Genomic DNA, 500,874 nt, shown 5'->3' with positions numbered 1-500,874 from the left:
ATCATTCACTCAATCAGTACCAGCTGGTCTACAGCCCCAACACTGCAGTGTCTTTTGATGCAGCAGATCAAGTTGTGTCCTAGCATGTAGTACATAGTCACAGATAAGTATTGCCAGCCAACCTTTGCCCCTCCAATTTAAACTCCTGTAGGACATCATAACTGAATACAATAAGTGTCCTTACATTAATCCAGATGTCCGTCACTTCCTCATGGATGATGAAGGGCTGCACTCCCTCAGGCATAGCAGCCACATGCTCCTCCCACTGTGGATCTTCCATGCCCACCCGGAGGAACAGGGCAGGGGGTATGAGAACCAGCTGCAGCTTCTGCTGACTGCGGTCCAGTAACACTGCCCATGCACTAGTGGTTGAGAAAAAAAGTCTTTCTAATTCTTTCAGCAAATAACTTCAATTAACCGTTTAGAGAGAAATCCCTTTTAAGACAAGATAATGATACGACAATAACCACATGAAAAAGCGAGCAGACTTCTGCTGCAAACATACTATTTGCCGTCTCTTGTCCAGCCAGCCCGTGCAATGTACTCAACACCAGGGAACAGGGTCTTAAAAGGCAGAACAAGCTCCTTGATCTGTGTGCTTACAATCTGTGAAGCAGAAACCAAAACAAACACACTTCTGTAAAAAATAAAATAAAAATAAAAAAATACAAAAATAATACACAGAAGAACAGAATTTAAGAAGTGGGTCCAGACAGAGATTGTTGTTGATAATTAAGCAATATCAGCTCATTTCAGTCCAATACGAGCTCTCACACAGATGTGGAAACTAAGCCTTTTATGGTACGAGCCTCAGGGCACAGACTCACCTCACCATCCTCATCAGTTCGTATTTCAACAAGTTTCAGACTGATCTGTGGATTTTTACTCCCTGAAAGCAGAAAAGAAAAGATGTTGCTCTCCCAAAGCAATACAATCAAGGATGATAATGTTAGATGGATTATTCATAATTCTAAAAATCCAGCAATTCGAACAAATCAATCTAATGCTATTGGTACTCCTACTCACAGTTGCTAATTTGTACAAAACATTCTTTCAGGGTTTGTGACATGATTTGAATTACAAGCATTGTTTTTCCCCTACACCTTTCCTCATTCCATCATTCTGTTACAGGATAATCTTTAACTCAGCTGTCTGAAAGATTCTGTAGACTTCTAAAGCATGTTTAAGCAACATGTCACCTGGCCTTTGTTAAGGCCATGAACTTTTATTGAAGCTTACTGTTTAATTGTAGTAAACTTCTTAAGGTCATGCTGCCCCATTCTCCATACAGGACACACTTATGAGTACATCCTGCATAATGTTCTAGATCAGACTTTTTTGCCTTTTGTCTAATTTTTACAGATTTTTCAGGCTCTGAATGGCCTGCTTCATGTACCCTGAGGTTGAAACAGCAGCAGCAGACCCAGAATAAACAATGATGCATTTCAAATAAGGCATTCATTAGAGTTGGATTAATATCTTATGTTTCAGCATGGATGTATACATTACCAGTGCGTGGGTATCTATATACATCTGCCTTGCGCTCCTCCAGGGCTGGGGAAGGGACATGAATGATCTCCACCTCTGACTCATCTACTTCTTCATAGAGCAGCTGCAGGGTCTTGCCTCCATCTGCATCTGAATTACAAGAGGAGGAGAGTATAATGAGAAGCTCAAGGGGTGAAAAAGACACTTGAATTACTCTATGGATCAAGAAGTGTCTTCATTTACTAGAAATAGGTCATGATGGATACTATTCAAAAGGAGCCACCAGGTACCGTATAAGGTCAGTTTACAGAAAATCATAAAAGGGAAGGGCCCTCATGGGTAAAAACATGGGCCTCAATACAGTACATACCAAACAGATACTTACTAGTACATATAAAAAGTGTTACCTTCTCTTATCAATAAAAGCCACAAGGGGCCAGTTAGCATTTTAAAGGTGATCAATTTTACCACTGGTCAGTGCTTAAGGTGAATGCAGCACACAGACTTGATGTCAGTCCAACAAAGACTGTAATGATAAGTCAAACTATTATGCAAACCTTCAGAAACAGTTGGACACCACCAGTAGCCAGTGAATCGATCAAACTCCTCCTGAATAACAAAGGTTGCAACACCAGCTGATTTTGGGTCATCCTTGATGTTATTCAAGCCTGCAACAAAAAAAGTACAATTTATAAGGGTCACACTCATAACATTTACAGCATGCAGGGTGCTGTACTGGTCATTATACGTGAGAAATCACACTCACGCTCAATTCAAATCGCTTCTATTTGCATTAGGAACTTTATTTGCATGGCGCTCATGCTTGTCATATTTGGATGATTTCATAAGAGTGCATGACAGCCACGACATCCAGCTCACCTTTATGACAGAAGGTCAACCTTCGCTCCTCTCCGCTTTCGATGTTGGTCACCCACAGGTCGTTGTTATTAATGAAGGCTATGAAGCTGGGGTCACCAGGACATATCTTGGGGTCCATGCGAATCCCTGAGCACTGAGTTTTAATCTCCACAGGCTTCATGGGTGCAGCCTGCTAAACAGTACACACTTTTTCAGGGAAAAAGAGCTGGAGACATCACATTTTGTAAGAACATGTGGAAGCCTGGGTTTATTTGAAGGGGTTGGGGGGATTTAAAGAAGGAAATCATGTTGACTCACAATGAAACCATTATGCCCACCATCATGACAATAGAATAGGCTGTTGCTAGCTTGAAAGAGAAAAAGGCCGCTTTGCGCATGATAGTCATAGGACGTGATGCCAAACACGCCGAGGCGCTTCCTCTCACGAAGGAGCTCCTCCTCCCGAGAGTACACACCATGATGAGGAGTCGCCTGAAGAAAAAAAAAAAAAAAAAAGCAGTTGATGGTAAAGGCAGCTGTTTTTTTTACCCGACATCAAGCAGATAAATGCAGGCTTACAATGAACTTACTGCCTTTGTCGGAACACTAGGTTATTACATTTAGATCTAACTGTAAAGACTCAGTGCGAACTGTGAAGGTCAGTTTCCTCTTTACAGGTAAAAATGAACACATTTGCTCATGTGTAATCAATTACAGACACCAGATGCATCTTATGATGTGTGCTTGTTTAGTTTTCTAACTTTAGTTATAGGGCTAAAGATCCCAACAAATACATTTGGATGCCTTTGATAAAGGGTTGAAGGTAAAAGTAATTTTAACTTAAAACATAGTGTCATTTATGCAAAGCACCAAAGGAGGGCTAACAGCACCCCCTTGTGGAGAATTTTTAACCTTTTAATGTGGGTTAGTAACAAGCCAGATCAATGAGGTGCTTCCCATCAAACATTGCTTTCTTTAAGCACCCAAAGTCAACAGTCAAAGACAATAACAAAACAATTATGCCTAAAGAGTCCATCCTAAAAAATGGATTAGTGTTTAGCCTGTGTGCTGTAGTCAACTCCAGTCACAATGGTAGACAAAAGTACCAATACTCCAACACTAATACTGACTCTAATATAAATATTAGGGATGTGTACGGTTACTCGAGTACTCAGATAATCATGCCTTTTGCCAGCACTTGAATACAGAAAACATTATTCAGGTATTTGTTACATTTCCCCACAGGACAAGGGGCAAGCATACAGACTAACAATTCTAGGAAACTGTAATTACATGTTTTAATAGTAATGTAAAATGAGGTAGTTTTGTGAATAAGTGCTGAATGTGACTGTTGCCCAAGACAACATGTTCAGGACTGTGGCTAATCAGATATACATTTATTATGTCTTACGGATACACAAATACGAAAATTTGTCAGGATGCACAACGATGTGTGCAAGGGTGCAGAAATAAATACAATATGAATATGCATATCCATGTTTGCAATCGCGTGAGGTCAATTATCACAGAATATAGAGAATAATCATGACAAAAACATATTAGCTACTTTCAATTTTCTTTACCATCATCACTCATTATTCTTACCTGGCAAGCATGCCAGCACAGCATATAAAATAAATTAAAAATATATATATAAATACATGCAAACACACCTTGAATGACCCCCCCCATAAATTATACTGTAAATTTAGTCATTTAAACAGACACTCCAGCCAAACTATGAAAACCCTCTTTCTAAAAGGTGAGAGAAACTCTTGAAAAAAATACATCCACTTTATTCTTATTGTAGATGATGGTCAAAACCACCTCCAACCTTCTGATCCATCATTTGAAGGCAGCTTTCCTAGTCTGGACAGAGTGTCCCTTTAAAAGAGGGCAAATTACCTGAAAGTGATCCAACATCTGCTTCCAGGACAAGACCAGAAGAGCTTCTTTCCTGATCTTCTTTGGAATTTCTGAGTACAGTAATGAGTTTTCCCTGCTTCCATAGGGCATACCTTAGACAGAAAAAAAACAGTGAAAGAATGTTAGGTCAGCAATAATTGGCACATTTCTATAGACTATAGATTCTATAGACTGTACATTTCTATAGGCTGAGCATCAAAAAAAAAAAAAAAGTATCGCCTTTCATCAGGCAACATATCTAAAATGACCCCAGTGGCCAGAAACTTACCTTAAATAAATAATTCAACAAAAATGATTAAAATGACCAACAATGAATAAAATCTACCTTAACATGATTTCATTTGAATAGTGGTATCCAAAGTTTTAATTAAAGATTACTGCCTTTAGCATTTTTGAGTGCCCTCATGGATGGGAGAGGTATTACCAAGATAGTACAGGCGATGAGAATGAGGGCCCGAATCATCATGCTTCTGTACAAACTGGAAGTCATGAGGTGCCTTATTGATGATCATTCCAGAGTATTTCCGACTCCCATGGATGATTTCACGCAACCCATCCCATGAGTGCTTCTCCACAAAGAACTGGGAGGGGACGTCTTCCATCTCTACTACCTCAGTGCTGTCTGAAAGGTCATCTACTGCAGTCATCTTGACAGCTGCTAAACTGAGCACAGGAACAAGACATTGTACAAATAAACATTTAGTAATACATTGTAACGGCATCAAGTATTGTACCCTATAAATTTGCAACCAATAAAATTCCCTTTTAAAAGATCTCCGATTACCTTTTCCAACTTCCTTCAGTTTCGTCTTCAAGTTTCACCCTTTTTACTCTATACATTAACCGGCACACAAGCCTCCACTTGATCTAGCAAGCTGCAGTGAGGAAAGAGGAGGAAAATAAGACACTTTGATTCATTGTTTAATAATTCAAGTGATTTCTGCTCTATACCACTCATAATTTTGCTATGTTTGTTTATATTTTTGAAAGCTGAATTAGCAGGAACAAGGAGGATGTGACTTATGATGTTCCTCCATCAAGCAGCGCAGTACGGTATGATTACTAATCTGCCATCATGCATTTTGTTGTTATTTCCACTGCCAAGTGAACTGTACCACACCATGCTGAATTTAGTTACCCTTTTACCAAGCGCATTGAGCCACAACATATGGGTGGAACTATTAATGGTGCAAACCACTGGCAAACGCAATCATCGTGGAGTCATCACATGGCGTCACCAGGGTCAGATCACCACCATTTAAAAACACAAAAGGGGGGAAAAACTAAAAAGAAATCTCTGTCTGTCTCTCACAGCTGCAAGTGTAAGGTGAATCAGAACTTGGACTTCCTTTACTGTTGCTACTGTTGTATGTGTTTGCTGTTAACACTAAGGTTGCGTGAGAAATCCTGTGAGCACTCGAGTTAAAGAGAACTCTGCCTATTTTCACAGTTGTGTTATGTGATGGGAAACGAACACAGATACTCGACTAGGGTACAGACAGTTCCAGGTTTGGATTCATAACTGTATCATGCTGTATCATACTGCCCAGTGCAAACTCATGCCAAATGCAAAGAGGTGGGCAACATGACAGCAGTCTGATCAATTTTGTTACCTTGACAAACAATATGCTTTTCTCAGCATACAGGGGATATGGTCACTACTTAAAGAACCCTGACCATACAGTATGTGAAATGTTGGAAAATCGTTGTATTCATAGTTTTGGATGTCAACTTTTACATGTGGCACTGTGATATTACATTTTGACCCATCACTCACCTCTTGCTATGCAGTAAACTGTCCCCAACGGTCATAAAACACAAATACTGATCTGTTTCATGACATTCGCTATCAACAATCACAAAACACAAAATTCACTGTAACGTCACTAGTCTAAAAGTGTCCTATGAAAAGATACAGTCTTTACATTTTAAATCCTAAAGACTTTCAGAATCTGGGTTACAACTGTACAAAGCTGTTCCAAAAATGTTGCTGATAAAATAAAAGGAAAGGAACTATGAACAAGTTACTGGCTACAAGGAGACAAATTTTATTTGTGTTTTCTTCTAACAACAACAACAACAACGGCAGGTATTATCTTGACATTATTTAGAGCTTCATGCCATAAAAACAAGCTGCATTAATGGCCAGATAGCCCTTACCTATTAAGTGTTGGTGAAAAAAGTGTGATTTCTGTTCAATCAATTAAAAAGACCTACACATTAAGCAGAGATAGATGCAAAACGTCAGACTGAAAACACACGACATTCCAGTCAAAGTACATTCACTGAGATTCAACCTTCAGTGACTCAATGTCTCCAGTAAGCATATCCTTCATTCAGGCTTGACCTGCTCCAGTGTCTTGGCACAAATGCATCACAGACATGGGGAATGTTCAGCTATGAATGAAAGGAGGCCACGACAAGGGACTTGAAACTGTGCTCAGATTACTAGGTATGACACAAAGTCTTGCTTACGAGCAATTAAAAGGATCCTTCAAGGTCGAGACACTCTAAACCCGACGGTTCGGACACCTCATCTAAAATAAAGTCGCTAACTAGCTACTCTTATAAGATCAGATACACTCTCAGCCACTGCATTAAAGTCACTTCCTTATATTTACATTTTATCAGCTCCACTTACTACACAGCTGCACTTTGTAGTTCTACAGTTACAGACTGTAGTGCATCTGTTTCTCTGATGCTTTGTTACCCCCTTTTACCCTGTTCTTCAGTGATCAGGACCCCAACAGGACCATTACAGAGAAGGCATTCACTGGGTGGTGGATCATTCTCAGTACTGCAGTAATTCTGAGTAAGAGTGGTGTGTTAGTGTGTGCTGCGCTGGTATGAGTGGATCAGACACAGCAACGATGCTGTAGTGCTGCAGAACTGAGAACAGTCCGCCAACCAAATACATCCAGCCACAGTGCCCTGTGACCACCGATGAGGGACCAGAGGATGACCAGCACAAACTGTGCAGCGACAGACGAGTCTCCATCTTCACATCTACAAGGTGGACCAACAAGGCAGGGGTGTCCAATAGAGCGGGCAGTGCGTGGGCACTGTTTAAAATTGTGTGTGATCCACTTGTACCAGCACAACACACACTAACACATCAGCGTCACTGCAGGGCTGAGAATGATGTACCACCCAGACAACAGCTCGTCTGTTTTGGTCCTCAAGAGTAAAAAACAGAGAAACAGGACTAACAAACTGCGCAGAGAAACAGATGGACTACAGACTGTGACTGTAGAGCAACAAAGTGCACCTACATGGTAAGTGGAGCTGATAAAACAGACAACTGGTTTAGAAGCAAGAAAACAGTTAACCTAGCTGGTGTACAGTACAAACAATATACTTCATAATCTGCTGAACCTGTAGCCGATTTGACGTAGAAAACTAGCTAGCTGCGCTTCCACGACCGTGATTTCACTCAGAAAGCCTCTCACTAACCTACTTCCTCTAAGCAGCTACAATAAACACTGGGATCAAATGTTATAACAAGCCTTGTTGTTTGTAAACGGCCGGTTGTAGTTAAAATACCGCCGTTCAGAATCACAGCGACTGACTGGTCAAAAAACTACCGAAAGCACTGTAGTTGGTTAAGATATCCAGCTTACTAACTACACTGTGTGCCATTTCACCTACAGCGCTCAGTCCTGCCAAAGGACACTGACACTCCAACACGCCCGTTATCAAGACATGAAGCCAAAGCCGTATTACTGTGCAACAGCTACTGAGCTAGACAGACGAATGTACTGAGCTGGACGGACGAATGTACTGAGCTAGACGGACGAATGTACTGAGCTAGACGGACGAATGTACGCCGCCGGTAAGGCTGGCGAACCAGTATTACAGGCAATGACAAGGCAGGCTAGTCGGCTAAGCTAACCTCACCCAGCGCCCACTGGCTAAAGGGTGTAACGTTACAGCTCGCTGTGTGTGGCTGCCATTGAGCACGTCAACAGCGGCTTTGTCAAAAGTCGTTCATAAAGACGTATCTAGATAGCCTGTTCTAGGTCGCCAAAAATGTTGAAAAGCTAGCTAAATAATTTGGCTACCCCATAACAAGAGTCCGGCTAACTAGCCAAGCCAGTCACTCAGCTGAAGTACGTTAGCGGCGGTTTCCACAATATCGCTAGCAAGCTAGGTTAACTGGCTAACTACATCATAACAGAAACATCTGACAAAAGACAAACTGCCAGTTCGCCCCGAGTTAGCGCGCTGGTGCGGAAAATACCTCGTTAACACTGAAAATAACGTCTAGTTAACGTTACCCAACATACAGAGCAAACTTTCCCAGCTATATCTAAGGTTAGTTTTATTGAGGTTAGCTCAACGTAACTAGCTAGCTAGCGTTAGCATTCTGAGTAGCTACTGTTGCTGAAAGGACGGAGCTGCGGGCTTCAGCCAGCACCGCATTTCTCCAGTGACACTGTTTTTCAACAAAGACAATCGCCGATGACGAACCAGCTCTGTGAGTTTATGAATGGGTTCAAGGGAACACTTGGCGAGTAGCCTGTTAGCTGGCTGTCTGTGCGGCTTGGCGACATTAACAGAAATAGCTGAAATAGCGGCGTCAGGATTTGAGCGATACCGGATCGTTGAAGCCAGCCAGTCACACAAAGCGTAGCTAACAAGAATCAGTACTAATCCAAAAAACAAAACCTTTCGTTTTGTCACCGGAGTCAGTTGTAAGAAATACGGAGGGCCGCGCGTTTGTGAATGTGGATGCCTTTCAGCTCCGGCTACATCATCTGCCTGTTCTGGTCCCACTGGACGAAGAAGCGGCCCGGCATTCACACCGACATGGGAAACGATCGGCCCCGGCTTCTCGACTGAGCCTCAGCCGCTGAGCAGCGCGGTACTTACAGGTATACCCTTAAAGAGTGTCTCTCATCTGGTGACCTGTTGATTCTTTAAGCGATTTTGCTGTTAAAAACGGTCTCCATAGCCCGTGAGCAACACAAAGCGAGAGTCAGCGGCTGCTCACGAAAACAGGAACGGACATCACCGACATGCTCGGTTCCGGGCGGAGAGGTTTACCACACTGCACTTCCGCTCTGCTTAATGACGTCAGAGATCGTCGGTCGAAGGGAGCGAGATTTTGAGTGTAAAATTATAAGGAGAGGTTAAAATACACACCTTTCATTTCTAACTCTCCTCACAGCCAAAGAACTGATTCTGAGTCTCTTAAAGGCAGGGAGGTCATTTAGCGCAGGCTTTTCTCTAAACAGCGTCCAGTTTTTCACTTGCTGGGGAAAATATGCTTCCTATTTTTATATTGTGAATTTTCTCACTGCTTTTGGGTTGATCACCTTTCTAGTGTTGTTTATTCTCAGTTGTGTAGGTGGGGAGACAAAAGCTCTGTAGACAGTATCTGGATTTAAACATGAACAACTTTATTCCAAATTAATAAGATAGTGCTAAAGCCCTGTGAGAGTCCCGAAGGCCAATGTGGGATCTTCTCCTGTGTCCGAGTTGGCTCTGGTTTATATATGGTGAATGGCCGCACATACATAACATGATTAGAGTTAGACACACACACACATCCATACATCCCCATAAGGAAACACCTGGAAAGTCTCATACCATTGGCATTGTATACATTGGCTCCCTCTCTTGGGGGGTGCGAGAGAGGCCCTCAACAGAGCACACACGAAAAGAGAGCCAAACGTTACGTAAAAATGACAGATAAAAACACAAATAACAATATAACAAATACAAGATGAGTGTAAAGACACCTCACTAGACTAGAAAGATTGGCAAAGAAATTCCTCTTCAAAGCCACAGTGATTTGCTTCTGGTTTTCTTCTATTGAGCCCTGATGAGAAATAATACAATTCATCATAATTCAGCACAATTTTATACGTAAAACATTTGCTGGGAAAAATAGCCTCACATATGACCTGCGCATACACAGATCTATGTTATTACGCAGATACATTAGTAAATGTACACCTGCTGCAAAACGAGACATTTTGTAAACCCATTGCTGCGTTAAAGCTTCTCTTCAAAGAAAACTTACCTGTATCTTTTCATTGTCTACAGGAAGATTTTGGGCAGTATGACACTCGCATTTACTGCTGCTGAGTGGTGATTGGACACAATTACTGCTACTGAGTGGTGATTGGACACAATTACTGCTGCTGAGTAGTGACTGGACACAATTACCGCTACTGAGTGGTGACTGGTTGTGAGCAGATCAAAACTGGGAACCTCAGTTGCTTGGCTGAGTGAAGAGGTTTATGATCACTTACGTCATAGACACACACTAGAAAAAACTACGCGGACACCTCTCCTACTTAATGAGTTCAGGTATTTCAGTTACACTCATTGCTAATGGGTGGATAAAATCAAGTACATAGCCACACAATCTCTTTGTAGACAAACACTGGTAATAGAATAGATCATATTGATGAGCTCAGTGACTTTGCAAGTGGTACTGGCATAGGATGCCACCTTTTTCACACATCAGTGAAATTTCTTCCCTGTTAGATCTGTGAACTGTAAGTGCTATTATTGTGAAATGCAAGTGCCTACGAGCAAGAACAGCTAAGCCCACGAAGTGGTAGACCATGCAAGCTCACAGAACAGGACTGTCTAGTACTGAAGCATGTAGTGCATAAAAATCATATCCTCTGTTGTGTCACTGACTGCAGAGTTACAGATGACCTAGAAGCAACAGCAGCACAAAAACTGCATCGGAAGCTTCACGAAATGAGTGTTCTTGGCGGAGGAGCTGCACATAAGCCCAAGATCACTGTGCAATACCAAGGGTCGGGCCGGCCAGAGTACTGTAAAGCATGCTGTCACTGGACTCTGCAGTAGCGGAAACAATATATCACTCTAAACTATCTGGCAGTATGATGGACTCATCTGGGTTTTGGTGCATGTCAAGAGAACGCTACCTACAGGAACAAATAGCACCAACAGTAAAGGTTGGTAGAGGTGGGATAAAGATCTGGGGTTGTTTTTCAGGGTTTGCGCCCCTGAGTTCCCGTGAAGAGTAATGTTAATGCCGCAGTACACAAAGAGATTTTAGACAATTCTATGCTTCCAACTTTGTGACAACAGTTTGGGGCAGGCTCTTTCCTGTTCAGGCATGACTGTGCCCTGTGCACAAAGCAAGCTCCCTTAAGATATGGCTTGTCGAGTTTGTGGTGCCCTACATGACGCTTTGATCTTAGCCTCACTGAACACCTTTGGGATGAACTGGACAGTCAGTTGTGAGTCAGGCCTTCTCCTCCAGAGTCACAAATGCTTTTATGACAGGCACAAATTTACACTGACTCACATCAATATCTTGTGGAAAGTCTTCCAAGAACAGTGGAGGCTGTTATAGCCATGGGAGGGGGGGTTTCCATATTAACACCCACGGTCTTGGAATTGGATGTCCTACAAGCTCATATAGGTGTAATAGTCATATATAGTGCAGATGAGGCGCAGTTAGAAAGTTCTTGAGTTCAAAAGTGCTCAAAGTAACAGTGTTTATATGTTATATTTGAATAATTCATGCTGCTCTGTTATCAGAAAATGACCTTTTCATCTTTTACTTTTAATCATTTCTCTATAAAAAATGATTGAGCATTTACAATCTATGAGTTTGCACAAAAGCTCCAACGGAACCAAATCAATTTGGACTTTCTAGGGAGCGCACTCTAGTGTTCAGCAAACCTGGAAGACATTACTGAGAGACAGTTCTCCTCAATGCAAGTCCTCTGGTGTTGTTTTCACTGTCATTCTTATGGATGTGACTGAAAAACTGAGCAATGGGCAAAGAGAATGAATTAATGAATATTCATTATGTATAAGTCATTCATTCTGGTGCCTCCTTGCTGAGTCAGTTGATTACAAGTTGTAAAGCATACAAATTTCATCTTTCCTTACTGTATATGTACATGAGAAGTTATCAAATACGCATACCTGAGATTTCCATACTTTGGGTCATGCTTTCTAAGGTTAATGATCCTCCTCAGAAAGCTATTCTCTAGTTCTTGTATGCTTTAGTTTTTTTTTTTGTGTGTGTTGCTACCATATGCAAATGTCCATTGCTTCAATAAAAAAAAAAACATGAGCAATGCTGTGCTCAAACGTATAGCCAATCCCACATCACAAGGACCCCATCACACCACCTTATTTAGCTGTACAAGAATGCACTGTGGCAATAACTGCCATGATGAAGACTCAGTGATGTATTTTAAAGCTTCAGAGGATCCAAGTTCAAAAGCTGTTTGTACTTTTTCCAACACTGATCATTTGTTGGTTTCTTCATTCTTGGCACAGACTGTCAAGCTCAACGTGTCCGTTCCATCACACAAAACAAACAGAGAAAACAGTTTGTTTGCAGTTGTAATATTGACAGAAACATCCTGCAATTCACTGTTGAAAACTGACATAAGATGTTGTAACCTTAATAACAGGGAGCATAGTGGTCAGTTTGGCCTGAAACATTCCACCTCATTACAGGCCCCTCTATCACGAGTTCAGCGTAATGGGGTTGGACTTTTGTTTTGTTCACTGTTATTTGGCACAGACAGAAATATGGTTACTGAGGTGGGAAAATCTGTTTTTTTTGGTAAGAGTAGAATGTAGCTCATGGAATGACTCATGCAGCCACCTGTGAACCTAAATGTGAAGCGTGTTATTTTACTAATACTGAATAAAAAACAGAATCTGTTCATTATTTCTCCCACATTAGACACAGCTGCTTATGTTCACTCTTAGCCTTAAACTAGCAATAGTTCTGCAGATTCTGAAGGTGTACAGGTACCGTGCATATACTGTTGGTTGATGCCTCATGCTTTCAGAGCTTGGTTCATTGACATAGACATATTGACATATTGACAAGAGAAACCTCAACCGTTTCACAGGGTTATGTCTTCCTTCAGGCCTAAAACCAACTCAAAAGTGAAAGTGTCACGCTGGAATTCCATCCGAAAAAAAGGAAACTGGAAACGTTCATGAATAAGCAAGAAAGTACCCCATGACACACCAAATTAAGAACTGAAAGTAAAAAAGAAATGTGTAATCATCTTAAATCTGCTATGTTTAATTTTAAGGAAATGGAAGCCTCAAATTATCCTTTGTGTATTCAAGCTCTTGTGACTGTAGATAGAATAGTCACAGTTCAGAGAAACTATTATACACAGTAAAGCCTAATAATGCATACTTTCGAATATCATCTTTCATAAAACTCATCATCTTTCAGACACACTTTATGCATCTCTGTTTCTAAAGGGATTGATTTGTGTGATAATTTAGACCTACAGATTGCATGATGCTAATTGGTGGGCTATATGCTTCCACTACTTGTTAGCTGCATTAGCCTAATAGCTTTAATGCAATACTAAAGAAGCCAATTATACCAAATATGTCTGGGAATCACTTAACATTTGGGGTGACAGAGAACTTTTTGTCCTTTTGCCAAACTCTTTCTGTTAGCGCTGTACTCGAAACAGTTGCCCTCTGTTGTACCAGACAGAATGCAGTGCCAACATATGTATATGGGTAAACCTTCTTGTAATGGAATGATGTACATTGTACCACAATAAACAGAAAATGTTTGCCTTTTATTTTCACTTGTATTATCAGCATTACAGTATAAAATCGACATAATATTTCACGTAAGCCTTGGCTGCTCAACAATCTAATTTCACACCACATTTTAACCAGTATTACTTGCCAGATGAAACTCACCATGCTCTAGGAGTAATTTCGGCTAAAAATACGCAAAAGTTACTTTAGCTAGTTCATCTATTTCAGAGCCATTGTTAGATGTGATCGGTTCAAGACTAGGCAATATAAAACCAATGAGCCTCATTCACCAACGTTTTTTTTCATGCAGTTTTTTGCAATAATTATGACATTCACCAATGTTTTTTTATTTGGGATTTGTTTTTAAGTAAAAACAAAATCTACACACACTTAAGAGCACAAAGGTGAGCTTTAAGAACACATCATGAATGTGATGTAGACTTTTTCTTAGGACCTTTCTCAAGGAAGATATTGGTGAATGAGACCCAATATCCTGCACAATCCTAAAGAATCTTAATCTTGTGCGGTTAAAATATTTTATATTAAAAGGCAAAGATGACGACAGTCTCATACACACTTAAGAAATTAGCACAGTTTCTAAAGTATGTCTTTTTTTTAACAGAGGTGAAAAATCAGCTAAATCAGAGAACAGAAATCAATGGGTTTCCTTGATTAGTGGTGGGCAGATTTAAGCTTTGCATTTCTCATCTGTTCCTGCAGACATCTTCTCCTCACTTCTTCCAAACCGTTGACTTAGTTCAGTGGTCAAGACGGAACAGCAGGATTTCTAAAAGAAACGCAGTTGCAAAATGAGGAACGTCATGAAGTTGAATGTATTCTTTTCTAAGAACTTGGTTTGGGCTAAACTGGTCGTCCATTCACTGAATGATTCACTGTAAAACTGCAACGTAAAAAGTAAAGAATATGCTACTTTAATGTCTTATATATGTCAATTGTGCATGTTTTCAGCAGATCTGCCTAAACCCAGTGTGGGAAAAAGAATGTGTCACCCCATTAGCTTGGTGCTAATTCACAAATCGCATTAAGGTGCTAGTTGAAATGACCATCATAATTGCAGTGGTAATTTGGAGATCAGAACTCCTTACAAGGTGAGAGTTTCTGAATTAAACAATATTATGTTGTTACATTTCTTAATTTATGACCAAGAGCAAAGTTCATGAAATCACTGAAATACACACTGATGGGCGACTGAAAGTTCCTGTCCTGCTTCATTCTCTAAATCAACTACACTTGTAGAAAAAATTGTTCATAACAATTATTGTTCATTTTTACTTAAATTGTGAATTGAAAATGTATATAGTATCATATTTTTGTTGTCACTGTTTTATAAAAGCAGTAAGCCACTGGAGGCTGAACGTTACTATGATTCTACTAAGAACACCCCAACTCTGTGATAAAATCACAGTAATGCACAGCATCTTGTGGCTTATTATCTAGAGGACATTCCCCATTTCTCCTAATACTATTCTTGTTTACATTTACATTTACAGCATTTAGCAGACGCTCTTATCCAGAGCGACTTACAAGAAGTGCTTTGTCTGTCTAGAGAAAGTGTCTTTTCTAGTTACCAATAGATTAGAGAGAAAGACAGTCCTGAGCTCAGATACTGCTAGAAACTAAAAGTCACTGTTGATACCGAGAGACAAAGTGCAACTCTTGTTGTGCAGAGTTTCCACTATTCATTTTTCTCTGAGCTTTAAACCTCCAAGGCAATGTTCAGATTTCACAGAATTAATGGCAAATTGTCAACCAAAGCAAAATATTCCCTGTGTATCTCGGCTTTTCTGACTAAGCTGAACTTACCCGTTGATCTCCCATAAATGTGTGTTATATTGACAGCTTTAAGCTTTACAGAATTTTGGTAAAAATCCCATCCAACCTAATTTATTGTGAACTTGTTGTGCCCAAAGTAACTACATTTAGTACGTCATTAACTTCAAATTAATGAACCCATTTAATTTGTTTGTGCATGTGAAAAGTCACACTGTTTAGACAGAAAGAGTCTTTTGTCATGTAATCAACATTTGATAGGCTAAGCCAGGGGTCAGCAACTCAAATGTAATAAGATCCAATCTCTTTCAACAAAAATCAAGCCACATTGGGAGCCACAACATTTTATGTCCATTTTAATGAAATAACATTTCACCATCCTGGCTGTTAATATGTCTCAGTATGTGCTAGTATAGGCAAAAAATATAAATGAAAATGCAGGCTTACTTTGCTTTAGCTCAGCTACAGTTGCTTTTCTATCATCTCTGGCAGGAAACTTTTCCAGAAAATTAGGGTGGTTTCTTATTAAACGTCTCTCAATGTTCAACTTTTGCGACTTTTTTTGTGAAGTCAACTTCTCGTTCAACAGCTTTTTGATCAAAGTCGCGAAGATGAAGTCAGTTTCTTATTAGAATTTTCCCGTTTCACCTTACATGGTGTGGCAGTTACATTCTGGTGTCTCAGGCACCATTAAATGGTGAGACGGGAAAATTTGAACGAGAAGCTGACTTCATCTTCACAACTTTTTAGTGTTTGACAGTTTCTCATTGCAAACTAAACATATCAGGAAACCAGCTGGGGTGATTATAAACACAAATTAGTCCACTCATCTCTAATTTATTGATGTTCATCTTAAATCTTTCTCTTTGCCTTTTGGTTTGCTGCTAGTTAGGCAAGGCAGCTGTCTACGTTGCTGTGACCAGCAGTCTGTGCACCAAGCTTCAGGGTTAAATGGTGAATTAGCAGATAAAGGCCACATTAACTCCAGCATTTCTAACCATTTTTTGCTAAAACAGTGTTAGAATGATCAGCAGCCACATGTCGACCCGTGGGCTCAGCAGAAGTTCACCACCTTCAACTGTTTTAAATGAATGGCTTACCAAAAAAATTAAGTTTACACAATTTTCCCATTACCCTAAAGGTGGTCCAATTATCAAGGCATATTTGATGTATGCAGTTTGATTCTTTACATTTGCACTAGAGCTGCTTGGCTAAAAAAGATTTTGGGTGATGTAGACTTACACTACGTTTTATTAGACCTTCAGCTCCAGTGCAAAACTAGTGAAGGAAACTTTGGATATCATGAGGTAAAATGTCATTTTTAAATAAACCAATGCTTTAACATTTGTAGTTGGCATTGATATTGTACCTACTACAATAAAAAGGCTGTGCAAACACACCGATCCTACAAATCAGCTAATTAATAAGCCCTTTCTGAGTTGAATGATGTGGGAAAACAGTGCAGGACAGGGGTGCTTTAACATCAAAGCTGGGGAAACACTGCACAGCTGTAAGACAGGCTGAGATTACATGTCCTTTCACATCTAAATATAACAAAAATCATTTCAAATGACTGTTAAAATTTTCCATTAGATTGAATGGGATTTTGCCACTCTGTATAACCTTGCAAGAGGTGCCAAGAAATAACACATTTGTAGGCCCAATATGGGCAGATCAATTGCAGAGAAAAATTACCTTGCCATCCACTTCACCTGAGTTTCTGAAAATCTGAAACCAAGCTCTGGACCTACCCGCTGTGAGTTAGCGATGCTTCTTGACTTGGAAGCCAGCTCCATGAGGGCCATAGCGACTCCCAGGACCAGGCCGAGCGCCAGCAGCAAGAAGACACCCTTTAGGCTGCTGGCCTTCAGGGAAGAGGCCTGGGCGTTTTCCGCTACACAGCTGCTGGCCCACCACTTGCTGCGGAGGTAATCCAGCTCTCCGGACTCACTCAGCTGGAGGATGGCCACACTCAGATTTTTCAGCAAAGGAAAGCCTTAAAACACAAACAGAAACAGTGACTGCTGAGCAGTCTCAAACTTCAAGATACAGTTACAGACCCAGAAGAGGCCTAATCCTGGAATAAAAAGACTTTTCAGGAGTGAATCAACACTAGTATTGCAGTTTTGTCCAAGACTAGTCATAATTTAATGTATGTAAACTTAGCTTTAAAGGAATTTCAGTAGTCAAATACCATTAATGCTGACATTAATTCAGCTGGGTAAAGTGTGAGTGTGAGATACCATCACCCAGTTTTGTTTCCTGATCAATAACCCTAGATGGGATTTGGCAGCAGAACATAGCTGTGCCTGAGGTTTAAAGAGCATATTTCCTTTTTGGAAATAAGAGTGATTTTCTTCTCTTGTATTCCGGGTGCTGGTGTCAAAATGGGCAGAAATTTCGAGAATTTATTATGAATTCAGAAAAAAAGTTAAAGTTTTTAAGTTCTGAATGAACCAGGGCTGTTAGACTGGTCTGTCGCAGGGTGGCATGGTAGCAAATTAGTCAATTATCTCCCTCTTGTTTGTTCTGCTTGTTTCTAGTGTAACACACACACACACACACAGACACACACACACATTTTTGTGGGCTATTGAGCCAAACTCAAATGCTCAGTGGCATTATCAAGATGGCCTCAGAGCAGACAAACATTCCTATAAGCCTTTAGCAAAGCTCTCTTAGTTATTCAAACAGGTCCTCCAGGGAAGAAGAGGAAGGGTAGCGGTTGGCGTTTGGCCTGTTTCTTATAGTGACCTACCCATCGGTGGGACAGTAAAACAGCTAGTGGAATTAAGAGGATGTTACTCTTGGCTAGATGTAAAGGGAAAGAAGTTCAAGTTTTAGGTTTAGAAGTTAAAAACCTAGTGCTTTCAGAAAAAGACCAAACCCGTTCACATGTAGGGTTACACTGAAGATTGCTGTAGCTCTGCCTGGATTGTGGTATTGCTATTCTAATCCTCTTTATAATTTGATGGGATGCAAAAAGTCACTGTTTAACTGTGGCATGCATCATTGACAGGGGCTCTAGTCTGTGACGCTGCTATGACAGACTGCTTTTTGTTTGCAGAATGAGTAGCGTATACATGTATGATGCGATTTACCTAGCTATGCTATGCTTATAGCTTGCAGCCATATTCTAAACTGTTCATTTATATTCCTTAATACCACAGTAAGATTTAAGTATAACATAGGGAGCCCCAGTCAAGCACTCTCTAACAAAGGAAGAAATAGAAAATGGATACATTCGAAAGGATAACGCCTGATTTTCACCACTCCCTTTATTCAGATTTGAGAGAAGAGTCGAAAATTAGTAGGTCAAATGCCAAACTGCACTCTTACACAGCAACATGCCTATTATGGTGGATCCACTTTTGGCAGATGAAATTGCCAATTTGAAACTGGATGTGTAAGCCTGTTTTTTTTCTATTTAATGGGCCATATTATGTCATTTTGTCCACTTATTGCTTGAAGTGCTCCATTTTGTCCAAACCACTTGTTAAAAAGGGCACACACTGAACAAAGAGGACTTTGAGAAGGCACAGTCTGTTAAAAAATAGCACTTGTCTAAAAGTGGATGAAACACTCCTCACCTCAGAACTAATCCCTTGGTAATAATGGCCACACTACGTTAGCTCACTGACGTGTATGACCTCAGTAGGGTTTTTAGGGCCTTTTTCCTTGTTAAGATATATTCATGTGGTTAAATTGGGTGCTTAATATCATAATAGCTGTTTTCTTCCTTGGGGTGTTTAAGACGTGACAGTGACGTGACAGTCAGACAATTTCATATAACCAGTGGTGCATTTATAATAGAAAACCTTCACTTAAACCTTCACCTAGTAACATGATCATTTAACTGCCTAGTGTCGTTAGTGTTAACATTAGCTAGTGTAATGATAAAGCAAACATATAGCATATAGCATGCAGTCTGCTGTCTGTTTTAGGCCATGATGTGACAGATTACATATCAGCTATGTACTGATTTCTCCCCTTTAATGCTTTATTACCTTGTTTTCATTGCTGCTGCTGTTATTTATAGTATATATTTTGTACACACACATTGTGTGCTCACAGGAGCAAGATTAACCTACTTAGTAGGACAACACAAATTTAGGCTATATGGGGGTTTATCACACTTTATCATGCGCCCACTGTTCGGCCCAGTTTCAATACTTTAACGAGTCTTCACCCACTTTGACTCACCAATTGGATGTGCGTCACAGTTACATTACACAGGGGGTGACTCATGGCGGGAGGTGAAAGTGGGGAACAGATTTTTCAAACAGGACACCCTTATCCTCAGCACATTAGCCTCTGTGAGCTAATCGGCTAACTGTGACATGTTTTTTTGGAGAAGGAAGAATATAATATCCATAAAATTTGCCAATAATTGTTTTCTCTGGCTTTATACTTGGTGTAACAAACTAGTGGAGTGATGTACAAGTTCAGCAAAGTGAAGTTCATGGTTTTGACGTAATGATTTTAAGGCAAATTCTGCAGGTGAATTCGACAAAGTTGTGTTCACTCTGTCCCTCAGCGCTCCGTAGGCGCATCTAAAAAACTTTACTTCATCTAATAAAATAATGGAACGCCGTTAAAATGCTGTTAGGGATCCCCCCCCATACCCCCCACCCCCCAAGAAGAGAACATGAGGGCTTGTTAAACTGGTTTGCGTCCCAGGTTGGCCTGCACCTACCCAATGGAGCTGCAATGCTGTAGCCTCTCATGCTGATGACCTCAGGACAGCGCATCAGGTTGCAGTAGCGTGCAACAGCCAGGTCCAGTGACACAGACTCTCCGATGAAGGCGTAATTCTCCTCCTGAGCCCTGCGGATGCCCTCATCCATCGACTGCACATAGCTCTGCTGCCTCTCCATATTCTCATAGATCTGCCGATAGGTGGGATTGTTGGAGTTCTGTTTGGACAAGGGACAAGGACAAGATAAGATGAGATAATCCTTTCTTAGTCCCACAGCGGGGAAATTCACAGTATTACAGCAGCAGAGTAATAGAAGTGAGGCACTCAGTAATAGAAACGGGAAACAGCATAAATATTATAAACATTATAAATAGTAAAAGTTAAAGTTAAATCTCTAGACTATTTACAGCAAAATAAGAAAAAGTATAAGATCTGGCGGTCATAACATGGATATCTTACTGATAGACTGAAGGGTGAGACCCACATAAATGTGTATGTGAAATATACACAGTCTGTAAAAAGCTCAAGGACGCTAAAAATCTAAATCAGTACGTAGGCAAAACATATCCCGTCACATACACTGCAGGTATTTATAGCTCGATCATCATGCAGTGCCATCTCCTAGAGTCTTAAGTCCTCCACCATAAACATGTAAAGTGACTAATTGTTTGGGAGCTTATTTATTTTTTTGTATCCATACAGAACAGAGATGCACATTTCCTACTGTTTTATAATTATTAAAATTACATATAAAACATTTGCGTAGTAAATAATAAGGTTAGTCAGTAAGTTTATTTATAAATAAATTCAACAATCATTCAATCTGAATGACTTTGTTTACATCTAAGAGTATTGAACAATGGTAAAATTTGACTAACCTCAGTTACTAGCTCTGACAGCATTCACTTTGTATTGTATTCATTTGTATTTTATTGCAGTTTTATGCAATAACGATGTGTCATGTGTCTTTCGAGAACAACAGAAGTTCTAGCTGGGTTTGTGTGGATTGATACTGAAATATTGATACTTCTGTTCTTGACTTTTTTTGAGAATTGAACCCTTACATGACAAATAAAGAGGAGCTCTGCCAAATTTTCTAAATTCCTACATAAGTAAATGGTTAAGATGTAAACAAAATCATTTAGTAGTTTGATGTGAAATGCACCGTCTCCTGCAGATCTGACCTTTCTTTTCTATTTTTATTTTATTTGCTTTTTTAAACATTAACTTTGGTTGGTCAGGAAAGTCTTTATGGTAAGGAAAGTCTTAAACACCAACGCTAAGGCCAATCGCTCCATTTTCAAATATGTTTTTGAAAAAGTTATTTGACCTTCAGTTTCGAGTATTTTGGTGTCTTGTATGGCTGGAAATGCCTGACTGTGGTGTTGCAGAGATGGCCGCCACATAAGGGCTTTGGCAATTTAGGGCCTTATATGATGAACTAGTGCTTCATGTGATGTTTATAGATGGCACATATTGCTTTTGTAGTATGAATCTGCCTCCAGGAGTCTGACTGCCAGGTTAGCAGTGAGAGGGGCTTAGGGGAGTGTAGAAAACAACCTAATGTTTAATACTTAACACTGCCTTTTACGTTGGTAAAGAAGGTCAAGCAGCGCGTGCTTCAGGACACAATACAACATTTCTTAGCCACGTTCTCCCATGAAAATTCAAAGTGATTCATCAGCGTTTTAAAGAGATCTGTGCCAAGGAGTTCCAAAGTTTTTACTGAGCTGTTTGTGTAAATGACGAAATCCAACCTTATATTACTTTAATCACATGGTGCTACAACTAAGCCTCCTTTAGTAAATAAACAAATAAAGTAAATTGTCTTTTTGTTCTGCATGTTCATACAGATTTTAAGATGAAAAAGAGAAAACATCTGAAAACAAGTATGTTTTACTTTATTAGTATCATTTAGATGCTAATAACGAATTTTTAAAATAAATATATGAATGAAATTGACATTAACAGCTGGTAAAACTGTGGTTATATAGATGCAATGTTCCATATTGCTGTTGTCGGGAGGAAAACGTTTTTGAAAATAAAAATGTGAAAATACCGGTTGCCCTTTACATTGTATGTAAATTTCATGACGAGTGGATCAAAAGAAATGACTTGGAAAAAAAGTCTGTTTCCATTGACTTACATTAAAAGTAAAGTATGTGTTTTCCTTCTCCTGTAAAGTTACCATTTTGGAGATATGAGGTTTTCTTCAATACAATTTCTTCTATAACAGTTTTATTTTACTGATGTATGGCGTTTTATTTATATAAAATTAATGTGTCACTGTTTGACACAGTCTTATGTGAGTTTTCATATATAATTTCATATGTTTGTACCAATCAGTTGAGCTGCCTGTCTGCCTTATAGATGATAATATATAATGCAGTTTGGTTGGAAAATATTTGTTTCTTACAACATGAAATTATATTGACTTAACTTTGTTTGCAATAATTCATCAGACATTTCCAGCAAGTGCTACAACCAGCCTTCTGTCTATTACAGTGAATCCACCCATGGGGTAAATTGTAACATTGCACTTCCTGTCATTCTGGGAGTTTGTGGAATTGTATATGAACGGTAGGGGCTGGAAACAATGGTCAAGCGTTCATTTGTAGCAGAGATGTATATGTTGCTTGTATAAAAATATGATTATTCCAGCTTAAATATTTTTTTAATTATTCAACAAAGTGTGTTGGGTCACGCTGTGTAATAAGATTAAACATCTTAAGCAATAGTTTGGTGAAGAAACATACTGCATATGTGCTTTTGTCTATTTTTGTGGATAACAGTATGTCATACTGTCAGAAACCACCGAAGTAAGCCTGTCTGCGATTGATGTGGTTGAGGTGGTTTGAGTATGTGATGCTTTAGACAGGCGGTTTGCATGATAATAATTGGTGGGTTATAAACCGTCATTATTTGATAGCTGTAATATCTTTGTAGCTTTAGTGCAAAACTGAAGTGCAGGAGGCTTTTAATCCAAACTGTTGGTTCAGCTTAAGAAATTTGCAATGGTATGTAGTCGTACACAGCCTACCTTAAAGTATGCTAGGGTGGAAGAGGCCTTCAGCGTGCCATACTGAATGACGTTTTGGTTGGCTAGGTCTTCAAAGCTCTTAATTGACAGATGTTTGCTATCTAAATGTAGCCAAGAGCTGAGGTTGGCGAAGTAGCAGGCCAGCACCACTAACGAAAACATCCACCAGATGGCGGTAATCACCCGTCCTGACAAGGCCTTGGGGTGAGGGCCAGCTCCTGTAGAAAGAAGAATTAAAGGGGAATTCCACCACTTTTTCAAAATTTCTGTATAATTCAGTCATTGAGATGTCAAAAGTCATTCAGAGAGGTTTGATGTAAAATGGCTCATTGCAAAGACACTTTACAGTGATTCTTTACAGTGGTGATGATATTAACTAGGTGCTGCCATGTCTACAACATAAACATAGCACGCAACACTCTGCATTCATCCCTTTGCCGTGAATTGATTAAAATAAATGGATTAATATACATTTTAGGCCAAAATGTTCTCATAAAACATAAAACAATATGTCAGACATAATGCAGCATATATCTAACCATTTTATGTAATAGTTGTCTTTGAAGGAGCTTTCAGAGGCGTTAAACTCTTCAGACATCTGGTTCCTATTACCACCATTGTGAACAATTCTGACTCAGTAAGTTTCTCTAGAATGGAGCATTTCACATTAAACCTCTTTGAATGACTTTGTTGACATCTCAGCCAATACGTATAACGTAAGTTATTCATTTTAGGAGATATTTCAGAGCTGAAGAGTTGAAAATGGGCCTCCTCACAACCGAGTAGACCATCCAAACATCACTCTCAGATAAAAAGTACTTAAAGTGTTCATCTTTGAGAGAGAGGAGAAAATCAAGCTCCACTCTTCCTTCAGATCTGAAAGAATCCACAAGTGTTTGTGTCCATCCTTCCTCTGTGAGAAGACGACTCAACACTGAGTAATAAAGGATGTGTAGCTGTCAAGAAGCCATTACTGAGAAAAGAAAGCAGAACATTTGCAAATCAAATGCAATGATGTTCTCTGTGTCTTGTGTTATAAATCCAGCGGACCCTTTTTCCTTTATAGCAGTGCACCCTCCCTAAAAGCCCAAACTCACTCTTAGCCAGGCTGTGGTATGATTCAACTTGAGCCAAGATTACAGAAAAGAGCCTTTGCTCAACAAGAAAGGTAAAATCAATTCAGCTGCTTGGAAACACTTTGGTTTTCAGAAGAGGAACAACAACAAATACTGCGCAAAATAACCTACATTTTAACATGGTAGTGTCTGCACAAGACAATACGTCCAAAATGTTTAACAATCTGAAATTCAATCTGTTAAAAAGTTAAAGTTTCATGAATGCATGATGTTTCTCAAGTCAATAAGTGATCATGTTAAACAATCGTGATCTGAACATTGACTGTAATGATCCTGCTTATGATGTTTGTCATATTTGAGCAGCACTAGCCCAGATTTCAGACCTCAACATCCCCACATCCATGAATGATAACATGAGAAGCAGGAAATGCAACTCCTAAGACTGAACTTTGGAGGTGTGGAAAACAGGGGCAGTCGTTTGCTGGAGGTTAGGGAGCTAGCCCAGTGACCGGAAGGTCACCGGTTCAATCCCCAGTGCTGACAGTCAATGACTGAGGTGTCATTGAGCAAGACACCTAGCCCCCAACTGCTCCCGGCTGCTGTGGATAGGGCTGCCGACTGCTCTGGGCAAGTGTGCTCACTGCCCACTAGTGTGTATGTGGTGTTCCACTTCACGGACAGGTTAAATGCGGAGGTGAAATTTCCATAACATAAATTAATAACATGCACTTAATGATGGTGTTGACTGGAATAAACGAATGAAATAATCAGAGGCAGTTCTTTAACTTTTGCACAGTACTACCATTTATATGTCATATATTTGAGATATTGTCACGATTGGCCCCTCCCAGTCCTGTCCATGTGCTCATGTTTTGGTTTTGTAACTCCGCCCCTGATTGTTTTCACCTGTCCCTCATTGTTCCGTGTATTTAAGCCCTGTGTTTGCCCCTTGCATTTGCCAGTCTTTGTATCTGTGTACCTGGTCTTTGTTTGTGTTGGTTCTGATCTTCGTTATGTCATACCCTAAATCTGTACGTGTCGGCTCATTGACCCTGGACTGTTTTGACCACGACCCTGGATTTGCCCCTAATAAATCTCGCTTATCTCAGCGTGTGCGTCCGCCTCCTCGCTCCCCCTTACAGATATAAATTACATCTGTATGTCAAAGTATTTTTCTTCTTAGTAGATAAATGTGTGTATGTGGTGGTTAATTGAGTTTGTTACCTTGCAGAGTCAGGGCTCCAATGGTGTACCAGAAGCTGTGTGAAAGCGTGAAATGATTGTCCTCTGTCTGGGGTTGGTCCCATTCAGACGGGCTAATCCTTCATAAAACACACACAAATAATCCATTTCAAGCCTTATTCCACTCAACCTCATATCTCCCATCTTAAGCAGTCTCTCTCTGGTAATAACCTCTATTTAATGTCCTGGCTGAAGATAAGAAAGGTAAAAGAGTGAGTGTGTCTCACCGAGCCACCAGATAGATACAGAAGGAGGTCAGTAGATAAGCCACAAGAATGCCCATCCACATTTCGGTGGAGAAGAGGTTTAAAAAGCTGAGATACTGCGAGTCGTCAGAGGCAATGTCCTTTCTCATCAAAAAACTGATGCCTGTCTGCATAAAAGGTTTGGTCATGTCCACAGCTGCCTCCCGAACAGCGGTCAGGGTGAGGGGTGCCAAGACCAGGTCAGCTTCCTAATGAGAACACAAAGATAAATTAGCGTAGCAGTGGGCAGTTTCATTTTACAAGGAGATTCATTTAGTTGGTCAATACATTTAAATGCGCAAAATCTGTCATTTGAAGGTCTAAATGAAAATGCAAGGAGTCAAATTACTAAAGGATTTTAAAGCCATGATTGAGGCTACAATAAAATGAATATCTTGAATGGATGGTGGATGGTGATGGACATCACCATATAGACTTGAGAATAGTTTGACAAACCATTATCAATAAACACTGTTTGCTGCTGCATCCATGAATGTAAGTTAACACATTACTATGCATGGTGGAAGTCATATGTCAACAACATTCAGAAACACCGCTGACTTCTCTGGGCTCAAGCTTATCTGAAATGGACTGATGCACAGTAGAAACATGTAAAATGGTTGGACTAATGAACGTTTCATCATTGAAAATCCACTTCAGTTTAATCTGGATCTGGGAAACTGGCCTTTACATTCTGGGGGCATGCAACTCTAGCTCATGAGGTGGATTTTCAAGGTTTCCTCTATAATGTTTGTCAATCAGAGCATGAATATCCCAGAGTAGCTGGATAGAGAACATTTCAGGCAAAATTGCTTTGTGGAAGTCATTGTGGAAACTGGGTTTGTATGGTTGTCACTAACATCTTCCTTTTCTTAAATCAACTGAAAAACAGGGGGTTTACATTGTTTGTATCCTACATTTTAAGTGTATTTTATTTATTTTCTCATTGAGGCTGTATTTGCATAGTTTCATGTAATAAATAAATTTAAAACCTGCTGCTTGCCTACAAGGCCAAAAATGGACCAGTTCCTCCCTACTTGATGGCAATGGTCAAAACTCGAACAGTACCACGAGCCCGTCAAGCTTTGAGTATAGCTCGACCTGACCTGCCATCCTTCAAGATGCATGGAAGACACACTTCAAGACTTTAAATGCAGACTTAAGACTCATCTCTTTATACAGTACTTTATACAGTATTTCTTTATACAGTACTTAAATGAGCACTGAATTAAATATTTAATTGTAATGTATTGCACTGCACTTATTGAAATGTGTGGTATTGTATTGCACTGTGCTGTATTTAACTCTGTTCCTTTTTCTCTAGGTATCAACATGGGCTTTTGTTTCTAGCAGGATCTGAGCTCATTTCTCTAACCTATTTTCAACTAGCAAAGATACTTTCTCTAGATAGGAAAAGCACTTCTTGTAAGTCACTCTGGATAAGAGCATCTGATAAATGCTGTAAATGTAAATGTAATGTAAATGAATGCAGTCAGAATTAATTTGTACTTGACCATTTTCCGAACACTATTTATTTAGTAAGGGATGCTTTGAAACCAGCCTTCCAAGGTAAAATAAATACATGTCTCCTGTGGAAGAAACATACCCCTCTCACAACTTCTCCAATCATGCCGAACCAGTTCCCACGTTCATCCTTGGCCCCGTATTTCCCATCCTTCACCACATGAACATCATACTTGAAGCCCAGTTTACTGGCAAGTGTAGAAAGCAGGTCCATACAGAAGCCTTCCAGTTCTGAGCCTTTCGTCATTGTGTACGGTTCTTGCTGTAGAGGAGGTCAGTGGAGTTTGATGTTTATTATCATTATTGAATTACCATTTATTAACAGGCATCCAAAACCACATGTTCCACTTAGAAACAAAGTTTGCTCAATTTGGTTCTTATCACCTACCGTAATGGTGGTCACCTTTAATGGTTGTGTTTCTAACAATAAAAAAGAACAACTGTGTTATTAGACCAGAAAAACATGTTAAAACAATACATGGCAAAATCTGACATTTTTCCCAAAACCGGTCAATCAGCCAAGACATGTTTGGTATCCAAACTGTGCTTCTGTAGGTTTTCACTGGATGCTAATGTAGATAAGAAATAATAAAAGTTACACTAATCAGCATTCTGAAAACAGCAAGCCTTATGTGACATTATGTAATCTCAAATAGATTTATTTATGTAGTTCTAACACTGTCTTGCATGTGTGTGTGTGTGTGTATACTCTATGGACAAAAGTATTGGGACACCTACAGGAGCTTTTTAAGTGATACTTCTTTTTGATCACACACTAGGGGGCAGTGAGCACACTTGCCCGGAGCGGCGGGCAGCCCTATCCACGGCGCCCGGGGTGCAGTTGGGGGTTAGGTGTCTTGCTCAAGGACCGAGGGGATCGAACCGGCAACCTTCCGGTCACAGGGCCAGTTCCCTAACCTCCAGCCCACGACTGCCCTGGGAAAACATCCCATTATAAATCCTAAGGCATTATTATGGAGTTGGTTCCCCCTTTGCAGCTATATCAGCTTTCATTTCATTTTTGCTCATTCTTCCAGAAGAGCATTTGTGAGGTTAGACACTGATGTTGGATGAGAGGACCTGGCTCGTTTGATGAGGTTGAGGTCAGGACTCTGTTCAGGCCAGTCAAGTTCTTCCACACCAAACTCGTACAGTCATGCCTTTGTGGAGCTTTCTTTTTGCACTGTGGCTTAGTCATGCTGGAACAGAAAAGGATCTTTCCCAGACTGTTCCCAAGCTGGAATCATGTAATTGTCCAAAATGTCTTGATATGCTAAAACATGAAGGTTTCCCATTACTGGAACTAAGGGGTCTAGGCCAGCCCCTGAAAAACAACCCCAGGGCATCATTCCTTCTCCACCAAACTTTATAGTTGGCACAATGCAGTCAGGCAGGGAATGTTCTCCTGGCATTTGACAAACCGAGACTCGTCCATCAGACTGACAGATAGAGAGGCATGATTAATCACTCCACAGAATATGTTTCCACTGCTCCAGAGTCCAGTGGCAGCATGCCTTACACCACTCCATCCAACGCTTGGCATTGTGCATTGTATTCTTAGGCTTGTGAGTAGCTGCTAGATAAGGAAATCCTTGTTATCGCAACTTATCGTCTCACAGTGGGAGGATGGACAGAAACACCTGTCAATTATTTAAGTTATGAACAAAGACGATATTGATTTTCTCCTCTCTCTCAAAAATGAAAGCTTTAGGTATTGTTTATCTGATGGTGACAGTTTTGGCTTGATCAGGTCTTGCACAGAAATTCTAAGAAATTACCATATTGACTGAAAATTTAATAAAGGAAAAGTAGTCTCTGACTTTTACACAGAACTGTATATTTGATTTCATATTAGTTTTTTCACAGAGCTATTCCTTTGGGTCAACACTTGGGATTTTCCTGTGCAAACTGATTGCTATTATATCATTGGTATGTATTAAGCTAAATGCGAAATAATTAGGCTGAATCTTTATTTAACTCCACACGGATTAATTCAATTTGAGGACTCCCTGTAGGGATAAACCAATTATCAAATCCTTAATTAGAAATCAGCTGAACAATACATCTACAAGAGCATGGCAAACAGGACGAGAGAGGGACAGAGAGGGAAAGAAAGAAAAACACCGCCTGTCTCAATCTGACAAGAAGCCGAACTCTTGCAAGACATTCTTGGCAGTAAATGAAGCGTTTCATCATGCTGCACCACGCTTTGTACTCCTCTTTAGACAGAGGCAAATATCCCCAAGTTTACCAGACAGGGACAATGTCTTGGTTGTGTTGCCTCTCTCTTTAGCCCAGTCCTAAGCTTCATGGCCACTAATCGTCCTTTCAAAGAATAAAGTTGCTTGAAAGGACATAAAGTGAGCCAAACAGTGGGGTTGTTGTGGAGCTTGTTGAAATGTATCCCTGAGAAATAGGAGCCACCATATGCTGGGAAAGTTCCCTGCTTCTCTCCTTGAAGTTCGTGTTTTTGATTCTTCTTTTTAGCACTTCAGAGGAAGAGGCTTAACCCCTCACACAACAAGGGCTGACATTATAATTTCTTTGTAGTTACTGAAACATTTCTAGTAGACAGTGAATAGTTTATAGTACTAACTGGATATTATCACAGTACTTTTTATTTACTTATTATTGAATAAGTCATAGTTGCTACTAAATAAGTAATAGTAGTTACTGAACAAGTAATAAAGTTACTTTATAAATAATAAATAAATAAATGTATTGTACTTACTGAATAAGTAATAGTAGTTAGTAAATCAATTCTAGTAGTAACTGAATAGGTAATACTACTTACTGAATAATTTGTAATAGTTACTAAATAATTTATAGTAATAACTAAATTGATAGTAGTTGCTGAATAAGTAATATTAGTTACTGAACAATTTAGAGTACTTACTGAATAATTTAGATTAGTTACTGATTAATTAAGGGATAATTGAGTAATAATTGCATTTATAGTAATTGTTAAAGAAATCAGTAGTTACTGAATAATTTAGAATAGTTACAGAATAAGTAATAGTTACTAATAATTTAAAATATCACTGAATAAGTAATAGTAGTTACTGAATAATTTATAGCAATAACTAAATTTATAGTAGTTGCTAAATAAATCAGCAGATACTGAATAATTTCTTGCCGTGAATAATTTAGAGTAGTTACTGAATAATAATAGCAGTTACTGAATCATTTGTAGTAATAATTAAATAACATAGTTACTGAATAAGTAATAGTAGTTACTAAATCATTTATAGTAGTTATTGAATATTTTATAGCAGTTACTGAATAATTTACAATAGTTACTGAAAGAGTAACACTAGTTATTGAACAATGTATAGTAGCCACTGAATAATTTTTAACAGTTACTTAATAAGTAATAGTAGTTATTGTATAATTTAGTGTAATAACTGAAATTATATAATTGGTTACTGTATCATTTACAGTACAGTTACTGAATACCAAGTTACTTTATAGTTCAGTAGTTACTGAATAGGTAATAGTAGTTACTGAATAATTTAGAGTAACAACAAAATTTATGTAGCAGTTATTGAAACATTGATAGTAGTTAATGAATAAGTCACTGTAGTTAATGGAAAAGTCACAGTCCTAGACGCTACTGAATAATTCATAGTAGTTTCTAAATATTTTTATTAGTTTAGTAGTTATTGAAATCATTTATAGTAATTTGTAATAGTATATAGTAGTTTTGGAACAACTTTAAGTAGTTAGTGAATAATTCATAATAGTTATTGAATAATTAGTAGTGACTGAATAATGTGTCCTAAGACTAATAACTGAATAATGATAAATTATTCATGCCCCTTTATTTTAAAAACGGGGCATCAAAAATACCATATCTTGCTTATACAGTTTCTAAAAAAAATACACATATACTGTTTTTCTCGCACAGACTCAGATAGACTCAGTTTACCAGTTGGATGTCTGGTTCCTATCACCACCACTGTGAACAATTCTGAAATTCATCTTCGACCAAAGATGTTTTTCTCAGAATATTCCACTGGTTAGCAAAGATGTACTCTTACACTAGTGTAGAAGCCTTCACACAATGCTGATTCCAGTGTCTCACATTGAAAGTTTTTAATACAATTTAATTAATTAATTTAACATACTATATCAGCTCATCAAGCTGAAAATCAGGCAGATATGAACATAAGGCTGCAGTAAAACTTTGCAGGTGTATCAGAAGCAACAAATGAAGCATTTAACTGTACAGTGTTGCTGCAGATTTTGTTCCATGATAATTAACGTATTACTGTCTGTTATCTCTAAAAAAATTATGATGTATTTGTTTTTATGAAGTTGTTGCTTCACATTTAGCCTGCAGTGTAGCTGAAAGAGTGTGAGAGTTTGCCTTAGGGGTCAAAGGTCTTAGAGCAGATTAATTGTGAGAAACATTCTTCTTCCAGCAAGTTCTTCCTCAACACGTCTTGGGCAGATGCATTGAGATGTGGAAACCCCGCAGGAGTCCTTCAAAAGTTGCACAGTGGCACTGACACCCATTATCCTTTTCTTGCAAAAATATAAAAAATGTACATGCCATCCAAGTTGCCACCATGTCACGGTCTGTTCTGCATTTCTGACTGCTTGGTTAGCGGTCACTAATTGATTACTCACAGTCATTGTTGGGGATGGCAGGCTCTTTCTGCTCTTTAAAAGCAGATCACTCAGAGCCCAACAGAATGCTCAGATGGGGCGCCAGAACGCCGCTGTGACCAGCAACTGAGGCAGTTACACGCCAGACCGGCTCTGGCCCTTCCTACATCCTGCTGATTGACTTATATTGACTCTCTAGTGGAAAGCCATGGGAAGGCCTAGTAACATCAATAACGGCCAAAACCCAGCTTTAGATATTCCAATACTGACAAAATTTCATTCTCAGTTTCTGTGAGTGCCCAACTTTAATTAAAAGGTACACCTTTTACAAATGTTTAATCTGCTACTTTTCAATTAACACAAAAACATATCTGCAATGAGTTTAACATAGAGAAGATATTTGTTGTTTTTTTTGGTATATTTTTATCAAAGTGTGAAAAAAAAAATGACCTAAAGTTTGCATAAGTATTGATTTGATAGTTTTCTTTTTCAGGAGTACTCTCAGAGTTCTCAAAAGAGTAGCTTTCCAAAGTTTTTTTTTGTCAGCTTTAGCAAATAGACATAAAACATAGATTACACCCTCATTTATTACACATGTTTACAAAAGCACGTGTCCCCAAACCTTTGACAGGCAGTGGCATTCTTGTCATTTTACCTTGTTAAGAACTAAACAAAGTGGTCAGACACACACACACACACAATATATATATATATATATATATATATATATATATACATACATACATATACAGAATTCTGACTTGCAGCACTCTAGAAAGGTACCAAGTCAGAATTGCTCACAGAGGTGGTGATAGCAGCCAGACATCTGAAGCAACGAATGCCTCTCAAAGCTGAAAAATCACAGAAATCTGTTACATGGCATGCCTGATGCATTAGACAATGTTTTGAAACAGTTCTGAGATAAAATTTTGGTCTAAAACATTTTAATTTCAAAAATCCGTCCATGGCAGTGAGAACCATCCGGAGCGTGGTAAGGAAGTTTGTCCCCCTCTGACTTTCCACTATTTCACCTTCATTAACATTGTGCATGTAGGTTCCCTGGTCATTATGGACAGTAAATAAAATGGCTACCTTTGCATTGTTGACATTGTGACCCCTGGTTCCCACCATCACCATTGTGGAGATCTCTGAGTCTGTATGTTTCTCTATAATAACGATTTCACATCAAACCAGTCTGAGTGACTTTGTTTACATTGCAATGATTGATTTATGCAGAACGTTTGAATAGTTGGTGGAGTCCCCCTTTGAATCAAATGGGTTATAATGTGGTAATTAACTAGTAATAAAGATCTAGGTGCAGAGAAAACAGTAGAGGCTAGGTAAAGAAGGTAATAAATGAAAATCTACATTGAAGAGGTCATAGTATACAGAATGTGATCACACTGTTAGCTTGGTTACCTGCAGTGCAGAGTCCAGCTATTAGTGCTGCAGTGAACAAGAGAAGCCCCAGTGATGCCATCCTGCTGTATTCCTCACTACAAAATGTAAAAGGTGCTTTAAAACATGGTCCTAAGTTGAGTGCTAATCAGGCTTGAAATATAACAGCATTTGAAAACTAAAAGACAACAGCAATGATGTCTGTAATGAGCTGCAGAACGTTTTTAAAAACAGTTAACCTCCTTTTCTTCTCAACTCCAAAAACAATGACTTTATTTAGTCTACTCCATTTAGCCTATATACAAATATGAGTTCAGTTGGAGGACAAGACATTCAATGCAAGGAGTCAAAATCAAGAAGAAAGAGCAAGCGTTCAAGCACATGCCAAACTTACCCGTCCTGCAGTTAGCTTTCGTTCCACTGTACAGACCATCAGGGACCTGCCTGACATATAAAGCCTGCACAAACACCCCAATGGCAGAAAGTAGCCAATGAGAAACAGTGGGAAGTTCTAGAAAGTGGAGGGAAAAGGGAGAGAAGGATTGTGACCATTGCAAATCCACGTGAATTTATGGATAGGGGAGGTGGGTGTATTGAGGAATGAGAAGTTGGACTCTAAGAAAAACAAGCATGTGACTTTCAAGGCAACAGATTTGACAAAGGCTGTGAAATTGAACAGGCAATGCAAACATAACAAGAAGGGGCCTAAAAGAGTGGATAAACCACAAGAAGAATTCAAATTATGCAAAAAGCAAGTTAATGCTAATTATATAATGTTAGAACAGGGCTTCTATGTTATGCTAAAAGTAGTACATATGCTAAATGTCTAATATGATTTGGAGTGTTAATATCAGGCGAATGATATTCATTTTGTTAGTGTTGCTATAAAACTTTTAATATGGCAAAGCAAAATTAAATGGGAGTTCCACTAATGTTTTTCATATAACAAACGTCTTACATGGCCATTTATTATACACTTCTATAGCCTAAGAATAGTTCAACCCTGTTTGCATGTCCCTGTAGTTACTGAATAATATACCTTAGTATTTAATAAGCCTGGAATTTTAAGCAGTTTTATCAAATGGATTGGCTGAGCTGCTTTAGAAGCCACTGTAAAATCCTTGATAAACCACTCCTATGACTGCCTAACTTTTTTTTTTTCCTATGTGAAGCGACCTTGGGTTTGTGAAAGGCGCTATATAAATGTAATTTATTATTATTATTATTATTACTAACTGTATATTACTACACCACAGCGAGGAAAGAAATTGTCCTGTTGACAGAATAATCTTTATCTCTAAACTGAGGAGCTGGCAACTTATTTTTGTAACTAGAACTAGACTAGTTAGCTGAAAGATCAACCAAACCAAAAGTTCAAACAACTCCATCATTAATACCACAGACATGAGTTTAAGTAACTTACTGGATGATAAACTGTAAAACGGCAGTATAAAAGTCTAAAAAATGTCATTTGAATGGCTCACATGCTTCAAATGTTTGTGCTTCAGTCAGGAGTACCATCAAACCCAAGATCCGCTTCACATCATGCCTTAAATCATGAAGAAGCACCAAGTTTTTACTGAGTTCTCTTTGAATTCTCTTTCATGTATTCACAAATCACAAGATCAACCATCAACCAATGTTACAAAATGTTCTTCCACACTTTGCATGCAATTTCACCCATTTCACCAAAACATATACATAGTATAGCCTTAAATAAAGTCAGTCAAAGTGTTTTAATGTGAAATGCTCCATTCTGAAGAAACACACCGAGTCAGAATTGTGGTGGTGGTGAGAGGAACCTGGGCCTGTGTTCACAAAGTTTCTCAGAGTAGGAGTGCTGAACAGATCCTAGATCGGCACTCTTACTCCACATTCCACGTTTAAAGTCTCTAAAAGCGATCTCACAGAAAGTTATTACATGAAAGAATTATTAATACTTTGCTTGAAGCAGGAGACAATATTTTATGATATTTTTGAAAGAAAGTTCTGACCTGAAACATATTTTCTGAACTTCGATCATGGCAGAAAGGAACATAAGGGGCACTGGGAGGTGAAAAAGTCCCAAAAGACACAATATGTTTTTAAGATATTTTGCTATTTTACCATTATCAACATTACATATACAACAACAGAAGACATGTAAGTTCCCTGAGCATTGTGAATAGTAAATAAAATGGCTATATTTGTCCATTGAATATAAAAAGTCCATTGTACTTGATTACAGCACATAACGTAAATTTCTAAGGCTATACATACATACAGTGGTGTGAAAAAGTGTTTGCCCCCTTCCTCATTTCCTGTTTTTTTGCATGTTTGTCACACTTAAGTGTTTCGGAACATCAAACCAATTTAAACAATAGTCAAGGACAACACAAGTAAACACAAAATGCAATTTGTAAATGAAGGTGTTTATTATTAAAGGAGAAAAAAAAATCCAAACCATCATGGCCCTGTGTGAAAAAGTGATTGCCCCCCTCGTTAAAACATACTATAACTGTGGTTTTTAACACCTGAGTTCAATTTCTCTAGCCACACCCAGGCCTGATTATTGCCACACCTGTTCTCAATCAAGACATCACTTAAATAGGAGCTGCCTGACACAGTAAAGTCCACCAAAAGATCCTTAAAAGCTACACATCATGCCGAGATCCAAAGAAATTCAGGAACAATTGAGAAAGAAAGTAATTGAGATCTATCAGTCTGGAAAGGGTTATAAAGCCATTTCCAAAGCTTTGGGAATCCAGCGAACCACAGTTAGAGCCATTATCCACAAATGGCGAAGACATGGAACAGTGGTGAACCTTCCTAGGAGTGGCCGGCCGCCCAAAATTACCCCAAGAGTGCAGCGACGACTCATCCAAGAGGTCACAAAAGACCCCACAACAACGTCCAAAGAACTGCAGGCCTCACTTGCCTCAGTTAAGGTCAGCGTTCATGCCTCCACCATCAGAAAAAGACTGGGCAAAAATGGCCTGCATGGCAGAGTTCCAAGAAGAAAACCACTTCTGAGCAAAAAGAACATTAAAGCTCGTCTCAATTTTTCCAAAACACATCTTGATGATCCCCAACACTTTTGGGAAAACATTCTGTGGACCGATGAGACAAAGGTGGAACTCTTTGGAAGGTGTGTGTCCCATTACATCTGGTGTAAAAGGAACACTGCATTCAGAAAAAGAACATTATACCAACAGTAAAATATGGTGGTGGTAGTGTGATGGTCTGGGGCTGTTTTGCTGCGTCAGGACCTGGAAGACTTGCTGTGATAAATGGAACTATGAATTCTGCTGTCTACCAAAAGATCCTGAAGGAGAATGTCCGACCATCTGTTCGTGAACTCAAGCTGAAACGAACTTGGGTTCTGCAGCAGGACAATGATCCTAAACACACCAGCAAGTCCATCACTGAATGGCTGAAGAAAAACAAAATGAAGACTTTGAGGTGGCCTAGCCAAAGTCCTGACCTGAATCCTATTGAGATGTGGTATGACCTTAAAAAGGCCGTTCATGCTCCAAAACCCTCTAAGGTAACTGAATTAGAACAATTCTGCAAAGATGAGTGGGCCAAAATTCCTCCAGAACGCTGTAAAAGACTCATTGCAAGTTATCGCAAACGCTTGGTTGCAGTTGTTGCTGCTAAGTGTGGCCCAACCAGTTATTAAGTTTAGGGGGCAATCACTTTTTCACACAGGGCCATGATGGTTTGGATTTTTTTTCTCCTTTAATAATAAACACCTTCATTTACAAATTGCATTTTGTGTTTACTTGTGTTGTCCTTGACTATTGTTTAAATTGGTTTGATGTTCCGAAACACTTAAGTGTGACAAACATGCAAAAAAACAGGAAATGAGGAAGGGGGCAAACACTTTTTCACACCACTGTGTATATATATATATATATATATATATATATATATATATATATATATATATATATATATATATATATATATAGGGCTGTCTGCCAAAGTCTAAACCTCTACAACGACTTTGCCTCTCCTAAGAAGCAGCTATCTTGGCTTCATGACGGGGCCCTGAAGGCTGAAGCTGAAGCAAATCGCCATGATAAATACGAATCCAAAGGCGAGCCGCCGCGCCTCCTGAATGCTAACGAAGCGCACTTTTGTATGAGTGACAAGAGCCTACAATCTCTGTCACTCTGGGCCGTGTAAATCCCAAGACGGTTTCAGACCCGCAGAAGGGCCCCGGCCCCTCACGTCTCGCCCAGCAACGGTCACTATGGTGACCAGTGACGGAGTCATGTCTGGCCTTTTATGTTTTATGCCAGTCATAAATGAAGAAGAATCCATCAAGGCGCTTTATGGACAGCACACCAAGGGTGCAGAGCAATGAGCTAATACTTCTGACAACATAGTGCATGGCAGTGGCTACATTAGGTCAAAACTGGCAGCCGGAACATTGTAAAGACGGAACAAAGGGGCTTTTTATTGGTGTTTGGAGATGTAATTGGCCATCGAGTGCAGGGCAAGGCTTTATTCAGTGACATTTTTTCCCAACAGGGATTCTCTGTGCAGTGGCAGAGAGGGTGAGCAGGGCGAGGTCTGAGAAAAGGGAGTCCACTCAAAAGAGACTCAAAAGACAACATAATAGTGCTGAGAGGCCATGGATTGGATTTTGGCCTAAATAAAGCAGGAGACTGTTAAAGTATATATGCAGGAGTCATTAGGCTCAATGGAAGGGGACTAGCTGGTTTTAAGACACAACAAGAAAACTAAAGGATGAAGGTTATAGGGTCAATCCACAGACTTCCATGCAAATTTTTAAACAATTTAAAAATATTAATGGCTATAAATATACAACACAGAGCCCTGTTTCTAATGCTGACATTTCCCTATTGGTTCATTCATCATGATTGTTGATACAATGTACACATTGTGTGAAACGGCTGAATGGACCAATTGAAATGGTCAAAATGTACTTGGAATAAAATCTCTTTACATTAAAAGAATGTTTCTGCTTCTCCTGTGAAGATATTATTCTAGGATTTTTGTTAAAAACTATTAAATTGTTACAATTTATTTACTATTAAAATGTGAAATCTTCAAGATGATCAGATTAATCACTATTGACAGAACTAATAAAACACATCTATTTTGTACAAAGGCACTACTGGGGAAATGTCATGCTGTGCCCCCTGCACTCAAAAACCTTCTTTTGAGTGGCTTTTTATGATTTTATAAATTCGAATGTTTGTCCAAAGTGTTGCAAAGTTAATTTTTTCCTTTTAAAAACAAGCTTTCTAAGTACTTCTGCAGCTTAGTTTTGTATATCACAAATTGTATAGTCATGCATATGTATAAATATTTGATAAGGTCCCAGCGGCGGAAGGCAGGATGCACCCTGGACAGGTCACCAGTCCATCACAGGGCAGACACACAGACATTCACATTCACTCACACACTCACACCTAGGGGCGATTTAGCATGTCCAACTTTCCTGACTGCACATCTTTGGACTGTGGGAGGAAACCCACACAGACACAGAAAGAACATGCAAATTCCCACCAAGAGGACCTCGGCGGGGAATCAAATCCGGGCCTTTTTGCTCTGAGGCGACAGCGCAATCCACCACACCACCATGCCGGCCGTGATCAGGTTCAGAGATGCTCATGTAGAAATCTAGTGTTTTCCTCTTTCCCGTTTCTTTACATGGTGATTTTTAGCAAAATAATTTATGCGCAAAAAATTATGAAACACTGACAGAATATCTGTGAACATTGGGAAAAAAAGGATTAGTGCGTTTTGAGAAAATCTAAGGACAAAACAGCCATAAAATGGATAAAAAGATCATAAAATTGCTTAAAAATTTTGCTTTGTATCTTCATATACTGCATGCAGAAATGAGTTCATATATGAAAGAAAAATGCAGAAACCAAAATACAACATAATATGGAAAAGTGACTAAAATATGTAGTCCAAAGTGACAGATTCATGTTCTGACATAAAAAGTTCACCCACTAGTTAAAATTTTGGGTCAGTTCAGTCATTCTATGAGCTCAATATTTAAGATCTAATTTTGTACCCACCACAAATTTCATAAAAATTCTTAACTAAAAAAAGCTCTATGTTTACATGAATATACATTTTTGCTTTAATTTTTTTTTTACAGGAAATACAGTACCAGTCTACTTGAATGACCCTACAGAATACAAATACACTGTTGTATGCAAACACTTAAATACTCCTAGTCAAATAGCAGGTTTTATTTATTTTCTAAGAGGAAATAAACTTTAGGGAACAAACTTTAATACTAAAACTTTAGTGCACTGCGTCTACTGAAACTATATATAAAACGTACCATTACTTTCGCACAGGCCACATCTCATGTTTTATTTTTTGACAACATGTTAAACTCGGCAAATAAACAGCAGTTATATGATTAAATATGCAGGAGTGGGTTCTCTGTAGGGGTTTTCTTGATTTTGTAAGTGAAAATAAGTTTGCACATCACTGTAATGTCTTAAAATGTGTAAAGTTTTTTTTGGTTAAAATAAAAGTTCACTTATGCATAGAACTCTGAAAATATGGTGACAAGATGCTGACTATTAGTGCTGTCTAATGTTCTCAGCTGGAAAGAGTTTATTGGAAGCCGACAGAAGTTGAGAAAAAAAAGACACATCGACGTTTACTGTCTATATACATATGCTTTTACTTAAAAATGTTCTCAGACTCTTGCAAAGTTATCAGACAGGACAGTGCAAAACATTACAGTACAAAGTGAGAGATGTGCTCTGTAGAAATTTATTTCCCTCCTGTCGTGCATCATCAAAGAACTGTTTTCGAGACTCATATTCAACGTTACTCTCTAAAGACAGGTACATACTGGAGACACATCAACAAGCTGTGCTGCTGAAAACCAAAACTAAAACTAAAATGAGAAACATTAGGAAAGTTTACAATATTACCAACATGCAACAAACTGAAAAAATGGGGGACAGCTACTGTTCATGAGCCGGATGATAACACTGAAATATTAAAAGCTTAAGCTTAAGTGGTGAAAACTGCCACTTGTAATTTCATTTCCAGCTAAAAGAATATAAAAATAAAGCTAAACTAGGAAGGACCAAATTAATTGTGCTTGTGCATTTCAGCTAATGCAAGGAATATGAAAAAAGAAGCCATATTTTTTTCAAAGATCATTTCAAGAAACAATAAATTAGTGTAGTAAATACATTCCATGCTTTTTGTTATAAAAATTACACCAATAACAACACCAATAAGATGCATTGGTATTTGATTAAGTAGTAGTAAACATTTCTAAGCATTTAAAATGATGGAAATGAGAATCATACAATTCATCATCTGGATTTAGTCCTCTATTGCTACAGCAGACCAACTAAAAATGACAAAAATCAAGATACAATATCACTCTGAGGACATTTGGTTTCCATATCATGTTCCAGTTTTCAACAATAAGGAGTGCATTTAGGATAATATACTGAAAAAATGCTTGTCCCTCTGGCTTTGCACCAAAAGCTTTTGCTCTTCTCAGAGCTATATATACGACCTGCAGTTCTACGGACTTTTGCAACTTTCTGTTCACATTTCATCCTCTTCGCCGTATTATTTGCTGGGCCTGATGGATCACTGTCCTGACAACAGCCTTGCCAAAAATGACTTTGTGGGTACTAATGTAACTGCCATATTGCCAAGCCAGAAATGGAAGGTTTACTGAAGTAGTAAGGGTACAATACAGATGTCTGAACAAATTTCATATAAGATCTTTCTAGTGTGTTCCCCAGTGACTGAACTGATAAGACTAAACTTCATCTGTAAATACACCTAAAAAACAACACAAAATAGAAAGGATTCATTTTCTGAGATTCAAATGCCCATTACTTTTGATGATGGGATACTTTGTAGCGCAAGGATAGCAACGATGCAGTGGTCACCAATCCTTGTCCTGGAGTATCTCTGGCTTGCATATTTTAGTGCTTTTACTGCTCCGATATATCCTTCTTAAGTCAAAATGGCTTGCTAATTGGTTGATTAGATAAGTTAGATGCATTGGAGCTCAAATTCACAACCCTGGTCCTGGAGTACTCCTTGTCGCACACATTTTTTGTTTCCTTGCTCTAACATACCCACTCAGGAAGGGCTTGTTAATTAGCAAAAATGTTGAATCAGGTGTGTTGGGAGCAGGGAAAACTACAATGTGTACTCTAGGACCAGGGTTGGGAACCACTTCATCAGAGCAGGGAACAAACACAGGGTTGGGGTACTCTAGATCCAGGCTCAGGAACCATTCACCTGGTGCTACGTAGGAGTGCGCAAGTGTCTGTTGGATAGTCCACAAAACCTAAAATATAGCTCTCTCTCCCCGTTACAGCCGGAGCATGAAAAAAACCTCATTGTCCGGACTAAGGGGGCTCTGGTGGGGTGGGCCGGATGGAAGCTGACTCAGGAGATCCAAGTTAGCACAGGGGCTTCGGGCCACACTACAGGCTCCCTCTGGGATGCCCCTCTCCTCAATGGGGCTTCCAGAAGACCTCAGAAGGCCTTGCAGCCTCTGCCTCTCCTGGGCCTGCCTGGCGCGGTTAGCAATGTAGCGAACACGGCTCTGGCTGCGTGAGGAGCTCCGCCTCAATGGGGGCGCCTCCTCCTCCTCCCCTTCTTCAGGTCCAGCTTCTGAGTCATGCCGTTGGGATGTGAAATCACTGCTCGTCAGTGGTTCCACATCAGTCAGCTGCTTCAGCCGCTCTGTCAGGTCATCACGGGGTTCCTTCTTTTGCGCCCTCTGCTGACGGGTGGGCCTGGTAATGAAGCTGCGGCTGATGCTCCGGTACTTGCTATCAAAGTTGCACACAATGTCATCGGACGTGAGATCTCCCAGACTCTTGGACTTAGAGCCAGCATCCGCATCTTTAGTCAATAAAGAGACTGCAGATCTTTTGGAGGAGGCAGACGACTGCTTCAAGCCCTCCATGTACAGCCTGCTCCAAGTATGACGCCGCTGCATTAACCGGTTTGCATCATGCTCACTGGACAGAGGCCTAGGCTGAAGCTCATCTGCTGGTTCACACATTTGCCCGTTGTGTAGATTGGGATTGGACTTGCTCTTGCTAACACACGCGGTTGTTGCAGAACGAGGCTGGGGAATCCAGCCAGCCTTAGTGGCCTGACTGTCTGGGCAGTCCCGGGCAGTAGCTCGAAGGCAAGTCAGGCTCTTTCTGGCCAGGTTGGGCAAGGAGAGGTCGATCACAGTGTCGCTGGATGAGATGCTGGAGGAGGACGACACGCTATCCCGATGGCTGCCGGGATCCAGCTTGACCCAGAGTCGGTCGTTCACAGTTGCATCAATAGACACCTCAGGCACCACTGACGGCTCTTCAGTTGTCCTTACCTGCCCGGCACTTTTGGTCCTTCGGATAGGTGTCCTGGGTCCGGGCTGTGAGCCTCGCCCCACATCCCTGTCAAACAAGGCCTTTAGGGCCTGTACCCTTTGAGCTGTAGCAGGATCAGTTGCAGACTCTGCCTCTAAAGTCCGCTCTTTCTTAACAGCAACACCCGTAGCATCCTCTGCCCTATTTCCAGAACATACTGCCTTAGCTCCTGCTTGCTCTGGAACAAGGGGCTTATTGCTCCTAATATCAAGGTAATTCATTGACAGGGGACCGCTGAAGAGGTCTTCCCCACTGCTTATGTTGGGGGACAGATGGTGTGGAGGAATGGGGAGCTGCAAAATGTCCTCATTTGTTTTTACAGGGCTATGGATATCATTCTTGGAAGAGGGTGTTATTGCTGCAGATGGTGGACATGAACTAAAAGAGTGACTGGGGCAATGTGATGAGGTATCGGCTGGACTGCTCATTGACGTCAAAGGAGTTTTCTCCTGAAATTCTTCAGCAATGGATTCCAGGAGGTGCACAGAAGGAGTGGGTCTCTGCACTGTGGAATGGTCTGCAAGAGCAAGACAAAAGGACAATGCTGAAGACTTTAACATGGTTTTCCTCCAACCCTGGTCCAGGAGAGCTACATTCCTTCAGAGTTAAGTTCCAACCTGTATCCAATAAGCTGCCCCACCCATTGCTTAACTCTAATACATCTGATCTAGCCAATCATGGACTTTGGATTTTGATTAGCTGGAGCAGGTTTGGCAAACTGTGATCGGAATTAGGCTTTGCAGAAAGGTAGCTCTAAAGGACCAGGGTTGGAGACCACTGCTTTAATGTAACATTTAAATGTACTGTCATAAGAAAACTCTGTGCCTCTGAATGAAATTTAGTTATGAGATTTTCTGATGACAGATACAAGTAAATTATAAGAACAGTAAAAAAACAGATTAGCAGTAGACCATCTTGTGCATATAAATCAAAACACCTTAAATATGTATCACAGTTCCTGAATAGCCATAATGGCAGACAAGCAGATCAAACATCAGACACAAATGTGTAGCAACATGCCTTCATCATATACAAGACTACACTCATAAAACATAAATGGAAATAGAAATAAAATAATATTTAAAAAAAGTGTAATGTAAATTGTAATAAATGTAAAAACAAGTTGAAAAAGAAGCATTACATCACATGACATCATGCACATGAACAAATGTAGTCCTATATTTAAAAAAAAAAAATCAAGAAAATAATAGTCGTTGGTGAACTCACCAAGAAAGCACAAGACAAGACACAAGCAACATACAATTTGGAAACACATGAGCATAGAGGGCAGGTTTACCTGGCTTTGGTCAGCCTCTTAGTTTTGCACTAAGGACAGAGAGCAGGCAAGAAGGAAGGAACAAACAAATAGTTTAAACAGAGCTCAAGGAACCAAAGGAGAAGTAATCAGAAACAAAATGTGGAAGGGTGAATAATCAAGGAGAAAGGAACCACAAAGCTGACTTTTTGCTTGGACAACATGATATTTTAGCATTATCGTGATATGAGTTTCTGCAATAAGCACATCGGTAAAAATTTATATAATTAGTTTGGAGGGAATATAGCATTAAAGGCCCAACAAGTACTTCCCTGTGCTGGGCTTAAACCCTGCCTTCCCACACTGAGAGCGAGTGACCATTGCGCTACATGGCCAATTTCAAACTACACACATTTACAGCTCAAAAACTACTCCATCCTGAACTACTAGCCTGTTCAGGAAATACTGGCTGTTCAGGAAATACTGATTGTTTCTAGACTGAAGCACCACATGGAACCCCTCGCAGACTGGAATGCATCAAGACTAAGAATTTGCTTACTTAACACTGTATGTGAACTCGTTGTGTAATACTCACTTCCGGCTACAGACACTGCATAGGAAGCACACTGAGAGTAAAAGACAGTTGTGGTAAAACTGTCCCGAGGGCTGAGGAACAGCTGGGCTGCATTAACAAGAAAGGGGGTGGAGGACAGAAACATCTCCCCTGCAACTTATGTAAGAATCTTATGACTGCACTAATGTCTACACAATGTGACTTTTTAAACACTTAATAAAGAAAACATCTGCAAATTTGATATCTGCTATTGGATTATATCAATTCATATATAACATTCTAACTAATGTAATATAAAAACTGAGCGTAATTTTATCTTGTTGATAAAAAGCACCAGACTTTCACAGGCTTTGATTACATGAGTGCTATTTAATTACAGATTTTCCACTGGCTTAATATCTTTTTTGGTACTGCAGAGGGGTTTTGCCTTTACTGTACCATTTTTATATCAATGCCAAACTCATCTGATAAAATCATTCATAGACTAAAATAAGGCACCATGTAAATCATTATATGCTGTAAAACTCATTTTACTAAGGGTATAAAAGACAATTTACTGGGAGTCCAAATAGACAACCATAAGAATCTATCTACTGGGATCTACTAAAGTGTGCTACTAATGGACACGACTATCAGACTATTAGTGTTAATCTTGAAACATACCTGTAAATTTAGACTGAATAAATAAAACCTACACAACAGAGGCTGCTATCAGTTTTCCCCATATCTTAATATTTATATTACACTACCATTCAAACGTTTGGAATCCCTGTGTTTTTAAAAACGATGCAAATATGAAGTGGTGATCAGTATACTGGTTGAAATTGATGTTAGGACAAAAACACGCAGGTAACACAACATACAAACAGAGCATACCAAGGTAACTTTATCATCACTGGATGGTTGACTAGGCCAGGGATGTTCCGTCATGTTTCTTTAAGATTAAATTACCTTCCACTGCCTAGTCTGTTGTGTCTTAAATAGTCCACTTTGTTTTCAAGGCAGCAAAATTGCCCATCTTTTGAGGTTAGCCTTAGCCCAACTTAGAAGTTGCCTGTAGACCAGCTGGTACTGACTGCATCAATAACTGCGATATTTTTCAAATTCCAGGAGCCAATTGAAGGCACGATAACACACATTGACAAGATGAGACAAAAGACTGAAAATTCAACAAAGCTAAAATTGGCTTCTTATTCACATTTCCTGTTCCACCTTAAATGGTGCAGCAGTTGCATTCAAGTATAACGTAACTGCTGTTTCATTTAAGGTGGCATGGAAAATTCTAACAAAAAGCTGCCAAATGAAAAGCCAGCTTTAGTGTTGTAGAAATCCAGATGTGACTGAACATTTTTTGCCAGAAAGTAGTCCTGACCTAGATATATCTATAATTGTGCAGTTGTTTTTACTGCTTTGTAAAAAAATGTAGGTTTGATTTTTAAATTTTTGGTTCCATAGTAATTGAGAAAGTTGTACAGCCTTGAAAATGAACATATTAGAAAGGCTTTGAGCAAATATTGCTGATCAAATAGCTATTTATTATTTTGTCACAAAATTACTATAAATAGATAATTATTTATGTTCAAACTTCCCCTTGATGCCAAAATATGTGACATTTAGGTGTCTGGTTCATAACATTTCAGTGTACCCTGTGCAGGTTAAATAACAATTACTATATGATGAGTGATTCCAAACTTTCGAATGTTAGTGCACATTTATGGCATTTGACAAATGCTCTAATCCAGAGTTACTTGCAATTCAATCAGGTTACAGAACTAAGCAAAAGCAGTGTTAGGAGTCTTGTCCAAGGACTCTAATTTGTATAGAGTGGTGTTTTTGACTAGGAGGGGAGCTGAACCACATTCTGTCACATGAAGGGCAGTGACATTACCCACTATGCTATATTAATTAGAACTTTTCATTTTTAATTAATTTAAAGATTCTCAAAAGTGTTGTAAAACAGAGCAACTAACACTTGCTACCACACCTTCTAATTTTACCAGGGAGTTTAAACTCTCATGCCTGTGTGGTTACTGTCAAGTTCAATTTCTCTGTTATAGGTTTTCTGAAGAACATTATCCTACTGTTCTCCTCCCCATGGTATGTAAACCAAAAATAAAATGTGTCATAAGAAAAATGTCTCATAAGTGAACACTGGTTAGGCTGTGTCATATCCATTAGCCATAAATTTATTCCATGATCTCTGTGCAGATTAGCTACGAGTACAGAAAGTATCCACCACTTCTACAAAGGATTCAGATGCCAAAGCAGGCAGGTGGAATCTGCTAGGAGGAGGTGAGGGGTCCATTACAGGCTTTAGGGTCCACTACAGCACTGTAATCAATTACATCTTGGGAGACCTTACAGGAAGCTACTTTGATCTTACCAGCGAAGAATAAGGGGGATTTACTGCGGATCTCTTCCATTTTTTGGGCAAACAGCGCATTCATCTCCCTCTGCAGTGTCCCCACTGCCCGCTTCCGGTTGTCCATCACCTGTGGTGGAATCACCGGTGGCAGGTCCAGACTGTCCAGACTACTGCAGCTGCTCCAGTGGCTGTTGGAAAGGCTTTTACCATCGTTCACAGGACTAGCTGCTTTGCAGTTGCTGCCATAATTTGGTGGGGCAAGACCCTGCCTGCACAAGTTAGTTTTGCTGTCTGGTGCAGGAGGAGCTGGGGTGGCAGGCGGCTGAAGACGTCTGCGAGGTACGCTGCACGAGCGAGCATTTCTGGCCGAAGCGTCCTGAACTGGGGGACGGGTTGGAGCACCCAGTGTTTGTCTAGCCTTTGATCGAACCCTAGGCATTGGTATAGGCTTGGAGGATTGAACCTTAGGCTCAAGATCTTGTTTGGATTGCTTTGACTGCTCAGGTTGAGCCAAGGCTTGAGGTTTGGGGCCAGGCTCTGGCTGGACCTGCCGAGTGGCTGTGGGAGACAAAGATGACCTTTCTGGCCTGGAAGGGGCTGGTCCACGCTGCAAGGGGCTGCTTGTTACCTTCCTCTCCAAGTCGGGACTCTCCTTTGACCCAATCACACACTTAATACAATTGGATGTCATTCCTACACGACCAGAGCTGTTGACAGCGACCCGGGCAAAGACACCCTGCTTCTCCTCCAGTGGGTCCTGCAACCTCAACCTGTTGGCTCTTCTCAGAGGCTCGCTCATTGCCCCCCTGTTATAGAAAGGTTTGGCCCGAGGTTCGGGGCGGAAGAACGCAGCCTTACCTTTGCTGTCATCTGGATGGAGCTGCCCGTTGGTGCCGTGCTCCCACTGTTGCGCCGCAGAAGCCGCCGCATCCCCATTGGGGTGGGCAGCCGGGACCTCCTCCGACTCGCGCTCCTCACTGGCTCCCTCCGAACTGCAGTCTTTGGTGTCGATGGAGATCTCGGGGAAGCCGCGCTTGACTTTCGGTTGGCCCTTCGTGGGCGCGCTGGCCGTACGACGAAGCAGGTGGGCGCCAAAGGGTTGTTTACGGCCGCGCAGCGCAGCAGCATGGCTGTCCAGAGAAGCCTGCTTTGGGTTTCTGTGAAACAGCCCTTTTATACCGCTGGCTGCCCGCACCTGAAACGGGAAAGGCAGCATGAGTCTCTGGAGACTTGAGGTGAACAACAATTACCTGGAAATGGCTTCCTGAGAAAATTCTAGGGACAGCCTAAAGTAAAGATTACAGAAGATGAGCAGGCAGTGATCTTGTGCCAAAATCTGAAAGGTTAGTGAATTCTGAAGTGGTTAGGTGTATATGATAAGTAATCATGCTATAGATAGAAGTTAATACTTTAAAATGCTAAAATCTTCAACAATTACCTACTTTGAAATGTCAAACTGGCTAGTTTCTCACAGTAAATATGACTCTGTTCAAGCTATTGGAGTAGCTAAGGCATTTGCTAAATAAAGACAACGAAACAGAAAATTCTGGTACCATGTAAAATGATAATGGAAAAAGGAACAGTTAGTGTTTCAACAGTGTTGCTTAAACATAAGCAGCTCATCACCCAAAAATGTTTAGAATTCGAAGAAAAGAGAAAGCTATCAGGTACCGTATCAGGAGCATGACCTCACTCATATTAACAGTTACATTATTTAATTCATATGGCTTCATATGGCCTTACCAGCATTTATTCATTGATAGTAACATTATATACATTTTTGGGTGAAGATTTTCATTAAGGTGTTGCTTTGATACAGAAAATAACATAATTTGCACAAACAGCAAGACAAGTGCATGATCTACTGAAAAGCACAAAACAGACTATTTTTCACACAATCCATTTGTTTGATGTATATTCGTGTAAACATAAAACTAAGCTATACTTAAATGGAAATGGAGACCAAGGTGGAAATGTAATGAGGTACAGTGACTCATTGGTGGGACTAGACATTAAAATGTTGGATAAAAATGACACTGGGTTATCTGTTCTTCAAACTGAAAGTGATAGTTGAATTAATTTACCCCAGAGTAATAAATGTTACTTTCCTACTTACTACAAATTTCTAGTCTTGCGGAGCCAGATGTGACTTCGTAATGAGAAAATTTGAGGACAGCCATGAGATTTGTGCTAAATGTATGTGGGATCAGACCAAGTATTAGGTCTTATGTAGACAGTCTGGGGGGCAATGATGTGCTGTCGTTAGCACATGGACGGAACGTAAGTTAGCATGGCTGAAAAATCGCAGTGAGAACTTCAATTAAGCATGTGTCACGTTTGTGGAGAACACAGTACATGTGGTAAAAATAAACTTTACAATGCTAGTGACTTGCTAGCTAGCTCGTGTTTTAGATTGCAGTCTGGATGGTAAAAGGGCATGGGCTAGAGGAGTTTGAAGCAGGTTTAAAAAGTCGCCTCTAGATGTGCATTACTGTTACAAGATCACATCTGGCCCCATGAAAGTAACTGATTACTTGCGCAGTGTATTTATCATACGTATATGAAGATGAGCATATAAGAGCAATTCATTCACGTTGCTGTACATTCTGCAAGGCATTGCACCCAATGTCATTTTATGAACCATGTCAAAGTAGATCCATGTAAAATATGCTTAATATTTTGACCATCTCCTCAGCAAACGTAACTGGTAACGTGGTATTTCAAGGCATACAGGTAAAGGGTGAAGGAAGTGACATTCCCTGTGCATTGTATTACTTCAGTTCAGTCAGCCAACTGTAGCTAGAGAGGATTTATGTTAAATCTACCTAATCTATTTATGTAGTAGGGATGTGCATTTCAAGTAATTTTAATGTTTAAGTATCTGCAGGAGTTCATGAACAGAAATTGGGCTAACCACGTGAATTCATGGAAAAACGTCAAAACAGTACTTGGGCAAAAACAAATATAAGAAGGGCTGTAGCTCATAGAGCTGGGGGTCCCTCTTTTAGGTGATAGCTCTGCTGTTAACAGGCAAAAAATATCAGTAGCACAAAGTTTCACAACAAGCTATTGTCATACTGGCTAAAACGACATATGCAAAAACAACGTATTTGCTTTAGATATATTTGAATGCATTTTCAGAACATTTTAATTAATTATATATTATTACATATACTGCACAATATAAATGGTCCAAAATTACTTGGGAAAAATGCTTGGTACACTGAGCTGCATTAGCGTTTAGGAATGATTTCCTACTCCTGTGACAGGTACATGTATAACTTTACAGAGAAGGAAAAAACCTTAATTTTGGGTCATTTCTTTTGGTTGACTCTTCAATTTACACAAAAATGGTGATATGACAGTAGAGTGATAGATATAGATATATATATATGGTTTTTGACATTTCAAAATGCCTGTTGCTCATTATATTGTGTATACATTTCATAATGAATGGACCAAAACAAATGGGTGAAAATTACTTGAGAAAAAGTCAGGTTCCACTACTATACAGTTCCTACTGTAGTTTTAATGCAACTCAGTGGAACCAGACATCTTTCCAAGTCATTTTGGGCCATTTCTTTTGCTCCTTTCATCATGAAATTTATACACAATATAAAGGACTATAAGTACTTTGAATTGCGTCAAAAACTGAAAAATGACAAAAATGGAGATACAAGGTTTTCTTCCGACAGCAGCGATGTTTACACTAATGAAAACTCAAATAAATTCAAACAATTTGTTTAAAATAAATGTCTTATTTCTCAAAACATATACATAAATAATGTATTAAGAGGTATAATGTAAATAATGCATTAAGAATATATTTATATATCATTAATATATTACAATACGTTTGTTATATATTTTACTGGAAAATGTGTCAATACTTCCTGTTTTTAAATAAATACTCAACTAATGATTTCAGGGTTCTAATACTGGCAACTTGAATGGTTAACCGAGCATTTGAGTACCTGTGCACATCCCTACTATCTCGCTTGTCTTTTTAAAACAGAACACGTAGTATATTCACATTTATTCTAAGTGAAGGATAACCAGGAGCAAAATACCAAAGGCCATGTAAATGACCCCAATTTGGGTAATCTATCAATTTGGCAACTCCAAACAGTGCAACGACGGACTGATTACATTCAGAACAGATTCACCTGCCGATCCAAACAATATTAAAATACCCAGCTAAAGTCTCATCTCACAAAACAGAACACAATAAAAAATACCTGGGAAGCTCCGGCTCTTCATCACCTCAACAAAACGTCAGACTGAATAAGCATTGTCCGGCATGTTTTCTGATATTACAGACATTGGGACAGTGCACCCATATGCTTAAAGCTCTGTCACACAGAATGCCCTGATATTGCTAACAAGGCATCTGAGGCCGTATTGCAGACTGAGAATCTCCTGAGTTAAGTGAAATAAGAGGAGGAGTTGTCTCCCCTGGAACGCAGTGTCTGATGCTTTTCCCCCCCTCCGATCGCCTGTAGCAAGGAACAGGGACACTGGATCTGCTTAGGGGTCAAATGAGAATGCTGGCGAGGTATAGGCAATCACAATTATGTCACAACTCATTTTTGCATGAGTTGGCAAGGTTGAATGCTAGCACATGAGGCCAGGCTTGGTTGTTCACTTGAGAAGGGGGCGGGGCAGAGGGTTTTGGGGGAGGGGTCATGTGGCACATGCAGGGTGCTGATTGCGTCTCACTACACCTGAAGTTTGAGCGACAGCGTCAGGGCTCCTAACACTTTCCTGCCTCTAAAGACAGCTTTTGGACTAAGCTGGTTGCACTGAAAGCAGAAAGAGAAATAGAGAAAGAGAGAAAGGGGTCAGAGACAGGAGGAGAAAGAGAGAGAGAGAGAGAGAGAGAGAGAGAGAGAGAGAGAGAGAGAGAGAGAGAGAGAGAGAGAGACAGAGAGGGTGAGAGAGAGAGATAGAGAGAGAGAGGGAAGACTATAAAGAGAGAGAGAAAACTATACAAAGAGAAACATATCTGTAATCATCAGAATAAAATGGAGACAGTTTATGAAAAATGGCAAAAAAGGGCAGCATTAAGATGCATATGAATGAACTTAACACTTCAGTTAACCATCTAGTTCAATCAATGAAAAGCCAGTAATTCATGACATAGCCTGAAATTGCTATTATTGAAATGAATAAAGTGATGTAATAAGTATGAAAAGCTGTCTGTTAAAATATTCATAACTAATTCAAGTCTACAGTATATACCTATATGGTCATTCTATGGCAACTCACCTACCTGGACATGTCCTGGATTTCCATTAAAAAAATTCAAATGCATTCATGCAAACTTTTAAAATTGTAGTCCAAACAGCTTTTTATTCCCATCCCAAGTTCTGAATGGCTAATTTTTCACTCAAAATAGCGATTTCATCCGTCATTTGACATTTCTGAAGAGATTAGATACAAGATCACTTGCATAGAAGATCAGAAAGATAAAATAAAATACTAAAAAAATGACCTGGAGAAAATGAGACTCCTAATAACCATGCAAAACCTGGGAGACCACCAAAACTGCCACTATCAGGTAAACAGTGCTCGAAACGTTCATCTTCAAGAGACCTGCAATCACATTTAGCCCCACACTTGCTTCAGTTGTAATTTTCTATTAAATATGCATTTTCTGCCTTTTTTCCTGATGCTAGACAATTAATAACTTGTATTTAATTCTCTGACCTCCGAATGTATATTTAATTGCACATATTAATAATTCATAGGTTTGATAGAAATGTAGGAATACAACTGCAACATTTCAACTGCATTTGCTTGAATTTCTTCATGAAAATCCAGGATGAGACTGGTCAGGCCCTAGGTGAGGTGCCAGGGAACACCCCTTTCCTCTTTTATAGCAACATGAAAAGACAGGAGGTATGGAATTGAAAAGGTAATTTCTTATCTCTATTTCCGGCCACTTATGTAACAGATCATATTATGTAAAGTACATGTCCCCGAGAATAAAAAAGAAAAGGGCAAAGTACTCATGTGTTATTGTATTAAAATATAAACTGAGTACAAGGGGTAAAGAAACAGTCAGGACAAAGAGAAGTAAATAAATAAAGAAACATTAAGCTGCATGACAAGGAGAACTGTGATGAAATGTTCTTGTACCTCCCTATAAATCCTGGAGTACCTACCTTACCAGTGATGTCATTTACAGCCACATGAACAAAGATTGACGCCTCCTCCATCCCTTCTAAATACACATGGCGGTAACCTGCAGTACAAAAATCAGCCACTGAACCCACAGCCACTGGCTGACATACAAGAAGAAGGAATTTGATTCAAACACAGGGAAACTGAACGAGCAGTGAAGTAATAGATACCTGGGATCATGCTGTTGAATGCGAGAGTCCTCTGGCCAATGAAATCTTGGCCAATGGGGTCATGATCCCAAACCAGAAAACGCACAAGTGCAATCTCCGGCATGTGTACAGTGAAGACCAGGGTTTCCTCCCACATTGGGTTGAACCCTGAGAGAGAGAGAGAGAGTGAGAGAGAGTGAGAGAGAGAGAGAGAGAGAGAGAGAGAGAGAGAGAGAGAGTCAGATCGAAAGAGACAGAGAGGGCGCAACAGAAAAGGGAGAGACAGATAGAAAGAGAGAGAGATAGGGAGAGACAAAGAGAGAGACATAGAGAGTGTGAGAGAAAGAGAGAGAGAGAGAGAGAGAGAGAGAGAGAGAGAGAAACAGTGAGAGCAAAAGAGAAATAGAGACAGAAATAGAGAGAAACAGTGAGAGCACAAGAGAAAGACAGAAAGAGAGAGAGATAGAGATACAGATAGAAAGAGACAGATACAAAGAAAGAGACATACACGCAGAAAGAGAGACAGAGAATGTACACGCGAGAAACAGAAGGAAAGAGACACAGATGGAAAGAGAGAGACAGACAGAGAGAATGAAAGAGAAAGAGGGAGAGATGGGTAAGACAGAAGGCAAAGTGGAAAAGGCAGATGCGAAGTGAAACATGAGACAAAGAGAAATAGAAAGAAAAGAGAGATAAAGAAATAAGGTGGATAGAAACAAGAAATAAGGTAGAGGAAGAGAAAGCAAGAGAGAACATGAGACACAAGGCAGTGTGAAAAGGTAGAGAGTGAAAGAAGGCAGTGAGATAAGGCAGAACGAGGGAGAGAAAGAAGAGAGAGACCAAGAGGGACCCATAAGGCAGAGAGAGAAAGGAGAGAGAGAGAGAAGTGGAAAACAAGTCAAAACTGATTTTTCAGCATTCATGAATAATTCAGTCGGTTAGTGTCTGAGTGATACAGTTCAGTAGTGCCAGCGTCATGCATAATACACCCTCCACACGTACACAGCTACAAAACACTGCTCCCTTAAGACCCCACAGTAATAACTGAGCATAAACAATGCTGCACTGCAGAGTTTAAGCTTTCATCTCTGTGCTGTGTGACTCACCGTTGTCATCCACGACCCTGGTCTGCTCCTTACAGCAGTCTATCGGCAGGCCGATTATTTCAACTTCCACAAATGGATCAATGATCTGCAGAATACAAAACAAAAGATCTTTCACAACTTTAGCTCTTTAACCTTCACAGCATCAACTGCACATTTGGTTCAGGAAGACTGAGAAATATATAATTATTTTCCAAATTGCAGCCTTCACCTCTCCTCGGTCTCCCAGCATGGAATCTTTGGGTTTGGGCAACTGCTGGCCACTGATAATCTTGAGTACCAGCTGTTTCCTGATCTGGCCAGGCATGGGGTCCTCCAGCATCGGGTTGAAGGGGCCTACCAGGAGGAGAATATTATGAAAGTAATTTTCCCCATTAGGTCATATTTTCATTTAGCATTACTGCCATTGTCTAATATTTATTATTATTCTTCATAATATATATCACTGTTATAAATTGGACCAAACCGCATGTCTATTCAGCACTATCACTGAACATTTTGCAAGGCCATCTACCCCCTCTTTGGTTTAATCCAGCTAACTAATAAAATAAGTCACATCAAATGTCACTTTTTAATAAACTTTTTCAATTTTGAACATATGTTTAACTGTATGGCCATTGGCTATTGCTTGCAAAATAAATGAATAAATAAAACAAACAAATAAATAAAAGCAAATAAGCAGAATTTCTTTTTAGAAAGGAAAAAAACAACAATCCTGCATTTTCATAAGGTAAAATATAATACATACATTAAAAATACAATAAAAAATTAAAGCAATCACTTCAATTTGTCAGTTCCCCGACAAGAACATGAAGTGCTCATTAAAAAAAAACTTTTATTTCATTAAATTATAATTTAATAAAATAAAATAAAATTAATAAAATAAAATAAAAATAATAAATGATTTAATGAACACTTCATGCTCTTGCACTGGATAATTTGAAGTGACTTTTTTCACAGTAAATTTTCCCACTGATTCATTTTCGACTATTAAATGCTTTTTAAAAATGGTTATAATTTTGTCTTTTTAAAACATCATGTTGTTGCTTCCTTTTTCAGTCCATTAATAGTAGTTAACAATTAAACGTGAAATTGCTAGCTTACTGGCCTGATCTCTAGGCCTCTTGTCTCTGGGTCTACATCCAGACCGCAGTTCATCAGTTGCTGACCTCTGGTTTAGAGTATTCCAAAATCAACATCTCTGTACATTCCTTATCTGTTCTCAACAGAGTGACTTTTGCCAAGCTCAGCTAGGGATCGGACTAGCAGCAGCCCCCTGATAATTTAAGGAGTAAATACTTGACGGAAGTAAAAGTTTCCTCCAATGAGCGAAGATCAATTTCATTCTATAAGGTTATTGCCTAGAAATATGCTGCGCAATGCAATCTGAAAAGCACTAGGTAGGAAAAATGACCTTGAGAAAAATATTACATTTATTGTCCACATTCAAGATTGACTTGCTGTCATTTTTTGCAGTGCAGTGCACCTCTGCAAAAGTACATGATCACAGAAAATTTCACTTCAGTGGCCTCGTGGCCTGCTAGACTGCTTTATGCTGAGATTTACCCATTCATTCGTGCAGTACTGATAAAATTCAATACTGCAGCGATTTCCAAATATCCAAATATTACAATAACATGGTGTTTGAGTCAGCTTGTATTAATAGAGTTAATAGCTCTGTGCTTCCTGAGTACTGCTACTTGATGCTCAAAATGTCTTGCAAACCTGACACAACTTAATTTGATTGGACTGTTTTGCTCCAGTCTGCTTCTTTAAAAAAAAACAAAAAAAAAAACAATAATTCTGTAATAATAAACACTGTAATCCTCCTGCTGGTGTGGGTTCATGGCTGTTTTTTCTGTTTAAATGCTACAGTTTAAAAAAAAAAAAAAAAAAAAGTGTTGTGTCACTATAGTGGAGATGTTCTGGACTTCAGCAGTAGATTATCTGTGAGAAACCATGAAGTATTATTTTTTCATGATTTTACAAATCATCTGATCCACTAAGACAAACTGAAAAAGAAAATATGGAGTATTTCTCAGATGGCATGTCACATAAAGGAAACTCTGGCAGAGACGTGGTTCATAAATGTGCCACATTACCCTAATTCCCCGGCCTAGTGCAAAACATAGAATTAAAAAAAGGAGATATTCTGTGTGGCAAAAGAACACTGCAGTTTTACAGAATATATGATATTTCCTAACAATACTAGTACAGTCCGTATATTACACAGGAGCCAGTAATGCTCAACAAATAAATAAATAAATACATAAATAAATAACCAACTTACTCACCTTCACACATGCACTTGGGTTTCAGGACATAACCGCAGTTGCCATTTGTGTAGAACTTGGCTCTGTTCAGCTGAAGGACTCGGCCCTCGGACTGGTAGTTTAAAGCCACTGCATGCATCATAAAGAAAAATAAAGACCATTATCAGTACAGTGCAGTCACTGAGAGCATCTCTTCACAATCTGGTGAATGCCATATATACAGTACTATGCGAAAGTTTTAGGCATCTAAGCAAATTTTTAAACAATTGACCTCAGCGGTGAGTTTATCACAATATACATTAGAATAGAGTCATATTCATAATTTAAATAAACATAAAAACAATAAAAAGTTACAAGAAATTCTTGGGTCCATATTGTCCCTTGACACCTTCACAGCCACCACAGAGACTTCTTAATATAATTAGTTATAATAATTATTATATTTAGCTTTTTAACTACATATAATACTGGGGTTTCCTCGAGGAGAGGTTTGAAGATGGTTAAACAAACACATTAACATCCAGAAAATCACTATTTTATATATATATATATATATTAATATTCTATAAATTTTATTTACTCAAAAAACACTTTTCTCAGCAAATAAACACATACTACACAAATAAATAGATTTTGAAAATGTGTCTTGGGTCTCTAAGACTTTCACACAGTACTGTATGGAAACATTGTAATTAGCCATCCCTTTTGTTTTAGTAAACTTACTGCAGCATGCATGGCAACTACGCTAAGGAATGTAAATTCCTGTCAAATACACAATACAGCAACCCAGTCAGTGCAAAATCAGTTCTAATAATCTCATAACACTATTCTTACTTATTTTCTTCATTAAATACTCATTATTTTGCTGTACTCTTTTCCCAAAAATGAGTCTCAGCGTCTGTGCGGTTTTGGTAGGGGGCCACGGCTTACCCAGATGGCAGCCAGCATTCCAAAAGGGCTGTGGGTTGAAGTTGCTGGAGTCCACACGGTAGGACGAGGGATAGACGCGAGACAGCTGCCGCTGGTTAAAGCGCACAAACTGTCCCGGCTTCTGCTGCATCAACTGGTGTGCCTTGGTCTCACTCAGTGATGAAACCTGACAGCTGCTGCCACCTGCCAACACATTACAACAACATTTTACATACAGACATCGATTAGAATGCATTTTCAGTTGGCACATTTATTGGTATCTTTAAAAAGTTGAGGTAAGCAGCCAGTTCACAGGAAAGGTGACAAACTAAATGTAATACATAATGAACTGCTTGTTATTTATTATTTTCATAGCAGAGTGAAAGAAAATACACTTAATGCTAAAAACTTCAGTAAATGCTGCGTTACTGGCGTACTGACTCTGAAATGGGGCTCATTATTAGGGAATTGATAGCAGGAGCTTGTCTAGTATTTCAGTAGGAGCACTAATTAAATTGATATCTGCATTTAGATTTATGGGAAAGACATCAGTAAACAGGGTTGGAAATTATGACTGAAAGTGCTCCATGATTCAGTATGATATGTGAGGGACATGGAAGTGACTTCAACACAGGATGTGATTAGACTGTATCAATAAAAGCAGTGCATCCACAACTACATAGTGAGGGTTATTATATTATGGATTCAGGGCATAAACCCTTAATTACAAAAATGAATGCACATTTGAGAGTTTAGTGGTGTACAAGCCACAGGCACTGGTCTACAGGGATGAAAGTAATCAGATGGCCAGAAAAACCGTCCTTCACCATGGGGGCATGTGGGCATGCATATCAAGGAGAGGTGGTTTTGTGGCTCTGTTATGCTGTGGGGGCTGTTTTGTTGGGGTAGTTTGGTTCCACTACAAAGCAGGATCGTTTCAATAAATACAAACTTAAACCTCCTTCTCCTATGTGGAAAAATTCTATCCTGACGGCAGTAGCCTCTTCCAGAATGACACTGCCCTATCACCAGGCCAGGAGGTTTCACTGAATGGTTTTATGAGTATGAAAATGAAGCCATTCAAATGCTATGACCTTTGGAGATGCTAGATCTCAACCCAGCCGAACGCCTATGGGATATTCTGAACAGACGTGTGAGACAATGTACTCTACCACCACCATTACCAAATCAACAAGTGAGGGAATATGTTTTGAAAGAATAGCGTTCTGTCCCTCTAGTACAGTTCCAGAAACTCATAGAATCTGTGCAAAGACATATGACGACTCACGGCTTGTACTGGCCAACAGCTTGCTAAAAGGTTTTCCTCTTTATATATCTTGATAAATCGTGTCACAATATAAGCTCCCTGGACTAAAAATTAGTCATCTTGAATGTTTAGGGTGGTAGTAACTTTAGGCTTCTGCAAATGGCATTGCAAGAGGATGAATGGGCTACAAATACCTGAAGTGTGTGTAATTCATAGATTGAGAAAAGGTGGTACAGTGTAGTGAATGTCTCATTTGATGTGTGGAAAATGGGTTGCAAAATAGATGTTAACGATTGGCAAAAAGGAATGATGGCATTTGGGTATGCCAAAGGCCACAGTGTGAGGGATGTATGTGAAGTTGCAGGTGTATCGACGCACATGGTCATACAGGTCTATCGACAGTGGCAAAAATCATAGTCTACGGGAAATATTTGTCAGAATTGTAGGCAAAAAATGAAGCTTATCAACAAGGGCTGCCGCTGGGTTTTCACAGATTGTGAATAAAAAACTGCCTCCCTTCCAGGCAAGAACTGCTTCTAGAAGTCAATGCAGGCCCTTCCCTACTAATTCTGAAAGAACTCTCCACAAGAAACTGCATACCATGAACATAAAGGAGCCTTTGCTCACTTCTGAGGAATCTGCTCACTTCTGCTCACAAAGTTGCCTGGTTACAGTGGGCGAGGAGACATAAAAATTTGACTGTTTATGACGGGAAATGTGTTATCTGGTCATATGAATCTCGTTTCTGCTTGTATGTGAATAATGCTGGCTTTTGTGTTCATCATAGACCTCAGGAAGCCTTTAATGAGGATTGCATGCAAAGTGTGGTTCAAGCTGATTGAAGCTCTGTGATGTTCTGGGGGAAATCTGTCCTTTAAACTACAGTGCCTATATGGACAACATTCCTATTCCTCGAATCCTCTTGAATGAGAAAGATGCCAGGGAAGGCTTTCATGAAATCTGGCTGAACTGCGCATTCCTTGATGCAAGAGTGGCTGAACATCCAGAGTCACCTACATCCAGAAGCTTGTCTAGTTCATGCCAAACCGAATCACAGCTGTCATTCGTGCTTGTTGAAGTATTACACGTTGTTAGGTTTGTTTCAGTCCCAGGTGACTACATTTTTGTCCGGTGAAAAATTATATGGAAAGCTATTAAGCTGTCTGTGTTGTGTAGCTTGTCATAACAGCATTTCTTTCCTCACCTTGTGTCTCCAGGTCCTGCATGGCCACAGATTTTGTATATTTCACCAGGTCAGACAGAGCCCTGGACAATTTCATGGTTTTCTTCCTTCTGTGGAAACAGTCACAGCAGGTAAATATCACACACACACAGACACACACATACACAGGTGTGTATACTCAATGATTAATTATAATCCTACCTGCTATGGTGTAAGGGGGCTTTGGAGGCGCTGCTGGAGCTTTCCTGATCCGTGTCTGTGTCCTCAAAACTGGACGCCTTCTTCAGCTTACTTGTCTTTTTCTGTAATGCAAAGCACAGCAGTGGATCAACAGCTCGGTGCTCTTCAAAACAACCCCAAAGATGAAATGAAAGCATGTGCATGTGGTTGTGTTTAAATGTACCTTGCGTTTAGAGAAGCTGCCCATGAATGACCTGGCCAGACGTTTGTTGGTGCTGGGGTTGGCCTCGTCGCCAGTGTCCATCGCATCATCTCCTTTACCCTGAAAGCACACACAAACTGTATCCAGTCTCGCTCTTACAAGAATAGAGAACAGTGCTTTACAATATACATAAAATCTATGTACTACTAAATCCCACAAATGATGGATAAAAGATTCTGAAATAAACACTGAAATATCATTGAACTTGTGGCACAACACAACATAAAGTGAGGAAAAACAGGTCATGTAATGACTCAACAAAAAACAGGTGCCACAAAACTTTCTTTGAGTGTAAAGATCCTGTCTACATTAAGTAAACATGGTATACCACTTTGAGGATTCCTCCTAAACCTTAACAAAATTTAGGTTTAGGAACCATCCACTGAGAGGTTCTTTAGTGAGTCCAAAGTGGTTCTTCTAAGGCACTGTGCAAAGAGTCCTATTTGGCACCATTTGCTTTGAGTGTGCAATAGCTACAGGTCTCAAAGCCCAGATAACCAATCTGAAGCTACCATATTTTGGACAAATTGTCAGAAGAACCAAATGCCACCACTTATTTTAACTTCTCCCCTCAGACAGGCGCTTCATTTTTACAGGGGGTTAAACAGCCAGGCTCTGCAAAATTTTGCTTTCTTGCACCATTTCATTCAAGAAGAGTTAATGCTCACAAATCTGCTAAACAGTTTAGTTTATGGCAAACACATTGCGCAGTCTTTTTATGAATACCACACTATTCCAATGGGACTAGTTTTACACTGAGTGTGTTTACATACATTTAATAATCTGATAACTGCAGAAAATCTGATTTTTTTAATCAATGTCCAACGGGTCTGCATGAGTCAGGCAGTAATCGGATTTCTGTAAAACTCAAACTTCATGCCGTGTTTTTTTTTTAAACATTGTGTCACTTCACCTGAAACGATAAGCATGCATCATCTAGAAGATGAAGAATATTTATTTCCTTTATTTTGTTGAGAATGTAGTTGGTTTCAGCGTAACTCCAAAAGTGTTCTGCTGCCATCTCGTGGCAACGCTGCTCGCTTATTTCTGGTACTGATCTGTTTTCACACATGTGCAACTGAGAGATCCGAAAGAAATCAGAGTAAGAGTTTACATGCACTGAGAAATTTGAATACTGAGCTTAAATCCAGCTCTCTTTATTGGATTTCTTAATTGGATTTCTAGAGAGAGTATGGTACTTACATGAGCATTTGAATAACCACATAACTGCAGAATTATTGCCTGTAAAAACTGCATGTAATTACTGCTAATGTTTCTCAGTGATTTCTCAATATCGCCATGCTAGTAACTTTAATGCAATGCACACTCCTGCATGAGTAAAGATGTTGGCATCTTTTACCTACTTTAAATAGTCTCAATAACCCCAAGTTATGTTCATCCAGCATGAATGAAAGTATCAGTAAATATTATAAAAATAAATGTATCCTGTTAAAAAAGAAAAAAAAAGAAGTTAAAAGAAGAAAAACAGGAGTTATGTTGGTATTTCTTAACTATAGGGGCACTCAAAAAGGCATTTATTGTATTCCCTCAGGCCCAAATCAAGCTAATGTACTGTTCTTCCTCAAGTATACTGGTGCAAACTTTAATACATGTAAAAATAACAGAAAAAGGTGATATTCAGTGATGCTGTCTGTTGGCTGTGAATTTCAGGGGTCAGGGGTGCTTAATCTTGGTCCTGGAGTTGCACCATACTGAACAATTCAGATCCAACACACACGCTTCTACTTATTCAGATGCTCTCGAATGCCTTCATTACCAGAATCAGGTGCGTTAAACTAGGGTTGGAGCAAAATTCTGCAGGGTGATAGATCTTTAGGACCAACACTGGGCACCCCTGCCTGAGGTGGTTAAGGTTAATTAAATTACAATTAAATTAAACATATGGAAATGTTTCTACTCGTCAGCAGCTGAATGGATGCAATTGCACAAAATGTGTACTTGTAAAAAAAAAAAAAACTATCCAAGACCCTCGAGAGCAAGCCAAAGGTGACTATGGCAAGGAAGACTCATTTAGAGTGAGAAAAAGAAACCTTGAGAAGAAAAAAGGCTCAAAAGGGATGCTATTCAGCTGTGGTAGACACCAAACAGCAAAACAGTAACACTATAATATCAATATAAGTTATCAGAATTTTGAATATAGAAACAAAGTGAGTCTAATCATTAGACAGATGCATATCAGATGAGCCAAGGACACTGGAAGCATATCAAAGGCCATTTAAAAAGAATGAGATTTTAATCCAGATGGGGGTCCAGAACAGGGAAGTAACAAGCAGATATACAATTTCTAGGCCAGAATAGAGCAATCAATCAAATGGAAATCTTGTTCCAATTTTACAATTGTGACAAGCATCAAGTCCTGCATTTACAAAGCTCTGACTCATTAGCCAATAGGTGGCAGCAGCAGTCTGCAAACTCCTCACATCTGATTCAACAAATAGTGCTGGCATCATCAGCTAAGCAGAGGTCAGACACGATACCTCTTGAAGCGCTTGTTGCAATTTTGGGTAGCAATCCAAATAAGTCATTAACCTGAAGGGTAGGAAGTCTCAAATCATTCTGCCAAACACATTATACCACAAAACATCACTTACAATTAGCGAAGGATCACGACCGGCCTGATTAGAGGAGTCATTAGACATCTGATTACTGAGGCACACCAACAGTAAGTGGAGAGGTAGAGGAGGAGGGAGAAGAAAAAGGGATAGAATCAGGAGCTAAAAATGTATGTAATAACTGCATGAAGAAGATTCTGGGATTTTAAATACTGCTTACTGGTAACTATTGGACAGATATTAATGTCTAAATAAACACTATCCTGCAAGACAAAAACTGTTCAACTCACTGAAAACAGGTGCAATCCAATGTACACCCTCACCATTACATTCTAGAAAGCTGACACATCAGTTAAACTAATTTAACTTCAACATGTACTTCTGCAACAAAGCTAATCCAAGGGGTTCTGAACTCAAGTGCAGCACAGTTTGGTGTTTTCCTACTCAAACACACCTGATTCATCCCAGCAGCTGATTGCCAGGTTTAGTGAGTGGGTTAAGAGCAGGAAAAACACTAAACTGTGCCAGATACCAGCCCCCTAGGACTCCAGTTCACCACCTCTGACTTATGCAGTACTGTGCAAATGTCCGAGACCACCCTTCAGTTTCAATCAAAAAGGCCATTAAGTACAAGTTATTCCACAGTTTATATTTATTACAGCTTCTATGCTTTTCTGGAGATTTGTTTTCAGTTTTTCAAAGAAATTCAGAGGTATTTTCTATACCCTCAAAGCTTAGTCCCAAATCTAATCATTTTCCTACTGACAATTGTCGTACTTTTGGTGAAGGTGAAACGGAAAGCTCTGATATTTTGATTATTCACCTTTGAATGAGCATGCCAGATTTGGGGCATTTTTACCTGCTGTGTGAATGTAGCCTCAGAAGTTGGTTGCATTTTCTGCTGCTCACGATCCAAGTAATCTTAAACACATTTAATGATGTTGAGGTTTAGACTCTGGCATGGACAGTCCATTGTTCTGAGAACACCAGCAGCTTCTTTATTTGATTGCGTTGTTCTTGTTTGATCCTTTAACACTCATAGTGTTGAGTTGTTTTCTCAAAGTTGAACGATGGACAGAAACATCTGTGGATTGTGAGAATGGAGCTTGATACTCTCTAAAAGATGAAATCTGCAAGTACTTTTTATCTGATGGTGATAGTTTGGTGATCTACCAGGTCTGGCATGGTTGTTAGGATTGTTAGAAGAGCCATTCCTTTGACTTTCCCCTTTATTAGCTCCTGATTAATAAGTAACTTGCACTTAATGATAGATTTTAAATAAATAAAGGGGGATTGACTTTTGCACCATTCCTTTATAAGCAACGTATATCTGTACATGAATTCTGCAGATGTGGTTACAAACGCTATGGTTGGATTCGTTGAAATTTCTCAATATCCTTCAGGGCCAGATGCCTATGTAAAGGATTCTGGACAACAGAAGACCGGGAAGCATACTCTGATAGCAACCTTGAAAACTGTCAGATTGAAGGCTGCATTCAAAAGGTCCTTATTGGAACAGTCTTCAATGATGTCGCAGTCTAGAAATGCAGCCCACCTTGACAGCCTGGCTTTTGGAAAGCTTAGCTTTTGAAAATCAGCAATCAGCATAACTGTCTCTGGTAAGTAACCATACGATACAGATGTATCACATAGAGATTAAGGTAAAAAGCACCGGATGTATTACTTTAATTGCTGCATTGGTGTCAGAAGTCAACGTAGTCCATTTTGAAAAGCAATCTGAACAGCCGCTTTGCATTTCACTTGTGCTTTCAGCATGGCAAAACTAAAAGCCAAGTACTGAAGACAACATAACACCAACTCGATCTGCGTGTGTGTTGACAGGACTGAAAAACACACTCCTGAGCTGAGAACCTCAAGCATGTGGAGCTGCAGGTGTGTGAAGGTATTTACACAGCATCTCTACACTTTCCAAACCGGAGGACCTAAAATAGCTACAAGCACTCTTCTGGAGGAGGAAAAAAAACATAGTCGCTCTTCATTACTATGAACAAGCCTGCGATGTCACACACTTTTATCTTAAGGACACACCGTGTTTTCCAAATACATTTTCTCAACATGATGCCGATGCATCTTTGTAACACTGAGACCGAATGCTGAATGTTAATGACCCCTGAGGAAATCGGGAGCCACCAGTGTTTCTGGATCATTAATCACACTACAACATGCTCAGGCTACAACAGCAATTATTTCCTCTCGCTGCCCAAGGTGGCTACTGATACGCCAGAAAGGGAACCGACTCATTTCTGCTGTGAGTCTGTAAACTCCAGGGGAGAAAACAATTTCTCATCCCTTGTTCTGTGATGATCGTAGTTTTATCTAACGGTCCTCTAGGGGTCTTTGGCAAAGACGTGGTTTTTGCTCGCAAAGCACAATGAAATCTACACATAGCGATTTGGAAACTGCACACTTCTGATTTTGCATTGCAGTCTATAGGCACCAGCATCGTTTACAGGGCTCCTCCACTGTTTCAGCTTTAAATACAAGTAGGCTACACATATTTACAACATCCAGGGACTAGAAATGCCAGAGAGACTGATGTGTGATACTGAGAGAAAGAAGAGAGGGAGAGAGAGAGAGAGAGAGAGAGAGAGAGAGAGAGAGAGAGAGAGAGAGAGAGAGAGAGAGAGAGAGAGAGAGAGAGAGAGAGAGAGAACAAGGAAGAGTTGATAAAAATAAAAAAAATAGATAAAAGGAGAGAGGAACAAAAAAGAGAAAGTGAAAGAGAGAGGGAAGAGAGAAAAGCCAAAAAGAGAAGGGAAGAGAAAAGAAGAGAGACGGAAAGACGGACAGACAGAGAGAAAGGCAGATAGATAGACAGGAGACAGACAGAGAGAGACAGACAAAGAAAGAGACAGACAGACAGACAGAGCGAGAGACAAATAGACAGACAGAAAAAGACAGACAGAAAGAAATACAGACAGAAAGTAAGAGAGACAGCAAGAGACAGACAGACAGACAGACACAGAGAGAGGGACAGAGAGAAAGACATAGAGAGAGAGATAGATAGGCAGGTAAAGAGAGGCAGAGAGAAACACAGAGCGAGAGAAACAGGGAGAGACAAAAAGAAAAACACAAACAGAAGAGTGAGAGAGAGTGAGAGAGAGGGAGAGAGAGGGTGGGGCAAAGGAACTCTCTGGTAGCTGGAGTACAAATGATGTAACCACTGCCTCACCTTCATGTCCATCTTCTCATCGTGTTTGCCTGACGGAGGCAGGGCGGCGATGGTGAAGCTGTCCGGGTCCTCGCGGTCTCTGATCTTTGACTCCTTCATTAGACTGTCCAACTTCTTCTTCGCTACATTCTCCACCTGCTTTCTATTCATAGAAGTCTGGAGAGAGAGAGAGAGAGAGAGAGAGAGAGAGAGAGAGAGAAAAGAGGGATAGAGTGGGTGGGTAGAAGGCAGAGAGAGAGGGAGAGATAGAGAGCGAGACGTTACAAAAGAAGAAGGATCTGGAGGGAAGAATGTACACTATAATTGAAATCACAGCGTTGAGCTGCCATGTTCACTCTGTGTTTGCTGACTGGGCTGAAAAACATCTCTAAGCTAACTACACACTTCTGAACACACAGGTGCATTAGATCAGTGTTATTTTAAATTGATAGTTCAATTAAAACTTTAATTTTAAGTCCTGTCAAAAAGACTAGCTTATGCAGTTTCTGTATTAGATGCCTGCACTGCCAGTAATTATGCCACCATAATTAATACACAAACCACATACGTTAAACAGCCTAATAACATACTTCAAACATAAGCTTACATTAGAACATCAGCTTGGTTAAAATAAAGCACCAACAAGCAACAAGCAACCTACAGCTACATTGCTTTTATTAATTGTGGGTAATTGTCATAACTGGAAAGCTCATAAGAACCTAGTTGCACCACTGGGTGTAAAGAATGAGTCATGGGTTTCTACCACTTGTTAGCTACATTAACCTCATAAATCTACCATATAATGACAAACAAATGTGTTAGCTTTTCATTACATTTGCGAAGATAAAAGGTGGTAATATGATTTTACACCAAACTATATTAATATTCAATCCCAACAGTTCTTTGACAACCACGGCTCTCCAAAGCTGGCAGAAGGGCCTCTGAATTGGCCTTGATGCTACAACTGACAAGTACCTATGTCTGTGTGCTGGGTTGTTGAGTCAGGCCAGAAAATATTGTCTCAGAACAAGGTTCTGCAGCGTTTTCACAGCCTCAAGCGTATAACCACAGGCAGCCAAGCCACTCAATTCTTTGTGGACTTGCCAAGAAATCTATCTGTTCTGCTCCACTGCACTTTTCTACAATAAAGCACCAAGCTGAGCCCCACGTCCAGCTCCACAGAGGCCTGCAGTTTGTGTACTTTTGACAACATGAGCAAATCTCGCTAACACACAGAAGATCTACTTGATGAGTACAGGTCACAATTATAGCCAATGACAGCAGCATGTTGTAACACGAAATTGACGTTCCTCACTCGTATCTCACTGAAAGAAGCAGAAAGGTTCAGTGTCTCAATTGACAGTGCATGTTTGTTAGTGAGTAGAAGAGGAGATACTATTATTAATTAGAATTTGATAAAGAAAAAAAAAACCTTATATTTCTGTGTTCTTGTCATTTCTTGATATTGAACCAAACAGGAAAAAGTCAGAAGTGCAGACGTTTATGAAGAGGGATTCGTGCTGAACTGAAATGCAATCATTGCAGTGGAAAACCATCAAAAGCAATGCACGTGTCATTGTTCCTGTACTGACAAATGCAAAGCAAAACCCCGTTAACACTGCACCTTGTCGCTTGACCTCTTTACTGAAAACCAATACATGACAATTGGAATTAACTAAACAAAGTGAATACGGTCCACCTTGAAATGTAATCAACATATAGCTATAACGCTTTCTAACATGCAATACTTCTTACAACATTAAACTGATATAATGGATCTTTTCATTTTGGAACTTTGGTACACCTCCTTTCTATCTACACTATCAGCTCCACTCACCATACAGCTGCACTTTGTAGTTCTACAATTACAGACTGTAGTCCATCTGTTTCTCTGCATACTTTGTTAGTCCCCTGTTCAATATTCAGAACCCCCAAAGAGCAGGTATTTGGCTGGTGGTTCATTCTCAGCACGCCAGTGACACTGACAAAGTGGAGGCGCACAATAGTACACAATAGTGAATTCTGTAAATTTTCCACTATTTACTTAAAGGGGAGGTTAGTTTGATTTCTGTTTACGCAGAAGAAAATAGTCTGTACCTGCAGAAGATTTATTCAGATATGCACTATTTTTATATAAATGTATCACTTCTTATATCATTATTAATATTATAGATGCACAGGTACCGCCTTTTGCCTTCTGATGCCGATATTAATACCGATCCCTGATCCTTCAGTATGAGCTGATACCGAGGATCAATACTGTGACTAACTCTATCTAACCTGTCCTGATATTTATATAAAAAGATTTTTAAATATCTTATTTCGGTAAAATCAATGTTTGCGTAACAAACTCAGACTTGGCTGGACAGCATGTACTTGTCCAATAATATTTTTTAGATGCTTAAGAAATCTTATTTTTGTTTATTTACTGCATTTACTATAACATAATTAGTAATAGGAACCATGTTTCACAACTTAAGTGAATGTAAAATTTATTTATTTATTTGCCAGACTCTTAAAATAGTAAACAGATAAACCTGTGGTTTTTACACATCAACACATAGCAGCTTCTCTGGCTCAAAACCGGACATTTCTCAGTTTCATGCAGTTCATTAAATATCACCGTCATTCATTTTGTCAATATCAGTGACTTTTAATGTTTTCTGACTTGGTCCACTGCTGAGTGATGCAGCGGGCTGATGGAGGCGCAATGGAGGCACACCGCAGGCGGGGCTAATGGGTGCACAGTCCCGGCTAGCGGGCTGCTGTGCAAAAGGCTAAATTGAGACTAAAGGCTATCATTGTGCCAAAAGTCTGATGGTTCCTTTGGCTCTCTCAGTAACGTTAACTCAGACTGTAAGTGATCACACAGCGGCAGACGAGCGATTACTGAAAGAAGTGGCTCCATTAGCACGTTCTTAACACTAAAAACTTCCGTTACAGATCCTGCCATGAGGATTTTTACTGCTGATCGTCCCACATCCTGACCTGTTATTAAGTTCTGTCTAGTGGCGCACATACATGTGTCAGAAATTGCTTTGTAAGTATCCCCATCACTGACACCGATACTTTAAGTGCCAGAATTGATGCCAATATCAATTTATCTTTTTGTAATTTAGTTTAATTTGTATTTTAATTTACCTAAAAGTGAACATGCTAACACATCTTACTGAATTTAATTGAATGTATTCCATTCCATAAGAGGTGATTTGTCTCAAATTACTAAGTAATTTGTCTAAATTTAACTGTTTAAAATCAGGCCCCTTCAGTCTCAGCCCAGGAAAAAAGACAACAGGAAACAATGCTGTTGTTGTGTGCTCCTTTTTATCGTGCTTCATTTAAATATCTCAGAGAAGAGTCTCCTGGCCGGCTGTTAATGCGTTCTCTGGCTGGGGAGACTAGTGTTCCCCTCTGAAATATTTATTATATTACACAGTGTCTTCCAGTTCAGAAGAAAGAGACCGAGAGAGCAGGAAGGCAGAGAGGGAAAACAGAGGGAGAGGGATACACGTGAGATGCTTGGCTTTGAGCTGCGCTTTCAAAGAGAATTGAAAATGGAGACAAAAGTGGAAGTGTTTTTAAAAAGCACAGCTCATCTGCATACAGGCGGAAGCTACCATTTCCAGTATGTACTGTAACTAAACCAAGCATTGCCTGCTGATATGAGCAGTGGGGTAGTGTGAAATAAAAACATTCTGACTCTTTCAAAGAGAATGAGCTCTACAAGGCCATCTGTTAAATATGTGTCACTGCAAATATGTAAAGAAATATGAGGTGCATCAAAGAATGTAAAATTGTTCTCCAGCGGACAAAAAAGGCAGCTGGGTCTTCTGGATGTTGGGCACTGGAGACGAGACGGACAGGGCCTCATCAAAAATGAACGACTCTTTTAACATTTCACTTTGCACAAAGAGCCTTCGGCATATAAATATAACAGAGAGACAGGATTGAACTTTACCATTAAATTAACAAGGAATAACGTGTATAGGCACTCAGACCTCACTGCACTGCGCACTGCCACACTGTTTCACTGCTGAGTGACCTTAAATGATCACAGCTCTATTCACGGCTCTTTACAGACAGAGTCAACTGCCCACTCTACATGTTACTGTCATACTGTTAGAGAGGTGAAGAGAAGAACAACAGCAAGGGGAGAGAGAAAGAGTGGTGGAGGAGAGTGTAGGCAGAGAGAATAAAGAGAACACATAGAATAGCAAGCAATCAAGTGAGAAAGAGAGATAGACAGAGATAGAGAGAATGCATAAGAGAAATGGAGATATAGAAAAAGGGAAAGACAGAAAGAGAGAAAGAGAGACATACAGAGAACAGTGTACAAGAATAAAAACAGAAAAAAGAGAGAGAAAACAAACAGGAGAGAATACAGGGAAAGCAAAAAAGAATAAAAAGGAAGCAACAGAGACAGAAAGAGAGAAAGAGAAAGAGAGAAGTGAATAAGTCAAATGAAAAGAGAAAAAGAGAAAGCTGATGGACAAAAAAAACAGAGAACAGAGAGAATGAAAGAGAGAGAGAGAGACAGTGCAAGAAAAAGTTGATGAAAAAGGAGAGGGGAACATAAAAAGTGAGTGAGAAAAAAGAGAAAGTGAATGAGAGAGGGTGGGTGGAAGCCAAAACTGAAAAAGAGAGTGAGGAAAAAGAAAAAGAAAAGGACAGAAACAGAAAGAAAGCAAAAAACGTGAAAGAAAAAAAATGAGAAAGATGGAGAGAGCTGGGGAGACAAAGTGAAAAAGATAAAGAGAGAGAAAGAAAGAGTATGAGAGAGCAAGTGAGAATGAGACCGAAAAAGAGAGGAAAGAGGAAAGAAGAGAAAGGAAAGAAAAGAGAAAGGGAGATAGGAATAAGAGTATGCGTGAGAGGAAAAAGTGAGGGAGAGAAAGAACAACGGTAGCAAGAGAGAGAAGAGAGAGCAGGTCAGGGCAAAAAGTAATGGAAGGGGAGAAACAGAAACAGAGAAAGAAAGATGGAGAAGAGAGAGAGAGAGAGAGAGAGAGAGAGAGAGAGAGAGAGAGAGAGAGAGAGAGAGAGAGAGAGAGAGAGAGAGAGGGGAGGAGAGAGAGAGAGGGCCCTGGAGAGCTGCTGAGCCAGAGGCAGGCCCAGGATCTGCGCTCCAGTCCAGTAAGAGGAAGACCTGCAGAGCACTTACGTCGCCGTTCATCAGCTTACAGTCATCCTCCATCTCATCTGCACTGTCCTCGTCTGACACATCACCCTCCTCCGCGTTCTCATCGATGTTCGGGGGCAACTTCTTACCCTGAACACACCAAACCACACACACTCAGAAAACATCAGAACAATACCTCTGTACTTCCGTAAAAGTACAAATACTCCGTCTGTATTTTTAGAGCACAAAACTACTTTATGAACGTACTTAAGTATAACTCTATAAACGGGTACTTTTTAGCTACATTAGCCTTGTACCTCCAGTACAAAACTAAAGATGCAAACTTCTTCACTTGACCTGACTGGACCTATGACCTGTCCATATGTCACATAACCTAAAAGAAATGGGCTTACAGTTCAGTGTTTAAAAAAAATTCAGTACAAATCTGTCTTTCAAATAGATCTCAAGACACCATGCAGGTCTCAATTAAGGGGCGGATCCCAAATCTAACATTATTATTCATTTTTGGCCCAGCTGAAGTTAAATCATCTTCTTTGTCACATTTCCTCATTAAAAGACATAAACAAAGCATCAGCGACTTTAACACCTGCAGACAGAACTTCATTCAGTTCAAAAACAGAAGTGGGAAGGAAACATGTCTAAGGTCTGGAACACTGGAGAATGAGGCCCGGGGGGCTCATCTGCTCCCCGGCTTACTTATCAGTAATCGTTTGATTGACAGACCCATAATAGCACTCTTACGTGCTGCCTGGTGAGACGGAGCGGTAGTCTGTAGGGACGCTAACAGAAGGACAGGTAGGTGATGGATACCGGTATGAAAAGGCGACAATCAATTCCTGGCGGCGGCGGAGGAGTTCTCGCGCTGGAAGAAATAAATTCTGAACTGTTTAACAAGGCAAGGGCGCACCAGGTTAGAGCGATAACTGTCAGTGATGGGGCGGGACGCTCCACCGTGTTGACACGTCCATCTAGGAAGATAATGAATAGCTTTTATTTGTCTTTTTGCCTGCAGTGGTGCTTTTGTTTCTACTGTGTTATGATTTTAATTCTGCAAGACTGAGTTGAGCTCAATTATTTGACGACTTGTCCATTTCCGCTATATAGAAGCCTACAATGCATAATAGCAGAGATACAGTCTACATCATATGCTGGTATACACACAACACTCACTTAAAAACACTATTGACTGACAATACACAAGAAATTTATTTACACTATACAGTCAAAAGCATATGGGCAATTGAGTCAGTCAACCCCCCCACACCACAGCTTTCTCTCCTCTCAACCCTCTTCCCAACTTCCTCCCCCAACTACATGCTCCCACCCCCTCAGATCTAGCACAGTAGAAATTTTGCACACTGACTTTCGGCAAAGGTAGCATCCTATGGCAGTACCACGTTTCACCACTGAGCTCTTTAGTGTAACTCAATCTATTGCCTTTGTTTGTCTATGGCTGCATGGCTATGTGCTTGATTTTATACACCTGTTTGTAATGAGAGTGGTTGAAACACCTTAACTCAATAATTAGGAGGGGTGTCCGCATACGTTTGGCTATATGGTGTATTTGGCCATTAGAAAAGAAAAGCAACAGAAAGAAAGAAAAGCCTTTTATTCCATTGCTTTTCCACCTTATACAGGCTTTAACATTTGTCTGCAGCTGCTGCCTTGGTAACGCTGAATGATGCTGCATGTGCAGTGGAAAAGGAAGATTAATTCTGATCTGAGCTTGACATTAAGGTCGCATGGCCACCAACTGGCTATGTATCCGATTTAGAACTGCATATGAAAGTGGCTCAGGTCAGATTTGAAAAGATCAGACTTGTGTGTCCACACAGCCCTGAACACATCTGATCTGAGTCGCATTAGGGCAAAAAATCGGATTTGTGCCACTTCAACCCGGTAATGTCAATGCAGCCTAATATCTTTATAATATCAGCCTTTTTCGTGGCCCTGAGTAGGATTTTCTGTAGGCCCCCATATTATTGAAAATAGAGGCCTAATAAAGATACTGAGTACCATAAATTAACCCTGTTGACAGTGGTGACAGCATTGCTTTTTACCATCATTAACGCTCTAATATCTACATATTTAGGTAGCATGATTACTTTCTCTTTCTTTGATAACTCATCCTCATGTTTCACACAATTGGCTCTTCATCATAAACATCATACTTTTATATTCATGTAAGAATTAATCCCAGCCTGAGTATCTAAGCCTGGAGTAACAGAGAAAATGTCATAAAACGAGTTAACCTCATCTTTTCCTTTTATTTGTTGTTTTCTGGCTCCAGATATGTACTTTTTTTTTGAGACATGATAAACCAGTTCCTTTTTTCCCCATCACTCCAGCATCTTAGTCAACATAATGGTACAGCAATAACCCAGAAGTTGTTAGGTGGCTCCAACCAGCTGCTTATGTCACTTACTAGATAGAGCCAGGCATTTACTGGCTCCAAAACAGCTGGAGGAATGGAAACGAAAACCAGCAATGAACAGAAGTTTGTAGGGAACAAAAACACAACTAAGCATGAACTTGGTAATGCTTAATTTGAACCATGCTACACTGACATAACCATGAGACAAACATCACAGCAGGTGTCACAGCTGCCATGATAGATTTTGAACATAACAAACCCTAATAATATATTATAATATAACATATATAATATATATTATAAATAATATAACAGTGTCATGTTACCATAATTAGTAATGGTCATGACATCATGCAAACTTATGCCACATTTAGGTTAATTTTTGCTGAATGCACTGTAGTTAGTCATCATGACATCAAACATTATAACATGTCATGATAACTACTGGTAATGGTAACATGACACTTATTTTACTGTACATAATCAGCCACAATAACCCACAACAGCATGTGACATGCTAAGAGCAGAGATCAAGTAAAGTGTTACAACATAATCATATTTGGGTTTCAAACAATGGAAACAATGGATTCATCTAACATTTTCAGCTTAGATGAAGAGAAATCATCTTCTTTGTCAAATTTAGTCATTAAAGTACACATACTGTGTCCAGTAATAAGATTTCTATGGCATATACAGTCATATGCAAAAGATATGCAAATGTTTGGGCGTCCCTGGTGAAATGTGAAACGTGTTTTGTTGATTTTCAAAGTAAAAATAAGTTAACACATCCTAGATCGCTAAAAAAAAGCTGAGCTCAACCTGATATTGAGAAATTTTAATGGCTCTTTCTGAGACAGTAAAGTTGGATTTATAGTGGACATTTGTTGGATATTTGAATTTCCTCAATTTTGCATTAAATAAATGTCCAAAAATGATAATAAGCTCCATTTTCTCACTGCAGAGAAGACAGCAAAGAAATTACAACCAAATTTAGATTTCACTGTACATGATGGTTTAGAAACGTCCTCAATGACATCTCCAACTTTAAAGTAGCATCTATAAAGCACATAATGAGGATGTCTTTCTGAGCTTTATTTCCCATGGATTTAGCTGAAATAAGGCAAAGTCACACTAAATTACTTGTAGTCAACAGGGTGGCTGCCTTTAACTGGGATTTAATGTGATTTTGCTTTATTTTAGTTAAGGGCATGAGAAATATTGTTTGAACAATTTATACACCGACTCATAATGACTATGACTGTGGTCTATATCTTTAGTTGAAGTGAGAAAATGTACATCCTTTCTAGATGTTTATTTCATGAGAAAGTGAGGAAAGTCGAATCACAAGCATGAAACCAAAGTGATTGCGCTGTAGTGCCAAAAGACACTATTTTTTAGTTGAAGAAATGTCCGACATAAAGTACATCAAACACACACACACACACACACACACGCACGCGCACGCGCACGCACACGCACACGCACACGCACACGCACACGCACACACACACACACACACACACACACACACACACACACATCCGCTAAGCCGCTTCTCCCTCTGGGTAGCTGGGAATAAAGTACATTTGAAATAATAATCAAGGCTTTATTGCTTTACTTTTTATCCATTTTGCAAAACTGTTGTGTAAAAGTATTAGAACACTTGAGGTTGTGTCATGACATCATTCATGATAACACTCCCGCTCACAGCCTATTGCTTAAATATCACATCTAATTCTTTGTCTTGTCCTGTTTGTTGTCTCTATACCTATAAGTTACAGGGTTCACTGAAAATTTCCAAGCTGCTTAAAGCATAAGCAAAGCACTGAGCTTGATTACGCACCCGCACGCATGAAAAAGCAACAGTGGGCTTAAGTCAAAGCATCTGGCAAAGCCAGCCTCATTGCTGCTCAGGGAGTGTGGGTTTAGGCTGTAGCTGGAGATTTGCTCGCTGACCCGCCGCCAGTGCAGAGCAATTTGTCAATGCTGCCCGCTGGCCCAGTTTATGCTTTCGGGGTAGCTCTCCTGTGTCTAATGTCAGTCGGCTTCCAATTATAGCGCTGGCTCTGTGTTCTGCCACACCTTCCTTTCCGCGGCCTGTTTTCCTGTTGGTCTCAAAGCAGCAGCTATATGGAGTCACATGATCATACAGTAAGACAGAAGTGGATCATTAAAGCACACACCTCTAGCTACTGTAGAAGGTGGTCTGAGGCTCAGAAAGCATCCAAGTGAAACTCAATAAATGCAAAGAGGTCCACATGATATACAGTACCAGGCAAAAGACGAGACCACCCTTATGTTTTTTCACTTTACAGTCAGATATTGAGTTCTGGACTCTCCAGTGGTCAGTTCATTGTTCTGACAACACCAACAGCTTCTTTGATTGATTTGCAAATGAATGATTTTCTTTTGTCAGTAAAGGCTTATTGACAGCTACACATTCTTTCATACCCACAGTGCTGAGTTGTTATTTTTTCAGATCTGAAGCAAGAGCGGAGCTTGATCTCTCAAACATGAAAGTCCTGTTTATCGATATAGTCCTATTTTCCTCTTGTTTATGCAGGTGGATGATCTTATTCTTATGGGTGCATTATTTAAACTTCTCAAAAATGTATCCTGAAAAATGTACTTAATGGTCACTTTGACTGGAAATTAAATAAAAGAAGGACATTTAATGATGTTTTTGGTGCTACGACTTTGGGTTTAAAATATTAACCAAAAAATTGGTAAATCTTTCAAAAAGCATAATTTAATTAAAATTATATATGTAATTTTAAATTGTACACTAATTGTAGATCACTGCAGCAGATGCTACCGTCTTTGGAGTACAACTAGAATTGACCTTGCACTGCAATCTGCTGCCTAATCATACTGTTCTATTTAAAATGGAGCAAAGAACGTCTATCAATATCAAAGGTGTGACGAGAATTTGCCAGAGAGCCGCATTCTGCCACCTTTCCAAGCTCTAAGCATGCCTACCTGCCCCCAGCGTCGGCACTTAATTTTCAAAAGACAAACCGTTTGCGCATTTGGAGCAGCATTTGTGAAGAGCTGACCTTAATGAGGATTTTGCCTTTGAGGGCATCAGGTGAGGGCAGAAGTCCAGACTCGTTGGCCCTGACGGACGACAGGTCCAGCTTTTCCCCCAGAATCTCCACCAGATACTGAGCCATCTTCTTCTGCTGAGGAACACTGCAGTGGTTCTCTATGGACAGGATCACTGGATACCTGAAAAAGAAACAGACAGTGCATGAATAAAGGTCTGCTGATCATTGCAGCACAGTTTTAACAATAATGGTCTTAAACGCTGGAGGTAATGCATAACTGCTAATCCCTTTAACCCTTAAGATCAGGGCACAGACTGCTGATCACCATAGCAGCACAGACAACAATCTTGCCTAGCTAATAACGAAAAGGCAAAGAGAAAGATTTAAGATGAACATTGATAATCTGGAGACAAACAGACTTATTTGCATTTACAAGCACTGCAGTTGGTTTCCTGATACGTTTAATATGCCAAACTTAACTCACAACGCTTAAGTCAACTTCTTGTTTGAATTTTCCAGTTCCAGCTTAAATGGTGCAGCAGTTACATTCTGGCACATCAATCACCTTTTAAGGTGGAACAGGAAAGTTAAAACAAGAAGCTGGTGAATGAGAAGCGACTTCAGCCTCAGAGACATTTTAGAAGAAATTGTTCTACTTTCCTACCGGAGATGTAAGAAAAGCGGATATAGACGAGCCTAAGCTTAAAGCAGAGCAAAGTAAGTCTGCATTTTCATTCATATTATATTTTTAGCCTGTAATAGCACATTAGCACATACAGAGACATATTTACAGCCAAGATGGTAAAATGGACATAAAATGTTGTGGCTCCCAAGGTGGTTTGATTTTTGTTGACAAAATGGCACTTCTTAAAATTTGGGTTGCTGACCTCTAGTCTAGAGTAAAGACCACCCCTGCTCACACTGCATGATACGGTTATCTCCAAGTGAGATTATTTAAGAACTCTTAAAAAGGGCACTCAGCATGCAGGCTAAGGTAAAACGTTTTCTATTGCTCTAAGATATATAAGTGAATATTCCAATGCACGGTTAGAGCTTTTGTTCATGAAATACTGCAACACAAGGATGTAAACAATGATATTTTTAATAGCCTTGGATGCAGCCTATCAATAGACTAATAACTGCAAAATGAAGGATGTTTCTGCTGCACAACACACCAGCTTTCTCTGCTTGTCATGAGGTGAGCCTGCTTATTTCAACTATTAAATAAAGTATACTTACTACAAGGAAAACGTGGTTAAAACAGTAAGTTGTTATAGTTTTTCTCAGCCAAACAATCTGCTCAGTATTGGCTTTTCAGGCTTATTATTCAATCAAACTGCCTCTTATTACCAACTATGGATTTAAATAAAATGACTCACAAACATAGAAAACAAGTGTGTTTGGAAACTACACAGGTTTAACACACAGACGAATCCAACGCTGACATTTTTTCAAGTTTATTTGTGACTTTGGAGATGATTAGAAAACAACATCCTGCCCTCTGTATTGGTATAGGATTTTGACATGCATTAGATACCGTACAGCAAACTACTATGAAGGGTACAGTATGTACTGGTGCAGTACATAGAACACAGTATACTAATTTGAACACAGTCATTAGTGTGGATTTAATGACAGAATAAGGCACTTTCATGCACTGACCTTAAAGGGTTAAGAAAAATGATTGCGAGAACACGTAACGTTCTGAAGAAAGAATACACAAATTATCATCTTAACATTCTCTCTGCAGAAGAAGCTCTTCGGGGACATTCCAAACTGCCATATGTTTAACATTCCCATCATGACAAATTGCTGGCTCGAAGGAAAACTGAAACGGCACGCCAAAACGGCCGCATGTCAAAAGTGACACGTTTTGGAGTGTCATTGAGAGATGTGCTCTAAAAATAGCATTTTGTCTGCAACAGCTTCCAGATGTCCCGATGGCACCTTTAGCAACGATGGTGTTAATGAAATTTGAGGAAAAAAAATGAGGCACATACACACAACCACACAAGCGTGCACTCATGCGTGTGCACCACCGGAGTGGGCTGATGACATAATACACAGTCTTCTGCATGAATACTATCTGCCTCTCGAGCTCTAACATCAAGAAATCATCTAACAGAAAAAAAAGAAAATTTCTAAAACAAAAATCTGAATCAAGAAAGCATCTAAAACAAATGATTAAAACAAAAATATCTAAAACAAAATACTAAAAAAATAAATACTTAAATCAAGAAAATATCAAAATAAAAAATACCTGACTAAACCAAAGATTATCTAAATCCCATGCGTCAAACCATGAGCTGCACTACATTTCCCAGCATGCACTGCAATGTAATGTGTGCTCCCATCCCCTCCCCAGCAACGGGAACTTGTCACTTATCTTTAAATCTATGGGACTGCACCACAAAAAATGGTGCCAGCGGTCTAGATCAAGCAAAAGGGCAGTAAAAAACTACTGTACACTGGGGACGTTTAAAGAGGTTTAACAGTGATTTGCAGGTAAAGCACTTTTGAATATACCATGGTCAGTTGGGGTCATGGCAAAATGTTAAGTAAAACTAAAATGAAAACACAGCTGCTCCATGGATTTTTTAATATGGCCCTTTTAGTGGTTGAATTTGACACCCCAAGAAAATATTTAAAACAAAAAATATCTAGACCACTGGATCCACTACAGACTCACTCCTTTCTCATATTTATCATGCGTATGAGCAATGCTGCAGGTCAGAAACATTACTTACGGGTTCTTGACAAAAGCGTATTTGTTGATGGTCTCAATGACGTCTTTGAAGAGGATCTTGGATGTCAAAGTGTAGCCGTGGTGTACAATTGGCTCACCGTCCTGCCCATCCCAGCAGTCCACTAGACAGTTTAAAATGAGGTGAGCTTAATACAAAAGTGCCTAAAATGTAAATGTGGTTTTACATAATTTGAATAATTTTACGATTAAATGTCATTTAAATAAAAGATCATTGTTTTTTGTGAAAAGTGCTATTCATTCCTTCACTGAAAGATACACGACATAAAGAGAGTAGAATGGAAACTGACCTTCCACACATCTGCAGCCAGCCTGTAGCACCCAGGCATACATGTCCACTCTAGACTGAGACATCAGCTGGTCCCCCATTAGATAGGTGTTATGAGAAGAGGCGATGAAATAGTTGCACAGAGGCTCGGTCATATCCTGGTTGACCTCGTAGTGTTCAGGGTTAAAGATGTCCCCAGCTGGACTTCGCATGTAATTCGTAAAACCTGTGGGGGTGGAATTTTACAGATAAATGGATAAAAAACTGGACTGGCCTTTCTTAGAGGTTAAAAGGTTTTATTTTATCTCTTCAAGATGACCCGCAAATGCAATAAGGACCTGACTGAGGGTTTTTTATAAGGTGTTGTAACATGCTATATCAATGCTAATGGCTTGATAATCAGGGCAATAGGGCAATCATATTTTGGGTTAAAAGATATGATGAAGAGAAGAAAACAACTTGATAAATTATATTACATAATATCATGTATTGGGGGCAGTCGTGGGCTGGAGGTTAGGGAGCTGGCCCTGTGACCGGAAGGTTGCCGGTTCGATCCCCAGGGCCGACAGTCCATGACTGAGGTGTCCTTGAGCAAGACACCTAACCCCCAACTGCTCCCCGGGCGCCGTGGATAGGGCTGCCCACCGCTCCGGGCAAGTGTGCTCACTGCCCCCTAGTGTGTGTATTCACTAGTGTGTATGTGGTGTTTCGCTTCACAGATGGGTTAAATGCGGAGGTGGAATTTCCCCGGTTGTGGGATCAAAAAAGTATCACTTAATCTTAATCAACTTCGCTCATAATTAACATAGGGCTGGAGCTGGAAACTTGCTCCTGTAAACCAGGAATACACTGTGTGATTTTAGAAATCTTGTTCTTTGGTGACAACTCACGCTGTACGTTTGAATCACTCATCGCATATGAACAAAGCCTGTGCTTTATGTACACACACTGTATGAAAGCACTCGGCCCGACTGACATGACATTTGTGCTCATGCTGCACATGGAACGCAGCCCCTGCAGTCAGTAAAGCTGTTTCATTCAAAACAACACCCTCTGCTCTCTACATAGTGCACCACATATTAAAATAGGTGCTCCTGTACCCATAAAGTGGGTCTAATAAATAGCCTTCTGAAATTCAGCCATGTGTGTACAGTTCTATACTGCAAAAGCAGTGCACTATTTTGGTGTAGAGGCCAGAACTTAGTGAATAACATATGAAAGATGGGGCCTTTTGAGATTCAGCCACCTACAAACAGTTCTATGAAAACAAAATCAGCGTATTTATTTATACCTCGCATACGAACGTTAGTGCCGCAAATGTAGGTATTTGTGATTGTGTGTGGTTTTGGATGTGACTTCGTGAGGCTGCTCTGACTGAGACAAGCCACCAAAATATTTGACAGGAATCCATTTTCGTTGTCTGCTCAATCAGAGCTTGTTTGGGTTAATCAGGTATCGTTTCTCCTCTCACACTGCACTGAAAACAACAGCCGACGAAGCTGAAATTCGGCCCAATTATGATATTTTGTCAGCTCCGAACAAGTCAGGCTTATAAACGGGCTAAAGTCGCATAGTGTATGCTTGGATTTAGGTGATCACTGTGCTGATAAGAGGCTAAAAACCAAGCAGGGGAATTCATTTGAAAACATGTTTTATTATTCAAAAAGGCAGAGGGACATCAGTAGTTTTCCTGTTGGACGAGTAACAGGAGATGCTCCTTGTGTGAGCTAAAAATGCAGTGAGGTGTTTTCTCCTCAGTGGACGATGTGCCAATATCTTTGCCTGTGAGTTTCTGGACCTAGATATCATCAGCTGTGCTTCTCAAACACATTCTTAACAACGCATCCCTATCAAAGCAGAGATCCAGAGCTGGACAGTGTAATACACATTCTTACTAATACCTGAATAGCAATTTAAATATTCCAGTGCTGGAGTACTTGAATGGTTGACTGAGTATTTGGGTCCCTATGCACAGATGAGCCGTAACATTGTGAAGACATAATACTTCCTCACAGGCATCTACAGTTGAATGCCAAAGTGCGTCTGCTATAAATGAGAAGAACACCTTTTTAAATATGTAAAATGATGAGGACGGCAAGTAAGTTTTGTGCGCATCATTTAAAGAGAAGAAACAGCCACGAATCTTTATGATACATCTTTACAGTAACAACTTTCAAAATGAGAGCAGCTGGTGCGAATTTAGCAGGTTGATAAGAACATAAAACCACTAAAATCCCTAAAATCAATTTCTCTCACATAAGGAGAGCATATATTGAAAAAGTTTCGTACTTCCTCTGCAGAATTTTTGCCAGTGCTGATATACATGTGGAGTAATACATATGGGATGGGACAGTGTGGTGGTTAACACCTCTGCCTTCTACACTGTAGACTGGGGTTCAATCCCCACCTGGGCAAACACCCTACACTATACCAATAAGAGTCCTTGGGCAAGACTCCTAACACCGCCTTGGCCTACCTGTGTAAAATGATCAAATTGTAAGTCGCTCTGTATAAGAGCATCAGCCAAATGCCATAAATGTAAAATGTAAATGGATGGACTGGCAACCTGTCCCAGGTGATGACCACTGGGATAGGCTAAAGCGCCCCCTGTGACTCAGGAGTATAAACAGCTTAGAAACGGTTTGCATGTGTATGTGTGGAATAATATTGGCAGATTTTATCATATTTATCAGTCAGGCTCTCTCTATGACACACATTTTAAACCCAATAAGGCCTTATTATTACTTGATGTTCAAGTAATCAATACAGAAAACACCAAAATGTGCAGTGGACAGGACTGAGCCAGGAAACACGAGGAACTAGGATCAGCATTTCAAATGTGTCATACATCAAAAGAACAATACTTCATTATCTACAAATCAATTACTGAGACTGGGGATTATCTAAATAAAGGTTTCAACCGAAGCAGAACTGGGAGTGACTTCAGTGACGGTGGCTAACGATGGCCTAATTCTATGGACATTACATTTCACAAGCCATTAACATCTAAATGAATTGGTCCATCATTACAGAGCTTAATGAAGTACTCTTGATTTCATCTTACCGTCAATACCCAGAACCCCCTGTTTCTGGTTTTCAGGGCAAGGCTCAAACTTGGTGACGATTTCGAGACAGTGCTCTTTGGTGACCTTTGTCATCTGTAACACAAACCCAGTGAGAGAAGTTACATACAAAATACCGACAACGGCAACAACAACACAACCAACAACTACTACGATTTCCCATTTTAAACTATGTTACATGCAGATTATGAATGCATATCAAATCTACAGTGTCCAGATCCCAGATGGCGTAAAACAAAGTGTAAAAAAATCGGAAGTGTTTACCAAACAGAATGAATCTAATCCCATTGAGAAACATCCTCGCATGTGACTGACCCACTCCGGCTGTGGAATCCGATTGTTCTGACCGACAGCTGGGCCTTAAATGGGCCGATTAGTCGATCAGATTTCCATCCATGCCAATCAGCATCAGGCCTTGTCTAACAGTGGGGGGAGGAGGGGGGGACTGCGCCACCAACAGCTATGGTCCCAGTTCAGCACGACACTGTGCTCTAGCTCAATGCCTTTCCCAGTGGTTAACCACAAGCAGAGCTTTGGGCTAATTGGCTTGGTCAGCTTAGCTCAGAACTCTTGTTGTGCTTTTGAGATAGAGTTGAACTGCCCATCAAGGGTCTAACAGTGAGCTTTAATAATGACCACTTTCACTTTGCAAAAGAAACAAAGAGACAGAGAAAACAGGCCCTTGCAGGGAGTTTACTACTCAGAAGGATCAAAAAATCCATCTAGAATGTCACTTTGCAGATCAGATTTGCAGCTCTTTTGCAGCAAATTCTTTGAAAACAAATTCAGAATTTCATTAATACATTTATATAAAAAAATAATATATAATATAATAATAGTTTTCACTACATAACAATGCATACAAACTCAAATATCTCGTATACTAGTATCTATATTATTTATGAAGGTTGGTTGGAAATCAAACATGTATAACGTCCAGTCTTTTTCCAGCGTGTTTAACTCTGCCATCAGCTCGGCAGTCTTTTGGCCTTCATTTTCAGTTTCTGACCGCAGGCCTTGTTGTACATGGATATTTTGTGGACTATTCTTAATTAGGTTAATACAGGGTGAGTCAAAAGTCACAGGACACCGTTTTGTTTTATTTTATTTTTAATTTTATCATTGACTTTTATCTGTGGGGTCATCTCAAACAAATTGTGTATGCTGAAAAAATCTACAACAAACACCACCTTCAGCACCACATTGTGGAGGCTTAAGACGGCATAAAAAATAAAATAAAATAAACCAGTGTCCTGTGACTTTTGACTCACCCTGTATATATACTGTAACTTTTTTCAACTTTTTTGTCTGTAAAATTATGATGTTTATTACTTTCTTTTAAGTCATTATAAGACTTTTGAAGAATCCACAGAAAGCCTGTATGTCACTGTTGTTGGAACAATGTGTGTAAATTTCATGATGAATGGACCACAAGAAATGGGCCAAAATTACTTGGAAAAAAGTATTTTGGAAAAAAAGACTTACATCAAAAGTAAAGTAGGTTTTTTCCTTCCTCCTGTAAAATGACCATTTTGGAGATACAGGGTTTTGTTCTTACAGCGGAAATAGGCAGAATGATTAATAAAATCTATTAATGCTGTAAGACAAAGACAGCTCTAGCATAAATGTTTAATATTCCCACAAAACTATTCAGCAAATCACGATAGTGCTGCTTGATCTTTTTGTGTACAGTACTGTTCTAAAATCAGAGACCACAGATCCTCATTTATTTAATGTCTTGTCAAAGCTGCCATCAAGTATGTATTTTTTCACTTTCAGCATCACAAAAAGCCTCACAAATGAATTATAACATCAATTTGTTTTCGTACTAATGTGTCTACCCTATGCCTTTATTACAACTTCCATTCTTTCAGGTTTTCAAAGAAATCTGCAGAGACATTTTTCCACACCATTTTCCGCTTTGTACGTTCCAAGTATTCCCAAACACATTCAGTGATGTTGAGTCTGATGAAGAAAAGTGCAGCTTGAATTTCACCTCTCTTGAAGATGCTTTATGTGCTGTTTATCTGATGGTGACAGCTTTGGAGGTCTACCAGGTCTAGCAGGGCTTCTGCCCCATTTTCTCTATATATCTGCTTCTGTGTCTTTTTCTTCTAAATATGTTTGTTTTCTTCCTCATGCTACAAAAATGAATGACTTGTAAACTGAATAAAATGGTAGTCTCTGACATTTACACAGTACCATGTCATTTTTCCTGGGATTCAGCACTGTACACACGTATCTTTAAATGGCAGACAACCTGTTTATATCTCCAAAATATCTGATAATGATTTAAATTAGTTTGTCTCTTCACTGGAAGTTACAGTCTCAAGACAAACACAGCTGGTGATGTTGGCTGTGATGGCTGAACGATTAACATCAATTCAGAAGCTCAACCTTTAATTTAAATACATAAGAAGGCTCAGGAATGTATATACATCTGTTCTGAACTGAACTCATCTCATAAACTAAACATATTTCTCTTCTGAATTCATGTCTCAGCAACAAACTGCCCTCGGCTGACCACATAATTATTAAGCGGCCATGTTTGCATGCATATAAAGCAAGAGGATAGGAATTCTTTTGAAAAGCCCTACGATTCAGTGTGATAACAGTGGATCTGCTGCAATAAAAGTTCCCTATGATAATAATAATAATAATAATAAGATGAAATATGTGCATTCTTCGGGTGTTTAAGAGAGCAAGAGGAAGAATGAGAGAGAGGGAGAAAGCGAAAGAGCTACAGAGGCTTTCAGAGATGTCTGATTTTTTTAAAAATGCCTTTGGTCCCATTAACAGGGAAGAGTCAGGCTGCATATTCATCACCAAGCTTATCAAATTACATGCCTGAGTTGAGAAAGAGGGCATGTAGCCGAGGGGACATATTAGAATGCTGGGGGAACGCGTACACCTTTTAATCCGCAAAAAGAACGGCTCAAACTAGGTAGTAGGAGCGAGCAATATGACAGCAATAGGATATTGTTAACAAATACAGCAAAATATAACAAAATAGCATTGAGAGACTTTTCTAAAGGTATGAATATTGCCAATACTTAAAAAACCCTGATCAACTACATATATCAATACGAAGAGATTTAGTTAGGATTTAGCAGTAGTGGGCAGTGTCCACAAAAATGTATAACACTGCTTTATTAAAATTACTAACAGTTTCACTGTACACTGATCAGACATAACACTATGACCACCTCCTTGTTTCTACGCTCACTGTCTGTTTTATCAGCTCCACTTACTGTATAACTGCACTTTGTAGTTCTACAGTTACAGACTGTAGTCCATCTGTTTCTCTCATACTTTGTTAGTCCCCTTTTGCCCTGTTCTTCAGTGGTCAGGACCCCCAAGGACCCTCACGGAACAAGTACTATATGGGTGGTGGATCATTCTTAGCCATTCTTAGCACTGCAGTAACACTATGTTAGTGTGGGTTGTGCTGGTACAAGTGGATCAGACACAGCAGTGCTGCTGGAGTTTTTAAACACTGTGTCCACTCACTGTCCACTCCATTAGACACTCCTGCCTTGCTCATCCACCTTATAGATGTAAAGTCAGAGACGATAGTTTGTGTTGGTCATCGTCTAGTCCTTCATCAATGGTCATAGGACGTTGCCCACAGGACGCTGCCCACAGGACACTGTTGGCTGGATATTTTTGGTTGGTGGACTATTTTCAGTTCAGCAGTGTTTAAAAACTCCAGCAGCACTGCTGTGTCTGATCCACTCACACCAGCGCAACACACACTAACACACCACCACCACATCAGTGTTACTGCAGTGCTGAGAATGACCCACCACCCAAATATTACCTGCTCTCTGAGGGTCCATGGGGCTCCTGACCTCTGAAGAACAGTTCTTGTTATACACCAGCTTATTGTTCAAATTTTACATTCCACCTTAAGTGAAGCTGCAGTTGTATTCAGGCACTTAAAAGTAACTTCTAAACTATTTAACATGGAATGGGAAATTCAAACGAGAAGCCATTTGTTGTCTATATGTACAACCTCTGACTGTCATACACTACTGAAATTGTGAACATTACAGTCATTCACCCTGTCAATATCAGCTGGTCCACAGATTGTTTCCTGCACCATCCCTGAGAATGTCTGATATAGCTGATTGAATCAGTTGACTTCTTTTAGGTAGTCTGCCATGTTAGGCTAAAAAAAACCCAAAAGACAGGCTCCTTTATGTCCATGCCTTGAAAACAAAGTAGATTGTTTCTAATGCAACAGACTAGACAGCAAGAGGTGACAGAGAGACTACTGCCTTTTCATTTTCGTTTAAAATGTGATGTAAATATTCCTGGCCAGCCTGATGTGCTAAAGTTAGTGTGGTTTGCACTGCTTGTATATTGTGTTATCTGCACTGACAAAATTCATACCAGAAGAATTTTAAGTGGTATACCCCCCACTACTACTTCCAACTGTCATAGCTGTTCAAAGGTTCACTCTGTTGCTGAGAGATTTTGAGTTTGAATACTATGATTAAAGACAGTATAATTAGACATTTTTTTTAAATACTTTTTTTGTACCTTTTGTTCACTCTCAAGGAAGCGTGCCAGGTCATCTGTGTCCAGGTGGTCTTTATGGTTACTATAAGTAAGCATCAGCAGATACAGATCCCGTCGAGTTGACATCATCTTGTAGAAGGAGCAGAACTCATCAAAGCCCAGTGTTCCCTGGTTATCATCCGTATCTGCCTCCTATAAAAAAACCACAGGATAATGATCATAGCCATAAAAACCATCAAATGTGGGGGTGAAGGTGAGGGGGCATGCACTTCCCACCTTTCAAAAATGTATATTTTGTCCAGCCCACTTTTTCTGCTTGGGTTTGCTGTTTGTTTACCCAAATTAAGTTTGAATAAAGTATCTTTTATGTGTTAAAACAGGATATGGTCGGTAATGAAAGCTGTTACTCAGTTAAGGAAGGAAAATGCTCAGTTGCTCAGTGTGACCATAATACAGAACAGCTATTTGACTGACATGCAGATCAACCAACCTGTTTTTTGGGAAATGTTGTGTTGGCCTCAAATACATACCCTAAATAACTTAAAGTTGTGATGCCAAGAGCTTCCCTTTTCACCTGAGCAACTACCAGAACTTAAAGATGAGTCATTTTTACATTGAAATCACAATTTCAAAGAGTGCAATTTTCAACTGGGAAGAGCTGTGATTTCTGTTATATCCTGTATTATCAATAGCACTTATGTTTTAGTCTTATGTTTTAGTTTGGGAAATTCAACCTGATAACATGGATCTTATGAACCACCTGTAGTTGAGCAACCAAACAACCCTGTGTTGTGATATTACAACCACAACCAAGTGGCAATCTAGGGCACTATGTTGAGAGTTCAAGCCTAAAGCCATATAAAGTGGATAATCTCATTTTCATGAGCCAAAAACAGACAGGGCTGCATCTCTCTCTCTCTCTCACACACACACACACACACACAAACCAGTTATCCCTCTGGGTCGCAGTGGGTGCTCGAGCCTATTGCAGCGGTCACTGGGCAGCATTCAGGAAACACCCTGGACAGGTCACCAGTCCATTACAGGACAGACACACAGACATATTCAATCTCACAGACACATTCACACCTAGGGGCGATTTAGCATGTCCAATCGGCCTGACCTCATCTTTGGTCTGTGGGAGGAAACCAGAATACCCAGAGGAAACCCACGCAGAGAGCCTGCATCTCAATTCATAAATGATAATAATAATAATAATAACAATATAATAACAACTGCAATTCAAATCGCTGTCACAATATTGGCCAGAAAAAAACGCAATATTTCACCCAAATCTCTCAGCATTAGGAACTACTGCTCCATGAGGCTGGCTACTGTCAGCTGAGCAGGATCTATGGGTTACTAGCATTTACTGTGAGAAACAAAAGGTGATATATTTATTACACATTGTAGTGAGGAAGATGGTTGAGATGTTCAAACTACTCAATCAAAATTACTCGTCAAACCCATCACTATACCACTTACACAGCGAGACGTCTCAAGCATTTTAGTATTTCCTCCAGTTTCTAAATCACTCCAACGCCTCTGAAGGAACTTATGGACAAACAGAAGCACAACAATAGCAGAAGTTACCATCACTGCTGACTTCACGGAAAGAATTCCCTACAATATCATGAGTTATGTCCCTGTCCCTGTCCTACATGCAAGACTAAAGAAGAAATGGAGCTTTTCCTTCGGGCCTGTTCTGATGATGAAACGCAAACTAAACACATCACAAACAATCCTCGACAACAGAAAGCTCTGGAGGAGGCTGACAGTGCCTGGTTACATGAGGCTACACATTCAACAGAGTTCTTGAAGCGTGCGAGGAGCGTCTTGGCTGAGCTGGAGCTGTTCATTAGCATCTCTTCTCCTCTGAACAAAAACACAGAAGAGTGTCTTAAAATCTATTCTCTCTTAGAGCAGAGTGAGTGTACATTTCAGAGCTGTAGGGGAAAATCAAGTTCCACACTCAGCATTTCTGTCAGCCTGAAGGTAATGGAAAAACAGAAACAGTCGATTTCAATTTCGATCAGTCTTGAATGCCAGTTTCTCGATGGAGAATAGTTACCGAAAGGGTATTAATGCTGTAAGTAAACCTGCTACCATTTTAAATTAGCTTAGTTTCAGAAGAGTATTGACTCACCAGCTTAGAGCATGCCTGCCGTCTCAGAAAGGTTTTGATGAATATTAAAGGTAAATCTTTCTCTCAGGGGGACACTGCACAGGCCTCGTAAAATAAACCCAAAATGCAATGTTCATAAACCAACGCGGCCTTTTCGTTACATTCCTCAATGGAAATCACGACAGGATCAAGCTGTTTGCCTCATGCACTTGACGGTTGGTATAATCTAAAAGGATTTTGTTCCATGTCAATTTGCATTGAAGCACACTGAAGGGATTTCGCAGGGCAAAAGAGAACTGCTTGTGCACCTCTATCACGTTTGATATTTTAAACCCTGATCAGCGACCTGCTGCATAGGTGGTCACGCTGGGGTGATAAAGCACCTACGACTCAATGAACTGGAAAAAAGGTTCAGAATACACTGCCTCGCTCCTTCTCTGCCCAATCCCTGCCTGAACTCTGCAGTGAACGAAGAGATGGTAAAATAGATTGAAACCAGTGCTTTTAGAGCGACAGTTTGGGAAAAACTCCAATTTAGGTCATTTTCCCCTTAATACAAAACTGACGAGCCGGAACATGTTTGGTGTCCACATGTAACAGAAGCTTATAGTTTGCCCGTATGCATCATGCAGGCGACATGGTTAAATCATCAAACACCTCAAATTAACTCCAGTTGTGGATGATCCCACTTACTTGTAATGTAAGTCAATGGAACCAGACGTTTTCACAAGTCATTTTGTGTCATTTCTTTGGATTCATGCATGCTGAAATTTGCACACAATGTAAAGGACAACAGGCATATTCAAATTATGTCAAAAACTGGAAAACGACAAAAATGGAGATACGAGGTTTTGTTCAGACAGCAGCGATATGCAATGGCAATAATGATAAAATAGAGGTCAATCCAAACACATACACATAATCGGGTTCCTCCCTGCCATGAATGGATGTGAAGGAATGGATGATGTTTTAGGCCAAAATTTTCTCTAAACTATCATAAAGCAATACGGCAGACATCAAACAGTATGAACTTAACTAACTATTTAATATGATAACTTTCCGTGAGAGAGCTTTTAGTGGCATTTAACACTTGAGATGTCTGGTTCCCATCACCACCACGGTCTACTCTGTAACTATTTATTTACATTACTAATGCGTTATATATGACTAATGCAATGTAAATGCAAAGAACGGGGCATTTTACAGCAGACCACTCTGAAGGACTCTGAACGTGACGCATTGTTCTCAATAAAAATGAACAAATGTTCAGCCACCATACAGGCTTCATGTTTTCTTAACTATATTAGCCTCCTAGCTCAACTATAAACATGTCTTGGCTCACTGAATATATATATGCCAATAAGTGAAAACATGTGCAGGTGGAATTTTCGTGAAGCCATTATCATTAGCCCACGCTTCCTAGGACCCTCCTTCAGTGTCTCATTTTGCCAGCTCTTTGGCAGGAAGCTCAAGAGTTGACGAACAAAAGGCCAGGCAGAATAAGCGAGCAAGGCCACGAGAACAAGATTGCCGGTCTGTGGATCCAGGCTGCAGAGGATCAGAGGCTTGACAGGAAAGACAGGTCAACAACACTTCAGGTGCCAAAGCGGGAGGGCATTATTCACACTCGTTTTCCGTCTTTTTCCTTGGAGCATTCTTCACACTTCAGAAGAGACAAATACCGCACATCAGTCCTTGCTTTCTTATAAAGAACATTGTCATTTTTATTCAGATCTGAATACTGAATACTGGGGGAAATTAATTAGGTGACAGCAATTAATGGCAATGGAAAAGCCAGACTAATATCCATTAATACATTTCACAATGAGGGGCTTAACAAGTCCAGATTAAGCCTAACTCTGGATTAACCACCCTGTTAAAAGTTTCATTTAATTGAAAAGTCAATTTGGGAACAACACTCTGTTCCTAGGAAATCATTCAAAAGCAGTGGCTTTCAAGTGAATCAGCGCAGAGATATGAGGAACAATGTAAAAGTAGTCTATCTTTCTTTACCCTTCATTTTAGATGAAAGAGAAAACAAACATGACATCGACTGGTCAGCTGTGAAGGACGTGCCACTTTTTGTGGTGCTCTGCAAAATTTATGGTATTTAAACTTACTTGCACAGTTTAAGAACACAGAACAACGCTTTTCAGTCACGGTACACTGTGATTCATAGACAACCATGAAAAGAAGCATGATTTAGAGTGATTTAGAGTCGAAGAGGCAAAACACAAAAGAAACAGAACACTAGGACGGAAAACCACCACTATAACGTAGGAATAATAATAATAATGATGAATATTTGAGATTTCTTTCAAAGGCTACTTGCTGGTAGTCGACTGGTTAAAGCAATCAGGCCAAGGCTGATTAGTTGTTTGATTCTCAAACTGGGGACAGTTAAGTGGGCCAGCTGCACAGTGTGGTTTCTTGTTTCAATGTACTGTAACAAAACCATTGTACAAGCACGTGGCTTGAGGTACTAACATCCAAGATGAAGTCAGGCCTTCTAGCGTTCGGGGAAGCTTTTCAAAATATTCAAGTTAAGGTAAAAAGGAAATCAACTCAGAGAAATTGTATAAAGTTAATCTCCCTGACAATCAAACGAAGCTACAGAGCCAAGGCCCAAAAAGTCTCTCCCAGCAGACAAACACAGACATGCACACGGGGCCAGATTGCTCCCCTGTGCTTTATTCTGTCTTACAATAAAGGCCATCTGTGTCCGTTTACAGCAGATGGGGCGGGCCCTGATGGAGTGCGAAGCTTAGAGACCTGCAAACAGCCGAGGTGAGATCTCTGCCACATACAGTACTTACACACACACTCGCTAATCCAGCCTGGCTGGGAAATGGCTTTTTGATAAGGCTCCACACACATAAGCTTTCATTGGTCAGGCAATGGTTTGGCCTACAAAGATGGAGCAGGTGCTTGACAAAAGTGTCAAATATACCATTAGCTGACATACAGCACCACTCTTTACCCTCCAGATTATGCGTATGGATAATATACCTGATGGATGCTTCATACCCTTTGTCATCCGAGAGTAGGTCATAGATAAATCCGAATGGGCCTTAATGATATTAAAGTCCTCCAGGGGACATTAACTGACTGCATTCTCGCTCACACACACACATAGCCCCCTGCAATCACACAGACTTTATAGATCAATCCACTAAATCTACCACATGACTGATTGACAATTCTAGCCAAATGTACTAAGCATACGGCACATTCTGCCCAAAAAGCATGCTATGTAAGAAACTGACGTATAAGTCTAAAGTTGAGGTTTATGTGGAACATACAGAGATGTCCATAAGTCAGAAACCATCTTTCACTTATTAAATACCCAGTCTAAACGGCCATTAAAGGGGAACTCCACCCATTGTGCTTAATCTTACTTAAATTTTGCTTAAACTTACTTAATCATTCAGTGGTTTAGATGTAAACAGTCATTCAGAGTGGTTCAGAGTGAAATGCCCCTTTCTAGAAAAATGTACAGAGTCAGAATTGGTCACCATCATAGTACTAGGAACCACACGTCCGAAGTACCTAATGGCTATAAAATCTAAATCCTGTTACTACAGAAAATGGTTATGAATGTGTTGTTTGATACCTGAGATGTTGTCTTATGATAGTTTTCTAATGAAGTTTTGGCCTAAAATGTATTTTTAATATAAACTATTACTCCAGGGTTGCTACTGTCTTTCCTCTCAACACCGCATTCTCAACTGAGATCAATGAGCGCGAGCTAATGTGCTTATGTAGGTTCTAGCCTGTAGCTACAGCCTAATGCTGGTGTTATATCCAATTCAGTCCCGCTCATATTCACATTCCATATGACAATGGCAAGCCACACTGGAACTATGGAGGAAAAAGGTTCAAAAACTGTTTGTACGGCTTTGTTATCTTCTGTAAATTCTGGCTCTGTAAATTTCTCCGAACCACTGTGAATGATTTTGTTTACATCTAAACGGTTGAATGATTAAATAATTATGCAAAATCAGTGGAGCTCCACTTTACAACAAGTACAAGTAATTCAGTTTTCAGGCGATATTTCTGAGGAGACAGGTGTAAAGTAATTCAATTGCATGAGAAAGAGAAAATAAGTGAAAAAAAAACAAGAGTTTCCAAAATTTGAGTTGAGAGGCCTGGTAGACCACCAAAACTGTCACCATCAGATATACAGTTCCTTTAAAAGTATATTTACAACACATTATGTGATCAGTTATTTAAAATTAAATATTTAATTGAAAACAGCACAAAGAAGTGATGTTTGATATTATATCATCAATTTGATTGATTTTAGTAAATATATGCTAATATAAATATATGTTGTCTGCACTCTAAAGAAAAGATGGGATAAGGACAATGTAAGACTAGGAAGGGTTCCAACTTTTTTAGGAACTGACTTTGTAAGTGCTGTTTGCTGCTGCGCCTCCTCACCCATGTACACCTGACTCAGAGACACAAACACGCATGCAGAGAAACGCTCACATGCATGGTCAGTCTGTCCAGCAGTAGGTGGCGTACCTTGAACATCTGCTTGACTTTCTGTCTGGGCAGGTTGACATTGAGCTTGTGCAGAAGCTGCAGCACCTCGCTGATGCTCAGACTTCCGTCTCCATTCTTGTCCGCCTCTGTGAACGTCTGCTTCAACCATGTGACCACACAGTTAAGGGGATGACCACCAAACATAGAGACATAAAGACAAACACTATACTACGAACATGTTAACCTACATTTTATTGAGCTTAAGCACACAACTGCTGATGCTGTACTGTCGAGGTGAGCGATATCAGGGATCAGCAATCAGGCTGTTTTACTGCCCTGGTGCAGCTCCACAGCAGAATCGGATTTTAAATGATGCAGCTGTTACCTTCTGGTCCCTCAGGCACCATTTAAGGGGGAACTGGAAAATTCAAACATGAAGCTGGAGAATGAGAAGCAACTTCAGCCTCGTAAAAAGTTGTGCTTATGCTACTTTTGGAAAAGGTTCCTGCCAGAGATGTGAGAAAAGCAGCAAAGTAAGTTTGCATTTTTGCTTATATCATTTTTCATCCTATACTCAGGCATTAGCCATAAGTGAGACGTTTACATTTAAGATATAGATATGAAGATATAAAGAGAGAGAGAGGAGAGAGAGAGAGAGAGAGAAAGAGAGAGAGAGAGAGAGAGAGAGAGAGAGAGAGAGAGAGAGAGATAGAATAAACTACAACGAATGTGTGAATACTAACTGTAAATATTTACTATAACAGCAAACGATAATCAAAGCAAATGAGTCTTGTGTAACATTGATTACTCATAACTCATCATAATGAGTGATTCACAACCTGATATCTTATTCCAGCAGATTAATGCATATTCCTGGGGCTTTGCATCTATATTTCTCTCACTCTCACTGCCTTACAGCACCTTGCAGCTGCTTACACTTCAGATCACTTTAAGGAATGCCTACAGTGGAGGATTAGAATGTTAAATGGAGATACTTATAAGAAATTCTGTTATATAAAAAAGTCATAAATAATGCAGGTTTAATCCCTGACATTTGCCGAATGAAGCGCATCCCCAACAACCAGTTGGTTAACAGCTTAAATGACTAAATGCCAATATATAGGTAACAAAGAAATACTCTAGCCTTTTTCAACCTAATCTCTTATCTGTCAACTCTGTTGCATTAATTACCATTGGTGATATTTTTCCTGTACTTAGAAAAGAAAACTGACTATTTTGAAACCTGTCCTACTTTTTACAGTGCATGTTATACATGCAACAGAGATTATACCTTTGAACCTGCGAAGTAACCGGTTAGCATTACTTTGCAGAATGCTAACTGGTTCCCTACAAGCTTTCATTCATTTTTAGCTCTATGAACCTTCCAAATGCTTTATAAAGTTATCTACAATCAAGACAGTGTTCAGAATCCAATATGCACTCAACATCTGGCAGCTGGCAGTCCTGAGCACTGAACCCAGTGAGAATGTCTCATTATTAAACTTTTAAATTTAGAGCTAAACAGGTAACATTTTTCATCTGGCCACTAACTTTCTATAATCATACACCGTAACTGGGATAAATAGTCCATGAAAAAGGATATTGATCCCGGGTTCGCTGACGTTTGGCCAGGCTGTCCTCGTCACTGATGCCTGCCATAAGGTACTTAAGGCCGGTAATCCAGGTGCGTGCCTCCTCGCCCGTCCCAGAGACCAGGTCCAGAGACTCCATGTGTTCACCATAGTAGATGCTGAAGCAACAGTTGGGGTCGAAGCTGCCATCTGCATAGCGCTGGAATATCTCTGACTGCTTACCTTCACACACCTCCCGGATGGAGTCGATGGAAACTGGAAGGACAGAGAGTTGAGGAAGTGTGTGAGGGACACAGCTCTGGTGTTACTGGTAAGGGTGATCGGAGAGAGGAACAGATGGGATGGAGAGAAATAAAGAAAGAAAGAAAAAGAAAACAAAAGGGTGCAAACCATCCCGACTGATGACTTCTTAGACCCATGGTTTCCAATTTCAGTTGCACTGACCCCCCAAAATATATATTTCCCAGCTCTAACACAGCTGACTTTACCTAGTAAGTAAACTTTACCTAGTAAGTAAACGCAGCACTTCAAGAGTGAAATTATGAGTTTTACAAGAGGGCATTACAAAAACACTACAAGGGTTCAGAGGAAGGAAACTAAGGACCACTGTAAGGAGTTCTGATGAATGTTTGAGACATTTTTCTGTTGTACACAAATGTTATTTAGTGTTCTAACATCTAAAGCAACGTAATGTTCTTATAGCCATCACTGAATCTCTGGAAAAGGTCAAATAAATGTCTAAGTAAGGGCAAAAAGAAAACTGGCTGCTGTGTAACTCCAAGAAAAACAAGAAAGAGGTGAGAGGAATAACAACAGACTGTTTACAGACTGTTTACCAGCATTCAGCATCCTAAATCGCAGAAGTACTTAATATCTGGCAGCAGGTGGTCCCTGCAGGTGAACCTAGTAAGAAGTGCTTCACGTGTAGTAGCTGGTGTTATAGAAGAGGGTAGTACAAAAACAGTACATAGGTCCAGAAGAGTGGAATTGAGGAACACAGAACAGATTTTTTTTCTATACTAAACAGGGATGTTGCTTAAGATTTTAAGGTAATATAATCAGGAATCAGGGGGAAAATAATCAGTGTCATTATATTGGTATTATAACACAGTGGTTTGGGAATGACAGTAACTTAGCCACAAAGTGGTGATAGGCCATGTAAAATGACAGCACAGGGTCAGCGGACGCTGAGATGCACAGTGTACAGAGGTCGCCAATTTTCTGCAGTCAATTGCTACAGACCTCCAAACTTCATGTGGCCTTCAGATTAGCTCAAGAGCATAGAGCTTCAGCAGACCAAGAGATTTAGGACAATTTCATGTTCCCAATTCCAATTTTGTGGGACAAAGCAAGGTCCATAAAGGCATGGATGAGCTAGTTTGGTGTGGAAGAACTTGACTGGCCTGCACAGAGTCCTGACGTCAACACCTTTGGGATGAATTAGAGCAGAGACTACGAGCCAGGCCTTCTCGTCCAACATCAGTGTCTGACCTCATAAACACGCTTCTGGAAGAATGGTCAAAAATTCCCTAAAACACACTCCTAAACCTTGTACACAGTCTTCGCAAAAGAGTGGAAGCTGTTATAGCTGCAAAGGGTGGGCCGACACCATATTAAACTCTATGGATTAAGAATGGGATGTCACTCAAGTTCATATTTGTGTTAAGGCAGACGAGCGAATACTTTTGGCAATATAGTGTAGGTAAAATTAATAACAACTATACTGACATATAGCAGCAGCACACAGTTTAATGGAGGCACAGAAGTAGAAAGCATCCCCATTGAGTGGAATAAACAATAAAAATAACATAGCATGGGTCAAAAGGTCTAAGTCCAGTTATAAATGATAATCAGTGTCTGATTATGGACTAGAAATGGGTACAACACTTAACCAACTGACTGTTATTGCACATTACAGCATCCCATCACCTCAATAGCAAGTAGCATTCATTTCTCCATAATTGTTAGAACATAAATCTGTCTGTTCTACATTACAAGCAAACTGCCACAGATGGCGCGCCTGAAGGTTTTGTGATCATAACCCTTGCTAGCAATGCACTGAGCAAATTATGAGGCATTCTGTCATTTAGAATATTGTACCATGGCACTTTTTTTAGGGAGGGGGGTCGGGTGGGGGGTGGTAGGGGTTCGTTTGCAAGGCATGGCAGAAGATGAAAGGTTTTCATCAGCTCAACAGCAGGTTCAGCACCAGATCAAAACATTTGGCATGAATACCATTTCCACAGAGTGACCTTGGGGCTGTACTAGGCTGCTGTTGAATAATGCAAAACAGAGACTTGACAAGGTTGATATGGCTGCCTTTGCAGGCTCCTGTAGTCAGCTTTAGAGTTAAAAAATGTGCCCAATTTCTGGAGCTGTTCCTGTTTTTGAAACTTCAGTAGAAAACCTTGCTTTGTCATTCACAGGCGCACTACCTACCTAACCTCGAGAATGAATACGTGTGTGCAGGCCAGGTTCACTGCGCCTGAAATCTTCCAGTCAAGTGGACGCATTACTGAGGAAACTTAAAGAGCTGATTGATTCACTGGCTGCAGTGGGCCATCAACATGCTGAACTTCATCTAAGCTGCCGGAGATACAATGGGCTCCATCCAATCCTGCTGAGCAAGTCGGCACTCGGCTGCAAAGTCACTACTGTGGCTTGTTACAGTTCTATGCAGCCAATGTAGTCAATGTTTGGCAAGAACTACAGAAAGGCATTAACACTGACGGTGATGGAAAGACAACACATACTATTGCACATTTGCTCATTCGACCAACAACCACTGAAAAGGAGCCACAGCAAGTATTTTAACTCTCAACAAATGTGCTTGCATTTAAAAACACAAATGATTAGACAAACTGCAAATGAAAGTCTGGTTAGTCAGGATATTCTAGACCAGCCTTCTTTTCAGTACTGTTTTTACCAGCATCCAAATTTGCCCAGAGATTATTGTAATCTGACACAATTTCCTTTTTCAATTCAGAAAAATGGCAGACAAAGCTTTAATAAAATATCGACCATTTAAAGACTACAACATTTAGTGTATCAAGGCTGCAAAAAGACTGTTTAACTGCTATAAAAATGGTAAAAATGGTTAAAAGTAGTATAAGTAGTAGTAATATACATGCAAGAACTGAAGATTAATGTCATTTGAGCATAGATATAATATATGTGACTGTTTCAGGAGTTGAGTTTGTATTTTTATGGTCTATTTATATATTGTCCTTCAGTTGACCATTAGGGTAATATGGATATGAATTCAGCTAATGTATATAGAGCCTAGTACTGAAATGCAGGCAAATGGGGCTCAACTTTAGAGTAAACTCTAGAAGGCTTCAGTCCCGCACAGACTGCAGTACCTATGCAGGGTTAAACCAGCATTAGAGGCAACTAAATCGCGCACCAACCGCAGGCCGCTTTGGCAGCAGGCTGCTAAAACACAAGCAAGCTTGGGTGTCCAGCGTGAACATTGTTTAAGTAAAAAGAACGCAATTAAAGGGATAATGTCTGACATTTCGAATACATTCGGTGTTTTTACCAACCATTATGTTTTTCACTTTGCTTGTTTTCGAGTGTGGAATCTCAGCATGTAGCTGGCATGCTAATGCACATTCTGTCTGACATAAACTACCCAAAATATTAAATTGGAAAAAAAAAACAAAAAACATTGGCAAATCATTTTGCTTAAAATTTCAGCACTCAAAAGTTAGAACACCTTCTGTTCAATGCGTGCAAACTGGGCTTTATACAGCAAACTACTTCTATACTTTTATACATATACAGAGGCAACTTTGTTTACATGTTGGCAACAACAAAACAGAAAGGCAATGCATAAAACAAACTGCATTTTAAAGTTTGCAAGGCAAGCTAATTAGCTCATCGATGCCAGCCTAGCTCAAAATGTTGACCACTTGTGTAATGTAGGTGCTTCACCTTTCTGAGTATGAATTCAGCAAATACTAAACCTAGTAATTAACAGATGAACCAGGTGTGGTTGATCAGGGAGACTAACAACCCGAGTTAGACTCCAAAGGAAAAGCAATTTGAAGAATGCATGAAACTAGCCAAAAATGTTTTAGGCTTAATGCACTTTAATGCTTTGAATACATTTTGGATAAAAACTGTATTTGACATGCCCAAGCATTTTTTCCCATATGAGCTGCAGCCATCCAAAACTGGGCTTGGGTACCCCTGTTCTAGACCAGCAAGAGCTGAGTGAAAGAAACACTTAGGGAACAGACTAGCTTACTAAATGCACTCCTCTGAAAGTGGAAAAGTCTGCACCATTCCGCTCACTTCTGAATGACAGTCGCTTCCGTCTTTCAATAGGCACTTAACTGCAAATTGTCACTTACTTTTGGCCCTCTCGTTCTTCCTGGAGGGCCTCCAGCGGATGCAGGACTTGTGCTCGTCCAGGTAGAAGTAGCGCACCAGGCCCTTGGAGCCGCCCCGCAGCTTCACCATCTGAGTCCCGGTCTGCATTGAGCTCATGCATTTTTCCACTGTGAGGGAAAGAGGTAAAAACAGGGCAGTTTTAGGTATGCATGCCAACATTAGGCTAGCTCAAAGGAGTAATTCACTCAAAATGTTAAATTGCTAACATAATGAATAAAGAATAAGAGTTTAGTTATCATTACTGAAATGAAATCACGCTAAGTGGTCCCCAATACCTTTCATCCACTGGCAGCTACGACTTTATGAATGTATCTATGAACGCAACTCATTCATTATGCTATAACTGTAATTTAAGTTTCCCTTTACAATTATTCAGAATACTTTTCCACAGTTTATAGATAAAAGGATACTAGTTATCAACACTTTTTGAACCAACGGACGTTCTATAATGCTTAGCACAACATGAATGCCCCAAAACACAAAAGGAGGCCACTTGTGGTCACTGACAGGCCGAATGACCTGAAAAGTCATTAAGTCATATAGCTTTAAGTCTAACTGCTTCTCACATACACAAAAAGCATTTTTCACATTTTGCAGCACTACAAGTAGAATAGAACCCTCTATTTGCTTTAGTTAACATAAACAGTTATTGGAAAATGCAACTTTTGTAAATAATACACATGAAAACGATGCATAAAAATAACTGATCACTGAAGTTACCAAGCACCAAGCATTTATCTCCAGGTGCTTCTGAGTAGAAAGAAGAATTAACACTATGTTCTCAACTTTTTATCGAGGAGGATTGAAGATGATCAAGAAAACATTAACACTAATAAGTGATAGATCCATCCTTACCCATATTTCAAGGTACTTGGTAGTAAAACTGTCATGGTGTCTCATTGATCTGCAGCATAAAATGTAGCATGGAGAATGCTGTTCAAAGCATTACAATCTCCCACACTCAGCTTGATCAATAAAGTATCTGACCATGCTCTCGCACGCTGCCGCACTATCCCCTCCAGTTCTGTGCCATGTACAAGCAGCAGTCAGTCATTAATAATTGATGGCTGCCCTTCTAACTTGCACCCTACTTGGCCACATTGCACCTTCAAATATACATGCTGTATTAAGCTACTCTCAATTAATAAGAAATAAAGGTTCAATAAAGCAGTGCTCCACCTAAAAATGCTAACGCTAACTGGACACCACTAGCCTTCATGAACTGGAAGCAGTGCTGTTCCTTTATAGGGAATTGCACCAATTTTTCCACCAGTACTTGCATATTTCAGTTACTAGGACATAATCAAAGTCATTCAGAGTGGCTTGACGTGAAGTGCTCCATTTGGGACCAACTTGCTGAGTCAGAAGTGTTCACAGCGGTGGTCTGGTCTCAGACGTTGTTTTACAATCATTCTGGCTTACATTTTTTTAAATCAATAATTGTGGGCGTGTATTTGTGTGTCGTTAGGAAAAACAGGTCCCAAAGAAAAAACATCACTATTTCATTATTACATTATCTATGTTACATATAAAAACTCAGAAGTGTAGGTTCATTATGGATAGTGAATGAAATGACTGTATCTGTGTTGCTGACACTGCAAATCCTGGTTCCCATCACCAGTACTGTAAAAAAATCCAAGTCATTTTCACCCCAATGTTTCTCTACAATGACTCATTTCGCATTGCTCCACTCTATGATTGGGTTTACATCGCAGATATGCAGAAAAGGTTAAAAATCAATAGGTACTGGGTAGACTGGGTAGTTTCCAGGAAATTGCAGCTGAGCATACTGAAGTTGACTATACTGGGACTGAAAATGCTACATATAAGCTTTATGTCACGATTGACCCCTCCCAGTCCTGTCCATGTGTTTGTGTTTTGGTTTAGCCCATGTGTATTTGTTTTGTTTTTTCTAGTCCTGCCCCCTCGTTTCGTGACTCCGCCCCTTATTGTTTTCACCTGTCCCTCGTCTTCCCGGTGTATATTTAAGCCCTGTGTTTGCCCTTTGTTTTTCGCTGGTCTCTGTTGGATGTATTGGTCTATGTTTGCTCGTCGTGTTGGTACCGTTGGTTGTATTCTGGTTTTGTCATGTCTGCCCCCCGATCTGTCCGTATTGGCTCTATGACCCTGGACCGTCTTGACCCTGACTTTCGATTTGCCCTCAACAAAAGTCACTTACTTCCGTACATGCGTCCGCTACCTCGCTCCGCGTTACACTTTAATGCAGAATTTGTGCTAATCAGAGCTGAAACACACCTTATAACTTTAATATCAATGGGTGAAGCCATTCATTCTGTAGGCTTAACAATACCACTACAACTACTACTCACAATACTACCACTCATACTGCTACTACCACTCATACTACTACTACTACTAATAATAATAAAAATAATAATAATAACACCACAATTTAATGAAAATCAGACACATATTTTAAGCAAAATTTGAATCAGCAGAGCATTTTAAAATGAATACTTAAGGATTCTGTTGAGTAGTTTGGTTTGTGAGTGACTGGTGACACTGTGTCTCTTGCAGCATTAAAAACTCCAGGACAGTGCGTCGTGTGCAGAATGTAGAGGTAACCTTTTGCCAGCTTAACCAAGATATGAGAAGTACTGTAGCTTCCCTTATCACATCTGGTTTCAGAAACCCAGATGCATGTGATGAGCTGGGGTTGGTAGCTGTGTGCAGAAACATATTCAGCTAATCTGCCAATGTGAAATTCATTCTATGCAGCAGAACAGTTTAAGAGCAGAGCAACAGCACCGTAATAAGCTGCGAGAGACTGAGGAAAGGCGGTGCACAATAAATCCCTTAGTAGCCCCATTTTCAATAAAGGAAAAGTGCCAGAGAAGCTCAATACTGGACATGGAAAAAGTGCAAGCAAACAGGTAAGGCAATGAAGTCTGAACGCATTAGATCCATATTTAAAGGCCTATTTCACCCCAGAAGCAAAAATACTACTGCATTTTCACTATAACAGATGAGCCGACCCATTATGTAATAAAATACATTGGAAGTGTATTAAAAAGAGCTCCTTTGACTCTGCTTTTCTGGCGCTTTCACTTCTGATAGCTCCACAGCACATCTGGGACCTCTGAAAGCAGAGAACTTGTTAGATTTTAATTACACTAGACGATCTATTTGCCCCAGAAGCTACAGGGAAGACGCAATATACGCAGAGCAGTTGAAGGAAAGTAACCGCATTATCAAATTTGGGTTTGAATGATTCATAGGGATTCATTTTTCTAGGGAAGATATGGGTCAAGAGATTCTGCCAGAAGGCACATATTCATATGGCAGTAAATGTGCGCCGTAGTTTTGCTTGAGCAACGAGATGCGCAACTGAACTGATGAACCGGAATGACCAGAAGGAGGAATTCTACAACAAAGGGAATTGGCCCGCAACAGTTACACTCCGCGGAAGAAAAAAGGGAAAGTGTTGGCGGATGCATCCAATGCTGTGAAGCACAGTCAGGTAAACGGTTTCCCACAGAGAGTCCGCTCACACACACACACATAGACACACTCTTTACCGGGTCCAAACTGGTTGCTATGGAAACCAGGTTCAGGTTTGCACAGTAATCAGGTTTTGAGAAAATCCTGATCCAAAAACGAATCGCTTGGCAAGAAATTGCACCTAATCTCGTTTTTCAATCATATTTAAATGTTCTCTCAGATTGGCCGCGTTATCGTTAACCTTCAAAATAAAAACATAATTAAGTACCTCTGTCCTCCACACTGCAACTCTGAAATACAAAAGATTTCAGATTTCTTTATGTGCGAGAGCAATGATGTGAAGCCATGAAGACTCATGAGCAGTGAAAAAGTGAAGATTTCAGAAACCAATCCCCTAAAGTGGGGACACTGTTCTTAGGGGAACATTTTAGTGATTTTACCATAAAAAGTTCTAGTTGATTCTGGTGCACTCTGACACCATTTTCACCAGTTGGTGGACGAAGTACACAAACCATGTATTTGAGTTAAAGTAGAGATACCCAAGGTAAAATATTACTCCAGTAAAATTAGAAGTTCCTCCCTTTAGACCTCCACTTCAGTAAAAGTACAACAGCATTTGCCTTCAAATGCACTTAAGTATCAAAGTAAAAGTACTCAAAGATTAATTATGACTAATGTCCTATTATGATTTTTGTAACAAGGCTCTTACATAATCAACAATGTTTAGGTGAAAATATTCTAGTGCAACTTTTGTAACACCAACATTTTAATTGAATGTGATTAAATAATCTGACACTGATGTCTATTAAAATGATAATATTAGGTAGAACTGAGTGGATCTGAAATAACTTTTTGCGAACAAGCAAAAGTTTCAGTTTAAAATTTATTTGCAACTTAGTTACAAGTTTAAATTTAATAAAAACTTCACAAATGAGTTTTCCTTTAATGTATTGCATCTGTAGGTCTCATAAACATAAACTAGCCAAAACAAATTTACTATGAAATGAAAGTGTTTGTATAAATTCAGAGAAAAGACACATGCCAATCACAACTGCATAGGTGTACATATTTCTATATTGTGGTCTATTTATACAAAGTTAGGTTAGTTCTATCATTTATGAAGGCACTCCCAAAACTTTACACTGCTGCACTGACATTGAACCGTATGCTTGCCCTGGGTATGTATGTCCAACAGGTCAGAACAAGCTCAAAACAAAGTGCACACTGTACACTGAACGGTGTTCTTGCTTCACGCTTCTTTCGTTTTGATGTTAAAGTTTTACACACACACATAAACCAAAAGGAATGACAGATTTCTCATAATGTAGTGGAGTAAAAAGTAGAAACTCACGCAAAATGGAAATACTTCAGCAAAGCACAGATACACGAAAAAACTACTTAAGTACAAATTACATTTACTTAGTTACTGTCCTCCACTGGATTTGTGGACTTGGAAACAGACTGAGACCTCCGATTTTTGCCAGACCATGTTTGGGGTGCTCACACTTGTTACATCGGATCGAACTGGTCTGCACCAAACATTCAGGGATGATTATTGTGGAATTATTTAGTTCAATGAGCATAACAACTATGCATACAAGCCATGTCCAAAAATGATACTCTTTTCAAAGTATTTTGGCTCATTTATTAAAAACATCTTAGCAAAATTTGACAGACATTTTCTGTTGAGACCCCACATCTATTATAAATAGAGTCTGCTTTGCAAATCATTTGTTCTACTGCTTGTACACCGATGATTGATGTAATCTGTTGACTGCCACTAAGCTTTCAAACCCCTGAAGTTGTGAATATGGGGAACTCTGGGTTTCTCTATGACAAAAATAAAAAGTTCAAAAGCCAATGTTTTGCTGTACAGAAATGTTTTTTCAAAGTTGTCAGATCCTATAAATTACGATGTCATTAAGCCTCCAAAATGTGACTACTGCTACCTGCAAGCTAACAATGCTGTGCACTGATTTAGCATCATAAGAATGGCAACCTCCTCAAAATACCGCACACAAACTAATGCTCTTTGTCAAATTTGGTTGCTTGGATGGTTAAGCTGCAGTTCAAGCAGCATGTGTTCATATTTAAATTGAACAATTAACTCAGTTTTATGGGACGTCATGTCAGTGTGCAGGAGAGTTAGCTGGCTTGTAGCACGTAAGTAGCATTCTTTCGTTTTCTGACAGCTAAACTTGCAATTCAGAGCATCCACTCAGGGGGAAAAGGTACAAAGGACAAAACGTATCAGCTTTGGAGCATTTTAGTTTATCGGTGGTGATGCTGACTACAGAATGATGCTGACTACAGAATGACTCCAGAGGTCTCCAGCAGTCCACAGAAATCAAGAAAATCAATTTCAGGCAAAGAGACAGCTACTAGTCCTGGTTTCAAACAGCGATAACTGACAATATGATAATACATATGATTGAGCTTTTTTGTTTAATGTTAAAAAAATGTATCAAAGAAAGAAATGCAAATAAAAATGAAACTTTGGATGGATTGGCTGAATGATGACCGTGAACTGCCTCCATGCATGGTCTGGGGCAAAGGAGGGATTCACCCTCAGAATCCTCTGCCTTGCTCCTCCTCCAAACAACGCCAATAGGTGATGGATGTGGGTCAGGCAACTATCTGGGGGCAGCAATGTGAACGGACAAAACTGTGGACCAGGTCAAATGAACCTGTGATACTTGCTGTCGTTTAAGCCTGTTCAAGCGAATTGAGCTTTTGACCTGGCTGCCTTCTGGCTGTCTGCTCAATGTGTGTCACAACACGGTCAGGTGAGTCTCTCTGGCCATCACAGACTTAAGCTTAGAGAGATTGTCTGGTGTCCATATGCCAACGTTACAAACAGGTGCCTCTACAACACCTCACACACAGGAAAATCTGCTCCTCTGCCCAGGTAGCGTGACTTTACAAGGTTACAAATAACACACAATATGAGTTTTCACTGTAAAACCTGATGAAGCAGTGAGTGAAGACTGCTCTAAACTCAGTTTCCTCATAGGATTTCACATTGTGGCTCACAGTTCTCATAGCACAGGACATTAAATAGATGTAACAAGGACAGCAAGGGACGCATCTGGTTCTGTAAGAATTCTGAAACAATCTGTTCGAATTAGTTCAGCCTCATCCATCACTTTCAAACCGCCCTCACATGAACTGAGGTGAATAACAACATCCAGGGCTGGAATAATCAAACGACAAACATACTGAAGTCTGAGACTTAGTATTATATGGCTGGATAATTCTCAGCAGTAGCCTGCAGATCAAACATAACAATTCACAATTACCCTCAACATTCAGAATGATATTAAATTATTCATCACAAATGGTCATTTCCAACACACACAGAAGAGTCATTTTGAAAGTCTTGTTTAAATGGAAATCCACCATATGAAGCCCTTTGAGGGAGCGCATTAGGGCGGTCTGTCTCCATTATGATTCTTTATTAAATGATTCAGTGCAACATGGAATCTCAAATTTCACTGATTCAATTTAGTTATTTTGGTACGATTCAGAATTTAATATACCTCAATTTTATACTTTAAATTTAACATACAAATTTGACTGGAGGAACCAGTTATACTGTAGTGGAACAGTAAGAAAACAACAGAGCAAACTTTTTTGGATTGAAAACAGGCAGAAAATTTTATTATAGACAACAAATATTGTCCTCTTGCAATTAAAAGGTTCTATGTGACATTTTAGTTAGTCACATATTCTTATTCTGTTATTCTGTTCTGTTAAATAGTATACATTTGAATCATTGGGGCCTTTATGACAATATATTAACTTTCTTCATTCATCCATCCAAGAGATGCATTCCACATATCGGTTATGCCATTTGGAACCCAAAATCTTTGAGGATCAATATCTCAAACATGCTCAGAACACAGACAGAACCTTTTAAATCCAAGGGGACGGTATGTTGTTAAATATTAATATTAGGAATGCACCAACATTTTAGCCCAATTCAGATATCCAACTTGCGTAGATATATGCTAATGCCAAAGGAGACACTAGTGACCAGATCCTTTTAAATTCATAATACAGAGAAATCAATTATAAATTGAGTTATAAATGCAGTAAAGCAACAAAATGCTAATATTTTAGCGCAGTAACCCAGTGTCACCTAAACGTTCTGCTCATCTGGACTACAGTAAACGCATAACCAAATATCAGTTTCATAAATCACCAATACACATCTGCCAATCCATTTTTAAGCAAATTTTGCTGACACCAGTAAGTGTGTGGCCAATTAACATGACCTTTCTCTAACACTGCAAAACTGATGCAGTCGAATTGCCACCTCCAGCTCTTACCAAACATGCCCAGCTTCCATTTGGAATTGGCCACAATGCTGCCACCGATCCAGAAGAAGTCTTCAATAAGGCGGGACAGGCTGATCTTATGGAGGGTTTTTGAGAAAGATGCTCCAGAGATTGGGGTGGGGGCTCGCTCAGACCCAGCCTCGGGCCGGCCTGAGGGCACCATGGCAGGTGGCAGGAGAACAGACGATACAGGTCCCACATTCAACACTGCTGCACTCATGCTTTCGGGAGTTTCAGACAAAAGAACTGAGTAGATCTCAGATTTTTTTCGTGTCTGTCCTTTGTGTGCGGCTTCAAAAGTGATAGAACTTTGGACGGAAGACTGTCATACTGTCCAACCTATCTAGATTTGAGGGATGATAATGATGATTGTAAGTCCTCCAAGAGTTCCTGTAGTCCTCAAAGAACAAAAAGACAGTCTTCTCAATTCTCCATTCTAAGGTGGCAAAAACAACAGCGAAAGAATGAGTGAGTACCCTCACGTCAGCCTGTATCTGGAAGGCGATTTAGCGTGAGGAGATGGTGCGTTAGTGCGAGCGCTAACAACTAACTGTGCGACATGTGTCAGGCAGATAGCCTAAATCCCCTCGTAAATGTAATCCAGGTCCAGGGGATTTAGGTGGACTGCTGCACGTAGTGGCCCAGAAGAAGGGGCAGGGGGGGGCGAGGAGGGGGGGGGGGGGGGTCTAAGTAAGAGACTGAGACACAGGAAAAAAGGTAAGGGAGATCCAGAAACAGAGTAGATGCAGAAAGAAAAAGGAAGCAAAACAGAAGAACACAGAGGGAGGTATAGAGAGAGAGAGAAAGAGTGATGTGGGTAATGGAATATAAGCAGAGGCTCAGGCTTTGAAACTGAGACAGAGTGGTCCAGCATACAAAGAAAGCATCATCCTAAGATTTGTTCCCAGCTAAGTAATTGTACGGAAGAAAAAAGGGAAAATATCAAAGTCATGACATAACTCCAGACTGTCTGCTGGCACAAAGAAAACACAGATGAAAGACTTGGGAGGGTTTTTTTCTTCCCATGATGCCTTCTGTCAGTCTCCCCATCAGACTGAAGTGAGACCAGTAAGAGTAGCTCACTCATAACATGGCTGGAGAACTTCTAAAAACCGCCATATAGAGGAGGTGGGGGTGGTCTGGGCGGCGTTTAATTGAAAACAAAGCAGAAAATAGCTAAAGCAATACTGGGTAGCCTCTCGTCTGTTCACAAAAAAGCAAGGAAAATGATGCCAAATAAGAATCACCGCAGCAGCACTACCATTTTCTCATTATTTCTTCAAACACTGAGAACTGTCTTCAGTTTATTTTGGACAGGAAGCCAAAAGTAATATTGGGTGTGGGATGGGAGGGGCGAGGTAATGCAGGAGCAGTTTTGAGGTTAATTCATTGGAGATGTGCTAACATGCAGATGGAAATTTCATTATTCAAGTCCAAAGACAGCCAGTTCAATGGATATTTCCATGTATATTGATATTTCACGCTCAGCACTAGAGAGTAAAAATGTATGCGCTGATTCAACTGCATAGATTTTGAAATGTCCTAATCTAATATATGAGAAAGATTGGCAGAAAATACTATTTTCACCGTAAAAATGAAAAAAAGAGCTTGATGTATTGTTTTATTGTCCAAACGTGATAATAGTTCCTTAATATTTGTGTATTCTGTGTGTTTTTTGAGGGCAGTTGTTTATTTATTGGCAGATACTTGAATCAGCATCCAACAGATGTGTAGAGCATCATATTTCAAATCAATATATCATGGCGTATTTACTGAACTCCAGAACAGCAGAATGTATAGGTGATGCTGGGCCACTGTGCTTACATACCTGTATTTTATTCATTTATAAACCCCTACATTTCTTTTCTAGAATGCTAATTCATGCAGGTGTAGTCCTACTTGTTTAGAGATGTTTATGTATCATCAGTGGCAGATATGTACATGAAAAATGTTGAATATCCGCATTTTTAAGTAACCTTTGTGGGTTAAAAATAATTACATTTAACGATGCAAAGACTCCTTTACTCATGCGAAGGGTTCTTTGAGTGTTCATGGTTCTCTATAGATCATTTTCTTTAGGAAATAACCTTTGAAGAACCACCAGTTTTAAGAGTGTACCCTGTAGAATGTGGAGCTAAGCAGAAGCAGGTTAGAATTAATGTTAAATTGTACTTTTGTTCATCTGATCTAAATGCTGCATTTCCTTCTTTCATTGAAAGCATTCATGGAGTAGGGAAATAAAAATAGTTGCATTGGTTTAGGCCATTTTTAAGTTGACCTGACAAACTTTTTAACAGCGCCACGGCTAATTAGTACTGAATTAATAGCACACACTCTAAAAAAATGGCTCATGAGATCAACCTAAAAATCACACGTAGTTAAAAGCAATTAGTTTTATTCAACCCAAAAACGACATTGATTAAAGATTCGTTCAAAGTATGTATTTAGGCTGAATAAAAATAGTTCATTCACTTGTTAGCACATGAAGTCATTTTCTTTAGGTTGAATTGACGAGACATGTTTTTCAGTGGGGTTTAAACATGTAGGTCAAGCATGAAGGCACTGCAAGGCAAATTGTTGCCTGCCACCAATTATTTGCATGTATGAACAGTTGTCCATTCAAGGCTTCACAATGTAATCATAAAGAAAGAATGATGAGGTCTCTAACACAGCACTCAGTCCAGCACCCCAGTTATCTACACCTCAGAAGTAGAACACAACAACATGAGGTGAGAGAAATGAGTGAAAAGGGATCTACATACACAGGTGCTGCTGGTGTTGACTGACAGATCCATTCCTTTAAAGTATTTGTTTAGGTTGAATAACTTACTCATTACCATGAAGTATTTTTTTTTTTAGGTTGAACTGAGGAGCCATTTTTCACAGTGTGGCAAAACGCTTATTCAATTTCCTGCTGGACGGGCATCCAGGAAACGCTGGCTTGACTGGCTGAACAATATTTCAAATGGATGGACGGACAAAGAAGCTAGCTTGAAATCTCCTTTATACTTGCTGGGTTAGCTTTCGCTTGGTCTTTGGCTTTTGCATGTTAAGTTCTTCTGACTTCCCACTGCTCCCGTCCTACCCTGGAAAAACATGAAGGAACGGAGGAGAGTAGTGGAGCAGGAGGAATTGAGAGAGCGAGCAGAAACAGAGGAAAAGGGACAGCCGACTCCTTTCAGCATCATTAAATTTGATGTCCACCATTCAACACACGGCCTAAGCTGCTACAGAGTCTGCCCTTTCATGCTTCGTGTGGTTTTCTACTTCATGTTTTATTTTAAGTACAAAACACAGATAGTTATGTAATTCCAAAGAAAACGCAGAATTCGAAGTATAATTGGACTGCTCCATGTTTGTCCAACCTCTCCAAGCATGTCTGCAGTGATTTCACTCAAAGATCTGTAAAAGACTTCCTGGATAGCGTACACTCATGTATCCTCCATTTGAAGCTGCTTTGGCGGGCGTTGGAAGCAGCTTCTTTCGCCTCCCAGGACTGAAGCCTGACACGTGCTGAAGGGGAATATCATTTTTCTTAAGGCTGTGTAGGCGGGACAAGCCGCATTAGCCCTGTGGTTGTTGGGGATACTGCTTGCGTATGCTTGACCTAAGATTAGGGCTGCTTGGTTTACACTGAAGGAGAAGAATTTTGGCCGTTTAGTGGACAATTATTCACAAAACCTGCTCTGTACATGCATGTTGTGTGTCCACAAGAGCAAAATGAACCTACTTAAACCTTAAATATGGGGCTTTAAAACGTTCTGTGAGTGTCCTGACAAATCAAAGCATTCATGTGAGAGATTCACTAAATGCAAATAACTCATAATAATGCAGATCAGTCTTTGACTGGTGCACAGCAATGGTTTACAACAGTGTTTTATCACAAGGCATATCACACCATTTAGCTGGAGAATCACAGTATATCCAGCCCTGGGCTCAACCAGGTAGAACTACATGGGAAAACAAACCACTCCCCACACAGCATAAATATTGCATTGGTGAGACGGAAAGTAGGAAAGCGCAAGCAACTCATAAAAACAAAGGAAACATTTCAGTTGTATTCAGCAGTAGTGCTGTTGGTGCTGGAGGGCCTCTGTTGTTGCAATACCACATACGCCCAGCAAGTTGCAGCAGCACCTGCTCACAACCAGTCTAGTTCATTTGCGACACCCTGCTCTGTTGATCAATCCAAACTTTAATGAAACGTTCAATGAAATCTGACCAAAAGCATGAAAGCACCGCCTGTTACACAATTCCAAATGATCTATAGAAGAGTTGACAATGACTTACTCTTTTCCTCTGCCATGCCTGTCTGTTTTCAGTGCTCATTTGCAGAGCAGAGTTGACATGTACGCTGGTTATATTACGCAAACTCATATCATTTACCTTGACCCATGGCATGATGCGGAGCCAATATGATGAAGCAGGCAGAGACATTTGCTAGAATATAAATATCCCACTATGAGGGATCTTGAATTACTGCTGAACCACTAAATCTCAGCAGCCACCGAATCCACGATGCCACGAAGAGCTGTAAGTATCTGTCAACAGAACAGAATGTCCGTAATGTCTTTCATAGACTATGCCTTGTTAGCACTCTGTAAGCCTGACTGACGTTGGTTTTGCTGAAGCTTTGTTGGCCTACAGTTCTACCACTATTCAGAATGAATGCCTCTTAAGCGTATTTGGAGGCACTGTGTTCTCGATTCAATTACCATCCACACATGATTATATTTCATAAAGTGAATTAGTATGACTCTTAATGGGTTCTTCAAGGGTTAATTAGTATTTAGAACCACACACACAGTTCTATATAGAACCATTTCATGCTTGGTTTTTTTAATGGTGAAACGATTCCTCAGAGCAATAGAGAATGTGCTTTAGATGGTTCTACATAGCACCTTTCTGAAAATCGTTCTATATGCCACCAAAATAAAAGCATTCTTTTATTAAGATGATGTCAGGCTTGTTTCAATAGAACCGCTTTTGATGCTGTATAGAACCATTTTCCAAATGGTTTTATACAGAACCATATACAACACATTCCCCACCAACCTAAGGACCAATTTACCAAGCAAGAGAACACATGGTTTGAAATAGAACCATTAACTTAAGAACCTTTGAAGAACCTTCTGCTTTAACAGTGCTCCTCTGCTATTTCTCCTAATTAACTGGGGTCAGCTATGGGAAAGCAAAATGTACACATTTAAAGACTAAAATCTATTTATTTGTTTTCCACAGCATTCATCCGCCGATACCGATAGGACTCCCATATCATCGTGCATGCCTTATCGGGAACTCGACTTGACTCCTTTGGACTCGTGAATCGGTTCAAGCTAATAGCTGAAAAAGCTGAAATGACCCAGTTCAAAAGAACGATTCATTCACGAGTCGTCCGCCACTCCTTTATATACTCGTGTACAAAGACCGAGCAGAATCAAAGGCGTCAGTAAGGCCAAGTTTCCCTTTTCCCCATTTCCAGCTGTGGTTAAATAATTTTTAAAAAATTAAAAACGTTTTAGTCCGATTTTGTCCATATTTCCCCGTTCCACCTTAAATAGTGCAGCGGTTACACTGTCCTAAGGCGCCAGAATGTAACTGCGGCACAACTTAAGGTGGGACGGCTAAATCAGAACAAGAAGCAGGCGAATAAGCCAGCCTCGTAAAAAAATCCCCACTCACCATAGCGACTGTGCCGACAGGCATATGTGGACTTTACAGGTACAACAGGGCGACATTTTACGTGACGGATGACCAAACACTGACACACAGCCTAACTCATGTGCCACTTAATACATTCGCCTAAAGTGCCTTACGGTGGCCTTTTCCCCTTTTACTTGCTTTTTACTTTACTGCCAGCTCGAAGTGTGAGAGATATGTAGACCAAAATGAACTCGAACCTAGTAAAGGCCAGATACTTCTGTAAATATCTCTGTAACTCGACGCGCTTCACGAGCAGCGCCGAGGCTCCGGCCCCTCTGACAGGAGGAGCTCTCCGTTTGCTCCATTTGAAAAATGCTTCAAACTTCAACTGACGGGTCGTACCTTTTTCTCACCGGGGGGGGGGGTTCCCTGGGGTTCGGATAATGGTAAGATCATTAAATGTAATGTCTTTTGGTAATTGGGCTTATCGGCGAGTGATTGTGCAGTGTTGTTCACTATTAGGAAAAACCAGTGTGGCTCATTAGTGAGGAAGAAATGAAAACTATTAAAGGAGTGTTGCAGTTCTCCCTCCCCCTCTCGACCTATGTTGGAACGTCCTGCTCACTGATCGATCTACGATGTGAAATGAAGGCAGGCGATTACTGAGACACTCTTTTAAAATCATATAGTCTAGTAGACTGGAGAGTATTTAAGAGAATATTATGGATTACGTCCAAATAAATAAACATGTCAAAAGCTGTATTTTTGGCGTAGAGTATTAGGCCGTATGTTATGCTAGGCCATTCGCCTATGCCATCTCTGGATAACCTGGTAAAGAGATTGCTCTCAGTTTATTCATTGCTATGGCTTAAAGGGGAATTCCACAGATTTTTCAAAATTTGTTTATTATGAAATGGTTGACAGCTAAACAAAGTCACTCAGGGTCGTTTGTTGTGAAACGCTTCGCTCTAGAGAAACTTAGATACCCGGAACTGTATACAGTGCTGTCGATAGGAACCAGACATCTTGAGTGTTTAATGCTTCAGGCCTCCTCATAGAAACTACATCATGTGGTTATGGATATGCTGCCTTATGTCTGAGGCATTGTTTTACTTAAGTTTTAAATTAAGGAGTTGGTCTAAAATGTGTACTTTCAAGAGCCATTCATGGTTGAGCTGTACATGTAGGGAGGGCATTGTGGGGCATAATAGTCCAGGTTTTCCACTATTTTACCCTCATCATTATAGATAAAAACAAGGAAGGCATGTGTAGGTTCACTGGTGGTTTTAGACAATAAATAAAAGAGTAATTTGTGCATCGTAGATAAAATAACCCCTGGTTCCTATCACTACCATTGTAAAGAAATCTAAGTAGGTAAGTTTCTCTACAATGAATCATTTCACATGTAACTACCCTGAATGACTTTGCTTACATCTCAATGACAGAAACACACCGAAATAAAACAAAAATCAGTGGAATTCCCCTTTAAGCTTGTGAGGCCATTCCAAAAGCTCGCCACTGTCTCCTTCACAAAGTGGACGAGGACAACAAATGAAAGAAAATCTATCAATGTTTTAAACAAAGAGTTCCACTGACTTTTCAAAATTTCTCCTTTATTAAATTATTAAGATGTCATTCAGAGTGGTTTGTCAGAAATGTTCAAAGCAGTGCAGTGGGGACTGGAACTGGATGTCTGTTAAGCCTCTAAAAGCTACAGTACGAGTAGTTATTGCATTAAATACGCATTAAATACAAAAACAGTTTTGAAAAGGTTGGCCTAAAGCATATTTTTAAAAAATAGATCAGTGGTGAAGAGGTACATGTAGGGCATTGCACGGCAAAACACTGTTTTTATTCACATTTACCACTATTTTTCCATTATCATCATTACATATAAACTCCAATGATGTGTTTACAGGTCACTTTAGCTATATGTGTTGTAAACATGAATGAATGATAATGATGAATTCAGTTTGGTTTTAATTAATACCAGAATGGTATCAGATATCAGGTATCAGCTGACATTGACTGGGGTCTTGGAGATGCACTGTGTTCTCTTTTGTAAGAGTCCTATTTCAGAGTCGTCTATAATTGAAAGGGAGGGAAACAGGCACGATGAAGCTAAAGTGAACCAAATGAATTTGTAATAAAAGCAGATATTTAGAGGATTCCGCCTGAGAAAACTGAGAGAAAAAAAGTATGATCAATCAAAATATCACGAAAATGTTCTGACTGCAGTTGTCTCTGATTGGGCCCCTGACGTGCATGTCTCGTCTAGATGGCAGTAGCCTGTGATCGGAGGTGTAGACTGTGATTTTTCAAGCCCTGGCTACAAGTCTGATGTTCTTCGCTTGTCCTTATTCTCCATCTGGTCCAAGGTCGACACAAAAGTGGCTGAGGCTGCGCTGTGAGCCATTTTCTCCTTCTCAATGACGACACCTGTGTGACCACGTTCAGGCTATAGTCAGCATTCTAATGTACTAGAGTGCACATACAGCATAGCGAATGAAGTTAATGAAGTTAGGTACCAAAGTGTTTGATCAGTTGGGACCACTGAGGCATCCTTGCTTGGGAAACAAAGAGGCACAGTGATAATCTTTATCTGAATATCTTAAGCAGCTAGTTTAGAACAGCGCTGGTCAAATAAAGGACATTTGAGCCCTACAAACTTCAAGTACAGGATCAGTGTATCCAGTGCTTACACTGTGATCACACCACACCTCATGGAATGAACCACCAGGGCCACTGCTGCCTACAAACTGAGGCTGAATTCAATGATGTTGGCACAGAAAGATACAAATATGCTGTTGATACAAATAAATTTATTGCAACCCATTACAGTGACAGGACACAGAGCCGAAGTACCGCACTCTCAGCCCCGCACTGTCAGCTCCGTACTCTCAGCTCCAGATATGATGTCACGTAAAGGTCAAGAGGCTTGCCATCTGAAACAAGGAGAGCGCTGGAGATGTACGGCTCTGCTATTACTACATAATGTTTAAGAAACCCTCCGATATTAATGTGAAGAACCATTTCACCAAGAACTATTATAAGCATAATATGGTTCTATGTAACCATTTCCTTTATGAAGAACCCCTGAGGAACCTTCATCCATCATTTTTAATAGTGTATTTGTTCCAAACACCAATAAAACAGGCCAAAACTGATATATACAAGCAAGCTAATAAACACCCAGTTCACCTCAGTATTCTGTTTATCTGTCACAAAAACCACTCAAACATGCATAGTAGGTTAACGGGTTACTCCTCATACAAAACTATCACCTCATTTGCACTTGAGAACATCATTACTATGTACTGTATTCACTTTGGCACAAAAAAATTATCACAGTAAAATTATCTTGTAAGGGCAGGAAAGTGTGGCTGCAATTCTGAAATCAACCACTAGAAGCGCAATTGCATGGAGCGGGTCTGAAAGTGAGGGTCTAAAGTGCAGTTCTGCGGGTCTGCAGTTGGATACTACCGACTCCAGGCAGGAGGACCCTGATAAGCTAGGAATGCCAGCTTTTCAGAAATGAGGATAATGCTTCTGTAAAACTTTCTTGCAATATGAGTTTTATGGATATAAGCAATGCCAAAGTCCATACGATGCAGATGTGGACACTAGGCCGCAAAAATGGCCTGTTATGAATTTATTGAGAGTGTTTACACTTAATAATCTGATAACTCATTAGACACACTTGGGTGATCAGTTAATGGTAGAACTCCATGTCTACACGAATCAGGCAGCAGTTGGATTTCTGTTTTGCAACCCACCAGTAAGCTCGCAGAAGACGTGATGTAAACATAATATAATACTTCATGCCGCAGCCTTTTTTTAAGCATCGCACCACTTTACCTAAAAAAAAATATATAAACATGCATCAGAAGAAGATGAAGAATATTTAAATCCTTCATTTCGTCAAGCATGTAGCCGGTTTCAGCATCGCTCCAAAAATGTTTTGTTGTTTTCTCATGGTAACGCTGCTTGCTTATTTCCAGTACTACCGTCTGTTTTCACACATCCACAGACTGGGAAATCAGAAATCCGAGTAAGAGTTCACATGCACCAAGAAATCTGAATACTGAGCTAAAATCCAGCTCTCTTTATCAGATTTCTTCATCAGATTTCTAGACATTACTCAGATCTAAGAAATCAGACTGTGCGGTTTCCAAGACCATTTGAATAATCAGATAACTGCATACATTTGATTATGATCAGATTATTGCGTGCCTGTAAATCTTTGTGATGTCACAAAAACGAACACGTTTAAAAATATCTGCCTATTCAGTCTACAGCAGTGCAGCCCCACCCATCCACACTGAAGTTATAAGGAGTGTTTCAGTCCAGAGTGAGGAGGAATACAGGGCAGGCAATCGGAAGAGAGATATTTTACATATCTCAGTCTTAAAGGTACAGTAGCAAAAACAGCCTGCTTAATTCTAAGGGATAGAAAGTTTGGAATGTAGTCCTATTTAAATGAATTCTGACTGTTTTTGGTACATAAAACTACACAAATTTACAAACATAAAAACAGAACAAAACAATGAAGACTGTGGGTTCTTTTATTTTCCAATGAAGAACTTGTTGATCCTAATGCAACACATTATTATTTGTAATGCAATGAATGCTCAGTGCAGATTTGCCACTTACTGATAGCATTTCAGGTTAGTGCCTAAGCTTTCTCCATGTACCATCTGTGTTCAGTGGTCTGTGTAATTAACTAGTTTTTCAGGAATTGATTGTTTTCTTCCTTCACTTTTTTTGAAATCCATCTTTCATTGTCCAGGACTTTGAGCGCTATTATGCGTTATATGAAAAATGTTCTATAAATACAGTTTAACATAATTATTGTTATTAAACTCAAACACACACTCCCACATATGCACACGCACACACTTACACACACAGGGAGAGCTCACAGGGATGGTTCCTGTTGGTTCATAGACGTCAAGAGCAGCACCGAGAGGGCAGCCTCCGGTACAGAGAGAATGAGAATGTGAGGGAACAGATGGCGGCACAGAGGAAAGGATTGGGAGTCCTGCTGCTAAACTTTCCCCGGGTGGACCACTGTGAAGGGAGGGGGCTCTGACTTTCTGATTTAGCTAATCCTGCGCCTCTTGCCCGCAGCCTGGGGACTTGACGCTTATTTTGACCAAAGCGGGAGAAAAAGACGGCAAGGCATCTTGAATACAAAACTGAGTGAGAAGTTCATTTGTGATGCTTTAGTAATATAAAGGCCCTTGCTGGCATCATAACTTGTTTTATTTGCTCTTTCCGAGAGCCTAGAAAGTCAAAGTTTGGGTAAATGTTGATTCACTTTCCCCAAAGGTCACATAGCATCTTAGAATTGTATTCAGCCTTTGCATTTCAGGTATATAATGTTGACAGAGATGACCAGACACCACTATTTCTTTTTCTCTTAACTTGTCCACTTTTTATCATCAAATACTACCAAGTTTTAAATGAGCACTTCACTATGGATGGCAATCTAAAAGCACTCAAACAAAACATTAGACATAACACTGGTATTGGGCCAATATCAACAGAAAATGCTGGATCAGAAATTAGTGGGAAACAAGAATGAATCTGATCCATTCGGGCAACAAACCTATCTTGGAATAGCAGTCACAAGGGCCCTTATTCATTAAAGTTGTATAGAAATGAACGCAGACCATCCTTTGACCATTGTGCATGAAGCACGAACTCTGCATCTGATTCATGAAACTGTGATGTTATGTTACAAAAAACTCCATGATCTTTTCATTCTTTCTTTCATCGGATATCAAATTCAGCATTTTCTACTATGTCCTTATACCAGCTCTTCCTTTATAAGCATAGTAAACATGAGTCCAGTAGTGGATCTCATTAATTAGAGAAAGCTATGTAACTGTAAGGGTGTAAAAATATACTGTAATGTAACATTGCAAAGCAAAACTGTGACATTGCATCATGGAGATGCATTATTACTTGTGCCATCTAATGCAACTACATTGTTTGAGGTTTGCAAGTAGGGGGCTGAGGGGGCTGCAACATTTCCAGATTTCAACTGTTTAAAATAATAATGGAAAAAACCCAAAAGGAAAACATTTCAAAACATGTTGAGCACAGCAAAGACCAACATGTGCTTTTTATAAGTGTTAGTTTCTATGTGTATTTCATAGCCATGCACAGTTAAAGTTAACGCTGCATTTTAGAGTGAAGTGAATCGCTTCCCTGCCAGCTGTTGACCACTTTGGGCGTCTAATTTGTGTATGCTGCTTTGCAGTTCTATGCCTTGATTTGGCCTAGTATTGTTTTAAAAATGTACAATTGTGTGTGTGACTTGACTCTGGGGGTGTGACACAATTGGTTTTCTAGCTTCATATCAACAACCTGATTGGTCAGGGCTCAGCTGAGAGCAGAAACAGCAGGATTGCATCACTGTGTCACTGCTGCGCCGATTATATGTATAAAGCTGTATCTTGTCTGTCTTCAAACACTTCAAATGAATAAGAGAAACAATACATATTATATAGCATGACGCATGTTGTTCATCTAGTACAGGCGCATCAAGCTCAACAAGTAAAAGGGCCATATTAGAAAATTTTAACAAATCTGTGGGCCGGAGGAAAAAATGTTTTTATTTCATTTCAATAGCTTCAACAGTAAAATATAGGCACTTGTTGTAGACCTTGAAAAATTACATGAATACTTGAAATATTCAAAGTTTAAATGTCCCCAGGAGCTCAATATTTTAAACTTACGTATCTCTTTGAACTAGACACCTGGCATCCTTTCTTTGCTGCAAGTTCATTAAGACTTGGATTTCTGAGCTGTTGATCTGACACTTATGTGTTTGAATTGGTCAAACTGCAGCTGAAACGCAGCTGTGTTTGGTGATATGACTGGTGTGGAATCGTGTAGAATTGAGGTGTAACCGCTGTTCAATAGACTGTTGCTGGGGTAGGAGAGTCAGAGTGTACATTACTTTGCAGTGCATGCTAAAGACTGTTGTCCAGCACATTGTGAAACAGGCTAATATTAATAGAGAACTGAAATATGTTTGCAAGCTGGAGAGGATTGTGTCATGGGCCTGATGTGGGCTGTGGACCTTGTGTTTGACACATGAGGTCTAGTATATGAAGCTAATAATTTAGGTACTTAACAGTAATCTGCATCCCTGCGATTAGCACCAATAAACAGCTCACTCCAGCACTCCTCCTGGCTCCCGGCTCTAGTGTTGGTAGTAAGTTTTACAGCATGACTACAGTCATCATTTTCTTTATTCAAAATGTGCTCAGAATATTATGGGAATACTGAATCGTGAACCCAATAGCAACTCTTGAGTTGAAGCTAAGTGAATCTGGGCTGATTGTATTGTATGGATTGTGCTGTTACCTCCCCCCCCCAACCCCCCCAAATGTAACAGTCACTGGAACATATCTGAGACCAATGGAACGCTACACTCACTTTAGACCTAATACAAATTACCAGGTTCAACCGAAGACAAAACACTGCGTATGAATCATTTTGCTGGTCAGGCTCACTACTCTGTCCAGGCTCCGACCCAAGTTGTTGGTGTAATAACATGACTAATCTTCTGTCTATGTTAAGTCTGGAGTCTGTGTGCTCAGTGCCACACTAAAATCCCCAGTGTTTACTGAAGCCCTACAGAGATTAAATGGATCTTATTTAACCCTGCAGGTGTAAATGTGACTCGGCAGGAGTTCATTTAACACAGATGGAAATTGTGAGCATGTACAGTACTGTGCAAAAGCCAGAGACCACCATTTATTTATGTCCTTTCCAGTCAAAATAGCCATTAAGTAAGAGTCTGTTTCAGAAAAAGATGAGTCTGAAAGGATGTGTAGCTCTCAAGAAAGAACTTACTGAGAAAAAGGAAATTTGCAAATCAAATAAAGAAGCTGCTGTTGTTTTCAGTTCAATGGACTGACCACTCCTGAGTCCGGAACATCACTGAATGAGTTTGTGATTATTTGGATCTTGAGAAGCAGAAAATGCAACCAGCTTCTAAGATTGAACTTTGGAAGTGTGGAAAAATATCCCTGCAGATTTCTTTGAACACCTGAAATCAAGTCTCCTGAAAAGAAAATGGAAGCTGAAATTAAGCCAAAGAGTGTTAGATATTGTATTTAGTTGTTGAGGCTTCTGTGTAATTTTCAGTTGTCTGCTTTTTTCCTGATGCTGAAAAATTAATGACTTGTTTTAAGGGCCGTTTTGACAAGAAATTAAATCAAGTTAAGGGTGGTCTCTTTTGCACAGTACTCCCTGTGTGCCTGTGTGTGTGTGTGTGTGTGTGTGTGTGTGTGTGTGTGTGTGTGTGTGTGTGTGTGTGTGTGTGTGTGTGTGTGTGTGTGTGTGTGATGAACAGGAATGGAGCCGTGTGGACTGTCAAAATGTACCAGGATGTCACACAGCGCAAGCCTCATTGTGACTACAGCTCGCAGCACTCACACTCACACGCATTCCTCTCAGAAACACACACACACACACATCATCGTCATCGTCATCTTTCATAACAATTAACAGGAAAATCTCCCACATGAATCTTCTTTTGTTACTCACAACAACCAACCCACAAATAAATTCTTTGATAGCAATTGCTGGCAGGTTGGACATTGGCAAAAATCCCATTTAACCAAATTAGACATTGTAGCATATTCTTTGTCACAAAACCTACATTTAGAGTACGTTATTCATTTCTAATGATATTTATTAAGTATGTATATGAAAGGTCACACTGTTAGGATCAAGGTGTGTTTCTTTCATGTAAACAAGCTAGCATTAGCACAGTGGCAAACCCTTTATTTTCAGTCTACCTAGTTTCTATTACCTACAACAAAGTCCTGCTGTGTAGCATTTAACACTGGAAACTCAATGCTAAGCAATGAATTTGGAGTTTAGTCAAACCTGAACTTGTTAGGTGAAATGGGATTTTTACCAGCGCTTCTCAAACCTCGCAAGAGTTACTCCAAAAAAAGCACATCTGTGGGCAGAACATCAACAGGTCAATTTCTCATTAGGTGAAATGGGAAAAGGGTTGTTTTGCCTCATAATTAACTTGAAAATTGGCAACAAAAAAAAAAAGTAATTTTCAACTAGTTTAAATGAGCTATATCTAGTCCAGCTACTTAGTGTAGCGTTTTAAACTGGAAACTCAACTTAATGTAGCAAACTTAAACTTCATGTAGCAACTCTAAACTCCAATCAAGCTAATGTTAGCGTGGTGGCAAATTCGTTATCATTTTCAAACTGTCGAGTTTCATTTAGTCCTGCTTGGTAGAGAAACTCAACATAGAGACTCTTAATACTTACTTCTTAACTTCCAATGTAAATTCATTAGTTCATTAGTTTTAATGGGGTTTGTGCCCAAGCTCTTATAAAGCTTGTCTAATCCTCACAACCATTGCTATGAAAGAACACATTGGTGGACTGAGCACGAACTGATCAATTTCTCATTAGCTTTAATGGGACAAAGATAGATTTAATGTATTTTGTTGCTGTGCAGTCAAGCTAACTTTGGCGTGTTGGAAAATGTGTTGTGGTTTTAAAGTCTGTCTAGTTTCAATTTGGTACATCAGCATAGTCCAGCTTGATAGCGTAGCATTTTAAACTGGAAACCCAACTTTACATCGAGACTCTTAACTCCAACCTAAATTTATTAGTTTGAATGGGTTTTTGGCCAAAATTCTGTTAAGCTTGTCCAATTCTCACAGCAGTCATTGTGACAGAACACATTTGTGGGTGAAGCGTGAACAGGTCAATATCTCATTAGATTAAATGAGATTAGGGTCAATTAAGTGTATCTTTTTTGTTGCATAATCAAGTTAATGCTAGCGTTTCAGCAAAATTGTTGTTGTTTCCAACCTGCCTAGTTTCAATTAATTACAACAGCTTATTAGTGTAGCATTTTGGAAACTTTCCGTAGAACCTCTTAAAGGTGCAGAGTGTAAGATTCAGGGGGATCTGTTAGCAGAAATGGAATATAGTCCATGCTTTCATTAGCGTATGATCACCTGCAACTACCAATTGTATTTGCGAAAGCTTAGAATGAGCCCTTCGTGTATACATGGGGAGCAAGTGCTGTTCCATCAGAAGCCACGGTGTTGCACTGCCGTGTTTGTACAATAGCCCAGAATGGACAAACCCATCACTGGATCTAGAGAGCACCTTTGCATTTGTGGAAGACGTAGAATAAAGGAGAACCAGTGCCAATGCTTGCTAACCATTTAATGTTGTTAGAAGTTTGAGAACACATTATGACAAATATAGGATTATATTTATTACATCACAAAAAGGCAAAGAAGGGTGAATTCTCATCACCAAACAAGAGAAAATATGAAGAAGCTAAACAAGATAAACATCGGTGTGGCCTTTCCCAGATCGCTGATGAGGGAGACCTAAAGGCCACAGAAATTTCTACTGCATGCTTGGAAAGGAAGGGGTGAGGGAGGGAAATTTAATTGGTTGCCATCTGCAACCTCACCACTATATGCCACTAAATCTAACACACTCCACCTTCAAGTCCAATTTCAATTCATTAGTTTAATTGTTCTTCATTATTTGCTAATGTTCTGTAAAGCTTGTCCAGTTTCTTTCTAAAGTGCATTTCACCCAAGCAGCAAAACAAAAGATATTCTATACACATTTAGCATGATTATAATGAGGCTGGGTTCCTTGAGAAAAGACGTCTTGAGTATAACATTTTGTCAGCAATGGTAAGAGATACAATAAGATTCACTTGTCTATGCATGTTGTATATTCAGTCGGTTTCTGAATTTAAATGAATAATGGCCTTCAGTGACACTCTGCATCTTTTACCATGGGCACACACTGTGAAACACACTTTTAAACTGTGATCACATCCCTATTTAAATCTGCCTGCTATATTCACAGGTCCCCTCCTGCCAAAAAGCCACTCTCAAACATATTATGCTATGTACATGTCTATGAAACGGATCCTTGGGTGGGGTGTATTGTTATGCTTTAAAGCAATCTGCAGCAACACCCCTTTACATGTACTACATCTAAGAATATTCTAGCATGAGTTAAAGCTTGCAGAGCAGTTCTGAAGCGCACGTCTTTTGCTGACACAATACCAACAGGGTACAAAGGCCTATGAAATCGGGTTTAGAGCGCTGAGTTGGGAAAATAATGAGGTTTCATTTTCATGACAGCCCCCCACAAAATGCTTCAAATGCGACTGAACAAGAACAGCCTTTACGCCAGCTGCCGACAGTGGGAGTCAAATGGATGCATTTCTAAAAGAAAGAACCACCTTTGGTTCTCTACAGAGGGGGGGGATTTAATGATATTGCTGCACAGGTAAAACGTTGCAAGGCTGAATCTCAAATATCTTACTAATCCCTATATGGTGCACTGCACATGTCATAGAATAATGATTTACACTCAATTAGTGTGCTATGCAGTGAAAACTAACAAACAGGGGAAAGCAGAGGACAGTCCAAAGAGATTAGAAGAATAATAGATTAAGGTAGACTAAATGTTCAGAGTGTAACAGAATATCAGAGCATCTCTGTGATAGCTACATAATGCAAAAGTGCATGCAGCTTGTTTATATTACTGCTTTTCACACACAACATGTGTTATAGGCCTAGATTTCGGTACTGCTGATTTAAAGCACGGAAAAAAGATGTCATGTCCTACAAAAGCAAAGAAATCTCTTGAAACTGGAAAGTTCTGATTTGATCACCCAAGCCACAAAGCAGCCTCAATGTCTCTTGCCAAATGAATACCTTCAAATTCTGAAAGCTGCATAATGAATGGGGGAAAACCTTTTCCTCTAAATTAAAGGCTACTCTGAAAACACCATCTTTAACTGCGGTGTTACAAAGGTAAACTGAGACACTCAAAAGCCTATATTTACTGCTTATACTTAATCTGTTACATCTCCACAACTTGGTTAAACACATGAGATAAAAAAAACAGAAGAATAAATGGAACTGGCGGAAGATGACTGGAGCAATTCTGGGTAGATTTAGATGATGAGTTGGATGGTGATGGATTTTTTCTTTTTAACCAGTGAGGTACTGAATGGTGGTAAGGGATGAAGAGTACCTAAAGGCCAATGAAATTTTCACTGAAGTCAGTGCCCTTGTGACCTTACTCCTGACTCTAGTGCTCTAAGGACCTTATCAGGTTACTCTCTTTCATTATCTGGATAGCATTTAACCTTATCAGGCCTCCCTACCAGTACTGCTTCTTAGCCAAAGTTGTGGTCAATATGAACACAACGTGAACATTTCCTTCCATCATCAAATTACTGGGTACAGTAATTTGTACTATTTTGTACAATAGTTTGTCCTCTGTTTGTGCATTACTTGCTCTATTACACTGTTAGAAATAAAGGTACCAGGCAGATGCATGATTCGTTCATCAAGGTACAAACAGTGTAAATGTTCCCTCAAAGGTGCAACAGTGGTTTTAAGGTCCAATTGTGTACCATAAATAAGTTTTTCCCAGTGGAAAAGTAGAAATTTGTATCTTTTTATAAACTAATTTTTTAAAACAGAACCATTTAATAAAAAGCCTGGAGGCGAGACGAGGTGTGTGGAGTCAATACATATTAAAAAATATCATTTCCGTGGATTATGGTTCAGTTACGTACCATGACTAAAGGTACTGGGATGTACCCCTGAGGGTACCACCACAGTGACAAGAAAGGTACTGCCCCAGTGACAGTGTCATACCTTTTTTTCTGAGAGTGTATGTTGTAGATCGCTTTCAGTTTTTGTCTACCATCTTTGTTAGTGACATATCGTTCTTAGGGTTTTGCTGTTTTTAAAGTAAAATACAAAAAACTACATAATATAAGGTGTGATTATTGAGTGACGTCTCATTAGCTAAGATTGGGATGAATCTGGGGATACATAATACAAGATGTAACTGTTAGCAATTAGAACATGATCATGCAAAACAATAGGGCAGGGGTCTTTAATTAAAATTTAATAAGGTCCAGTTAGAGAAAATCTCCTCAGGCAAAGGTCTGGAACATCATAGTGTCTAACTTGCATTATGATTCAGTGCCATATACTTAACATTAAAGTAGCCTAGTAGGTATATCAACATCTTATGTAGTCAACAACTGAATGTTAAATACAATTCAGTAATATTTCAACAACATTTATTGTCAGTTTTCACTTTTTAGAGCACACTATGTGAAATAATCTGACTCACTTTCTTCTCTGACTGTTGTTTCTCACCTCATCCCTCCCTTGTGTGCACATCACTCACTGGAGTCTCAGTGTTCATCGTAATGCACAGATCTGATTGGTTGAGTATCATAAAGGCTAGAAAAGTTATGCAGATAAAAATAGGACCACCCTGTCGAAATTAAACAATTCTCCACAGTTATAAGCCCAGGTCCTCTGCAATAAAACTGAGGGCCTCTGCATCACGTAAAACAAAGATCACACAAAAGCCGGAAGGCCTAGAAGTGATAATTCACAGAAAAATCTAACATACACAGTTTTTCCTTTACCCCAAATGTAATCAGTCACCCAAATCATGTTTTGAACAATTGAAGCTAATGTAGCTAGCAGGTAGTGAATCCTTGAATGCTACCAAATAGCACTAAGCAAACTGCAAAACTAAATAATCTTACAATTGCCATATACCATCTCAGTTAATCTCAATTAGACCTGCTTATGTGATTTCCGACACTGTAAGACACTCTGATTTATTAAAATGGACAAAAGTAAACCACTTAGCTAAAAACTGTAGTGGCAATCATCATGAAGCCTGAACTTTGTGTACTTTTGTCCATCTTTATAGATAAGTCACACAGTACCAGCTTTAATGTAGGTCCAAATGGTCCTCATACCTGAAGTAGATGCCATAGACGCCGGTTACTGAGACGCCCTCGATAACAACAACACTTCTCTACCATCCTGCAGCTCCCGAAAGTGAAGAAGTCTGCTTGAGGAGATGAAGAATCATCACAAAAGCCATCAAAAGGCCAGCTCTTACGTGTCTGTTCGAATAATTCACCAGTTAAGCTGGCCCTCACGTCGCCTCTTGTATCCTCATAATCATGTACATGCAGTCTGTGTCTTGTCCAGGGTGCTGTGTTGAATGCCCTTTTGTTTTCATGCTAGTCAATGAGGAATTTCTTTCACCATCTTACTAATGAATTACCAGAGAGGTGGGAAGAGAAAGGCTTCAAAAAGTACTTCAGCTTCAGCAAAGTCTCTGGTCAAACGTGAGGCTAGAGGCAGTGTAACGTATTAGCTCTGCAGTGCATTTTCATAGGCTAACATTTGCTGTTGTTAGCCTTCGTAAAGTTGCTCTGTGGTGTAATATAAACAGTTCTAAGTAAAAGGCAGGAGGCTTTTTATAACCCAACTCAGTCAAGTAGATCAGCCAAGACATGCATAATGTCTGAACTTGGTTTCTGTAGTTTTGCACTGGAGCTATGATGCTGTAATGCTAATGTTGCTAACAAGTATTGGAAGCTAAGACCACATCAGTTAGCATTAAACAAATGGTAATGTAACGTTGTGGAGCGATGAGGAGGCGCACGCATGTGCAAAGACAAGCGAGATTTATTATAGGCAAATCCATACCCAGGGTCAAGATGGTCCAGGGTCAGGTAGCCAAGACGGAGAGACTGGGGTACAGACATGATAAACAACACAGAATAAACAAACAATCCAAGACAGAGACCAACCACTTCAAACAATACTAACACCTCTAACAGCACGAGAGAACAATACAAAGACCAGCAACAAACCAGGACAAACACAGAGCTTAAGTATAACAGGGATAACGAGGGAGAGGTGGACAACAAGTGGTAACAATCAGGGCCAGGGTCTGGAAACAAGGGGGCAGGACCGGGAAGAAACAAAACAAATGCACGTGGACAGGACTGGGAAGGGCCAATCGTGACAGGTAAGCCAAAATCATTATACATTTGCTCAGTTTTGGATATGACGCCTACTTGATATCTACAAAAATGGACGAAAGCATGTCATATAGCTAAAAACAATGGTGGCAGCCATTTTTAAGGCTGCATTTTGTTCATTTGTGTAGATAACACATACATACAGTGTCCAAAACAACATAAGCAAGACTCTTTGAGATTACTTAACAACACAATGAGCTTTGAGCCAAGTACGTGATGATTTGTGGGCACAGTTTACACAGTGCTAATCAGTATAAGCTAATAAGCATCCACTATTTGTTAGCTAAGTTAGCCTCGTAGCTGTAGTGCAAAACAAAAGAAGCCACCAAAATGACTGACTGAATATAGTTTGAGACAAGCTAAAGATTGTTTACATTTTATTTTTCACCATGTTTCTGGAGCTTAACATTGATATTCGCCTATCATTATCATTAACACTCTTTGTGCTAATATGCTCTCTGCTTCGTAAAATCATTCTTCAGATTTGACGGAGAATGTGTTGTATATTGTTCTGTATCGATTTTTTTGGAAAATGGTTCTATATAGCACCAGAAAGTGTTCATTGTAACAATAGTAGAACCCTTTTTGGTTCTATACAGAACCATTTACATGCCTTTGCTAAAGGAACCTTGAAGAATCATCTATTTTAGGTTTGTATCAATAGCAGAAGCCTTATTGGTGCTATTTAGAACTATTTACATGCTTTTGTTAAAAAAAGAACATTTAAAGAAATATGAATATGAAATATAAAGTCTCTTAGGTGTCTATAGATGCAATGTGTTCTAGATACTCTTCATTAAACACATAGATCATGTGTAGCTATGCATAGCTGTTCTTTTCTTGTATTAACGTCGGGAATTTTAATTCAGATTTTTCAGTGAATTTCAACAATTTAATTATTAACCACATACAGTTGTATTTAATGAAGTGAATGATTCTGACTCATAAAAGAAAAGCTTCTTCAAGGGTTCTTTAGTAAAGGCAATGGTTCTATTTAGAAGCACAAGTTCCATATAGAACCATGTCATGCTTGATGGAAATGGAGAATGTGTTGTATGTTATGCTGTTCTAAATAGAGCCTTTTTGATAATGGTTCTATATATCACCAGAAGGGTTCTTTGTAACAATAGTATAACCCTTTTTGGTGCTATACAGAATCATTTACATGCCTTTACTAAAGTACAAAACTTTACAAAACTTTGAAGAATCATCTATTTTAGGTATGTAAATGTTGAAACTTTTGCAGGTTCATGATTTATTTCCTCACTTCAGGTTCCAATGAAGCTGAACTGCTCGAAAGTCCAGCTGCCAAATTTGCATTCTTTGACTGGAAGTGTGTTGAGATGTGTTCCTCAACTTTCTTCTTATGGTTCTACACACTTCATGACACCTCCCTGCCCCCCCCTAATCTGCAATACTGTCAGCTTTTTGACCACAAGCAATGAGTTCCAGGAGTGAAGGCGGGCTCACAGCGCAACAAAACTGCCAAACAACACATTAGTATTCCGCGGCAACTGCCCCACTGCATGCATTCTCCAAGGCATTCCTGGAAATGAATTTAAGATGAGGTGAGTGTCAGTTTATCACCCTTCTGAGCCTTTTTAATGATACGATAAAAAATGTAGCCCACACATAGGAAGGTTAGGTCAGGCCAGATCCCTACATATCTCGTACCTCGCATGGTCAAGTGCGTTGTGTTTGATGTAGCCGTGGCAGCAACGGGTTTACAGTGCTGTAAACCTTTTGATCCGAAGCTAATGTGACATTTTCAACTGCCACAATTCCATTACTGTAGGTGTTGCTTCTCGAATATGAAAGAAGTCACACAAATGGAGAAATGTCAAAAGAAATGCCAATAATTCACAAACAGAGGACGGCAGTGATGGCCTACTTCATTTACACAATGCAAAACATGTAAATGCGCTTCAGTATACCATATATAACATGTTCTGGTTGCAAAACTTTGCATCTCTTACATGGTAGCTTTATAGGAGCTGCCATTTACAAGAAGGAAAAATCCCAACATTAATATATAGCCAATTTGGACTTTTTTGGGAGGGATTTTTGCCCAAATTAAGTCATTGCCTATTCCTCCTCACTAAAATCATAATTATAAATACAGCAAATGCCCAGAGAAAACTGGACTCCTAACAACCGTACCTGACCTGGTAGACCACCAAAACTGTCCCTATCAGATTAACAGCACTTAAAGCTTTCATCTTTGAGGAGAAAATCTACTCCACTCTTACTTTAGATCTAAAAAAATCCAGATTTCTGTCCATCCTTCTACTGTGAGAAGACAATTCAGCGCTGAAAGGATGTGTAGCTGTCAAGAAGCCCTTAATGAGAAAAAAAGAATATTTACAAATCAAACAAAGAAGCTGCTTGTGTTCTCAGTACAATGGACCGACCACCCCAGAGCCCAGACTTCAACATCACTGACTGTCTTTGGGATTATTTGGATTGTGAGAAACAGAAAATGCAACCAACTTCTAGAACTGAACTTTGGAGGTTTGGAATATATTCTCTGTTTCTCTGACAAACTGAAAAGACATTTCTTGGAAGATTGGAAGTATGAGAATAAAGGTATACATACAAGGATACAAAGGATACATACTAAATATAGTGTGTGTGTATATACATACACACACACACACACACACACACACACATATGTACTGTATATATATATGTATAGATAAAATCATGGCCTAGATTAAAAAAAAAAAAGTATATCAACTGAATGGTGATTGTGCCAAAGGCGCATAGACTCCAAGCTCCACAGTAAAACTGACTTCAGTAAAGCTAAAGGACTGTAGCTTTTGACAAATTACAACCGGCAACAGCTCACCTGTTTCACAAAGCTCAGATATAAGCACAAATGCACCTGTTTTCACAGCACAGGCAGGGAGACAAAAACACAGTCATATCAGAAGCCACTTCTATTCAACAGACAAAAACATTAGTCATCACTTTCTTACAAGAGCACAAAAAAGAGGAAGTAGTCTCTTCTCTAAAGTAGATGATTGTTAGCTCTCTGTACAGCTCTGAGCTTCAGAGAAGGCCACTCAAAAATTACTCATCGTTTTGAAGCAGACAATAGCATCCTGTTCCGGGGGGGGGCTTTCATAATCACAACAGTTTTGCGCTTGGAGCTGTTGGGTTTGTGCTTGGAAACGTGCCACAGCACATGCTGCGGACAGGAAGCTGGCAAGAGACGATTCAGAAAGAACCGTCGAAGTTCAGTGACAGTAGAGGACAGTGATGCTAGTGGAGCCTTAAAATGTTATTATAGTTGTTTTGCTACACATTTGATTCACATTACATAATTACATTACTAGTCATCAGATATGCCGTAGCAGGTCCGTGTGAATTCTAGTTTAAAGGAATGGGTCAGTTACTAATACGCTAACAATGAATAAACACCCAGTGTTTACATTAGAATGTATGGTTATACCAGTTCAAGTGGTGGCCAGCTTTTTTGATTTGCACATATAGCAATACTACTACTACTACTACTACTACTAATAATAATAATAATAATAATAATAACAATAATGACATCAATAAAGCATCAGTTTTTTGTTAAAAGAAGCAAACACAGTGGTAGTGTGTGACCTTATATCTTGTTAAAAATCAAAAATCTTTTATATGTTAAAGATCAAACAAAAGAACATGAATAATAGTGCAGCTCAGCACAAGTTGTGGTTACACTATAATTTTATCAGAGGCTGTTTGTCTAAGACTGTTTGTCCTGAGACTGTTTTATCTGTTTTGTTTCAAGCCATTTCATCTCAGACTGTTTTATCTGCGACGATTTGATCTGTTTTGTCTGTTTAAAGTCATTTTGTTTAACGTCGTTTTGTCTGATGCTGTTTTGTCTGATGCTGTTTTGTCTGAGGCCGTTTTGTCTGAGGCCGTTTTGTCTGAGGCCATTTTGTTGTAGGCCGTTTTATCTGAGACAGTAATGTCTGAGGGTGTTTTATCATAGGCCATTTTATCTGAAGCTGTTTTGTCTGAGGCTGTTTTATCTGAGGCAGTTTTGTCTGAGACTGTTTTTTTGGAGATTTCTTTATCTGAGACAATTTTCTGAGGCTGTTTTGTCATAGGCTGTTTTTATCTATGAAAGATTTGTCTGAGGCTGTTTTATTTAAGAGTGTTGTCTAAGGCTGTATTATTTGAGGCCATTTGTCCGAGGCTGTTTTATTTGAGGCTACTTTTGTCAAAGTCTGTTATATCTGAGGCAGTCTTGTCAGAGCATGTTTTGTCTGAGGCTGTGTAGTTGGAGGTTGCTTTATCTGAGACTATTTTGTCTGAGGCAGTTCTGTCAGAGGCTGTTTTGATGAAGGTCGTTTTGTCTCAAGCCATTTTGTTGGAGGCTGTGGTGCCTGTACTAGTTTCGCTTTGCACCTTTTGTCTAAGGCCATTTCTCCTGATCTTTAACTGAGAGCTGAGACGTTTTTTTTTCAAAAACTCAAACTCATTTTTCATTTGCTTTGATGCCATGAAATAAAAAAATATAAAACATTTCTTTCCATAAAACAATAAAAATCTTTTAATCAAATTTAAATCATTATAAAACATCTCCTCTTCTACATATAAAGACAAAAATGGTATCAATTTGAAGTTTAGAATCCACATTTTTACCAGAAATTCCCTGCTTGTCTCAAAGAGCTTTGATTGACACATCATGGAACAAAATCTAAGAAGAGCCATCACAAGGTGGATATGCCATAGGGGGATCTAGGAGGGTTAACGAAGCCTTGCTCCAGTGGTTGTGGGTGTTGACAGTAAATGAGATGTGCATTCAGGGCATATATGTGCTGTGTGTTGGCTGGGGATGGCTGCTAGGCATTAACTACTGAGAAAAGCTATGTTATATGTGCTGTCACTCTGCTATTGCTATTATCATTCACTTCAATTGCATTTTTCAGCACACAACCTCCTCCAAATACAATATATCTATATATAATAAGGAAATATTTGCAATAGGATCCATCTTTGCCAAGGATGTTATATTAAAATATGGATCAAACTGTCACTCACTGGTCTTTTGTAGACTCACACCATATTAATGACCATATTATACCAGAGTGTAATACGGTAGGGAAGGATTTCAGTTCACATCCAAACCATTTAAATATAATTAGCTGCTTCAATCATTCTGCTAATGCCTGCTAGCAATCTGTCATGCCTGAAATAGAAAAATGCACGCAGTATAGCCAGGTCAGGCGAAACCTCCAAACACTAAACGCCACAATTTGCTTCATATAGCAAATTTGCATCTAATCACCATATAATTACTACAGAACTGGGCCAGTGGGGGACCCCAGGGCACTTTATTCCTTCAAAGAAGGTGTAAAGAGTCTGTAATTCTCGATTCATTTTAATAGAGTCTTCAAGCTAGTTGATATTTTATTTCTTTATTGTTATTTCTGTGTTAAAGCTGCTCTATGTAAGATTTTGTTGTTAGAATTGAAAGTAGCATTGATGAGCCCAGAGAAAGAAACACTAAAATTTGCACAGCCCCCACAGTCAGGCTTGATGTGTCTCAAATGTAAAATCAACATCATACTGATGAGGATATGATTACAAATAATAGTTAATTCACTTACATCCCCAAAGACACACCTTTCACCAATTATTTTTTCAAAATCATCAGATTCATCCGCCCAGTGAAGGGGTCCGAAGCACAACTGACGACCAACAAAATGTGCATGCAACTACACATTTCCACCAAAGAGGTCTCCAAATCCCCAAAACTTTCATAGTGCAACTTAAGTTTTAAGAGTTCAATTCTTGACACACCCAAGGGAAAATGCTCCAATCAGGATTTTTTTTTCTCTGTGGTATCTAAACAGATAAGGCCAAGATTTATTGCTGATAGGCCGTATTGCTTGAAATACACAGCTGCACAGTCTAGAAGACATTGCACACCACAGTGGTTCAGCTGCTCTATTACAAACTTCAATTTTCTTCTTAAAAGCACTATAGAGTCTGATCATCCTGAGAAATGCTTTAGAAGAGCTACAAAAAGCTGTTTAGATACTTTTGTCCTGGGACAGACTGATGACTGTGATCTTTAACCCCTAAAATGACCAGGGCCCAAAGTTTTATTACACACTTCTATAATCTAAGAATAGTTCAGCCAGTTTGCACTGAAGGCTCTGTAGTTACTGAATAATAAGCCTTAGTATGTAATAAGCCTGGTACTTTAAGGGATTAAGGCGTCCTCTGTGATTTACCAAATGGGGCAATAGTATTTGATTCCATAATAATGAAATGAATGGCAGTTGGTCTGAAAGAAACCCAGAGCTTCTGAAATGAAATGAATCATATATGTTTGAGTATTAATTAGGGGTGTAATGATGCATACAGTTTCAAGGTGATTTCTGAATTCTGATCGTGAGGTGAAGATTTTATTAGGCCCCAAAAATCACAACCCCTAGAACACATTCTAAACATGTTACAAAACCAAAACTTCAGGCTTTTGTTGTCTTCATATATCATACCTCGATAAATGCGTTCTATGCTTTATTTCATTCAGATTTATTAAAATGCACCCAGTTGACCTTCTTATACCCTACTTTTCTACTTTGTCTAGAGAAATCAACATATTTAAGCACACTATGTATCCACTGGCTGAGCAAAAACGTCATGTATATTGCAATCAAACTACAACTATTAGTTTATTTCTGTAGATTCTTCTATGACTAAATAGACTGGAACCCTTAAACAGTGTTTCCACTTAAACAGTAGCTGTTATATTCAAGTTAATTCTATTTCAGTAGGTAGGCCAGGCAGACACATGTGCGAGTGTGCTAATTCCATGAAGAACTACTTCAACAAGCTATCTCACCACACACACACACGCTCCGAGTGGGATGGTGTTAAGCTTCCCTTTGAAAACAAAGCCAGTACAGCACTTTCTCCTCCGCACTCCATGCAGGATCTCTTCGAAGCAAGTGGATCGCACTCACAACGGTATTGCAAAAGCAGACGGATGAGAAAAGATGATGCACGAGGGAAAAAGAAAACATCTACGGGGAGAGGGATGTCCAGGATAACTCTCACCGCCTCTTTCCCACCTACAAGCAACATGCTGCTGCATGCGTCCCTCACGGTGTGCCTCTTTCTTTCGCAACAAGTCCTTTTGTTCCTTTTTTAAGCCCTTAAACTCCAGGCTGACTATTTATTTACTGATCTTAAGGATTATACTGCTGCAAAAGTACTTAAACTTTTGGCTGTAAACCAGTATCTAGTATGAATTACTCTTTAACTGCCAGATGGGCGATAAAATGACATAATGACATCGTGATACACTTTTCAGAGAGTGTTGAAGGGAGCAGCAGTATCTCTGAAACACAGAACAAACACATATATCATTGAAACAGTCACTGTTGCTGTTTGCAGACGGTCTATAATTAGACCATTTATACGGAGACAGTAATTAAGCAATAGAACTCGAGAGGGAGTGTGTTATCACAAAATAACTTCACGGCTGTGATTTGGTCGCAGGCACAAGCCGAAGGCAAAAAAGCATGACTTCAAGTGGTCAAATCTTCAAATTACTTGAGCATCTCCTACAGCTGTCATAGTCGTTGCTTAGCAACAGCGTCTCAGCGGAGTGATACAGTGTTTATGAAAAACCTGTGTTGTTATGGCGAAATATCAGCACGGTTAGAACGCTTTTCGACCAATCAGCTTGTGTGGCCGGAACTAACTGTTGTATAAAGAACAACATCCAGTGCGCAGTAACTCAACTCAACTCGTCTGCAAACCTCACAAAACTGAATACCATTTCGAGGACGATACATTTCGAGGACCATGAAAAACTTCAAGTACTGTAATGTTTTTACTGTATCGCCCACCCTTAAAACTACTATAAAGACAGTAAATAAAGCAAATCATAGCTTTTAGATCAAAACCTCCATCATTTGACAATGCCAGCCAGGCGTTTATGATAGAAATAATTAACAGAAATTAAAAACATCCTAAAAAAGTCCTTCCTTCTTCTGTAAACTTATCAGCTGGAGACAGAAGCAACCATATAGATTTGAGAGTGAAATTAACTAAAGCGTGGAGCTGCTGAAGCATCTTTAGAGTTTAAGGGCTTAAAAAGGCCTCAGTGCAAGGTGGTCTTACCTTCCTCTGGGCTGAGACTCCTAATATTGCTAGAATCCTCCATGTTCCTGTATGCAGGTTCTCCATGTGTTAGCGCGGCTCCAGCACGGCTGTGGAGGGAGCGTCTCCTCCAGAGCAGGAGAAGCGAGCGCAGCGCCTCAGAGTCATCTCCAACACCAGAGACCTGCACCAGAGCACCTGCTCCTCTGTTTCTAATCTTCCCTCCCTCTCTCCTCCCCTCCCTCTCTCTCTCTGCCTCCCTCTCACTCTCTCACTTTCTCTCTCTATTTCTATCGTCTGTGTTTCTCTCTCTCTCTCTCTTGCTCTTTCTTTTGTCTGGGTGGTTTCTTTTTCTGTGTCCTTCTCTCTCTCTCTCTCTCTCTCTCTCTCTCTCTCTCTCTCTCTATATGTTTCTGTTTCTTTCTCTCTCTCACTCTTTCTTTTGTCTGGGTAGCTATTTTTTCTTTATTCTTCTCTGTCCCTTTATTCTTCTATCTCCCTCTCACTCTCTCCATTTTGCTTTGCTTCTGTATTTTACTCTTTCTAGTACTGAGTGGCTCTTGCTACATCTTTCTCTCTTTCTCTCTTCTATTTTCTTTTTTCTATTGGTGATTCTTGCTATCTTGTCACGCTCTCTTGTTTTGTCATCCTATCTCTGGGTGGCTCTTAAATCCTTTTTCTTCTCTCTCTCTCTCTCTCTCTCTCTCTCTCTCTCTCTCTCTCTCTCTCTCTCTCTCTCTCTCTCTCTCTCTCCCTCTCTCTCTCTCTCAATCTTTCTCACTCACTCTCACTGTATTTCTCACTCTCGCTCTTTTTCTTTTGTCTGCTTCTTTCTCAGGCTCTTTCTATCTTGGGCTCTTGCTACGTTTGCTTCTTTTTCTCTCTCGTTCTCAATCTGTATCTCTTGCTCGCTCTCTATTGTTCTGCTGCTCTTTCTAGCTTTGAGTAGCTCTTCCTACACTTCTACACTTCTCTCTTTCTCCACCTCTCTATTTTGCTTTTTTTCTCCTCCTTTGCTCTTTTTTCTGTGGCGCTTTCTATCTCTGGGTGGCTCTCGCTATACCCATTCCTCTCTCTCTCTCTCTCTCTCTCTCTCTCTCTCTCTCTCTCTCTCTCTCTCTCTCTCCCCTGTCTCTCGTCCACATTCTGGGGATGGATTTTGCTCCCACGTGTACAATTGGCTTGCTTGCTTTTTTTCCCCTCCAAAGAAAAGAAAGCAATAGCGATGCTGGGAGAACTGGGAGAGCGCATAGGAGGAGGGAGGAGAGAGAGAGTGAGAGAGAGAGAGAGGTGCAGCTAGAGTGCGATATGCGAGAGCGGAACAGGGTCTGTCTCTCATGTTTTATTCAGAGTTATTCTGCTTATAGGGGAGTAAATGGGTGTGCCCAAGCCACTGGAAGAAACCTTCAGAGTGACAGCAGTTGGGCGCATGTGTGTGTGTGTGGCAGGGGGTGACGAGCGTGGAGAAGAAGAGATTAGAGGAAGAAGAGAGGATTGCAGAAGGAGCCTATAAGGGGAGAAAGTGATAGTATGTAGAAGAGTGTGTGTGGTGCGGGGGGGCAGTTGGGTCGTTGAGCGTGAGAATCTCTTCAATGGCTTTTCAGTGACAACTCATCCACATGCTAACACACTCCGGCAAGCGCTAATGTTCGGCTCCATTGTCTGCTAAAGCTGGGCAGCATGCGGCTGTGTTACTGCCTGAGACGAACAAGTGGAAAAGCCTTTTAGCTGAAACCTCACGACAGCCATAATGAAGTACAGCTCCATACGATTCCACAGTACCAACACAGCGATGCCACAAAAGATCTACAGTCAATCTTTAGATGATCCATCTGTCAGAAGTCTAGTGTTATTACTGATGGTCTGCTATGTGACCTAAGCTCAACAGGGCCCGACAACACAACAGGTTTCGGGCCAGCAACATTCAGCTGTTTTGCCAGAACTTAATAAAATATAGAACCGTGAACACTCAAATAACTCCTTAATCATGCAAAGGGTTCATTGAGTGTTCATGGTACCATATAGAACCATTTTCTTTACTAAAGAAAATGGTTCTATACAGAAGTTTTGCATCATGAAAGTCTTATTAAGAATGTGCCATAGATGGTCTTATATAGAAACCTTTTGAAAAGAGGTTCTTCTATCATGAATGTCAAGCATTCTAACAAAAGAACCCTTTTGGTGCTAAATAGAACGCTTTGCAAAAAGGTTCTATATAGAACCATCTACAGCTCAAGGTCTGCTAACTGACCCAAGCTCAACAGGGCCTGACAACACAACAGGTTTTGGGGCGGCAACATTCAGCTGTTTTCCCAGAACTTAGTAAAACAACAAAAACCTGTGCTTAAAAAACCTTTATGATATGCTTCATGGAATCGAAGGTGGTTCTTTTATGGTACCGTTCCAGTGAACCTTACTGTGAACACGTCTACTGTAATCTTGCCTAATTGTCTTCCACAGTTTTACCATAGTAGTCCTGAGAGTGAGAAGAAACACTGTTATGCCTGAGATCTTTCTGGTTTGCTTATCTTGTCTTCTCCATCACTCAGCTTTATCCGATATTCATATTCATTGCACATAACAGCTCACGTTTGTCCTTTTTTGTGTGTTATAACTGCTTAGTAATTATTGTTAAGGTATGTATGACCTATTAATAACCACTAATAACCTAATTTTTAACCATTCATCAATTCTTTATAGTGAGGAGGTACGAAAAATACAAAATACAAAATACAATTTTCATTCAATATACAGCCTGTATGGACACGTTCCAATCTGCACTGGATGAAAAACCTCCTTTTCAATTAAAAAAACACAACTGTGTGATTGATCACCTTTAATATCTGCACCACTGACATATTTTCATCTCTTTTAATGTTTTGAGTAAGAAACTATTGAACAATATGTACAAAGAGGAATTCTTGGCCAGCATGCATGGTGGACCTAGAAGAGGACTAATGGACAGGGGGTCTTGTCAGCAATTGGTCGATGTGACAAAGAGAACAAAGTGGGGAAAAAAGCAGTCATGACTGTTTTTTGGTCAATTTGTAAATGGACAGGGACATTAATCACTGTCCAGGGAGACATATTCATTTCAGAGCTGTCAGAAGTGCTTTGTATCATTAGAGTCACTCTGACTGTGGATGAGAATGCCCTGCTTCACTTTCCCTCCATTGTGGATTAGCTATTCATTCTGCATTTAGAAGGTGATTTTTGTTCCTTTATTAGCTGCCCCTATCAGAACATTTGACCCTTCAAATGAGAAACCAGTGACAGCTCAGTCTAATACACCTTTTAGGATGTGAACATCCTATATAGGTCTTGACTTCGACTATTTTGTCACTAATACTGATTTTAAGGAGCTACAAATTCCAATAACTGATCATACTGGCTGATACAATTCTATATGAACATAGTTTTATTTAAGCACACTGGCCCTAATCCTAACCATAAATTTAAGCTTAACTCAAAACCCAAGCCTAACCCTAACCCTGGCCCTAATCCTAACCCTGGCCCTAATCCTAACCCTAACCTACTTGCTTCCTACATTGGTGCCATAATAGTTTGTAGACTGAGATTTTCTAATTTAATGGCCCAGAATATCACCTTCTGATGACAAATCTCGAAGGTATGAGGAACCTCTGAAAACATACAAGCTCACTGGAGTAGATAAATGGAACTGGCTAGCTGGCTAGTGCAGAAAAAAGTCAGGTGGCTAACATCACCCTTAAGAAACTGAATGACGTCACTGTCCAAAGAAAACAAGTATCTCCAAAATAGTAACTTCACAGGAGAGGGCAAAAACCTTTATTTTCAATATAAGTCTATGGAAAGAGATTTTATTCCAAACAATTTTGGAACATTTCTATTGGTTCATTCATCATAAAAATGTCAAACAATGTAAAGGACAGCTGCTGCACTCAAATGATGCAGAAAAGTAAAAATCACAAAAATGGAGATACATGTTTTTCACTGGATAGCCATGATGGTCACATTGTGTTCATTAGCTGTGGATTTCTGTAGTGCTGCAGATACAGGGGAGAGGGTCTCAGTGGTGTGAAACAACCACAAACAATATTTGCACAATGCAATGCAAACTGATAAAAAAGGGGTACAATGCTGCACTACAGAACATTACATAGCATGTCAAATAACATACAAAGGCTAGTTTTAGGTTGAAATGCCCCTTTAATGCTAAGGATTAGGTTTGATTTAGCATGTTTTTGCTATTATAGCCATAATGGTGTCTCTGCTAGTGGAAGAATATCGAGCCTCTTAAAATCCTTAGGTTTAAGTTAAGTTTGTGTAACCATGATATCAATAAAATCATTATCCCTAACTATATTTTCGTGTACTCCAACAAAGCTGCTTCAGCTTTTCATCGGTGGGAATGTGGCTAAATTGGGAAGCCGCACGCACGCTCCCTGTTGGCTAGCAGCTAATTCCAACCCTTGTTTTCCAAAGTGAACTGAAATGCCTGGACGGCTGCCTGATTCTTCAGCCTGGGAGGAGTGTGGTAATGGAATAAGGGCGAAGGCTCAGGAGCTGTCCGTGGTGCTGACAGCCTCGGCAAGCAGCCTAAGGGAATCGCCCTCGGATCACTGAAAGTAGGTCAGAGCAGGCCGGTGTGAAGAAGTGCTAACGGCCATGCTGGACTACTGGGCAGCGTACCATCCAGAAGGTGGACTGCACTGGTCTCAAATCAGCCTTTATAATGCATGTTACAGTCTGGAGTAAAGTGGAAAGATGTCTTTATGCTGTAGTGCAACATAAACCTAATTAAAATGAATGGCAGTGGTGTAGTGTTTAAGGAGGCTAACTGCATAGAGGATGGGGATGGGAATGGGGACATATATATATATAGCATTATACTGCTTGTAACTAACTGTACAGGCAGTAAAGGCCAGTGAATGCAAATGTGAATAACACAAATGCTTATTCAGCCATAGTGAATAATACATACATATAGTGAATATCCTGCAATAGTGAATGCACAATGTAATTACTCACTCTGTGTGTTTACATGCACTTAATAATCCAAACACTGCAGAAAATCAGATTTTGTCAGTAATCATTGCATTTATATGCAGTAGAGTAATCAGATAATGGGGAAACTGTACTGTTCCAATGAACGTTACTGTAAACATGTCTACTGTAATTTCGCCTCATTGCCTACTACAGTTTTGCCACAGCAGTCCTGAGACTGAGATTTCCCTGTTTAAAGGCTACACTATTAAAAATGGTTCTTTAGTAAAGAAAATGGTTCTCAAATTACCCTTTGAATGGTTAAAGGTTTCTTCAGAATGTACTTGAAAAGGGTTCTATAGCACCAAAAAGGGTTCTTCTGTTGTTACAATGTCAAGTTTGTAACAATAGAAGAACCCTTTTGAGTGATATACAGAACTCTTTTCAAAAGGCTGAGGGATATATTGCTACTGCATAGCACAATAAACAACTTATTAAACTTTAGTTTTAGGCCAGAATGCCCCTTTAATTTGAACTGTCAGTATCACTGTGTCCTTAGCAGCTGCAGACACTGCACTGGAAGTGCACTGGAAGTGAAGTGAGGGAAATGGGGATCTGAGGGAAAGTGAAACATTACAAGACCTGTTCTGTATTCCTCTCTTAATTTATCGTGACGCCCTCAGGGACGTTCAATACAAGACAGACTGTGCTCGCCGATGAAGCTGTCCTCTGACTTTTCCCCTGCAGGGAATCTGTGCACTTTTGACAGTTCCTCTGCAGATAAAGGCAGGCTAGATGTCAGGGAGCGGGAGAAAAAGGTGCTGATAATCCTAGAGAATGCCGTTCTGTCACAGAAGGCCCTGATCTGATTATAAGCCCGTGTGCTATGATTAAAGGTGCAGTCAAGGCCCTTGGAGCCCAGCACAAAGACCAAGACCAAGCCATGTTATCTTGCATCTGTGGAGGAACACAGTGATTCAGATCTGCCTGTTTCCTAGGTGAAGCGCTGGTGTGAACTGGAGCGATCTCAAAGGTGTATACACTATGGATGAATGATGGAGGAAAAGTCACGTTGTGCTATTTTAGGTGCAATATTTCAAAAGAAGAAGATAAACTATTCCCAAATGGAGCTCATTATCACTCCCATTATCATACCAATGAAAAAGACTATAGAAAGTTGTTAGGCAGTAGTTCAACAGCCTGGGTACCAGTGATGGATCATGTGAATGCCTTGAATAAGAGCTGGGAGTCAATTCCTAAGAACCCATTTACACCAGGACACTTCATGTGTCAATCTGTATTATATCTGGATAAGGCCAAGCCACATAAAAATGGAAGTGTAAATGCACCCAAGACACATTTCAAAGAGATGCAAATCTAATCATTCAAAACACAACAGGAGACAAACATGAGCCACTTCATATGCTATAAACATACTTTACATGCTATGAATGTGTAATCACATGTGAAAGGGCAGCCTTGGTCTATGTCATATGTACACACAGGACAAAAGAAACCTCACAGAAAAAAACAAAGTGACCGTGTAACATCTGCAGTCTGTATGAAATTTCATAATGACACATGCTTAAACAGTTGATATGCTTTTCAGATATTGATGAAAATGTGGCAAAATGCTCTCTCCCTCTACGTCTCCTCCCTAAGAACTCAAACTGGTCTCAGCAGCTGACTGCTCCCCTCCAATAAACACATCAATTTAGACTTGCCTCTTGTCCCTGACCTTATGGGCCACCTTGCCTCAACAAACGGGTCTTCTGAGTTAGCCTCCCCTCACAAATCTCTGATTGAATTCCCATCTTGACATTTCAGCCAACAAAGAAGAAATGGAAAAAAAAGCACAGCAGCAGCGCTAATTTATTACCACTGGTGGGCTTTCATGCCAGTCAGGTGTTTTGTTGCCAGTGGGTGGTTAAAGGCTCTGCCTGGAGTGCTGGCAGGCTGTTTGTGGCAGCATAGTGAAAGCCAGAATAAACATCAGAAAATACTCAATGTGGGGGTGGAGTCACTTCTTGCCCCCCCCCCCCCCCCCCTTTTAAATGTGCAACATCTTGTGGTCCTGGCTTATACAATACCATAGTACATACCTTGTCCAATGCCAAAGAGCATGTTTCTCTATACACTTCCATTCAAAGTGAGCTTCAATTTTCTAATATTTATTGTTTGTTGTATTGAACTAAGTTTTATCTAATTGCTTTTGGGGGCACTTGATGCATGAAAAAGCCCAAATGCCAAATAACATAGGCACTAATGCGAATGATTCTCTTCAGGTCCTATAATATAGTTCAGCTGAAGATGCCCCCACAATAGCAGAGCTATAAGCAATAACATGGGTTTTGAACATATTGAAAGGAAGTAAATTATCGTGACAGGATATTTAAGTCATAAATGATTTTAAGTTCATGCTGGCTCATTTGCGAAGCTTTTTGTTATACTGTTAAGTTATTGTTATTCATAAGTTAAAGTTGGTTAAATTGCTCTATGGTCAATCTGAAGAGGACTGCAATTTCTGAGGGAGCTCCAGGTTCAGCTAATTACAGAATTCATTCATTTTGGAGTTATTACTTTCAGACAGAAGCAAATCATTCATATTTGGAGTGGATTAAAATAACAGGTTTTGTCTGTAGTTACTCAAATTAACGTAACTCGACAGGTAAAACAATCCCATCTTAAACAGAGCTCTAAAAGCAGCTGGCCTTGATTACGTTTTGATCTTCAAGGTTAGTTCGTAAGCTCAGACCTAAATCCTGGGCAACCTTATGTGTCTGCAAAGTGGTTTGAGTATGAAACACTGTGATACTATGAGTAAACCAAGAAATGATTTACTAAGAATAGCAAATACTTTGTGATAATTAGCCACAGCAAAACAAATTTAATGATGTGACGTTATGCAGTGCTATTTTCAAAGAGAACTCAGTTTGAAACAGATCTGGGAGGAAAGACACTGGAGTTGTTGATATTTTTATTCTTCACAAAGCATGTCATTATGTCCCTGCAAAAACGATTATATTCCGCATCTTTTAGAAATCCATGCACCCATCTGCATCAACTGAACCATCAAAAAGACTTTAATAAGCCTTTCCATGGTCAAATTTGGCACTGCATACTGGACAGACTCCCTTGTGAAATGTGAATAATAGCTTTTTTGAGTCCTCCGATGAACTGCAATTATTGACTGGTGTGGCAGTTTATTTGGATGTGTCTACCCCAACAGCTGCACTGAGAGGTTGAGTACTTCACCTAATGCGACAGACTCATTCCCCAATTGCAGTCACTCAGCAAAGAGAAGAAGATGTGTAATGGAATCTGTAAGCATGTAATGTAGTATGCAAGTAAGTAATGGACTATAAAGGTAAGTAACGAGTAAAGAGTCAGCTTAGCGGTAGGTTTCTATGACCAACTGTTCATTGGTAGAGAACTTTGTCTTATACTGAAAGGATCTTTACAGAAACAAAAGTGGTTCTTCAGTGACACCTATATTTCAGAGCATTAGGCCTGGGCAATGTCTACCTAACATGGACGAAAAGGGGGGAGAGGGGTTCGTTCACATTTGAGCCTATTCACAGTCCCATCCTCCTCTACTCACCTGGTCTTTCCTTACCTCTCCACTGTGTTTCATGATTATGACTGAAATATCCAGTTGGGGAACAAAGTTGATAACCCTTACCGTTTTTACTGAAGTCAAAGAAAGTGTACTTCCTTTTTAAGTTACTGTTTTGTCCCATTAAACGTCTGTGAGGTGTTCTGGGGCAGTGTGCAGTTTGGGGCTGTCATTATAGCCAAGTGAAGATGAAAGTACGGCAAGAACAGCAACGTTACGAGTATAAACAGCGCTGAGCGTCAGCAGACATGAGACTGTGGCTTCATAATGACTCTTTGAAAAAGCCCAGACGTTAGAGTTGAAATCTGTGTCTGCGAAAAGCAACTAGATGACAAACTGACTGTTAAACATCACTGTTTGCTTCCAATAGACTCACATTCACCTTTTTACATGTTCTATTCTCTTTATAACTGGCTACATTCTGCCCTCAACAGCAGGATGGAAAGTAGCAGAAAGCTAGGTTGTTAACAGGCTAACGCAACAAATAAAAGAAGACAGACTTCACTTTTAAGCCTTTAAATAGAGTGTTACTTAAAAATGGAGACACACAAAGTAAAGAATGTTACTTGCATGCCTGTTACGAGTGAAAAATGTCAGTATTTAAACTAGAGCCGACAGAAAAATCCCAAATAGCACTGAGCTAACCCCAATAGCTTGATGCGAGTATAGCTAGCTACCTTGGTAAACACACAAGGAGCATTATTATAATGCTGGTTTAGCTGGTTTGATTTCTACATTATTTGATTTCTACTTTATGGTATGTAACAGAATGCATACATATAAGTAATGGAGTATGTAAGCACATAGCAGTGTAAGTAAGCACTGTAGCATGCAGGTAAATAATGGAATGAGAATATAAGCTCACTCCAGTCGACAATCTGAGAGAGCTCCTCACTTATTCACAACATGAAAGAGTGGGGGTTACTTTCCACTCAACATACAGCACCCTCTAGTGTAAAGACTTGCTCTCTTTCTACAGTACATTACTGCACTCTTCATGCAGCTGCAAGAGACAGAAGAAGGGCAGACTGGGCAGCTGTGGTTCATGACCATGTTTGAGCCTCTGTGGACCTGGCATTGGCCCAGAGTGCTGGACAGGAGCTCCTTGCACGAGTGGACAGGCCAATGGATAAAAAGGCTTGGTTCAAGGGCTTTGGCAGGATTTAAGGAGTAAGCTTCAAGCTGGGTAGGGTTATGAAAATGCATCAATGCATTGTAATCTGAAGGTTGTTCAACAGCATTTTTTTTTGGAATGTCCTCATCTATTATCTGATTTTAATAACACTCGGTAAGATATTAGTGCCAGGCAGTGTTCATGAGGCTACATAGGATCATCATGACAACTGACAGAAACAAACTTCAACAATTATCAAGGTTTATTCTGGTGTGGAGTGCTGGCAGTGCGACAGGTGCAAAGGCTGGATAAACATTTGTTTCAACAACAAAGTGCTGAGGTTCATAAAAGTGGTAAATGTGTCGGTTACTGTAATGGCTTTTAAACATTTTAATTACCAAATCTATTGAATAATTTGATTTGTTGTAGCCTCAAGATACTTTTTAGCTGAAATGACGTAGCACAAAATTACAAATTAGAAATGGTAAAATAGGCTAAAGAAGAGCCACAAAAAATGCACACTCATTGGTCAACCAGCCTGACCCTAATAAGCATTCGGACACAGTGACATACACGGAGCTACAAATTCTACGTCACTTCACTTCAGAAAGTGTCGTCACAAGCTAATTTCTGAAAAAAACTGGTCACTCAACATAGATAATATGTCAATTAGACATGAAAGCTGGCAAATGCAACACTTATGACAAAATATGTATTGTAATAAGTGTTTATAATTTTATGTTGGTCTATCATGAAGAACTTATTTAGGTTTTTTGTGGCCTTACGAACACTGTCCTACAGTAAAATGTTACTTAATACTCAGTACATTTATTTTGCTCAAGAAAAAAATGCTCAAGCCATTTTCAAACATAAAATTCAGGAGCGAGAGATGGCCTGCTTGGTGTGCCACCGCCTTTTCGTTCTCTGAAAGGATTTTCTCGATGATGAATGGGTTACGAGCAGCAGCTAAAGAGAAAGAGAAAATGAAGGGAAAGAGAAAACAGAGGAAGAGTGGGGCCACTAATACAGAGTGGAATTACTGCTCAGCAAGCTCATTTCTCACAGGTTTGAGACTGAAGCCGGCCCGAAAATGTGGGCGGGGGTCAGCCGTCCACCTCGATTACAGTCTTAATTACACTCACAAGCCTCTAGAGAGAGAGAGAGGGAGAGAGGGATGAGCGGAGAATATGATTTTCCAATGATGCAATCAACTCTCTCATCATCGTTCCACTATCATCGTAATCTCTCTTTTATCTCTCTTATTCTCATTTCTATGCAGCCACACACATACAAATCCACACACAAATCATTAAAGGGGAATTAAGCATTAAAGGGGAATTACATCCATTACTTTCAAAATGCCTGCATGATTAAATGGTTAAGATGTAAATAAAGTCATTCAGAGAGGTTTGATGTGAAACCGACCTAGAGGAACTTCAAGTCCGGATTGTTCACAGTGGTGACAATAGGAACCAGACGTCTGAAGTGTTTAATGCTCCTACGATGTAATCACACAACGTTTTTACAAAACATTGTGACTGAATACGCCTGATGACTGAGAGTTTTTACAACAGTTTCGAAATACAATTTTGCCCAGGTTTGATCGAGAGCTACACGCAGGGCATCACAGGGCAAAACAGTCCCAGAGAAAGATCTCACTTTCTATTCTTTGCTATGATTTTACCATTATTAACATAACATATTAAAACTGAGAAGACCCGTGTAGGTCATGTGGTCACTTTGGATAGCAAATAAAATAGCTATATTCAGGTTGTAGACATCATGACGTCTGGTTCCTTATCAGTACCACTGTAAAGAAATCATTGGTTGGTCATTTTCTCTGCTTTGCATAATATCACAACAAACAACCCTGAATGGCTTTGCTTATCATGTGATAAGCATGTCACTGAAAAGATTTGTTTTCCCTTTGATGTAAGTTATTAAGAATATTAAGGTTCCAAAACATTCCATTCGCTCCTCATCCCACACAGGGAATATATAGAACCTAAGCAGCCAAAACAACCCACTGTAAATGAACTGTTTCTCTGAGGTCATTAAAACCAATGCATTTACACATATCTGCCCATTCAGTCTTCAGCAGATTAACCCCACCTCTTCACACTGTAGTTATAAGATGTTTTAAAGGCACAGCAGCAAAAACTGCCTGTTTAATTGGGGATAAAAGGAGGTTAGAGAATGATGCGGTAGTGAATAACAGTAGTTCTTTGTAGAACCATGAACACTCAAAGAACCATTTGTATGATTAAATGGTTCTTTGCATGGTGGATGTGTTGTATATGGTTCTATACAGAACCTTTTTAAAAACAGTTCTATATAACACTAAAATGGTAATATATCTTTTTTTTATATTATATATATATATATATATATTTTTGCTGCTATATAGAGCCATTTTCAAAAGGGTTTCATGTAGAATATGCAATGCATTCTTAATCCATTAAAGAGTGTACAAAAAATACAGAGAAAATGGGACTGCAGGAACTCTCATCATCACATAAACAGGACTTTCATCTCTCAGAGAGAGGAGAAAATCAAGCTCCGCTCTTATTTCAGATCTAAAAAAAATCCACAGGTATTTCAATTTCACAGATATGCCAACTCGCTATGGCTGTGAAAGGATGTGGATCTGAAATTATTTGCTAACCGAATAAAGGAGCTGCTGCTGTTCTCAAAACAATGGACTGGTCCAGACTTCAACATCATTGAATGTGTTTGGGATTATTTGGATTGTGAGAAACAGAAAGTACAACCAACTTCTAAGACTGAACTCTAAAGGCTGCGACCTGAAGGTGGGTTTGTTGCCGTTGCATGTGGGCTGTAGCCTGAGTGCACAGGATCGGACACAGTAATGCTGCTGGAGTTTTTAAACACTATGTCCACTCACTGTCCACTGTCCACTTACTTTGTCAGCCCACCTTGTAGATGTGAAGTCAGAGACGATAGCTCATCTGCTGCTGCACGGTTTGTGTTGGTCATCCTCTAGTCCTTCATCAGTGGTCACTGGATACTGCCCACAGGGCGCTGTAGGCTGGATATTTTTGTTTGGTGGACTATTCCCAGTCCAGCATTGACACTGAGGTGTTTAAAAACTCCAGCAGCACTGCTGTGTCTGATCCACTCAGACCAGCGCAACACACACTAACACACCACCACCACGTCAGTGTTACTGCAGTGCTGAGAATGATCCACTACCCTAATAGTACCTGCTCTGTGAGGGTTCATGGAGGTCCTGACCACTGAAGAACAGGGTAACAAAGTATCAGAGAAACAGATGGACTACAGTCTGTAACTGTAGAATTACAAAGTGCAGCTATACAGTAGGTGGAGCTGATCAAAAGGACAATGGGCATAGAAACAAGGAGGTGGTCATGATGTTAAGTCTGATTGGTATATTTATCTATTAAAGTAATAGATAATAGGCCTTTAAGACCACAGTCACAGCAAAGCGAGCGTAAGGCTGCAGGAGCATGTGACTAAGAGCTTGTGCAGTATGTCTGATTTGTGTACTCTGCCTGACGTGTGAAATTTAAATCTAATTCATTATGAGGAATGATTTGGCCTATTCTCTTCAGGGAAATCCTTATATAAGCACAGCCAGCAGATGTGTCTATTTACATAACACAGTTAAACGCACGAGGGAGCGCTCAGAAGATGCCAGTAGGGGCGTGAAAATGCAATGATGCTTCAACCTGAAGGTGGCAGATCTGCACAATAATTATGCTACTTTTAAATCATTCTTTTCCTAAAACAATAAAAAAAAAGTTTTTTTAATGTATATATTTCCCTTCTGTGTAAATAATTCCTTCAGTCACATTTGGCACTTACTGTATTCTTAATAATAAGTCTTAACAACTTAAATGTTCATTTAATCATGAAGAATTATAATCAAATCAAATCATTGTGAGGTTAGTGGTTCACACCCCTCGACATGTCACTCGGGACGACGACAGAAAACACTGAACACTATTAAACAAATGTTGCACATCAGTTAAACTATTCCCCTTCAAGCAGACGTATATAGCTGAAAGAGTGGGAGAAATGCACTTTGTAAACAAATATCAGGATGATGTGTTAACTTAATAAATACCATTTAGCTGAAATGGCTATGGATGAATCGGTGGGAAATATAGCTTACTCATTACCTACTCGTTTACTAATTCACTAATGAACTTACTAACTAGCTAACTAACAGACTAACTAACTGACTACTTAACTAAGTAACAAATTAATAAACTACAGAGTAACTCCTTTGCTTAGTCAGTTACTTAGGCTGTTAGTTACGCTTTTACTTACCTACTTGTTTACTGATTTATTGACTAACTAATTAACAGACCAACTAACTACCTCACTCACTCACTCACTCATTCACATTTAGCAGATGGAAGATTTTCCACAAGGGGGAGCTATTAGCACTTAAGTAGTTTTTGGTGCTTTGTAGGACTGGTGCTTCACGTCAGTGACACTGTGTGTCCTTGTTTCTTTTTCAGCTTTGTTAGTAATTTGTTTAAATTTGGATTTGTGGAGAACCATCCCTGCAGTTTTCTTTGAAAAACTGAAAGCAATTCTCCTGAAAGTTGTACTTATTAGCTGTTTTGACAGAGAATTCAGTGAGTGAGGTGTGGTCTCTGACACAGTACTGTATTGAAAAGCAAGTGAGCCTGAGTACTCATGTGATGGATTTATTCAGACCAAATGATCGACTTCAGCACAAATCACACATGTACACTAGAGATTCTGAATTAGAAGATATTCTGGTAGGGTGTCAGTAGAGTCCAGACTGCAGTTATTTTTTAAAATAATATGGCCACAGCATCCCATGCTAATTATAGCACTAAAACGGTTCAACTTTTTTCCAAGTACCATAAAAGGTATCAACAGAACACATATGGTTTTGATGGCACAGCTTTGAGGCTTAAATTCACTAATTAGGACGCAGGAGAGTAGACTGAATGATTTTAAGCATTTACCACACATATTGAGTAATGATGCTTCACTTTTTCTCAGAAGAAAAGGCCTAAATTCTGAGTTCTCCTCTTTAATAGAGAGCTATATTCCTCTCCTCTGCTCCACCTTGTCTTCCTCCCTTCTGCCATGACATATGCAGCCTGTTAGAGCACTGAAACACCATGCCAAGACAGTAAGGAGGAGAAGTGTAAAAATGATGGCCCAGCATAGCACTGAAAAGCATCCGACTGTCTGAAAGAGTGCCAGATTGTGCCTCGCTAATCATTTGTTAACTTAATCCAAAGGCCTTCAAAATAACATGTAATACTCTGACATATCTTTCCATGCATTGTATAATATGTGCTTTTTACTATGCACCATTGTTGCTATCCATTTCTGTTTGATTTGTTCAAAATGGGTACATTTATTTTTACAACTAATTTGATGTTTTTCCACCTGGTTTCCCTCCTTTTCCTTGTTTATTTCTGCAAATGGTTTGTCACTGGTTTGCTGGTGCATTTTGTCCACTCTAAATTGTTTGCAAACATTACACTAAATAAACAAAATGAAAAAATCAAACTAAATATCATGATGCATAATATGTAATCTTCACCTATTGCCTGAGCTTGACCAGAACCTGACAAAATGCTGTCTGAACCTGACCAGAACCTGACAAAATGCTGTCTGAACCTGACCAGAACCTGATAAAATGCTGTCTGAACCTGATCAGAACCTGACAAAATGCTGTCTGAACCTGACCAGAACCTGACAAAATGCTGTCTGAACCTGACCAGAACCTGATAAAATGCTGTCTGAACCTGACCAGAACCTGAAAAAAAAAAAGTCTGAACCTGACCAGAACCTGACAAAATGCTGTCTGAACCTGACCAGAACCTGACAAAATGCTGTCTGAACCTGACCAGAAACTCAAAAATTTTGTCTGAAGCTGACCAGAAACTCAAAAATTTTGTCTGAAGCTGACCAGAAACTCAAAAATTTTGTCTGAAGCTGACCCAAACCCAACAAAAATCTATCTGAACCTGATCCAGACGCAACAAAAATCTATGTGAACATGACCCAAACTCAAATCTTACACCTGAACCTGACTCAAGCCCAATAAAGATCTGTCTAAGTGAAATCTGACAAAATTGTCACATTTCTACTTCCTAAGAATACTAGACAGTTTGCATTGTAGTCTAAGTATTTCCTGAATCACAACCCTTAGTATGTAACAAGCTTGGAATTTTAAGTAGTTAAGTTAGCTTAGCGACAACGTTGTTATCTCACAATGATCAGATCATTAATAAACAAGACTAAAAATAGCTCAATAATCAAATCACTAACAACATCCTAGAACCAAACAGCCAGGTGCCATTGCACACGGACTCTGTCCTGATATCTGTAACCAAGCATGTGTGGATGCCCAGTTGCATCATTTGGTCTTTTCCATCATACAGCCAATAACAAGCTATCAGCACCAGCAACTGAGCCTAATGCTTAACTAACCTGCCAATTTCTGCACACAGCAGGTACACTCAAATAGCCAAATATGTCCCATTTCTGTAAGAGGCAGCTTAGCAAAGACAGGCCAACTGAATGATGTCCCCTGCAGTGGTCAACCATCAGTGTTAATTGGAGCCCATTTCTACCGCAGAACTTTAAAAGGCATAGTAATTACATCTGTATGTCCGTGGAGCATTTGTATGGAGTTGAGAAGGATCTATAATGTAGAAAAATGAGGAACTTACAATGAGGGAAACATCTTATATGTGCACATGTCCTGGATATAATAAGCTCATTTCTCTTTTGAGGCATATTGATTTCCATTGCCTTGTCCGTGTTTTGGTTTGGTCACAGACGTTAATAGTGGTGGTGTGCGTCCTCATGCAAAAGCTACTTTGGCCTCATTACCATTAGAATCTCACCTCCAGCCCCCAGGGCAATAGCTGCTTTCCTGACAGAGGTGAAAACTAATTGGAACTCAGAGGGATGTACAAGGCCATTATCACACACACAAACACACTTCTTCCACATTCTCTGCCACAACACATTAAGGAGAGAAAACCGGAAAGTGCAGATCAAATCGAAGATGGGCGAGATGGCAAACAGCTACTGATCAGAGACAGCAAATAAAACTGGGGCGAGTTTAGCTGTGCAGAGTGCAGTCATCATCCTGACGCCCCTTTGTCTCCATCAAACTCACATTATAAACTGCTGATGCTCGCTTTGATTTCTGGTTAATGGAAGAAAAGCACAAAAATGTTAGCAACGTTAGCATGTTTAGAAGAATACTCTAGTGTTTTTCAGCCTAATCTCTATCTACTACATCTGTAGCATATAATAGGTCTCTATGGACAATATTTATAACATGTTTTGCTATACATAGTAAAAAAATTACCTTCCCATAATGCACCTTCCCACTAGCTTTCATTATAAGTGTTTTGAGTCAACAGTTTTGAGTCAACAGGGAAATGACTGTCTGGGGTAATTATACAATAACACACGAGAAGGAATCCTATGTATTATCTGAAAGCAGTGTGTGAAATACCCCCTTGTATTGGCGGTGTCCTCTGTTGGCTAAATTGGCCATAGTGGCGCTGAGGCTAGCTTAAACGGCATTAAAATGTTTGGTTGAGCAATTCTTCTTCTGGAAATGCTGTTTGCTAGTTTAGTAATGCAGACATGAGCTGAGATCTTACTCATCTCTTTTATCTTCAGTTTGAGAAATGAGTAAATGTTCATGAGTAAAAACTCTTGGGAAGTTTCAAGTTTTCAGATTTACAAATACGCTATGGCACATGGTAAAGTTTTTCGGAAGTATCCTGGGCATAGTTACAGTTGCTATGGTTGTGAAGGACCAACTGGGTGAACCACATTGCTACAGCGCCACCCTAAGCCTAGTGCTGCATCTCTGGTAAGTTAACAATACCAAAAGCAGAAGTATATTCATTGTAGGTGAAGCAAAACAATGACCTTTCCCTTAAATTGTATTTGAGCGTCTATTTTCCCCTAATTGACCACTTAAAATTGTAAAAGTTCAGGGACACCTTCAGTAACTACTGGAGGCCAGGAAGAATTTGGTCAGTTTTGTTAGCCATAATGAGAAGATGTTGACCTGACTTTCAGGATCAGGCTCAAACTGATATGGCAGAACCGACAGTGTTGGAAAAATATCCACAGTGTTGTGTACAGTTGCTCAGGAGATTAGAGCTTGTCTGCAGACTACAAGACAGGGGCAGAACACGTAGGGGTGGAACCACTCAGGCGGTTGACCAATCAGCACAGTGTGGGCGATGTAACCAATCAGAGCACACAGGGGTCATCAGGAGGCTGGATTAAAGCCACATGCACTTTAATAGAGAATTTCACATAGAGTTCAACATTGAAGCAAATCTTTTCTAGTAGACCCCAAAAGTAAAATTATGAGCACTGTAAATGAGTATAATAGTTCCCTTTTATAAGGTTAATGGCTATATATTACAACTGGAGATTCTCCCTGGCTGATTTTCTCTGGACTGTACAAAGCTGGTGCTACGAGGCGGGCAGTGTTTCAATCTTCCGGTTCGAGCGCATGTGATCTCAGGCCTGAAATTGAACATGAGACGATGAGTCACATCTCGTTTTTCAGGAGAACGCTCCACTACTTACAAAGAACAACTCCTGCAAGAGAGAAAGCGTTCCTGCAACAGAATATAATATCTGAGCCAGTTCTCATTGAAAACAACAAGCCAGAAAGAAAGAGAGACAGACAGGGAGAGGCTTAATTAAGGCACAGCTACCCTTGCAAAGCAAAGAAAGAGAGGGCACAGTTAAGGAAACAGAGCAAGAGAGAGAGAGCAGGAGAGATAGAATACAACCTTACTTGAAGCACAAACACATTTCAGGTCTCTGCACTGCTTTGTCAGTTGGCCCGACAGCACCTGCTTAATTGTTACATGTTTTGGAACTCAAGTCAAACAAAATGTAGTGTCTATTAATTACTCCAAGGTTCTTTAAGAACACTGCTCCTGATCAAGAATCAATAACACCAATCAAGCACTAATGGTGGGTTAATTTCCTTGGATCCTACTTGACTCGGTGTACACTGGCATTTCTAAAAAGAATATTTTTCAACCTAATCTCTACCTGCTGCATCTTAAATATACAGTTGATTACCAAAGACAATGATTTTGACTTGTTTCCCTGCACCTTGAAAACATCGAAAACCCACTGACTTAAAATACACTTATAAAAGAAGTTAATGGGCTGTGTAGCAGCAGAACTACCAGAGGGCAGAAGAGGCAATCACTTTGAGTACCTAACCAGCTGATCATCCTAGTAATACCACCGGGGCAGTTGCTGACTTGCCTCTGTTAATGTTTATGCAAAACAAAGACTTTGTAGAACACTTTTATGAGTTTTTGTCAGGTATTTGTAATTAAAGCTGTAAATCGTCATAATGAGTTCCCTCAGAGATGGGCCCAGTTTTCCAGAGTGAAAAGTTTTGTGGCAAGACTTTATGAGATCAGTCGGGGCTGGCGGTAGCCATTCAAGGCCATAGGTAGGATTTTTTGTTAGCTGACAGAATAGTACAATTATTTGCCAACTAATAGAAACGGCTACATAAACTGTCCAAATTATCTACAGTTATAACTGGCTTATTGTGTATTGCTCGTGACCGGATGCTCGTTTGGGGTTCTGAAAAGTTACAGTATAAATTACAGACAATCTTCTCAGCATTCTGCATCCAGGGGTCTCACGATGCAGTAGTAGTTAGGTAGTATTTCTTTCTTTCTTTGGTGATTCCTCACGTTTTATGTGATTTGCTGTTTGTCATAAATATCATGTTTTCATGTGCACATGCAAGAAGTTTAATCAGAGTATCTAAACCTGGATTAGTCACTGCCCTAGCACCAGGATTAATCACAGGCTGGGTATGTAAACATGTATTAATCAGAGCCCTGGTACCTGGGTTAATCACAGTCCTAGTCATGTGATTAATCAAAGTCAGAGCATCTAATCCTGAATTAATCACAGCCCTAGTACCAGGATTAATCAGTCTGAGTGTCTAAACCTACAGTACAATGTACACTTAAAAAACCCTGTAAAAAAGATGGTTCTTCAAGATATAGAACCATGAACACTCAAAGAACCCTTTGCATGAAAATGAAAATAAATGCTTCTTCAGATTGAAGGAGAATGTGTTGTATATGGTTCTACATAGAATGTTTTTTTAAAAGAGTTCTATATAGCACCAAAAAGGTTCTACATAGAACCGTCTAGGACACTTTCTCTATGAATCTGAAGAGCAATTTCATAACGCAGAGAACCCTTAAATCATGCAAAAGGTTTTTACTAAAGAATCCTTGGAGTACCGTGTTTTCAAGAGTATATGATACAGATACAGCAAACACAGCAAGACAAGAACCCTTTTCGGTGTATATATAAAATTAGTTTTAAAAACGGTTCTATACAGAACCACATTCTACATCAATCTGAAGAACCATTTTACCATGAAGCTAGAAATTGTTCTATATGCTCTGTTCTAGAACTCATGGTTCTTAACAGAATTGCAGCCTCTCCTAAAGAACCTAAAGAGTGCATATAGTGCCCGTCTCTCTTAGCAGCACAGCGGTTCTTGGAGATTGGAAGAGGTCCCTCTGGCCTTCCTGTAGTCAAGCACCTCTGGGTATTGGCAGTAATTGCTCTCTCTCAATGACAACAGGGCTAATTCATGACTGAGCCACACACACAGTGCACCCATCACCATATTAAGAAGTACCGTGTCTATGTTGTTAGCATTATCCTGAGGTGAAAGCAAGCTGCTGACTAATTCAATCAGCTGGTATCCAGCGGAGATAAAGGGAGCCTTTCGGCCGCACGTTTCTAGGTTCATTAACCACATAATGAACTATTTCAATGGGTGATCAATATAACACCGGTTTATGGCTCGATTTGAGGATTTGTTTAGCTATAGAGCTTCTGGGGGTCTATCTATGTCTGCATAGTTCCAATTAAAATCCAGATGTAGAGAACATTTTGTTGCTGTCATAACAAAACCTTGTTTTTTACATTATCATTATTTGCACTGTGTGAAGGCTTCATGACAAATGATGGTCCAAAATGAATCCCAAACTCAAACAAGAGGCACAAAAAATGTAATCAGCATAAAACACTGATGTTCACACCTGGCTTGTTCACACCTGGCTTTTGCATTAAAAGCAGAAAATGCTACCGACGTCTAAGACCGAATATTGGAGGTGTGGAAAAACATCCCTGCAGATTTCTTAGAAAAACTGAAAGCAAGAGTCCTGAAAAGAATGGATGCTGAAATAAAGGTTGAGGGTGGACACACTAACACTGGTGTCAAACTCAGCCACTAAAAAGAAATACTAAAAAAATAATTGTGCGTCAGCTGTGCTTTTTTGAACAGGGGCCAGTGTGTCTTGGAGATGCATAGTGACCCGATCACTCATATCACCTTCACCTGTCATCTGACCACATAACATTTGTTGTGTGAGTGATGTAATGCGTCCCAGACAGCAACGGCAGACCACCTAATGCCATCACAGCGGAGACGAAAGCTTCTTTCTTTGTGTCTCTTCTATTTCTTTTATAAGGCGTGTTAGCGATCTGTGCGGTCTAAGCGTTTATAATCATCCATACGTGTTCAAAAGCAGCATGTTTTATTCGCCTGACATCAATGCGAATGAGGGACACAGTAAAAGTGGACTTTGGTCACAAAATCTGACCATAAACGTTCAGTGAAGGCACATGGAAATGCCTGGTGTAAACAGCTCTATGTCTCGCCCTCCACTTGTGATCAGATCTTTCTACATATTACGTTTGAGCAATAATCATTCGGTGTACTATCACAGCAGTAACACAGAACAGTGATTCTGTCCTTTCCAGACAGCCCCCAATACATTTGTAGCAGATCACATACAGCATATTTAAATCATAGAACTGGCAAGCATATAATGAAGCTGTCATTTCTCTGACCCGTCAAGGCCTTTTCTCCAGTCACCTTTGAATTCGATCAGCACAGAGACTTGACGCGCATTGTCAGCTCAGGAGGAAAAAATGCCAGCATGAACAGAGAGCTGAAACATCTCACAGCTGGCGGTGTGAAGTGATAAGAACTATAGTGTTGCTGTTTGAAGCCAGTTATTGATGCCACAATTTCCAGCATGGCCTGGAGAAAAACAACCACGGCTACGGAACTGACCGCTCAGTTTGAGGATTGGGAGCAAAGTGTCTGATGGTAAATAAAGGACTCACAGCAAAGAACATAACGACAGGAATATGAGGACACAGGATTCGTTGTGTTTGCGTCCGGTTGTCACTATGATTTGCTGAGTCTAGTCATTAGTTACTGGGGGTTCAACTGATGAAAGCACATTTTGAAATGATGCAACTGTCTGATATCTAGCAAGTGAAATCATCTTAAATCTTGTCATCATGTCTAATATTTCTCATTTCTAACTTATTTCTTGACTTTCTAACTTCAATTATTTTATTAATGGAAATTCTCACTAAATTGGCCAATTATTCAGCTTGTTTCATGAAGTATGTTTGATTATCAGCTAACATACTGAGATAATTACTGTACAGTACAGTACAGTAGAAGTAAAGCACTGACTAATTCAATGACTTTTGGAAGTATTAAGTATCTCATTAGTTTGAGAGATGTCATTTGCAACATTTTTTGAGTAACTGTCCCAACACTGGCGTTGTCTATACTAACATTAATGCTAGCATTATGTACTGCTGAGCCTGTGCCACCCTCTGTTCTGACAAAAAAAAAAACAACTATAGCTTTGGGAGAGTAGCAACACAGTTTTCACTTTCCTCCCTTTGTTTGTGCTTCTTTGCTGTACTTGGATGGCTTTGATTTTCCCTCTCAACATGCAGGAAATCATACAGAAGAACCTCTCTACTAAGTATATTATCAATGAATTGCCTTGTTAAAACCAGTCTGTCTGAAGCAGTTGTGTCATCATGTAACAACATGGAATAGTCCATTATAACCATGATAGGGGGTGAGGCTGCACTGAAATTACTGGAAATATTTGTTACAATTGTAAGATGACTTTTTTAAGTGTATGCACATTTCAGAACAGGTGCTTCAGCAAGAATAAAATCATGTCCCACATCTCGTTTCACCCATAAACACACATCGCCAAGGAAGAAACATCCGTTCAGATCTCCGATTCACACCGATTTTTAAAAACAGAAAAATGAAAAATGATCCACCTTTTTATTTCAACTTTTTGCTGACTTACACCAAACAGAACGCGTCCTAACATGATATAATGTGGCGAGAAATGACAGAATACACATTTAACTGATCCATCAGACAGCTGATGCTCACCCTGCTCACTCTGCTCTTACTCCTACTAAGAGCTGTGTCACTCCCACAGCCACACGTTGAGAACACTCAGACACAAAAAATGATATTATTACATTGGATGTCAAAATCAATATTAGGCTGCTAATATTTGAACTGCTCGATATTAGAATGGGCCTACTGCACACACTTTCTCTCTTTGCACCTTAAACCGCTTGTGCTTTAATGATACACCACCATAGCCATTCAGTTTGCAGCAATGAAGATGCAGCATCAACTCGAACAGTGTACAGCTACAGATTTGCGACGTATATACACATAGCATTATTTGAGTTTAGGTAAGTTCACAATTAAAAACTTATAGTAATACTTGACTATTGGAGTCCTTTTAATTATTTACTATGTAACATTTTGGCCAATAATGTATATACTTTATATGCATATACACTTGCATGTCAGTAGTTTGGCAGTACTGTGGGTCACATAACATGTTTTGTTGATTTTCTAAGTGAAAGTAAGTTCACACATCCTCTATAAAAAACACATTTTAATGCACAATTACTGTTGATTTGGATATATTAACGTATTTGGAAAATATATTGTGTGGCAAAAATGTGTGGCAAATTTCCAATATGTTAAACTTAGCAAATAAATAAGACATTGTGGACTAAAATCTGCAAAAAAACCTCCCATATATTTAATCGTGTCCTCTGTAGAAGACACTTAGAAAATTAACATACAAAACAACAGTTTGACTGGGGGTGCCTAAACTTTTGCATACGACTCTCACTTTCCCTTTCTCTTGTATTCTATCTCACTCTTTCTGTCCCTGCACCCTGCCCCCCTCCCTCTTTCTCTCTCCAAACATTTACTGACTAGTACATCAACTAAAATGGCTGGCATGTGTTTTCCTGAGATGTGCTGGTAGTTCTTTAGAAGCCTGCTGAGACCGGCTGCATAACTCAAAGTCATAACACTATCGTTTATGCCTTGACTTATGCCAGTAAAAATCGGTTATGTTCATAATAGAGAAAATAAAACAAACATGCCCACAGATATGATAAAAAGAGTCTTTCCATTAGTGCATATGGCTTCAAGCTGAGAAGAAAAGCCTGAGTCATTGGTACAAATAACCTGACTGTCCTGAAGGCTGCAGTATGCAGTGTTATTGGAGTTTCATCACATATTTCTGCTGCAGTGTGCTGAGCCTCTGGGAGTCTCCTTACCAGACAATTAGCCAGTCTTTTATCACTACAGACCCAGTGGGTCTAAAAAGCTCAAAGAGTAATGGATCTGCTGATAAGCAAGGACTAATACTCATCTGTGCACCCTATAGGAGCTTGTGAACACTTCTGTGAGGGGTAGAGCTGCTGGAAGAAATCTAGGGGGCCCATCACTGAAAGGTAATATCCAGTCCAGGCTTTATAATGACTTTGTACTGTGTTTTGTGGTTGGCTGGAAGTAATAAAGTGGAAAAGTAAGAGCTTAGAACCCTGGAAGAACTGAATATGTTCTAAAACGTAAAGGAAAAACACCTTTTTTCATCCTAAATGCACAAAAGTTTTATGTAGTTTATTTTTGAGCCAAATATATAGTCAGTATCTAACACTTCTTTTGACTATTACATGATTATTCATGTGTCTTATTCAATTGGCAGATCACTTATTGTGAAAAACGGCACAAATAATTTTGCTTATCTTAGGACCTAATGCTTAAAACAAGTCAAATTATCCACCAATGGAATAATACAATTCATAAGATTCAAAATTTGGAGGTATTTATTCTCTCACTAATTTCAGTCAGGTCCAATTCTAGATCTCCTCCAGGGACACAATGCCACCAAAGTTGGGAGGGTGGAGCTAGCATGAGCTGCTGCTAACACAGCATTATTGGACAGCTCAATGCACTTGGAGCTGTTTCACTAGCTAATAAACACCCATATTAGCTGGACAATATGGCATCACCAGGGATTGAACTCAATTTCCCAATGAGAGGGGCAGTGCTTAGATGGTTGCATCACTTGAAAGCCCACACAAGATAAAATGATTTAAAACAAGTAAAACAAATCTAGAAATAAGCTAAACAATCTTACAAAATTCTTACATCAATCTCATAATGAGAAATATTACATATGTTGACTAGATTTAAGAGGTTTTCACTTGCTAAGCTCTCACTCCTTGCAGGGTATGAAAATATTCTCAACCACATCAAGAAAAAGGGGTGAAGAAGTTCTCACTGACAAACTATAAAGAATTTTGGAAATTGCTTTTTCTGCTTCTTAGCGCAAAACAAGAAGAGCGGCGTCATCAAACACCGAGACGCAGACATCAAACAAGAAAGTGAAATCTACTGCTTTATTGCCTTATTGCTTTAGACGCAGCTTTCTCCTGCTGTCATCTGAGGTTTTACATAACACATTCTCAGACGGAAAGTGAATGAAATGTCCTTTCTCACTTTTCCTCCTGGTATATAAACAGATGAATAATTATCAGGACATAAACAGCAGCCAAAACATTACATAAGAGTGGACGGGAGAGCTCACTGTTGGAACGATGTGAGAAAAAGATGCCTTAAACATCTGCCAGATCTAGCGCTAATTTATTGATTTGCTGTCAATGTTGGCAGTTCCACCGTATGGCCAAACATAAACTAAACTGAGAAAGCACAAACTTTTGAGAAAAACTCAACCACTAATCCAAGCAAATAAATGAATGCCAAGTTAATGGACGAACAAGGTCAGGTGCTGAACACTGCCCTGTTCATGCCCCTAGAAGCTTGTCAGAATGGCCTTGTTACACAATGGAGGAATGGTTTATCTCTCAATCAACCAACCAACAAGAAAAAGTCCATATCAGTACCACTTGCTGATGTGATCTCCAACTCAAACTTCCACAAAAGTAGGGAAACAAGCTTCATCACTTCAAATCACATCTAGGCGAGCACCAAGCCGATTACTGCCAGTTAGTGTCACTTCTTCCCACGCTTGTTTTTTTTGGAGCTCAGTTGGACAGTTTTTGCTTTTCGTCGAATGAGTATGAGTGCTAACTGGACACTTGTAGGTTCCCTCCCTCATAGGTCCACTTTGCTGGGGCACAGTTAGTGTCTGCAGCCTGCTTGTTGGCATTAGGGCCTGACCAATATGAGAAATTTCATTTTCACTCAAATTTCGAAGGGCTACAATTCTGACAGGTGTTAATGTCATCAGATATTACTTCAGAATTATACATCACATTTTCATTGTGTATTCTTTGCATATGCACATCTGATATTATCAGCCAACTGATACATAGGTTGGACTGTTTTCTTTCGTGAGTTGAAGGAAACACACATGATTGTTCACAGATAAAACTGTAAATATGTGAAATGCTCCGTAAGATAAGGAATTGTTCTGTGCATATACAGACTATGTACTGTAATTTAACAGAATTTTTCTATTTTAAAAGTTATGTCATTTTTGTCTGTTAACTTTATGGAAAATTTACTTTTTTAAGCCAGTTCATGGTCAACAGTTAAGAAAAATACTGTGTTAAAAAAGTCTTGTAAAAGCTGAATAATCATGAAGTATTTATAGTAAAAATGCTTCTAATTCAGTCTGTCTGCCCTGCGATGGACTGGTGAGCTGTCCAAGGTGTATCCTGCCTTCTAACCAATGACTGCTGGGACAGGCTCCAGCTCCCCCAGAAGGATAAGCCTCTTAGAAAATGTGTGTGTGTGTGTGTGTGTGTGTGTGTGTGTGTGTGTGTGTGTGTGTGTGTGTGTGTGTGTGCGCATTTCTAATTCAATTTTCAAAACTTGCTGTTCTTTCAGAGTAAATTAGATGTATGCAACCATGACATTGAGAGTAAATAATGCTGGATTATGCTAGACCTGCAAAACCATACATATGACTTTAATAACATTTTTTCAGAGCTCACACCAAGAATTGTTTTGTGAACCAGCCAGTTCAAATAGCGCTAGTAAGACCATGGATGGGATTTTTATCATATGTAAGAGCAGTAACTCTGAAAATGCAAGTTTTTCTTTTGAAATGAACACATCCGTGAAAAAAATGGGCCAAAATCACAAAACATTAAGCTTTTATTGGTCTTACCAACAAATCATTAATCAGTAAATTATGAAGAATAAAAGAAAATAGATAATGTAGAGTGGGAAAGCTTTTTGCTTTGATTTCTTTAAGTGTTGAAGTCTTGTGGGTAAACTCACAGACATCCTTTTGCAGAAAGAAGAGTCAATACTCTTCCACTCAGCACTGATGGCTTTAAACAGTTGAATAACACTGCCAAGCTGTGTTTAATATGAGATCAAATATTCTCTACAGAGTCTGGCCTCTAATCAGTTAGTATTTTGGATTTTTTTGCACAGGAGTGAAGTCAGTGAAAGTAAAAAGTATTATGTAACAGGCATACTTAAGTAAAGACCAGTAACCTGAAAAATCTACTTAAGTTCTGTGTTAATTCCCAGGCCTGGAAATCGCACACCTCAAACCACCACATTGGCTGCTACTGTTTCAGCCAAGACTGCTAGACCCAGATCCGAGTCAGGTCCAAGACTTTTAGTAGTAGTAGTAGTAGAGTCTAAATTAAGATTATGGCCAACTAAACTAAGATTTGTTTTAAAATATAAAAATAAACACACACACACACACACACACACACATATATATATATATATATATATACAGTGGGTTGCAAAAGTATTCAGCCCCCTTGAACTTTTCAACCTTTTGCCACATTTCAGGCTTCAAACATAAAGATATGAAATTGTAATTTTTTGTGAAGAATCAACAACAAGTGGGACACAATTGTGAAGTGGAACGAAATTTATTGGATATTTTAAACTTTTTTTAGAAATAAAAAACTGAAATATGTAGCCTAAGCTGCCTGTGACAAATCAACAGAAACCAGATGCTCGCAGATGTAAAAGACAACAGCGGTTTTAATAACACAAGGCAAGCAAACTTCAAAAGGGCAGAGCAAAAGATAAGGTCACAAAAACAGGCCAAAAGATTAAAAAACACAGATCAGTCAGAACAGGCATAACATTTGTCATATGACAAAACACACAGATGATACCAGTTAGAATTCTGAGAAGTTAGAGGGCTGATTGGAGCACGAGAGAGAGTCAGAAGTCATGTGAGCCCCCATAGAACTGTGGGCAATGGACTCCCTGTCGGAGTCCGAGTCTGAGGGAAGATGCTCAGTCACGTGTTCTCCCAGTGGAGTTTGGGAGATGAAGTCTGTCTCTTTCTGAGAGCTCGCCGAATGCGTGACACTGCCTAACCAGCCTTCTCATTAGGTGTGTCAGAAAAAGACAAGCCCACGGAAGCTTTTGTAAAAAGACAGTTTTATTCTGTTTATTCTGGTTTCGTTAATAGTTAATAATAATTCTTCCAGTTCCATGCTACCTCAGCCAGAGGCATCAGACCCCTCTGGTCTCGATAGCGATTTGCAATTCCATCTTACCCAAGTCCAAATGATGTCAAGACAAAGACGAGACAGAGACCGCTCGTTTAGGGTCTCCAGACCCATCTTGAGAATTACAATATTATCTGCTGCCCCAGCCCGTATTAGCAAGCTACTAAAAAATAGTCATGTAAGCCCTAGGTGATCTTAGACTGGTCAGCATGCCTACCCTGACCTTTCCAAAACCACAAGGGAAACTCATTTCCAAACTGGCCTCTGACCCTTTTCACACCAGTCCTTAACATGTGCACTGAATGTATGCCGTATCCTGACAACAAGGGTGGCATGTTAATGGATTACATGGACATGTACAGTGGACACAAGGTTCAGAATGATATTAGATGGGGCTGACCACCTGCAATGCTGGACAGGCTCTCATTGTGTTCTAGTGTCACTGTGGTGTTAATGCAGTCGTATTCTAACTAGACAGTGTCATACCCCCGACAACACCCTCTACGGACCCTGACATAATTAGTGACATGTCTTCAGCTTCTGCAGGAGGAGGGGATGTTTCCACAAAGCAAATACAAAACCACATCGGATCCCTACATGGTTTTTATTGCAGCTGGTGTGCATTGTAATTCGATGTATAATTGCAGAGGCGAAAATCATTCATTTGAATATTCCGACTGCCCAACAGTTCACATTTTAATAGCGTTTTCTAAAAGCAGTCTTACTCTGTTCTTAATGCTGGTAATGCATCAGTAATGGGTTGATAACTAATTATCAGCCATTTATTAATCCTTGATAAGAAACAGGAGGTAAAAACGGCGACATTTCTTCAACATTCAATAGATTCCATGACACAATTCATTCCACTGCTGTTTGTGAAGAAATGAGGTTGAAACAGTGTAAAGTACGCTCTCAAAGATAAAAGCTCTGAAATTGCTCTCTTTTTGAAGACACAATCTTTAATTGGCATAGAATCTTTACATTACATGGAGGTTTCACGGGACCAAGGCGCACACGGGCTAGCACTGCACTGTCCGTCATGACTGGCTCACACTACAGGATATTTGGGCCAAATTTGAGGCCGATTTGCTGCTCCCAACAATCGCCAAAGGTCTATCGATATCTGGGTGATCTTAAATGATGATTGTCCCAGATCATCCTGAGGTGTGGTGTGTCTACAATCCAACCTTTACCCCTCTGATCTAGACCCAGTGCAGTTGGGGCCTCCCAGATTGTGAATCGCAAATATTAAACGTTCAGTATTTACAACTCAGTATCCTGTGGTGTGGGGTGGACACCGATTCTCTGGCATGAAACGTGATGTTAACGTCATGCCTGAAAGACCATCAACCAATGAGAGCCAAGCTGAGCTGAAATTATCCGTTTGTATGGAAGAAGCTGTAAGCATGGAAGCTACACCAAGAACCAGTCGCCTCATATGCATATGTATGTATGTATGTATATGTATGTATTCACCTCAAGCTCGTGTTGCAGTATGTACAGGCACTTTTGACGCCTTCTTTTCAGCCACGGCTTCATCCACATTTTTTTCTTCCACATGGCTTTTCATGTGCAGAAAGAACAGACCACAGCTATGTTTAGATCTACAACCCTGTTAGTTTGCAAGAAACTCCCACAAGGTTTTGAGGTTCAGAACCATTGGTCAGGACTCTTCTTGGCAGGTGAATGGTGTTTCATTCAGGGCAGATCATGTATTGTGGTGACTAGCAACAATCAAGGACAGAAAAATTGGTGAAAAATGTCATTATGTGTGGGATCTGTTTTCAACATGTTTAAAATCCTGTAGTGTGGGGCATTTTTAGGTGTGAGGCAGAGGACAGACAGAACACATACGCGATTCCAGTTGGAACCTATTGGCAGCCTAAGAAAGACTCTCCTGACTTGTAGGAAGCGTAGGAAATGCGCCAAAGTTTCAACGTTGCTACCAAAAACTAGTCAGAACTACTGCATAGAAGATGGGGCAGGTATGGCGACTTGGTTTATGGGCAAAATAATAACCCAACAACCAGAAAAAAAACGTGACGGCAATTTTTTCATGCTGGCAGCAACATTTCCCCAGCTAGTAGGGAATGTTCCCATAATGTTACCTACATGTTCTAATAATGTTTATAGAAAACCTTTTAATCGAACATTCAAAGAATGTTTTATGGATGTTTAACACTTCAAATAATGTTCCTACAGTTACGTTAACTGAAATAGAAGGCCTTAACTGCAACATTCAGACGATGTTTTAAGGATGTTATCAGGGCCACAGAACATATGATGATGTTTTATGGAATGTTCCCAGTAGAACATTCTGGGAATGGAAAAAAAACTTCTTGCTGAAAACATTAATAGAACATGTGAGGAATTTTCTCAGAACATTTTTAGAGCCAAAAACTTGTAGCTGGGACCCAACACTACCAAGATGGTGGACAAGCAGAAGAAACAGTAGAAGCAGTAAATTCGGAGTTGATTCTAAAAAACTTTCGACAGCTCGAAGCCAATCTCTTGGTGTAAACCAGCAAGTTGTACCTACAAGATGTGGCCAGTGGTGTAAAATTTTGTTAAACGGAAAAGACATTTCAGCTTCAGTACTGTTGTTACAGATTTCTCCCGACTGCATGACTGACTTCATGCCAGGCTTTTGAGAGCACAAATCACTTGTCTTTCCCTTTGAGACGTGACAAAGAAAAGCTGTGTGCAACGACATGCCAGACATGAGGCTGAGGCTTTGCCACTGACAGGAAATGAAAAATAGGTCTTTGGCACTAAAATGACTAGAAGCAAAAACTTGCACTTGCCATCTAAACTATTCTGGTTTAAAACACATTCCTGCAAGGGGAGAGCATCTTATTGGGTCTCATAAAACAAACAAACAAACAAACAAACAGTGCAGGTTATTCTTATCCATGCACTACAGGGTTTGTATATTGTTTGGATATATGCTGGTATTTTTGCCACAGTTGTGTTTCTCCTTTTGTCCTACAGAGAAAAGAGACAGTGACTAAGAAAAGAGCAGTCGATGATGAATGAAGACTGATACGCTCTGCCTGGCCCTTGATTTACACCTTCAAGAGCAAAGAGTACACTTAGCTCCCACGACACCAAAAAGCCTCGCTGTGAATCAGCCTGACTCATGAACAATGCACTTTGATCTGAAACCACTTCAGTAAGTCAATCAGAACCGTCTTCAGAGAAAATCCAACAGTAGTAGGCTATTAGGCCTAAGTGGCAACGTTTTATTCAGGCAGTGTAACCACTGGTGACAATGTAATATATATATATTCGTCTGTGGAAGCTGTTACAGCTGCAAAGGGAGGACCAACTCCATATTAATGCCTATGGATTTAGAATGGGGTGTCATAAAAGTTACACCTGTAGGTGTAATATTTAGGTTGTCCCAACATTTTTGTCCACGTAGTGTGCATCCAATTGTGAAGTATCACTTTAAGTGTATGCCTCCAAAGCAACCATAAAAACATAAATGCAGACTTGAATCTCATTCCATTAGTCACTATGCATTTACATATACATCTATATATTATACATGTAACTGAATATTACACTATATAATTACACATGTAATCAAGTCATTGCATTTCAATAGTAAGACAATGCAAATACCTGCGCTGCTAAGGGCCTGTAGCTTTTGTAATATAGAGAAAATGTTAGCACTTTTGGGTATTGCTTTAAGCATATGGACATCAAAGTAACCAGAAAAAATGTTGGAAACCTTGTGATACAGAATATACATCAAATTCCATATCTTACAATGTAATGATATATGTCATACAATTAGTCAATATTTAATTGCATAATTACATTAGCCACAATGTAATTACATATGTAATATGTACATGTACATAGTATAGTAACAAAAGTATTGAATTTCTGTAAATATGATCTGTAGATCTGTAGTATTGCAATCGGCATATTGACCCCAACGGACCCAGAAAAATACTGCAAAAGCAGACTGATACAGAATGTATATCAAATTTCAAAACTCACAGCGTTCTTATCTCATTCCAATAGTTACTTTAGTTACATTAATTACATATTACATTATCTAATAACTATGTATAAAATTACATACATAAATTGTATAATTTAAGCAGCAGAGCAAAACACAGGTATTGAGCTATTAAGAGTTAATGCTATCTGGAGTGTTTACAATGTATAAACAACATTAACACTTGAGGGGTGAAAGTGAAATATTGCTTTAATCATAAGATGCTAAAGCTTTCCTAGCAAAACAAAGAGTACCTCTCAAGTTTTAATGGTTAATCTACAAAACCAAAGCAACCAGAAGCAGCTTGAATATTCATCCAAACTAGACACAGTAACGTGCTGCTTAGTATGAGTGAGATATGGTGTGATCACAGAAAGTGAGAAAGTACTGAGAAACATGAGCTCTTTTGTCTTTCGTCCTTCTCTCCTTACTCTATCTTTCCTCCTCTCCTAGTTGTCCCTCACTTCCTCTCGTCTGCTCTCCTTCTCACCTCGTCCTCCTCACCACTGGAGAAACTCTGATAAGGCCAAACATAGCATCAGTGCTATTCTCAGCCTTATTTAGGAGAAAGGAGGGGCCAACAGACAGATTGAGGGGGCCGAGGAGGAAGGTAGAGAAGAAGACAAAGACATTATGACAAGAAGAGAGAAGCTTGGCAAAGAGGAAAGGTTAAAGCGACAGTTTGGCAATAAAACAAACTTACACAATTTTCACCTTATAAAAATGTAGCAGATGAGCCAAGACACGCACTCTAAAAGATGAAGTAAGGAAGCTGCTTGACTTACAAAATGTCAACATTAAATAAACTGCATTAGGTTGAAATGATAAAATCTGTATAAATTGACTTTGTTTTATTAAATAGAAATAAGTGGTATAAAGGTCCATGTTGTGGAAAATGAAATGAGCTCACTTTTTAAAATAAAATATCAACAATGTTAAAGTCTCAAACCTGGACAATTCACTCCCATTAATATGGCTCATATGTGGAAACTAATCTGCAAGTTGGAATGAACTGTTTTTGGGATGTTACAAAATAGCTGGGGTTACACTACATGATTTGTACCCAGATTTTACCCAGATATTCTCAGTCTGGCAGAGTCTAAGCTGGATGGCTCTAGTCTACAGATTTTTAGGTCAGTCGTAGTCGATAGTTGGAGAAAAATCGAGTAGTGTTGGAGGGGCGCAGAGTCAGATTTTTGAAAAGAAAAGCAGGAGTTTCAAAAAATGATTAAAACATACAGAGAAATTGGGATTTGTCACAATAATACACGACCTGGTAGACCACCAAAACTGTCAGCCCCAGATCAACAGCACTTAAAGCTTTCATCATTGGGAGAAAATCAAGCTCCACTCTTGTTTCAGATCTGAACAAATCCACAGGTGTTTCTGTCCATCCTGGTGTTGCCAAGTACTTTCAAATGAAAGTAATTAAAGCCTGCTTGAAAAGTTACTAAATGTCACTAGATGATGTCATGCTGTAATTAGCATGTTTGTGATGTCATTATGTTGTATTTGTATTCTGCCTAGTGTCAGATGGTGGTAGCCCTTTACATCTGGTTGGTTCTCTCTGTCCTCACATATACTGTCTTTGAATGTAGCAGATTTCCCAAAAAGGCTGTTTTCATTTACATAAACTATATTGCCAAAAGCATTCGCTCATCTGCCTTCACAGGCATATGAACTCGAGTGACATCCCGTTATCCACTGCTCTAGAATCCAGTGGCGCCGCTTTACACCACTGCATTCGACGCTTTGCATTGCACTTGGTGACGTAAGGCTTGGATGCAGCTGCTCGGCCATGGAAACCCATTCCATGAAGCTCTCTATGCATTGTTCTTGAGCTAATCTGAAGGCTACATGAAGTTTGGAGGTCTGGAGCAATTGACTCTTCAGAAAGTTGGCGATCTCTGCGCACTATGCGCCTCAGAGATTAATCTGTCCCTCTCTGGACAGAGCAGACACAAAGAGAAGTATGCCTTTCAGGCACAGGGTAGTACTAGTGACTCAGTTCTATGAAACATAGCTAATGTTTGTCTAAATAATTCATAAATGTGATGCTAGGTGCTTTTTTGAAAGGCTAAAGGTGTCTGAAAAGTCACTGAATCTAGCAAAAAAGTAGCAAAGTTGGCAACAGTGGTCCATCTTTCCATTGTGAGAAGACCACTTAATGCTATTTAGTCTAAAGGAAGGTGCAGCTGTCAAGAAGCCCTCACTGAGAAAAAGACGAATGAAGAACATTTACAAATCAAACAAACCTGCTACTGTTGTTTGCAGAACAATGGACTGACCATCCCAGAGTCCAGATCTGAACGTCACTGAATGTGTTTGGGATTATTAACATTGTGCAAAGCAGAAAATGCAACCAACTTCTAAGACTGAACTTTCCTTGAAAAACTGAAAGCAAGAGTCCTGAAAAGAACTGAAGCTCTAATAAAGGCAAAGGGTGGACACACTAAAAACTGAAAAGCACTGGTTTCCACTTCCTGTCACCGAAAAATTAATAAGTTGTACTTGTACTTGATGTTTACATAACAATGTATATCGATATTAAAGGATCGGCCACAAAAGCAGCCTGTTTAATTCTAAGAGATAAGAAGAGGTTATAAAATGGTCATGTAAATATGATCTAAGACTGTCTTTGATACATAAACCACGAAAAGTCATAATTAAAAATTAAATAGGATAAAAATGCAAGATATAGGCCCTCATGGGCCTTCTATAAAAAACAAAGCCTTTAAGGTGGCTACTAGTACTGATTTAGCCATTTTATAGATAACAGTGCTTCATGCAGTGTTAGAAACCTCGTGAGCTAGTCTACCTTAGATAACTTTGGTCGTGAAGGACAAAAAAACAAAAAAAAGGTGACACCAGGCCATTCCTGTTGATCCATACACCATGAAATGTTCACACAATGTGAATAGCAGGCCTGGTAAAGCAGTTGAGGCCACAAACAAACATCATTATATACCTTCACAGGCGCCAGTGGACAAAAGCCTCCACAGAGCATCTCTGCCCAGTCCTTGGGTCAGCGAATGTGTAGTAGATAGCATGAAAGGAGAGCAACCGGGCATGGCTCATTAGGCAAAGCTCTTCAATACAAGCCTCTCCAAGCTCAGCTCAGTAGCAGCACATGAGCTGCCAGCTCAGAGCTACTCTACCTTTACAATCCAGCCTGCTAATGGACTGTAAAACATCCCCACGGACATCACCCTGTCGAGCAAGAGACCCTACATTTGCCATCTAATAACCCAGATCAAATCACTCAGGTACCCTTCGCCAGAGTACAGTAGAGCTTTCAGCCGAACAACAACAACTTACATATTGAGGGGGTTATGGATGTGTATGGAAGGCTAAAGTACTCAATGGACTCTTTTCCACTTAAAGGCTACACGGTTCTGTGCCTGTTTTAATGGCAGTTCCACACAGACACAGTTTGACCCGGAATGCTTACAAATCCTGCTCAGCGTGGTTTTCTCAACACGGCTAGCTAACCATGCTAAGGGCCACTGCACTGCTGGGTAGGACGATGGAATGATATAGCTATATAATGACTGGTTCTATGTTTGTGTCAGCATTGTGCAGCATTAGTTTGTCAAAAAAAAGGAGTGTACAATTTTCAATCTAGCATTAACTGCTAAATGTTAAACAGCAATGCTAACTAGAAGAGAGGAGATGGTTAGCATTAACATAACTAGCATGCTACCAGCTCTTCTTACCACAAACCAGGTTTGATTCTGACTAGCAGAAGCTTTACTGATGCAAGTTGCCATGATAACGACTCAAATCTGAGGAAGCAAAGTTGTTCCAGGGATTTTGGATCTGTAGCCTCCTCGCTAGGCTAATGCTAACAGACTTCTCTTGCTAAGTTAGCTTATCTAGTAGGATACAGATCCAAACACAACAGTACAGGCTTGTTGCTGTTATAAGCAGAGACGATAAAAAGTGTGATGATAAACTAAAGTCAATAAAATGTCCTGAGAAAGTGAAGTAAAGTGACTGTGGTTGCTGTCAAAACTGCCAAAACCTTCACAGTTTCGCTGCTACTGGCACCCGCTTTGAGAGACTTTATAAATAATAAAAATACTCTGGGACAGATTCCACATTGCTGCTAAAAACTAATGACAACCTGGCCATGAATCTGTATTTTACATCTTAGTACATTGCTAAGCTAGCTGAAGTTTGGCCAGAGAACTTGTAGATAGGAGAATTACCACTCTGTATTGTCTTTAGGGTTTCTCAAACACTAGAGGGCGCTCCTGAGTGAGTCCAAAACGAATGGGTTAAGATGGAGCATTTGAGCAAAATCATATTTTATAAATGCTTAAACTTTTTTAATGTAAAAGAACACATTAATTTCTTAAATACTGAATAGCATAAAACGTTTGAACACTGCTATTATATTTTTAAGAGCTTTTGAACTCAAGTTATAAGTTTCAAATGGCACCTCATGTACGTCCATGATGTGGTGAGCACAACAGTAACAGTTACCAGTGTCCTGGTTCAAAACCCATCCTGGTTCAAAAGGAAATTTTATTTGTCTTTTTAAGTTTACTTTGTCTTTTTAGAGAAATAAGCCCTTCTACATTCTAAAATTACATAAAAGTTTTGGGCAAGTGATTACAAACTATTTTCACTTTTTCATTGAGGACTTCCGCACAGATTCGCTTTGGCATTTTGCAGTACTGCTTTTGATATAATGGGGGAAATAGGAAGTGGCCAGGCTCCTCACAAATCAGCTCTGGTTTGGTTAACTTTGAGCACTTGTACAGTTCACCTGCTGTGCAGGCCTTCATTTTGTCACTGTCAGAACATCTTATCACCTTTATTTATTTATTTATGTGCTTTTCGTATCATTACAGACCTCCAGCTGCTCTTCACATGGTGCCAACATTTTATGATGAATGGACAGAAATGGCCCAAAACCTACATTAAAAGTTAAGAATGTTTTCCTCTCTCCTGAAGTTTTTTTTTTTTGAGATCAAATCTTTTTCTGACAGTGATGACAACATTCATTATCATCCTGCTGTGTACATATTATTTATTAAACTGCCGTGCTAATGATGCAGGCTAAGACGCTAAGCTGCTGCTAGAGAGAGCTCTCTAATTTGGTGACTGACAGCAGACCGGAGAGAAGTGAGCGATGCTGGACGTGTTTATGAACGTGTAATGAGTCCAGACTGTAAGGAAGAAATTTGTCTGCTGAATTTTCCCAGCTGGTTACTCACTCTCCCGGAATGCAGCATGTTGCTCAGCGTAGTTAGTGCTTCGGTTTCACAGTTAGTGCACAAACACAGTCTTCATTTTCTTTCTTTAATATCCTATCAGCGTCCTTGGGTTTGTGAAAGGCGCTATATAAATTGAACTTATTATTATTAGTACAATATACACTATGTTGTAATATACATTTTTCACAGAATCTGACTATAGATAAAAATGGACTGCAGTTCAATTCAATTTAACTTCTTTTCTCAGTAGGTTTTCTCACCTGTTTTTGCACTACACATTTTTCTTCAATCACAGTGATGGAATATATTTACATATATTTATGTATATGATTTACAAAACTGGAAGTGAACTGAAATTTCATATTTTTATTAAGTTTAAATGTGTTTTTTTTGTAGCAGGTGTTAATGCATGCAGTATCCTCACCAATCACCAGAAGCATCTTCGGTGACACCATATACAAGCTGGATAAGGTTTTTATTATTATGGACACAGCATTGCCTGTGACATCACATGTACACTTAGGCCCCTTTTCATTCATTTCCTGTCTTTTGCACTATAGTTTTTGGTGGTCTTGCAGGCTGTGAGGGAGCTCATCAGAATATTAGGACCACACCCAGAAAGTTCTTAAATATGTGTGACAAGCAAAAAAGTCATGTTTTAATACCTTTCTATCTTGTTTTTTTTTTTTGCATTTAAACTGGCTGGTGGACCTGATGTTTTTTTCCACCTCAAGTCTTAAATGTTGGGTCAAGTCAATTTGCGAGTCAGTTAATGCCGCACCTTGAATCTGAGTCACTGATTCAGGTCCACAAATCTGTTACAAAGTGCAGATTTTACTGTAAAATTACTGTACAATTCAATTTCAATTATACAATTCAAATGAGTTTAATTCATGTACAAGTATGTAGTATAATATAAAGATTGGAACAGCAACAGTCACAGTTTGCATACGTGAGGCAGTAAGCAGCCTTACTTAATCATGAAGAAACAATCTGAGGAAGTGTGCGATAAGCTGACGAAGTATGAAAGTCCAAAAACAGGCAAAGTTGCTGAAAAAGCAAATAATATATGCAGCAACTGCATAGATATTCATCTTTGGCCATAATGCTTCATTGTATATTCATTCCTGCTGAGGAGACAAACCCCACTGTGTAAGGACAAGTACTGCTTCATCACAGTAACAGGCCTGAAGTTTAGCAGCCTGTCAGTGCAGTTGTACTTAGACATCATGCCAAACACAATAGGTGACAAGATGAGTGTTAGATGGATGTGTGTGTGGTGAGAGCAGTGGTAGAACAGGGACTCACACTGTGTTTGGAGATATTTCTGCCCCCACAGGAGCAGATTATTCTTCTTTGGCTGCGCTGTGCTGTGTTATTGTGAATGAGCGCAATTAGCGGAAACCGTACCATCTGCTAGCAGTCGCCCATTTATCTAGAGAGCCTTATCACAGAGAGAGAGAGAGAGCGAGAGAGAGGAAATCTCTCTCTGCCTTTTTCTCTTTATTTTGCTCTCTGCTTTCTTTTTCTTTCTTTCCTTCTTTCTTTCTTTCTTTCTTTCTTATTCTTTTCTCTTTGTCTCCTTCTCTCTTAATGATCTCTTCTCTGTCTCATTTTCTGCCTTCGCTTCTTCTTCTCCTCTCTCTGTGACTTTTCTTTTTCTCTTTTTCTTCCCTTTTCTCTCCTTCACTTTTTCTCTCTTTATCTTCTCTCTCTTTCTTCTTTTACATTTGCTAACTTTTCATGTAACAGCAGGTGCGTGCGGGCATGTGTGTGCGTGTGTGTGTGTCTGTGTGCGCCATGAGAGCAGGGTTTATTTGAGGATCATAGCAAAGCTTTTTCAGAACCTTGTTCCGTCACTCACACACACACACACAAACACACACACACACACACACACACACACACACACACACACACACACACTTCTATGCCGCATGCGAGTGCATGCGAGTTTTATTACCTAACAGTCATCCACCCACCACAAATATATACTGTACTGTGCAAAAGTCACAAAAGACCCTTCATTTATTAAATATCCATCCAAAACATCCAAGTACACGTTATTCTTTTTTCAGGAGACGTTTCTTAAGAGATTAGATAATCCGCTCGCATGAGGAAGGAGAAAGTCAAAGGAAAATTAATAAGTAATAAGTGAAAATACAGTAAATAGAGTTTAAAAAATCAAAAAGTCATTAAGAAATAAAGAGAATGTGGGACTCTTAGTAACTGCATGAGACCTGGTAGACCACCAAAATGTCACCATTAGATAAACAGTACTTAAAGCTTCGATCTTTAAGAGACAGAAGCTCCAGTCTCACTTCAGATTTAAACAATCCACAGGTGCTTCACTCCATCCTTCTACTGTGAGAAGACAACTCAACCCTGAGTCTGAAAGGATGTGCCACTGTCAAGAAGCCTGTAAATCAAACAAAGATGCAGCTGGTGTTCTCAGTGCTGACCACCCCTGAGCTGCACTAAAGGCAAAGATTGGACACATTAAATATTGAGAAAACATTTCAATGGATAAGTGCGGAGCCCTGCAGGTGACAACTAATATATATATATATATATATATATATATATATATATATATATATATATATATATATATATATATATATATATATATAAACGCATGGAACGAGATCCTAATATGTGGCCACGACTTAGTAAGGTGTGGAAACGAGATCCTAAGGCGTGGCCATCACTTAATAAGGCATGATCTCGTTTCCATGCTGCACTAAGTTGTGGCCACACATTATTTTTATTTATACAGGAGGTCACCAGCAGGGCTCCGTAAATAAGGCCTCTGTATCATTTTATCTTAAGTATCTTTTTTTCTGACATTGAAAACCAACACTCTTGTACTTAATGGCCGTTCTGCCTGGAAATCAAATAACTAAGGGGTGGTCTCAGATTTTTGCACTGTACTACAAACACACACGCACACATAATAATATCATAAAGGGTTGCCTCATCATTCTGATCACCTTTAGTGCAGCTAAAAGCTGCTCCAAAGTCAAAAGGTAAACCAGTGCAGGAGACATACAACACAGAGTCTGTACTGTATCTGCAGCAGAAGAGCATTATGCAATGTGCTCATGAATAGAGTATTCAGATGCAGAACACAGCTATGCTAGTGCTAAAGCTAATCCTACTCTCATCAGTAAGACTTGTAGGAGGCAGTCGTGGGATTTTGGCAGAATCGCTGTGCCGACACAGCAGCAGGACTGACAGTAAAATATCAAATCCCCGCTTGCGCTGGCCGTCTCCATACAGCTCCACGGCCTTATTTAACACAGCCCCCGCCTCATCATCTTCACTGCCTTATTAATGATGGATTAGGGTGACAAGATATGACATGATATGGTATAGATCATGAAGAGAAAAGACAAAAGGGAAGGACAGGGAGGGTTGAGAGAGATGTTTTCCACACTGCATGCTTCTCCTGCCTCATTCTGTCTCCGTCTAAGTCCGTCTAAGTCCGCTTTACATAGAGGGGATTTTTTTCAAAGTGTAAGCATAATTATACAGAGCCCTGCTGGTGACATACTGTATAAACAATAATAATGCATGGCCACGACTTAGTAAACCATGGGAATGAGATAATTAGATTGTGGCCATCACCTAGTACGATGTGGAAACGAGATCCCAATGCATGACCATGACTTAGTAAGGTGTAGAAAAGAGATAATTACGTTTTTGCCACAGCTTAATAAGGCATGAGCTCACTCCCACGCCGTACTAAGTTGTTCCCCCACCTTACTAAGCCATGACTTAGTGGTGAAACATGGTTTGATGTGAAACAGTTGATTGTACACAAATGTACCAACTCTGATTTGTTTGAGTGGAGGTGATAGGAACTATAGTGTAGTTCAGTACAGTGTAGTAAATCAGTGACAGCATGTTGTGTAGCTTGTAATCCTGAATCTGCATTGTGTACAGAGGCGCTGAATTCCTACTAGAAACTGATTTGACAGCCAGCACAGAAACACGCAGTTGGTTTGGTAGAGGTAAAAGTGGTCTGTGGTGATGGAGACACGAGTAAGATGTATGGGGAATGCAGCAGACAGAGTGTGGAGGTTATCACCAAAATCACCAACACTAGCAGTGGCAGCAGCAGGATAAACCAATGGCCCAAGGGATTCTCACACACACACAGGCTGAGTGCTACACAAGCACTACAAATGAAATAAAACTCATAGTAAAGATGCCTGAAAACTGCTGAAGAGACCTGACCCCAGCCTGACAGGTATTGCTTACCTGCCCCACCTGAACCCACATATACTGCTGCGCCACGGTTGCATTCACATTCAATGTATTGCTGAACAGATGGCATACTAGTCCTCTTGCTATCATAGCTCAAAATACCATCCGAAGCTCCACACTGTACATGATAAATGAGCTGTAACAATCAGTTCATAATGTTTCCTTAATGAAGATGTATCTGACTCGTTTGAAATTTTAAGCAGTTCCTCTTCAGCAAGTTTCTTTTTATTTCATCCATTGGTGAGAAGCTAGCAAGATGTTGTATGTGTCCCGGCTTCAACACGTAATGTTTTATCTGGCCCCGATTGACGTGTAGCCTGCCTCTGAACTCTGAAGTTTGGTTAAGTCACGGTGGAAAATGACAGTAACCACTAATATGTCTGCATGTTTCCCTCCGTCCCCCACCACCCTGATCTATCATCAAGCGAGAACACCCATCATCACGTCCACTCTTGACCACACATACATATTAGCCTCTATTCACTTCAAGTTATTTCACTTTGTTTATGCCGGCAACCTGAATTCATGCTAAGACGAGTGAGGTCATTCAAACATGCGGCAGCATATGAAATGGTTTTGAAAGTGCTCTGCCACGCTTTGAGGCTGTGATGCTGTAATGGTGAAGCACCTGATGATGGGTTATGGATAACAGTGTTATTTTAGTGATAACTTTTTAAATGTTTTTTACTTTTGCAGAGAAAGTGTAACAAAAGGGAGCTAAAAGGCTAGCCAGCTAACTGGCACTTCGCATTGTCTACGTCTTAAAAAGTACAAAAAATACATACTAAAAACAAACTTTCAATAAAGTACAAAATCTCCACTGAACATTAATATTAGTCTAGCCTTAAGCTTAATCTGTATCTGGGAAACTGCCCATAAATCATTGATTCATTTGACTGAATCACACACAATAGCTATACAACACAACAGTGCACCATTTTGCTTTAAGTGATTAAACAACAAAACTATATTTTAAACTTCACAGTTAAATGGCTCACCAAATATCCGGCTATCATACTGTATTTGTACGTATTGTATCCTGCTGTCATACTGGATTCATTTTATGGCCACAAAATTACGATCTCACCAAAGTTCCAGCTTTAAGTGATTTTCAAACTGTTTAAAAACTTTGCAGTGGCGATTAAAAATGTGCTGAACACCGATGCCATTGGTCAACACTTTCCCATCCCAGTTATCATACTCTCAAATCCTCCATATGTAGGGATATAGTGTTGTTCACTACGCGATCCATTTGCTTGAGTGAGGATTTTTTAAAAGAATGGAAATGGCCATCATTAGTGCTGGTGAGTGCATGAGCAAAAATTAGGCATACTGGTCTAAAAATGTCCCATTCATTGTGAAAAATATATCGGATGGTTTTCAGAGAAAAATGCGCATGCATGTACAGTATATACACTCATTCGTTTACTAAAGCACATGCTGCATATGGTAAAGTTCTGGCCCAAACCTCTAAATCAACAAGCTGCAGAATAATGAAACACTGGTTGTTATTGTTGGTTGTTATTACAGTCTGTAATTCCAATATCTAACAGATAATAGCTAGAAACACTATTGAAATGCTATTGAGTTGATATCAGCAGAAAACATCCTGTAGCAAATCTAGTGACTGGAGTTGAACAGCATCACTGTGAAGCTCTGGATTTCTTCTTTTGGGGTGTAAAGTTTAGTTGTTTGAACTTGATATCATACATTTAAATGGCTGTCTTAGGTAAAGTACTTCAAAATACTTTAAAATTGCTCATTTTAAAGCTGTCATTTTTAGTATAAACCAATATGATATTCACGATTTCAACAATGGTATCAAACATAAAAATGTGGTATTGTTTCATGTCCAGTAATAATAATTGCATTCCTCATTTATCCACGGATAATATAAGGGCCGCTGACATATCGTGTGCCACTAAGTGACAGATCAACACATACACAGCTCCCACACTCACTCACTAATGCAGGGACAGCATAGCTGGTGTAGCTGCGGCTTAAACCTCAAACTCTACAAGCTGTGGAATAATGAAATAGATCTGGCTGTAACTCGAGGTGATGAATGGCGCGACACATGGATAATTGAGCTGCCGATGATGCCGCTAAATTTCTGTCATTACCAGAAGAGCAGCTTTTCTTCGCGAAGGTATTAGCATAACCTCAGGGAGGCAAAGCCACGGATCCGGATTTGCAAGGGGCCGAGGAACCTTTTAAAAGCGGCTTCCTCTGCTCCTTCCCCAAAACCCCACCTCCCACCTCTCAGAGTTTTAATGAATTAGGCCGCTGCCGCCTTTGGTTGCTCACCAGCACAAATGTCACGCTCAAATATAGCTCATTTGGCGCAGGTCCTTTTTGAACTGCAATCATTCACACCAAAACCTCGGATGAATACTGCTCAGCTGAATCGTCAATCCATAGAAAGGGATTCATTTAATTCTCTGAAATCAAATCAGCGAATGCTTTCAGAAGCTCGGCACCATTGATGCCAAAGCATTAGCATTCCGATTGACTGGTGACGGTCAAGACAGAAGAATTCAATTATTCCTCTTGTTAACTTCAAACTGTTCTGCTGAAAATGCAAATGGGCACCAATGTACCAAATAGGCTGAAATGAGTTAAGGTCAGGTTCCCTCAGTGGTGCTTCAGGTTTATGAATACAGACCTTAATTTGGGCTACTTTGGTGACTATTGCATTGTAGTGTTTGTTAGCAATACTGGCCTCACTGTCTCAGTCTCAAAAGTACAGAAACAAAATCTGGACTCTCGGCTGTTCTAATCCGATCTAAGTGGAAAACTATATAAATTCCATTTGACATTGAACCATTCCACTGTAGGCCTAACTAACCTCAGCCAATTTGATGATAATATTGAGTTTTGTACCTATCCCAGATGTCGTTGATCAGCCAAGACCAGTTTGGTGTCCAAATGTTGCCCCAAGGTAGAACTGGAGCAATGAGACTTGCATTGCTAACAAGCACTAGAACTTGTGGACTTGGTCAGGATCCTTTTTTTCAATATTCCACTCAGGCCGAATACGATTATGAAACTATTAAATAATGTGAAAGCCTTCAGTGAATGAAATTTAGATATAATCAACTCACAATTTACAGCAAACATTGTATCCAGCTTGGAAAAAGGAACAAGAAGTGATAAGATGCTAATCAAGTAAACGTTGGAATGAATTTAGGATAGAAAGAATTTAGCATTGTTTGGGGCTTTGAGTGAAGCAGTGACATCAGTTTCAAATGTAATTTGGTTAAATAATGTTACAGGAAATTTGGACTCAATGATGGGTTAAAAAAAAGGTTTAGAAAAAAAGTTAAAGCATCCTTAGACCAGTTCCATTAACCCTGTCTTTTCTTCCCCATCCTCAAAAAAGCTGTGTGCTACATGCGCTCGTCTCCCGTTACCTGGAGGCTTCGTTGATCTTAACTCAAAGCCTGCACCTTCAAAGCGCTTCCTGACCTTTCTCAGAGCAGCACAGGCCTTGACCTTTATGCAGAGTAAAAGCAGGTTAACATGGCTACAAAGGGGGAGAGGCATGGATGTGCGGCTCCAGTCAGAAAGGGCAGGGACAGATTAAGACGTATTTAGCTGGGAAACATGGTTTGTGACGAGACCGAGAGCTGCACAGATGGACCTGCACACGATGAATCTTTAAAAGAGTAGTTCAATGAATTCAAATTTGCATGGTTTTCTACTTTTCCCAGGTGTAGATGATCAGCCAGGACATGTTTGAGCCCAAATTTTGCTTCCTTAGTTTAGAACTTGAGCTACACGGTTAGCATGGCTAACAACAGAACTCAACAGTCACCCAAATTTTCCAATTGACCAATTTTATTTTGTACTTACTGCAGATGCAGTTGATCAGCCAAAGCCTGTTTGGAGTCCAAATGTTGCTCCTTTAGTTGAGAACTGGAGCAAAAATGTCTAACATTGGTAACAAACCCTAGAACTCAGTAGTCACCAAAATATCCCTTTGATGCTTAACTTGGCGTGAAAGACTCATTGCAAACGACTTATTATTACTTTTCACATGTTCCTTTAAAGATATTTAAAGTCAACATGTTTGAACATCAGCAACCAATGCAAATGTAAGATGTAAGTTATGTAGTTATGTGAGTGGGGAATTGAAGTGTGGACCCACACACAAAGAATACTTGACTAAAAAACATGAATAAGAGCTGGTCAGGAGCAGAAAGCAAGATAACATGCGCTTAATAAGTAGGTACCTTTGACTTCATTCTGTTCGCACATTATAGTGACGTATTTCTTTAAGTGTATGGACCCTGGGGCTTCAACATCCTCTTCCGAAATGAACGCAGCTCAAGTTGACCCTGACAAACATTTCTTGAGGCTGTCACATTAATTAACTTCCCACTAATGCTTAATTCCAGTGGGCGCACTCTAACCTGGGTGGAAGAAATACGCCACGTCAGTCAAAAGGAAACAGTGGCTTTGTCTAAATCACATGAAACGCTATGAGCTATTACCATGACCCTGTGAAACTGCATGCCTGCTTTATGTTCAAGTGTTATGGTTGAAGTTGTAGTTGTAAGCATATGTGGAATATAGGAGGAGCTGAATTCACTTCATAGTGTTAAAATGAATGACTGAAAAAAATATTTATCTTGAACTTTTCTTTTAATACAATAGATATTGGAGGTGTATTTAGTAAAGTTAAAACATCACTAGGAGATAAAGCTGTGGTCTCTGGTATAAAGCAGAAACACAGTGCAAAATGTATTTAAATGCAGTGTCAATAGTCTCAGTGGTCATATCAGTCGGCATAAAATCCACATCTGCATAAAAAATAAACATCTGTTGTGCCCCCAGCACAAAACCTACACTCTGCTGAAGCTTTTAAATATGCTTACATGCTATTTACATATCATTTCTTTCATAAGCTCATAAATTCTTTGCAAAGTCAGATTGAAACAAGAGTAGTAGTTATATTTGTAAAGTGATGTTAGTAGTATTTGTACAGTGGTAATACGTGCAAAAGTTTTGCCAGCTCACTTTTTGATGATTTTTTGATACACTGTTTGTGTATCCTTTAATATTTTGCTAAGACAAACAAAGCTGCAGCTTTTTTAAAATGATGGTTTCAGGATAACTGACACAACAGCAGCCTGAGTTTAGCTGTTTGGGCAGCTGCTGGATCTCACTAAGCTGGTGCTGTGGGCGGTTAGCTTCATGCTTGGAGTTAAAATCAGGGCAATGATTAGAGCTGCAGATAAACCACAACATATACCATTTAGAATTTTTAGCTTAGTTAACCATTAAAAGATCACGGTTTTGGTCTTTATTTGTGCTTTCTACATAGTTTCTGCTGGTTTCACCTGCTCAGGGGGAGGTGTAAATATTGCGCAACTTTAAATCTAGTTTATGTGGTGCAACCCATTCAGATTTAGTAATGCATAAATCTGAACTTAGTAAACACCTACGTTACAACTAGCCTACGTTTAAACGCTGCTGGTGCAGCACTGGTGTGTACTTGGCCTTGTGACTTTGCAGACCATTCACATGCACAATAAGCTATAAGGAAAGGGAAGAACCAGAAAAGCGTGATAGGTCCCCTTTAATCTAATGTAGTAATGGCAAAATGCTGAGTGGACAGCTGAGAAATTGAACAGTGCTCGAGTGCCGCGTGTGGTTGACCTTATGTGTTCGAACTGGAGTCAAGGGTTTATGTTCACAGCCCTGTTCCGCTTTACGAGTGCATGTTGGTTGACTGATGATGCTACCTTGCTGACTTAGCAAACGCCCATCAGAGATGTCTGAGCAGCATGTGCTCATCTCAGACTTCTCTTCTATATCAGTTTTGTTCCACTAGTCTGATTAATGTCAGAAAACACAGTGCTCCGAGTTGAAACATCACCCATGTGGACTCAAAACTGCTTCGCCAAGAACCGGAATTGGTTGTGTTCAAACTTTGGCATATGACTGTAGTATGAATGCATGTAATTTCTTTGTTATAAACCAGATAAGCCTCTTAGTAGATGTGCATACTAGACGACTTCCTCTACTGCTCACATGCTGTACACTGCCTGCCAAAGTCAATAAATATTTTAAGTGGCCATGTATCAGCAGCCACACAATTTGTTCAGTGCTGGTAAATTGTGATTACCCAGAATGCACGCCGAATGATGAGTGCTTAAGTAGCTGCGATAGACTCGGCCCAGGCAAACTGAAACCTGAGCAGGAAAATAGAGTGACATTTACATTTATCATGGTAAAGTGCTTTCCCTCTCTGTCTTTCAGCTGTTGAGCAGGTAGCCCTCATCACAGGTGGCCTCTTTCCAGCGATGAGACAACAGAATGAAGGAATGAAGCTCATTGATGGTGTGCGCTGAGTGAGTAAATGAGTCACCGTGTTTTTGCGAAGGTGAGATGAAAGCCAGAATGGGAGGAAAAACGTACTGGGAGAAGATGCCGCTGAGCCGAGAGAATCTCTGCGGAAACACCATAAGATCAAAAAAGTGCTCGATGCTCTCTGTGTACATGAATGTGATACGACTACCCAATTACATCTTGTGTAATAATGCCTAAATGGGTAAAACAAAGACATGACATGGAGGTAATGAAATGGCAAAAATGAAGTCGGGCTTCATTTAGAAGTGATGAGCCTCCAGAAAGCTTATTTATACTGGGAACACATCCATGCCACTTTTTCAAATGCTGTTTTTGTCTCCACCAATTTAGGAAAGTGAAATTTCTTGAATATGCCATATTTACATGTCCAGATATTTTCTGCAAACTTTGTTAAGACATACAGTATGGCCATTGGCAATGGGATAAGAACAGTTCAGCTGTTTTGTCAGGAGTGTGACTCTTTTGATTAGATTCAAACGTGATTTCTGTAAATTAAGAGTGATTTGATTTGATTCAGTTCGCCGAGTCAATTTAGTGAAATATTATATAGTATAATATAATATAAGATGTCAAGTTTTCCTAAATGACCTGCTAATGCTGCTCAGGCAAAAAACAAGTCAAATCTCTTCAGGTTTTCTGCAACAAAAGCAGTGCCAAAGTAGCTAAAATGGCCTGTAATTTGGTTTTAACCCAAATATATGAGGTCCATTTTACATAAAGCAGCATATATCCCACAAACTACTCAAGCTACACTGTGGTGAGTAGTGAACACCCCATACTGAACATGAACTGGACTCAAAAACTCTCATTTCTGATCAAAGTTTCCTTTAAAAAGTAAACAAATAATATGATTTTCAGTTGGCTTATTTGGGTCAATAAGGCTGCCAAAATGGAAAATATGATGTGCTTTTTTTGCACCAGCTGACATATTTGGACATTTTTGGGAGGCAAAAATGAAATTTAACTTCGTTGTACTGAAACTTTATTCATATAAAAGTATAATGTGTTATTATTGCATAGTGTACAGTAATCTGTCTTATGTCACGACTCGGACCCATTAAAAGAACATTGCATACATTCATTTTATATGTGAGGTGCGGGATCCACTAAACTTCGTTCTGGGTCAGGATACAGCCGGCTTCAGCACAAATTAAGCTCTGTTTTCAAGCCAAGGAATGAAAGTGTATCACCGTTGTATGTCTCTAATTGGTTTTGCTTGATGAACAAGGTCTGGCAAAAGACAGCCAGACGAGTGCAGCGCAAACACGATGATGAAAATCTCATACACCCGTGAGCCGCACACTGCTCAAAAGAATAAAGTGAGACCGTTTCTGTCCGATGATCAGGAGATGAAAACTAGCCAGAGAAAATCACAGAGATTTGCCATCAATAGAAGCTGAAGGTGAGGGAATCTGACTGGGGGGCAGAGGGCAGTTAAACAGTTAAAACAGTGGGACTGACACAACTTCACTCACTCGCTTGTCCTGACTTTGGCTGCTGACATTACAAATCTGGTGTGCTGTCAACTACTGGGATGTGATTACTGAGCTGAGGGGTTGGAAGAGAACAGAAAGGGTTTGGGCTGCTTCATTAGAAAACAGCCATCAGTGCTGTCTAAAGAATTCTGCCATGTGTTGATTCGCCAAAGTCAAGCGAAGGACTATAAGCTAATCCACTGTGTGGACGTTGATTTCAACAAAACAACAAGTTATTCAGACGAAGTAATGAGGGTGAAAATCACTAAGGGCCTCAAAATGTGATATTAACATGATACTTAAGCCACAATCCAATTCTATTTCATTACTATACTACTTTTTATTACTTTTTTGCCCCTGAGGTCTACTAATAACATTAGTGTTATTATGTCATGATTTCTTTACCTCGATCATTTCCAACCTCTCTTTAACCTTTAAGATTGACACAGATGCAAACGTTTGGGTGCCTCTGGTCAAGTTACATGTTTTGCTAGTTTTCTAAGTGAAAATAAGACAGTTAACAAACTTAAATGGCAATTTTCTGCAACTTTTAGTGTATAATTTCGATTTATTTAACATATTGGAAAAACTAAAACATATTAAATGTGCAATATCCTTCTTGCAGGTCACATTTTAGGTTTTAATTTTTTAATTGTGCATTAAAATTGGCAAGTGTGTTCTCTGTGGAGGATGTGTTAACTTTTTTTTCCACTTAGAACTTTAGCAGAACATCTCATTTGACCAGAGGCAGCCAAACCTTTGCATTCAAATGTTCTGCCCTGTATTGTACCTCATTAAAAAAGGGTGGGGCCAAACTGTTCTAGGCAGAACAGACAGACACACTATATTGGCAAAAATATGTGGACACTCGTCCTAATTATCGAGTTCAAGTGTTTCATCCACATTAATTGCTAGCAGGTGTATAAAATCAAGCACGCAGCTATGCAAACTCCATAGACAAACATTGGTAGTATAATAGGTCGTACTGAAGAGCTCAGGCTCAGATTGTACTGACATAGGGTGCCTCCTTTGCCACAAGTCAGTTTGTGAAATTTCTGCCCTGCTAGATCTGCCATGGTCAATTGTAAGTGCTGCTATTGTGAAATGAAAGCATCTAGGAGCAACACCAGCTCAGCCATGAAGCAGTAGGCCGCACAAACTCAAACAGCAGAGCTACCGGGTGTGCAGCATGTAGAAACCACCAAATATCTTACTTCTTACTCCACTACATTATGCAACATCTATTGTTGCTTTTGGATTATGTGTGTACACAAACATAACCTGTCAAAACGAAAGAAGTGCAAAGCAAAAACACCAATCAGGACACAGCATGCACTTTTTGACCTATTGGACATACCGACACAGTGCAAGCACACAGTTCAATGTCAGTGTAGCAGCATTAAATTCCAGTAGTGTCTATTCCTACATAAAGGATGGAACTAACAGTGTAAATAGACCACAATATAGCAGTATGTACACATATGCAGTTGTGACTGGCATTTTTTTCTGAATTTATGCAAACACTATTTAATTTTATAGTAAGTTTGTTTTTGCTAGTTTATGAACCGAGACCTACAGATGCAATATAGTAAAGGAAAACTCATTTGAGAACCTTAAAGCAAGTTTTTACTAAACTTAAGCATGTAACTAAATTGAATTAAGTTAATTAATCTTTTAGTACTTTTACTTTAGATACGTATGTACATTTGAAGGCAAATACTTTAGTACTTTTACTCAAGTGGAGGTCTAAAGGGAGGACTTCTACTTTTTCCTATAGTAAAAACCTACACAGCCAAAAAAAACTAAGAGTGACCGCATATTGACATATCTACTACTCTGGTATCTTGGCAAATAAAGACCCTTTCAGAGGCAGGCCTTGGTTGATAATCGCTGTTTTTCTCTTGGATGAGGTCAAAACATGTCACACTATCATTTCAAGTCAGAGAGTGGAGCAATTTATCATTTCAGTGCTGTTCCAACGTCAGGCTGTCAACGGATGTCTGGTTAATTAGGGAAGAACATGCATTGAAAGAGAGATGCAAGTTATCATGCTGCGATAGAGACAGTTGCACATACAAATCAGCAACTGAATCGTGATCAAATTCAGGATGCTTTTCAATTTATCCTGGTCTTTAGTAAAGCCTACTCGACACATTGTTTAGCCGATAAGCCGATTAGGCTGATAATAAAGGCCAGAGGTTTTATCTTACATTAAACAACAAGCTATAGAGTCATTAATCTTTAGACTTTTTATTCAGTAACTATAATGAATTATTCAATGTGTAGTGTGATAAAAGTTACCAAGTTGTTTTGAGTTGATTGCTCCTAAAAGCTCCCACTCATAAAGTTATTACATGAAATGGATATTAATAAACTGCCTGATGCCTGAGACTTTGTTTAACAATAGCTTTGAGTAGGTTTGAATAGCTATTTTTGGTGGAGAGGTATATGCAGGGTGTCATACGGCCAAATAGCTACCAAAAAAATGCAGTTTTAAGGGTTTTAAGTACTTTGAATCAACTATTTTACCAATATTAACATTACACATAAAAACTCAGACGACACTTGTAGGTTCACTCATTTAGTAAACAAAAGGGCTGTATTTGTGTTGCAGACATTAGCCATGTTTACATGTAGCCTAATAATCCGTTAATAATCGGACTGATAGCTCAATCGTAATAGAATACGTCCATGTATACACCTCAATCAGACTAGACAAGGCTGTGCGGAATACAAATTCTATCCGATTGAACAAGGTGGGTAATCCTATGAATAATCCGTGAAATAGAAGAATAATAGCCATGTAAACAGCTGTATACGATTACATTCCCAACCCAATGTGCATTTGCGTCATAGCCAAAGTGTAGAGCAGAAACTGGACTGCAGAGGGGACAAAGTTTATGCTTTGAACTTTAAAAGACGGCAGTGGGACGGGTGTCTAGCTTATGTGTCTCAGAACATGACGCCTTCATCTTGCCCTTCTTCAATAAGTACTTTCATTTCATTAAAGTGATACTTGTTGTCATGGTAACGTCTACACTAAGTGGTGGTCTGTGCAGTTTTCACACGATTCTGTATTGGATTACTTGTAGTTTGCATGTAAACGGAGATTTTCCATCAGGTTGTTAAGTAACGTGCATATAAACATCTCAGTCTTGATCTATAATCGAAACGAATTCAATCGGACTGGCAAAAATCTTTGCATGTAAAGCCCCAGAAGTCTTTGCATGTAGAAAAATTTGTGAAAGTGTACTTTAATAGAGAACCAATGTACCAAATTTGGATCCATATAATATGTCTCAGAGTGTCCTCATATTGAGAGACAATAGCAGCGGACCTCAGATGCAGATTCCACATTTAGAACCAACTCTAGAGCTTTCATTAGCTCTTTTGTGCATAAACGTATGACGTAAGAACACGCAGCTGGCCAAGAAACACCTGAGCAGCCAACTGTCCGATTATTTCTGGGCTGCTGAAAATAGGTCATGAATGAAAAGAGCCATATATGACTGGGCCTGTGATTCCCATATGGTTCACACTATAGATGCAAATATCCTCACATTACAGTTGCACTGTGGCCTCTTTCTGCAGCCCCCAGTAGCCATTTTTAATGAGTATAATCTTTTTTTTTTTCTCCCATAACTTTCTTCTCAGATTAATTAGGACACTGTTGGCTCTGTGTGAAATGCTGTGACTCTGTGTTGAGCTGCTAGTGAGCAATACGGTGCAAAAGGGGGGGGTGAGAACCCCCTGCTGTCAAAACAATTAACCTCTGCTCACATGTGAAGACCACCCAGATCACTTGCAGTTTTCTGAATCATGCGTCTTCAAACTGAAATATACAGGTGTGTGCAAAAGTTTTGGCACTCCGTGTTTTGTTGATTTTCTAAGTGAAAATGAAGCACCCCCCCGCGACCCTGACGGAGAAGCGGCTTAGAAAATGGATGGATGGATGGATGGAAAATGAACTAACAGTGAACAAATTTCTGCACATTTGAATGCACACCTACTCTTCATTTGGTGGATTTAACCTAATGGGAAAAAAAGAAAACATAAAAAGTGGCCTGTGCAAAAGTTATGGCGTGTTTCATGTTAAACTCAGCACAATAATAGCTATTATGCACTAAAAGTTCCTTTGTAAGCTTGTTCCCTCCAAAACACAGGGAATAATACATTTTATGGCTACTATGAAAAGGAGTTAACGTCATGGTCATCGTTTTAGTTCAAATTCAGAGTGCTGGAGTCCGGAACCACCATAAAAATAACAAGAATAACTGTCACTGTCCACTTCAACACATTCGCACTACTACAGATCTGCTTAGCTTGAGAAATGATTCCACTCTCTGCCAATGAGGATAAACCCATCTTAAATGTCTGCTGCCCTGACTATGCCAATGGTCTCATGAAACATTTAAAGCTACTTGGGTTTGCGGAGGAATAAACATCAGCCTTTGGAAGAACAAGAAACCGCACAGAGCTGGCACGCAGAGTTTTATGGCTATTTGAACTGAGGAAAAATCTGCAGAACGAGGTCATTTAGCAGTTTGCAGAGGGGCTATGAAAACGGCTGAATGAATGTTTAATTTCTCTCCAAACCCTCGCAGCCAGAGTGATGACAGTACCCTCGATTCTAATGGAGCTTCACACTTTAGCTGCTTTAATTGCTGTGCTTTTTTTTCCTTTTCTTTTTTTGGCTGATGCTATGCTACTTTCACACATCCTAGGTCTCTTTTAGTGATCATGAGCCCTACAGATGCGGCCTATCTGCACCAGCGGTTTCACAAATTAAAAAAGCGATTAAGATAAATCCACAAACAAGACGTATGTCAAGACGCTGCTAGTTAACAGTCCTTCAGTGCTTTCCAGTGGGACGTGTCTTTTGAATGATAATGTTAAAGCCTAAGGATATGCTCTGAAAACAAGCATTAAGTCTTAGAGCAAATTAAAGGAATACTCCAAAGTTTTTTAATGTAATCTTTATTCATTATTCATTGGCATGGATCAATTAGCACAGAGAATCATTTCAGTGGATTTCCCTTTACTTTGAGAAGGACAGAATACATTTTGACTTCAAACACATTTACAATAGAAGCCAAAGGGCAGCTGCTGAAACACGTACACACACAAGTTTTCTGCTCTTTTAAAGGCATTGAAATATCAAACATATACAGTTTTACATTTAGCCCAGATGTAGCTGACATGTTCAGTGTGCTTCTATAGTTTAGGGCCACGGCTAACATTGCTAGAGGTTAACAGTCACCCAAACCTTTTCTTATAAATACATCCATAAAATTCTTCATTAAGTTTTCACTAAGGAAATGCAGACTTCTTGGAGTGGATTAGTGACATAGTACGACTTACTGTGAACTATAAAAATAACCAAAACAACCAACTGGTGTACTGCTGATATTCACCTTCACCCCTGTCACACAGGCATAGGCATGCTACAGAATACATTTACAATTTCCAGAGATTTTTGTTTATGATCATATATCTGTAAACATAACTGTATGGATGCATGCATGCTAAGGAGCCGCTGTGTTCAACTACATGGTGAATTCATACCATGTCCTCAACAAGTCCAACCTTAACAAAGACCCAGAAGCAGTTTCAGTGGGTTGAGAGAAGTTTTGGGACGTATTTATGGAAAGGATTTGGGTGATTATTGACTTTTTAGTGTTTGTTAGCAATGCTGGCCTTTTAGCTCTTTTCACCTTCAAATTTTGGACAGCAAACTTGACAACTACACACAGGGTGAGTGGATAGTTTTGTAAAATAGATTTATTTACTGCACCATTCATGACTTTGAAGCAGTTTGAATGGGTTGAGAGAAGTTTTGGAGATGCATTTATGTAAAAAAAGATTTGAGTGACTATTGACGTCTAGTGTTCGGACAGCAAGCATGAAACCCACACCTGGGGTGAGTGGCTTATTGTGTAAAATAAATTTTTTGCCAAACCATTGCTTTCATTTTCAGTGAAAACGAGGGTACTTCACATGCTTGGGGGCTTGGAGGGTTTTCAAAATAAACTGTTAGCTTGATATTGTTTGGATAATGCAAATTAATGCTGAAAAATAAAGGTAGTTTTCACAAGCTTATCACAATATTAGCCACACTGGCATCTCTGGTGAGGTATTTCTTCAATCTGCAGGGAATCTTGGTTCAGCAAAGGGCTAAAGGTCTAATTTTCTTTCTTTTTTTTCTTTGCTCTTGCACAATAACCCTGCACAGTTATCCTGTATATTTACACAAAATGAAATGAGCATGTTTAATTAAAAGAATAACCATAATCAGGTGACGGTGTTTGAATGGAGGGCTGAAAGCGAGCCAGATGGTAGAGGTGATGATGCAGTTCAGTCATGCATTGTCGACAAGTTCGGTAGACAGGAGAATTGCGTAACTGCTGAGAGAACATCTGGACACCACAGCTTCCACTGATGGCTGTGAAAGCCATGCTGATAGTAACACGGTTTTTAAAAAACCCAGTAACTTTGCCTGTAAAGAACCTAACAATGTAGCACTGACAGGACCTTTTGTAAAGGGCTTGTAAATAGAATAGAGCAGGAAATGATGACTTATGATTCACGCTAAACAGCTACTAGGAAAAGTAAAGCTTTGAGTCAACCACAGTGGCAAAAGCTACAGTGGGTCAAGTGTACGTGCATGAGAAGCATGTGCCTGTTTCAAAGCATTTGTCTACTAACTGCACAATGCCGCAGTGAACTAGTGGACCTGTTGAACCCAGGCCAAGAGAAAAGTTCAGCGATGAAGAAACAAATTACAAATGTGGTTCTTTCCTCCCAAAACCTCCTGGGAGTAACTGTACTCCAGCTCAAAAACACAATTAGCAAGTGCATATTATGGCTGCATCAAGGCACATTTTTGACTGCGCATTCTCACACAGTTCTACTAGAAATAGTCTTTTTATAGCACTTTTCATTTCAGCTATAAAATCTCATCAAAGTGCTCTACACAGAAAAATAAGGAAAACAACGGAAAGATAAAATGCCATGGTCAAAATGAAATCACAGCACAGATACAACCAACAGAAGGTAAAAGACAATTTGCAGGGTAGCGAAAGAGTGTTTTCAGAGGTGATTTGCAAGTAGTTCCATTCACTCAGGTACATGTACTGAAGTAAAATTTGGTACCACTTTACCACAGGGTTTATAAATGGTTTATAAAGGTCACACCTCAGATCTTACTGGTAACTTATCTTATTTTGTCTTCCCCATCATTTAGCATTATACCTGCCAACTTCACCCAATAGTCATATTCAGTCACCACTGATTTTTTCATTCATGTGTTTTAACTAAATAGATTTTTAAGATATTTAGACCCTAATTAACAACTATTAATGAACTAATTCTAAACTCCAGCTGGATCAAATTGTAAGTCGCTCTGGATAAGAGCATCTGCCAGAACGCTGCTATTTTAAATATAAATGTAGAAGTGTGTAATAAAACTTTGGGCCCGGCGATGGGCTCATGGCTTGTTAAGGGGTTTTAAGCTGTGGTCTGAGTAGCTGGTGTTGGTATACAATAGTGATTACTTTTGATAACAAACATTCTGTCATGCACCGTCATTTCAGTTTGCAGGAGCGTTAGCTTGTTTGTGGCATACGTATGGCATGATTCGTATTTTGACTGCTAAACAACCTCGTACACCAGTGACACTTCAGAAGGGGGAAATAAATAAATAAACACCTTCCATTTTTCACGTAGAGAAAAACAACCGAGACCCGAAATTCCTTATAAGGCCATATGGATACCGACTACAGAATGACAGAATGACTTTAGAGGACTATTTTTTCACTACAAGGCCTGTGGAGTAAAAGGCCCAAGGAGTAAAAGGTGGTCTACCAACAACATGATTTTGAGACACCACCACTAGTTTATGGCTGGTTTAAGAGAAATTTTCACATAAAACTGAGCATTCAAACTTGAGAAAATTGAAGGGAATAGAAAAGAGGGCAAGAACAAAATATTAACCCCTTAAAATTCCAGGATTACAACAAAGCCTCAAATGTCCAAAATGGTCACTTTACAGAAGAAGAAAAAAACATACTTTACTTTTAATGTAAGTCAACAGAATCAGACACTTTTCCAAGTAATTTGGGGCCATTTCTTTCAGTCATTTGTCATGAAAGAAATTACATACAATATAAAAGACAACAGGCATTTTCAAATTATGTCAAAAACTGAAAAAGGACATATAAAATCGTGTTCCAACAGCAGCGATATACTAAGGCTATTATTCAGTAAATGCAGGGACTTAAATGCAAACTGGTTGAGCTATTCTTAGGTTACAGAGCTGTGTAATAAAACTGCATACAGCTCTGCATATTCATACGACCCTCCCTCAAATGCAAATGCATGCACTGGGAAAATGCATTTTAGCCATTTTTCCTTGTGCTTGCATACAAACTGTCAACTGCTTTGGTACAAAGCAAACAGGCAAAGTGTATCATATTTATACCAGAAACTGTCACAAAAGGTTTAGCACATCCAGCCCAGTGTCTGACTTTGCCCTGACTTTTATCCACACTGAGAACCATATCATCATTGCAGCCGTTCTCCAGTCGGTAGTTTTCAGACTCTGATCTGACAGCTATTCTCGGCAGAAATAATAGGCGGAGCTTGATGCAGTGAAGCTGCACACCTTCTTTCATCCTGTGACTTTCTTCAACCCACAGTTCTCTCAAATCACAACACGACGCCTGACGCCCTGCATCCTCACACAACAAAGAACCCCCCCCCCCCCCCCTCTCTCTCTCACTCGCATGCCACACTCTTAAGAATAAAGGTGCAAAAAGGTTCTGTGGACCAATTAGAACAATCACCTTTAACTCTACAAATAACCTAAGAGTGGAAGGACATACTCCAGCATTTTAGATCTAATCTCTGAATCTGTAGCACATGATTGATAAAACGTACTTAGAAGAGAACAGAAAAGCCATTGATTTGAAACACACATATCATAGATGTCAATGGGCAGGTGCTGAGTTCCATCAGTAAATGCCAATAAACTGAAACACCTGCTTGCCGGCTTCTATTCTGCATGTGTTTTGAGTCAAAGGATTGGGGGGGGGGGGGTGTGAATTGGGTTTCCACTTGTGACACCTGTTTATGTAAGAGTGTAGCCCTACCCACAAACAGCATGATGCAACTATAAAAGGGAAATTTTGTGAGCAAACTTTAAGTTGGCTTGACAAATCCATTGCTGTGCTACCCATTGTGGTTGCTAAGGTGTTGCTAGACGATTGTTATGGTATTCCAGATAGTTGCTAAGCTGTTGTTAGGCCACTGTTATGGTGTCCCAGGTGATTGCTATGAAATTTCTATGGTGTTTAAAGTGATTGCAGATGTATGGCTGGGCCATTGATATGGTTTCCCAGGTGGTTGCTAAGCCATTTCTGTTACCTTAATGTGGCTGCTAAGATGTGTATGTATATGTGTTCTGAAAGCGTAAGCATGCTATAGGCTCTAAGAGCATGAAAGTTTAATGGCTCTAGCTTGAAAACTGTGAGCCATGAAAATAGTACAAAAAGTGTAGGATAATAAAATGAAGAAGAAGAAGAAGAAGAAAACAAAGAACAGTAAGCAGGCATTGGCAAGCCAACATCATGAGAAAAGGAAAACTTACATCTATTTGAATGGGTCCTAATTTGATAATGTTTTCAGTTGTAATATTATACCCTTTCAAGGATGTACACAGATAAGCATGTAGAGTCCATTATTAAGGTGAGGTTTCTCTAAGGAGCTGTCCACTCACTGTGGTACACTGAAATAAATCTATGCAGGGTTACTGAAGCCGACTGTAAAGTCAGTTTCGCACAATAAAAAAGCCTCAGCTTATTTATTTTAATAACACAGGAGTTATTTATTCATTTATTTATTTATTATTTATTTACTTAGCAAATGTTGAGTTCGTCCTGAAAAAATGCCACTTTGGTGTAACGTCAAAGATAAATTTACTAGAAAATTAGAAAACATTAGCCAGAGCATGACAGACTCTGTAGGATCTCACAAAACCATCTGGGTCATTTTTTGTTTCAAATGGACGTTTTTAGCTATAAATGGACATGATGTGAAGATATGACCAATGTCCATTTTACAGGCCTATCTTTTACAGACTACTTTTCTCCCACCCATAAGTGACCACACTGGAGTAACTTTCTGCTAACAGCACATCCATAATGAGCGAAAGTTTCCCGCACTGACTGATTTGTAATAAAGGATGAAACAATAAAGCACTACAAAAAAGAGAGAAAGAAATCGAAGAGGAAGATGTAACCACAGAGCTTCTGGCTCTTTGCTGAGGATGAATCCACTGTCAGAAACGTTATCGAATTCTGCTCAGTAACCATATTGCTGCATTACACGGCTTATCTGTTTCTGCTGTTGGCCGGCTTTCTACGGCCCAAACAAAATTATGACATCGATCTTCAAAAACTGCACGCCAGCTGAAAAAAAAAATCAGACAAGAAAACTCTGAGCCAACCGTTTAGCTGTAATGCTATGTGCAACGGACAATAATCTCATAAAGGAAGAAATGCAATAATAGTGGTGCTCAGTTTTCAAACACAGCTGCCCCACAGCATGTGGGTTCCGGTCTGAGTAAAGAGTGTGTTCATCAGAATTGTGCCTCTTTCACACTTGAGGCTTTTCTTCATCTGAATTCCAGCACAGCTTAATTAGTGAACATATTCAACACCTGAACTGGAATGGGCAATATGGCGAAAATCTAACTTCACGATGTGTGATGATTTATCGATTAATTAATTTGTTCATTATTATTTGAAATCACCAGTTGGCCTGTACATTGGACATACAGAATGGACACACAGAAATGATCCAAAATTAAATGATTATAAAAAAACTTCCATATTAACCCCTTAATATCCCAGGCTTATTACATTAAAAGGCGTATTATTCAGTAACAGACACTTCAGTGCTAACTGGTTTGGGTATTCTTAGGTTACAGAAGTGTGTAATTAAACATAAATTAAAGTTGAGAAAATGTTTTCCTTCTCTTTTAAACATTTTTTTCAGATATAAGGAGTGTTGAAACGATGATGTTTTGGTTCTTTAGGGTTTGAATAGCTGGAACGGTTACAATAAAGCAGTAGTGCTACATTTATAATATGCTACTATTTATTTCCTGATCAATACTGCAATGTTTTTTTTCTTTACATTAAGCTCAAGGCCTTATTTTTTTTTTACCTGTTTTTTGGCCAGTGCCGAACACACTAGTGAGACAATAGCACCCAGCTCACCTAGCAGCATCAAGTGCCCTGGAAGCCATTGAGATGCCAACACTGAGCTCACTAACACTACCGTGTGCCTTAGAGGGCAACAAGAGGCCAGCACCCAGCTTGCTAGCACTGCGGAGTGCCCCATGTGTACCAACAGGCTTGCAGCCACCTCACTAGCACCATAGAGTGCCCCACAGGGTACTGACGGGCCAGCACCCAGCTGACAAGCACCGCAGAGTGCCCTGGAGTGCAACAAGAGGCCTGTGCCCAGCTGGCCAGTGATGCTAAGAGCCTTGGACACTAGCACCACAGAGTGCTCTAGAGAGCAATGAAAGCTTGGTGCCCAGCTCTCTAGCACTACCTAACCAGTGCTGCCAAGTGCCCCAGACGTTAGCACTACAGGGTGCCCCAGAGGGCAATGAAAGATTGCTGCCCAACTCACTAGCATTTCCAAGTGCCCAGGAGGGCTGGTGTCCGGCTTACTAGAGTGACAGAATGCCCCGGCAGGCAATAAGAGACTGGGGCCGGCAAGTGTCACAAAGGGCAACGAAAGACTAGTGCCCAGGAGGGCTAAGAAAGACTGTTGCCCAGCTTACTAGTCTGGCCAAGTCCCCATAAGGCATTGAGAGGCCAATGCCCAGCAAACTAGTGTGGCTGAGTGCCCAGAGGCAACAAGAGACCAGTGCCCAGCTAACTAGTGTGCCTGAGACCCCCAGAGGTCAATGAGAGGCGGATACCCAGCTAACTTGTGTGGCTGAGTGCCCCTAAGGTCAATTAGAGGCTGGTGCCCAGCTCAATAGCACTGTCAAATGCCAACAGAGGCCAGCAGAAAGTACCAACGGGTTGGTGCCTAGCTCCCTGGCACCATGCACAGCAGCACTACTTTCCAGACCATGCCTCACTTTTTGTAGCATAGTTACTGGGCCTCTCCCAAGCTTCAACCCCAGTGGCTGTGCTGAAGAGAGCGAGGACTTAGGTGGCTTGGGGACAGAGCTGCCCTCTCCCTCTTGAGTCTGATTTGAGGAAGGAGCATGGCTGCCTTATAAAAAGCTCATGCTCAGCCGGGAGAGAGGACCCCACAGGCAAGGACAAAAAAGAAAGAATAATAAAAACCCAAGGGCTGAAAAGCTTAGAGGAACAAGTCAAAGGATCGACAGTCTTAGTTTAAGTTGCTGTTTATGCTGCTGAAAACCAGCAGTTCTGCTTGTGTAAGAAAAATAAATGGTCTTTGCCTGCTGCCGCCAATCCTGCCACCAGTTCCCTTTTTCACAGACAAACACAGGGCCTGCTACACATACAATTACAACTCTTGCACTTTGATAACTGCATTTAAAATGCAAATTTGATATAAAACCCCAATTCCAATGAAGTCGGGCCGTTGTGTAAAACATAAATAAAAGCAGAATATGATGATTTGCAAATCCTTTTCAACCTATATTCAGTTGAATACACTACAAAGACAAGATATTTAATGTTCAACGCAGGCATCAAATTCAAAATGAGTGAATATTTGCGAAAAACAATAAAGTTTATCCGTTTGAACATTAAATATCTTGTCTTTGTAGTGTATTCAATCGGATATAGGTTGAAAAGGATTTGCAAATCATCGTATTCTGTATTTATTTATGTTTTACACAACGTCCCAACCCCCCCGCGACCCTGACGGAGAAGCGGCTTAGATAATGGATGGATGGATGGATGGACAACGTCCCAACTTCATTGGAATTGGGGTTGCAGAAATGATGAATCATCAAGGCTAATGTAAAGTACAATGTCTTCTATTCAACTTTTTCACATACTGTGTGTTGCTATATCAGAGTGAAGAGCAGAATTATACCCCCAATGATACTGTGTGGTGGACTTGAACTTGCAATATGTCAACAGTGCAAAGCCTTAGGCAGATACATCACTTACAAGCCTAGTTCAAACTTCTTTTAATTCAGTGTTCTACAATACAATAACTACAACGTTTGCAGCACCTACTGTGACGTAATTTATCATGTTAATAATAGCATATGGTCATATCGCCATGACATGAGATAAAAGAACAAATGGTAGTGAAACAGACATGATGCAATAATGTCTCCACTGACTAGCTTTTTATAGTGCTTTACCAACAGACTCCTCCAGATTCACTCTGATCTGGTGTTCGCTCTGAAATGCTCATTAGGCGTCTAGCTCTGGGCTAAGCACTCGTCTCTGTGCCAGTAATATCGGCTGAGCTTCTCACTTCAAAAGTCTGTGACTAAAAGCCTGGCTTTGCGTAGCTCGTAATGACTGCCTCCATTGTTTAAGTGCTTAGCGATGATAGTATGGAGGGAAAAAAGCTTTATAAAACAAGAGTCAGGGACTGAAGACACAAATCACTGATGATTGCTAATGAATTGCTCTAAACTGTGTTGACGATTGGTGCTACAGCTGTCCTTATTGATTATTTCAACAGTTGATCAAGCAATCTGAGTTTAAAAAGGATAAATAATAACAACATTTAAAAGTAAAAATATCGATCACAAAGCCCTTAAAAGTATTTAATTTCCACTCCATAATTTCCAGATATACATATATATCGATAGTACATCCACTGCTGTACTCCATTTCTCTTGTTTTTCAGTTTTTGACATAATTTAAAAGTTCCTGTTGTCTTTTACATGGTGTGCAAATTTCATGATAAATGGACCAAAAGAAATTACCTGCAATTACTTGGACAAAAAGTCTGGTACCACTGACTTAAAAGTAGAGCATGTATTTTCTTTCCACTGTAAAATTACCATTTTGGAGATATGAAGTGTATATATATATATATATATATATATATATATATATATATATATATATATATATTGTCTTCTTATGTTTCTACATCATTCCAGCACAGCCACTGTCCTTAACTTTGTGTGAAATGTTTTGCTGATTCAACCAATAGAAATGCTCTAAAATTACCTGGAATAAAACCTCTTGAGATTCATTTACATTGAAAGCAAAATGTTTTTTTGCATTCTCTACCATTTCTTTGGACACCAAGGATATGGTAGACATTATGAGATAAGAATGCATATAAATTGGTGTGTCTATCAGGTTTCATTTCACTTAAATGATGCATTATCATCATGCAAACTGCCAACTAATCACGGCCAAATTCATCCAGAAGGTTTTTTTTTTTTAACTGATTAATCGAAGAATCGTGACAGCCGTAACTGCCTAGACTTGCATTTCCCTTTCAGCACTGTTGGATAGCACGAAAAGTTGGTAACACAATGCACACAGTGAGGAAAACACTGGCTGCCAAAGCAGACTGTACATGTCAACCTGCATTAATATGATTGTTTCACTGTTCATACGTTCTCTCCCAAGCTCTGGAAGCTGCAGCTCTGTGAGAGACAGAGCTATGGAAAGAAAAGTGCTAATTAAAGGAATGCTCCTGGAATCTCCATCTGCTGCATCTGTAGCATACGGACAATCGTTTCCCAGAGCACTGTTTTTGAAGAGATGCTATAGCGAATCACTTCCAGTTCCCTACAGAACCCTTCAATGGTTGCTGTCTTTTAAATTGAAAAGTTGTGTACAGTTATTGTGTTTTTCATTATTAGTACTGCTATTTTCTTCAGTTCAAGGGCAGAACCAAATTCAATGGGTTCAGCTGCTGAACCCACCAGGTGCCATTGGCTTCTATTGTAAGTGCAGATGGAGTCAAGGTGTTTTCTGTTCTTTTACTAAGTAGAGAGAAATGATTCTCCACGGTAATGAACCACAAGCTACAGATACAGCGGACAGAGATCAGGTTCAAGATAAAGTGAAGAAGTCCTTTAACACAGAAGCAGCATCAGGACACCACCACGCATGATGTTGCATGCAGCCACAGCAAGCAATTAGCACACGAGAGAAGGAGCTTACTGTGTTTCTCAGGCAGCGCTGCGAGCTCCATCGCTCCGGCGTCTCCCGCAAGTTCGGCAGGGCGAGTGCGTGCGCGCGCGAGAGAGTGAGTGAGTGAGTGAGTGAGTGCGCGCGCGAGTGAGTGAGTGAGTGAGTGCGCGCGCGAGTGAGTGAGTGAGTGAGAGACACTTCTCTGCTCTCAGCTCTCTCCGAGTGATGGTAGTGCGAACACGAGGAGAGAAAGAAGCAACGAAAGCGCGGGCACGTTACTGTGAATGTGTCCAAAGAGAGAGAGAGAGAGAGAGAGAGAGAGAGAGAGCAGGTGTGAAAAGAAAAGGCGCACAGAAAGAATAGAGAAGGAGCGCTGAGATGTTCGGAAAGAGAGAAAAGGTAAGAAAACAAAAGCGATGAAATGAGACATAGAAAGAAGAAAGAAGAAAAGCTGGCGCGTAAAAGGAGGAAGAGAAGAGGAGCGCAGAGACGGTGAGAGGGAGAGTGCGAGCGACAGAGTGAAGCAGGGAGGGGAAAGGGGTGAGAGAGAGTAAAGTGAAAGAGCTTAGAGAATGAGATAAAGCAGAGTGACGAGAGAGAGAGAGAGATAAATGACGAGAGGGAGCAGAGGTGTGTGAGTGTTTACATGTAAATTCTTCATTAGCTATCGCATCTCTGTGGGAGAAGGAAGAAGGCAGATGACACATGGGGGCCGTTTAGCGTGGAATTCACTCAAACACTGGGGCACACACAATCACACTACATGCACACACCTATGAAACACACACGCACACACAATACTTGCACACACCTATGAAACATTGACACACATACACACTCATACACACCACTGCACACATCTATAAAACACTCATGCATGCACACACACACACACACACACACACAATACTTGCACACCCCTATGAAACATTGACACACATACACACACACTCATACACACCACGGTACACACCTATAAAACACTTATGCACACACACACACACACACAATACTTGCACACACCTATGAAACACTGACACACATACACACTCATACACACCAATGTACATACCTGTAAAACACTCATGCATGCACACACACACACCTATGCAATTTGCATACATACATGCCATTTGCACACACCTATGAAACACACAGTGATAGGAACAAATCCTTATAAGCAAAAGGAAGACACACACACACACACACACACACAGATCTATGAAACACTAGCACACACAAACCCTCTACTTGCACACAACTATGAAACACTCACACCGCACACACGCATACTATTTGCACACACACACACACACACACACACACACACACACACACACACGCACACAGACTCTGCACACGTATGCTACTTGAAACATTTTCTCTTCTTCTCCCTCGCTATGTTAGTCTGTTAGTGAGCCGAACCATCTCTATCTCCATCTCTGCCTCCTATCTCCCTCTGTATGTCTCTTTTACTCTGTTTCCTTTCTCTATCTCTTCTTCTCTCTCGATCTCCTTATCTCTTCTCTTTCTCTATATGTCCCTCACTCTATTTCTCCCCCCCGGGTCAATCTGTCAGTCAATCTGACTATCCCTCTCTCTCTCTCTTACTCTCTTTGTCTTCTTCTCTCTCACTCTCCTTTCTCCTTCACTCTGTATCCTTCATTGTCTCTCTTGTTCTCTTTCTCTATATGTCTCTCTCATTCGATCTCTCTGGCTATGTGTCTATTAATCAGTCCAACAATTTCTCTCTCTCTTTTTCTTTGTCTCTATCTCCCTCTATGTGAGTCCATCTATCAGTCAGCCTGACCATCTCTCTCTGACTTTTCTGCCTATGCGTCTATGACTCGACCATCTCTCTCTCTGTTTGCACTCTTGGGTCTATCTGTTTGTCAGTGAGTCCAACAATCTCTCTCTCTCCCTCTGTTGTCCATCCAGTCTTTCTCTCTCTCATTCTCCCAGATTCTCAGCAGTGTCTGGCATGAATGTTACAACTTACGCTACGGCCGAAGCTCATAACTACAAACATAAACAGTAAATAAAAAGAAGAGATAGATTTAGGTGTAAAACAATAGAAATGCACAGGTTTATTAGTAAAGAATAAAAAACTACACTTTTTCTATATAGATATATATATATTGCTCCATCTGTTATCCCACAGGTTTTCACTCTCTCTTTCTCTCTCTTTCTCTCTTTCTCTCTCTCTCTCTCTCTCTCTCTCTCTCTCTCTCTCTCTCTCTCTCTCTGTCTCTCTCTCTCTCTCTCTCTCTCTCTCTCTCACTGTTGTGTCTGTAATCACAGCTCCAGCGCCGCTATTTTGGACCCTCTCATGAAAACACAGCCAGAGAGTCACTCTGTCCATCCTAATGTTTTCACCACTATTTTTTGAAACCCACTGTTGATGAAGGAGCACACACTCACACACTCACACTCTCACCTCCATCCCCCAAAGTTTTTCTGCCAGGCCAAATAGCTTGTCAGGCTACCCTGGAATGGTAACCTTATTTCCATAGTGACAGCAGAGTAAAGCAGCCCTGAGGCATCCTCCACACCACTGACCCTTGAGACAGGAGTGTGTGAGTGTGTGTGTTTGGGGTTTAGAGCAAAACATCATTGAAGCACGGGTGTTAAGAAATTCTCTCGTGAGGGTAATACTGCATTTATTCCCCTCTATTTTACTGAGTTCTTACATTGAGGTGGACAATGTCTTGATATTGATTGACCAGTGGTGCAAACGCCTGGATCCCTATAGCATCTATGTTCTATAGGAAATGATTCAGTTCATGGAAGCTCAAATTACATCGAATCAATGATTCGATTTAAATTGATCTTTGGGTACGATTCAAAATGGTGGTTAAAAATATATTGAATACTGAATGCTGAAATGTGACTAGAGGAGCTGTTTATTCAGTAGTGGAATACAATGTTGGGCGAGTTATATATATTAACCATTCCACCCTTTTTTGGACTGTCAGTTATTTTGTTGTCTATTTATTTTGTACAACCTTTTACATTTACTATACCCTATTTACTTTTCTGTGATCCCTGTATTTTAAATACAGAGCATCAAAAGATGACTGTGTTTACATGCACTTAATAATCTGATTATTGCAGAAAATCCGATTTTGTCATATATATCATTTCAACATGTTTACATGCATTACACTCTTAAAAAGATGATTCTTCAAGACTTCTTTAGTAAAGAAAATGGTTCCATATAGAGCCATAAACACACAGCACGCATTGCATGATTAAACAGTTCTTTGCAATGTGATACTGTTCTTCAGATGGAGAATGTGCTGTAGATGGTTCTATATCAAACCTTTTTAAAAAGGGCACCACAGAAGGTTCTTCTACTGTTACAATGTCATTCTTGACACAGTAGAAGAACCCATTTTCATGCTAAAAGAACTCTTTTCAAAAAGGTGCTATATAGAGCCATCTATTCTCCATCAATCTGAAGAACTATTTCACATTGCAAAAATAAAAAAAAACATTTAATCATGCAGTGGGTTCTTTGAGTGTTCATGGTTCTACATAGAGCCAGTTTTATTCACTAAACGCCATTGAAGCTTGATCTTTTTTATTTCTAACCAGCCAATAAACTCACAGAATAAGATATGGCATTAACATAATGTAAAACTCAAATGTTATGCCACAGCCTTTGTTTTTAAAACGTTGAGTCAATTTATCACTTTGAATATACATCATATAGAAGGTGAAAAATCAAGCAAGTAGCTGGTTTCAGCATCACTTCAAAAGTGTTCTGTTGCTATCTCGCAGGTGCTTGCCATTTTTGCACACATACATAGAACAATAAAATAAATCAGGGTAAGGGTACACATGCACTAAAAATGGGCAATAAACAAAGAAAGAAATCAGAGTAAGGATACACATGCATTGAAAATGTGCAGTGAACAAAGAAAGAAATCAGAGTAAGAGTACACATGCACTAAAAATGTGCAGTAAACAAAGAAAGAAATCAGAGTAAGGATACACATGCATTGAAAATGTGTAGTGAACAAAGAAAGAAATGAGAGTAAGGATACACATGCATTGAAAATGTGTAGTGAACAAAGAAAGAAATCAGAGTAAGGATACACATGCATTGAAAATGTGCAGTGAACAAAGAAAGAAATCAGAGTAAGGGTACACATGCACTAAAAATGTGCAGTAAACAAAGAAAGAAATCAGAGTAAGAGTACACATGCACTAAAAATGTGCAGTGAACAAAGAAAGAAATCAGAGTAAGAGTACACATGCACTGAAAATGTGCAGTGAACAAAGAAAGAAATCAGAGTAAGAGTACACATGCATTGAAAATGTGCAGTGAACAAAGGAAGAAATCAGAGTAAGGATACACATGCACTGAAAATGTGCAGTGAACAAAGGAAGAAATCAGAGTAAGAGTACACATGCATTGAAAATGTGCAGTGAACAAAGGAAGAAATCAGAGTAAGGATACACATGCACTGAAAATGTGCAGTGAACAAAGAAAGAAATCAGAGTAAGGGTACACATGCACTAAAAATGTGCAGTAAACAAAGAAAGAAATCAGAGTAAGAGTACACATGCACTAAAAATGTGCAGTGAACAAAGAAAGAAATCAGAGTAAGAGTACACATGCACTGAAAATGTGCAGTGAACAAAGAAAGAAATCAGAGTAAGAGTACACATGCATTGAAAATGTGCAGTGAACAAAGGAAGAAATCAGAGTAAGGATACACATGCACTGAAAATGTGCAGTGAACAAAGGAAGAAATCAGAGTAAGAGTACACATGCATTGAAAATGTGCAGTGAACAAAGGAAGAAATCAGAGTAAGGATACACATGCACTGAAAATGTGCAGTGAACAAAGAAAGAAATCAGAGTAAGGGTACACATGCACTAAAAATGTGCAGTAAACAAAGAAAGAAATCAGAGTAAGGATACACATGCACTGAAAATGTGCAGTAAACAAAGAAAGAAATCAGAGTAAGGATACACATGCATTGAAAATGTGTAGTGAACAAAGAAAGACATCAGAGTAAGGATACACATGCACTAAAAATGTGCAGTAAACAAAGAAAGAAATCAGAGTAAGGATACACATGCACTGAAAATGTGCAGTGAACAAAGGAAGAAATCAGAGTAAGAGTACACATGCACTGATTGCTGAGCTAAAATATCTCTTTATTGGGTTTCTTAATCAGATTTCTAGGCCTTAATACATTTGTGAAAGCTGTTTACATAACCACTTGAATAATCAAATAACTGCAGAAATCGCATTATGTGCATGTAAATGCATTCAGTGACATACCGTGCTTATACTGTTTTTCTGCTTCACTTTACTTCATGGCAAAAGTAATCTGATTACTCATTACTTTACTTTTACTTGACTCTCTGAAGCCCATGCACATGTGTACCAGCTAAAGTGACCAGTTAACATCCGATTGTTGTTTCAGCACTTTGTTTAGAAAGACAGCAAACATCACTTCTAAGAGGCAGTCAGAGAGATGCTGCAGGATCCTTTCATAAAAAGGCCAAGGTCATAAAGAATCTGAGATCAAAACACAAAAAAAACAAACTGAAGACTAAAACTAAAAGAAGACTAAAGTGAGAAACAGGGAAAAGTCAGTACACAAGAAGGGCCAAACAGGGAATAAGAAGAATAAAGGCTGAGAAATTCAACCACAGGAGCAAACAAACAATGCACACCCAGGGGCGTTAAAACAGACCAAGTGAGCATTAATACAGGATAGGTGAGCATGACGATGAGGCTGGGACGGTGATTAGAAAGCCAGCAAATGGAGGCGTGGTAGAGGGTGTGACATAATTTACAAGAGATGTCATTATCTCTGCCTTTGCTCTGAACAACACAGCCAGTTGATTTAAATTATTTATTTGGCTGATGTTGATTGCTGAGAAACTAGCCAGCAGAAACAGTTGCCTTGTAATAAAAATCTTTCTGAATAAAACGCAAAGTTTACAGAGCTGTTCCTGAACAAAGACCGAGTCTGGCCTGTTTGTTTAGGTGATGTTGGTGCCCATTCTTCTTCAGCACAGGGTTCTTACCCATCAGTTTCATATTACCATGATTAGATGCTCCAACAGATTGTTCGCCGACTTTACAGTGGTAGAAAGTATTTCCACTGTGCTTGTGTTGCACTGCTCTCATTCCCAATTGAGGCTGTGCAGTGAGCTGATTCAAGAAGCACAGTCAAGTTACATTCAATGACTATATGGATGGATTATATACATAGACGAAACATATGTTTTAAATGCATCGCGTCAGGGTAATATTATTCCCTCAAAGACATTATAATACAAGCCCGTAGTTGTAATGTGACCGCAAGAATTTAAACTGTAATTCATTACGTTGTTACAGTACAAAATTGTTACATTTCTGTAACACATTTGTACCACTTTAGCCCCCAAACAGTGGTGAAATATAGACAATAAAAACAACACAGCACCATCAAAGCCACTGAAAGCTGCTGTGATATTGTCAGAATATGCTGCCCGTAATGCTACAGCCATCCGTGGCTGGGAGCTCAGCATAATTGGCCTCTCTCTCTCTCTCTCTCTCTCTCTCTCTCTCTCTGGATGGGCAGGATGGCTCTTGCTCTCCATCATCACTAAGCACAATGCTAGCCACTGCATGCAACTGTTATGCTGCTACTTTCAAGCTGCTGCAAATGTAAAGTCAGAGGCTCCAAACCCAGCCACAGTGCAGTGTGCAGCAGCTTCAGTCAATATTTGTGCATCTTCTCTTCAATAACACCCTCATTGTCATGCTTATTGCTGTTCCTTGTTGTTCTACTTGTCACAGAGGTGCTCATACTATGAGATTAATAATGAAGAATTTCATACATGTTTGAAAATATCAGGGCATAGCTCACTGAGAAAATCGCACTGCTGAACCATCAAGAGTGCACAAAGTGATTACTTGCCAAGATGGAGAGAATGGAGGGAGTTGGTAAAATTCCTGGGCTCTATCGGTTTGATGTTTTTTTTACTGAAATAAGGAGTAGCTGTCGAAAGTAGACAGTTGTCTGTTCAGTTACAGAACCTAATATTATCAGGTACTATGTTGCAATGCTGCCTAGTGCAACTTTCCAATACTACTGTCCTTCCATTAAGGATAACATCATATGCTATCATCCAGGACAGTTCAGGCAACCCTATTTGTCCCAGATCCCCAAAATCAGGGCTCTAATCGTATATGGCTTGGCTTTAGCGGAATGACAGAACTGGCACTTAGCACTTTTCTCCAAGCATGCTGAGCTGTCCAGTGACTGGGGCTGCAACTATCAAATATTTAAATTTTCAAATATTATCTCAAATATTGTTTAACAATAAGAAAAGATGTTTAATTTTAATAATTGAATAGAAAAAAAGATTTTAGTGTTGGCTTAATTGTAATGATCCATTATGTACAATAATATATATTTATTTATTCACTCATTCATGTAAAAACATCACTGTTAAATACAGAAGTGCATTTTGTGAAGAAAATGCACTAACATGTTCCTGTGTGGGTGCTATGATATCCTAGGTGGTGGCTAAGCTGTTGCAAGGCTGTTGCTATGGTTTCACAGGTGGTAGCTAAGGTGTTACTAGGTGGTTGCCATGGTGTCAGGAGATTTCTAGTGTGTTGGGGGTGGCTGCTGTGCTATCCTAAGTGTTTGTTAGGGTGTTGCAAGGTGGTTCCTAGAGTATCCCAGATGGTTGCCAGGGTGTTGCTATGAGGGTGCTAGGTGCACACACTTTTGCATCCCATTCAGTTCAACAGTGGCCGAAAGAAGTAAAAGCATCTTTTTAACCATCATCTTAAAAATAAAAACAACTTTTTGGTGAACTTCTCTCAGTGAATGTGGGAGTGATGTTTATTAGCCACTTAAAATCACTTTGTACTGGAGCTCTTGCTAAATGTGGTCATGTCAGCTTCAACGGTTGGTGCCGTCTGAATTATATTCCTTCAGCTCTGGACAGCTAACTAGCAGACACACACTCATTTATTTTTGGTAATAAATGCACCTGAGAGCCTGCTTGCTGGGTAGCTAGCAACACGGAGACATAGGAAACGTATCTGGGGTGAACCTGGAATTAAACTGATACTGTCGCCTGGAATTACGAGAGTCTCACAAGCCGTTCCAAATCACAGCCCACACTGAGCTTGGTGTGCAAAGCTGGCAGTGCTTCTGGTGAGACGCTTGAATTTATCAGATATTATCGAATATTTGTTGCAGCCTAACTAATGGCAGTGCGTTATTTAGAACAGCTGTAGTCTGAAATCATTATCCATATCATCATCCATGCCATGTCGTTCATTTCTGTTTTCACCGAAGTCAAAGAAAGTTACTCTTTAAATTATTGTTTTGTCCCATTAAATGTCTCTGAGCCATTTCTGTGTCAGCATGTCAGTAAAGTCAGGGGAAGATGAAAATACAACAAGAACAACTATTTTACAACCATAAACAGCGCTGAGCTTTAGCAGCCATGAGGCTGTGGCTTCATAATGACTCCTCAAAAAAGTCCAGTTGTTAGCATTAAAATCTGTGTCCATTAAATGCAGCTAGATGATAAACTGACAGTTAAACATCCCTGTTTGTTCCTAATAGACTTGCTTTCACGCTTTTACACATTATATTCTCTTTATAACTAGATTCTGCCATCAGTTGTAGCCTGAACAGGTTGCAGAAAGCTAACAGGCAATCATGCTAACGCCACAATGACAAAACGTCAAGTTTAAGCCTTTCAATTAAAGCATCACTTAAAAATTGAGACGTGTAGTGTGTCTGACTTTCACAAGCTATTTTACCTAGAGCTGACATTTAAAAATCCCATATAACATCGAGCAAACCCTACTAGCTTAATGCTAACAGCTAGCTACCATGGCGAGCATACGAGGTGCATTATTGTAGCGCTGGTTTTAAAAAAACAGGCACCGATTTATGGTTCTCTGCTTATATCTGACTCCCAGTTTAAACACAAGTAAATGTTCAAATAAAATGACTTTATTAGCATGAATAATTTGTATAGGCTGGAAACAGGATCCTCGGAGTAAATGTTTATCTCACACAGTTTCAGGCTTCTGTTCACAGATCGATTGCAAATGTCAGCACTCAAGCATTCAAGCATCCGAACAATAAAGATTACTGACACTTTTATTTATTCCCACATTTCTGTTATGTTAGGATGTTTAAAGCTTTCTATGTAATGTTTGTTTACACTGAAGCTCTGTCCATAAGTCACTTTAAGCATTATGGGGTGCAGGAATAAGATGGATATGTATAGAAAAGGAGGTCATTTTATTATATTTTGCAAAGCTAGGCGCAAAATAAAGGTTGTTAAATGGTTCTTGGCGTGGCCTTACAGTTCTAGGAAATCACCACATCTTTAAAGAACCAGCCACATGCTCTAAAGAACCTTTTTTGACACTTTTATTTTTAAGAGTGCAGTTTTCAGAAATGTTTCCTCACACAATGTCAGTTCCACCTTGCAACACATGGGCAATTACCAGTGGAATGCTGCAGACAATCCCAGCTGTTGTCTGGTAGCTTTGCCCTAATGGACAGTGTTATTTTCACAGCATGGGTTTCTTCCACCACAGCCAGTGGATGCTTCAGACTGATCCCACAGGAGAGATTTAGCATTACAGAAGAAAAAAGAAGGAGAAGAAGCCAGCGCTTCTCTCCATTAATGCCACTAAGGCTCATCTCCATACATTTCATTACTGCGAGCCAGACGCCGCCATTTCTCGCATCAGAATCCACAGTTTGTCCTCTGGCCTGATCTTCAGTGTCTTTAAAATTCAGCACAAACCAAGGTCATATTTGCAGCACCCAGTGACCCATCACTTCATTACGACCTGTATACGTTCACTCGTGGCTAACGAAGCCAAGGAACCAGTGTGCAAATAGAGGCTGGATCTTTCCTTCATGTTGTTCCCTTCGTTCTGTATTCATACAGTCGCACGAATTAGCTTTGATTAGCCTTGATCTCGCTACATCGGCACACTGGGGGAAAATCATTTATTCATTCTTCTCTGGAATGAGGAGCCAGGCATATTAAATTCAGTGGAATCTGTGTCAACACAGCTGTATTGTGTTACTCCCAGTATTGAAATGAATGACAGAACAAATGAATGAATGAATGAATAAATGCATGAATGAAACAAAGAAAGAAACTGTTTGGCCTCATGGAGAAATTTCCTGCATGTCAAAACCTTTACTTAAGAATAAATACAATCAAATATGAGATTAAATCAATAAAAAAACAAGACATGTGAGACAACAATGATCACAGAAAAGAGTGTAGAGAATCTCATCTGAAATCTCTTGATGTTGTCTATAGTGCTATCATTTAATGGCACAAATACTAGACTGCAGTAAGAATGGATCTAAGCACTAAAAGAGTAGTGTTTTTTCTTTGCTCAAGACGTCATGCTATCATTTCTGAATCATTTACAGCATTTCACCAGCTTATTAGCACAAACACTACAGCAGGAGTGTTCATGTTACAGCAGCAGTGCACACAGTAGAGAGATTTCTTCAGTGATTTTAAATTATTAAAAACGAAGCACGTTATGTAAAAAAACATAACAAGTAACCCTGTCTTACCTACCATCTCACTAGTGATACGGCTGAAGTGTGTTCTATCAGCATCTTGCTGCCTTTATTGTTGAATTATGTTCAGTATTATGCAATACTGAAGGCGCATATGCATGTGTGTGTGTGTGTGTGTGTGTGTGTGTGTGTGTGTGTGTGTGTGTATTACAAATGCACCATCCACTATTGTGGAAAATTATAATAATTAAATATCACCAAATAAAAGCTACTTATATCAGAACAGCAAGCAAATTTATGCTCTGTAAGGCTGAAGAAACAGTGTCACTGATGCAAAGCACTACACTTATGAAGCATCAGATCTCAAGCTATTTGACTGCTAATGACATATCCTTATGGAGAATTTGTGGCCTGCAAAACATGAGTTCAGTCAAGATTCCCAAAACAGCTTTCAATATAGGCCTACAGAAACAAATAAATATATCCTTAATTCCTTAAAATGCTTCTTATGATGATGCAGATTTGTTGTAACAGTAGTCATTACTGCATCATTCATTTTACTATATGCTCTATACATTTCACACGCTACACTGAGAGTGAGAATAGTTGCTATGTTTCAAGCACTTTTACAGGCTGGTAGTTCAGTACAGAGTAGTTTTTGAGCTGTATATTAGGGTGTCTTGCAGTTGGCTGTTTAGGTGATGTTATTTGCTCTCCATGCACAAGCCTAGCACAGGGAAGCACTTGTTGAGCCACATTCCGCTAATATAATTGTGTCACTTTGGTGAAGCATGTGACATAATTTCATTTAGAGTTCAGTCATTCAGCCCTTAAATAAAAAACTATGCCCAAAAACGCTATGAATTTTCAGCTTTGTTAGATCATGAAAATACATGCAACAACAGCATAGAGAAAACTCATTAAAAAAGAAGAGTAGATTAAAAGGTAGCAACAGCTATTTTTTCTCCAGTACTAAAGAGGATATATCTTACATTTTTCTTGTATTTTATGTCTTTTTGCAACCCCTTAAAATAAAGTTGTTTTCATTATGTGCCTTTAAAACTTTTACATATCACTGTTGTTGGGACAAAACCTCATATTTACAAAATGGTAACTTTAAAGGAGAAGGAAAAAACAAGCTTTACTTTCAATGTAAGTCAATGGAACCAGACTTTTTTACAAGCAATTTTTTACAAGCAATGTAAATGGCCTTTGATGCTTGACTGCCCTGTATAAGGCTTCATTCAAAAAGCTGAAACACTGCTTATAACCTCAGTGTGAGTGGGTGAAGCTAAATCGCTACAGGCTGAATATGTGGATATATGCAAATTAGTTGATTTTCATGACATCATAAAGAACAATGCACTCAAAAAACAGGCTCCTTTTGTGACTTAATTTTATATATGGACTGCATGGACTGAAGAGTGAATGGTACATTTTGAATTTTTAACATGTTTACCAGATGTTTACATACTGTATCACACAAAAACGGGAGGAAATTCAGAATTTTTTTCAACCCTTAAAGTGTTAGCCGGTTTCTTCAGCAGCCTCCCTGTCTGTAGGTGGGGTGTAATGATAGTGAAAACTTGTTGTTCGCCTGTGGCTAGTTCAGCATGACTTCAAAAGGCACCTGCGGGCATTCTTCCTTTCCTCCAATCACCCTGAACCCAATGACCTACAAAAGCCAGCGGCCCCCATTGTGGCCACACAATGCAGGTACATAATGCTTGGCTGGGGGTTGGAAGTGGAGAAGAAGAAAGTAAGCTACGAATTCGTTTCAGCCGACAATGCATACCCTGATGGGTGAGATACAGAGGCATTCAGTCCAATAGTTGGCCTGTTTGTAGCCTGAAGAAACGTCCTGGATCGTATTTGCCCAGGCTCATTAACTGTCCAAGGCAATTAGCGCTTATGGTTCTCCTGGCAAACTGCGGCAGAGTAATAACCGTTTGCTGAGGCCCAGTGTGTGGGCAGCTGCGTCTTACTGGAGAGCAAATTAATTTGCGAATAATGAGTGCTGTTGCGGTTTCGTAGGTTGGTGCTAAAGACAGCTTGGGTTGGCCAAAGCAGCGTTATTCAAAAGCACCCATGTGAAGTGCAGATGAACGCCCATGTTAGCTCAGAAACCAATCCGTATGTGTTCTTCTGCGAGTGTGGCTGTGTGCACATATGTTCTTTCTTGATCATATGACCTATATACCCTGCTTTTGAAAGCTAGGCATGCATGGCCTCAACCATGGATAGTCGCATTTGGGCACTGGGTGGGCTCTATCTTTGGTGGTTAAAGTGACTGCATCCACTGTAGACCTTTGGAGCTTTTCTTCCTATAAACTCTTTTAAACCATGAGTTAAATCTCTGCACTGCGACATGTAAACAAAACGTTTTATTGAAGCATCCACTGATGCTCAGTGCAGTAGGGGCACCTAGAGTGAAAATTAATGCGGATTCTCTCTTTCCCTTCTTAAACTACTCTTAAAAAGACAATTCTTCACCTGAGGGCCAGGGGGGTTACTTTCTGTAATGAATTTTAAAGAACGTACCAGACAGTTACAAGGCGCCCTTCATTTTTCAAAAGATGCAATTAGGTTTCCATTCTTACCTGTATGTGCAAATTAGACTAGCCAGTCTGCTACCTTAAAGCAATGGAACTTAAAACCACTGCTTAAAAAACAATACTTCTTTGAAAGGTCCCCATCAGCATTATTAGCTTTATCTGATTAGCATGTTTACCAATCCCCACTCAAACTCATTCACAAAGCTAACTCTAATATTTTAATGTTCCATCCATTCATCCATCCATCCGGGGTTCGGGTTGCGGGGGCAGCATCCTAAGCAATGAGGCCCAGACCTCCCTTTCCCCAGCCACTTCCACTAGCTCCCCGGGAGGGGGATTCCGAGGCGCTCCCAGGCCAGCTGGGCAATGTTGTTAACAGCAAATGAAATCTAGTAGAGACCAATTAGCATTAATTAGCATAACTATTCATAACATTTACCATCTTCTACTTGCATCCATTCACTGTTTTGGAATATTGCTTTAAAATTGGACTTATCCCTTAATGATACCACAGCTTTAATAGGCATACTATGTGTTGCTAACAATACATGAAAACTAATGGAAGCAGTTAGTCGTATGCAATTAGCATATTGATTACAATGCACTGCTAGCGTTCATTCACTGCTAGCAATGCTAGCACTTTTGGTTGGAGTTTTGCCTTAAAGGTTCTTTCTAAGCCAATAAATCAATCAGGTAATGTGAGTTGTGAGGGTCTGCTGGCAGAAACTAAGCCACATCATACAGCACTCCACCGTGACATACAGAAAAAGAGATATTGTGAATTTTTCCACCCCTGCAGGAACTTTAGAAATTTAGCATTGACATTTTAGAGGGCTCAGTTTGCTAAGTAAGATGGGTAAGAAGTTGCTTTGTAGACTTCTCTAATCTGCCGTTTTAAAAAGAAATCTTAAAAGGACATTGTGCAGCTAACAAAGAATGAAAGCTAGTGGAGACCAGTTAGCATTAAGTAGCATAACATTTACTATCCTTTACTTTCATCCATTCACTGATTTGCAAGACTGCTTGAAAATTGGGCTAGCCAGTAATTTTAGCTCTCCCTTAATGATGTAACGGCTTTAATAGGCATATTGTGTGTTGCTAACAATGAATGACCACGAATAAAGGCAATTATTTTTTAGGGAATTAGCATAACATTTACAATCCACTGCTAGCTGCCATTCACTGCTAGCAACGCTAGCACTTTTGGTTGGAGTTTTGTCTTAAAATTTCTTTCTAAGCCAATAAATCATTTAGGTAATGTGAGATGTCAGAGTCTGCTGGCAGAAACTAAGACACATCACATTCAGTATTTCATCATGACACACAGAAAAACAGATATTGCGAATTTCTCCTCTCCTGCTGGGACATATTGACAGGAACTTTAGAAATTCAGCGGTGACACCTTAAGCTAACCAGTATAGATGCATAAAACAAGTTGATTTCTGGACTTTTCTAATCTGCTGTTTTAAAAAGAATAAATATTAGAAAGACATTGTGTTGCTAACAAAGAATGAAAGCTAGTAGAGACCAGTTAGCTAATTAGTGTACCAGTTACTTTTCACTACTGTTGACAATGCTAGTATTTTGGGCTATAGTAGTGTTTCAACACTTATTTCTAAGTCAAGGAGGCATTCAGGTCGTGTCAGATGTCACTCTTTGCTGCCAGGAACTAAGCCACATCATATTCAGCATGACACAGAAAAAGAGACAATTCGAATCCCTCCTTCCCTGCTGGGACACATTGACAACACTTTAGGAATCTAGCAGTGGCACCTCAGAGGCTTTCTTTTGAGCTTAGAAAACAGGCAAAAGGTAGACAGACAGGAAGATGCTTTCTTGACTCCTCACGTCTTTATATTTCATTCACTTAAGAGCAAAACTGCCTGTGGTGCATAAACACACTTTCTGGCTACTCAGGGTCACAAAGCATTTAAAATAATGCAGAAAACGAACCCAAATGAAGCTAAATCACTCTCTCCTGGAAGGGCCGAGATAAGCCGCATTCTGCCTGTCATTACTCCTGTCCGAGTAAGCCCACTTAGGCTGCTGAATCAGGGCGGTCATGCATCTAAGCCCCTAATACTGAGATCCTCATAATCACATGTCTGGGGCTTCTTTCATGTTGCCATATAACCTGCTGCTAACGGTAATGAAACCGAAACCCCTCAACATCTTATGCATACATCTTCCTCTGCCCCCATTCCAATTATAGGAAAATAAAATAAAGAATGTTCCCTGATAATTATACCTGCAGAAGATAATGCGTTTTAAAGGTCTCACGGACTCAGAATAAATTACCCTACTTTGTGTCTGAAATCTGAAGGTTTTTTTATAGGCAGTGAAATACAAATAAGCAATTTGCAGCCTTGAGAAAAGTAGAATGGCAAAAAGAAGGATCCTTTATCAAATGAGAATAATTTTTTGTGATTCGCTCAATCATCACCAATGTAGAATTCATTCCTATCGCACAACAGTGTCAGCAGTTCAGACTAGGGCACAGCTAATATATTGGCTGGCCAAAAAAAACGGCTCATATTGAGGTTCCATGTATTTATTTGACATTGACAAAAATCCTGTGACAGAAGTCACCTACTTCAAACCTTTTTTTATTATTATTATATTAAAACTATGCTGCTATGGTGAGGAAAATCACTAATTTCTGAAAATTTTAAAGATCTTGTTTTTAGATCAAAGTACTGTATTGATAGTTGCTCACCTTTTTATAGCAACACAGGCTGAACATGAACATGGGTTAATGGGTTAATGATCTGGGTTAAAATATCAAGTAATCAAATGAATTTAAGTTGGTTTGACAAAGCCAACTAATAGCTCTTCTAAGTTAATCCGGCTGCAGAACATTGTTGATAGTTTTTGATCATTTAAATATGTTTATAGATAACTTTCACATAGCTGCTATGGTGTTGCTACAATATTGCTATGGTATTTCAGTTTGTTTTTAGAGCGTTGCTTGGCGGTTACTAGGCTATTGCTGTGATATCCCAGATGGCTGTTAAGGAGTTGCATGGCAATTGTTCTGCAATCCCAGGTGGTTGCTAATGTGTTCCTGGACTGTTCTTGTAATTTGTGCTATTTGTGCTTATAAGTGAATTTCTATGTAGTGTCTAAAAGTAACAATGTGACAGGTGTCCTTGTGACATCATATGTGGCAGCTTTGAGATTTCTGAATGTTATGCCATTTATTTCAATGTATGATGTCTGATCTGTTAAAAAAACACAAGCAACCTGTTTAGCTATAGGCTCTAAGATCCTGAAATGGTTCCTGATTCTAGCTCCAAAGCTGTAGAATGAGAAGCTTTGCAACATTAAACAAAACTAAACTAAACATTAAACTAAACAGTTAATTAACAGAATTGATCATTGAGAATAATGCGTATGAGAACTATGGGAAGCTGTGTCCCTAAAACATGTATATGATTTCATATTTTATATGTAGATTATTTGATTTCTTGAAATTTGACTCTTGAGGACTTCTGAGACAACTGACAATTAAGACACATGAATTTATATATGACAATTAATCCTTGACACATGCCAGGCATATCAGATTTCTGAGTTAAACACTATTTAACTAAACTACTGTAGTCTACTTGATTTTAAGCCATATATTATCAGTAAGCAGAACTGTTAACTCCTTAAGTTGCTACTAAGTTGCATACAGCCACAGTTATTTTTTGGGTCAAAACTAATGCACAATATTCCTGAACATGTTCAGCAGGGAGGACTGAATTTGAAGTTTAACACATGACCAAGTGGTCTCATTACAGTGAATTTCATTCTCAAGGGACCAAATCTAGAGACAACATGTGCTATAGCTGGGATTCAAGGTTGTCTCCTGTTACATGCGCTTGCAATCCTTTTACCAAATGAGATACCTGGAGGGTGGTCATTTAAGGGAACTGGCCATAAAACTGGACCATTTAGGCTGGAATGACTACAAATTTTTCCTGTGGGTATTACACGTAGCCTTAGGTCACACTAGCATTCACCTTCTCAGAGACAGATTAAGTTACGTCGTGCCTCTAGAGCAGTCGGGGGTTAAGTACCTTGTTCTTGTACAACAGTGGCACTTAAAATGGAGCCTCAGTAATCATTCCCAGAGGATCTATGTAAGCACCATTGCCCTGAACCATCTGCCCATCTATAAGAATGCAGATATAAGTAAAATGCCACTGCTACTCTAGTCATCCCATCAAGAAGCATTAACACACACTGCACTTGTGTTCTTTCACTGTTTTCTTGCTGAGGGAATAATGATGGCGATGGTTGCTGAGCGACATTAGTCCACACTGGAAGGGACTCTGCATTTACTAAAAGGGGGACTGATGGAGAGGAAAAAATATGGTAAATATATCACTTTCGCAATAAAACTACTTTTAATGCAAACTTAAATAGAAGGTTATATTCTAACTATACATTTACAAGTACAGACATATACAGCACTGTGCAAAAGTGAGAGACCACCTTTGATTTACTTATTTTCCAGTCAAAATTGTCATAAACTACAAGTTATTCATTTTTTAAGACACATTTGTGAGGCAATTAGATAGAAAGAAAGAGATCATTAGATAAAAAGAGAAACGTCAAAGCAAAATAAGTGGAAAAAACAGTGTTTGCGTAACCACGTATAAACCAGCAGACAATCAAAATTGTGACCAGCAGATTAGCAGCACTTAAATTTTTCCTCTTTGAGAGAAAAGAGAAAATAAAGCTTCACTTTTGGTTTAGATCTAAAAAAATCCCCAGGTGTTTCAGTCTATCCTTCCACTGTGAGAAGGCAACTCAACATATGAGTCTGAAAGGATGTGCCGTCAGTGAAGCTGTTAGTGGGAAAAGGAAACTAAAGAGAAGAATATCTGAAAACAAAGAAAGAAGCTGGACTGGCCACTCCAGAGTCCAGACCTCAACGTCACTGAATTGGGATTACTTGGATTGTGAGAAGCAACTAATGATTAATAAACTCTTAAGAGATTATCAGTACCATCAACAACATAACAGTGAAGTAGCTGTAGTGAAGCGTCTGAATACACAGAGGAAAATATCTTGTAGATGTTCTGTTGATACATTATATAATAATAATATGTTACTTCCATTACCCAAAACCTAACCTTACCAACCTTACCAACAACCTAACCCTCACCTGAACCTGTACCAAAAACCTAACCCTGGCCCTTCCTTAACCTGAACCTGAACCAAAAACCTAACCCTAACCCTGGCCCTAACTTTTACCTTAATCTCAACTCAAAACTCTAACCCTTGGCCTGCTCCTAACCTTAACCTCAACCCAGAGCCTAATCCCAACATTAACCATGGCCCTAATCCTAACTCTAATCCTTAACCTCAACTCAAAACCTAATTCTAATCCTGGCCCTAATCCTAATCCTTAACCTGAACCCTCATATGTTTTTAATATGTAACAGATAATTTGTTGTGCTTATTTCATCTTAAAAGGACTCCTTAAAATAAAGTGTCTCCAAAAATCCCTGCAGATTTCTATGAAAAACTGAAAGCAAGTCTCCCAAAAAAGGCTATAGACTGTAATAAAGGAAAAGAGGAGACATAATAAACAATGAAATTTTTCATATATTTAGTTACTGAGGTTTCACAATTTTATGTGATGTTATTTGTTTTCTGCTTTTTTCCTGATGCTGAAAAATGAATAACTTCTTGAACATTTAATGGCTATTTTGCCAGGGAATAAAATAATTGAAGGGCAGTCTCTTGCTTTTGCACAGTCATGTACAGTTCAGTAATCCAAAGAAAGTAAAGCCCTGCTTTTAAAGGAATACACCAACATTTTAGAAACTAGTCTCAATCTGCTGCATATGAGTCATATTGTCAGCGACCACAGACCATGCAATACATTTCCCTGTACTTAAAAAAGAACAAGAGCTCACATATGACACATTACCACAAATGATTCCCTTTGGCAAGGTACACTCTCAATAATAAAGGTTCCTAAATGGGTTCTATGCATGATGCCATAGAAAAGCCACTTCTAGTTTCCCTAAAGAAAACTTTCAGTTGATGGTTCTTTAGAGTAAATGAGATATGTGATTGACTCCTTGTAATGCAAAGGTTCTCGGAAGAACCCATAAATCGGTACAAAAGCATTACCTTATGTGAAGATTCATCATTTCAACATGTAAAAGGTTCTTCATACTTACACATCTCATAAAAATGATTCTCTGAAGAACCAGCCCCAAAAAGAATTTCTTTTTGTAAACACACTTAAAAAAATGGTTCCTCAAGTGTTCCTATATTAGAACCATCAGCATGATTAAAGGGTTCTTTGCATCATTAAATGGTTCTTCAGATTATTAGAGAACGTGCTGTAGATGCTATATAGAACTTTTTAAAAAAGGGTTCTATATAGACCTAAAACAGGTTCTTCTATTGTAACAAGCTTGACATCGTAACAGTAGAAGAACCCTTTTGGGTGCTATATAGAACCTCTTTCAAAAACGTTCAATATAGTATTACCTACATTCTTAAAAAAGATGGTGCTTCAATCATAAAGAATGATTTCATAAGGGATATGGTTCTTTCATAAAAAATATGGTTCTAAGAACACTCCAAGAACCTTTTGCATAAATGAAATGGTCCTTCGGTTTGGTGGAGAATATGCTGTGGATGGTTCTTTATAGAACCTTCTTGGAGAGTGTTCTATATAGCACCAAAAAAGGTTCTTATACTGTTATGGTGTCTGGCTTGTAACAATAGAAGAACCCTTTTGGGTGTTATATAAAACTCTTTTCAAAGAGATTCTATATAGAATTGCCTATAGCACAATGATGCACATTTACCATCAATTCATAGAACCCTTTCATGATGCAAAGAACCTTTCAACCATGCAAAGGGTTCTTTGAGTGCTCACGGTTCTATGTATGTCCATTTTATTTAGTAAGGTGTATATTTCTTTAGGGAACCAAAGGTGTTTCTTCTATAGTATCGCTTAAGGAACCTTTTGGTACACACAGATTGTGGCCCAACCTGGGAACTAATTAATTCATTCATTCATTAATTCATTTAATTAATTAATTAACTACCTTTAACTCATGAATTAATTTCTCATGAATGTTTACTGATGATGCAACTGCCCAGTGGCTGCTATTATAAGCATGTTTTGAGTGCAGGAATATGTGTCAAAAATATCTGTGGTAGTCAGTCATATGCTACAAACACAGCAGAGAGCGATTAAAACTGGAGAACCACTGGAGTATCCTTTTAAAGGGGAAGCAGCGATTACACCTATTAAATCTCCAAAAAGACCACAGAGGAGGCCGTTCAGCCACAACAACTGCAGAACTGCATAGCAGCGCATCTTAGTGTTACATGCAATCACACCTCTGGTCTTTTACACTGCGGCAAATAAATAAACCATTGACAGTTCTAGTTGCAGAGCAAACGGCAGTGAATTTACACCGCCGGCCCCTCGTATTAGCGAGATGAGGCTGTCTGATAGGAGCCTAATTGCAGCATTAAAGTCCACTGAGAAGCCCCTCACTAACTGAGGATGTATTTACGGCAAGCCAGGATAACACATGTTGAGCAACATCTGCTTTCCCTGATAAGACCAAATGATCTTTGTTTCTTTCTGTTTCCCAAAGCTCATCAGCAGGAAATGCAGCAAAACAGAGCACACTTGCATGCAGCCATCCAGCAGCACTGTGCATTTGTCCCCTATTATTGTGATATCTTGTCAATCTTAATGTGATATCAAAGAAAATTGTGAGTTGACTACCACAAGAGTTATGTGGGTGTTTTGAAGAAATATGTGTAATATGAATTCCTAATACCTTTGGAAATAGGTTTTTTGTGAGTTTGGACTACACCTTCATTATATGATGGTGGTATGAGAAAGGACTGTAGGAGAGGAGAGAACACTGAGAACTTCAGCCTTCTGGGCAGCTTCTGCTTTAAAATCAGCATGAAATTGAATTTTTTTTCATTTAAATATTTCCAAGCGAAACAGATATTCGGGTGGTCTTAAGGACTTTAATTGGATCGTGAAAAGTGAACGTTGTGAAACAATAAAGCTAAAACTTTTATCTAAAACAAATTTTTATCAAAACGAAGTATGTTTTGATCTGCAATCTCTTTAATATGCTTTTTTTTTTTTGCTTTGTACAGAAAGACGAGGTGAAGCACCTGTTAGCCGGTTAGCCTTTTAGCATCTGCATTGCTTTCGCATTTCTTACGTTTTCACAGCAAAAGCAAGAGAAAAAAGTTCAGGAATAAAAGACGTCAGGCTGTCGGTAAGAAAACTCATGTATGCATACAAGTGTAATTATCGTGTGTGAGCAAGAGATGGACCATGCATGTGCGTGTGTATATATCGTCCCATCGTCAGCTGATTCTCAGTGAGGAACAGGGAACTAAATATGTAATTTAATATTCATTCAGCCTTTCCAACTCTAGCTAGAGCATGGCCTTACCCGGGAGAAAAGCCTTTTCCAGATTTTTCCAGTGTAATCATTTGACATCATCACAGTGTGACAATACCAGCCTACTAGTAGAGATATTTAACCTATTTGCTGTGCTTTTTACAACAAACAAAACATTCCCATTTGCTATATTCATCATATTTTCATAGTGTTGTATATGTACGGTAGTGTACACAGTATGTACACTAAGCCTAACATGGGGAGGCATTCAAGTGGTGCAGCCATCTAAGCGTCAACCCTATCTTATTTCTTTACTTTACTTCTATGTTACTCTCTAAAACCCACAGAAATATTTACCCACTGGAAAGTAGAAAGGAAAACCCAGTAGTTAAATTGTTCAGAAACTGCTGATCACAGTAAAAGACACAATCTTTATCACTATCTCTATCTCTGGTAGCACATTACAGTGGAGTGATTACTTGTTTGTGTAATGAAGAACTTTGGGACAGCCTCCTGTAAATTTATAGCAAGTAAAATCCTTTGAAATCTTAGTTATTGTAACAACCAGTGCTTGACAAGAGCTGGACACTAGTGCAGTTGGGTTTAATGGTCAATGTTTAAGTACAAATAGTAACAGAAAGACAAAGTATGTAAGAAAGAACCTTAACAAGAGACAAGATACGCTAATGCTAACAAGGTAAACACAGGAGTGAAGGCTGTACTATCAGGAAGTAGGCTAAAGCTAATGCTAAGTACTGGGCTAGGACAGCAGCAAAGCACATCAAAAGAAAACATAAGAATATTAATATCTTTTTATGAACAAGGGAAATGGCAAAGAACAGGTGCAAAAGAGAAGCTAAGGCCAGGCAAGACAAAGAGTCAAGGCTAGGCAGTCTACCATACAGCCCTAATGCACAGAATTCTCCTAGCATATTTTTCACTGGCAAATGTAAAGAAAAAGCCATTAAAAATGAATTAATAGTACCAACATGTTGCTGAGAGGTGAGTTTTATACTGGGTAAGACATATTAAATCATGATGGCACAAGCGTGCACCAATGGTAGTCAACCAATCAAACATCTAGCCCAAGGTAATAGGTTGATGCCTTATGTATGAGGCCTCAGGAAGCCAAGTCCATCTCCATATCCACCTCTTCATATTGAGATCGATTTTTTTTCAGCCGCTTGTAGACCAAGCATGCACATGCCCAGACTGCTTTACCAACCCTTCTTAACAGGTCAATAGATATAAATTGCTTTAGAAGAAGAACCCAAGATACTGTATACATACCAAATACCAAGACTGGGGAGGTCAAATAAACAGGAAAATGCTGCAGCTGGGCTTTCTGTATGGTGCAGAGCAGACAGTTTTGTGAGGCACAGTGGGATTAGCCCTAGGCGCCTGGCTTAATATCATCAGAAAACAATAGAAGTGCTGGACGTCTTCAAACTTCTCCTCCAAGATCCATAGGTGTGTATCGTATCAGAAACAGTGAAACAGTAAATACTGATGCAAGACTGCCTTTTTTCCAGGTTCACATAAAAAGGTTCCCAAAAGCGAAACCTGAAGCTTTTATCAAAACACAAGGCTCAGAAAAGGGTTGGAGAAGGATTTGAGTTCTAATTTCGTAGTATTGCAACATTTTTAATGAATGAATTAGGCAAAATCAGGTGACATGGCAAAAGCATAACATCATGTCGCATTTTCATGACACACCATCTGTATCGTGCTTTTTTGTTTTCTGAGCTTTGTTAATAAATCGAGATGGTCAGAATGCACCTGCAGTGTCACAGCTGTTCGTTCATGGCTCTGCCCTCTCTAGTCCCCCTACTATGTGTCCACCATAATCCTGCCTTCTTCTTAGTTTTTCTCATTATTGAGTCAGTACATGGTGAATAAGAAATCGGGCACTGGCTAAGTCCCTGGTGGCAGCAACGCCGGGCAACTGACGACTCAATTACGTGTGATACGGATGCTGAAGTCAGTACAACAATACAATACAACAAAATCAACTGGGCAGCTCACCCACTGTGTTATGCTTAGCCATACTGCCACTTTTAGATCAGGGTATTTCAGTTATTTTATTATTATGAATGCTTCCGTTTTTTTACACCCAGATACGGTGTCAGTCACACATACCAATTTGAGCCATTTAATTAACACCAATAGCATAATGCTAATTTCCTTTAGCATTATAGTGTCAGGCCACAGTTCCTCTGCTAGAAAAACAGCATGCATAACCAGCATATCGCTGTTGTTGCAAGAAAACCTTGTATCTCCAAAATGATAACTTTACAGGAGAAAGAAAAAACATACTTTTAATGTGAGTCAATTGATCCAGACTTTTTCCCAAGCCATTTTTACAGACAATGTAAAAGACCAAGTATTTTCAAATTATGTCAAAAACTGCAAAATGTAAAAAATTGGAGATACAAGTTTTTCTTACGACAAAAACGATATGTTGTGTTTGGACTTCTGAGATGCTGGTCAGCAGCAATGGAAGTTGTTATGCTGATCACCAGCAAAACCAGAATGAGTTGTGTTTTGGAGGCTGGTTTGCTGGTCAACCAGCAAGACCATTGTTGGTGACCAGCTAAATCAGCACCGGACCAGCACTAGACCAGTATAAACCAGCTTAGACCAGCACGTAATGTTTTTTTTTTTCAGTAGGCTTTCACTTAGCAATTCAATAACACTTCACCTGACCATTTCAGTAAAGATTTGACCTTAAAGCTGTTAGCCTTTTAGCAGGTCAGCCTACTCTGTCATATTTGGTCCATTAAGTTAATTGTGAAATATAGTGTGGTATATATTATTTTAGGTAGTTAGTGGAAACAACATCAAACCAATGCTCCACATTTTCTAAGTAGCTAACATATTGCTATGAACATTTCATTTGGTTGAAAACTGAAAATGTCAAATTATCAGTGTTGCTCAAGCAAAACCCTTCACAGGTTTTTTAATCACAAATGTAAAAAATAAAGATAAATAATAAAAATAAATAAATAAAAAATAAAGATAAAGATTTTTCAGTTTGGAGAGAGAAGTGAGATAACAGCATTCCTCCTCCATTTTAAAACCTCCCAAAAGTTGAGCTGGAGACATGGTACTATTTCCAGTAAGGGAATATAGTAAACAGTTCTCACAACTTTTCCAGTGTACTGTGGGAACTTTCAGGGAGCGACAGTTCCAGTGCACTGGAAAGTCTTTGAGAATGAGACCCCTTGGAAATGGCTTATTCCCTGGTTATTACCCTAACTACTGAACTAGGGAGCTTTTTGAGAAACATCCAACATGTATTTTAGCGGTCTATTGTCTGGTTTTGTGTATCTTTTTGTTGGTTGTTACATCTGTTTTTATCTGTTTTAACAACTCTGATTCAAGTTAAATGCTGACTGACTTGCGTCTCAGTTCGGACTCACTCTTAACTGCTGGCGACTCAGACATGAGACTGAAGACTTCAACTGACCAAAACAAATTCACTTGGAAACCTGTGGTTTCCATCCTTATATTTACCTGTCAGTGTTGCTGTGGTCATGTGCAGTCATTACTTGCACGGCACTGTCAGGTTTGATGGCTTCAAATAACCAGCCTTTCATTAAAAAAGAACTTTCTGAATAAAGTGCGACACACAGTAAATGTAGTGTTTAAGCAAAGAGGAAAAACAGCTTGAAACAGATACAGTTTGGATATCAAGTACGCTAGCTAGCACAATAGCTAATTTAGCTGAAGTTGCCAGCTAATGTAGTGGACATTTTACTAAGTTGGAGATCATATTACTCTAAAACTTACTAAAGCTTTAGCTAGATTAGCTATCTCACTAACTACAGACTAACCAGTTGTTTCGAGTTGTTTTATCTCTTTCCTTTAAGCACCACATTTACTGCACATGGCACTTCAGTCCTGTCTGTCCGACTGAAGGTTTTTCTACAATAAAAGATCTGACATGTTTTTGGTGGGGGATTATTTTTGTAAGAGCAATATCCACAGCTAATAATAGACTAAACTAAAATTCTCTCCTAAGACTTGAAAAGTAAATGAAAGATATTGAAAATCATTTAAAAATAATAAGGCAATGGTAACATCAACTATTTGTAACTAGGCAGTTACTGTACACTGATTGTTGTTGTTTACAGACGCTCTATTAACTGGCCTAGGTTTGTCTATTTTAAAGATACATGCAGTTGTTTAGTGTGTGGAAGTACTGACAAACCTACAGTATGCTTACGAAGGTGGGTTTATGACACTAACAGCAATGTATAATCATATTGCCCACCCATAGTAGACTGTATTGATCTGAGAGTCTGGCAGCAAACACCTAATTATAAGGCATAACCAATAAGCAACCACACTCTCTAAAACCCAGAAGCATGCATGTTTATTGTGCTCCTTGAAGATCAAAGCTGGTCCTGGGCCATGCCACCACTTAAATAAATTAGCAACAGCTAAAGCCAGGAGATCACTCTCATTTAATCTGCCCTGCATTGAGGAGAATATGAGAAAAACTACAAACACTTGGACACCAACGACACCAGCCTTGAAGAGATAGCATCTGTCGAACGTCAGTGCAGAGTGATGGAAGTGCATTTCTGCGTTGATTCATGAAATGGGTTTATTTCAGAAAAATAAAAAGCAATTCACAGCTATATCTACAGAGAACCCAATCCTCCGTTCCGAGGAAGCACCAAAAAAGGTGTATCTCTATCGTGTGGAATGGCCTGAAGCATAGACTTTGATGGAAAATTCACCCTTTCAGTACTGTTGTTGGCACTTTCTTCCTGCCATCTCTCCTCAGAGCTTTTGAACTGAAGGCAGAGGATAAACGACGCAATAAAAGGAATTGGAAAGGCTTTAAGAGCACATAAATTACGCCACTGTTTGGAGAGAGGGGGGAATGTTTAGTACAATGCCTACAGACAGGGTTGATATGCCTATTATATGCAAATATGTCAAAACTGTATTGGATAGTTTTTACTTGAATATTATAATACCTGGAAAACAGCGTGTGTTAAAGTGAAACAGTGATTTAAACCTATATCAATTCTATTCACTACAGACTGCTCGAAATACAGCATAATCATATGTATAGCAAAAAACACTTAATCACATTTGACTAAAGGAATAATGATCATGAGTTGAACTGGCTTAATATTTCTAAAAACAAGTTCTTTAGACAAGCTATAGCACGATCAATGCTCTGGACCACTGCGTAAGCTTGCTCCCTGACTCAGTCTGCTCTCTGTATTCTTCCATACCATCTTTCATTCTGTCTTATCTCCTTTCATTCTCTCTTCACTGAATTTCAACTTTCTCCTCCATTTATGCTGTCTTTTCTCTCCCTGTCCTCGCTGTCTTATCTGACTGTTCTGGTTTAGACACCAATTTGCTAAAAGTGATAAAGGGTTAAAGGACCCTCATACACACCATCCACTATCGCAGACAGTCCCATATATTGAAACTATGACTATATATATATATATATTGCCAAACGTATTCACTCGTCTGCCTTCACACGAATATGAACTTGAGTGACATGCCATTCTTAATCCATAGGGTTTAATATGATTTTGGCCCACCCTTTCCATCTATAACAGCTTCAACTTCTCTGGGAAGGTTTTTCACAAGGTTTATGAAAGCGTTAATGGGAATTTTTGACCGTTCTTACAGAAGCGCATTTGTGAGGTCAGACACTGATGTTGGACAAGAAGGCCTGGCTCACAGTCTCCACTCTAATTCTCAAAGGTGTTTTATCAGGTTGAGGTAAGGACTCTGTGCAGGCCAGTCAAGTTCTTCCACACTCATCCATGTCTTTATGGACCTGCTTTGTGCACTGGTGTGCAGTCATGTTGGAACAGGAAGGGGCCGTCCCCAAACTGTTCCCACAAAGTTGGGAGCATGAAATTGTCCAAAATCTGTTGGTGCTGAAGCATTAACCAAGGGGCCGGAGCCCAACTCCTGAAAAACAACCCCACACCATAATCCCCCCTCCACCAAACTTTACACTTGGCACAATGCAGTCTGACAAGTACCGTTCTCCTGGCAACCGCCAAACCCAGGCTCATCCATCCATCCAGGCGGAGACGTGTGATTTCTCAATCCAGAGAACACGTCTCCACTGCTCTAGAGCCCAGTGGCGGTGCTTTACACCACTGCATTTGACACTTTGCATTGACATGTATTCTAATTCTAATCATTTTTCAGTCCACTAATCATGTGTTTCCATTTCAAATTATATCCGAATTATGACCATATAACAAACATTCCAGGCAAATGAAAACAAATGCTCAAGGTAAAGCACTTTTGTGGTAATTATGCATGATAGTAACCTTTGATTGGCTACTGTCACTCATAGAGCAGTACAGCACAAAACTTATTTGCCCCATTTTTACTTAATTCACCCTGCTTTGTTAGAGCATTTCACCTACAAGGACAAGCGCAAAATGCAGTATTTAATTAAACTTTTCATCCTTGAACAAACTTGCAATGTAAGGGGCCCAAGCACTCCCTCATGCACCGAGGCACCAGCTAAAATGAGACTATATTTCAGAATTATTTCACAAGAAAAGTACAGGTCAAGGGTACATCAGCCTTGTTCCATAATACAGCTATTCAACATGAGCATCTCCAGCACAGCGGGGACTTTGTTTGTATAAAAAATCCAGGACTCAGCAGTCATACAGGCAGGCAAGATTGGATGAAGGAGGGAAAATTAGCCATCTAATTTTAGGACAGAGGTTGTTGAAAATTCTCGAGGGCACAATGTTGAAACATTTGCTGATTACAGGCAATTGGAACGTGCTGCATCCCAGCATAATCAACAAAATCAATACGTGGATACACCTCAGTAGACATAAACAGATGTGCAGGGAGATAACAGAAGAAGGCAGGAAGAACAAGGTGTTTACCGATGGCTTCAGAAATCCCCCATAAGATACTTCATCACACATCAATGAAACTGCTTTTTACTTCGGGAAGAAAATGGAGGGAAAAAAAAGCTTTAAAGTGTATGCATATTAATACCATCACATTCTCCCATCAGGAGTCCTGCCCTATTTTTCTGCAAAACAAATAAGAAGGTAAAAATGCACAGAAAAAATGCGTGGGGGGAAATCATGTTAACAGAACGCTCCAGCAGTTTTCAGCCTAATCTCTATCTGCTGCGTCTGTGGTATACTGTCAGGCATACAGTATATGTTACCATCTATGTGGTTAAACTATTCTTCTTCTCCTCTTTTGACATCAACTAATTTTACACAGAATGGAAATTCTGAAAGATTATAAATGATTACAGCAAGGTGCTGATGTATGTTGTGCTTCTAGGACAGGATATAGCAACACAATGGCTACTTAATCATTAATTTTCAAAAGCACAGAATAGATCTAGAAGTCAAACACATGGTAAACAAACATAGATAAATGGATAGATTATTATGTATTTCTTCCTGTTACTGGTATTCAGCCTATGAAGTAAAGAAATTGCTTCATTCAGAAAGATTGAGCTGTTAAAAAAGCCATCAGGTGTTTGCAAATATTCCCATGCAATTTACAATTCTAATTAAAGCCAAAACAAACCATGTATTGTTGTGTTTGTTTATGATGAGCAATGGCATGTTCTTCCCTCCATTTATTAGTGGTTGTTATAATATTACTAACTAATGGGCCTGGAAGAAACCTGGGGTTGCAGCAGAGGTAGTGCTTTTTTATTAGATTTGATGAATATTCGAATGTTGAATTTTACATACTGAATTGGTAATATAACTGTGTGATTTTGGAATGGACATAAAGGACACCAACTAAGTATCATTCAGAAATCAACAATGGGTGTAAATATGTACATATAATTTATTATAAATGATAAGTATTCTTAAATAAACTTTTTTGTATTCTGTCTTGTAGTATTTATAGAATCTGATCCAATCAGTAGTAGTCACAATACATGCTAAAGGTGCAGTAGGTGTTGCTATAATACATTCTATTATTCATACAAATATAAGCACACACACACACAAGCACACACACACACACACACACACACACGAAATGCATTATGAATGGGGTTCATGAAAAATAAAAACAGTCAACACAAACATACAGTAAACACCGTATTCCAAATAAGCCGTGAATTCATGCATAGAGAGTAAGTGCTGCTCCTGACTAATGCATGAAGCAATTGAATTTTGAATATAAACACGTGTTCTATAATGTAATAATATATGCCCTTAGATAATTATATCTTTATTGTAAATATTTTATATATTCATAATATATAATTACAATGGTGAAACACAGAGTGGCTGTGTGCTCTGCAAGAAAGGGGACCAATTCTGCCCTCTATTGGAAGCTTGGACATGAGACATAACAAAGGCAATCAGATGAAGAAGCTTTTTATCTCGTATAAAAATCAAATAGCAGTAAATTTATTCTGACTCATCTCAAAGTTTCTCCTATCATGGGATATATAATTCATTATAGAAGCAAAGGCTACAGACACTTGCTTCAGAATTCTACTGTGGGAAAAAGCTGTGATAAAAGGTGTGAAATGACTTCTCCAATCCAGGATGAGTCAGCTCCCCAGCCATCACTGAAAATGACTAACCACACTGACATCTCTAAATGTATCTACCTGATAAGCTTCCCAGTCTATTCAGTTAACGGAATACCCTGGAATTTCTCAACCTAGACTATATCAGCCACGTCTGTTACATACCGTTGATTTCCACGGGCAACAATTTTGGAGTGTGTCTCTACTCAGAAAAGCACAGAAAAACAGTTCACTCCAAAAACACATAATATAAGACAATGGGCAGTTGCTGAAAAAGTGATAATAGAAGGCTTCTGTTTGTAAGTGAAGCTGTAAGTCTGTATAGTTTTTCTTTCAGAGTCAGGGCTTGTTTTCCAGAAGGAAAACTTTGTGATAATGCATTACTAGTATATTACTGCCATATTTACATCTGGTGTGTGGCAATACATGGATATATTAGCATGTTGCTCTTGCCGGAGGAAAACCTTGTATCTCCAAAATGACAACTTTATAGGAAAAGGAAAAAAAAAGCTACTTTAATTTGCATGTAAGTGGAATTTTAATGTTAATGGACTTTTTTCCAAGTTATTTTGGGCTGTTCCTTTTGGTCCATTCTTCATATAATTTACATAAAGGACAACAGGCATTTTCAAATTAATTCAAAAACTAAAAAACTACAAAAATAGAGATATGAGGTTTTCTTCGGACAGCAGCGATTTATGGATTTCCCTTATGTTGAACTTATATTTGTCACATATGTATGACACATACACAAACGTATTCAAAACTGGCCATTTTCAAATATGAGACATATTTCAGCCATATATTAATATATATATATATATATATATAAATGTGTGTGTGTGTATAGACATGCATTTGTCACTCATATATTTGGCAATATATGATAGAAAACATTATTATCTATATACAGCATATAACACTTACTATGTATGCTAGTTTTATGTTATATAATATAAAGTTTTATGTATCTTCAGTCTTTCATATAGTTTCTAATAAAGTGAAAATTAGTACCAATAAAGTGAAAATTAGAACAGCTGCATGACTAAACTCTAAAAACATGAATCAATTTAAATGCTGTTATTGATTTTCTTTTATTATTTTTTGTACTATTAAACAGACATAGTAGCAGCAATTATGTCTGTCTCGGGATGTATTCAATCATGCATCTGACATATGATCCATATATTATGCATACAAGTCCAGTATTTGCTACTAGATATGTAAACAACATATATATTCATATATCACATTTCTGTATGAGTGTGGGCAGTTTTCACAGATTCACACATGGCTTTGAGAAAAGCTTAGGGAAAGTGAAAATAACAGGAACTGCTTTTTTAATTATGTTGCTCCAGTATATGAAAACTTGATGAAACCTTATAAAAAACACTTCAGTAAGACGTTCTCTCATGTCTGTCTTTAGCACCGCTATGGGCCATTTTACTGAGTTTCCATATTAAAACAACAACAACAAAAATAAATTTAAAAAAAAAATTATTATTAACAATTACATATTCATACCTAGTTCATAAAAAGACGTATGTTATGATCTTTTCAAACTCACTGCATTAATTGAGATTGTAATATCTATAAGCAAAATATTTAAAAATCATCATTTTAGGGTACTATTCTGTTAGGAGGTGGCTGTCCCACACCTAAAAGGTCACAAAAATATACACTCTCTCTCTTCCATAAGCACAGCAAAGTGATGGATTGTGCTTCCCACAGCCTTGTCTCAAGATTTCCACTGTAGAGCATGTAATGAACAGATGTGCCATGATTACTTCCTCGCTCAGCAGGTGTCCATGAATCGGCCTGTGGTTTGACTTCTGACTTCACTCAGCCTGAGTGTGGCCTGTTGGGGCGTGCTGGTGGAGCAAATGATGGAATTGTTGATGGGATCCATGCATGTTTGAAGTCATTCAATTACGGCTTCAAAATCGAGCCCAAAACCTGCCAGCACAGCAGATGGAAGATTAAAAGGGTATTACAGGCATCAAGATGCCTTTGTGTGACCATAAAGTCCATTAGAGCAAACAGGTGTGGCAGTAAGCCAGTGCTGGAGGTGCCACTGTTCTCACAAAACAGAGCAGCAGACCTGTGACAACAAGAAATCTTCTACAGTATGACTATTATGTCATAAAATGTCATATTGCCTACAATATTAGCCCCTCCAAAACAAACACAGTCTGAATAGCTGGGTTCTTGTTGCATTTAGCTAAAGGAACATTCCATAAAAGATACATCATTCATGCCACAGATATTCAAATCACAGTGGTTCCTTTCCTTTTTCTACTTGTCAAATGTGATGACAGTAGTTGATAGTTAACTACCAGTGATGATAAAAATGAAACTAGATTTGGATGTGAGGTCCCGATATGAGTACCCCTGATTTGTGTGTTAACCCAAGAACCAATATTTGCAAAACGGTAGGTCACTTCTAGCCTTCATAACTTCAGAACAGTTTAAGCCACAGACATGATAGCAATACAGACCATTCAGCAGACGCGGCCCAAACTAGCTAGCATGATGTCATCGAGCTTTGACATCAGCATCAGTGAGTAATTTGACTCGGAAAATCACCTACAATCCTGATATTATGGCCCTGCTTTTTGGTCTTCATATTCCAATACAGGGTTAAAACAGCCACAAGTTTCACACATCAGATCACTCATCAGTCTCTGCCCTCACAATCCAAAGTGATTACATCCACCTGTGACCATCCATCAGCCAGCAATCCAGCTCTAAAATCACCCAAAACCTACTTGCTACTTTCATACTACATCTCTGCTTTCAGCCTTCATATTATAAACAAAGGGTTAATGATTTACACATCAGATCACGCATCCCACAACCCAGAAATACAGCACAAACGCAGCAGGATCACTGTAAAACCTGCTGTTAGCTCTCTGCTTTAGCCCTCATATAGCAACGCAAGAGTTGATAGATCCTGCATTCCGTTTTCCAGACACAGTTTTCCAAGCAGTAAGTTTTTAGTCATGTGACTTGGTTTATCTAATGCAGGTGTGTCAAACGTAAGTAATTCAGGGCCAGACCTCTGCAAAGATTAGCGCTTTCTCTCTTCTAACATTGCATTCACCTCACAAAGGCCTTAGCTTAAAAAGGTTTTTTACACTGACTGATATTTTAACACTCTGTATGTGAAATGCTATGTTGAGCTGCTAACGAGCAGTGAGGAGTGAAAGGGGAGGGGTGAGAAACACCTGCCGTGAAAACACTTCACACTTCTCCACAAAGACAGCTACTGCCAAGATAAAACAGACAGCACAGCTGCAGCGTTCTTGGGATCAAAAAAGCATGTACAATTGCCACAATGAAAAATTTGCATTTAAACACAACGGATATACTTTTATTTTTAAAAAATCCACTTCTAAATCATGCACACCTCCAATGAAATACACTGCTCAAAAAAATAAAGGGAACACAAACAACACAATATAACTCCAGGTAAATCAAACTTCTGTGAAATCAAACTTCCACTTAGGAAGCAACACTGATTGACAATCAATTTCACTGCTGTTGTGCAAATGGAATAGACAACAGGTGGAAATTATTGGCAATTAGCAAGACACACTCAGTAAAGGAGTGGTTCTGCAGGTGGGGACCACAGACCACTTCTCAGTACCTTTCTGCTGGCTGATGTTTTGGTCACTTTTGAATGTTGGTGGTGCTTTCACACTCGTGGTAGCAGGAGACGGACTCTACAACCCACACAAGTAGCTCAGGTAGTGCAGCTCATCCAGGATGGCACATCAATGCAAGCTGTGGCAAGAAGGTTTGCTGTGTCTGTCAGCGTAGTGTCCAGAGGCTGGAGGCGCTACCAGGAGATGGGCCAGTACACCAGGAGACGGGCCAGTACACCAGGAGACATGGAGGCAGGACCCAGCAGCAGGACCGCTACCTCCGCCTTTGTGCAAGGAGGAACAGGAGGAGCACTGCCAGAGCCCCGCAAAATGACCTCCAGCAGGCCACAAACATGCATGTATCTGCACAAACGGTTAGAAACCGACTCCATGAGGATGGTATGAGGGCCCGACGTCCACAGATGGGGGTTGTGCTCACAGCCCAACACCGTGCAGGACGCTTGGCATTTGCCAGAGAACACCAGGATTGGCAAATTCGCCACTGGCGCCCTGTGCTCTTCACACATGAAAGCAGGTTCACACTGAGCACATGTGACAGACGTGACAGAGTCTGGAGACGCCGTGGAGAGTGTCATTAGTTCCTGCAAGATGAAGGCATTGAAGCTATGGACTGGCCCGCCCGTTCCCCAGACCTGAATCCGACTGAGCACATCTGGGACATCATGTCTCACTCCATCCACCAACGCCATGTTGCACCACAGACTGTCCAGGAGTTGGCGGATGCTTTAGTCCAAGTCTAGGAGGAGATCCCTCAGGAGACCATCCGCCACCTCATCAGGAGCATGCCCAGGCATTTTAGGGAGGTCATACAGGCACGTGGAGGCCACACACAATACTGAGCCTCATTTTGACTTGTTTTAAGGACATTACATCCTAAGATCATACTGGATCAGCCTGTCGTGTGTTTTTCCACTTTAATTTTGTGTGTGACTCTAAATCCATGCCTCCACTGGTTAATACATTTATTGTCAGCACATTCAACTTTGTACAGAACAAAGTATTCAATGAGAATATTTCATTCATTCAGATCTAGGATGTGTTATTTGAGTGTTCCCTTTATTTTTTTGAGCAGTGTATATTCCATCACCACTATACACCCAAAGCCCTAGGGAACATTGAGTAAAATATTTAAAATCTTTGCTTTGTAAAATATTTAAAAATGCTTTTAACTCATGTATTATATAAACCATCCAGCAAAGATTCACCGAAAAAATATAAGACATAAATACGATAAACTGCGGCTTAAAAACCACTGATCAGATCTATCCGAGAGCTGTGTGGGCGTGGCTAATGAGCACTAAACTTATTCTTACTCATGAGAACTAAAATCTTTATCAGCTTTCATGTGACAGTAACTGAATTAAAAAAAGTCATGGATGAACAGATGTGCAGACGGACAGACGGATGAACAAACAAACGGATGGACAAAGGATGGGAGAGACAGATATGCAGACAGACAGACGGATGAACAAACAAACGGATGGACAAAGGATGGGAGAGACGGATATGCAGAAGGACAGACGGATGAACAAACAAATGGACAGACGAAGGGACAGACAGATATGCAGATGGACAGATGGATGAACAAACAAATGGATGGACTAAGGAAGGGACAAACAGATATGCAGCCGGATGGACAAATAAGTGGACAAACGAAGCAACACATGAATGAAGGAACAAATGAACAAACAATGTTGCTGTTTGGATAAATGAATGAATGGCTGACAAGCAGCTTCAGACATGTGCTCTAGCTTGCTTTTTTGGTTATGCTGGGTTAAAAGCTGCTTTAACTTTCAGGCTCTAAAACTGCTTTGTGTGGGCGGGTCAAGAGAAGTCAGCCTTGGGATTGGCTGGGGGAATGCTTACGCACACCTAATTCAAAATGAATACTGTTTATCATTTAGTCACTGGAACATTCACTGGAACACTATTCAAAAAGTATACTTAGTAAATGTTTACTGTTTGCCTGCAAGAACAAGATAAACCTAATAAGAAAGAAAACAGGTTTAGGTTCCCTGAGTCTTTAAGAAAAAAATGCTTAGTGCAAAAATTGAGAGATCGTCTCCAAAACATGGTTGAAAGTCATGCAACGGCTACTGTGAAAAGAGGTTTAGGGAACCAAAAGTGGTTCTTCTATAGCATTGCTTCAAAGAACTTTTTATCAGCGTTTGAAGAGTGTCAAATGCTAAATTCTGCAGTGCGTTGGCCTCTAGCCTTGGAGTCTGACATCCCTGCTGTAAATACTGGGCCTATCGTGGTAATGATGGCATGGACCTTCAAACCACAAAGAAGCCTAAGGCACAGATAACCAGCACCGGTGCTTGAGAACACCCATACAGGGCACATTTTTGATCTTCTCAAACACTCAGCCAAGTAATCATGGGCTATTATATACCCTGGCTCAGATGTCTTGAGATTTGGAATACGACAAAAAGCGGACTTCTCATGTTTAACTTTTAGCACCATCCAGGGCTCAACCCAGAACGGCATGATCTGTTAAAGGGACACAATTGACAAATTGTGAGTGTGCAGCAGTAATCTCTAGAGTGAGAATTTATGGTCTACAGACTAGCAAAACTCTCTTCTGAAGGTGCGAGGTACTTTTAAAAAACTACAACTGCTTTGGCGTGGCTGCTGAATTTCTTATTGCTGCTGTATAATTTTAGGACCTGCCTTTAAATCATCATTACAATGGAGAGAATGGTTTACTTAAATGACTTAAATCACATGTCAGATGAAGAGGACAACAAACCCAAAGCTAAAGATTGCCAGGAAGCAGTCTGGCAATCTAAATACCTTCTTTTCTCTGGCTAAGAGGGTCTGTGACATCCATTTTGTGCTGAATAAAGAAAGAATCATGGTTTTGTTTATGATTTTATTTGACCGGTGGGGTGAGAGTTACACTGATGCTAGCTGTGCTGTATTTAATAGCCTATAAACCAGTGGCTAGGCTAGCAGTCATGAATGGATGACACCACAGGGATTCCTAACGGCTGTTTGATGTATTTGTGTAATGCATTCTGGGTATTGTAGTGAGAGAACATTGATGAATGAAAACGTGCAAACAATATAAAATCGTGAATTCTGTCAAACCACTGAGGCACAGGGATGTAATTATTGTGCTACAGAAAACTGCATAACATGACAAATGCTATATAAACTCTACCTGGAATGCCCCCTTTAGGGAATTGGTTTACCAAGACTACAAGTAGCATACTCAATAACTCATTCTCTCTATCACAGAAACATTGCCTTTGTGATTTCAGGCTAGAAAGAACATGTTATAAGATGACAGAAGAGAACTTGCAGGTCTGCATCTGTACAGAGCACTACAACACAATAACTATCATATTACTGCATTATGCAGCCACTGAGGAAACCAATCAAGACGTTCTGTCCAGCTGGCTTCTGTTTGCCAAAAGAACATCAACAAGTCATTAACAATAATTGCTCTCTACTGTGTACTGCTATCAGTTGTTAGCCTAATGTATGTCAGACAGTAGGTCATTATCTATATGGGTATCCATGGCTCATAATAACTAAAATGTTATGAGGGGTGACATTTTTTGATTTTTGGTAACCACACAGGCTTTAAAAGGCAGGCAAATATATATATATACTATATGTCTAAAAGTATGTAGACACCCCTTCTAATAAGTGAAATAGGGTTAGGTGCACTCATTACTCATACAGGTGTTCAGTTGCATAGACACAGCTTGTATAATCTCCTTTGAAAAGCATTGCCAATTGAATGGAGCTCTGGAGCAGCAACGCACGAGCCTAAGGGTCACCCAATGCCAAGCGTCAGCTAGAGGGGCATAAGCTCCCAGCTTTGGGCTCCATTCGTTCTCTGTAGTGTGTACCATTCAATACCTTTGACATTTGACATTTGAGTTTTTGACATTTGTAATCCAGAAAACATCCAACCTCAGCACCTGTTCTCACTAATGTGGCTGAATGCACTCAAACCCTCACAGCAATGTCCCAACACCTAGTTTAAAACCTTCTCATATGAGTAGATGCTGTTACTAAAGCAAAAGGGGGACAAACTCCCTGTTACTACCCTTGATTTTAGAAGAAAAGTTGGATAAGCAACATTTAGTGACATTCAGAGGAAAAATGTATCTAGAACAAGAAGTGTTGGGTTTAGGAGCTTTTTGTGTACCTCAGGGTGTGGCATTGTTGATTTTTCAGATATCTCATACATTTTTGCCATAGAAAGGTCCAACCCAAAGCTTCTAAAATAGGCATGATATAGACTATAGAGTGATGTCACAACTTCCATGGTCTTAGTTGTGTCTGTGTTCATCTACATGGAAGTTCTTAGTAGATAAGCCACTTTACTGGTCACCCACATCGGTGCAGTGTTCAGGTAGACTGACAGTAATTAATGCCTCTTTTAGTAAATCTGCCCCATATTGGAATAATTAAATGGTGTTTTCCTGTACTGAGCAAACAGATGTATCTAACAGATGTATCTACATGCCTTGACAGTGTACCTTTTTTTACATAATATTACAGAATCCCCAGAGATCACAACGTCAAATCTCATATTTCATGAAAACCACAAGACACAGTCATAGACAAAAAAAAGCACTGATAAAATCTCAATCCTATTGCAAGCTCAAAGTGAAAGAATAATATGTCAGACAATGAAACGGATACACATTCCCTTCACAACACAGCTGAAAATGACAAACATAAAAAGATAACCTGAAGAACAAACAACAGTTGCCACTCAAAGACAGGAGCCAAAAACCATGCGAAAAATGCGAGTATGATGAACCTTTACACCACATGATATCAAGGTATGTCCAAGCCAAGAGCCTCTGAGGAATCTTTGCTTTTAAGAGTGCATTACTAATCATAAGATTCAGGCCAAGATCAGAATCTCTCAGGTGAACTACAACTATGATAACAAAATGACATGACCTTTAACTGTCTTCTCAATAAAGTTCTCCTCTATCTAACATGCATCACTGCAGAACTTTGGCCTGCAACTGCTTTTTGACATTGATCTCTTAGACATCCTGACTTACCAACGTCAATGAAGTTAGCAGCCAGGAAGAAGTTCCAGTGTCGGCTCTTGACGGAGTCTGTGTCATTTGTGAAGCCCCAGGATTTCATGGACAGATTTGGAGAGTCTGTGCCCACACTGTGACCTCCAGAACGAAGAGATGCATTTAGAGACACTGTATCCATTTTGCTTTCCTTTACCATAGAGTAGGATGTTTTAGAGAGGATGTATAGGGCTCAAAGTCATACAAGCTGGCATTAGCAAGTCCTCAACTTAGTATCTCCACAAAATGTTGCACTTTGGGTGAAGGGAACCAAAACAGTAGGGTTTGGTGCTTTAGTCTGAGTGAGACTGAAAGTTCAGCAGACGTTCAGCAGACATTCTGAGGGAGCCAGGAGTCATGCTCTGTAGTTAAGCATCTGGGGGTGGCAGAATGTCTGGGTGGAGACTGGACTGATGATGGTAATAGTGTATGGACATCTAAAAGGCTGGATCCTCTGCTGCTTGGCCCCCCAGGCAGGTGGTCAAAGCCGAAACAAGCTGGAGCGAGAAGGCACCTGAAGGCACAGTACAAATGACTACAGTTTAGAGACTTGAAAGGAATGCGTAATATAGACTTTCAAGAACAATACTACAAAAAAGCATATCTTCACAAGTGAAAACATCTTACGTTTAGTCAATATAACTAATACATATTTCTATGAGGTGGTTGAAAGAGAATTATAAAATTGTCCAACATTTCTATTCATTTTGAATTGTTTTAAGTCATTTTATGTGGTGAAAGTGTCTTGGTCTACTGGCAGATCATCAAGAAATAGTGCAGATCATTTTGTGTATTACAAAAATAATGTGTGAAACAAGTATCTGGAATGACATTTTTATACAATAAAATCACTTAAAACAAGTAAAGAAGGTCAAGGAATAAGTTACATTTAATAAGCCTTAGAGCCTTACTTCTTATAGCAATCTCATAATAAATATAATATTCAGTAACTAGACTTAGCAGTGTTTCATTGCTAAGATAACTTTTTTGCAGTGAATCCAAAATATCCATGAGTTAGCATGTGATTAGGCCTCAACTTGTCTTGAAGGCATTTCAAGCCTAATGTCCACCTAAAAGCATGTATCAAAGTTAAAAGAACAGAACATACATTTACTCTCAGCAGTGCTAAAATGTAATGCAAATGTACATTCAGAGGTTTATAATGACGAATTATGCTAATAAAACATAATATACATAATATAATAACGGCCTGCTTTGAATTCAGCACTAATACTGAAGTTACACATAATACACAAACAAACGTTTTTAAAATACTGTTATCATGCCTTGAAGTGAACATGCACCTATTTTTCAAACTTTCTGCACAATCAAATGGTTAAAAAAGTCATCCAGAGCGGTTTGGTGTGAAATGCTCCGTCCTAGAGTCGGAATTGTTCACAGTGGTGGTGATAGGAACCAGACATCTGAAGAGTTTAATGCCTCCTAAAGCTACGTCACACAAATCAGCTAGATGAAATGGTTACAAATACACTGTCTGGTGCCTGAGATGTTGTTTTACAATAATTTTGAGATAAAGTTTTGGATTTACCATTAGTTTACTATTATTAACATTACACATAAACATTAAAATGGAATCAAACAATTAAGAAAAAATGGTCATCATTCATTGGTTAAGACAAACAAAGTGAAATTCTACATTCTAGTAAATTGTTTTCAGAGGTGGTGATGGAAACCATACATCAAAGCATGTAGTAAATACATTTGTGCAGTAGATATTGATATTTTGGCTACTATCACCACCACTGTAAAGAAATCTGAGTTTCTCTACAGTGAACCATTTCACATCAAACCACTCTGAATGACTGGTTACATCTCAGCAACTGAATAATGTCAACATTTTGAAAGATGGTTGGAAAGATTGGTCTAAAAAACTAAAAAAACATTCTGTGAAAATTAAGACACTCTAGGCCCTTCTAGCTTTTATATGATACTTTTTCTTATATGTGGATATCAAGCTGTGATCTTCTGTCCTACTTTTTGTCCTCTATTCCCAAATGTTTAGTCCATGTCTGTTTTGCATATATACAAAGGTTCTAATTATTCAGAAACTTAATAACAGCGTTCAGGCATGGTCTAGTCAGCGTTGGTGGATCTGACCCACTATTGTACCTTCTGGCTCATATAAGAGTATATCAGTGTAACATTGTGTCTTCCTCAAATAGCACACTTGGCACTCGGTCTTTCAAGGAATGTCTTATTCATTCTGCAGAAAAAATTAGAGAGTGAGCACAGAGCTCCACGAGAGGAGGCCTAAATTTGAAAGACGTCTGAGTGCTTGACAATTTAATGAAACCCCTCTCTCCTTTTCTGTTTGAGGTCTTCAGTCTTCAGAGAAAGGAATAAAAAAAGAGCCAACACACTCAACACCCCTCCTCCAACCCCCTCACCCACTCTGTCTCTCTCTCACACACACACACTCTAGTGTGTATTCCTGTCTTTATGGGATATTTTCATTGAATTCTTTATGACTGACTAGCCAATCTGAACATCAGCAACCATCTTTGGGCTCTTTTACATTTTTCACAGTGTGTAAAGAATGTACGTACAGTGCTGTGAAAAAGATAAAGACAACACGAGCAAACAGAAAATGCAGCTTTTAAATGATCATTTAATATTCAAAACCTATACCACCCATGTGAAAAGGTATTTGCCCCCTTAAAGTAGCAACAATCAAACAATCAAACATCGCTATGAAGGAATTTTGGCACACCCCACTTTGCAGAATTGTTTTAATTCAGCTACAGTGTAAAGTCTTGCCACAGCATCTCAATGGGATTCAAGTCAGGACTTTGACTCGGCCACTTTAAAACATTCATTTTGTTTATTTTGAGCCATTCAGAGGTGGACTTGCTTGTGTGCTTCTAAACATTGTCCTGCTACATAATCCAACTGCGCTTAAAATTTAGGTCATAAACTGATGGGTGGACATTCTCCTTCAGGATTTTCTGATAGAGAGCAGAATTCATGGTTCCATTAATTACGACATGTTGTCCTGCAGAAGCAAAGTAGCCCCAGACCCTCACACTACCACCACCATGTTTGACTATTGGTATGATGTTCTGATGGTGGAATGTAGTTTTGTAACAGGTCCCATGTCTTCTAAAAAGTTCAACCTTTGACTCATCGGTCCACAGAATATTATCCCAAAAGTCTTGGGTGTTATCTAGATGTTTTTTAGATGTCAGTCATGGTTTCTGCCTTGCAAATCTCCCATGGATGCCGTTTTTGCCCAGTGTCTTTATTCTTGTGGAATAGCATACACTGATCTTTACTGAGGCAAGTGAGGCTTGCAGTTCTTTTTTCTGCAGATTTTTTTGTGACCCCCTGGCTGAGTAGTCAGTCCGCTACTGGTGAAATTTTGGAAGGCCCCCAATTCCTGGGAAGGTTCATAGTTGCTCCAAGTTTTCACCATTTGTGGATAACGGCTCTTACTTACTTTTCTGGACTTCCAAAGCATAAGCAATGGCTTTGAAACCCTTTCCAGGCTGGTAGATTTCATTGACTTTGTTTTGCATCTGTATTTGATCTCTGTAAAATGTGGCATCATGCGTTGCTTGTTGAGATCTTCTAGCCTGGTTCACATTGTCAAAGAGGTTCTGTTTAAATGATGTTTAGATTCAACATGTCTGGCAGCAATCATGCTTGGGTATGGATAGTGAAAGTGAAACCCATCAGTCAATTGAACTGGGTTAACTGGTTTACTTAGTAACTGAGGGGGCAATTACTTTTTCATACAGAGCTAAGTAGGGCTGAACAGCATTTTTCATTCAATAAATTAAATCACCATTTAAAAACAACATTTTGTGTATACCTGGGTTATCTTTGCCTAATATTAAAGCAGTTTGATGATCTGCAACATTCAGGCATGACAAATATGCAAAAATAGAAGAAATTGGGAGGAGGCAAATATTTTTTTCACATCACTGTTAGCTTTCTGACATGGATTTACATGTAATTGTCAGATGTATCTATTTAAATAGACCAGCCAGGTGTCCCCACTATTGTACATCAATGGTCAGAACCCCCACAGGGCCACCACTATGTGCACAAAAGGCATTAGACACTCTATTGGTTATTGGTTGTTTGTGGTCTATTGGTTGTGTTAGTCATTCTCTGGTGCTTTAAACAGTTTCTGGTCTGTTTAAAACAGTAACACAGCTGTGTGTGATCACACTACCCTATATGAACTGATAAAATGGACAATGAGTGTAGAAACAATGCAGGTGTACTTAAAACTGCATTAAAGTCACAGTCATAATATTGGTCAAACAAATTGCAAGTAGATATTTTCCCCAGATCATTCAGCATTACCAGTGAATGTATTGGTAACATCTTAGCATTGAAATCATCATTTACACATCTGCAAAAGTACAACAGAACCCAGCACTAGGCTTGTTTCCACAGCTAACACGCCTCAGTCACACATCACCCTGCTCTCTAAACTGACAAAACTGTGAGTGACTTATGGCTTAGGGGTTGTGGCTTAGACAACCGCCTGCTAGCGCCTGAACAATAGGAGTGTGTTTTTTCTGAGAAGCTGCTAGGTAAAGCTGTGACATGTTTGGGCCTGAGGACCACACGACTAGACATGTTGGCAAACACAACACCTGGCTGCAGGTAACATGTAGCAGGACAGCGCAGGGGGAAACCACCTAAAAGTCCCATCCCCCCCTTCCTTCACAGTGTGGGGCCTTCACTGTAAAAGCATGACAAATATGTGTGGTGTGAAACCCACTGATTCCCCTTCTGGGCAGAAAACAGGATATGAATTTCTGTGCTAATATTACAGCGATTAAAAAAGAAAAAAGTCTCAGTGGTGGTTCAGAGCATTCCTCAGCAGATTAATTATGCTGGATATATACTGCATATAAGCACAGTCTGTTCTAAGAGCACACTCACTGGTCTACTGACCAGTCAATAGCAGAAGAGTTATTTGCATAGTGCAGAAAAGAAACTCTGATTTGAACCCAAACCATTGAAAATGGTAAGCGAATTCATATTGGATATAGATATATATTGCATATAAACATAGCGTGTTTAAAAAGCATACTTGATCTGTTGAACAGTGAATAGTAGCAGAAGACTTAATTGCACAAAAAGAAATTATGGTTTGAGCTCAAACCACTGAAAACTGTCAGCTGTACATCCTGGATATAATATATATATATATATATATATATATATATATATATATATGTGTGTGTGTGTGTGTGTGTGTGTGTGTGTGTGTGTGTGTGTGTGTGTGTGTGTATGTGTGTGTGTGTGTAAAATAATCCATTTGCAGGAATGGATTAGGAATGGAAGAGGAATGTCGAAGGAAAATAAGTGAAAGTGAAGCTTCCAAAACTGAAGTTCAAAAATCCTTAAAATATATAGAGAAAATGAGACTCCTAAGAACCATGCAAGACCGGGTAGACCACCAAAACCGACATCAGATAAACAACTTAAAGCAAAAAACAATCAAGCTCCACTCTGGAGCTCTGATCTGAAAAACCCCACAGGTGTTTCTGTCCATCCTTCCTCTGCGAGTAAACTGAGTCTGAAAGGATGTGTAGCTGTAAACAAAGCTGTTAGTGAGAAAAGGAAGAACATAAATAAAACACAGAGTCCAGACCTCAACATCACTGAACCCGTTTGGGACTATTTGGATTGTGAGAAGCAGAAATGCAACCAACCTGCAGATTTCTTGGAAAAACTAAAAGCAAGTCTCTTGAAAAGAATGGAAGCTGTAATAAAGACGAAGTATGTACACACTACTAAATATTTTGAAGTTATATTTAGTTGTTGAGGCTTCTGCGCAATCTTCTGCTTTTTTCCGACACTAAAAAACAAATATCTTCTTGCAATTTTGACTGTAAAATGCTTATACTAATAAAGATATGCTTAAGCTTTTCTAATAGCACTACTACTAAACAGGCAAAAACAGAAGATATTTTGTACAGCATTAAAAAGAGAATGATTTGAACCCAAACCAATGAAAGCTCAAATCTAATCTTTATTGAATTACATCAGAAGGGCATCGAACATCCTTTCTTTTCTGTAGCAAGTGTGAAATGAAAAGTGGAAATCAAACTTGCGGTGGTTTTTAAACCACATGCGCATTCAGTTTGGAGGGGAGGGTATTAAGTATAGTGAATCAGAAAGATCCCTGTTTGACTCTTACCCCCACCTGGCTCCCCTCTAAACCTGCTTCTAAAAGGGAGACAAAAGCTTTTGTGCGCCACACTGAATGGACTGCTGACAGATACAGGAGTTAGCATGCAAACGTTTGCCTTTAATTCCGTATCCCTGTGCAGATACTGCGAAGCCCTGCACCACTTCTGAGCCCGTATTTTGGAGAGTAACAGTTTTGCCTGCACTCGGAGTTTAAAGGGCCCATTTTGTGGACAACTGAACTTTCTTGCTTTTTTTAGTTTAATGTATTATAAGTTTTCAAAGCCTACCATTCACTCCACACCGTCCATATATAGAAGCTACAGTCCAAAACCTGTCTGTTTTGAATGAACTGTTTTTGTGATGTCACAAAAACCAACATATTTACATATACACAAAGCAGTGCAGTCCAGCCCAGGTTAAAGTTATACGGAGTGTTTAATCAGTCAGGACATCTTTTTCAATGAAGCACAGTACAGGAAAGCCAATCAGAACAGGGGCCATTTACATATACAGTCGTGTGCAAAAGTTTGGGCACCCCTGTTCGAATGTCTTGATGTTCTAAGCGAAAGTATGTTAACACATTCTCTACTGAGAACACACTTCTGTGCACTTGCTGTTTATTTGCTGAATTTAACATATGGGGGAAAAAATAAAACATAACATGCAAAAGTTATGGCACCCTTTTCTATTTAGTGTTTATTCCGATGTGTTAACCTTAGCAAATAAATATAAATGGATCATTAAAAGAGAAAAAAGCTCAGTTTAAGTTTTCTCTATCAAAGATGTGTTAACTTATTTCCACTTCAAAAAATTGACAAAACATGACATTTTACCAGGGGTGTACAAACTTTTGCATTTGACTGTGTCAGTCTTACAAGCACAGTATCAATAAGAGCCTGTTTAATTCTAAGGAATAAACAGAGACTGGACAGTAGTCATGTACAAAAGAATCATAGATGTTGCGACACAAAACCACACAAAAGTCACAATTATTTTGAACAGTAAATATTCTGTATATGGGTTGGGCAATATGATGATATGATATTGTCATCCCAGTTGATTTTTCTAAGCATTTTGTGGATGCATCAGTATTTATCGCATCTTGTGAAAAAGTTTTTAACTATCATGATATTTTTACCACTTTTACAGAAGCAGTGATGTGGATCTTATCATTCTGCGCTGAAAACTGGACAAAGAGACTCCCAGATCAATATAAACTAAAGAATTGTGACAAATTATGCTAATTCTAACCTTTTATTTTGAGCCAACTGGATTTGAGATGCCTTAAAAGCAGCAAAATATTAGTATTCATATCTAGGCGGTGTGCAGGTGCGTAGAATGTAGAATGTACAAATGCATAATGCAGATTGGGAAAAAAGAAATGCACTCATCTTCTACAGTGTTCATCCCATTAGTGAGAAAAATAGCCTCCCTCTCTTAAATTACCAGCAGTGAGAACAAAATATGGTGGAATAATGACAGATAAGCTAGATGTGCTGGTTATGAAAGAGGTCTTAAGATTTTTCTAATGCTCTTTTATGCAGTGTTTGCTAAAATATTAGCATAGCCTACATTATTCACACTTCTCTTGTATAAACAAGGTTAGATGGCCGTTGCTTCTTCCACATTGCATTGCTTTAGCCCAAATGCTCTTAGAGCTGAAGCATGGACTACTTATCCACCATTTGAAGCCATTATCATTCAGCAAATCTACACTGGCGTACGTATGGCCAGGCAAGATAAGAGATTACTTAAAAAGCTTGAGAACAAAGCCACGTTCAAACTGCATGCCCTTTATTCTACACACTGCCTGCATATTAGGAAAGATACAACTGAGTTTTAGTGTTTCCCACACTTAGGCTATACCTGGGGACTCGGCCAAAGTATATTGACGGCCACACAAGTACATTTTGTCCCCTTTTTAACAGATGGCGAACCCTATGGGCCTCTTAGACCTTCAGAGAAGGCTATTGATTTCTATGAACTGAACAATACAAGTCTAATATCTAGTTCTTTTTTTATTCAACAGAATTATGCTTGTATTTAAAAGTTAATTTCATCAATTTTCCAAAATTTATGTATAATTCAGTGGTTGGTTTGATGAGAAATGGTTTATTTGGAGAGAAACTTATAGACATTGGTAGTGATAGGAACCAGGGGTCCCGATGTCTACACACATACACAGCCATTTTATTTACTTTCCAAAATCAACGGTGAACCTACATGTGTCTACTGAGCTTTTAACTAGCATTTATGATGGATAATAGTGGAAATTCTCTGCGCATGAAAACTCTTCATGTTTCTCCTCACCATCAATGGATTAAATTGCACTGATTAAACTACATTTTAGACCAAAACTTTGTCACAAACCTATTGCAAAACAATGTCTCAGGCAGTGTATTCATCGCCATTTCAAGTAAAAGCTTTCTGGGAAGGAGTTTTTAGAGGCTATAAACTCCTTTGATGTCTGGTTCCTATAACAAACACTGTGAACAATTTTGACTCTTAAGTCTCTAAAACAAAGAACCTCAGATCAGACCACTCTGAATGATTTTGTGGACAAGTTAACAATTAAATTATGCGTTTTACAAATGCATAATTTAGAAAAAAATGATAGAGTTTCCTTTTAAACTCTGCAAGCATCACAGTACTATTCCTGTTAAATTCTGGATGGAAACAATATTCTTCAAAGTGGAAAGTAGGAATTCAAGTGGAAAGTAGGAATTGTTTTGGTTCATGGTATTTAGGTAAATATAGCTAAGTAAGCACTGTTAGTGTTGGTTAGGGCAGCAGGAGATAAAGAGAAGTCCTAGAGTGTTTGCCTATCGGCATTATGATGAAATGACACAGAAATGAACCATTGCATTTTGATTTCCAATTGAATACGAGTGGCGGGGTAATCATTGGGATCTGTCACAAGCTTCAAGTACAGCACAGAATGTGTTTTAGAAGTTAGCTTGGCACTAACAACATACCTGAATCCCATAGGGATGCTAGCAGAAATTAGCATTATTGCAGGGGTGGGTTTTTTCCTCATGTTTTGACTGAGTTTTTATATTTATAGTTCAAATTAACCACCTAGCTGTAATTCGTGTGCCACTGCATTTCATCACTATCCATTTTTCATTTTAACCAATTCCAGAGAAAACAGTTTTCATGAATAAATAGCAGTGCACAGTATCTATATATCCCATGGTGCTCCCCTTTGTTTCAGAAACATGGGGAAGATGCTGGCAAGCCAACAAGTCACCAGCTGGCAACTTGGTGATTCTCTGTAACTCACAGTTGCTCATTGGCATACGGAGCGGCTGATACAATAGGCCTTTTCATTACCTTTCAACTCTCTGGTTCATGTTGCATCTCACAAAGCAGCCTACAACACAAAAAACTTTTTCAGCTTTAGACTGAACTAGATTCTTCAGTGAGGAGTGTATGAAAATGAGCAAAGAAGGGTCTCGAGAAAGCAGGGCAAACTTTCAAACCGACAAAACTCAGCGAGGAACTGCATAAGGCTCAGAAGGAAAATGAAACACACTGTAAATGTTGGAAATGACATAAATGGAGGGGTGTTTCCTGTCTAAGTACAAGGGTTAACATCTAATTTATGGGCGCCTGATTCACTGTTTAGCCCGAAGCACAAAGCAAGTTTCCCTAGACGTTGTTCCACTCAGTTCAGAGCGATGACTGCCAATTCATGTTGAACAGACCATGACAGCATGCAGACACTCATAGCAGTCTGAAGACATAACTTCAAAATCACTATGCCTTCAGCTCACCTGAAGCTTCTTTTTTTCTCATGCTCCCAGTTTCAGGTGAGCGATCTAGTGTTTCTCTGCAGTGCAGCCCCCCAGGTGAAAACCTGACCCAGACCAAGAAACCAACCCCGGCTTCACAAATCTAACCACACCTGGGCATTCACTTAAGCTGCGGCAATTCTTGGCAACATCGCAACATCTCAAGTTCTTTATTGTTCTTGAGAAAAAGTTACAGAGTATCACGTTACCTTCACGAGTGACGGGAACCAATCTTGCTCAGGTAGGAGCCGGTAGATCTCAGAGTTCGAGCAGTCAAGGTGATAGAAACAAACACTTATACTCCTTCAGACAGGTCTTTTCATTCACTATGCTTTCCACTCGTCCACACATTTGCAATAGCTCTAACGTGTTCCAGGTAAAGGAAGCTGATGTCATCTGTAATCTCTTTGTCCACAGTGGGTGTTCCCATATGGGGCAACAGCTCTCCCTGCGTCAACACTGGACAAGTAAGGGCAAAGGAGTCTTCGCGGGAATGGGCGGGCAGTGGGGTGGGGTGTAGAGAGCGGGAGCACATGGTAAATGGCCCATGTTGTGTACATGATCATTGGGAGTGTTTTTTGTTAGGACAAACATGATTACATTCAATTGGAACCACCAGTTTTGGGGTCTTTGCCCAACTATAGTTCTAGTATTTCATGTCATTGTTGTCACATGAAAAGATATTCTCCCCTCAGCTTACTTAGAATCTGAATACAGTAAAAGAGAATTGCACTACTGTAATAGACCATGCTCAGATTGAGTCAGCTAAGCAGGTAATATAATATAAAAAGGGTAATTTTGGCAATTAGTCTTGATTTTTTTTTTTTCTAATTGGAAAAGGTAATTAGGAGTAGACTGCTTACTAGTGAAAGGTCACTATCTTTATAAGGTTTTGCCTGGGATCACTGTTTTAAATAAAATGGAAATAAAATAGTGCAGATAAACATATGAAATGATTCTATTATGGTGGTACTACTATGAAACTTCCCAGAATTCAGAGCTGTGGATGATTCCATAATGGCTGAGAAAGCTGTATAACATTGAGGATGAGGACATACTAAAATTGAAGTGATAATATATATGGCTAAGATGTAAACAAAGTCATTCAGAGTGGTTTAGAGCAGAACCAACACAGATTACTTTACAGTGGTGGTGATGGGAACCATAGGTCAGTATGTCCATTACCTAAATATGTCCATCGTATTTACTATCCCAAACAACCAGCGATCCTACATGTGTGTTCAGAGTTTATGTTATGTTAATGACTGTTAAATAGTGGTAAATCTGTATAAATATATTTTCTTTGGAGACTATTTTGCAATACAACACACCTCTGCACCATGAATAGAGGGAAAAAATATATTTTCACCCAAAATCTTGGCAACATATATGTAACTATTTCATGTAATAACTTTCTGTGAGGGTGCTTTTAGAAGCTTAAAATACTTTGGATGTCTTGTCCACCGCTGTTGTGAACAATCCTGACTGGGTTATTTTCTCTAGACTGCAGCATTTCACATCAAACCACTCTTAATGAGTTTGTTTACATCTGAACTATTAAATTATGCAGAACTTCGGCAAGTCTGTGAGCGTCTGCTTTAACATCTAGAATGGCTCATATTTAAAACATGGTGTTCTAAATCCCTGGCGGATGACTTATCAAGAAATTATTATGAATGATAAAAAATATATAAATAGTATATTATTTGCCATTTAATGTCTTTTTGGTGTTCCTAATAAATCCTGAAATGAGCTATAGTATTCCAATCTACATGGTATAGGTTATAAGTGAATGAAATAACAGCATCTATTAATATGACTAGTTTTTGAACTTTTGTACACTAGTGTAACACATAACAGCCTGCAAAACAGCAAGTGCGCAGAACAGAGCATTTGCAAATGAACTCGAGAGAGCAAAGTCCTGCCTGTAGTACCGTATGATCTTTTATGGCACTGCCATGCAAAACAAATCAGCCTGCAGGCAGAGCGTAACATTTCCCATGCACTTTGATTAGAACTCGTTCTGATTATCATTGAGTTAAGAAAATGATATCATTTGGAGCGAACTAAATGACATACGCTGCTTTCCACAAGTTTAATCTTGTGATTTCATCTCCAAAATGGCACTATAAATGTAACAGTAGGCATATTACAACATTCAGTGCGGCCTGTGGCAAAAATCAGTTTTACTGACTCTCTGGGTAAACATACGCATCAGACATGACTGGAAAGGATATTTGAAACTTAAGAAATGTAGTTAAAAAAGTTTTGTTTTCGCTTCTCATTATTCTTCACAAATCACCTACATGAACATTAAAAATTCCGCCCTACCTCAGTGAGACTGAAGCTTCATTCGTTTCCAAGTTGATTCTGTAGCTATTACTTCCCTCAGCTGCCCTGCACACCATCTAACTCCAGCCTGCAAGAAGTCACATGTATCTCTCAGTTTGAAAAAAAGAGCTGCCCCTACTCAAGTGTAAACAGCGTCCACACTTCCTTGACTGCCATAAGGAGTAAATAGACTCCTGCAAGTCTTTAATCAAACCAGGCCTGCCCCCTGAAGTTGAAGTCTGGTGACCAGCCCTAAGTATGGATTTTTGGCCAACTGAAGCATGAAAGGGGCATGCTTGCTTCTTCGCTGTTCTTTGCTTTAACAGCGCAGCCTGGTGTGGGTGCACCAAAGGAACAAAGAAACAGGTTCTGCAGGCTAGGATTTGAGGCCATCTATAGTCATGTAATCTATTGTGCACCGAGGGAAAAGGGGAAAGATAAATATGTCAGAATAAGCCAAAGGATTTATGGGGATAGAGCTACAAAAGCAATTCATGAAAATATATAGTCTCTCTCATCAAAAAGCCAGCAATACAGCACAAGCCCATGCCTAAGCTATATTTCACCTCACATGTTTAATCAGCAAACTTATAACACAGTGGATAATGTCGTTTTGTACAGGTCATCTAATGTGAAATACAGTGAAATACATAAGTCAGAGATAAAGTTATCCAGAAGTGCTGCTGGAGCTTTTAAACACTGTGTCCAATCACTGTCGGCTCCTTCAGACACTGTATGTAAATACAGAGATAGAAGCCCATCGGTTGCTCCACAGTTTGTGTTGGTCGTCCTCTAGTCCTGCCCACAGTTCGCTGTTGGCTGGATATGTGTGGTCGGTGGACTACTCTCAGTCCAGCAGTGACACTGAGGAGTTTAAAAACTCCAGCAGCACTGCTGTGTCTGATCCACTCGCACCAGCACAACACACACTAACACCACTGAATGATCTAACACTAAGAATGATCCACCACCCACATAATACCTGCTCTGTTCGCGTCCTTTGGGGGCCCTGACCATCGAAAAGAAGGTGAAAGGGGGCTAAGAAAGTATGCAGAGAAGCAATTGGACTACAGTCTGTAAATGTAGAGCTACAGACTGCACCTACATGTGACGTTTAGCTGATAAAATGGGCAATGAGTGTAGAAACAAGGGTTATTATATTATATTATATTATGTTATATTATATATATATATACACGTTTGATTGTTGTCATACAGCGTCCTTAGGTAAACTGATCCAAGTCACCATATCAACACCGCGTCGTCTCAGGCAGCCGACCAATGGAAAGCTCTCCTGAACACACGTGACTAACACGGAAGAAAAGGGTTTTCGCTCCTCAAGAACAAACATTAGCTGTTTCTGTTTACATACAGCCATGAATGCGTGTGTGTGCTAAATGCACATGTTATTTCCAGCGGAGTAAGTTTCCTCTCTCTGCATATATGTAGGGTTCATATTTGTCTCGGACCTTTTCTTTCTGCGAGTCTGTTTGTGTTGACAAGCTACTGCGCGCTAACCCGCCACCAATGGAAGTCCATGCGACCGATGTCTAGCATAAAGTTGCTCCTTTAGGTTAATAAAACTCCATAATGCCACTTGTACAAGCCAACCAACCGCAGCTAATTCGGTCCTCTCAGAAGGACGCATACTATCAAAGCAGTCTGAGGAATAACGCCAGCGAAGCTTTCCAAACGGCCGCCGGTAAGTTGACGCTGCCTCGGCGGCGCTCTTCACAGGGAATCGTTTTGAGCGCTTGTTGGATGTAGATACGCTTCCCTCTCTTCGGTAGGTTCCAGACGATGGCTGCAGTGGAGGAAAGAAATCGAACTGCTGTCAGACCTCACATACTACACCCTAACAACTCTCTCAGGTAAGACATACGTTGGCAATGGATAGGTATGCCTGCTTTGTATACCGTGTACCGTGTAGTTGCTCTGTATAGGTATACAGCATTATAATTGAATGCTGGTGGGTGTTGGGCTGGTACAAGTGTCAGTGGTGGTTTGAAAACAGCCTGCTTCCAAAAGCAGTCCTGCAGTCAGACACTGACCACAGTTGAAAAGCTGCACTACCAGTCAAACGTTTAGTCCTAGGCCACCCAAAGCATGGCCCATTGATTTGCCCTAACGCCACCCGTTCATTCAGTCAGATAACAAATGTATTAAACGTATAGTGATTTCCTAAGTTTTTGTATGGTTGGAAACATTTCAGCAACAAAATATATTGTAATGTTTATATGTGATGCATTTTTCAAAATCCTAAAAAACTCTTTCAAACCTACCGACCCTTTTTCTTTGTATGTATTTTGTATTTTTGGCCCATGTCCCCACACAAACATTGCACTTTGGCTAAAGTGCAATATGGCAAAATGTAATATCGCGATACTTCAGGAAGTTTTTTTTGTACGATAGACAATGTGTCTCACTATTTTTTCTGACATTTGATGAGGTAGAACAGACAAAGTAGTGCCAGATCTTAAAAATACTAATCATGTCTATGAATCCAATTCCTTGGATTCAACATTTCACACAATGTGCAGCACTAAATCAGATTAAACAGCACTGGTTATGCTTTTTAATCAAACATTCAGTTGAGAAGTGATTAAGTAATGTTGTGACATATTGTGATTATGATAAATATTGTCGTATTACCTAGTTCTAATTTTGCCCCCTCAAAACAAAATTTTTGGACACCCCTTGTTTAGACACACCTATTCATAAATGTTTTTATTTTAGCCTACTATTTTACTCAGTTTAGAATAAAAGTGAAGACAATAACACCTATGAAATCACAACGATTTTATTCACTGCTATGTCTGATGCCAGCATAGCAGCCATTAACATGCCACTACAGACGTTTGGCAGCATCATAAATAGTTGGGCCTCATCATTGGTGCTCCTGCTGCGCTGAGGTTTACCACCCATATTATTCCTGGTCAGTGGTGATCCTGTTGTGGTCCTTTTAAACTAATGTACAGTCTAGAGGAGCTGTGATAAATAGGGCAGCTACAGAATGTATGCTTCTAAAGTGCACCTGTATGGTAAGTGTGATAAAATGCCTGAGAGTTAGTACAAGTTAGAAATACCACCACTGTATATTGTACCTCAGTCAAAGTCAGTCTCTGATTGCTGCCTGCTTTCCCCATAGGATATCAGACATTAGGTGAGGAGTATGTCAGCATTGTCCAAGTTGATCCCACAAAACGCAGGATTCCTTCCCGTATGCGCAGAGGGGTGCTCATCCTTCTTCACACCTTTGTACCATACCTTCTGGACAAGCTTCTAGTCTGCATCGAGTGTGAGCTGGAGGCTGGGGAGCAGGACTCTCAGAATGCCCAGCGAGAGATAACATTAACCTGGAACCCAATGTCTTATGTGAAGGCATGGATACACAAGGCTGTTAGGATGCTGAATGAGCATCAGAGGAAATCTCTAAAACCTGTGGTCTTTGCCGTGCAACAGGGAGTCACTATCTTGCACAGCGTGCATGTGGCACTGTTCTATATTAGTGGTGCCTTTTATCATCTGGCCAAGAGGACAACAGGCATCAGATATGTAAGTTAGACTTTCTTTCCATAAGCTAGTCAGTATGACCAGAGTTGGGGACATGTATGTATGACATGTATGGATATGTTTATGCAATCATCATTGTAAGAATGACTGTCATTCATAAAAAGCTCAATATTATCTCAATGTTTTAATACATATACAGTTATATGCTACCCCCTATTAAATTTTGTTGATTTTTTCAAGTGGAAATAAATTAGCACATTCTTTACAGGGAACAAACTTAATTATGACATTTTCCTGCAATTTTAGTGCACAAATTGCGTTTTTCAATGTATTGGAAAAAAGAAGCATAGAGTTTAAAATTAGCCATAGGTTTGTCACAATTTTAGATTTTATTTTCCCAATATGTTAATTTCAGCAAATAAATAATAATTGTGCATTAAAACAGTCCTCTTTAGTGTTCTCTGTAGAAGATATGCACTTATTTTCACAGCAGAACATTTAAGGATACAGTTCACTTCTATAATAATAATTTAACCATGAAGTGTATAAATATGAACTTTTGAGAGCGTAGTACCATGCACTTTTACCAAAAGCACTTATATACTTACTGAATAATTGTAATAACTAGAGATGCATCGATACCATTTTTTCAGACTGAGTACAAGTACATATTTTTAATACTCGTTGATACCAAGTCTGAATTAAATTGTGTATTAGCTAGCTGTGCTACATTACTTACCATGGCTCGAGAAGCTTTGCAGTAGAGAAGAGTGGGTTTTGCTCCATGTCAGAAAAGTGCTTCTGTACACTTCATAGTTTTGATCCTATGCTCCACATCTGTCCAAGGGGCTCGTCCAAGGGGCTCATTTGTGATTTTATATGTTGTTGAAGTCCATTGATTGGCTGATTGAGCTGTAGTTGATTGAATTTTCTCTATTCCCAGACATGCACACAGTAATTTATAGTAAACATTGTGCAGTTATAGAAATCTTTTGCTTTAAATTATACAGGACCATCATGTCCAGACAAAGCGTGTAATTTATATACTCACACTGTACGGTAGAAGATAGTGAATGTTGACTTTTTTGGAGAAGAGGAAATAAATGTGTGTGTGAGTTCAAAATCGGGATAAAATCGGACCTGGTGGTAATTCACCAAGGCAGACTGTTTAAAGTGACCAAAGGCTTTATGTCCAACTGTTACTGCGACAGAAATACTTTCCTGTGTGCTCACACTCTTGTTCAGGTTATCTAGTATGAGAAAATAAGCACAGTCTCAGGTTGATACCAGTATCAGTATTGATGCATCTTTAGTATTAACAGTTTAATGGCTGTATTACATATTTTATAGTTGATGTTCTGAGATATGAGATTCATGTAATTGGATAAAAAGCTGTATTACAGTAATATTACAGTAATGCAGTATTACTTATACTGCTCATATAGTAGGGGTATGATATGTAATTATATGTGCTCTTTTTCTTATTTTTCTGTTTTTTTCAGCTCAGAATGCAAGGAATGGCAGGGGATGACAAAGTCATCCGTAACAGCTACCGGCTTCTAGGAGCGGTCTCGCTCCTGCAACTGGCCATCACACTGATGCTGCAATGTAACAATCTGAGACAGAGGCAGCGTGCCAGGCAGGAGTGGAAACAACACAGGAACCTTCCCTCAAGGTGAGAACCTGCTCAGATGCAACATAAAATTTACCCTTTACCCTAAATTATGTTGATTGGCCAGGAAATGTTTAGTAATAGAATTGATAATTGAGTTTATTATTATTATTATTATTATTATTATTATTATTATTATTATTATTATTATGATCCAGCAGGCCCAGTATCCAAAGTGTCCAAAGTTTTAATTTTTAACCATGTTATACACCAGCAATAGTGGATGCCTAAATCATCACACGCTTGCTTTAAAACAAATGGAGAAAATTACAGGTCAAATTAAGAAGCCTTCTATTGCTTCTAAGACTTGCAAATACTGTTATAAATAACCAAATAACACTTCAGGTCAATGTCATATTTTTCATTATTATTCACAATGATTTTTACGTGGAAATGACCCCCTTTACCATCCTTAACCCTCTGACAACCATCTGCCTATATACATTTCCTCAAATCCTGAAATTGCCAACTGTGTCATGACCAACAATTGCAGGGAGGTTTTGACGTCTTAGGGATGGCATTTTTCTCTCTTTGCACAGTCCCCAGGTGGGCCGGTCACCATCTTCTCGAGCCGCCCGCTGTATCTTGTGCTTAGAGGAGCGAAGACACCCCACCACAACCCCCTGCGGCCACCTCTTTTGCTGGGAGTGTATCACAGAGTGGTGTAACACTAAGGTAAGACATTTAACGCTATGAATGCATTCAGGATGCCAGTGCAATCTATATTTACCTCAGAGATTATATACCATGTTATTCTTCTCTCCATACAGTAAAGTATTCACTTACTCTACATGTTTGTGACATTGCAAGGCTTTGCAGAGGACAAAAGAAGAGAGCTCATGCTTTTTTTTTTCTTTTTGCAGACGGAGTGTCCTCTGTGCCGAGAAAAATTCCAGCCTCATCGTTTGGTTTATCTGAGGAGCTACAAGTAGCTGAAGACTATGTACATCACAATGAGACAATGATTGAGAACTTAGTTTCCTTGACAGTATTAATTTGCTCCCATCTATTGCTACAGAAATTAATGTATTCTTTACAATTAATTGTATTTAAAATGAGAAATACATTTATAAGAACTGTTTATGTTGCTGTTTTTTAATTACTGAAATAATCTAGTTACTATAATGGCTCATGAGGCACCTAATGCACATCTAGGTTCATTGGTAGGAAGTGCAGACATGGAAGAAGTGGAATTGCCCATTAACGCAATAAATGAGAGAGAAAAAATGATAAGAGTAAGTAATAATCATTTCCAGGCAGAGAGTCTATGTTGTGAATTAATGAGCATGCAGGAGGTAAAATTGCAGCTTTGGTTGCTAAAGTATCAAAAAGACAGCAGCTTCAAAACTGGCATACCATTTGACTGTCTTTCAAGACACAGAGTGAATTCTTTGTTTTTCAGGCCATTCCTATGGCCATTGCCAGAGTATTTGTATGTTAATTAGCTACAAGCTGGCCACCAAGCAATGGTAACTTAATTTTCAGCATTCACACACAAATTAATACTACTCTGTGCTCCAAGTTTGGGGGTGCTTTTTGGTTTACTTAAGGTTGTGAGCCTGTAAATGCACACACATTTAATGCTGTTAATCCTGCTTGTCACGTCAGAGGTTTATTTATTAAATGTGAGTGGAAAATCCGGATTTATTTACCTGTCTCACTGTGTTAAAGTGGTGTCCGTCTCTTTGAGTTCAGTGAAGGCCATTTAAGGGGAATTCAAACATTTGTTCAAATTTTCTGCGTAGTTCATCGGTTACGATGTAAACCTGGACGCCAGTAGTAAGATTTAAATGATTTTGTAAGCCCTGCACTGGGTACCTGTATCTTTTAGGAATTCTACTAGTTTTTGAAGGCTCTTAATGGCTTATCACCTGCCTACCTCACATAATGTCTGTTTATGTTCCTATATGTGATCTTAGATCTGCAGACACTGGCCTTCTGCAGGTACTTGCTGTGATATACAGCAGACGTGAGAAGCCTCTTATCCTCTTTCTATGCTTCTCAACAGTGGAACCCAATTCCATCTTCTATTAGTCAGGCATTCAAGACTTCTTTATTTAACTTTACAGTTCTGCATCTCTTTTGGTATTTATGTTTAATCTATCTGTGTCTTTGTGTTTTTAAATTATTAGTTATTATAGGTCTCACTGCTACTCCATCACCTGGCTGTAAAGCACTTTGAGCTGCCATCAGTATGAAAAGTGCATTATAATGCAAGTCATTCAGGGAGGTTAGATTGGCTGTGATAGGAATAATGCTGAACAATTAGGGGCAAATATCTTTATGATATATAATATATACATATATAAGTCAAAATTGTGCTTGTGATTTAAGTAAGATAAATAAAACTCAAGGCCTTTTTTGCAAAGAAAAAATTAGCACTTCATTAATTTGTTCATTTATTTATATGTTTATTTACAGACCTTTGTTCTTGTACCTGACTGCTGAATGTAGTGTTTGTATGTAGTGAATGTTGTTAAAGTCTGCCTACTTTACATTTGTTGAATAAGCCAGGATATAATACAAAAGTGTAGCTGTTATGGTTTGAGAATCGTACCTTTCTAATGAAATTCTTTCTAAAGTGTGATTTCTATGTTAGAATCAGAGGTTTCAGGACTAGATAGGACCCAGGAGTCAGCATGTGTACAACACTAGGAAAGCCATGTTATTTACTATCCAAAGTGAGCTTACAAAAGCTTATATATGTAATGTTAAAGGTAAGATACATTTGAAAAAATGGGTACTTTTTTGCCTTTCATTGCCCTGAACATCATTCCACCATAAATGGCTTTTATAAAATGTGTTCAAGACCAAAATCTGACTGTGAGCATTTCATACTAAATCATTCTGAATGGCTTAGTTTACATCTTAAGGTTATATTAACAGAAATTTTGATACTTTGGTGGAATTCCCCTTTAAAAACTCCTTGTGTATCTCCATGAAGAGGAGCAGTAGTACACTAATCTGGATAAGCTTCTTAACTCACTCCATGTCTCAGTTTGCTGTGGTCTGTCACTGCTGACCGGCTGCTATAGTTTGTTATGAAAAAGCCACATTTCCAGCTCTGTTTTTGAAAGGTAAGTGATTTGAAATGCTACAATTATCACCATTATTAGCTGTAAATACCGTAAAATAGTGAGTGAATTGCTTGAGCCTTTAAGTGTCCTCTGTGGTTAATCTGATTTCCTTTGTGATCCTTTCCTCTAGATCATGGTGTAAGGGAGATATTTGTACAATGTGACCAAGGCAGGCCATTTTCAGTCAGCAAAAGCTAATGAGTATTCATCTCCCTGGATTAAACTGGACAGTGCACCTCTGAATGTCTATGAGTACATAGAGGGATTATTGGAACTGCCCAGAAACCTTAAACAAGCATGTCTTTCAGCTGCCAAAAGCATTTCAACACTGAAACTGACCTAAAGCGGAGCAGTTCTCACCCTGCTGAGCAGGAAAAGCATTTTTATTCAATCCAAAAGGATATGAGAAGTTCTAAAAACGTCTGGAGAGATGAAGACACCGTTTCTTCTCACCAGGATGCCTCAGATCCTCCACATCAGGCCGCAGTAACAAATGAGCATGGTCAATGGAAAGGGCCTGGCAGTGGTTACTCATTATTGCCCACAGTCTCCATGACTGTGGTGGACAGGCTAGCCTTTACTGATACATATAATATTGACAGTGAAAAAACACTCGAAAAAGAAATGTTTGCATTTCAAAAGCGAGCTGACAGTCTTTCTGTATTTCAGAATCTCATTGAGTCCTCATGGATGTCCGCCAGCTTGCATCACTCGATTTTAGCCCTCAGCGGTCAAGAGGCAGTCACTTTTGCAAAACCTCAAGCTTCTGATTTTTCCATGTCTGCCTTATTACTCTACTCCCCCAGAATATGTCTTCCCATCGGAAGGTCACAGCATAATTCACTTCCCCTAGGCGACCTCATGCATGCACAACACGAACATGAGCTGCAGCTCACTAACTCTCATCAAATGTTCCAGCCTGGCAACATCCCTGGTGTTCTACCACAAGAAAACTATATGGGTCATGCAAAGCTGTTCACAGCTGAGCTTCAAGTACCCACACATTCATCTCCACTAAGTTTGCATAAGGAGTTACATGCTAGAAGGCTTGTAGGAGCGCACAAGAAGGCCTTAGATGGACAAGCCAACAAAACTAGCATGGCGCAATGTGCGTCCCATCTTGAAAGACTTGAGATGAAAGAGATTGTGAGTCAGATGGACCCTGAGGGCAGTCAAACCTTTCGAAAGAAGAGCTACTCCCAAAGAGAGCCAAGGCAGGGGAATATTCCCAGAAGATCAAATGAAAATCAGATAGGCCAAACGAGTAGATTGAATGAGCACTGGTGTTTGGATTGGCACAGGCCTCAGCACATCCATAAAGAACATTCGACAAGCCACACATTCCAAGTAAGTAGCAGCCATGGCGGAAGCAGCAGTAAGCCACATCCCAAAGGTGGACCAACAAAACAAGACCTATTGTGGTCTGCAAATCAGGTCAGTTGATGTGCTTGTCTTTTGTCGGCCTACTGGGTGAGTTCCCAGTGGAGTAATCTGAGGTGTAATTTGAGAAGACTCTATTCAAATGTCTTACTAAGTCTTTATCTTGTTTGAGCAGCTTCATGCAGCCCCTCAGGTTTTCTTCTCTGCTGCTGATGAGGAGATAGCTGACAGGTAAAGGAAAAAAACCTTTTCAGTTTCTGTATCAAATCAGCGTTTGGGAGAACAGTTTTTGTTGGTGATTAAATGTGTTTATTTAAGTGTGTCCTGGTGACTTGTTTCACTGGCTGTCACTAGCTTTCGTAGAAGAATTCTGTTGGCTTTTCAACATTTCTGCAGAATTCTGTGGTTAAGGTGTAAACAAAGTCTTTCAAAGTGGTTTGATGTGGAATGGCTTGTTGTACTTACTAACTCACATTTCCCTACAGTGGTGCTAAAAGGAACCAGGGGCTGTGATGTCTGCATTACAAATATAGCCATTTTATTTACTATCTAAAGCCACCAGTGAATCTACACATGCCTTCTGACTTTTATATCTACAATAGTGGTAGATCTGTTAAGTTTTAGGCCGATATCTTATCTAAGATTATTGGGAAGCAATCGCAGGGCAGACAGACAGACATACATTCACACTCACACCTACATAAGATGGTTATGAATACGCTGCCTGAGGCCTGAAACATTGTACAATACTTTTTAAGATAAGATTTTGGCTTGAGTCTCATTTCAAAAGAGGAACATGCAGGGCCTTGTGATGCAAAGTAGTACTTTTGTTTTTACCATTTACTGTTTCACTATTAACAGCATTACATATAAAAACTCATAATTCATGTTCACTGGTTGGTTGGCATATATATAACTATCTTATGTAATTACTTTCTGGGAGGGAGCTTTAAGAGGTATTCAAAGCTTCAGATGTCTGGATCTTGGCTCAGTAAGTTTCTTGAGAACAGCTCATACTCTCAGACATGTTTACACACACATTATCTATGCTGCTTATCCTTCTCAGTGGTTGCTGGGCAGAAGGCAGGAAAGACCCTGAACAGGTTGCCAGTCCATCTATTCACGCATACACTCACACTTAGGGGCAATTTAGCATCTCAGATTCACTTGACATCAAACATATATATTTTTTTTTTTGTGTTGTTGATATCATGACCCATGGTTCCCATCACTCATCATAAAGAAATCATATTTCATATCAAACCACTCTGAAAGGCTTTTTTGCATCTCATTAAATAAATTATTTTAAAAAGGTCAGTGGAATTGCCCTTTAAGTCATATAATAAAATGATAAAGATGCTCTGTGCAGCTTAGATGTTCTGTCCCACTCCAGTAGCCGGACTGCAGAAGTAGCCTAATGTCACGAAAAAGGGCAAATAGAATTGCAAATGTTTGCATCATGTTTCACATTCTGCCTGAATTAGAACTTACCACCCTACAGATATAACAAGATAGACATCATTAGAAAAAGCTGAATGACAAATGGATGACAGTGGATACCAAAAGATAACACCAAGCTTTCACGCAATTATATTACTTGGCAATGAATATTATTATTACCATCCCATTATGAACATTATACCATGTTACTCAGTAACCATAAAACATTCAGTGCATCTAAAGACAAATACACCACCACTGCAAACTGTGGAATCACTTGCCATCATATTTCTCTGACGAATATAAGTTGGCACATCATCCACAGAGGAGAAAATACCCCATGTAGAAGACATGTAGCTCTGTTAGCTTATTGATGTTAGCTTATCTGAAGCGGCAGCCCCTGTTACTCAGCCAGCATGAGAAACTATCCTTTCACTGACAATTCTTGGATAACAAAACATGATTTCAAGCATGCTGCATGCAGCTTTACTATTTGTGCAACCATTTCCAAAACATTTGCGACACCGTGCAAATCAAAATGCAATGGTGTGCAAATATTTGAAACCCTGTATTTCATCGCAAATAGTACAAAGACCACAAATCAAATGTTGAAACTGAGAAAATGTATTGTTTTTTGAAAAATATGTGCCCATTTTGAATTTGATGGCAACAACATGTTCCAAAGAAGTTGGGACGATGGCAACAAACAGCTGGTAAAGTTGATTGACAAGAGGTCAGTAACACGATTGAGTACAAAAACAGCATCCCAGAGAGGCAGAGTCTTTCAGAAGTAAAGATGGGGAGGGGTTTACCAATCTGTGAAAGACCATGAGGACAAATAGTGTAACAATTAAAGAATAACGTTACTCAACATAAAATAGCAAAACGTTTACTTTTCATTATCTATGGTACATAACCTTAAAAGATTCAGAGAATCTCTTGAAATCTCTGTATGCAAGGGACAAGGCCAAAAATAGTATTTGCTTGCCATGATCTTTGAGCCCTCAGGCAGCAAGAATTCAAGACAGATTCGATTCTCTAGTGGAAATCACTACATGGGCTCAGGAACACTTCTAAAAACCACTATCTGTAAACACAGTTCATCACTGCATCCACAAATCCTAATTAAAACAATAAAACACAAAGAAGAAACCATATATAAACAGTTTCAACATTCGATATGTTGTCTCTGTAGTATATTCTTTTCAAAATATGCTTTACTTGATTTTCACATCATTACATTTTATTTTTATTTACAATTTGCACAGCACCCCTTTTTTGGAAATGGGGTTGTATGATATGAAGAAAAATGCAGATTTTGCTCTGCTTAAAGCTTCAGGTCAGCTATAGCTTCTTTTCTCACATCTCCAGCAGGAAACCTTTCTGCAAAAGTAGAACAGTTTCTTGTAAAATGTCTCTCAACATTTGATTTTTATGTGGGTGAAGTCAGCTTCTCACTCACCAGCTTTGACTTATCCCTTTCCTTCTTAAATGTATGTAACTGCTGCACCATTTAAAGTGAAGTACAAAAATTTCAACCAAAAACTGACTAAAGCTTTGCAACATTTTAGTGTTTAGTGTTTTTACAGTTTCTCGTTGCACAGTAAACATATAGGAAACCAGCTGGAGTGCTCATAAATGCAAATAAGCCTTCTCTAAATTATCGATGTTCATCTTAAATTTCTCTGTTTTGCTTCAGGATTAAAGGTTACTGAATTAGCAGATATAGACTACATTAATGCCAGACCACGTATTGTTAAAACTGTGTTAGAACGATCAGCAGAGCTCTATTTTACTGCAAAGGAGGATTATTTTATTCTTATTTTATTCCTAAAAGTCCAATTCTGCTGATTAGCCATAACAGGGGGGTAAAAGAGCCACACGATGCCAACACCTGATCTAGACCTTAGTAAGTTTAAGCTCATTTGTGACATTACTATGACACCACTATGTAGCACCCCATGAATTGCTTCTTTAAAATGTACGAAGAAAACCTGTGGAAAAATGTGAATTATAGGGACACATTTGACACAAATACCAATCTATATAATTATAAAATGCTTATTCAAGAGGAGGGAACTACTTAAAAAGCACATTTTTGAATGCGGTCATCTTAAATACAGTAAACTTTCTACACATACCGTTTCTTTACATACACATGCAGACCTGAACTCTTTATGCAAATTTTATCTTCCTTATGTCCATGTGCAGGTTCCAGGCTCTGTACAGATTCCGTCTGCTGTTGCGGTGCTTTAGAAAATGGTGTGCTGGACTCAGTTCTCTCACTAAAGCCCGGCTTTATCGCCAGAGAAGGATTCTCAGCAAAGCTCTGTTTGCTCTCCAGCAAGCTGTTCTGCTTCGGCGTGCTCAGGTGGACACTGCAAAGAGGAGGCAGAATGCACTGATGCTCGCACAGGCTTTTCACAAGGTGCGGATAAAGAGGTTTGAGGGGGCTTTTTCGATCAATGGTTCTCAACCTGGGGGATCATTTTGACAGTTCGTGGGCTAGTTGGTGGAAAAACATACATTATATATAATTTTGAGTATGACTTTTCCTTGAAATCTCCTACATCACACTGTGCTTTCATTATACTGTAGGCTAAAACTGAGTGAGTGAGTGAATGAATGAATGAATGAATGAATGCAGCTCTCTAAATAATGTGCAGCAGCGCTTTACCAAACAGGTAACTTTGCCTTTTAACTAATGTATCAGAATAACCTGATTAACTCAAAACACAGCAAAGTATACAAAAAGAGGACGTAAAATTGCAAATATTCCCATACAATGTGAAGGACTCATATCCCACATTTTTCTTGTATTTGGAGGTCCGTTTGTACTGTATGTTGTTACTTTTTTAACAAATGTAGGAGTTTATGCTCCAAAACCCAGTTGTAATTAACTAGTTTAGTCTTACATCACTATTTTCCAACCTCCCTTTATCCCTTAGCATTAATATGCTTTTGTTACTGTGTTTAAGAATAAAATATGTAAATGATCTTTCTTTTAATGTACTGCCTTGTATTGTGCTTCATATGAAAAGTAGTCTTAATTCAAAAAGCACTCCCTATAACTTCACTGTAAGTGGGCAGGGCTAAACTGCTAGGCTGAATATGCAGAAATATGTAATTACATTGATTTTTGTGATATCCCAAAATAAAAATTATGGAGTTAATGGAATATTGTGCAACTTTAACAATATTTATGTAATACACCAACTCTTATTTAAAAGCAAGATACATTTTTTCTATCATATGGGCCCTTTAAAACTCCAATTAAAGCCAAAATAGAGACTTTGTTCAGCAGTGCCTTGTGATTTAATGCATTTTGTTTTCATCATGTATCATAATGATGCTCCTGCCCTGGGACATGCTGTAGCTGTAGCAAGAGGTAGAAATGTAACATGTGCTTACAAAAACAATTGGACTGCAGACCCAATGTTCCAGTACTGTAAGTCCACGGAAGGACTAAAAACCACTGCCTTAGAATCCCTGCGTCCCAGAGCCTTGCTTAGCCTACATCCAGCAGCATAGCCACAATAAATGCTTTGAATATTTTTAGCAAATTTACTGAAAAATATGCGCAGACAAATGAATTGTGCAAGTATAAAATGACAGTGTGATATATTGTTTGTTGTACCATGACAATAATATTGTATTAAAGACAGATTTGACAGATGTATATGCATGTATTCATCCCTGGTGCTCTTGCACAGCAATACAGGCATTTCTCAGCATTCAAGGGATGTCAATAATAATGACAGCTAAATTTATAGTTATAAATGCTTACTGTCTCACTGATACTGCAGCACAGCTCTACTTCAAAACACATCACAACAGAAGCTCTGAATGTAACCAACTCACTACAGACAGTAAAGAAAACTCTGTTAAAAACCTGTTTAAAAAAAAAAATTATAAAATTCAAGAGACTCTGAGTGGTTCCAAATTTGTCACTCATGACTACGTAACTTGTATTAGTTTTATAGTATTTTGTATTATTTATACTTAGTGAAAAACAGTAGTAACTAGTATTGCATGATGGCTTGAATGTTCAGTGTTCTTTCAGTACTACAGCCAGAGTTGGACAGTAGTGATAGTAGCAATAGCTGAATACTGAATACCCCATCCTAAATGTATAAGCATTGTGTTTCATCACAGTAACATATTTGAAATACATTTAGAATACACCTTGATAAGACAGGCAACTCATAGCGTGTTAGCTCTCAAAAATTTGACAGTAAATGATCATAATAACCGTTGATGGCTTTAAAAAGTACCACTTTATCTAGTGCATACATTCATGCAGAAGTTTGGGCACCCCTGGTAAAGTGACATCTTGTTGATTCCCTAAGTGACAATGAGTTAACGCATCCTTTACAGAGAATATATAAATATACATGTGGGTTTATTTTATTTGAGATTAAAATTTTTTCCATTATGTTAAATTCAGAAAGTAAATAGAAATTATGCTCAAAATCTAGGTTCCCTGGGTATATATAGTGTGTGAGTATGTCTGTCTGTCTGTCTGCCCTGCGATGAACTGGCAACCTGTCCAGGGTGTATCCTGCCTTCCGCCCGATGACCGCTGGGATAGGCTCCAGCACCTCCCGCGACCCAGAAGGAGAAGCAGCTTAGATGTGTGTGTGTGTGTGTGTGTTAAGATATGTTAACTGATTTTAGCAGAAAGTCAACAAAACATAATTTGAGTGGGGTGCACAAATTTTTGCATAAGACTTTTGTTTTAGCTGTACAGGTCCGTCCCAAAGGTTTCATCTGTAGTAAACAACTAGCAACTTGCTTGATTTTATACATGTGCCAGTTACTTGCATTTTATATTCAAGTATGTTGAAAAATGTTACAAGAAAATAAACATGCTGTCTACAGATGCCTCAATTTTTTTCATGATACAATGATTTTAATTAAATTTCTCTATATCTTGAGTTTTTACATCTTTATCACAACATAATGAACATTGTTTTATCAAGATAGCCAACTTGAGATCAAGAGAAAAAGAATTAAAATAACTCCTTATCACAGAAAAATAGTGGAAAAATATATAAATCCATGGCCCTTTAGGACTTCTGTAGACAGCAGGTGTATTTTTTTGTAACATTTTAAACTAAATTTAATGTAAATCACAAATAACTGGCACGTATTTTAAATCAAGCAAGTTGTTGGTTGTTTACTGCAGACAAAAACTTTAAAACAGACCTGTGCAGTTAAGACAAAATAGAGCACCCTGCTCAAATGATGTTTTGTTGACTTAATACAAAAAAAAAACTACAAATAAAAACTTCTTAGTTTTTTTTCCACATGTTCCATTGAATATTGTTCCATTGAACATTGCTGTTAGGTTTACATAGTCAGCAGGCGTTACTAGTTACTAATAGTAAACAGTAAACAGCAAAGCTTGGATCTCAGATATCACATTTGTTATTGATTTCAAAGTCAATATTCTTATACAAGTTACTGAGTCATATCGCTGTTGTCAGAACAAAACCTTGTATTTCCAAAGTGGTAACTTTACAGGAGAAGCAAAAAACACACCATACTCTTAATGTAAGTCAGTGGAACCAGACTTTTTTCCAAGTAATTTTAGGCCATTTCTTTTGGTCCATTCATAATGAAATTTACACACGATGTAAAGGTTGACAAGGCTTTGTTCCAACAGCAGAAATATGCTTTGATATTAAAGGAATACTACATACATGTTTCAACTGAATCTCGATTTGCCGCATTTGTAGCATACAAGCAATTACCACAAACAGTCATTTTGAGTTTTCCTCTGATTAAGCCCACTGGCCTCTGTTCAATCAAAAAAGCAAGTTTTCTGTTTCTATTTTCCAAGAACAATTATCTGTGATAATAAACCACATAGTACAGATGTGGTAGATAGAGACTAGGTTGAAAAGCAGTGCAGAGTTCCTTTAATAACTCAATTGTGAGCCTACAGTTTAAGGGGTTAACATGGCCAACCTTTTGTAACTAACATCCTTTGTTTCAGTGGAAAGATTGCTATGAGAGGAGACAGCTGGCGATGCTGGACCCTGACAGTGGCACTGAAGGCCACATTGCTGCGTTAAGAAGAAGACTTGTTAAGGCCAGTGATGCACAACCTCTGAGGACTACCTACTGTGCCTGGAGGAGCCATGGCCAGCAGATTCACAGAGCAGCCGTGATTCACCACCAGTAAGAGTAACTACTGCATCTCACACAACGAGCCCTGCCTTTGCCCTGCAGGGTTTACTCAACAACTTGGATCATGTCTGACATCGCCTCATTTGCTGTGAATCAGCTTAAGATTTAATAATACGCCTCTGACTGTGGAGCCTGTCTGCAGTGCTTTCTGTTTTGAGCTGTTCTTGTTTCAGTTTCAGAATTTATGAGCACTGAAAAACTATGGCGGGAGGCTGTTGTCTTTCTAATTACATCCACTCCACAAAGCAGAAATACATCATACTTCTTTGATTTACTTACCAAATAGGAAGAAATAAAATAGTAACTGTGGCTTGGGCAAAAGTTGGGACAAATACTTTAATGCCTTAATTGACTGGTTAGAACTGGTGAGGCAGGTCAAGAATAGTCACTGGTAATTGTCAGCTATTGATGATTCCAGTGTGTTATTCCACCTTGCATTAACACTTAACCACCATAAAGTCCTATAAGCAGCTGTCTGATAACCTAAAAGCAATAAGCTAACTGTTTATAAAAAGTGTATAATACTGTAGTAAGTGTATAATTACTAATACTGCTGCCATTAATATTAGTAGTATAATCATTTGTAGGTAGTCTGACCAGAGGAGGATGGGTCCCCTATTGTGAGCCTTGGTTCCTCTCAAGTTTTCTTCCTCAGCTCTGAGGGAGTTTTTCCTTGCCACTGTCGCCCCTGGCTTGCTCACCTGGGGGGTTTTACATTCATGTTAAAACTTTGTCTTTCCTGGAATTCTGTGAAGCTGCTTTGGGACATCAGTTGTAAAAAGCGCTATACAAATAAATTTGATTTGATTTGATATAAAAATATATCAAAGCACTTCCAGCTCACAATTTCCAACCTCTGAAATGTCATTAAGAATTAGCAGTTGAGAGAAACTGTGGGAACTGGAAACTGTGGAAGGCACGAAAACTCTCAAAGGGCCTAATCATTTAAGCAGCTATAAAGGATAAAGCAAAACCCCTATATGACAGCAAAGAACCTGCTGGAAAATTTAGCTGACATAAGAATGGTGTTGCACCGTTATGCTGTGCAGCATTGCTTGCACAAATGTGATCTGCATGAAATGTCACTAGAAATAAGCCTTACCTTCAACCTCAACACAAAAATGGCAATGCTTGAAGTATGCAAAACAACATCTACATAATCTGGCATTGTTGGAACAAGTGCTGTGGATTGATGGAACTGTTTGGCCACAATGCCCAAAGATATGTTGGGAGAAAAAAGGAGCAGCATTTGAAGAAAAGAACACCTTGCCAACTCTTAAGCATTATGCTTTGGGTTGTTTTACACTGCTTGGGTACATAGAAGAATGGATTGGCTGGAAGAATAGATTGGATGGTACGTTGGACAAGACAGGCTGCATCAGCATTAAAACAAAAAAGTCAAAAATGATGAGTGCAATCATTTTTATTCACCATTTCACATACTGTACTGCAGTAAATCACTTTATACTTGCTATGCTCTCTGTAATGAAAGATGCAGGTGTTCAGTGTTCGTCAAGTACTGGCAATATCAACAATATATGAAAAATGTATTTTGGCATGATGTGATGTAGTTTTTTCACAATAGGATATAATGTTGTGAAAATGCCAATCAACATTGCTATGTTTTCTGGAGTGATGGAGCTCCATCCAATACTTTTCAGGAGAGTTGGAGTGGTGTTTGTGATCCAGAACTAATAATCCAACTTCAATACCTGACCTCACTAATGCTTTTGTGGCTGAATGCAGTCAGAAATGTTGAAAAAGCAGGTGTCTAAAAACATTCAGACATATAGTGAATCAGTCTTACAGGCACAATAACAAACCCAGCCTGTTCAACTTAAGGCAAACAGAGAGGAAAATGATTATGTAGAAATTCATTTTATTTTAGTACATAAAACTCCAACATCAAATGTGGATTTTAGAGAAAAGGAAAGAAAATCCGAGAAAAATGTAGAATGTGGCTCATTTAAGACATTGTATTCAATTTGATGCAAATGAAAGTTCCATATCTTTGGTTTCTTCTGAACTTTCATAGTTTGTCCACTTACAGGTCATTGCATTTCGGCAAGCATGCAGCGGCAGTGTTCTGTTTAACCTGTAAGATCGACTGCTGATTATGTTTAGATTGTCCTCCTTTATTAGAGCACTGTAAATTTTCATACTTGACTGGGATTCCTCAGGTGATTTCCTGTTACCTTAAATGCTCTGTGCCACCAACACAATAAAACAAATATTCTTTTGCTTGACTAAACGCACCTCACTGTTCTTATTACACGTCATTTCTGCCCCACTATCCTGAGTGAGAATATACACCAGTGTTAGAGTCAAAGAGGCAGAGGACAGTTAAACTCCAGGCTTATTAAAGCCGTGCATTACAGTCATTTTATCACAATTTAGGCATATTTGTAACTTATGACACATTCCAATTTTAAAATAAACAATTTCATTAATTGTTACAAGTAATTTAAATAATATATCAGACAAACAATGTAGTTTGTTAACTGTAGGTCACCATGTAGCATAATGTAAATGTTTTCCATGAACAACACATTGTTTTTTAATAGGGATGTCAAAGTTAGCATGTTAATAACTTTTTAAAATGATAAGGTAGGTTTTTTTATGCTGAATATTTTTCTAGTTCGACCATTCAACTGTAGTAGTTCAGGCTGAGGCCCAGCTGCTTGGGCACTGTTTGTTGGTATGATAGAATCTGAGGTTATTTACCTCCCATTTAAAGATAGCTTTAAGGCTTTTAAAGTGACCCTCAGTATTCTTAGCAGACTACACTTGCAGTGCTTGCAGGAGCCCTATAGACGAATCAAAAACATGCAGCAAACTTAATGAAAAACAACAAAGTGGGCAGTAATAAATACGTTCTGATGAAGCTTACAGTTGTACACCTTCTACCTCGTACTCATGCTGCTGTGTTTCATGCTGCTGTTATTTGCACCTTACTATTTATTGTTTATTGTTACTTTGGGAGTTAACTGGGACCTTGAGTACACTATTTCATTCCACCCCATGTACCACATGTAATGCAAATGACAATAAAGCCTATCTTATCTTATCTGATCTCATCTTATCAACCAGAATTCTGCATTAATGCACCAAATTATTAAATTTTTTAAATTACATTCATTAAAACTGAATGATTATGCTACACATTATTTTGTAAATACTGGTAATGTATAAAGTGACATGTGTAGGGGTGATACAGTGGAGGCACTAATTCAGTACAACAGCAGAGATAAATAAGTGGACATGAAGTGCCATTGCAGTGATGTCTAATTGGAATTTAAGAGTCTTATGGCTTCGGGAAGAAGCTGTTTCTCATGTGTGTGATGTGTCCTGTCAAATGTGTGTATGTCAAGTAAAGATGCAATATGTAAGGTGACACAACCTTTTGAATTCATAACTCACACTTCAAACAAATAGAGGTAACATTTCACCAGAGAATTTTGGTGTCTACCCCTATCGTAAGAAACAAAGAAATGCCCAGTCCCTCCTTTTCGCATCTCACCCCCCCTTACCAGTCTAGAAGAAATGTTACAAATTTAGCATCAAATTTCATCCCTTTACTCACCAAAAGCTGTCTTCAGCGGTGGGAAGCAATGTCAATGTTAGCTCTCATTTTGCTTCTATTCATATGACTCCTTTTCTTTGCTGTAGAACTTGGTTTCTTGGCAGGAGTGGGCAGTGGTGGTGATAATGATTGCTTGCCAAGAGCTTCAGCCATCATTGCGTTTACTGTTCTTTTCATTGGCTACCTGTCTTTAATTGGCCTAACCAGGGGTGGTACCTGCAACAGGTTAGAATACCCCCTCAGGGCAGTTGTATTTCTAATGTTGGACTGATGGCAGACTTCACGCTACAGTGACTCTCTATTGCCTTTTGAAGTGCAAAGCAGTATTACAAGGTTGGACAGGCCAGGGTTAGTTGGTTAGCATACAACTCTCACCTTTAAAGGAAAGCCCCCATATTTTCTTGTATTTTGGTTTTTCATTGTTGCCATACGACATTTAAGTGGGTTTATGTACTAAAAGCACTCAAAATTCATGCTTACATGACAATTTTCCATTTGTTAAATTCAGCAAATAAACAGTTGTGCATTAAAATGTGTAGAAGTGTGCTGTCACTAGAGGTTAACTTATTTTTGCTTAGAAAATCAACAAAATGTAATTTTTTGCATACAAGTGAATGTATAAGTATATGTAAATATGTTTTTTGTGATATCACATAAAGAGTGAATTTAGGACAGGCTGCAGATTATTTTGAGTGTATGGGCTGGAGAGTGAATGGTTTTGACACAGAATTAATGCACCACATTAAACTCTTTTCTTTTACTAAAGTATTTTCTACACTATGGGCCCTTTAACATCAAATTGGACAGTAGAGTTGCTTTAGAATAATTTGTTATTATAAAATAAAACTAATTTAGTAGCTACTATGAATCACTTGGTAACGTCTATGCAATATAAGTTGTGTAATGTTGAATACGTTGAGTAGTTTGGAGACTAAGGACGTTTTTTTTCTTGTATTAGTGCTACTAGTATTACTACTTTTTACTTTGTCATAGACTTTTCCTTCACCCTGCCTAAGTGGTAGCAGCACTCTTGAGGCCATGTGTCAGTTGTGTGACCTTAGTTTCTACATAATTGGAGCAAATTTGGATAAAAATCTGAATGGAAATTACATCTGAGCCAATTAGTCCTTCATCGTTATGCACAGACTGCTAACATTTCAAAGAGCACAGCTGTTCCACACTCAGAGGAATCGAAAGGTTAGAAAGTCTTAGTAAAACTCTGGGGAGAAAGAATTGATTTAGATTTTAGATGAACAGTATGCTTAATATAACGATTGCGCACAAATCTATGGACTGTGTTCAGCATTAATGTACTGTATAAAAGTCTTAGGCACCTAAGCACATTGTTTTAATCCATTTATCTTGGCAATAAGTTTGTTTTTTGCTTGTAAAAACACTATGTATCACGAGAATAGATGCAAATATGCATAAATATAGTAAAAAAATTACAAACATTCCTATTTGTAAGCTAGTTTGAAAAAACAAAGTTTGGTTCTAGATTTCTCCTGAAATATATGGATCCTCATGCTCTAGAGGGAGCAGATGTTAAAATATTTTTCGTCCAATTTAGTCCACAATTTTAATTTATTTCCTTAGTTTAAATTACTGGAAAAAATAAAACATGAAATATAAATGTGCCATAACTTTTGCACAGATCACATTATGGGCTAGATTCATAAAACACTCCTGCAGGTTCACCATGACATTAAGAGGAAATAGCATGGCAGAAACATGTTTGCTGTTTCATAAATAAGAACTACCTGCGTGTTTTACTGCCTACATGGTGGTGTTGTTGATGCCCTTTTACCTCATTTAAATATGACGATATTGATCCATAACTTAATGTACTTAATGTCCCGCAAAAAAAAAAAAAAAGTAACAACGCCTGAACCAGTTTGATGGTCATTTTCCTCAGTGAACCTATCTGAAGGGGTAGGAGAGGAAATTTGTTTAATTTCAACTGGCCCTGAACATGAAACAGCCTCTTCTTCCTGTTTAAATGTTGAGATTCTTATTACATATTCAAATTGATTTTTTTCCAAGCAGTTTTAGCTATTAATTAAATGTTTTCATTTATAATGGATTTTAGAAATTCAATCTACACAGGTGACAATTTTCCAAGTAAAAATTGATTTCTTACCATTCAAAGCTGAATGGAATTTTCATGTGTAATCTGAATTCCAGGTATCAAGATAATTGGGCAATAAAAGCTAAAACAGCTTTCTTTAGTAATTAGTTTCAGCGTGTTAATCTAATTTTAAGTGCATGAGGAAAAAATGAAAAACTTGAATTCATGTTTATAAAAACCGTTCCACAGATTTTGCACAGGGTAGCACTGTTACCGCGAAGTTTTATGAATCTGGCCCTTTAACTTTTTTTTTTTTTTCCCCCAATGTGTTAAATTTAACAAATAAACAGAAATTGCGTATTAAAATGTGCAGATGTGTGTTCTCTATAGAGAATTCTGTTAGCCTAGAAAATGAACGGAATGAAATCATTTCACCAGGCTTCTGCGTGTGACTGTGTACTGGCTGTGTTGTCTGTCCTCTCAGTCTGGAAGTGCTGTGTAAGCACTGGTTGCTGTGGAGACAGGCCTGGTTGAAGCAGCGCTCCAGATCTCAGCAGCAGCTGCAGGCGTCCGTGTGGCGTGAGGAGAGGCTGCGCAGGAGGGCCTGGACTGCATGGCTGTGGGTCTGGCAGAAAAGACAGCGAACCACACACCTGCACAGGTACAGCCAACACATTTACATCACAGCTTATCCACTCCAGTTCAGTTCAGTAGAGAAGCTGAATTTCAGTTCAAACTCAGATTCATGCTGCAGCCTGTAAAATTAACATTTTACCCTTTTATGCTGAAACCTAAAGTGAAGTTTGTTTCTTTAGTTTGCACTGGAGCTTGGAGGCCAATGTTGCTAACAAATAATGGAAGCTTATACTGCAGTAATTAGCAATGCATGTCTAAATCATGGTACTGTAAAGCAACTAGTCAGGCTAACTTTTTTGAGTTATCCAGGCTTAGTTTAACCAGAAGTTTTCCTAACTCACATTTTTTAGTACTGTCTCTCAGTTACGGCAACAATACAGATTAATAGGGAATTCCACCATTTCCCCCCCAAATATCTGCATATTTCAGTGGTTGAAATGTAAGCAAAGTCATTCTTATGTTGCCTCCTTATAAGCTGAAATTGTACATTATAGTTCAGTACTCTCCTGCCATCCTTGAGCCTACTGTGCGTTTGAGACTGGTATGTGTAAATGACCTAAGTTCTAATTGGCTATCCAGTATTGTGCCAGGTGAAAAGTACTTCTGTGTAGTATTATACATATTCCTTTAGTAGTGGTTACTCAATGTAAAGTCTTAAGATTAATAACTGAATAGTAGGCCTATGATTCAAGGGGTTAACATGAGCAGGAACCTTTTAATACATATTCAACCCTAACTCACAGTCTGTCATGTACTGTTCAGTATGCTACTGTCTACTGCCCTACTCAGACTCGTCGTTCAGCGCTGGCACCAGTACACCCAGAGGGCCTGGCTGAGGTGCCTTACACAGACAGCAGAGCAGCTTCTGTCCATCCGTACTGTATCAGGTAAATGGAGGCTATCCAGAAAAACTCCAGAAAACCTCTCCTGTGCCTCAATTGACTGTCAATGTTCCATAACAGCAGCTGACAGCAGGAGGCCATACCCACCCCCCTACAAACCTCCCCTCACACACACAAGCTTCCATCCCTGTATTGACAGCACAGTGCCTGGGGGCATGAGCCTGCCTCAGCTGAGCGAAAGCTGCTTGGTTGAGGGGACGAGAAATGATGGATGGCTTTTTGGTTCCACAGCAACATTCAAGAGATGGAAGCAAGCAAAGGAGATGAGGGAGGGCATGCAGAGACTGTGCCACCTACAGGACAGAGGGATACTGCAAGCTGCCTTTAGGATATGGCGGCATGGCTCACGGGCGAGAGAGCAGGCAAGGAAGATACAAGAAAGGAGGCAAAAGGCTTATTTAGCAAGGCAAGTGAAACTGTATATCCATAAGGATAAAAGCTCCATAAAATAAAAGTTCATTTTTTTGCTTTAGGAAAAAAATGATCAGAATATTACACAGAGGCCTCCGAAACTGAATGTAATATAATTTTTGCCTAATTTAGTATGTCCACCCTTGGTGTTCATTGCGTTCAAGGAGACGTGCTTTTAGTTTCTTTCGGAAAGAGATCTACAGGGATGTTTTTCTACACCTCTGAAGTTCAGTCTTAGACGTTGGTTGCATTTTCTGCATCTGACAATTCAAGTAATCCCAAACATATTCAAAGACATGTTGCTGAGGTCTGGACTCTCGTGGTGGTCTAAACATTGCATTGTACTGAGAGAACCAGCAGCTTCTTTGTTTGATTTGCAAATGTTCTTTTTCCTGTCTATATTTTTTCCTCACCTTAAGAAACAGTCCAGTATAAATAGCAGTTTCCCCAGGGGAGCAGCAAGTCTCCAAAAAGCAGCGGAGTGGCTATGAGTGCTTTTCTGCTATCAAGGGAGCGCCAATCCAATAGTATACCCCAGTTGAATTAATTGACTTGGTATTGACTGAGCTCCATTTCCTGTGGCTCCCTTTTTTTCCCCGTCTTTTGCACAAGCCCAGGAATGGTGTGTGTTTCAGAAAGGTCAGAAGTCCAGCCTATTATGAAAAGCCGATTTACTAAAGACACTTTATTTTTTCAGGGCTGGTGACCTACATACATTTCTGGGGAGTCATATAAGTTTTATTCATTTTACTTACTCAGTAAGCCTCATCTTTTGCCAAGGATAATAAACTTTGGTTAGGAAGCTACTTACAAACTTTTTGAAATTTAAATTATTAATTCATTCAGAGTCTCACTTTTGGCTGTTAAGGGTAAATGGGTAATTAGATCTAGCTCTAGTTAAAGATAAGGTACAGTTGAATGCAATAGCTTGAACACCCCTTGTTAAATTACAGGTTTATTAGATTTTCTAAATGAAAGTAGATGCACATCCTCTGCAGAGAACACACTTAAATACAGAATTTTTTTGCAAATTTGCATCACTAAAATTAGTTTTTTTGCTGAGTATAACACACTGCGGAAAACCTACTGAATGTGCCATACCAGATAAAAAACATATATCAGTCCACTGTCTTGAGAAAGTTGGCAACCCACTGACTGTTTGCCACTGCTAGTCCACCCTCAGACCACTCAAATCACTGTCCTGCATACAAGCTGTAACGAGTTTTTAATCTCCTTAAACAGGTTTCAAATTCATAGACTTATTTTATGAAATAAAACTAACAAATATTACAAACAACTGAGAGAAAAATAAATAATGACCAGGCCTAATGAAAAATTGCTGACACTGTGCTAAATTAAAAATCTTTATTAAACTACTTTACAAAGTATACCTTAAGAACATAACGAGGAACAAGGTAGTGGACACGTGTGGAGGTAATCGACTTTTATTAAGGGGCAAATCCAAAATCAGGGTCATAACGGTCCAGGGTCAAAGAGCCAATATGGATCGATCGGGGGACAGACATGACAAACCAGAATACAATAGACCAAACACCACAGCAGAAAACACCAACAACAGAGACAAAGATTCAAAAAACATAGACAAAGATTCAAGAAACAAAGACCAGCAAACACAAGGGGCAAACACAGGGCTTAAATACACAGGGAAAATGAGGGACAGGTGGAAAACAGGTGGAGACAATCGGGGCGGAATCATGAAACGAGGGGGCTGAACCAAAACAACTGCACATGGAAGATCAAAACACAACAAGAACACATGGACAGGACTGGGAGGGGCCAATCGTAACAAAGAAAGGAAGGAATGAAAGATAAGGAAATTGGACTGTGTGTGGAAATTAAGCAATAATACCTGGAATTTTGTCTAAGACTCTGCTTAACCACTGATAGGCTGCCCAAAAAATGCTGAGCAAAATGCCAATGGACTACAAGCTTTGTCGTTAATGGGCCAATAGAACTTGCTATCATAAGTATTTTTCCTGAATATGTCAACATCAGCAAGGAAACACTAATTGTGCCTAAGTGTGTTCTCTGTAAAGGATCTTATTTCCACTGTGAAAGTAAACAAAATGTAATCTGATCACAGATTTGTACGCAACTGGACTAATCCATTCAGTGTCCATTTTGGAAGTGTTTGAGGCAGTGTTTGGGTGTTTGTGGCAGTTTCATTTATCATCAAAGGTAGGCTAGATCAAAAGCATTAGCCAGTGATGCTAAACTTTGGTTGATTAGTTAGTTAGCTAATTAACTAATTAAGGTTAGAAAGTAACTAATCAGTTGAAAATGTACATCTCGATGTGTATTTCAGGTTTTTTTCCACTTGGAGGAAGCTGTTGCTGCAAAGAAGACTGTCTGTGCTATTCTGCAGAGAACAGAAGATTTTCAGAGCAAGAAGCTTCTTCCTGCAGTGGAGAAGAGCTTTGGAACTGCGCTTGCTTCAAAAGCACGTACTCGTCTTCTTCTTTTTCAGGAGACAGCAGACGTCCCAGCGCAGCAGTGCAGGTCTGAGCTCTCTAAACTGTGTTTACTGTCTATCTGAATACATAAAGTCAGCTGTATGACTTACTGTGATGTAAATCATCATGTTTAACACAAACAACCAGCTCTTGTTTTATCTTGGTAGTTTGATGAGTGCACTGTTTTGTTGGTGGGTGTCGTGTGTGGATGTAACAGTGCAGGGTGAGCTGATGGCTGTTACAGTGGATCTCTATGGACAGGAGTCTTTCTGTTCAGTGGAGGAGCTCTGCACCAGGCTTGTTCTCCAGAATGCTTTCTATATTTGGAGAGAGAGTTTGAAGAAACAGCAGCTTGCCAGGTAACAGCATCATCACACAGAATATATAGATTTGGGCTGGGGCACTGTAATTCACTGTACAGTAAACACTGAATTCTGGCCTTAGATCTGTGTATGGCTAGATTATTAAGCACTGCAGAATCTAAAATCCAAACCAACATTTTACCAGAGTTTTACAAACATGCAGACTAAGAATGGGATGTTAGCCAGGTTTCATGTTTTGCTCCAGTATTAAAAACAGTGATGATCATTCTGTTTCAGATTTATCAAATGTCAAGGTCAAAGAACAAAAATGTGTATTTAAGACGAGATTTAGGGACAGTTAAAAGGAACTAATTAGCAGAGCTAAGTGAACTTGATGGAACACATGGTTGTTTATAGGTCAGAAAGATTTGTTGTAGCTAACCCATTTAACAATTTATAAGCAAAGCAAACCGTAGCATCTTAAAAATCAGCCCTGAATGTACAGGGAAACATGAAGAGAGGCCGGTACAGGAGAAATATGCTCACACTTGGTGTTCCTGTTAAAACACTGAAAGGGAGGCCTAACTAACACTAACATAAAAGGCATTGCAGTAGTCAAGTCTGGATGAAATAAAAGCATGTATAACCCTTTCAAAACTTTTAAAAGGTTAGAAGGGTTTTACCTTAGATAAGAGCTTCAGTTTGAAACAGCTAGTATTAACCACTGAGTTAACCTGTTTGTCTAATTTAAAATCACTGTCGATTGTCACAGAGATTTTTCACAGATTTACACATACATCCAGAGAAATTAGGTCCATATGAGGGATGGCGCCAGCACCATTGTTCTCATTAAAGTTTAAAAAATGTAAGGCCTTCCAGTTTTAAATGTCCTCAAGATAGTCCAGCAGCAGTTTTAAAGAGTCGCAGGTAATTTTGGGTATCACCTACATAACAATGAAAGGAAACACCATGTTTATTAAGGCTGGCACCTGAAGGGAATATATAGGGAAAATGTGATTTGCCCAAGGATAGAGCCCTGGGGAACAGAGGGAGAGGTGCTGAGGAGGATACAAAGTCACCAAGGCTGACAGAAACACTTCTGACATGTAAGATCAGAACCAAATACTGACACTAGAATTCTGAATTACAAAATTCTGATAAAGATCTGTAATTACTGTCTTTTCAAAATGTCATGATTGCTGCAGTTCACCAGGATGACACCGTGTTAAACAGTTTTCCCACTTACCCCAGATGGAGTTGATCTGCAAATGTAACTTTTTTAGTTTAGCACTGGAGCTACAAGGGTAATGTTGCTAACAAACAAATCTTTTCTTGTATGTACATGCCCAAAACATCTCTCAATCCACTCAAATTGCATCCAGATCTTCAAGGAAGTGACTTGAGGAAGTTTGGCTTCATTTTGTAGTTGACAGTTCAAGTCATATTATGTCGTAAACCACACTGACAAAATCTGTGCGCCCTAAATTTGATTGTTTGCCGAACCATTCCTTTACTAGTAACCTCTAGGAGGGCTGGGGATCATTTTCCTATTTATTTCAATTGTAGTTTCATGTCTGAATAAAAAGGAAGATGATCTCCAGCACTTCTAATGTACTGAGTAATGGTTCAATGAACAATCAAATTTATGTCGCTGGGATGAAATGACTTGTGACTTGTCTTTAGTCCTATTTTGTCCTAATCCTATGAAATTTTTTAAGTATACGCTTTAAACCATATGTGGGTCCACACTTCAGTTCCTCTCTCTCACAACTACATAACATATATGTTAGTTTGATAGTAGTTACAGAATAATTTTTGGTAATTTGTGAATAATAAGATTACTAACTGAAAAAAAACTGAATAATAAGCCCCTTGCCTTTGTATCTTTTTCATTCCTTCTCCTTCTCTCTCTCTCTCTTTCCTCAGATGGCATCATACAGTGCGTGTTAGAGAGAAAATGAGAGCTGAGCTTTTGAAGTGGCACAGACTCGCTCAGGCTGAGCTTTCTGACAGAGTGCTGAGCTTCAGAGAAAGGCTGGCACGGTTTCACGCCCCCTACTCCTCCGGCCTCCTTAGCTCCTCTGGCCTCGATCATTCTTTGCGCTACACAGGCCCAGCAGGACAGCAGGTACAACACAATACAAAAAGACCCTGCCAACTCTCTTTCCAGGGTCAGTATTCCATTGCCTCACAGCTGATGTCTGTATCAGTGTGACAGCGAGTGCTGCTAAAACAGTTCAGTTGCGGTGCTGTGTGTGGAGGCCCACGCTCACAAAAAAGCAAATTAAAGCAGCTAATAGTGCAAGTCCTCCAAGTGCCATTGTACAGTGTTATTACACATGTCACAATTTTAAGTAATAGTCTATGCTAAGATTGTTTAATAAATAGGTTTTAACCTTCATAAATGTGCTTTGGAAAGTCTTTATGTACACTCAAACAGTCAAAAGTTTGGGGACACACTGCTGTTCTTTTAAAACTTCAGTGCTGCCGCTGTTACTTTTCAGTTAGGTAAAAAAATAATATTACCTGTATAAAACAGTTTTCTAATACTTGGGGTATATTTTGAAATGCTTAAGTGCATATACACGAAACCGAAGACATTTGAACCCCTGAAATATTTGAGCGCGGATGAGAATAAGAGCATAAAATCTATGATGGTTTCCATTACATCATTAGGCAGCCGTCACTTATACTGTCACAAATAAAATTCTTAAAATTCCAGACCTATTACATTTAAGACATTATTTAGTAACTACGTGGAACACTATGCAAACTGAATGTTCTTATTCTTAAGTATTGTGTATTAGTTGAAGCTTTAAATGGGCATTTAATGGGATTCTGTTGTTGCAAATAGACAAATAAATCATGCCCACTTGAATTAAATGTTTTGAAAAATTGGGTGTCTCCAAACTTTTGAGAGCAGTAGTTGATCTTCAGTTGTAGGGAATTGGTGAATGAATCTGTTATTAGTTTTGTTTTTAGGTAATATTAAATTATTCTGTGAAATCCTCTTTTAGGTCACACTGAAGCGTTGCACTAACAGCTCCGAGCCAGACCCTTTAGAACTGAGAGGGTGCTCCAGGGTCAGTTTACCAGCGAGAGAGCAACGCTGCCCTCTACAGGCCTCATCACCACTGGACAAGATGATCACACGGTCTGTCCACTTTCCACATTATTTAGACCAGTGGCTAATATCTGAAATTCGTGCGGGCATGATCCTAATATTCTGATGAGCATGCATGATTGACAGCCCTGTAAGCATAACTAGTGAAATGGGCTCTAAATATGCAGGTGATATGGTAGACCCTGCTGTGTCTGTGACTCACCAAAAACATTATCAGGCTTTTAATAGATGAGGTAAAAGAAAACACAGTTTTATGAATGCTTTGTGGGTGGGAAATCTCACATCAGTCTCATCATGTGGCACCACTGCAGTGCATAAAATCATGCAGATACAGATCAGCAACTTCAGGTAAATTTACATTAACCATCAGAATGGGAAAAATGTATTCTCAGAGATTTAGACCATGATTTAAATTTAGATCATGATTGTTGGTGCCAGACGAGCTGGTTTAAGTATTTCTGTAACTGCTGATCTACAGGGTTTTTCACATACAATCTACAGTTTACTGAAAATGGTGCAATATAGAAAAAACATCCAGTGAGAAGCAGTTCTACAGATGGAAATGTGCTGCTGATGGGAGAGGTCAGCAGAGAATGGCCAGACTGATTCCAGCTGACAGAAGTTACATCTCAAGAAGCACAACAGCCCAAACCTTGAGGTGGATGGGCTACAACAGCCGTATATTGGACACCAATATTGGACAGTTGAACCTGGTGTGAGGAATGTTTTCTTGGGACACTTTAAGCCTGTTAATACCAATCAAGCAAGCTGGAATGCTACAGCCTATTTGAATATTATGGGTGAGCATGTGCATCTCTTCATGGCCACAATGTCACGGTTGGCTCCTCCCACTACTCCATGGGGTCCTTTGTTTTGGTCTTCCATGTGCGTTTTGTTTTGGTTTTGTAACTCCGGCCCTGACTGTTTGCACCTGTCCCTCGTTTTCCCCTGTGTAGTTAAGCCCTGTGTTTGCTGGTCTTTGTTTGATGTCTCGGTCTCTGTTTGTTGTTTGATTCTCTGTTTGCTGTGTTTATTCTGGTTTATGTCATGTCTGCCCCCCGATCTATCCGTGTTGGCTCTATGACCCTGGATTGTCTTGACCATGACCCTGGTTTTGCCCCTAATAATTGCCTCCCATTTCTCCTGTCTTTGTTCCCCGTGGTGCTTCTGTTCCTCCTTTTGGGTCTTCCAGTTCTGTTCCTTCATTTCTGCCCTGTTCGGTCCCTCATTTTGTCCTGTTCCCTACTGTTGTGTTGGTGTCCATTCCCGTTCCTGTTGTTGTTCCCGTTCCTGTTTCTCCTTTTGTTTCTGTTCCTGTTTCTGTCTGTGTGCCTGTTTCTGTGCTTGTGTCTGCCTTGGTGCCTGTTCCCGTCTTTTGCGTTGTCTGTCGTTCGTTCTTGTTTTCCTCGTCCTGTTTCTCCAGTCGTCCCTCGTTCGGCGTTGCTTTGTGTTGTGCCTCCTCGTCCTCCCGCCGTTTCTTGTCCTCATTTTGTTTCGCCTGTTCCTGTGTCTGGTGTTGTGTCTCCGTCTGTTCCTGTTTCGCGTTCTCTGTCTGTGTCTGTTCCTGTTTCGCGTTCTGCCTCTGTGCCCGTTTCTGCCTCTGTGCCCGTTTCTGCCTCTGTGCCTGTTTCTGCTTCTGTTCGTGTGCCTGTTCATGTTCCGTGTTCTCCTGTTTCTGCTTCTGTGTCTGTGCCTGGCTCTGTCTAGTTTGGTTCTGTCCTTGTTTTTGGTCTCTTGTCTGTTTGTTTGGTTTTGAATTTGTTTGGCGCGCTTCGGAGCCGCGCACCTAGGTGGGGGGATCTGTCTGTGGCTCCTCCCACTACTCCATGTGCTCCTTTGTTTTGGTCTTCCATGTGCGTTTTGTTTTGGTTTTGTAACTCCGGCCCTGACTGTTTGCACCTGTCCCTCGTTTTCCCCTGTGTAGTTAAGCCCTGTGTTTGCCGGTCTTTGTTTGATGTCTCGGTCTCTGTTTGTTGTTTGATTCTCTGTTTGCTGTGTTTATTCTGGTTTATGTCATGTCTGCCCCCCGATCTATCCGTGTTGGCTCTATGACCCTGGACTGTCTTGACCATGACCCTGGATTTGCCCCTAATAAATTTCGCTTATCTCAGCGTATGCGTCCGCCTCCCCGCTCCGCGTTACACACAATTTATCTTAAATGGCTCCTTCAAGAATAGTAATTCACCATGTCACAAAGCACAGGTTGTCTGGTTTCATGAACATGACAATGAGTTCAGTGTTTTTCAATGTTCTTCAGCTTTGGGATGTTGTAGAATGTGTTTTCTAAGCCGCTTCTCCCTTAATACATACAAATGATTGTTATTTTTCAGATCCTAGAAAAAGTATTTACATTTCCCATTACTTTGCTTCTATGTTACAACTAATTATCTTACTTTACTGTACAAAATGATCTCACTGTTTTAGCAGATAATTTTGTTTGTTTCAAGCATATTTCTTAACATAAGCTAATTTATTTGTTGATAAGGAAGGATAACTTCATGGAATAAAATTACTTAAATAAAGAGATTAGAAATGAGTTAATTAATCCTACAGCAATCTCAAACGACAACATTTAAGATGATTTCACTTGCCAAAATATCATTGCAGTGTAGTATATGGTATTTGACTGTCTTAATTTGTTGAGTGAAGTGAAGGTGCTGCTGTTGCCTGCATTGTGTGGTTCAGTCAGCTTCAGGCTGTAGCTAGTGACTCCTGCTGTATCTTCACAGAGGACATGATGCAGAGGAATCAGGAGATGTTGGGATTTTCTCTTATCCACTCCAGAGCTGTGCTCATCCCTGCAGAGGAGAGGTAAGGTTATGTCTGACTTTGTTAAGAGCATGGGGATCCAGCTTTGGTCCTAGAGGGAGGCAGTCCAGCACACTTTGGTAATTTTCCAGCTTGTACACATCCAGTTCAACTCAGGAAGCTACTGCCAGCTTCCTGTTTGAGCAGGAAAAGCTGATAATTTTTTGAGCTGATAATTTATATAAGCATACTGATGACAAATTGGGAATTCTGAGGCTTGTAGCACACTGCGACTGTGATAAGAGATGTGTGTATGTCAGGGTGGGCTCTTGCACTCATGTGTAAAACTTTTGATTTATTCACATTTGAATGTATTTTGCCAACAAGAAGTTATGTTGAAAAAAAAAAAGCAAATGTTACTAAATAATGAACTGTCAATGTCTATTTATATCATTTTCAGTTCCATTCATCATTGAAAATTTCTACTATTAAAATCATATTGTACATTTATCTATTTGCGTTGTTATCTATATGTGTTGTATATTAAAGCAATAAGCCATGAGAGGCCATTTCTCATGCTGGGGCTGAAACTCAAATGGCTCCCTGATCCCTACATATAGTGTACTACATATGAATTTAAACACTGGATCCTCTGGGGTAAAAGTAGTCATTTGGGACTCAGCCACATCCATGCTCGATAAATGATGCACTATTTGGCTGTAGAGGCTAAAATCTCTAAACTTTCATAGCTAGCAAACTATTTAGTGAGAACAGAGACGTTTGGGAATCAGCCTGTTTGACTGAAACACAAACATCTGAAGTCAAATGACATTCTGTAGTGTTTCATATTGCCCTTTTACAGTGAATCATGTTGTAAGTACTTTAATTCAAGTTTGTGATATTAATGATGGAGTTGTTTGGGCTGTTGGGCTCTTGTAGCCTGAAAGCTAGCTGACCAGCCAAGTTCTAGTTAAGAAAACTTGCTGTTAGCCACTCAGTTTAAATAGAAAACAGGTCCTTACTTCATCAGTACACGCAGTGCTTCCTGCAAGCAGCATTAGTCAAAGATTACTACATTAACAGCCCAAGTATTTTTCATGCTGAGGCGCAGTAAAACAGAGCTCAGCCATTGTGAGGCAGTCATTGGTGTGCATAGGTGTTGAATTTAACAACAGCTTTGACCGCAGCTCAGCCAATCAGATTTCAGGTCTGCAGAATGGGACACCCCTGTTCTACAGCTCATACATAAAAAAACTGGGGTTTTTTTATGTTGCATTTCAGATGTTTAGCAGTATTTCAAGCATATGTTCTAGTCTTTCGCTGCTCTTGATCTTGTTGAAGTCCAACAAACAAATGCTTTTTTTTCTTTCAGATCAATTTCTAAGAACACAAGGTGCCTACGAGCAACAGCCTCAGTAGAAATGTGATCCCAGAATGCCATCCTAATCTGATATTCTGTTAGGATCCATAGGCTTTTGATATTTCTCTGTCCCTGCAGACCGTAGCTCTGCGCGTGCTGGTCAGATTGATGCAGCCTGACCTGAGCCTTGCCTTATCTCAGTGGAGGGCTCTGCTCCACTGCAGCAGGCAGATGAAACAGCAGGCTGACCTGTTCACAAACAGCCGGAAACTGACTGGCCTCAAGCTGGCCTTCAGGACATGGAGAAATCACACAGAAATGCAGCACAAGGCTGTCCAGCACAGGGTGAGGCCAAGAGCAAAGGCTGAGCAAATAACCTGCTGTATTTTAGGTTTAGACAAGTGTCATGCATTGAGTTTACATGATTCAAATGGTTTCATAGTACAGTACAACTATATTACATCAGCACAGTTTTGTCTTTTAGTTTACTAACGTTTGGTAACAATTACAGTACAGTGCATTTATAAGAGATCATGCTCTCATTTATTTAGCTTCTAGTCAAAGCAGCCACAAAGTCCAGATCATTCATTTTTCAGCATCAGGAAAAAGCAACAATACTCAGTATTTAGTGTGTCCACAGTTGTGCCTTTATTACTGCTTCCCTTCTTTTTAACAGACCTGCTTTCAGTTTTTCAAAGAAAGCTGAGGGCTATTTTTCCACACCTCCAAAGTTCAGTCTAAGGAGTTCCAGGTCTTGTATTTTCATTAGAAGTCCCTTTTTTCTATCTAGTTAGTTAGTTAGATAGTTAGTTAGTTAGTTAGTTAGTTAGTTAGTTAGTTAGTTAGTTAGTTAGTTAGTTAGTGTCTCTATGGAGGAGAGCGTGGAGACACATTTTGTTGGGATATGTCTTTTTCTTTTTCCCTGAGGCTGAAAATAATAACTTCTACATAATGACTGCTTTGACTAGAAACTAAATTGAATGAATGGCTTTTGCACAGTACTGTATTTTCATTTCATTTGTTTTGAATTAAGAAAATGCAGTGCATTACTTTTATGGAGTTTGCCTGCACGTTAACTGTAGTTTAAGACTGAACTTTGGCGTCTTTATGGTACATTATGTTTTTTGTGCCATGGGCCTGCGGGCCCAAAGTATTATTACACACTTCTGTCCCCTAAGAATAGCTCTGTTAGTTTGCACTGAAGTCCCTGTAGCTACTGAATGATAAGCTCTTGTATATAATAATCCTGGATTGTTAAGGGCTTAAAGAAACAATCCATAGTGCACTCCATATTTTGAAAGCGCTAGTGCCATACGCTGTTTTGTGTGTGGGTGTGTGTTTGTGTGGGTGTGTATTTGAACAGGAGAGGGTGCTGCTCTCTAGCTCTCTGACCCGCTGGAAAAGGTTGATGTGGTGGAGACACAGAGAACACAGCCTACAGCAGCAGGCCATTCACCTTCATCGGACCATGCTAATCAAACACTGCTTTTCAGCCTGGCACACACAGGTGAATTAGATGCTAAACATAATAACAAACCAAGTTTAAAGGGCCCGTATGATGGAAACACAAATTGTCCTCACTTTTCTGAATGAAGTTTGATGTAGTATGTAAACATTGTTTCAACACATTATTCACTACCTAATCCAGTCCCTACAAGATTAAACAACCTCATTGTTTAATCAGCCCGTTTTAGGTATTATTGTTATTTGGGTTGTCATGAAAATTAACCCATTTGCATACAGTTGTTTGCAAAGTTTGAATGCCCACCCGCCCCCTCCCCCCATCAAGTTACTTGTTTTGATTTTGATTTGATTTTCAGAGTGTAAATAAGTTCACACACTGCCTACAGAGAACACCCTTAAATATGACATTTTCTGCTAGTTTTAGTGCAGAATGACTACATATATCAGAAAAAGCATCATACATAATGTGGCATCATTTTTGCACAGGCCACATTTTATGTTTTATTTTTCAATTATTGATTGCAATTATTATTTTCCATTATGTTAAACTTAGCGAATGAACAGTACCTATGCATTACAATGTACGTAAGTGTGTTCCCTGTAGACAATGTGTTATTGTCTTATTTTTACTTAGAAAATCAATGTAGCTCAATCTAAAGTGCCCAAACGTTTGCATCCAACTGTGTATTCATCTTTTCAGCCTGTGGCAGTTTAGCTCCACCCATTTGTGTGGAAGTTATAAGGAGTGTTTCAGCATGCACTGCTTTTTGAGAACAACACAGGCCAGCCAATCAGAACAGAGTTCAATTACATATGAGTTATAAAAGCACAGTAAAGACCATTACACACTGAACTCGACATGAACAAATGACACAAAAATGGGAAAGATTCTGACGTTATGTGATGTGAGAACAGCGTAATAGAGGTTTTTCTTTTTCATTTTGGCACATTTTCTGCATTTCACTATGGAAAAGTAATATCATGCATTGCATTTCACTTTTTTCCACTTTAGAGATTCAGTAGCTATTCAGTTGGCCACCAATTCCTTTCCATAGACAAATTGTTAGGTAAACGTGAATTACAAGAATGAAATATAAGAAACACGTCAGATGTGGGCACTTTAATACATGTGTTTCAGTAAATATCTGATTATTTAGAGTCTATTTATTCTTCCTCAGACAGTTTATTTCATCATATGCACTAAAGGCAAAACACAAACATGATTCAGGAATTACAGACTCATGCTCAAATGTAGTCCTGGCTGTCTGTAGTGAACATGACTCTGAGTGTGAATGGCTGCAGGCTGTTTCTGTTCTGAAGAGTGGGCTGAAACAGGTGGAGCGGAGGGTGGAGAAACGTCTCCTCAGCTGCGCTTTCTCAACATGGACAGCACGTGGGAGACAGCACAACTCCGTCAGTGCATTCTGTGCCCGCACGCTACTGAGGAAGTAAGCAGTAGAGAATTACAATACACACTGGATGAAGGAAGGGTTGCATGTTACAGCAGCGGGGGATGGGCACACTATTAGGCTGTGTGATCGGTGTGAATATACCGCAGATTGTTGCCCAATATCTAAAAAGAATGAAGATGATTTTTTTATTCAGAATCAAATTACCGATCACAACCCCCAAGCAGGCCCTCCCCACCCCCATCTGTATCCCTGCCTATAAACATACATACACATGGTCTGCTGCAGCTTAGACCTATTTTCTGTTCTGTTTTGAGCTTTTGTGCATGACTGATTTAATCAAAATGTTTACTGAAGATTGTATCTAAAATTATATTATATATAGAATAAGTCAACATTTTTGCAAAACTATTTTACCTCGTTTTGAAAAATGTTACTGCAAGTGTTTCTACTCTTATAATGACACACACAAAAGTGGCTTGTGAGCTCCCCCTGCTGGAGAAACCCCAGACTCCTACATATGCTCTAACGGAGTGATTTCCACATCCAGTGAGGTATACTCCTTCAGTGTAGTGGAGGCCCGCCGGATTACTCCTTTGGGAAAGAAATAGAATTTAGCAATTTTACTATTTATCCGATCCCTCAGGGCGCTCAAGCTAAACAGAAAATGTTTAGAATTTTCCTCAGCAGTTATGTCACACTTTGGGAAACCCCCAGCATAGACACAGGAAAATTTACCCTACTCTTTAGCCTAATGTCTCATTAATGCTCCGCAATAATCCATAAAATAAAACAAAACATTATTTGTCAATATTATTTAATATGATTTAGCCAAATTTCAAAGTAAGGTTCTCCGCTCTAGTCTTCTGTTAGTTCTCATTCCCAACACAGCAGTTATCTCCTTAACTCCTCAATAATCACCAATATCCGATTACATCGTGCTGTTGCCCAGACCCGAACATACAGTTTTATAGTAGAATTTGCTACTAAACATTGTACAGATTGAACAATAAAATTCACATAGTCATCATATGTAGCCATGTAACTAACTGTATCTCATTTTTAAATACACCTATATTCCCTCCCCTTCCTCCCCCTCACCAACCCAGGCCAGATAACTCAAAATAATGCAAAAATTCAACCTGAAAGTGAATGAACGCAAAACCCTGAATCGAGCCTTTTAATTTGCTGGTGCTTTCAAACTCGCAATATATAAAATAAGCTGTTTCTTATTTCAGAAATAAAGTTTCTGTATAATTCAGTCATTGAATAAACAAAGTCATTTAGAGCTCTTTCTTATGAAATAGTTCATTGTAGAGAAACTTCTGGATGCAGGTTCTTTAACAATGGTGGTGATAGGAATCAGGGCTTACCATGCCTACAATATAAATATAGCCACTTATTTACTATCCAAAATGACCAGTGATCCGCCACACATCTTGTTGTTTATAGGTAATATTATTAATGGTAGTGTTAAATCTGAAAATAGAAGTGTAACGGTCCACCCTGAATAACTTATGTAATAACTGAAAATATGTAAAACAAAAGCTTATTTTTAACCAAAACTGTGGTAAAACAGTGTCTCGGGCTGCTTATTTGTAACCATTTGGTGTAATAACTTTCTGTGAGGGAGCTTTTAGGGACAGTAAACGTTTGATGTCTTTGATCTCATTCCTATCATGACCGCTGCAAACAACTCTGAGTGGGTTTATCAAGAAGAGAGCATTTCACATTAAATCACTCTGAATGATTTGTACATCTTAACCATTTAATCATGCAGAAATTAAGAAAATTGGGTGGAATTCACCTTTAATGATGGACCCATAAAATGAATTTGAACATATTAAAGCAACTTCCTCAATAAAATAATAATTAAACTGTTTGTGTGTGTGTTTGTGTTTGCGTGTGTGTGTGTGTGTATGTGTACTCCAGGGTATTTGCTGCATGGCAGACGTGTGCGCAGTGCCATAAGGAGAGACAGACTGTAGCTTTGTGGTTTGTGCAGCACAGGCTCTGCAGCACTGCTTTCTCTCAGTGGAGGAGCGGCTGGACTCGACAGCAGCTTGCCAGTAGCAGGGCCAATCACACACTCCACCTGAGGGCCAAACACATGCTGTGGGGCTGGAGAGAGTACACACACAGTGAGTCAGCCACACCCAACTTGATAGACACTGATTTAGTGATCAGTGACCTAACTGGTTATTCAATTCAAATTAACAATCCAATAATAAAGAAGCAGATATCAAGTAAGTCTTATTATTATTGTTTTGATGTAGACATGAATCATCTCTATAATTTAATGCAAAGTAGGATTTTTTGGCCCAAATGGTGGTAAATATGAGAGGAAAAAGGCACTTGTATCTCTGCTAAATGTCTGACCACTTAGAGAAGCTGTGTATAATTTGGAGCTCTTTAGCCATTACAGTGTAAAGCCAACTGAAATAAATTAAAAGGATACAATGTTATAAAACCCCCAGCTCTGGTTCTGGCTTTAGCGAAGAGCTAGGGGTGAATCTGACAAGTTCAGCTGACCAAAAGCTGTTTTCAGTTTTTAGCGGTTTTAGTGCTTAAAAAACACATTTCCTCTTTAATGACATGTCCAAGCAGCCTCAGCAGCCTGGTCAGGGTTGCCAGGTTGGGTGGAATCCCCCACAGTAGCATTGTATTCGATTATTTATGACAATAATTGTTTATTAATGATGTTTTTAAATTAGCTTGTAGTTTAATAAAACACTGGAACTTATTCTATAGCCGCAGTCCTAGTGGAGTATAAGGTTGTATCACTTGTTAGCAACATTAGCCTTAACATTATCTCCAGTGCAGAATGTCTTGGTTGATTTGGTTGAACATTTATGGCCAAAAATGGAAAATGATGTACATGTGATCATAACTACAGCCTTAAGAAAAGTGATGTATAAGGCTGGCTGTATTGTGCTGTAAATTTGTGTCCTAGACAGGTGTCGCATGCATGTCCACCTGTGTGTGTTCATAGAGGAGAGAGAAAGAGCCTTGAAAAGAAGAGCTCTTCTCATCTGGCAGCAAGCAGTGGAAAATTTAAACAGAGCCCAACAGTTTTCTCGAAGAGCTCTACTCTGCAGGTCTGTATTGTCAAACTGTTCACTGAGTGATCAATGTCACACGATTTTCCGCTCGGCTAGGATGTAGTCAAATACTGATCTCAGACCACAGCCGGTAACTTGCCATAGCTTCACTCTTAGTTAGCTGTGGTGGCTCATTTGTTTTATAGGCATAAAAATTATTTCATAATTTACCATATATAAATGGCAAGACTCACCTAAATGTACTGTCAAGTAATTTTGTCCTTATTCCACACAGTCTGTCCACATTTTCAATGAACTACCTTTTATCTTGTAATGCAACACACCAAGTCATACAGACACGCATGCACACTAACCTCTTAGCATTTTGTTTTATACAGATGTGTCCAAAAATATTAGTGCCCTTTAACTGTGTTAAATTAATGCAAGATTCATCCTAAAAAAGTGTAACTATCTTATGACATTCATACGTTCATGACTTTTGATTGCAGTGGAACAAAACTAAAAGCTAGGAAAATAGATAGTTGCTTATAATGCAGACAGATTCTAAAATGACATGGACAATATAGTTGAGGCCGTTTAAAAATCATAACAAATTCTTGTATTATGACCCAAATTATACCTCAAAAAGCACCCAGGAGTGTTTGAGAAGAAAGCATTTGTAAATTCTGAAGTGGCCTGCTATGAATCCTGATCTGAATAACACTGAATACATGAACTGGAGTGGTTAACTTAAGAAAAGTGGGCCAAACTACCAGGTGAGAAGTGCGTAAATCTATTTTACAGATACAGAAATGGCTCAGTTGCAATTTTGTTTCTAAAGGCCATGCTGTGAAATATCAGGCCAAGGGTCCCAGGATTTTTGTCCATGCCAGTTTCATTTGTTTTATTATTAAAACAATATGTTAAGTCATGTTCTTTTAAATGCAAAATAAATTTTAATTTAGTTCACAAAAAACATTGTTTTTTCAAAAAGTTGGATTGTACCAACACTTTTGGCCTGTTTCTGTCTTCATCTCCCCAGATGCTTTTCTAAGTGGCTTCGTGTGTCCGAGAAAAACAGAAAGTTGCTCTGCATCTCACAAGAGCTCCAAGAATTCCAAGTTCAACAGCTACAGCAAAGCGCCTTCTCCCTGTGGAAACAACGCTTCCTCCACGATCACTCCCAAAAGCAGCGTCTCCGCACACTGATCAGCAAGTGGACAGCGTTTATATGGTTACGGCGTGCTGCAAGACATCGAGACCAGTGCGTGCTGACCCATAGTCTGCAGCAATGGGGAAGGGAACTGTACATAAAGAGGAAGAGAAGGGAGACAGCACGGATAGCTCTACACATATGGAGACAGCTCGTCTTGCGAGGCAGAGTTGAGAGAGAGCGAGTACACAACGTCCAGAAACTGAAGCTGACCCATACATTCGTATACTGGACTAGAGTGGTCAGATTGAGCATCAAGAGCAGAGATCATCATGCACAGAAACAGAGAAGGAGGTAGAATGAGTACAATTTACAGAACGCACCACCCTTGGACTTGATTTCCAGTTAAAATAGTCATCAGGCCATTTTTTTAGTTTCAGGGAAAAAGCAGAAAACATATATTTAACATATAGTTACACAGAGGCCCTAAAAACTGAATATAATGTCAAAATGTTCAGTATTTAGTGTCTACTCCTTCTATATTTTTCCACAACTCTAAAGTTCAGTTTTAGGAGGTGGTTGCATTTTCTGTTTCTCATCATCCAAGTAATCCCAATTATAAATTTAGACTCATCAGTCCACAAAACGTACACTCTCAGAAATAAACATACAGAACCATCACGGGGTGGTTCCCTCAAGGGCACATCTCAGTACTCTGGGGAATAATAACTGACTCCACACACCCCTTTTCATCTGCAGGCTTTTATTTTATTGTCCTGGTTTAAAACATTAAGTTATGAAATATGAACTTTTCCACTTTTCCAGTTGGACCTGTTGTACCTTTTGAGGGTACATTTCAATTTTTTATACCCCGATGAACAAAAAATTCACCTGCACAGTAAGTTTATTTCTGACGCTATACTGCCTGTTTCCTTTTCTCAGCAGCTTCTTGACTTGACTTTTCTCTGTGATTAACTTATATCTGATCCTTAGAAATACCTTCTGAAAAATGACTTGAATTAACATTGACAAATGACAAAATCACAAGAAAACATACATTTAAATTAAAATACAAAGTGTAATAATGTTACCTAGTACTAACAGTCCAACAGTAATCAGCAAGCATACTAGGACTTTTGCTACCACTTTAAAAACTGGAAATGTCTTAATGAAATTGCTTGCTGTCACTGACAGCACAGAGATTCTCAGAGATTCATTTTTAATGGCATGTTACATCCCATAGGTCTGTCATTTACTATTTCACATTAGATTTCTCAGGAATATTCTTGTTTTTAAACATATAACAATTCTCTAATTCTCTAATTTGAGTACTTACATGCTATATAATATATATGCTATAATATATAATATATGTATTATATTACAATTTACAAGCCCTTTCTCTCAAGCAAACTAGTTATTGTGTGATTATTTATCTGCCTTAGCCCTGTAAATTAGGCAGTGCATAAAGCCCCTTTATAAAGCTGAGCTTGTCTTCTTTTCCCAGACTGCTGCTGGCCTGGCACATTCACACAGTGACAGCCCAGGGAATGCGCTACAGCGAGGCCTGCTTCCAGTACAGCATTGAGCTCAGGGTGGTGAGCTCTTGTTTCAGCCTGTGGAGAAGGGTGCTGATCCAGACCCAGAGCTGGCAGTGTGTCCTCGAAGACCGCCTCAACCTCCATTACAGCAGACTGACAGCACAAATCTTTAAGCACTGGAGATCAGCCACCACACAACGCAGCACAGCCAAGAAAATCAACACAGCTTTACTGCAAAAGGTTGAGATTCTCACATTGTATTCAGTACCTGCTCCTTGCACTTTTATCTCTTGGCTTCCTGACCAGAGATATTCCTGAGAAAATTTTCACCTAAATATTTCTTCAGTGGAGAGGATAATTAAATTTGTTTTTAAAGTTAAATGAATACTTTCATTAAATACTCCAAATATAGTCATCAGCCAGGTTTTGTGTTCAGACAAAACATCAGATGTCAGAAGGCTGTTACTGCTGTTTCTAGCTAAGCAATGTACTTTTGACCATTTTTACAGATAAGTATGTTATACAGTGTTATAAACCCCATAAAAAAGTCTATTTGAGATTACTTAAAAACTCAAAAGAAGTTTTTGGCAGTGCAGTATTTACAGTGTTAAATGATGGGGTATAAACTTCCATTACTTGCTACCTTCATTAGATATAGATAGATATAGATACAACATCTATCTATCTATTTAAGCATGCAATGTTGACAGTGTTAACTGATGGGCTATAAGCTTCCATTATTTATTAACTGCATTAGCCTCTTAGCTCTAGTGCAAAACTGAAGTAGCAAACTTTGGGCACCAGGCATCTTGGTTAATCAACTACATTTAGGGTAAAAGGAAAATCGTGTAGATTCAGTTTAAAAGTAGAGCTTTAAAGAGGCCTGAAAGTTTTGACCAAACTCAAATTTAGTCTGAGAACTTTCTGACTGATGGCCTTTTTCATACCTGAAAGTCCGATCCAAGGTTTTTTTGGTTTCACATTGCAGTTTAGCATTTGCGTCATTGTGTTGTCAATTCAACTTTCTGTTTGGATGGAGAAAAAATGAATGAACAGATTAATTTCATTGCCATTGTACTGATAGTATTATGGCATTACTACCAGCAGCACCAAATTCAAGTGCAGTACTTGAGACTAGTTCAAATTAGCCAAATGAACATCCTCATCATGCAAAAGTTATATCATCATTGATTTTTCACTGGAGCAAATTACAGTTTAATATTTTGACTCCTCCTCCCTTTGTGTGCTATTGTGGGTCATTTTAATTGTCTTCTTATTCTCTTCTTTCTTCGATTGTTTTATGGTTCAAAAGTCCAAACCATCCAAAAAAGTGTTTTCATACTGCAAACAAACTGGACTATGGTTTAGTTTGATCCCATCTGGGAACACCTCTTTTGGTCAGACAAAATGCAGGTCCTTTGGTCCAGACCATGGTTTGAAGCACCTTTCACACCTGCTGTTTTGGTCAGAGAAACTGAAACGACCAAAGATGAAAGCACCCTGAACCTCACCCAACCTGAACCACGTTATCATTTTTTGAGTCTGAACCTGACAAGAGCCCATACAAAGTCTGAAACTGACATGAGCAAAATAACATTTTGTCCAAAATTGGCACAAACAGGGTGCTGGAGCCTATCCCAGCTGTTCCTGGACAGGATGCCAGTCCATTACAGGGCAGATTATACAAAACATTAATAAAATATTACTATACAGTAAATTAAATGAAAAGTAAATATAAACTTGAGTTATTCATCAAGTAGTACTAAAGTGTATTAGTCTGGATAATCATTCCATAATATGCAGCTTTATTTTCCACGTATCCATTATCTCACAGGCGTGGGCCTCATGTATCTTGGACAATTCACAAATTTATGATTCCAGCATGCCAGATTAAAAACCTTGACCTTAAGCTTCCAAAGGTAGGAAAGAAGAATAAAGTAACCTGAACATCAAATTTAAACCTAACCTCAGTCTGTCACATATCTGGGATATAACGTCCGAACCCGGAGCATTTGGGTCTTATGAGGGTCAGACAAATATTTCTAACTTTAGCATACAATGTACCCCAAGCAAAGCCTTGATCTATGCCTGTGAATTCACATTTAGATCATCTATAGGTGATGTCACATTATGATGTGGAATATATTGCAGTGGACTCTGAACGGGTCTTGACCTTCTTGGATCGGTGATAAGATAAATCAGTAGCAGTTTACACAATTTGAAAATGCCATTAAAGGAAGACTGAAGATGCATGCTGTGTTGTGGTTGTGGAAGTCATGTTGCACGTTTTCTTTTGCAGTGGTATGTGTGTTGGCTGCAGCAGAGAGATGCACTTAGAACAGCCAACCAGTTTCATGCTCAGAGGCAGAAAGAAGCAACACGGCTAGTTCTAACATCTTGGTCAAGATGGGCTAAAGGTAAAACCAGTAGTAGCTGTAGTTACTTGTCATAATTCTCTGTAAGTACAGGCATTACACTGTCATATGGATTTAAACAATACAGTAATATCAAGCAGCATTCTAGCTGATGTGGTTCAGCACAGCTGTTGCTATGAAAGATACAGCCAGCGTTAAAATAGATAAGATCACTGCTACACTGTACCCCTTTCATTTAGAAGGACTGAAGCCTGAGGCTGAATGCGCAAAACCTTTCAGAGTAGGGTTCCTGTTCACTACAGCTATCTTGATTTAGACTACAGGCCCTGCTCAGGTTCATGTCATTTTCCACTGATCTGTGATACCCTCAGAATTGGCCTTTACACAACTAGCATGAACCCCTTCAGAGGCTTAGATTGCCCTTGTCTTCGCAATATCAGACATGAACGTAGAAAAGACTTTGGCATGCTTATTCAAGCCTGCATTATCTCCTAATACAAGGTTCTGTCTCACTGCTTTCTCCATGACAAAATAAGTGGAGAAACATAAGAAGTGCAGATGCTTGCAGATAAATGTTCTGCATGATAGAATTAAGCAGTTAACATCCTGCCATTCTGTAAATGTATAAAAATGCTAAGCAGACCCAGTTGACCTCAATTTTGGATGGCAAGAGGAAAAGATCTAAATGACTTTGAAAGGGGGTTCATTATTGTGGAATAGATGTCAGGAGCTTCAGTCAGAACAACTGCTCAACTGCCTGGTGTTTCGACAGGACCAGTAACTAAATGATATGTGGATTTAAATATATGGAAATCAGAAAATTGGTCTGGAAATTGTGGTCAGAAGTTCACATTCAGTGACGACGAGCAAGAAAAACAGTTCAACACTTGTTAATCAGGTGACTGAGATTGTCAATGGGACAGTGATCAGGTTGTACAAATAAAAGCAGTCCAACCACAACTACAGGCAATAGTTTACAGGGAGGTGGAAATATGATCTGGTCATCCTGCACTATATTCTTCACAAGTGAGTGAGGTCATGTGTGATGTACACCAAGAGAACAGTACAGATGTGAATGATTGAAGCCTATAGTGATGACACCCTGTGGCTCTTTAAGCTGTGATGGGCATTTGTCCACTTTTCCGCATAGAGGAAAGTTGCACTGTCCTATGATAAACCACGAGGGGTCACTAAAGATGAGAATACCCAACATCTTACTTAGACACTTAATGTTGGTTTTCCTTTAAATTGTCATGGAAGGTGTAGTTGATTAGTCACTGCAGTGAAAAAACATGAAAAGTAATGCACACATGACACCACGTTTCCACAGTAACATGCAGAATACGTGCCAAAATGAAAAACAAAACTTCTGCTCCATTGTTTTCACTTTGCTTGACCTCTCTGAATTTCAGAATTGAATACAATCCACCTTGAAATGTAATGAAGGCACATCTATCGCCTTGCACCTTGCAGAACTTCAAACAGTCTTAAACCAGTATAGTGGATCTTTTGCTTTTTGGGTTATCATTTATCATTTCTGCATGTTAGTGTTTAAACGCAGTCTCATGTGTGCATTTTATTTGACTTTTTTGGTAGCAAATACGTTTGGGACAAAAAAGAGGACAAACAACATGTAAACTTTTGCTTTTTATTTTGGCCCTTGTCTGCATGTCACCTGTGTAAACATAATGTCATATGTACTGTATTTCACTGTTGTGATTGTTACAGTTGCATCTCAGTGAGGCAAATCTGTTTAAATTACTGCTCATGTAGGGGCTTTTAGTAAAGTAAGGTCAGGTTTTGTCTTTTTACTTTGGCAAAGTAATGTCATGTGTGCTTTGAGTTCAGGTTTTTCCACTGTTTTGACAACTTTTCAATTTATTTTTAACACTATATTAATGCTTGGGTAGGGCTTCCCTTTTCTCTCCAAACAGCCTCAATTCTTCATTGCATGGATTTCAAAAGATGTTGGAAACATTCATTTGAAATTCTGGTCCATGTTGACATGATTGCATCTCACAATTCCTACAGATTTTTTCAGTCAGACACCAAACTCATTGTCATGTTCATGAAACCAGCTTAAGATGGCATTTGCTTTGTAATATGGAGCAGTATCATGTTAGAAGTAGCCATGAGAAGTAAATTGGTGGCCATGAAGTGATGCACATGGTCAGCAAGAACACTCTAATAGGCTGTGGCATTCAAGCAATGACTGACTAGAAATAACAGGCCTACAGTGCACCAAGATTTCCCACACCTTTGTCACAGCAATTATACAGAGTGGTTGTGTTAATGTATTCTTTGTTAGCTCAATCCAGTTTTGGCATCAACAAGGCGTTTCCATCCACAGAACTGCTGCTCACTGGAAGTTTTTTCTGTATTGCACCATTCTGAGTAAACTTTAGACTGTTGTCCAAGAAAATCCCAGGATCCCATCTAGCACAAACATTCATATCATGGTCAAAATCACTAAGATCACATTTTTTCCCCTTTCTGATGGTTAATTTGAACATTCCCTGAAGCTGCTGATCCTTATCTGCATGATTTTATGCACTGCTGCCACACAACTGGCTGACTAGATAATCGCATGAATAAGTAGGTGTTCCTAATAAAGTGCTCAGTGAGTGTAGATGCTCCGATTAAAATGGCAGATCAGTGTTCTGCTTTCACAAGTATCTAATGTAGTGAGTATAACACTTTTTCTCTCTGTTTTAGAGCATAAAGGCTGCAGGCAGATGGAGGAAGCTGTGCGTCTCTGGTTGGAAGGCAGGCGAGTGTGTATGTTATTCCATCAATGGGTTAAAGCATACCAGCAGCACCGGGTGGCCTGCTTCAACAGCCAAAAAGGCCTTTTACACAGGTAAGCACTACACTATATAGGCCAACCTCATGTTCATAATTATAAACCTCCTTTAAATTGTTCAGAATGCATAAGTAGTGCAGGCTGCAGGTAATGTTTAACAACCAAGCACTTATCAGTCTATCAGCTCTTAGCAGTGATATTGTGCCCTTGAAACTTTAGTGTAAATACAGAGTACAAGCTCCAGCACACAAGCGCTCACACACAGCACCGCTGCAGAGCTTCAGCTTCTGTGAGGTGGCTGAGCTCCTTTTGCTGTTTATTGAACTTCATCAGCAGAACAGGCTGATACTAGGGGTTGTCACGGGAAATATGACAATATTCATGATAAATTATGTCACAAAATGCTTTTCCGCGTATATTATGGATAACATTTGGTACTTTTAGAACACTGTATGCATGTTATATTATTCCATAATTAGTCTTATTCATAAATCAGATTTAGTGCAGCACATTCTGTGAAATGTTGAATAAAAATCATTGCATTCTTATCACTGTAGTATTTTTAATGTGGTACTGCTGGTACTTTATTCTTCGTTCCAGCTTATTAAACCATTAAAAAAAGGAGAAATCTTTACTTATCAAGATGTCAAAGTAATGTGATGTTATATTTTTGCCAGATCTCCCACCTCTAGCTTTTACCCACTGTTATTCAGTTACACTAATTAAAAATAAAAAATGGTGTCACTTTTACTACTTGATGAATCCAACTTTTCTTCTTCTTGAACCTCTTTCAATATTCTCAGTGTTAAACAGAAAAACACACTGGACTTGGTTCAAAAAAAAGAAAACAAAAACATGTCATGTATGGATTTCATGGCATTTGTTGATATTTAATGATGCTGGCAATAATATGGGGTGGTGCAGTGGTTAGCGCTGTCACCTCACAGCAAGAAGGTGTTTTCTGCATGTTCTTTCATGCAGGCTGCTTCTACAAACATTAAAAGAATGGAAGAATGGGTCACTCTCAGGAGCTCAGTGAATTCCGGCATGGTAGCGTGATAGGATGCCACCTGTGCAACAAGTACAGTTGTGAAATTTCCTCACTACTAAACATTCCACAGTCAACTGTCGGTGGTATTATAACAAAGTGGAAGTGATTGGGAACGACAGCAACTCAGCTATGAAAATGACAGAGCAGTGTTAGCAGATTCTGAGGCGCATAGTGTAAAGAGGTCATCAACTTTCTGCAGAGTCAATTGCTGCAGACCTCCAAACTTCATGTGGCCTTCAGATCAGCTCAAGAACAGCGTAGAGACCTTCATGGAATGGGTTTCCATGGTCAAGCAGCTGCATCCAAGCCTTACATCACCAAGCGCAATGCAAAGCCTTGAATGCAGTGGTGTAAAGTGCTGCCACTGGACTCTAGAGCAGTGGAGACGTGTTCTCTGGAGTGACAAATCACGCTTCTCCATATGGCAATCTGATGGACGAGTCTGGGTTTGGCGGTTGCCAGGAGAACGGTACTTGTCTGACTGCAATGTGCCAAGTGTAAAGTTTGGTGGAGGGGGCATTATGGTGTGGGGTTGTATTTCAGGAGTTGGGCCTCGGCCCCTTAGTTCCAGTGAAAGGAACTCTTAATGCTTCAGCAGACCAAGAGATTTTGGACAATTTCATGCTCCCAACTTTGTGGGAACAGATTGGGGACGGCCCCTTCTTGTTCCAACAGGACTGTGCATCAATGGATGTGTGAGTTTGTTGTGGAAGAACTTGACTGGCCTGCACAGAGTCCTGACCTCAACCCAATAGAACACCTTTGGGATGAACTAGAGTGGAGACTGCGAGCCAGGCCTTTTTGTCCAACATCAGTGTCTGACCTCACAAATGTGCTGCTGGAAGAACAGTCAAAAATTCCCATAAACACACTCATAATCCTTGTGGAAAGCCTTCCCAGAAGAGTTTAACCTGTTATTGCTGCAGAGGGTGGGCCAACATCATATTAAACCCTATGAATTAAGAATGGGATGTCACTCAAGTCCATATACGTGTGAAGGCAGATAAGTGAATACATTTGGCAAGGTAGTGTACCTTGTATAAGGTATAAGTTCTTGTTTCTCGTTAGCTGCGTTAACCTTGTAGTTCCAGAGCAAACCTAAAGAAGCAAGTTTTAGATACCAAGCTTGACTTGGCTGGTCAACTACATTTAGGGTATGAAGAAAACTGTGTTCAACCATCGCTGTAAATCAGTGCTGTTTTGACTCTGAGTCATGATTTTCATTCAGGTCGTTCTGCGCATGGAGGGCTGCTGCCGTGGAGACAAAGCAGAAGTGTCAGACTGCTGAGGTGCAGCTACAGCGATTTCAAGTCAAATCAGCTTTCAGAACTTGGAGGTGGGCTACAGCATCCCATAAGGCTGTGCAGTCCCTTGCATGGCGGATGAGGGAGGCAGACAGGGAAAGGCTTCTAAAAGCTGTGTTCCAAGCATGGCACCATGAGGTACCAGGAGTTTTTCATAATTTTCAGGTTTCGTTAGGTTGTGGCACACATAGTCGTTACTTGAGAGGTGCATTTGCAAAGGTGTCAGAGGAAAATCTCTGTCACAAAATTCTAAGGCCTAGTGTGAACAGTGACATTTCATTGGATTCCTTCTCCTTCCCCACTTTCCTCACCTTTCTCCCAACAGATAATGGCCCAGAAGCAGCGTGATCTACACCTTAGTGAGAAGTTTTTTTCTCTTTGGGTTCAGGAAGTTCAGAGAAGACAGTCAGAAAGGCTGCTTCAGGCGAGATTGAGGTAGCTTCTTCTCCAAAATGATATTCATAGCTGTGCTGAGAAAAGCTGTTGTAATGTGACCTAATGCCAACATTATCATTGTACAATATAACTATCCTACAATACAACTGGTTCAGTATATTTAGATTTTATTTAGAGGTTCCTTAGTAAAATGAAATATATTTTAATGGGAAAACGCATGATTTACAAAACTGGAAGTGAACCGGTTTGTTCATAGTCAACATACATGAACGTGCTTTTATTATGTTCAAATGCTATTTTTATTGTGGCTGTTGTACATAATGTTTTGATATCAAGAAAGCTATGGTTGTGATGTCCATTATACCTTGCCATGGCTGTTTTTTAGAGAGGTTACACCCATCCCCTTTCCTCCATCATTGCTCGAATCACAATATTTCGCACAGACTACGTCAACAGTGTGTAAGTTAATCTGAGTTACAAGGAAAAAATATATTATTTGTTATTATTACTTTTGAAAACGTCAGTGTCAGTTTGGCACACAAGGGAATCTGCAGAAAGAGGCTTTAAGTAAATGAGACTCTCAGTGTTATTACTATAGTGACCAGGCGTGTATTTCCTGGGACAGCCATTTCAGACAGCAGTACTGTTTTTTACTACATATAATGTGCCTTATGCACACATGCAGTGATTGTGTAATCACCTGTCAGATCAGCTCTTTGTAATATGGGTAATTGGAGGAAAATGTCTAGACAGAAATCTGGCCAAACATTTCTACTGACAGGAGTGAGGAGGATCTGCTACTGGGCAATTAAGTCTGAGGTTTTGCATTTTTTCTTCAATTAAATCATAGCCTAGTGTCTAAAAGGCATTTATATTCAGTTAATGAGTACTGTCAAAGTTTACACTCCAGTCCAGGCAAACTGAAGCTGCTGCATTGGCTAGACACTGTAATGTTTTCACACACTGTTGCTCTATTCAAGCACATCTTCATTTTTTTTGTTTTTGGCTTTTTTTGGTTTTATTGCTACTTACTTCTGGTACTTGGCATATCTGCTTACTGGCAGAACATCAAACGCACCCACCCATAGCTTGAGCAGCATTCGCCAGCCTTTTAACACCAAACTGGGCATCAGGGAAAACAAGTTAATGACCCATAATTAGCCATTTGCTCCAGTCTCATTGCTAAGATACTGCAAACTTCTTATTTTAATAGCATAAAGTAAGTTGGTGGAAAGTGGAAGTTTCTGCTCATTTGCCTCTGTTGGTGTGCACTGTACTGTGTCTGTACTGTGACAGGGCTAAGTTGCTGAGACGCTGGCATTGCAGAGCGGTGGAGCGAAGAGAACAGAGAGAACTAATTTGTCTACACTGGGCCTCCTGGAAGAGCCAGACTGCTGTCTCACTACTCTACACACAACAAGTGACATTATTACTCTTATAAAGAAGGAAATAGTCAGTCATTATTATTGATATTATTATCATTTCGGTCATTGCCACAAGTATGTTTCATAATTGTTATTAGCCTTTGCAGCAAATCACAGTGTGCATTACAATATGTAGCAGTACAATCTCAGTGCTAGTACTTAATATTGAGTTATCACAGTAGCTTTGTGAGTAAGTTTGCAAAATATAACATTATTTTATCATATCATTATAAATTAAGTCGCAGTACACCACAATCTGCTTTTCTGAGCATATTCTAGCTATCATTGGTGCTTAAAAGACACTTACCACTTGCACGTTTCTTTACAAAGCTTAATAAGTCAGTTAACTGGATTTAGTGCAGTGCAATGTGTGAAATATTGAATGAAACCCATTGTGCTCATAGTTTTTGATAAGTTTTTTTTTTTTTAATGTGGTATTACCGGAGAACTGTTTCACCTTATCAGCATCTGAAAAAACTAAATACCGTTACATGACAAGGTGTTTTAACTATCATGTAACTGTATTATGCTTGCATATTTAGGAGGCTATTTTTGAAGTTCAAAAAGTTCGTGTTTTCTTATCTAGACCATTCCCATTGCAAAAAAATGTCATATGACTGTCAGTCTACATCTGTTCTTACTATGTTGAGTTGATATGACAAAGTTGGCGCAAAGGTCGCTGAGGCTAATCTCACATTTTTTTGTCTCTCCAGCATGAAAGTAAAGTGCTACAGAGAGCATGGCTCACCTGGAGAAAGAGGCGTATCAGGAACAAAGTGGTTGCTGCCTACACTGCCAGCCTTAATAGATCCCTGCTGTTGAAGGTGAGCACTACACCCTTTTAGCTTTTTGTTGCAAAACATGACACGCTACACTATACTTTCTGAAAACTGGGCAATATTGATGGCTTGAGGTACATTAGCCCACATGCACAGTACATTTGCATACACAAGAACAAGAAATCCTCTAAGCAGCAAGTTCATTTAACATTTCTTGAGCATTATGATAATGTTAGGTTCCTGCAGAGTAAGAATCATTAGTCTCATTGTTTTCATTGGTCACTTCAATTCCAAATATTGTGAATATTTAGCAATTCGGTTTCAAAAGAGAAGACTACATCCAGATGTTAAGCTGCAGTAAGGGTGGACTCGAAGGGTGGATTTGAAAAAAATAAAGCTGCGCTATGTAAGATACTTTTGTTAAAAAATTTTAAAAATTACTGAGACACAAAAAAAAAAAAACACTAAAATAGGTGTTGAGTTTTTTGGACTATGTCATATGACTCAAAAAAAAGTCTGGTACATTGTTTAGGTCTCCGAATCAACATCATCATACTGATGAAGATATGATGACAATAGTAGATCATTCATTTACCACCAAGGATGGAAGACACATCCTTCATGATGTTTTGTCTACATTCTACGTACTCCTTTAATAAGCTCACAGTCATTAAATTCGAAGCACAGCCCATGTTACAAAAATTATTATATTTTTTATATTAAGTATTTTCCACACGTTGCGAGTAGTTACACATTTTCACCAGAGAGGTCACCAAATCCACAAAACTTACATGGTGTAGCTTTCTGACATTTTTAGATGCACGGAGGTGTGGAAAAAGTTGCACAGTATCAACAATGAAATTGTAATTAATATATGCAGAATCCTTCATATTTCAAAAGCAGTGATTCTACGGCAAATAAGTTGTCAGAATATAGAATTAAAAAATCGAAAATAAACTATGGCGCATAGCTTTCATCAGGACTGTTTTAGTCATGTGTGCTTTCACTGTGTTTTAATGGCAGGCTTTTCGTTTATGGTGGAAGCAGGCCTTGGTCTTAGGCTTCCTGCCCAGCAGAGCTCCAACTCGCTCCTACTCCCTGTGACTGACTGGCCAAGAGTGGCAGAACATGCTGGACTGCAGTTAACTTGACACCCTCATTAAACCTCCTGGAAGCTACAGAGCTGTTTAAACTTTAACTCTTAATATCATTACAAACATACAACTGCAAACTCTGCCTTTTAAATAAAAAAGTGGCAGCTATATTAAATCCTACATGTCTCTACAGGATTCGCTTTGATTACTTCCAAGAAGAACTCCCTGCCATTATGACAAGAAACCTAGAGTGCAAGCTTCGGCTGAATCTTTCATGGCCAAGCTGCCCCCAGCACTTCAGAAAGCTCAGATACATAAATGGCTCCTAAGGTTTCCTCATGGTCAAGGCCTGGCTAAATGTGTCTGGATGGAAGGTCTTATATCTATAAATATATCTTGCATCTGTTTTGGGGTTGCCTAATGAAACGTGGGGCTGCTGTTATGTAAGGTTCTGTGTCATTAGTGGTAATTTATATCTCTATGACACTTTCCTGACTAGTAATGGAACTGTACAACATGCACTGTGGAGAAACTCATGGAGTCCATGCCAGCTCGGGTTTACTGTGTCAGAGGTAAAGGGGAACGTTCCAAAGACTAAACAAATTAAATAAACCACATATTGAGCTGATTTATTTACTAGTAAATGGTACAATGATTAAAACTCTTTCCATGAATAATTGCATGCTTACAGTGGTAGGTAAGCAATCAGCCCCCAAATGGTGATATTCTGCTAAACCGTGCAGTTAGCTAAAACCTAAACAGATTTGCACTTACTATGTAGAACTGCATTGAAAAAAGTGAAGTCAACTATCCTGTCAAACTGCTGATCCACATGGATTTAGATGGATACTTGTTATTTAATAAGAGCCAAGCCAAGTCCTAGTTCTAAGCATTGACCTGGCATGTATTTGATTTCTGCCAATGTTCTCTCCAAACAGAGCAGCCTGCCAGGTCGGCCCAACCCCATAGGACAAGTGTTGATAAATACTTGGCTTTACTCAGGAGTGAAAAAGGATTGGCCAATCCGTATCTTGCTGAAGCATGCTTTGGTGTTATTTTCTGGTACAGGTACAGGTAATGCCAGTACTTCTAGAACAATGAACAACTGCATACATCATTTAAAAAGACTGACCAATTACCAAGATTCTGTAAATAATAACAACCAACATCTAGCAACTCGTAGCTGATTTGACGCCTGGCCTTCGAGCCATTTTTGAAGTGTGACACTACTGTTTTGCTGGTAGTTTGTCCATTCCAACTTGTTCACAAATCCAGAAAACTAACTATAGCAATACATAGGCCTTTATTGTATTGATAAAATGTTGTTGAGGATCACAATGTTATATTTCCCCCCATATTGCCACCCTTAAACCCAGAAAAGTGGCACTATTTGTAGTCGGCAGGTCAGTGGGGTTGGTTATGTAACACTGGACATTCCTAACCAGTGTTGTCAGAAGCTAATCTGCTGTTATAAACTGCCCTCCACTGAGAGACTGACTCGGAGGGCCGACTGTAAACTACAATCTTATAGTTATCCACAGCACTACTTTACCCAGAACACTATTGGAAACCTAGCCAACAGTGTTCCCACCCTGAGGTGTCGTAAGTTTAAACTGCTACTATCTGCTATCTATTCACTGATGTGAATGCCTCATTAGAGACATGTAAACAGCTTAACTGACTTCTCTGGAACTTGCTCCACATAGACACAAAGTTTTCAAAAACTGTCTTAACTGATGTGTTTGTTTTGTCTGCTTCCCTAAAGAGGAGAGATGTACAGAATTGGAGCGACAAATGTCAAACCACTTCAGTGTTGTAAGAAAGCAAAAGTTTTATACTCAAGTTAATGCCTTAAAATCCCAGGCTTATATCCTAGGGCTTATTATTCAATAACTACATGGACTATGTCAGAAACTGCCAGTTATTCTTTAGTCAAAGAATAGTGTAATAAGTGTTTGGATCGGCTGGTCATTTAAGGGCTTAAATACATTCTTGCTGTCACGATTAATCGATTAAACTTGATTACTTGATGATTACTTTGTAATTTACATGCATATTTGGTCTCTCTTACAGTCATATACACAGCCTGATGAACACACTCATATCAATTTTTTACCAGTGTAAGTAGATTTTAATTGTCTGGACTTTTTGAACAATTGCAATTAATTAATTACCACAGTCATCATCAATTTACTCAATTATTCGAGTGGCTCTGTTCCATGCAAAACATCAAATATATAGGAACTCAGCAGTTCTTGAGTTTCTGTTGGAACATTCATGCACATGGTAGTTCAGGTGCAGGCTATAATGTGGTTGGCTGCACGTGGGGATTACTGGCTGGCCTCCTTCCAACAGATACCATGTTCTGACATGAATTTCATCATCAGCAACCAGGAGGTGGCTTCACGCCTCGTAAGACCTCAACGTAACATATGCTCATGAGAACATGCCCAGTCCTTTAGGCTTGGGCTTTGGGCAAAGTTTCAGCCTTAATCTTACTCTTTTATGATAACCTGCAGCAATGTGCTTAAAGACGCAAAGATTTGAACACGGCTGAATTATGAATTATATAGTCGTACAACAATACGTGGAAGCACATTGAAAAGTGAATCCAGAAGAAAAAAAAAAGTCTTATTGTGTTCCTTTTACCACCAATGCACAGAAAAACAGGCAATCTGTAAGAAAAAAAATTAATGTCTCTATAGAAAAAAGAAAAAAAAAAGATCCAAGCCATTAAAAAAATAACAACTTTCATTAGATTACAATAGTAATCAAAATCTACGTCACCATCTTTGGCCTTGGATGACTCCACAAGTAAATATTTGTGCGTTAGTTTCTGACTTGAAAGGTGGTTGTATTGTTTGATTGTGTGTGTTTAAGCTGGCCAGCTGGTAAGATAAAAGCTCCCAAAAAAAAACAACCAAAAAAAAAAAAAAAAAATCAGCCTTGAACTTGGGACATGTGCAACAGCCAAAATACTGTTTATAAATAGCTTAAAAACCATTAGCTTAAAATCTTTTTAAATGTACATAAAAAAGCAGTTAAAGTCATTCCTGGAAAGAAAATGCAAGCGCCATCAGATTTAGGCACATAATTTTGCATATATATCAATATACTAATGTTCTATGAGTTCAAGCCATAACAGTTCGCTCGTACAGGATTGTGCAGTAAAATAGTTGTCTCTAATGACAATGATCATTTTTCATTCTAAATATTGTTATGAAAATCACTCAGCATTTTTATGTAACAACTCAGATACATTTGGGAAAGTGTTTATGAAATCCTAAAATGAAGGAGCAGCGAGTTAGGTGTGTTTCAAAGTTGTTTGTTCCCTTTACTCCAAAGGTTCTGGAGGTGCGTCCAGCAGTTCAAACATGTCGTCGATGACCTGCCATAAGCAGTTGTTTAGGGGGAAGTCGTTGTCCACTAGGTTGACCAGAAAATAGTTGTCGTGGATGTACTGAATAATCATTCGTGAAGGTGACTCTTCTTCATACAGCTTCCCCCACTGCTCGATCCACAGTGCAAATGCCTCGTCCTGCAAAAAGAAAAAAAAAAACACAACATGAAAAAAAAGGCCCAAGCTCAGGTGATTTCCCTTTCAAATTATCTTAACAGCAGTAACTGGCCTGTCCTTGGAAGCTGGATAATAAAGATAAGAGGGCATGGAAGCAAAATGTGAACATGTAAAGGTGTGTGTGTGTGTACTTTTATTAGGAATCTACTTTTTGTCTACACTCATTGTCCATTTAATTGAGGTCTACTTACCACAGAGTTCTGCTTTGCTTAACTTGTTAAGTCTTTGTTCACCCCATTGCTGGAGTTTAAACTACTAATGTCACTGCCGAGCTCAGAACAACTGCCAAAAATATCCAGTCAGTAGCATCCTGTGGCCAGAAACTGAAGAACTGGAGGTCTTTGAATACCGACCTTCCATCTCTGGTCCTGGAGTTTCAGTCACGGGTAGGTACGGCGCTAGGTGGGTAACCAATTAACTACTAATGATTTCAAAATACAGAATCAGTAACTGGATTCACAGTCTGAATTTGAAGATCTCTGCGCTCATCTCTGGACAATGAGAGTGGGCAGTAAGTTTTAAAAACTCCAGCAGCACTAAATGTATGTGATCCACTTTTACCAGCCCAACACACACTAACACGCCACCACCATGTCAGTGTCACTGCAATGCTGAGAATGATTCACCATCCAAATAGTACCTGCTATGTGGTGATCCTATGGGGGTACTGACCATTGAAGAACTGTGTTGAAAGATATATACAGGAGCTGCTGTTAAAAATGGGCTTGTAGGGCTAAGCTCTCCTGCTATTTCAAAGAAAAAAGGCATCCCAATCATCTAACTTGTCATTAATAAGCGAATAGAAGCTAATTATTTTGGACTTTTCAGGACCCTAGAACAGCAGCACCACCAAAAGGCAGTAAGAAAAATAAGAATTGGCCTAGATGAGCTGATTTATATCAAGCCCAAGTTGTAGATTCACACTCTCTCTGATTCTGTGCCAAATGCATTTGTAGTGAAATGCCCCCTAAATCTGTTAGTCATTTGGGCAATTTTTTAAGGCTGTGATGCCCAGCTCCCCATTCCTGCAGTCTGCAGTCAGAAACAGCCAGGGCAATTCTATGAACTTTTGTGAAGTGGAATATAGTCAAATTGTGAGCATGTGATTACATGGCAGTGTTTAAATCTGAAACGTTTAGCCAGATTTCCTTTATGGGATCTGCAGTATTATTTTAGCACCACACTGATATTTGAAGCTTATAACTGCGTGTAACAGACATTCAGGTAAGACATTTTTTACTTTTTACATTAGAGTTGACTAGAATATACAGTCTTCATTTCACAATGTACATTCATGTCACTATATATTTCCTTACCTTCCAGTACATAAAGCTGACTGGATCCACCACCGTTGGTTGAATAATCTCTCTGCCTGGGAAAATTCCCCAAGTTACAGCATTGGGTTGCATATCATGGGCATTTGTAATGTTCTTGCCCTGAACAGAAGTAAAAATTATGTAAAGAGCAAGATCAAACAAACAGGGACAGTCTAATATTAAAAATAACTTGATGGTTCAGGTGCATCTTACCTGCACGTTGACTATGTGATAGTTCACACGTGGTTCATATTTCTTCAACACTTTGAGAAGTGCGCTTACATTTTCACTTGATGTGAAAAATTCCAGGTATGCCTGAAAAAAAAAAAAAAAAAAAAAAAAAACAACAACACACAACTCATTACTCATTGTTATGGGTTCTACCTCCAAAAAACACAGCAAATCCAGTTACAAAAGCAAAAATCAAATAGCCTGGTAGCTGTTTTAAAATATATTTTTCCCCTGAAGAGTAATGAGGGCCAGTAGGCAAAGCTGTTGAAAGCAAAGAAATTCGCTAAGCAAAACAAGTCTCCTACCTTTTGGAAGACGTACCCTCCTGGGGGGCCCCAGCCCACAATGGGGTCGGAAGAAGGCTTGCCATTGATGTTGGGCTGAGAGTTGATGGTAAGGACACCTCTGCGATTCACCTTCTCCAGTTTCTCCTTAAGCATGTTCGTCTCTGGAGCCAGAGGGTCATCATTCCATGGCAGACACCTCACCTGGAAGAAGGTGACAAAAGACAGCTTTTACTACAATTCCAATGTTTTACTACATATAGAAAAACCAGTGATACAGACAAGTACAAAAACGTGTGCAGTGTAAGCACACACTAAAAATTCAATGCTAACTTGGGTTTATGTAGACTAAAATCAATACTAACATGTATTATACAGAGAAAGAATCTGGAATCTCTTTCAGTATACCTTGTGTCCACTCTGGTTAACCTGTGATGTGATGTAGTTAGTGAAGACTTCATACACGCTCTCCTCTCTGGTTAACTCTTCTCCCCACATCTTTAATAAGGCCTCTTTAGGGGACTTACTCTTCAGGTAGAACAAATAGTAATCTGTCAGCTCACCAAAGGCTGGAGATGACGAGTTACCCCTGAGAAGGAAGCAAGTTGTAGAACAGGCTTATGAGATTGTGTGCCATATACTATTGTCAAATCCTACCCTGCAGCCATCAACGATTGATGATGGTACTCTGGTAGGGGCGTGCTGGCAGGCAAGCATGTCGCTCAAGAAAATAAAAAAGTTACTATAACATTCCTTTACTGCTATTGCAGCCTAAAATTGCTATTACTAGTTAATAATGAGACCATCCTAGTTTGCTTTTATTAACTACAATTACAACATCAATATCACTTAAGCCCCGATTCATGTTTCATGAGAGAAGCCATTCTACAGTGAAAGGCTGCAGCACGGCTTTATCAGCTCAACAAGCACAACCTCGTTCTGAAACAAGACAAGATGACGGCTATGAACACAGACCACACATTGAAACATGCTAAAGAAAATTATTAAGACATATATGATCACTTCTGTGCACCTTAAACACGCAGATGGCACATTTTCATATTATCCAACTTGAATGGCTATCGCCAAATACGACGACTACTGGTGATTCACAATTCTTTAGTCAATCCACTCAATGTCTATTGCCCTCACAGTCCTTTTTGTTACAAGAGACCATGAGAAATTGGACAACTGGCTATGCAGCTGATTCTGATTTTTGGCGTTTGCTTTTTTTTTTTTTTTATTGGAAGGCAAATGCAGTACAGAGAAAATGTGTTCGGACAGTTTCTTCCATTATTATTATATAATATAACAACAGACAGATAAAACAAATATAACCCCAATTAACCCCCCCACCCCCTCTGGCAGGCAGCTGGTCTAATACGTAAGTCATTTATCATTCAAAATAAAACTGCACATCTACATCCGTAAATCCACACTCATTATCTCGAGGTCACATGTTCATATACCCTTAAATTATCATGTACATCGAGCTAAACATACTCATGATCCATCCCACATAATCACAGTCAAAGTGTCCACACTTATTCTGTCAAGGTAACACCTTAATATTCTTAAAATAAGACAGAAAAGGTTCCCAGTTTAAGTAAAACTTTCTCACAGATCCTCTTAAAGTAAATTTAGACTTTTCAAGTTTAAGGTAAAGCATCACGTCCTCTAGCCAGGTAGCAGCTGATGGAGGGTTAGGGGATTTCCAAGCCAGTAGGAGCCTCCTGCGGGCTAAAAGGGTAGTGAATGCGATGATGTTCGATTGCCTTTTGTTAACTATCACGTCCGCCACACCAAATATGGCTGTAAGTGGGCAGGGTTTTAATAGTACCTCAAGGGCTTCGCTTAATGTTTTAAAAATAATTCCCCAATAATTACTGAGCTGGGGGCAAGACCAAAAAGCATGGACCAGATTAGCAGGGGACAGTGAACACCTATTGCGGCGTTTGCTTTTTAAGTATGCTGTTGTCTCTAAATAATCATTTTACTTGCCAAGGTCAAGACTGAAGCCAAAAGTCTCAGAAATAAGAAGGAACTACAACAGATACATTGCAGGTCTGGCTCACTAGAGAAGATATCTTGCATCAGTTGAGGTATTTGGGCTTCATACATGGCGGTAAGTCTTGAGCAGATGCTGCCGGTCTGAATATTTCTTTAAGCTTGCTAATGATTTTTTTTTAGCTTATGGCCCTCTACAACATGAGCGGTAAATGTAAATACACTGTAAATTAAAGCAGACATTCTTTACTTCTCAACTTATTCAAGGATGTAATGACTACTGCAGATTGTATCACAAAATTTGATTCTATTTGGTTGTATTATACATGGAACACAAATTTGAAGTGCCATTTCTAATAATGAAAACACATTATTTCTTACAACAAAACCAAAAGGAATGTGTGCCAAGGAGTTTGATATTACACAACAAATACAATTATGGTAGATTAAATCCATTTAAATCAGCTAGCTACCATCTTCCATTGGGAAAATCGTCCCAGTCCTGAGTTCTGTAGATGTAGCTTTTGGGCCGTGAGGCCCAGAAGATCGGTCTGACATCCTCCACCTTCCGTTTGGGATGTGCACTGACAGCCCATGGCAAAGGTCGCCTTTAAAATAGATCATATAAGGACTGATTACGTACCACATCAAATTGTGTTTAGATGCATTCTCTCATTAAATGAAAACAAGAAACCACTTTTTTATTGCAGGAGAAAACCTCTAGGGCTGTTTGCATTAAACACTTTAAATATTTAAGTACTTCAGGGACAAATTTACTTCAGCTAATAGGTGTACTTAAGAGCACTAAACTTCACAACTGCTCTTCTTAACAGTCACAAAAAAGTCTTGCAAGGATGTGATGCTCCTTCTTACTAGAGTGAATTTAAGACCCATAAGTGTTTTCCTTACTATCTGATTTAGTATTTCCCTGTAGTGATGCTTTGCAGGCCATTTAAAGTTTTGAGACTCACCGGGGGTCCTCTGCCCACAAGCCTAGCTGTCTGAGCACTTCTATAGTCGCCACTTCTCTGTTGAGTGTGTATATGTGGAGGCCAGGCACATCCCCGCTGGCTAGCAGCACCTTGCACATCTCCACTGCATGATGGATGCCATAGTTCCGGATAGCATCGTCGTTGTCCTTGATGGGCTCAATCACCTGCATTATCTCCTCTGGCACCTCCAGTTTGGACAGCTTGACCAGCTGCCGCAAGGAGTGGTAACCCTGTGAGAGAGAAGATGACGAGTGTATGTAGAATTTTACTTACATACAGTAACATCATTAGTGATTACATTATGCAAACTAGGGCTACTATCAACAATTATGCCTATACATTAAGCAATTATTGTTCATTTAAGAATTATTATACTTCCATTCCATTGACATCATTCAAACTTTTGTGACTGATTTCGTCTGTAACAAAAATGAATGAATAAGTAATTATAATAGCCCTAACAACAAAAAAAGAAACTATACTATCCCCAACATTGCCTCAGTCTATTGCAATCTTTTGACATTACTGCATGAATAAAAATACCTTTTTGAAATAAACAATACTTCTGCATCAGATGTCAAAGAAAAAAGAAAAATCTACTCTGATCTAATCCTGTAACAAACCCACCATGAAATAAACAGTTACATTGTGCAAATTCAAATTTACCCAATTCTCCACTTACCACAGATTTGAACTTGAACAGCATGGCTAACATTGCTACAAACACTAGAATGCAGTAGTCACCCAAATAGCCCAAACAATGTCTGAACTGTCATTGAAAACGACTGTCATAAATAGAGTGGAATCTGATAAAGATCAGTTCTTCTGTAAATACCAGCCCTCATGTTGTCAAATAGCTGGCCATAAGTTCATTTGTATAGCTGACAGTAAGTCATGCTTAGTTTAAAACAAAAATCTGTGCAACTTTTATGCATGTTTGTAGCAGTTTAAGCTGGCTGAGAGAAGTTTTGGGGTATCTATTTTTATTGAAATGATTTGGCAACTACTGAGTTCTTATGGTGATAGCAACATTAGCCTATTGGCTCCAGTTCTAAACATTCTTTTAAATGTTTCACTTTAATACTTTTCAAATGTTTTTCAAAGAAAACAAAAAGAAAAGAAAAGGTGCTTTAGTGCCATCTCTAACTGACATTAAAAAGCATGTTTTCACCATCAAAATCATTGGCTTTGCTGACATAACTGTTCCCTTAATATAAACTGGACATAGCAGTGTTAGGATTGATGCTGTTGGTCATTTTGCTGTGCATGACTGTGTTTAAAACATCCTTTTGATTGTAGTCAAGAGAGCTAAGGTAAATACAATAAAGTGAAAAACAGCACAGATGTAAACCAAAAGAGCAAGTCTGAAATCCTGTATTCCTCCTGTGCTTTAACTCTCCTGGGCAAATAACAACTGTTTAAGCATCATCTATAAGTAAAACAGTTTATCAATAAAGGTTTTCTTCTTGTGTGTTTTTCATCTGTATGTGTGTTACTAAGCATCAAGTTTATCTGACTCCAAGACAAACAGTTCATTTTAATAAGGCATTGCTTTCAGTACCTGTATGGGGAAGATTCCAGGCAGAATGGGGCAGGTGATCCCAATGGCTCTGCAGTCCTTCACAAATTTGAGGAAAGTCTCCGCTCGGAAAAACAGCTGCGTCACGATGAAGTGCGCTCCTGCATCCACTTTCTCTTTCAAGTGTTTCAGGTCCTCTTCATAGCTCTCAGCCTCAGGGTGCCCAGTTGGGTAGCCTGCAATTAGGTAATGAGCATATTTGTCATATTTAATTTTAAAAACAAATAAATAAATAAACCCTTAAATGTCAGGAATGATTAACAACGCACATCATAAAAAAATAAACAAACAAACAAACAAAAACAACAAAACAAAACACAAATTAAAATGAATTAAAGTCGCAATTAAGATGCAAAATCACAAATATGTTTCTAAATGCTTACCAGCGACACAGATGTCAAAGTAATCATCAAATTCATGGCGGATGTGCTTCACTAGGTCCGTAGCATAGTTGAATCCTCCCTCTTCTTCCTCCCAGTCTGCTCCTATAGGATCTGGACAGATATTTTCTTGTCTTCAAACACACTTCTTTCTTATTCATAATGTTAGACAATATGTGAAGTGAAAAGTCAAATACATTAACGTACTGTCACTGAAATCTAAATATATTTTTTAGGAGAAAGGCAAGTATTTTAGCTTTAATGTGAATTAATGTTAATTAAGTAAATCACTGCCGGCCCGGCGGACCAAACTCCTGCTTTGGTTGTTGGTTCGCATGGCCGGCGGTAAGTCATACTCGTTCCCAGTGAGAGTTGGACTCTGTCAGGGCTGCCCTTTGTCACCGATTCTACTCATAATTTTTATGGATAGAATTTCTAGGCGCAGTCAGGGGACGGAGGGTGTCCGGTTTGGTGACCTCAAGGTCACATCGCTGCTGTTTGCAGATGATGTGGTCCTATTGGGGACATCAGGCTGTGAACTTCAGCTTTCGCTGGATTGGTTTGCAGCAGAGTGTGAAGCGGCCGGGATGAGAATCAGTACCTCTAATCTGAGACCATGGTTCTCAGGCAGAAAAGGGTGGAGAGCACTCTCTGGGTCAGGGATAAGCTCTTGCCTCAAGTGGAGGAGTTTAAGTATCTTGGGGTCTTGTTCACGAGTGATGGTACAAGGGAGCGGGAGATTGACAGGCAGATTGGTGCTGGGTCTGCAGTGATGCGGGCTCTTTACCAGTCTGTTGTGGTAAAGAAAGAGCTGAGCCATAAGGCAAGGCTCTCGATTTACCGGTCGATCTACGTTCCCACCCTCACCTATGGTCATGAGCTTTGGGTAATGACCAAAAGAAGCAAAATACCGCGAATACAAGCGGCCGAAATGAGTTTCCTCCGTGGGGTGTCTGGACTCTCCCTTAGAGATAGGCTGAGAAGTTCGGTCATCCGGGAGGGACTCGGAGTAGAGCCGCTGCTTCTCCACGTTGAGAGGAGCCAGTTGAGGTGGTTTGGGCATCTGGTTAGGATGCTTCCTGGATGCCTCCCTCGTGAGGTGTCACAGGCAAGTCCACCAGGGAGGAGACCCCGGGGAAGACCCAGGACACGCTTGCGTGACTATATCGCCCAGCTGGCCTGGGAGCGCTTCGGAATCCCCCCCAGAGAGCTAGTGGAAGTGGCTGGGGAAAGGGAGGTCTGGGCCTTAGGAATTTGCTTGCTTAGGATGCTGCCCCTGAGACCCAAACCCCAGAGAAGCGGAAGATGATGGATGGATGGATAAGTAAATCACATACATTGGCAGCAAAACAATCGTACCTCCTCTTAATGCCATAATATTCTTCAGCCCCAGTCGCTTGGCTTTGTTGAGATGAGCTGTGATTTTCTCTTTCGTCTGATTGCAGCACGTCAAGTGCAGGATGCTCTCCAGTCCACAGTAATTAATTGCAGTGCTGGCAATCATCATTGAAGATGTCTCTTTGTCTGAGCCGGGGTCTCCTGCCGGATGCCACGTTATGTCTATGAAGAGGGGTCCACCGGATCCCATGCGGTCGAACCTGAAGCACATTAGAACAAGTCAAGTCAGATAATTGCAGTGCAAAGTCATGCACTCAAATCCTTTACTCCTGTCCTATAGCAGTGCTGCCCTGCATATTTTGTGTTTTCTTTGCTCTCAGCACACCTACTTCCACTTTCTTGTCCTTATTTAACAAGGAGATGAAATCAGGTAAAACATCCTATGACAATTGTCCCATCCTATGACTGGTCATATTTATTTAAATGAATTTATTTATCTAAATGAATAACGAGAAAATTTGGAAATTGAACCTATGATTTGTGGAAATTTGGAAATTGAACCTATGATCAGCAACTTTCTGTAAACATTCCTATTTCTGGTAAAAGTGACTCACTCCCAGTAAATCTGAATCATCCAAAAAAATTCCTTCAGTGAGCAGTGAAAGTGTACAACAGGGGTCATTAATTCTGGTCCTGTAGGGCTGCCGTCCAGCACAGCAAGGTCATTGTCCTGCTCGAATACATCTACCAATCCTGGTAATTAACTGGCGAGTTGAATCGTGTGTGTTAGAGGAGAGAAATCTGGTGTGCAGTATGATGGATGATATGATAGCATGTCTTGTGAAATCAGATACAAAAGGAAATACAGAAAAAAGAAACCAACTAAAACATGAAAGAAGGCCAGACCTGCAGATTTGATGGAAACAATGACTTACAGGTCCCTCATGGTCGAAGAATGTGAGCTCACCTGGCTATCAGATTGACCGCACCTCCGGCTGTGCGAGGGGGGAAGAACTCGAGAGAGAACCACCGGTCCCCGGACTCTATTCTCCTCCTCATCTTGTCCCGCAGTCGGTCAGTGCGGTCTGCGTCCAGCACTGGGGTGGAACACCTGGAGCTCTCCTTGGAGCTCTCGCCGCTGTTGCTCCCCCCGCTGGAGTCGCTCTTACATGCCTGCCAGCCAGTGTCCAGTCTTTGGTTGACCATGTTACCTACAGACAGAGTAGCACAGCATTAACTGGACATGAGGAGAAAATGTTTATATTTGCCTGAACAATAATATTACTGAGGCAAATAGATTAAAGCAAACGTACTTCACAAGCAAATGCTTACTAACTTCAATAAAGTAAACCTACCTACTGTACAACTTTCTAATGAAATTACTTAATTTCCCCCATTTGAGTCACTCAGTTACAGTTACACAGCTGCCAGCTGGTGCCCAATCACTGGTTGACCATGTTACCTATAACCACAGCAGCAAAAATGTGGTTAGGAGAATATGTTTATATGTGACTGATCCCAAGCATCACTGCAGCCTGAGCATGACGCTGATGCACATATTAATAGTACAAAACACTGACTAGAATGTAGCTGAAGGAAACAGCATTGCTATACTGTCTTCACGCAGAAGCAGGGCCATACAGTATTGATAAAATTCAAAATCACAATAATTCCCCAATGTCTCATGGTAGCAGATGACTTTAAATCCGCATTAATAAAGTTGATGTACTAAATGAATGACTTGCAAACCTGACATAGCTTGTACTGACCGGACTCTTCTGCAACGGTTTCTGTATTATGCTATTAAAATTATGCTAAACTCTGAGTTAAACTCTTACACAGTATTGTAAATGTTTCCAAGAAGAAAAATGCTACTTATACAACTTTCATGGACTTTAAAATGTTATTTTAAAACAATCTGAAACACTCAAATGACAGACTGCATATTACCAGAAAGTCCTGGATATCATGTGTAAAGAGTAGGGCTGGGCAACATCACAACATTATCATTATCGTGATAAATTATGTCACAATATAATCCGCTTTTCTAAGCATATCGTCAGTACTGACCAACACCGTGTTATATTGCAAAATTAGTCTCATTTACCTGGATGTAGTGCAACACAGCAGGCAAAATACTGAACAAAAACTGAGAGCGAATGATTTTTAAAGTATTTATTAAAATGTAACACTACTGGTTAGGGTTAGGGTTTTTTCTGTCACAACTGATCAGATGTCTGAAAGCATAAATGTCATGACATATTGTGTATTGCAAAAAATTCCCAAAGTATGCAATATTATATTTTTGCCATATCACCCACCTTTAAAGTGCACAAAATAGAAATAGAAATAAAAATAAAAAACGAACTGCTTGGCATCAAGAACACAGCTTTTTCCACAGGCGACATGTCAGGGATATAATGCCCATTATGTATCAGGTATGTCCTAAAAACACGGCTAAATATATCGCCAACATCGTGCTGTGTCGATACCGGTATTGATGATATATCGCCCAGCTCCAACAACGGGTTCGCTAGCTATGAGCTGCGACGTGGGTCCGTTAATACAGGCAGTAATAGTGAAACGCTGCTGAAAGCCCCCGCTTTACCTGTCCCTGTTACACCGAGCACTATCGCAGTGTCCATCGCCGGTCTGCGGCACGCAGCGAAGCGACAGCATATCTATTCTTAGTCAGCGAGGACCACGTTACTCTCCCAACAATAGCGAGATACAGCCCAACCAGCTTAACTGACATATTCTGCGCTCATTACCAACCACTGCAAATAAACAACCGCAAAGAAAACTGACACGGGAGCAGCTTTTCTACATTTGCGTTTCTTTCAGAGAGAATTTAAGACGCAAACAGGGCAAAGAGGGAGGGTCTTTTTCCAGAACATGTGCTGTGGGTGCAGCTACGCCGGCGAGAGTGCTAACAGCTAAGTTAGCACGCAAAGCTAATGCGACAGCTTGCATGGCCTCAACGAGCCATAACTAAGGTGGTAATAATACAGGAAGGCCTGTTACCTCAGAGTTTTCCCTTAAATCCACAAAAAACAACAACTGAGGAGGATCCTGTACACGGAAGACCCAGCATTCGACGAACGAGCAGAGTAAAAGAAGAACGTGAGTTATAGTAACAGAGCTAAAGGGGAGGGGCGACGAGTTCTCAAGCCACGCCCATGCCGAGGGTACATTCAATACACAGCAGAGTACACAAGCCACGCCCATGCCGAGGGTACATTCGACACACAGCACAAGCCACGCCCATGCCGAGGGTACATTCAATACACAGCAGAGTACACAAGCCACGCCCATGCCGAGGGTACATTCAATACACAGCCGAGTACACAAGCCACGCCCATGCCGAGGGTACATTCAATACACAGCAGAGTACACAAGCCACGCCCATGCCGAGGGTACATTCAATACACAGCACAAGCCACGCCCATGCCGAGGGTACGTTCGACACACAGCAGCTGTAATGTTTTATTTAACACCGACGCAACGCTCAGTCACTACGCGTGTTCTGTCTGCGTGTGTGCGTTTTATTCTTTGACAGGGTTTGGTTATGGATTTAGTGAGCCAGTGTGTTCAAGGCTACGATTATAGATTCGGGTTTGACGACAGGTTCTGCTTTAACTAAAGCAGCGCAGTCATACAGTATAACAGACCTGTAGTCTGTGCAGAGAGAAGAGTAAGACAGGTCCATGTCCTGACGTCATGACTTCAGTGTATTCTGTACTTCTGTACATTTTATTCTGCTTCACCTATTAATCTAGTTTGATCTTCGATCTTGTTTCTTGACCTTTTATTTAACGTGTGCATTATTATTTTATTATGTTGATTATGTTTATTCACAATGCTTTAGAGCACAGTGTGTGTGGGTGATTTAAAAGAAGCTGATTAATACAATTATACTATGGTTGTTACAGGTTGTTCATGACTTCTTTTTATCACGTCCGTTTTGCGCGAAACTTGCGCCGCTGCAGAGCGCTTGAAACATTTGAGGTCCGTGTGCGTCACATGAGCGGAATGTGGTTAGTGATGAGAGGTTCGATTCAGTTTATGGAATCGATTCTTTCGAGATATCCGTTTATCTGAATCGTATTGACACAGTATTGGTATCGATCAATCGGTCAATTAATTCGTTGATTCACACGTGCATTTTACCGCCATCTCCTCCGGATAAAATGATAACCATCGGAGTCCGATTTGCAACGCGCAACGCGAACACACGTAACGGAAACAGAGCTAACGCTAGCGGGAAATCCACAAAAAGCATCGCAAGTGGTTCAAAGAGCTAGTAATGTGATTCAAAGTGGTCTTTTTAATTCTGTAGTTTTATGCAGTTAAATGAATGATCATTATTCGGATATTAAGAGAAATATTTACTCTATAACATGGGCATGTAGACGCTGCAAAAATGTTCGACTCGGTTACGAGTCGGTTGGTTCGTTCAATGAAAAGAACCGGTTCAAACGAACGACTCGTTCAGGATTCGGATGTCGTTAGTGTTGGCTGGTGCTGAACATGGCGTGTTGTGGGAGCTGCTTGTGCTGTCAGTGCTGCTGCTGCACAGAAGGAGAAACCAGGACACCAGAGGAACTGGTACCGTGTAGACCTCTTTGCATTTTGTGTTTCTTTGCCAGCTAGACTCTCCTATGCAATATCTTGCCCGTGTGGCTGCCGTGTGTGCGTTTATGGCAGAATGTTTTGAGCGATGCTAACGTTAGCTAGCACAGCTTCCTGTAGATGCTCCACCCTCTCCGTGTTTTTATATTAGCTAAAACAGTTCATGCCTTTCTTGTAGTTGTGGGAATGACAACCAGTTTAGTCACACAGGGTCGTGTTCATTGTGTTTATTTTACACGTTGAGAGTGCTTTCAGCGTTATTAATGATCTGACACTGTTGGCTGGTTGTAGTTGGTGTTGTTTAATTTTTATGGTCACAATGAAATCATGAACTTTGTGAACAGGCCTGCCACCGGGCTCAGTCTATAGGTGCTGTATTTGAAACCCAGGCAGTTCTAATGTATATTGTAAGAGGAATAGAAATACCAATGGTAAAGACAGCCTAGTGTGCATATTGAGGAGAGGACCCTTTGTTAAGAATCAATGTTGACCATCTGCTTTGCTTGCCAGCTGCCACTACTGAAGCTAACCCACACATCAGCCCTTAGGGACTGTCTTTCTTGACTATTGTTATGAAAATGAGCCTCATTATCCTCCTTTTACATCTTCTTTGTCAGACCATTTTGGGCGAGACCAGGGAAGATGAAGACGAAATACTCCCAAGGAAAGATTATGAGGTGAGACACACTATGCTATCTTCAATCAAATTAAACCGCATAGTTAATGAATATGATGGCTGAGGTTTGGCTCACCCCCTTTCTAAACAGAGTTTGGATTACGACCGGTGCATTAATGAGCCCTATGTGGAGGTGTTGGAAGGACTGGACAGGAAGGTGAAGTATCAGATTACAGTGTGTAGTATATATGTCTGTAGTAACTGCATCTTGGCCAGTTGTTGTCACATTTGTTGTCTAATTTACTTTTTATATTCTAGAAAACCAAAAAGTATGAAGCTGTCAAGTGGATGTTGGTGTTTGCCATTGGAGTATCTACAGGCCTGGTAGGAATTATTCCTGTATAATTTCGCCTGGCTCCATGCCTACATAGACCATATGCCAGTACTAGAAGTTCATTGTCAGAGATGTTTCAGTAGGAAGCTGTGATTACGTATTTAAACCTTACTAAAGGTTCGATAAGTGCGGTAAGACAATATGATCCATTTGAGCCCTTCTTAGTTCTAGACATTATGATTTGTGATATTAAGCACTTCACATGTACTTGCTCTGTAGATGGGTTTTACACTTGAACGTCTGTTGTAGCTTCCTATAGACAGGCTTGTTTTTTTGTTTTTTTTCTTTCAATTTTAACATTGAAGCGTGTCACAGATTACACAGACGGGTGAAAACTGCAGATAATTCCATACAGGTGAACTGCATAATACAATTAACATGCAGTGCATCAAGATGGCAAGAAGAAAAGATTTTGAAACGGGGGTCATTATTGGGGCACAGATGGCAGGAGCTTCGATCACAAAGACTGCTCAACTGGCCAGTGTTTTAACAGTAATGGTAACCTTGGGGACTGTGGTCAAAAGCACATATTCGATGAGTGTGATGTATTCGGGTGAGTCATCCTTGTCATCCGCATACAAGTGAGTGAGTGCAAATGTGGTGTAGACTAAGGCTCAAATCAGTGATTCACAAAAGAATAACCGTTATTCTGAAGGTATCATCACTGAGTTATGCTGAATCATCACCTTTATTTTAAGATAAAACATTTCTGTCCTGATGGGAGTCTCTTCCAGGATGGCAAACTCCATCCAAGGGATCACTGAATGGGTTGATCAGTGTGGAAATTCTGTAAGTCCTGTGCTGTGGTTTTTGCAGTCACCAAATCTCAACCAATTTGAACGTCTGTGGGAGATTTTTGGACCAGTGTTTTAGACAGAGCTCTCCACCACCTCCATGAAGACATAAATTCAGAGAATGTCTTATAGAAGAATGCTGTTACATCCCTCCAATGCCAAGATGCATTGATGCTGTTCTGGTGGCTTGTAGTGACTCAGTGACTCAACACCTTATTAAGGCACTTAATAAGTCACCCATCTGTATATGGTGGCTTTCATTTTTTTGCCAAATGTTACATTACAATAGTGTAATACATAATTACATTAAGTGATCTTTCAGTGATTGTTACATTGAATGTGGGGAAACATTAAAACATCTGAATTTTTGTGGATTCACATTTAAGTGCTGTAAATACTACTACTAGTTAGCACAAACAGTGTATTATCAAACAATAATACACAATAATAATTATTTCTGTCTTTTCAGATTGGCGTCTTTGTTGATTTCTTTGTCCGACTCTTCACACAGCTGAAGTTCAGACTGGTTGGAAAATGTATCCTTTGCGAATATTTTATATTAGCAGCAATTTTTAAAGGAGTTTTATAGGAAGCATGTTATTCAGGAGTTTTGCCCAGTTTGCCCAGTGACTATCCTTAACGTATCCTTTAGCTGTGGAGGAGTGCAGTGAAAATGGGTGTCTTGCGTTGTCCTTGCTTGAGCTTCTATCTTTCAACATGGCTTTTGTATTTATTGCCAGTGTTCTGGTTCTGATTGAGGTAACAATACGCTGTATTTGCTCTCCACACATCCATAGTAGGCACATGTATTTTTGTTATATATTGTAAAAGTCTTATCAGCTCAAAGTTATTTGTTTATTGCATATTAACTTCATTTTTAGATGTGACAAAACGAAAGCAGTTTAAGTGCTAATCCTGAGTTGGTGTATATTCAGCTTTCTGAATGTATATTCAGTCATTTTCAGCCTTCTGTTGCAGAAACTTTGAATTTATTTCTTGTTGTGTGTGATGGCAGCCTGTAGCAGCAGGATCAGGCATACCAGAGATTAAAAGTTACTTAAACGGAGTAAAGATTCCAGGGATTGTGCGACTGCGGACGTTCATCTGCAAAGCCATTGGAGTTCTGTTTGCTGTTGCTGGAGGTAATGAATTGCTGTGTAGTTAAAGGAGAATTCTGCTGTTTTTTTTTCAACAGTTCTGCATAATTGAATCAGTGATGTAAACAGTGTTATTCAGAGTGTTTTGATGTTTATTGGTGAGTTTGTAGAGAAACATACCAACTCTGATTTCTTCATAGTGGTATTGATGGGCACAAGGGCTCACAATGTATGCAATGCAGATATAGCTATTTTATTTGCTATCCAAAAAGGCCAGGTTACCTACTTCTGATCTATCACCTGTAAAATAGTAGTAAATAATAGTAAAATAATGAGCTATTGAAATGCGATGTCTCAGGCCTTGTGTATCCATGACTGTTTTATGTAATAACTTTCCATGACGTAGGTAGCTTTTAGAGGTATTCAACTCTTCAGACGTTTGGTTCCAGTCACTGCCACTGTGAACAGTTCTGATCCTGGCATTTTCTTGAACTTACTCGCTAAACCATGGTCATAGAATACATGATTTGATATTTGCAGTATTGGGGATCCAACATACTATAATTCTGTGCAATACATTCCTATGTTTCAGGTCTGTTTGTTGGAAAAGAAGGGCCAATGATCCACAGTGGAGCTATTATAGGTGCTGGACTACCACAGGTACCAATTATACAGTTTGTAATTAAGCCTGCATAAATAGAGCAGGAATGTTTAAATAAGATTGCCAAGCCTGGCATCAGATTTAAAGAAAGGATTTATGAAAATGTTGTTAATGTGCTTTAATGGTTTGTATTGTTGTTGTTGTTGTTGTTGTTGTTAGTAGTAGTAGTAATAATAGAAGAAGTAGAAGTGTTGTTGTTGTTGTTGTTGTTATTATTATGTCATAACGTATATGCAGTATGTAACGTTATGTCATCGCTGCTGAAGCAAAACTTTGTATCTCCAATTTTCTGTTATTTGAAAATGTCAGCTTCCTTTTGCACTCTATAAACATTTCATAACAAATGGACCAGCAATGGACCGTTTGACTTCTTGTTATTGCCAAAATACTTTAAACTGTGAATAAACCATCACTTTAATGTTAAATGTCTATAACATTTCAATCTACACTGTAAGTTATAAGTTAGTATTCAAAAATAGTTATTAATATGATTAAATGACTAAGTTATTAATAAGGGATAAATTGGTCTAAATAGTGATTACAAGTTAATTAAAACAAGATACATAGGCTGCAGAATACATTAATCTACTGGTCTATCTACTGTACACCAAATTGAAGCCGTGTTTTTGTGTCACTTTAGTTTCAGAGCATCACCTTCAAGAAAATCCGCTTTCACTTTCCCTATTTTCGTAGTGACAGGTAAGAGCTTGCTGCTGTTAATCATTTCGCATCAGGCAAGAAAGAACATGCTGTACCAGTATGTTAAATTATTACATTGTGCTGTATCCTTAGAAAGTCTCCCTGCCTTGTGGTTCACAGTCTAATCTGTGTTTTTTTTCACCCGTGTTCTCATATATTAACCAACATCATTAAAAAGCCATTAGCCGGTCCTTCCTGATGTTAATAAAACTTTTGACTAATCTTGTTTTTTTTTTTAATATCAACCACATCATTTAAGTGCTGTGCTTATATAACCTCAGGGATAAAAGGGATTTTGTGTCGGCGGGAGCAGCAGCTGGAGTGGCAGCAGCATTCGGGGCTCCCATTGGGGGAACCCTCTTTAGTCTGGAGGAGGGGTCATCTTTCTGGAACCAGGCCCTGACATGGAAAGTGGTGAGGAGATGAGGGCAACACACACTAGCTTGCGTTGGTAGAAACAGACATGTCACCTGAACTACTACAATGTCACTGGGGCAGTACCACTCTTGTCCCTGAGGTGATATATAATCCATTAAAATGATATGTTCTAAGTTGTATCGACTCCACACATCCCGTCTCATCTCCAGGCTTTTTATTTCATTGTTCTGTTTTAAAACATTAGGTTATCAAAATATACAAATATGTACTTTTCCACTGGCACCTTAAAACCACTGTTGTACCTTTTGATGGTACATTTACATTGTTTGTGCCTTGATGAATGAAAAATGTACCTTTCTGACAGTGTAGGAGAAGAACTGTCCAACAGAGTTCAGTTTTGTTTATGGTGGGTCAAGTATGGAATTGCTTATGTTTTTTAAATTACAGTTAAAAAGTACTATGTAAGGTTGTTTCTAGCAGTATCTGAGCTCAGGACTCAGGTCTTTTTCTCTAAGCTATTGGTAACTAGCAAAGATACTTTCTCTAGATTGACAAAGCACTTCTTGTAAGTCGCTCTGGATAAGAGCATCTGCTAAATGCTGTAAATGTAAATGTAAATGTTCCAAAACTTACCATGTGCTATAGTCCATATATGCAAATCTTCACAAACATTTTTAATTCAACATGGTTGTGATGTCACAGACACATTTCTGTATCACTAGCCATTCTGCCTACAGTACTGTTGTGTTTTAACCCTCACTGCTTTCAGAAAATATGGACTTTAGAGCAGCCAATCAGAAGAGAGAACATTTAAATATAAAAGAAATAGCTTGAATATTCGAAAAGATAAAAGATGAAAATCACACATTTTACTAGGTGAACTTGTGCAGGAAAACTTTAGAATATGACCAAACCAAGGACAAAATACAGATGTTTGCTGATATATACATGTCTTGATTTCTTTGCGGCATATCTCTGTGTAGCTGTTCTGTTCCATGTCTGCCACCTTCACACTCAACTTCTTTCGCTCTGGAATCAACTACAACAAATGGGGCTCCTTTCAGCTCCCTGGCCTGCTCAACTTTGGAGAATTCAAGGTAAAGAGAAGCAAATTTGAAGGAGGAGATTGCGATCCTCATTTGTGTTCTAGACTCTGTGTGTATTCTGCGTCTCTGCAGTGTCCAGATGGGGATAAGAACTGTCACTTATGGACTGCAGTGGACCTGGCCTTCTTTGTGCTGATGGGTGTAGTGGGAGGCCTGCTGGGCGCCATGTTCAACTGCATCAACAAGCGGCTCGCCAAGTACCGCATGAGGAACGTACACCCCAAAGCCAAATTCATCAGGTACCTGCAAGACACTACTGGTTGTCCTGTTAACTGATGTTTCTGCCTGTTTCTCCAGCACCTTAGAAATGACCAGCATGTTACATTTCAGTATTTGTTTAACCAGATTTGAACATGAAAAATTGCATGATGGGATATAAGAAAATAAACACAGCAAATGAATAATGAAGGTAATGGCATTTCAATTCTGTTTGTCAGAGTACTGGAGAGTCTCCTGGTGTGTATGCTTACAACGGTGGTGGTTTTCATGGCTTCCATGACTTTAGGAGAGTGCAGGGATTTAGCGCCCCCGACAGCCAACAACACAACAGCAATAGTAAGTGTAAAATAAAAGAGTTTGTATGTATTTTTCTTTTTCTTCCCCTCTTTCGCTCTCGCATGCTTTTGTTTTTGTTTATTCTTGTTTACTGTTTACTACTTTCTTTGTTCTTTAATACTTTAGTTCTGTCTCTGATATTCGCACACAAGTTATATTCTTCTGTTTTTTTCCCCCATTATGATTACTTATATAATTTCCATTATCTGAATGACTCATTAAGGCCTAATGAACTGTAATGGTTTGTGATCTTTGCACATTCCGGTCCTTACACTAAATAACCGAATATACAGCATTCCAATTAAAGACTCCTTTTAAGTACCTAAAACAACAGTCCATAAGCATCCATTAAGAAAAATGATTTATTTTTTCAGGAGATATTTCTGAGGAGATTAGATAAAAGATAATCCACTCACACTTGGGGGGGTGGGCTCCAAAACAGGAGTGGGAAAAAAGATGCAGTGAAACTCCTAACAGGGACTCCCAACAACGTGATAGACCACCAAAACTATCCCCATAAACAGTATTTAAAGCTTTCATCTTTGGGAGATACAGTGTTTCTGTCTGTCCTTCCACTGTGACAAGACAACTCAACACTAAGTCTGAAAGGATGTGTAGCTGTAAAGAAGAACGTTTGCAAATCAAACAAAGAATCGTCCAAATTCCAGACCTCAGCATCATTAAACGTGTTTTGGATTACTTGGGTTGTGAGATACAGAAAATGCAACCAACTTCTTAGACTGAACTTTGTAGGTGTGGAAAAATATCCCTACAGATTTCTTTGTAATCAAGTTTTTTTGTTTGTTTGTTTTTTTTAAATCAAGTCTTCTGAAAAGAATGGAAGCTGTAATACTGTAATAAATTATTTTATATTTAGGCGGTGAGGGTTTTCTGCTTGTTTTCACAAAAAAAAAAATTTAATGACTTGTATTTAACGGCTGTTTCAACAGGAAATTAAACGAATGAAAGGGTTATCTCTGACTTTTGAACAGTACTGTATGTTTAAAATTATAAGCCCTGGGAAACATATTTGGACCAAAAGAAAGTCAGTTGTAAGCACAAGGCTGAAATGTATCTTTGTAGATGTTGTATTACATCATTCATTTATTTATTTTGATATCAGTTTGTTATTAATGTTCTTGCATTTTTTTTGTGTGTGTTTTTTTTTAGGTGTCAGCCAATGAGGATGTGAATTCGACCATACGGCAATTTTTCTGCTCCAACAGGACCTACAATGACATGGCAACTCTTTTCTTCAACCCTCAGGAGACTGCAATACATCAGCTCTTCCACCAAGATGGTGAGACAGTAGTGTTCACACACACACACGTGCATGTACATACTCACAAATAAGTCACCTGATAGCTCTCAGGTGAGAGTCAGGTGGATTAATGATGGTTGTGACTTCAAAGTCCAAAATCCTCCACACTCCCACATACAGAAGCCCTGCTATCGTGAGTCACTCAGGCGGTTCCCTGTTTTTGCTATCTGTTCCATTAATGTCTGAGCTTAGTAATCTGACTTTTAACAAAAGTATTTGTAACTTTTTTTGTACAACGTATGTTGAAGGTCTGCTCTCATGACTGCGTGCATTAGTGCAGCAGTCGCAGTCTTTAAATATAATTGCACATCATAATTTTGGAGATAATGGCAGTAAATCTTGTCCAGTTTCCAAAACACAGTGTTTAACATTTGTTACAGTTAATATGTGCCGCATGCCAAATAATACAAAAAGATTTCCGTGGCAGCAGGCCTACAAAGATGTATTTTGCTTTGGTCACCGATTAGCATCCCCCTTTGGCAGTTAACACAAGACAGTGTTTATTATCTTAATATGTGTTGAATATACACAAGTGAAACAGATTACATCCACTAACCACAACAGCAGAACCTTCGCTCTTTATAAAGTGCAGACAACATAGTACCATCTAGTCCAAAATCTTTCATTTCATTTATTTAATTTCCAGTCACAATTGTCATTAAGTTATTCATTTTTTGAGCATCAGGAAAAAGCTGATTGTGTATTTATGATAAATATATATGAAATATATTTAACAAAAAATTCCACTGGTACCAGCAACTAAATATAATATCACATTTTAAAGCTTCCGCTCTTTTCAGGAGACTTGATTTCTGTTTTTCTCTCTCCTAGCCACCTTTAGTCCAGTCACCCTCTTGTTGTTCTTTGTGCTATACTTTTTGCTGAGCTGTTGGACATATGGAGTGTCTGTCCCCAGTGGACTCTTTGTCCCCTCGCTGCTCTGTGGAGCGTCTCTTGGACGCCTGGTGGCCAACATCCTTAAAATGTAAGAGTGCAAATGAATAGTGAAAATACAAATGAGTGATATGTTGATATTTATGGTGCAGTAGATAACCCAGTTTTGTTGTGTAGGTAGCCTAATTAAGAAATATGGATACCGAAGTCCTTTCGTTACCTAAAGTATATCAGTCTGTTATCTATTTATTACAGTAGATAAAAGACTAAGTATTTCTAGTAGTATTTGGCCGATCAACATTCGACACAATGACCTCCTTATTTAGGGCCATGAGGTTCAAAGTGAGCCAATTAACTGATGTTACAGCCTGTTGTGATTAGTAATGATGATTAGGAGTGTTTGCTAGGTGCAGATGGACCTGCTAACCTTTTAGGGAATGCACTCTCACTCAGCACTGTGATATAGATCACTAGGAATATTTATGAACAGAAGAATTTTTATATCAAATATCAAAATAAATTAGTAATAGTGATGCACTAGTGATGATTTTTGAATATTATAATCATTTGTAGTTAGTTGTAATAATTTCTAATTTTCTGGCCAAAAACTGTATATGTGGCAATTTGCATATGCAAGAAAAAGGCCTGGGTATTAGGGTCATGTCATGTGACATTGTTGATGATTGACAGGTTTGTTAAGAAGCTGACATTGAAAATGTGCTGAATTTAACATAAGCAAAAGTTATGGCTTTAAATGTTGTCTTTATACTTTTTCATTTTTTATTTGCAATATGATAAACTTACCAATTTTGCACAAAAAAATGCTATTTATATTTTAATTTGTTTCCTGTACAGGATGTGTTAACTAGCTTGAATTTAGTCACCTCGACTTTTACAACTGTTTGCTGTAACATTTGGATAGACTAGACAGTTCTCAGTGACTGATTTCAAATGCTGTTGTTTTGTTAACTTCAGGAATCTTGGCATGCATATATATTCTGGAACGTTCGCTCTGATCGGAGCAGCTGCTTTCCTAGGAGGCGTGGTGCGCATGACCATCAGCCTGACAGTCATCCTAATAGAATCCACCAATGAGATCACTTACGGCCTTCCCATCATGATTACACTGATGGTAAGAGTGAAGTCAGCGCTTTTATGAGAAGGTGTTTAATTATGTCTGCTAGAGGAGAAAAAAACCTTGTTCAAGGACAGGATTTTTAAAGAAATGATTGTGATATGAAAACAGGTTAGTTTCTGCTAAAGCCATGCCATACTGTATTTTGTGTTGCCCTTTTTTTAGTTGTCCGTAGATGCTAATTTTCTTTGTGTTTTATTAGGTGGCCAAATGGACAGGAGATTTCTTTAATAAAGGAATTTATGACATTCATATCCATCTGAAAGGTGTGCCGCTTCTGGAGTGGGAGACTGAAGTAGAAATGGATAAGTGAGAGAAAGCTTCTGTGTTTGCTCTTTGCATTTTGGCAGTTCACAATATTCTTGTTTTAATTCTTTTTCTCTTTAATTCACTTTTTTCATGCCATTTTCATCATTATATATCCCTCTATGTTTTATATTCGTCTTTTTCAACTCTTTCTCTCTCCTGACCGCCTCTTAGACTGACTGCTAGTGACATCATGGAGCCCAACCTGACGTACGTTTACCCACACACACGAATCCAGTCTCTGGTCAGCATCCTGAGGACCACCGTGTACCATGCCTTCCCCGTGGTGACTGAGAACCGCGAGTATGAGAAAGAGTTCATGAAGGGAAACATCCTCGTCAGCAACAACATTAGATTTAAGGTACAGCACTCTCTACAACACATACAGTTTATCCATACACAGAATGGAGCTTTATTTAGGCCAGATATCTTGAGACCTGAGTACAGCAAAATTCTGTCCAAAACTGACCCAGACCACCCAATCATTACCTGACTGGATGGTAGTGGTTATACTGTAGTGACAGTAATAGTAGATCAGTAATCAGTAGATCGCGTATATGTGAAATAAAAAATAAAAACAATATATGCTGTAGTAAAATAATCAGCAATCTAAAATTAAGTTTAAATTCAGCTTTAACAAATGAATTCATCAAATAATGCCTTTGAAAATAGTCATCAAATGTTTTTAATCTGGATAAACTTTAATGTGCATAATCCTTAGAACCTTAAATTGCAATCAATGAGCACATGTTCATCCATCCTGATAATCCGTTAATAATCCAACTAATAACTCAATTGAAATTCAATATGTCCATGTGTACTCCTCAGTTGGAATAGGCTAGCCATTCAAAAAACAATTTCCTTCTGACTGAATGAGTTTGGTAATAAATCGAAGAATGAAAGCAGAGTAAACTCCTGTATCTGATTGTATTCCCAATTTAATTGTATAAATACATTCTGAACATGTGCGTTTGTGTCATAACGGATGTTTATAATGTATAACATGGCTACAGCCAGAAACTGGTCTGCAGACCTAACAAAGTATATCCTTCAAACTTTATGAGATTTAAAAAGTTAGCTGGTTGGTGGCTGTAATGCTCGCAATAACAAGCTGTTCTGACAAGTATATGAGCAAAAGAACAACAATGGGTATATACCACAGACCAGGGATGTCCATTCTTATCCATAAAGGGCCGACGTGACTGCAGGTTTTCATTCCAAGCAAGCAGGAGCTCACCTGTTTCCAGTTCTTTAATCAGTTGGTCATGCTTCGAAAGCCTGATCATGTGAGCTCCTGCTTGGTTGGAATAAAAAACCTGTAGCCACACGCCCTTTGCAGATAAGATTGGACACCCCTGCAATAGACTGTATATAGTTTACATAAACTATACAGTATTATTAACCGAGTTTTGGAGTTCTTGACTATTAAGTTCCAGCTCTATAGTTTCAGTCTGCAAGATGCTTCAGTCTGCACTGTGCCTACACTTTTTAAATCAGTTACCAAGTTGTGTAGTTCATGAGTATTACATTGAAATGGTACAATTTTTGTCCACAAGATGGTGCAAGTGACCTGTATTTTTAAAATCGCTCCCTTTAAAGGTGGAGGATTTGTCGTCAGTGTTACAGGGTTTCATAACAAATGTGAATCCTGCCAAACAGAAATAAAGGATTATTGCCCTTTTTGTACCCTCTCAAGTGCATTGCTCTCAGCTTTTGATGTCTTAGTTTTTTTTTAACAATAATTGAACAATTAAGGCCACAAATCCTTAATATGCCAGTAGCGTCACTGTTCCAGATGCAAGCCAGAAAGTTATTTCACATACAGTAAAGGGCAGACTCTCAAGCAAACAGTAGAATGTAGACTGTTAACTACTGATAAGTAGAGTGTAAACTTATCAAGACAGGTTACACAAATTCTTTGTTCATCAGCTTAGTAATGTGGTGCAAATAAGAGCAAACTTTGCAGTGTGGTAAAGTTATTCAAAGGTTGCTTATTGTGTGTTTTCTTATGTATTTTATTTTTCCCACTTGTAAAGCCTGTATGGTTTTACAATTTACATTACAATTTTTACATTAACATTTTCCAGCTCTAAGTATTAAAAAAGCTGTTTAAAGCTTGTAGCTTTGGCATTAATTGTCAGACTAGAATCTACACTGGGACGAGCAGCAGTTTTCTGTGAGCGTTTGCTTCTCATACATCGTGCTAATGCAGCACTCCATAAGCGCTTTCATTATGTGCTGTGTATTTGCATATCTGATACATTTAATACATACATGTACAACAGCTACATTTTCTTGTGAATATGTAGCTTTTCTTTACAGCAGGTAAGGCCTGACTCCAAATAAAGAGTTTTCAGAGTGTCTTTTAACCTAAAGTAATAGTAAGTAATGATCTTTTCCCCCACAGAAAACCAGTGTGTTGACCCGGGCGGGGGAGCAGAGACGGAGATGCCAGTCAATGAAATCATACCCTTCGAGTGAGTTGCGCAATGTGTGTGATGAGCAAGTGGGGGTTGAGCCAGCGGAGGAAGGGCAGGACATTCTGCAGCAGATGCTGGAGAGAAGGTAGGCAGTATCATGGTTATTTTAATATGATGTTTGTTCACTTAAGCAGGAGGGGTATAATGATACACTGAACCCATGACATACATTCATTCCAGGCCAAGAGTTTATGTACACCCGAGCTAAAGCCATTTTAACTCATTTCATTAGAACGCATGTTTTGTGTTACCATACATTTCTTTTGGTAAGTCAATTAATGCTTCTAGTTGTTAATTATTTTGTGTTATATTATAATTATTAATTATTTTTATTTTGAAACTACCTCATATATATGGAAACATGAAATGTGTGGAGATATGAGTTTGAACATTGTAGCCTGTATGTACATAAACTTTTCACCCAACTGTTCCATGTCACTTTTAATGGTAATATGGTTATACATTTTGGGGATTTGGGGGTCTTTGTGTCTGTCTGTGTGTCTGTCTGTCTGGCTAGCTGTCAAGCTATCTATCTATCTAGCTATCTGTCCATCTATCAATCTATCAATTTATATAGAACCACAAACATTCAAAGAACCCTTTATATAGCACCAGAAAGGGTTCTTCTATTGTTTTAATGTCAAATGTTTGTTAGAAGATCCCTTTTGGATCTATACAGAACCATTTTCAAAACGATTCTATATAGAGCCATTTACAGCACATTCTCCTTCAGTCTTAAGAGCCATTTCATAATGCAAAGAACCATTTAATCATGAAAAGGTTTTTTTTTTTTAAAATGGTTCTATATATAACCATTTTATGAACTAAAGAACCCTTGAAAAAACATTTTAAGTGTGTAATGTATGGCTGTGCTTCAATGCAAATTTTGTTGTACTTTTCTTAGTACTTGGTCTTTCATTATTTGGAATACATGGAAATGACAGTTTGGTATTTGTATACAAGTTACGTTGAAACACAAACTGTCTTTGCCAAAAATACTTCAGACATCTTTTTCAGGAGCAGAGGCGTTTGGCTTTTACGCTAATGGCATGCAAGTGAATTAATGAATTGCATCATCTGACATGAAAGAATGTGTACCCATCTACTGTAATAATATGATAAGTAACATATTGCAGTCTGAGCTCGGAGAGAACGAGCATAATGCTTCACTACGTTGTGCAATTTGTTACGGATCATTAAATAGCACTCTCCCCTCAGGGTCCACGACCCTGCCCTCACATACTGCTCGTTTGATATGCATGGTGTGCGTGCCCCCTGCAAAAAACTAATTTACAATACCACAGGCTTCCAGAATGAGTGAAAAACTCGTTTTGTGATTCTTATTACAGAAATTAAGTGAGATTGTGTCTTGCCATAGCGAATTATAATATTTCAGCATCTGTGGGCAACTGCAGGAGAATTGTGGTTATGCGTAACTGGAAGGAAAATTATTTTGAAGGCAGACAAATTTGTACACTGTACTCCTTACCTCCAAATGTAGTTTATCAGCCTTTTTTTAGCTTACTAAAGACATTTTGCTTCTTTAGAGCTACAAGATTAAATAATCACATACAGTTCAAACCAGATGTCTACAATAGATTGGTTGTAATACTGTATGACATACAGATTTAAAAATGGACAGAGGTTTGGACAGCAAATGGACAGAAAACCACATAAATAAGTCTATTTGAGATGACGTAACGGCTCCAAACAGTTTGTGTCTAGCCTGTGATGATTTAGAGATCTAGTTGTAACATCACAAAGTAAATCGGTATCAAATACTACTATGGTTCGCTACGTTGGTTGACACCAAACACATTTTAGCTGATCAACTACATTTGGCTTAAGATTGTGTAAATTAAGACGTTTTAAGCTATTTCTTGATGATGTGTAAATACATGACATTGTGGTCTCAGCTGATTGGCTCTCCAGCCTCACACCCCCTGGGAGCTCAGCCAAAGACTGCATGGTCAGTCTCAGTGACCATGCCAACACTGGTCTGCAGGCCAAGCCCAGAGTGAAGCCTTGTTCTTTGGTCCTGGTGTCAGTTCAAGAAGCTGTAATCCTAGTTGCTGTTGTCCATTTCATAGCAATAAAAGCAAACAGTGCGGAATGTTCCAAGAGAGCCAAAAAGCCAGAAGGAGAAAAGAATTGTGAAGGGCAAGGGTAATCCTGTTTAAATGACCATGGTTCACTGGCACCCAGTAGTCCAAGCGCATTTTATGCTCACTGAAAAAATTGCACAACTGCCATGATGCTGCTTTGTATAGTGGTGCTCTCTTTTCAGTGAAGTGGTTATACACATAATAGATTTAAACTGAGCCTACACATATACAGTGGTGTGAAAAAGTGTTTGCCCCCTTCCTCATTTCCTGTTTTTTTGCATGTTTGTCACACTTAAGTGTTTCGAAACATCAAACCAATTTAAACAATAGTCAAGGACAACACAAGTAAACACAAAATGCAATTTGTAAATGAAGGTGTTTATTATTAAAGGAGAAAAAAAATCCAAACCATCATGGCCCTGTGTGAAAAAGTGATTGCCCCCTAAACCTAATAACTGGTTGGGCCACCCTTAGCAGCAACAACTGCAACCAAGCGTTTGTGATAACTTGCAATGAGTCTTTTACAGCGTTCTGGAGGAATTTTGGCCCACTCATCTTTGCAGAATTGTTCTAATTCAGTTACATTAGAGGGTTTTCGAGCATGAACGGCCTTTTTAAGGTCATACCACAACATCTCAATAGGATTCAGGTCAGGACTTTGGCTAGGCCACTCCAAAGTCTTCATTTTGTTTTTCTTCAGCCATTCAGTGGTGGACTGGTGTGTTTAGGATCATTGTCCTGCTGCAGAACCCAAGTTCGTTTCAGCTTGAGTTCACGAACAGATGGTCGGACATTCTCCTTCAGGATCTTTTGGTAGACAGCAGAATTCATAGTTCCATTTATCACAGCAAGTCTTCCAGGTCCTGACACAGCAAAACAGCCCCAGACCATCACACTACCACCACCATATTTTACTGTTGGTATAATGTTCTTTTTCTGAAATGCAGTGTTCCTTTTACACCAGATGTAATGGGACACACACCTTCCAAGGAGTTCCACTTTTGTCTCATCGGTCCACAGAATGTTTTCCCAAAAGTGTTGGGGATCATCAAGATGTGTTTTGGAAAAATTGAGACGAGCTTTAATGTTCTTTTTGCTCAGCAGTGGTTTTCTTCTTGGAACTCTGCCATGCAGGCCATTTTTGCCCAGTCTTTTTCTGACGGTGGAGGCATGAACGCTGACCTTAACTGAGGCAAGTGAGGCCTGCAGTTCTTTGGATGTTGTTGTGGGGTCTTTTGTGACCTCTTGCATGAGTCGTCACTGCGCTCTTGGGGTAAATTTGGGCGGCCGGCCACTCCTGGGAAGGTTCACCACTGTTCCCTGTCTTCGCCATTTGTGGATAATGGTTCTCACTGTGGTTCGCTGGATTCCCAAAGCTTTGGAAATGGCTTTATAACCCTTTCCAGACTGATAGATCTCAATTACTTTCTTTCTCAATTGTTCCTGAATTTCTTTGGATCTCGGCATGATGTGTAGCTTTTAAGGATCTTTTGGTGGACTTTACTGTGTCAGGCAGCTCCTATTTAAGTGATGTCTTGATTGAGAACAGGTGTGGCAATAATCAGGCCTGGGTGTGGCTAGAGAAATTGAACTCAGGTGTTAAAAACCACAGTTATAGTATGTTTTAACGAGGGGGGCAATCACTTTTTCACACAGGGCCATGATGGTTTGGATTTTTTTTTCTCCTTTAATAATAAACACCTTCATTTACAAATTGCATTTTGTGTTTACTTGTGTTGTCCTTGACTATTGTTTAAATTGGTTTGATGTTCCGAAACACTTAAGTGTGACAAACATGCAAAAAAACAGGAAATGAGGAAGGGGGCAAACACTTTTTCACACCACTGTATATTAGTTTTTATGTGCAAAATAGCCTCTTGAACATGAACTGAAAAATTCATTTCCCAAATAAAGGTATATTGAACAAACAAAGCTGTTTGCTTCTGAGAACTGAGCGGTTGTTCATTTGACGTTTCTACTTATTGTTCTTGGCACAGACACATGCCCTACCCCAACCTTTACCCGGACCAGTCACCCAGTGAGGAGTGGAGTATGGAGGAGAGGTTCCGCCCCCTCACCTTCCACGGTCTAATACTGCGCTCACAGCTGGTCAACCTGCTGATCCGGGGCGTCTGTTATGCAGAGAACCAGTCGGTCAGTGTTGACACCTCATACATGAACAACTGTTGTAACCAACATAAACTATAGCATAGGCATGATCACCATAGACATCACCATGATTGTCATCGTAACTATACAGTTCACTGTATTCAGCATGACCACGAACCATAGAGTTCAGTATATTCACCATAACGACATACACCATAGAATTTACCATATTTACCATCACCCAAATCACTATAGACTTCATCATATTCACCTTACCCCCAATCACCAGAGTTCAAAATATTCACCATAACTACAGTTAGCATAGATTTCACCATATGCACTGAGTTCATTATATTCAGTCTAACCCCAGTGACCATAGAATTCACCATATTCACTGTAATTCCAAACACCATAGATTTCACCATGTTCACTGTAACACTAATCACTATAAAGTTCATTATGCATACCATTATGTATATTCATTATCATTAAAATCACTTCATGATAGTCCACCAGAAGTGTGCTAAACACCAGTCGCCATAATCCAAAGGCAAATAATCGCCATAATTATTACACAGCACATCATAAGCACAGTGTTCTTTCTTTTAAACTTTTAAACATATAAGACTATTACATAACTGTAAGTGGTGCTTCAACAGAAAAACTATTGCATTTTCATGTTGACTGTGATGTAGTGCATCATAGCCTGTGAGTAAACTTTAACTGAAGTTGCATAATGTTCTGCTTTGGGCAGAATGTTGGCCGTTATTAGAAATGTTGTGGCTGAATCAAATGTTTGACAACTTTCCTGAAAACTTTTCTCCAGGTTACAAATCTGTCTCTCTCTCTCTCTCTTTCTCAGAGTGCATCTCAGCCACGGCTCTCATATGCAGAAATGACGGAGGACTACCCACGCTTCCCTGATATCCATGACCTTGACCTAGCCCTCCTCAACCCACGCATGATTGTGGTGAGGCTCTCACAGCGATTCATCTCACGCTAAGCTAATAACCCAGTGCTCTGAGCAGTTCTCATACTCATCAGCTTAGAGAGGGAAAGAAAGTGAGCCAATAAGCTGTGGTTACACTGATGTTAATTGGTTACAAATTAAATATCAATTAGTGGCCAAGTGCACTTGCTATGAAGTGGGACCTGCACTAATAATAGTTTGTTCACTAAACTCTCAGAACTAATTAGCCTAATTCCTTCAGCATAAACTCTCTCCCTGTTTCTGTTTGTTTATGACCCTTTTTCTTTCGCTACAGGATGTGACTGCATACATGAACCCAAGTCCATATACGGTCTCTCCAAACACGCACGTCTCACAGGTGTTCAACCTGTTCAGGACCATGGGGCTGCGGCACCTACCTGTGGTCAACGCCGTAGGAGAGGTATGTTTATAGGGGCAGGTGGAGTTTCACTGGTCACATTCAGATGTTAATTTTTATTGATTAATGTTAAAATAGGAACAGGGGGTAGAGTTTTCCTTCATCTTGAGAAGTGGAGAAATTTAAGGCTCTGCATCCATAGTTAAATGAGGCATTAGGCCCATGTAGGCTGCAGTGAAAAGCTCTGGATTTACCCCAAAAATTTTAATGAATAGTCTTCAGGATGTTTAATTAGCTTCATGGCTGCCAATCCTTGACTTCCTAACGCAGTGGTCTGCAAGTATGTGCATGCCACATAGCTTGGCAAGGTCCCAGACTCTGGGGAAAACGGATTTGTCATGAGTTTTTGCATTTTATTGCACTTGATCAAATAGGGTGTTCATGAGAGCCTCAAGGCTGAAACATTAGTATTAGTGAGAAAACTGTCTTTGTATAGTTATAGTAGACTTAATTGATGTTTTATAAGTCCTGAAAGGAACATGGCATAATTAAATAGGCTTATCTTTAATTATTAATAAATAAATAATAATTAATACATTTTAGCAAATTAATCTCATAACGTGATGTTCAACATCTTGCTTGGTAATTATTCATGAGGACTACTAGATGTAAGAGGTAATATGTTACTTTGACCATACTCTTATATCTACTATCCTATGTAGGTAGTATAATATGAATCTTTCTTTTGTTTGATGCCTTTATTAATTTCACTTTAATTAATCTCATTGTAACTGTCAGATTGCACAGAAATGATATTGCATGTAACTTGTGCACTAGTTGCATGGAAGATTCATTGTGTAAAGCCAGCCTTAACAAGTTTTTCTTGTCGCTTTTGTCCTCTACTCACTCCTTATTGGGTCAGTTCCTGGATTATTGTACATCAATTCCGTAATGATTGTAAAGCACGTTATGCAAATAGCGTTAAAGTTAAATAATTCTAGGAATTTAATGTCCTAGGACTGTGTTGTGCTTGTGTTATGGAATGACATATATTGTAATATTGTATGCATCCCTCATCTTTTCAGATTGTAGGAATAATAACAAGACATAATTTGACCCATGAGTTTTTGATGGCTAAGCTCCGGCAGCATTACATCACCATCTGAGATGTGCGCTCGCTCTGTCCATGATCGGAGTGACCTCCCCCTGCTGCAGAACAGCTGGGCTCAGCCGTGCATGGGCTGGCCTGAATCCACACTAGACCACTGTCGGGCCAGAAACCTATCTTGGTCTCACCATAAAATGATTCTGGCCACTTCCTGGACCACTAGAGCATGGTACTTTATCCATATTGACTGACAGACACAAACACACCTGCACCTACCTACATACCCACACGTACATACATTGAGACTTTTCCAAGTACGTCAAAGTACGTTTTTCTCTGAAGAAAAAGCCAGCTACATTCTCATGAACAGTACCTTGCCTTGCTTTACCAACTTCACTGTAGCACTTTTTATTTTGGGCATCAAGTATGTTATTGCTATTGTTTTGGTATGTATACTTGTATTTATGTGAACATGCTTTTGCACTAAACGTGGTTAGAATCACTAGGCAGAACTGGAAGGAATGTTTTATATAGCTCAGAAAGAACTGTTTGTTGGAAATAGGGCACTAAAATAATATGTCAGCGCATCTTTATAATGAATATCAATAGCCAGAATTCTAGACTAATGAAACCTGGTTCAGATGCTGGCAGATTTGCCATTTGTCATACTCTGTTTAATTCTTAAAGTTTTAATTAGGATCTGAATACTAGAAGTAAGTGTGGGTGATGTGGCAAAAATATAACGTTACTGAACATTTGAAATAAAAATGAGATATTTAAGAAGGAATAAGATGAATATTCAAACAGTTGCTGAAGCATATTCATAAAATGAGACTGTGGTATATTGGGCTGACATCAAGTCAACTACTTGTTTCTATGCAGTTTCTGAAGTTACTATACTATCGTTTTCATTCTTCCCACAGTCTTTTTTATTATACTTGCAGTCGTTCAGTCATTTAGAGGTCCTGACAGCATTCATGACAAATTCAGAAAAGTGTATCGTAGTGTAATTTATACGTTTTTGTCATATTGCCCACCCCTAATTAAAACCAGATGTTTTAGCTTAGCATTGAAACTAAACTTTACAGAGATGTGACTGCAGAATCAGGACTGTTCTTGGACCTTTTTCATATTAAATGATGTCGATGCCTCTATATATATATATATATATATATATATATATATATATACACATTTGTAATAAGCTTGAATTATTCCATTTGAGAATTCATCAACAAAGTGGAAGACAGCACTCCCTGATAGCTTGTAGAGGGACCAGCTGTATCTCAGCTGTTGTCATGTTTCAGGGAATAAGCATCAAGCTGCATGTTGTCTTGAGGTTTCTGATGGAAAACAACAGTGCGCATAACAAACAGTCTTTTCCCATTGCAGTAGCACCATGAAGAGTTGTTCATATTGCTATTGCATGTTTCATTCCATTTAAACTTTTACTCTTCAGTTGTAACCATCCTATTCGTCTTGCCATGGCAGCAAAATGCAGATGAGCTTTCTCAGGGTGTGTTTGCGTCCTTGAACTGATCAAACCACCAAAAGATAACAGCAGGTCACGAATGACATTTCTAATACTGTGATGGTAGGAATCCACTTAGGCATAGCGTAGTTCTACAAATGTAATCTACTCTTGATATGTACTCATATGTTAGACCAATATTATTTGCATTAATGTAGTGTAATGCAGCTGTAATGTACATAGTATCAGATTTATGCTAAACAGATGAGGGCACGTTTATATGCTAAACATTCCTCACTTTTGTTCTTTTTTGTGTATATGGTTTTATTTAAGATTTTAAGTTTCAGTGAGATTTGTTTTTTACAAGTATGTACTAATAATTTTAATTTTGAAGTGCTTTAAAATGGCTCAAATCAATCAGTATTATATTTTTGTCATTTGTGAGAGTGAAGTTATACAAAGTGTAAATTGTTGTTTTTTTATGTTTGTAATATATCACACTATTGTTTTTTTATGATTATTATTATTTCTATTCAAGTGTTCTCTGAATTCAGATCCAGTACACTAAATGGATGGAAGAAGGCTTGCCGTTTACAAGACTCATGAAAATATAATGTCATAATGTGAAGTTTTGTTCTCTGATATGACAGACTTTTCTGTTCATATTGTTTAGACTTTAGCCCTCCATCCAGTAATGGTTGAGGTATAAGGGACTGAATCTCAATTAAATTTGGGAAACTAATTCAAATAAGGATTAGTTCAAGTGGATATTCAGCATTATTATAATCAACATGTGTTTCTGGTTACTTAGAATCAACTAGAGGACATAGTTATTCCTTAATAACATAATGACTGGAACAGCTGGCTAGCCTGTCTTCGCTAGTAGTAAACAAATTCCCTGGAGTTGGATAGTTAGGGTTTGTTTAATATGTTTATATCTGAAACTGAAAAAAATGTTTAGGCATTTGTTTTTAGATCTATTTTTGAACTATGCATTTTACCTGCAGGGTATGAGGTCTAATTCCTTGCTTCTGAGATTAGCTAGCTAGCAGCGATGAAGCTGCTTTTATTCAGAAACCAGAGGAAGATAAAATGGTATTGATGAATTTATCTGACTCTGGATAAGAAAAAACATGTTGTTGGCAATTGGAAACTATTAAATTAATTATTGAATTAAGCTATATCTTAAAATAGTTGATTTCCTGAATTGTTAGCAGGTTAAACTTCAACTGAACTGAATTGAAAAGCTGCCAGCCCCACCCTTCTATACTACCCCTGTAAGCTTTATGAGGAGATAACGGTTTTGGCAGTTGGTGATCCCCAACAATTGTTTCCAGCCCTCATTTCAAATATCTCAGAGCAAGCATGCTGATGTAAGACTAATTTTTCTCTTCAATCAGCTTTCCTCTTGTTCTTTCTGAGAAGTTTGATGGATGTGGCCTCTGGATTGTTCTGTCCCATGTTTACCTATGACAAACTCACAACAATGAGAGTGATGCAAACACTGTTCTGTGCCTTTACCTGACTTCAAATAAACATTGCAACAAGCTCTCGAGCAGAGATTTGACTGTTTGTTGGTTTGGTAGCTTGTTTAATACCAGGTGTGGACAAAGCACTGCCGATCCCTGTTTAACTTGTCTATATCAGAGGTGACTAATAGGTGGGCCGCGGTCCCAGTCTGGACCCAGATGCCATCCTATGCAGACCTTGGCCTATAACTGATAAACTATGAAGAATTATTTAATTTTGACAGTGTGGTCCTATTCTCATTGGCGTATCGTTTCTGTTCATTACGGTACCGGTTTACTCGTGGCCCGGGAGACTCGCAGACCAATTGGATGTGTGGTAAATATCTCCGTGACACTACTCAGGCGTTCAGATCTGTGCATTACGATGAACACTGAGACTCGAGTGAGTGACGCACACACAGGGAAGAGACGAGGCGAGAAACAGCAGTTGGAGAAGAAAGTGAGTCAGAGGGAAGTTAATTTACATGACGTGCTCTAAAAAGAGAAAACTGACAAATGTTGAAATATTACTGAATTGTACTTTATTTGATTTGAAATTCAGTTGTTGACAACCTACGTTGCTGATATACCTACTACCTACTAGGCTACTTCAGTAAACAGTATATGGCACTGAGTCATGATGTAAGTTATGAACATTATGATGTTCTGGACCTTTGCTTGAGGAAATTTTCTCTTAACTGCACCTTATTGAATATTAAAGACCCCTGGTCTATATCATACATCTTTCTTGTATTTTTTTTCTCCTGAGATCCGCTTATGAATTATGGTCATAGTTCATTTTTAAATGGCCATTTTCCAGCCTCTCGTTAACTTGTAGAATTAAGACTGTCTTTGTTACTGTACAGTGTGTTTTAGACTGATATCCAAGAGATCCTTGTTCCAATTGGTACACTGATTCATTTAAAAAGCAGTCCTTATAACATCAATATGGGCGGGGCCTAACTGCTCTTGGCTGGGAAAGTAAATGTAAATATGTTGGGGTTTGGGTTTTTTTTTTGTATAACTTCAAACAAACAATGAGTTTAATATGTTTGCATGATGCCAGCATAATGGCTTTTCAATGGAAAATAGGTGTGGACCTAAGTGAATGTTATGTTTAGTAAGTACATAATACATCAATCTCCTTTATTTAAAAAAAAGGAAAATTGGTTTTCCATGACCAGGACTGTACCACAGTGATACTTTCCCTTGCATTCAAGAGAATTCCAATACATTTTCAGTTTCAGAAAGAAGCTTCACTGAAGATTTCACCATTAGGACTAGAGCAGTCTAAGCAATCTTAACATTTAATTAAAGAGCTGCTATGCTTAAACAGACAATAGTAAAAGAACTTGGTAGGTATTTAGCTATGCTTAGCTGGCTAGTCTAATGCCCCTTAGAAATGGCTGTAATTTGATTTCATTACAGATACAAACTCAAGTAAAAGTAGAATTATGATTTATGATGTGATTATCTTCAAAAAAGTAACATTGCAGGGGATTAATATGCTCAGGTCATGCCTCAAGTCGTTACTTTCTGCCTCTGTTTAATTACTGTATACCAAAATATCATGTTTTTTTTCTGGGGCAGCTTTTATAAAAAACAAAGTGAAAGACATCTACTATTCAAATTCAGTATTTCGCCACCAGAGATGCAGTATACATGACATCATTACAGGGTAACTTGGTGCACAACAAGCCAACAAACAACCTGTCTTTTATTCCCAGCAGTGCCTTCCATCAACAAGATCTCGACAGCGCCAGCTGGCCAGCCGTCGAACGGCCCCTTAATGGAGGTTGATGTGTCAGACATGGACCGTTTAAGCACAGATCTGTTTCGGAAAACGAGGCTAACAATGTGTCACTCGCTAGTCTGCCATTCCTCAATGGAATATTACATCAAGATCTCTTTCCCCTGCCTAAAGGTCTTCTGTGCTCCCACCGGTCAAGTGAGTGGGCGCAAAGGGGATCAGGGATAGAAATCACAGATGGGTTCTCTGGTATGACATCCATTTGTCTTCTTTTTGAGCTGGTTTAGAAGTATTTTTCCCCTCTTCTTTTCACAGGTCAGTTGTAATTCCAGTTGACGTTTTGGGAGGTTTGAGTAGGAGGGAGTAATTGATGCAGAGAAACCTGACTGGACAGGGAAGACGGAGTGCCAGGCAAACACATTTTGTGGTGGGATTCAATTTATTCAGCCTGTCACCATCCATTCCAGCAATGGGCATGTCCCTATGCAAGATGCAAATTCACATCATTAGCATTAAAACACATGCCCCTGTAAAATTATGACAATTTACTGTCAGCAAATTCTCATATATTCTGTTAGGTGTGCTTTAATATAGAAGTTGTGGAAACACAAAAACATTTTTGTTTCCATTTGTGTTTTTAGATTTTCCCCGTCCTGTTTTATAGGCATTTAAAGCCATAGTTCTACTAAAATGACTCTCTGCCTCTTGCTTCAAATGTAGTTAGTCCACCAAAACAGGTTTGGTATGTGAAATCTCTCTATTATTATAATTATTTTTTGCAGTGGAGCTACGTGACTAATGCCTAAATCATCACATGCTTCATATATCATAGACTTTCAAGTCATCTCAAATAGCCTGAATGTAATAGAGCCGCCTGAAACAGAACAGAGCTACTGAGTACGCTGAAGTGTGATCAGATCAGCTCACAAGTGATGCTAGGCTAGGATAAGGAAAAGTCTAAATGTACAACCTTCTAGGGTCATTAGAGTGAGATTAACCCTGATTTTGATCCGTTTTGTTGTGAAGGGCGTTTGCCTACATTCCCAGGGCCTTATGTTTAGCTCTTTGTATGATATATCAAACCTCAGTATACAATATTAAGGACATGAAAGGGTTCTCAAGGCCCTGGTTACATCACGGTGTCATCAATACAAGAAATGCAGGTCGTACAGGAAACAAGCCTCTGCTAGGCTAGCTTTAGTGAGGCAATTGGGTAGCTTAGCGCACATTGTAACTCAAGCCGTGCTTGAGAAGTCAGAGTGTAGAACACAAACAGTGTGAATTGTTGCTTTGTCTGGTTTGTTGTTGCTAGCTGTGTTGCCCTTACCTTGCCAGCTAGCGAAGTTAGCAGAATAAAGTAAGGGGAAATGGTGAAAATGGTCTTGAAATGGAAGGTAGACGTAGGATGTGCTCAAAGATTCTTCTACTAGCATTATAAGTGACCTTGGGAATATTTTTCAATGTTGGTAAAACTGAGATGCTCAAATAAAATTATGTTTAAAAACTAAATGCTGCCCATCGCCGAATAGGTTCTCATCGTTGACCAAAATGTTCAGAGAATGTTTCGATAAGTGAATCTTTTTGGAAGCAGCATGTACTAAACACAATAGGAACACGGGCCCTGGAAATACAGGGCTGTTTCCTAGAAATGTCAATGAAAAAATGAAGGGCCTGGGGAATATACAACTTTTGTGATAGTGACAAATGTGATCAGTCGCCAACAGTATTTTGACTCTACGGTGGCTGTGTGTTGTGGAACGGTCACTGTTCATTGTTTAAAGGGCCATGAATGCTGTAGTCTTGGAAAAAAGGCTAATGTTGCTAATAAGCATTAAAAGATTATACCCCACCAATTAGCATCATGCAAATTATCATCACAACTTGCTCTAAACCACATTGTTGTTATGTTAGCTCAAATAGACCTGCTATGTCATTTTGGACATGCTCTTTTTAACATTGAATTGAATAGAGCCATTTAAAATAGGACAAGGCTACTAAATATAGATACTAGTGATGTGGCAGCATCTGTTGTATGGCTTTTAAGGTGGTGTTAACCCTCATTCTGACCCAATTCGTCTACTGCGTAACTCTGCTTGGGATAAATTGTTCAGATAAATTATTCAGTATAGGCTAACAACAGAGTGATAGTGATCCAAGTAGCTACAGTTATGACTCCTTAATGGCTGCGTATTGTTATAATACTGGTACTATATATACTACATATATCACAATAGATTGTAATCTTTGACATCATGTCTTGACTGTCTTGTGATGTCAAGGCCAAAGTTGTTTTCTTGAAATCATAATCTCATCTCACAATGAGATATCCTACCCTGAGACAACACCTCTTTATCTTGAGAACTCAAGACAATTAAGTCATGATTTCAAGATAACAGTCCAAAAAAGGACTTCTGTGTGAAACAGATAGAGCTACTGAATAAACTGTATCACAGAACAGCTCAGATGTGAAACCATCACCAGCTTAGTAAGAAGTCAGTATGTACAACCTACTGCTCAGCCTGCATCTGTTCCAGGGTGATTAGACTGAGGTTAACCGTGGTTCTGACCCCATGTATGGACCTTTTGATATTGTGAAGCTGACAGATTCGGTGCACCAAGTGAGCGTACCAATGATCAATGACCAAAGACAGCTCTAATGACCAGCATTTTGGCTTGTTTTTTTGTGAGAGAAGTGAGTAGCAGATCAACACCTTTGTGGACCTGGGCTGTTTCATCAGTGTGCTCAGGAGCACACTAATTACGCCGCATGACTAACACCATTCCTCACCTTCAGCAGGTGTAAGTCGGAGCCTGACAACTCCTCTACGTGGCTGCCCTCTAATTGGACGAGATGGTAGCACACAATCCTTTTTTCTCCTGGGGGCTGGAGGGCAGTGTGGGTAATTTGAGGAGCTGGAAAAGTTAGCGAAGATGGGTCTTTGACAGTCTGTTAGAATTTGATGAGCTGAGCGTGGAGAGCAAGCCGAACATGGCGGGTTTCTAATCAGAGGCGTCTGGCATGGCCAAGTTCGAAAACCCAAGCATTATTCATGCAATCATGAGTGGCCCTGCTGGGGTTAGATAATAGGATTAAAGGCAACGCGCCTTGGGCTTTTCGGTAAAGGTTAGTGCAGGTGTCGACGAGCTCAATGCTAATAGCCTCCTGCTGCTGCTGCTCAGGTCCTTGTCGCAGTGTAGTTTTGTGGCCACTAATAAGCCTCGGTCCATTAGGCAAGATTGCAGGCGTTGTCCAGAATGAAGTGATGCGAGAAGAATTTCTGAGTCTGCATCTCTCCTGTGGACTCTAACAAGTTTCCGCTACGGGTGAAGAATTCCAATGTGATAATGTGTTCTAATCTGATAAACTGTCCCTATTTGGCTTCAGCAATCCTAGCCACTACATCTCATCTATAAGCATATATTTTACAGAATGACATATGATCCCTGTAATGAAGGAAAAGAACAACTCTGCAAAAGTTGTTTATTCACACCAAGGCAGTGTAAAGTCACTGTGGTCTTGTCCTGCACTTTGTCAATCAACCTTAAAATTTACTTGGAGAGCAGTTTGAGTGGAATAGTTTTTTATTAAAGTCAAAAATGATTTGATTAAAACGAAGCAAAGCAGATGAACAAAAGCAAATCAGTCCAACTCTCAAAAACACTTCCGATCGACCTCTGCCCTTCCCCGCTTTTACAAATGAAAGGAAAAAAGACATTTACATACAGGTAGATCGTGAAGAATCTTACAGCAGAACCTTTCCAGAGACAATAAAATACCCACTTCATCAGAAAGTCATCAAGTCACTGGGCTGAACTTTAAACATGAGCACAGTGTGGATAAAATATACACAATTATTACATTATTATTCTCAATAAAACAAAACAAAACAAAAAATTAGGCGTCCATTAGCTCTCGCACAACTTCCACCTAATAATTAATGGAGGTGCATCAGCAGACACAAGCTGTGCTTAAAAGCAAATAAATGAAATAAGGCAGAACTGAAAAACAAAAGAGGTTAAAATGTAAAATGTAATCATTAACGAACTGTGTTCGCAACTTCCACACAAATCCTCGACAGGTTCACCATCTTTCAACATGGGGTCATGATGGGCTGTATGTGTACATGTTGCTCTTGTGAACTGCAGACAGCAACATATTAGATCCAGTCTCTTTGCGGAGCTGGATGATCGCCCTCGCCTGAGATTTAACCTCTCATGGAGTTGCACCCGAGGCTGCTGGACGAGCCGATACGGTCCAGCCTTCCCCCAAAGCAGCCAGAGAAGCCTTTGCTCCTCGTGGATAGGAGGAGATCCATGAGGTTTTTCTTCTGTGCCTCAAGATTTTCTTCAGGACTGGGCTCCTCACCTGGAGGAGGCTGTTCCTCCCTGTTTCTTTCCCAGCCTGGAGCAGCTTGGCTCTGGCTCCTGTCCTCGTAATCCACGGCTCCTTCAGTGCCCTCCTCTGCTGCCAATGCTTCCTCAAACTGCTGCAGCAAACTCTGTAGAACAGAGTGGAGAAGATTCAGCACTAAGCCAGTGGTCCTGGAGTATCCTTGCCCTGTACCCTGTTTTCCTGTTCTTGCACACCTTTTTGTACATCAGCTAATACACTAGATAACAAATCCTTTCAGGGTGGAAGTGGGGTTCTTTAGTAAATAGAATGGTTCTATTTAGAAGCATGAGTTCTATATAGAACCATTTCATGCTTAAATGGTTCTTTGCATGGTGAAATAGTTCTTCAGATTGATGGAGAATGTGTTGAAAAGGGTTCTGTATTGCACCAAAAAGGGTTCTGCTATTGATGAGGTCAAGCTTTAACAACAGAGGAACCATTTTCAAAAAGGTTCTATGACACAACAATAAAACACAACATATTCTCCATAAGTCTGAAGAACCATTTCACCATGCAAAGAACAATTTAAGCATGAAATGGTTCTAAAGTGGAACTATTCCCTTTACTAAAGAACCCTTGAAGAACCATCAGAGAGTAGCAGATACACACAACTTCAGAGGATCTCATAACTAAAAAAAAAACAAAATACTTGCACATGCTTTATGTCAGGGCTGTACTGAATAATATGGTTCCTCTCAACCCTGAACCAAATCCAGTTTGCCAAGACCACTTTAGATGTATTACTGCTTGAGTCATGTAGACCCTGTTTACATAGACCTTTACCACAAAGAAATATTCTTAGCTCATGCAGGCTCAACAAGACCATGAGTTTACATCTGATGTAAATGATGTTACTAGCAATTTATATATACATACATTTCTTTTTCAAAAATCGGCAAGTTGTAGACCTACCTTAAGTTTGCTGATGCTGTTGGCTGAGTTGTGTCTAGTCAACACATGAGCTTGTACGGCGACCTCGTGACAGAGCAGGACCAGTAGTCCTGCTAGGATAAGTCCTTTAACCATGCTTGGCTTTCTATGGCTCTTGACTCTCGCTCTCTGGCCAGGCTGTGTGCTGGGCTCCTTCTTTTATAGAGACACTCGACTGTCCAGGGCTCATCCTTTCACGAGCGTGTGAAGTGCATTCCAACACCTCAGCTTTGATAAGGCTTCAGGGTAGATTTCCTTTTAAGTGGCTGTTTGGTGCTACGTGATGTGCCTTGTTGCAAACACTCGTGGCAGGCGGCAAGTCGGATACAAACAGTAGGTGACCTCAGGAGCATTTTTGAAGGCAGAATGAAGATGTGGCGTCCATTGTCAGGCATGCATCCACTACACATACCAAGCATTGTTCCAGCATCACCTCACAACTTATATCTTCAACCTACACTAAATATACCACTTATTTATGGTAAGACCATATGTGTTCCATCTCTACACCATGAGGTGGGGATCTGAGGAAGCCTTGTCTTGGTAATAAGAAATATTGAACGTAATGAGCTGCAATGACCTTTGGGTAGATCCAATTATAGCATGTGACATAAGTAATCTTATTCTGATGCTTTTTCAGAATGAATATTGTCAAGCTGCTTTAAGCTGTACCAGAGTCTCGTTGAGTTGTTGGCTCCTCAAGGGGGAGCTGTTGCAAAAATGGCATGAGGAAGTCATGCTGGGGGTGAGGAACACATAGGTCATGTAGTGGCAATTGTCTGTCACCAATATTGAGAGTTTTGCATGAAAAGGTCCCAGTGGAACAGAGGGCTTTAAAGAAATGTTTCAACTATTCAAATATCGCTATTGAAAAATAAGATAATGAATGCAAATCAGGGCATGCCAGTTGGTCTTCATTAACTACACGGCTTTTGTGAGCCTTGTTTTGGGTGAAGCCAGCTAATCCTGTAGTTAAGAGTGATTGCTGTGAGGAATGGAGCATGGAGTGTCCATTGCTAAACTCTATTTGGGCTCTAGGGAAGTAGCAGTCATGCCCTGTGATGATGCATCAACCCCAAAGTTTGTTTCCTTCATTTTTTTTGAGACCTTGATATTTGTTCATCCCATCCAAAGCGCTGTCAGTTAGATTGACAATCATAATGAAAAACATTGAGGCTCCTGAAATTAAGATTGTGTTTGTGTATGTATCTCAAGGGGTGACGTACATAATTGAAAAGTCCTATGCGATAGGCCTTTGTCACTCACCATTCATTTTCTCACTTAATTCTGTTTACCCAGAATCTTCCTCTCAATTTAGAAGCCATGTCCAGAGAGTTATGTGGGTGCCTTCTTACAGACAGGCCTATTTTGTAAAGACAGTTTTATTAATGAACATGGAGAAACTGTCCCCTAAAAATCTGAGTTAGGACACTCTGGCTCTTTACCAAAAACTATGTACGACTCTTAGGTCATATGAAAGGGCATCTACTATGCTTATTAAGAGATCTCAGCTTCCTTCAGAGTGAGAGAGCTTGTTCGCTCTCCAAGGTGCTGAATAGGAATTGCAACGTGATTCACACTGAAATGATTGCATTTGTATGTTTACACATCATAAATAAAAATAGATTTCTGTCCATTTTTTTGATTGTGTGAAAGTTCCTGCTGGTTGGGCCAATAGAAATGCTCAAAAATGATCGGAATGGAATGTCCTTACATTAACAACAAAATAGCAAAATCTTATATCTCTGTTTTTGCCGTTTTTCAGGTTTTTTTTCGTAATTTGAAAGCATCTGTTGTCCTTTACAATGTATAAACTTTCATGATGAATGGACTAAAAGAAATAGCCCAAAATTACTTGGAAAAATGTCTGGTTCCATTGACTTACATTAAAAGTAAAATGTGTTTTTTTCCTTCTCCTTTAAAGTTATCATTTTGGAGATACAAGGTTTTTTTCTGAGCATAAAAATGTGTAAACATGCTGAACATGCCTGAAGGAGAATGCTAGATAACAGACGCCTGCGCTGGCTAGCATCGCACTGAATGATGGGAGGGGATGGTGGGTCATCCAAACCATCAGAGACACCTAGGCCCATTGTGGTTTCTTGGACTCCCGGCCATGGATGACTGTTCCATCACTGAGGATCAAACTCAAGTTTAGAACACTTTTACCTTATTACCCAGTTATTATTATTATTTTGTTTTTCTTTTTTGACAGAGACAGTATTTCATCCTTAAGGACAGGAATATGAATGGAAGATGTTTGTTGTTGTCACATTTGCAGCACTAGGAAATCAACCGAGCTTAGGACTAAATGGCCTGTGCTTTGTGCAATCTTCCATCTCACTGTCTTTCTTAAAAGATCTAGGCCTCATGACTGCTTGAGTTATATAGACTCAGTTTACTCATACCATTACCACAAGAAAGTGTTCTAACTCTTGCAGGTCTTTAGCTCAGTTTCTCTTAATGAACCTAGGCCTCATGACCATAGTGATTTATGTTTTAACATGTGTTAGTGTGTTATCAGCTTAATTCTTACACATTTATTTAAATAAACTTTAGATGCTAGTTGATGCAAAACAAATGTCAGATTTCAAGATTTATTGAACGTTTGCATTACAATATTACAATATTATATATACAACGCTATTGGAGAAGCATTAAATTAAGGACATATATAAATACAAATTCAAATGTAGACAGTTCAATAAATATTCTAATAAATATAAATGCACATTTAAAAATTCATTTGGCATTCATTGCAGTGAACAATGTAGAAGTTTCTCTTAAGACTTCATTTCCTCTTTGGATCTGAAAAGAAAATAAAGAAATAGTAAGTGATGATATATACCATGTATGATATATACCAATACCATTACAGATTCTTTCATAGGTAATGAAGACATCCATGTAAAACCATGCCTAAAACCAATGTACTAGTGGAGAGCTCATGAGTGGCCTAACTTTCAGAAACTCACTGTTGCGTCCAATTGTATTGCATCCCAGAGTGGACATGGAACCGATCCTGTCCAATCGGCGCCCAAAACAGGCAGAATATTTCTTGGAGCCAGAGTCAAGTTTCACATTCTTCAGGTCTCGGGCTGAGAGGTAATCTCTCACGTCCATCTGAGGCAGGGGATGCCCATCTTCCTCTGAAACCACAGCGTCCTCCAGCTTTGGCACTTTGGGCAGCTGTGGCTGATCTTGCATTGGAGCTGGAATTGTCTCTTCCAGACGGGCAAGCAAAAGCTGCAAAGGGTCAAAGGCAGGAGTTAGACCTATGGACTTTTGTGTATCTGCTTACCTAGATGATTTGCTGAAGAGAATGGATCAAACTCACCTTTAAGACATCCATGTCTTCATTAGTGAAGGGACCATTTTGCAGTGGGAGTGCACTGAGGAGCTGAATGCTTAAGAGCAAGAGAAAGCAAGCAGAAGGAATGCAGGATGGACGCATGGTCTCTTGGTTCCTTAGGAAAAGATGCTGTTGGAAGCTTTGAGTCTTTTTTTGAGCTCTGTCTGTTGTCTCTATGACCCCGAGTGAACAGTGGAGCTCTTTTATACTTTAAGTTCCGACACGTAGAGTTATGTCAGGAATTGCCTGCTGCATTCCAACACCTACTCTGATAAAGCAAGCCGTCGGAAATAAGTCCTTTTAAAGCTTCATCATGGTAGATATGGGCCATATGACATCATCTCTGGAGCTTTGTTTAGAACCAGGCTCGGGAATATGTGCTTGTGTTTCCGTGAAAATTACACGCCATATGCTGATGCTTATGATGGAGGACTTGTATATTCAAATTCCATGAGATAAACAAATTGGTTGTAATACTTTAAAAAGGGTGTGGCATTACTTTGTTGATTCTTTTATCCTCTTCACATGCTCAAAATAAACAGTCATTACCAAAATAAAGAGGACATGAGTCCTCGTGGAAGCTTTTCTACCCCTCCCCCATCCATTCCCATTCATAAAGGCTTGCTATTAACCTTGCAAAGTATGGCCATGTTTGGTCTAGTTCAACTTCTTATCATCTTAGTGGCTTTGTAATGTTTCACAGCTTATGATGCACAATTTTAAAACATAAAGGTGCCAAAAAGGGTTGATTAAAGCATTACTCTACTTTTGGCTTCTGAAATAACCCCTTTCAATGAATGGCTCTTACACAGAACCTCCAATTTAAGGTTTTTTCTAGAAGTCAAAGCCAAGTCTAAGCCAAGAATGATTTGGGAACCTTCATTTTTAGTGTGTGAGGTAAGATTAAGAGATACTTTTTTAATCCCACCTCCACATTTAACCCATCCATGAAGTGAAACACCACATACACACTAGTGAATACATACACAGTGAGCACAGGGGGCAGTGAATACATACACAGTGAGAATATGGGGGCAGTGAGCACACTTGCCCGGAGCAGTGGGCAGCCCTATCCACGGCACCCGGGGAGCAGTTGGGGGTTAGGTGTTTTGCTCAAGAACACCTCAGTCATGGACTGTCAGCACTGGGGATCGAACTGCCGAACTTCCGGTCACAGTGCCAGTTCCCTAACCTCCAGCCCACGACTGCCCCCAATACAAATACAAATACAGGTACAAATACAAAGTGCTAGGTATTTATTTTGGGCTAAAAGATTGTAAATAGGAAAGAAAGGCGCAAAGGGTTCCAAGCATAAACTGGGTATATGTGAGGAACATAAAACACAGTACTGAGTAATTATTTTGTATTGTTATTGGGGGGCGGGGTATAAAGAGTATATAATATGCAGCTGTCTGTTACCTATAAGCATAACTGAATCCGGACTGTAAAGATGGTTTTACTGGGCCTTTGCCATTTACTTCAGAAATCTATGTATTTTGTGTGATCATTTTACACTGTATAACTATCCAATACTTGGAGCTATTTCTGATTTGCTTTCTTGATTAACCATGACATTACAGTAAAAAAAAGAAGGCCTTCATCTTAATACCCAGAATTGCTTAATACCCAGAACCTGTTAGACATTTCAGTGAAATTTCATTCTTAGAATTTTTTTAGCCAAAATAACTACACAGTACTTTGGAGTTTGTACTTTTACTCACCAAACTCACTCCACCAGTTTGACATGTCAGTGTAATGAAGTTAGACTTTTTTGGACCTTACCATCCTGTTACATCATATTACCCAAAACAATTATCAAGTACTTTGGAGTTTGTACCTCAAACATACATAGTTAATATAAATACTTAGGACTGGAAAAGAAAGCGTTCATAGGCCTACATGTAGTAAAAGCTTGGACCACCTTTTGCCTTCAGAACTGCCTTAATTCTTTGTGACATACTTTCAACAAGGTGTTGGAAACATTCCTCAGAGATGTTGGTCCATATTGACATGATAGCATCACGCAGTTGGTGCAGATTTGTCAGCTGCACAGCTATGATGTGAATCTCCCGTTCCACCACATCCCAAAGGTGCTCTATTGGATTGAGATCTGGTGACTGTGGAGGCCGCTGGAGTACAGTGAACTCATTGTCATGTTCAAGAAACAAGTTTGAGATGATATGAGCTTTGTGACATGGTGCATAATCCTGCTGGAAGTAGCCATCAGAAGATGGGTACACTGTGGTCATAAAGGGATGGACATGGTCAGCAACAATACTCAGGTAGGCTGCAGCATTTAAATGATGCTCAATTAGTACTAAGGGGCCCAAAGTGTGCCAAGAAAGTATCCCTCACACCATTACACCACCACCACCAGCCTGAACCGTTGATACAACGCAGAATGGATCCATGCTTTCATGTTGTTTTACGCCAAATTCTGACCCGACCATCTGAATATTGCAGCTGAAATCGAGACTCTTCAGACCAGGCAACATTTTTCCAGTCTTCTATTGTCCAATTTCGATGAGCCTGTGCGAATTGTAGTCTCAGTTTCCTGTTCATAGCTGACAGGAGTGGCAGGTGTGGTCTTCTGCTGCTGTAGCCCAACTTCTTCAAGGTTCGACGTGTTGTGCGTTCAGAGATGGTATTCTGCATTCCTTGGTTGTAACAAGTGGTTATTTGAGTTCCTGTTGCCTTTCTATCATCTGGAACCAGTCTGCCCATTCTCCTCTGACCTCTCACATCAACAAGGCATTCTTGTCCACACAACTGCCGCTCTGGATATTTCCTCTTTTTCAGACCATTCTCTGTAAACCCTAGAGATGGTTGTGTGTGAAAATCCCAGTAGATCAGCAGTTTCTGAAATACTCAGACCGTCTGGCACCAACAACCACGCCACGTTCAAAGTCCCTTAAATCACTTCTCTTCCCCATTCTGATGCTCAGTCTGCACTTCAGCAAGTTGTCTTGACCACCTCTACATGCCTAAATGCATTGAGTTGTGGCCGTGTGATTGGCTGATTAGCTATTTGTGTTAACAAGCAATTGAACAATAAATAAAGTGGCTGGTGAGTGTATATACCTTCATTTTAAACAGCAAGTCTCTATCTCAATGTCAGAGCACCATAGAGGTCTATTAATGAGAGATTACATTACTTTTCAGTAATTATATGAATGACTTTCTATATATGTTTGTGATTGTGAATGCATTTGTGAGTTCATGAAATATACCTTTTATATAGTTATATAATTCTATCACCCTTGAATAGTATGCATCTCTACATTATATATGTGCACCCTTCTTTCATTTATCCTCAGAGAAGAATTTAGGTAATTTTAAGATAAAATAAGTCTATTGTCCTTTATAGTGGACAACAGGATGTTGCATAGTAATATTTCTTGCTTCCTGCTTCAAAACTTCAAAAATTTTGTCATCAGTCTTCAAAGTCCTCATGGTCAATGTACTGGTTAAAGTAACCACCATGAATTTCATGTAAAAACCGAGTTAGTAAGTTCCAGTTTCCACCACAGAGGTCATCGAACAAAGTATACTGTTGGGTGGAAATTAAAAATAAAAATTTGGGTAGAAATTAAAAATTGCTTTGAAAATTAGCTTAAACGTTGTTCTACCTCAAATACATACTTTTTCAACTACTCACTTCTCAGCACTGTAGCATATATGGTTTTTGAAACATCCTTTGGGGACTCATGTTCCTTAGAGAGGAATACACACACACACACACACACACACACACACACACACACACACACATATATATATATATATATATATGTGTATATATATATATATATATATATATATATATATATATATATATATACACACAGATAGATAGATAGATAGATAGATAGATAGATAGATAGATAGATAGATAGATAGATAGATAGATAGATGTTTGTCCAAAGAAAAAGAAAATGGTATGTTGGCAGGCCAAAAACATTTTTTACTTTCAGTGTAAATTAATGTAAAGAGATTTTGCTTGGAGCATTTCTGTTGGTCCATTCATCATAAAATTTCCACACAATGTAAAGAACAGCTGCCTTGTTCAAATGATGTAGAAAAGTTAAAAAAAAATTTAGACACTACAAATAAATAAAATAAAAGTCTACAAAAACAGGCTAATGTGCACCTTTTCCATTAGGAACAGAGTAACAGAATGAGGGAGTCAAAGAATTGAAAAGTGAACCATTTCATTCAGCCTAAGTACATTTATTCATTCAATAAGGATTTTCTTTCCAAATTCTGCACAAAAACACAGCAGTGAAACAGATCTCAAAGCACTCGCAAGTGAAACTTCAAATGAAGGCTCTTCAGAAACTATTCAGTCTCCCTGTATTCCAGCGTCTGGAACACATGCACTTATGAATATGAGTGAAAAGAGTGCACATAAAAGGTATTAGTGACTCATCTACATCTCCATTTACTCAATTTTGATGGATTTATACTTTTCTATATATTTACAAATGACAACACTTTTACTCCGTGTCAAGGTCCACTGTGCTCCTTCTTATGTATTTCTTTTTGTGGAGTTGACTTTGTGGAGCATGCTGTTCTGTTCACCATTCAGCTTCAGCATTAATGCTGATTCTAAGATGTTGTGCTGAGGTTCTGTGGGTAACTCAATACTTGAGCATGAGCAGGTTTTTTGTATCTGATCATTTCTTACTACTGCTGTTTTTTTCATTCTAATGTCATCACTTTATTACAGTAATGCTACTTGTAGGCTTCGGTTACTCTACTCCACCTCTTATAAAAGGAACATTACTCTCAGTAGCCGTGGTTCTCTGATATGCAGAACTTTTATTATTCTCATGGGATTCTCAAATCTTTGTTATTTTTTTTCCATTCGTCACAAAGTGTTCGCCCAATGTAAAGACCAGTTAAAAATTTTAAAATAAATGAATTAAAAAAGGAGCTGCAAGGTTTCAATAAGTTAGTGATGCAATGAAATTGATCTGTAATTATGTAGCTGTGTGGGTGAAGAACTGAAGTGTTGACCTATACTGGCTTAATGTGTAAGTAAATTGAAATGCTGAAACTAAAGAGGTACTTTTACCAATGTAGACTTCTAAGTCTGTTCAGTGTTCATCTAGGTTTGAGCTTTGCTTTCATTGGCCCAAGCATTAAAATCTCCTGGCCCAAAGTTTTCATAGTTTGAAGATGTACAAACTTGTAGGTCAGACTCTAAACCCTCTATAGCGCAGGGTATAGTGCTTAACATATAGCAACTCTGAACTAGTCTGAAGGGGCCCATGTGCTACTGCTCCAACATAAACTACCAAAACCCAACTTTTACATGGCATGATGGACAGCAGGTCAGGAAAGCTTCAGCCTGTGGCCTCTAATGGTTGAAAGCAGGAAACCTTTGGGCCTTTACTGGGCCTTTACTTGGCTTTACTTTGTAAATATTTCACCGCTGTCAGAACAAAACCTTGTATCGGCAAAATGGTAACTTTACAGGAGAAGGAAAAAACATACTTTACTTTTAATGTAAGTCAATGGAACCATCATTTTGGCCAATTTCTCTATTCATGATGAAATTTACACACTATGTAAAGAGCAACCAGTATTTTTAGGGTATGTCAAAAACTGAAAAACGACAAGAGATATAAGATTGTGTTCCAACAGCAGTGATTTATACCCATACCACTTCATTCCTGTACTCAAAACTGCCTCTCTTTACCAAAACCATGTCTTCAGTCCAATATCAATGCCGATTAGGGAGATTCACACCAGCTTATCACATTTATTATGCAAAATATTTATTTGGCCTCCACATACACTCTATAACATGAACAGATCTGGACAAGAAATAAATAGATACATTGAAGAAACAGTAAAAAGCAGCAAACATACGATAGATTTACAAAAAAAAGCTATTTACAAATCTGCACAGTAGTCACTGAATAAATAACTCAGACAACAGACCACACACTGAAAAAAGTGCATTTAATTTACCTGCTTCAAAATATGACATCAGCACAGTTTCCATCCACTTAACGTGCATTTCTCATGTAGTGGAGTGTTTAATGTGTGGTGAAGGCCATGTGCACATTTGAAGCAAGTAAATACAAAGCAGGTTTTTTTTCCCACTGTGCTCTAATTACACATCCACTGTAAACTTGGAACTTGGAGTTAATAGTCTGAAAACAAACAAAAATAAAAGTTTTAAAAATATTTTTTAAAAAAAAGTTAAAAAAAAAAAGAAGATATGCCCTGCCCGAAGAGTTTCAAGTAAGGAGGGTCTCAGTGCCCCCTATTCCAGTCGCACACAGAGCCTGCAAAAAATAAAATAGCAAACTTTGAATTATAAAAAAACACACTATAATAAAACCATTTGATCAATTAATTTATTTATGTGTTTACTTTGAACATGGAACAGATGTATAAATAAAGTCAGATGCTTCCTCAGTGCGTTGCAGTGATTGGACCCCTGCCGTTACCTGGCGCTCAGCAGCCCAGCCCGCTGAAGGAGCCGATGCGCTCGAGCCTGACCCCGAAGCAGCTGCGCAGTCCACCCTTCTTGAAGCGGCTCCACGAGCGCTTGGACACGGCCAGCAGGTCTCCCAGCACGCGTTCTAGCGCGTTCTCTGTGCCGGAATCCTCCGGGCTCGAGCCTCTGTGCTCCATGCTCGCGTCTTCAGTGCCCAAATATGGCACATTGGCTTCCTGCTCCTCCTCCAGAAGATCTTTAATGGCCTGATGGGTGAAAGTTAGTCGCTATGAGTAACGACGCTTTAAGACATGCATGTTATCATGTATATCCAGAAATAACTAATAATGCACAAATGTGTATATATATATATATATATATATAGATGTATATATATTTTGTAAAACCCAAGAAAAGGAATAAAAAAGACTGATTAAACATTAACAAACAGACTTTCCCTCCTGTGTTTTATCGACGTCTTATGAGCACATTTATACATTACATGCAACTCATTATCAGTCTAAAATCTATCATGGAAGTTACAGTTGTGTATATATGTGAACGTAAACAATATCTATACATATATATCTAATGTCACGCAGCTCTTTGCGCAAAAGCAGCGCTAGGGTGAAGCAACGCTTTGGAATGGACTTGGTTCAAATGCGTAAAGGCGAATGAGACCAGCTCCATCAACGCCGTTGCCAAAAGCGAGAAAACTGGAAGCAAAGTGATGCTGATGTGATGTTATTGTTCGTATGTAAGCCCCGCACGCGCTCAAATGAGGCCAATTCAAAGGCTAGTTGAGTTTTGTGCCGTGCGTAAAGATGGACTCACCTGGAGACCGGAGAGCGGTTTGGCACCGGCCAGGTTGAGCAGCAGCAGCGAGCACAGGCAGAGAACGGAGACGCTGGAGAGCATGGTGGGTGGGTTGTAGTGCGTGTAGGAGTGAATGAGTGTGTGTCTGGCTGGCTGGCTGGTTTGGCCCAGTGGTGCTCTGCGCGCTCCCTCGCCCTTCCCTTGTCCCACCTGGTGCGCTCTTATAGGCGCACTGCTTTCGTCACGGCTCCCGCCTGAAGAAACGAGAGGGAGGGAACAAGAAGATCCCCCCTCTCAGCAAGAGGCATACAGACTCAGGGGCGAGTGTGTCAAGGCAGGAGGCGAGGGGAGGACCGTTGAACAGGTAATCCGCCTCCACATGACATTATGATGTGGGGGGGGGGGGTTATTTTCAGATCAAACCAGTCTGATCCAGCTTTTGACAGGTGGTGAAGAATTCAGCTGGTGCATGATTCAGTTTTTACAGCATATTTGCACTGCAGGGACAAGGCAGGTCTCTTTGAAATGTGATATTAAAGGGATATTCTTACATTTTTCAACCTAGCCTCCATGTGCTGCATATAAAAGAGGAGAAAAACCATCCATTTATAATAGACTCATTTATAATAGAAACTCATTTATAATAGAAGCCATCAGGTGCTTCAGTAGAATGACAGCAAACCCCAATAACTCATGCTGAAAGGTTTTTGAGTATGTGAGTCATTGATATGATGTGCCTTTTTTTAAAGTCCAAGGCCACTATTTTCCCAAAAAGTAATTCAACTAATACGACATGTATCAAACTATTTAACAATGCCTCTTATATGGTGAAACAACATTCAGTGCATCCATATAACATTTATTTTAGTTTCTTTTTGCCTCCAAAAGTCTAAAAATGTCAAGTGGTGCAACCGCCCACTATCAAAAATGGTAATTTAGTCATTTAAAATTCTAAATAAAATAAGCACAATTTTATGTTTGAAAACTTCAATATAAAAAACATGCTGAAAAATAGGGCAATTTTAAAAGTCACCCAACGGCAAAACTTTTGTCCTCAAGTTCTTGCTTTCTGAAATGTCAGGCGGTACAACCAAAAACAAACTTATTTTGACATACTTTTATGAAAGATGAGCCTGAGTATTGCACCAGAAAGAAAACACCAACTGACCTTCATGGTGCACTGCCAAGGCCAGTAGCCCTGTCATTTTTGATTCATGGTTAGCATGGTTCAGTTTACCATACCAGGTGGTGTGACCTTTGCAAAACCATGAAAATGTGTAATTATTATTATGTTTATTCATTTAAAATAATGTAAGTATAAACTTAAGCTCAAGGACAAAAGTGTCTAAGGGTCTAAGTAGATGCCTGTTTAAGCTGAAATTAGTCTGAAAAGTCAGGTGGCACAATCAGTGCAGTTTTAACTGAAAGAGACAAGTAAAAGCTTTGATAGCACTGTTTTAGATATGAAATGCATATGAATATAAATGCAAACATATATGCAGGTATAAACATGCACATCATGTCCTTGTCAGTGACCCATGTACCTATATTACCATCCATGGAAAACTCTATGCTACAGTTGTGATTAAGAGTATTCTAGTGCAGATGTGCATATCATGCTTTTTAAGAGAACAGTACAGTAGAAATGCTCAGGCTTTTTTAAAAGAATGCTGAAGGATGGGAATGAGGGACATATTCCCTGTTGACATTCTTGAATACACAAAGTAACAGCTGCAACGATGTGTGGTTTGTTTTGCGCTTGTCATCATCACTGGAGTCCAAACACTTTTATTTTGTTTGAGTTTGATCGATCAATATGATAGCGCAAGATGTTTTGGAGGCTTTGAAATATTCCATTGGCTGAGAAATTTAGTAGTTTTGAATACACACAGAAATATGATGTGACCAAAGCCACATTAGGGGGATAAATCTTATGAACATTTGAGGCAGAGAAAACAGTACACCCTGCTGTTTGTGCCAAAAGCATTAGCCTGTGTGAGTGCATACAAAGAGCCATCATGAATGAGATAAAAGCTCATTATTATTGATATTATTATTGACATGATAATTTTATATTTATGCTGCTTTTGTACCCTAATTCAAATGGTGTGTTCCTCTAAGATCTAGATCCATGTCTTTAAATGGCACATACTGTAAATACACGCCGAGTCCAAAACCACATACTACCAGTTTAGTAGTATAGTAGTATACAGGTTTGGATGCAGCCATACTGAGCACAACTCACTGTGATGATGAACTCTTTTGTGCCATGTGTATCATGAGGGCAGCTTTTGATATACCTCATTCATTGGTGCCATGGCAGCCGTTATGTGCCAATCCACTGATGACGTACAGACATTCAGAGAATTTTACATGCTCCACAGCTCTGCCCAAAATCACAGATCAGCCAAAAATCACATTCACACTCATTCCCCCTTTACCCTAAATGCACTCAGTGAGCCATGTTTGGTATCCTTTGGTTTGCTTCTGTTGTTTTGCACCGGATCCAAGACACCAATGTAGCTACCATGTAATGTAAGTTTATACCACACCAATAAACCCCTTTCACACTTCTGTATACGATGCAGCAGAAGGTGTCATAGTAGGGAAAACATTACAGCAGTGGCAGCATTAACACAGTGACAATTTCCTAATTGTTCCATGAAAGCTGTGACTACAGTATTACTAAGTTAAAGATCTCAGGACAAGTTACCCATTAAGGTTAGTTAGAGTTAGCTACTAATGTTTACTTGAACATAGTCAGTGTTTTGCAGTTTGAGAGTACAGTTAATGTAGTCCGTTATAACTCATTGTATTGTTTAAATCTTGCATTTCCACATTTCCCCCTTTCTAAGTCAGGTGTCGTGTACAGTCTTCAATGTTGTAAACGGCCAGATCAACTTCTGTAAGCTAACAGACTTGATCATGTTTGTTTACTTTAGTGGTTGAGCCCTAATACCGCAAACATGTTTACTGTGCAAAAGCACCAAAACATACCGTCACACTCGCCACATAGAACCCTGGAACCAATCCACAGCTTACTGATTCATCTACCTTTCGTTAGCTGAGGTAACACTCCAGTTTTTATTTCACTTATTGATAGCATCACATTCTGTCTCCCATTCACAGAAAGCTTTTTAACAGCTTTCCATCCAGCATTGAAGTATGAGTATCAGGAACCTACTTTTAACAAAGGCATTGTCAAGCTGCTCCTATTTAAAAATGAAAACTGCTCGTCCAACTTATGTTTTAATGTATAAGTAGCAGTAAAACCAGTATGGAAACAGAATGTACATTACCATTAGCTTGGCACAAATCCCATCAAGGCATTAACAGAAATTTGCATCATTGTATAAGTGGTAATCAGATCCAATAAATCAAGTAAATAAAAATTTGTTGGTGGGAGGTAATTTTGTGATATCACTACCTGGCCACTAAATCTGTTCTTTTCAGATGGGAGTTGCCTTATGAAGATCATAGCATGTTGCTATACTGAACAAGGGAGCTTTTTTTAAACATTCATCTTTATTCTTTGGTTTCTGCATGAAGACATCATTGAACACTAATGATATGCACTCATGTTTTGACTGATCGACTCAATCTGGGATAAGAAGGAAACTGTAAAAATGTTATTTTTTTCCACCCAACTATTCCTTTAACCTTCGGTTACTTCTGCTTATCAATCTGTCTGTGAGCCTGTCATATTCTCTGTGGGCTACCCTGTCTCTATTTCAAGCTCTCACATTTCACCTCGGCAGTTCCGTCCTCCACCCTGCAACAGATCACTGAGCACTGCTCTTTCCGTGATTAAAAGCCATTGGGCTAATTAAGATTTTTAATGGCAGGCCACGCCAGAGTCTGTTCCAAATATCCTTTATCTGAAGGACAGATCGTCTGAAATGTCACACACCGAGGTGGCCAAGCGAAGCTTTAGGTAAGGCCTCGCCATCAGTGGAGGGTTTAATACATGCGCAGGCTTCTACATCAGTCAGAAAACAAAACACCACTAACTTCAACACTCTATATGCTAGCCCTTAGCTCAAGACTAAAAGTGCAATCAGCAGGACAATTCTTTGAAGATTTTACGTTGTTTCATGAAATGGTCATAACGTTGAGCAAAAGGACAGGCTTCAAACTGTTTCACTGACTGGAGATGCCAACAGCCACTGAAGGGCTAATCAGTCCCTGTCTGCCTCTATAATGCTAGCTTGAGTTCAGCACTAGCAGGAGACCATCGCTCATGCCAGTTCCTTCAGCCTGCCTCCCTCATACAGGATGGTGCTGGGCCTCAGGGCCTTTTCCCTAATGTTGCAGCTGAAAAAGCCAGCAGGAATGTTGAAGGGAGTGGGGGCATTCATCTTCCAGGATCATTTTTTATCCCGCCTCCCATGTTCTTCTCTTGAGACACGAGCAGGATTTCTTTTTTAGCTCCTCTTTGGTAGCTGCTCTTTGCACGATTTACATTACTTTTGTTATGTCAACTGTTAATTGTTCATAGGGACAAAGATTGACCTAATAAATGGATGGGTTAGGGCTAACTGGATAATAGCAAACATGTAAGGGAGGCATAAAAGACAACCAGCATAGCTTACAGTCGTGGTTTGACCCAAAAACCAGCATGGCTAATCACAAGCTATGCTGAGTGACCAGGTAAACCATTACCACATCAGCACCAGAACAGGATAAACCAGCTTTGACCATTCATGCTTTGGAATTCATGCTGCTGATTTTTTCCAGCAGGGGTGTCTGAAAGGGAATCCTGACTGTTAATACATGTAAGACACTTATAATATTATGTACATGTTGAGTACTGCTAAAATGTGTTGGATAAACTATGCAAAAAAGCTAAATTATCATTACAACCAGAAGCATTAGGGGTAAAACATGATGGTTTTTCTTTTTAATGAGAATTAGCTAAATGGTTACCATTAGAGATCATTCATTTCCTGTAGGACACGTTTAGATCCCTTTAGGAAAACATCAAATGCATCGGTAATCAGTCCCAGAACACCTGTTAAACCATTGGAATCCTTTACACTGTGATATAAACCCATTAGGAAAACACAAAATACTATTACTGACTATTGGACACCACCAGGAAACAACAGACAATTCTAATAGTTTCTATTATTTTTTCAGCAGGGTATTTTAGCTGCACCATTAAACGGTTGCTTCACTGAGCCAGAATCAGTGAGCTAAAAATCAGGTTTAGCTAGAGCGACATTAACCAAGAGAAAAATGTTTTCTGTTGGCTCAATACTGCATTTAGCACTCAATGGAAAAGTGTACATACCAGAAGGTTATCAACTAAATACAATTAAAGAATGGAGGTCTGGAAAATAGAAATCCTGCTTTTTCTTCTGTGTTAAAAAGTACATCTAATAGAATCACACCAGGTATATCTATTTTTCACTGCTACAACAGTCTTTTTCCAATGCAGCATTAGTCCACTGCAACCATACGACATCACAGTGTGACACTGGAGACCTATTAATAGAAACATATTTTAAAATAATGCAACCAAAGCATTTGGTTTATCCTTACATTTCAATACCAGTTTTAATAAGTCACTTGGACCTGTCATTTCTACTCCGGGGGAATCCCCAGCGCCATTGTAAAGGTGTTCCATTGCTTCATTAGCAGAAGTGAAGGGTGCTAGATGCGCTCTCAGAAGTGTGGAGGATCAAGCGAACACGTGTTGACTTCAGCAGCAGAACTTGCCCAGGTGCATTTGGCTAATTTAAGAGTCTTACCTTATTACCTGATCATGACAGTTGTTTGTTAGGTCGACAGTCAACTGTCATGTTTGTTATCTGGCAACCAACCATATGCGCACAGCTGAAATATATCAAAATATTCAAGTTAGTTAGCCACACATTACCATCGCTGATGTAGGGAAGGTCAGACAAAACTAAACTGTAAAAAAAATGTGAAATTTACAGTAAAATACCAGCAGCTGTGGTTGCCAGAATTTCACCATAAAAAATAAAGTGACAATGTATAAGACTTTTGTGGCAACCGTAAATATTACTGTTGAAAACTGTTGTTTGTTTACGGTTAATTACTGTGAAAAACAGCATATACTGCAAATCTGTATACAGTATATTACATTAAAAACAACAGATATACTGTTAACAAAATCACAGTCTATCAGTGATAAACACAATACAACCGTATGTCACATTACAGTGTTTTAATGCAATGTTCAACTTTACAGTAAATTACCGGCAGCTGTGCTTGCCAGAATTTTACTTCAAAATATATGGTACAACACATAAGGAATTACAATTAGTGGGCATAGATTTAACAGTCAATAACTGAATGATAAATTACAAAGGAAGCAACAAATAATACATAAATTACATAAACTTACAGACTATTTTGATAAACCTTAAGAAAGTTTTCTTGTATGATCCAACAACTTGCCCAGGATACTCACAAAGCTTGTTGGAATGTTGAGAAAACAGACAGCATGTGTCCAAATAAATATATATGTGTGTGTGTCTGTGTATATATATATATATATATATATATATATATACAGGATAATCCATGGTGGAATGAGTAAACATAAAATAAATAAACATAAAAAATAGCCACTTGCCCTAATTGGTCAATAATAATGAGTCCAGACTTGACCAATAGGGGTGCTCAACATGGGACAGAGTCTCACACAGAGATGATGTTGGATGACGACTGGAACTTAAAATGTGCTCTGTCGCCAGTTCTGCATGAGGACTCACATGTTGACCATCAGGTGTTCACTACGGACTGGCATGACCCTCTCTGTAGCCAGAAAATAAACAAAGCAAAAGTTAGACTGGTACAGTGCTTGAGCATGATGCCAACACAAGGCCTTCTGTTGTTAAACTGAGCTCCAAAGTGTATATATAGGAGAATCCCGAATTCTGGAATACAGTGTTGCCGGTCACGTTTACTGTATGCCTATCATTACACTCTTGCCCCAAACTGAGTCACTGTTGTTGAATCTCAAAGTTATCTCAGATCAGTTTGTTTATGTGGTTTCTGTTACTGCATAAAAAGTGAGAAAATTCAGGCTTTGAGGTCATTGCTAGTACTGGTTTAGCTAAGCAAACATGTTTCTGCTGAAAGATTAGATTATTCACCAAACTATTCCACCTATTTTAGCTCGCATATGTCTGTCATTCTGACAGCATATGAAAAATGTTCTCGACCCTGCATCAGTTTCAAGCTCCCATATTTCACTTGCATAGCTAAACAGCAGTAGCAGCGCTTTTCAAGCCTGATTTTTGTCGATTATTTTTACTGAGCAATGTTGAGCTGGAGCACAGTTCTGCTCTGACCCCACCCCTGTTCACTAGTTGCACCTGTGTTTAGTTGGCGAAGTCACTGTCTGTGTGTATTTTTAGCCCTGGTTTGGTCATTGTTGCCTTGCCTTGCTAATGTCTTTATGCATTCCTGGACTCCATTTTCATGTTTCTTATGTTTCCTTATTAGTACCTTGTGTCTCCTTGTGTTGACCTGTTTCTTAGCCTTAGCCTTTAGTACACGATTATGGATATAATTACTCTTTTTCTCTATCGTCTTGCTCTCTGGCTGCTGTACACAGTCATGAGATCTAACGCATCAGTTATACGTCTAACAACTTTGTGCTTTATAAAAGTATAAAAAGGGTCTTTAGGTCATAAAATCTTTGTTTTTCCTTGAAGTTCCTACAGAAGTCTGCCACATTATAAATTTGTCATTTTATTCATATAAACATTTTTCATCAGTTCACCATTGTAAGATGATCTTTATACAAGCTGTTAAAAATCAGCCGCAGATAATTATACTGTGAATCCACTAATTGCTGAGTAACAAGTTATTATACATGAAAAAAAGAAAAAGCTCATATGTAGCTAGTAATAAGATACTACCACCGGTGAACATGTTCGAACTGGATTAAACTGCATTAAAAATGTACTCCGCTTAATTGGAAGCACCTACGTTGTACTACCACTCACTCACTTCTGAAGTCCACCTATCGTAATCTTTTCTCATGCATAAAAAAGGTAGAATCTACCCCATTCATCATTGCCATGTTTCTTTTCACAAGACCACTGTTGACCAAGTATTATTACTACCATTGCTGCCAGTTGTTGGTCAAAATACCAACAGTAGGTCACTACCAAATGATATCATCAAATCAGGAGAGGCCTTCACACAACTCCACATGAAGTTCATGAAGCCATGGCACCTTTTCAGCTGGCATCATGATTGAATGTTTGATGCTGCATCATTGCTGATTTTTTCCCAAGCTTAGAGACCAACTCTGTAGCAGTTTACCGTTTACCACAGATAACTTTTTTATTGTAGAGCTGCTAAATTGCTAAAGCTAATTTCTGAGGGAAGTTATTAGCAAACTTCAAGCATGGAGGATAACTGGTTGCTGGCTAATCCTCTGTTTGTCAGAGGTTACTTTCAAGACCATTTAAGACCATTAGTTCTAATGATGATTAGTTCTGGGTCTTAAATGTCACTCCAATTCATCTAAAAGAATATTGGATGGAGCTCTATCATTCAGAGAATGCAGTTCTACTGCTTCACAGGCCAGCGCTGAGGAGCTATATACCCCTCTAGCGGACACTTGGTATTGGGCATTCCAAGTGTCCACTAGACAGGCCCATGTGTATGCCATTTTCGTGTATGCCGTGTCAGCAATTGGTGCACCTTAAAACAGCTGTATTCTTTAATTAGAGGGGGTGTGTCAATATTTTTAGATATATATGACCCTAAGGGAAAAAAAATGTGCCGTCTCTTTGCTGAAGTGTCACAATGCCCATTATCAGCTGAAACAGATTACAACCCCCTGCACAAATCAGGTCATAGAACTGGCAGCACTAAGGTACTGTAAGTGGGTATGACCAACGTGCTGTTTACGAGCAATCAGCTCTTTGTCCGTTATGGCTCACATAATCGGAGGAAAGCACTTCCAGAAATGAGCCTGGTGTCTTGGATTGTTGATATGGTCTCCACAGCAACACACTGTGGAGGGGAGTTGTGCGAACCAGAGTTGTCCAGTTCACACAAGGACTAACCAGGAAAACAGTATCATGCAACTGCAGAGTTGTCATTGCCTATTTTGTGCATTGGCACATATCAGTGTGTTTTACCAGAAACTTTTTTTCCTTTATTTTTAGGGGTTTGCTGGACATAGATTAAGCCTAGTCTTGGACTAAATTGCACCACCAATGAGGAATCCCTATTTGAAATTTGCTTTAGTTGAAGATTAGCCTTACTCTGGTTCTGGGACACCAGCATATTAAATATTATTTTGGAAGATCTGAAACATGCTTATAAACTGGAAGAATTATTGAAATTGAATACTTGTATTTCACTGGCGACCTGTCCAGGGTGTATACTGCCTTCCGCCCGAAGACTGCTGGGATAGGCTCCAGCATCCCCCCGCGACCCTGACGGAGAGGCGGCTTGGAAGATGGATGGATGGATGGATGGAATACTTGTATTTCTACTTTTATTATATTTTTGAGAGAAAAACTCCTTACATTTTCATTTAGACCTTCAAAATGTTGAGTATGAATCTCAAAGACCAGGAGAGTTCCTGCACATATTATTAGTTTTACAACTGCCCACAGAAATGCTCATTTTACTTTGTGCAGTAGTCACCACAAAGAGTACGAGGGTGTTAAATGTAGATACATTTTACTGCTCCTTATTTGCACTGTTAACTGCACATGATTTTAAAGTAAAATACACATACTTGTACGAACTTGTACGACTTACGAACAGTTTCCCTGCACTTCTTCCAGCCCTGTCTTGGTCTGATGGCGCAATGTGTGGATTGTCTTGAACATGTCTTTCCACATTCTTGGAGATTACACTCTCCTTTTTGGTGGTAGGCCACAAGAAGCAGTAAATTGGTGATATTTGGTATATTGTCTTGGCCCTAAATAACCTTCCCTGAAAGAGGCTAAGATCTACACTTTGCAGTCTTAGCTGTATATTGCACCTCTGCTGGAGATGTGGGTGGGCCTACACCTTCTCTTCACATAATTGTTAGTGGTCTTTAGCTAATCCGACTGATTCACTATTCTGGGAACTGCGATTGCAGCAATGAACACACAAAGTGAGTGGATGATGTGTTGAATTGTTCAACAAAATGCTTTCATTTTTTTTTTTTTTTTTTTTTGAAGTAAACACGGTTGCTTCAGAGGTTCAGTAACATGATCTACTTCCTTTTAGGGCAAAACACCCCACCAAACTTTAATGGCGATCCTGATCCTAAACATCTAAAATATTAGCACTCTGACCCTTCGGCATTACTCACACATATTCATGTCTCTTGGAGGAATCTCACAGCTGATAATGGTCAGGATGGTCTATCGTACATGTCCTTTCAGAGTTGAGCCTGTCGGCAGCATCTTCACACATTGCTGGATGACACTGTCATTCAGTCTTATCTTTTGGACATAGCTGCAGTCCAGCAAGAATGTTAGCCCTCCCGAAAAACTGACAACCAAAGCAGCATGCTAGCATGCTAAGGTTTCTTTTCCCATTCACAAATCATTGAAGAGGCACTACTAAAAGTACTTTTGTGAATGCAACCAGGAAAGTCTGGTTGACTTTTAACCACCTGCAGAAAGGTATTTTATCCAAGTTTATTTTGGGCTTCGCTGGAGTGTGGCAGTCATGACGTGCGTGTAATGATCAATTAAACGGTTCTCCCAACCTGGATTTACAGTCATCAAGATTTGGAAGACTCAGCAGATGATTGCCACTGATTAGTATTACTGTAACGATGGTCTTTAAAAGATGACACAGATAAATCTAACTACTGCCTAACCTTCAGGATATATCAAAATCTTCCCCATAGTAACATGCAGAAACATCGTCTTTATGTTTTATTTCTTGTTCTTGGTATATACCAGGAAAATAGATGGCAAGAAAAGTGAAATACTTAGAAAATGACTACTACCAGGTGCCAGACTTCAGAGAATTAGTTTACTTCAGAGAAATAAGCTTTAATATAATTCATCATTGACACACTTACAGCCATAATGCAAGAGAATGCATGCAAACGAGTTGAACTTTTATGGTTGAATACAAGGAACCAATCCCAAACAAGAAGAACTAAACCAATGGATAAACAGAACCCAGTGTGATGTCAACTGTGGCTACTATTATAATAATAAATAAACTGAAAGATATTCTGAGGTAAACTTTGAGCCTGTATTATGAGCTTTTCAATCCAGTCACAACTGGTTCTTAAAATGGTTACCAATTCCTGGAGACTGTTCCCAAAAAGCTGTTCATGAGAATGGGAAGCTATTTTACACTACCATGAACTTGAATGGACAAGTTAAATATTGTTGAAGAGTCATTTGGGAACAGGCAGTATGAGTAGCATGCAGCTATTCAATTTAGGCCACACCATGCTATCTCAGATTACCACATCATCTCTTGGGGTGCTGCTAAGGGAAGGGTTTACTGGTACTTCTTAAGACATGCTTTACCATTCAACACTCAGAGCCCATAGAATCAACACACACATTCACTCCATTAAATCACGTCCTGGGGGTCAGCCGCTATCCGTCCGGCTGCATACCAGTCCGCTCTGGTATGGTAACCTCTGTGCTGTCGCCTCTCACAGAGATAAAGCTATTTTAGTGGAACTAAGGCTTAATTTGATATATTTAGCTCCAGTTATTGCTATATTTAACTCCAGTCACTTAAACACGACCACGAAAGTCAAATCACGTAGCAAGAATATGTTTAGTTTTTTATCAGCTTGCTGTCAAGAGCAAATCATCATTTAAAAACTGATTATATGAGCAACACTGTATGAACAACTGCCTTATCTATGTTCCACACACAAATGCATTCTTTCTTGGTTACTTTTGCAAAGTTGAGCAACTTTAAGGAACATTGGGGGGGGGGGCGTTTTTATAAAATACCTACATTTAGAATGTAGTTTGGGGTGTATTGTTTTGTCATGTTGTTGAGTTACTGGTTAGCATGGTGGCAAATTCCTCACTGTTTCCAAGCTGTTTTTTTACGATTAGCTAACATATAGTACAACTCGGCATAGGAGCATTTCAAACTGCTAAAAGTTCCTAAACGTCAAAATTCCGAACAAATATTGAAGAAGAAAAAAAAATCAATGCGTGCTACTAATCGTTATTTGGTTAAATGCGATTTGATTAGAGAGTGCAACTTCTCTTGGGCCCACGGTGCCGGGCACATGTAGCAACCAGGTGCCCCCTCAAATAGATAGGTATACCCCTGACTCAATAAAAGATCCTGTTTCTTAACAGTATACCTCAACAGTTAGCTTCTTTCAACACTACAACCATAGTCCTGACGTCCATCTTCCTCTTATTCATAATGTATTTCATCTATAGCAGCGATTTATTTGCACCCTATATGACCTGCAACATATATTCATTATTTATAATCTTAAATAGATAGTCTAACATAAACATTTAGGTCAATGTTAGATGCGAATGGGTATCTCGAGAGCATCTTGTGTGAGAAATAAAAATAGCGAGTTAAACAAGCAAACTGCATTGTCATTTTTGTATTCGTTGAAAGTAACATTCATGGGGCTTCATCTATGCATGGGCCATATCATCAGAGGATCAAGAGGACAGCCGTCAATGGCCTCGCTTTCTCTGGGTGGCCCTCTCTCTTCCCACCAATCAGGGCAATGCTAGCTAGTGTGGGCATCTGTTAGTTAATGCAACAGTAGTGGCAGGTAATAGTCTCCTCCAAGCTTGTAATGCTGTGCAATGATGTTGTAAGCATTAGTTCAAAATTTCACACAATTCAGAGAAAGCACATGGTAGCCCTCCTCCTCTGGGTCCTGGTAGTTTGATTGGGGAAGACCGAGCTACCAGGTGAAAAAAGTCATTTTCATATGGGTGGGGGGACTGTTCAATGTTTTACACTGGGCTCATAAGACAGAACAGCTACGACACTGTTCTGTAAAGCATGACAAACTTCAAAAAAGGAACGGATTTGTGGGTGGAGCATGAATAGGTTACAAAAGCTCCAAAGCCAAACAGCCATGACAGAACGTTCCAATTCACTAACACGCAGTCATCACACCAAACACATGATTAAACAGCTAACATGAGCAAAATATATCAAGCTGGATAACAGTTATAAGGCAGCAGTAAAGAAATCTGACATGTTCCTAATTTTCACCCGCAAAAAGCAGCAGCTCAAGCTTAATGAAGTCAGCTGAGAATCGACTTAGTTTCCATTCTCACACAAAAGGGGCGCGTTAATGTGGGAAATACTCCTCCAGAGAGTTAGGACAGATAACTTGCTCATGGGCTTTTAATGAGTCCAGAATGTCGTTGTTCCATTTGGGAGCCCCTGCTGTAGCTTGAGTTGTTTTTGTGAAGTGCATCTACCAGTGAGAAAGACAGAAATCTCGCCCACAGGATAGTGAAGGAGCAGTTTGCTGGGCATGGCACTTTGAGAATGCTTTTAGGCTGGTAATTAGTTCTGACAGACAGATATTGTTTGCTGACCATACACTATCCATCAAAAGTTTGAATTTTCCCTTAAGTCACTTTTCAATGAAGTAAGAAAAATGATAATACTTTGGGTATATTGTGCTTCACCTTTGTCGTACTTGGTCGGAAGAGGAGGTTTTGCCTAAATAAGGACTTAACAGTTTTCTTTCTCAAACTATTGTTAAAAGAACATGCTGGGACTCTTTTGGCCCAAATGGTCAAACTTCTGAAGTGCTGAATAGTTCCAGCATCACAAGAAGGTGATAAAATGTGAGGACATTGGTAAGAGGTGGGCAGTATGACGATACTTTATTGCTACTGTGATCAATTCCATCACAATGGGTTTTCTTGAACTTACTGAGAATATTGACAGTACTTGAAAGACACTGACCAACTGTGTGCTTCATTGAGAGCATAATCAGTCACGTTTAATTAGAATTAGTGCTGTGCAGTATGTGAGACGAATTAATATCATTACATTGAAAGCTTTTAGTAGTAAATCTGCATCTGCTGGTGCATTGTGTCTGTGTCAAAATACCATGAAATCTATTGTGCGTCATGAAAATGTATTCAGGTATGGTGATGTTATATTTTGCCGTTTTGCCCACCTCTTTCTTTGGTATTGTCACAAATACTAATACCGTTGTTTACATATATGATATTGTCTTCCTCAAAAGAAAAAATGATCTGGTCTTGCTTTCATGTTTAGAGTGCTGGTCGTGCCATTGTAGGCTGTTTTATAGTGTAGAATGGTGAGACAGATTACAGATTACAAGATGCATCAGGGCTATGCAGAGAGCTTGTGAAAATCTTTTGTTCTTTTACTTTTTCATGCACTTCTGCATTTTCCATTGTTTGAAAAGAAAACCTACCCTTCATACCAAGGATGACACTTTGATAAACATGAAGCGAGAAGTTGCCAAATCTACCCAAATTGTAAACAAGCTGTTGTTTTATGGTAACCGAATGTTTGCACTTTCTTTTTTACTTTCCTGGAAGTAATAGTGAGAAAATTCCAAAGTGTCCCCAAAACTTAAATAGCCTTTTGTATTTTGTAATTGTTCTGTAATGTAGTCAGATAGAACAAATTAGTTTGGAAGGGACACGTACATATTTGCTGTTAATACAGTAAAGAGATTTTGGAAAGCTGCTATACTCCCATTATCTCCCTCTATATCTTTAATTAAGAAAAGATTATGCCGTTTCATTGCCTTCTTTATTTGTCATACTTCCAGTACATCCTGTTTGTCTCTGTATCCGTATATCGGCTGCATGAATCCATTAGAGCTTCCTTAAGAGTCATTAAACTGTCTTTAGTGCCCCCGGCCCACTCCCCCGCAAACTGGCTGACAGATATGAATGACTGACCGTGGGGCTCGAGCTTCCCTGCAGTGGCGGATGTTGGAACAGCAAAGCTAAAAAAATCACTACTGCCAGGATAAAAGATGCATTTTTCCCCTCGACATTGTCCCTTTCAATGCAACATTTCAAGGACAGAGCTTTGGAATAATCTGGACGTGGGGTAGCCAGGGGCTTTTAATAGCTTCCACTCTCTAGTTCCTTTCGTTGTTTTAGCTTTTCACCTTTGTGACTAACAGTGGTGGCCAACTACATTGTAGACTTTCATAATGAGTCTTACTATAAGTCTTTTTCATCTGGATTTAGCAGGCTTTCATCACCGGGCATGTCGGAGAGCTCCTAATTAAAAGCAGGTCATTGTTATATTCATGTATAAGCTATGACTGTCGTCCTTTGAAATCACGCCAAATGCCCAACAGCACTGGCTGTGTCATTCAAGCACAAAGCTCTGCTGAATAGAATAAACATGAACAAGAGTCATAGGGAGTGATCTGCATATTTGGCCCTCGTGTTTGGCCCCTTATGCCAGGGCCACTCACTAGTGCTCCCTGTCCTACGCCACTACCATTTTTGGGGTGGAATGTGGCAGACTCCTTGTGTTAGGTGACTCCATATGAAGGCCTCACCTTGCAGATGGATGAAACTTACATCCAATGTGGGCTAATTTCCTGCAGATAGAGTCTCTTCTAATCACTTCCTCATTTCTTTGATTGGTTGCATTTATGCTTATTTGTGCAGTTTATTCCTCTGAGTTTGTTTCAAAGCTTTTAGCAGAGGTTACAGAAATGCATTGGCAATGTGTAGCACGTGTTTTAATACCACTGATATTTCTTTAAGCAATAGTTTGAGAGTTGTTTGTCGTCTCAAGTGTGCTTCTTTAGTTTTACACTGGAGCTATGAGGCTATATACATAACAGAAGCTCATACTTCACCGATTAGCATTATGCAAATTATATTCAAGTAACAGAATACTTACCTGAAACTTTTATCTTTAATAGATTTGGTTATGTGGTTTCGCACACTGTGTGCAGGGTTGGGCAGAACACTTTGGAGAAGTCCTTAATGGATTCAGTAACTATCCCATTACAATATATAAAAAAGTAATGCACTTGGAATACATTTGGAATATATTTACATGTTGGAACATTGGTATTTTTTCTTAAGTCACACTGTTTCTCATTACTGGTTGCCAGTTTTCTTCATGTAATTATTCAGTTAATATGTTCGTTGAAAAATGTGCTTATCATTTAAATGAAGCTCTGAAAATTCTCTATCGTTTTTCCACCACCTGCTTCAGTCCACTGCTGCTCCCACAATCCCCCGAGCAGGAATCCAGTGCAACACTGATGCTAAAAGCTTATCACCTGCGAACATGTCTACTACTTATTAGTTTCATCATCCATTAAGAGAGTTCAGCATCACTGAGATTAATTACTGGCTCATCACAGTGATTTATCAGTCTACTCAGGCTTTAGTAGGAGCTTCAGTGTTTGTGAAGAAGCTGTTAATTAAGCATCCTTTTTGAGAAAAAAGCGTGTTTGCTACATGCTGTGCACTGGTTCTAAATATGTTAATAAAAATGCTAATAAATGATGCTGCTTTTCTTTCTTTTTATTTTAATGCATACGTATTCTAAAAGTAATCTCCTAAAATGTAAAATTAACTGTATTCTGAATACTAACTTTTCCAAATGTAGCATGGACTGAATAGATACTTAATTTCTGTATTCTGAACACAAATTCCCAATAACTGTATTCCGTTATATCCCCACTCCGACTGTATGACATATAAAATGTATAAAAATGTGCAAAAGCAAAATTCAAGATGACTGCTGCCACTGTTGGTAGCTATGGTTTTAGCATACTTTTATCACTTTCTGTGAATATGTAATGTAACTGTATATACTGTGTCAAACCCCATAAGCGTATTTCTATTTGTGGTATGTGTGTGATGATTTAGGCAAGCAGCTTGCAAATTAATGAGGCTAACTCGCTCTCTTTCTCTCCACGCTCAAAGTTTTAGCCTATTGATTTCTTTCTTTATGCTTCGCCTTAGTTAAGCCTTTGCATGTGAGGTTATGTGTGTTTGTGCAAACGTGTCGACCTGTTAAAATGATCTTTCTCTATTCCTTTGTTTTTATGTTCATGTGATCCAAAAGTATTGTAATTTATTCTACTATTTCTATTTATTTTGTAGTATTTTTGATTAGCAATATATATTGCATCACAGAAATCATACATTTCTGAATTTTTATCTTAGTCATGCTGTGGTTATTTACCATACTGTATATTTCCATTGCTTGTTAGCTACAACCTAGCTCATGATAGCTCAGGAACAGTACTAAAGAAGCTGACTTTACAAGCATGCCTTGGCTGATTGACAGCATTAGGGGTAAGGAGGGAAACTGAATAAATATGATGTCTCTGGCAAGTTTTATAAAGTTAGACCAAATATATATTAAAAAAATCAACTCTAGACTGAGTTAGGATTGTTGCCACACAAATATAGGTGGCATTTGCTGCAGGGAGAATTATTAGGACAGTGGCTTCAGATGATATCATGATATCATCCTTAGGATCTCCATGGTGATACTGCCTTGTACTGGAGGAGAAAGGTTACCTGATTTATTGAGGTGGCCTGTGAACGTGCCTTTACATGCCCTATTCAACTGGACGACCGTGATCTACTGCAATATACTGAGTGCAGTCCAAGGGGAAATATATAAAGCATGATGTTAGGAGATTATTAAAGCCGAAGTCAGTGGCCATCTCCTAGTAAAAGGATGCATCTATATGTAAGGATAGTTTTTAGGGCATTACTGTGATAGTATCAGACCTTATACAAGCACATACATAAAATATAGATACAAGATGTATTTACATACAAACTCTCTTGTAACTTGACCTGGGAAGTTCTTGTCATTAGTATTGTTGCCACGCAAGGGAAATGTGTAAGCTTCAAACTATTCATTTTTTCAGGATACATTTCCCAGGAGATTATATTTAACCTACTTGCATAAGGAAAATGAGTGAAAAACAGCTAAACTAGAGTTTAAAGAATTATTGAAAGGTACAGAGAAAATAGGACCCATAACTGTGCAAGACCTGGTAAACCACCACAATACTTAAAGCTTTCATCTTTGAAAGAGGGGAGAAAATCAAGCCCCCCTCTTACTTCAGACCTTAAATAATCCACAGGTGTTTCTGTCCATCCTTACACAACTCAATGCTATGGGTTTAAAAAGTATGTGAAGCTGTCAGGAGGCACCTTCTGAGGACAATAATAGACAAAAAAGAAGAATATTTGCAAATCTGAAATACAGAAGCTGATAGTGTTCTCAGAATAATGACCATCCCAGTGTCCAGATCTCAACATCCTGTTTGGGATTACTTGGATTGTGAGAAGCAGAAAATGTGCAACTTCAAGGACTGAACTTGAGTGGAAAAATATCCCTGCAGGTTTCTTCGAAAAACTCAAAGTGACTCTCCTGAAAAGAATGGAGGCTGTAATAACGGGAAAGCAGGAAAACACTGGATACTGAGTATTCTAAATACTTATTGAGGCTTCTGTGCAATTTCCTTTTAAATGTTTTCAGATTTTTCCTGATTTTTTAAAATATGAATGACTAGACCAGCACCCCCCCCCCGCAACCCTGATGGAGAAGCGGCTTAGAAAATGGATAGATGGATGGATGAATGACTAGAAATAAATAATTGAAGACTCACTTTTGCACAGTATTATATGTCAGAAACTTTGCACTTGCTCGTGATTATATTGATGAGTGCTTATGTAAGTGATGAGTAGACGCTTTAGTTTGCAGTGCATATGTTTTCTGAGGAGTGTATCAGTCTGGAAAGGGAAAAGGTCTCTTTCTAAGCTCTTGCGGCCACAAGATTTGAAGGCTGAGCACTCGCGGTGGCATCTGCCCCCGTGACAGCCGCATTATCTTATGGAATGTGCACCGAGTCATTTCCAATAATGATGCCGCCAGCTTCCACACCTCCAGACAAGTGAGTGTGGCTGACGTGCAGAGAGACAGAGAGAGGGGGAGAGAGAGAGAGAGAGTGAGAGAGATGCTCGTCAGTTTGACTTGCAGGCCCCTCATTTAATATGATGTGATGCAGAGGTTAATTGTTGAGCTATATAAGTGTTAATGGTGACGTCAGTGAATATAACAATAGAAATATAACAGCATGGATGGGTGCGACTCTCATCGTGAGAGGTATTCCTTTAATTACCCATAGGATGGGTAGTTAGTTGGATGTTAGATGCATGCTTCCTTTTATTACAAGAAATTATATTATTATTATTATTATTATTATTAGAGACATACATGAGCCTGAGATCACCATGTCCAATGCCAAGCACTGGCTGCAGGGCTGTAGAGTGTAAAGCAGTAGAACTGTGTTCTCTGGAGGGATGGGACCCCATATATATCTCCAGTATTTGTGTGATGAGCTGCAGAGATATTTGTCATCCAGAATTAATCATCCGACATCAGTACCTGACCTCACCAATGCTCTTGTGGCTGAATGCAGTCAAATCCTCACAGACATGTTCCAAAAAAGCGGAGGCTGTTTCTGCAGTATTTACAATGGTTTTGTTATGGTCTATTAAAAGCTACAGCATTAACTGATATATTAATATGCTAAATATATAGAAAGTCATCATTTATAGGGTACCTTCAATTGTCAGGGGACTGTCTCAACCCCTAATCTATTGTGAAAAATAATACTTTTTATTTCAATGCTGTATTTCTTTTTTTGTTGAAACATTTAGACTTGTGAAACATTTAGAATTGTGAATTTACTTAAAAAAGCTACTACTGAATCACATCTAGTCTACCATACATAAACACTTGCATACAACAACTGTTTTTAAGTATTATATTACATCATCAATATTTATCAGACCAAAGAAATGTACAAAAAGCTGTCTTGCAGGATCTCCCTTTCATAGAAGGTTGAAAAAAATAGTGTGTAACTCAATTACAAGGTCAAGCACTTTCAGTCAAGTCCAATTTGTAAAATGCTCATGAATACTCATGGAAAGTGCCTCTCAGAGCCTCTAGATTCTCTCAGTGTGAAAAGTCAACTGGGGGACAGACCCACTGTCCTGCCCGGTACTTTCAAGTCCCCTCTACCTCGCTGAGTTTCACTTGGATTGGTTACTCAGTCTGATCAACAGTGTTTGCAGCATGTGAGAAAGAATAGATGAAAATATAGGAAAGAAACAGTTCAGTATGTGTACATGCAAAATTATTACACTTTCATTATATTGATAAATTAAACTATAAGTGATTATATTAAATTATAATCTTTATTTCAACAATCAGGGATTAAAAAAAACATTTGCAAAACTAGATGTTGCCCTTGCTGCATGCAGAATCATGCAAATATTAGCCAACAATGACCCCTAGTGTATGAAGATGGAACTACATTTTACAGCAGGTCACTGGAAACACCAGTGGTGTTAATGTAACTGAATGAACTACTATGTTAATTCAGTTATATTAAGATACATTTAGAAGAAAATGATAGATAATAGTTTTGTGTATTGTATTTGTGTAAAAGACACAATGTCCTTTTTACTTTTCTGTTGTTAACTGCAGTCTTGCGGCTGGTTGTTATTCACATAATAGACCAGTATTAGGTACTACTAAATACTAAGGTAGAAGCCAAAAACACATTTGTACTAAACATTTTAAAACGACTGACATACAAAAAAGCTTCAACCATATATTAACAAAGCTTTGTCATTTATTTTTACAATTAAATCAGTTTCTCATTCAATAAATCATGTGAAAACATATTTCATGGTATGATAGGAAAATACAACAATTGAGAGGGCAATTGTGATTTAGGACTTGTCTTAGATTGTTATATCTTGACAACTGAGCTCAAATGATCATTTCAAACCTTTGCAATAAAAATTTTAAACTCTGAGCTTTTCCATACAAATCCCATCCATCCCATTATTGCAAAAATGCTAGAGGGTGTGACTGAGAGTCTTGAGTGAACAGGGGTGAATGGAGCTAAGTAGCTAAAAGTTATAATTTAATATTGTTCTAGTCATTCACACATGAACCTCCTTTAATTTTGAGAAAGTGGAAGGATGACCTGCAATGAAAAATCATCAAAACATGGCAGCACCTTTCCGTTTTTCTACAGCAAATACATTTTTAGGCAGATACACATAAAAATTTTGCTTAATTAATTAGATTAAGAGACCCTTATTAGTCCCACCATGGGGAAATTTCACCTCCGCATTTAACCCATCCATGAAGTGAAACACCACTAGTGAGCACACACACACACGAGGGGGCAGTGAACACACTTGCCCAGAGCGGTGGGCAGCCCAATCCGCAGCGCCCGGGGAGCATTCGGGGGTTATGTGTCTTGCTCAAGGACACCTCAGTCATGTGCCGTCGGCTCTGGGGAACGAAGCGGCGACCTTCCGGTCACGAGGCTGGCTCCCTAACCTCCAGCCCATGACTGGGGTGCTTCTTCAAGGCTTCTTTAGTAAAGGAAATTGTCCTAAGTAGAACCATGAGCTTGAACTTGCATGATTAAAGCATCAGAATCAGAATCAGAATACTTTATTGATCCCAGAGGGGAATTGTAGGGTGAAAGCGTTCTTTGCATGGCAAAAGTGTTTTTCAGTTTGATGACAATTGTGCTGTAGATGGATCTATATAGAACCTTTTTAAAAAGGGTTCTATACAGCACCAAAAATGCTTCTTCTATTACAAAAATCTTGACATTGCCCTTTTTTGCTGCTGTATAGATCCCTTTTCAAAAATGGTCTATATAGAACCATCTACGGCACATTCTGAAGAACCCTTTCACAATGCAAAGAACCATTTAAACATGCAAAGGGTTTTTGAGTGTTCATGGCTATATATACCACCATTTTCATTACTAAAGAACCCTTGAAGAACCATCACTTTTAAGAGTCTAGCGTTACAGCTAACGAGAGCTGAGCGGTTGGTTAGCTGATCAACTATAACTAGTCATATAAACTGGAGTTGAAAAGTGTTAAAAAATATAACAACAGTGTTAAAACAATTTAAGCTATCCTGTTTTGGGAAAACAAAGGCAAGACTGAAAAAGAGGAACGATTAAACACACCCAAATTACAAGCTTACAACCCTACAGGTGTCCATTCATATAGGACTCTATTATGAGCGCCCTCTAGTGTCTGATCAACTCACAAAGGATCACACAGAGGGACTTCAGCTCTAAAGTCTCTGACAGTGGGTTCACCCTACTTTTCCTCACTTATAGTAATTATAGTATAGTACAGTAGTTATAGTAGGCTAATAATGATCTAGATTGACAACTGAATAAGACGTGTATCATTTAAGGGTTTGTTGGCACAACCTCCCCATCCCTTGTTTTGCTGGTTAACAAACCCCCTGCTTAATTGCTCTTGGCTCGTCCCAGATGGCTGGGCAAGCGCCTGCTGTGAATTGCAGCCTAAGAGGAGTGTGCTTCAGCTAAGCAATTATCTCCAGCCTTCATTTGACTGAAACACAATGGCTCCTCCAGGGCACAGGCCACTGTCTTTTCACAGCCTCTAAACATGGGGCTCTACAATTTCTCCACGGAATTACATTCCACTTCTGCTAATGACGATCACTTTGTTAGTGCTCTTTGAAGATCAGCATGACTGAAGTAAATGCACTGAAGGGCCAGACACCCCTCAGAATCAGTACACAGAAAATAATAACTGCATTTTATTTGTAATGAACGATATAACATTTATTCTTATAATGTGAACAAACTCACTGTTGTATAGTACAAAAATAAATAAATAAAGACTTAAGAACTAAGAACAATAAGGACGACAAAGCCACACTGACAGAAAAGAAATGCACAGGAACAGAGTACTGATCACAACAAAGTGCTGTCAGGAGCTAGACAGCATATAGCATAAATGATTAAAGCTCAAAAGCAAACCAAACTGGCTAAAGCTAAACTATGGCTTCAAATTAGATCTCTACCCTCTGTTTGGGGGGCACAAGTACCGGTTTTACTGTCTACCTTCTAACTGGGTGAAAAAATATCCTTGATCTCTCATTGTTGCACTTAATCTACATAGACTGGACTTTTTATGTGGACCCGTCAATCTGTTTTGATAAACTTCAGTTGAGGTGGTGACAATATTTGAAATAAGATGGTGTGGAAAACTGAAAGAGAAACAATAAAATGACAGAAGCTCTCAGGCTTGGCCTGGATGCTGTTTAGAATGGAGCACATAACTTCAACTAAAACGTCACTGCTTTGAAACTGTCTGCTATCTATATTAGGTTATATCAGCATTCGGGAGAGAAATATATATGGCCCATTCTACCTAATTGGTTCAAACTGCAGTGCCACTAAAAATTGAAACAAACAACAAAAAAATTTCAATAGTTCAGATCTTAGATATTTACAAGGATTATGTTATAATCTATTTAAATCCTAGGCATTAATTGAGATTATCACATATAAGGGCTGGTTTCCTAAACCTAGATTGAGCTTAGTCATGGACTAAACTGCAGTGCCTGTAGTGAACCATTGGAAATTCTTTTTAGTCTAGGCTTGGACTTGATCTGGGTCTAGGAAACAGGCTATAACATGAAGTATGCCAGTGATGCAAAAGTTTGTCACATAGCAGAACATTTTTTTTAAAAGTTGTACTGAAGTGTTTAATACCTGCAAAACCCACTTTGCATGAAATGATTATGAATTTTTCATGCAGTAAGGTTTTGGCCTAAAACTTATTTCTTTTAATCCAGTCAAAGCGGTGAGGTACATGCTGGGTATCACAAGGCAAAATAGTATTTTTTTTTATTTATCTCTATTTTAGCACTATCAACATAAAAACTCAGAAGACTCATATTTGCATTATAAACATCACGGCTCCTGGTTCCTATCACCACCACTATGAAGAAATCAAAGTTGTTTCTCTAAAATGAACCATTTCACATCAAACCATTCCGAATGACTTTGTATACATCTCAAACTGAATTATTTTTAAAAACTGGTGGTTCCCCTTAAAGCCTACGTTCATCTTCATTTGCCAAGAAGAATCCTACACAAATCTCACATGTTTTTTTTTACTGTCAGTCCCATTTAGCAATGTGGCACCAAGCCTGGTATAGAAGCTTCTCTGTGGGCCTGTGGGCTGGGGGGGTTCTCCTCACCGCCCATCATGGAGCCCAGCGTTCCGTAGCTGCCTGCTCGGTTCTCCACCTGCGCTGACACACAGATAGTGACCTCCGAGCCCTCCACCCTGAGTGGAGCCTCACTCTGAGACAGCGGCGTGGCACTCTCACTTATGCTCTGCACTGTGATGCTGGACTGCAAATTACACAAAAAAAAATACAAAAATGCAGTGTATTAACCTTTTAACTACACTTCAGCTCCTCACTCTTATAACTATACAACTTACACATAAGGTTGTATGGAAGTGATTGGACCATCTGAATTCAATGATTTGGATGGGTATGTGAATACTTCTGGCAATATAGTGTATATCAACAATGTCCAGGAATGCCACTGATTTCTCTGGGCTAAAGCTGATCCGAGATGTAGCCTCATAGTCACTGCACATGTTTGCCAAACACACATGTAATCCAACATATAATATCCATTTTCTAAGCCGCTTCTCCGTCAGGGTCGCAGGGGGGTGCTGGAGCCTATCCCAGCAGTCTTCGGGCGGAAGGCAGGATACACCCTGGACAGGTCGCCAGTCCATCGCAGGGCAGACAGACAAACACAGTCACTCACACACTCACACCTAGGGGCAATTTAGCATGTCCAATTGGCCTGAATGCATGTCTTTGGACTGTGGGAGGAAACCAGAGAACCTGGAGGACATGGGGAGAACATGCAAACTCCACACAGAGAGTACCTTGATCACCCGGCCGAGGAATCAAACCCAGGCCCTCCTTGCTGTGAGGCGACAGCGCTACCCACCACGCCACCGTGCCGCCCTCTTTATATTATGTCTTCTCAAATTGATTTGCACTGCTCTCCTCAGGGAAGATTTATCCACCCTTTTGTTTTTCTTTGGCATGTGCCATTTTTTCATCATGACACAGAAGACTTGTATGGACTGTATGAATCATTAAGGCAGAGTTGTTCAAAGCCAGTTAAGGAGTGCCAAAACTTAAAGTTTATCCTGTTCTAACAAATCTGTTGTGACTAATAATCACACCGCCATTAGTGGAATCAGGTGTGGCAGGACAAAGGAAGAATTTAACTATTCTGCCACCTGAGAATATTATATGCAAAAGCGACTTCAAACCTCTTGAGGTGACCTGTTACTTAATGTTGTTATCATCTAAAAATTTTGTTTGGCTCAATCAATGCATCAGTAAGTTAAATCAGATATGCTGATGGCAGATTTGAACAAATATATGCAGAGCTGGGGATGTTGAGGTGAAGTCTGGAACCTCTACTCATCAGAATAGCACACAAGGTCTCTATTCCTTTTTGGAAAACAAGAAATTCTTGTGGCTTTTTACTATATAAGTAATCTAGATACTAGCAAAACTACTCTTGCTGCTGATATTTAAAGCAATTTTAAGCAATTTGCTCAGGTGCTTTGCACACTACTTTACATAATAACACATTTGTTCCAATATTCCATCATATATGTACTCACATTCCCTACTGAAGCATTGCTCTCTATAAGTGTCTTCTTTTTCCTAGACAGGTTAGGATTCCAGTGACAGACCAAACTGTCGTTCTGGACACTGTAGTTTTTGTGACCAACCAGCCAGTAGGTATTCATTTTCCCTTTTCCCTGGAAATGAAAGTAGTAAATAGCAGTGAAGCTGAGCCCATAAATAACAGGGTAAAAAGGCACACAGTACAATATATTATCATAGCTAAATCTTAGTAAATGTTAAACAATATTAAACTAATTTGATCATCTTACATCAGATATTTACTTGGTGGTGAAATTTATTTTGTTATTAGTAAACAGCCTAGGCTTTTAAATATATAGATTGATTGTAAGGTCTATAGGGGAGGAGGTAAGGGAGCTAATGTACAAAAATGCAACAGAATGCCTTTGAGTTCTAATATGTGGGTTTTTTGTAATGCACAATTGACACTTACCTTCACCTCAATCTCTCCTCTTAGCTGGAGCTCATACGCATTGTCTTTCATAAGAGCCAGGTATGTTGCAGAGCTCGCATGGACCTTCTGAGCTGTAACAATAATCAAAGGACAGTTCATGGCACAGTTTGAATGTTCCTTTGGGAACCATTTTACCCTTTAATTTATGAAGGGGCACATTCAAATGGTTTATGACTTATCAATGCCACACATCATGTAAAAATCACTTTAGGTCAATATATTTGTGTTCATAAGTAAAAAAAAAAGTGATACACTGTACGCAAGTTGTGATGAAAATATAATGTGTACAGTCTTGTATTGCATAAAGAATGATTCCTTGCATTTATGGCGATTTGACATCTAAACAAACTTAAAGTTCGAAGTGCAGACCTAAACCTGACAATGCAGTATATAAATGAAACATAAATCTAATTGTAATTATGTACCTATGCAATTAATTATGTAATTATACTATTGTGCAGAGGTCAGAGACCACCTGAACTTCAGTTTTGGAAACTCTTAATTCTTCAGTTATTCCCAAAACTGAAGTTCAAAATGTTTCCTTCGGGTGCTCCAGTTTCCTCCCACAGCCCAAAGACATGCAGACAGGTAATTTGGAGATGCTAAACTGGCGTGAGTATATGATTGTATATGTATATGTCTGTGTGTTGGCCCTGTGATGGACTGGCAACCTGTCCACGGTGTTTCCTGCTTTATGCCCAATGAGCGCTGGGATAGGCTCTGTGCCCCAAAAGGATAAGTGGCATAGAACATATATGTATTTCCTATGTAAGTTCATAACAGTATAACAAATAAAGAGAAAATGGGACTCCTAACTGGTAAACCACTAAACTGTCACCATCCCATCAGTACTTCAATCTTTCATCTTCATTTGCAAATCAAACAAAGAAGCTGCTGGTGTTCTCAGAATCTCAGAGTCCAGAGTCCAGACCTCAACATCATTTAATGGGTTTGAGATTAGACTGAACTAGGTGAAGACTGAACTTTGGAAAAAAAAAAAATATGCCTGCAGATTTCTTTGAAAAACTGAAATCAAGTCGCCACCAAGGAACAGAAGCCAGAAGGCAAAGGGTGGACAAACAAACCCTGAAATGTGTGAAATTATATTTAGTTTTTTTTCTACTTTTTCTGATACAAAAAAATGAAAAAGAATAACTTTAATTTAATGTCCATTTTGACTGGACGTTAAATAAATAAAGGGTTGCACACTACTACATGAAATTACATTTAAATAGTACACAGCTAAACAACAACTGTAGACGCTTGAGGGTTTAATTCTAATCAATTTTAGATGTATAACACATATGATGCTCTCAAATGTATTTTGCACATATCAGCATAATGGACTGTATAATGATAAATGTAGCCCATGTTAAAAGAGCTCATGGTCTGCAGAGGGGGGGAGAGATGCCATGATGAGGAACTAAGACTGAATGAAGAATGATGCAGGCATTGCTGAAATGGCCGTCTGTCTCTATGGTGATGTAGTGACTGAAAATATTCATGAATGTGACGAGCGGCATAAAACAGACACTTCCCTCTGGCCAAAAGGTGGTCTTTATATAACATTCGTCTTTATATAACATTTTCCATGATCACATATTGCAAACATCGTTAAAACTTCATATATGGTTGAAAGTGCAGTATTGGAGGGATTATCATTGTCTTTATGTAAGAGTGTTTATCAGAGATGTGTTATGTTACAGACACATACGCAGACTGGTTGACTCCATTCGGGAGGCTGTGTTGACTGTGTCTCCAAACAGACAGTACCTGGGCATCTTGTAGCCCACAATACCTGCTACACATGGGCCTATGACAAAAAAACAGAAATATAAAACATTGGGCTTGTACCTTCAAAAACATTTATGTATAAATTGTACACTAAAATGAATAGACAAATGTCATACTTAAGTTCATTCCCTGTAAAGGATGCGTTAATTTAATGTTTTACCTTAGAAAATAAACAAGAAATGTACCAGGGTATTCAGTTTTTCACATGACTGTTGAGTGTTGATTGTATTAATAATTTATATATTAGCACTCTTCTAACAAAACCTGTATTTCACAGGGCAATGAAAACAGCATTTTTTTAAAATGTATGTTAATATAACAAAATTTTATTCTAAATGATTTGTATACAGTAAATAATTCTACATTCAAACAAACCATAATTAACTATTCATTTTCTTTTATTTATCTTTGTAAGCCCTAAATGTTAGAATGACTCAGTATTAATCGTAAGACTTGAACTGTGGGCCCACATACAGGTGCCTCAAAGTTTAAAATATTAAGCAATGACAAAAGTCACTAAAAGTCATTTCCTACTAGTTTGTACTCCGTGGCTCACACAAACCTGTGTGTATCCCTGCTCGGAGCTGAAGGCGTTTGTTGGGCATGTGAGGAATGGGAACCTGTCTCACAGCAGCCACCAGATCCAGAGACATCTTAGCAATCTCATCTGCATGTTTATCACCATTTCTCTCTGGAAGCCCACTCACAACCATGTACGCATCACCAATAGTCTCCACCTGTGCCAGAAAAGAATAGAGTTTGAAACCAGGTCAACTTCAGTTTACTTTACAGTGATGAGTTTCTATGATTCAGTGGTTGTAATCATGGACAGTGATTTATTTTTTTGGTACATGAACTTTTACTAACTTTTACTATCATTTAAAAAAATCTCCATTATTCTGCACGTACAGTACATTCCTAATACGACTGTACTGCGATACCCATTCTATTGCAGGGTAAAAAAACGCTTTGAATTTATTTGATTTGAATGTATATCGATTCCACATTAATAAAATACACTCTACCAACACAACTTTTGGCAAAAATAAGAAAAATGAACAACAGTAATGATGTTTACGTGGTGTATTTCATCCATGTGGAACCAGCATTCAAATCTGAATCAAGTAAATAAGTCCATTCTTGATTAAACCTACCAAATGTACAGATTTGTTCACAGTGGTGGTGAAAGGAACCAGATGTCCAAAGCGTTTAGTGCCCCTAAAAGCTCACCCTCACAGAAAGTTATTACATGAAGTGGTCCCAAATACACTGATGTCTGAGTTGTTTCATAGTATTTTATACATTCATTTATGCTGGAGAGGTACATACAGTATGACAAAACAGTCCCCAATGAAAATTCTTTATTTTCCTTATTTACCACTATTTTATCATTATCATCATTATATATAAAAACACATGTAGAATCACTGGTCATAGCAAATAAAACAAATAAAGAAGCTTTTTTTCACTATGCATTATTTCTCATCAGACCACTCTGAATAACTTTGTTTACATCTTGATTGAATTATATGGAAATTTTACAATTATGCAGAAGTCTTCATTTTCCTTTAATACAACTTACAGGCTCACTGGGTCTGCATGTATTAGAAGGCAATAAAAATGATCTTCTTTAAGACTGACTGTGTCATATTAAAAAGAAAGGTAGGCTGTAGCGAGAGACTGCTAAGAAACAAAAGACTGCTCCCATGTATCAAAATGACATGTTGTGGTCCTCAGAAATCATGTAATAATGTCAGTTCTTACCTTGTAGACGTCATAAGAGTCGATGCGTGTGTCGAAGCACATGTACAGATTGTTTAGCATTTCAACAACTTGCAGTGGCGTACAGGAAGCTGATATGGCAGTGAAACCCACAATATCCGAAAAGAAAATGGTCACCTTGAAGATTAAAGAGAGAGAGAACCAACTAGAACTGTCACATATTTATATAATAGACTACATATGACTGGACAAACAATAAATGAGTGCATTTTAATAGAGAACATTACAAACAGACAATTAAATACAGATATCATACCAATCCAATTACAAAAGCATGTAAAATGTAAATTTGTCTGCGTTTAAATAATCTAGTGCATTCTCCTGAGATCCCATTTTAAAGTAATGATAAATGAACTCTACTCTCTAAATATCTTTAGCCCTAAATGTATGTGCTTTGAGACTCCACTGAATCTTTAGGTGAAGAACCTGCATGTTGTAACAAAAGAGGGAAAATGACCTGCTATGCGCCTCATTTGCCATCCTTCACGAGATACCCACAATTTTCCTCTCTCCCTCATAAGCTGTTTTATCTCCTAATGAATATGTAATACCGTAATTACAGGCAATTATTGCAACAATAAGAACAAACAAAATGGGAGCATGTGCTCCTTCCATATACTGCAATCTTGCCAACATGCCTAATGAATATGGACTTCTCTTTAAACATCAATTTGATCTGCTAAACGCAGAACAGTTGCACTGACCCTTTCTCTGAAAGCTTGTTTTTCGAGCCGTTTAACCCAGAACAGCACATGTAGCGCAGCTGAAATCCTGGTTTTGTTTTTCATTTTCTGGGATATTTTTTAATGTAGTTCATCGTGCCTGTTTCTTTGCACTACATGAAGGTGGGTAGTATTTGCTAAATAGTTTCAATAATATAGTAATAACAATAATATAGTACATTACACACACATACACACATGTATATATAGATTTTTTTTAAATTAAATATATAATTTTTTTTACATACCTGTATTTGTGAGAAATCTACTTTTTACTCAGGCAATTACACCTATGTGGTTGATTTCATTTTGGGTTTTTTCAGCAATTGGACCGTTTTGCTGCTGCTCACACCTCTTACTTTTGAAGTTTAGCATTTTATTTTATATCAAAAATATCCCAAAAAGAGAGGAACAGCACCAAACAAACTAACAGATGCTGAATGTACTAAGCAATTCTGCAGTTCCCTAATTCTATAAGGGTTTCTTTTGTATTTCTCTGCTCACGTTGTTTTCTGCTAAACTGCTTTTAATTCTACTGGAGTCATTAAAGCAACTATACTTAACACATAAAATGGATTTAGGCTGCTAAATCTCTTACACTTTCATAGCTTTCAGCTTCCACGTGTCTGTTTTTCCGCAGCTGCTTGGCCACAGATTTGGGCAGCATCTGGTGGAGGAGATCCTCAGCAAGACGCCTTTGAGTCTTCAGGTCCTCCGTCCTTTCCTTCAGGCTCTGAGCGTAATCCTGGATCCACTCTGTCATTTCCTTAAAGGAGAGAAGCACGATGGGGTAGATGAGACATGCAATGGTTAGCAGACATATCTTCAGGCTCACGCTGGAGGAGATATCTCTGGATTTCATCTTCAAGGCCAATGTGGCCTTGGAAAGAAAGCAGTTCTGAATGTTTCCCAACGTAAGAATGAACGCGGAGGCTCCTTCCAAAGAGGAACCAGGGCTGCAGAGGGAAAAGAGTGGGTGAAAGTCTTTTAGTTGAGTCAGCTGGAGCTCCAGGCCAAAGTTCTCCATCCAACAGCTCTGGAAGCTCTCAGACATGTTTTGGAGGATGATCAGAAGGGTCATTGTTTGTGACCATTTATATTGGAAGTCTGCCCCTCCTTCACCCAGTATCCACTGATAGTTCAGCTCCTGGAGTGTAATGAGAAGTTTCACAGTGAGCAGGTCTGCCCAGTCTGAACTGTACTTCAGAAGACCAACGTCTACATCTCCAATGCCGGAGGAGTGTAAGATTTTTTGAATCGCAAGTGTGACAAAAGTGGTTGCATTCATACTAGTTGGCTCATCACTCCATGACTCATTAACAAACTCCAAAAAGTCAGACCGAAGATGTTTGCAAAGCTCAGTGAGATCTGCACCACAAGGCTGTCCATGGCCATCTGTTTGTACACCTGTACAATGGTGACTGACCACCGACAGCACACTGAATGAGAAACTTGGCAATATCTCTTGCCCACTATTTCTGCTCTCTCTTGACGAGCATGCGTTTCTCATCGTTTGGAGTTCAGTAATGATTTGGAGCGTTGCATTAGTTCTACAGGAGGTCAGTTCACCGAGGCAGTCCTCTGTGTGCTGCCACTGAGCCAAGCTGGAGCTGAAGTCCACGGCCATGGCGGAAAACAGGGCAAGGAAGGAGACGACGCAGGCTACCAGGATCCTGCGAACTGTGCGATTGCGACTGCCGCAAGCAGGGAGAGAGAGACTGTGAAAGGAGGTAAAAATATATGCATATATATTAGTTGGGCACTGGTTCCCAGACAATAGTATTGCAATGTTAAACAAACAGCCTGCAGAAAGAACAAATGACTTTAATTCCAAGCTTGAAATATTTTTCAATTCTACAATTCATCATGAGAAGTTCAATGAGCTCCCAACTGAACAGGAAAGCCCTAAAAATGAACATGTGAGCTAAAGACCAATGAATGAACAGTTCTGAACATACTTGTAGGACATTAGTTTGAACCAGTTGAAATGAAAGAAAAGCCACTTACCTGCAAGTATCACATTCTCCCTCTGGATCTTCCTGGTCGTTTGCTACAAGCTTCTTTCCTTTGCGTCTTCTGCTCTGGATTTTAGTTAAAGTGCCTTTCAAAGAGGTCGATGACAGGGTCCCAGACGCTAAGCAGTCCTTTTTCATGTACTCCACTGATGACATGAGCTTCCTCTCGTATATGTTAGACGAAATGAAGTCGGGCGGCTCAGCAGAGAGCCCAAATTCAGCTTTAACAATGTAATGATCTGTAGTAGCTCTTAACTTTTAATACACCTTCTTTTTGTGAGTCTACTCGTCCGAGCGTCTTCCTCTCCTTGTGCTGGGCGTAAAAGAATTCAACATGTGACGTCGTCTCATTACGAGGGGCTTTTAATATACAATGAGGGCTGCTTAATGAGGCGCCATGATGTGCGTGTCTGTTAACCAGGCCTCGGGGCGGTTTTAACCTGCCACATATCGCAGGACATTCGTTTGAACCGCCCATAACCTCTGAGTGAGCTCGAACACATTTCAGGACAAATTCATGACTTCAACAGCTCTTCAGTTACTTTGTACTGCTTCGTATTCACGGTGTTTATATTTCCTGGCGTATGACCGATTCACGCAGGAAAGTGACGTAGGAGAAACGGTAGGGAAATACGTGCGTGACGCAGCAACGAGCGCGCTGGGATAAATTATTCCAATAAAAAGTCCAACGAATCCAGAAAGGTTCAGTCCACATTAGAGCAAATTGTTGTTTTGGTCTGTTTGCGTGTCTTTATTGCATGTAAAGTATTTGTTATGTCATTATATCGATATCTGAGCTGTTTTAAGTAACTCTGCTATCCTTTCTACAGAGCATTTAAGGGGCCGTGGCTTAAAAAAATATGACGAATTTACATCCCCCTCGCAAATGTTTTTCGTTCCCTCGCAATGATTTGGGGTTTCCTCGCAAATGCAGTCGAGTTCGCAAGGGAACACAAAACTTTTGGGAGGGAATATGAAGCCACTGCAAGGTCAGTGTTTGTGAGGAAATGCAAAAAAAAGGAAGAGAATGCAGAGCTGTTGCAAAGTTAAAGCAAAAAAGGGAAAGGCAATGCCACTGCAAATATTACTGTTCACAGTGGTACATTTTAAACTAATATGGTGTTCTCCTTTGTGTTCCCTCACAATAACTGCGTCCCAGCCTGTGAGGAAATACAAACATTTTGCAAGCAAACGCGAAAGTGTGGTTCCAAATGTTATTTATTTATTTATTTTTACAATTGTATTACGTGCAGTAAAAAGAGAACAAAGGTGAACACACACACACACACACACACACACACACGTCTATAAATGCTGGCTCTTGTCGCTTCTAAGTTGATGGAGATTTCCAGAAATCTGCCAAATTCTGCCACTGACCACAATTAAAGTGGAACTCAAAGTTTGTGCCGAATTAAGTTGTTAAGATTTAAGCAAAGTGGTTTTTATGTGAAATCTAAAGAAAAACACAGTCACAGTGATGGTGATAGGAACCAGATGTCTTAAATGTTATTACATGAAATAATGAAATAGTCATACATACGTTGCCTGTTGTATAAGACGTTTTATGATAGTTATGAATATATGAATAAGTGGCCTCCACGTGCCTGTATGGCCTCCCTACAATGCCTGGGCATGCTCCTGATGAGGTGACGGATGGTCTCCTGAGGGATCTCCTCCCAGACCTGGACTAAAGCATCCGCCAACTCCTGGACTGTCTGTTGGTGGATGGAGCGAGACATGATGTCCCAGATGTGGATTCAGGTCTGGTGAACGGGCAGGCCGGTCCATAGCTTCAATGCCTTCATCTTGCAGGAACTGCTGACACACTCCAGCCACATGAGGTCTAGCATTGTCCTGCACTAGGAGCAACCCAGGGCCAACCGCACCAGAATATGGTCTCACAAGGGGTCTGAGGATCTCATCTTGGTACCTAATGGCAGTCAGGCTACCTCTGGCGAGCACATGGAGGGCTGTGCGGCCCTCCAAAGAAATGCCACCCCACCCCACACCTTTACTGACGCACTGCCAAACCGGTCATGCTGAAGGATGTTGCAGGCAGCAGATCACTCTCCACGGCATCTCCAGACTCTGTCACGTCTGTCACATGTGCTCAGTGTGAACCTGCTTTCATCTGTGAAGAGCACAGGGCTCCAGTGGCGAATTTGCCAATCCTGGTGTTCTCTGGCAAATGCCAAGCATCCTGCATGGTGTTGGGCTGTGAGCACAACCACCATCTGTGGATGTCGGGCCCTCATAACATCCTCATGGAGTCGGTTTCTAACCGTTTGTGCAGACACATGCACATTTGTGGCCTGCTGGAGGTCATTTTGCAGGACTCTGGCAGTGCTCCCCCTGTTCCTCCTTGCACAAAGGCGGAGGTAGCGGTCCTGCTGCTGGGTTGTTGCCCTCCTACGGCCGCCTCCACGTCTCCTGGTGTACTGGCCTGTCTCCTGGTAGCGCCTCCAGCGTCTGGACACTACGCTGACAGACACAGCAAACCTTCTTGCCACAGCTCGCATTGATGTGCCATCCTGGATGAGCTGCACTACTTGAGCCACTTGTGTGTGCACAAGAACCTGCAGAACCACTCCTTTATTGCATGCGTCTTGCTAATTGCCAATAATTTCCACCTGTTGTCTATTCCATTTGCACAACAGCAGTGAAATTGATTGTCAATCAGTGTTGCGTCTTAAGTGGACAGTTTGTAATATATATATTACATCTGACCCTTTCTGCATCATTATGTGGAAAAGACAGAAAATGTGGAGCAATTAGGAGCACTTAGTGCTGATGTTCATTTGGAGTCAAAGTCTGGTAGGAGACAAAAAAGGGACATAATGTATTCTGGCTGTTGTATTCCCCTTTATTCACAGTGTTTGCTTCAAAAAACAGGATTTTGATGAATGTCACAAAATATCAATATAGTTAGTTAATATAGTTAATATTCCCCATAATTATCCACATATAATTCAGTGTTTGAAATACAAATTTACTAAAATCTATTTAATAAAGCAATTTTTTAAAATACAAGCACATATTAAGACAATAATATCATGGAACTAACAATGCAGTCAATTAAACACAACAGAATTATCCAACCTTCACAAGCACGCAGGACCTCCCACAATCTTTCCCCCGACAGTCTTTTCCTCAGACCGTCTCCTTTTTACATCTGACCCCTCAAGAAGAATTAATATAACTACAGTTACATCACCACAATCCCACAAACAGCTCCTCACATGAAAAATAGTAAACGCTGTAATCTTGGTGGGGCTTGTGCATTTTTAAGAGATAAATGTTGCCTATACATAGTGTAGTTTGTGTGTGTGTGTGTGTGTATATGCAATATGATTGTTGCCTACTGTAATAGCTCATTCATATTACAAGCAAAAGATAGCATGTTATTGTCATTTAACTTCATGATGATGTATACTTCATTCAAGAGATATTTTGGTGCTCTAGAATGGCTCCACAATGGCATCGATGATTTGTGCCAGAATTATTTGTTATTTGTTCCTAGCCCACCATGTTTATTCTAAAGGTTATGAAAAGCTATGATTACATAAACTTTTTGTAAGCTTAGTGCAAAAGACTTTGGTGCTCACATCTTAAAAATAGCATGCTTTGCACCTCTTCATCGTCACGCTTATAAGATCCAGCATCAGACTAACATCAACATGGAAAACATTCATTACATGTGAAAAAAAGAGATTCTGGGAGATTTTTAAAGCATTGAATACCTGAGTCATGTCATTATAAAAGGAAAATATACTGAGATGTATAAATATATATAGAGAGATATATAAAGATTTTCACACTCTAGCAACCATTCATTTAGCTGGAACACACAGTTATAAATGGAAAAAAGAGACAAATCCCAATAGTTTATAATCAAAAGCTTGGTTTCACTCATCACTGGCTGCATAGCTGCCTTCGCTATTGTATCATATTTGAGTCCATTGTGAGTCTACATCAATGTGAGGGTCACTGACAAAAACTTCTGCTCACAGCATTTGAAATTTCCTTCTCTTTCTGTCATGCTAGTCTTTCCATTAAGTATTTAGTCTTTCTTAACATGAAGGAATCTATTCTAATTTTAGTGTTATTACAGGCTGACAGACACTTCTGTAATTAAATCTAAAGCTGCACCCAAAACTACATGTACTATACTATGTACTATACTACACAAAGTACTCTAATGAATGGACTTCTATTGGTGGTGTACTATTTTTAACATAGGCCTACTATTCAGAATGGTAGTGTGTGGTTTTGGAAGCAGCCAAAATCTCTAGCGGAACTCTGAGAACATCACCACCTAGTGGAATTTGTTGGGCAATGTTTGGGCACCCCTGGTCAAATTATGCCCTTTGCTAAAGTTAACACATCCTCTACAGAGACCACATGTCTAACACGTTGTAATGGACAAATACTATTTATTTAACATGTCGGGAAAAAATCCAATATAAAATGAGACATGTGCAAAAGTTATGCCACTTTTATATATATGTGTGTGTGTGTGTTTATTTTGTTGTAATATATTTAACTCAGCAAATAAATATGAATTGTGCACTAAAATGTTCAGGAAATCATTATTCTTCCCTCAAAAAATTAAAAAACATCATTTGGCAAGGGGTGTTCAAACTTTTGCATAACTTTTTTACAGCCCCTAAAATGCATGGGCACATATGTGCATCCATATCTCAATTCCTTATATTCATAACCACATAACTTAGCTACCAAATCATTTACAGAAGTTTCATAACAGTAAGACTGTAATAACTGAATAGTAACCCTGCAGATTAAGAGGTTATGGCCTTGAATGGATTCCATCCGACTCTGCTTTTCAATTAAATTAAATTAAACTAAATTATTTTCCCATAGACTGCGTTTCTCCTATAATAATGCCCTGTAATTTGTCTTATCTTAGTCTTGCGCTCAAATCAATCATTCGCATTAGAGCAGGAAGACAAGAGCTGGGAAACACGGCACTCTGTAAACGTGCTGTAACGTTGCGCTGAACAGTGCTCATGGTGGCTGGTCTGAATGTTACCCGTTATTCTTCGCGCTCTCTGAAACGCCTTCGTCTTACAGTTCCGTTTCTTCATTTGTCTTCATTACCTGATAGGGTCAGAGGTCAGCATCATCCTGGAGATTCAGACATTCTACATCCAGACATCAAGGACACATTGATTTAGATCTACTCTGATTCACTTGTTGACTCAAAGTGGAATTCCACCCAGATTTCTAAATGTCAGTATAAATCCAAAGTTGAGACGTAAACAAAGTCATTCAGAGTGCTTTGTGTGGTATGCTTCAACTTCTTTACAATGGTGGCGACAGGAAACAGGGGTCATGATATCTACAACTGAAATATACCCGTTTGTTACTATCCAAATCAAACCGATGCACCTACACAGGTTTTTGTATGTAATACTGATGATGGGAAAAAAAAAAAGTTCTTAAAACACTTTATGTAGTTTTCATGAAGATTATGATGTTTAGCAGTGTTTTCTTATTTGGGATTTGTTCTTAGGTAAGAACAGAATCTACACTCACTCAAGAGCACAAAGATGCAAGCGACTCTTTAAGAACACGTCATGGGTCTGGTGTAAACTTTTTATTAGGACTTTTCTCAAGAACAAATTTAAGCAAAAACTTAGGATGATATTGGTGAATAAGGCACAATGTCTTTGGCATTGGGCAGCAGGTTTGTAACCATTAATAACTTTCCATGAGGTCGCATTAGCTTTTTGAGGCCAGATGTCTGGTTCCTATCACCACCACTCACTGTGAACACCTGAGTTCGCAAGTTTTTCTAAAAAGGAGCATATCACATCAAATCTTTCTGTATGACTTTGCTGACATCTTAATGATTTTTTCGAAAAATCAGTGGAATTTCCCTTTAAATTGTAGCTAAAAAGTAATAGTGTAGTCTGGCCAATCAAAATGTCCTGTTTCACACGCATATGGCTATATTAAAGTACAAAATTATGTTCATGTTTCTAATATATTTGTACAAGTGTAATTAATGATCAACAGAGCTGGGTGATTGACAAAAATTGAGCTGATCATTGTTTAACAAATTTACCATGTTTAACATCATGAAACAGGTTCTATGATGGTAAGAAGATATAAAATGATCATTTTCAGCCACACAGTAAACCACACCGCTCTGTCCATGTTAGGTAGCCAAATATAAGCCTATCTGTGGTGGCTTTGAATGTTTTAATCTAAACCTACTACTCATTAGGTTCAAAGGTTTAAAAAAATATCTATAAAGCAACATCTACACTATACTGAAAGGCTAATGTTGCTATCACTGCTATAATTCTGTATCATGATAACCTTTTCAGGCTACAGTCCTGTGCAAAATCAGAGACCACCCCTTTCGTTTATTTCATTTCCAGTCAAAACGGATATTTCTACTAAATTTCTCAGTGTCAGAAAAAAAGCAGGCGACATATATTTAACAGAGAATGACACAAATGCCCCCAACACTGAAGTATGACATCAAATTACGAGTCGTTCATTCTTTACTTTTGTGAACACTACAGCCAATGTAACACTTCCATTGCTCCAATCTTAATACCACTGAGTTACAAATGCGATGATCCTAAAGAAGTCACTGACATTATATTAACCTAACATTCACACAAGCAACTACTCAAGCAAACCTACAAGCTGTACTGAAAATTTCTCTCTCATATGCATCTACAATGGATAAAGGAGATATTTCTAAGGAGATTAGATATAACGTTGTCCACTTGTATTAGGAGGGGAAAGCCACAGTAAAATAAATAGAAAACCTGGAGCTTCCAAAACTGGCAAATTAGAAAATGGGGTCCCTAATTTCAATAAGGCCTGGTAGACCCTCAAAACTGAGAGACAGGAGAAAAATCTAACTTTTGTTTCAAATCTGAAAAGCTTCATAGGCGTTTCTGTCCAGGCTTCCATTGTGATAAGACAACTCAACACTATGGGTCTGAAAGGATGCGTGGCTGTCAAGAAGCTGCTAACAAGAAAAGAAAATTTGCACCACAACACCAAAACTACACAGCTGGTGGGTCTAAATTTATAACTGGGATTACTTGGGATTAAGATGAAGCAGAAAATGCAACCAACTTCTAAGACTGAATTTTGTGTGTAGAAAAATTAAAAAGAAGGTCTCTTGAAATGAATAGAAGCTAAAATAAAGACAAAGTGTGGACAAACTGAACACTGAGAAAAACTGAAAGATTTAATTGTTGAGGCCTCTTTGTAATTTTCTGTTAAATGTTTTCTTGACACTTAAAATTGTACTTAATGGCTGTTTTGACTGGAAAAGAAAGAAATGAACAGTGGTCTCTTGACTTTGCACAGCTCTGTAGATCACCCAAACCTATTTTAATAGAGAGCACATTTATTGCCACAATGTGGTCAAATCAGTGCATATTCGAAGTTAAACCTCTGTCTCAGTTAAGACATCAATGAAGAACACTGTCACCATTGATTTGTTAATTTAATCATAGTGAGTCAATATAAAAACACAACAAATCAAGACTCAAGAAATGCAACACCACAAAAAAGTTCTGCACCCAAGAATTTCAAAGCTAACAGAGAAGGCAAAAAAAAAAAAAAAATAACCAAGCAAACAAACAAAAGCACTTTCACCCTGAATTTTTCACCCAATGTACACCAGAATTGTCACTCATGTTGCAACCAATACAATTATTTCACATTTATGAACAATACGTTGAACGTTTTCTTTTTTCAATAGTTCCTACCACCTATGAATAATGGAATTCTTGGCTTGGTTTTATTGAGCCTATGATTTTTCCCAATTAAGTGTATCTGAAGATCTAAAGAGGCTTACATATAATGCATTATGCACTTGTTTACATAGGTCTTATGAAGAAATATGAAAACTAGAGATGGCACCGATCTGACCAGGTATCCGTATCCGGCCGACATCAGCAGAAAATGATGGGTCTGATATTAGAGGGAAAAAGAATGAATCTGATTCAATCTTACAACAAATCTAGCCGGAAAACAGCATACACTCACATTATGGGATGTGCTGTTAGCTGTGTATTTCTTCCTCTGGAGTCGTCATAGCTTGAGCAGTTTGATAATGAAATAGCTGCCAATCTTACGTGAAGAGCTTCAGTTTAAAATAGCTTAAAGCTTAGGTGCTTTTACAGAAAAATGATTCAATCAGCCAATACTCAAGGATTCAAAATTGATATCAGTGTCAGAAAGGAAAAGTGGTATCGTGCCATTTCTAATGAAAAACAATATACTTTGGTTGACAAATCAGACATGACAGTCATTCACAAACGTAGACGTGGTTAATCGGGCATCTGGCTGACAGTCCATTGACCATTTAGCACTGTGCTAATCTTCTTTGCTTCTCTTTGGCCCTACATTCATATAGATTAGGATAAAACTCTCCTTACTCTAACCACTTACTGTGCAAGCCCCTGATTACTTTACTGCCCACTTACTGCCAACAATGTAGCATAATGTTTCCATATGTCTATGTATAATATTTTGTGTAGTGCTCAGAATGTGTTACCTCATTTCCTGCCCTTAAGACTTGTGCATGAAATTAAACTGAGGTGGTAAAAACAATTGTCTAAAAAGAAAGGAACATGTTAACAAAAACAAACAAAAAAACAAACCAAAAAACACTGGAGAAAGGTGGATAGCACAAAAGAACCCCCGCACCAACTTGGAAGAAGAAAGGCTTGAAGGCACCAGTGAAGAGTTTATGCACAAATTTCTCATTGAATAAAAAAAGCAAATCCTCGTCTTTCACTACTTCATCAAGAGACTAATTCACATCAGACTCTCCTTCAAACTGTAAAATGTGTCATCTACATGAAAAAAGAAAGAACAAGTCTTTGTTTCAGTTTGAGATAAATTACATTCAAGAAATCTGTGCGATAAAATTAATTTGCAACTTGTTATTCTGCAAACTGAAAGTCAGCTTTTGTATAAAAAAATAAATATTTGTTACCTTACGACTCACAAAATTTCTAAATCGTATCAACGAGAATAGGAAAGGAAAAAAACTTGATCAAGATTGTTGAGTACTTCATACAGCATTGCCAACCACAATTACACTGGTGCTTTCATTACGAGAGAAGTTCAAGTCAGAAACATCCAGACTGATGATTGTAGAGGATTCAGTAGAAGCAAAAAATCTTCAACATGCCTTAGCTCCGCAATTACTGTAGGTTGTAAGTTTGAGCGGTTACCAAAACCATCATCACCATTTTGATGTTTCCAGAACAATCTCTGGAAGCAGTATCTGACAGTTTTGCGACTACATTAGAGCAAAAAGGAGAGGGAGAAAAAGAGATTCACCAACAAAGATCACCACCCAAGAGCAGATTTTTGCTGTCTCCTTCATGGGTCTATACCTTACTCCTGAAGAGTGGCTTGGCGCCTGGCCCACAGTACTCGTTGTAGATGAGTTTAAATAGGAAGAGGTGGAAGAGGGTGATGAGGGAGGCCACGCTGAACCAGAAGAGGAAGGGCAGCCCCGGGTACTGTTTGGCCATGTGGTCCTCATGTGCCAGGATGGCCTTCACGTGCAGTGTGTGTCTGAGGTCCTGCAGGTGCGTCAGGTCCGTGGAAATGTACAGCAAAGGTGTAATTGGTTGGGTCACCATCACTGGGAAAGTGTGGCCTTGTACCTCTGATGTTAATTCCACCGGTTCGTTCATGCACCCAGCCTCACAGGCGTACAACTTGACCGGCTTTTCCTGGGGTTTGACGGACACATGCAGGAAAGGTTTGCCCTCTGAGTCCAGCAGAACAGCCAGGTTGATCAAGTCTTTGTTATAGTGGATGCCACGCAGTGAATAGCTGTTGTGCAGGACATCTGGGTCAGCCTGGAATTGCAAGTGGTTTTCTGTGAACTGCAGGCCGCCAAAGCTGAGCACTGTGCCCTGCATCAGGCCATGCGCACCGGCCGCCACTAGCACTTTGCAGCCTCGTTTCTGGAGGGTCAGGGTCCATAGGTTGACCAGCTGCAGGATCTGAGCCACACTGCTCACCCGCCCTGGCCAAAGGTTCTCAGCATGCATGGTTGCATGGCCGCTGAAGCAGTGGTCAGCATAGTTCAGGCTAGACTCTAGCCTATCATGCTCCTCTGCAGTGATGCCGCTGTTCAGCAGGGGCGCCATGGAGGCAGAGAGGATGTAGTACAGGGTAGTGTTGACGGTTTGGCTAGATGGAGTGTGAGCATCTGTTATTTTTCTGATCTCCACACCTAAATGACAAGATAAATTAGACAGTGCAACAAATGTTTGATTAAAAAGAAATTATTTTGGCAACTAAAATATTTGAAAACTGACCATTTGTATGACCATTTTAGAGTTTTAGCACACTAATTTGAGGCAGCAGCATTAGTCTTAAAACACGGTGCAACCGTTTCTTATTGTTCCAGACAGACAGTTAACTAGCATTCTCTCAGAGCTTTTCACGAATAAATGAGAGGGTGCTAACTAGCAGCTCAGAGCAGTAGCAAAATTGAGATTGTACCTAAGACCTGTACTGTAGAGTTTAGCACTTGTACTGGTAGAAAGGGGTTTTTGAACAACTTAAAATCCTTTATCATACACAGTTGTGCATGCAAAGGGATGCACTTTCACAGCCTTGAACAAGGATATGTACACAGAGTATGCCTAAATCTTCACACACATGTCCTAAGACATATTGACTTGGTAAGCTGTAGGTAAAAGACTTCCTTAAGACGTCCTTAAAACAGCAGCCTTAAAACTGATCAGACTGAAAGGAGTTGACTTGCCAGATATGAAAAGATCCATCCAAGCCTGCTGGTGCTCCTGCACTAGATCTTCCACATTGGCCCGTAGCACCTCCACCGTCTCTCGCCTGACAGCTTCTCGAAGCTTGCTGAAGGTTTCGTCCACCTTGGAGGGCTCAATGGGCTCTGAGGTGTAAATCACGTTCACTATATTTTCGGCGTGGTCAGACTTTGCGGGAACTTGGAACAGCGTACTCAGCTTTTTTGAGCCCACGGCCACCAGCACTATGTCCTTCCTCTCTGTGAGAACCTTCCCAGTGGACAGCATGAATTCTTTGTCCTCTGTCTTCTCTGCAACACTCCTAAAATTGGGTGAGTCCATAGCCACCTCAACTGAAACTGCTTTGTCTGTGGGGTTGCTTATGTGAACCCTCTGAACATAGACATTAGGTCTGCTACGGTGGGCTATGTATTCTTCCCGAATGACAATACAGTCCCGAGAAGACTGAGAACTCCCCAAGAGGACACACCTGGTGGACAGCACTGAGCCCTTCCGGTACGACAGCATTTTTGCCTGTGCCTCAGAGCGCTTCCCAGATATCTGCCACCTCACTATGGGTGAAAACTCTGTCTGGTGCACAGGTGCCGAGCCTGGCTGCAAGGACGAGGTTACCCAGAGTTTATTTGAATCCACATCGACCAGGAAATGTCCATTACCCGTCACAAATGGCATGGACTCTTTCATCTGGGGTGTGTGAACAATGCCCTCCCCACGGTCAACCAGTGCTGTCCATCGGTTGACATCAGACTGAAGACAGAGACCAGCAGCTCCTCCAGTTTCTCTGGAGAAGCTCAGTAACCTCAGGATCCCATCTGAGCTCAAGTACCAATAGAAAATGAGAAAAACAAGCAAGCCAACCAACATGCGACGGGCCCAGCTGCTTGAGAGCAGACCAGGGAGCCCCTTTAACCTCTGTTGAAGCCACATGGTGTCTAAATGTGTGCAAGCAAAATTATCCCTGCTTTCTTCAAGCACTAAAACAGATACAGCAGTGAAAACTCAAAGGGTCCTCAAATGATTTCCTGACATCTGACACACCTAACTTACACGGGAGTGGCGTGACAGGTTTGAGCAGCAGTCCGAGCCGCTGCTGTTATTTCAACCCCTGAATGAATAATGTGAATGAAACCAACGGGCAGCAAAAGATGACAGAGCCATGACATTTCTCCTTGTGACTGCGATCCTGAATCATTCGTCTAGGCGAGCCGAGAGTCGAGTTTGCTTTAACAACTGAGTTAGCCGTTCTCAGGTTATATGTTTCAAGGAACCAAGTCCTTCCTTGATGTGCTTTTGCGTGCCCTGCGTCAAAAAACGGAACCGAGACACTTTAACGTGATAACATTACAACACTATAGCGTTTATCATTGAAACATCAGCTCGTTTCTCGCTCCTGTAACTTTACTAGCTGGCTAGCGAGCTCGGCGGTCAGCTGACTGGCATGCCCATGACTTGGGCAGTTAGCTAGCAGGCTAGCAAGCTAACGAAGTCTGTCAACGACGTCGTCCAAGAAATATCATTTTGCGACTTCAGCCGAATGCTCTTCAGGCATTATCCGAGTTGTTCCTGATGTAAATCCACCAATTCTCCATTTCAGACGCTGGCCGGTCAGTTATCAACACAGCTTGACGTTTCTGGTTTGTACATATTATCCCAAATCAGGTTGGTCGGTAGGCGGAAGTGTCGTAGTTGCAAAACGGTTGACGTTGCAGAGCGCGCTCAGCAGGCTGGTCCCAGATCAGTCTCTCTCTCTCTCTCTCAGTCCCTCTCTCTCTGTCTCTTTCTCTCTCTCTCTCTCTGTCTCTCTCTGTCTCTTTCTCTCTCTCTCTCAGTCTCTCTCTCTCTCTCAGTCTCTCTCTCTCTCTCTCTCTCAGTCTCTCTCTCTCTCTGTCTCTCTCTCTCTGTCTCTCTCTCTGTCTCTTTCTCTCTCTCTCTCTCTCTCTCTCTCTCTCTCTCTCTCTCTGTCTCTGTCTCTTTCTCTCTCTCTCTCTGTCTCTCTCTCAGTCTCTCTCTGTCTCTCTCTCTCTCTCTCTGTCTCTCCCTCTGTCTCTTTCTGTCTCTCTCTCTCTCTCTCTCTCTCTCTCTCTCTCTCTCTCTCATTCTCTCCCTCTGTCTCTCTCTCTCTCCTCTCTCTCAGTCATAAAGTTCATGCACTCATTGACACCATGGAGGTCCAGCTTGTTCTTGTAGCACCAATAAAAAACCTAAGGAACATATAAGTTGAGAAATTTATGGCAGATCTGTCCAAAGGAGCCATGCATTCAAGAGATTCATGGGAAAGGCATATTTACAGCAAATCACACAAGAATGATTTTAAAAATGCTAATTTATATTCACACAACACACAGCACATCTCTAAAGTGCAGCAATGCATACCAACCCCCCATGTTAACTGTTGTAGCCCAGGGGTGCACAACTCTGATCCTGGAGGGCCGGCGTATAACACAGTAATATGCTCAAACACACCCACTATCCTTGCAGTCAACAGATGAGTTGAATCAGCTGTGTTTGAGCAGGAAAGACACTAAACACGGGACCTCCAGGAGGGCCCATGATGTAGCCTTTTATACTGGGTATGTGTGGCAAGAATTACATTTATGGCATTTGGCCGACACTCTTATCCAGAGCGACTTACAGTTTGATCATTTTACACAGGTAGGCGAAGGTGGTGTTAGGAGTCTTGCCCAAGGACTCTTATTGGTATAGTGTAGGGTGTTTACCCAGGTGGGGATTGAACCCTGGTCTACAGTGTAGAAGGCAGACACTAACCAACCACAGCTTGCAACGTTTTAGCTTCACTTTATTTTAGATATCTACCACAACACAAGCATGTTTAAGGAGTTACTTTAGTGGCATATGATGATTGGCTGGTTGGGCATTACTCCTGGAAATGACTTCCTAACACTGGGCCTGTTCCAGGACTTTTCATAACAGATAAAATAAAAATGATTAAACTGTGTTTTTGAGGTTGGAGTATATTGCTATGAAGTTTACTAAATGTACATACAATGTACAAATGACAGTTGAATTTGGTAGTGGTCAGTAATTTTAACTGCAGTTTGTATGTCGACCCACCAAAAAAAAGTACTCCACAAATGTTTAGGCCTATCCTGTGCCTGAAATACACTAAACTCTTTCAAATGTAATTCCTTAAATTCACAGCTGACATACTGTATGTTGAAAGATTGCGCTACCCTTGGAATGATCCACCACCCAAATAATACCTGCCCAGTGGTGGTCCTGCAAAAGAGTGTCAATGGTCTCTCAAGGCTATTGTGCGCAAGCGTCTTTGGAGGCCCCCCCACCCCCAAACTCTAACAATAACATATAAAATAATGGAAAACAGACCTGAAAATATTTTTAGTAAATATGTTGTATTTATTTGTATGTGATTTGAACAGCATTGGAAAAGATAATGTAAAGAAACAAATATATTAATTCTCAGTTAATGTGCAGTAGCCTATTATCTTCTGTAGTTATGTTTCTGTACATTGATGTTGAGTGTTAGAGGGGTTACAATCAAAGGCTATTCCTAGAGATTTGCTGTTCCTTGGGCAAGAACCCCAGCCATTGTGCTCTGTGGCTTCTGGAGGACCACGGACACTGACCATGCGCATCAGTAATCCATTTCTACCAGAGGGGCGCCTAATCATTAGAAGGGCTAACACATTATGCAGAGTAACAGATGCACTACAGTCTGTAATTGTAGAACTACAAAATGCACCTACACTACATGGCCAAAAGTTTGCGGACACTATATTATCACACCTTAATGAGCTTGTTGGACATCCCTTTCCAAAACCATTGCTGTTAACTTGGGGTTGGCCCCCCTTTTGTGGCTATAACAGCCTCCACTTTTCTGGGAAGGCTTTGGAGTTCTTGTCGTCTGGGCTCTGTGGTTCCTCCACACCAAACTCATCAAACCATATCTTAATGGAGTTTGTTTTGTGCAGTGAGGCCTTCCCCAAACCGTTTCCACAAAGTAGCAAAGTAGTAAAATTCTCTAAAATCTCTTTGTATGCTGTATCACTAACATTACCCTTCACTGAAACTAAGGGTCAAGTCCAATCTCTGAAAAATACCCCTAGACCATTGTCCCTCCTCCACCAAACTGTCGGCACTACAGATTACTGTAGGGAGTGTTGCTTTACACCACTCCCCAGAGGAAACAAATAATCTAAATAAGCTATCCTCTTGATCTCAGAGTGAGTCTTAAACCATTTTCTCCTGTTTCTGGAATTGAATCAAAATATTGTCACACATATGGATTAACGCTTGTAGTGTCTGACTAATGTCAGCCCAGTCTCAGCTGAATAATATTTCTATAAGAAAAGTGTACAATCTCATTATTTTCTTATGCAGCTCTGTTCTAGATCACAGGACTCTCTCAGCAGTCTGTCAGTGCAGAAGTAGAACTTGCACTTTTCTCCTTCATCACCCAAACTTCTCACAGTGAAATGCTGATGTAAATCTCCTCTTTTCTCCTAAGGGAGTTTAGGAGAAAAAATGCAGAAATCAGTCATCTGTCATTAATATAATACTGATGTATCCTTTATTTCTCCAAGACAATCTTAAGAGATATTTTTTTTCCTCTGGGCCCAGCTGACACTTGGCATTGCACATTTTGATCTTAGGCTTCTGTTGAGCTACTTGGCTACTGAAACCCATTTCATGAAGATCCCAACAGAGTTCATATGCTGATGTTGCTTTCAAAGGCAGTTTGGAACTGGTAGTGAGTGATGAAACAAAGGACATGTGGTTTCTACTCACTGTACAGCAATCCACAGTAGTGTGGTCTGTCGCTGTGTGACTGAGCTGTTGTTGCTCTAAGATGCTTCCATTTCACTATAATAGCACTTACAGCTGACTGGGGCAGATCTAGCAGGTTAGAATTTCAGAAACTGACTTGTGGCAAAAGTGGCTTCCTGTGACAGTGTCCTGTTTAAAGTTACTGAGCTCTTCAGTACGACCCATTCTACTGCCGATGCCTGTCTATGGAGATTGCTATGTCTGTCTATGGCTATGTGTTTGATTTTATACACTTAGCAATGGTTGTGACTGAAACACATAAACTTAGCATTTAGGAGGGGTGTCCACATACTTTTGGCAATAAAGTCAACATGATAAGTGGACCTGATAAAATGTAGATATGCAGAAATACCTTAAAACGTGACCAGTGTATGTTACTGAAGGACTGTCTACGTGCCGTTGAACAGCACACAATGTAATTTGAGGATTTATAACATAGTTAATTATAAAGCAGTAAAATATTATTCTTAACTATTCATTTTAAATCACTTAAAAGCCACTTTGGTTCCTCTCCACCCACTGCTCGCTGTCTGTGCTATGTGGCCAATCGTGAATACAGCCCGTGGTTGAGGAGGCAGTGGCCTCTGCTTGTGGAAGGGTGGGAAGAAGAGGAAGACTGGGCAGGCTGTGTTTATAGGGGGGGGCTGTATATAACTAACTTAAGCTAACTTTTATTCGAAAGGCCTGCCGCACTTCTGCACGTACACATTATCCTGGGAGTGTAGTAGCGGAGAGCGGCGACCCAAGATGAAGACTGAAACGCTAACCCTTCTGTTAGGGCTGTTAGGTTTGACTGCATTTCCCCCGCTACGCTGTGAGCCGAAGGGATCCATTCCTGAGGGTAAGGCAGAGAGGATTTACTGCAGCTGAGCTGCTCCGAACATAGCTTCAGATAGCCTCGAGCTAACGAAACGACACTGTAACTCTTGATTTTGGCTGAAATACACAGTCTTACGCGGCTATGAGCTTTACTCGCTGTGGTGACAGTCGGAATCAAAGTTGCTCTACCGACTGTCGACCGTCTCCAGGCCGCTGACGTGGAGGCTGCATGCCGATGTGTAGCGGCGATTTCACTGCGAGTCCGGCTCTGCAAACACGTTAGCTGTTCCCTGGCGTTTGATAAACGCTACTAACGTTATTTAGATAACCTTAGAATGTATAACCAAGGGACAAAACCCGTTAAGCCACTCAGTTTCGGTTAAAACAGAAAGAGCGTCTTACATCCAGCGAAGTATCGCCGGTAAATCACGGGCTTTCTGGAATATTCCACCAATTTTTCATCCGCGTTTTGCCGTTACTTTTTCTTGGTGAGGGAAGAGTACGTTAGCGTTATCACATTTGTAGTGAAATATTTGAGGCAAAACATCGGCTTTCTGCTTCATTTTGGTCTATTTACTCGCTGTATTTGGTCTATTTTTTCCTTACGTTATCGTCTTGACAGAAGGAATATGGTTATCTCATATTTAGCGAATAGTCTGAGGTAAAACACCGTCTTTATGGCTCATTTTAGCATCTGGGCTAACTTAACGTTTTCGCCTTAATAGAGTGAAATACGCCGTGTTTAGTGGATCGTCTGAGACAACAGTCAGTTCTGTTTCTTGGCCTTATTGGCGGTTCCTTCCCAACTTTAAAGCCTTCCGGTGTCTCATTTAGTGAAAAATCTTAAGCAAGACACTTTCGGGTTTTCATCCTTATATTTTGCAACCCTGGATAAGAATATGAAACTAATGCTGACCCCGGACTCTGCGAAGTTGTAAGATCCGCTTTCCTTCTCGGTGCTGTTTCCATTTTTGAAGACGTGAGAGCTGCAAAATTACGACTAATGCAGATTTTGCCTGCAAAGCCAGTGAATGTAGGGTTCTTCTGCACTAGCTACAACAAATAGGTTGTTTATTTGCTTATTTCTTCCAAGCAACCTGGCGGTTTTTTTTGTTTGGTTTTTTTTTGGAGGAAACCGGTCCAAATGCCGAGGAAAAAAGTGGGGATGTGTGGTGTCCCCATTATGCACACTCTGTGAAGCACGTAGGCTGATGGGCTGTCTGACCCAAAGTTTCATCCCAGGATGGGACAATGAAGCTCTTCATAACTACTGCTGCTCTTGTAGTTCAGAAATATAATAAAAAAGGCTCATGGAAGGATTTCCAAGGTTTATTTAAAAGCCGTACTGAAGAAAGGATAGACAGATGCAGCGAATAATAGAAGTCTTCAGCAGTACAGCTGTTTAACTACTGTAACACTGATACTGACAATTTGCTTTTTTTATTTTGTGCCCCCCCCAACACAGGAAAACTTCTAGTATTGACTGTAGCTACAAAAGAAACCGATGGATTCAAGAGGTTCATGAGATCTGCACGACACTTTAATTACACAGTTAAGGTACAGAAACTCAAACTTATGTTCAGTGTTCCTTCAGCTTAAAGACAGTGGACAAGTTATTAAAGCATGCCATTGTCTTTAACCAGAGTGGCAGTTCATTCCTTTAACAATGCATATTGTGTGGTCCCTCTAAGACCATGCACCTATGTGGTAGTAGCTTCTTTTCTGCGTCTTTTTACAGGTGTTTGTTAATCTCTCCCTTTTTCCGTTTTGCAGGTTCTTGGGAGAGGGGAAAAATGGAACGGTGGGGATTACATTTCAGCACCGGGAGGTGGACAGAAAGTACGTCTGCTGAAATCCGCCCTGGCCGACATAAAAGAGGAAGACAAGATCATTCTCTTCATTGAGAGGTAGCTGCTGTTTAGTATCACAATGTTTTTTTATGTTTGTTTTATGGTGATAATACGTACGTATATCTATTAAAGCTGTAGTCAACGGTTTAATAAAGTCAATTTATTGCCTCTAGCTACGATGTGATCTTCTCCTCGGGTCCGAAAGAGCTGCTCAAGAAGTTCCAGCAGACTAAACACAAGGTGGTCTTCTCTGCTGAGACCCTCATTTGGCCAGATCGTCATCTAGAGGACAAGCACCCACATGTCAGAGAGGGGAAGAGGTTTCTTGGAGCAGGAGGCATGTGTACCAAAACAGTTATCCTAATAGTGTTGTAGCCATTTGCTTATTAGTTTATTGCCCATTAGCTTGCTGCCTATTTATCTACTCAGCAAGATAGGTCAATATCATTCTCTTCTAAAGTCCTGTACCTTGACATTTACATGCATATAGGTTAACATGATCAAATCTGCTAATAGAATGTCTTCATGTAGATTTAAACCAATGTTTAGATTTAGAGAAAACACTAGTTTTCTCATTTAGATTTTATCACATGGTTTAGAGCTGATGTAAGAAGTTAACATGCTTACAGGCATTTGCTTCTTCATGTTTTATAGTTAATGATTATATCAGATGTTTGATGATGAGCATCACAGAGACCGGAAATTCTAAGACAAGGTCACGATGTTCTGCTGGCAGACTATTGTTTCTTTTTCTGGTTCTTACAGTGGCTCTTCCTTTTCTCTATGCAGGCTTCATTGGCTACGTTCCTAACCTTAAAAAGATGGTCTCAGATTGGTCAGGTGAAGATAATGACAGTGATCAGCTTTTTTACACCAAACTATACATCAACCCAGAAAAAAGGGTGAGTACTTATTTCACGATTGTTCTAGTTTATTCCCTATGTTGTTTAAAGGCAAAGACTTGTTGGCACTTGGTTTGTCAATTATATGACGATGTTGACATTCCTCTCTATTTTTTAATGAGGCATTGGTGTGGTGTTGTGAAGTTTTGTTCCCTCTCATTTTCTCTGTAGAAATCTATAAATATAACCCTGGACAGCAAGTGCAGATTGTTCCAGAACCTCCATGGAGCACTTGGTGAGTGTGTCATTTTGTGTTCTTTCCACTGTGTAGAGAGAGCAGAGTTTCACTACAGACTCTCAAAGGCCTGAGCCTTTATTGGAGAATCAAAGTTACTGACATCAGCTTTCTGTTGCATTAAGCTTTCTTTATTCCATGAACTTTAAAGTGCAGCATCAGTGCCATTATTGCACCCTATAAAAACCTGTTTAGTGACCCTGTTGAGAGGACCTGGTAAAAGAACCTTCCAGCTCTCCGGAAACTTCCCTTTTAATGAGGATTTAGCTTTGGTGTGTCTTTATTGGAAAGGTGGAGGGTTGAACTGATGATTACTCTCGTATGGGCCCTGGCATCTTATTTTCAGAGCAGGAGCCTCTTCCCTGCAGGGCCGCTAACTACAGTGTTGGCTTTGGGCCAAGCTGCTGTGAGCCCTTTTTTTTTTCTGGCCATCTACTTGCCTCAGGAACTGGAATGTAAGAGTCAACTGTAAGATGTGCTTGTGCACACGTAGGCCAGCTGGGGGAGTTAGGGGCAGCAGCTTTCTGCACTATACCCAGGTGTTGGATAAAGCTGCCTCAGTGGGGTGATAAAAGAACACTGCTGGGTTCTCTGAAGAGCTGAGCTCTCTCACACTAATGCAACTGAGTTTTGTAAATGATGTATGGTTTTGGGGCTGGATTCACAAAAGCTTGCAGCAGGACAAATTCATGAAATATTCAAGAAAGGAATACTAAGGAATACTCTTACATGCAGTTCACAAAATAAAAATTACAGATGTTATCTTAAGACAGTCTACATTATTTTCATAAGGAATCCATCGGTTTATTCGTCATGTAGTGTTATTGATAGCAGCTTATCACAGTCAGATGTATTTTGAGTAAGTCTTAGCCGTGATTCACTTAGTGCCTAAATGTAAAATGGAAATGAAGGGAACAGATGGACAAAACTTTAGTAAACAGGAAGTGGATGTGATAATAGTGTAATAATGTGTAGTAAGCTCACATTAACTACAGAGTCTGAAAAGTTAAGTACAACTTTGTTAGTTGTAACACACCTACGTGCGTGTTTCAGCAGAGTCTTGAGTCTCTTGCCATTTTAGAGACTTACCTTATCAACACTTTCTGTCAAGACAAATGCCAGGATTTTGTATGATTAAGAAAATATTTCCCTTTTTTAAGAATAGCACTTTGAAGCGTAGTCATTTCCCTTAACTTTTTGAAGCCTGAAGTTAAGAAAGAGAGCATTTACATACATTATTTTATAACATATTATTTTATTACTTACCACTTTTGTGAATCTGACCCCTGGTCTATCAGCAAGTTAACAAATACATAGAAGCTTTGTTTGAACATTCAGTTAACTGAAGCTTCTTGCTGTGTTCATTTCCTGATGGTATTTGTGATAGCCAGTGTTTACTGTGGAGGAATTCAAACAATTGCCATTGGATCACTAGTGCTAAAAAAAGTTCAATGAAGTTCTATAAATGTTAAAACTTTTAAGAAGTGGATCATTTGCACACTGTTCTTATGCTTTGCCAATAGTTTAAAAATGCTCGGATCAAGTTCAGATGGTATTTCCAGGCACATAATGGAGATCTGTGTTCAGATAGCTGTAAAAATAGGCAGGAAATAGTGTGGTATAAAGAGGTGTTCTCAGGTTTTCTAGGTCATTTAACAAAAAGATTACAACGGATTATAAAGTCACTAGATAACTGCTTTGAATGCTGTGAACATTAATTGCGTATTCCTCTCATGAGCAGATGAAGTGGTGTTGAAATTTGAGGACGGAAGGGTGCGAGCCAGAAATGTGTTGTATGACACTCTGCCTGTTATTGTGCATGGCAATGGGCCCACAAAGGTAGGCAGCTATTTCCTTACATTTGTTTATGAATGTGAGATCTAAAGACAGTGTGTCTATAAAAAAAATATAAACATATAAGGTGACACTTTCATGAGTACCTTTTCTATATTGTTTTTTAGCTTCAGATCAATTACCTTGGGAACTATATCTCAAATGTGTGGACATTTGAGACTGGCTGCACAGTTTGCAATGAAGACATGCGTCCACTTTCAGGCCTCAAGGTGGGTTCATTTTTATACAAAATGATCAATAATTTTAGTTTAGCTGTCATCTACCCGGACTAGATTTGCATTTAAATTGCCTGCTGCTGAACAAGGTATAAGAAAAGTGTGTTTATGTATAGGCCTATGCATTGTTTATGCATTGCTCTCTCATGCAGCTACAAAGCAAAGGGACAATTTCAGAAAGGCCACCAGTTAAATTTTGCCTGTGCTGTTTGTTTATTTAGTTCCACAATGTTTTATTCTTTCATAAACAGAAATGCTTGTGTGATCTGACTGATGCACATGGACAGATCTATGTATAAACACAGGTGCAGTACAAAATGTGCCTTGATGTGACCGCAGTATAACCTTAATGCATCTGAGGTTAATTGTATATTTACTAAACCACAGGTCAAAAGGAAGTGAAATGGTGTAGCCCTTAATGAGCTCTAGACAAAGGAGAAAAATAAAATTCAGTGATAAATTGATGAAGCAGTGTGTAACGAGGAGCGAGGTAGCGGACGCATGTGCGGAGGTAAGCGACTTTTATTGAGGGCAAATCCAAAATCAGGGTCTTAGCGGTCCAGGGTCAAAGAGCCAAAACGAACAGATCGAGTTTTTGACATTACAAACAGCTGGTTTACGGCAAACAACACCAACGGGACGAGAACACGACGACCAGCGAGAACAAAGGGCAAACACAGGGCTTAAATACACAGGGGCAACAAGCGACAGGTGAAAACAATCAGGGGCGGAGTTACAAAACCAAAACACAAACACATGGACAGGACTGGGAGGGGCCAATCGTGACACAGTGTTAATGAACAAAGCTGTTTCATCAAAACATCCAACAAGGGTGTAATTGTTGTTCACCTAAAATAAATAAATACATAAATAAACAAACAGAATTTGGGAAACAGTAACTTGGACTTTATTATGACTGCATCAAGATACATTTTATACTGTCATATACGTAAGTAAGACACACATTTTCTAAGCTGCATATCCTTTTGGGTCGCAGGAAGATAAAAAACACCATGGTCTAAATATAAAATAGTAGCCCAGTTATTAGAACAGTGAATGTTCATTGAACAGTTTTGTGTATGAAGGTTACAAAAAGGAATTTAGTTGTGACAGCGGTATTTTTTCACTAGTAATCCGTCTTTGGCTGTTAAGCAGAGTGGTTATGTTTTTTAATGTGAGAGAGCACAGTTCCAGCCCAGTGCAGCAAAGCACTTGTTATTTGTGATGGTATATTAATGATTTTATGTGTTTATTATGGAAAGTCATCATGATAATGATAAAAAAAACTACAGTTTACTGTGCAGCTCTATTTGCACTTGTGGCTCCATCTAGCTGCTGTGTCTGTTTCCATGTGTCTGCCATCATAAATTTTCACCAGGTTTTAAAAGACAGAGAAAAATCCATGCAGAACCGGCTGCTGCTCGTTGCCACACTTCCAGTGTTTCCATCCATTGTTTGATTCTCCCACTTGATTCCATGCACATGGCCCATAGACTGTACATTTAGGCTTGTTTGCTAGTTTTGTACATAACACATGGGCAGAATACTACTGGCAGTTGCATGGTGAGTTGGGGAGAACAGTTGGTCTCAACACAAAGCTACACACTCTGAATGCTGATCTTCTTGTGACCTACAGGAAAGCGAGTATCCAGGGGTAGTCATTGGTGTCTTCATTCAGCAGCCCACTCCCTTCGTATCTGTGTTCTTTGAGCGCCTGCTCAATCTCCAGTACCCCAAAAATCGCCTCAAGCTCTTCATTTACAATCAGGTGAGACATTAGGGTAAATCAATTCTAATCCTATTTTAAACAAACTTCTGGATTTGTGCTGTAACAGCTTGTTTGGAGTAAAACAGCTGCGTTAACGAGAACAGCGAGAAGCAAATAGAATGCTTGCTACCCAGTTACTGTTTAAGACTTGGACAAACATTAGTCCAGTGATACCATTTGAGATACCATCAACTAGAGCATGGTTGATATAGTATGTGCATGTATGTGATGTTCCATCCATTAAAAATCAATACCAGACCAGTCACGTTTATATTTGTATAAAGTGACTCGTCTGACATACATTTTTCTCTGTGAATCTATATAAACTGATGGTTTACTCATGTTGTAAGGGTAAATGATGCACAGATGCTATCATTGTACAGTGAGCTGTATATATAGTCTATTAGCAGAGATGCCGCTCAGTGTGCTAAGCTCTGCATTGATTGTCTGATAGGAGTGGCTGCCCATGAGAGCTTGGCCAACATTCTCCTCTCAACCTCTGTCTTTACTGTGCCCAATGTGAGCCTTAGAACTGAGTCAGCATTCTTAATGATGTTGTTATTATTACTAATGGATAATTATTGTAAGAATGTATTAAAGTATAGCAATGTACTTTTGTATTATCTTTTCCAGGAACCACACCATGACCAGCACATCCGTTCATTTCTAGAGAACCATGAAGCAGACTACCAGGCTGTGAAGCTGATTGGTCCAGATGAGGATGTAGATCCTATAACATCACGCAATCTGGGCTTGTAAGTTTTTAATGGTTAAATATCACTGATTTTAGGGATGGAAAAGTACAAATTCACATAAGTATTACTTAAAAATCATTTTATTTGTTACCTTTTTGAGTTACTGAACATCTCAATTGTTGTCCCTCTGTTTGCTAAGCTTGGAATGTTAAGATAGTTGTCTTTCTGTTTTTCTGGCAGTGACATGTGTCGAGATGACATTGACTGCGAATACTTCTTCAGTGTGGACGTAGAAGTGGTCTTGAAGAATGACGAAACGCTTAAGATACTAATTGAGCTTAACAAGTAAGCAAGATCTTTTCTTTTTTGTGATGGATCTACTGTTAAAGCTTTAAAGTAGTTGCTTATAGAAATCAGTAGAATTTATACCCTTTGTCTATTAAAGCCACATGCATTTTTAATGTACTGTCATCATGGTAAGTACTGGGAATTTTAATTGAATAGCCTGTATTTCTAAACAGGAAAGTACTCGAACTGGTGTCCATTTTGTAGTTGTACAACAAAAAGGATTTTCTAAACCAGGACTGTGCCACTAAAGCATAGACTTCATAGGCTGCATGTGTAAACTTGATGCCATAAAATTGCCTCTCTTATTTCAAATTTCTCAGGCCTTTCATAGCACCAATGTTGACCAAGCCTGGCCGGCTGTGGACTAATTTCTGGGGAGCCCTTAGTGCAGATGGGTACTATGCCAGGTCAGAGGACTATGTGGATATTGTCCAGGGACGCAGAGTGTAAGTCACAGTTGAATCTATTTACATTTATTTACTTTTTTCCTGTATCATTTGGAAGTGTCAAAATGCTTTGTAGATAAAAAGAGATCACCTCTATTGCACTTCTATTTTTCTTTCTGAAAATTGTTCAGAACCCGATTCATTTTTGTCCTGTGTACATTTTTCTCCAGAATATCACTGGATCCTTTGAATTACGAGGTTGTTAAAGAGTTGTAATACTAATATTGCTACAAGCAAGCTGAAGCTACTGCACGTCAATTTTATGTCATTAAGCTACATGAAAGTAAGGCAGGCTATGGTGGCGTTCTGACGAGTTGTCCTACCGTAGTGCATATTTATATGTATGCCTCTAAATAAAGCTTGGCAGTAAAGAGGTGAGATATTTGTACAGAGGTGAACTGTTTCACAAGTTTTCTTGTGTTTTATTGCACTTTCTTAAAACTAGGGGCTCAGCTAGGAATTCAAGCAGATAAAGTGGACAGACATGTCGGATGGATGCCATTATTGATTGGAACATTTTGTTTTCCTTATTTAAAGACTTTAGTTTGATTTTCATTTTTGTCAGAAGGAAGTCGTTATTACTGAAAACAGCCAAGTGCATGAATTGACTTCATTAAGCCGTCAAGACAGGCTGTTGTTTTAATTTCATGTTCATGATTGTTCATGATACAGGCGTTGGGTGAATTTGATTTGAGCAAAGATTACTTGCATCAATTCAGAGAATTCAGAATGGGCACTGGTTGTTTCAAGTCTCGAGTCACTGTCAGTAGTTACCTCAGTGTATGCGTATGAAGACTATTCATCTGCATGCAAGGATTAATGCCTGTTCCAAAAAAGGTGTGACTAAATCATGTGCTGAGAAAAGCTGAAAGCACCAGTTCAACCCGTGGAAAAATTAGTCCTATATAATCAGTATATGGTATAATATTGTGTTTGTGATAACATTGCTGCATATTGTGTTTGGACAAACATGAATTTGACACTGTTAAAGACTGGAGTGTATTATTTTGACCAAACTTGTTTATGTGTGTTGCATGCTGTGCAGTCCTTTATTTATCCACAGACCCACAGAAATGTACAGGGGTATGTGGGAATTAGTCAGGATACACACAGCAAACAATAAAATATTTAGACCTTTCTCTTGATGGCTTTTTCACATATTGCAAGCCTTGGTGATCTCGCTACTGTAAATTTTACGTTTTTTTTTTTTTTACAGTTTTTGTTTAATGTTGCAATAACAGTTAACAAACAAAATATTGTGCAGCCCTATTGTATAATGTTTTTTTGTTAAGTTTGACTGCTAAATAATTTTTCTGGTTCCTCTCCAGGGGGATATGGAATGTTCCATATGTATCTCAGGTGTATCTGGTAAGTGCAGACGTTCTGAGGAGTGAACTAAAAGCTGATGACCTCTTCCATTCTGCTACGCTCGACGCAGATATGGCCTTCTGCTCCAAAGTGCGAGACCAGGTCAGTGGAACCGCTGACTGAAAAATGGAATTCTCTTAATCTATAGTCCATTTAATAAAATAGGTCTCTTCCTTGTTGCATGACGGTACTTTGGGAGGGTAAGAAATGCTACTAAAGTTCTATGATGCATATGAAATCAAATATTGCATGAACTCTCACTCTGTAGATGATATAAGCACATCGTATAACTTGGATTTGATGCTACATCTTAGTGTTGGGCCCTGTCAAATTCCTACTATGTGGTCCCTTTATTGAGTGTGTTACTTGCTGACCACTAATTATGGGTAATGTGCATTACAGCATCGTAATTATTTATGCAAGATTAGTAGCTCTTATATAAAAAGTATGTACCTTGATAGTTATTTCCAGAAGTCAGTGACACAGCAATCAGATTAATATATAGCAATTTAATATATCCAGTACTTAAGGAAATTTGTCAGCAAAGAATCCAGACATTTAAAACAGTTAGTGACTATTTCTTAATTCATGTCTGTTTTTTTTTTTTCTTTAAGGGAGTTTTCATGTTTGTAACAAACATGCATACTTTTGGCCGAGTCCTAAGTACAGAAAACTACCAGATGAATCACCTGCACAATGATCTATGGCAGATCTTTGAAAACCCTGTGGTACGCAGAAATGCTACATTTACCAAATAGATAATTGTTGTATGACTTTCTTCATTGTTAACCTGTTACTTCGTTATTTTGTAATAGGACTGGGAAGAGCGATACATTCATGAGAATTACTCAAAAATTATGAAGGACAATATAGTAGAAACTGTAAGTACTGGCTTTAAACAATTTGATTAATCAAATTATGGGTGGAATAACGTTTTTGTAAATTTATGTGCTTTTTAAAGTTTGAAATGTGTTCACCAAAGCAGTTTCAGCCAAGTACAAATACTGCTCTTTAAAAAAAGGCTAGATAAGCCTCTGTTTAAAAGAGTAACATGTATTAACATGTTTTCATGCAGCCATGTCCCGATGTATACTGGTTCCCTGTTTTCACTGAAGTAGCCTGCAAACATCTTGTCGAAGAAATGGAAAATTTTGGCCAATGGTCAGGAGGTGGCAATGTGGTATGTATTAAAGACACATTTGTCCTGAAGCTGCAATGTGACCAATGTGAGATTGCTTGGAACTGACAACAGCTATGTCTGCCAGTGTTTTGATTTTTTCTTTTACTTTGATGGCCAAAATGTTGATCTGAATATTTGCCTACAAAATATTCCCTGGAATTGATCTTGGTAATTGATATTGTATAATGTATATTGATTAAAAAAGATGCCATTGTATCTGCAAATCAACCTGTTAGTGTCGAAATGACTTTGTGTATTACATGTTTCTTTCAACATGCTTTTTTTGTTTTTTGTCTTGTAGGACAATAGAATCCAGGGTGGATATGAAAATGTTCCCACAATTGATATTCACATGAATCAGATAAACTATGAAAAAGAGTGGCACAAATTCCTCTTGGAGTATATTGCACCCGTCACAGAGAAAATGTTTCCTGGGTACTACACAAGGGTAAGCCCCCTTTACTTGTGTATTCTTTTAGAAGACAGAATATTTATTTTTCTGTTGAGCATATTTTCTCAATTTGCTGTTTCTCAAACCATAATGTCAATATTTTCTAAAATCTGCTTTGGATAAATTGGCTGTTATTTATAAAACTTGCTCTAAAAGTTCATCTCTCTTGCAGTATGAATGTATGAAATTACAGACAGTTTTGATATTCTTTCCTTTGACCTTTAGTCGTTTTTGGCTGACCAAACAGTTGGTTAGTTATAGTGTGAACAAATTTGAGCATAATAGTTTCACAGCCTTAAAATATTTGACTTGCAGTCAAATAAATAAAGTCATTAGAAATTAAATGAGTACTATCAGTAATAACAAGGGCTTAGAAAATTTTGTGGCCAATACCGATTTTACACAGCCAACAGAAATGTACATTTTTTAAAAATTATTTTTATACTTTCTTAGTTTTAGTTAAGTACTAATTTCAGGTTAGTCTGTGTTGTTGTGTAGTTAAATAAAGAGACACGTATTTGCACGTATTTGTAACAGTTTAACAAAATCCAAAAGACCACAGTGCAGCTCATGAGCTTACTGAAAGCTTTTGTTTCATTGGCTTGATATTACAGCACCTGCGTGAATCATGGTGTGTTTAATTAAATTATATGTGTTAGATTATATTTTAAGGCTAAATAGGGGCATCATTTGAATATGTATTAGCAACCATTTTAATTCTTTTTTTTATACATGGGGTAAAAAAACAACAAATAAAATACAATTTTATGCTATAAAAACATTTGTAATATACTGACTTATGCTTCTTTAAAAAAAAAAGAATACGTCAGAAATGAATGCATTACTTTTATACTGCTGTATTGAAAATGTATTGTAGTGTAGTGTAAAGATCGCCAGAACCCTACTGCGATTCACTTGTTCTGAGACAGAAAAGCAAAGATGTCTGAACATTGAGGTGACACTGTATGGAGGTTAATAAGTACAGGGTGAGTCAAAAGTCACAGGACACCATTTTAGTTTAGTTTATTTTTTATGCTGTCACAAGCCTCCATGATGCGGTGCTGAAGGTGGTGTTTGTTGCGGATACACACTTTGTTTGAGATGACCCCAGAGACAAAATAAAATAAAATGGTGTTCTGTGGCTTTAGACTCGCCAAACCTAAATAATCATAGTTCCGTTAGATTTGACTCACCTGCGTCTCTTTTCTCATCAGTGTACCTCCTACCTCAACTTTGTAGTGAGGTATAAACCTGACGAGCAGCCCTCACTTGCCCCACATCATGATGCGTCCACTTTTACTATTAACATAGCTCTCAACAGCAGAGGCATTGACTATCAGGTAAATGGGTGCTCAGCTCAAAGGTGAAGCTTCAGAAAAAAAGACCAAAGATGCTGTGGCAGTGCTTCTGACGCAGGGAGTCTACCTTATTTCTCTTCTTTTCTCTCCTCACCCACCTTCTCGCAGGATGCCTGATGTGCAGGCTGCCCTCTTGTGTCTTAGTCGTGAATGCTGCATGACCTCCTTTGCCTCTCTTTGTGTCTTTTCTCTCCTTGCAGGCTCAGTTTGATTTGGCGTTTGTAGTTAGATATAAGCCCGATGAACAGCCCTTTTTAAGGCCGCATCATGATGCCTCTACATTTACTATAAATATCGCTCTCAATCAAGTCGGAATTGACTATGAGGTGAGTTTTTCAACTGGCTACTGTTTTGGATTTAGCAGCTTTCATTGGTCATCAACCTTGTTGTTGGTTCTTTTGCGGTGACTGAATATAGATTTTAGTTGGTAGCGTGGGAACTGTTTATCAAATGTTAAGGGACAGTTTACAAACACACTGGCAGTGTGCGGTAACCATAAATTTTCCTAACGTTTGATTGACATGTAAAAAGTCATTGAGTGTTTTGATGTGAAATGGTTCATTATGAAGAAACTTGCTGATATTTTTACAGTGGAGGTGATGGGAACCAGGGGTCTACAATGCAAAAGTATCCATTTTATTTACTATCCAAAGCAACCAGTGAACCTACAAGTCTTCTGGATTTTATGTACCATTTTGATATCTGCAAAATAGCAGTAAATTGGGCACCCTGCATGTACGTCTCTGCCATTGGTATTGTCATGCCTTTGACCGTCTCTGACGGAGGACTGGATGCAATCTCCCAGATCGCTCTGGGAGATCACATAACAGAGGGGAACTCGGACTCCATCTTAGCGGACTCCAACACCCAGAATGCTACGGAGGATCACATGACTCTGAGATGGTCCTATCAGAGATCGCAAGTTAGTAGACCCCCGGACTACTAACTGCACCTGTACCTAGTTACATTGAGGAAGCGCTAGTGTGTATATAAGCACAGGCTTATCATTTGAACGTTGCGAGGTATTGTATCCATGCAATCACTGAGTGGTCTACTTTGGTTCTGTTTGCCTTACCCGTGTATCGGGTATTGCCCCTTTTGGATTTCTCTGACATGTTGCCTATTAAACCCGCTTATCCGCTTATCCTCAAGCGTCTGGTCGCCTCATCACAGGTATTATTTTAAAAATGCTTTTTAGGTCAATACCATGTCTTGAGCATCAGGCAGTGAATTCATAACCATTTTGTGTACTAACTTATGAGGTAGCTTTTATGAGCCATTAATTTGTTAAGATGTCTGCCCCATCTTTACAACTGTGACCAAGTCTGACTTTCCTAGGATGAAGCATTTCACATCAGGCCATTCAGAATGACTTTGTTTACATCTTAACCATTGAATTATGCAGGAATTTTGAGATACTGGTGGAGGTTTGCAAATTGCACTCTTACAAAAGCCTGTTTTGTGATAATGATTAGCAAGCAATGTGTTATGCAGCCTTAATATGCAGTGTATGACAGTAAACCTGAGAACATTGATGTATATTGATAGAATGAGTCCTACTTGTAGATTACAGTGACTGCTGAGCAAAAACTTCATCCAGCAATGCTACATGTTTAGGTGTGTGACTGGCTAAAAAAAATTAACACTTCTTTCTGAGCTGGTGGCATTATGTGTTTTCACTGCTTCTTCATTTAGGGTTTAACAAGTATTCTTGGCACATAGACTTAAAATTGCTTCCACAGGAAACATGCATTTCTGTTGTTGCATTGCTTTTGTCTCTTCCTTTCCATGTTTGTAGGTTAAAACCTGAATAGCTTGTAACCTACTGCTTTGAGTATGTTCTGTCAATTATTTAAGCATTCTGCATCAGTGAAACACAGAAGTCACCTGGTTTGCTTTATAAGTAGTAGTTTTTCATTTAAATGTTGCTAGTGCATAAAAAAATACATTATATGTATGCAGTACATATTTATTACAGCACAATGTAGTAAACAGTCTCCATATAGATTTGAACACATTTGAATGTAGATGTTTAAATGTGTAAATGCACAAAACACTACAAAGTTGGACTAGTTCATTGTAAGTATGAATTCTATGGTGGATAATAATATAATGTAACAAATATTTGTTGCTGCGGGTTTTTATTGCAAAAAAGCAGGAACACACCTGATCAGTTTAAAGGCTGAGACTAATTTAACTGTTTAAACAAGTGAAATCAGGTGTGCTCTTCTTGTCTGGAATGAAAACCTGCACCCACACCGGCCCTTTGTGGATAAGATTGGACACCCCTGTTCTACAGAGAGGGAACATCTGCACATTATTCACTGAGCTTTAACTTATTGGGAAAATAAGACACAAACTTTGACCTTAGACACATTTTATATTTTATGTTTCATGTATGTATTAAATTTAGCAAATAACAGTAATTGGGCATTATTTGTACAATATAATTTGCTATTTCATGAAAATATGAAACATATTTGTGTTTATAATGAAGTAGTCCAAGTTTAATTTGCTTAATACACATGCACACACACACACACACACACACATCTGCAGGTTGTCAATATATTGCTGGGGCTCTTATAAATGTGGCCAACCTGGGAAATCAGTAGACAGTCACAACATAATGTCATAATGTTCATCACTTGAGCAAAGAAACTCATTCTCGTGCCTTCTCATCCATTTTCCTGTTCAGGGTGGCGGCTGCCGATTTCTCAGGTACAACTGTTCCATACGGGCCCCCAGGAAAGGCTGGGCTCTCATGCACCCGGGCCGCTTAACACACTACCACGAGGGCCTCCCCACCACGGCAGGTGTCAGATACATTGCTGTCTCATTTGTGGACCCTTGAGTTAATCTCAAATGGAACCCCTTTACTTTAGATAAAAAATACACGAAGGTTAGTATCTGATATGAGTGTTAAAGGAGGATCAGAAAGACAATCACTTTGACTTTGTGTTGAAAATCGCTGAAAGATTTGATAGAGTCTGTGCCTTACATTTCCATTATGTTTTAATGTTACAGACAAAACTATAATTAGACGGCCAACTGTTGAACTCAGGCGTACTTCAAAAGCAGTTGAGGCAGATACAGTGTGTACCTCCTTTTGAAAGAAATTGCTATCTTTATTTATTGATCCACTTCCAAAGCAGTCATGCCAAAGTTTTTATATAGATATCAGTAATATGAACGTTGCTTGGTCCTTGGCCAGTTTTTTTGTAAAATTTAGTCTTGGATGACCAGATCATACATCAGGCTACTGTTGCTACTTTTTAGAAATGGGCTGATGTGTATTTTGTTCTTCAGTGCTCTATTAAGTCATCTGTGGCATTTGTTTTTATCTTACGGTTTTATTTGTCTTATGGTTTTTGTCAATAAACGTTACTGTTTTGAGTACTTGGAGCTTTTTTGTTGTCAATTTTTATTATATGAACATTTTTAGAATGATTTAAAACTGATATTCTTCACTTTGAGATGTACTATATTATAATTGGATAGTTAGCAATTTTGTAGAGTTCTTAAAGATGTCAGTGGACAATGGACAGACTGTAGATGTTAGTAATTTAGGGGTTGTTGTTAATCTTTGATCTTGCGATGGAAGAGATTCAAGAGACCAGGTTTTGCAGAAATAATGATCGTTTAATTAAAAAAAGAGCGCTCAGTATACCTGCCTTAGTCTCACCCCAATTTGAACAGCAGCTCAGACACACAGCTTTTATGCTATACAACTGACCCCCCCACCCCCAATAGAGTCATACAGAACAGAGTGGGACATTTGAATCCTGTCGTAAATACCTTTCCATATTCTGCCCCAGGACATCCTCCTTGAGGGTGTTGTGAGACCATTTGGTGTAATCGTTCAAACCACGAGAACAGAAATGCAGGCGGCTTCTTAAACCCTTAGGCATTAATACTGTTTAACAATGAATAACAAAGCAAAGCAAGGTAAACACACACACACACACACACACATTTTCTAAGCTACTTCTCCCTCAGGGTCGCGGGAAGGTAAACAAAACTAGAAAATAAATCAAAATAAATTAACTTATGAGAGGGTTAATGAAAATGATTAGCTTGAGAAATTATATCCAATCCAGCACATTTTGATGGAACTGACTGAAGAGGAGAGAGGAGAGCAATTGGTTAACTCTGTTCTGAATAGGCAATCCTCCAACAGGAGTTCAGCAATTATTCACATTTAAAATATACTTTTCCACTCAATAGGATGTGATTGACTAAAATGACTTAAAGTGATAACATAATGGTGGTCCTGATCTAATGTTGACATCCTATCTGGCCTGCAGTGTGACCAGGAACTGCTAAATGAAGGGTTTGAAGGCAGCCCTATGTATCGAGACAAACAGAGACAAATATCTGCACCATATTTGCTCACATTCCTCTGTGAGAGGCTGGATTGTGAGCCAAACTCATTGGAGGAGAGATCCTACAGCAGTGAGGAGAAAATCAACAGGAGCCATTTAGTGTGTGATCTGTTTTTAACACTAGGTGGCACATTTATGCACAATGAAATTCAGTTTCAGCTGATGCTTCTATGAGTGTTTTGGAAAGTAAGGTGCAGTCAGTGCAGTCCTGGAATAGTTCCTTCATCGCTTCATTATTAAAGACATCCATCAGTAAAGGAGAACCATATGACATTATTTCTCATTGAATGCCTCCTGAAAGGCATGTGTGTACCACTTCCCTGGCCCAATATTTGCTCTGTTAGGAAGAAAAGAGCTAAAGTACACCCAAGTACAACTTTAATGGCAAACACGGCCTCTTCTCTAGCGCTGCCCTGCTGTTATGGCCACTGGCTGGGGACTGAGCTCATTTCTGTGACCACCACAGAATGCAGGCTTAGATGCAGGCTTAGTGAAAGGAATAGTGGGGACGGTCTGATTTCCTCTTGAGTTTGGCATTCAAACTAATGTAAATATCATCACCTAGGGGGGCTCACAGGACAAAAGTGAAGACTCTGGCTTGCGGGTAAAAACCGAGACACAGATAAAGAAAGTTTGGCAAGGGCATTAAAGCAAATTAACGCAGTCACAAATGAATGCAATTAGATGAGGCTACAAATTTTAGAGATCTCATGATCTCGTAACATGATATGAACATCATAATTAGTGACGGGAAGATACTTTTAGTGGACATCTGAGAGCAGATTTTAAGGGCTGCCACCTATTGAAAAATTTAACGCATTGAAAATAGACTTATGATCTTTTTTGGAATGGCAGAAATCGAAAACTTTGGATTGGTAATTTACTGTCTTTGAGGGAAGACTGAGATCTATTGTTTAATTCAACACACACACACACACACACACACACACACACACACACCCGTGTTTGTATAGCCGTCCATGGTTTTGCACTGTCTTAAATCCTAAAAAATAAGGGCAAGGGTGTAGGGAACGAGTGAACTTAGTAGGACGCCACCTCTTCATCAGGGCTGTGGCGCTTACCGATGATGTACAGTTAATGCATTGTGCAAGTATAGCAGCCAATGCCTGCCGTCTGGTAGTTTGAGAGTTTTAGCTCTGTGTAAACGGTACGACTTTCTCAGGTCGCTTATACGGCTCATTTATGTGCACTGAATCAACTATAACGCTAGCTGTTTCCATGAACCTTCTCCGTCTAAACTGCTTTTCTTGGCACACTGACAAGACCAAGTCAGGCTAGCTAACCTAGGCTAGCTTGCGAAGCTACTTTCAATTTTCACTCAAAAAGCAGATCGCAGGATTTCGCTTCCTTTCAGAAGCGCATCCGAGACTGTTGCTCAAAGAACCTTTGAAGGAACAATATTACTGATTTTCTTTTTGGAGCACACAGGACCAACATGCTTGAGGACTTCTTATAACCACCCTTCTTCTTGGTAAGTTGCTAAGGAGCTAGCTAGCGTTAGCTGGCTAGCTAACTAACTTTACTCGTATTAATTAGACGTATATGTGGAAGGGGTGCCCGTAACGTACCGTCCGTTAATTTGCTAGTTGTTGTCCGTAAAGATCACTTTACGTTAGTTAAATCAGACACGCGTGTGACCGAGTAGTTACATTAGCGTCCCTGTCAAACCTCCGTTAACATTGGCGTTAGCTAACTGGCTAAGATTCAGCTAGCTAGCGCAGTTGTTTAAGAGCGTTAGCGTTGGATAACGTTGGCTAGCTGGGTAAGTAGTGCAGTTGTTGAGCGTGTTAACGAAATTTGTATGATTTAATAACTTAACGAGACTGTCCTTAATAGCGTGTGGTCTGGCTGCCCAGCCCGTTGGCTGTGTTCACTTTCTCAAGTGACAGTTAACCTAATGCTACCAAGGCCGTCTGCACGCCAGCTACATTAGCTAGCAGTTCACGGCAGGATTCGTCTAATCTGAGTTAGGTTACATAACCTGGATCTGCCCGAGTCCAGGTCACTACGGGCTCCCTACGTTGCCGCTTAGGTAACTTTACTGATGCTCAGTTAAACGCGTACGTGATCTGTCCGGCGGTCGAACAGTGGGCAGAATGTGTTTAGCTAGAACCAGCAACAGCATTTGTGGAGGTGTGACCCTCACAGGTTTGTGTTAGTAGGGGTGGGAATCACTGTTTCATCAGCGACACGAGGAGGTGAATTCACACCCCCTACCTCTCAGCAACGGAATTAGAGGGCATGTGCCGTCGGAGTCGGATTAGTTCTCCAGAAAAGGGCCTTGAGTCTGGGTGGTGAGCGGAGTTGGTGTGTGCTGGAGCTGGAGCCTAAACGGCGTGACATTGACATCGTCCTCTTCTTTCGCTGAAGCACGAATTTACACGGGTTTAGACCCTGACGTAGCTTGATAGCTGCAACACTAGTCGGAGGTCGTTCTCGCCGTCATGCCTCTTTCAGTTTGAGGGGTGTTTGCCCGAAGCGCGCCGGTCTGCTCAGGGAACTGGGTGAACGGTCACGGCAAGACGACTGAACTGGAAGTAGCGAGCTTTTCGCTACAGGACACATTGTTGTATCTCAAGGTTGTGCATGTACTGAAAGGTAAGGCATTTCTAGCCTGTATTTTCCGCTGTCTGACTTTTATTCGGCGTGTTTTCCGTGCTTTTTCGGCATTGTTTCGTTGTAGTGAGCGAGCTGATGCGTGTTTGATAGTTACGTGTTTAAATTTTAGCGACCTTAGCCAGCTTAAAGGGACATTCCACCCATTTTTCGAAATTTCTTTATAGTGCCTGTCCGTGAGATGTTAAGTCATGCACAGTGGTTTGATGTTAAATTTGGTTCTTTGTTGAGAAACTTGTATGCAATAATTTGTGGAGACGAAGTTACACTTTACAGCGAGCCTGCACGTGCCTTCTGAATTTTTGTATGTAATTTTTGATAATGATAAAATACTGAAATAATGATCTGTGGGAACTCCTTTGCCTTTCAGCGCCCTGCATGTACCCCTACGCCCTGCATGTACCCCAGCGCCCTGCCATAAATTGATAAAAAAAAATACACTTTAAACCAAAACTTTAACACAAAACTATCATAAACAACGTGTCAGACATCAGGCAGCCTATATCTATATATTTCGTGTTACAGCATTCTGTGAGGGAGCTTTTAGAGGTGTTAAACTCTTGGGACACCTGGTTCCTATCACTACCACTGTGAACAATTCTGACTAGTCAAGCTTCACATCCGATCACTCTGAATGACTTTTGTTTACATGTCAACCATTTCATTATGTAGAATTTTAGAAAAATTAGTGGAGTTCCCCTTTAACTGGCTGGACTTTTTTCATGCCTTTCAAATAAACATTACCTTTCTACATGGCATCTGTCCTTTCCTTCGCACGTTCTGATAAATAGTTAGTCATTTCAGGTAATATGTGTCACTATCAGTCATGAGTCTGTAATGAGGCCACTATACGTCATACGTGTAGACAAAATGCACTTTATTTCTGTCGTAGTCTTTTGAAGATGGCCCTCTTAGGCACAACAGTGCCAGAAGTGTAGTATTTTAAGTCTTCTCTGAGATTTCAGGGAGCTGTCTTTGAGACAGGCCTGTTTTAGAGTTAGCATACAATGAATAGGCTGAAAGCAATGCAGAAAGTGTCACGTTTGCCCTGTCAGAGCTCGTCTGTGATCTTAATGTTGACAGACTGCATGGTTCAGGATGAAAGTAGAGTGCTAGCCTGCTTCTTTATCTCTCAGCTGCACCCAGGGGTTGGGCTGTTTTACTGATTTGGGCTGATAAACAGTGTCCTCTGTTCACACGCCTCACAAATGGTGCATGGTTTGTCTGCATTTCTGGTTCAGCTTCTGAATCCCAGTCACATTTCTCAGTCTGCTGGCGTCTTGCTGCATTCTAAAGTCGTCTGTCCTCAGATTGTGCACTGAAGGTGACTTTCCATGGCAGGTGGTCTTTGCAGTGTGTATCTGGCAACCTCATGCCCACACACACTTCAGGACCTCTTAAAGTGAAACTGCTCCGTTGCACATTCTCAGTGGACTCGGTCAGCACTGTTATGTTACGTGGCCAGCAGTAAATATTGACATTTTTAACTTGACACAAGAATTTGAGGACAAACATTGTTCATCATGTACATGCAAGTTTGTATATGCAGAGTTTTAGCAAGGCACTGCAGATGGGCAGAAGCCACATATATGCAAAGAGCTGTACAGCGCAGAATATTTTAAAGAGGAATTTCTGTGAAATTCAGTCACTCATATATAACAAAACATCTTCTAAGCAGCTTCTCCTCTTCTAGTGAACAATTCTAACTTGAAGTGACAGACCCTGAATTGATTTGTTTACATCTCAGTGATGTGATTATGTAGAAAGTCAATGGTGCAAATTCCCTTTAAACTTGCGCTGAATGTCATGCATGTGTAAACATTTCAAATCAGTCATGATTGAACACTTTAGAAGTGCATTGTTTCTGTAGACCATGTCATTCTGTCAGTTTGAGTTGTCTAACATTGTTATCTATTTCAGTTTCGTTTATTTTTCCTTTCAGCTCTAATTTATTGATTTCTTAACACTTTTAGCTTTTAAAGCAATTTCCATTGCAGTGTAACGTCCCAACTTGCCCACCCCCCAAAAATACAACAACAAAAAAAAAAACAAAGCCCATCTGGAAATTTGCTCTTTCAGCATGAACAATCAGAAGGGCTTTGGGTGTGCACTATTTCCACTGTTTTGGAAGAATTTCACGCAATCAGTGCTCAGCTCTTTAGAAGCTAGTGCTGGTAGATATATCCTCTATATATTTATTGATGTCACACAAAAAATGTTAATTTCTAGTTTTGCCAATATGGATGGATAATAATGTCAAATGCAGTATATGCCATTTGCTGTGCCATTCAGGACAGTTAAAATACATAAAACCAAATAAATAAGTAAGTTGTTTATTTGTTAAGTTTCCTCACTGAAGATGTGGTTTCTGGTTAGTATTAACAGTAGATTGTAGAGATCGCTTTGCTGTAATTTTAAGATGTATAAGCTGTAAGACATTACTTTAGCTTAGAACTCCATTTACTTTATTAATGCAAACCCAAGTATCGTCCAGTCCTGTAGTGTATTTAAGAAACATTGATTTTTGTATTGGGTAAATTCCACTCAGCATCAACACAAACTCACAATAGGCTGCAGTCGTGATTGTATGTCCTGTATGGAAGTCTTGGACTTTGTGACCACCCTGCTGTGTGGTTAGTCATGTATTTAAGGCAGTTGTCAGTTCTTTAAATGCTGGAATGGGTATTTCTTAAATGTTTTAAATAGTGAGTAAAGATGTGAGTGGTAGTAGGCTACATTGTAGATTGTACTCCAGCCTGTATTCAAAATTTCCCAAGAGTGGCCAGTTCTAGGGTGGTAACCAGCCCTTCGTGCAGTTTTGTATCGTTCTCGTTTAGAACTGCAAATATGTTGTTTTTGAAAAGCTACATCTGTGAAAAGTTAGGCCTGATTTCAGCTGAGATAAAACGTATTTGCATGTAATGCTAGACCGGATAGCGTCTCCTCAGATAGCAGTGTATTTACTAATCTTCTGATTTTTCTCCTTTGGTTGCAGTGCAATGTCTCTGGTTTTCTTGCGTCCCAACACCAGTGCAATTGGCAAAAAGGACAAGCGACTCATGGCTGAGGTGAACGCCTCTCCGCTCAAGCACTTTGTCACTGCCAAGAAGAAAATCAACGGCATCTTTGAGCAGCTTGGTGCATATATCAAAGAAAGCTCTGCCTTTCTGGAGGGTGAGTGCTCCAGACCTGCTGTAACTTTAACTGGACACCTACTGTTTGAAACCTTTGGAAAAAGTGGTCTGGGCTCAGCTTCTGCCTAATACATTCTAAGGATTACAACTATATGAGGGCTACAGACTTGGTACTAGATCAGCCCCAGAGCTGTACAGTATACCAGTACATTATTGTTATTGTTACTGTAGTATTGGCTATTATAATATAACTATTGCAGAGGGCTGCAATATGCAAATGAGCATCTAATCAATGTTCTGCGAGTTCCAGATGTTTCTTTGGGTGTTTTGAGGAATGATTGAATTAATATACTTTAACAAAGGTACGTTATTTTGTTTAAATCACCGTGGGCCAATGTTTAAATATGTTTTGTTATTGATTAATGAATATCTTGTATATTGCAATGTATAACAGTATAATCACAGTACTAGCATTTTGGCCTGAAGTACTGGTAAATATGTGTTCTCACTGTTATTATCCTGGATGCCAAACCTGGTTAACATTTCCACGGCTGTGAGCCTGCAGAAGGAAGGTTAACTTATTCTGACAGAAAAGAAGTTATGTAACTGACAGACAGTGTTCGTCTCCCTAAGGAGACAAGCAGGGACAAAGACCAGCATAGTCAGTGACGTGTCTGAGCTGTAGCAGGGAATGCCGTCTCTCTCCATAGATTCAAGACAGAAACAGAGAGCCTGTTTTTAAAACACTCACTCACAAGAGTCTGGTTTTTAATCTTGGGCGGATGAAGAATAAGTGTTGAAGTTAATGTTTCTTTCATTTCAGTCAGTAATATGTTAATAATGAGGGTTTTGTTCCTTTAGTACAATCTGTGGTGAAGAATCAGTACACTGTGGTTACAAATGCCTGGCAGCTTTAAAAAGATGAGGCTTCCAAAGACCTATCTTTTCTTCCTCAGTGAACTTTTAAACCACATGTTGGCAGTTAATACTCTTCCTAAATGTGGTGGGATGTGTTGTATTTCTGTGACAGAGACCTACAGTAATGAGGAACTGGATCCCGTCACTACAGAGGAACAGGTGGCAGAGGTTCGGGGTTACCTCTCCAAGGTTGCAGGGATCGGTGAGGTCCTGTCTCGCAGACACATGAAAGTTGTGTTTTTTGGCAGGTACGTGATCCTATTCCTTTGATACCAGAAGAAATATTTCTGCAATGTGAGTGCTTTAAAGGTTTTATTTATTATTAACTGGTTTTGGACACACAAGCTGAAGCACATACAGCATAAGGAGTGGCGGGAGAAGTATTTATGGGTGTGTGGCTTTGATTTGGGTGTGTTGTCTCAAATATTGCATAATGTTGCTAGGACCATGTCTACACATGCTGTTTATTGCACATCTAAAGAAAGTTGTTTAAATAGCCCATCCTAACTCTGTACGTGAAAGCACAGGTTCTAAAATTCTTATTGTTGTCTGAGGATGTAACAGTAGTGTCTCGATTTGATACAACTAAAATGGGGTCTCAGAATGTGGCTTACGTTACTGTATGTTAGTATTTTTCTGTTTATTAGAGCATTTCGACATTTAAAGTAAAAATTGACACACAATAGCTGCAAGCTAACATGATAGTCGCGATACAATACGTATTGCAATACACTTTGATATTTGATACGATACAATACAGTGTTGTTACATCCTAATGTTTGTGTAGTCGATCTGTAAAAATGGTTGTATTGTTTTGTGAAAGGATTGTAAAGTCTTACTTTCCGTGAACCTGTACGAGCTTTTATCCAGTTTGCTTAAGCCTATTTGGTATATCTCTGAAATTTTGCTGGGGCTTGCAGTTGTTTCATGTATGTGAACCCCTGTGAATTTCTTGTGTCCACAGGACCAGCAATGGCAAAAGCTCGGTCATCAACGCCATGCTATGGGACAAAGTCTTGCCATCAGGCATTGGCCACACTACTAACTGCTTCCTGCGTGTAGAAGGTACTGACGGCAATGAGGCATTCCTGCTTACAGAAGGATCAGAGGAAAAAAAGAGCGTTAAAGTAAGCAATGTTTATTTTCTTTGGCATGCAGTGATATCTGTGAAACACAAACATTAGTCCACTGTTTCTGTGAAAGTGAGTTGGTAAAACAAGGTCATCATTTTGAATCAGTTAGATGTAAAGGAGTTGATCCACGTTTTGTGGATGGCCTGGTTGTATTTTGATGTAAAAAGTGCTCTGGAAAAGAATGTGTTCATACAACCTGATAGTTTTAGCGCATATATATATATATATATATATATATATATATATATATATATATATATATATATATATATATATATATATATATATATGCTTTTTGTGTGTTTCTCCCCAAATTAATTCCACTGGTGTAGTTTCCTACAGTACTGGTTTAGAAGGAAAGTCTTGTACTACTTTTATTTATTTATTTATTTATTTTTGTATTTATGTTTTTTTTTTTTCATTTTTGTTTCATTTGTAAACATTGCTTTATAAAACATATGACGTATGTAGTGTATATATGGTTTCTAGTTGAAGCTTAACTGCCGAATCTGACTTCACATAGACTAATTATGTGTTCTAACTGTGTCAGTTGACTTGCCTATAATTAGTCCCACATGAATCTGGGCTCACCCTGGCCAGTTGTCATGAGGCCACACGTTTTGTCATCTGAACTCTGGTCTCATGACTTAGCCCCTTTACACTAAAGGGCAGGGAAAGTAGTGTTCACTGGAAAACCCTAGCCTCAGTGGAATGTTACTAGTGCTGCGTATGTGCCACGATACTTGAATTTGATATTGAATTACTCAGCTGGTGCTTCTTGATCTGTCTTGCAGTTCCTTTTGACACAGGCCCTGTCATTGCTGAGTCAAATTTATGCCTGGGATTTGTCCATCAGTTTCACCAGCTTATGATGGCATTCCCTCATCCCTGTCAACATCTAAACATAGCACAGCTACAATAGGGCACGGCTTTTGGCAGATCAAGTGTTTGCACATTCCAGTGTTTCTAGGGCAGATTGCCTCTCTAATAGCACCTGTAGTCTTGCTCTATCTCGTCTCACATGAACCCCCTCTCTGTGTCCTACTGCAACTAAGAAAAGCCGTTTCCACTTTCCACGACTATACCACCTGCAGGCTAATGCACCACACAAATGCCCTCTGGCAGAAACCTCATGCTTTATAAAGTCTTTCTTCTCTGAGTGGACTTGAAAAGGAATTCTCTAAGACATTTGGTACATCCTGGAAGCATGAAATGCATTTTATAGGATGTTTTACTTGTACAGGGAACTCATCATGCCAAAACATGCAAATGCGTTAGGATCTTGTGATCCACTTATGGATTTGTTTTAACACCAGTACTGACCCTGTTAAGCGGACTGGCTATGATATGACCGATCTATGACCAATTTGATACAGTGGGCCTGTTGTTATGTTAGTAATGTTAGTACATGACTCTCATAGCATCAACTATATTTTGATGTTTATCTACATTTCTACAACAAACCATGAGTGCCTTATCAGAATCATTATCAGGAGAGAAGGTTTGATCAGTGCATCCCTAGATTTTGGCTTGAACCATCTTGGAAACTGTATTGTGTTGATGATCTGATTTAAAAGGGCCTAAAACTAGAGTTTGTTCAAATCTCGTTTTAACAGAATTCCTGATTTTATATTATCTTGTGCTTTTTGTTCATCAGCGTTCTCTCAATACAATACCCAGCATGCATTATGTAAATACATCATAGGACCGTCACATCCCTATGCTGTCATCTAATCCTGACTGCTAGTTTAGCCACTGAGCCGCTGACTAATAAATACAACCAAGGTGGCGTTAGTGTAACTCTTATCTCAGTCATCAAAGAAAATTGCAAAGAAAACATTGATTCTGTCTTTATTCAGCTCAAAATGGACCAGTGACCTTTTTTTTGGCCAGCTAAAAGAATCCAAACTGAATTGAGGTATCTAGATAGCCTGGTAGCTAACATCAGCATTCAGATTGTTGTTTTCCTCATCTGATGAATCATTTTGTCATTTGAGTAATCTTTGTTTTTTTTTTCTCTAGTTTAATGATGATCTAAGGACAGTTTCTACAGTTGAGATATTCAGCTTCGTAGCAGTGATGTTAGCTATTTACCCTTATTTTGCCTTTACAAAGAAAGAGACAACGATCATACAATCAGCACTAAAGCAGTTGTAGTAGTTCCTACCACCTTCAAGATCCATCATCTGAAGGGTTTTACCAGTCTTTAAACAAAAATCTCACTCTTACTCATAAGATGAGAGTATGTATGTTTACAACAGATGTAGTGATGTTTATAAAATGGTGCCAGTCATTCCTGCCAAGCAACCTCTGCTGGTTTTCTCCTGCGTTAGTTAGGCATCCAGGCTTTTCCCTTATTTCAATGCACTGCTTGTACAGCCTGTTACACATGGACTCCTGCGCCCAGGAGGAGCATAACAATGAGCTGCAATGGTCTGCATTCTGTCAGCCTGTGTAAATTACCTTCAGTGAGCTTCAGTTGACTTTAGAATTTAAATGTGATTGTTTTGTATTTTAGGTTAACCCTCATATGAAGAACCTTTTTATGTAACACCTTAAAGAAACGGTAAGGTGCACCTGTAGAGCTAGTTTCAATGTGTGTGTGTGTGTGTGTGTGTGTGTGTGTGTTGTGGCAGACGGTGAACCATCTAGCACACGCTCTACATCAGGATGAAGATCTGGATGCGGGCAGCCTGGTGTGTGTAATGTGGCCTAAAGGAAAGTGTGCTCTGCTGCGTGACGACCTGGTACTGGTAGACAGGTAAGCTGGTAGATAAGTCACTCAGCTTTAATGCCCTGCTGTGTGTTGTATCCTGGCTAATTTGTATCTTGACATCTGTCCTTAGACTTCTATACCAGGTCATGGGAGCTCAGCATGTTTTGTGTTATGTTAGATCATATTATGTTTAGGTTTGTTAAACAAAGTAATTCATCTGATTCTTTTTTTTTGCTCAAATATGACCCTAAATAGAAATGTATTCCCATTTATTCACATTCTTCATTTGAATTTATTTTATAACTATTATTTTAATAGCTCTGTTTTCATTATGTGAATGCAGATTCATATGAACCTGAATGTGAAAACCATGTGATGAATCATCACATGTGTAAGCAACAGTGTCTACATGTTCTGCTTCTTCTCTTGCTTTTAGTCCCCTACATTACATGTTGTTGCTAGGGGAACTGGGGCTTTCTACTTCACTACTGCTTTAGTTAGTTTGCTGCTTGTTGATTCATCCTATAAGTGCTTAGCATAGTTTGGTGAATTCGATATAACTGGCATCAGCAGTGTTGCTTTCAAATGATACAATAGGCTCGGTGTACTTTGGTTATAAACACACCATTGCAGTAGCTGTTAATAACTTTGGCTTTATCATAAGAGCAGTCAAGTTTTAAATGGAACTTGCCAAGTAAAAGCTCTACTTGAATGGCAGGGCTGTAGTTGCAGAGTCAGTCATAACAGTATAGAGCATGGAAGCACCTGGGCATCAGGGTAGAACTATGGATTGTTTGAAGGGTAAAACTAGGAAAATGTGCCGTTTTAAAAATTAGGTGCCAAAAATACATCTTTATGTTGGCACGTAATTATTTTACTTAATGTAATCAATGTTTTAAAATCTAAAAAAACTGTCTTGATAATATAAATTTGATGCATCTGCAAAGGCTTTGCAACACTTTTTTTTAAATAGTAACACTTAATAGAAAGAACACTGGTCAAAGTGAGTGAGAAGTTACTGAACTGTATAAAATGTGTATTATGTGATGCAATTTTTGCAGCCCTGGCATAGATGTCACAACAGAGCTGGACAGCTGGATTGACAAGTTTTGCCTGGATGCTGACGTTTTCGTGCTGGTGGCCAATTCAGAGTCCACCCTGATGCAAACAGTGAGTTAATATCATCTCACATTAGCATCCCCACCCCCTCCCCCAGAGGCATTCAGATGCTGACTGTGTGTCGTTTTGCAGTTGGTAGGAATTTAATGTGTGGGTCAGTTGAACCAAATGGCACAAAGAGCTTTCCAAGCAGTTTTGGCACGAACATAGGGGTTTTGCAGATGGGGATGTGACTATAGGTCAGTTAGCAGGGCCTTGATTGAGAGAGCTGTAGTGTATCAGGGGAGCTCAAGGAATGTCTGGAATTTTAATGCTTACAGGATGGTCGCCATCCAGCAGATTAGCTGGATTTGGACGGCACCACTCATTTAGAATCTTAATTGCTTGACTAAGCTCATAGGCAGGAATTTGTTCGAATCACCTTCTGTATCTTGATCTTTCTGTCTGTAGGAGAAATCGTTCTTCCACAAGGTGAATGAGCGCCTCTCAAGCCCCAATATTTTCATCCTGAATAACCGCTGGGATGCCTCAGCCAGTGAGCCCGAGTATATGGAGGAGGTACGACAGAGCTACACAACAAAGACTCACACTCCTGGTCTTATGATCTTTCTATTTAAATGGCATGACAGAACTTAGGTATTCTGCTGGCCAGGCCTCAGCAGTACTATAGCACCATTGTATTTTGACACTACCAGGATACCAGCGTGTTAGACACTTTTCCACAAAAAACTGTTAAAGTGGTATGAGTATACCACATATTCTTAAGGACAGATGATTTTCAGCATGTTAAGGAAGACCTGTGCTTTCAGTGCTTTGTCCCAGGATGGACAGTTGTCATAATAAGATAAGCCTGATAAATATTTGTCATACTTAGAAAACATGTCAGTGGAGGCACAGTTGTAAACACCACCTGGATTCCTGTTTCCTTACTTTATCACACCAACTGATTTATTTCTATTAGGTAAACATTGCAGTCTCCAAGTCGTTGGGCAGTGATGTTTTTTTGTGTTGCAGCTGTACTACACAATGCATTTAGAATGACATGACTAAGGTTAAAGTGCAGACTCTCAGCTTTTATTTTAGAATGCTCAAATCTGTAATAGTTGAACATTTGAAATGCTTTTTTTTTTTTTTTAATTTGCTTCAACAAAGACCACATTTTATGCCCCCCCCCCTCAATATGTTAAATCCAGCAAATAAACAGTAATTCTGCATTAAAATGCACAGAACTGTGTTCTTTGTAATGGACATCTTGATTTATTTTCACTTCTGTAAAACATGGGCTGCGTTAAGCTGAGCATGTGATACTGATACGTGTTTCAGGTCAGACGGCAGCACATGGACCGCTGCACAAGTTTCCTTGTGGATGAGCTGGGAGTGGTGGATCGAGCACAAGCCAGTGATCGCATCTTCTTCGTCTCTGCTAAAGAAGTCCTACAGGCACGAGTGCAGAAGGCTCAGGGCATGCCTGAAGCAGGTAGCAGCACTTTATAATGTGGTCTTAAGTGAGGATTTGAGATTGAGATTGCCACAGTATTTTGTGTGTAAATTTAATAAGGCTTTACTTATAAACAAGAGGAATTTTTAAAATAATCATTAATCAGAAAGCGCAGATCATGTTCAGCAGTTCTGCTGTCTCTGTGTGGCTCACGGTAAATATTTGTAGATATTATAAGATGGTATTTCCATTTTGTTCTTAAAACAAAAGAAGCTGTTGGCCCTTCAAATTTTTTTGACTTTGTCTTTCATTAATGTCTCCGTTCATAGTAAGTGATTTACAGTCGCATTACACCTAAGCTGCCTTATTCTCAGTGGCGCTTGGTTTTTCCTGTAAAATAGCCTGGTTTCAGCATGCCTCAGTCCTCACTCCTCATTATTTTGTAGGTGGTGCCCTGGCTGAAGGCTTTCAAGCAAGAATGTTTGAGTTTCAGAACTTTGAGAGGCGTTTTGAGGTAAGCCTTTACGACCATGTGAAGCTCTAAAATAAAGCTTTGTGCATGCATAGACGAGACAGCAACCACTTTTTGCTGAGACACGTTTTCAATTTGTGTACTTGTAGGAGTGTATCTCTCAGTCAGCAGTAAAGACGAAGTTTGAACAGCACACTGTGAGGGCCAAGCAGATTTCAGAAGCCCTTCGACTGATCATGGATTCTGTGCATGTGGCTGCCCAAGAGCAGAGGTTTGCAGTCAGATAACTTTAGGCTACTAGGAAGTGGTTATGGCCACCATCAAACTGTGTTCCCGTCGGTCACAATCCAGTGCCCTAACCAATAAGTGATGAGTGGTGTTTTATGTGCTTTAAAGTGATACAACCGTTCAGGGAAACAATGGATTTGATTGTTTGAAAAGCGATAAATTCTAATAATCATTTAAATGTATGCTTACAATTTTGTTGGTACAAAAGTGTTTCATTGGCTTGGCTACAATGAACAAACTGAAATGGAACTGACCCTGATGTCAGGTTCTCACTATCATTGCCCTACTTCTAGTGAATAAATGTGAGAGCCTCAGAATGTCTCATTTCAGTAAAGTTAGCTTGTTACTTTTGAAAATCCTCTTCACTGGCTTTAAATTTCTGCAGTATACATTCAGACCTTCTGAATATTAACCAGTGAGATGCATAATGTTGCTTCATTGTTGTGTTAAGGATACACTGCATGGAAACGAAAGAAGAACGTGAGGACAGGCTGGAGTTTATCGATAAACAGCTAGACCTGCTCACCCTGGACTGCAAGGGCAAAATCAAGAACATTACAGAGGAAGTGGAGAAACAGGTACCTTACAAAAAATATATAGTGTCTCATCTCACAGTCTCAGTACAGGAGACTAGTAGTGTCTAGTATGTCACATGAAAATAAATTGCAGTTGGAGGTTTGGTCAAAACTTTTGCAAACAAGCAATCAGAGATAAAGTATACCTTTGTTACTTTTAAGGTTCACTTTCTTTGTCAACTTACACAGTTCTAAACTTAGACAATGCCGTTCCACACCCAGCCCATGGAAAAAAGAGAGAAAGCTACTGTAGGTTTGCCTTAATTCATACTGTCTTTCAGGTGTCAAACGCAATGGCCGAAGAGATTAGAAGACTGCATGTCCTGGTGGATGACTTCCACATGGACTTCCATCCATCACAAGTGGTTTTGAAGGTGTACAAGAATGTAAGTGCTTTATCTCTATGCTTCATTTCCCTGCTCTGTCACTTTTTTATTCATTGTTTGTGGAAAGTCCACAACTTTTCTGGTCACATTGTTCAGTCCTGTGCTTCTGTTGACGAAGGAGAATTGCAGAACCTTGTCCCATGCACATGGAATCTGTGTGTGTGTTTGATTACAGGAACTACACAGGCACATAGAGGAGGGCCTGGGCAGAAATATGTCTGAGAGGTGCTCTAATGCCATCACCTCAGCCCTTCAAAACACCCAGACTGAAATGATAGGTGTGTATTGTATTCCTATGCAGTACTTCATGCCGTATCCTGTAGGGCTGGTGAAATTAACGTTAGATTAGCTTTCAAAATCGGCTGCACTCACTTATTGCTAGTTGACTTCGCATTGTCTGGTCCATGTGTATCTTTAATTCTATTACTGTCCAAGTGTTGCTGGACTGTATCTCGCCACCTATAATGCTGTCTATAATTAATTGGAGTTTTGACTCTAGTTCAGGACATTGGATTGAAAATGAAATGAATGTGATGAAGTGGATTATCAGCCCATGTGAAGGGTGTTTACATTGATCACATCATTTTAGATATTATCCATTTCAGAGGGCTGTAAGTAGTTGGAGAAATGGTGTTCAGCTTGTTCTTGGCCAGCTGTACATAAATGCAGCATTAATTAATGTACAAAAAAAGCTAACAGAATGTCTAGGCATGAGGAGTCTCTTTTTCGTTATCTTTTAACATGAGGACCAAATTGCCAGTGTCAGTAAAGCAACTCTTATGCTGTTAAAAAAATCCATCCCACAACGCTATCTTCCAAATATTCTTGTGAAAAGAGTTGTTCCTGTCCAGTTTTACCAGTCTGCAGGTCAAGACTTTCATGGAACAGTACCACAACCACACTGCCATGTTACTGAACACTTTTATTTCCCTTTGACACAGATGGTCTGAAACCCTTGCTGCCCTTATCAGTGAGGGAGCAGGTGGATAAGCTGGTGCCCAGGCAGTGCTTCAGCCTCAGCTACGATCTCAACTGTGACAAGTTGTGCAGCGACTTCCAGGAAGACATCGGCTTCCACTTCTCACTGGGCTGGACCATGTTGGTCAACCGCTTCCTTGGACCCAAGAACACCCGCCGGGCCCTCATGGGTTACAATGATCAGGTACTGGTCTGATGATGGTGGATTTGGATTAGCACTTACTAAGGCTTGCTTAAGTTTCAGGCAGTTTTGAAATGTGAGACCACAATATATGTGTGTGTGTTATCTTGGCATAAGTTGTTTCTAACCGAACGCTTTGTTGATTAAGTTTATTTTAAGCCTATTAGTTTAAACCAGAATACGGGGTCATTACCGGTGAGCTTTCTTTACACTAAAGGCCTCATCATACCAGATGTGCCACATTGGCATTGCATAATACTTCCTAGCAGATGTAATACAAAAGTGTGGCTATACTACATAAAATGTATCCCACTCTTTCATCTTTGTCACACTGACAAACACACACGCGATCACACACACACACACACACGCTACACACACACTTGCACCGACCACCTAACCCTGATCCTCTGTTGTTTATTATTTTTGATTATTATCTTCGTTATACTTGTTAAAATTGCCAAAGCTTGTAAAAGTTGAATGTTATCCTTTTTTCCCATTTTTTTTCTTTTCTTTCTTTTTAGATCTGTGTAATAAAAATAAAGAATAAAGTCATCCTCCTAAGAGGGTTGGTGGTGGCAGGCCAAAAAAAAATAATGTGTTCCAATGAGAGTGTCAATAAATGTGAAGCCCAAGTTCAGTTTTTCATTCTACTTCATACTTTCAGCATGATTTAACATGATGCCACCCTGATTGAAATCATTAGAAGTTGTCTATTTATCTAAAAGTCTTTAAACTGCCTTTTTCTGTGTAAATTTCAAGCCACATATCATCTACTATGGGTTTTTTGTGGTCTTCTGGGTTTTATTTCACACAGTAATGGCACAGCACTGAGTGGCATTCTGTGCTGCATAGAGAAATTGAACAGCGCCAGTTCTGCTAATTTCTGAGCATCAATGCGCCTTTAAATTATTTTGTATTTGAAACACATTTTTAGCACAATGTCAAATGTATTCAAATCTTCAGAGTCAAAAATTGTATCAAACCAGAAAATATCTGCATTGTGACACCCCTAATAGCTTCTAAATCTGCAGTAATCTGTCACTCACTAGTATTGGGATGTTTTTTTTGAAGTATGAAGATTTTTGAAATGTGTGTTTGTGTGTCTCCACAGGTTCCGAGGCCCATGGCCATCACCCCGGTCAGCACCGCCATGCCCCCTTTCCCTCAGGGCTCAGTGACCCAAGAAGAGCTTATGGTCTCCATGGTGACAGGACTTGCCTCTCTCACCTCTCGAACATCCATGGGCATCATAGTTGTAGGAGGCGTGGTAATTAGCATATACATTTGTCTCAGCATAAAACTGGCATACATTCTGTAAACAAGTACTTTAGTTATAGATATGAGTGTGTCAGTTTTTAGGTTTTGAGGCATGGTCATTGAAAGCTTTGATAATTAATAGTAGGACAGACGTGTATATACAAGTCCTTAGCCTTGTACTAACATTGATTCTTTCTGTTTGTCAGATATGGAAGGCAGTAGGATGGAGGCTGATTGCTTTGTCTGTGGGGCTCTATGGCCTGCTCTATGTGTACGAGAGGCTCACGTGGACCACCAAAGCCAAAGAGCGAGCCTTCAAGAGGCAGTTTGTGGACTATGCTAGTGAGAAGCTGCAGCTCATAGTCAGCTACACTGGCTCCAACTGCAGCCACCAAGTCCAGCAGTAAGTGAGAACAAACAGACAATATTGCAGTAACTTTCTGTACTTGGAAAGCAAGTTAGTGTCTCTTCTTGTTCCTTCCAATGTTAAAGTACAAGAGTGATACTGTAAGGGCAGGTCAGCAGACGTTCTTTTACTGTCTTACCCTTTTTTGCCTTCTGATCTTACACGTTACTCAAAAATGTATGCTGTAGTTATCTGCTAAATGAGAAGCTTTTCCAGTGTTGTGTTTACATCAGCCAGTAAGCAAAACTGTTAAACGATGGAGGCCAGAATAGGTTTCCCCAGTGGCGATTTTGTTTTTATGTTATTTTTTTCCACAAAACTAAGGTTTTACACGTAGCCCTTGTAGTGTTCTATTCACTAATGTAACATTTTTCAATTTTGTTAATTTTATGATTAAAAATTTCACTGAAGTCTGACAATCATTTGCCACCTGTTGCCACTAATTCTTTTTGCATAATTTATTCCAGTTTCATATTTATTTTATGTTGAAATGGTCTTTACATACTTAATCACACTTTTTGACTTTTTGGGCTAAATATTTTTTCTCATGATAAATAGTGTTTTGTTTTTTTTTTGTTTTTTTTTCTTTTGCTGCTTGGCAGGGTTGAACTTTATGCTTTCACTTTCTTTTGTAAACCAGAAGACAAATCCCTTGTCTGTAATGTCCAGTTAGTTTCCAGCTTCCCAGAGACCTGCCTTAACACTGCGTTATGTCCAATATTTCTCAGTAAAGACTCACTAATCCTCATGCTGTTGCAATTTTGGCAAGAGAACTGAAGTGTAATCCTCTCACGACAGGTTGTGTATTAGCACTACCAGCGAGTTTGCTAAATCTGCACCTTAATGGAAATGTCATTTTGTCATGCTGTTATTACATAAGCCCATGTGTAATAAATAGACACAGGCTTGTGGTTTCTCTCTGGCAGATCCAAGGACTTGCTCACTACCTCCATCTAGTGGATAAAGTTATGCAATGCGTGACACAAGCCAGGAATTATTGAGTGATTGAGTGTTGTTATATAGAGAGTTGAAGTCCGGGTAGTTGTTCAAGACAGAAAATGTTCTGTGATGTATTTTTTGAAATGTTTTGTTTTTATATGAATATAGTAAAAAAAAAAAAAAAAGTTTGGAGTGACGTGCCAAGGCCTGTTAAAGATCTGTGCCTTCCTGGTCTGTGTGTCTCACAGGGAGCTGGCAGGCACCTTTGCACAACTGTGCCAGCAGGTAGATGTGACGCGGCAGCAGCTGGAAGATGAGATTCAGGACATGAATCGCAAGATTGAACAGCTGGACTCCTTACAGAGCAAAGCCAAGCTGCTCAGGTAACAGAAACACTAACAATTTTCTTTCATACACAGTAGATATCCTTGGAGGAGTGGTGTTGTCTAAACTGGTATAATGCAACTGAGAACAAAAGCAGAACAGAATTTTTTAAATGAAGTGTGGGCTTGGACACATAAAAAAAGAACTTGACCATTATTAGTTTATGACTGTGACTGCAATTTCAAAAGCAAACTTGAAGTTACTTGTCCTATAATTTTAATTCTCTGCCAGTTGTTAGAGTTGTTTAGTTGAAGAGTTTCATCCTAAGTCAAGAGGCTTTTATTGTCATTCCATCAATGTACAAGTACCCAATGGACTGAAATTAGACAGTACAAAGTGCAAATATGCAGATGTAAGTGTTCAAATGAAACAATACAATAAAAACAATAAATAGAACAGACATTAGACACAGTAAACAAACAGGACAGTGCAGTGCTGACATGGCACTCATTTCTGACTGCGTAGTAGTGGAATTATGCTGTATATCCAGCAAAATGCTGTATATCCATTTGTGACATTTGATGATGAGTTTTTGAGAAAAATTACAGTTGACAAAAATGTGTTTTCCATTAATCTTATAAAGGTGGTATGAATTATAATATAGCATTGTATGTGTAAATCCCACTCCTGACAGTGTAGATCATGGAAAAAAGAGGAGTCATACAAGCTGTATATAATGCACTTTGGTCCTTCAATTTTAGGTGGTGATTCTGCTTGAGATTTGAATGAATACTGTGTACCATACACGGATGTGGGAAAGTGTTTTGAGTTGGAGCAGCTGATGTTTTAAACAGCATGATGTTCACAGTGATGTCATGCAAAATGGTCATTATTTTTCCCCTATTTTTTAATGATACACATCAAATAGAATGTGTCATGTGTCAGGAACTTGATGAGACAATATGCACATTTAACTCACACATCAAACACACCCTGATTTCTCTGCTCTCCCTCTTTCCCACAAAGTCTGAGCAGCGACCAGATTGTTTGTGACATGGAAATGTGGACTAGTGTAGAATTTTAGACCCATCCTCCTTCTTCAGAATCAGGACCAGGAGGCCAGCCTTGCATTTATAGCATTGATCTTTATTTCTTCATTGTGCGCATGGTTCAGACAGCATGCTGACCCGCTCGACGTGTTTATATAGACTGGCTTAGGCACATTGCTGCCTGGACCATTGCCAAATTAGGTATAGAAACAACAGCTGTCCTTAACCTATACATACAAAGTCAGGAATAACTGTTGACAATGTTTTCCCAGGAATAGCTCACATAAAACATACACAGATCACGTACATATTATAACACATAATACAGGAAATAATATTACAAGTAAAGCGTATATTACAGCGGAATCTTCACTAGTCGTTATGAATCACAAGTAAAAGTCATAATAACATTTTTAAATATTGCAATTTATCAGCACCCCCACTTCCCACATTACTTGCACCGCATGCACAGTAATCAGTCTAATCATGTGTCTGTTTGTGTTCTGCAGGAATAAAGCTGGCTGGCTGGACAGTGAGCTGAACATGTTCACCCAACAGTACCTTCAGCAGGGCCGATAAAGGGTTATATTCGAATTATTGAATTACGTGACCAAGACCAACACTAAAAGTGCTAACTAATACATAACATGAATTATTCTGCTATTGTTCTCCAAACTATTTAACAAGAACACCTTTTAGCCATGCATTTACAGGAGTGGACATTATTTGATGATACCAAATGATTTTGCCATCAACTTCTTAAAATGACTTTTTGTTCTCTTTTGGTGTTTCAAAGTATGAAACCTGCCTTTGTGGGTACAGTGATGGCAAACTGTACCACAGTGAGGAAAGGTGACCTAATAGGTCCTGTTGTTTTGTTTTCTTTTTGTAAAGAGATGCTCACTTTTTGTGTAATTATTTATTCTTTGCATTTGACTTCATGTGAAGTTGTTTTCATTGTCTTCATAGGTCGCTGCTGTTGGATTCAGCAATGTTTCCCGCTTGCTAGAATAGGTTGGATGTGAGAGTCGGTCACTGAGAATGTAACCTCACCTTCTCTGTGACTGGCAAGATGGTTGCCTGACCTGATTTAATCAATATCAGAGATACTTGTTGATGCTCATAGCCCAGATATGGGCACTTATATTGTGATGCTACACATGGCAAATGCACTTAACTTTAAGGATGATTAAGAAGTGTAACCAAATAGTCCATGCTGCAAGGACATGCACAAATCACTACTCATCAGAGGTAGGTTGCATTGTCCATGTGGTTTATTTAAACAGACATGGTTATTGTGTCTGCATGGTCAGCAGTTGTGCCGGTTTTTGTGGCGATTTGCACGAACGTGTAATATAAACAAGGCATTATGCTGATGTCTCTACTGTAGCTTCATTTAGGATAGATTTCATGTCTTTGCTGGTTTGTAATGTCTGGTCAGTGTTTGCAAAGTGGGATTGTAGATCAAGAATGATTCCAGAAAGTAGTCTGATGCTGTCGATTGCAGTTTTAGATGTATGTTAAAAGCTCCAGGCAGGAATAGCATGCTTTTGGTTTTGTAGCAACATAAGCCTTTGAACAAGACCTGCAGCTACCAAAATGCAACATTGTGTGTTTAACATGTCCCTGCCAGTAAGCAGAGTTTTGTGCTGTAGCACTCTTTCAGCATTGGGACTGTGGCTGCGTAACATGTAGTTAGCAGTAAGAATGGAGGAATTCTCTAGTAGAAAAAAATCACACTTATTCAGAAGTTGTGACTTACTTCTTCTTACTAATGGACAGCAGAGAAATGAACTGAAGAGAGCAGAGAAATAATATGAAGAGGTAGTCAAGAAAACAAATGAAACAAAGAAGGCCGTACGACCCTGTGATGACTGGTGACAAAGCATTAAGTCCATACGGAATGATAGCCATGCTTATGTTTACAAGGAACAACTCATTGAATCTTATTTAAGTGGATAAAATCTTGGATAACCAGGATTTGCTCATCCTAATTCTGCACCACATCGGCTTACACTGCAATCTGATATCATTGCTACATGTAGAAGGCATATTCCAAGAGCACTCAGCTCCTAGATGAAATGTTCACGTATGTGTATAATTCACCATTAATCCTTCCTGTCTCCCAGTCGCGTCGCAGCTTGTTGGGTTTGGTTTATGGTTTGTGCCAAGCGTTTAAGGAAGCGAATTGAAGAGCTCTCCACTGATCGTGCACTTTACATTTGCTGCTTTTTATTTTTTCTTACGTGAAATTTTGTACCTTTTGCCTTGTGGTCAGCAGGTAAGCAGAGAAAAGGGTAAACTGATTGACCTGTAGATTCCATGTCAATAGTAATGTATAGATGTGTGCATGCAGTGACCGTTGTACTATGACCTAACCCATACATGTTAAAAATGAAATAAATATCGATACTGTTGGTTCATTCCATATGTGTTTTTACTGAAACTAAGCTCTCACAGTGTGCTCCCAAAATAAGCAGCAGTGGATCCTGTTGCAGTAACACGAATGTCTTGCATTGCACCTTTTATCTAATTGGAGTGAGTTTTTAACTTCAATAGATGAAAATAAATGCTTTCTACAAAACCTAAGATGCATCCTATAAAATGAATGTTTCTGATAGTATCACCACTTGACAGGTACTGCATAATTTAATAAGCTATTTAATTAAGTGGATCTAATTAAAGGCTGAAGTTCTATATGCTGCTTAATTACAGAGACCTAATTAAAATCTGAAATTGAATGCTGTAGCAACATTGAAAGATGCTTTTTACTCTAATTAATTAAAATGTGAAGTTGAGTTATTATAAAGGTTGCAGGTGTCTAGGCTAACTCAGACTTCACTGACCTTCAGTCGGGGCAGTGTGGAGTGCTGCAAAATAACAAGGCTTATTTGAAAGCGTCAAAAAACCCTGTGCCCCACTTAAGCGAAGTCCCACGGTTCATAAGTAATATTTCAGTATTCAAACAGTAATTAAGGCCTTAATGAATGAAGTATGACTCCTCTCACTGTTCCCTGACCTAATTTGCATGTTAATCATCATTCGCAGCAAGGGAAAACAGGTGCAAAAGCTAAATGAGCAACTCCACCAACTTCGGCGCCTAGTATCTGCCCACCTGAATCAGAAAAGTCAGATTTCCTCTCGGGCAGAGGCCTAATCTTGGATTGCACTGAACTCTTCAAAAGGAACCATTTTCAGCCAAATACAGTGAAAAGTGTCCTTTTGTTTCAGGAGATACTATATGAGGGGAAGCACAAAACCATTCTGAAATGAAAAATGGCATTTATAATACATGTTCAACGCACTCTTTGGGGATTTTGTTATGCAGTTGGAATAGGTATGCAAAGCACACTCTGAAAAATCACTTGTTTCTGTGTATATTAATATGTAATACTTGCTTACTGCCCTTGAAGTCCCAGTTTTAAGGGAACAATAGTGACTAGCAGTGGCTATGAGTGTCTTCCCTTGTATCTTCATTCAGCTGGTTTGGGTAGAGGGTTGGACGTTTTTTCCCACTATGGAAAGTGGAACTCGGCAGGGAAAGTTGGAAAACAAAGAGAAAACCCAAGCCTGCAGATGTTTCAGGGAAGTATTTTTTGACAAAACAATGGTGTTAAATCTATCCATTCAACATAGAATCTCCATTTTCTACAACTGTGTGTGACAGGCATACACACTTAGATGTGTGAGATGGTTCTTCAGATTATAAGCTGACACAACAACAGAAGAACCCTAGAAGAACCATCAATCTAAAAAAAAATTACCATGCAAAGAACCATTTAAGCATGAAATGGTTCTATATTTTATATTGAACACCAAAAAGGGTTCTTCTATTGTTACAAGTTGACACAACAACAGAAGAACCCTAGAACCATCAGTCTAAAATAATAATAATAATAAACATTTTACCTTGCAAAGAACCATTTAAGCATGAAATGGTTCTATATAGAATGGTTCTAATTGAGCTGCTGCAGTCCACATTTTTCTTCATTTTTATTTCTGTTTCAGAGAACCAGTGATGATCCAGAGTTTTGATTAAGAGTCAGGAATATTCTCGGAGGAGCTTATGGTAGCCGTTCAGGCAAAGCCTTGATATCTACCTTAAATGGGGTTTTTGAAATACATGGCATGTTTGGTGTTTAGTGCGTCCTGCTATGATGTATGCTTTGGAGGCTGTGGCTCTGTCTAAAAGACAGGAGGCTGAGCTGGAGGTGGCGGAGATGAAGATGCTGAGATTTTCATTGGGAGTGACAAGGATGGACAAGATTAGAGATGAGCAGATCAGAGGGACAGTGAAGGTGGAGCAGTTTGGAGATAAAGCCAGAGAGGCCAGGTTGAGATGGTTTGGACATGTGTTGAGGAGGAATAGTGGATATATTGGGCAAAGAACGTTGGAGATGGAGCTGCCGGGTAGAAGGAGAAGAGGTAGACCTCAGAGAAGGTTTATGGATGTAGTGAAGGTGGACATGGAGATGGTTGGTGTAAAAGTAGAGGAGGCAGTAGATAGGGCAAGATGGAGGCAGATGATCCCCTAAAGGGAGCAGCCGAAAGAAGAAGAAGAGGCATGTTTGGTGACCTGAAACATCAACCAACCAACCTGGTGTCCTGCAACTGTCCGTGGAAACAATATTCCATTTTACTATATACACTAACTGCATTAAGATGGTCAGTTTTTCATCTCAAATTAAGGTGCGTGTCAGTCAATTTATCAGTCAGTAATTTCAGGTAAGCTGAGATATGAAAGCCTATCCGCTCACATCGAAGAGCTCTGCGGAACCGATGCGCGCGAGGAACGGTTGAATTTTCTCCAACGGTCTTTACGTCTTCGAAATTTTCCTTCTGAGGTATTTTAATTTATATGTGTAACGTCACCTACATAAAAACCATATTTCACTTTACTTATGTTGCATAAGGGAACGACCTCGAATGGATGTGCAGTATGTATTCATGAAGTAACCTACTTACCCAGCTAACCCTAGCTAGCTAACTAACTTAACCGCTACCTGGCTAGCTAACTAACTTAGCGAAGTCTTTTCGGTTTTTACAAATACAGGTACTGTATTTGTATCATGTAGCAGCATTTATACAAGTTTATTTTGTTGCATAAAGTAACCACTTCGTATTAAATTAAGTTCGTCCAACGTTTCTGATGGGCAGCTAATTAGCTGGCTTAGGTTAGCAACTCATTTTACCAAGGTAGCCAGTCGGACAGCTAGCATGGTACTTAATATTTAACCCAAAAATGGCAAAAACAAACATTTTTCAGCTTTTAGGAACCATCAAGCTTAACAAACATAATCTGAAATGTAATGTTTGTTTCAAAAATCAGCTGTTCAGTAGTTAGTAGCTAAACGAACTGTTCAGGTGATAAATCAGCCATTGAGGGGAATTTCACAGAATTTTCAAAATTTCAATCAACGAAGTCATTGAGCATGTTTTATTTCAGGGATACAACGTTGCAGAGAAAGTTACTGACTTGAGTTTCTCTAGAATGTCACATTTCACATCAGACCACTCTAAATGAGTTTGTTCACATCGTGATTATTTAGTTACGTAGAAGTTTTGCAACATCATTGGAATTCCTCTTTAAGAGGTTGAAGATCCACTTTGCTTATTAGCTAGTACCATTGGTTCCTTCTTAGCGAGTATTATACTCATAAAATGTCCCGTCTTTGCAGGATTACAACTTATGCAGTTTGGGATAGAGGAGAAACGAATCTACTGATCCAGCAGTTACTGGAATTGCTTTCTGGGAAGGTAGAGTTGCACAAAGTCTGTATACAGTATTAAGTTTCATTGTGTATGTGTCTGGCAATGACTGGGTGTGTGCAGTCCACAAGTGTTGGGAGGGGAGAGAAAATTACTCTTCATTAGGAAATGTCAAACTCCGCTGACGTGAGGTCAGGCCTGTCCTGCACTTTCAACAAGAATGTGAAAAAATATTCCCCATCAAATTAACCTCTGAGTAGGTCAGAATACAGTTAGATATAATTCATGCAATTTTATTTAGTTTTGGCTATATCTGGTAGTCTCTTGTGAACCTGGTCATCTCTTTGGCACTGTGGGCCAGTGTGAAATATCCGGGTAGGGTACATAATTATACAGCCTAGTGCGAGTGATTATTTTGTGTTGAGGCATTTGTTCCTGCACTGCTTCAAAATGATCCCTTGTTCCACAAGACACATCAGTGCATGCTGAAACTTACGAACCTTACATACTTTTCTTTCTGGGAAATGTGCTTTTGTTTTTGATTTATTTCAATTATTGGTGCATAGATAAGCTATATTTCTGTCCTGAAATGAAACATGCCTGCGTTTCATTGCCAAGAATCTGATGCCACCTTGTGGTTTTAGTCGAAATTAACCTCACAGCTTGCTTTCCTCTGCAACAGAACAGATTGTTTCTCAGCAAGAAAAGAAAATGCTTCTCAATGAATAATTAATTCACAAATCAAATTACTTCAGAATTTAAACAACACCCTGAACACTCTTGTGCTATATTTAGAATAGAATTCATAATTATTAAATAATTACCATATCTCAAAATCAGGCTTGATCTGTATTCCAACGTCATAGGAGGACTGAGTTATTTTAAGCGAGGATTTCTGAGCATAGAGCTTAAGCATTGACCCTGTCACTCACCACAGCAAGACCTCTTAGATAAGCTTTAAATCAGTTCTTTGCAGTGACATGGCTGATGAGTGTTTTAAAATACTGCCATTTCATTTTTTTTGTAACAAAACTTTCACTCCAGCGATACTTTAAACATACTTTGTATGTTATTGCAATAGAAATGAGACGAACAAAGATGTGAATTTGGAGAAATCAGGGTGCAAAACCAAAGGAAAGCATGAGCTATTGCAGTAATCTACAGTGATTTATCAAAGACAGGGCTTATTTTTGTAAACTGACAATGCCAGCCTGAGCGCTGCTGATGTCATTCAGTGTGTGTGTGTGTGTGTGTGTGTGTGTTGTGTGGGCACAGAGGGACAATATGGTCTTTATGAGCGGTGCTGTGCTCGAAGGCAGAAACATTGTTCAGCAGTAAAACATTCTGAAACCAAAACCACATGTTCCAAAGTGCACAGCACACTTTACGCTGCAGAGCCGTTACTCAAGCGAGGGACTGGAGGCACTCGAGCCATGCCGCACTGGTGTTGGACATTGCACATTTTCATTTATATCTGGAAGCTCAAATGAAGACCAGATTCCGTTTCAGACATGCTGCAGGAAAAAGGAGGAGGGAGAGGCAGAGGGAGGGAAACTGGGTGGTGGGAAAAGATTTCAGGCACAATTGAATGCCCTGCTTTATGCTGACTGTTCTGACAAGCTTACAGCTCACTGTTTTGAGCTAGTTACTGTAAGCAGAACACAGCAGTTTTTCAATATTGTGCATGTTTTTTGTTTTTGTACAAATCCTATCCATTTGTTCACAGGTAAACAATTTTATTACAATTACAGCTAGCCTTCTGTTGCTACAGTACTTGAATATACTTTTGCCTGTAATGTGATTAGATGTAATTGCTGCTGCATTATCACATCACCACTGTGTTCTTTTACTGTTTTATTTAGTTTTTACAGAATAACAAGCATGACAGCTTTTAATTGCCATGAAGCTGTTGCTTAAAATGAAACAGCAATCTAAATGGACATTTCTTAACATATGAGTTTACATCCCTAGTTATGTTAAGCATAATTTATACCATTTAAAAGCCTAAATAAGACCAAATTCTTGTTTTCCTGTGATCTTTGATCAAATTATTCTGACCTTTGCCCACCTCAAAAAACATTTCTGCAGTGTGGCTACTTCGCCATACACCACTGGCCAGGGAAAAGGAATATTAACCAATGCAATCATGTCACTTCCCATCTTTAAATGAGATAAACGCTCAGCTAGCTCAGTGACATTATCTAATACTGTGTTTTACTAGGAAATATGTCACAATAAGGAAGGAAAATTTGGTATGATTTCCAATTCACACTGACTTTCAGTGTTCGATTGAGAGCGCATGTTCATTAGCTAATTTTGCAAATGTGAACATTGTGCAGTGTAAGTTAATGGATTGGCTTAAATTGGCAGTGAACTCTATGAAATCTTGAGCATTGGACCTACTTTCTGTAAGGTCATCAAATAACAAAGTAGATCAAACTAATTACATGAGCTGGTAACTTATTTACTCTTTCTTCAGAATTTTTCATTATTAATATTTTTGCATTTAAGTGTATTATCCCTAAAGTAGCACTGCTCTTATTTATTTTGAAGTACTTTTTGTCCCTATTCCTGTTACATCAAATGTTAGTTCATCGCTATTTGTAGCTCTTGCCTGGTTGTGGGGTATTTGTGTAAAGGCACATCTATAATTACATCTATTGCTATTAATAAACTATAGTGAGCTTTGCTGGCTAATCATGTGTGCCAGTGGTACAGCTTTATTAACCAAATCCTTTTCTTAATGTATTGAAAGGAAAACAGTGAATGCATTTTATCTAACCTGCTGTAGCTGGCCTGCTTCCTATTCTGCAAAATACACTATATTTCCAAAAATATTCAGTCGTCTGCCTTCAGACGCTTATGAACTGGAGTGACATCCCATTCTTAATCCATAGGGTTTAATATGATGTCAACCCACCCTTTCCAGCTATAACAGCTTCAACTCTTCTGGGAAGGCTTTCCACAAGGTTTAGGAGTGGGTTTATGGAAAATTTTGACCATTCTTCCAGAAGCGCATTTGTGAGGTCAGACAAGAAGGCCTGGCTTGTAGTCTCCACTCTGATTCATTCCAAAGGTGTTCTGCCAGGTTAGTGTCAGGACAGTCAAGTTCTTCCACGCCAAACTCACACATCCATGTCTTTATGGACCTTAATTTGTGCACTGGTGTACAGTCATGTTGGAACAAGAAGGGGCCGTCCCCAAACTGTTCCCACAAAGTTGGGAGCATGAAATTGTCCAAAATCTCTTGGTCTGCTGAAGCATTAGGAGTTCCTTTCACTGGAACTAAGGGGCCAAGCCCAAGTCCTGAAAAACAACCCCACACCATAATCCCCCCTCCACCAAACTTTACACTTGGCACATTGCAGTCAGACAAGTACTGTTCTCCTGGCAACCGCAAACTCGTCCATCGGATTGCCAGACGGAGAAGCGCCATTCATCACTCCAGAGAACACGTCTCCACTGCTCTAGAATCCAGTGGCGGCACTTTACACGCTTAGTCATGTGAGGCTTGGATGCAGCTGCTCGGCCATGGAAACCCATTCCATGAAGCTCTCTACGGACTGTTCTTGAGCTAATCTGAAGGCCACATGAAGTTTGGAGGTCTGTAGTGACTGATTCTGCAGAAAGTTGCCGACTTCTGCACACCCCGCTCTGTCATTTTACGTGGTTTACCACTTCATGGGTGAGTTGCTGTCGTTCCCAGTTGCTTCCAATTTGTTATAATACCACTGACAGTTGACTGTGGAATATTTAGTAGAAAGGAGGTTTTACAACTGGACTTGTTGCACAGGTGGCATCCTATCACAGTACCACTTTTGGCAATATAGTATATGTGCAGATCAGTTTTGAGAGCAGACTTCTGAATCTGTTTCACTGCTTTTGTTTAAAGGTGCCTTTAAGTGCGGTTGCAATTACCCCACTCATAAGTTTGCGCAGTGTGGAGCCGTGAGGCCTCTCAAAAGTGGCAGGCTTTCAAGACTCAATTAAAACAGGCCTTAGCCAGAATTGGGGGCCCTCTTCCAGAAAAAGAAAGCAGGAGTTCGCCGGCTTGCTGTACAGATAAATAGGTAACAGAATTTACTTCAGTTGCCTTTAGCTATAGTTGAACTTCCGACCTCTAAGCCATAAGGCCATGTTTGGGTGTGTATGTGTGAGTGTGTAATGTGTGTATATGTGGGGTTCTACTACAGGTGTGTTTGTGTGTGTAAAATAGGGCTAGTGTAACTAAACAAACAGGTTTCATTTCCTCAACTGCCACCCTGACCCAGCTGCTGTTAAGCATATGTTCGTAGCAAGAGAAAGGGCAGCCCCACACTTGCAAATAATAAGAGACTGATTTTATCAGTTTTGTCTCACCTCATTCAACTGACCACCTGTCATATTTTGCTCTCTTTAGTTCCTTTTGCTTAATTTGTAGACATCACTCTATGCTAAGTGGATGGTTATGTTGATGGTTGAAAATGTGACAAACCTGCCTGTTAACACTGAATGAGAATTTAAATGGTTAGTCCAGGTTAAACTGGATATAATGCCTTTAGCCTAAACATGCAATCAGTTTTGTTGAACTTTAATTGTGTTTTTTTTCCCAGAATACCTTGATGTGTGTTATAAGTACAAAATGCTTGATATTTCACCATTTTTCCAATAGCTAATATGTGGTTTGATCAAAAATGCACTTGATCGTTAGGTTCCAATGGTAGACAATACAAGTGTTTTAATATCATTTTTGTTATTACCACTCACGCAAACAGAAATAATGAAGAGGTAAAGACAGGCAATTTGATGATATTATATTGTTGTGATGAATTTGGTTATTGTGATGAACAGCATGCTTTCCTGAGCATATCATGGATATGGTCAGTGTGTAAAGAACACTGACCAACTGCATGTTTCATTCTAAAGAAAGCACAATTAGTCCTGTTTAATTAGATATAGAGTTTTTGACGGTTTTGGTGCTTTTAAATGTCTCACTGCTGGTGTGAATATCATGATGCGTATCGTGAAAATGCCTCAAAGTATCATCGTCCACCCCTATATATTGTCTACCCCTGTAAAGAAGTACAGAAGTACTCTTGAGCTTTGGTCACAATGCTGCTTTTACCATACTTTGCTTTTTAGAAGTATTGTGAGTGGTGTATTAATGAGTCAGTGAAATGCTAAACAATTGGTTGATTATTTAGCTGTAATAGGCCTGCATCTTATAGTAGTGGAGTATTTATTCTTATTTCTAAATGTAAGCTGTAAATTGTGGAAAGCTCATTTATTAAACCCTAAGACAAAAGATAATTTTTAGAACAAGTATTTTCATGAGGTCAGGATGTATTCATTTCTGTAACTGTAAAGTGAAATTTATGCAATCCACAGCCATGCAATAGGGCTTTCAAGCTTCAGACATAAAGTGAACAATTTTGAAGGCCCCAAAGGATTTGTCCAGTCAGGTGCTAAACAAAGGGAGGAATTGACCAGCATTTCTGGAAGCTTCTGGCTGACTGTGCCGCTGGCTGACTGTGAACCAGTCAGCATCATCTCCGCTTGATGTCAGGGCTGTAGCAGTGCATAAGCTATGAAATGTCCTTTTAACCAAATTCGTATTCCTGCTAAGCCATCTGCGACCAAAATGATACTGACTAGTCGTGTCAGCTAATTCCATAGTGAAACTGTAGAAAATCTAAACATTTTTGCAGAATTTAAAGTCAGTTGACAGTTGATAATATTTTTTGTGGGGGATCTTGCATATTATGCTTTACAAGAGTGATCCACAGTTGTCCACTCTAACATCAATAGGTTTCATTAAGTTTTTAGTTAATTCCAAGTTAATTGTCACAAATGGGAATAGAATCATGTGTATAAGCATGAAAATAAAGAACGAAAAGTAAACTTGTCTATGAAACAAAAAGATACTTGAAAGTAAAAAGTTTTTATTAATTAAGAAATAATTTTGCCAGTTACATTCTTAGTTGTATAGTGTAAAATTACTGCCTCTGTACATTTTATTTACTATGTGTTTTTGGAATGACAATATTTTCCAAATATTATTCCATTCCAAAATATTAATTAAGAGGATAAAGATATAGAGTTAGGTTTTTTTTTCAGAAAGTTGTGAACTTAAAATTGTTCAGACACCTTGCTTCTGCATCTACAGGCTATTATTAGCTAAGCGCAGGTGCATCCAAACATCAGCAGGTGCAGCAGCCGAAGCCCTAGATTTCTTTTTTCTTCTTAAAGACACTGTTCTCACTGTAGTGTCTGTGGTTAAAAGTAAATGATAGGACCTGGGGGATTTTCCACCTTTCAAGCTGGCTTTCTTTTCCGACCTGTTCTGAAGAGTGAGTTGATCAACAGTATCAAATAAGCTTTGATATGATTGTATTGATGATCAAAGAGGCAGACCTGAGCTCTATCTTGAGATTTTAGCCTTTTTCTGCTTTCAAAAGTGAAAGTTCTAACACTTAAAATCACTTGTTTTGCGCTTGTTTGTTAAATCTTTGGACTGGTTCCCTACAGAATCACTTTCCTGCTTGATGGAGCTATTGAGGCCTTTAGAGTATAAAGATGTGGCTGGAAAAGCTGTCTGGGAGGTGAAAAGTTCTGCCCAACAGCCTTATTTGATTACAAGGGGATGTACGCCTGTCATTGAGAAGAAATGCTGCAAAGCCCAAGTCCACCCAGAGTACAGACATTCAGTGTTTGACCATAAGAATCTCTCTGAAAACAGAGTATTTTGTCTCTCCTGTTTTGGCTCTGAAAAAACTCCAAAAGCCCCTAAAGCCCCGTCCACTTTTTTCTTCAGGTATTACCTTTCTCCTGGCCAGTGACTAACTGCTAATGTCTCTCTGTCCAAAATAAACAGCAGGAGATCCTATTGTCCTGTTTCTTATGCTGAAGCTTGCCCTCCCCTTTGCCTTGTCTCCACTTCCATATTCCAGAATTGCCAATCCCAATCTAATTTATGGAATATTTTCAGGGTAACCGTATACGTCGGGTGATGGTGATAACATCTCTAGGCCCCCGTGACAGGCAGGAACTGTGCAGTGTGCGGTTAATAACATAAACTCCTGCAAAGGCCAAGCCAAGTGAGCAGAGATGCAAGGAAAAGGGAGAGAGAAGAAGGAGAGGGGCAGTCAGAGGGACCAGTGTGGGCCGTAATTGGGACCATGTGAGGTTCCCCCAGCGGAGGATTAGCAAAGAAACGGAACTCGGCAGAGCCCTGAGATCGCTTTCAATTAGATGCGCCCAGGGCTAGAGAGGGACTCAGTGAAAGATCTGGAACATGGACTTGGAGGGCATGGACCGTCTTGGTGGAGGAACCTTGACCGGAGCTAGCATGGGGTCACTTCTAAGTGGTGCTAATAGAAGGCAACGGGCTGTGTTTGCAGGCTGAAGACATTTCTGCACTGGACTTTGTCTTATGATTATTTTAAAGGCTCCTGTATTTGGAGAGATATGGTGGTTAAAGAAGTAGTCCATCAAGGTTAATGTCTAAAGTTTTTTTTTCAGTTTTGCAGTGGACATGTGAGGCTAATAAAGCTAACAAGTAATGCAAACTTACATCCCACCAATTGGCATTGTGCCAACTGCATGCCTAAACCTCTGCATACTTGCTTCAGACTTGTTTGAGTTGGTAAGTAATCTCAAATAGATTATATGGTTTCTGATACTGTTTGGCATAACGTTATCAATACAATTGGGCTGAAGTAGACATAATTCAGGCTTCGTGATGGCTACTAGAACTATAAATATTTTGTCAGTTTCCAGAGATAACGGTGAGTCATTTCAGAAACTAATAGGAATGTGCTGATGATTACCTACTTAACTTGATGTCGTTTTAGGCAAGTGTGCAATGAAGCATCCAATTAGTATGCACCCTTGAATGTTAGCTCCATTAGCCCGTAGCCCCAGTGCAAAACTAAAAATGAAACTTTAAACACCAAGTAAGTCTTGGTTGTTTGGAGTTTCCAACAGTTGGATTGAGAAATTATGTATAAATTAGATTTAAAAAAAATATCTCTTTGAAAGAGCACTTGTTTTGGTAGTGGTGGCTCCCTTTGTGAAGGCTTGGCAGTAATAAAAAATAGCATGTGTATAATTTTTACCTTTTCTTCTCAGTCTTATTGTCCAGGACAGCCTTTCAAAAACAAGAACGGATTCAACATGGGTTGGGCTCTCTAAATCACTCTCTCATTGCCTCTTCAACATGCTCCAGCCAAGCTGCCTCATATCATTACTTATGACAAACCGAAAAGTGAAGTATGTGTTTATATTACATCGAGACATGGTCCAAAAGAAATGTGTTTAGTCACACAGATGTAGAGAAACTATGCTTGTCAGTGATTGCACAGACTTGTCACAGCAACAGCGTTGGCTCTATTTCAACATGCGGCCTACTACTCACTCCCAACGTGGATAAGAAGACGGTTTTAGCGACTAAGCTTCTAGTAAAGCAGTAATGAACAGTGGTCTTTGGGTTTTCTTGCTGTATCTGACTCTGCTTTGGGAACAGATGGTACAGAGTAGCCCTTTTCACACACTGCTAATGGCTGTACATTATGACACACTCACTCTGGCATCCAACCAGCAGACTCCTGCAGCTCCACTAAGTAAGTCTCTGTTGAGGGGGCAGTCACAACTTCAGCATATAAAATATAAGGACCCATTGAGATATTTCATTGGTAATTAAAAGTTGAAAGCCTTATTTTAAAAGGCTAACAGTTGACACACTTAAGCGCACACAAAGCATGCACACTACTTAGTCTGCACGTGTATCTGTAGAAGAATTTTGGAGTAAACAAAATATTAGAGTAAGATGTTACTGCTGGAAAACTCCAAAGTGTTCTTGGCTTGGATCCATTGTTCTAGGAAAAAAAAACATGGTATAGAACCTTTACATTATGTGAGGGTTCTTTAGGCTTTAATAGGGTTTAATAGGGTTACTGCGCACCTGTAGACTATTTTCATATAGAATCTTTCATATAGAATCTTGGCTTAAATATTTGAGTATCCTGTAAGAATATGTAATAATAATAATAATAATTGTAATATTAATAATAATTAAAATATGATTAAGCCAATCAAAACCTCTTTATACCAGAGCACATTCAAAGCTCAGCCAGGTCAGCATTATCAACAAGTGTATAATTCAATAAATGATTATTATTTTATTGATTAATGATTAAGGCTCGACTATTATTTAATAATAATAATAATAATAATGAACCCAAATCATTTTCCTGCAGGTCTGATCAGAAGGAATGAGCCTGCACACTCTTGACAATAAAGACAGCTAAAAGCATGTTATCTAGTAATAGAGCAGTAGAAAACTGCTTTGTCTGGAGTTAAGACTTCAGAGAGTCTTGTGAGCTGTGCCAAATCATAATCTCCAGAGTTTAGTGTGAGGAGCTGCTAACTGAGAAATGCAGATGACAGTGTGGTATTTGGCATAATAAACAAATGTTTGTTTCCCCACTAAAGAGTGTGGGTTTGTAAAAGTTGTATATTTATCACTGATTTCACATGTTTTTTCTGTTTTCTAGTATTATAATTTTTTTAATATTTAAAATATGTTATAGCTCTATTCTTCACTCTCACACATTCTTTAAAAACATCCATTGAAAGGTTGTATAGAACCAATCATGTGTTTTCTGTGGGATCACACCAAAGAATCCTTTTGAAAGCTTAAAAATGTGGCATTGAAGTTTCCAGCCATGACAAACTTACCCCTCCCATCAGGATCACTGATGCATGGCCATTTACAAAAATAAGACAAATTAAATCATCTCTCACCTAGCAGCGACAACACCTGACAGCTATGATTGATGTAGGTTTAACCCTCCTATGGATGTTGTATACAAAAATCACACAAAGGCTCATTTCACTCTGCCCTTTCTACGTCTCAGGCACCTTTGTGCACACCATTAGTGGACGTTCCTTTGCTCAGGCCAGCCACATGAACCCTTGATTGCTTCGTTTTTAATGGTTTATTTTTACAAACTTTAATATTTTTTCATGCCTCTTCAAAAAAATACATGGACATTAACTGTATGTTATTCTTTCTGCATCATTGAGTTAAAACTGTATGCTTTATGTAGACATGCAGGTGGACATGCAATGTATACCCCAGTGAGTATGGGTGTAATGATCAGGTTTAAAAATGGGCTAACTAACATGGGAAGATAGATATTTACACACATGATTTTATATATGCAATTCGCTAGAACGCAGTTCAGCTTTGAATGTTGATGGTCCCAAAAATGACCAGAAGTTTCCAAATGGGGTGAATACAAAAAATGTAACCACAAACATCTTCAGCATTTCAAGCACAAAATATCATACGTAATGTGATAATAATCCATAATCCATCATTTCCAGCATTACAAAAGCATGAAAAGGAAATCATTTTTAAAAATATTAATACAGAAAATGTACAAAAATGTCATTAATAAAGGAAATAATAAAACAGTAGGAATAAAGTAGAAAAATCAGCGTAACCTGTCAGCAGGCCTGCATAAACATCTCTTAAATAAAGCTTTAGAAACAAACATGGGAAAATATACAGTGCTGTGTAAAAGCCTTAAATACCTACGCAACTTATATTATAAAAAGCTATTTGAGTGGTAATATGTGTTTATTTTCTTGGAAAAACTGTAAAATTCTTATAAACACAAATAGCATTAACACTATGAATATTGATTTTGTGTATATTGTGTATATATATATACCTCCCTTTGTGTCAGTCCACTATTGTTTAATACATTCTAATAAACAAATCTGATCTTCACATTATCCTTTGATGGTTGTCTCAGTGGCATCTTTAAGTGTCTTATACTTTGCCAAGGCACTAAAAGTTCTGAATAGTTCTTATTAGGAGTGTAACAATACACAAAATTCATTATTTAATTTGAATCGAGTCTCCTGTATTTTTTGAGATAGGGGAAATAAGGAGTGCCTGAAAATGTGCCTTACATTAATGTTAATGTTTCCAATCTCAGTTTATTATAGCATTTAAAGGTGCTTTATAGGATCTTAATCTAATGCTTTAGCTAAAAGCTAAGAAACTAGACACAACCCAACATGCTAGTCACAATACAATGTGATACACTATAATACAAGATTGTTACAGTATGGTATGTTATATGGCTTCATCCTTAGCTCTTATTTATATTAAAATTATTTTCTCAGGCGTACAAAGACACAAAACCAGAGAAATAAATTAATGGAATAGATTATTAGAAAGCTTGGGCTTTATTAAAGCAGTTAACATAATGATAGTTTATGCCTGTGAATGGGTTATTGTGATTAATTGTGTTGTCAATATTTCACTACTTTCATATTTTCCACTGCTATGTAAATTGGTTCCACCAATCACATCTGCATATGCATTTTCAGTGTTTGGTGTTTTTTCATGCACCTCAAAGCGCTCGGGGGTAGACAGATAGAATAACTTGCACTGCACATTTAGGCCACCAAACCAATGAATCTAGTGGCCAGAATTATAGAAAGTGTTTATCATATATGCATTATTTACAACTAACAAGCAGAAAAAAATCTGCCAGGTGCTATGAGTCTCCCACATCCACTCTGTTTTTCATTTATACCAGTCTAACCATGGAATGGGTTTGATATTGGGATCTCTGAAGATCATTGCATACCATCACCACTCTTTTTCTAATTAAGTTACTCTCAGTACAGAATTAACTTGTGTCCTGGAAATTGGCAACGCACTCAACAGAAAATCACGTCCTTCACAAACACATGCTTCAGTGGTTCTTTCTTCCACTCGACTCTTTTTAAATAGGTTTTTTTTGTTGTTGTTGTTTTTTTAAAGTATCATTGCTATCTAGTTCTTTTCGTTGTCATTGTGAAGTCCTTTACACAATGACAGTTCATCAAAAATAACAAAAATACAGTTTTTGGAAGAGGAATAAAATATCCATGTTTGTTTTAGTGCTGCAGTCCTTTACTGTAAGGTGTTTGAGTGTAACCTACTGAACACTGTGATGTATATGAGGTTAGTGGGAAGTTTTAACTGCATAGGGTTAAAGGTCTTTCTCTTTTCCAGGCTCAATAAGGTAATTATGTCTTTGTGTTTATTGCATGTTGACTGCTCTCCCTCTTTCTCTTTCTCTTCCCCTCCCTCCTGCTCTCCCTCTTTCCTCTCCTCCTCTCCCTCCCTCACATTAGGCCTCTCCCTGTGGGTAGAGGTGCCTGAGATGTTGGCTGAGCCATACATCTCTGTCAAAATCTCTATGAATAAATTAACCTTTTAAAGATTAGTGCACCCTAATACCTCAGGGTTTTTACACAGAACAAACACTGAAAAATGTTTTTTTTTTCTTCCTCTTCCTTCCAAAGCCTCACTAAGTTGGTGTCAGCCATGCGTTGAAACCATTAAAGGCATATGCACCTTATTTTCCTTGGATGTGTATTTTTTGTTTTTCTAACCTTGTTAAATGTTGTACCCTTAAATACAATTTACCTCCTAATGAATATGTAATTTAGACGAGTTATTTAGAAGTAAATGACGCACTGAAGTCAGCAGGCGTGGTCTTCAGCTAACCTCGTTCTTGAGGATAACGAACAGCTAAACAGACCTGAATCATGAGCCTTCCAATACATTTATAAATGATAAATGATTTTTCTAATTAGGCTTTGTGTAAGTAACTTGGATGGAAACTGATTAGCCATGGGCAGCTATTTTTACTGAAAGATGCAGATTTTCTGTTTTATCCTTGCACAACATGCGACTGCTATAAGTAATGCTCATGCTTTACTTGTATCTGCAAGTGTTTTTTCTGGGCCAGATAAAGAGTTTTTTTTGTTTGTCCCACAAAAAAGGAATGAGATTTTATAGCCAATTTAAGCCTTTTGGGTTGTACCAGTTTCAGTGTGTTTCCTACAATATATTTCAACACAGTGCTGGGAAATTATCCAGTTTTAAGAACGATGGTAATTCTTGTGGTTCCAGAACTGCTTGCAAGACTGGGAACAGTTCTCCTGAAGTTGGGAGTTTTTGGCCTGAGCTAGGTTCATCAGCTATTGGGGTTATTTAGGCTAGGAACCACACATGGAGCAGGCCCAAAACCCTTTACAGGCTCAGAGAAAGAATATCACCCTCAGTGTGGCTAGGATTATGAGGGTAGCTGGTTAACATTCATTTTATTTTCCATCCTCTGCGTGTTTTGTAGACCATGCTTCATTAGATTGACTGTACCAATTTCTTTACACTATTAAGAGTAGTAAAAATAGACTGATTGTTTTAATTGTTGTATTGATGAAGGAAAAGTACCACAAACTCCTTTATGTGATGTGTCAGTTGTTTTTTTTTTTTTTGTCTTGTTGGAACAACAGTGGACTCTTTTTGGTGGACTGTCCACTTTGGTTTTAAACAAATCAGGATAATTATGAGGGGCAGGTTTTAGGTTAAAATTCCTCCTTGAAAAATAAACTCTTCATGTAGACGGAGGGAATATGACATGTATTGGCTATGTCACTGGTTTTGGGTTTCGCTTGCGGGACGGACGGGAGGCGTCTCCTACACTTCCTGACTTCTTGCTTGTGCCAGCTCATGTACGCGAGTTCCCCTCCTTTAAATTTGGAGGTTTTGTGAGGGGAGAAAAAAAGTCGTTCATGCGTCCATTCGTCCCTGCGCTCTTGTGTTTCCCCCTGTTCGGCCTCATCGCTCAATCTTCGTTTAACCCTGACGTTTTAGGTAAGCACTCTCAGGTTAATTTATGTTCGTAGAGACAAGCTTGGCAAGACAAGCTTGGGGAGAAAAGGCCACTGTTTGAGTCACTGACTTATTCTGTGGCTAATTTAGTTTTTAGAGAGGAAGCAGTGTTTTCATTGCCATAAACTTTACAATGCACCCCACCATCCTTAGGAGGACATTTTACTGCAATTTTTAAAACACTTTGGCAAAATTAAAGCCGATACAGTTACAATAAATTTAAATAGCATGCATTTCTGCTTATTGCTGTAGTGCATCAAAAGAGTGACCACTCAGAATACGCTTATTTACTACTTCACTACCAATCCTGAAAAGAGACACTCATCCTAGTAACTTAACATGCTGGTTTCCTTTATATTTCAGCACTTTTAGTGATTGTATTGGCTATTGGTCTCGCTTAGGATCTACCACAAGGCCTTTTTAATGAACATTCAACGATAGTTTTGCACATCACCGTATATTGGATTAGATACCTTAATGTACAATGTAACTGAACAAAACTCTGAACAGAAAGAACCAAAAGATTAAGAGTTTTCCTCATCAAGCACAGCATGGGATGCAGAAAATAGTGCTGGTGATAAAAATCCCAAGAAGGCCACTCTTCAGTCTTCACAGTAGGTGGCTCCCTAGCCCATCACATCCTGCATCTGTCTTGTGTTCCTGATAGTCTGCTGCTGCTCAGTCACACACACACACACACACACACACACACACGGATACAAAGCACCAGTGCTGCAAAAGCCAACATATGGAAATGCTTGATTTGATATAGTGTCATTTTACATTGCAGAAACGAATGCATGTCTTTTTTTTTTTTACGCCTCTCTCTATGTTTTTTCTCGCTCCCATACCAGTGGAGTGAGAAATGTGATCCGGGCTAACTACTAGTGTTAAAAATAAAAAACAGACGTGTTATTAAACCATTAACAACATGTTGTGGGAGGGAGCACTAAGGAAGGGGGATGAATAGTATATTTTTTTAAATAGTGCAAACATATAAATATGTAATAAATATATATATTTAAATAGTACAGTCTTACTGAAAATGCATAAAACTTAGTATTTGTAATATAAACCTTAATATCATTAATTTTTTTACATTTCTGCCACCTGCAGAGTGACAATTGTGACTGTAATTATATATATCTTCATATATATATATATATATATATATATATATATATATATATATGTCTGTGTGTGTGTGTGTGTGTGTGTGTGTGTTAAAATGCACAAAGTATATGCTTAAAATGTTTGTGTGTATACGTATAGGTCAATTAATACCAGCTTTTGTACAGACACACAAAGTGTAAGTATACTGTGCAAAAGTCAGAGGCCACTCTTTATTTATTTAATCTCCAGTCATAACAGCCACCAAGTTATTCCATTTTCATTGTAAGAAAAAAAAACCTGCAAGTAGCGTTGAGCTTAATTCTCACAATGGAAGATGGTTTTCTGTTTCTTAAAGATGAAAGCTTTAAGTACTGTTTATCTGAAGGGGACATTTTGGTGGTCTACCAGGTCTTGCACAGTTGTTAGGAGTCCCATTTCCTCTGTATCTTTTAATATTTTTTTTAATTCATGTTTTTGAGAACTTATGTTTCTTCATCTAATTTCCTTTGACTTTCTCCTTCCTTTTGAAAGTGAATTTATTTTGAAGGTGAGGTTATTTTATAACTAACCTCAGAAATCTCCTGAAAAATGTGTAACTTTTATTTAATTGCTTTTTTTGTCTGAACATTAAATAGACAATGTGCGTTACCTGACCTGTGCAAGGTACTGTATACATCTTCGCTGTTGGAACAAAACTATCTCTTTTTTTTATAACAGAATTTGAAATCATCAGCTGCCATGTATACTGTATCATATATTTATCGTGAATGGACCAGTAGAAATTGTCCAACTTAAAATAAAATCCTGTTTTATTAATTTACAATGAAAGTTACACAGAAGCCTGTATAAAACACACATTCTTGATCTTTAGGTTCTGCTGTGTAATTAAGTCATGTTTTTTATCAAGATCTGATTTCTGTTATGGTCTGATTTCTATGACGACTGCAGCTTCCTATAGTCCATATGCACCATTATTTCCATGCTATATCCAGCCTATAATCACCCCTCATGCCACAGTACATTCTCTCTGCTCCAGTACGCACGCTTTCTGCCATTCTACCTCAGTGTTATTTCTTTATAGTATCTCTCAGCAGTCACCACCCACGGCTAATAGAGCCGTTTCTTTCCATGCTCCTCTTTCCGCTACGACAGAGGGGAGAGCAAGGGAAAGAGAGAAAAGCACCAAAATTGTAGGATTTTGACAGGATATGAAAAAGCTGATGTGTGTTACTGTTCTCAGTCATAAAAATCCAGCAAGCGGAGCCGATCCTGCTTGGGCCAGGTCCATAGCTGGATCGTTTAATAGGGGGGAGAGAAGAGGAGAGGGGGTCCACTATTATGATGTCGGCTGTCAAAACTGCAGAAAAACAGTGCCACCTATGATTTCCTGATGTTTACTGGAAGCTTTTCTACTATAACACATAACAAGGTGCTCTCACAGGTTTGGTGGTAAACACTGGGTCCAATAGAAACAAAGAAGGTCCATTGTCTACTCTACAGATTTGTGTACGCATAAGTGTGTGTGTGTGTGTGTGTGTGTGTGTGTGTGTGTGTGTGTGTGTGTGTGTATGTGTGTGTGTGTGTGGTCATTGACACCATAGCTTCTGTGTGGTGCTTGAGGAAACAGAAGTAAACAAAATAACCCAAGCGCCACATGAGAACCAGACCAGCAAGCCACAGATTATGCTTCAGGCAGAAAACATGCTTCTGTGCACATGTTCATTGTCCTTTTCTTTTCTTTGCTTTTCTTTTCATTATGTACTTCTCTAAGTTTCTTATACTGGTGTCAAATAATTGCAAGCACTCACAGCTGTATTTAAAATGCCTTGCATTCTAGTAAAGTCAATTATGAGAAGCAATAGATTAAAAAGAATGCTCTAGCTAAGTAGAGAAAAAATCTAATTACGGTGTGTGGTTCTGTTGGTATAAGCTTCTGTAATGACAATGGGAGCAGTTTTGAGGGCTGATTCGGAGGTGGAAGATGATTATAAAATGCAATTTCTGCATTTCCTATAATTCTCTGACAAATTTGGGGAGATTACTAATGTATTTTTCCTTTTAATCATTTCTGTTACAAAATGCAGCAATTTAAAGTATGTAAAGATATGGAACATATTATATAAACCTTTCTGTTTATTTTTACATTTGTTTTTTTTTAAAATATCACTTTTTTTATACACTTAACCTAATTACAATTTCAACACATACTCTACTAAAATTTAAACCTGTCTCGCATCTAGGTTGGTCAGTTTTAACCTCCAAAATACAATAATGGACTGATTGTTTTTAATTTCTAACAGCTGAAATGGTTAATTTTGCATTTGTAAAATGTTTTATTTGCAGTTATTCAGTTTGCCTAAAGGTCCTGTACACAATATAGTTTAAATATGGTGAAAAGACAGATAAACAGGCTATGCATATAAATATCACACTATCAAGAGTCACACTTTAGAGTACACCCATGTGTGATCCAAGACTATTTCACTGTATCTCATAGTGTAGAAAAGTGAACATGACATACATTTGTAGTACTACAGAGAGAACCCAGTTCCTCTAACCAGCTTTAAATAGAACTGTCTGTACTCCAGCACCAAAACTCTTTCTGAACAGTCTGTGCTAAAGCTGATCCACTGTGCTTTGCCATTTCGTCACCTGTTTGTTGTTTCCTCCAAGGCTGTGGCAGAACGTGGCGGGCCTTATCTTGCACCGGTTGAGACCCTCAACCGCCCATCACCACTGCTGCAACGCTCCACTGCCTGCCACCGATTGGCTGGAGGCAGATTTATTTCGCCCTGTCACAGCCAATCGCATGGTAGCGCGGCTCAGGGCTCTGTTTAGTTACAGTGACAAACATGCTGATTAGAGGCGGGACATGATGGATGGACCCAGCCCAGGAGTTTTTATCAGCTCATAATGGACCTGACACTGCACAGACACACATACACACACACTAACACGCATTCAAGGGGTCACATCTCTTGTACCCACGTGCACACACACCCATACCAGAGGTCAGAAGCCAACAAACAAAGTGTCGCTCCCTCCAGAACCTTGCTGGCCAAATGAAATGGACCAGCTTTCAGTCATGTGTGTAGACACTCTATCATCGTCATTGTCATCGTCATCATTGCCGCCACCACCACCTCTCTAAACAGCACTAACGGTCCCAGCGCTTGGCCCCTTTTTGGCCGAGAATGAGATTGAGCTCCATTTCTCGCTCAAATGAAACGACGCAACAATGGGAACTCTTGCAGACCTTCTTGATTATGTCAAACCATAAGCAGTATACGTTCATTCCAACCGCAGCGGTGGTTTTCTGCCTGCGTCGTATCCAAGCACATTTGTGCCAATTCAAAGAGAATGCAGCCCCGCGGCATGTGACAGCCCGGCATGAAGTCATGCTTGAGATTGGTCCGTGAGAAGTGTACCATTTCAATCTGCCATGACTCCCCCGCTGCAGAACTCGCCAGAACTCCTGGGCAGTTAAGGTTGCCCAGGCCACTTTGCACAGAGTTTGAGGCGGTTTCTTTGCGCATTGACCTTGACATTGATTTTCATCAATGCTCCGTAAGCATACAGTGATGTTTCATGCAACTATTTTTATTGACACCTGATTTATGAGAAGTTTACTGACTTAAATTGGCTCAGGTTCACACTTTTAGTGTGGTTGACTTTTTTTTCTCACCCATAATTTGATGTTTTGAGCTCTGGGTCTCTGGCTTGTTTTTATTAAAAAAAAAAGTCAATGGACCAAAACTTGAAAGACTTTTTTTGCATGCTAATATGTCAGTTGTGAGATAACATCTACTTTCAAACCAGAGAACTTAGATGTAAGATAAGACTTACAACTAGAGGCCTTTGAATAGGCAATTATTTGAGGAAGTTTTACCATGGAGTAGTACTTCTGGCTCAGAAAAAACAAAGAAAAGGGAGCTTGGGGCAGTCACTAATTTGCATTCTTCTGGAAACAGATGCTGGCCGCCATTAATGACTCCAAACTGAAACATTCATAAAGTGTTATTGGATTTTAAATAGCGAGGTTAAGAAATGCAACCTTGGAGGTCCAAAGTGCACTCTGTGGCTCCTCCGTCCTCTCTCTCTCTCTCTCTCTCTCTCTCTCTCTTTCTCTCTCTCTCTCTCTCTCTCTCTCTCTCTCTCTCTCTCTCTCTCTCTCTCTCTCTCTCGTTCTTGTTCTCTCTCTCTGTGGCCCCTGTGTTAGGACTGTCGGGTTACATCATAGGGAGCAGTGGCTCCAAATTGGATGCAGAGAGTGAGAAGTTCAGTGCTAGCCTGGGGCTGGGAATATTTTTCCATTTATTTAGGAAGAGAGGGAGAGCAGAGAAGGAAGAAGGGAGGTGGGGGGAGAAAAGAAGCATGACATGCAGACAAAAGGGGCGGAACGCATTACAGGTTAAGTAATGAGTAATCAGCAATGGCTCCTTCTGTGCAGCCCCCCACTCAATCTTTGTGGAAGCCAAGCATAGTAGCATAACTAGCAGGGGCATGGCTATGAAGATTTTCTCCCTTTACCCACACCTCCTGGTGGGATGGAGAGGCTGGAGTTTAGGCTATTGTGAAGCTTTGAGATCGGAGAAGGTGAAAGGGGCTTCGAAAACAAGCAACACCTTCCTCAAAAACTCCAGCATGGCTTGTTTTTCCAGTCTCAGTTCCCTCAATCACTGATACTGTGTTTTTGATCTTGAGACCCATGTGAACTATAGGTTAAACGTTTGGAGCCAACTTTACTGTTAATAAAGTAACATAAAACTTTATGGACAGTAGCCTAATATGTTAATTGACGTAGAAGACAAGGTTTTAACTAAATGTCTCCAGCATTAGTGTGCAGTGATTTGTTTTATTTGGTTTGCTCCCAATGACGCTGCTGCAGAGTTTTATTGTAGTTCTAATCATATTCACATGATTCTCACATTTAGATGCTCCTCATAGCATGATGAGCTGAATCATTTGTGTTAAATTATCAGTCAGTAAATAATTCCAAACTGTGAAGCACTGTTATGAACAGACTGTAAAGGCTTTTCCCGTGAAATAGTCTATTAAATTCTCATACAGATTCACTGCAGATCAATTGAATAATTTGAGTAGACTTTTTTGGTTAAACTAGACATTAGTAACCTATTTTATGTTAGTTGTTTACAAATTGACTGTAAAATATTTTAAAACTCTGTGTTCACATACACACACAAGCATATTTGTAGTATTACACCCACTTCCAGTGTTATCTCATTATCAAAGTAGTTCATGCAGAAAATCAGCGCCTACGTGACATACATCTTAACACCCATCCAGTCCATTTTATGTGCAAGTCCACAAAACTGCTGCAGTGTTTTGGTCTTGTGTGGACCCTCAAACAACATGACAAATGCATACTTATGTTGTTGTGTGCATTTATAAAAAATATCAAAATTTCTGTTGCTCACTTGGAGTGAAATGAATGTACAGTACTCTGCGAAGGTCAGAGATCCCCTTTCATTTTTGTAATTTCCAGTCAAAAGGTACAACCCAATTGTCAAAAAAAGTCTGATTAAATATAAAATATATTACTTGCTTAAGAAAGGGAAAAATAAAAGTGAAGAAATAGGAGTTTCAAAACTGATGCTCAAAAAATGATTAAATGATATTGAGAAATGATGCTCCTGGCCACTATGCCAAGTTTGGTAGACCATTGAATTGTGTATATCTGTGTATTACTGTAAAAAACTGTACGTACATGTGTAATCTCTGAGAGATTGAAAATCCAGTTGCATTTACAGTTGGAGGTGTGGAAAAATATCCCTGATTTCTGTGACAACCTGTCGGCAAGACTAAAGAATGGAAACTGTGATGAAGGCAAAGGGTGAACACACTAAATACTGAAAAAATTATTTGTTGAGGCTTTCTGCTTTTTTCCTGGTGCTGAAAAATCAGTATTATACTTAATATTCATTTTTACCAGAAATTAAGTAAATGAAGGGTAATCTCTGACTTTCGCACAGCATTATATATCATTTATATTTTTGCTTCATTCTGAGTACATATATACATTATACAGATAATTATAATTGTATTGCTATAAAGGGTCATCTTGGTGTGTACCTGTAAATGATAATACTGTTTGTTAATATTTGGGTGGTGTGTATATGTGTGTGTTCACCCTGTGTTTACCCTTATAGGGTAAGGGTTTCAAGAGCCTGGGCTGAGAGCCCAGTAACCAGTATTCTTGTGTGTGTGTGTGTGTGTGTGTGTGTGTGTGTGTGTGTGTGTACATGCTTTGTGTGATCTCTAGAACAGGCACTATGTAAAACCTCAGGGACGCACCCACCGCTCGTATTACGTTTCTCACTCCGCACTCACACTCTCGCTCACACTCTTAACGCACTTATGGTTCTAATCACCTGATCAGTCTTAGTATTAACACCACTGGCTCCCTATCAGTCGCAGTCACGTCCAATCAAATTTGAGTTCCCCATTCTATTCTGCATGGTGACAATTGTGATTTTCATTGCTCTTTATTCTTGTGCTCAAATTAATGTCAGAGTAGCGGATGGGCCTTTTGTAAATGATTTGATCTTGGCTGGGTGCTCTTAAAGCGCTACGACTGTAATCTGGAGGAGGCGAAAGTGCTAAGCCGCCATGAAATAGAGGTTGGAGTTTGGGCCCAGGCCCAGTTTGCTTTGTCACTCTGCCAAACCATCTGTATAGACCAAAAAAGAACCTCAGACATTTACAGACCCTGCCATACTACTTGAATTTATCTTAAGCTAGTGTTGTGAATATTGAATCCAATAATTTTAGACTCCAAATTCAACACCTCCTATTATCTACAGATTTAGGATGCTGTTTTGCTTTAGTGGTTGACTACATTCCAAGGCGTCATCATTGCCATCATATGTCAACCTTGATGTGGAGTTTTGACACTTTGATTGATTTCCATTGACCTGAAAGGTACTGATCTCACTAGCTGTGCTGCTGAAGTTTGGATTGATGAATTGAGCTGCAGAATAAGTCTGATGGTGGGGGGATCTTGTTAGTCGATGTTAGCCAGAAGGAGACACTTAAAAACTGGTGACCCTGGCAGTAAAACAGGCAAATAAAAGCCATTTGATGAGCAGGCCTGCACTCCATCGTTCCTGCTACCCCTATTCCCAATTAAAGACAAATCCGATGCCTCTTAACGGCGTCTGCTTTTTTAATATTGCACCAGTCACCACAGAGCAGAGATTTTATGAGTCTGCTTGAGTCAGAGAACAGAACTGTTAAAAGCATTTTAACAATAAAAATCCCATAAAATATGTGCCAAATTTAATTATATAGCACCCTCATTAAAATCATAGGGAATTTGGAATTTGTGTAGTGTAGTGTGATTTGAGAAAAGGTGGGTAGTTTAATATGGATTTTTTTTCCTTAGGGTTTTTTTTTTGGTAATGATTATAATACAATGTTTGTAGGTACCTGATCCTTGTAAAAAGTTGTGTGCAGTTTTATGTGGTGTTGATATATCACTATATGTCAACATTCCCTATAAGTTATGTGTAAAATATACATATGTGGAGCAGAAAGCAGTCTATACGTAAATGCATACTTTTGCCAAGTACATTCAGTAAGGACTTTACCTGAATATTCTGTGGTTGCATGTAAAATTCATAGGTTGATACTTGTGTCTTGTTTTTTTATTTTCCATATTACTTGCATCATGGTAAATTTATGTACTTACTGTATACTTTCTTTAGGTTTTACTTTTGGCCATGGAGTAAAGTAACTTTTCACTAAGTAATTGCACAATATGCCATTCAACAGAGTCACTTTTTGCAGTCTATCACATATGGCTCATATTGAGGGTGTCAGAGAAATGCTTAAAAGACGTGACTTCATAATTGGACCATTACTGAAAATGATGCAGTTATGGATTGACACCATTTCTTTTTAACACAGTGTGAGAAAACTCCCTGGCAATTTTACCTACTCTGTTCCGTTCTTTGGGGTTTAATTCTTGACCTGCATGACCTGCTTCCTTTCTGTCTTACATGAGGTTAACATATCGCTAATGACTGCAAACGCCGGTGTGGTGCCGAGAATCCGGAGAGTGGCTCACCTTGTCTCGGGACGTGGCTCAATTAGTCTTTCATTAGTCTCACGCTGCATTTTTTTGTGATTGCCGGACAAAATTGCTTTCTTATGCGCTATTTTCATTTCTACTGGCTTGCGGAAACATATCTGATTTGGTGTCAGGGTTCACAGAGAATGTGGCTTGTTCTTTTGCTGATAAGTCTCAGGTGGGTGCCAGAATTTGCAAGGTGGTTTTGCTGGATGGAAGATCTAAGATTCTGATCTATGTTGAGCCTTTTGTGCTATGAAAAAAGGTGTATGAGGGCCAGTCTAATTCACCTTAGACTATACTCCAGAAAAATGACCAGCACATAAGCACTTGTGACCTCTCAGGTGACCTCAATAGTCCTATGTTTGCTTCATAATGGAAATACCGATATGTTTAATCATGAGTCTTTTTGTTCTTAAAATAATTCTGTGCAAATATGTCAAAGTGAGTCCCTTGCTTTTCTGTTTCCCCATCGTAAAAGAGCTAGAATGACTCCACTAGTGCTGCACTCGTTCAGTCTCCTTAACATAGTGACATTCATTGGTCTTTCCCCATTTCATTTTCAAACGTATCAGTGCTAGCACAAGAGAGATGACTCCAGCGGTGTGAGCGCATGTGTAACGCGTCTCACGCCTCGGGCCATGTTTTCTTAGGGTGATGGTGTCCTTTTAATTCCCCCTCCTCCCTCTCTCTCTCCTTCTCTCTGTGTTTTGATTTCTACTTAAAGTTTGATGTCTGTGCCCTCCCTCTGGGGCACTATTAGCTTGTATGCTAATGGGGCTATGCATATTCTATTAGTGCTGTCAGTGCGGGATGAGGCACATATGTGGTAAGGGCCAGACTGGGGGCAATAAACCCAGCGAGGGGATTCCGGCTGCTCCCGCACTATCAGTCATCTTCCTGCCTGAATGGCTCTGACTTATAGGCCTTCTTCCAGTCTCAACAGCCCTTTACTTTAATCACTGACTTCTGCTGCCGTAGCCACTGTCGCACTTCAGCAGGAAGTTTATGTGTAAAACTGCAGAAGGGCTATGAAGCTCAACAAAGCTGGCAAGATCTACTGTAGATATGGTGGCTATGGGATTAAATATGAGTTGTAGTGGAGTTAGTGAAAGTTCAGTTTGCTTAAATGATACATGACATATGTATTGTACCATTGAAATCTAAACCTGGATGCATCATCAAACTGGAGTAACTCCTTAAATCATAAGGGTTTGAACATTTGACTAACACTTCTATTCTTCACTGAGATATATGCATAACAAAATTTCACAATAAGATACAAAATAATGATTAGTAGTTATTGAATAATAGGTTTTAAGCTGAATGACATGCCTGCAGTTCAAAGGTTCTTTAGGTGTACTTCAGCCAAAAATCACAATATTAATAATGAAAAATAATGAAAATTAATAATTGAAACGCTTAACATTGTTAAGTATTAGGCCTGAAACATATTTCACGCAAGGATGCAAACGCAAATGACAGAGCTTGTTCAACACACTGCGAACTCTCTGTCCTTGTGTACAAACTAACCATGTGTTGATATATTGCTGTGGCGATATATTTGCAAATCCTTTTCAACCTATATACAATTGAATACACTACAAAGACGAAGATATTTAATGTTCAAACGGATAAACTTTATTGTCTTTTGCAAATATTCACTCATTTTGAATTTGATGCCTGCAACACGTTCCAAAGAAGTTACCACTGTGTTACATCACCTTTCCTTTTAGAAACAATAAGCGTTTGGGAACTGAGGACACTAATTGTTGAAGCTTTGTAGGTGGAATTCTTTCCCATTCTTGCTTGATGTACAACTTCAGCTGCTCAACAGTCCGGGGTCTCCATTGTTGTATTTTGTGCTTCATAATGCACCACACATTTTCAATGGGAGACAGGTCTGGACTGCAGGCAGGCCAGTCTAGTACCCGCACTCTTTTACTACGAAGCCGCGATGTTGTAACACGTGCAGAATGTGGCTTGGCATTGTCCTGCTGAAATAAGCCGGACGTCCCTGAAAAAGACGTTGCTTGGATGGCAGCAGATGTTGCTCCAAAACCTGCATGTACCTTTCAGCATTAATGGTGCCCTCACAGATGTGCAAGTTACCCATGCCATGGGCACTAACACACCCCCATACCATCAGAGATGCTGGCTTTTGAACTTTGCGCTGATAACAATCCAGACAGTTCTTTTCCTCTTTTGGCCTGGAGGACACGACATCCACGATTTCCAAAAACAATTTGAAATGTGGACTCATCAGACCACAGGACACTTTTCCACTGTGTCAGTCCATCTCAGATGAGCTCAGGCCCAGAGGAGCTGGCGGCGTTTCTGGGTGTTGTTGATATATGGCTTTCGCTTTGCATGGCAGAGTTTTAACTTGCACTTGTAGATGGAGCAACGAACTGTGTTCACTGACAGTGGTTTTCTGAAGTGTTCCTGAGCCCATGTGGTAATATCCGTTACAGAATGATGTCAGTTTTTAATGCAGCGCCGTCTGAGGGATCGAAGGTCACAGGCATTCAGTGTGGATTTTCTGCCTTGCCGTTTACTTGCAGAGATTTCTCCAGATTCTCTGAATCTTTTGATGATATTATGGACTGTAGATGATGAAATCCCTAAATTTCTTGCAATTGCACATTGAGAAACGTTCTTAAACTGTTGGACTATTTACTCACGCAGCTGTTTACAAAGTGGTGAACCTCGCCCCATCCTTGCTTGTGAACGACTGAGACTTTCAAGGATGCTCCCTTTATACCCAACCATGACACTCACCTGTTTCCAATTAACCTGTTCACCTGTGGAATGTTCCAAACAGGTGTTTTTTAAGCATTCCTCAACTTGCCCAGTCTTTTGTTGCCCCTGTCCCAACTTCTTTGGAATGTGTTGCAGGCATCAAATTCAAAATGAGTGAATATTTGCAAAAAACAATAAAGTTTATTCGTTTGAACATTAAATACCTTGTCTTTGTAGCGTATTCAATTGAATACAGGCTGATCGTTCATCGTGTTCTGTTTTTATTTATGTTTTACACAACGTCCCAACTTCATTGGAATTGGGGTTGTATTTTTTATGCCGTCTTTGTGTGAGACTCAACTGCTTGTCTGCTATGGCAATTGAGAAACCACGCTGGCGCTGCGAGACCGCTTGGTCAGGCTTAGCTGTCGTTATAGCGCCCCTTGCTGTAACGCTCAGATTGCAGCTCACGCTTGTGTCGCAATACGTTGCAATACGTCACAATATGTGGTGACACATTTTTCAGCGCAACTACACGCAAAACCCCGTCTGTGTAGCTCATAGTGTCTGTGTCCTCACATGAGGCATGTTTCAGGCCTAAAGTGTGTCCTCTAGAAACACTTGATTGTGGTGTCCAGTCCTTATTGTGTTTTATTAATATAGGCATGTTTACAGGCATGTTAGCCAAAAATATAACATTAAGATAATTAAGACTTTCACAATGCACAATATGATTTAAAATCTAAAATTTTTCTGAGAGTGGATTAGTTGGAACAAACAGCAGTAGTACCACATGTAAAAAATATTAGCAAATTCACAATTTTTCACAAATTGCACTGCAGTAAATTGCACTGCCGTAAAAACTAAACAAGCCAGAGACATGCAGTTGGTCACTTCTTGAGCACAGATGATATCTGTAATATACTCAAAAAAACTTTTTGAAGGAATGTAATATCATTCATTATAATAATGATAAATATCATCATATTGCCCACCCCTAATATCGATCATTCTTTCGAGCATTCTTCTTAGGGTATCTGTAAAACTTTCTGGTCAGCTTGAGACAGCTACATATTCGTAAACATATCCCACATGATTTTTGACCACTTGACCAATGATGCATTTGACCAGACAAATTTTGCCCTTCCTTGTTGGATTAGTTCAGCTCTGACACTGCACAGTGTTATTCACGAAACACTGAGACATTAGCAGAGCCAGATTAGATGGGCTTGGTTACAAATATTATTGACCACTATCTGTCTCCACTTTTCAGCTGCATCCCCCCTCCTTTCTTCAGTTAACCAATAAAGTGGTGCTTGAAATTGGAAAAGTCTGCTGGATGAAAAGTGGGCTGCTCATTTAAGAGGCTGAATTAAAACAAGCTGAGCTGGTGAGCATTATGATAGAGCCTACCCAAGGTACTTTTCACGTAGTAGTTAGGACTTATCATCCTTAATAATCTGAAATGCTTTGCAAGAAGTTTTGTTAAAATTTGGTTAAGGTTAAAATTTTTGAATAATTTATTCAGATATAATAATAATGTAGCCAGATGAAAAACTTTATTGGTTTATTGTTACTGGTTTATTTGCTGTTACATAGGAATACTCTACACCAGGCTGTAATAAAATTGGAGATTGCACTGGAGATAAAACAACCACCAAGCAATCTAACAAAAAGAGAGAGAGAGAGAGAGAAATTCTTGTTGTGTTTATACCTAAAACAGATGAAGCTTTTATAGAAATGTGGAAGCGATTAGTTTAAGGGTCGTCTTTTAGAGTAATTCCCAAATGAAACTCCCTGGCCCTGTATTTATGAAGCCCATAGCAGAGGACCCTAATGAGGCAATTAAGCAAAGGGTCGGCTGACTTTGATCTAAATGTGGTGATTTTTACAAAAACATCTCATCATGATAGATACTCATAACTCAGGGCCCTTAATTGTACTTAATTTGTTTGGAATAGGAATGTGCTTTCAATTAGACGCTGCATTCTGCCAGCCTGTTTAAAGGAGTCTGTCAGGGAAAATTAAGAACTAGTTTGCTTTGGAAGTGACTGTTTTTTATCATAAGGAGGAGTCTCTCAAACAGAAGGCAGAGAATAATTAGACCTAAACAGAGGTCTAAGGGTGGAATGAGACAGAGAGGAAGAGGCTGAAGGGAAATTAAAAATGGATGTGTGGTAGTGGCACCCAACAGAAGTGGCCTGGTATACGTAGGATTGATCCTAACTTGTCGCAGTGCAATGCACACTTAAGAGTCTACTAGGTGTATTAATCTGACAGAGTGGTTCAGTGCATCATGGGAGCAGCATGAAATCCACTTTTCCATCATGTATTTTAAATCAACATGCATTCTTTTTGCTATGGCACATGCCTGCTTATCTGCAATTTTAGTCTGAATATTACTATTTACAATCTTACAAGTTGCAGTTATTGCTGGTAGTAGCACATTAGTACATTAAATACATTAAATTACATGAAAGGTTGTTTTTTTTGTGAATATATACAGAACATAAATGCAGTTTATTGTGGAACTGTGTAACTGAATATGTAATGTATATGATGATAAATAAAAATAACTCTTCACTTCTAAGGGATGCATTGGATCTAGTTTAATCAAGTGCATCATGACAGACCAAAACTGCAGAATGCTATAAATAAGAAGTTTAGCTGTACATTTGGTTCTCATTAAGTAATTATTTATACGTAGGTACAGTTATAAACATAATGACGTTGTTACAATGTTAAATAATGTGCGTTCAAATTACATTCTGTTGACAGGTTTGAGTCTGTAATTTTTCCCATGTTTTTCTGCAAAGACGACAGAAACATAGCAGCCATGTACAGGATATTTTTTATTTCTGCAAAACAAGTCTGTGCACGCAACAATAACAAATTATCACTGTTGCACAAAAACCTAAATTTTTGTTGTTTTTTCCTTTTTTGCATAATTTGACAACCATTTAAACCCACCAATACACATGCTTCAAAATTATTTGGAAAAAAATGATGTTACATAAACTTCCATTACAAGGCCAGACTTTTTAGAAAGGTATAATTTTGGAGATTTTGTTCTGACCTGGCCTGTCACAGTTATTACATGATAGATGCTACAACACGTTTCATCAGTTTGGAACTACTAAATATTGGCAGCTGGAAAGCAAGATATGGCCACTTTAGCCTTGTACTTTAATAACTGCATTCAATGAATAAAATGACAATTCAGTTGTTAGTTGCAAATATTTATTTGGCAGTTAATTTAACAAGAGGCCTGTGCTCAGCCACATTTATGGGAACATTATAAAACTCTCTTCAGCTGTATCACCTGACTGAGTGCCAGTGTCTATCTTCTGTATTCAAAATAGCAGTGTAATAAGAAGCTGCATGCTGTATTAAATAGTTATGACATTTTACAAAAATCATACAACGTGAACACTCAAAACTGAGATTGCACTTGATATAGATATTTCTCCCCCTCTCTCTCTCTCTCTCTCTCTCTCTCTCTCTCTGTCTCTCTCTGTCTCCGGAGGTCTTCCAGTTCACGCTCCATTAGATATGTCTCATCCTATCTGCTTGTTGTCAGTTTGCCAGAGATCATCTGTCTGCATCCCACATACACACATTATGTCTGTCTCCCTCACAGTCACTTCCACGCAGAGGACTCTTTAAAGTTTAATGGCTTGAGAGAGATACTGGTAATTGACTCAAGCCCTATGCTGACATCACTTTTTCCACTCTAGCTGACATGAGAGCTGACGTGACACAGGGAATCCCTCTCCCTCAGAGTGTTATGACAATGGGCTTCTCTCTGTGTATACATACTCCACAAAAGCTGTAATTGTAAGGGGACCTTATTGTCTTTTCACTGTAACGTGCTTTTATCACGTTTTCTTGTCTTCAGGCTACTGTTTCTTTAGTAACTCTTTGTCATTACCTCATAAATAGACCACGCCTCCATGTAGTGATGAGCTTTCAGAGGCCCTGGTACTTTAATTCTGGCCAAGTTGAATGGGCCCCAGTAGAATATGTCATAATAATTGTGATCATTAATTCTATCATAATATAAACCTTTTAAGATCTGTCATTGCTAGTGTAACAAAACATAGTATTTCTGAAATAGTGGCTTTATTATCTTTATTCAGCCCCACTAATTTAAAGGAAGCAGCTCGTCAACATTTTGTCTTTTATGATCACTGCTATTAGAAAACAGCAGGTGTTTCTCTGTGCTATAAATGAGAAGAAAGTTCTTGAGAGGAATCTTCTTGACATATTACCCTACAAAACCAAACATGAAGGAAAACAAAGATGGAAACAGCATAAATACAGTTGAATGCAGAAGTGTGGGTAGTCAAATCACATGTTTTGTTGATTTGAAAATAAGGTAATACATTAATAACACATTACTGATATCCTTATTACAAATTACTGTTTATTTGCTTAATTTAACATGTTGGGGAAACACACGATAACATGGTCTCTGTAAAGGTGATCTGTTGTACTTTTTCCATTAGCAAATAAATAAAAACTGTGTATTAAATTGTGTGCCATGGTTAAGTTTGTTCCCTCAAAATTTTATCTTCCTTTAGAAAATCAACAAAACATGCAATTTGACTGGGGATATTCAAACTTTTACATACCTTTGTAAGATTTTAAGATATGCTGTATACTTGCTAGTGCTCAATATTCTATGTCTAGCTGTTTTCAGTGTTAACACTAGCAGCCTAAAAGCTAAGAATATTATGGAATCCAAAAATTATTTAGTACAATACAAATGCCTAAATCAAGTCCAATACAATTGCCTATGCATTTGGTGTGATAGGTAAAAGCTGATATGCCATAAAAAAATCAACCTTAGAGAATTACTAATAGTAAGAATAGCCATTCATTTTTTTCTTGCTCTCATTTTGAAGGTGTTCAAAATGTTAGTAAGAGGCTGACAAACTGACTGTGGGCACATAAGGAGAGCCAGCATAATACAGATGAGTGCAATTATTGTGTGAAAATAATGTACTAAATATAACATAAAACATTTGCTTTAGTAACAGAATTAAATTCCTCTTCAGCCATAAGGCAAAATCAACATGCTGTTTCTAAACCAGAAGTTCAAAGACAACATTTGCAACATTCACATTTGGCAGATGTCTTTCCAGAACAACTTACAGTTTAGTCATTTTACAGAGGTAGGTCAATGTAGCATTAGGAGTCTTACCAAGGCCCTTTTTTGGTGTAGCATGGTGTGCTGCCTGGGCAGTGAATTAAACCCCAGTCTGCTGAATGGGGGGCAGTAATATTACTCACAGTAATAATTGTGACATGAACAAAATAATAATAGTAAGAAAATATACTTGGATATATGTTAATGTAAATAGATTGTATTGACCATTCTGTCATTTCGTCATAAACTGTTCACTCATTCTAAAGGACAGCTGGCAGTTTAAATATAAAAACTGTAAAAATTACAAGGTTTCAATATACCATCACTGGCATACTCATTAAGCATTTATTTTTAAAGCAGTAGGTACCTTTTTGAAATGCTGAATGCTTTGCAAGGAGTATCTATCTTTACACTAGAAATGTAAAAAACACTCACTTCTTTTTGCATTACCACTACATAAATCTCTGCTTAATGTCAAAACCTGTTTTGACTGGTTTTGCAGCATTTCTGAACCAGTACATTATTTATGCAAACAATTAATGGTTACATTCAATATTTACCCAAATAGTGGCCTCTTGATTGTATTTCCTAAAGTGACCACAGCTTTTCATGCAGTGCTTTTTGCTGAAAGGTGGGTTGAATGAGTGACAACTATTTGCAAATTAGACTTGGTTACAGAAACATGACCTAAATAGACAGACAGACAGACAGATAAATAGATAGGAAGGCATGTTTTAAACTGTATTGTAATCAATGTATTGAATTAGTCATGAGTTTACTCAAGAATTTGATGTTTTGAACATCTTACAAATATAGCTACTGTTCTGATTGTTACTTTAATTTTTGCAGTTAACAGCACCACAGTTGGTTTTTGGTAATAATACATTAGTACCCATGTGTCAAACACAAGGCCCACAGGCCAGATCAGACCTGCTATACAATCCTATTCAAAGGTAATTGAAAAACTTTAATTTTCTTTTAACATTAGCCCGCTTCACAATGTGCTACACTACAGTCCCCAGCATGCACTACAATGTAGTGTGCTCCGACTCCCTTCCCCCAACAACAGTCTATGGTTACAGCAGTTACACCTCAGTTCTAAACAATTCAGTCATATCACCAAACACATTAGCTGCACTTAAGCTGCAGTTGAACCAATATAAAGACGTAATATTGGCAGCTTAGAAAGCCCACATCTTAATAAACTTGCAGCAAAGAAAGGATGCCAGGTGTCTAATTCAAGCAAATAGGTAAGTTTAAAATGCCTAGCTCCTGGGGACATTTAAATTTGGAATATTTAAAGTATTCATGTACTATTTTGTAATGTAATATTCTGAATAAACAATGGCCAGTTTGGGTTACAGCACAAGATTAATTAAAAATGAAATAAAAACATTTTTTTCTCTCGCCAACAGATTTGATAAGGTTTTTTGATGGTTGAGTTTGACACCCCTGCATTAATACATTATGTTGAGCAGTGTCTCATGCCTATGTTTCAAAGACTGTTAACTGGAATGGATGATTTAATTTTTGAGATCAAAATCGGAATCTTTAGTTACCAAGTATCAGATTGACAAAGAATAAAAGTAAATAAAAAAAAACACTTTGAACAAAATATGCAAATGAAAGGTTGTGCAAAGAGAGACAAGTGTAGCTACAATTAACTGCTGTAGTACTGAGGTACTCAGTATGTACAACTAAAAGAATTGAGCAGCAAATATAAATTTAAATGTAAACGTAATAATGTTTATATGACTATAAAAATGTGTTAATGTTTGTAACTAAGATTTAGATCTCAAGTACTGTACAGGCACTAAGGTGGGTCTATAAAGCCTTTTCTTGTGAAGGTGTATAGAACGTTTTTTTTTTGAGGGGGAGTGGGGGGCGGGTGGTGGGATTAATAAACTCTGACACAATAATATTGCAGAGGAAAGTGCATATTAATATCTCTTCCTTGGAATCTAGGCACCCCAAAGCTATTAAGCTGTTTCTGGTCTCCTTTTTCTCTTTGTTCTTGGGAAATCATGCCAAAAGACTTAATTAGGCTGAATAATAGCCAAGCATGTGCAGCCTGTAATCCCCTGCACCGAAGGCGTGTGTTAATGGTTTCCTTGTCATTCACCGAAGTTATAAGAAAACATGTTTCCTTTCAGCCTTCTGAAACATGTTCTCTGCGTGCTGCCTCGGCTGAGCACCCTGCTTCTTTGTTGTTTTTTTTTTCTTCTTGCTCTCTCTTTCTTTTGCTTTTTCCATCCTTACTTCTCTCTCCTTCTCTGTTAACCTTTTTCCCTGGAGTTTTGATTCATTTGAAGGGAATTATGATGAATTCAGTTGGGTTGGCACAAAGTCCGCCTTGCTGTCCTGAAACGAGAGAACAAATTACTCACTTCCTTTCGTCATATTAGATAGTTTTTCCTCTTTTTTAGGCAGTGTGCAAGACCTAGTTGTTTGCATGAGTGTTGAACGGCTCAAAGATATTCATGAACCTTTGACCTTGGCTTGCTCTGCATCTAAAACCTGCATAACTGAACCATGTGTTTACCTTGTGCAAAGAGCAACCAGTGTTTCAGAACATTTTATATTCAGTAGAGATTGAATATTCATGAGCCTTTATGCATAATGCATGATGTGGTAGTAAAGCATCATGAGGTGTTGTAATGCGGGTATAGCTCTCTGTAATAGCTATGAAGGTCATAAGGGTGGCTGCTTGTGGCTGCGTTTTGACTGCTAAAACGTAAAAAATCAATCCTTAATAGATTATTGTGATAACTTAAAATGTAAATAGCTTTATAGTGCAACTTCTGCAAATATGAACCATTTAGTTGTTCTTCAGGCTGTCTAGCAGAACATGAATGAAGAGAGTTTTATAAACACTACGATTCAAAAGTTTGCAATCAGTGTTTTTAATTACATAATGAATAAAAGGGTTCAAATATACGAGTAATTAGCTACTTCACGAGTTTATGTAAGTACAAATAATTTGTAAGAAATAAATAAGTAAATGGTTTAAAATATATATTGAATAGGGTTTAAAATTATGGCAAATTATTTGGACCAGTAACCGACTGTTATTAGACGCTGATTAATCGATAAATCTAAAATCACTAACACAAGCAATGAACACATCCAACACAGCATTGTGTTTTATGTGAACAAGGCTTTTAGACTTTAATGAATTAAACACAGCCTTATGTAAGTGGTAGATGTGACACCATGTTAATATCTACCATATATCATTAGCTCATATTGATGTGCATATATACTCTGACCAGGACTAACATCAAAGGCAAAATTTAAACAGCGATCAGCATACACATAAGTTTGCTGATTTGAGGCCTTTTTGTCATAGGATTAACTGCAAAGCCTAACCGTTAGCTAGCAAAGACATTTGCAGACTATAGCTAAAGGCTTCGTTCAATACAAGCAACATCACGTTTAAAAAAAGTGTCCTACTTTATCACTGTGTCATATGGCAGAAAAAACAAAACATCTTAGTTGTGATCGTGCTGTTAACTAAATTAAGGATGGATCAATTTCTGCTACATCGTTTTATCAACAGCTTTGGTACTGTGGGTTAGTTGATTGGTTTTGAGGAGTCATCTCCATTGACTCCAGCAGAGATTTGAGTATCTGAGATTTGACTCCAAAACCTAAAATAAGCATCAGTTGCTGCTTGAACAAGGTACATATGATTTAAAAAGAGCTCTCAAATTGATTGAAAAGCCCACCTATTCAAATATCTGTTATTTGCCAAAATTCAATTATTTATTTAATTGAAAAAAATTGGTCAAGTGTGTGTGTATTTGTCCCCTAACGATTAACTGGTTGATCATTAATATGTCCAGAATGATGAACCGAGTTGTACATGATTCTGAAGTGACTGCATGAGTTATATCCATTATGTCTTGTATTTTGAAAGTGACAATCACAATTCGACATATATAACTTCTATAATTAATATAAAAATCCTATAATTGCAATATATCCGTGAAATACATCTTGTTGCCAAAATACTATTAATACTGTCAAATACTACATTTTCTTGTCTATTTTAGAGTATTTAAATCTGCATTGTACAAAGTATTGAATATAATGGACTTTTTTTAGAGAATTCTCTGAACCCTTTAAAGGGATTTCTACAATTTAAAGGTATTCTAACAATAAATAATGGCTTTATAAACAGTAAGCATCCAAAATGTGAATAACAGTGTCTTCAATACAGAATACTTTCCACAGTGCTGGATTTTAGCAATCTTAAGTTTGTAAATATCTGTCAGTGCTTCCAGACAAATGTTAACAATAAATGAAAACTATCAATGTAGAAATGCTAGCATGCAACATATGTATAGTCTGTGATGGAGACAACAATCGGCTTCCCCACATAGCATGAATATGGAGATTTCTAAGCAAAATGTGTACAAAAAAATATTCAATCAATAAAAAATGTGTTTGGAGTAATGTTTGGCAGTGGAAGTTCCAAACACCCATTTATTGTACTAATCTTCATAGTTTACAGAAATGTCTGTTCCATTTAAAAGGTTACCTGGTTGTGGAAACTGGCCCCATTAATATTGATTGTAACCTTGTGAAGAGACTGACTGCTGTGACTGAGTCCCAGCAATCGAAATGAATATCTGGGAGAAATGACAATAAACATTACTGTGGATGTAAAATGATTTGGTCTAAAAACAAAAATGCTGTGTTCGGGGTGTTCGCTAAAAAGGTTTGAAAAAGGACTGAAGTTAATAGGTCAGTTTCACAGTGAAGGTTAAGAGAGGGATGTATGTGTTTGTGTGTGTCGGTGTGTGTGTGTGTGTGCGTGTGTGTGTACGTGTGAAGGCCGAATAGAATTTATCTTAGATGTAAATCAATAAGCAGAGTCAATAGAGAGGGCAAAGCCATGCATTTTCATTCTGTTGCAACCACCACATGCAGCTGAGCGTGACCTGTTGTAGGCAGCGCTCTGCTCTACAGCATCCAAATAGTGTGAACTGCACTTCACTTTACCAAATTGATCGGCTAAGGTGCTGGATTTGACATTTGCAGATAAAAAATGGCCCCTGACATCTCTTATAGAAGGAATTCTGGCTATTTTAATGGCTAAGTATAAATCTTTTAAATTATAAATCAATAAATACTTAATACAATAATAGGTATCTTTATAAATATTTAAGTAAGAGAGTGTTAGAGAGAGAGTGTGTGTTAGAGAGAGGAAGAGATTATCCAGAGTTATGTACAGGATGGAGAACTCTGGGGAGGTAAACATGCTCACACATAAGCACAGAATGCAGCTTGTGATTTTGAGAAATTGGTTGGTTGGAGTGAGGCTTTTGCCAAAATTTACTTGGCCAGACAAAGTGAGTACCGCTAGACGTTACCTATCCCTCACAGAACTTTACATTATATTAAATTACTTGCAACACTTCGCATATAAAACAAGATTAGACTGTCACATCCACTCCTGGACTGACAAAAATGCAGCCACACACTGACTCTCTCTCTGTGCCTAGTCTTAAGGCCTCAACCTAAATCATTCTGCTGTTCTAACAGCTCAGTCTTATTATAGTGAAACCAGATAGGACATTGATATTTATGCTTGTTATCCGGGTATTTGCAAAAGAGGTAAATGGTTTGCGTCAAAAAAAAAACATAATATAATCTGATTAGCATTTAAATATTATGCTTATGTTTTCCTGCTTTCAAAAATACAAAACCTTGGAAACCGTAAATTCAGTGAACAGCAGAGGCGAGTATTAATTAATTCCATGTACTCAGTATGTACAATTTTGGTGTATTTTGGGTGTTTTCAAATGACAGTGCTTTAAATTGTGATCAAAGGTGTTTGTAAGGAAAGGATTTCCCCCCAGTTTTAGTTACAGTGTTCACATTTATTAAAAGAGGCACTAATTAGCAACTGTCCACCTACACTTTGCCCCAGCGGGGGTCGCCAAGTTATTGGATTATCTCCTAATAATTCTATGCACATGAACACAGGTGCTACTTTGTCATAAAGATATCACCAGCGTGCTACAAACCCCTATTTGGTCACATGCTTTTTGAGTGAAAGCCTGTTTTCACCAGGTAGGAGGACAAAAGTTTTTATTCTTTTTTGTTTTGTTTTTAACTACTGAAGGTATCCATGATTTGCTCAGAATTGAACAATATTGTGTAATATTGTCATATTGCCCACACATAGATCCCACTGTTAGTGATGGCTTTACCAAATAAGCAACAAAAGTAGCTCTGTGCCCATTAACAACTTCAAAGATGAAGAGGAGATGAGAAGAGGCTTTATTTATATATATATATATATATATATATATATATATATATATATATATATATATGACTGGATGCTCATAAGGGTTCTAATATATATATATAACCCTCATGAACCCTTATGAGCATCCAGTCATCTGCAATACACAGTTAGCTATAGTTAGGTATTAATTCATATAATTTAGACAGTTGTGGTAATTATTGTTATTAGTTAGCTTACTAGTAAACCTGCTTAGGGCCCATAGAAGGCTAAAGCCAGCCCCCAGTGAAGTTCTACTGCAGTTCTACAGGGTATTTGAGTTTTTTTTCCTCGTGTCTTAACTATTGTTTTATCAAAGAAACAACAGTTCTACTTCAGTATTGTTTTAGGCTCTGTTAGCTGCCTCTGCTAATCACGCTCTGACAGAAACAAACAACACAATGGCTCACTAAGCCGAAGCATTCCCTATGCCCTGTTTATCTCTTTCGATGCCCTTTTTTTCACTGGTAATTCATTTTCTCCACCATTTCTTGTCTTTTTCATCTGCTCGCCTGGAAAAGAAGTGACACTGAAGGTGACAGTTCAATTTGCACGGGATGGATGGTGCCATGCCGTGCTGCTGCTCTTTATTTGGCCATCTCCTCGCTTCTGCAGGGCTCGTTTATATGGCACTGTCAGCGCTTGCGCTTATCACGCAAATGATCCCCGCGTTCCCCCTTCCTCCCTGTAACCGGGACGCTGATCTATATCTGCAATCTGGCTGCTGCTCTAACCATGCGGCTCTGTGTAAATGATTCTTATGTTTCTGCTGTGCTATGGCTTGTCACCTTTATTAGCTCCTAATGTCCTAATGATGAGGCAGTCTCTCTTTCTCCCCCTCGTGTTCTCATCTATCTCTCGATTTCCTTTCTCTCTTTCTATCTTTTTATTTTTTCTAATTTCTCCTTCCTTGTATGTTTCTCTTTCTGTCTATTTCTAATTTTTCTTTCTTTGTCATGCCTTTCTGTTTTTGTTTCTTTCTGTCTCAACTCACATTCCACTTTTTCCCCTTCTTTTTGCCAATTACTGTCTCTTCATGTCCTTCTCCCTTTTTCTCTCTCCCTCTCATTTCGTCTCATTTTTATATTTCTTTCTTTCTTTTTTCTTTCTCCTTCCAACTCATGTCCTGCCACTGCCTGTGCATAAAGACTCTCCTTGCCCTTGGGTCACCTCTTCTTTTAATGAGCTCCATTCTGGCTAAACTAATGAATTTATCAGGTCAAATTAGCCAGAGCCTTGTGCAGAACAGCGGATAGCCCACACAATTAGTTCTCCTGCTTTGTCATTTCCTGTCAGGACGTCCAGACAGCATGCCTGAAGATACGGCTAAGCACTGGACCACAGAGACATGCAGCCTGGCTGCCAAGCAGTGTGTAGTAACGGCAGGGGATATGTGGCTGAGATTGCCTTATTGAGAATGTGATCTAACTTATGATCTCCTAATTAATTATTCTTATTTTTATAAATTTATAAAGATAAAACTTTGGCCACCGTGTTAGATTATCACTGCATTTTCTGGAAGGTCTTTGTACAAACTACACACACCTTTATCCTGTAAAATAAAGTCATTTATTGTGTTGTTTTTGGCTGAACACCAGGCCTGTGATTTAGTAGTAGGTTTTCATTGGCTCACAGAATGTCTTGAAGTGGCTTCTCTGCACTGGGATGTCTAGTTGGGATGTGTTTTACATATGTGCATCATTTGGTTATTTGTCTTTGATGACTCACATGACTCTTTGCTTTATATTATAGATCATGAACGAGGCACTGTTTAGGGATGCCACAAGGTCAACAGCGTATTGTACTGCGAGAAAATATGTGTCCATCAATTTTCTTGAAAACCTTCCATTGGTCATGATGTGAAGGAAGCCAATAGAATGCACAAAACAAATGTGCTGAGGAGAATTAATACATATTTGTTGGAAAATCCATGCTCACGTTGTGGCTTTTCTCATTTTACAGGTCTTTCTCCAAACTCTTAACTTTTTAGCAGCTTTTCCTTTTAATCAGCTCATGGATACACAAAGTATATTCTATAGACACGTGTGATTAATCTGTATTTGGCCACAATTTCCATCACATGATTAAGATTGAGGCTAAAATGTGTAGGTGGATTTACATGAACAGGTCTTTTATATTAGAAATTAGTAGAACAAAGACATGTTGTCTCAACACCTGCTTAATACTGAAGGCATAATGGTGCAAATTTCAAAGGGCCTCTGAATTCCTAAGGCATTTATGGCCTAGAAAGTTAGGTCTGTGGAATGGTAATAAACATGCTTACACACATTTTCAACCCAAAACTGTATCATTCCTTTGAAAATGATTACATATATATATATATATATATATATATATATATATATATATATATATACTGTTTCCTTTGAAGGTGAATGTATCTTAAATTGAATATGCTAAACCAAAAAAACAGCCATATTGTTTTTTCTTCCTGCCACCAATGATCTGAGAGAGATTACATAAATAGTGTATTTAAATTGAGATAGTTAATCAATTCCTTTTCAAAATAGGCTTCAACCTCCTGAGGGAGTCTCCTACGTGGCCTCCATGCCTCTGCTCCAGACTACATATTTACACTTTAGCATATACATTACTGTGAAGGAGCAACAGTGGTGGATTGCGGCCCTTGCGACTGTATCTTGTTTTATAAATCATGGCTGTTTTGCCTTAACACAGCTACAAATAAACAAAGGACAAACATGAGCCGTAATCCACCAGCAACTACAAAATGTTTTGCCAGCAGGACCTCCCACACTAAATGCCCCCTCCTAAAGGCACAGGGAAGGAGACTTTTAGGAAAAGTTCTTTCAATTTAAAAATGTACTTTGAGGACATACACTATATTGCCAAAAGTATTCACTCGTCTGCCTTCACACGCATATGAACTTGAGTGACATCCTATTCTTAATCCATAGGGTTTTATATGATATCAACCCACCCTTTACATAACAGTTTCAACAGTTCTGGGAAGGTTTTCCACAAGGTTTAGGAGTGTGTTTATGGGAATTTTTGACCATTCTTCCAGACGCACATTTGTGAGGTCAGATACTGATGTTGCATGAGAAGGTCTGGTTCGCAGTCTCCGCTCTAATTCATCCCAAAGGTGTTCTATCGGGTTGAGGTCAGGACTTTGTACAGGCCAGTCAAGTTCTTCCGCACCAAACCTGCTCATTCATGTCTTTATGGACCTGCTTTGTGCACTGGTGGGCTGTCATGTTGGAACAGGAAGGGGCCATCCCAAAACTGTTCCCACAAAGATGGGAGCATGAAATTGTCCAAAATTTCTTGGTCTGCTGAAAAATTTAGTTCTCTTCACTGGAACCAAGGGGCCGAGCCCAACTCCTGAAAAACAACCCCACACCATAATCCCCCCTCCATCAAACTTTACACTTGGCACATTGCAGTCAGACAAGTACCGTTCTCCTGGCAACTGCCAAATGCAGACTTGTTCATCGGATTGCCAGACGGAGGTGGAGCGTTACACCACTGCATTCAATGCTTTACATTGCACTTAGTGATGTAAGGCTTGGATGCAGCTGCTCGACCATGGAAACCCATTCCATGAAGCTCTCTAAGCTAATCTGAACGCAACATGAAGTTTGGAGGTCTGCAGATGATTGACTCTGCAGAGAATTGGCGACCTCTGCTCATTATGCGCCTCAGCATCCGCTGACCCCACTCTGTTTGTAGAAGCAGTCTGCATGCCTGCATGCCTGCATGCTTGGTTTTATACACCTGTGGCCATATATGTGATTGGAACACCTGAATTCAATGATTTGGAAGTGTGAGTGAATACTTTTGGCCATATAGTGTAGGTGACCTTTGTAGACTGATCTTCATTGCTTTTGTTAGTCTTGTGAGTTGCTGAAATGAGCATTTGCATTGACCAAAATAATGACTTGCTTTGATAATTGTGTGAAGTAGCACTTGAACATCACAGTTATTGCTGATGGTAATAAAAGCATGTTATATTACATAGCAATTATTCCTTATGTATAAAAGTGGAAGAAATCTGTTGAATCATCCAATTTATACCACAAACCCAATGATACTGAATGCAACTTGAATCTAAATGTAATTTGTTATGTACCTACATAAATATATAATTAAAGTACAAAAGTCAAATATGCCTTTCATGTATTTAATTTTTAATTGAAGCCATTAAGTATAAGTTATTCAATTTACAGGATTTACAGGAGGTATTTGTTTGGAAATTGGATGTAAAATAAACCACTGCCTAAGGAAAAAAGAAAAATAAGTGAAAAAAGTTTCCAAAACTAAAGCACAAGGTGTTATTAAAACCTACAGAGGAAATGGAACTCTTATTAACCAAACAAGATCTGGTTGACCACCAAAACTGTCATCATACGTAAAGCTTTCATTTTTGAGAGAAGCTCCACTCTTGCTTCAGATTAAAAAAATATACAAGTGTTTCTGTCCATCCTTCCACAGTGAGACAACAAGGATGTGTAGCTGTCAAGAAGTCATTACTGAGAAAAAAAACATGACAATTGCATATCAAATAAGGAAGCTACTAGTGTTCTCAGAATGTGTTTGGGATTACTTGGTTTGTATTTTATACACTATAATGCCAAACGTATCCACTCATCCATCCAAATGATTGAATTCAGGTATTCCAATCACTTCCATGGCCAGAGATGTATAAAACCAAGCACCTAGGCCTGCAGACTGCTTCTACAAACATTAGTGAAAGAATGGGTCACCTGTGCAAGTCCAATTGTGGAATTTCTTTGCTACTAAATATTCCATGAAAATGACGGAGCAGGGTCAGCGGTTGGTAAGGCGCATAGTGCGCAGAGGTCACCAACTTTCTGCAGAGTCAATCGCTACAGACCTCCAAATTTCATCTGGCCTTCACATTAGCTCAAAAACAGTGCGTAGAGAGCTTCATGGGATGGGTTTCCATGGCCAAGCAGCTGCTTCCAAGCCTTACATCACCAAGTGCAGTACAAAGCATCGAATGCAGTGGTGTAAAGCGCCGCCACTGGATTCTAGAGCAGTGGAGACATATTCCCTGGAGTGACGAATCACGCTTCTTTGTCTGGCAATCTGATGGATGAGCCTGCGTTTGGCTATTACCAGGAGAATGGTACTTGTCTGACTGCATTGTGGCAAGTATAAAGTTTGGTGGAGGGGGATTATGGTGTGGGACTGTTTTTTAGGAGTTGGGCTTGGCCCCTTAGTTCCAGTGAGAGGAACTCTTAATACTTGAGCAGACCAAGAGATTTTGGACCATTTCATGCTCCCAATTTTGTGGGAACAGTTCCAACATGACTGTGCACCAGTGCCAAAGCAAGGTCCATAAAGACATGGATGACCTTAACCCGGTAGAACACCTTTGGGATGAATTAGAGCAGAGACTTTGTGAAAAACCTTCCCAGAACTGTTATAGCTGCAAAGGGTGGGTCGATATCATATTAAACCCTATGGATTAAGAATTGGATGTCACTCAAGTTCATATGCACGTGAAGGCAGACGAGTGAATACTTTTGGCAGTATAGTGTATTTAATTGTTGAGACTTCCATGTCACTTACTGTTAAATATGATTTCTGCTTTTTTTGATGATGAAAAAAACTTGTACTTGATGGCCATTTTGACTGGAAATGAAAGCTGAGTGGTAGACTCAGCACTGTACAGAATTTGATTTGAATAGTATAGTGAAATACGGTCGTAACTCTGGACTTAATCTAGGTTAATTACATTGATATAACACTGTAACACTATTGACACTTTTGGTGCTGCAGTAAAAAGGCTCAATGTACTATTAGGATGCCTAAACATGACTTAATTACATTACTGTGCTCAAACATTAATGTGCTCAAATAAGGCATTTCTGACAAAGCCATTGATATGCAACATTAGTACCCTAGAGGTAGCTGTTAAGTGTGTGTGCCTGGCTCTCTGATTTTGTGTGTGTGTTTATGTGTGTGTGTGTGTGTGTGTGTTCAGGTCTATAAGGGAGGGTAATGGAGGAACTCCTTAACAGGAGGCCACTTCCTTTGTCATCAGCAGAGTCCCTGCAAAGCCCAAACTCAGCAACTCTTACACCGCCCTTCAAACTGCAGGCCCAGCAACCCTGCATTAATGGATAGAGGACAGAGTGAGAGAACAAGAGAGAGAGAGAAAGAAGGAGAGAAAATTATATTCAGCAGATTTACGCCAAACATTTTCCCTGTCTGAGCCCTGTCAAAACAGCCAGGGTCAAATCCTGATGGGCCGGCATTTAAATCTTTAAGCAGGGCAGTGGTGGAAAGGGTGGCCTAAACAAAGCCGTGGTTAATGTTTAAAGAGAAAATAATGGAAAAACAATGTCCAGAAAAATGCAAAAAAAGGGCAAGTTCAGAATGTCTTTTATTACAGGAAGCCCCGGCTAAATAATATATTAGAGCCATATGTTTTACATCAGGTTTCATATTGTGAATATTAAAATACTTGAATATGCGGAGCACGACAAAGGAGTGGCAAGGCTGAAAGGGAGACTTTTATTGAGTTAAGTGTGAACATAAGGGAAAAAACAGCACAACCTGGTCTCTAATGGAATGGCGCACATGCCTGTGTGTGTGTGTGTGTGTGTGTGTGTGTGTGTGTGTGTGTGTGTGTGTGTGTGTGGGGGGAAGTGAATGGGTGGGGAGGGGATTTTTTTTAAATAGCCAATGTGTCTCAAACCTGACAGATTTGCTTACTCATCTTCTCTTGTCTGTAATGTTTTTCTTTTTTGTAGACAGCGTGAATATTGATAGAAGAGGTGACATGAACATTGATGTGTATGGACCTTATTGCTGGCGTGCAAACTGATGAACACTTTTAACAATAAATGCTCCTAAATGGTTCTTGGCCAGGAAAACCTTTTGAGGTTTCTTTAAAAGGTTCTTCATCATCTTGTTTTTAAAAAAATGGTTCCTTGAACTGTCCATTGAATTTGATTCGTCTGTAGTAGCTCTCTAAAAAACCCTTTCTGGTGCCTTTTTTTTTGAAGAATGCTATTCATTTACCTTTCCAAGCCGATGCCCTTTTCCTTTATTATTGGTAGGGAAAATCAAGTACTTATCAACTATAAAAAGGTGTTAGTCATGTCAGTGTTTGCATGTTCTACTTATTATGACCTTAAAGATCATTTGTCTCTGCCAACTATGTTTAATCTAGTTAAGCATAAGCTTTTTTTATTAGGCATGAGGCATATTTCACCTCAGTGTATGTGAGACATCAGTAGGAGGCCAGCCCGCCTGGGGGACAGTGCTCGACGCATGGAACCTTTTCTGTGTATCTTGGCAGCAGAAAAATGACGACCTTGCTGAGGAATCTGTATTTTAATGGGCCCTGTGGCATTAAGGGAGGCAGAACATGAGGAGAAATTCATGGGCATAAGCTCCTCTATGTGAAAGAGATGTCATCCTGTGCAACCCTAATAGTGCAATAGCTAAATTTTAACAGTGCTTGCTCTTAAATATAAAGGTATTTAAAGGGTTCTGTGGAGCGATGCCACATGAGAATCAAAATTGGTTGCCTAAAGAACCTTTCAGTGACTGGTTCTTTTAAAGCAGTGGTTCTCAGACTAGTCCTCAAGGACTCAGACTCACAAAATGTTTTTGCCCCAACACAATTATATACACAATGCATAGGGACAGAGCAAAACTGCAGACCCTCTGGGAGTCCATATTTGAGAACCACTGCCTTAAAGAACCTTTTTTGAATGATATGTGCAAGCATGGACAGCTTTTTTTAACTTTAAAGAACTCACACATAATGTAACCATTCTTTAGGTCAGTGTTAGGTCAGCTGTTGTGAAGGACATTACTTTTGAATGTCAAATCATGTCTTTGTGCTCTGCTCTGCAAATCAAGTGAAGCCTATCACAGTTCAGAGACAGCTTGTCAAACTGGTGTTGCAACAATTAAACCATCTAGCCATCATTGTCAACTGTTTGAAATACCACCATCAATTTTGAATTGCATTAGTATGCCTGTATTTTCCCTCTATTGTTCACTGTATTGGTTTACTGTACCCTCTTGTGTTTTCTTCAGTGTGTAATATGGCGTATGTTGGTATAGCCTATGCTGTGGTCTAGTCTGGTCAGCTCTGCAGTGCCTTCCCCCATGGAGAGACACTTAGTTACACTAGATGGAGCTAGTTAATAATAAGACTTGTAGTGCTGTATGGTGAGAGATCAGGCTGAGTGGAACTGAGAGCTGAACAGGGCTGGTAAATAGGTTCCTCAGTCTTAAGGCACTGATGTTTAGTGAATGCAATAATAAGGAAAATCTAAATTGACTAGATTGGATGCTGGTGATCATTTTGTTGCATGCAGTGGGCTATGAGCTTTGAGTTTTTATTCCGGAGCTATACTCTTAAATATAAAGGTGCCAAAAAGATTTCGTTTGAGCGATGCCACTGAAAAATCAATTTTGGTTTCCTGGAGAGTCTTTCAGAGGATGGAGTGTTTATGTTATTGAGATGTGTGAGCATGACTTATTTTAGATTCTAAGGTTCTAAACCAGTTAAAGTTTTCTCTTAGAACTATAAATCCAAGCCAAGAACCATTTAGGACCCTTTATTATTAAGCTTTTATGGTGAAATTTCAAAGGACAGTTGCATGAAACATGAACACTACCGTTCTTCAATTTTGTCACTTGTTACGTGTCGATTGACATTTCTCATGAACTGTATTACAGCGGCCAGTGTTTGACAAATTATCGGTTTAAATCAGAGATTGGCAGTACTCAGATAACACAAGGAGGTGTGAGAAGCATGACCCCTCAAGCTATCTCTCAACATATGTCTTTCAGATCTAAGTTGTCGAACTACGGTATTGCATTGCCTTCAGTCAGCAAGTGAAGTGTGACTCCCACAAAGCCACCAAGTACAAACTTAGT

General features: G+C 39.2%; 14 protein-coding genes across 23 annotated transcripts in view; 5 read left to right on the top strand and 9 right to left on the bottom strand.

Moving 5' to 3' along the window:
• dpp9 (dipeptidyl-peptidase 9) overlaps nucleotides 1-9,319 on the bottom strand; it is a 20,542-nt gene extending 11,223 nt beyond the window's left edge. The window contains exons 1-11 of one of the 4 annotated variants that reach the window (XM_017705787.2): nucleotides 9,145-9,319; nucleotides 5,057-5,147; nucleotides 4,697-4,935; nucleotides 4,252-4,364; nucleotides 2,665-2,838; nucleotides 2,368-2,539; nucleotides 2,046-2,156; nucleotides 1,510-1,638; nucleotides 828-889; nucleotides 506-606; nucleotides 185-362 (exon numbers count right to left, since the gene is read on the bottom strand). In XM_017705787.2, coding sequence (XP_017561276.1) covers nucleotides 185-362; nucleotides 506-606; nucleotides 828-889; nucleotides 1,510-1,638; nucleotides 2,046-2,156; nucleotides 2,368-2,539; nucleotides 2,665-2,838; nucleotides 4,252-4,364; nucleotides 4,697-4,935; nucleotides 5,057-5,112 — 1,335 coding nt within the window. In that variant the 5' untranslated portion in view covers nucleotides 5,113-5,147; nucleotides 9,145-9,319. Of the gene's footprint in view, nucleotides 1-184; nucleotides 363-505; nucleotides 607-827; nucleotides 890-1,509; nucleotides 1,639-2,045; nucleotides 2,157-2,367; nucleotides 2,540-2,664; nucleotides 2,839-4,251; nucleotides 4,365-4,696; nucleotides 4,936-5,056; nucleotides 5,148-8,940; nucleotides 9,043-9,144 lie in introns of those variants that run through there. The other 3 variants (XM_017705789.2, XM_017705788.2, XM_017705790.2) reach the window with 3 other exon arrangements.
• A 4,506-nt stretch (nucleotides 9,320-13,825) lies between these two features.
• si:ch211-251b21.1 (uncharacterized protein LOC571720 homolog) lies at nucleotides 13,826-33,972 on the bottom strand. Its single transcript, XM_017705791.2, has 10 exons — nucleotides 33,830-33,972; nucleotides 33,457-33,533; nucleotides 27,815-27,846; nucleotides 27,509-27,688; nucleotides 25,885-26,111; nucleotides 25,640-25,737; nucleotides 23,340-23,557; nucleotides 20,297-20,516; nucleotides 17,352-17,596; nucleotides 13,826-14,596 (listed from the first exon to the last, which is right to left on the bottom strand). Exons 2-10 carry the CDS (start codon nucleotides 33,515-33,517, stop codon nucleotides 14,498-14,500), a joined length of 1,380 nt encoding a protein of 459 aa, XP_017561280.1. The 5' UTR covers nucleotides 33,518-33,533; nucleotides 33,830-33,972; the 3' UTR covers nucleotides 13,826-14,497.
• A 6,105-nt stretch (nucleotides 33,973-40,077) lies between these two features.
• Nucleotides 40,078-252,734, bottom strand: plch2a (phospholipase C, eta 2a). 4 transcript variants are annotated; one of them, XM_037536165.1, is made up of 24 exons: nucleotides 252,556-252,734; nucleotides 240,233-240,767; nucleotides 100,054-100,200; nucleotides 95,707-95,950; nucleotides 94,143-94,272; nucleotides 87,509-87,679; nucleotides 82,945-83,038; nucleotides 79,903-80,106; nucleotides 79,596-79,716; nucleotides 76,858-77,029; nucleotides 71,449-71,556; nucleotides 66,309-66,464; nucleotides 60,504-60,602; nucleotides 60,302-60,402; nucleotides 60,122-60,210; nucleotides 57,672-57,854; nucleotides 56,763-56,870; nucleotides 54,680-54,804; nucleotides 54,472-54,556; nucleotides 53,387-53,533; nucleotides 53,198-53,277; nucleotides 51,755-51,832; nucleotides 47,889-48,225; nucleotides 40,078-43,353 (listed from the first exon to the last, which is right to left on the bottom strand). In XM_037536165.1, exons 2-24 carry the CDS (start codon nucleotides 240,411-240,413, stop codon nucleotides 41,777-41,779), a joined length of 4,737 nt encoding a protein of 1,578 aa, XP_037392062.1. In that variant the 5' UTR covers nucleotides 240,414-240,767; nucleotides 252,556-252,734; the 3' UTR covers nucleotides 40,078-41,776. The 4 variants fall into 4 exon arrangements, with proteins under 4 accessions (XP_037392062.1, XP_037392063.1, XP_037392064.1 ...); XM_037536166.1 differs by lacking the exons at nucleotides 51,755-51,832; nucleotides 252,556-252,734 and adding an exon at nucleotides 250,434-250,546; XM_037536167.1 differs by lacking the exons at nucleotides 240,233-240,767; nucleotides 252,556-252,734 and adding an exon at nucleotides 201,503-201,935.
• A 1,101-nt stretch (nucleotides 252,735-253,835) lies between these two features.
• Nucleotides 253,836-259,383, top strand: pex10 (peroxisomal biogenesis factor 10). The gene is made up of 6 exons (XM_017705794.1): nucleotides 253,836-254,257; nucleotides 254,346-254,426; nucleotides 255,704-256,110; nucleotides 257,571-257,743; nucleotides 258,280-258,415; nucleotides 258,604-259,383. Exons 1-6 carry the CDS (start codon nucleotides 254,146-254,148, stop codon nucleotides 258,670-258,672), a joined length of 978 nt encoding a protein of 325 aa, XP_017561283.1. The 5' UTR covers nucleotides 253,836-254,145; the 3' UTR covers nucleotides 258,673-259,383.
• Nucleotides 259,384-261,678: 2,295 nt separating this feature from the next.
• LOC108432091 lies at nucleotides 261,679-307,430 on the top strand. Its single transcript, XM_017705690.2, has 26 exons — nucleotides 261,679-261,963; nucleotides 262,373-262,428; nucleotides 265,849-266,065; nucleotides 269,639-269,823; nucleotides 275,968-276,144; nucleotides 276,909-277,006; nucleotides 277,253-277,427; nucleotides 279,759-279,952; nucleotides 280,124-280,265; nucleotides 282,135-282,336; nucleotides 283,226-283,362; nucleotides 286,062-286,143; nucleotides 287,579-287,785; nucleotides 288,804-288,947; nucleotides 290,207-290,352; nucleotides 292,246-292,454; nucleotides 293,267-293,411; nucleotides 294,397-294,861; nucleotides 296,015-296,288; nucleotides 298,348-298,465; nucleotides 301,139-301,283; nucleotides 303,506-303,719; nucleotides 303,907-304,016; nucleotides 305,274-305,397; nucleotides 306,115-306,225; nucleotides 307,204-307,430. Exons 1-26 carry the CDS (start codon nucleotides 261,679-261,681, stop codon nucleotides 307,282-307,284), a joined length of 4,443 nt encoding a protein of 1,480 aa, XP_017561179.1. The 3' UTR covers nucleotides 307,285-307,430.
• A 1,657-nt stretch (nucleotides 307,431-309,087) lies between these two features.
• mthfr (methylenetetrahydrofolate reductase (NAD(P)H)) lies at nucleotides 309,088-322,131 on the bottom strand. 2 transcript variants are annotated; one of them, XM_037536285.1, is made up of 13 exons: nucleotides 322,003-322,125; nucleotides 320,334-320,440; nucleotides 319,946-320,189; nucleotides 319,000-319,238; nucleotides 317,644-317,754; nucleotides 317,243-317,436; nucleotides 315,661-315,911; nucleotides 315,163-315,297; nucleotides 313,091-313,271; nucleotides 312,704-312,886; nucleotides 312,381-312,482; nucleotides 312,168-312,287; nucleotides 309,088-310,812 (listed from the first exon to the last, which is right to left on the bottom strand). In XM_037536285.1, the coding sequence occupies exons 3-13, from the start codon at nucleotides 320,182-320,184 to the stop codon at nucleotides 310,609-310,611; spliced, it is 1,959 nt and encodes a 652-aa protein (XP_037392182.1). In that variant the 5' UTR covers nucleotides 320,185-320,189; nucleotides 320,334-320,440; nucleotides 322,003-322,125; the 3' UTR covers nucleotides 309,088-310,608. The 2 variants fall into 2 exon arrangements, with proteins under 2 accessions (XP_037392182.1, XP_017561284.1); XM_017705795.2 differs by lacking the exon at nucleotides 320,334-320,440 and having other exon boundaries at nucleotides 322,003-322,131.
• Nucleotides 322,132-323,465: 1,334 nt separating this feature from the next.
• On the top strand, nucleotides 323,466-345,725 carry clcn6 (chloride channel 6). The gene is made up of 23 exons (XM_017705797.2): nucleotides 323,466-323,586; nucleotides 324,228-324,287; nucleotides 324,378-324,443; nucleotides 324,545-324,610; nucleotides 325,884-325,950; nucleotides 326,067-326,173; nucleotides 326,430-326,556; nucleotides 327,104-327,171; nucleotides 327,813-327,871; nucleotides 328,153-328,285; nucleotides 329,233-329,346; nucleotides 329,428-329,594; nucleotides 329,793-329,910; nucleotides 331,081-331,210; nucleotides 332,063-332,216; nucleotides 333,101-333,257; nucleotides 333,463-333,569; nucleotides 333,741-333,927; nucleotides 335,974-336,131; nucleotides 340,149-340,305; nucleotides 341,123-341,230; nucleotides 341,526-341,651; nucleotides 342,674-345,725. The coding sequence occupies exons 1-23, from the start codon at nucleotides 323,509-323,511 to the stop codon at nucleotides 342,752-342,754; spliced, it is 2,595 nt and encodes an 864-aa protein (XP_017561286.1). The 5' UTR covers nucleotides 323,466-323,508; the 3' UTR covers nucleotides 342,755-345,725.
• Nucleotides 345,726-350,989: 5,264 nt separating this feature from the next.
• Nucleotides 350,990-352,895, bottom strand: nppa (natriuretic peptide A). Its single transcript, XM_017705798.2, has 2 exons — nucleotides 352,731-352,895; nucleotides 350,990-351,924 (listed from the first exon to the last, which is right to left on the bottom strand). The coding sequence occupies exons 1-2, from the start codon at nucleotides 352,842-352,844 to the stop codon at nucleotides 351,631-351,633; spliced, it is 408 nt and encodes a 135-aa protein (XP_017561287.1). The 5' UTR covers nucleotides 352,845-352,895; the 3' UTR covers nucleotides 350,990-351,630.
• A 2,436-nt stretch (nucleotides 352,896-355,331) lies between these two features.
• Nucleotides 355,332-356,300, bottom strand: nppb (natriuretic peptide B). The gene is made up of 3 exons (XM_017705699.2): nucleotides 356,086-356,300; nucleotides 355,724-355,994; nucleotides 355,332-355,556 (listed from the first exon to the last, which is right to left on the bottom strand). Exons 1-3 carry the CDS (start codon nucleotides 356,200-356,202, stop codon nucleotides 355,540-355,542), a joined length of 405 nt encoding a protein of 134 aa, XP_017561188.1. The 5' UTR covers nucleotides 356,203-356,300; the 3' UTR covers nucleotides 355,332-355,539.
• Nucleotides 356,301-361,853: 5,553 nt separating this feature from the next.
• Nucleotides 361,854-363,619, bottom strand: nppal (natriuretic peptide A-like). The gene is made up of 3 exons (XM_017705700.2): nucleotides 363,389-363,619; nucleotides 362,565-362,820; nucleotides 361,854-362,399 (listed from the first exon to the last, which is right to left on the bottom strand). Exons 1-2 carry the CDS (start codon nucleotides 363,470-363,472, stop codon nucleotides 362,572-362,574), a joined length of 333 nt encoding a protein of 110 aa, XP_017561189.1. The 5' UTR covers nucleotides 363,473-363,619; the 3' UTR covers nucleotides 361,854-362,399; nucleotides 362,565-362,571.
• A 23,378-nt stretch (nucleotides 363,620-386,997) lies between these two features.
• Nucleotides 386,998-395,944, bottom strand: LOC108432092. The gene is made up of 8 exons (XM_037536008.1): nucleotides 395,675-395,944; nucleotides 394,266-395,385; nucleotides 392,928-393,062; nucleotides 391,726-391,900; nucleotides 391,084-391,182; nucleotides 389,349-389,440; nucleotides 388,891-389,031; nucleotides 386,998-387,581 (listed from the first exon to the last, which is right to left on the bottom strand). The coding sequence occupies exons 1-8, from the start codon at nucleotides 395,836-395,838 to the stop codon at nucleotides 387,354-387,356; spliced, it is 2,154 nt and encodes a 717-aa protein (XP_037391905.1). The 5' UTR covers nucleotides 395,839-395,944; the 3' UTR covers nucleotides 386,998-387,353.
• A 2,590-nt stretch (nucleotides 395,945-398,534) lies between these two features.
• On the bottom strand, nucleotides 398,535-408,193 carry kiaa2013 (KIAA2013 ortholog). The gene is made up of 3 exons (XM_017705799.2): nucleotides 406,478-408,193; nucleotides 405,087-405,940; nucleotides 398,535-400,800 (listed from the first exon to the last, which is right to left on the bottom strand). Exons 1-3 carry the CDS (start codon nucleotides 407,421-407,423, stop codon nucleotides 400,768-400,770), a joined length of 1,833 nt encoding a protein of 610 aa, XP_017561288.2. The 5' UTR covers nucleotides 407,424-408,193; the 3' UTR covers nucleotides 398,535-400,767.
• Nucleotides 408,194-411,896: 3,703 nt separating this feature from the next.
• plod1a (procollagen-lysine, 2-oxoglutarate 5-dioxygenase 1a) lies at nucleotides 411,897-428,196 on the top strand. Of its 2 annotated transcripts, none has more exons than XM_017705801.2 (19): nucleotides 411,897-412,143; nucleotides 413,587-413,678; nucleotides 413,895-414,028; nucleotides 414,145-414,308; nucleotides 414,761-414,873; nucleotides 415,045-415,108; nucleotides 416,850-416,947; nucleotides 417,070-417,171; nucleotides 418,814-418,945; nucleotides 419,579-419,700; nucleotides 419,881-419,985; nucleotides 420,309-420,434; nucleotides 421,763-421,904; nucleotides 422,417-422,530; nucleotides 422,618-422,683; nucleotides 422,878-422,982; nucleotides 423,284-423,430; nucleotides 424,648-424,773; nucleotides 427,490-428,196. In XM_017705801.2, exons 1-19 carry the CDS (start codon nucleotides 412,050-412,052, stop codon nucleotides 427,643-427,645), a joined length of 2,202 nt encoding a protein of 733 aa, XP_017561290.1. In that variant the 5' UTR covers nucleotides 411,897-412,049; the 3' UTR covers nucleotides 427,646-428,196. The 2 variants fall into 2 exon arrangements, with proteins under 2 accessions (XP_017561290.1, XP_017561289.1); XM_017705800.2 differs by lacking the exon at nucleotides 424,648-424,773 and adding an exon at nucleotides 424,992-425,117 and having other exon boundaries at nucleotides 411,899-412,143.
• A 2,057-nt stretch (nucleotides 428,197-430,253) lies between these two features.
• On the top strand, nucleotides 430,254-451,555 carry mfn2 (mitofusin 2). 2 transcript variants are annotated; one of them, XM_017705802.2, is made up of 18 exons: nucleotides 430,254-430,668; nucleotides 434,809-434,987; nucleotides 435,978-436,113; nucleotides 436,830-436,992; nucleotides 439,635-439,759; nucleotides 440,776-440,884; nucleotides 441,284-441,391; nucleotides 442,157-442,310; nucleotides 442,718-442,785; nucleotides 442,893-443,014; nucleotides 443,483-443,609; nucleotides 443,888-443,992; nucleotides 444,168-444,270; nucleotides 444,934-445,154; nucleotides 446,266-446,421; nucleotides 446,618-446,814; nucleotides 448,005-448,139; nucleotides 449,639-451,555. In XM_017705802.2, the coding sequence occupies exons 2-18, from the start codon at nucleotides 434,813-434,815 to the stop codon at nucleotides 449,706-449,708; spliced, it is 2,274 nt and encodes a 757-aa protein (XP_017561291.1). In that variant the 5' UTR covers nucleotides 430,254-430,668; nucleotides 434,809-434,812; the 3' UTR covers nucleotides 449,709-451,555. The 2 variants fall into 2 exon arrangements, with proteins under 2 accessions (XP_017561291.1, XP_017561292.1); XM_017705803.2 differs by lacking the exon at nucleotides 430,254-430,668 and adding an exon at nucleotides 431,199-431,795.
• The last annotated feature ends 49,319 nt before the right edge of the window (nucleotides 451,556-500,874 follow it).

Source organism: Pygocentrus nattereri, chromosome 29 (assembly GCF_015220715.1).
Source record: "Pygocentrus nattereri isolate fPygNat1 chromosome 29, fPygNat1.pri, whole genome shotgun sequence".
NCBI lineage: Eukaryota > Metazoa > Chordata > Actinopteri > Characiformes > Serrasalmidae > Pygocentrus > Pygocentrus nattereri.
Note: the sequence above shows the minus strand (reverse complement) of the source record. Positions and strands in the feature narration are given on the sequence as shown.

Bases quoted from the DNA above. Each gene is read 5' to 3' on its own strand.
- si:ch211-251b21.1 (XM_017705791.2), bottom strand. From the start codon at position 33,517: ATGGCATCACTGGGGCTTCTCTTGTTCACTGCAGCACTAATAGCTGGA. The intron at 25,738-25,884 runs GTGAGACACACT...TGTTTTATGAAG, and splicing joins TGTATCTATCTGGTGGCTCG to GATTAGCCCGTCTGAATGGG. The intron at 17,597-20,296 runs GTAGGTGCAGGC...TTGTGTTTTAAG, and splicing joins CAGCATTGCAGCTCCATTGG to GCTTTCCTTTGCTGAAAAAT.
- plch2a (XM_037536165.1), bottom strand. From the start codon at position 240,413: ATGGTAAAGGAAAGCAAAATGGATACAGTGTCTCTAAATGCATCTCTT. The intron at 87,680-94,142 runs GTACGCCACCTA...GTTTTTTTATAG, and splicing joins AAGTCAAGCAGATGTTCAAG to GAGGCAGATACGGATGATAA. The intron at 83,039-87,508 runs GTACAAAAAAAG...TTTGTGTTACAG, and splicing joins TCCTTGAGAGTGAACAAAAG to ATGACAAAGGTCACCAAAGA.
- pex10 (XM_017705794.1), top strand. From the start codon at position 254,146: ATGCCACTTGTACAAGCCAACCAACCGCAGCTAATTCGGTCCTCTCAG. The intron at 257,744-258,279 runs GTGAGAACCTGC...CTCTTTGCACAG, and splicing joins CACAGGAACCTTCCCTCAAG to TCCCCAGGTGGGCCGGTCAC. The intron at 258,416-258,603 runs GTAAGACATTTA...TTCTTTTTGCAG, and splicing joins CAGAGTGGTGTAACACTAAG to ACGGAGTGTCCTCTGTGCCG.
- LOC108432091 (XM_017705690.2), top strand. From the start codon at position 261,679: ATGCATGCACAACACGAACATGAGCTGCAGCTCACTAACTCTCATCAA. The intron at 277,007-277,252 runs GTAAATGGAGGC...TTGGTTCCACAG, and splicing joins GTCCATCCGTACTGTATCAG to CAACATTCAAGAGATGGAAG. The intron at 283,363-286,061 runs GTCTGTCCACTT...GTATCTTCACAG, and splicing joins CTGGACAAGATGATCACACG to AGGACATGATGCAGAGGAAT.
- mthfr (XM_017705795.2), bottom strand. From the start codon at position 320,184: ATGGTCAACCAAAGACTGGACACTGGCTGGCAGGCATGTAAGAGCGAC. The intron at 315,912-317,242 runs GTACTGAAAGCA...TCTCTCTCACAG, and splicing joins CTGGAATCTTCCCCATACAG to GGTTACCACTCCTTGCGGCA. The intron at 312,288-312,380 runs GTAAGATGCACC...ACTTCTGTTCAG, and splicing joins ATCACATAGTCAACGTGCAG to GGCAAGAACATTACAAATGC.
- clcn6 (XM_017705797.2), top strand. From the start codon at position 323,509: ATGGCGTGTTGTGGGAGCTGCTTGTGCTGTCAGTGCTGCTGCTGCACA. The intron at 333,570-333,740 runs GTGAGAGAAAGC...ACCGCCTCTTAG, and splicing joins ACTGAAGTAGAAATGGATAA to ACTGACTGCTAGTGACATCA. The intron at 340,306-341,122 runs GTCAGTGTTGAC...TCTCTTTCTCAG, and splicing joins GTTATGCAGAGAACCAGTCG to AGTGCATCTCAGCCACGGCT.
- nppa (XM_017705798.2), bottom strand. From the start codon at position 352,844: ATGGTTAAAGGACTTATCCTAGCAGGACTACTGGTCCTGCTCTGTCAC. The intron at 351,925-352,730 runs GTAGGTCTACAA...TCTGTTCTACAG, and splicing joins ACAGCATCAGCAAACTTAAG to AGTTTGCTGCAGCAGTTTGA.
- nppb (XM_017705699.2), bottom strand. From the start codon at position 356,202: ATGCGTCCATCCTGCATTCCTTCTGCTTGCTTTCTCTTGCTCTTAAGC. The intron at 355,995-356,085 runs GTGAGTTTGATC...GACCCTTTGCAG, and splicing joins AAGACATGGATGTCTTAAAG to CTTTTGCTTGCCCGTCTGGA.
- nppal (XM_017705700.2), bottom strand. From the start codon at position 363,472: ATGCTCTCCAGCGTCTCCGTTCTCTGCCTGTGCTCGCTGCTGCTGCTC. The intron at 362,821-363,388 runs GTGAGTCCATCT...TTCACCCATCAG, and splicing joins AACCGCTCTCCGGTCTCCAG to GCCATTAAAGATCTTCTGGA.
- LOC108432092 (XM_037536008.1), bottom strand. From the start codon at position 395,838: ATGTCATCAGTGGAGTACATGAAAAAGGACTGCTTAGCGTCTGGGACC. The intron at 395,386-395,674 runs GTAAGTGGCTTT...CTCCTTTCACAG, and splicing joins GGAGAATGTGATACTTGCAG to TCTCTCTCTCCCTGCTTGCG. The intron at 391,901-392,927 runs GTAAGAACTGAC...TTTCTGGCACAG, and splicing joins ACTCTTATGACGTCTACAAG to GTGGAGACTATTGGTGATGC.
- kiaa2013 (XM_017705799.2), bottom strand. From the start codon at position 407,423: ATGTGGCTTCAACAGAGGTTAAAGGGGCTCCCTGGTCTGCTCTCAAGC. The intron at 405,941-406,477 runs GCAAGTCAACTC...CTTGTCATTTAG, and splicing joins GATGGATCTTTTCATATCTG to GTGTGGAGATCAGAAAAATA. The intron at 400,801-405,086 runs GTATAGACCCAT...TGACCCTATCAG, and splicing joins AGCCACTCTTCAGGAGTAAG to GTAATGAAGACAAATGAAGA.
- plod1a (XM_017705801.2), top strand. From the start codon at position 412,050: ATGAAGACTGAAACGCTAACCCTTCTGTTAGGGCTGTTAGGTTTGACT. The intron at 414,874-415,044 runs GTGAGTACTTAT...TTTTCTCTGTAG, and splicing joins ACATCAACCCAGAAAAAAGG to AAATCTATAAATATAACCCT. The intron at 423,431-424,647 runs GTAAGCCCCCTT...TTTTCTCATCAG, and splicing joins TTCCTGGGTACTACACAAGG to TGTACCTCCTACCTCAACTT.
- mfn2 (XM_017705802.2), top strand. From the start codon at position 434,813: ATGTCTCTGGTTTTCTTGCGTCCCAACACCAGTGCAATTGGCAAAAAG. The intron at 434,988-435,977 runs GTGAGTGCTCCA...TTTCTGTGACAG, and splicing joins AAGCTCTGCCTTTCTGGAGG to AGACCTACAGTAATGAGGAA. The intron at 446,422-446,617 runs GTAATTAGCATA...TCTGTTTGTCAG, and splicing joins TCATAGTTGTAGGAGGCGTG to ATATGGAAGGCAGTAGGATG.